General features: G+C 53.2%; 1 protein-coding gene and 2 long non-coding RNA genes across 5 annotated transcripts; 1 reads left to right on the forward strand and 2 right to left on the reverse strand.

Moving 5' to 3' along the window:
* Positions 1 to 8,216: 8,216 nt before the first annotated feature.
* On the reverse strand, positions 8,217 to 342,165 carry MYT1L (myelin transcription factor 1 like). Its single transcript, XM_032496947.1, is given in 26 exon segments — positions 8,217 to 9,075; positions 9,389 to 9,532; positions 12,355 to 12,458; positions 18,772 to 18,863; positions 31,238 to 31,459; positions 32,653 to 32,736; positions 40,402 to 40,464; positions 71,425 to 71,493; positions 72,366 to 72,487; positions 74,171 to 74,407; positions 76,613 to 76,863; positions 83,572 to 83,783; positions 87,435 to 87,542; positions 89,087 to 89,177; positions 93,337 to 93,471; positions 97,801 to 98,032; positions 98,034 to 98,776; positions 111,717 to 112,051; positions 140,441 to 140,503; positions 140,734 to 140,767; positions 140,931 to 140,985; positions 146,659 to 146,816; positions 177,653 to 177,798; positions 256,574 to 256,669; positions 339,867 to 339,959; positions 342,107 to 342,165. Coding segments are annotated over 21 exon segments (3,537 nt in total). The 5' UTR covers positions 146,659 to 146,816; positions 177,653 to 177,798; positions 256,574 to 256,669; positions 339,867 to 339,959; positions 342,107 to 342,165; the 3' UTR covers positions 8,217 to 8,934.
* LOC116668862 lies at positions 327,394 to 329,036 on the forward strand. Its single transcript, XR_004326080.1, has 3 exons — positions 327,394 to 327,475; positions 327,990 to 328,283; positions 328,518 to 329,036. It is a non-coding gene; the product is annotated as an uncharacterized LOC116668862 (long non-coding RNA).
* A 22,502-nt stretch (positions 342,166 to 364,667) lies between the features above and the next one.
* Positions 364,668 to 424,145, reverse strand: LOC116668861. 3 transcript variants are annotated; one of them, XR_004326079.1, is made up of 3 exons: positions 423,891 to 424,145; positions 421,464 to 421,653; positions 364,668 to 364,958 (listed from the first exon to the last, which is right to left on the reverse strand). It is a non-coding gene; the product is annotated as an uncharacterized LOC116668861 (long non-coding RNA). The 3 variants fall into 3 exon arrangements; XR_004326077.1 differs by having other exon boundaries at positions 421,456 to 421,653; XR_004326078.1 differs by lacking the exon at positions 364,668 to 364,958 and adding an exon at positions 405,191 to 407,221 and having other exon boundaries at positions 421,456 to 421,653.
* Positions 424,146 to 574,549: the final 150,404 nt, after the last annotated feature.

The following is a 574,549-nucleotide window of genomic DNA, read 5'->3' on the forward strand; positions in this document are numbered from 1 at the left end:
ATTTTAGGATATCATGGTCCCCCCCTCACCTGCCCAGAGGGGTCCTCCAACAGGAACCCCATTGTCATGGTCCCCTGCTCGAGGGTTTTACCAAGGATGACTTGTCACAGCACTGAAGGGGAGGTGGCTGAGCAGGGGAAACTGTCACAAACTGGCAGCCCAACCCCCCTGCCCTCTAAGGCCATCTTCCCTAAAGAATGTCCCCTAGAAGGCCGGCGTCCTCTCCCCCCCCCCCCAGTGAAGGCGCACCTAGACTGTCAAGTCCCGCCGATTTGGGGGGTTCGTTCTCTGCCCAGTGACGCTCTGCGCACATCATATAAAACTTAACGACGTCTGGGTCTCTTCTCCTGTTAACTTGCCTGTGGTCAGTTTATTTTCCAGACTGGCCCTCGTAGCTGGGAGGGCGGGTACAGGGCTTTCCTGCCCCCAGCTTTGATGGCACAGGCAGCCTGCCCCACAGAGGAGGGAGGACTTCAGCTTCTGTGGCCCAGGGGGCACAACCCACTACAGTTTGGAGTCCCGTCCCCTCCCAGGGAACTGGACAGTGGGGCTTGGGTCCTGGGGGACCCAAAGTCCAGAAGATGCTCTCAGGTCCTCGGGAAGCTGCTGGAGTCTCAGAGTCTGGAGAATTACTCTGGCCGTGAAGTTTGCACACGTTTGCAAAGGACAGAGAAAGGGTTTCTGAAGAAAAGGGAGTGGGAAGTCGCCTGTCCTCCCCGGGAAGAATTAAGCCTCTGGTCCCACCTCACGTCCCTCCACCCATCACAGCATGGACCCCATTGCGCTCTGCCCTGCGTCGCTGAGGCCTCCAGGGGCCGGCCCAGCCTGCACCTCCCTCACCTGCCCTGGGTGGAACTTGGGCCTTTGGCTGGAATGCACTGCACCCCTCCCTGCTGGGTCACCTGAGGAATGTTCCAGAAGGAATGCCAAGTATGGGAGCACTGGAGCAGTGTGTGTGGGGCCGCTCCCGAGGCCGGGCCTGGAAGTGGCCCTGGCCCTGGTGGGCAGAGGTCTGAGCTGGGGCTGGGCCGGCATCCACCCAGCCCGGCGGCGGCACGCCGCTTGGCCTGAGCAGGGCTCACGGTGCCCCTCCTGCTGCAGGGAGCCGGGCCTAGAGCAGAGCTTCTCGGGCTCCAAGGCTTCCCTTCCTGTGCTGTGGGCCCGGTTCTTCCCGGACCCCAGGGCAGGGCCTGCTCTTAGGGTGGCTTTCCCTCTGCTCCTCTGCGGCTGAACGCAGGTTCGCGTGCCAAGCAGACCAAAACGCTGGGGCCTGGAGCGGAGGAAGGCTCACTGCAGGGCCGAGCAAGGGAAGGGGCGGCTGGTGCTCAGGAAGCCCAGGTCCTCGATGGTTTGGGGGAACGTTTTATGGGCGGGATTTGAGGGGAGGGCTGCAGGGGTGCGTGGTCTTCCTGTTGGCGGTGGGGAGGTTCCAGGGCTCCTGTGCTCAGCCCGAAGCTGCATCCTCCACCTGGGTGGGGCCTTAGTTCCCGAGGAAGAGCTCAGAGACACTGCGGTGCAGGTCCCGGGGAGGAGCCAGGACTGCTCCGAGGCCGCACGCTTCTGTCTCTGCACCCCTCCCTTCCCTGATGACAGCTGTTGGAGTCTGCCCTTTGGAACTCGGGGAAGGTCAGGGAGGCTGAAGCCTTTTTCCTACAGGCAAGAAACAGGAGACACAGAAAGGCTTTTGTACCCAGGAGGGCCTCACCGGGTCCTGCTCCGTGTCACTTCTGCGGTCTGTGCTGTGGGTCCCCTGGTGAAAGACTGATGAACGAGAGAAGAACAGAAGTCCATGAGCAAATACACCCCCTGCGCACCGGGGAGACGCCCGGGAGCTGAGGGTCTCAAAGTGGTGGCTTAGAATCCGGGTTTAAATGCCATCTTCAGCTAAATCAAAGAAAGAAGCAGTGGGAAGGCCAGTACTGGAAGGGGGGCCCCGTGTGGTGAACAGATGTGGTTGCCGTGCAGAGTTAAGCCAGGCCTTCCCACTGACGGGGGCTCCGGTGATTTGCAATCACCCTTCTCTCCTGCCCAGAGAGAAGCCCCCCTCCCAGGTGGAGTTTTCCCGCAAGCGGCGAAGTTCTCCTACGAAGGGGTTGCTTGTCTTCAAAGCATGTCTTCAGAGCTTCTCCAGCGTCTGCTGTTTCTCCAGATGTTCAGCTCAAATAACCCTTGCGCCAGAGAGTCGCATTTGAGTTGGCGTATTCTGGATTCTGGTCTGCACAGCACCCAGCGTGAGCACCCAGCGGTGGGTAATGAAACGCAGCTGGGGGCCTGGCCGCCAGTCCCGTGAGGGGAGACTTCCTCTTGTTAGGGAGGAACAGAGGCCTGTGGACCAGCTCCCAGGGTTTTCCCTCAAAAGCAGAGTCGCTGGTCACCACTGGTCCCCTCCGCCCTCCGGCCCGAGCCCAGCAGCCCTCCCCACGGACCCTGCCCTTGGCGCTAAGATCCTCACAACGCCTTCTGACTGAAAGACACCGGACTCGCTCACGTACAGGCAGCTGGGGCTCGGGGACACCTCGCTTGACCCTGTGAGCATCGCTGTGTACCGGGGTCGGGGACGCTGAGGATGAAGCTGGGAGGACCCTGACCGGTGGGAGCACCGGCGACTGGAAGTGAGGCGGCCGCGGCAGGGCTGAGCCCGAACTCTTTCATTTGTCAGAGAAGGAGACAGGTGGAAAGCCAGGTCCAGGCTTCACAGAGCTCTCATCCAGGGAAGCGAGATGGGATTCTCTCCTTATTCTCGAGGAATGAAAATTCTAAAAATGTGACCACGACCTTAGCTTTCATACTTTGCGTCAGATAAGCCTAAAGTAGTTGGGGGCATTTTTCAAATCAACGCTTCATTGGATTCCAGGAAATATTTCTGGCAACACAACACCTGACAAGATGCTGCTCGCAGAGCGAGGGCTCCCTGAGCGCCTGAGCCGCCAGCAGACTCTCAGCTCTTCTGACGCTGAGGTCGGGGTGAGGAAGCAGGAAGCCTGGTCGTTTCCAGTGTGATCACTGACCAGGCCACCCCCGCGCCGAGCTGGCGGAGACTGAGGAGGGAGAGCGGGCGAGTTCAGGGCGGTGTCTGGGGGTGGGTGCCGCGGGCACAGCCCAAGGGAGCAGGTGAAGCCGACGGAGGTTACTAGCCTCTCATTTTCTAGACCCTCCTCTTGGTAACCTACCACCTTCTCGGTGCCTTGACCCTCTGCTGCCAGGAACATATCTGTGTTAAACCGAAAAAAACATGTCAATTAGGAGGGAAAAAAAAGAGGGAAGAAAATTTATAACTGAGGATGGGGCCAGAATCTGGAGGTGACTCCAATCTGTGGAAGCAAGGGAGATTCCAGCAGCCGCCCCCATATGTGGCCTCACGCAGGTCAGGACTCCTCGGGACCAGCCGGGAGGCCGCGGCGAGGTCACGGCACCAGACACAAGAGGAAGGTGCCCCCAGAGCTGGGATGTGTCTGCGCCGTCCTTTACAGACAGGTTCCCTCTCTCCGCATTTACTGCGGTGGGATTTGCCCTTTGTGTTGTTTTTCGTCTTCATTCAGTCTGTACAGTGACCAGCAATTTTGGGGGGTATTTTGGTAATTGAGCTCTAAGGACAAAGGACAGGGTCATTGGAGGAAGGTGGTCAAAAGTACAAACTCCTAGTTGGGTGAGGAAGGGCCGGAGACGTGCGTCCACCGCGGCAGCACCGCGGCAGGACGGCCGGGGAAGGCGCCAGGACAGCAGGTGCTGGGAGTTCTCGTCCCAGGAAAAATTGTCCCCCTTTCTTCTTTGCTTTCTCTTCTTCCTGCATCTCTGTGGGATGTGAGATGCTCACTAAAGCTGCAGTGGTGACCGTTTCACTGCGTCTGTGAACCACGCCGTCGGCTGTGCACCTTGAGCCTGCCCGGGGATAACTTACATCTCAGTAAAACTGCGGGGGAAAAAACCACACAAAGAAGGAAATGAACAAGGCCCTTAATCTGATCACACGGAGAGAAACGGTGTGATGGCTTTTGTGAATAAACTTCCAGATCAAAAAGACAATAAAGTTTGTTGTCCTTGATTTTAAGTTGCTTATGGCCGGGGCTCTCTTGTCTCGCTCTGCTGTGTGACAGTGACCGCGGTCACGGCAGAGCGTGGGGAGGTCCACGGACGGGAACCCCGGACAGACTGCAGGGACAAGGCTCTCGGGCAGCCGAGCGATGCCCCGTCCTCACTAAGGGTGTCTCCTGCTCCTGGAGACTCTTCCCGAGGAGGAGGGAGCAGGGCTGGACATCCCACCTCTGTGGGGCCGGGGCTTCAGGGCGGAGGCTGTGCGCTGGGCTGGGCTCCAGGTGGACGCCCCTGGGGGAGTCCTGGTGCCCAGCTGTGCTCCAGGTCCTCTCTGCCTCAGTGCCCAGGGGACCAGGCGGTGCCCACCTTGGGAGTCCCGGAGCCTCTCCTCCTGAACCCTCTGGAACCCTCACTCTGGCTGCTTATTTTTTAAAAACCTCATTTCTTGTCCATGTGATGGAAGTGCTGTCACAGCCTCCCTTGGCCCTCGTAGGATCTGCGCAGCGGGCGGGTTCTAGACGGGGCCCTGGGGGACCCCAGGGGACCCCTGAGTGTCTCTCCACTGCCTTCCCCATGCTCACCCTGAACCTGGAGGTGCTGGCTTCCAACCTGCCTTCCCAGCTGTGCGCCTCCCCCAGCCTTGACTCTCCGCCCTGGCTTGCTGCTCGGGGGGCAGCAGGGGTGGGCGGTGAGGACAGGATTGGACGGACCCCCCCCAGACGTGGAATGTGGGTCTCAGCCCCCAACACAGGTCAGTCTGACCCAAACTGGCTGCTGCCCGGCTGCCTCTTCATGTCTTTTTACTTCCGTCTTCTGTCCTGTTCACTTACTGTATCATGGGCGTCGCCCTAACGAGCCTTTGTAACCGTTGTTTCTAATTCCGTCAATTCCATGGTCTTCCATAAAGTGTATTTCTCATCCATTGCTCAAGCGTTCCTCTAGAATAAGACTTTTGGATTGTTTTCACGTATTTCAGTGTGTTTACAGCTGTTTTGGTATTTTTAGAAGGGAATTCTGGAATTAATGGGTCAAAAATCTGAATTTTATAAGATTTTCGACATTAATGCTAAACTACTTTCCAAAATGTTTATACTAATCCTCAGGCAAGGGGGAGCCGGCTTTTCACAATCCAACTGAAGGAACCAAGCCGCTGACAGCAGCTCCCTGACACACCAGCATCCACTTTGACTTCATTTGGTCCCACAGACGAGGCTTTCGACGGGGGAGCCTGTGGTCTGGAGAGACGGGCGTGGCGGGAGCCTCGGGCGCACCCTGCCCTCCCCCGTCAGCACTGACACCCGTGACCAGGCAGTGAGGGGAGATGCCAGCCCCGCGTGCTGGCAGAGGTGCTCTGATGGCCTTGCATCTCAGAGCAGAAGACGCCCTGGGACTACGTTTTGGCTTTAACAAAGATTGTTTAACAAAGAAAAACGTTTCTTCCTCCAATTTTATATTTTGAGAGTGTGTCTATTTTAGGTGAGTCTTTCTGGAATCTGAGATGCTGGGCAGGTGGCTAGTCCACCGTCGAGTAGTATGCGGAAGGTACTTAAGTGTTGTGGGTGGTCCCTGTGGATCACGGGGAAGTGACACGGTGAGGACCCTCCCAGAGAGCCGGTCGCAGGCCGAGTGACCCCAGAGACCCCGGGTATGAGGTGCTGAGAAGGACACAGTGTCTTCCTCGAAACTGAGCCATCCGGAGGCATCCATCTGACAAAGCTGACTACCTGGACACTTTTCAAACCTCCATGGCCTGGAGACATGGGGAGGCTGGGGAACCGCTCAGGAGCCTGGGGCCCAGAGCCGGACCCAAGAGGCTTGGTGCCTGGAAGTGGCCTGTGAGCCTCTGTGACACCCGCCCGACCCGGGCAAGCCCTGATGGATGCTGTTGGCTCACTGGGGACTTCGGGCGTGGAAGGTGTTGAGCGGTGACATCCATTAAGGAGGAGGCTGTGGGAGTGGGGACATCTCCGTCCCAGGCGTCCGGGGCGTGGCGTGACCTCCGGGGAGAGAGCAGGGGAGACACTCACTCACGAGCCAGGACGGCTTCCCCACCAGCAGGGTGCCGCGGGCCTCCCGAGCTGATCACATCATTTAAAGACTCATCTGCTCTCACGTGCCTCGGGGCAGGGAACCGGACCTCCCCAAACCGCAAACTGGAGCGACTGGCGGAGAGACGCTCCCGGGGGCCCCGCCCGGCGCCTCCAGAGCCCAGTGAAGACGCTCACCCAGGCAGAGACCTCTCGTGCTACAAATGTGGTAACACCTTTTTATTTAGAGTAAGATGTGTTAACATCCAGCATGACAAAATTTGTACAAAGTTCACAATTTAAAAATGAATATCACTGCAACTTGTGATTCCACACATTTATAGCAAAATTAAAGTGTCAACCAACCCATGCCGTGTAGTACAAAAATAAATCAAACTTCAGTTCCACAGAGAGCACAATAAATATTTATACAAAATTCTGTCTTCATAAATGATCACTTAAGTTAACTTAGAAATGAACATGAACAAGAAGGTATCATAAATAAGCTGCGATGACTCACAATAACTCCCTCTGAAAGGGCAGCATTCTAACGTGTGACACTTCTGTGACTCCCTAGGTAACAGTGACAGATAGCTTCTGATTTGACATTATGTCCCAACATTAGATGAGCAGCAGATTTGTGCTTAAAACCCCTTTCCATTGTACACAGGTGATGACAAGAAAAATCCCAAACTGACACTACCTATTACTCTACTGAAAGCATCACTATATTGGCAAAGAAGCTGCAGACACCACGGGGAGGGGATGCATATGCCGATATGAACAGCGGGGCCCCGCGGGGCCGGGGGCCCCGGCGGTATATATGGCATCGGAACGCGAAGCACCTTGCTTCAGCTCTCGAAAAGGCAATTCTGAGCATGGCAGCCGCAACGAACCGCGCAACAGAAGGAGGGCCCCCGAGAAGGTGCGGCGGAGCCCCGAGGAATGACACCGTCTTCTCCCAGCTCGTTACCAAAGTCCTCCTGGAGAACTGTAAGCTCTGTACAGCGAGCCGTACGAAGTGCTGCTGGGATGCGCACGTGTTTGTACACATATACACACCGAGGTGGAGAACCGTGTCAGCGTTTGCTGTGAGGTCCCTGTGAGCGCCCTCCCCGACGCCCGCGGGGCAGCGGGCGGCCTCCTCAGATTCTTCCAGGGTCAGGGTCGCAAGGCTACTGACGCGGGAATTGCACACCTCCGCACGGATATATAGGACAAGGTAAGTGCAAATAGTCGACTGGCACGTTGTGGGGACAATGACCCTGTAAGTCCTGTTCTGCTAAAAATATTTTTTTTTTATTTTTACAAAACCCATCTTTTTCTCCATAACAAAATTTTAAAGTACTTTTGTACTTCCTGCATAACATCAAGACACGGAAGGAAGGGTGCTGTCACATGTACATCAGGTCAACGTCAGTCAGAAAGCGCGGCCGCGCGGCGCCCTCGGGACCGCTGGGGCGGGGATGCAGCGGCGGGAAGTGGTCTTACGCGTACACATAGTGCAGCCGTCGGGAGAAGACAAGCGGATCTCCAGGGTGTAAACACGTCTACGATGATCTAGTGTACAGCAGAAAGTGCTGAAGTACATCGAGTTACTCCTAAACTCTGATTGCATTCATGCTCAGAGGAGGTCGCGACAAACCACACAGAGCTCTGCACGTGTCCGTGGTCAAGCGGTCTCCAGCGGAAGGCAGGACAGGGCGTCCTGCCTCTGGGTGGGACCCACGCTTACTCAAAAGCGACAGGGGGCGGGGGGACGCTACGGGGCTGCTTCCCACCCAGGCCGGCAGAGAGGCTGGCCCAGCAGCTGGAGGCCTCTCGGATCATCTGCTTGTCTCCCCACACGTAAAATCATAACAACAACGACAACAGTAACCATAACTGTTGAAGGAGGAAAGGGGAAATAAACAGTCTTACGCGGTCTTTGAGCTTAAAGGAAAACACACAGGTTCTGTTAGAGAAAGCACATTGCGATAACAGACAGTTCAGGGGGGCACGGGACTCGGGGAGATAAGAGAAGCTTGTTCCAAAGTTTATTGAAAATGGAAGAGGCGGTCCTCAGGTCACATCCACCTCTCCTGAGTCCCTGTCTTAACTGAAGTTCCCACAGTCACACCATGTAATGCTCAGGAGTTAATTTAAAAGTGCTGTTTAAGCTGCTTTGAATCTTCTGCCAAATTTCCATGGCTTGATGTTGTCTTACAATAAATTACTTATCTCATTTCTTACAGTTAATCCATATGCCATTTCCTTGGAATGCAAAAAACCTCATTTATTGCCCCCACCATACACCATCCTCCTAAAACAAACAAACAAAAAAATCACATAATATTTCCAAGCATTGTTCAAAAATAAAGCATTTTTTTGCAACCAATTCTTGCTATGAAACAATATGCACATAAAATGTAGTTCTTAAATTCCGTAAAATCCTCCAACATGAGGCAAAATGATAACATCTAAAAAGTGGCTGCAGGACCAAACGATCGTTCAAAGCTTTTCTTTTTTTTTTGTCCATTTCAGTTCAAAATACTAGAACATTTAATCACTAAAGCATTAAAAAGAATGTACACTCTGTTTACTTGGATCAGCTTACCCCTTCAGGAATATATGTGCCCCACGTGTGCGGACATTAGCAGCTGTAACATTACATGGCACGTCCACTAAGCCAGCTTATATGAAACGCACAAAATGTGAATGGATTCGGAACTATTCTGCAGGTACTATCTTCAGAGCAAGACATGAAATCATCATGACGTCTGGTGAGCATAACACTGCTTCAACAGAAGTGCGTGTATGACACTTCCTGGCAAGACAGCAGCAGACAGCAAGAGGCGTCCTTCTTTAAGCAAGGCCCCGCCGCTGCGGCCGCTGCTCAGACCTGGATTCCTCTCACAGCCTGCTTTACACTTTCCAGCAGGGCTTTACTTTCTGGGCTCTGATAACGGTCTTGATTTGTATACATGTCCGTCAAAGTAGTCACGTATGCGTCAAAATTTTGTTCATTGATTGGATCCTACGAGATATTAAATAGTAGTTCATACACAACTTGTACTCTCTGAATGGGAGACTCACATCAGCACACAACAGCATCGCAGCGCAGCGCCTCTGTCCCTGTGACACCGGGAGGCCTGTCCAGAGCAACTTAACCTTACGGGGCTCACTGGGTCCTCCCCACCGAGGTCCTAGCGGGCAGCGCTATGGTCTGGGGGAGGTGACCGCAAGCATCCAGAGCGCGAAGAACCAGGAGAACAGGAAAGGAGAGAGCTACCCTACGGTGCGCACGGCGGGGGGCCGCCGAGCCCTGTCCTGCGCCCTCGGTCACTTACCATGTGCGGCAGCTGGATGTTGGCCAGGCTGTGGATCAGGGACTGGCTCAGGCTGGCCAGCTCGTGCAGGAGGGACTCGTTCTGCTGCTCGATCACCTTGTTCTCCTCTTCGATGGTCTTCAGGCTGCTCTCCATGGTGGTGATCTGAAACACACAGGGCAGCGCGACATGTAACACAAGCCGGCGGGGCGCGCACCTCGCCGCGCGGCGACTCGGCTACCGAGGCGGAGACGGAAGCCCTTCGCTCGAAAGGAGGAGGCTTCCAGGCTAAGAGCTGGTCGTTCTCAGGGCTCGCCTTCGATGCTCTGAGTCATCGCACTTGAAAACTTGGCGACTGGACGACGAGGGCCCTCTTTCTGAGAAGGAGTTAAGGAGGGTAGGTTCCCGCTGTGTCAGCTTCTGCCGGCGCCTGTGCAGAGATCAGCACAGGACAGCCGTGCCTTTGACCCGCTGCTTCCACTGCGTGATGGGCTGTTTGTTTGGATCAGGGTCATGGCTGCTGCTCAGACGTCCCCTTCATCTGAATCTGATCCTGCACAGGTAAGGCTTCAATTACCTGTGAGCTAGTCACCTGTGAGGTGCGTCACGTCATCCCGTGGGCACCAGGCGGGCACATCTGCCTGCACGTGATGGCTTCAACCCTGTGCCGTGGCTTCCCGGCTGCTCTTCCTTCCTCTAACGCTCCAGGGAGAGTTGCTGTGGTCGAGGGGCTTTCGTGTGCTGCCCTCTGGCCTCCACCTACCACTGGACACCCGCACTTCATGCCTCAGCTCAGCGGGAGAGCTGCCCGTCTGCACGGGTGGCAGGGACACAGCAGTGCGGCTCTGTCCCTCCCCGGGGTCTCTGACCGGGTTGGGGTGTTCGAGGTGCCAGCAAGCCTGGCAGCGGGGCCTCCAGCCTTCCAGGGTCTTCCACGGTGGGCTCTGGCCAAAGACAAGGAGGCAGAGACGTCCATGGGGAGCGTGTGGCCTCGGAGGGCCGGGCTGCAGCTGCGTGTGCCCCCACATGCTAGCGGGCCGTGGGAGGCGTGGGAGGAGGGCGCCTGGCTGGGTGTCAGCGGGAGGCTTCCCGTGACTTCTGTGTAGGTGCTGACCCGCTCACCAGAGCCGGGACCTCCTGTGATGCCCACTGGCCGGCTCCTCACTGAGGGCCGGTGTTCGCCCAGCCTGCAGCTCACCCTCTGACCTGAGCACAGGGGAGCCTGGGCCCTGGAGCGGCCTGACCGCACCGTCTGGGTGGTCACCCCTCATCAGCCAGGCCAGGGACAAGACCCTTAGAATTCATTGTGACATCAAATGTGCACAGGTGCCACCAGGACCTGAGAGTCACAGTGACATCAAAAAAGACCCAAATGGGCAGCCAGGACCCCCACAGGGATGACAGGTCACGGGGGGGGGGGGGCGGCGGCGGGCAGGCACCGGGCTCCGGGCAGGAATGCTCTGTGTCTGCGTCCCGGGAGCCCAGTCCAGCCCGCGTCCTGAGCTGGACCCCCGCGCCCGGCCTTGTTCTCAGGGGTGAGACTGCTTCTGGTCAGGGACAGGGGAGCCGGCACATGGGAAATGCTCGCAGTGGGGGCTGAGGTGGGGGAGCCCTCCAGGACGCCGGGGGATGAAGCCCTGCCAGAGGAGGACAGTGCTGAGAGATGTGCCCTTCAGGGGGTCATCAGGGCCGTCTGGTGCCCCAACTTCTGCAGCAGAACAGACTCCAGGCAGGTGTCCTCACATGACCTGGGTCCTGGGGCACGTCTGCCTGAGCAGGGCCGTGCAGTTCCCCTGGCCAGCGCCCCACCCCTGCCCCGGCCTCGGCCTGGCCTCGGGGAGAAAAGCTGTGGGTTTGGAATGAAAGCTAAGGAAAGCTCCTGCTTGCCTCGGACAAGGTTCCAGTCGGAGCACAGCTGGGGCCAAGGCTGCAGTCAGTGGGGGGGCTGATGCCCGAACAAGTGGACAGGGCAGCCCTGGTGGGCAGGGGACGCTCAGCCCTCACACCTGCCCAAGGTCACGGAAGGGCAGCCCTGGGATCCTGATGGTTCCTCTGATGGGGAGGCTGTGCCCTGGTGGATGGTGGACGGGGGTCAGCAGTGACTGTCCCTGGCCTCATAAGCCCTCGGGTAAGTCTTTGGGCCTGAGAATCCCAGCAAGGCTGGCGACTGCCCGGGAGGGGACCACTGTGGGCGGGTGGGGGTCCAGGCCCCAGGCAGAGTGGGTGCTAAGAGAACAGGAGCCCCGGCCTCACCAGTGACGGCAACGTGAGGGAGATCCCACCTGGGCGTCGGGCTCCACAAAGCCCTCGGGGAGGCGGCCGGCGTGTGGCCAGTGATGGGCCAGGCCAGCTGGTCACTGCCAGATCTGCGACCTTGACTCAGCCACAGAGGTCACTGCTCCGAACCTAACCTTATGTGTAGCATGAGGTGTGGACACTTACCAGGGGGGCTGCTGTGAGCGCGTGGGGTTACAGGACCAAAGCCCCTGGGGTGTGGCCTCCGGCCGATGCTCAGAAAGGCCCGTATCCTCCCGCCCACCACGCTACGTGGCCACAGGGCACTGGGCGTCTGCACCCACGTGTGGGGCTGGGGACCTGCACACACAGACCGGGGGCTCCTGGGAGCCCCAAGGAGCAGGCGTGCCTTTCAAGTCCCAGGATTGTCGCCCGACTCAGTTCACCGACACGAGTCAGTGACATCGGGGCCCTCAAACCCTGGTGGGAGAGCGCTCACGCGGGCAGCGCCGGGTGGCCCTCCGGGAGTGGCTGCTCAGGAAGGGCGTGTCATTAACGCCCCGACACCGGACAGAAAGCTAGCGTCCAGTGGCCCCAGCAGGTTTTGCCACCGAAATGATCTCAGCAGGAGACCAAGAGAAAAGGTGAGCCAATCGAGGCGAAAAGGGGCAAAGAGCAAGGAAGGTGCCGCCCCGGCGTCTCCTGGCGTCACAGCACTCGGGACGCTGGTTGAGGGCTTCAAACACTGTTACCTGAGTTCTGAGCTTGATCATGTCGGCTTCCATCTGGGAGTTGGACTCGTTCAGCTCCTTGATCTCCTCGTCCAGCTGCTTGATCTCCTCGTCGTTCTCGATGCCTGGAACGACGGAGGGCGAGTCAGACCGCCCGCAGGCGGGGCTGGACAGTCACAGCCTTGTCTCAGTTCCTTCTAGACTTGGAACCAAATTTGCTGGGGAAGTGTACTCTGGGATTAAAAACATCGTCACAGTCTCTGTGTCTTCTGCCCCTACAACCATCCTGCTTACAATTAAGGCTCCTAAAAACGAAGAAGTCAACGGAGGGCACACAGACTACCCCCACCCCAAACCGAAAGGGTCCTTCTCCCTGGGATGGGAACCCAGGGCCTCTGGCTCTGGCCACAGCTGTGTCCTGGACACGGACTTACCTTGTGCAGGTCACGAGTGGCCTCATTGTTCACTCTCTCTCTGGTCTCTCTGTCTCTGTCTCTCTGTCTCTGTCCCTCTGTCTCTATCCCCCCCGTCCATCACTCTGAGAATCAGCCAGGCTCTGCTAACACATCTGCACATGAGCCAGCGGGCCCCTGCCCTCACCAAGTCTAGGAGTTGGGTAGGAGACCTGACAACAGACATGTAACCACACCCCTGATTCCTGGAAGCTGAGAAAGCCACCTCCCGTGGGAGGGAGTGTCAGGCAGCGACAGACAGCAGGTCCCAATAACTGCTGACCAATAACGAACCCCTCGTTCAGACCCGCGGGGTTGCCCAGCTTTGCTGGAACATCCTGCCTGAGCGGCGTCCTGGGTGGGGGGTGTGCAGCCCACGAGGGCCTGGGGGAGCTGCACCTGCAGAGCATCCGTTTGCAAGGGGTCTTTTCAAGGCCGGCTCTGCCGGTGGCTGTTGGGGTCAGAAAGGTCTCTGTCCTCCTGGTGTTGGCAGTCAGTTCCCCATGGCTGAAATCCTGCCACTGAGGGTGCAGAGTGGCTGCCCCCACCACTCACACAGCTCAGCCGGGGATCTGCACTCAAAACTGGAGAAAAACACACGCAGCCCAGGCACCCAGGGGTCTGGGGGGCAGACACTGTGGTCCAGCTTTGCAGACAGAGGGGTACAGTCCGCCCGAGACGGGAGACCCCTGACATCCCTGAAATACAGCCAGAGACTGATGAACAGGGTCCTCCCTTAATGGGACGTCTAGGGGACAAAGAAAAGAGAGTTGGGGGGATCAGTGGGGTTGGGTCTTAATTGCCAATTTTAGTGAAATGAAAAAAAAGATTGGAAAGAGTAAGCTGCCTTCTGCAGAGTCGCATTTCTTCCATGACGTCCCCTGTCCTCACAAAAGCCCTCGGGAGGAGCGTGCCCTCGTGTTTAATCTAATTGCCCATGTAATCAGCCCTCCTTCCCAGTCGTCTCTCCTGCTGACCCGCTCTGGTGTGGAAGCAGGCCTCCCCCACACACGGGCTGCCCTCCGCCTCCGCCTTGCTCCGGCCACCACCCCACCCGAGGGACCGCTGTGGCCTCACCAGGAGCCACGCCTCTGCGTCCCTGAGCTCTGCTCGGCCTCTAAGGTCCCCAGGGTGCGTCCTCCGCTGGCACCTCGACTGCAAAGCCTCCCTATTTACCAAACGCACCCAAAAAGCAGCCAAGGACGTGATAAAAATACTGCCGGGAGCTTCCCAGGTGTGGGCTGCTCTCCCCCCGTTTACTTAATCATTGGTTTATTTATTTGCACCGTGTACGAGTTTATGTGATCACGGCTTTGCCCCTCCCAGGCAGGCAGGGATCCTGTCCCCGGATCTCCCAGCCTGGAAAGGCACTGGGGAGCCACCACCACCGCAGCTGAGTGGCTTGCTTTCCCTTTTCATACGTGACTAGACCTTTATGGCAATCTTCCAAAATTAGGCGTTGGAACCGACTGAGTTAATGTCCCTAATACTTGGAACACGGGAGGTGCCTGTCGGGGGTGGGCAGTGTGGCCATTCCTCTGCAGAAACAGCTCAGACGCACTTCGAGGTGAGACTGCCCAGGGCAGGAGAACCCTGATTTGTAAAGCAACCAATCAGGAGTCAATTTATTATTTCACGAAGATTCGTCCCAGCACTCAGCTACATTGCAAGCGGTCCGAACGCACTGGGAGCACCTCTCGTGTAAACCAGGAACACTCACAGCCCCTCGCTCCTCGGGCTGTGACCGTCAGGTTTTCCAGGTGAGTTTCCGCGAAGATTTCTGAGCATGCTCTGAATGTCACAGGTCTTCAGTTTTTAAGTTTGGACGATTTGAAAACCTCTCTTTTTCCAGGTGTGTCTCGCAGTTTCTGTTGAAGAAGAACCACGTGCAGGGAGGGGCCTCATGCCCTTCTCAGAAGCACAGAGCATCTCCCCGGTTCTCCTGTCCCGAGGTCCGGCAGCCTCGCGAGGCGTCCTGGTCCTTGTTCGGGGGCAGGCTGGGCTTGGAGCCGCCGATACACGTCCTAGTGCTCTGCGGCTCGGCTCCCCGGGTGGACCTTCTCCCCCCGGGGAGACGCCGGGCGAGGGAGGCGCGTCGGCACCCCCAGGAGCAGTCTTCTTCCACGTGTAACTGAAACGTCCAGGTTCTACTTGCACGTGACGCGAACCTGCCAACGAGCAGCCTGACGGCATCTACAGAGACCGCTCTGGGCAGGGTTCGCACACGGAGCTGGTGTAGCTCTTCCTGGGGGGCCACCTGCTGCGGACCCCAGAGCTAGCTGCTCAAAATACTGGATTTTAGATAACCCATGGTAGGAAGGGTGAAAAATGCCCTACACAGCTGCTTCCAACACCAAGACCTCACGTTTCCCTTGAGAAGTGAATGGAATTGTAGGCAAAGGAGTCCACTTCAGGGCTGGCAGTCTGACGATCACTCCACTGTTATAAACCCCAGAGAACCGTGGGAAAGGCCAGCATGCCTCAACACTCCAACTGCGTCCCCTCAACTGGCTCGTCAGAGGCGCTCCATCAATGGTCTCTCATACGCAGCAAGGCACACAGAATGCCCCCAATTCCAGCATCTTTGTCTTGGGGCTAGATTCTGGCAAATGGGAACTTAGAAGAATTTTGATAAAGTCATGGGAAGTGAAGGTGGCGTCTCTGGAATACAGGTGCGACCTTGGAGGGCCATTTCACTGGTTTGAATTTTGAGGAAAGAGTGTCCAACAATAATTATGTTCTGTTTAACTTTCATGGAAAACCATGTCTGAACAGGGGACAGAGACTGCGTTACCGCGGAGGCTTCCTGAGGTCTGGAGGCATTTGTGAATGGCCTTGACGAGAGGATTCAGGATCCTGGGGTTTAGTGCCAGGCTTTGAAACATGGCAAATCTAAATCCGTATCCTGGTACTTGAGAGTTCCGTGATGAGCAATTTTCTTAATGCCTTGGAACCTCAAACCCCTCCATTGCAAACAGGTACCTCTCCTATGCAGTGGGTGTAAGAAACAAGTGAGCTATGTAAGATGCCTGCCCTGCAGCAAGATTCCCCACACGGGGGCCACGGAAGACGCCAGCGGTCCTGCTTCTAGGGCACCAGACAGTATCGGGGCGCTCGTGTCTGCGGGTGTATCTCTGTGTGCCGGAGAGCAGCGCAGACGCATGTCGTCCCGCTGACCCAGGATCGTCGTGTCAGTTGACAGACACTTAAAAGAAAAAGCCATAATCTTGTATGTGGTCTAGTGCAGTGGGCTTCAATATTTGTTGAATTAAAGAATTAAAAACAAGACATGCCTCTCTCTCGTAAGTCCTGAAATTGTCATCTAAAGGTTTTTATTGTGACTTAAATTAGTTGCCAAAAAGGTGTATTTCTAGGAAATTATATGTTGCAGAGTTATTTCAATATATTTCTATAAAAACCTTGGACCAGGTGTTTGACAAAATTTATGAAAAAAGTCTACTGTATAAACTAAGTGGCAAATCAAGATTTATTATCTAAACAACCTGTAGATCAAATCAGCCTTCTGACAGAGGCCGCCGCCACTTTGAAACTAATCAGAGCAGCAGCAAGGCCCCCCATAATGAACTTTCCGTCTCTAATTTTTATTCTAGGAGCAATGAGTGGATGGGTGGGTGGATGGATGAGGGGGTGGGTAGGTGGATGGGTGGAGGGTGGACGGGCGGAAGCACACATGAGTGGGTGGATGGAGATGTGAGGTTCTGCCTGGATGAACTGAAGAGCTCAGCACTGCTCCCCTATGTCGTCCTGAAGCTCTCCCCGGACGTGCCTTCAGAAGCCCAGCCTTCCTGGGTGGTTCCTTGTTAGGCGCCTGCACACGTGCGAGTCCAGGACTGGTGGGGGGGCAGCCTTTCTTGGGTGGCCGTGGGGAGGGTGGGGGAACAGCTGGCAGATGACAGACTGATTCTCAGTTCATCGGATTCCGGAGACAGTCAGGTGGAATCTGAGGGTCTGGAAACAGATTTCCTTGGAGTGCCCCATGGCCACACGTCCCCAGCGGCCGCCCAGCGGGCGCCCCTGCTAGCCAGGGCAGTGCGGGTGCCCAGCCACGGTGAAGGCTGGGGGCTGGCTCTTCCAACTTACGTCTACTTTTCCAAGAGAGAACCAGTCCTTCCAGGTCAACCGCCATGTCCGGCGGTTACAGAAAGAGGGCCCTGTATTTCTGTTGCCCTCTGCACAGAGACGGCAGTTTGAGAGACGGCAACGGGGCAGTGGCCCTCTCCCTGGCCGCCCCGCCGGGTGTGGAGGCCTACTGTCTTGATTTTTTTCTTTTCTGGGCCTGCACTGCCTTCCATCCATGAGTCATAAACTGGCACAGGCTCAGATCAGTTTGCCTGAGATTCTTGCTTCAGAGCCAGGGTTGTGTTGGGGGTGAGGTGTCAGGCTAAACATTTTGGAACGAGCTCAGGGAACGTTGTTTCCTTCCTGGCAACGAGCACAGCCCTCGTCGGCGAGTGGGAGGTGGCGCTGGTGGCCCCGGGGTCTTGGACCAGCTCCGCACGCTGGGCTGGCTGGAGGACTGACGGGAGATGCGGGCCGACTCTGAGGGCCTGTCAGCTCGTCCCAACGGCTCCAGCAGCTGCCCTGCCCTGAGCAGAGGTGGGCGCAGAACACTGGGCTCTGAGCCTTCGAGGTGGAGACCCGGCTGTCTTCCTGGTAAATGATGACCGACAGGTTAAGAGTGCTTCTCCCCGAGGCGCCCGCGCTGTCCTCAGGACCGAAGATGAGCGTCCAGCGAGCAGCAGGAGCCTCCAGGCCGAGGCCCGGGGCCCGCGCACCCACAGACCGCGAGCTCCTCAGGGCTGTGTCCTGGCCCATGGGGGCCCACCAGGGAGGGGTAGCCCCAGAACGTAGGAGGACTGGGGCCTGGGCTCCACCCGACGCCCAGTTCTGGGGGCCTGAGCTGTGACGGCTCCAGGGGGACCCCTGTTTTCCGGCACTCGGCTCCTGGAGGGACACAAAATCAGGGCAGTGCCTTGGCCAGAGCCCGGCGCCACCCCATCCGTGAGAAAGCCTGCTCTGCCGGAGCGCCCTCCTCACGAAGTCCTCCCAGGGGCCGGGAGGGGAGGTCCAAGCTTGCCCCTCAGTTGTGGAGTTCTGTCCTCTGAAGTCTCTGCAAACACCCCTGGTGACTGCTGGCCCTCGGCTCCTGGGGGCACACTGGGGACGCCCCCGGGAGCCTCTGTCATCAGTGGATCAGCACCCAGCTTTCTGTTAAGGACGCCTTATCTAACGTATGCTGCCGATTCACGACCACTGAGCTCCTGGCCGACAGCCCTACGACCGCAGCGGGACGCTGCCTCCCTCCGGCCCCGCCCTCCTGGCCTCCTCAGTCAGGACACCAGGCAGCGCTGTCGCCCTGGCTCCGGCCTCCTCAACAGGGACGTCCTCAACAGAAAAACACGAACATTCAAAAAACGCAGCGCCCAGCAGACCGTGAAGAGGACCCCGATTTACGGGATGAGCTGAAACGGGGGGCAGGGGGGCCTGGCAGGAGGGCGGTTGGGGGACACTCGGACTTGCTGACTGGCCCTGAAAGCACCAGGCGTGCTTGTTACACACAGACCCTAGTGAGCAGGGACTACACAGACGTGGCCCCCGAGGGTGGCTGGCGGGACCTCTGAGGCCTCCTGCCCCCACAGCCGGCCCTGCAGCTTCGTGGCCCCACGTGGCATCTGCAGGGAGGGACTGGCTGGTGGACTGGAAGGGGTCCGGCACCAAAGTGAGAGTGCGGGGCATGGTGGGCGGGCCATGTGCGGCCCGAGGGACCCCTGGCTTAGCCCCTGGGAGGCCCCCCAGGGCACAGGGGAGGGGATGGGGCCACAGTCGGGGGACGGCGGTGGGGAGGCCGCTTCCTCCCCAGTGGGTGGGCGTTGCACAGGCCAGAGGGCCCTCTGTGGCTGCTTCCTGAGGGGCGTGGCGGGGACGGTGGGCTTGGTCAGGGGTCGGGGTGACGGGGCGCAGTTACCGTTGCTGGCTCTCTGCCGGATGGTCAGCATCTGCTCCCCCGAAAGCTTCGCCTTCTTCATCGCCGACGTGGCTCTCGGGCACCCCGACAAGCTGGGGACGAGACACGAGATGGCGTTAGTCACCAGGCCACGTTGGTCCCGGCACAGGGTGAGCTGCAGGTGGGACGCAGACCAGACGGGCAGGAGGGCAGGGCCGCCGAACCCTGGGGCGGTGTCCGTGCGCCAAGGACCCTGCGGGCTGATACAAGCCCTGGGCTGCTGCATGGCCCGGGTGAGGTCCGGCAGCCGGGGCTCGGGGCCGGGACGGAGACCAGCCCCTTCACGGCCGCATCAGCCTTTCAGGGCTGCCGGGACACTTACGGAGTAATCATCTTGCTTTATGGCAGAAAGTTTCCAACTTGTACAAGGGTTGGATTCAAAACTTAATTTCCAACGACGGAAGTGAAGGGGGCAGAGGCACGAGCTCCCCGCCAGACCCCCAGCCTGGCGCCCGGGGCCCCAGCTGTCCCACTGCCGTCAGCTGAGGGACCCCACACGGAGCCTCAGCTCCCCCAGCTCCCCCGAGCGTCTGCACCGTATGCCGGCACCTTGCAGGGAGGGTCCAGACCCCCAGGCGTCTCCTGCCGGGGGGTCTGCAAGTGCACGTGGGCTGGGCACGAGGGGCCGACCCCGTCTCGGTGGGACGGCTCCTCCCGGTTTCTTCCCCTCTGGGGATGTGTTGAGAACAAAGTCTGGGCCTGAGCGTCTGAGCCTGGGTGTCCTCGCACCTGCCCCTGGTGGCCCCCCCACCCGGCCACCATCCCAAGGAGCCACACGGGATGGTCCCCCTGCACCCCCGTCAGCGGCCCGTTGGCCCTTCATACACACGTGTCGCGAGAGCGCCTACGCGCGTGTTCCTTCACACGTGTCAGGTTTCTATGTATAATTTGGTGCTCCGTCCGCATTTCCAGGGCTAGGACCCCGTCCGTACACCGTGACGCATGGTTGGGGTTCGCCGTAGCTACACCCGCACGCCCAGTGCTGGTGCAGATCACGTGGCCACGAGCAACGGCTGGCACAGTCCGGCAGGAGGCCTCAGGTGTCTCCTCGCACAGGTTTTCTAACATGTTTTTCCAATGCAGATTTTAGCAGTTGTTTGGGGAAGACATATCTCTGTACAACACACGTCTCCTCTGCTCCTTGCAAGGAAGTTCCAAGCTGTTGGTCTGACGAGACGGTGCCAAGATGCCTCCGTGCCTGCCGCGCTTCCCAGCACCTCTGGGGTCCACGCTCGCTCAGGGAGCTTCCGGGTTTACAGGGGAAGGGGCAGCGGGGACGCCAGCCCAGAGGACCTGCCTCCTGTTTGTATCATCCGGGCATCATCCCTGGGGCCAGGTGCCACCAGGTGCCCCAGGTACTTGCAGATTGCATGCTGTGTTCTTGGGGTGACTCCCCACCCTGCTCTCCCCCTTGAACAGGAAGTGGTCAGAGGAGGTTAAGGACAGCGTGAGGGTGGACGGCAACGAGAAGGAAGCTGCCACACAGAGGCTGGCAGGGTGAGGGGCCAGGTGTTTCACGCGTGACTAGGCGGCTGGCGCCCAGACCAGAACACGCAGCAGGATGCCCTGGAAGCAGATTAAAACTCAGATCCCTAGACCTGGGCTGAGGGGCAGAGCCAGATTTCAGTCTTAAGTCACTCGTCTGAGTTTCCAGCTAACTGCACTGCCAGTCGGGAATGACAAATAACGATGCCATTTCAGGAGGGAGACTGCAGCCCCAGTCAGGAGCTAAATTAGGAGACAGACGGAGACAGGCCCACGGAACTGTGCGTTTTGTGCAGACACGCCTGCTCGCAGTCCCTCCCATTCCGATCCACTGAGTGCATCCCAGCACGGGTCAAATTTGGAAGTGTGCAGAGTGGCCTGGCAGGGCGTGGGTGGCGAGAGTCCCCAGCGAGGACACAGTGCCACCTAGTGGCAGCTCGCGCCAAGCTCGCTTCGCATGGTACCGGGCGCCTGGGGTCCGCGCTGGTCCAGGGACTGGGGACAAGGCCAAGCGCCGGGTGCTGCCGGGGAGCGACCCCACTCTAGAGTGCAGTTCTGAAGTGGAGACCCAGAGGCCCTGTGGAGACGTCTCTGAGCGTGGACGCGACAGGCCACAGAATCTAGATCCGTGCAGTGAATGGTTAACGTGCCTGCCCAGCGCGCCCGCCAGGGGCCCCAGACGTCTGGCAGCACCCGCACACCAGGAATTCCAGGGCGGGCTCCAGGCACACGCCGCCAGGGCTTCGGGGGAGACAGCAGGAGACGGGAGGCCCAGGGTTTTATCAGGACATCCACCCAAGAGGGACCTCCTCCAGGAGAACATCACTGCTGAAAATGGCTACATAAGTAGGAGTTCCCGGTGGGGAGGGGTTGTCAAGAGACCTGGTGGTGTGACTGTCCGCGGCGAGAACAGGAAATTCCAGCGCATGCGGGGACACGCTGCTCAGATGCCTGCTCACAGCCAGGCGGGCCGCGAACCGGGAGCAAAGGGCCCCGACGTGAAGGACCTGTGACCGCTCCCCTCCCGGGGACACACGTCCAGGTGCCGACAGCCGTTTGAGGCGGGTTTCGCTGTCACGATGCCTTGTTTGCTTCACTGGTTTCCGTTTCACCAGTGCCGTCGTGACCCTCCCAGTAACAACGCGCAGCGCGCCGCACGGCACACGGACGCTGCCCTCCACGTGTGGACGCCATGGAGTGTCCAGCTGGCTCTGGGTGATGGACAGGGTCTGCAGACATTGACAAACTGGCACTAACACCCAGAAGACATGCCACACGCGCGGGAGCAGCCAGTTTTGTGTTTGCTTCCTGGGGAATTAGGGTTTCAAGAGGGGCCCGGGCAGATGTTTTGGGGGCACAGGGTGTCCTCTGTCCCCCAGGGAATTCCCACCTCTGATTATTCATCCAATCTTCTCCTAACTCAGTGTGACCGGGTGTCCTTGTGGCCCCTTCTCAGTCCAGGATACGAATTTGGAGTTTTTCCCCCAAATATCCTGTTTCTCCCAAAATATGTTCTGTGTCAAAAGCACACCCTGAGCCTTGCAGAGAGGGCAGCAAGGGCAAGAGCCTCTGTGCTCAGCCGTCGGGGCCTTCAGGGCAGACGGGGCCTCTCCCAGCTGTCGGTGTTAATTAGCAGGGGGCTGCGGATAAGACAGCAGAGTAAGCAGGCGTTGAAATCACTCACTTTGTTTCTCCTGCTTGTTTCCCACTCAGTGAAGGGCGTTTTGACAGCATCATGGGTGAGTTAGGCCTTTGTGAGCGTCTGGGGTCCTGGTGGTCAGGTACCACCGGATTGCTGGCATCTCTCCCCTGCCAGCAGGGGAGACCCAGGGGCTCCTGCAGCGGTCCTGGTAAGGGCTTCAGGAGGGCAGCGGGGTGTGGCTGGGGGTCTGTGCGATGTCCAGGGCGCAGCTCAGAACTGGGCTGGCAAAGGTGGGAGCCCCCAGCCACATGTGGGGGTCACATTTCGACTGTATCAACTGAAATCAAGCCTCTTTAAACCGTCAGCCCCGGGCTGGCCGTGGGGGCTGAGCTTCAGCCTCGGACGTGCGGTGACCAGGGGGCTGCACAGAGGACCGCGGTGCCCAGCACGTGCTCTGTGACAGGGCAGGACAGGGCGGGGCTGCCGGGAGGCCCCTGAGGGGTGTCTCCAGAGGAAGCAGCCTGCCCCCTGGGGCCCGAGCGTTTTCTAGTTTGGAGGGAGGGTCTGCCCACGGAGGGAGTTCAAGGAGGAGCTGACAGCAGTGGGCGGACGTGGTGAACCGGTCCTCACGTCCAAGCCTCTGACCAAGCACAGCGCAGGCGTGGTGGCCTCACGGGCACTCTCGGCGGCCTGTGGGGTCCCTGGGGTGTCTCACCCCATCTCGCTAGCGTCACGGAGGCTGATGATGCACCAGGTGACACCGTCCGCGGGGCCAGCACGCAGGGCTCTGGCCTCTCAGTTCTCAGGGTGTTTCCTCTGACTCCTTGCTGCTCAGAGGGGACAGGACGGAGGACGAGGTGGGGCAGGGGCAGGCCTGGATAGAAGGCCACAGGGGCAGGGCCAGTGCCCAGGGAGGACGCTGAGCCGGGAGGGGTGACTTCACAACGCAGGCTCAGGGCAGGCGCTGCCTCCGAGCACAGCTGGCCGGGGACACACCTTCGGAGACAGTCCTGTTCCAGCATTTCTCGGACAGGAATGGGGCCAGAGCACGAGGGTCACAAGACACGTCCCCGGGATGGTGTGGGCAGGAAGGAGCCGGGAAGGAGGAGGTCCTCGCTGTCCACTCAGGGGCGTAGGGAAGTGACTCTCAGCTGCCTGGGTCTCCCGTGAGCGCGCCGGGCGGGCGAGGAGGATGCTCCCACCGCAGCGAGGGGGCTCCTCTCTGTCCCTCACGTCTCTGAGGCCCCCGTGACTGGACTGCAGGGCTGGGGAGGCCAGGCCACAGGAGGCGCCCCCCCGAATGCCGTCCTGGTGATGGGGGTGCTGGGGTCAGTGAGGGACTTGTGAGTGGCAGTCAGCGCTTCTCAGTGATGAGTTTCTGTTTTCCTCTTAATTTCACCACTGGTTTTGCTAGAACCAGAGCATTTACGCCTTAGGAAACCATTGCTAGAGCTGAAAGCAGAAAGAGGCTTTGAGTTTCAAAGGCTTTGAGATTGGGAGCTGCCAGAGGCAGAAGTCAGCCAGCGCACAGGCCGTGGGTGTGGAAGGAGAGTCCCTGGAAGGGGAAGGAAGAGCACAGAGAGCCGAGAGCTGCTGGTCCGAGAGGAGGCCCCCGACACGCTGGGGGTGACAGGCCCCCACCCCTCCGGCCCGCGAGCAGCCCGGCAGAGGGAAGAAGCCCCACCGCCTTGGCCGAAGGCCTGGCGCGGTCGGAGGCTGGGGACCAGTGGCCGGAGAGGCCTGGCGGCCCCAGGAAAACACAGGCCAGTGGTGTGGGCGGGTGACCAGACGGGACAGGCTCAGGAGGCCTCTGGGGCTGCCCGCGCACCAGGACGGACCACCTGGGTAGATGCGGGCGCCCAGATGCCCTAGGCCCCGGACCAGGTTCTTGTCCGCAGCTGGGGCAGGACAGGGGTCAGCGCAGCCACAGAAAATGGGCGGACTTTGTGTCTGTTACCGGCCGTCACATTTTAGAAACTGCCGTGTTCCTGAAAACCTACTGTTTGCTCATGAATTGAGGGTGACGTTGTGCTGCTCAGGAGTGACTGGAGGCGGCAAACCCGGAGCGTCTCAGCTGCGCACACGCATGTGTGTGTCTGTGTGTGTGTTGTGTGTGTGTGTCTGTGCGTGTGTTGTGTGTGTGTGTCTGTGCGTGTGTTGTGTGTGTGTGTCTGTGTTTGTGTGTGTCTGTCTGTGTGTCCATGTGTTGTATGTGTGTTGTGTTTGTCGTGTGTGTCTGTGTGCCCGTGTGTGTAATGGAGATTACATCACATTCTGGACCGGAAAGCTCTGAAGAGTTCAGTCTCTCGTTTGCTCCTGTTGTTAATTTTTTGTTTGCATGTTGCTCTTTCCTGTAAAATCACGGCCGGCTAAGCTTCTCAGGGCAGAGGCTGTAGTAAGAGATTTATTTCTCCAAAGACCCCTGCCCTGTGGCTAAAACGGGATACTTGTGGGAGGCGGAGCTCGGGGCCACCCCGGGGTCCCAGTGTGGTGCCCACGCTGGGTCAAGCCTGTCCTGCAGGAGGGGCGCGTGTGACGGGGCGGTCGCGCCCGCGATTCGGGGCCAGTGCATAGAACAGCCCTGGGTGGGCGCAGCGAGCCTGCCTGCCTGCCTGGTAGAGGGGGCCACGAGAGCAGCCCCGAGAGGCACCGCAGCCAGGAGCAGCACGAACATGGGCCTGGGGCCTGGCAGCTCCAGGAACTGAACCCTGCCAAGACTCCGGCTGAGCTTTGAGGGGGCCACAGGCTCAGCTGGGGAGGCGCCTGCAGAAACCTTGGTTCCAGGCAGTGGGGCCCGAGCAGCGGCCTGGAGGCCGGGCCGGGCTTCCCATTTGCAGAATCCAAGAGCGGCTGAGTGTCGCTTCAAGCCCCTGCGTGCTTGGTTCTTTAGAGACCTGGTGAGACGCTGTCCAGGAGACCGGGCGGGGGGCGCTCAGCCCAGGCCGCGGGCGCGGGGGAGGCTGGGTGGGCTGGTGTCCCCTCTGCCGGCTGTGCCCAGACTCGGGGCGGACGGGGAGCTGGACGCGCCTGCTCCAGGAGGAGAGAGTCTGCAAACGTCACCCGGGGGGTGCTCCCCGGCAGGGCTGCGGGCAGCCGTGGCAGTCTCAGCCCGGCGGGCCCGCCGCTGTGAGCCAGCTCTCGCAGGCCCCATGGGACTCGCAGTCTGGGACAGGTGATGGGTCTGCGTTTTCCCTCCCTCCTGCTTCCCGACAAATACTGAACTTTGGAGTTTAGTCAAAGAGCTGGGATGTCCAAGGTGCTGGAGGGGGGTCCCCTGAGCCCTATCCTCTCCTGCGGATCCCAGAGAAGCCACGGGTGTGGGTGTTCCTCTCAGGTTGTGCAGGGAAGGAGGGCGTTTCCAATGCGCTTTTGGCAGACAGAAGCCAGCAGCTGGAGGAGGGCCCTGGCCACGCCTCCTGTTCCCTCCGACCTGCCCCCTGGCAGCAGAAGCGGGGGGTTGGGGCCCAGGGAGGGCAGGAGGGGTGCAGGCTGTCCCAGCAGGAGAGTCGAGTGTCCCGGGACAGGAGAAGAGCTGGGGCGGCGGGCACCGGCTGGTCTGCAGCTGGGACCAGGCTCCCGGGCTGGAATCTGGGTTATATCACTCTTGAGTGAAAATGGCTGGGCTGCCTCGGTATCTTCCGTCCACACACGTGGCTTGGTGAGTGGCCGTGGTTGCAGCCTGAGAGGGAGCAGAAGGCAGACAGGGACCTGTCCGGGGAGGCCCAGGGTGGCGGGCGCTCCTCCTGGGGTGGCTGGGTGGGGAGAGGCCTGCCCACGTCCTCCCTCTCCTTGGCGTCCATCCCACAGGAGCTGGGGCAGGTTGGTCACACGCCCTCAGTGGCCACGTTTCTTCAATGCTTGCCCTGTGACAGTCCTGTGCTCAGTCTTGCAGGCATCCAGACAGACAGACTGAGATGCAGGCCATCTGTGCACGAGGCAGTCCCTGGTTGAATCCTGACTTTCTCCGTGCTGGCTGGCTGCATTAGTGTTCTCATCTCTAAGATGGGAACGACGTGGACCTCAAGGTGCTGTGGTCACCTGTGTACCAGATTTTGGTAAAAACTATGGCTTCTCGACATCACGGAGGGTCAGGTGCATAAATGAAGGCTTCCCCTTCTCCCTGGGCTCGGGAGGAACGCATCGCCCGGCACTTCGGGTGGACACGTTCCCCAGCATCCCACGTGGGCTGCATCTCCCAGCGTCTCTTGCACTCGGCGATGCTGTGGACTGGGCTCCCCCTGGGATGTGAGGGGGTGGTACCAGCCCCGTCCCCAGCTGGATGCTGCAGCCTCCTTTCCTCGCTCTGCTGTGGGGTGAAGACAAACCTCGGAGGCCTCCTGTCCTGCCCGCTCATCCAGGGCTGGCTCCAGTCCGAGTGTCGTTAAGGCAGTGAGCACATCCCAGCTCATGCTCACATTAACGAGACGACTGATTAAGAAAACAACTCGTGGTCAGTACTCAGTACGGTGATGTCTTGACTACCGTTTTCCTGGGAAGTATCAAGCAATGTCCACGTTCTAGGACGGGCAGCCTCCCATTTACAGAGGACTGGAGTGAAACTGGAAATAAATAGGTTAGGTCACGCGGTCCTGGCGGAAGAAGTGTAAGGAGGTCTGGGAGGTAATTTTTAAAAAGTTTACTTGGTGGCGCCCACTGAGAGATGGCGTTCTTCTGAGATCACTTACTTATTTACCCATTAGGGTTAGAATCATGCCTTTAATTTTGGAGGATCTTCCTAATCTTACTTAGAGTGGGGTAGGAATGAGGTGACGGCGAGTTACGATCGGCACGCTTGCACGTGAAGAAGCTCAGCAGGTAAGAACCCACCCCCGTCCCCCGCCCCGCCTCTGCCGGCCCCACGGCGAGCACCAGTCCCGACGCCATCGCCCCCCAGTCAGGTGAGGCCCCGGTGGAGCGTCCTCCTTCCTCTCTCCCTGTCCCTGTGCCTGACACCTCTGACCCTGGCCCTGGGCTCTCGGGTCACTGGGCCCTCAGGCACCTGCTGAAGCTCCCCTGTCTCTCCTGAGATTTCAGTGCCTCGGTCGGCATCTGGTGGACACACAGCTGCTCCCAGTCTTAGACACAGCTCTGACCAACTTACTAAAAAATGCCCCGAGTCACTGGTGCAGGAAAACACTCCCTAGAGGCTACAAGTGTGGGCACGAGTGAGGCGTGTGGGTGCTCGGGAGCTAAGACGTGGTCCCATCCACGCAGGCACTCAGATCAGAGCCAGGGTTCCTGCAGTGACGCAGTCGTGGGACGTGAAGGGAAGGGACTGCCCATGCAGAGAGAGGAGTCAGGGCCATTTCACCAAGTTGGCAAAACCATCAGTGCTGAGAAGAGGCAGGATGGCTCGGAGGAGGGTGCCTTGGCTCTAAGGACGGGGCCCTGGCTTGGGGGAGGGGGCCCTGGCTCGGAGGAGTTGGGCTGCCTGAGTTTGAACCCTGGCTCTGTCACTTACAAACTCCATGAACCTGGACAGCATGTCACTTCTCTTTGACTTAAATCCTAATCTTTTAAACAGGAGTCATGAGGGTACCTATTTCATCGGATTGTTTGAAGCTAAGGACAGAGGTGCTCGGCGCTCAGGCAGCCCTGATCTCATCAAGCAGCATTATCTGGAGGATGAGGGGGCACTTCTGGGCAGGTAAGGGCGTGGAGAAGGATGCTCTGGGCAACAGGAGGCGCAGAGGCCTGGGCTGCTCTGATGGGTACCGAATTCTGCAGAAGCCTTGCTGTGGCAGCTCCGGAAGGCTAGCTCAGAGGACGGGGTGCTGGCCCCCGGGCAGGAGCAGGCCAGGTCAGGAAGCATGGGTGCCCAACCGGCACTCAGATGTGACTTCCCAGTCAGTGAAGCCCTTCCCGCCTCTCTGCTCTCCTGCTACCCTGGACCCTGCTCTCAGCGTCCACTCCACCACTGGTGCCCCCGAGTCTGCATCTTTCCCTGTGTGTCCTGCAGCAAGGCCACACTCTGTTTCTCTTTTCTGCCCCTGATGACCGATGCACCCAGGTGCCTCCCGGCGGGCGCCCAGTGTACAGTCACTTGTCTGCTGTGGGCCCGCATCTCCGGCCCCCACCTCACTCAGCTGCATCCTCTTTCTCGTGCTCCTAAAGGAAGCTGTCCGCTACCCCTGAGCACTTGCCGGCGATGCCCACTCACAGGTGTTGCCTCCCATCTCACCCGCGGGTTCTGACCCAGCCAGTTCTGACCGTAAAGTCTTTTCCTACGTCCTTACAGCATCTCTGCTCAGGAACAGCACCCCCCACCCTGCCCCGTCCCTACAGGGATGAATGTGAAATGGGAGGAAATGATTGTGCAGCAAACGGGGCGCTCGGAGAGTGTGCCACCTCTGTGTCCTTGTGCTTGAACACCTGTGTGGTGGCCTCCCCAGGAGGACATCGGGGTGAGCAGGCTTCCCGGGACCCGGAAGCCGCGGCAGGGGCTCCCCGTCACCTTCTGTATCACTAGGTTGTCACAGCTTCCGGGAAAAGGGCAATAAACAGGCACCTGTTCCGTCTGGTCTTTCTTCTGAGTCTGAAAGCTGCTCTGTTTTCAGGTCGTGTGTGATGCACAAGGAGCCTCACCTCAGCGCCTCACCTGGGGGCTCACCAGGGCCTTGAAGTCTGGACAACCACCTGCCAGCTCTGGGTGGACGGCTGGGCCCTGGGCCCCCCAGGGGGATGAGCCAGTCGCAGACGGACAGGTGCCCTGTGACCCACTCCCGTGAGGCCCCGAGAGTTGGAGCCACTGGACGGCGGGCCCGGGGCCGGGAGCTAGCGCTGGGGGGCAGAGCTGCGCTGGGCCGGTGAGAACTCTGGGGAGGCTGGTCTGATGTCCGCTGGATGGTGCGTGGGTGCTGATCGGCCCTGCGCTGGACGTGAAAGTGCTTAAATGGTACATTCGGTGTTCCGTGTGTCTACACAACTGTAAGAAGGTAGGTCCAGGCTCTCAGGGTCCTGTCCTCCCCTCTCACCCCCGTCCCCGCCCTGGGTCTCTTCACACGGTCACACCCAGGACGGAGGCCGCCGGTCACCGGGCTCCAGGGAGGTCTGAACACTTTCCACACAACATCCCCACCCCCGCCCCCGCTCAGAGCGCCGAGGCGGGGGCTCAGATGGCTGCGACACGACACGCTCTCGCAGCAAAGTATCAAAGATCTGCACTCTGCCGCTCAGTCAGGGCCCCATGGGGACGGAGCCACTTCTGAGTTGCTCCGAGGCTCCGCCCTCCAGCTCTGGGCCCCGTGGAGCCTGGTGTCCCCGCCCGGAGCCCCGGCCTCCCCGCCCCGCGCAGACCGGGTGGGCGCGGCCGGCTGGCTTGTCCGGTAAGCCCTGGACTCGGGGCGCCTCCCGGGACCCCCTCGACGCCCTGGGTGAGCTGTCTGCAGAGCACAGGGCTCATCACGGGGGTTCCAGAGCAGAGAGGCTCTGTCCGAGTCAGCGAGCCACCAGCTGTCTTCACCAGGTGCACCTGCGCCCTGAGGTCCCTCCAGCTGTCTAGACGAGGCTGCGTGTGAGTCAACTCCCTCTCCAGCCAGAGGCCCCAGGAAGGTGGGTCCCTCCGGGGACAGAGACAGGAAGGCCAGACACCCGGGAGAGGCTGCACCGGGGCCCTAAGTTTGGCACCTGGGTGTTAGCCAGAGGGTGGGCGGGGGCGGGGGGAGGGCGGGGGCGTGGCCGAGGTGGCGGCGGCCCTGCCCACAGCGACTCCGGGGGGTCAGGGGCCTCTGTCCTCGCGAGGCCGCAGGACGCGCCGAGTGGCCCGCCCGCGGAAGGGGTCCGGCCCGCCCGCGTAAGGGGTCCCGCCTGCCCGCGGCTCCTAGCAGTCCATCACTCTCCTGACCTACGCGGCGAAGGTCCGGGGCCGCGGCGGACGCCACACCTCCAGCGTTCCGCGCACGCCCGGCTCCCGCGCGGTTTCGGGAACCCAGGGGCGCTCAGCTTTACTCGGAGAAGTGGACCCATTTCCACGTGCCTCGGCTCAGCAGCACGTGCACGCCCTTACTCAAGGGTCATGTGGGCAGGGTGCACCGTCGTCTGAAAGCTTCATGGACCGCGGAAGAGTTAGGGAAGCCGGAGCTTTCTGGAGGGCATTTGGGCCGCCCTATCAGAATTTGGAAACAAGCGTTTTTGCTTCTGGGTCTGTATCCTGAGGGTCCGCTGCCCAGGGACGAGCAGGTGTCTGCGGAAGGGAGCTCCCTGTCCGGCCCTGGGCGGCACTGCATCTAGAACGGAGACCAGACCCTGTGACCTGGGAAGCAGGGGGGCTCTGAGTGGAAGGAGATGTTTAGCCGAGCACGGACCTGCCTGCTGCCAGCTGGGCCAGGGGAATTCTGCTGAAGGCACTACACCGTGTCCTATGCAGGTACCTACGACACACTGAGGCCTGTTTGCATTAAAAGGGAAAAGCGGGTGTGGGGTAGGGGTTGGGGCCTCTGTTCCCCCCGGACACATTCAGCAGGGCTGGGTGCCTCTCTGTCAAGGGAACTTCCTGCGAAGCGGGGACCCCCGCTTGGAAAGACTCCGGGAAAGACGTTCGTCCCTTCCTAGGCCCGCTTGTCCCGTCTGAGTTTGCTACCTGGGCAAGAACTTCTTTTACACTAAAACAAACCTTCCCACAAATGCTGGGACCCGTGGTCACCTGTCACTCCTCCCAGCTCATCCCGTGCTCAGCACGGCTCTGCAGGTTGAGGCAGGTGCACAGTGTTTATGCGGAAGGCGGAGGTCGGAGAGGTCCAGCTCGAGCCCCAAGGGGCTGCGTCGTGCGTGTGACGCTGTGTCCCCCCCACCCCACCCCAGGAAGCAGGGCACCTCTGTGCTTTGTCCACACCCGCGGTCCTCACTCCTACAGGGGCCACTCTATTCAACAGGACAGGCCTGTCTGGTAGGCAGTGTGACCCCCACGTTCCTCTTTAAGTTAAGTGATGACAATGGATGGAGTCGACTGGTTCTCTGGGAGGCTTTCTGGTGTCCCTTACGAGGCCCTGAGCCCAGTTCCACCCACCTTCCTCGAGGGGGCCCTGCCTGCAGTCTTCAGCCGAAACGAGAAACCAAGTCCACAGACGCCCTTGCGTGCGCACGTGTGCGAAGCGCAACCTCTCTCCCTGCGGATCCTGATCGAAGCCACTGGAAACCCGCCCCGCGCACAGCCGGGCCAGGGCGAGTCTGTGCCTTCCCAAATCGATGTGCGCCCCCCTCTTTCCCCAGACCTCACAGATGTCACGCGCTTGGCGCCGCGGGTTCCGGCATTCTCTCTCTCGACCCGGGGATCGCTTGGGAGCCCGGGCAGGCGGTACTCACCTCCGGTGCGTGAGGAAGCTGCCGCTGACGTGCCCGGACCCGTCGCATCCCGGCGTGGGGCAGGACATGCCCTCCGTCTTGACCGACTTCCAGGAGAACTGGGAGCCGTTGAGGTACCCGTCCTTCTGCCTCTTGGCCGCCAGCGGGCACCCGGACGCGCTGCGATGGGAGGCGTACTTGCCGGTGATGTGGCCCTGGCCGTCACACCCGGGGACGGGGCACCTGGGCAGACAGAGAGACGCACGTGACTGCCTTGCTGCCGCGTACCGGCGGCCTCTGCGGCAAAGTCGTGGGGAACCCGGCATCGTCTGCTCCGGCAGGAGGGAAAGACGGAAAAAAGAAAACCCGCTGAAATTCGCCACCTAGTGGAGCCGTGAAGTAGTTCGCCCTCCCAGACCTGGACCCGCCGGTGTCCCGCAGCAGAACGTCCACACAGTGAGCGCCGAGGACGCCGGCCGGTGGAGAAAGGAACCCGCTGTCGACGCAAGTGAGACGCAGGCGTCTGTTTCAAAGACACCACTTTTGGGCAGTCACAGTCTTTATGGAGGAAACATGCAAAGTCAGTGGGAAACTGGAGGATTATTTTTAGTAGATTATTTTATAAGCCTGTGTTCTTCTCAAGGGCTGTTTGTTGGGCTGTGTTTTCTGAGACCAGAGGACACCCTTCCAGCTGGAAAGGACTTTACGCAGCAGAGACGACATTTAGCTAAGACCTCGCCAGCACTTTTTTTTAATAAATGGGAACATCACTGGCTGCAGCTGAAGGTCGACAGGAGGCGAGTCAGCTCGCGCACCTGAAACTTCCTGTCGCGAGTGTGGCAGGGGGCTGACTCACCGCGAGACCGCAATCATGTTTGTATTTTAATTGCCGTTTTCACTGTAATCAGAATTTTTCTCCAGAGACACTGAGTGAGATTAAAATTTCAGGAAGCCGGCAACAGGTTTATCTCACAGATTCTTGAGAGCCAGGCTCACTGGGCAGGGGTTTGGGGCAAGCACCTGGGGGGAGAGTGGGAGGCTGGTTTCTCCCCAGGTGACGGTCTCCGTCCCGCCTTAGCGGGAGGCAGAGCATGTGCTGCTGAGTGACTCTCATGAGCCAGGACGTCAGGGAAATGTTCACTTTCAGTGCTGTGCTGCCACGAATCTGCCTTTCCTCGTAAATTAAGCTGCTTTTTCCACCAAGGGGTAGAGGGAGCTTTCTCATCACTCGGTTACTGGAACACTGGCTGGGGGGACACTGGGTCATCACCTCACCTGCTATTCAGGGGATGCTTTTGGCCAGGTGGCAGGTGAACCCTGGTCTCAGCTCAGGCGCTGTGACCTCGCAGCTGACGGAGCTCTCCCAGCCTGACCCCCGCCCCCCCCGCCCCTCCTGCAGCCCTGCCCACTCCCGCTCCACGCCCCAGGCCGCGCACCTGATGGGCTCCTGGTCTTCCTTGTCCTCCTTGCTCTGCGCTATCCTGATGCCGCTCTTCTTGGCTCTCGGGCAACCTGAAAGGCTGAGGAAGAGACAGGGTTTCAGAGTGCACCCCGCACTGTGCTCCCTGGAGGCTTCCCCCCGTGTCGCCATCGGTGCCACTTCCACTCAGCTCCCTCCAGAGGTCGGTGCTTCCTGGAGGAAAATGCAATCCCGAGGGGGAAGCCCCTCTGTGCACCCTCCACCTTCACACCCTGTCGGTCCCCTGCGAGGGCACCCAGGTCCAGCAGAGAAACAGCCCCATGTAGAAACGGAGGCCTTGGGAGTCGCCGGAGAGGCTGGGCTGCCTTGCTGAGGGAGGGGGTGCTCCCTGCACAGAAGGGGCGACAGTAAGGAGCCCCCCATTCTTTCTCGGGGGCCGTGCCTGCCCCCAGATTCCAGAGCCCTTCTGTCTTGGGAGGGACTGTACGCTGGTCATTGTCCTGATTTATGTGACGCACAGCCTCCTGTGTCCCTGCAGGCGATGCCGTGGAATTTGAACATGCTTATTTTATTTAATTTTGAAATATTTGGAAATAGGAGTCACGTTATCTAAAGGGCATTCTCCAGCTGGAATGTGTTTATATATACACATACACATGAGTATTTTTTCTGTTCAGCAACAGCTAGCAGTAAGCTAGTAGGCTGTGCGATGTCAGAATATACAGAATGAACGGGTCTCTCTGCACAGAACTAAAGAACCAGGTGCGGGACCCTCACAGATGCCTGGAGACACGTGGAGGGGAGGCCTGCGTGGGCTCCTGGTGGTGGGAGCCCACGTGGTGGGACGTCACTGCTCTGCGTCACAGTCCCGAGTGTCCAAACATGTTTCCCAATCAGGTCTGGCTTCTCTCTGAGCGTCCTGGTCCTCGGGCGGAGGGCCGGCTGTCCTAAGAGGGGACGGTCCCCATCACCCCATCACTACCATTTCCTTAGCGTTTCCCCAAGGTTGTGGCCTGGCTCCCCTCGTGGAAGGCCGCTCTTCGCGGGCGGAGGTGGGTGCAGGGGCCTGGCGCCCTGGTGCCTGAGCCCTGGGGCTGGGGTGTCGGGCCCCATGGTCGGGCCCCCCTGTGTCCACCTCACCTGTTCCACCTCCCCTCGCACGCTACCTGTCTCCCTCCGCTGCTTCCCGGTCACCTTTTATTGGTGACAGAAGACACAGGGCGTGCCTTGTTCACTCGCCCCTCCCTTTCATGATAAAAGTTTGGAAAGTGGGGGCTGTGCTTCCCTGCTCTGTCTCCGCAGCCCGCTGGCCCCACTGCGGTCACTCATGAGGACGGCTGTGCCCAGTTCGTTGTGGCGTTGGGCGGGGGCTGCGTCTCCGCACGGCGTGACGGCTGCCGTCCTGGGACTTCCTGCTGGAGCCGTCCGGCCTCGCCCCGGGCCCGCGCTCTGTGAAGCCTGCAGGTTGGTCTCCGTGCTCTGCCTGCCTCCCCCGCCTCCCCGAGTCCTCGGCTGGGCCCCCCGGGACCTGACTCGACTCCGAGGAAACCACGGCCCCGACCCAGGGCTGTGCTGCGATTCTGGAATCCTCTCCTAGAGTGAGGACTCTGCAGCCAGCGCTCAAGGGACGTGGGTCGGAGGGGCACTGCCATCCCCTGTGGGGGCTTGGGGTGCTGGCCCCCGCCCCCCGAGAAGCCGTGCGTGGGGGGTGGGCACCACGGACGAGGCCCCTCATGCCCGGGTCCTCTCCCTGCCCCGGCACCAGCTTTCAGTGAAATTCCTGTCCCCGCGCAGCCCTGGCCTGGGGTCCCCATCACCACTGACGTCCCCACAGATCCAGGGCTGCGGGGCCTTGTTCTCGCAGCAGCATTTCACTGTTGGGCGGGTGGGTTTCTGTGACCTCCTCTGGCTGATCTCATGCCTGAAGGTTCCCACCGCCAGCTGGGCACTGGAGCCTGGGAATAACGCACCTCGGGGTCCATCAGCCCTGACGTCTCTTCTGCTGAAAATATGGATGTGGTCGCCCAGCGCGGCCGATCCCGTCGAGTCAGCCCCGAGAGGGAAAGGGCCGTCTCACTGGAGGCGCGCGGGGTGAGGGCCCTCGGGCTGCGGCACCCAGGGCTCCCCCAGCCAGGGGCAGCCCACTTCCTCATCCTTGCTCTGGGTGACAGTGCCCAGGGCGTGAGCTCCACGTAAACAGGGGACACCAGGGGTCTGTGCGGTGCCGGCAGACAGGGTGCCGGGAAGCCCAGACCCTCCTCTTCCGTCTGAACTTGTGACTCCTTCTTTAGGGTTCTCAGCCCTGGTTCTTCTTGCTGCTGGAGTGACGTGGAATCCATTCTGCAGAGCCTGGGACGGTCCCCACCATGTGGCCCGTGTCTTCGCTGGGCTCCGGGAAGCTGGGTTCTCTGTATTTGGACCCGCCTTTTGTTTCTAAGAGGTGAGGTCCTCTTTCCTGTCTGCTGAATCTCCAATGAGTTCAGATAGTGCCTGTCCTGGGACTGCACCCCAGTTCTCCTCCAGACGCACCCCCTTGGTGACCTGCACGGACATTGAGAATCTCCCAGCTAATGTGTTTCAGCAGAAATTACCCCACCGTGCGGACGGCCTCCTGCCGGCACACAGCAGCCTCCCCACTTGCCTCCGTCCAGCCAGAAGCTGGGGGCTCTCGGCCTGTGCGGCGCCCTCCCGCCTCTCCTCCCCCTGGCCCTGCGTGTCACGTCCCCACTGAGGCTTCCATCTTCTAGAATCTTCTCCTGGACGCCCCCCATCCCAGCCCAGCCCCGGGCACTTTCCGACACCTCTTACATCGCAGCAGCAGGTCCTCTGCTGACCGGCCACCCTGTCACTCTCCGTGTTTCTACAGAATGACATTTAAACCCCTAAGGACTCCTGAAATCGTCCCACAAGAACCACTTCTGTACGCTTAAACCCAAGGTGCTGACCAAGCTGAATTCTGCACCGTTTGCCAAGCGGACACTGACTGCTGTGGCCGCATTAGCCTGATTCTGCCCCTTTGCCTGGAAAACCCTGCCTCCCCACGATTTCCTGGAAACTCTCGGGCGCCCTCAGTGCTCGGCCCAGACGTCACGGCCTGTCTCTGGCGTCCTCGGAGCCAAGCCCGGCTCGGCACCAAGACCTGCTCGGTCACCATGCGCGTTTTCCTGACCGCTGCCGTGTCGGTTTCCGTCTCTGTCTCTCTCGTCCACGCCTTTCCTCCGTTAGACTGTCTGTTCCCTGAAGACTGGGCCCCTCACTGTCACCACTTCTGACACATATTAAGCAGTTGACAAACATTCACTGGCTTTCCCAGAGTTCTAGGCTTCTGGGCTGAGGTTTGCAATTCTGTTCTCAACGGCTAAGTTTCCGAAATAGCAACCGCCCTGCCTGGATCATCGATGCAGGGCCACGTACATCTGCACCTTTGCTTGAAGGGGTAGAGATGTGGGGGCCCTTTCAGAAGCCTTGCCTCTCGGGTGGAAGAGCAGCCTGGGGCGGGGCAGAGTAGGCGGCAGTGAGGGCCTGGGCCCTGCGGCCTCCTGACCAGCAAGGGGGCGGCCGGTGTCCGCAGCTGAGCCCGAGGTGGACAGGAGACTGTCCAGGGGAAGAGCCCCGCGGGTGGGCTGGGCCAGCGCTCCCTGAGAAGGTTGCATGTCTGGGTTTTGTGCCTGGGATGGGAGCCCAGGGGGCCAGGCTCCTTGTGGGCATCTGTGTCTTCTCAGGCCTGTTTCCACATCTTCCCAGGACAGGGGACGGTCGGCCTCCCGGCAGCCGGGCCCCTGGGGCCCTTGCTGTGTGTCCCAGGGTGCAGCGGGCAGGCAGGCAGAGCGGGATGCTGTTCCCCGGGGGCAGGTGTTGTCAGGAGTGCAGGTGCCCCCAGAGAAACTGGGCTTGGCCGCGGGGGACGCAGGCTTTCTGCACTGTCCCGCCCCCTCACGTGTGGTTGTGGGGGTGAGGTGCACGCGCCGTGTGCTCAGGGACGCTCTGGGTGTGTCGCACCTGCTCCGTGCAGCTGTCTTCGGCTGTCACAGAACATTCCGAAGCCCTAGGGCCGTGCTGCTCTGTGGGGCTGTGAGGGACTCCTGGATGGAGGTGGGGCAGATTCGTGCGCATCACCGTTTGTGAGACCTGGGCCACTTCTGCCCTGGTGCGCCGGCTCCCGGCTCTGGGTCTGTCGCCATGTGTAGCGGGTGACGGGGTGGGAGATGCTCCTGGGCGTCCTGTGTGGGTGGGTCGTGCTGAGCCATCACCGCACCAGCAGGTGTGGAAACTGCAGGAAACAGCTGCCCAGAGAAGAGTCAGGAAAAGAAAAAAGAGGCCTGGAAACGGGGTCTTGGAGGGAGAGCTGATGAGACAGATTTCTCTGTTGTCATCTGAAGGTGAGAAGGCGGACACAGCTGGACCCCTGTCTGCCTGTGCAGTGGCCAAGGAGGTGTCACTACTGAGGACAAAGATTTTGGTGGCAGGCTTTTGATAGGACATCATAGACGGTCAGCCGCATGGAGGAAAGTGAATCAGGAGAGCTTCAGAGACGACACAGAGACAGGAAACCTCTCCACCATCACCACGCAGACAAAAGCAGACACACATCAGACCCCGTCGGGGGGACGGGTTGGGCCTCCCATCCTGTAGGGGGCCGACTGCAGGCCCCCCACGGGCCGTCGGGGCACTGGGCTCCACACGGGACCTGACACTGGCAGCGGCCACTCTGGCTGGGCTCCGTCTCTGACAGGTAGCGACCCACACAGCATCGGCTTCCTCCAGTGCAGAGAAGCGAGGCTGCCTGCTGCTCGGTGTGGCGCTGAGGCTGGTGGCGAAAGGCAGACTTCCGTAAGTTCCGGGGTGGTGCCCGGGGCGGGCTGTTCAGCTGCAGGAGGGAGTGGGGCCCTCCTGGGCCGTGGATGGAATTTGACTGTGTGCATCCGCCTGAGGGGGAGGGCGGGGGCCACGGCCACGCCGCTCACCTGGACCCGGGGGTCCCGGTGCTGCAACTCTGCTCCCCTCCGCAGCCCCAGGAGGGGCTCGGAGACCTTCGTGGGCCGCACGTCGCTGCACTGCGCTCTGGCGGACACTGCACTTGCACGAGGTGAGGGCTCTGGGCAGCTGCGTCCGGCAGGTCTGTCGGAGCTGCTTTCCGACAGCGTCTGCTCCCCTCGCGTCTCTGCGTTGCATCTGAACCGTCCTCGCGTGCTTCCAGCCTCCCCGCCAGGCCTGTGTTTGTTCTGGCCATCGGTGGTCAGTGGCCCTTAGTGTTACTGTTACAAAGAGATGACAACTTGCTGAAGGCTCAGAGGACGGTTGGCTCTCTTTTTAGCAGCAAAGCATTTTTAAATGAGGGTCTGTACGCTGCTCTCCAGACATGACGCTACTGCGCACTTAGGCCACAGCACGGTGCAAACACACTTCCACGCGCGCAGGAAACCAAGAAGTCCATGAGCCGCTGTACCTCTCCGAGGAGCGCCTGCTCCTGAGAGGTGATTCCCTGTGGTCTGCATGCCGGCGGCACCACCTCATGACCCCGGGAAGTGGACAGCCTGAGATTAACCGGGAAAGGTACCTAAGACCTTCAGGAGTCATCAGGCCTGGGGGTCCCTTGATGTCCGTCGCCGGTGCTCGGTGTGCCCGGGGCCTGTCACCCTGGGCCCCGTTTCTGCTCAGCCAAGGGCTCAACCCCACTCGATCTGTGTTCGGGAAGTTATTTCTAGGACAAGCAATATCAAGGAATGTGCTCGACTTTAAACGTGCCAACCCCTGCAGGGCTGTTTAAAGTGTTCACATTTGCTGAAAACCAGCTCTACAGACTAACCCTGTAAGTGTGCACACTGGGCACAGAGTGCAGCTTGAATCCAAGCTTAAGCTACCTCGTGTTCACAAGTTTCTGCTACACCAACGTCCACCATTTGTAAGTTAAATGCGCACAGATGTTGAAACTAAACTAAGAATAAATTTCCAGAATGCTACCCTCCCCTCAAAATCAGTTGGAAAACAGACATTTGGAGATGAAATAGCCCATAAATGTTCACTCTTAGTTTGCAGACACTATTCCGCGCTGGAATTTCTGGCTGCGTGAGGACTGAGGTAAGTTCTGAGATCAACTAAAATTAAAAGTGGCGTAAAATGTGCTTGACTCAGACATTTAACTAGAGCTTTGCACTGTTTTATTTTGCTTTCTCGGAACCAGTGGCCCCACCCCGGCGGTAGCTTTGAGGTATTTACTGTCCTCCTCGTTCACGATGCAGTGGCTGGCTCTGACCTGCCTGCGGGACCAGCACGACCCTTCTTGACTCTGGTGTCGCCAGTGCGAACATGGGGACGCGCCCGGGGACATCTTTGGTTGTCAGGAAGGGGGAGGGTGGCGCCACCAGCATCCAGCGGGCAGAGCCAGGGCTGCTGCTCGACACCCAACTACTGCACAGGGCAGCGCGCGCAGGGAAAAATGACCCGGCCCCAGCGCCGCCGTGCCCAGATGGACAGCTGGCCTAGAGAGTGGGGCGTTCTCATCTAGTGAGCAGGAAGAGCCGCCTGTAAGTCGCATCCTCCAGTTCTCCTTGTTGCTGTTCAGAGTTCATGCCTTTCCCTGACCTGTGCTATGTAACCAGTGCCCCCGAATGGGTGGGAAGCGAACACGGAAGCCAAGACTGGCAGGGGGCTCTTAGTGGGGAACTGAGCCCCAAGCGAGCTCTGTCCCTGAGCCACAAGGGCCGGCCAGCCAGGGAGCGGCCCCTGGACCCTGGGACCTGCTGGCTTGGTGACCACACAGTGTAGGGCCACCCTGACCCACACGGTCCCCCCGCTGGGGGGAGGGGTCAGCCTGTGGGGCTGATCCACCCTGTTGTCCTGACTTCCCTCTCTCCTCCTTCTTCCCCTCCCCTCCCCTCCCCTCCCCTTGGTGAGGGAGCATTTAGAGCAGAGGTGCTCATCCTGCCCCGACTGCCTGCGCTATAATCTGATCTTAGAGAGCAGGCGACGGCTACCCCGTAAGGCGGTTTATTTCTTTGCTCGACGCTGCACCGCTTTCCACCGCTGACGACGTCACCTCCAGGGCGTCTCGGTTCAGCCGGGCGCTCGTCCTTACCTGGGCTTGTGGTTCCTGACCAAGCACGACAAGGAGTCCTCGCTCCAGACCACAGGGTCTAGACCCGCCTTGCGTAGACATTGTGCCAAACGATTCTTTCAGTTCACTTCTAGCTTAGGGCCTGGTGCAAAGCAGATGCTCAGAAAATGTCGAGCGAGTGGCGGTGGCGCAGACTCCTTGAGGTCTCGTGCGGCTGCCTCTCCGCGCTGTGCTCTAGGAACGCGCGCGGAGGGGCGGGCGGTGCCTGGGGATCGCGAGGCCAGGCACCTTGTGTCAGGCTCTGCTGGTCTCTGTGTGTGAGAACCGTACAGGCTTGGGGCTCAAATTTCAATGTTTAAGAGATCAGCTCTCCGTGGGATTAGGACGCTTGCCGCTCGATGGCTGTCCTCAGGGACCTTAGGCTGTCCCGGGTCTTTTTCCTGCCCCTTTCCAATTTAGAAAGATGTGTTACCAGGTGACGGAGAAACATTTCCTGCAGAAGGAGCCAGGGCACTAGGGCGGGAGCCTCGGAGGGGGCTGTGGTACTGAGCTCGAGTTCTGGGCGAGGCCCGTGGCGGGGACAGCATGCTCTGTGCCCAGGGCCCCTGGCCCTCACGTTACCAGTGGCGGCAGGACAGCCCCGTGCGGAAGCCGGTCCGCGGTCCCACGCGCGGGGGCGGAGGAGGGGAGGGTCTCGGGAGCAGCACGTACCTCCGATGGGACGCATAGTTGCCGGTGATGTGCCCGGAGCCGTCGCAGCCAGGGGTGGGGCACCTGCAATTACAAGAGCAGATTGGCATTTACTGGAAAGAAAGAAAACCCCCAAACAGTGAGCATTCCTATTTGCTCAGAGACACAGTCCCTTTAACACGGGGCACCCCTGGGGAAGGAGGCAGGTCGCGCTGCACACCCGGCAGGTGGTGGTGTGTCCCCCTCCTCCTCTCCCGCCCAGCTCACGGTCGGGGGACAAGGGACCTCTGGCCATCAGCCTTGCCACAGCCTCGGTCCCTGGGCTACTCTCCCAGGTCTCTGTGCCCCTAACATCCCACGTCCCCCGCCCGTCTCATCGCTTTAAGGTCCGTGGCACCAGTCACAGCAGGGCGAGTTTTACACAGACCCACACCCGATGCGAGATTTTGGCAGGAAGAGATGCACATGGTGGCCTGAGAGACTGGTCTTCGTCTAAATGCGAAACCCCGGTGTGACTGCGGGCCCCGTCACCCGGACCCCTCCCCGTCCTGTACCTGCTGACCCCCGAGGCCAGGGTGGACACCGCCTGGGCCTGCCCCTGCGGATCAGATCAACTGGCTTCTGGGCCCTCCTGCGGCACTCAGGTAGGTTTGACTTCCCTTAAAACCCTGGTCCATTTAGCCACCTGGAGCAGCGCACGGATCACCCTCGGTCAGTTAGGCCAGGTCAGCCGGGACAGCTTAGCTCACGGTGCCGACAGCCTCGGCTTAAACCTCACCAGGCGACTTCATCGTTTCTTAACTACCACGTCGCCGTTTGCTACCGGGAGGAAATGTGTTTGGAGGGGTTTGACAGTCACGGCCCCCACGTAACTCCCTCCGTCTGCCAGCTCAGGAACCATCAGCACCACTGACACATTTTCACTCTGAGCCACTTTTGCTGCATTTGTACCCGCCAGGAATGTACAAATTAAGGACAAAAATTAAGAAAAAAATTTTCATTAAATTTTAACATGCCAGAAACAAGGATAAAATGAGTTAGTAACAATATTACTACCAGTAGTAACGCTCAGACCATGCCCTGTGCCCCCGTCCTTACTCAGTGGGCACCTCAGTTCCTGGCAAGGACAAAAATCACAGATTTAAAGTGTTTAATAAATGTTAATGCTTCTGTGAGATTTCAACTCGCATTCCACTCGGAAAGTCCCCGGGGTGTTAGATGCTGGGTCAAGGTCAGCAAATTCCTCGCTTACAGACAGACGTTCTCAAGACCGGGAGGAGAGGGTCCGGGATGAGACGGGCACTCGTGAACCGGGACTAAGCTCGAGTGTACGGATGTCATTTCTTGACACCTGGATGTGGAGCCAGCTGTTGGTATCTAGAACTTGCCTAATTCTCGTTCAGACCCGGGAAGAGGAACGGGACCACAGGGCTCAGGGACAGCGTGGACACTGGGCACACCACAGGAAGGGGAGAAGTCTAATTTAGAGCCTGTGCTGGGGGAAACGAAAAAGACACTGAGGGAAAAGAAGGAGAGCGGCCCTTGGCGTGTGGAGGCGGAATCGGGGTTCAAAAGCAGGAGTCTGAGGCAGAGCTGAAGTGTAGCAGTGTCCCCGAACCAAAAACGACAGCTTGGCCCCAGCTGCTGACCTGTCATGAAAGTGACCGCTCTAAGAAACTTGGAGTCTGATCACAAGACGATTCCTGCGTTAGTAACTGGAATGGCTGAACTCAACTGACTAGTTTCCCAGTGGGACCTCAGGTGGGGCTGACCCGACCCCAGAACCCTCATGTGGGGAGGAGACCTTGAAAGCAATAGAAGTCATTCTAAGAGCAGCTCATCTCCACGCACATTTCTGTTTTGAAAATGTATCAAGGAACAGAAATGTTTCCTGCCAGCCAATAATACACATTTGGCCTTGCTTTTTGCTCAAAAAAGAAAAAAATCCTTAAACTCTTCCTAATTTAAGTGCCTAGTGCAAATTTATTTAAAATTTATTCATTTAGGCAAGAGTAGAAATTCTTTTATGTCTTTTATGTTTTTAGTGGGGGCGGGAAGGAGGTTGTCACGTTCTGTTCAGATTTAAAGTGAGGCATTACACCTCAAATCATGCAAATGAAAACCAGATTTTACTAATTATAGAAAAAAGAGAAAAGGATTTTTGGGGCATTTTTTGAGTGTCTAAGCCATTTACAAATACATCATCTGATTAAAAAAAGAGTCATTTAAAATGTTCTTTGTCATCATGAAAACAAAGAAAATATTGATTTGGTTCCTTTTCAGAGATTTCACTGTGTCGGAAGACAAAAGACATTCCCAGAAGGAGGCCCTGCTTTCTCCAAAGGTGGGTTTTTATTTTGAGGGTTTGGAGTTAGGCAGGTGGGGTCGGATGCCCGGTCTGCCACCTGCTGGCCGCGTGAATGTGGGGCGATTGAACCCTCCCCTGGGGAAGGGGATGGGCTGCAGGAAAGATGGGCGGGGCCTGTTTTGTGCTTGTCGGGGCCTCCCCTCTGCCCTGTCCCTTGCCCGTACCTGCTGACCCAGTGCCCGGCCAGCTCTCAGGGCTCCTCCCGGGCTGAGAAGGCAGGCCCTGGCATCGCCAGCTCCGGTTCTCTCAGGGGCAGTGACCTGGCGTTTTCATCTTTAGGTGGCACGTCTGAACCACACAAGGTGGCCCCGGATGGGTCCTTAAGGATGCTCCCTCCCACCAGCTCTAAGTGCTCAGTTTTATGTCACTGGTCAAGACTTCAAGGCTTTTAAAAACCTGTAGATTTACATACAAATTCCCTCACTTTAATAAACCTCAACATTCAAAAATACAGTTTTCTGAAGTCAGTGAGTGAAAAAGTGATTCATCCAACAAAAGGGTCTTAGCTTCCCAGGCAGAGCCGCTCCAGGACCCTTGACAACAGGCCGGGGTAAAATCGATGCACAAAAATCCGATTTGCATCCATCCATCTAAGAGCACGTCTTTGCCACGAAGGGAGGCCCATGTGGGATCATCCAAGTACCCCGTGGATAAAATCAGACAACAGCGTGTGCTGCAGTCTAGGCTTAGACATGACAGCAGAGATTGACTGGTTTCCATGGAAACTCCCGACAAGGCAGGCACCTGGTGCCCAGCGCTCACATGCTCAGGCCTCGGGGAGACCCACCACCCCAGCCGGGGGTCCTCCTCGCTCCTGCCAGTTGGCACCGACAATCACACCAGGTCTAGTCTAAGTTCCTGTGGTTGGAGTTGTAGAGTTGGGCTAAATAAAACACTTGCTTCATGACTTTTTTCCCTGCCACTCCAAGGTGCTGTTGGTAAAAACACTCTTGAGAAGGTGATGAATATGTAACCTTAGAATCCACACTTGCGCCTCAGGGACACTCTACAGACAGAAACAGTCCTGGTCCCGCGCCTGGGCTGTGACCCTGCATTTGCCTTGGGATTCAAGTAGTATGGAGGGAAGGTGATTTCGGTTAGGACCTGACCTTGTCTGGTTGGAAAACTGGTCTTACATAGACATTCAAGAATGTCAGTGGAAAAATTGTAATAAAATGTTTTAAACTGTGTTTATGTTTTGCAGAATCCAGGTAAAATCTAAAAAAAGGAAAAATCTGGACCACTCACAAGCTTCTGGGTTTCTAATTTCGTGGAAGTAGCCTTTCTCAGGCTCGGTGTCCGTGGCTTTTGTAGATCTAAGACATCAGATCGAGCTCTGAGCCTGTGCCTCTGCACAGGGAAGGTCCTCTGTGCTCATGGCTTTTCTTAGCTGTCTGCCCCCAGAGACTCACTGCGGCTCACACCTCCAGGGGACGGGGGACGTGCCCTCCAACGCGGGCTTGCTGTCTGTGCGTGACAACAGGCATCGCACGCTTCCTGTGCCTCGCACGGCACACCTCACAAAACGTGGCCACACCTTGCTTCTCAAGACATAGAGCCCGTTACGGTAGCTCTTCTCCATCTACAAAACCGCTGCCTTGAGGCAGGGCGGTAGGGACGGAGACACTTGAACCTACTCACGGAGGTTGCGTTATCTCCTAATTACTCATGAGAATATCTTTAAAGGGCTTCCTCCATATTCTACATCGTCTCTCTCTTGAAAATAAATATGAGGATTTGGTTCAGAGTTATTTTAAGTAAGATGTTTAAAACATGACTCTTCACGAGAGGAGAGCTTTCTCCTTCAGGGAATGCTCGCGGTGAGTCCGTGTTACTGCAGACGTGGGCAGGGAGGCTGAGACAGGTGCGCCCGTCGCATCGGCCCAGGGGCAGTGAGTCTGCTGACTCCTCGGGAGGGCGTCCAGGGATACCTCCCTCTGCTCTCAGGGGGCAGGGCATGCTGCTGGCGTAATGTGGGGGGGCCAGGACAGGAGTTGGTCAATCTCTCCGTCCACCTAGGGAGCCAACGAGCCCCTGAGGTGCTGGGGCCAGAGTCCTCACAGTCAGTGTGTAACCTCGTCTTTCTGAGCACCTGGCATGGAGGGAGGGCAGCCCCGCTCCCCCTAGAAGCAGTCTGCAGGGAAAATGCTTTGAAGAGACTTGTGATCTCTCATCCTGATAAAGTCAAGTACTATTTTTTAAAATCTTACAAACAGGCTGCAAGTACGGCTGGCCTGTGTGAGCCGTCCCTGGGGCCAGCACCTCCGTGAACCCACCCTAAAGGGTTTACTTGCAAACACGCCCCGGTTTTGAGCACAGGAGCTGAAACATGCAGAGACATGTTCACTGAACTTTTCGGAAACTAGTATGAAACGTCAGACTGATAGGCTGGGAGTTCTTTAAAGAATTTCGTGGCTTCCTTAATAGCCTTTTTCGTCTCTTTCTTTCACAACCGTTTTACTGGGGGAACTTGTTAAGTAAAGCACAAAATACTCTCAATTTTAAAAGAAATCATGAAAACGTTAAATTAGGCCTTATCTATAGCAGCAAAACGTATTTGTAAATTGGAATGATTCGGGTCACCTATGTGAGAGACTCATCCCATTTGTATAAAAAGTTCAATTCAATTTTTTTTTTTTTGCCTAAAGAGATGTGGTTCTAAAAATGTATTTATTTTGACTTTTTGGTCATACAAAGGGGAAATGATAAAGAAATGTGGAGGGCAAAAGAAAGAAATTTAAAAACAGAAAACTGATAAATGCTGATTTCTTATGCTACACTTCTGCAATTTCCTCCCCAGAGAGAAAGCGGGTCACTTAAAAGCAATACACATCACCTCTGCTCGAATTCTTAGGCATGTTGCCTGAAACTCAAGGGGTCTGCCAGCTTTACAGAGATTTTCTCTTACATTGGATTTCGGCACCTGCATGTGCGTGTTTTGGACTTTCTCCCACACTCACCCCACCAAGCCCCCTTTCACTGGTGTCTCGCTGTGGAGCCTCCCCGGGCCCCGCCCCCGAACCTCGGCCAGTCCCTTTTCCCGCCTCCCGTCGAGAACAGCAGGTCACACGTGAGTATGGCAGACGCGCACCCAGGGGCCCAGCCCGGTAACGCTGCTGGCGGGTTTGCGCGGGTGGGGCCGGGGGAGGGGCGGGGTCCCCGGCCCAGGTTATGCCGCCTGCACTTCCGCCGCCCGCCTGCAGAGGGGGCTGGCAGGCACCTCTCCCTCCCCAGCTACACCCCGCCCCCCACGCCAGCCCCCCCAACCCCGGGAAGCATTTGCAGACTGGCCTCTACCTTGGCCCCCAAGACACATCCCAGAGTTCCTCCCTTTCTCCTCCACAACTTGAGCGTCAGGGGAGGGCCTCGCCCGTGATGCTCGGGCCACGCCAGGAGCTTGAGCCCCTGCCCACTTCAAAGTGTGAGGCAGACCCTCCGATATTAGTAGACTTTGAAAGTCTTGCTTTCAGATATGACGTGTGAACAGAAACCTCCTTTTTCTTTTGGTTCCAAGCACTTTTCTTTTAAAATTACACTTAAATGCAAACAAATAAGTGAAAAAGAATTATAAAAGTACCCTTAACGTGATACAAAAAAGACATTTCATTCTGATGATTCGGACAACTTTTAGGAATGCACGAGGCCTCAGCCATTCTGCAGATAAAACTCCAAGCTGTGTTCCTAGGGCGCCCCGGGCCGACAGAACAGCCGGGGAGCTGTGTGGTCAGGGCCAGCAGGGGAACGCGGGGGTGTGGGGCAGCGGGGTTTCACCAGCGCCGTGACGCCCGGTGACCCTACTGACCGGAGCGCAGGCTGCGTTTCGTCAAGCCCACTGGGGTGATGCGCTTACTGCACAACCCGGTGTTAGACGGTGTTTGCTAGCCGGTTTAGATTTTGACTGAGGGACTCACACGCCTGCGGTCAGCCTTGGGTCCCCACTAATGTGCACGTGTGAACCCCCTTCTGTCCGTCCCCCAGCTCAGGCCCCCAGGGTGCCCTTGGAGGGTGGCCACTGCCCCGGTCGTGCTGGACCACAGGGCTCTGGGCAGCGGCCCGGGGCAGAGCTGGGCTGGGCCCCACCCTCTCCGGCCCCGCCCCTCCGGGCCCCGCCCACGGGACGCTCCAGGTTCTGGTCCGGCTGTCTGCGGAAGGTGGTGGGGGCGGGACACCCGCTCTGCTGTCATGCTGCATGCAGGTTGCAGGTTTTCGCTTTCCGATCATGCAGCCTCCGAATCTCGGCCTCGGATTCATTCGTGCGGATCATGCCTCCTGGGCCGGGGAAGCTAACTCGGACCCCTTGGCGCCACACTGACCGCTGCCCTCTGCCCGGCGGCCCAGGTGCGTCCAGGAACAAGCTCCGGCCCCGGGCGGCCCCACGTACCTAGCGCATCCTGGCGTCCCATAATAACGGGGTGTGTCCATGGGGAACTGCTGCCGGAGCACATGCACGTCCAGCAGCAGTGGAGCGGCTGCACAGAGGCTGGGGCAGCCGCGCTCAGAATTGGGATGGACTCGAGGACCCATGCAAAGAAAACATACAAAAGGTGACCGTTGGAGAAGCCGCCCTTCCACCCCGCCGTCCACACAGCAGTGGGGCCGCCGCGTTCGCCGCCGCTGGGACGCGGCCGGGGCTTCACGCTCCGCATGCAGGGGCGGGGGCGGACGTGGGCCGGGCCGCACGGGGTACTCACCTTCCGCCGCTGGCACGGGCGCTAGGGCAGGGCCGCCACTCGCAAGGAGTGGACCACGGGCCGTTAGAGACTCGCCTGCCCGCGGGGCAGGGGACTCCTGGCCAGGGAGCAGGATCGGGACGGGTGGGGGTCACCTCTACCGCCCCAATGTCTTCCCACCCGTTCCACGCCTCTCAGGGTGAGAAGGCGTTTGTGACCATGTCCAGCTGGTCTTCAGTGGTCAGAAGGTGACCGTGGGCTGGTGAGTGGGTGGTGGGCAGTCACCCGGGAGGAGGGGCAGGAGGGGAGGGGGACGCTCTGTAGAGGCTGCTGGCTTGACCCTGCTGACCTGCCCAACCCCACCAGCCCCCTGAATGGCACGTGGGACAGGTGGGTGGCTGCAGTGTCTGGGGGCCACCCCAGGCAGGCACCCACGGCTCCCTCTGCCCCAGGCCCATCTGTCAGCACCACCCACGTGTGGTTTCTCTCCTCTGAGGACCCCGAGCCCCATCTGAGGGTTACATCACTAGGAGCAGTTCCGTGTCCTGGTCTGCTGACCACAGGAGCAGGAGGGGAGGCTAGGCTTCCGGGAGGAGAGGAGGTTCCAGGGCGGGCGGGGGGGCACCTCCCTTTAAGCTGAAATCATGTGCTTTCAGTGCATTTTCCACCTTTGTTTCTGATGTGTGTTTTTCCACAGTTCTCATGTTTGTGGGTCTTACATTTCTTAAAGCCTTTATCTCATCTCATCGAGAAGGTGCTTGTTACTCTAAGCAAGAGAGATTAAAAGACTCATGCTCCCCCTGCTACCTGGCCGCCCGGCCTCTCTGCGACCTCTTGTCCCGCCCCAGTCTTGCCTCCTGCCCTGTCCTCTTGTTTACAGCTCTCTGGTTTTAAATGTGTTTTCAGCTTTCTCCTCTTGCAGTCTTTCTGGCACGTTCTCTCTTCCTCTGTGGAATCTGCCTTTTCCTCATCTCACATCTTGTTTTTTGGTCAAATTTTAAATTATTCACAGACACCATTTTGCAAAAGTTTTAGAAACAGATTCATCAGATATCCTCCCTTTAAAGGCAGGGAGAGAAACCCAAGCAGGTGAGTTACATGTTTAAGGTCACACAAGGAGGGACAGCTGAGATTAGACCAAACTCTCTCCTCTTCTGCTTGTTACTCAACTGGACCCTTTAATGTCCCCTTTTCATCAACAATTCCTAGCCTATGAATCTACCGTATGGTCTAGTCCTTGTCTAGGGGAAGTTCATTTGATTTTAAAGACACCGGAGTTCATTTGTTCCTCTGCTGGCAACCTTTACTCATTGACCCAGACGGACTGCCCAGTGCCTCATAAAACCGGGGGGCGCGGAGGAGACACTTGGAAAGCGGAAGGCAGTTTCTTTAGATTTCTGTATTAAGGGCACAGCCATCAGCGGTTTCTAAAAATCACGGATGGTTTGATGCCGCTCTGATTATGACTTGGGACAAGGGAGCAGAGGGCGCGTCAGAACACCGGCAGCCAGCGTGGCCTGGATGTGGTGACCCCGAGGGCAGGTCTGGAGTCAGGAAAGTACCTCCCATGGGGAAAGCCCAGAGTCAGCGGGAATGTTCCCGGAAAAGTCAAGATGCGGAGGGCTGAGACCGGCAGGGCTGGGAGACAGAAGAGAGAGGGGAGGTGGAGTCAAGCAGGAGATGATACAGGTGTGAACTGATGGCCCGAGAGGCCCAGGCCCTCCCGTATCAGCCCACGTCCACCATGGCCGGCGGTCGGTGCAGGAGTGGACACGCAGTGGCACGTCCACCTGTGTCCCCTGGTGGGGACCCAGTGATGCAGTGCCTGCCTTTGGCCCCATCAGAGGCCTTGACCGAAGGTCACTGACCCTGTGGAGGTGAGTGGGAGATGCCTGCCCGTCGTGGGAACATAGTGTCAGCGACATCCGTCCACTCTTTCCCACAGCCACTCAGACACGGGCAGGTGTCCACGCCGGGCACCTGCCAGAGGAGAAGGCCCCTTTCCTGGACTTATCTGAAGAGCAAGCTGGGAGGAGATGGAGTGAAGGAAGAAGAGAGAAGCAGCCCGAGACCAGCCCGCAGGCGGGAATGACCAGAGGGCGGGGTGCCCGTCCCAGGACCCCAACACCCCTCAGCTGACCGCCCTCCACGGGGCCAGACTGTGGGCCCAGCAGTGGGACTCCCACGGGTCCCAAGGCCCGGAGTCTGCGCCCATCTTCTAGGAGAGGCGGGAACAGGGTGCTCCATGTGTCTCAAGGGTGACAGGGCACAGGGAGTCCAGCCAGGTCACTTGCCGAAAATAACAAAGCCCTTGGAAACACCGTGCTTGGCAGAGACTCAAGGAAACAGCCTGCCCTAAGATGCCTGAAAGGCTTTGCGAGCAGGACGGACCTCTTCATCTAAACTTCCAGGAAGAGCTTTCTCACGGGGCCGCTGACAGAGGACAGACAGCACAGGTGCCCCTGGGGACTGGGGGTGACCACACGGCGCACTGGGCCGGGACTGCCAGCGACCTCCCTGGGGGCCTCCAGGGCTGAGCCCAGGTTTTGTCCTGGCCTGGGGTGGTCCAGAGGAGGCCTCGTGTGTCCCCTCCCCGGGGAAGCCAGGACACCTGTGCAGGGCTTTCCAGGAGCTGCTGCCTCTCTCCAGGCACTGGGACTCCCATTGGGAGGCCCCTGCCCAGAGACCCCCTGCCACGGAGCAGGGCGCTGTCCTCCCGCTCGCAGCTCTCGCAGGTCCGAGTGTAGGAGCATGGGGCTGAGCGGGGATCTCGGCGGCACCTCCTCCTGGAGCCCCGCATCTGTCTGTGCCTTGGACACTGGGCCTGGTTTCTCCCCCGGCTGGACCTCTGCAGCCCATAATGGGGCGGTTCTTGTGCTTTTCAGTTTTCTGATCAGCGAACTAGGTGCCGGGATTCGCAGAGCCAGTGCAGGGGCCTCGGTGCAGGCTGGGGGCATGAGCGTGCCTGTCCTGAACGTCCCTCCTCTCAGCTGCGTCTCAGTCCCAGGGCGACTGCTTAGCCATGTCCCAGAAAGCCAGCGTGTCCCCCATTTCAGCGCTGGCTTTCTCTCCAGCCAGGGCTGGGGAGCTGCGCTTCCCTCCCTGGTGTGTGGGCCCGGCACTGCCCCCTCCAGCTACTCTCTTGGGAGGCAGTGCTGAGGACACTTGGTCCAGGGTGGGACCAGCGTGCTGACCAGCTGGGCTGTGACACTGACAGGTCGCAGGTCGCAGGTCGGGAGCACCTCTGTGTGCTGAGCTGGGTGAAGCCGGGGTTGTCTGCCTGAGGTGAGGTTAGCGCGGCACCAGGCCCCGCGGCCCATCTCCCCAGCCCTGGCTGAGGTCCAGCTCCAGGGCAGAGGAGTGCGGGGAGTGGCCCTGGGCTGGACCATACACAGCACGAGACTGGACATTCTGTCACCTGTCTCAGCCGCAGAACCCACAGAACAGGATGAATGGTGCCCGCACTCAGGACCCTTGTCAGGGGCAAGGAACCAAAGCGTTTTCAGGAGACGGTCCCGTTACAGAGACCCCGCGCTTCCGGGAGGGGGCTAACCTGCCGCCCCGCTGCTCAGAGGGCGGGTCACAGGCCCAGTTCCACTTCCGTGCAGGCCCGTTGGTAGGAACGGCTACTCGCATTGACCCCTCACATCCAAGGCCACCAGAGCAGCCGGGAAAGCCTCTAACAGCAGGGGACAGTCCAGCTGCTGACCCGCGCTCCACAAGAGTCCCGGGCGCTGGACTCCGCTGCCCTCACCCAACCTCCTGGACGAAACAGGCACAGAAGAGCTCAGGAGGGTCCCAGGCCGGGCTCGATGCTGGCCACTGGCTCGAGGGCCAGGGGGTTTCACCTGTGGGTCCTCTGTGGGGGATGCGCCCATGGGACCATCGCAGCAGGTGCAGACGAGGAGGCGAGACAAGAAACTGGGGGGGAGGTGCAGCTTGGAGGAAGCCTTGGGGGCAGACTGGGGTCCCCACGGTGGAGAGGCCTCTGCAAGGACAATGGAAGGAGCTGGGGTGAAGGGGGAGATGAAGCCCGAGTGGGGAGAAGGGGCAGTGGGGACCTTGGCGGGGGACAGCGCAGTCCCGGGTGGGGAGGAAGGGACTGCTCGCAGCAGGCAAAGCGGCACAAAGAGCGCGTCTCCGGGCCCGTCGCCCGCCGAGAGGGCGGCGCAGGCGCAGGTGCCTGCCCCCAGCCCTGGGCAGGCTGGGCCCGTGCGGGCAGCGCCCCAAGGGCCACACACAACCACCGGCTGCGTGCCGTCTGGAGGCCCCTCTGCCTCGGCTCCCAGCAGTCTCGGTGCCCGAAACGCACCTTCCCTGTCCCTCCGACCACGGGGCTTGGCTCAGACACATCAGGTCTTCCTGAGCTCAGGCCACCAGTGGGGACAGGCGTCCCTGCCCTCGGGTGTTGCATTCTGCCCACGGAGGGCCCCGCGTGGCCCCTGGCTGTCCTGGGAGCAGGCCTGAGGCCACGGGGGGTTCCATTTGTGGTTCTGCTCACGCCAAGGATGCCTGCGGAGCCGGGAGGGGTGGGGTTCAGAGGCAGGTCACTCGTGGGGGGACAGACCCACCATCCAGGTCACCTTGACACACTGCCCACCCGTCTCCCTTGTTATGTGTGTGGGAAACTTCCAAATAAAAACGTGTCATGGAGTATGCTGATTGTGGAAAAAGTAAATATTAACAATATCTCTCTTTGTTCAATGGAAAGCAGCTTTGGATCTGATTTTTAAGAAAATCATTTCCAAATGTGGCTGTGCCAGAGAATGCTGCAACGGAACTCCACCTGCCTGACACCAAAGGTGGGACTCGTGGAACCGAATCGCATCTAAAAACGATCTTCGTTAAGTAAGCTAGAAAGGAAGAATAGGAATCATTTCCTGGAAAAAGGAAGGAAGGAGAGAGAGAGAGAGAAAGGAGGGGCCCTTGCCGACTGGGAACTGTCAGAGGACTGAGAGGGTGCAGGGAGCTTTAGCATTCACGTTTCACCAGCAGTCGTGCGGGAAGTCTTGGCGGGCGCAGGGCAGGGTCACCAGCCTGGAGGGAAGGCCCCTTGGGGCCCTGCAGGGCGGGGAGGACATTCTGCCCGGCTCCGGCTCCCCGCAGCACTGCAGGGCCGCCTGTCACTGGGAGGCACCGCAGGACGGGAGTGAGTTGCTATGGCAACCTCCTCCCTCAGTCATCCCTGTGGTGCTGCTGGTTCTGCGACGCGCAGGGGACTGTGAGAGCCTGGCTCTGAGCCGCAGGGAGCTGAGTGGGCGTCTGCCTGACACGAGGGTGGTCAGGGTTCCCGGGGAGGCAGGGAAGGCCTTTGAGCAGGGAGGGCGAGGCTCAGCGCGATCAGTCTCTTGCCTGGATGGCCTGCAGATCTTCACCCAGCATGGCCCCGAGACCCCGGAGAGCCGCCGGGCCGCCGGGAGAGCCCGAGTCACCATGACTCAGAGCCCAGCCAGCACGTCTGTGTCCCAGGATGTCAACCAGAAGCCCGTGCTGCTGGGAGCCTTCCTCCCCGTGCGAGCACAGGCGGGGCACAAGGACCGCCCGCCACGGAGAGACTGCGCAGGGACGGGGGAGGCCCTCTGCTCTGCAGAGGGGAGGACCGCGGGGCCCCGGGCTCCGGCCTGTGTTCCACAGAGGGGACCCGCGTTTCCCCGGGCGCTGGAATGCTCCCTCCTCCGTTAGCCGTCCCTAGACGTTCACCATGGTGACCTCCTACCTAGTTCCAGAGGTAAACGGGTAGAGGCTCAGAAAAAGCCAAGTGACGAGCCGAGGCCACTCACAAGTAGCCGGGGTGTGGCTAACTCACGTGAGCCTGGGGCCTGGGTCTGCCGCGTGCCACTCCGGGCACTTTCACACTCACAGCGGGGAAGAGCTATCGCCCTAAAAGCTGTCTACACTTAAAGGACGTTAAAAATAAGTGAACGTCATCTTTGCTTGCTGCGCTGCCGTCAGGGGCCGTGCGACGGCCTCGCGCCTCCGGGCTCCGGGGTCGTGCACGGTGGCCGCTCCTCTCCACCTGCCTGGGGTGCCCGTTCTCCCAGAGGCTGCTGGAAGTACTGCACCCCAATAATAAGACCTTCCTCACGGAGGCTGCTCACTGATGTCACGTCCCATCCAGGGAAGACGGTCTACCTTGCTGAGCGGTGCTGAGAACACCAGGCAGTCACGCTCTGTCGCCCCTTCTAGCCGCTTCTTCCCGGGGACCGGCCTTTCTGGACACTCTCAGCTCTTCTCTCCCTGTTGCACGAGGGCCCCGGAGAGGTCGGGGCCCCTCCTCGGGCCTCCCCAGGAACACAGTGCCCTGCTCCGGGGGGCGGAGGGCTGCTGGGCAGCAGTGTCCCCGAACCTCACCTCCGTGGCCTGCATCTCTTCAGCTGCCTTCGGACCAGATGAGCCCACTTTGCAGAAGGAAATGAATGTCCGGGACTCAGACGCCGGGCAGACTGGGCTGGGACCAGTCCACAGTCACCTCTGAATCTTCCTGCTCTGGCGAGACTCTGGGAGGGGCAGTTTGTGCGATTTTTATCTGATTTATATGTTGCGATTGTGCAATTTACCGGCGCCTACGGCACACTGGGAACGTTAGTGCACGTTTGCCCCTCTGGGTGTGGACGATGGGGCCGGACCCTGCCTGGAAGGGCAGCTTTGACACCTCAGCTGAAGGGCGACGCTCAGGTTTTGGAGTGGCGCGGGATGGGGCTGATTTCTGTTGGTGGAGTAGTTTCTGTGTGTGGAGGCCTGTTCCCTCCAGCCAACGGCCCAGGTGGGGATGGCCGTCCCCTCTCCGCCAGCCTCACTGCCCCCTCCCCCCGGCCCCTGCCCCCGCAACAGCTCTTTGTTGGAGAAAGGGACGCCTTCCGCATTTTACTCGCATCACAAAGTCTGCACAGAAGGACAAGGAAAGGGCAGGAAGTGGATGTCAGATGGAGCCCCCAGACGGGGAGTTACTGAGTCTAAGGTGGTCCGTTGTTAACTCCGCAGCCCTCCTTGGCTTCTGGAACCAGTTGGCGTGCTTCCAGAAGTGTGTAATTAAGCCGCACCCAAAAGTCATTCTTCTGATGAACTGAAAACCACGTGACGCAGAGTCTCAATGGAATCCTCAACTCTTCTCAGGCAACTTCCTTAAACCTGAAGGCCGACCCCCTTAGAGCGAGTTGGAAATCTCCGCGTGCCCAGATGGAGAGTCTGCTGAGAGCTGCGGGGGGCGCTGGCCGAGCCAACGGGAGGCTCTCTGAACCCGGTCTGCCGGCTACATCGCTTTGCGGTTCCGGGGACGCCCTCAGCGCCCCGGCCCCTCAGGTCCCAGTTCGTGGAGGGAGGGCCACCCCTCATCTGCTGAGCTCAGCCGCACCAGCCCCGCCCCAGCACCCAGACACAGCAAAAGTCCTGGGGGTGGGGGATGTTACTGTCACTTCTTCTAGTTAAGAAAACTGAATTTGAGGAGTTTAATGGACTCACTAAAGGCCACGCAGCTAGAAAGGGTGAAGGATCTGAACTGACGTTCTGTGACCCCAGACCCTGCGACCCTCCTCCTCCCCCTTCCCCAGTCCAGCTGCCCCGCCGGCCTCGCGCCCTAAAGCAGCCCCGTTCCGTGGGGTCTGCCGTCAGCATCTCAGTGCCAGAGACCAAGAGGGCTGAGAGGGTTGACCGTGGAGGGAATGACCGCAGAGAGCTGGGCCGGAGAGCACAAGTGCTGCCACGAAGTCGGAGAGGACTTCGATTTTAGCCAGGACGGTCGTCACCGATACGGGAAGTCGACAGCAGAGGCTCCCTGGAGCTGATGTGAAGGCCACGTCCCAGACAGAAGATCAGGAAGAATCAGAACGGGTTTTGCATGAGACGCGGGATTTGTGGAAAACCTGCAGCCCCACCCACGACGCACCGTGATGGAAAACCAGCCCGGAGTCGCCGCACAGCCTCGCGTGGCAGGCAGCCAGGGGCTCGGAACTAGGACAGCTGTCACTGTGATCGCCTGCGGAGAGACCGCCTGGCCCGTCGGGGGCCTGGTCTGGCTCCGGGCTCTAGGGGCAGGAAGAAGACGCAGGGGTTCCTCAACATCTCCATCACGTTCTCACCCACCACAAAGCACAGGGAACGAAGTGCCTGTTTCCACCACCATCTCATCTTAAATCACACGTCATCCAAAAAAGGCAAGAGAACTGACGCACGTATTCCAGGCAGATTGAAAAATAAAGAAATGACAGAGAAAAAGATGATCAAAATATGCCAGCTGGGAAGAGGCTTTAGAATTCAGAGAGCGGGGGGAGGAGAGTGAAGTCAGTAAGAGGGAGTTAGGTCTGATGCGAACTTGATGGGCTGACGGACATTTTTATTTGATGATTTTAAACCTGATTTGCAAGTCTGAGACGAGCATTTTAAAATAATACTGTGTTAGACAAGAGAGAGAAAAAGACATATTAGGAGAGTGGAATCCTTTTATCACTGGAATATTTTGATCTTGGTTGTTGGAGTTTCAAGCATAAGAAGTTTCATTTCATTCATTTGTTGTTGGAATTGGGTCAGATTTTGGGTGTTGATTATCTTTGTCTTTTTCCCCGACCTCCGCCCGCCCCTGACCCAGCTGGCCTCCCATCTGCGGAAGCCCCTGGGCCCGGCGCACCGGGTCATCTCAGGCTGTTCTGTCTGTCCGGTCTCGGACCTCAGTCCCTCGTTGGGAAGTCCGTCTTGCTGACTCAGGGAGTCAGTGCTGTTCTGGGCGCGTTACACACACGAGTCCATTTCATCCTTACAATGCACTGCCAAGTGGGCGTGGCATGGCCTGCTTCATGGAGGGGATCAGAGACGTTGCACACCTTCAAAAGGTTGCCCAGCTGTAGGCGGCGGGGCCAGAGTGTGCAGCCAGGCAGTCTGCATGGGGGTCCTCGCTGTTCTGCTGCTGACCCTGGAGGAGTGGGTACAGAGCTCATCCGGACCGCCGAGAGGTGGGGAGAGGTCACCTCCCAACACTTACTGTCTGTCTTCTGTCTCTGAAAACCCACAGATCTGTAAAAGCCTTTGGGGGTGGGGGTCCTTATTCATGCAGTTGAAATATCCTGACAAGATTTTTAAAAGAATTTTCCAAGGAAAGCAAGTGGTAGACAGATCTCAAATACTCACAAGGAAACAATAAACAAAATTTTAAATAATTTCTACTTAATCTAAAAACCAGCTTCACTTCATGTCCCTGAGGAAATAAGAGCCAGAGACAGGCATTTTCAAGGGTGAAAAATCTCATCATGACACGAAATGGAAAAAGAGCAGAAATTCCTTAGAGAGAAAGCAAAGACCCCACGACGTACAGAGAGAAGCACGACCACGTCTCTGCAGGGCTGTTCCGGCAGGAAGGCGTGACTGAGCCGAAACAGGGCTTCCCTGGGAAAGGCCAGAACTAATCAGAATGCCTGAAAGTTCAGTTACATTCTCTAAGCGAGCGTCCAGGGCCTAGTGCGAGCCGGCACCGTCCCGGGCGCTGTGCAAACAGCAGTGAACAAACCTGCCCCCAGCCCTGCCCCCGACCCCCTCCAGTGGGTTCCAAGGAAGCCCCGAACCCACACGTGGGGGCCCAGCTAAGTCAGGGAGCGGAACGGAAAACACCACACATTTAGTTTACAACAAACAAACAAAAGTGGGAAGTCCAGCAAATAGACGCCAACCTCCTCGGGAGGGAATGCATCTGGAGAAGGCGCACACCCACAGCATTTGGCCTGATGGTGAACTAGCCGAGGATCTCAGGAGGCCAGGTACAGCAGGTGCTGGTGCGCGCGCTTAGCACGCTCGGCGAAGACAGAGAGACGACAGGCCCTGCTGTGCCGCCCCGGGAGCTGCAGCAACGCCTGTAACGGCCTCTAGTGGAAAAGAACACGAAGGAGGACCCGTGCGCGTGTGACTGAGCCGCTGTGCTGTGCTCCGGACGCTAGCACAGCTTTGTGAACCGACTCTGCTTCAGTAAACAAAACCTCTCAATCTAAGAAACATCACAGGTGCTGGAGGGGGGTGGCCAGTGCTGGCAGAGGCTGTTGGAGTGGACGGGGGTCCACAGGAAGAGAGCAGCAATGGGCAAGCTGTCAAGTCAGGAGGGAGGAGGTGGAGACAGAGGGGCGGGCTTGCCGCCAGATCCTGGGAGGTGCCCCCGGTTCCCCACGCCTCTCATCTCCTTCCACTAACAGCCCAGGTCTTCGTGACTTTTTTCCCTGTTCTTTTCTCTCTTTCTTTCTTTCTTTCTTTTTTCTTTCAGTGGAGGTACTGGGAAGTGAACCCAGGACCCCGTGCACGCTAAGCACACGGTCCACCGCTGAGCTGTGCCCCCCCCCCGCCCCCCCAGCCCAGGTTTTGAAAACAGGTAAAGCTCATTTTCCTTTTCTTACGTGAATTTTAAATGAGGGGTGGATATACCTGGGCCTACCCAGGTTCTTCCTTTCAGTAAGCCTAGGGCCGCCAGCTGCCAAGGGGCCCTGCCCCCAGGTGCACACTGAGTGGGTGACAGATGGCAAGAGGAAAAGTGCTTTTTTTCCATCTTTTCCTAACTGTGCTTGGACTGGTTGATGTCTTCGAACTCTGCTGACTTCCAGGCTGCACTGGATTGGCCCCGGTTCTGGACCTCAATGGCCCTCCCGTGAGGCTGCTTGTGAGTCGGCGTCAGGGCTCAAAGCCCAGCTGGGCCGCGGTCCTGTCCACACCAGCTTTCATCCAGCGGCCAAGAACCTGTGTCTTTCTTGTGCTGTCTGCGCAGAAGCCACAGTCTAGGTGCTGGGGACATGGCAGGAGAGCGGGGTTGGAGCCACGTGTGCCCGAGTCACATGTCTTCATGTCCCCGTGATGCTGCCTCCGCACCGATGTCACTCACAGGCGGCTCCCCGTGCACACAGACCTTGCCCACCAGCACGGCCCACTTTCCACCTGGAGCAACAGCGCCTTCCAGTTTCCTGAAACCTCCCGGACAGTCTGCCCTAATCCCCACCTTTCACAAAGCAGAGCTGGGCTCAGAGATGTGGCTGCGGTTGCCCGAGGTCGCCTGGCCGGCCAGCCTCCTGACCCCTCTGCTTTCCCTAGGTTGTCCCCCTGCAGAATTCACAGACTCCTTACAAGGCTGTGTTGTGCAATCGCTTATTCTGATTCTTTCATTCATTGTTTACTCAGTGGCGTGGGCTGCCAGCCACGTGAATGTGCCCTCCAGAGGGGGTGCAGCTGGCCACACAGCCTGAGACCAAACAGGTCGCTGTGCACAGAAGCCAGGGTGCCAGGACGGCGGCTGTGAGATGAAGTCTAGCTGACGGGGTCCAGAAGGTGGCGAGGGGCTGGCCTGGCTCCCTGGCTGGGCTTCCGGAGACAGGCTGGATTTGGACAGAGAGAAGGGTCAAGGAGGTCACCTCAAGCACCTGGGCCTGCTTTGCAAAGCGCCGAGAAGGGCAGGGCCCCACGAAGTTCCTGTGTGGTGAAATAGGCATACGCCGTAGACAGTTATTTGAAGAATTAAGAAATACGCATTTTAGGATCTCGTAAGCCATCTTTAAGCCTCAAGACGAAATGGTCTGCAAGTCTACGTTCAAGGTGAAACCGAGGCACGTCTCCATGAGAGCAGGTCAGCCTCACTGTCCTCCCCGGCCGGAGTGGTGCTGGCGGGACCCCGCCTTCAGTGAGGATGTGGCCCCCCAGCAAGGGTGGTGGCGACACTGAGTGACACCCAGGCCACTGCTGGGACCGTCTCCACCGAGAGAGCCTCACTGTCAGGGTTTCTCCACCGTCTCCCAGGGTGTGGCCTCGGCCTGACTTGTCCGGGAGCCCGGGAGAAGGAGGGAGCGTTGGGAGAAGGGTGGGGCGTGTGAAGCCCTCCCTGGATGGGGTCCCGTTGCTCGGACAAGGTCTTAAAGAAAAAATGCACCATCACGCCCCGTGCAGATAATCCCCTGTGGTCACACCACCTTCACGGGCCAGGTGTACCCTTTCCACGTTGGGAACGTCTGTCTGCCCCGTCGCCCCGTGAGGTCTGCGGACTGGCCGCCACGTCAGCCAGGGGGACAGCTTTCGGCCGCCGCTTTCCTGCGGGATGGAAGGGGCGGGCTGCGCGGAGGGGCTGCACGGAGGGGCTGCGCGGAGGGGCTGCGTGGAGGGACAGCCAGAATGTGGAGGGAAGGTGCTTGCGGCAGGACTTCAGAGTTCTGCCCCGTCTGTCTCCATTTCCAGGAAGTGATGAGGTGACCCTGGGGTCCTGCGCTCAGTTAAGACGGAGGAGACCCAGCCGCCGAGCAGGGTCGGCCCGGTCCTCCCCGTCCGCACTCACCCCTGGTGATTCATTCTTCTGGTCCAGCAGCGGTAATCGCCACCTGTCTGCTGAAGACCCCATCTCCCCTGAGCCCCACCCCCACGTCCAGGACCCTCTCCTGGGCTCCTCATGCGTTCAGGCCTCAACGGCCCCTGGGCAGGCCCCCGACCCCCCACAGGCTCCGCCTCTTTTTGGGACGCGAGTGGCGGGGGCACCTCGGGTGGTGCTTATGCTGGCCCCCTCACATTCTTCTGGAGGTCCTGTTAGTCCCGCTGACAGGACACTCAGAACCTGACCTCTCTTCACGCCCAGCTCCACTCTTGACCTCGCCTGACCCATCACTGGGAACAGAACCCGAAGTCCCGCCAGGCCCAGTAGGCCCTGATGGGGTTGGAGCCTGGACACTACCACGTCCTAGAACATTCCCTGGCTGCCCCTGCTCTGACCTCCTTGGTGTCCCCGTAAGCGGGCAGTTTCCCGGGGGTCAGGGAGTGGCGGAGGTCAGGGACTAGGTCTGCCCACAGCGTGCGGGAGCCCAGAGCCATGGGGGGTCGCCCGCTGACCTCAGTGAGCAGCACACACTCTGGGCCTCCGCTTCTTTGCATAGTTCCGATACTTGAGCTGTTAGGTCTATAAAGGAAACCACGCACGTGCCGATCGCATCATCACCCTTCCAGAGCGCGGTCCCGTCCATGACGCACCCGCAATCCCACCTGTGCGGAGCTGCCCGAGTCTGCCCACAGCGGCGGGGGAGGGGGCCTGGTGGGCCGCGCAGCCCTGGTGCTGGGCTCTGCGGTGCCTTGTTGCTCTCAGTCAAGGCGGGAACTACAGAAACATTCCCCCCCCCCCCCCAAGAGCCATTACGCAGCTGCTGGAGATAAGACTCCATAACCTACACGTTACACACAAAACCAGGCAGCAAGACCCCAGACAGACGCGGCGAAAATGAAAGTTAACACGCGTCTCAGACGCGGCTGCGCACCGTGTTTGTCTCCCTGCTTTCTCAACTTTTTGAGCTGCTATTAGTCAATGAAAACTTTGCTGGTCTTGTTGAGGGCACACTGCCTCCCTCTTAGATAAGAGCCCCCCGGCCACGTGCCAGGGGTGGGCGAGCGCACCTTCCAGCAGGCTTGCTCCCTGGTGACAGAATGAAAGTGTGTCACAAGGACCGGCGCTGCCTGACCACAGGAGCGTAACGCGAGCGAATGAGAAACCGCCACGCGCCTGTCCGAGCAGGGAGGGGGACGCTCGGAAGGTCCAAGGCCACGTGTCCGTGAGCCTGGAAGCAAGCCGGGCTGCTCCTGGCCCTGGGATTGGAAACCAGGTAACACAAGGCACCGATCTGAACCCCGGGCTGTGAGGCATGCCTCACAGTGGCATCTTCGGAACCCAGACACTGCCAGTAATTGGGCCAAGGGAAGGCTGAAGGTCACCCCCGCGCGGCACGCCTCCTGGAGCTGTGGCTAATGAGCGCGGGCAGCTGGAACCAGGACGTCCAGGACGCCCACGGTGAGCAGGCTGCCGGCCGCGCTGCCGCCCCCGTGTTGCTAGCGCGCCTGCCGACTACCAGCCAGGCTTACTCAGTGTCTGAGAAGGCGGTCTAAGGCTCTCTCTTTGATAGCCTGCTCCCCTAAGTTGATTTTCTCTGCAAATTTGGAAATAAGAAAGTCGAATATATCCTGAAAGTAAGGTAACTGAGGCTTCCCACCACCTTGTATTAAATGCTGCCTGAATGGCCCAAAACAGTGAGGTTTCGGTGCAGTATGCAAATATTCCATTCTGAAAACGGTCACATCATGAAACGTACATAATACTTAGCTTTAATCTGTCTACAAATGGCATTAGATTTAAACAGAGGACACTGTGCAAAAACAAAAGGATTACCTATTTGTCAATGGCTTAATAATAGAACAGAAATGTGGAGGACACAGATGCTAAACAAATCAGACTTTTCAGTTATAGGAATGAAATATTCCTGAATGTTTATTAAAATGCAGTAAATGTATATATACGAAATCTGAGGTTCTAGGTGAGTGGTCCAATGCTGAGAGCCACTTGACCCATGTGGCTATTTACGTTAGAATTAATAGAGCTAAATGCAATTGAAAATGCAGTTCCTCAGCCCCGTGGCCTCGCTCACAGCACGGGTCCAGAACACTCCATCGTCCTGGAAAGTCCTGCTGGACCGCCCTGCAGAAGCATGTCACAGAGTCAAATCACATCTGCACTGTGATTTTCAGAGTGCACTGGCAGCTACTGCTTTCTGCTTTGTTTCAAATGTCAGGTGAGAGTGGGACTGCTCGTCGCCCTGTACTGCCAAGACTCTCTGGAGCTCCCTTTGAAGGGAGCCAGGGGCCTCCCTCTCTTAAGCACCTGCACCACCGGAGACGTAAACGTGCAGGCAACTAGCTAGAGCTGGCTGATGCCTGGGGCTTGTCTCCTCCCGTAAAAACGCAGAAAAGGAACCGAGTAGGTGGGATGTGCTGTTCCCTGACGTGTCGCTTGGGGAGAGCCCGGACCAGGTTCCACATACAGGTGGGTCAAGTACCTGACAGGCGAGACGGCTCCTCACCAGCTCCCTGCTCGCTGGCCTCCCCGGCCCCCACGCACCCCTTCCTCGCCTTCAGAGGCAGACTTTCCAATCAAGAAATACACTCAGAGAGAATGGCCAGGGCAAAAATGCCCTCGAAAGTCCTTGCCAATCATTTCCCGAAGGGGACAGCCACCTTACCTCGAACTTCACTCACTTTGCTCCAGGGAACTATAAATTAGCGAGGCGTTTACTGGAATAAAACCTCGAATTTACAATTAAAGGCCAGTGTAGTCTAGTCCTTGCTGGCCAGACATTCATCTCTACCACAGAAGCAGCCCCTCCTGCGGCTTGGGGCCGCAAGTGGACAGCGGCGTTCCCGTGAGCTTGCAGGAGCGTCATTTCTGAGAATCACCCAGAGGCGCCCAGAACAAGAAGAAAATGGGCCAGACTCCCAACAACTAGGAGAGGCTAAAGTTACCAAGGCGTGATGTCTGCGGAAGACTCAAAGACGCTTCAACATGTTTTATGAAGGGACGTGTATGTGGCTTTGAATCCCGGCCCAACAACACAGACAGCACAAAATACATGTATTCACACACACGTGCGTTTATACATCGGTATACAGTGCATGTAAACATGTGTACATACATTCAAAATACCTGTAAAACTGCAGTATTTAAAATTGTAAGGAAAATCATTTTTTCCTTTTGTTCACATGCACCAAATATGCCGTGTATTTTATATTCTTTACTTTATGAAGAAACATAAACAACCTAGCAGTTAAAAAGTAAACTTATTCAAAGAACAATTTTTAAATGGTTTGTATAGGATGTATTATCTCAGCTTGATTACATAGCAAATCGTGTTTTATTTGTTTAGAGATGATTATTATCATTTAGTCCTTTCCGATGTCTGCATTCAAATTTCATCATTTCAACAGAAACAGACTCACAGACATAGAAAACAAACTCACGGTTACCGGGGGGGACAAGGGGGTGGGGAGGGTTAAATTGGGAGTTTGAAATTTGCAGATACACACCACTGTCTATAAAATAGATAAACAACAAGATCCTACTGTGCAGCACAGGGAACTCTATTCAATAGCTTGCAATGGCCTATAATGAAAAAAATATGAATAGAAATATTTATCTGTATAAATGAATCACTATGCTGTCACCAGAAATTAACACAACATGGTAAACTGACTATACTTCAACTAAAAAAAATAAAATTTTATTGTTTCTAAACGGAGGAATGGAATGCTAAAAAATATTTCACAAGAAAGGTCTTCCTCACAGCCTCATTCTGGACCTAAAACATTCTCCACATTTGTCACAATAAAAAACATAAAAATTTCGGGGCCAGCGTGGATCAGGCTAGAAGTTCACCTGGAACCCCAGGACCGGCAGGCTCCCGACTCAGCTCGGAGGCAGCGGTCACGGCCTGCCGCGCTCTGCACGGCCGCTGTGTGGCCCGTTGAGGGGCAGAGGCGGGGGGCTTAGCCAGCGGGACTGTGGGGAAGGGAAGGCAGCTGAGATGCGGGGCCTGCGGACGCCACCCTGGCCCTGAGGAAAGGGACAAGCCTCCCGGGAGGAGGGCTCTGCGGTGACCACCGTGACCACTGGCGCTAATGACGACCGCCCACACCTACGGGCTTGGACCCCAGCCTTTAGCTATTCTGCGCCCTAGTGATCATGGATCAGGGATGGTGCATGTTCGTCATGTTTCATTTAGTTTTGAGGAAACTGGGTGATGTAATAACACCAGTGAGAAACACCAGTGAACAAGTTAACAATGTCAATTTCCACACGCAAACGAAGACCCGCTTTTCCGAGAAGCCTCCAGTCCACCCAGCAAAGCCCTTGTGTTGACAAGAGAGGGTGCAGAGCTGACCCTGAGAGCACGTGGCGAGGGCTGGAAACACCGTCCCATGCAGGGATGGCAGGGCCATCCACCCGGTGCCCAGGACGGCAACCTGGACATGTGACTCCACCCGGCCTCCCCTGCAGCTGAGCAGGGACCCAGTGTCTGGTTTCCCAGCCCGAAACTTTCTGTCCCCCGGCTCTGCCTGGCCTCTGACTCCCTACTTGGCACTCTGCCCTCGAGGGCAGCCCTGGCCTCTGCAGGTCAGTCTGCTGCCCACGCCCTGGGCACAGCTGAGCTCAGGCCCTAGCCTGCCAGGACACGTCCCCACCAGGCCCTGCTGCTCCGCCAGCCAGCCCACTGCCCACCGTGAGGAGGGGGCCTCCCCTGACTATCCACCGCCAGGCCAGCCACCTTTCTGGGATGCTCTGCAGACAACAGGACGGTTGTCTCTGTGGCCTGGAAACCCTGACCACCAGCTCCCCGAGGGCAGACACTGCCTCATCTCTGGGTGCACATTCCACGTTTTTAACTCAAATGAAAAAAACAGCCTGGTTTGTGGTTTTCCTGGAAATGCCCTCCCTGGCTCTTGCTTCCACCTGGAAGCCCTGGGTCTTTCCAGATGGTCCCCCTTTACTGAAGGGATGTGAGCACAGACGGGCGTGACGACATGGGCGTGATGACACTCACATGCCGACCACGACAACCAGATGTGAAGCCTGTGCTCGGCTGTGCACACAAATGGGCACACAGGCACACGTGTACGCAGGCACATGTGTACACACACGCACACAAGCACATCTGCCCACACTCACACACGGACACACACATGCATACGCATGCACACGTGCACACACACAGACACAGGAGCACACACATGGACACAGGCACATATGCACACACATGCACACACACAGACGCAGGCGAACACACACATGGACACACACACACGCATACGCACGCACACGTGCACACAGGCACAGGCACACACACATGGACACAGGCACACAGTGCACACACGTACACAAGCACATCTGCACACACACATGCATACGCACGCACACGTGCACACACACACAGGCGCGCGCACACATGGACTCAGGCACACAGTGCACACAAGTACACAAGCACACCTGCACACACTCACACACACATATGCACGCACATGTGCACATAGACACAGGTGAACACACACGGACACAGGCACACACGCATGTGCACACGCGCACACATGGACACAGTTGTGCGCACACACACACACACGTGCTGGGACACGGGCACCGCAGGAACACGGCAGGGAGGAGCCGGGTGTGGGCGCCCCATCCTGCAACGACCCCTCAGCCTTCTAACGAGTGTGGCTGCCGCAGCGTCTTTCTTCTCCTGGTTTTTCTTCCTAAACGACAGGACTTGCTCTAGCGCCCCCCAAAGCCAGAAGGCCGGCAGGTTAGGAGTGACTGCTTTCCCCTAACCTCAGGGCCGTCGCAGAGCCGCTCGGCGAGCGCCACACTGAGCTTGCATTTCCCTCCTGGGCTTCTGCCCGCGGTGGCCACAGACCCAGCAAGGCCCGCGAGCCGGGAGGCCTGGGCATGCCGTGTGGGGGCGGTGACACTCGCTCAGTTAAACCCGCTGCCCCAGTGAGCCGCGCGCCGGGGCTGCCCATGTCACAGACAGGGAAACTGAGGCACGGACGACTGAGCGCCACTTGAAGGGGGAGGCCTGGCTCTGTGTCTTATCTTGCACGGAGTCTCTTCACACAAAAGCTGCGTCTGGATTATTCGCCCTCCAGCCTACACCTCTGCCCTCCCTTCCTGACCTAAGTCTGAGTTTTCATTCTGGAAACTTCCTCATACCTGCGCCCCATCCTGGGAGGTGGCGGGGAACAAACAATGAAAAGCAAACACCCCAGGCGGCACCTCAAACATCGCCAGACAGCCTGCAGGAGCTTCGTAAACACAGATGAACTAGGGAGTTGAGCACCTGCATTTTTCTTCTCTTTTTTCTTTTTGTTTTTTTTGCTTTTGGTTGGTTTGTGTGTGAATATAGTTACAGGTGATTAAAATACAACCTGAAACCCAAACACCTGGAACTCTCCGTTAGTAATCCGGGTCTAATGCCGACCACGAGGGAGAGGGGTGGAGGGGGGGCTCGCGGCGGGGTCCAGCGAGAACAGCAGACCCATGGCGCTCGCCACGGGCAGGTGCCGGGGGGGGGGGTGGCGCTCCCTCCAGACACAGAGGGAAGGCCCAGGCCTCTTTCCCCGACGCCCCAGCACGGAGCTCAGCCAGCCGCGGCCGCGCATCGGGGCTGCGCTTCCCTTGTCATCTGTCTGTTCGTGTGAGTGTGTGCGTGTGAGCATGTGTCAGCGCGTGTGTGAGCGTGTGTGAGCGTGCACTGGCATCTTCCTCAAACGTTCTTACTGCAGAAGTTTGGCTACACTGTGCTTAACCAAATTTCCTATATTGGACCTACTTATGGTAAAATAAAACTCTACCTGCAACAAGCTGCATTTCTTAGGGTATTTTCTGAAAACCACCATAGTACGAACTTTATAAACCTGTTCCAGATGTTGAAATGTAGAAGGCAGGACTGGGTCCTCGCCAGGCAACCCCGGGACGCACCGAGCGGGCTGCGGCAAGAGGGGCGTGCGCAGCTCGGCACGCTGGCTGGGGCGTCACAGCCGGAAGCGCGGCGTCGCCGGGCCCCCTCACCCCATCGTGACCGAGCCCAGGCGTTAGGAGAGGACACTGCCCAAGACCCAAAGCTGAAAGCGTCAGAGAAGGACAATCGGACTTGGCGTGTCTGTTCACGTAGTGAAGCATATGCCTTTACTTTTAATTCTCCATCAAAAAGCAACACACCTACAGGTTTACTAACTTTGAGAAGGCAGAATGAAGTGTGGAAAAGGCACTTGGGCCAAATTTGGACTCCACCATTTACTGATGGATCCCCTCAGCACCCTGGCCTCAGTTTCCACATCCCTGAGATGGGTCCAAGCCCCCATCTCCTCTCATGCGGGGGGTCAGTGTAGAGGCACTTTGTAAACAAGTGTGACCTGCCTCTGTAACAGTGGTGCCACCGTGGGTCTGTGGAAGGCTCCAGGAATCAGCTAAATCTTGGGGTGTGTGGGGCCCACCACATCCCAGCAGATCATGACGTGCCCCGAGTCACCCCAGGCCGGCGCCCCTTCTCCCTGACAGACATCACATCACGAGCCAGGCACGCTCAGGCGGCTGGGCCGGTCACAGAGCAAGATGATTTCCAGCTAAAGGAGGGCGTCCGCGGGAGTCCTCTTCGAAGTGAACGATCGTGCATCCCCCGCCTCCCCCAGTGTGAGGGCCAGAGCCTCACGATAACTCAGTCGAAAGGAGTCGAACTTGCAGACAGGTCCCTGCGTCCTTCCACACAGAAACACGCCCAGCTCAGAGGAACCAGGACGCCGCAGAGGGCAGCTGTAGTTCACAAAGTCCCTGGATTTACTGTCGTCAACGGTGAAGGTGGAAGAGGACGGAAGTCAGGTTACTGCTCAGAACCAGGCGTGCAGTGAGCGTGGGTGAACTTCCCGCCCCAAAGAGTAGAAGTGGGGGGGTCTCTGTGAGACCCCAGTAAGTAATCTCCCTAGAGACCGCACCACGCTCACAGCTGAAGAAATAAGCCCTCGGAAGTTCTAGACATTAGCAGCCTTTAGAGAAAAGTAGTACCTTGGCCGGTCAAGCTCAAAATTTTAATTCTTTGCTTTAAATAAATGTAGGCAGGTTGAAAAAAAAAGGTCTTTGATATTGTGGTTAAAATTCCTCTAGTTTTAAGACGAAAACACATAGGACAGAGGCTTTGCGAGGACAGAATACACAAGAGGACGTTTTCAAGTGCAGAGAACCGAGAAGTAGGGCCCCACCCACCCCCACCCGCCCCACGATGATACGATCGATCATCGAGAAGTCAAGGCGGACTAGTGACTGACGACTCCTTTTCCTGCAGGAGGTGCGTTGATGACACGCGTTGCGGTATTATCACAGGAAGAAGATGTGACTAATAAGGGGGTATCTAAACGCGGCCGACCGAAGTAGAAATGGAAGCCAATTTGGGGGCCAGTTTTTAGAGCTAACTGCCTCTGACTGAAATCAGTTCTGATCTGGCTTAAATTGGTCCTTGAGGTAGCAGAGCCCCCACATCACGCCCGAGTCTGCTCCGATCACACGTCCGGGAGCCGGAGAAAGAGCTCCTGGGAGGACGCGGCTTCTTAAGAAAAGGAAGAAGGGAAAGGCGGACAGCGATGGGGGTGACGGTCTCTTTCCAGTTGCCACTTTCAGGAAATCTTTGCCAATGAAATTTTAGAGAAGAAACTTCCCCTGGGAGTCAGAGCACACGTTAGGCAGAAGTCTCACCAAAAAGGCACGCTGAGTTGGACAATTTCATTCTTTTTCCCCCTGGCCTGGGGTCTCAGGGATCATCACAGTCAGGAGTCCCCACACGGCTGTTCCCGGGGCGCCTGCATCAGCCCGGGAGGGTCTGCAAGTCTCAGGCTCTGGGCTATAGACGTCTCTGGTCACCCTTGCCTGCCTCCAGGGGTCCCCTTCCCCTGGGCGCCCCCTCCCCGGGCGTCCCCCACCTCACTGCCCAGACACCGACCTGTCCTCTGCGTCAGATGGACCCGAGCCCAGAGGAAGCAAAAGTTCCAGAGTCTGAATGATCTTGGCCGGCACATTCCATTTTAATGCACGTTCAGTCTACACGTGGTACAGAATGGGACAGTTATCGACTCCTTTTTAAGAATATCCCATATGTGTTGTTCTGGATAAGAACGGAGCAGAGTCTTATCTCAGGAGGTTTAAGAGGATTGGGGAGCCAAGACCCAGAGTTAATCTGGCGGACCTCGTCGTCTGCCTGAGATCAAGAAAGCCCTGTGAATGGCCAGCTAACAAAACCCGGCACTGGAGGAGTGCAGGGGAGCGCTCCCAGAGGGCTCCGTCTCCCGGCTGATGCACCCGAGAGAAGGACGCACGCGGTGACTGGGACCCACCTCCTCGGGCGCCTCTGTGAAGCGGACGCCACGGCACGCGGCCCCACACAGCGACCAGCGCGGCTGCAGCCTCTCCGGCAGGCACCGCGCGGCTGCAGCGGGAACCGACCAAAGCTTTAAAACACACACACACGCATACAAAGAACAACCCGTTGAAAAGGGCACGTGCAAGGATTGTTCTAGAGAAAGCTGCTGCCAGTCCTGAGGGGCTGCTCCGGGCTCGGGAACTTTGTGGCCCACGGGAAAAATCAGCGGGTGGGTGGAGGGGTGTCACCAAAGACAAGACGGAGGACAAAGCCCCTTTGTAATCTAGGGTTTCCTCAGCGCAGAGGGACGCATCATCAAGGAAAAACTGGTCACTTAAATATTGAACTATTTATAGTAGACATTGAAGTGAAGTCCCTAGTTTTGAAGATCCAGTCAAAAAACAAAGCAGTTCAGAAAATTGTCAAGTTGAGATTTCCCAGGAAAAGAACCAATCGAATTGGGATTTACTTGTGACAAAGACAGGTTAGAAGCAACTGCGGCTTTTAGATCAGCTTAAATCAGGAGAGGCCATTGCCCTCTGGAAGATACAGCCTCCCCTCCAGGAGGAGGTCGGGGGGAGGGAACTGACTGCCGGCACCGCCCTGGGGGACGTGAAGGGCGCCCCATCACCTCCGAAGATGCCGACGGTGAGGACCGCCACGCCATCCTCCAAGAAGAGACTCGACAAGAAGAGAGTGCCGATGCGGGAGGAGGGGCAGTTCTGCCCGAACTTCAGACCAACGTGGCCTTCTAAGCCCCAGGTCAGCGGATGCAAGCCAGCGAAAACCAGACCGGGCAGAAGCCTACTCTGCTCCCTGGGGCTGGAGCCAGCCAAGGGGAAGCCAGGCTGGACGCAAGTTGTCCACAGGCTGCCCTCCTGCCTGCAGCTGGCCCGGGGGCACTGGAGATGTGCAAAGGGCGCCTCAGCAAGACATTCAGAGGGAAGTCGCCGCGTCTGATGTGCTGGCCAGGTTCCAGGTATGGGTGACCACGCTTTGATCGTGAGGAAAACATGGTTTCAAGCCATGCAAAAGGATGTCTCTACAGAGCGGGCTGAGCGGTCCTTGCTAATCCTGTCCGTTTGCGGCTCTAAAAGCTACTGGTCCATCAGGCACCGCGTGGACACGCTATGGACGTTAAAGCTGTTAAGGAAGAGCGTGACCTGCAGGTGTCTACACGCCATGAAGAAAACTCCCCGAGGCAGGCGACGGAAGGGCTAGCTCAGGAGCTCTCTGAACGTGAGCAGCTGGTCTATGGCACCAGCACCTTGGACAGGGAGCCTGTAAAAGACGACACGGTGTGAAACGGAGCCCCCACCCTGCGCCAGCCCTGGTCCACGCGGGGGGGTCGGGGAACGGGGTGGGGGCTTGGGGAAGGGGTCAAACAGGTCTGAAAACCTAGTTTTCTCCGCGTTGGTAAGAAAGTCATTTCCAGACAAGACGGAAGCCAAGCAGGTGACGGTATCTGCAACAGGCCAGGCAGTTAAAGACAATTACCAGGGATTCTGGGTGCTCATGTTGTAAGACGTTCAAGCCTTGTCCCTTTCCCTTACATACGCCTGCAAGTCTGTTCCAACTAGACTCCTGGGGGTGCTGACACGCTCCTCTGGTCTGCAGTGACTTCTTCCAAAACCTGCCTAGGAACCCAGGATGGTCATGTGCACACGTGTGTACACACGCGAAGAAGAAGCACCTTAGTCTGGGAGTGCACGCGAGGCTGACCAGACTCACGCTGGGAACATAGAGAACATGGCAGGCGTGGAGGAGGGGATAGCTGTGGCGCCTGCGGGCGGGGGAGCCTGTGTTAGCTGTGGGCTGGCGCCGCCTTCGGGTCGTTGGCGGCTGTGGCCACGTGGACCGAAGGGATCAGCTCGGATCAGATCAGGGTGGTTTTTGATCATCAGTGCCATTTAAATACCCATTTTTTAGATCGTTATCTTAACTACTGGCTTTAAAAAAAATCAGCTTTTGACTTTGGACATTACAGTGACGTCCTAAACCTGTGCGCGCATCTGAAAGCCTTCCCCTCCGGGGCGTGCGCATCTGGAGAGAAAACGCCTGTGCCTCGGACGATTCAAGACGGAAAGGCTACATGGGATTTAAAGCTGGAGGTGAGCGAGAGGGAAAAGGCAGAGTGCGCTGTCCGGAAAAGTGACTCAGCCCCGAAGCCCCGTCCCGGGTGCTGAGCTGAGGCACTGATGGGCGCAGGTGGCTTTCTAGAGGCATTATCCCTTTCGAGCGACACGTCCTTTTTGTCACTACTAGCTGCATCGATTTCAGAAAGAGAATGATTTTTGTTAAATCTTACTTGAGTTCTTGGGAGCTGGTGGCCAGCATACTTCGAATGCTTTTGTCAGCCAGCGGGCAGCCGGACAGACTGTAAGACAGGCCAGGAAAGTCAGGTGAGTAGCCCCTCGGCCCCACTTCAGTTCCCGAACAAACACAACATAAAACCGAAATTAAAAAGTTTAATGCAGAAAAGCAATGGGGCAAGTGCTGTATATTGAATTTTTCTCTGGTATCATTAACTTACTAAGATTTGCAGATGAATTTATGAAAACGTGTCTGTTTATAAACCATTTGAAAAATGAGATTAAACTATTTGAGCTCTTTGGTTGAAATGTTTGTAAATAATTTTGTAAAAAAAATTTCGGGGGTTTGTTTCCAAATAAAAGACATTATACAACACGTTGATCAGCATGCTGTAGGAGGTCAACATAGAGCACTTCAGGGGTGACACACAGTTCACGCTGGTACTTGGACAGCATTGTTGAGGTAAGCTGAAAACAATAAATTGAGAAGACAGAATCCACCATGAGGGAAATGAAGGCACACCTTCTATGTGAGGCGTAATTACCAGTCACATGACCACTCCCATCACACCTGGGTGTTGGACATCTGCCACCAAACAAAAACAAAAACAGCCAAAGTAGTAAGTAGGTTTCAGAAAAAAAAAAGCTTTTAAAAGAGTTTCATTGTTTCCAGTTTAGCTGCAATGTCTGCACGGGGTGACACCTGCAGGGGAGCTGCGGGGCACGGGGTCACACGAGGGTGGCGTCTCCACAGCACAGAGCATCGCTCAGAACAGGCGTCCACGGCCGCCTCTCACTCTACTCGGCTGCGCTGGGGACACTGTACGCTGCGCACGTCACATGCTCAAACGGCAAGGCATATACAGACCCGGTTTAAAATTAAGCCAAATAAAGGGAACGTTCGGAAGAGGCTAATTTCACCTCCCGTTGTGCTTACGTTATCAAGTCCTTTTTGCTCTCCTTGCACTGCGGGTACTTGGGCTTGGGGCTCGGGATGGTCACCTCCCCCGGGTACCTTCTCTCTTCTAGAGCTTCTTGGAAGGGATCCAAGTCTTCTGGCTGCAGGCGAAACACAGCTTCAGGGCCACACAGACAAAGGTTCGACACACAGACCAGGGGCCGCGTCCCCGCTCCCCACAGAGGCAGGGGGTGGCTGCCTCTGCCTCGTCCAGCTCCCCCAACCTCACCCGTGAAATTGCGATACACCCTGGTCCAGAAGATGCACACAGAACTCTGTTCAGAGTATCTCGTCTACGGTGGACTTTAATTTCTCGTCATTGCTCTAAATTCCTAAAATGAGGGTAGCATTTCGGTGGGCAAATTCAGACTCGTTCTTTAGATTCCTGCAGCTGCACTGACTGGAGGGACAGGTTATGTGGTCTGGCAACCAGCAACCACTCACCCGGGTGCCCTGCCACCGGAGGGCAGGGCGTAAGCACTTCTCCCAAAGATACTTCAGACGGGGCTCCTCAGGCCCCTGGCGAGTGCTCTACACGCGTGCGCCAGCCCCAGGCAAGGGGAGGCCAGCTTAGACTCACGCTGCCACTTCAAAGGACCCTCATGCCCTTTCCTTTCTACAGAAAGCGGGTGCTCTGGCTAAGCAGGGCCCCTGGCAGTACCCCAGGCATTCCTGTAGGTGGCGGTGTTCAGCAAAAGTGCTTCGAGAGCCCGGAGTTTGCACCCCTGTGACCCTCGTAGGATAGAAACGTTGCTGTTGCTTTATGAGGGCTTAACTTTCATTAAAATAAATTCAGAGATTCAACTACCACGCCTTATTTGGTAGTGACGACTTAACACTGCAGGAGAGGCAAAAATACTTTTGGAATTCAGCTTGCCACTCAGATTCTGTTCTCCTCTAAGGCGCCTGGATACTGAAATCAATTTGAAAGATAAAGGTAACAGTCTTTGGAAGCAACGGCCTTATAAACAGGTGCCTTCCCTGCCAGTTCCCACAAACAGCCAGCGTTCCCCGTTTCCCCACCTCCCCGTTTCCGTAGCTGTTGTGGCTTTGATGGGGTCTCTGCTGTGTTCAAAAAGAATTTCCACTTTCAGGGAATAAAGAAGACGTCATAATTTGCAGACTTGAACACTGGAGAAAAAGTCAAATAATGAACATTTTTTTCCCATTTCTTTTCTTAGCCTACAGGATATTATAACTATTTTGATAATCTGGATTTGAAAGTTGTAACTACTTCAAAAATATGTTCTTGGCACAGATGCTTTGGTCGTATTATAGGCAGCAAAGGTGCAGGTGACTGTGCTAAAACGATCTACCCCAGGCTGGAGGATCCTCTCCTGAATGCTTCACATTTCTTAGAGAACAGACCCTGTCCTTAGCTTCAGAGAGCCAGCGGATTTACAGCACAGAGGGGACCATTTAAGTATTCAAGACCCTCATAATCATTTTCTATCTGCAAGAAAAATTCCACATCGTGTCAATACGTCAGCCGTGGAAAAATGAAACTGGTAGCTGCTTACACATGTTCTTAGAGATACCGTTTGTAATAAACACACTTGGTAAGAAATAAAATTCATTATTTGGAAGAGTCAGTGGTTTGGTTTCACTCCAATCAATGCTCGTCACAAATCTCTCCTGGGTGGACCAAAACCCCTAGGCAGCTAAAGGCCGTGTTTTAAAGAGAAAAGACACGTTCTGTTAGGGTACATGCCAACACTATTTCCCTCAGCTGACGCCAGCTTCACATGCTGCATGGACAGAGCGGGGCAACGAAAAGGACATACAGTAATCTCTTTGGACTCGTCCTCATCCACCCTCCGGGGTTTCATTTTGGTGTAGTCTACAGGCAAGTCCCAGCAGTCCCCCTCGCCCAGCTGGAAGCACCGGCTGTCCATCGCCGCCTGCCGCTGGGGGGACATGGGCTCCAGGGGCGTGAGGATGGGGCAGCAGCCCTCCCGCGGCCGCTGCTTGTTCATGCTCAGGTCCAGGGTTCCGTTCTCATCCACCTCCATGTCGGGGTTCTGCAGACAGAGGACACAGTCAGCCTGCGAGTCCACCCCCCAGGCCGCAGCCCTGCCCGCCGCCCGGACAGAATCCAGACTCGAGAACCCTCCCTGCAGCGTCATGTGCAGGAGCACCCAGGAGAGCGGGGCCCGTGGCGGTCCCTGCACGCAGCCGCTCTCCCACCTTGTTGTGCTGCTGGCCGGCAGGCGCGCCGGTCCACCCCTTCACTTACCTGTCATCACCAGTCCCTCTCTCTCACCTACCTGTGCATCATCCCTCACTGACTACCATGGATCGATATCTTCTCTTTTTCCTCATGCAGCTCTGCTCTTAGAAACAAGCCTGACCACGAGGAAAACCCAGTGCCTGATTTCAATTCTGTTCCAGCTCAAATATATCTTAAGAGATTAGCAGTGTATGGGTGCATATGTGTACGGATTATGTGTACTTAAAACGTATGGACTTAAAATTCTCCTGTAGTTTTGCTGATGCTAATACATCAAGACTCGGAGGGGAGGAGAACACAAGAACCCCGTGGGATGGAGGGAGGAGAGGGACCAGAATTCACTTCCTAAGACAAAATCCTATGACGAAGAGAATCTTTCATGTCAAGCCAGGCGAGGTGCATTCCCCGTCCAGAACACTCCTGCAGCAGTGACCGCAGGCTCACCTACTCCAGCTTCCAGCAAACCTGCAGTTTAGTCAACCAGCATTTAAAAGACCGAAGAGGTGCAGGGCGAGGGTTTTTTTTTTTTTTTTTTTTTTTAATGATGCTTTAAACAGATCAAGAATTCTTCAGTGCCTACCTCTCAGGAGGAGGGAGACAAGGAAGGACACAGGGAGGGCAGAATTAGAAAAATCAAAATACCCCGACAAGCCTCTGTTTTAAGCAGAGAATTACACTCTCCTGAGCATTATAAATTTGATTCCAGAGCTGGCGTGAAAGCCGCTGCCTACTCGGATGCCTGGCAGCTCCTTCCTCTGAATGTAGCAGCAGAGGGAAGACGCTTGGAATGAAAGCCCCATCTTTGGGCTGTTACCTTGATAAATTACAGCGTATTATTCCGCCTGAACTCTTCTCGTCAAAGTGCACCCCTGGTTTCAAGCTTTCAGGCTAATTTAGCCTTCACGTTGATGATAATTCTCCCGGTCTTAGTTTAAATTTAATAAAGTGAAAAAAACTGGAAGGGGTTACTGTCTCTTTCCCCTTGCCACAGGAACTCCTCCGTGCTAGCCTCGCATTTTAGCTGCCCTGATCACCATGGAAACTGCATGCCCCTGCCACGTCTCCAAAATCCAGGAATAAAAACATAAATAGGACCGAAAGCATTGGCAAAACATAAAATTACTGACCTTTCTCCATTCATACAAATTACACTTATTTGTAACAACTACGGTCAGTGTTGGGAGCTCGGGTGCACGGCGAGCAGCGCTCGGCAATGGGGAGAGACCCTTTGTTCTGGAGAGGAGGCGCCCGGCCAGCCTGCCGCTCACTGTCCTCCTGTCCTCAGAGAGCACAGTGCGCTCGCGCCGCCGCATCTCCGGCCACCTAGTGGCCGCCCTCGCCAGGCAGCTCCGAGCTCTGCGGGGCTAACGACGCTCTGCCCTGCTCTCAGCACCAGCAAGGGGCCACGGACAGGGACGTCCAAGTCCCAGAACCGCCAGCAGTACTGCACAGCGTTTGAGCCTCTCTGGCGCTCTGCGTGATGAAAGCCGGCCGTAACCGCATGACTGCGAGCCCGCGCCGAAGCGGGGCTTTTTCGCTCCCTTTGTTCCCGGCTCTGGGCGTGCGGCACACCCTGCGTTCCGCTTGACCGCGGCGGGTCAAGTTCAGGGCACACCGCTGCTCGAGCTTCCTAGTCTCTGCGCAGCCACCTGACAGGCCAGGAGGCAAGCGTGGGGTCCTCTGTTTCCAGAAATGACTCTGGGTCCCGGGGAGGGGGGTCCTAAATGGACACGTCAACCTAAGACCTGACGATTTCTGACCTAGAAACAGTCCTTGGGACCACGAGCGGAGCCGCGCTGACGTTCAGCTGGGAAGAGCCGGGTGGGCGGATGGACGGTCGGCGCGGGGCGCCCGAGGCAGGCGGCGCTGCGGGCGGGGCGGCACCACGCGGCCAGCGCAGGGGATGCGCGGAGGCCCCGCCCCGGCCCGGCCCGGCCCCGCCCCGCCCGCCCCGCGGCCCCGCCCCGCCCGCCGGGTGCGCCGCGGCCGTGCGTACCCGCGCGGCGCACAGGTCCTGCGGCTTGGTGGACAGGTTCTGCGGCATCTCGCGGCAGCGCGTGGACAGGTTGAGGATGGCCGTGGCCGCCATGTGCGCCGCCTCCATGTCGTGCGTGTAGTCGAAGCTGCTCTTGCTGCACGTGCTGCTGGCGCTGCTGCCGCCGCCGCAGCTCAGGTTGCTGCTGCTGCTGGGCGCGTAGGTGCTGGTGCTGCTGCTGCTGGGGCTGGCGTCCTTGCAGTAGCGCTTCGCTGGGGAGACAGGGGACCGGGATGACTCGGGGCCCCCGCCCAGGCCCGCAGCAGCAGCAGAGCCCCCCGCCCGCCCGCCCGCCCTGTGCGTCCACACCTGTGCGACGGTGCCAAGGGGGACAGGGCGCCACCCAGAGCTCGGTCCTAGAGGAAAAAGCCTGCCTTTCCCCCTTTTCCTTTTTTCACGTTGTGTCTGGATGGGCAGAGCCAGGACCGGCGGGAAGAGCACACCGTGTCTCCAGCAGGGTGCAAGGCACATTACGCAATCCGTTAAAGGCGCACTCCTGGTTGGGGCTGGGCCCCGTCACGACCGCTCATCTGCTCTCGGGTGAGCGGTATGAGGACCCGGCTGCCCACTCATTCCTCTGGAGGCTGGCTGCTCTCTGCAGCCAGGAGGCAGCACCATCCTGCGCAGGTGACCGAGATGCACAGGTCCTGGGCCCCCTGGAGACCCATGAGCTCCTGTGCTGTAGGAAGTGGCATTCTAGCAAGGGTAAAGGGCAGGCCATGGGACTGAAACTCCCCTTCCCTCTGTGATTCTAATAAACGGCCACCCGGGTGAAGGGGCACAGCCCAAGGGGACAGAACCGCACACACCTGTGAGCTCAGGAAAACCAAGACAAGGGTTAAGGCACTCATGGTGTGCAGACGTCTGCGTGGCCCGCTGCCCCACCCCTTGTGTGGGAAGGGCTGTCCACGGCACCAGCTTGGCTGTGCACAGCCAGGCTCCCTAACAGCCAGACAGGTACGAGGAGCAAGTGTGGTCTCCAGAGCAGCTTAAAAACCCCCTTTAGCACCAGAGTGGGGACTGGTCCAGATGGGCACAGCTCCTTAAAGGCACAGGGGCACTTGGCCCAGCGGTTGGGGGCACACCTGCCCCTGCAGTGGGAGGAATCACTCCCAGGGGAACCTCGAGGGTGTCTGGAGACCCCCCCACCGGGAGACGTCTCTCCCCGCAGCACCCTGTCCCCTCTGTCAGCATCTGCTTCCTGAAGGGAGCTCAGCCCCTTCCCCGTGACAGCCCGAGGCCGAGGGGGAGCCTGGTGATGGGGGTGCTCAGGCGGGGTCCTCATAGGCTCACCCCACCTGGGTAACGCTGGGGGTGAGCCACCCGTTGCTGAAAGTGGGGGAGGGGCCCTGCAGCCTGCTGCTGCTCTCCTGTCCCCACATTGTCATTACTGTGCCTGCGGCCTGGGCACAACCCTCAGGGGCCCTCTGATCAGAGGAAGTGAACACAGTCTCACAGCCCACGTGGTCAGTCATCACAGCACCGCCAAGAACTACCCCAAGGCACCTTATTCGGATACAAGTGAAAGAAGAACTAAGCTTTCACCCCTGATACACTTTGACTTTGGTAGAAGACAGCTTCCCTGGCTCTGAGGATGTGGCTCAGCGGTGCTCCGAGTGCAAGGCGGCCCCGGGGAAGCTGCTGGCTCCCGGGCCTCGTCGCAGCTCCTTGCATGGACGGGAGTCAGTTCTACACCCTCAAACCCGCTGAGCACGAGGGTTAACTTACAAGGGAGTTACTTTCATTCTGCTAATCTGAGTTAGCTGGGCCCTGACGACCCGTCCCCACACCTGTCCAGTGTCTGGCCTCCCCTCCTATAAGCTCCTCTGTGAATGCACATTGTCAAAGCGGCGGATGGAGCAGTGGGCAGCAGTGGTCCGGGGTCTGAGCAGAGACGGCCACAGGGCAGGGAGAGCCCTCCAACGGGACCTGCCCAGCGGGTTTTGTAAACCAACTAAGGCGGCAACGCCACCCACAGCTCACGAGACTCCCCAGGTGGACCGAAGTCTGTGGCTTTACATCGTTTACAATTTTGTTGTAAAAATAGGAATGTAAAAACTAGGGGAAAAATGAAACAATACTTATGAGGGATCTTTTTCCCTGGTGAGGACTAGCCACTGGTTCAGGAAGAGAAATGTGGTCCAAATAAATAAGAAAAGTAACAGTTTAGTTTTGAAATGAGGGCATTTCAATTTCTAAGAGAAAGGAAATAGGACGGTTATGTCTAAGTAACTGGTTGCAGCAAACTGGTAAAGGGCTCTGCTTTTCCAGATGTTCTGACCCAAAGACTCTGCTTCCTCTGGATTTTGCCGAGTTGATGGCACTTGCGCAGACTTCATCAGGTGACAGAACTGCGGACAGTTTACTGATGGGCCCGTCAGCTCGAGTGACCCAGGAGGAAAGCCAGGACCACATCCGTTTCACACACATCCTTTCACTGAAAGCAGTCAATCACGCCTTGTTTTGTTCCACATGGAAATAAAGGTCTACACTTCACACCTCTCAGGTGATGAGGGTCTCTGGTCTTAATAATTATTGCCTATTTGTAAAATTCCTACAGAACCATTAGTGTCAGGAATCTTTGTGGTCCGTCACTTTATGGATTCTGGGGCTCACCGCGCTGACACCAGGGGGCGCCGCAGAGCAGCAGGGCAGTTGAAAGGTGGATGCCCCCCGCCCGCCTCCCCAGCACCAGGAGAGGTCCCCTTTATCAAAGTCAAAATGCACCTTTTCTCTTGGCAAACAGAGCTATTTTCAATCAAATCATTTTCCAATGACTCGTCAGACAAAATCTGCTAATGTTCCTCCAGGAGCCAGCACATCCCTGAAATTTCAAGATAAAATTGCTTTTACCCTAGAGCGACTGTTGGATTTATAATGTCAGATGTCCACCGGATCGTACACCACATTGAGAAATACTTCAAGTTCTCCACCCTCTCGTGTGGGAAAACGAACACTACATGGGATTCAAAGTGATGAAACGTGAGAAATTTTGAACCTGAGCCACCACCTTCCCCGCCTGCAGGAGTCTAGTAAGCGTGTGTCTCTCTCCTCAGGTGCTGACTCTCTCCTGCAGGGGGCAGGTAAGTGTGTCCTCCCAATCCGACTTCCACGCCCGCCAGACAACAAGGAAATCAGCCCAGAGGGCTGCTTCACGAGGGTTCGCCCCCCTGGGTGAGACCCGCGCCTTTGGCCTGGTCCATCATTCGTAGCGCTGGCTCCCGGGCTTGGCGAGGGTTCACAGTGGTGCTCTCCCCAAGTAACCTGGAGTCCGGACGCGGAGTCCTGAGTGGAAGGGATGGAGCTTCCTCGTGAGGAGGCCTGTTAGGTGACACTTGAACAGTTTGCTCGCACGACCTGACGTGTCCAGCACAGGTCGGGCCTCTTGGTCGGCTCCCACCCACTCAATCGCGGACGATTCTTGGCCCAGCCCTGTCTGCCTGGGCACCGGCCTGTGGGCCTGAGTCTGAAGCCAAGGCCTCTGACCCCAGGGGAGGCGGTCCAGGGGAAGGTGAGTGGGACCAGAGCTGCAGGGCGGGGCCTGGGCACCCTGTTTCGCACACGCAGCCCTAGGAAGTTAGCCAAAGGCCTGAGAGCAGGTGGGCATCTGCCGGACAGAGCTGGCGGCGGAGAAGCTTCCGGAGGCAGAGCAGAGAGTGGGAGAGCCCAGGGGCAGGTCGAGGGCGCGTGCAGGGCGGGAGGCCCTGGTCCGGAGGCTCAGTGCTGGGTGCGGAGGGCCAGCGGGCGGCTGCGGAGGCAGGTCTGTGAGAGGCACCCAGGGGTAAGGCCTGGCCAGGGCGGGCGCAGAAGACGGGGCGGCGGGCACGTCAGAGTGAGGTGTTTGTGAAGCAAAGAGGGAGTTCAAATATGGTCAAGAAGTTTTAAGCTCAGGATGATTTACAAGTTGGCAATAACGCAAAGGGAGGCTCCTGAGAGGCGCCACTTCGGGCTGGAACGTACGGGTTTTCAACAAACCTGGAGGATGGTGACAACTTGCCCGGAGACACGGCGGGGATGTCGCAGCCTGGGTGGGAAGGTCTCGGGCCCAGGTCCTGGCTGTGGTCCAGGCCTGGTGGGGAGGCCTCTGCCAGGAGCTGGAGCGGGTGTGTGCCGGTGAGACCACTTACGAACGCTGACGTTAGAATTCCACGTCGCTTTTACAGGTCACATAATCTTATTTCCTGACTATTTAAAACTGTAAGGGCTCACCCAAAACAACCGGCACCAGGGGGAGGCAGGGGAGGGGCCGGCAGCTCTCACAGGTCTCTGCGTCCCTTCCCCACGGCAGGGGACACAGAGCCATTTCCTCACGTCTCCAGGTCCAGCCTCACCAGCCCACCGGCAGTTCCCACCAGCCTGTGGGCTTCCCGCCTTCCAGTGACTCCTCCCGAGCTTCATGCCGCTCCTGTGAAGCTCGGGCAGCGTCCTCTGGGCAGCACGGGCGCCGTGGCTCACGGGGGTGGGTGCCCGCTTCACTGTCCCCTATTTACTGCAGCCCCTCCTTGCGGCCTGTTGCAAGGAGGGGAGCAGAGACCGACGATGCAGAGGGATGAGCGGGCAGATGGCCGGGCTGACGGAGGGATGGAGGGAGGTGGGGAGGGACAGACAGACATGTGGACAGAGAGACAGACAGACAGCAACTGCGGAGTGTCTGGAGGAACGTGGTTGTTAAGTCAGTGTCTGTTGAGTGTTTCTGATCCCAGCTGCTGGAATGCCAGGGGTGAGACCCAGCCACTCCTCTATCCTGTCCTGCACGTCCGGGCCCAGCCCCTCGCTCCTAGACGTTACGCACCCTGCCCCCCCCCCCCCAGGAGACCAACTGTACTGTCCTTCTTCAGGAGCAGCGACCCAGTTCCTCGTGCACGGGGGGCAAGACCTGGGGAGCCCTCTGGGGGGTGAGAGCCAGCGCAGGTCATTCTGGGATGACTGCTCCTGGTGCCCACGCCCAGGGGTGGCTCCTGTCGGTTCACATCCCCCAGGAAACCTGGCCTGGCCAACCTCGTCCTTAGCGGGCACTTCCCCTGAGGTTTTAAAATCCGGCAGGTGGATCCAGCAGGAGAGAAACAGACTTGTCGTCTTCCTCTTGGCAAAGGCTGCCTTTGCTTCTCCGTGGTCTCTGGACGCCCCGACACCGAGGCGTCTGTCGCGTGTTCCTGTTTATCTGTGGGTCAGCTGGTACTTCTTCTGGGCAGGTGAGGGGATGCCCCTAACGGACGCCCCGTTGGACCAGGCCCACCGTCTGCACACGGCCCCGTGGGGCCGGCAGGGTGGACACTAGATCGATCACCTCTGTTCTTGATACTTGCACACAGGAGGCGTTCACCCGCGTCCCGCAGCTCCTCAGGGGAAGAGCCTGCGGCCAGGAAAACGTGCCCTGCCCCGCACGACGTCACCCGGGGCCCCACCAGGCCCACCGGTGAAGGGAGCCAGGAGGCGTGTGGACGTGAACTTCCGGTAGAGTGCTTGTCCGGCGCTACCCAACGCCACCGACGGGACCCATCAGCAGAGTTCTTAAGTCTGCATCCAGGCTCTCCTGGGCCTTCATTTGCAATCAGACGAATGAAGTTCTAACAAATTATTATTGCAACACCCCCAAATTATTAATTTCTGTTACACCCTAAACCGCTCCTTGTTTCCCACCTTTGTCTCTGTCTGATATTCTAAGGACTGACGTGCGCAAGGATGGTAAATACGAGGCACATCAAAGTGATGTGACACGTCCTCACTGCGCGGATTAACTGGCGTTAAGGCAAGAGCGGCTGAAACAACGCAGAAGGACACGCAGCGACTCGTGCTGGTGGGCAGAAGGGCTCGGACGTCCCCAGACATTCAGTTTAAGTGGGAGTTGCTGGTATGACGTGATTTTAATAAATACCATTTTCAGAGAGCAGCTCCAAGAGCATCAGAAACCTGTCTCCTGGCCTCTGCTGGAGACCCCCAGGTGAGACTCCTACCCCCCCCATAACCCACGACCCCGTCGGTGACACTTGCCGACCGAGCCCCTGCCTCCTGGAAGTTAAAGCAGAAACGTGGTTAGATAAGCAAGGAACAGCGAAGGCACGCAGCCTTCCCGTCTGCGGTTCGGCTACTTGCCGCGCCGGCCCTGCAGGGACCTGGGAGCTAGTCTGTCTCCACTCACGCCGCGGCGGTGCGTTCAGGCACGCGTGAGTGAAAGTGAACTACCTTTCCCACGAAGCACGGGGCCTGTGTCTGCTCCCCGGGGTCTGTTTTGTTGGTGGCCACAGCGCAGCTGTGAGCACGGCCAAGGACCGAGCTACGCCAGGACAGTGGCACCCGGGGCTCCGCACCCGGGCCGCCCTGCCGGGAGGAGGCCGGCAGTCCCAGCAGAGGTGGCTGCCCAGAGAATCAGCGGTGGCCTTTTAAAAATGCCACACACAGCGAAGAGCTCCAGGGAGTCTGACTTCACTGGTCTGGGGTGCAGCCCTGGGCGCTGGCATTTCTCAAACCTCCCCAGATGAATGTAATGAGCGTCCCGGCTTGAGAACATGGGGAGGGGGACACAGAGCTGCTCAGAAGACCTGAGCACTCCGGGCAGCTACCACCGGCCCCGGCTTGGTCTGTGCTGGGGCGGCTCATAAAGGAAGCCGGTGAAGACGAGAGCGCTGTCTTAGGGACAGCGGGAAGCAGACGAGCCCAGGGCTCTCTGTCTCCACGTCCCGCGAGCAGCCGGAGGTGCTGCTCGGGGAGCGCTGAGGGAAGGGTGCGCCTCCCTCCGCGAGCCCTGTGCGCCCACACCGGTGAGAACCGGGGCCGCGGGCAACCGGCCTGGCCCGGGCGCGTGCCTCCTCGGTGCCCGGCAAGCAACCACATGCTGGATCAGTTTGCAGGAAATGGATACACAATAACAACATTATCAACGGCAAGCGTGACGCTCACGTAGAAGAGTGTGCACCTCCTACCATCACATCCTTTGGGGGATATATCCCTGGTTTGCACCTTGGGAGCTATGGCCCGCTTGCCGTAAGTGTGGCTGTCGTAAGTGTTGTATTCGAACGAGGTCTTGGAATATTTCTCCAGCTCTTTGGCCAAGTTGGAGCGAGGTGTGGTCGTGGGGACGTTATTTCTGTAGCCGTAGTGAGGGATCTCGAGCTGCTTTACAAAGCACATGGGCCTGGAAGCAACAAGAGAGGACAGTGTCACAGGTTAACAAGCAAGCATCCGCTCCTTGGCCGCGGGCGGAGCCCGGAGCCTCTCACTAAAAGCTGCCTTTTCCGGAGGAAAGGCCACCCACGCTGCAGCTACGCAGCCCCGAGGGGGCGGCCAGGGCGCCAGCCTGGGAGATGCAAAGAGCACAGGACGAAGCACTTAGCGCTCCCGGCTTTTCCCTTTCTCTCTTCAGAGCTCGGGCAGGTGAACGCGGGAGAGAGCCTCACCCCGGGCATCTCCTCTGCGGCGGGTCAGAGCAAGAACTGGCCCCAGGGAAGGGCGCGTGAGAACCGCCCTCCCAGCACGCGAGGAAATGAGACGGGCTCTCTAGGGCGCAGAGAGAGGAGGCCAGGCGGACACTTGTTTATCCAGCCGGACAGCAGAATGGAGCACGCAGTGGTGTGTTTTGACAAATACTAACACGCACTTCCAACATCTTTACCGGGCAGCCATTCATTTTTCTAGACTTGAGATAGAATATTAAAATGGAAGAACTCTCAGTCAGACACTCACTAACATTGTCTTGTTTTCTGTGTGTGTGTCCATCTATCCGTGTACCTCAGAGGGGAATTTCAAACTTTCTTTTGGGAAATGATTTTCGACTTACAGGAGCGGGTGCGGAGGCTCCCTCAGTGTTTGCACCCAAACGCCCTTTTATGTTGACTCTGTTACTCAGTCAACAGCACATTCACTCTGGTTCCATCAACTTAGCCTATTTACTTCTCCAATCAACCAAACTGCATAAGGATCAGTTAAATGTCTATGACGGAGGCCCTTTGCAGGCAGTCCGGGGCCAGACACGGATGGAGCCCTGGGTCTCGCCTTCAGAGACCACAGGAAGGGGTGCTGCTCTGAGAACCCTTGGGAGGGAGGACCTCCGGCTACGAGACTCGGCTCAGCTTTCCTGGAGGTGTGGGTGGTCAAGGTGAAGGTCCAGGTGGGCTAGGAAACAGGCCAGGAAAGCTGGACAACGGGCAGCGAGAAAGCTGAGCGCATCTTCGGGGTGCAGGGGCCTGGGGGTCTGGGAGCAGCTGGGAGTCTGTCCGTTGGCTCAGCAGGCAAGGCCAGAGGGTTTGGCCCTGAAAGTCGGAGTCCCTAAACCTCCAGAAGACTGGGAGTGGCTTGGGGCGGAGGGGGCAGCGCTGGCGCAGGGACAGCGGGGAAGGAACGCCTGCGGGCAAAGCGGAGGTGGTGACGAAGGCCCGTGAGCCGGGGCCGCAGAGGAGACAGGACACAGGACAGGACTGCTGCCCTCACCTTAGTCTTAGGTTCCTGTTACACAATCTACTCAAAGGCGTCAAATCTTCACTGAATAAACGTAGGTTTAAATGACTGTTTTCTTCCCTTCCTTCCCGCTTTTCCGTCTCACCCCTGGAACGAGTTTTCCCTGCGTGGAGACATGGCGGGGACCGTGCCTGGGGCGAGCGCTCAGGGCTGCAGGCTTGGGCTGGCCCCGGTGCCGTCCCTTCAGGTGGGGAGGGTCCTCCTTTCCTGCCGGTCGTCCCAGCCCGAGGCACGTGCAGAGAGCTGTTTGCAGATGCAGCTGTGGGTTCCGGGCTCCTGTTCTGTCACTTGACAGGTTCCCCGTTGCATCAAGCGAAGAGGGGGCCCCAGGCTGTGGAGCCACAGAAGCAGCGAGAGTCTGGACCAGGCGGGAGCTTCCGTCTGAACAAGCGAGGCTCGCGGTTTCGGACGAGGCTTGTCCATCTCAAGCAGCCGACGGAGCTTCTCAGTGGGAGCAGGCTCGGTACTGACCCCAGGAAGGGAGCGGGGACCCCGCGGCCTTTAAGAAGGATGTGGGCACTCAGCTCTTCGCAGCTCCCAGGGGTCTGGCCCAAGTAGGTGAGGGGAGTTACCGGGAGCCCTCAGCCTCAGTCTCCCTCCCCTTTCTCACAAGTCCCTTTGGTCAGTAACTGCTCCTTCTCAGACGCACAGAGCCCGGGGCTTCAGGGGGAAGCCGTCCCGCGCCCCAGAACCAGGAGCGGGCTGAGGGGGGCCCGTGGGGCCCCACCGTTACTGATGCCAGCTCTCCTGCAAGGTGGGTGAGCCTCAGGCACGCTGGGGCGTGCTGGGCTGGTAACGCCCACACGCAGGAATCGCCAGAAGAATGCACGCCAGCGCGTACTGCGGGCTTCTCTCTAAGCGGTGGGATCACGGAAGCTGTTTATTTTCTTATTTTTGTCTAGTTAGGTATTTCTCACTTTCTAGAAAGATTGTAACTTTTCTATTGAGAGGGGAATGAAAGTGTAATGACGGTGGTGACGTCCTTCCCGAAAGACGGGAAATAACGACAAAACCAGAGCGGCTTTCAGCCATTTGCCCAGTGATTCCTTCCACGTGATTCATCCCAAAGAAATAACGTGCCTGGAGGAAAGTTTGTGTGCGCGCGTGTGTGTGTGCTTGTGTTTGTGTGTGTGTTTGTGTGCGTGTGCTTGTGTTTGTGTGTGTGCTTGTGTTTGTGTGTGTGTGTGTGTGCGTGTGTACTTGATGCTCTCCCTTTAACAGAAAAGTTGGGATTGACCCGATGCCTCAGGGCTGGGACCCAGCCCTGGGACTGGTGGTCCTCCCCACGCAGGACACCACAGCTCCTAAGACGGCAGTGATGGTCCTTAGACAGACCTGGAAGCCCACATCGGGGACGACACTGCCTGGAAACGCAGACTCCGCAGAGCTCACCACAGTTCCCACATGGATGAGGGTTTGAAGGGCGCGTGCAGAACGGAGGCTGACGTGAGTGGGTTGCAGAGTGTGGCTTTCTCCCGCCGCCTCCCCTCCCAGTGGCCATCCTTTCCTGGCCTTGGGTAGTGGGTCGAGCCAGGTGGCCTTTGCAGCCGACCTCGTCTGCACACTCCGTGACTGAGGGTCTCGGGCAAGTCATCTAACCCCTGCTCTTCAAGCAGGAGTGGTAACACCCCCGCCCGCCTCCCAGGGGCACGTGGGGACAGAGGCGCCCCAAGCAGGCCGGTGGAGGTGGGATCACCCCGGCCACTCGGGGCAGTGACGCCGTCCTGCAGGCTGGGGTTACGCCCTCTCCTCCACTTTAAGATAAAATCACTTTGGAATTAAACATGAAGTCTGCACTTTAAGAAAAGTGAATTAAAAAAATCCAAGTGCAAAATTTATGAGATAAAGAGATTTCACTTAGTGAAATTAAAACAAAAAGAAAATCACATTGGGCATCTCAATTCTTTTTAAAATTGTTTTGCTTTTTTGTTTTTTGGGGGGAGGTAATTAGATTTGTTTGTATGTTTGTTTGAATGGCATCTCATTAATTCTTAAAGCTCCCTTTTCAGCTGCATTTACAAAACCAGGAAACTTCAGGGCCAGAAAGGAAACCAGAAGCAACTCCCTCTGCTTCTCTCTCACGAAAATTTCCATGGGGCGGGGAGAGCCCGGAGGTGGGGGGCCCCTGCCCTCACAGAACCCCTGCCCGCCAGGGCCACCCCGGGCGCCCGGCTCCTGCAGGAGAACGTCTAACTGCACCGGCCCCCGCCCGCCTCCCTGCCAGCCCCTTCCCGGACCGCCCCGCACTAAGCGCCCCGGGCGCCGGCCCCTGGGAGTGGGAGTGGGAGTGGGTGTGGGTGGGCCTGTCAGGGGACGCGCTCCGCGTCGGTACCTTAGCACTCGGTCTGAGGCCTGGCTGGACTTGGACGCGTCACAGCTCTGGTGTTTCTCCTGAGCCTTCGCCAGTTTCTCTGCTGCGGCGATAGGGCATCCAGAGAGGCTGCAAGGACAGACAGAGGCGTCACTGTCTCCCCCAAGGCTGCCCCGCACAATCACCACCCCCTCCTGGCCCTCCGTCAGTCCCCAGCCCGGCCCGGGGCACGCCTGGGGGATGAGCAGGGACCGAGGACTGAGCTGCCTGCCTCCTGGTCCCGCAAGTGGGGCTGGGGCCACGCCGTGTGGAAAGGACACACCGTCCTCTCCAATGACAGCGAGACAAAGGTGTGTCATTCAAGGGATGACAAGCCAGTTGAAAATTTAGACACAGATTCCATTCTGGGAGGCCCGTAGTTTCTGGAGAGGAGGAATTAACCGTGTGGGTATGAGGGGTCCCTAAGGAGCCTGAGAACCGGGCTCTCTGGTGCCAGGAGGTGGCACGGAGCTGCTGGCCCCAGTGTGGCTGCCCGTGGGCTGACCAGCACGTCCGCGTCCCTGGGAAGAGGAGTGGGGGAGGGGGAAGCAGAACGGTCTCAGGCTGCCGTCAGGCGTCCTCTGTGACTAAGTGCTTATGGGAGAGACGACAGATTTGCTCTTTTGTGTTTGAGCTGATTCTTCAGGAAACCATGGGGTACACGGGGTACAGGTGCTCAATTCACGCCCACGACGCCTCAGACTCTGAGGAGGTTTGGTGGAGGAGCGGACGTCGCCAGCCCTGTGAGCAGCCTCAGTGGGACCCTCTGTCCGGCAAGCGCCCCTTCAGAGGAAGCCCAGGAAAACCTCTGAAGGGCACAGGCTCATGGCTTCCTCCACGGCACACTTGTCACAAGTCACCACATTTACCAGACAAGCAAAAATTAAAGTGACACAACAGGTTCCTCTGTTTAGATATAATTTTACGTAAACTTGTGAAGCTGAAACTATAGGCAGTAGAAAAAAAATTAACGGAATCACTTCAGGCTTCTGAGAAAAAAGTGTCTGATAGGAACTGAGTATTCTAAGGAACTCAGTGAAAGAATAAGATAGGAGAGAGAAGGGGCAAAAGTGTGGCTCTAAGCACGTGTGTTTCTAGCAACAGCCCAGAGCGATCTACGTCCTTCGGGCATCCCCCGCCAGCACCTGGCACAACTGCTGGCACTCGGGTGGCGGCCACCCTGATGACCAGTGTTTCAGCAGCGGGTCAAGGGGCCAGCCGAGTCGGGTCGGACACTGTTCAGTCGTAGTGTTTGCTAACGTCCGTCCTGCCGGACGCGCCCAGGACGGGCCCTCCGACCCCCAGATGACGGAGCTCTTCCTTCCTTCCTTCAAGTCACTGCAAACGGCTAGGGGGCCATCCGGGCTGCCACCCCGGGGAGGGCCCTGCTGGGGGCTGTCACTCCACCACCACCAGGTGGGCGAACAGCCAAGAAGTCCAACCTGCTGAGAGGGGTGTAAGCACTGGGCGTGGCCGTGCACCCGGGACGGCTCGGCTCTGCCCCCCAGAGCGGCAGTGAGGCCGCCTGTCTCGGGGCTGGAAAGGGCTGTGCAGGGGCCAGCCCCTCCGGAGGGCATGGGAGCACGGCCGCCGGGGGCTGCGCGCCAAAGCTGAGACGCAGGAGCTTTGCTTACCTTCGGTGCGAGTTCCTGTTGCTATTTACATGCCCTCGCCCTGTGCAGCCCGGAGTAGGACACTTGAGAACGTTCTCATGCATGGCAAGAACTTGACGAGGAGAAAACAGCCCAGCGTTAAAACACAGCAATGGTCCGAGGACAAAAACACGCGATCATCTTAACACAGGCTGGTTACTTTACAACAGACAGTCCTACGAACACTGGTCATGGCATGGGGGGGACACACATGGTGGGAGGAAGGCTGTCTCACCCTCACTCTAACTGGCATGCAAAGCGGGGAGCTGGGCAGGGGGGAGCTGGGGGTGGGGGGGCTGAACCGACCCCGCCGGGGTGGGAAGGCGAGGCCCCGCCACGTCTCCTGGAGGAAGCACTGCGCACTGACTGGCCACGTAACAGCACGTCGACTGGAGACGCTTAAATCATGCCTGCGCCCTGGAACACACAGCGCTGTGCAGGCACGGTGGTCACGGGTGGGTCTTCCTTTCGAATAAAATTAATAACTTTTCACTTAGGAATTAAGTACTTTTTCATTCTTCACACGGCAGAGGAGAGACAACGCACTGCTGCCTGCCGCGTGAAACCAGCAAGGGGGAGGTGGCAGGGCCCGGTCTGTGGAGCCAGGAAGCCGCCGCCTGTGTCGGGAGACCGTGTTCCAGTGTCCCCGCGGTGGCAGTGAGCCTGTCCTTTCTCTCCTGGTCCTCGGGGACCTCTCCACTGCTCTGGATTGTGGGGATGGCTGGGCTGGGGGCAAGCAGTGCTGGCCGGTCAGGAGAACTAACCCAGGCACAGCTGTCTACGAAATCCAGGGGACAACCTCGGTCCTTCTCTGCCCGCGAGGTTTACCTGGCACCAGGTGAGCGATAAGGGCCCACAAGACACACTCCGCCCAAGCTAGTTACGGCTTCTGCGATTTTTCTCGTCTCTAGAACAGCCTCTCCCTCTCCCCTGAAGTCTCCCTCCTGCTTCCACACAATGCCATCACTACTGGGGTCCACACCCTGGTCCTCCCTGCGGTCAGGTCCGCTTTGGTCTCGTCTCTGTAGCTGTCACAGCCCCATCACCCAACGGGGTCGATGCTCCGTCAGCTCCTCTCGCTCTGCGCTGGGACCCAGCTGGCCTGGGTTTCAGGGTCTCCTGCCGGGGCGTCCCTTCCTCCCCTTCCCATGTCTTCAGGGTCAAGTCACCCTCTGAAGTCCTCCCGGCTGCCCTGCCACCGTCTCAGCACCTCGGTAAGCCCCCCCGGGGATTCAGCTTCCCCCCAGTTAATATCCGTCTTTCCTTCCCTCTCACGCTAAACTCTTCAAATACCAAATCTTCCCGGGAGGTGGCCCACACCCCCGAGCTTGCCTGGGGTGAGGCCGGCCCTCTCTACCGACCCCGGCCTAACCCCGGGGGCCGGTCCCGGGGATGCACACTGCTTCCCGCGTCCACACGGCCCTCTGGCTCCTCCGCGCAGCCGTCAGGCCTGCTGTGCGCAGCTCCCCCCACCGGAGCTCTTCCGCAGGCACCCCTGCACCTGCAGAACCTTCTGGAAATCCTCTCAGACTTCTCTCGCCTGCCCCTCCTCTTCTGTGTCCACACCTCCCGTCTGGGCTCCTGCCCACCCTCCATCTGGGTCCCCTCTCCGCCCAGGCAGCTGCGCCCCATTTCCCCCGACATGGCTCAGAGGACAGAGCCGGGTGGCCCCACCCTCCTCAGGTCTCCAGGCTGGCCCGGCCGCCTGCTGGGATACACACAGAGATCCTGGATTAAACTAGGGACACTGGAGCCCTCACTCCCCCATTAGATGTGGCCCTGCTTCTGCAGTCCGCCCTCAGCCGTCGGTCTACCATCCTGACCATCTACCCAGGGAGACTCCTTGGCGTCTTCCTGGCCTCCCTCCCTGTCTCATCCTCACGTCCTGTCAGCCTGTCTCGGAAGGTTCCTCGAGTCTGTCCCAGATTTTCCATCCCACTGCCTACTCCCCGCCCCCACCCCGTCCCCCTGGTCTCCTGTGCGGACTATCCACACAGCTTTCAGAAAGCGCAGTGGGGGCTTGCTCTCTCCCGCGGACCAGGTCAGGCGCTGCCCCAGGGATGCCCGCGGGCCCCTCCGGGGCGGTCCTGCCTGAAGGCCCCGGCACGCACTGGCCCTCGGTCACACGCGGTCACTGTCTTGTGCGCGTGCCCCCTTTCTCAGATGGGTGGGGGGTTCTTGGGGGACCAGGGCTGGTCTCATCAGCGGTGTATACTCTGTGTCTCCGACACTATGTGTTGCAAGCTGGGGTGGAGGCTACTTGGCTAAATTTGGACAGAAATGACTGGGGGAAGCCAGCCTAAACAAGCTAAAAAAACAAAAAGGAGAAAAGGAGAGACGTGCCTTCTACGGAGCCCTTTAATTTTTTGCACACTTTTATGGTGCTATAAAAAATCGCATGAGTCAGTCTTTAGAAGTGACTTTTAGAGATACTCTGGAAGGCGTCTGCAGGACTGGGGGCACAGCTGAACGCCCACGTTACGTGGGCGACGGTGAGGCCCGGCGCGACCTGACCCGGGGTCTGTGTGACCAGGTACCAGGAGCAGCGTGTCGGGGCACAGGCCGGGTTTCACTGCGTTTAGACTTTTCTGGAGAAAACACAGCATGAGGAGGGCGCTCAGCCGTGGGAGGGAGCTGCTAGCCTACTCTGATGCCTCAAAGGAAAATTGCATAAAGCTCTTCCTTCTTAAACGTTAGTGCCTGGTCCTGAGGCCTTGCTCTGTAGATGAGGACCACGAGGTGCAGAGTGTGCACCTGCCCAGCCTCACGCAGCCCGTTAGCACTGACCCGGAACGTCACACGCAGGCCTCCGCGGAGACAGGCGGGCGTGCGAGTGGGACAGTGTGGGCTTCGGACTCAGCTCTGCTCTCTGCTCAGCGAGGGAGCGCCTGCCACGGGTTCACAAAGCACTGCGCACCCGGGGGAAGAGGAGGCTGAGGGTCTGGGCTTCAGATTGCTCATCTGAAAACAGGGCCGGTACCACCCCGCAGGGTCTGCGGGGCCTCGGTGAGGCCGTGCTTGCCGGGTGGGGGCCGGGCGCCCGGCACAGAGGGTGCGCTCGGGACAGAAGCGGCTGCAGGGGAAGCGTGCTGCCTCCTGCTCATGTAACACACGGGCTCAGCCGGGCTCCCCGGGCCTGGCGCTCACAGCCCAGCCAGCTCCCACCCGCAGGACCGTAGCAAGAAGCACAGGGTTCCGGGTTCTGGGAGGCCCTCGAAGACCTGGAGCCACGATCACTTCCACTGAGGTCTCACCTGCAAACACTTTCAGCCAGACGGCTTTCTAAGCCTCGACTACCACTGTGCACTGCTCTCTGTTCACGGGACCCATCAGGGTGGCCTTCCAGGTGGGACCACCCTCAGAAGGTGGCCGTGGTCACACCTCCTGTCGAGCTCTGACTTTTTCCGCACTAGAAACTGCGCCCCGCAGAGCGAGGAGCACCCTTCACGGACCCCAGACTCAGAATCACGATCTTGCACTCAGGTCGTCATTTCTGAAAATGGACCTTTTTTCTGAGCCGTCAACTCTAGCTGGACTGGAACAGTGGGCGTGTGTTACGGGGCTGAGGGAAAGGTGAGGACGAAAGTGTGCGTTGTTTCAGTTCTCAGAGAAATGTAGCTTTTTCATAAAGGTCATGCATATTCTTAAAACCTAACTAAAATGAAGGGTAAGGTCAAAACCTACCCAATTTAGACCTCCTCATTTAGGATTTTGTTGTGTAGAAATGTTGGGACGACCATGACATGAAAAAGGTCTATGAGGAAAATGCAGTCGAACATAAAAAGTGGTTCACGGAGACAGAGGAGGTCGGGTAACTGGGCAAAGGAGGCCCCGAGGCCCCTTCTCCCAGGGGCTCCCAGCAGTTTAGCGCTGGATGGATGTCTCTGCAACTGTCTAAGTTCCGTCTGCAACTTGAGGGGAGGGAAGGGGAGAAGTGATTTGTGTGGGTCACAGAGGAGGGAGCAATGAAATAAGGACCGGAGGTCAGGCCTGCTTGGGCCAGCACCACGGGGGGCTGGGGTCCAGGGCCGATCTGCGGGGAGAGGCCCAGGAAGCACCGCGGGCTGGGGTGGGGCGGGTGGGGACTGGTCCTGAGCAGGCTGCCGTCGGCACAAGGAGGAGCTCCCTGAGGCGGGCTGCCCTGAGCCGGAGATGGAGGTGACGAGGCGCGGAGGACGACAGGACAGGGCGCAGGCGTGTGGGCCCCGGGGTGCTGGGGCCCACAGACTTACTTTCCGGAGGGACCCTATCTTTGTGCGGGCATCCGGACAAACTGCGGTGATGCGGATACAGCCCGGTTACGTGGCCGGTTCCATCGCACCCTGGGGTGGGGCACTTGCTCTCTTTCTTTTCTGCTCTCGAGGGATCTAAAAGCGACAACAGGTGTCAAGACAGTGAATGTTTTGCCAGCTGAAGACAAACGTGGTTATTCAACAATCCAAAGAGACTCCGATAAATAAAGACACAAAGCAGGTGCTGGGGGCGGACTGTGACGTCAGGCTTCGGCGCAGGTGGCTTGCTGATCTGGGGTGAATGCTTTACCTTAAATGGTAATCATGAATCATAACACATTTCCAACACTCTCTGCATTCAAGCAAGAAGAGGCCGTCCCTACCGGAACTCTGACTCATTATTTTCCCGTGTGTTACATGGGGAGCTCTGCTGCTCAAAGAGTCAACGGAAATCGTGATGAGACAGTGGCCTTCTCAGAGAACAAAGTGTTTCCATGGCCGTTCGGCAACGGCTCCGTGAAATTCGACCAGAAAACATAACGCCATTCAAACACTCTGGCGCAGAATTTCTTTCTTACTGAGAGTACTGATTGTACACACTCTAAGCTGCAAAATTTTCCTGAAATGAATTGAATTCTCTTGCAGCTCTGTTTCTTAGCACACCAATTCAGCGCTTTTCTGAAGACAAGCTGAACTCTCAGAAGGCACTGCAAGCAGATGGCCCAACGGTGGAGACCCCACCCGACAGAGGAGACGGGCAGTCAAAACTGTGCCGGAAGCTGCTGGCGCGGTCACTGGTTTTGGTCTCTTCGTCTGTCCTTGGAACCAGAGGAAGGCTCTCGCAGCTGTGCATGCAAGATGCTTCTAGCAGCCCCATGGGCCCCTGAGCACCGACGGGGAGGGGCAGCAGGCATTTGGGCAAAACTCGAATGCCAGGTGCCAGCAAGGCAATGACACGGCTAACAAAATTACTTCTGTCCCCAAACTGACCACAGGTTCAAAGATGTGCAGGAAACCACCCCAGAAACAATTGCTAAGGCAGAGAGCCCAGACCAGACGGGAGAGGTGTGTGGACACCACCTCGCAGCCCGCGTCAGACCCAGGCGCGCAAGCCGCCCGTCGACGGGGAGGGACCGCGGCGGGTCTGGTCTAGGGGCGCGGCCGTTGGAGTTTCTGCAGGGCCTCAGTGCTTTTTATTGCTGTCTCACTGCTCAGGCTAATTATGGTGGCTAGAAAATACATGTTTCCTTTTGGTTAGGGATTCATTTTATATCAAGAAAAAAGATTGGTTTAAAAGTTTTGGAACTTTTTGGGGCTTTCATCTCAAGTCATTCATGTGAACCTGAAACAGACGGAGGACTCATGGGAATATATGAAGGATTTACGTTTATATAAAAACCCCTCCTTGCAATTTTCGCCAACATTTTGTTCTGAAAGATGTGTCTTCCGGGTCCTGGAATCTCTCAAGCCCGTGCGGGCATTGAGGGAGATGCCCTGGGCGCGGCGCTCAGCTCCTTCCTAGCCCTGTTTGCAGGCAAGCCTGTCTGGAGGCAAACCTAAGCCTTGTGGCTGGTGGCGACTTCCGTTCCTCAGGCTCTTCCTGGGGCGGTTGGAGCACATGCAATCAAGGGGCTGGCGTGCCAGTGCCTTCTGAGCGATTCCAGTCGCGTGGGCACAATTTACCTACTGTGACCGTAAGTTAGGAAGTGTGCAGTAGCAGTTTCAAAGGACAATATTGATCATTTAAGGTCATAAACGAGATATAATTTAAAATCATTAACCAGACATAAAGAACTTTTAAAGGGTGAAAAAAATAGCTTATAACTATTATTAATCATTAAGTGACTTTCTCAAGAGCATACTGACAACTTCCTACCAAATTATATTATCGCACAGATTTGGAGAGTGTCCCGAGGTTGGGTGCAGATCTGTGCAAAGACTGTGTGGCTGCAGGTCCCACGAGTTTGGAGACACTGAGGGTGCCCTCTCCTCTGGGTGCACGAGCCCCCGGGGGGGTGTGCCATTTGCTTTCATCATTCCTTCCCTCCCCTTCTTACTTCTTGCAGCCCCGATTCATCTTGAAAGCAAATTTTCTGAGCAAACATCAAACAAGGAAGCAAGCAAGCAAACAAAGCAACAATTCAACTGAAAACCTGGTGACATCTAGAAAAACTCGTTTAGCTTGCTCCCCTCTTCCTCCCTTTCGAGTAGATGCTTGAGGAGAAGAAAGACAGGAGGAAGTTTGTTTTTGCTCCAGATTCTGGAACGGCTACTCAGGTAGAACCTACATCACCTCGAGAAGATATGAATGTGCAGGTGAGAACTGGAGTGAATGTTCTCTCTGTCTTTAACACAATAGCAGGGAAGCTGAGGATAGATGGTGGGTGTGCCTTGTGGTCGGGTAGCTGTCCGCGGCCATGCTGGTAAGGGAGGACGCACTTTTTCTTATTTTAATAAGGAGGGCGTTAATCTCTTTGCCGCCCTTTGGTGTCCTTGCTTGGCTTTACTGACTTGGTTCTGAATATAACTACAGACGTCTGAAAAGAACCTGGGGAGCGATGTGAGCGCACCTCTGAGAAGCAGAGGTGGGCTTTGACCAGAGGAGGGGTCCGGAAGCACTGGGGTGAGGCAGAAGCCGTGCCTTCCAGCTCATGCGGGAAGTCCAAAGCCCCAGCCCTTCCCCATTCCAGGGGAAAAGCACACCTCGGTTTGGGGTTTTACTGTTCGTTTTCATCCTGTTCCTGTTCATTTAGGGGAAGCAAGCGATTTGAATTCCACCTCTTGCCAAAAACAAAGTACAACAGAATAACAACAGCAAAACAAAATGAGTAAAAATCCATAGCGAGCTGCTGGGTGCGAAGGAACGACAGAATCCAAGGTGGCACCGCAGCGTCGCCCCCTCGGCGAGCCCGCAGGCCTCCCCGGAAAGTGGGCCTGTGCTCAAGGCCGAGACTCCATCCCGAACCCCACTCTGCAGACTTCCAGACAGAAGCCTGACGTGCTTGTCCACCCGAGCCGTCCCGTGAGAAGGGACACCATGTCCTCCTAAACGTGCTTAGTTCCCGTGTGATTCTGATACCCAGCTAGAGAGCCCTCAGAGGTGGCAGGGCAGTTACACACACATGCTGCGGCTCCTGGTCTTCAAACACCCACAGCAAGCCTGGAGCGCCACTGAGAAGCGGCCCTGCCCTGCACGCTGCACCTCGCGGGGTCTGCCCTGCACCTGCCTAGGGAAGTGACGGTCAGCACTGAGCTCCTGCCGCACGGGGAGCCCAGGGGCCTCTGGCTAAGGCTCATCTCCGATCGGGGTTTGGTGAGAGCGAGGCCTGACTTGCCCCTGGAGGTGTGTGCACACACTGAGAGGAGAGCCCGCCTACGTCACAGCAGGGAAAGGAGGCTCTGACTGCTGGGCGTTTGCGCAGCAGTCGATTTTCAAACCACATTCCTGACCCTCATGATCAGGAAACAGTATTCGTGGAGCAATGTGCAGAACAGGAGGTCCTTTTGGTACTAATTTGGAAAGATTTAAGAACCACCAACTTCTTGCTTCTCACTTCACTCTGAAACACCCACACTGCCAAGGTCCCGCCCGAGGTTAAATCACATTCCGCCTCCTGCTGAGCGGGGACACATGACTGACACTGGAAACACGAAGCAGCCGTTCAGGTTGGAAACACACACGCCTGCCGTGTCCGGATGCGGTTAAACCCACAGACCCGTGCAGACCTGTGCCGCGTACACCGCCGGGGAAGACCGGGGAGCAACTACCATAGTGGGCGGCTCTGAGGGTCTGACCATAAAGCAAGCACCGTGACTGTTTCCACCACGGACGGATCGGGGGCGTGAACTAAGGAAACGGCCTCTGTGCTCAGCCCGGGCCGCCTCGCGGGCGCCGCAGGGGCCGCGCGGCTTCCTGCCTCGGCACTGACGCACGGTCACCGGCCTCGTCTTCCGTCGCTGGTCGGTTTCTGTCGGGGATATTTCCTGTGGGGAGCTTTTACCAGTGACTGCCACGTGATGGTAGCTTTGTGAACCATGGTGCCACCGCCTCAACGCAATGGGTGGAATCTGTGCTTCACCCCAGGGGACTGGTTGTCACGTGAGCCCCGGCCACAGGTCCCAGGCTGGGGCTCCTCTGCGAGGACGCAGGCTGGTCCTGACAACGCGCATCACGCGCCGTGCCTCTGCCTGGGCCCTCCTTCCCCGACAAGCCTTTCCCACGGGCCCAGCCCCCCGTCCACCCACTCTGACTATGGGACTTCGGGCTGCTTTCTGCATTTCTCAGACGGACGTTTGACTTGTGCGTCAGAAGCATAACCACAAAAGAGAGACCTGGAGTCAACGCTGAGACGCATGCATGAGTGACGGTGCAGTGTGGGGCGGGCGGCCTCTCTCGAGCCTGCGCTCACCTGCCTCGCTAGCTCACGGTCTCGTGAGGCAACTTACGTGAGGTAGAAATATTACCTTTACCATAGTATGGCTTTTTGACGTGGCTGTCGCCGGCCTTCGGCTTCCTCTCCTCCCCGGGGAGCGGTCGTGGCGACTGGTCCTCGTAGGACCGCATGCTGTCCCGCCTTCCAGCCTCCAGCGCCATCTTCTCCCTCATGGCCTTGGCCCGCTCCGTCTCCAGAGCGATGGCCTTCTCCAGGAGGGTCAGGTTCCCCTTGGTCATGTCGAACACCTCCTCGGACCGGTCCTGAGTTCACAGAGGCCGCGTCGTCGTCCCCGCCGCGGTACCCGTCCTCCCTGGCACAACTGGAGAAAGTTCTGGAGCGCGGGCTCAGCTGCTCCTCCAGCCGCATCAGGTTCACCATGTCGGAGTAGCTGCGGTCGGGCGTCCGGCCCGGGAAGTCATCCTCCTGCCGGCCGAGCGGGCGGAGGCCGGGGTTGGGAGGTGCGGGCCGGTCCTGCGGAGCAGTCTCGCTCAGCTTGCGGGCCAGGTCGAAGCACTGGTTCCGCAGGCACTCCAGGCTGCTCAGACACGCCTCCTCATCCCTCTCCTCCGCCAGCTTCTCGGCCAGCCCGCCGCCCGCCGGCTTGCCGAGCATCACGTAGTTGAGGCCGCGCACGTCCGGCGGCGCCAGTGGGTCGGCGTAGGCCCGGTCGGCGGCGCTGTCCGCCAGCACCACACCGTGGCCCTGGGCCAGCAGTTTCAGGGAGTCCACGGTCTCGCGGACCACGTCGCTGTCCAGGTCCAGGCTGAGTTCGGCCTTCCGGCCTAGGCCCTCGGGCTTGTCGCCCTCGTCCTCCAGGCTGTGGGAGGTGCTGCTGTTCATCTCGGACTCGGTCCGGGCGCGGAATGCGGCATCCTCGGCGATCTTGCCCAGGTTCAGAAGGGACTTGGCCACCAGCTCGTCATAGTTGTCGTACTCGTCGTTGTCGTCGTCCTTCCCCACGTCCTGCGTGCCGCGAGGGTTGTGGCAGCTCCCCTGGCGGGCCTCTGCAAAGACAATTAAAGACAAGGACAGAAAAGAAGAGGGAAACGTGGCTAGCACTCGAGGTGCGGCTGCACCAGCGCTGACGGCAGCAGCCTGCCCGCCAAGCCCTGCTCGTCGCACGGCCGGACCCCCGGACCACCTGCGGGCGCGCTGACCGTGTGGACGTGAAGGAAACGGAACGTGCAGGAAGACGGGGGCCCTTGGACATCCTTGCCGTGAGCTGTGCACTTCCTTCACGCACGTTCAAAGAAATCAGTATATACGGTAAATGCACCTTTAAAATGTTAATTTTTCATTACGTCTAAAGTTTGAGAATTACTTTTTATTGGCTTTGTTTATGGGCAGCGCAACCAGATGCACAATAGTCGTGCTCAGCATACGACTCGGCTTTCTCAGAGCTTGTGAACTTTACGTGTCGCGGGCTCTTAAGCAGATGGTCACAGCCATTGCTCTTAAACGATGCCCGCAGAGATGTCCAGGCAGCGCAGGACAAAGCCGAGGTTCTTGAGAGTGGCGCAGGGAGGGGCGGCGCTGGCTTTCCGTTCAGGAGTACGTGTCTGGGCTGAGAGCGGTTTTGAGTTTTCCACCTGAGAGATAATCTGTCAGGGTACCCAGTGAAGCAACAGGAATGCCCTGGAAAACACTCAGAAACGAAACCTGTTAACTGTGATTTCTCAGACGCATCTCAGCAGGCTGAGAGAGAGGGTGGGGGAAGCTACGCAGTGACCGAAAGCCTGAAGAAACAGGACTGAGCGAGCTGGTGCAGCCACGGCCCATGGACAGTGTCTGTGACCGACCGTCCAGCCCACAGCCTCGGGGGCATCTGGGGGAGCTGGTGGAAGTGACCCGGGAATCAGGGCTGTGGCCAATCTCAGAAAAACTTAGGAAAACTCATTAAAAATTATACGAAACCTCTGTATTTCATCCGAGGGGCATTCTGTTTAACACTAAAGGAGTATCTGGTACATGCAAATACGCCTGGTCACTGCTGTGTCTCCTGCAAAATGTGCAAGTAATAAGTGGACCCTCAAATGGACCCCCACCTCAGGCTGGCTTTGCTTAACTGTCGTCTTGGAATGCACTCTTTGTTCTATGATTAAACAAGCCAGAGTAAGAGGAATTTCTAAGGGTTATTAATGAGGAAAGGAAGCACCGTGATTCGTAAAGACACCAGCTGACTTGGAGCCACGTCAGGTGCCTCAGTGTTTCCCTTATGGGTTTTGCGCTGCCTCCTCAGAAAAAGCTTTTGCTGGTGAAACAGGTTTGGATACGCACGTTATCAACACATGTCAGTAGCAGGAACAGCGCCCTTGCTGGCCGCACCCCGAGTCAGCACGTGCGAAACCTAACGTAGCTCCCTGAACACCCGCAAATCACATTTGTGTCTCTCAGTCAGAGAGCATCACTCGCTGTACGAACACATCCTGTCTCACTCCTGGATAATTCTTGTGAGTCAGATTCCTTGGTGTAAAGATACACGTTTTCCCAAAGAGCAGCAGGAGGAAGGAAGGCAAAGCCGGTGAACGCACCAGAAATCCCCCAGACGCACACATGCACCCTGGGGCCAGCTGTTGAGACTCGGCGGCAACCCTGTTCTCAGTCCTGCCCTCATGAAGCTTTAAAAATTAACTTACGTTCTCCTCTCAATTCACGCACTTTGCTTTTTACGTTCAAGGGCTGATTAGAGAAGCAGCCTCTGGGTAGCCAGGCTTCGTTACCTCCGCACAAAACTGGAGTTTTGAGAGCCAGCACCCCCAGCACCTGCCAAGAACCAACCGCGAGATGAATCTACAAGTCACGGTTTGAAATGAGACAGAACATGTGACGTTGGGAAAAATTCTAAGAGTTGAGTCAGAGAAGAACCCAGAGTCAGGTGAGAGGCACCCGTTTCATGACTTCCTCTTAACTGTCTTGGGAGACGCGTCTTGTCCCCCCAGGGCTCGGAGGAGGGGGGGTCAGTGGGAGAAAGACCCAGAGCCACGGTTTAGGGGACCCTCCTCCTCCTGCCAAACCTGGTGTCCATGTGACTTGCGTTAATTCTTCCGATTCAGAATCTCAGGATCATCTTTCATCCGTTTGCCCCAAACAGGAAGCGGGTTTTGCTGTGACTCTGAGCCTCCCAGGGGCCCTGCATGGCCCTCAGCGTCACACAGGAAAGGGATGCGTCTCACTTGTGCAACAATCAGACACCTGCTTGCCTCCCCGATCCACCCGTAAACTGCTTCCCACGAAGGAGGGAAAACAAAGGCTCACACAGCCTCCCCACCACACAGAGCAAGCTGAGAGGGGGGTTCCCTCCTGAAAGCCCCGAGCCCGCAGGCTGCCCCGGCGTAGCGCCGGCGCGGGGTTCTGCACACTGCTGTGGTCCTGCGGGGTGAAAACAGAAGCAGAAGCGACGCCGCCTGGTCTGGGCTGCGCCTTTGCTGCTCGCTGGCCGCATGATGCTGGGGACCCCGGCCTGGCCCCTCTGGGGAGCTGGGATGGAGTCACGGGAAAACGGCGCCCGTAGAGACCCCCACCGTGAGGGCGCTCTGCACACCTGCGCTGGGTCTCGCCGGAACCAGCCTATTTGTAGGAGGAATCTGAACATCACCAGAAGGTGGATTAGCGTCTGACCGAGCAGGGCCTGCTCTGCCTCTGGGTGACCAGCGCAGCAGTCCATTCTGATGTGGAAAAGGATGGAAATTAGGAATACCCTGGAGGGGTTCATAGCCCCAGCTTCCTGGAGAGCGCGAGGGACAGTGGGCAGGAAGGCAGGACCGTAGGGGACACCAGGCATGGGGTGACGCGGAGAGGACAGTGGGACAGACCGGAGGACAGACTGACCACCTCACTGTTCCACTGACACCGACCCTCCGATTACATGTAAAGTGCGCAGCTGTGTCCCTGACACCAGACAGGGCAGGTGTGGCCCGAGGCGCCAGGCACAGGCAGGTGCCCAAAACCGCGCTCATGCCACGGCGGCCTCAAGAGGTGTCCGGAACTGTTTCCACGGACGGATAAAGCGCCTAACGTCTCTGTTAAAAGTGGCTTAAGGTGCATGGCTGCTCTCTGGAGTAAGACTTCCCTAGTTGACAGCGAGAAAGTGCTTCGAATTAGCTGTTACTGTTTTCTTCTTAAGGGGAGCAGAGACCCTGCAGGGCAGTGGTAATCTCCCGGCGCTGCGGGAAGGGGCTGGGGCCCCTGCGCCGTCCTGAGACCCTGGACTTGACACTCCAGCTGGGCGGTGTCGTCGTCGTGCGGGTGGTCCTGTCCGCACGTGCCCCGTCCGTGGACAGCCGGGCCTCGCAGCAGGTCCTGCTCTCGGGAAGCACCCCCGCAGGCTGGCCTGGCGCTCTGCCCAGCTGCCCTGCTGTGCCGTCTCCAGGCGGGGCGGCCCACCGCTCAGTTTGGAACAGCAGACGGACAGCCTCTCCAGGGCCTTTCCTTCGCCGCCAGTGCCGCCCACACCCTGGCCTCCCGTCTCTGCGGCCTTACGTCAGACAGCAGGCTCTTTGATCTCACTGGTGCTAATCCCTGCGGAGACGATTCTGGTGAATTACGGGCAACCACCCAAATACGCTTCCAGCCCCTTTTCTCTGAGCCGTGTGCTGTGTCGTCTGTGGCAACTTGTGGGCTCCGGTCTCATTGCCACACAGCCTGTGCTTTGAGCAGCTCGCCCGCTTCCCCACCAAAGGAGTGGGTTTACTGGACTTGGATTCGCTGGTACTGTGGAATCCACTGCTGTCTTTGTGTCCATCTTTGTAAACCACCCCATTCCATGCAGCAGGAGCAAATGCTTCCCTCTGGCCCAGTGAGGAGTGCGCCATGTCCCTGCTGCCCGCAGACTCAGGGAGGCCCCACACCCCGGGCTCGGCCTCCCGTCACAGACCCGCCAGGGCTCTCCACCGAGTCCGGTACATCTGAAAGGCTTCTGATCCGAGCTCCTGTCCTTGCCTGAAGGCCCTCCTCAGCCCACGTGAACCAAGCAGGACAGAGACCCCCTGCACTGACGAGCCCCAGCGTGCCCTGGTGTCCCGCGTCTCAGGTGAGGGTGACCCGAGAGGTGCAGACCCAGGCTGGGGTCGGGGCAGCTGGTCCAGCTGAAGCCCGCGGCAAACTGAGGCCTCTGGGTTCCACGCCTCTTATTCACCTGGGTCAAACACTGGCGTTTCTGGACACCCTCCTCAAACTTCGCAAGCAAACACTTTAGAGAGGACGACATCGATCACCAGACCCCAGAGGGGTGTTCTGTCATGATTTTGCTTAGGCCAATTCTGCAGGGCCAGGGGACCACGAACAGGATGTTGCTGTGTATTCCCTTAACAACTCTTTATCCAGCCCTGTTTGGAGCAAAATACTGAACCAGAGAGGCAGCGCGTGGGCAGTCATGGAAGTCACCTTGCAGTCGGCGAGAGAGAAACAGGCAGAAAATAAAAACAAACTGTGATGTCGGAGTGACCTGCGCTGCGACGGAAGACGAGGCAGAATTAAGGGACGGGAGGAGAGCAGGGCGGGGGCGACTTCAGGAAGAGTCAGGCAAGCCTCGCTGGGAGGGTGGCCTTGGAACAGAGACTCGAGGAGATGCAGGGCCCCTCGAGGAGGAGAGGCCGCGGGGGAGAGGCTGGTGCGATGGAGGACGTGTATTTTCAGCATTTGCACTTTTAATTAATTTAAATTAAATTTAGATTCAGTGAATTTATATTTAAATGACCACGTTCAGCTGAGGGTTGCCAGGTTAGCCAGCCCAGGGTCAGCGCATGGAGGTCCAGTAGGAGCTGAACTCCGATTGTGACTTTTATAACTTTTATAACTTACATAACATATATATATGTTATATGTGCATATATGTGTATATATATAATTTACATGTGGGTTTAAGCAACAGATTTTACATAAACCACCTACCACCAGACCACTGCACAAGCGAGGAACAGCTCCATGACATCCTCGGTCCTGTGGCAGGGTTGTGGGCGCTGGGCCCCGGTTTGGAGTGTGACACTCTGGCCCGAGCCCTTATCTGGCCCTGAGACGGGGGCAGGGCTTGTCCTCCTGACTCCCCGGGAGCCACAGCTACGCCTTCTCCCAGGGGCACGTCTGCCGTGCAGGACGGAGTCCTGCGCGCCTGCTGCGTCACCTCCAGAGGAAGCCCCGGCTTTGTGGGTGGTGGAGGAGGGTCACCCATGTCTGCCCGGAGCCCGAGAGCGTCTATTGCGCGACCCTCCCTCTCACCTGCCGTTGGCACAGGTGGGCACCACAGTCATGCGGTCAGATCTCAGGCTTGTGCGGTCAGCCTCCAGGGACCCCGAGCTGGAGGTGTCGGGGCGTGGGCGCCCCCCGATGGGGTCAGAGGCACACACTACAATCACGACAAAATGCCTGAAGAGGATAATTGGCTGATTGATTCTAGAGGCTGTCCATTTCATAAGTTGAAACACACTTTAAAAGCTTCCTTTAAGCTCAATGAGACAAACAGCAGGAGAAAATAGCAATTTTCTCACAGGGTCCAAGCTGCATAACTTTTACGTAGAACTTGTAAATTCTGTTCCTTTCTTAAAGTTTTTACTCACTAGGGATCTAAATTAAAGGAATGTGAATGAATAAAGTTCCGTTTATTAAGTTTTGAGGACCTTTCTACTTGATGACATTTTAGGTTTGTGGCTTATTTGAGTTTGGGGATTTGAACGACAGTCTTCCTCCCACCCAGACAGGAGCCATTTGAGGTCAACAGTTTCCCGGCGGAGATGGACTGAGATAAACTAACTAATTGCACATGGCTCTGTACCAAGCACAAATACCCGCCAAAGCACACAAGCACACGTGCACCCCCCCACATGCACACATACACCCCCATGCACACAAGCATATGCATACATACACCCCCATGCACAGAAGCACATGCGTGCACACCCCCATGCATACCCCCCCACACACACCCATGCACACAAGCACACGTGTGCACACCTCCACGCACAGCACACACACACAGGCACAAACAGCTCAGCAACTTCCAAGTTAACTGGATGCCCTTGAACTTCTCCCCGCAGCAGAGTAAGGTTTTTTCTGTTACTGCAGATGCTGTCAATCAGGGAGCAGAAAAGAGTCTGTGAAGACTTTGGTCCTTCTGTCTCACAGGACAGTTTGATACAAATGTGGCTGATCCAACGAGAGGAGCCCGGGAGGACTCGGTCTCTGTTCTCTTCAGCCGAATTCAATCCCCCTCAGACAGGAAAGACCTTCCAGAAACACTAAACTTTCTATGGTAACTCACAGCTCAACCAATCTTCAATATCTGGAAAATTTTGTTCTTGTTTTCGACTCAAATCTTTAAAGCCTCCATCTCAGTTTACGGCTTCTAATTCTGCACTGCGTAAAGGACCACAATGTATATATTTTCATGCACACACTCCTCTTTCATACTGTTTGCATCTCTTTGGGGCAAAAGTTGATGTCTGCTGAGTTTCTGTGTCTGCATGGAACCCTGCACGCTTCTGATGTAGAAAATACTTTCCCTCGTTGAAAATGAGCTGTCTCCAGGTTCGGAGCCTTTTAAATGAATGCAGCCTTACGTACATAATGCACTTGCTGTGCCTCATCGTGGATCTGGGGTTCGGAATTACAGAAGAGCTTGAGCCAGTGCCTTTGGGGGGCGGGGAGTGCCAGGCAAAAGCCCTCCTGAGTGACAGTTGCTGCACAGCAGCTCTGAGCTGTGCTCCTCTGTGCTGCACCTGCTTTAAGCTGGGAAACCAGACAGGAGGTGGACGAGGGGCAAGTATTACCATCCTGACCCTTGGACGCCAAGCTGAAGTGCAGGGAGAGCGAGCAGTCCCCCAAGCTGGGGTGCAGCTGAAGCCCGCAGCCACACCCGCCCGGCCTGGGTCCCCCTCGAGGCCAGACTGGCACTGGGAATAAAAATGTGATTAAGACAAGGAAAGAAGCCAGTGATCCCCGCAAGTGGACTTTAAAAACAAATTGAGTAAAAATGTGTTAGAGGTTTTCTCTCACATCTTTTATTTCTCATTATTATGAAGAAGCAGTTTTCCCCACACTTCATGTGTGTTGCTTGCCTCTCAAATGTACGTGGCTTTCCCTTGCCAGCAAGTTTTCTGGTTTGTATTGAAGTGTCTGAAAATTCATGAAATAAATGATATAATTATATTTTATAATTGTGCAAAATCAGCGTGCATGAAGAAAGTTTAATTTTTATCATGGACTGGTACCTAGAAATGCCGAATTCTGCCCTTATCGTCTTAAATTTTTAAAGACGATTTTTAAATTTTTAAGACGATAAACAGCCGTCATATTTTTTCTCACAACCGCGTGCAGCTGAAGCCCTGCACACTGAGCACGTCTTTGTCTCTGTGCCGGGCTCAGAACGCGGTGCTTTTTCTGCTGACTGCAGTAGAAAGCCGGCGGGCTAATTCTGATTTCCGCAGTCTGTCTGCGTCTCAGCTCGCGTCCCTCATCAGGGGCATTTCCTGAGGACGATGTAAGAGGGTGATTGACTAATCAGGGTGATCACTGCATCCGGAGAGGAGTCCACGCAGCGCAGAGCCACGGTGCAGACCCTCCTCTTCATTCTGTCCTTGTCTTAGGAAAATCCAAGCCCCCCATTGCAAATGGTCAGGATGCTTAAACAGCATGGGGCCGAGTGGATCACTGAGTGTGAAAGCAAAAACACCCTGGAAACTTTGTGATTTAAAAAAAATGGTTTCTATGGAGAATCTGTACCGTCTTGAGTTCCCCTCAAAGAAAGCTGAGTGCCTCAGAGAAGCTTGGTTACGGGTGGGACCCTTCTTGGTAGGGAGGGTTGAGCAGAGCCCAGAGTCAGGGAGGGACGGGCACTGCCCACCCGCACCACGGAGGGGTCCACAGGTGGGAGACGGGACGGGAGCTCTGACCTGGGCCCAGCAGGCTGCACCCTGCCCGACACCTGTCACACTGCCTCTGCAGGGGCAGCTGGCACGGCCCCACAGCAGCCCTGCCGGATGGGAAGCTCACGTCTTCCCTCAGACCACCCCGTCCTCCGCAGAGTGGACTTCCACGCCGGCCCCCACGCCTCTGACTGAGTCACGTGAAGCCAGGGAACCTTCAGGAAAGGAAGCCTTTCACACTCGACCATTTAATTTAATCCAATGGTCAAGCGAATTGTCTTCCCAGTCAAATTGTCAAGAAAGTCCCAAGATTCAGCAAAGAGCAGCAAAGAAAGGACTTCACATTTTTGCAAATGCGTCTCAGAACCAGGATATAGTAGGAAAGCGTTCTCACTGACCACTAAGCACAAAACAGACAGCGAGGTCCCGCTGCGTAGTGAGTGCAGCTCTGTTCAGCACCTCGTAGCAGCCTGTAATAGAAAGGGACGTGGAAAGGAACATGTGTGTGCACTGAGTCACTGCGCTGTCCACCAGAAAGTGACACCACGCAGTGAACCGACTCTACTTCGGTTAAAGAGAAGAAGCAGTTCTGTGTTAGACACGGCAGTGAACGCGAACGTCCCCGCTCGTCTGGACGGCAAGTTGCCAGATTCTTCCTCATGGGATTTCTTCCCTGTCGGTGGGCAGAGGTACTGTATACGTGTAAGGAGATACAGACACACACACTTATCTACCCACACGGAAGCGTGTACTTCTATTATTTGAAGACGCGTTCTTTCTCGTGGGCTATAGCATGAACCTGAACCAGAAATTATTAGGCATTAAATAACATTTGATCCGGATTTCTCAAACCACAAGAATCTGAAAAGATACTATTCCATGTACACAACCTGCCATCAGAAAACCTGTGCCCCCTGAGTACTAACTTTCTCAGCTTCAGGATGACAAGGGAACGCTTACGGGCTAGTTACAGACCATTCCACGCATCTTGAAAATAAAACCATGCCAAGGACCAGCCTGTGACAGGTCGACGGGACAAAATCGGATTTTGATAAATGATGAATTTAATGTAATCTGAAACGAATTGCTCAGGCACTTTCCCCTGGTGTTGAAAAGAGCACAAAGTGACACAAAGAGCACGAACTCCGTGGTGTGAAAACCACCAGCAGAGCTTCCCCACACATCTGCTACTCACTGAAAATCATTTACTCTTTCTGAGCCTCAGGGGTTTTTTTAATGTTTTTTTTCCCCTTAACAGAGGCACTGGGGATTGAACCCGGTCTCACGCACGCCAAGCATGTGCTCTACCACTGAGCTATAGGCCCCCCCCCCCGAGCCTCAGTTTCTAACTAGTGCGATGGGAGCGAGATCGTTTTTTCCCTCCTGCCTTACACAACCGGCCTGAAGAACAAGCGTAGGGCTGGACGTCGCCGTGCTGGTCGGAAATGCGCACTGTTAGAAGCGTTTTGGGTCCTGTGTGATGACGATGCTGGAGGATTCTAAACTAAACAAACACCTAGACAGCAGTTATAAATAACGTGGCTGTTACAGACGTCAGCCCTCCTGTGGGCCGGGCGCCTGCTGCCATCGTGCGGTGGTGCCTGTACCTTGGTTTCACCCATCGCAAACCTCTCAGCAGGCCCCACGCTTCAGCTTACAGCACACCCTGTCAGGGGCACAGCTGAGACGTCACACCCAGCAGCAAGGCTGAGGCCAGCTCAGGTTCACCCGCGCGGCTCCAGCACGATGCCCCGGTCCCCCCGTGTGAGGCGCTTGTCCGCTGCTGCAGACGCGACCTGAGCAGCCCCTCTCGCTGCGTCCTCACTGCCTTGCTCCTCTGCTGACTATCAGTCACTGTCTGTGCTTCGATTTGCTGAGCAAGACACACAGTCCACCTCGAAGAGACTCTGCTGACGGCCCTGCGACAACGGTCACCGTGAGCGTCAACTGAGGGACGTAAAAGACCAACTTCAAGATGCTGACCCAGAACTCCGGTCACCAGACACAGAAGAACACTCTCTGGATTTCCAGAAATGTACGATTTCTGCCAACACCAGGATGGCACGCAGGCACGCCGCGTGGCGTGTCCTGTCCTATCTTTCTCCTGTCACGGACGTAACTACGGCGGTGGAAACTCACATTGGTTGATAGTGATTTTGGCACTAGTCTCAGCCGTTAAGGTAAGGCAGAACGCATCTGGTGAGGACGCGACCAAGGTGACGGACAGACACGCGCCCTCGAAGCGTTCCTGCATGGAACCCACGCAGCCAGGAGTCTGATCGCACAAGATGGGTGCTTGCTCAGCAAAGCCACGCATCCTTGCATCCGGAGCGTTCCTGGGTGCTCCTGGCCCGGGGCTACGGCTCACTCCACCTGGGAGGTCTCACGTGGTGCAGGCTAGTGGTGTCTTGGAGCAGCTGCTCGGGGGCTTCTCCCACAGACGCGCTCGTGGCGAAAAGGCGCGGTGACAGCGTCTCCAGGAACTGGGCCTGAGATGCGGTTTCTTCTCAGAGGGATACTTTCGTTTGACTTGGAAATCAAGTCAGACTTCGGTGGCTCCTTGCAGAGAACTTAGAGCGGTCAGCAGCATGGTGAGGGTCCCTCAGACGGGCCACCTTCGTGGGATCCCAGTGGCTCCCGGGGACTTGGGATCTGCACGAGGCTCCCTCGGGGGAGTGAGTTATTACACGCCACTGCTGTCTGTCTTAGAAGGAGCGGCCTGACGACCCCGGAACGGCCCCCACGGCCCAGCTTCCCTTCTGCAGTTCTGGCTGATGCCTCAGAAGTTCCTGTAGCAGGTGATTCCCGCAGGTGTCTAGCGGGGGCTCCAGCTAACACAAATTCTGAAACCAGGAGCCAGCAGTTGGCTATTTATCCTCCTGGGGATTTTCTTTCTGGAACAAACCTCCTCACATGCCAAAGACTTCGAGTCAGCATTTGCCGAACACCTGAATGCCGGTCACTGTGCTGCGTGGGTCACATTCTGGGGCTGACATTGTAATTATGCAATTGTTCCATGGTTCTGCCATTCATCCATGGATTAAGCCCACTTATTTGAATTTTTCTAGAAAAATGTCATTAGATTTGATTGGCTTTCTCATTTTTTAAAACAATCGTAAGTGTTTAAGTCAGAGTGAACAAACCGAAGACAGTCACATTCTAAAGCTATTTCAATAAGGCTCTGACTGCTTTTCAAAATATGTCACTTTGTACTTTCAAAAGTAGATTATTTAAAATATGGTCCTAAGTGAACTAAAATTGAAAGTTTAATTCTAGCAAATGGAGAGCAGAACCTGAATTTTGGTTAAGACCCCGGGTTAAATGATGCGTATTCGCAAATATCTCCTACTCTAATCCGTCACACATGAATATCCATAACTTCAAACGCGCAGTCTACTGCTTTCCGAACACAGAACGAGCATGTGAAGGAGCATGCTTTACGCCATCTTAACCATGAGCCACGGCTAAGACGCAAATCATTAATCAGCCTCAACAATGAAGATTTCATCCAGAACTGCATTCAATACAGCGTCCAGAAATAACCTGCCAAATTGGTCTATTCCCCAACTTGCCACAGATTACACGGAGCTGCTGTTCTGAACTCTCGGTTTGAGTGCCCACATCACATTAATGACACCGTCTGCTCAGCAGAAGCAGTGGTGCTTGTGTTAGGGTGAACCCTGATGCTCCTGCCTGCGCTGTCTCCACACCAGGCTCCATAGCAGTAAGACAAGAAAAACAGCCTTGGGAGGCCAAGTTTTAATTCATCAAGTGTATGTGTGTGTGTGTGTGTGTGTGTGTGTGTGTGTGTGTGCGCGCGCGCGCATGTATAGATACATTTGCATTATCCATGTAAACGTAACAGTTGATTGTTTTCATAAGGGCCTTAAACCACCATAACAATCTAGGATTATTTCATAACATTCAGATTTCCTGGAACAAACTAGTGTGACTTCTGAAGGAGGAATGTTCATATATGCCCAACGCACAAAATTAGCAACAAGTAACTCACACCTATTGGACCTAAAAGCACTCTGTTCTCTGGCTGAAACTACTGTCCTTTGTGTAGAGAAGTCGTCTTCCTCAGGATTCAGTCGTGAAGAGCTCTGAGCCAAGGAAGAAGAGTGAGGAAGAAATATTACCTTCACTTTCTTTTTAATGGAGGTGCTGGGGACTGAACCCAGGACCTCGTGCATGCTAAGCATGTGCTCTGCCACTGAGCTATTTCCGCCCCCCCTTCCTCACTTTTTAAGCCTGTTTTAGCATTTCTCTGAGGCAAATTCTAAGCCAGTAGAGACTCTAACTAGACTCCAGAAAACTCCCACTTCTTTCTAGAAAAAAAATTGACTCTTGTGAAAGGATTGGCTTTAAGGTCATATTTTTGAGTCTGACACTAACAGAAAACTGGCTATCAAAGCAAAATCATCTTGAATTGATTGCCCCAAACACGCCACTACCCCTGCAGTGGGCTTTTCACGTGTCTGTCTCACTCACAACGCTGGATCAGAAACATGGTTTTCGAACGTGGAAACAGATGGCGGGTCGACCAGTTACTTCCTTTCAGCTACGTCCCTCCTGGTCCCAACATCTGACAGTCACTAAAGTAGAGCTTTGGCCATCGGTGACAGAACCTACCTCCCCAGCTGACACACCAGTGGTCAGACAAAGCTTCCAGCTCTGGGGAGGCGTGTGGGCTAGGCTAGCCCAACGCCACTGGGGTGGACAGTAACAGGACCTCTTGGCTAGGGCATCGGAGAAAATGCAAATTTAAGGTCCCAGCGTGCCAGCTCACCTCTCTGTATAAAAGCTGTAAGACAAGCCATATGGACGCCATAAATATGTCAGCAAATTTTTGTGACGATCAATCTGAATAGCAACTGGACTGAGATAACATCTAACGTCTAGCAGATGATCTAAGAAACTCTTCAAAAGAAAGACGCACGAGCAGTTACTCCTCCCAGCAGGGCCCGGCCGGCCCGGCCCCGTGGCCGGCACTAAGTAGGGCGTCCTGGGCCCAAACCCCAGGCCGCTCTCCTTGGAAAACGCACCCGAGTCCCCCTGCGACACTGGGTAGTGCTTGAGAAATTACCGTCCTCCTCCTCCTCATCCTCGTCCTCCTCGTCCTCGTCCTCCTCCTCCTCCTCCACGTCCTCGCCGTCCTCCTCCTCCTCCTCCTCGTCGTCCTCCTCCTCCTCCCGGTCCGCCTCGTCCTCGTCGTCCCTCTGCTCCTCCTCGTCTTCCGAGTACTCCTCCTCCTCCTCCTCCTCCTCCTTGTCGTCCATGTCCTCCGTCTCGTCGCTGTCGTAGCACTCATCCACGGACGAGCTGTCTGCCTTCACTGCAAACGGCTTTCGCTTGGGAGCAGGTTCTTGGGGCTGTTTATCTTGTGTTTTCCGTTTCTTAGCCAAGGGGCAGCCATACACGCTGTTGGGAAGAGAGAAAGAGGATCTGTGTTACTGTCTTGGGCATCAGGGCAGCAGGAGCCCGGGCAAAGAGCGCTAAGCGTGGGCACGGACGCCGTCCGCGCAGACGCCGGGAGATGGGAGCGCGCCAGGCCCTCATGCGCATGCGGTGCCCCGCCAGGAGCTTGGTGACAGGGATGTGCAGCTGGCACCTGTCTGCTTACTACCAGCGCTTTTCCTCATCGCCTAGTCCCTTATGACTACCATTCCACATGGTAACATGGAGACCCTGACTGCATCCCCGAGGACGGTTTGGGAAGCACTTACACACCGTGCAGCTGACTGCACAGGCTTATTAACGCCTGACCAAATGCACGCTAAGTGTAACACATGCTTTAAACTAAGGGTTAGTCCATGCAGACTACGTTAACACGTGGACATTCATGTGAAATAGGAAAAACATATACACGTTGTGGAAAGGCTTTGGATGTATTGGATTTGAATCTTCTGGGGATAAAACTGTACCTGTAGACATAAGGACCCACCCACCGTAAACATCTGCTCATGAGAGTAAGTGCACAGCTCACGCTCCGCACAATCTGTCAGTCCCACGTCAGCCCCGCCCAGCACCACAGAAAGCAGACTCGGGGCACTTGGCAGGCAGCACTAAATCACCCTGAAGTTGGCCCAAACCTGAGTAAGAACTTGACAGCAGGAGTTCACAACCTTTCTTTGAGAAAGGACAGTTTTCCAAGGTTTTGTTGCCAATTATAATTCTTTTCTTCCCAGAACCCCTCTCTCTCTCCATCTCTCTATCTGTCTGTCTGTCTGTATGTCTGTGTATTCACTCTGCCGGGAATGGTGGGCACAGAGGGAACAGCACTGTGGGCAGCTGCTCCGCTGTCTGCAGTGAGCCGTGTGAGTGCCCTCACTGACCGAGCTCCTGCAGGCCAGACGGCTGCCTGTGGGCCTGGAGGGGGAGGCCCTGCCCGGCTTGGGCCCCAGAGTGTGTCTGTTTTGGGAGCCTCCTCTGGGCCTGAGCCTGTGCTGGTGCAGAGTCAGAGGGGAGAGGCAGAGATCTGCACTTCAGGGCACTTACGGTCCCGGGGGCTTAGATGTGTCAGTGATTCTGCTCGGGAGCCTCTCAGGACCATTCCCCTCGCTGCACCCAATACGCAGCCAGTCACCGGCACTCAGACAGTGGTTGCTGAGTGAGCAGACAGAGTGTGGCGACACCAGGACAAACACACCCGCAGGGCGTCATGTCATCACAAAGAGGGGCAGCCCGTCGAGGGGCTGGCGGGTCCCCAGGAAGAGGCCACGCTGGAGGTGGGTCTTGACGGGGATGAGCAGGGCAGGGCGTCTGGGAGTGAGCGTGGGGGGGGGGGACACAGCCACATGGGGTTGGAGCATGGGGGGGCCAGAACCACGTGGGGTGGGACTAATCACAGGACTCCAGGTTTTATGCAGGAAGCAGGGAGTGACTTGAACTCTTTCCAGCAATCAGTGACGCAGTCATGTCTGCGTGTCAGGAAGGTGACGGCAAGGTGTGGTGCAGGGAGGGGCAGAGTCGAGAGGCCTGAGGTGGAGACGCGGGCAGGGCCTCCACCCCAGAAACGCCAGGGCGATGGGCCTTCCGCCTTTGGGATGCCACCGTCTCTCAAAAACATAATAAGCAAAACAGGAGTAACACTCATTGTAATTAGAAAAGAACGGAAGAGTTTTCTTGTTTAAGTGCTGGTCTATGAAGAGTTTCCAACAGGAAGTGAACAGACAGCTGAGATTTCCGTCATGTGCACGGTCACGCGGGCTGGGGGAGAGTCTGCGTCAAGAATCACAGACAAAGACTCCAGATGCTAAAGAACTGGGCCCCCCCGCGGCCACTCCATCTCGCTGAACTGACAAGTAGCCAAGTCTGGCTTCTACACCAGCCGGGCTTCTCAGGACGCGGCCCCGGGTGGGAGTGGGCATGCTTGACGCCACCACTCGGTGTTTGTCCGAGTCATGAGTTAGTAGGCATAACAACAGTATTGCTGCCCACGATCCTGCAGGTCAGCGCAACGGTAGGACCTTCCGCATCTCCTGTCTCCTCTCGGTTTATCAGTAGCTTGTTTGCTGCGTCTGTTCTGCACCGAGCCACCTGCCCCTCAGGCACCCCCAGAGGCGGATGAGCAGTCCTGTCTCAGCCACCAGATTCACCCAGATTGCCAGGAGACGGTGTGGGACAGCTGGCTTTGTGCTACTCAGGGAGGTCACTCAGCGCAGCCCCTGCCCCGCTCGGCCGCGGGAACCGTCCGCGATGGTACAAGCGCAGCGCCAGGGTGGGTTCCGGCCTGGCCCCATCTCCTCTCGCTCACTGCACTCAGCTGCCCAGAACTTCACGGCGGCTGAGGCAGCGCCCAGAGCTGCGAGCGGGAGAGCGGAGGCCGTCCTTCTGTCTTAACTGGGACTAGTTTTCCTTCCTTATCCTATGCTGTGTAAACCATTTACACTCATTTTTTCCCCAACTTTTTGGGATTAGCTGGCCTCGGACTTCGAGCGTCTCTCAGGCCCGCTCACGCGGCTGACGCTCTCAGGCTGTCTCCGCAGCTTCTGACATGAACTGCAGATGAGACTGCACACCAGCCGCAGCCAAGTCCCGCCGGGCCCCTCCTCTGTGTGATCCGTTTCTACCTGGCTGCAAGTGTCCGCTGCCCCCTTTAAACTCGACAACAAACTTCAAGCCCACTGGACAGAGGTTGCTCTGCCTGTGTCAAACAGCTCGTGGGGCAAGACCCTGCTCAGATCCACAGACACCTCCTGATCTACAAGACCGAATGGTTTGGAATATTTCAGAGTGAAGCCCCAGGAGGAGATTCTGGGACGTGCACTTGGGGAGCGTGGCTCCTCCTAAGCCCACACGTGTGCAGATCGTGTCCGTTGGTGGGGTGGCCGGGTGGGAGAGAATGTGCCCACCTGGGTGGGTAGCACCTCTGTTCCACCCCCAGCCCCTGGCAGGTGCTGGCGGTCCAGGGGCGGGAAAAGCCACTGCTTCACGTCTATCAACACACACGCGTCTTCCTTGACAACAACACAGCCCGCAGCCTGGGGCGTCCCTGGAGTGAGTCTTAGGAAAAGCAGGGACCCCGGTGCCGAGGTGACACCCCAGCTGCAGAACTCGGCAGGTGCCGCGGTGGGCCCTTCATCTACGTCTCCCACTCACGGGAGGGTCCAGGCCCCACTCGCGGTTTGGAAGTCATGTCCACGTCCCCTTCCTCAATTATGCTTCTCAAGACTGTCGCCAGGCCTCCGCCGGCTGCGCGTCTCCCAGGGCGGCTCTCGGAGCCTTGCGTCTGAGGCCCCTCCGTGGATCTTTGTTGAAGGACCAAACCACAGTTTTGCCTGTTTATCAGAATGAGAGCACTTGTCACATCCTCGTGTGACTACGGCTGACAGTCTTTCTCCTTCCGAGATTAAGAAAATGCCCCGTGTTCAACTGATGGCTGTATTTTCGAGCTGCAGGACCCAACGGAGTAGCCACTGGTCATACGTAGTTATTTAACACAATTAAAGGAAAGTTGAAAATTAATTCCTCAGATGCCCCAATTACATGTCAAGGGTACAACAGCACACGTGGCTAGTGGCCACCACACTGGACGTGGCAGGAGCTGGATAAACACCTGTGCAATGAGGACACTAGATGCTGAGGGAGGAAGGTGAGAGGGGCCGGGGGTGGGCTGAGCTCTGGGGGCTGCTCAAGATTCCAAAAATGTGACTTCACGAAAGCCCAGTCTTCCGGCCCAGCCACTCCAGGGCGTGCACCCTGCATAACCACAGCAGAATCAGTCTTCGCCGTCCCTGCAGGACCAGGGCAGTGCGGGGCAAACGAGCCTGCAGACCCCTGCACACGAGATGCTTCCAGGGCGCTCAGCAGGTGTGGCCACAGCCTCTGCCCACCTCTGGGCTGTGGTGGGCCTGGGTGCCGGGCCGGGGTCTGCGAGGCATTGACAGACTGTTTCAGTCCCCCTCTCCGACATTCTCACCACCTTATACAACACACACCATCCAAACGTGACAATGAATGCATTTTGCATTTTTCTCACACAGTCAGAACTTCGAAGCCTCGGCAAGTATGCTGACTCCGAGGGTCTCGGGAGCTCGTGGGTTAACCCCACTTGAGTTACTCAAAGTGACAAGTGGCACCGCAGGCAAGCCCCAGGCTCCTCCGTGGCCACCGGGAGCCCCGGCCCCACGCTGTTCGGGGACGCCACGGCGTGCCCCTTGGCTGCCGCGGCCTTCACAGGCTTTCTGGTGTTGACCTGACTTCAGCCATCTTCGGCCTTTCATATCAGGTTGTTCTAGAAAGTGGCTACTTGCCCCGGAGTTGGTGCAGCCAACACGCATCTATAAAATATTGTCTATTCCACGCTCTCAAGGCCAGTTTCCATGTTATTTTAAATGCTTGACCTGTCCCTTATCCGATTTTAATCCAGGGAACAGGGTCTCAGAAACGGAAAACCAAGTTTGGTGGCGCATGCCCCGGGCCAGGTCGCGTGCAGCCGCTGGCCGGGCGGAGGGTCTGGCAGGAGCGGCCGTGGGCCGGCCCGGCGCCACAGAGGGGGAGCCCCGGGGGCGGCGAGGCCGCTGCCGGGCCGCCGGGCTCCGGCCTCCCTTCTCTGGTGGCGGTATGTGTCTCGTGCTGCCTCGATAGCCCCGGCTGAGCCGAGGGTGCACAAGCACGGGGCGCAGCAGGAATGGCGCGCGGACGTGAGCCTGGGGCCCCGAGTGCTGCTCCCCATCGGCCCCAGCAGCACGCTCAGAGCACGCGTCACGTGCCTGCTGTTTCCTCACGTCTTAGGGGTCTGGACCCTACAGCGACCCTGTGAGACGGATGCCACTGTAACTCCCATTCTGGGCCAGAGACTCTGAGTAACTTGCTGAAAACCTCAAGGCTGAGTAACTCTGAACGAGGCATTTGAAACCCCGTCCCCTGTGTCTTGGCTGCCTGATCCCTAACAGGGAGGAAGCTGCCCTATCTCATTGGGCTTCAGGGAGGGCCCATTAAAGCTGGAGCGCATTTGCATCCCGAGTGTCTGTGCTATGGTGAGGAAGCGCTCCGAGACTCTGCTGGATGAACAGATTGATTTATTTGTTTGAGAAACACTCCATTGAGCAGTGCTGACCCGTCCCTACCTCATGGGATGGGACAGAGAGAGTTACCTTGGTGGAGAGGGTGGAGGATCGGAAAAGCTGCATAGAGGAACCAATACGGGTGGATAGGAGAGAGACACAGAAAGACAAAGAGAGAGAGAGACAGGGAGACAGAGAGAGAGCCGGGTGAGTGTGACCGTGTCAGTGGGACAGTGAGGTACGGTCTGGAGATGGAGGTGGCCATCCTAAGGGGGCGGTGGGAAGCCCCTGAGGAGCTGACCAGCCTGGCTGGACTTGCCCGTAAGCACCCTTGACACCATGGCTACAGCGGGGGAGATGGGGGGAGACGAGGTCGTATGCACGGATACGGAGATGCGGAAGACTCAGGGTGTTGTGGAGGATCTTTGGTGGGAGAGAGGCAGACAGACCAGGCTGATTGGGGTGGGTTACACATAAGGTGTCCCAGTGTCCATGACCGCTAGAGGGGCTGGTCTCAGAGAGGGGTGGCCAGTGCACCCTGGGATGGAGCTTGGCTTCCTGGAAAGAGTGGAGAGGGAGGGGGAGAGGGCTTCGGACACCGATTCAGGAAAGGGGGGAGGAGGGGCCGAGGGAAGGAGGCGCAGGGCCCGGAGGAGGCGCTAAGTATCCAGGGGCTTGGAGGAGGCCCGAGCACAGGGCTTGTCCCCGGGTCTCCCAGCCTGGCTGGAGTGGGTATGAACATGGGACGGGGCGGCACTCAGAGGACACAGAAAGCCATAGGAGTGGGGAGAAGAGGGACCTGGGCCAGGACAGATGTCACACTGTGAGCTGGGTTTTGAACCCTGCCTGGAAGGATGGGCCGTGTCCACACAGACGGAAGAGGGTCAGAGGATCACACAGGTGGGGCGCCTGTAAACTCATCAGAACCACGGAAACACAGACGTGACTGCTGAGAGTGCAGAGTACAGTAACTTTCACGGAGTTACACGGCTATTTAACTTTGGGCAACTTACTTAATTCCTACCAACCTCAATTTCCCCATCTGCAAGATGGACACAGTAATGCCTATTTCAGACTGTTGGCAGCCCATGAAAAACACAGTCCATGTGAAACACCTGGTGACCAACATGTAGGCGGTGCTTCAAAAGTTTGAATTCTCTTTTTCTTATTTTATCCCTCCTCTCATCTTACGTACAATTGACATCTCTTGTCATCACTGAACTTTTAAAGGGTTATTCCTACATGTCTTTAGAATATATAAAGGCATTTAAAAATACTTCAGATGTAATGTAATTCACTGAATTAAATAGCTAGAATTCCAGACTCCTTAGTGATACCTCTTCAACAACATGTATATTAATAAAACCAATTCAGTTTAAAATATATATTGACATATTTCCTTAATGTTTGTTCTTCTATTCTCTGTAGAGTGTTGTAAACAAAAGTCAGACTGATTTGAAATGTGTGTATTTTTAAATTAAATGTGACATAAATGTTCCAATGTTGTAAGACTCATAATGAAAAATTTTAAAAAATATTTCTTGACTTTACTGTTCAGAGAATTAAAAAAAAAATCTGTTTCCGGAAGGCAGAAATATGCTTTATGTTTTTTTTCTTTTATCATTTTCAATGATGTAGCCTGTTATTCAGTATTTATTGCCTTGAGTGGCAACTTCAAGATTCAAATAAAACATAAAATAATCGCTGTGTAATCTATTTCAACTCAAGAAGACTTTCCCCAGGAAAGGCAGCAGCCTGGCGGGTCCCTGCGTCCCTGGGGAGTGTGGATGGAGACGTACAGGAGCCGGCACCGTTTCCCAACCAGCTTTCCAGGAGTTTTAGTTCTCTGGCTGCTAAGATGGTCTCTTGTATTTTTAAAATAATTCTCAAAATCCTTACAATATCCCCTCTCCCTTTTCTTTTCACCTACAATAGCCTGTGTGTCTCTGTTCCTTTAAGGCAGAAAAGAGTTCAGCTAAAAGCAACACTGTGTGAGGGGAGCACCAGCCAGAGCACCAGGAGCACCAGCATCACCCAGAGAACTGGCGGCACCACCCGCAGCACCGGCACCACCTGGAGCACCGGCACCACCTGGAGCACCAGCACCAGCAGCACTGGCACCACCTGGAGCACCGGCACCACCTGGAGCACCGGCACCACATGCAGCACTGGCACCACCTGCAGCACTGGCACCACCAGCAGCGCTGGCACCAGCACCACCTGGAGCACCAGCACCGGCACCACATGCAGCACCGGCACCACCTGCAGCACCAGCACCACCTGCACCACCTGGAGCACCGGCACCACCTGCAGCACCAGCACCACCTGGAGCACTGGCACCAGCACCACCAGCAGCACCAGTGCTCACCCTGCCTCCCAGTGGTGCTTCTCTATTTCAGCCACACATCCCTAACAAGCCTACCCTTGAGTTTGCCTCAAAAGCCCACGCTAAGTGGGAGATACTTAGGACTTTCACAATTACACTCCTTTCCCGAAGCACCTCCGGAATGAGGACATGGGTCTGGTCCCAAAGGTTACCTCGAATCAAATTGTCTTTCATAATTCAACTCAGTCTGATTGACGCTCCCTTCAGGGAACACCCCTTGGAGGGAAGGGAGCCACTGGAGGGGCGCGGGGAGCCGAGGTGCAGGGAAGGCAGCGGGCAGCTCTGGAGGCTGCGGACGGCCGGGGCTGCAGGATGAAGATCTGACAGGTGCGCCTTCTGCTGCCCCTCCTGGTTCTCAAGCCCCGACCCCGTTTCCTCCTGGCAGACTTTTCTCAACCTTTCTTTTCCCACAGCAGTTGCCCTGCTTGAAATCAAGCCGGTTTCTTGAATTACAACTTAGATCACGTCCACCCTCTATTCAGATTTCCTCAATAGCTCCTCCACACTGAATTGCAGTCACTCTCCTCTGTTTGCTTTTTAAATTAGCTTTTATTTGCAAGCAGTTTGAAGAGGCATCCAGCCGGAAAGCCGCAGCTCCCCAGATCTCACCCTCAATGGATGTCCGTTCCCCACAGGAACCATCATCAGAATTCTGGCCACTCTTTTGGTTTCCACTCCTTTGTCTCTAACAAGGGGTTGTGTTCTTATGTCTTGATACCCTAGCTTCAGGCACTCCCTACTGCCTTCTTGCCAGATGAAGTTCACCCTTCACATCAGAGATTCCCGCCACCCACCGCCCAAGTAAACAAGTGCACTGTCAGCACCATGAAATTCCCACGTGGCTGGACTGTGATCTTGTCCAGTGCAGGGCTCACGTTCGACATGATGCCAGTGCGACAGAGTGGCAGAGCCAGGAAATGCACTACAGTTCTTTTCTTTCCTGCATAACTTAATTGTCCCTGTATTGACACACTTTGGGTTTTCTGCATTTCTATGTATTTCATTCCCAAACTCTCCCCAGATGTGTAAAACTCTGCCCAAGTTCAAATCCATTAGGCATTCCAGCAGTCATCTGGGCTACCCACGTCTCGGTCCCTCTGGAATGCCCACCATCTTCCCGAGAACACCGTCCCTCCTCCCGGCTGGGGTCTCCCTGTGAGCCCAAGGGCTCTTTTCCTCCGGGCCTTCCACTAGGGTGAAGCACACGCCCCTGGAGCTCGCAGAGGAAGGGTGCGCTGAGGGGACATTGCTGAGACCTTGCATGATGGAAAACGCCTCTGTTCTAACTCCACGCTGGACTGCTGGTTTGTCTGCGGTTGTAAGTCTAAACTGCGGAGCATTTCCCCTCAGAACGTAAGCTGTTTTCTTTTTTGTGTTCCAGTTTCTTGTGATTTTTTGTGTCAAAAGTCCAACACTATTATGATTTTTGATCTTTTGTATGAAACCCAGCTTTCTCCTCCTCCCTGAAACTCGCAGGACCTTTGCTTTGTCTCTAGGCTCTGAGGCTTCTCCGGGGGTGGGGGGGGCTTCGCTTCCTGGGGACACTGGGCGGGCCGCGCTGACCTGGGAAGTCAGTTCAGGGAAAAGTTTTGAATTGCTCCTTGCAGTGTCCCCCCCTAACTTGCTCTCGTCCTTTTTCCGGATGGCTGCTATTTGGACGCTGTGCTTCCGGGCCGGCTCCTTTACTGCCCTATCTTTTTCCTCCCATTTTCCCACAGTCATGGCCTTCTAGCTAGGAGGCTTCTTCAGTTTCATCTTCAAACCTCCGCTTGAGGTTCTATTTCTTACTATCTTTTATGTTTCTAAATTTCTTAGAGCTCCTGTTGTTTTCTAAGCAAACTATCTTCCCATCTCTCTGACAATACTATTGTAATTTTTTAAAGTCTCTTCTGTACACAACCTATTTCTCCAAGTTGTTTTTCTGTGTATTGTTTCCATCTCAGAGGCATTTTCTGTGTCTACTCACACTCAGGGACGCTGTCCGGGTTGCTGTGAGCTTCAGGTGCGGCGATCTGATGGGGCTGCTCTGCAGATAACACACCATGGAGCATTCACTTTCCCTCTTGGATTGGTCAGATTGCCTAGAAAAGGCTGTTTCAAGCTCCCAGTGGAGGGGAGTGGGTGCAATCCTGGCAGAGAGCATGCTTCGAATCCATTGCAGGAGACGCCCAGGGTCTCTGCACTCAGGGCACAGACGCCCAGGAAGTCCCCATTTGCCCTCCACTGTCCAGTGACCCCCGCGATAAGCCCTGTGCTCTGTTCTCTCTAGACAGCGGTGGACGGCGTGTCTGCTTTTCACAGAAATGTAAAGCCAGCTTTCCAGCTTTCCGATCCGTGGTCCTCAGCAATTCAGAAACCCCCGGGGCCACAGGTGGTCCCGGAGTAACACCAGCTGCCTCCCCGGTGTCCTCAGTACCCCCGGAGATGCAGCTTCTTGGGGGCGGGGGACCTGATAGATAGGATGGCATTCAACTCTCTCTGCCCATTTCCAAAATTTGGGTGCTCCCTCCTCTCCCATCGTTTTCCCAGTGCCCCTTTGCCTTCAAGAATCAGACTCTTTGCTGTCATTTGGGGTCTGTCTCCAAGGCAGTGCTGGCTAATAAGTGTGCTCAGCTGTGTCTTGAACTCTGACATCATCCACTTGCTTTTTAAGAACTTGGAACATTTGGCCGTGTCTTTCCTTTGTACCCTCAGATCCCACCACCAGCCCTCATTTAGCCTGCGCTGTGTTCACCCATTTCCCGTCCTCCTCACCCTACAATTCTGCAGCCACTGGCCTGGGGCCCCTCATGCTGGCCCTTCCAGACCCACCTCCAGTACGACCTTCTCCATGGCCATTCCCTGTCAGTCTGGAACCCAGCCTCTGGTCTTTAAGAACTCAGTGCCATTTGATATTTTGCATCCATTTTGTAAACCTCTTTCTACTGTTCTTGACTTTTCACGTGTGCACATCACATCATCTCGGTTTGCCTGTGTCCTCCTCGTCTTTGAGGACGAGTGGGGTAGTTATTCTAAGTCCCCGCCGTGTCAGGGAAGGAGGGGCGTTCAGTGCATTGCTTTCTGTCGGCTGATGCCACTGATGATTCTTCCAGAGCCTCCTGGCCCTCAGCTTTGGCTCCACCAGCACCTGATTTTCAATGAAACGCTTACTCCCTCCTCTCTGTCTGCAGAACAGCATGTGCTCGCCTGCCACTTCTAAGACTAGAAGGTTGAGAACATTGAGACTGTTGGATAAAATGACCCCAACAGCCAATTTGCCTCTTGGCAGTGAGATAGGCAAATTAAACTGCTCAGTAAACACATTTTGGCTCTTTCTATTAGAGCTAAAAATCTCAGATGGTTAACAAGGGCTCCTGACGTGGTCAACTGGTGATTACCCAGGCTCGAGGAGACACCACCAAGACAGCATCCTCAGAACGGCAGGTTCCGGAGGAGACAGGAGCTTCAGTGCTCACTCACTCCATCCACCTCTTCACCCAGAAAAGGAAGAGACCAAGGCCAGAGAGAGTCAGCAACAGGTAGGTCAGCACACGACCGGACCTCCCACCTGCTAAGTGAGCGGTCTTCTGTGGGCCAGGCCACGGGAGAAGCAGAAGTGAACACAAGTCAGAGAAAGTCCTTCTCCCGAGGACATCGCGACGCTCTGTGTTCCTAGTGCTCGGCGCCTCTTGGACATCACTTTTGCAGCGGCTCAGAGAACATGTCCAGGGAGGGGACGGCTGGAAGTGTGCCCCTTGCACATTTAGAGTGTCAACAGCATGCTACTTTCAACTTGTCCTTTCTGAATATTTACTAGTCGACACCAGCACTCTGGGTCAGAAAGGTGCTGGTCACATTTAACAGTAACAGAGCAACACAGAGTATTTGGTCTGTGTTTAGTCCAGACGAAGAGATTCAACACCGAGGCAGCAGTGATGACCGCATCATTAGCAAGGGGTTGCTCCGCTTTGTTGTGAGGTGGGTGCCTGACACTGAGAGCTGCTGAGGATGGCTGTGGTCCTCAGCACTGCAGGACGCCGAGTGCTGAGCAGCACTGAACGCTGCTGGTGGCACGTAGCACCGGGGCAGTGCTTAGCACTGCAGCCACGCTTACCACGCAGTGCTGCCGTCGAGCCCTGCAGCTGCACCAGGACTATGACCTGGAGTTATGGTGATTCAGACTGACAGGAGGAACTGAGAAGCAGGCTGCATAAGGATTCATGATCTTACCAGTGACATCTTTGCCCCTGGGACCAATGTGTGAGAAAATACACGCAAACCAAAAGCTAAAGACTTCTCACTCCTCCTCAAGTACATACGAGAGCCCTCTTCTCCCGACGCCCTAGGACAGCACTGTCTTCACGTGGCAAGTGAGAAGTCGCTCAGCTGTGAAATATTTACGATGTTGGTAGTTGGCGGGTTGAGAGGCCTACAGAGCTGGCTTGGGGGTGAGGAGATGCACCTGAACGCTCCTACCTCACAGAAATATGACCATTCGCATGCTCACGTACAGACACATGACAGAAATACAACCGTATGTACATTAATACACACACGCAGAGTACGCACATGGGTGTACGCACTCCAGGCAAAACGTGCCTCTCACAGAAACTACGAAGCTTCTTAAATATGCATTTTCTAATCAGTTACTGCAAGCAAAATATAAGCTCTCACACCACATAGATTTTTGAAGCTGCTCTGTGGTTTGTGGTCAGAGGGGGTCAGGCGTGTTCAGGGTGGCACAGCCCTAGACGGGTCTGTAGTTTACCGGGCACCAGGCTACAGGTAATAAGCTGTAAAATCTGGTCATTCTGAAGGGGATTAAATATGTTTTCTCCACCATATTGCCTTGATCTTAACTCCCTTGGCAATTGGTAGTTTGCCTAGCTCCCACCCAGGCTCGTCTGTTTTTATTCCAGTTATTTACAGTTCTAACAAACATCAGAAATACTTGTCATAAGAAAGTGCAAAAGCAGTCCCTCCATGTGTGTGCCGCTCAGCTGTCAGGCCCCCACACGCGCTGCACAACTCAGGGCGCACTCAGTGCCACCGCAGGCTGCACTTTGTCACACGACTCCATCTTCCAGGCTCGGGTCTCCGTGAGTCCTGGCACCACTGCCCTCTTTCTGAACTCGGATGACTAGAGGTGTAAGATTTTCTTGTGACGGAAAACACTAGTTTTGAACAGGCAACTCTGCTTTTCACACAGAAGTCCTGGTGCAAAGAATGGGGCTCTCTCCTCCGTTCGTTTCAGGGGAGGTGGAGCAGAGCCCGGGGAGATGCTCTGAGGACAAGCGCACTCTTCGCTTTGGGGTCTCTCTCGGGTCCTCTGAATACAAGTCCCCTGTGTGCTCCGTCTCCAGCTTGTCCCTGAGCAGGGAGGTGCCCTCAGGGGACGTGCCCAGCGTGGCTGTGATGGCGGCTGTGGCCTCCCAGACTTCCGGGTCAGAAAGGATGAAAGGATGCGGCAGAAGTGGCTGGTGTGGGCGGGGGTGCCACGGCCAGGGCAGTTGCGCCGCCCTACTTGGGTGGGATTTCTGGGAGTCTGGGTGGGTCTGTGGCCCCGGGGAGTGTGTGCCCCCCGGGCTCCGTCTCCCTCACACCAGCTTCTGGGATGTCGGTTCTTGCTCCTGTCTCCCGACTCCTTAGATGCTGCGAGGGTCTCCAGGCCACGGGAGCAGGACCGTGGGAGAGTCGGCCCAGCACACAGCCACCCTCGGAACGGTTTCCACTTGTCCATTCCTGATTCAGTGGCGCACGGCTCATGCGCACTGAAAGGCTCTCGAGGAGAAGGCTCTCACCTCCCTGGTGGGCTGGTGGGGGGTGTCCAAAAACCCCCAGTGAGGGGCCCTGCAAACGCCGCCAGCCGCTCCGTTCACTGCCCTGGGGTTGGGGTCAGCCCGGGGGTTGGGGTCAGCCCTGGGGTTGGGGTCAGCCCAGGGGTTGGGGTCAGCCCTGGGGTGAGATCTGAGGCACTCTTCTTCGTTTCTGAAGAAAGGCAGTCTTGCTCTTCTCTGGTGGCAGGAGGTCCGCTGAGGGGCCTGCCCAAGAGGAGGCAGGTGCTTCCCCGGCTTCGGAGTCAAATCCAACTCAGCTGGCCTCCAACGCAGCGCCTGGCTGAATGTCCACAACGCTGTTCCGTTTTATCTGTCTCCACGTTTAGTGATACTAAACAGGCGGTTTTTCTTCTTTTCTGTTGGTTTTCTTAAGAGCTGACTGCCTCCCCTCCCTGTGAGCAGAGAGAGGAATCTCAGTCCACAGATGGAACCAAACCCGAGCCTGGACCAGAGGAGCTGGATTTGAAACCTCTCTTTACTTGTGTGACCTTGAGTGGGTCCCTCCGTCAGTGTCAGGTCCCCGTCCGTGGGAGGAAGGGGTTGATCAGATTTCCAGGGTCTTCAAGTTTTCTGGAACTCGGGCTAGAGGCCAGGTGTCTCGGGGCCTCCGTCACGTGGGGCTCTCTGTCCAAGGAAGACTCCTGCTGGGGAGGGGCTGGGGGCTCAGCCCCTTGCCTGGCTGCCAGGTCCCCCCCAGGCTTCTGCTCAGATTCCTTTCACAGTTGCTATCACAGTCGGGTTCCTCACATTTTTTTTAATAAGTCACTCTCATCAACTAAAAACTATCAGGTGCTAAAAAGAAATGAGTGAAACCCGTGTACGGAGTGTGGACCGGTTTGGGGGTGTTGGCTTCTCAGAGTCTGACGGATGCTAACGTGACAACTGATGACAAGGAAAGGCACGGGCGTCCCGGAGCCACACTGCCGGGAAGCAGCAGCAACTGCAGAACCTGAACCAAAGGCTGTGTCTCAGAGCAGAGAACGTGGCCCTAAAGCCGGTCAGCGGGGTCCCTCTCTGACAGATGCAGGGCTGCCTGGGGCCACGTGCCTTGGGAGGCAGCCCGGAACTAATGCCAGCCCCCTTCGGGGAAGGCCACCTCGCTCAGACCGCCCGGTCCTGCCCCCTCCTCCCTCCGGGGGCAAAGGCTTGGGTCTGAAGGCCAGGTCTGCAGAGAGAGGAGGTGACCGGCCCCCAGGCCGGGCCTCCCTTCGCTTGGTCTGAAGAGCAGGACGCTCACGGCGGAGGCCAGGCCCAGGCCTGGCAGAGAGGAGGGCTGCCCTCCGTGCATCCTGATGAGTCCAGCACCGCGGCGCCCCGCCTCCAGGGACGCCACCTTTGGGTGAAGTCCTGCGGCCCACGGTAATCTGCTTTCTCCGAAAGTGGCTCTTGTGTGAAAATGACGCCCCCGCCCAGGGCTGAGAACGATGTCCCAGCCTTGACAGTCCCATGCCTTCCAAGGCAGAGCGGCGGGTCTGACCCCAGAGACAAGACCCCAACAGCTAAACCAGTGAGCCCCAGTGCTCCCAGCTCTGCACAGTGCTGTGCAGAGCAGCTGGGCTTCCCTGGTCGGAGCCCAGGCTGGGTCGGGCAGCGTGGACCGGGGTCCTCAAGTGGCTGCTGCCACGAGCCTCCTTCACCCACGAATCACCCTCGTTTCTGGGGGGGGAGGGGCCCCTGGCCGCGGTGGGACCTCAGCTTCAGTTCATCAGGAAGAACCTCCACAGTATCTCAGACTCCCGGGACCGGGCCCAGGCTCCACGTGCCCTGCTGGCAGCAGCCCCAGCACAGGAGTGTTCACGTCGCTCTGGGAAGTGGCTGCGGGCAGGCGGGCATCGTGGCGAGTGGACGGGGTTAGAACGGGGAGGCCGGACCTGCCAGCCAGCGACCGGCTCCTGCCACTGTGACCCGAGCAAAGCTCGTGCCTCCCCGCACTCAGGCCCCCAGCACGCGCCCGGGGTCAGGGTGCTCTTGTGACGGCGATGCCCTGTGGAGTGTGTCTGCCTTGTTCCACGGAGGGCTGAGATGAGAGAAATCGTCGGCCGCGGCACAGAAACCACGTTCAGCGTGTCCTGAGATGCCGACCTTCCTGCTCTCCGTGCTTTGTACTGAACCACAGCCGAGAACCGCGGGGCCTGAATCAAGCCGGACTCCCCTCCCCCCGCCCCTCCCGCCCCCGTCAGCTCTGGGCCCCGCTGCGACCGTCCCCAGGGCGTCCGCGGTCTCTCCGCCTCTCTCGCTGATCTGCCCACTGCCCACCTGGTCGCGAAGAGAGCGCACGCCTTTCACCTCCTCTGACACACTGACTGCAGGCGGCCGCCCATCTCCAGAGGTCCTCACTCCCCCACAACCCTGCGCGCACGCTGGGTCAGACCCAGGGCGGGGCTCCCGCATCTCCTGCCCGACGTGGGGTCCACCCGTGATCCAGACCTTCTCAAGCCACAGCCTCCCTCCTCACTTTCCTCCCAGACCTGACCCTCCCCCGCAGGGGCGGCCGCTGTCCCCTGGCCTCCCTGGGCCCCTCCGGCGCCAGGTCCGGGTCCGTCGGGCTGACTCCCACCTCCATCGCAGGGGCTCGGGGCCTCTCAGCCTCCTGCCGACTGCAGCCGCTGAGTCTGGCCCACCGCCCTCTCTGCTCGGGCGTAGAGCCCGTCGGAGGCCAGGAATCCGACCTGTTACCACGTGGATCTCGCCCTGGCACAGCACGGCCTCACAAAGAGCTTGGCCTCATGGACTGAACGGCGACGGACAGATGGGCAGCACTCCCCTCCCCACCCTGAGGGCCCACGTCCCCACCCTGGCCAGGTGGAGAGTCTCCCCGGGAAGGCTGGCTGGCCCAGGGGGACGCTGCCCCTCTTCCTCCATTCCCTGGCCCCCACCGTGACTCTGAGGGCACCTGGGACACCCTGTCAAGTCCATGAGTCCACGGGGGCTGGGGGCCCTCCGGGGAGGCCTTGTTCCCTCCTGTGATGCTCCGGGCACGGCCACGTTCCTGACTCGCATGGAGGCCGCAGGTGTCAGGCAGTAACCAAGAAGACTTCCTGCGAGGGAGGAAGTAAGACCGACCAAGGGCTCTGAGTTGGGACAGGACAAAGTGGAGCCCAGGTGTCCACACAGCAGAGACCACCCCCCCAGGCACCCCCTCCTCGGCGTCCTGTTACATCGGCAGCAGCATCTTCCTGCAGGTGCCTGAGGAGTGGCTGCCGTGGGCCGCGGAGTGAAGGTGCCCAGGGGAGGCAAAGGGGGAGGGGCCTCTGACTTCCGAGGACTCGATGACAATCTACTTGGGGAGAAGGTTTTACAAACGGGCAGAAACTGTGCCTCGGTGGCCAGCGGCTAAGAAAGTTTGTACGGATCAAATATCTTGCTTCAGATACTGCGTTCTGAGTGTAGGAGAGAAAGCTGCTCTTTAACGGGCAGCTGAAGTGAAGCCTCAGGTGACGGTCGAATCACTCAGGATGTGGACCCGTGGAGGTGCAGCGATGGACCAGGGTCCCGCCTACTGGAGCCAACGCTCAATGAGCTTGTTTACAGAACAGAGAGAGACTCACAGACACAGAAGACAAACTTACGGTTACGGGGGGGATGGGGGCGTGGGGAGACAAACTGGGAGTTCGGGATTACAGATACTAACTATACATGAAACAGATAAACAACAAGGTCCTCGTGTGGACCACAGATAGCTATATTCAGTATCTCGTAACAGCCTACAGTGAACGAGAATATATACGTGTGCAACTGAATCACTGTGCTGTCCACCAGAAACAAGAACAACATTGTAAATCAACTCTACTTCAATACAATAAAAATCTAAGACATTTTCATGTAACGTTCGGGTGTAGCTTCCTCCCTCAGGGGCTCTGTCCCCACCCTCATGGCCCTGGTGACCCGGGCCCCTGGGTTCTCGCCTGCTCCCGTGCTTGGCACTCAAAGCTGGTGGGTGGTTGGAGTGGGGACCAGGTGACCAGGACAGAGAAGGAGAGCCCTTCACCTCCTGCCTGGCACGGAGCATCACCGTCTGCCTAGAAGCCTGTTTCTCACTCCACCGCCGGGAGGGCCACCCTAGGGCCGGCCTGGGGGAGGTGGCTGGGGGAAGTTCGCCTGGGCACTAGTAATCGAGCTCATTTAAAAAGGAAAAACTGTGGCTTAAATTTCGAAACTCATTTCAGAATTTTCCAGCAATAGCATTAAAAAATGATCAATCTTATAAAATAATATATTATAAAATATATCCTTATACAATTTTTTCTTGAGTAAGAAGGAAGTCCTTTAAAAACAATTATTCTGTATTGTCTGCAGTAGGAAACGGGCACCCTCCCCTCTGCTGGTGGGAACTCAGACGGGGTCCCATCTTGCTGGAAAGAAGCTTTAAAACGGTCCATGTCCTCACATCCCTCAACCCAGGGCTCCTCCTGTGTGAGTCTCCCCTAAAGAGCCAAAGCCGTAAAAACGCTCTGCAAAGACACTTGACTGCACGTGATCTACAACAAGGAAAAGTGAGACGTGAACCCCAGCAACTTCCAGTAAGAGGAGCGTGGCATAAATCAGTCTCCCCACAGGACGGAAGATCCCGTGGCAACTAAAATGAAAATACTCAGTGGCCTCAGAAATGCCTCATGTTATAACCTGAAATAAAAATTTAGAAAACGCGAGTTTACATCTGTGAGACTAATTCAAAGAGTAAAATGCATCAGGCAACCAGGAAAATCCTGGCGACCGGGGAAGGCGTGCCGCCCCTCGGAGCCGAGCAGTCACAGGAGCGCGACAGGCGTCCAGGAAGGCGGCCCCCGCCGTTGTTCCTGCTTTCCTAACCTCGGCTTTCGTATTCAAGGACACGCGCACTTCCCGCCTTTAATCCCACGTCACCTTTGCACCCAGTGCAGTGTTTCTTTTGGTTTCAGCTGCCATAAAATTCCCCGAGAGGATCGGCTGAGATGGTCTGAAACGCAAACTCCCCTTTATCTTTTCACTTCCTGAAGTTTCACACCGCAAAGCCCAGGCCTCGCTGCCCCTGGCGGCCTGCACTGCGCGTGGGGTCCCGGGGCAGCCCCCACGGGTGGGCAGGCCTGGGGACGCGGACCGGCTGCTGCCGATTCCCGGGCGGACGGGGCTCTGGCGGGACCCCAGCCCCCAGACCTCCCCTCCGCCTCCACCATCACTTGTTGGAGACCAGTTTGGGTTAATTGCAGAAGCGTCTCTGACAAAAACCAGGCTGCCTTGGGGAGAGTCCAGCTGGTCAGTCCCTCGAGGTGGTATGGCCGCTGCAGTGTCTGACTAGCGCCCCCTGAGGTCGGGGAGACGGTGGGGGGCTCTGGAGCTGGGGGGGCCAGCCAGGCCAGGGGGCTGAGGTCCAGAGAGTCTGTTCCTACAGGGGGGTTGGGGCCACAGTGACTGCACTCCCGCCCCTCCGGCCCTTTCTGAGGGTGGGTTTCTGCTCCGGGAACAGTGTCACATGGCTGCTCTGTGACTAACTCCTCCACCTGCATGTGACCGTGGGAGGACCCCGGGGTCACACGGAGTGAAGCACAGCCCGCCATGGAGACCCCGGCCCAGGATCCGGGTCTGCTGGGTCCTGCCCCGACAGCTGCCTCCCTGCGCTCAGTTTCCGCCCTGGCGCAAGCGGTCCCCACGGCTCTCAGGGGAGCACGGCAGGCCATTCAGAGGCCATGGGATTGGCTGACGGGGTGAGTCGAGCGTTTCACTGTATCGTGACGCATCACTGGTGGACAGAACTTCTCCTGAGATGCTCACGCCCCCTCCGCTCCTCCCAGGGTTTTGGGAAATGCATCCACGTAGAGGAACCGTATCTCTGGCGACGCTGGATGCAGCGTCAGGTAGCACTCACGGGTGCAGAGTGGCTACTAAAGCAGAGCGAGTGGATCTCCTAGAATCGGCTGAACTACACAGGGGGGGCTCAGAGCGCTCGCTTCGCAGGAGGGAAGGTGCGTCTGCCTCCTGCTCTGTTCCCAGTGCCCGGGCCCCGCGGTCCTGCGTGAGCGGGGAGAGGGCCCCCCTCAGGCTGTGCACAAGCTCCACGATGCACCCGGAGTCTCTTTCAGCCGAGCTGCTCTGGCCCTTACTGCCCGTGTGCTCCTGACCACCAGGCTCTGCTCAGGCCGAGGCCGCAGAGCAGACAGTGGCGGGTGACCCCCGAGCTTCCTGGCCCAGGGGTACACACAAGGCAGGGCTGGCTGAGGGCTCTGAGCCTACCCATGTGGGCTCGGGGAGGGGATCCCCTCGGGGGACAGGGCTGAATCTGCAGGGGCTGCCTGGTCCTCAGCCTGGACTCCATCCACACGGCCGTCCAGTCTCTCCCCAGAGACCAGCCACTCAGATGTCTCTGTGGCTGTCATTTTCAGGGCAATTCCACGGTGTGGACAGAGTGAAGTGGAAGGTGACACTGTTCCCACTTAGAAGTTGTCCTTCCGGCCACTGGAGCCCAGGAGTGAAGCTGGGGGGCAGCAACGTGGGGAGCATGGCTGGGGCCGCGGGGGGATGTGCCTCCACACGGGCTTATGGTCTGGGTGGTGGAAACGCTTCTAGCCGGATCCGCCCCGGTTAGAAATTCCTGGGCTGGACATGGACCTGTAAGGCAGCAGACACCAGAGCGGGTGCCAAGGTGGCTCCCGGCACCCAGGGACTCAGAGCAAGGTTTCAGCTGTCACCCATGCCTGCTGGGTTGGTGTTCAGACTCACACACGTCCTGCCTTGGTTTGCCAGGTGCTCACCGGGGACCTCAAACCCCCTCAGACCTGGAGTCTGCCCTCTGCACATGCAGGCCCGTGCCCTCAGGGGCAGTGACCTTACACTCAGGGCATCAGAGTCCTCCGATGGGGGTTGGAGGGACACACAGACAGCGGGCCTCCCGACAGATCCTGAGTCCGCAGGTCTGGGGCGGGGGCGGGGGCGGGGGCGGGCCTGAGGCGGGGACGGGTCTTGGCTTGGGGAGTAGCTGGGAAGCTGCCCTTCTAGAAGTCCCTGGTGACACTGATGTTCTGGGCGAGGGGACCCGACTGCGAGAAGCCCCCTTGAGGGACGCTGCCCCGGCCTGCAGTCCCGGGCGGGCCCAGGCCTGGGCGTGGACCTGCTGGAGCACCGGAGCTCCCACAGCAGCGCGGTGGCTTCCCGGAAAGTTCCTCCTCGTCCTCCTCTGAGAAGCTTCCAGACCCCCCCTGCTCCAGCCTCCCTGGACGTCGGGCCGGGCAGCCAGGCGGGGGGGCCGCGGCGGGCTGAGGACGGAGCAGACGCCCAGCGAGTTGACCTCAATTTCCAGCTTATGCAGACAGTTAATTCTGTGCTGTTTACGCCACTTGGAGGTGGGTTTTTCCTCTTTTTTTTTTGTAGCTGGAAAGATTCTAAGCCACACAGAAATTTTCAGACAAGAAAATCTCATCAAATTTCTGTTCCAGCTGAGGTGGAGGTCCCTTCCTGTGACTCTCTCACCAGTGCTGCAGGAAGAAGGCTCTGGAGTTTGGGCTTTGATGATGTCCTGGGGTCTCATCCTGGAAGCACTCTTTTCCCTCCAGGACAGAAGGTCCGAGAGGAGGGGAAGCAACCACTTCCCGTGTCAGGAGGAGCCAAGTCACCCTCAGGACTCCTCCGCTTCTCAAAGTGTGAATACACCAGTGACATGACTGTCCCCAAGCTGGGTCACAAGGCCACCATCACGCTGGCTTCGCAGAGATCACCGGTCCTGACTGCAGATTCCAGGCACGAGCAGCTGCTGCCTGGACCTCCCACTGTCCGGTCGGTCCACCCCCCACCCCCCGCCACCGCCTCTGACAAGTGGGGACAGTGTGTCCCTTTGGTGGATGGAGTCCACAGACCATCCAGCAGCCACTGACTCGGACATCACCCTTCCCTTCTGTCCCTGGTCCCTGGGGTGCGAGCGGGCAGGGACCCCAACCCGGGGCAGGCCTGGCTGCAGAGTCAGCTGCCCGCAGGTGGGTGGCGCTCGTGGGTGATCGCTCAGCCGGGTCAGCCCCCTCCGATACCCTCCCCATCGTGTCAGGACCCTCCCCGCGCGTCAGCTCTGGAAAGTGTACGTGCTGCAGCCCCAGCGCAGGCCTGCTCGCCAGAACCGGCAGATCCTAGCCAGCAGCGGTACCACATACTCGTTTCTTGTGTGCGCGCCGCGGACGCTCAAAGCCACGTTTATGTATTTTTAATCATTACTCACAAAACCAGACCAAGATTGTAATTGCTACGTCTAGTCTCCACCAACACAGATTGTGAATATCAGAGCTTCTCTGTAAGCGCACTTACTGTTTTTAGTTCCCTGCCTGAAAATTACCTGTATTCCTTCTCTTCGAACATTGCATTATTTTTAAAGTATGTTTAATTTTACCAAATGTCAAAAATACGCCCTGAAAGGCCCCACATGTTTTATCTGCAGTTTTAAATACACCGAAATCAGTCACACTGACTTCTAAAACACATAACAAAATAGGCCAGGGCCAGAGATCCATCCACGTGGGGAGACAGACCTCAGACAAGCAGCAGGCAAATTGGTTTCTTGACATAATGGACAGGAAGCTTTTTTTTGGTAGAGGATTTATTGTGACAATAAAGGCTAACGCCATCACGGTCCAGAAAGACTGCCCGGATTTTGTTTGTGCCCATGCCATGAGCAGCAAGGCACCAAGCGAGGCTGAGCCTGGGAGCCCACTTGCTTTGAATCTCTTCACACAGACGCGTCCCTCAATCTCAAATGTTTGCTCGATGCGCAACTCTGCAAGCTATCAAACTGATGCTTAAGTAGGCATGCGCTGAGTTCTGATTTACAACATTAGTGACAAACAGCAGAAAGGACGGGCATGCCGTAGCTTACGGATGGCGTGATGCACAACGATGTGTCATAAAGAACCAAGGGGGAGCTGTTGATCCTTGTGGATTCCCAAAGCGGAGCCCAGAGCGGCTGTAGGGTGGCTGCATTCTTGAGTGCGAGCGCGGATGCCTCCCCACACCCGCCCCGCCCCGCAGTGTGCCCTGCCGCACCGCAGCCAGACGTTAATTAGAGCGTTCAGCAGACACTGCAATGTTTCCACGCACCCAAGTGGATCTTCATTTTTCACATGCGGGGCCCCACTAATTAAAATCAGCTTTGCAATTAAATGTGGAAAATTGTGTTAAACTTTCAAGCGTGGTTAGGGAAAAAATGCAATTATTTTGAGGGTTTATTTTAACGCAAATGAAAATTCTGTCAAGGTGAAACGAGCAGCAGGGATCCCTACTTCTCCCTCTTTCCTCCTGCTCCAGCTTTTTTTTTTTTTTTTTTTTTTTTTTTTGATTATAGACGCTGTGCTCAGTTGCAGGCTGCAATGCTCCACCATCTCTCCCAGTCCCTGGCTCTGTTCCAAGGCTTTCAGTGAGTGCTCGCTGTCAAGGCATGAATAATACAGCCGGAGGCTGTCGGCAGAACCCAAGTGAGGCGTGCATACATCAGGAAGCAAGCCCTCACTCGGCTCCTGAACCAGCTCCCTCGAAGACAAGCAATTACTCACCCGCGGCCGCGCAGCCTGCTGCCACATGCTGCTGGGTGCAAAGGTATGTGACACGGAAAAGCATCTGACGGAGGCGTGTACGCCCCAGCCAGAGGGAGCCCAGTCCTGTTCTAATAAAAAGGAAACCCACCGTTCGGAGCTTTTAATTTTAGAGTTTCAAGATGAATTGATTTGACCCTAAATTTTCTAATTCAGGTGGGATTTAAATAGGACACCAAACTCACTACCTGGCTTCTGGGCGGTCGTCACATGTGAAAAGACCACAAAGCTAGATTTTGGGCCAAATATTTCACCAGAACCCTATGCTCAGCAAATATCTTAAAAAAAAAAAAGTGAAAGGTTAATGTAAATAAAATCCATTAAATTTTGGAAGTAATTTCAGAGGATTCACAGAACAGATGATGTGAAGAATGTATCCACATTAGGGGCTCTCTCTCTTTCACTGGAGGCTCACACAAAAATCACTATTCAGAAGGAAGGAAGTAAATCCAATTAATTCCAGATGGTCCACTATGAATAAAACTATTATAAAGAAGGATGCAGAAATTCAAATTCCTCTATGTTGCTTAATATTTATTAATCTCAATATTAATTTATATTATGTTAACAATTTTTTATTATTCCTATTTCTAATTTTCATTGGGCAAATTGAAAAAAAAGACTGAGAGATTATCATACTAAATGAAGTCGGTCAGACAGAGAAAGACAAATACTATGTGATGTCATTTCTATGTGGAATCTAAAATACGACAGAAATGAACTTATTTACAAAACAGAAACAGACTCATAAACATAAAAAACAAACTTACGGTTACCAGGGGGGAAGGGGGTGGGAAGGGATAAATTGGGAGTTCGGGATTTGCAGATTCTGACTACTATGTATAAAATAGATGAACAAGGAGCTACTGCACAGCACAGGGAGCTGTGTTCAGTTTCCTGTAATAAATCGTAATGGAAGAGTCTGAAAAAGAATGAAATGGGAAGCATCTGAAGAAGGGATACACGCCACCAGCCAGAGCGAATCCAGCCCCTTCCTAACACGTGTGTGTCTGTGCGTGTGTCACTGAGTCACTGCTATACGCCTGAAACCAGTGCAACGTTGCAAATCAACCACACTTCAATAAAAATTAAAAAAAAAAACTCTAAGAATAATAAGCCGGCCCTGACTCTTGACAATGCCTCGTGTCCATGTAAGTGCCCCTTTAAACTTCACCTTGCACTGTGTCCTCACACCAACAGCACCTTACATCCACACGGGGAGAAACAGCTTGTGACCGGAAGGCCCGAGAATGTTCAGTCTTAGTCAGAGATTCAACAGTACGTTTTTGCAGAAGTGTTCTGACTTTCCACATTTGGCTGTCATCTTAGTGTCCTTCGTGTAATTCTCCGGGTTAAGAACCGATCTCTTCTTCAGGGACTTGAGCCAAACAGAAGCAATGATAGGTTGAGTGTCATGTGGCCTGTCCTCCCCACGTCTCCGCCTTACGAGGTCTCCCTTCTGCTGGGGGCTGCCCCTCTCGAGATGCCCCCAGCTCAGGGCCTGGCGTTTGGAAGCTCCGTGGCCGCGATGCCCTGCACTTGGCCCTGCGCTGCCGGCTCCAAGCCCCTCGCTTCCGGCTGGATCTGCGCACTTCACTCCTCGCCTGCCTGGAGCCTCCCAGCCAGCTGACCCGCAGCCCAGCAACTCCCTGAATTCCACCTTTGTGGCTTCCGAGCGCTCCGTATCTTCCTGCCCGCCATCCACGCTGAAAACAGGCCCGTGGGAAACACTCTTGGGGTTTTAAACACCTTCAGCTCACAAGCCTGCCTGCACACTGGGGAGGCGGTGATGGGAGAGGCAGGTTCCAGGACGCCTGGAATTTGGGAAGACTCACTTAGCGTGACGAAGGGTTAGTTTGCAAAGGAAGCTAGGATTGGCCCCCGTGTTTGTGATATGTACGTGTCTCCAGCTACTCATAGGTATCGGCAAGAAGAGAGTGGAGGGGCCAACAGGGCCAGGTGTGCAGTGATGAGACGGAAGAGGCACGTGGAAGGCAGAGGCCAGACTCACTGGGCACAGAGAGGACTGAGCATTCTGGCTCACACAGGAGACTCACTTCCTGGCCTGAATGCAAATTCCATGCTTTTGCTCCACGTGTGTGCTAATAATAGAAAGCCTAATGATGGTTCTGAAGATAAAGGTTTGTGATGTTAGCTACTTGAGAGGCTTGACACGTCTCAGGGCACAAAAGTGTTGACTGAGCTTGGATCCCTGCTGGTCAGTGTACAGGAGCCAAATAAACCCATCTTCAGTGCCCAGAGAGGCAGCTTCTCCAAGGGCCTGGAGTAGGGTCAGCGTCAGACACCGGGAGTTCCTTCACCCGTCCTGCTCGCCTCTACCTTGACTGCCAGGAGGCTCAGAGCGATACTAAACCCCGGACACATCCTGGGGCTCTGGTAGAGCTGTGCTTCCATTTCCCTTATGCGTTTCCTAATTGCTCTCTTTGATTTAACTCTTACCTGCGCTGTTGTGCGTGTGCGGATCAGCCACCTCTGACTGTCTATGAACCATTAACACAACACCCGTGGACAGATTATCGTTAGTTCAAGGACACAATTTTCAAGTAAGGTAGACCATCCAATAAAGTAAGTCTCATAATGTTAACTCCTACCCCTCAGCCTCTAACCAGGATCCTGAGTTGTGAATTCCCTGTGAAGTCAACGATTGGCTCCTTTCACAGGGGTGAGCCTGTGGCCGATGGGCCCCACCCTCTCCTCCCAGTTTCTTACAAATCCACAACCCTCCCTCGATTACACTGGGAAAGAAAAGCCATCAGTGTCAGCAGCTACCACGAAAAGCCAACTCCCTGTGGAAGCAGCAGCCACCAAGGCCAGCCGTGTTCGTCCTCCGAGGCGACACACATTGCCCTGGAACTGTGGTTGCTGTTTGCCATCCTTAGACGTTGCCTTGTTCCAACAAAGGCTAACTGGTGGCCGCGTTTGACCCCTGGGTGTCAAATTTCCTAACAATCTTAATTTTAATTTTTTACACTGTTGATTCCCCACACCTGCCTCAGATTGATTTCTGCTCATTCAAATAAATGGATACGTCAATATACTAAAACCATGCCTTTCACTCCGCTGTGAACTGCAGAGACGTGTGAGTCAAGTGAAACTACAGGCTTAACAGGAAGACATTCATCAAGAAATTTAACGTTGAAAGAACAAAGTAACGAGAGATTTCATCAAGACCGGAGCTGAGGCCGCGCTCTTGGCATGATGCAGGGGCTCGTGAGCTCGCGTCTCGGGCAGGGACCAGGTGAGGGCAGGTGACACTTGTGTGTGTTTGGGGGGGAAACTTTGTTCAGGAAATCTTTTTAAAATAGAGAAAAGCAAAGCCAGGTATCACTGAGATCTCACAAATCTGATGCAGCAGCGTCAAAGGGCGCCCATGTGTACTCGGGCCTCATCTCCTCCAAGGGGCCCTTTTCCAGTCTGAGAAATTCAACTGTCAGCCCTTAGCTAGAGTTCCTGGTCATATGTGGACGTCAACACGGAAGCCAGGAAGCCTCGGGGGACCCCTCAGCAAGAAGGCCATCTGGGATGTAAGTCCGAGTGGTGTGAGCTTACATAGCAAAGTCTGCGACTTTATCATTTTAACACTGAGGACACTGAAGTCAGTACAGGTTCACTGACTTCCCAAAGCCCCCAGGGCCATCAGTGGCATCGGGGGTGGCGGCTGGAGCCACGTCTGTGTCCCGGGAAGCGCTCCTCCGTGGTACTCAGGGTGTCTCCTCATACACTCTTTCTGCTACAACAGTGAGAACTCCAGTCACTGCATTCCCCATGTCTCATGATAAAAAATATGGTATTATTTTAAATTAAAAAGGTAGATTTTCTGTGGTAGAATTTTCCAGTCTGGCTGCCTCTCTGTATCCTCTCTCAAATTCCATCCACTTCGCGCCTCTAAGACTCAGGAGCTGTGTTCTCACCAGTATCATGGCTCAGAGGGGAGCCTGCTTGTCTTCATGGTCTCCCCAGCCTCAGTGCCACTCTGCGAGCAGGGAGGCGACCTCACCGACAGCTGCGCGCATAGCGCACCGCACAGGCCCGTCGGTCCCGGCTCGATGGGCTCACCTCGGGTGGGGACGCAAACGCCTGAAACAGCTGGGTGGGAGTGTCACCATTTCCCCCGGAAAAATGTGGTTGTGACACCTCGTTAAAACTAGCTGACTTCTCATTACAACTTTTTAGCCAAACGCAATCGTTTCCTCTAATAGCAACACAATAATGTTTAAGTGTTGACTAATCGAGAGATGGTTAGGGGAAGACATTCTCTCCTGGTTGGCGGACTTCTTTTCCACTGTAAACATGAAGAATCCAGTTTTTAAAAACTGGATTTTTAAATGAATTTCCATACGTACGCCTTCATAAAATAAAAAAGACTTAAAATAAACCACTTATTTAAATTACATAATTCAACAGTTTACTATTTTACAGAATACAAATAATAACACGATAAATTAAATAGAATCATTTAAACCACAAAATACTCTTCAGAGTGGCCTGTCCTTTTTCTGGCATGAAACCGTTTCTTCGTGGACGCCCATTAAAAGTTCCTGCCTCTTTAAAAGCTAGCCTGGGGATTTTGGACTCGTTTGTAATTTTTCTCTTGATTTTACTAAAGGACAATCAAGATAATTGCTTGATTTCACCCAGAAATTAGTGTTCAGCTGAAAAGGAAAGAGCAGGGAAGGAAGGTCACCCGAGGGCTGCAGGTGCACCTGCTCAGCCTCCGCTTAGGCCACGTGGCCTGGCTCCCGCTGGCGCGCGGGGCCGCACGACCTTGGTCCTCACAACCTGCTTTGTGGGAATTAGCTAGGGGTGGGCGGTAGCCTGCAAATGCTTCTCACACATCGTGACCACAGCCTTCCACTGAACGGCGAAGCTGCACTGATACGCGGGGAGACGCTCCCTGAGGACGTGAGTCTGGAGCCTGAGCGGCAGGCACCTCACGGCCTCGGGCGAGCGCCGTGATTCCGCCCGGGTTCATCTTGCAATAATCCCCCTGCCTGCCTGCGGTCTAGGCGTTCCCGCGCCATCACAGCCCACGGACCCGGAGCCCAGTGTCTAGGGCACCATCGTCTGGGCCCCCAGCCTCAGGGACCTATGTGTCCCGGACACCCCCTCCTGCGCAGCCTTCCCGGGAGCTGCCCCGGCGCCAGTGGGGGCTTCTTCCCCCAGGACAAGCTGAGCCCCTGCAGAAAGGCCAGGGAGGAAGCTTGCAAGTCACCACCCGGGGTTCCTGAGCTCCTAGGGGTAAGTATGGGGTGGAGAGACACGCCCTCCCAGGGACCAGGGAGCGGGGTGGCTCCCAGCAGCTGTGTGAGTGGAGCACTGTGTCCCCGCGTGGGCCAGCGTGCAAGGCTGGACCTCATCTGGGTCGTCTGATGTATGAGGTGAATTCCGCCTCAAGAGGCATTTAGAAGGCCCAGCCAGAGACCAACAGCGAAGCCCTCGTCCGCAGAGAGAAGGCCAGCAGGACACTCGGAGTCCCCATCACCCCCCAACTCTGCCCCACGGGAGGCACCCAGACAGCAGGCATGAAAGCCAGGCCTTACCTCCTGTGTCTCGCGTATTTCCCGCTGACGTGGCCACTGCCATCGCAGCCCGGGGTGGGGCAGCTGCAAGGAGAAAGGAGGGTGAGTCACTGGGGTGCTGTGGGCAGGGGCCCCGAGAGCCTCTTCGGTGTCGGAGAGACAGCAGGCGACACAGACAGACATACAGGACTGGAGACCGGAAGGAGGGGAGCAGGGGTGCAGGGCCTGGGCCCGGAGCCGAGGGCACGGTCTCCACTGGCCGGCGGGCTCTCTGAGCGCCCGCCCATGGGGTCCCCCGCCCACAGAGCGCTCACCTGAACAGCTCCTGGATGGCCGGCTCCACGGGCACTGCGGAGAGAGGGAACAGACAGTTCACCGTCCACGGGGGGCCCGCCGCAGGAGACCCCGGGAGCGCAGCGCAAAGGCCGGCTCGGAGCGCACCGCGCAGCCGGCTTCTGCAGGGCGGAGGGGAGCCCGCGCAGGGCCCGGGGGCCGGGAAGCCCGGACGTACCTCGCACCCCTTTGGACCGCGTGCGATGCCGCTTCTCCTCGGCGTCCACCTCCATCTGGGGAGAGAGGAAGGCGGTCAGCGTGCGTCCCGGGCCAGCAGTTTCGGACAGTGTCTTAAACCCATTTCCCTCTGTGAGGGGCGCCACTGGGAGGGTCAGGCGATCTAAGTGTGCTGCTTAAAAATGAAGCAGACTGGGGCCTGGGGGACTGCATCAGGAGAGGGAAGACCGATTCGGACGCGTCGGGGCCGATCTGAGCTGTGCTCTGTCCCAGTAGTGCTGCAGACAGCACTGGGGCTTGCGAGAATGAAGCACGCACACACGGCGTCTGGGTTCTCCTCGCAGCTGAACCGTCTGACCTGACCGGGGGTTAGGGGGGAGGGGGCGGGTCTCACAGGAGGACGCATTTTACCTTGGGGGCTACCCTCACGGTGGCCTCGTTCCTGGGCTACAATTGTGTCCACCTTGGTCTAAATTGTCAAGATGCTTTCCAGGGACACAGGCCTTTGCTCACGGCCACTAGGGGTTACCGGGTCTTTCCAACCACGGCCTGTGTGATCCTCGCATGATTCTGTAAGGGAGGTATCTCGCTACACTTCTTTCACAGCTGCGATTTGCCCAAGACCATCCGAGCGGGAGCTTTGGGGCAGGACCCTGAAGCAGCCCCTGTGTGTCCACCCTTCCCCTTAAGCTGCAGGACCACACTGCTGGGCAGGTGGATCCGTGCCAGTGCGTTTGTGCCCGGAATATTTTGACGACACGTGAGTAATTCACACACAGCAAACCCGCACGGCAGGAGAATCCCCCTCCGTATGTCAGAGGGGCTGGCAGAGCTGAGCACGAGCCGACCGCTCCCCTCACAGGTGCATGTGGGGTTGTTTTCCCCAAACGCCCAGCGTGGCCAGGGCTGCCTTCTGGCAGAAGACGGGGACACCCTGAAGTGCTCGGTGCGCACAGTTCACTTCCTCTGAAGTTTGTGACAAGAAAGTTCAGAATTTGGGAAAGAAGGCTCTGGTTAGAGGCATGTGACCCTCGTAGGTGCACGTTATGCAGAAGCACAGGGTAGGTCTGCACGTGACTGGCCACGTCCCCCTTGAAGGCTCGACAAGCCCCCTAGCAAACCTTGTAGGACCTCAGAAGGTGCCACAGGGGACTTGCCTGTCAGGGCTTTCTAGGCTTCCTTTGTTCACAACCAACTAGGAGCCTGGGGCCTAATGGAACATTTGAAACTGAAACAAAATCTCAAAGGCGTCCAAGATGACCAGCCGGTGAGGTTTTAACAAAAGAACCGGCGTTCAATTTCATTCAAGCAAGGGGAGATCTGGCAGCTTTGCATCCGCGAAGCCCTTCTTCTCAGCTTGCGCTGCCCCTCGGGACGGCGCGGAGGCCCGTGGGCGGGAGCGGTGAAGATGCCGACCTGCGATGGCTCACCCGCGGGGTTAACGGCCATCGCTGGCGCTCCCTGCACGTTTAGCCTGTGCTTTCAGCCGCTCAGGGATGTTTACTTCTGCGTGTGGAACTTCCAGGACTTCAGGTGAAATTCCCCATCGTGTTCCCTCCTAATACGACGACATTTCTGGGTAAAACAGCTGCTGCTCCTTCACCCCAGGTGGGAAAGTTAGAAAATGAACCTGTGTCGGCATCAAAAGCCTGATCTTCTGAACCTGAGTGTGTTTCTAACGACTTCTCTGCTGCTTCATCCTTGAGCCGGTCCCGGCAGAAAACATGGAGCGCCAGAACCCCGCACGAGCCCCGGGGCCTGCGAGCCGGCACCGCGCCCGGAGCTGCCCTGAGGTGCTCCGAACGCCTAACACGTCGGGCTAACACCCCGCGTCTGGAGGGCCTGCACCCAGAGCTGAATCCTGGATTTTCTGGGACCGGCCTCTGCAAACACCACTCGATTTCTCTCGGCCACAGATGGCTGGCGCGGCAGCCCTGCCACCTGGGGTCCCAGGTCCACCTGACCTCGTGTGTGACCCCTGCCGAGCCCTTGGGCATCCGTTCTGCTCTCGGCCTGGTCTCCGCTGGCTCAGAAGACGGACTCTGACAGTGCTGACTGCTGTGTCCAGGCTGCGGCCTTGGGTACCTTCCCGGGCCTCCCTGCTCTGGTCCAGGGCTCTCAGCCCTTGAGGACTGCGTCTGAGGACAGCAAAGTGGAACCTCTAGGTCCCGGGGCCTCTGAGGGGTCAAGGAGAAGCTGGACCTATGACACGTGACCATTGTGGGATTTCTTGATATTTTGTAGGAAGAGTTTCCTGTCCTGGCTGCAGACCCCACATCCACCATCAGGGCCTCCATGGGTGGAGGAGGCCGGAGGTGTGGGACGCGGGGGCTGGACAGGCCGCTGAAGGATCCACACTTCTGGCCGCTTCCAGACGTTCACCATCGCACACCAAGTTCATCTGAGGACTCTCCTCGTGTGTTTCTGTCCGGCCAGGGCCCTCCCCGGAGCTACGCCATTTCTTCCTGCCTCGCGGTTATTTACTGCTCTGACTTCTGTCCTCTCCATGTTTAGTAAACTCTTTCTTACACTTGCTTCTATGCGTTATGGTAAGAAGACGCCTCTCCCTGTTTTGTAAGCTCTTGGGTGTGTGTGGGGAACCCAGTAAAATCCCGCCCTCAGCCCACTGTTTCTCAGCAGGTCGTTTACTGAGCAGGTGCAGGGGCCGCTCCTTCCATCTGAAACCTTGAAGTCACACACCTTTTCCCTTTCCTGTTTCTCTGTCGCACCACCTATCCCATCACCTGTCGCACCACCTGTCCCATCACCTGTCGCACCACCTGTCCCATCACCTGTCGCACCACCTGTCCCCATCACCTGTCGCATCACCTGTCGCACCACCTGTCCCATCACCTGTCGCACCACCTGTCCCATCACCTGTCCCATTCTGCTCTTTGCCATGGTATTCATTCTCCTCCTACTGCTCCCGTCTCCTTGGGCACCCCTAGCTCAAATCCTCTCCTGTTAAGCCTGAGTCACTGCCACCTCCCTGTCGACGCCTGTCCCCTCGTCACCCCACTGTGTGTACAGCATGCAGGACGCTTGAAGAACCAGAAAGGTTCCCTGTGACTTCCTCGAGTCTCAGCAATGCCTGCCTTTCTTTTCTTTACTTCTTCTACGTTATTGGTTTGGAAAAGAAATCAAAAGACAGTGCCGCCAGCTCAGCAGTGGCAACAAAGCAGCAGAGCCTCTTCCTCCAGCCGCCTGCCTCCGCCCGAGGAGGCCACGCTCTCTTCACTCCTGAAATGTGAGGCGCAGAGCCGCTGCCCCCCGGGTGTTTACTGTTTACAAAAGCCGGCTCCCATACACACAAACTCTCCTGTAATTTGCTATTTTTCACTTATTAAAAATCACAGCTCTCTCTCCAGGTCAATGCCTGTGGAGTAAACTCATTTTTTGCATAGCTGCATGATATCCCCCAGAATGTACATCTGATAGTTTATCCAACCATCCCCGGAAGCTCCTCTCCGGATGGATAGTTATTTCGTTTTCTTCCAGTGAAGAAGAGGTGCGACCCAGATCACGCACATCTTTGTGCGTATTTCCCGATACGGCTTTCTTAAAAGGTTGCTTTCAGAAAATGTAAGGGTGCATGCCCTTGTTGGTAACGTATGTCTGTGCCCATCGCCACGGCTCCCACGGTCTTTTGTTTCCGCCGAGAGAAGTCACTGTCACACTCTCCAGCCCGCACGTGTCTCCGTCCCTGACCACGGACGAGGGTCAGTGTCTCACGGCTGCTGGCCTCCCCTCTGCTGGGAAGTTCTCCGTCTCACCCTCTTGTCTGTTCTCCCATCCACGTATAGTAGGTCTCTGCGTGTCTGAGGTGTTGACCCCTCTGCACAGCTTATCTGTTGTGAGTACTGTCTTATTTCCCCCTTTGCTGGTGGTGTTTTTCCCAAGCAGAGGTGCTAAATGTAGGCGATCCCACAGCCATGCGGACAGAGTCCAGCGCCTGCGGCCCGGGTGGCTTCCGCACCACCTGCACCGCCCAGCGGCTCTCAGCTGCCCGCCAGGTGCCCACCCCGTTCCCCGGGCGCCGCCGGGCTGAGTGCCCTGTGACCTCGGCGGGCCCGGCGCCTCCTGTCTGGCTGTCGGGCTCACGTCTGTGGTCCGTTCTGCATCCTCGGCTGTGTGTGCGCGACCAGCCCGGAGGGGTGCTCCTAGAGGATCCACACCTGCCTCAGCCAGGCAGCCCCCGAGGGGAAGGGAAATGAGAGGGAAGGCGCGTCTCCTTCCGGCAGGGACGACCCAGCGACGTGACGGGGACCCGCTCTGCCGAGCAGCCGGCTGCGCTCTACTCTCAAGCAGAGCGGAAAGCCCGCCGCCGAGGCCCCTGGCCTGTGTTAGCACTTTCCAACTTCTTCCACTTAATTTAAATTCTGACGAGGCAGCACAGAAGTAAAACTCGAAGATTCAAGTATGTTTTGACATAAAATACTAATAGAAATGTCCGTTTATACAAGGATTTGAAATTATCCTAGTGATTTTCTAGTTCATAATTTTTTAATCCAGTTTAAAAAAATTCGTTTTACTTTTTTTTTTTTTTTTAAAGGAACATTCTGAAAGAGTAAAGAGCAGAAAAACTAGAGAAGCTCCTGTCTAGGAGTGAGAGAAGGTGCGGTCTGTGAGCTGTGTTTGTGCTCCGCAAAGGTGACGTACAGGATCCCGCAGAAAACGTTCAGAAATTAAACTGTCCCAGGAGCTGTTAATGGGAACAGACGTGAGCTCAGAGAGAAGGGCTGGCTCGGAATTTCGTTTCTCCCACTTCCTGCACTTTTAGCCTCAGTTTCATCACCGGCACAAACTGCAGTGAGACGAATGTTTCCCGAGAGCTTAGTGGGGTCGGAGGGGGCGACTTTGTAAACTGTGAAGTGCTGCGCACATGCAAGGGGGGCGCTGTGCCCTGACTCATCCAGTGACCTCACCCCGTGGACGGGCCTCACGAGGCCGCACTGATGCTCTGTTCCATGGCGGCATGTCCTTCTCTGGCAGAAGAAATGCACCAGACGAGACACACCCTCCCCTGGAGGAGCTTTCCAGGACGGAAATCAGGGCAGACAAGTGACCCAAATGGTAGGAGGAGGCCCCAGAGAAAGAGCATGTTAGGGGGAGAAGGAGGGGATAAAGTTCTAGAAGGAGGTGGGGAGGAAGGAGCGCTGGGCTGGGCACAGGGGCCGTGAGGGGACCCTGAGTGCAGCCCACGGTCTCACACTGACCCCACCAGGAAGGGGTCAGGCGGCTGTGGGTCAACGTGCGTGAGTTTTGTCCGTCGGATGATGGGTCGTGGGCCTGGGTGACCCTGAAATCCCCTGTGGCCCCAACACTGCCTGGATTTGGTCTCAGGAGATCAAAGCTGGGCCTCTGGAGAGAAGTCCTGCGGGAAGGCGGGGCAGCGGCCAGGGGGCCACAGACTCCGCTGGACAGGCCCGGCCCCCTGAGCACAGGACAGGGAGCTTCTCTGTCTGTCTTCTCTAACCCCAGGGTGGGGCCGAGCAGCCCAGCAGAGAGGAGAGTGGCAGAAGGAAGAGGAGCCCAGATGGAAGAGGGCCTGGAAGAGGAAGGGGTGGGGACCTCAGGGCAGGACGTGGAGACAGAGGAGTGAGGCGCAGAGGTCAGGGAGCGGGCAGCTGTGACCACAGGGATGCAGTTTGCAGACCACGGTCTACACTGCCGTGTGACCCACCAGCCCTTCACACGCGCGCAGCCCGGGGCCGCAGAGGGAGGGTTACCTTGCAGGAAGCCTTCTCTCCTAGGAACGGAGGCAGCGTGACTCTGTGGGCAGGACACAGGCCAGGGCCAGGGCTCCTCTCTGCCTTCTAATCCTGGTCCTCCCCAGCCTGGGACTGCAGCAAAGTCACTTAACTTCTCTGTGCCTCGATTTCTCCATCTGCAAAATAGAACAGCAGTTGAGAGGCGCCTACTGGTTTCACTCTGACATGAGGAAGCAACGTAAACAGAGGATCTCTCGGCATCAGTACCACCTGCAGCTCCCCCGGGACCGGCTGTCCTCTGTCCCACCCTTGGACAATGGTCCCCATGAGGTTATTCTCCAGGACTTGGGGCTGCTGCCTGGCCCTGAGGAAAGGTCTTCCCTGGGTCCCGTCCAGGACAAGCTCTATCTGGGAAGTGTGGCTCCCTGCCAGGCGAGGCGGCTACACAGGCTGCAGGACATTCTGCTCCCTGGGGAAGGTCCTCGAACTCCTGGGCCGGGGGGCCCGGTCTCCCTCTAGGCACCCTTCCTAGACTGTCCATCCTGGATCTGGGGTGGAAGCAGCCTACGCAGCAGCATGGCAGGGTCACTCCAGAGTTCGCACGGGATCCGCACTTCATGTGATTTCTCCAGGCAGCTCAGGGGCTGCAGGACGAGGCTGGTCTCGCAGCTGATGGAGCAGGAAGAGTTTACACAGCACCAGTTTCTTACCCATTTTGTCATTTGCCAACTTTTCACATGAGGAAACTGACACTCAGAGAGGTTGGACTATGTGCTCAAAGCTACCAGCCCACCAGCAGGAGAGCATGCTTGGAGCTGCTCCCTTGTGCTCGTGAATCGAGGATGCTTCCCAGGGCAGCCGGGCTGTTCAGCCACCGCCCAGGAGGACCCGGGGCAGGAGTCTGGGTCCTGGGTCCTGGACGAGCCTGCAGCTGGAGGCACGGGGCGCTTTCCTCGCACACGCCACGGATATTCATTCAAATGGGTTCACTCATTCGAAAGGATCAAGCGCCTCGGGCTCGTGAGGTTTGCTGGGACGGAGCATCTCTGGGCTGCTTTAAACCTCGGCAGGTCAAGGGAACGAAGAGCCTGGCAGTGCTTAGAGACGAGGCCTCGAGGCCCACGAGCAGCGCTGGCGTTTCCGCTAGCCCGTGGCACAGACACCAGAACCACGCTCCAGTGTGACGTCAGCCTTCTTGGATGTCCAGACTTCTCACGTGAACAGCAGACAACTGCACAGCTGAGTCAGATGAGAAGCCGCGGGACTCATGAGGGCCATTTTCCGTGGAAGTCAGCCATCCCTTCGTGTTCCCTGGGCCCTGGGCATCCTGCCACCTCTGTCCACCCAGGGCTGAGCTGCAAAGCCTTCCCTCTTACACTGACTTTTCCCAAGGCACTATTTCATCCCCGGACAAGGACTAAGTGTTTGCACTTCTGTGTCATGCCAGGCACACGAGCACACAGACCACAGAGACTTAAAATCATAAATCCCCAGAAACAGGAAGGAATTAGACCAGATTTGCCTTTTTTCTTTTCAACTTCGCTGTTTAAAACAAAAGACCTTCTCCCCACCCCTCCCTGGGCTGTGATAATGGCCCTCCAACTTCACTGCGAGCAGGTCACCTGCCTCACAGCTCAACCCTCTGGGCCGCGAGGCTCCGAAGCAGCCGGTTCCACCTGCCTATGTCTTAGGTGCTGCTTAATACGGCTTTGTTGATGGGAAGACAAAGAAAAGAAAACAGAACAAGACAAAAAGAGAGAACTAGAAAAAAGAAGACGGCGTTCCTGTGGACCGTGCGGGAGGAACTGGGAGTCTAGAACGGACCAGGCTGTGCCACGCAAGTGACTCCTCCAGCCAGGAAGTGTGTGACGGTCAGAAGACCTGAGCTCAGACGGACGTGGGCCATGGGAACACCACCACTCAGCCCCTCCCCACCCGAGCTTGCTGCGTCTGAGCACTCATTTCCTGCGACTGTCCAGTCTCTAAGTTAGACAGTGTACTCAGAACGGAGCCAGCAGAGCACAGAAGCTCACTGAATGGCAGTGGCTTGTATGTTATTACCACTGAATAGATGTTTATTAGCACGCCTGTCTGCAACTCCGAGGTTCCGTTTCTCGCCTATGACATGATGATGGTACGGCTCCCTAAGTAGGAGCCCCTTGAATTAACTCGGGCGTTAGTGACTGAGGGCTCACCGCCTGCTGCCCTCGCCTGGACTGCGTGACTCGGTATAAAACAGGACAGAAAAGATACTGCTGCATAAACTCAAAGGAAGGATAATAGAAAGAATAGAGAGAAATTAGGATTAACGCAGTTGCAACTTTAAATATGCAGAAAATAATTTATTCAGGATGCAAAGAAAAAGAGAACAGATGAAAGAACCAAAAGAAAAATATCAGAGAACACTGTGTTTGGATGGAGTAGAAATACATGGTCACCATGAAATTTACCAAAAATCCAACAATTGAGAAAATACAACACAATCTACTAAAATATGAATTAAAACAAGTGGCTCCATTGGCAATGTGCTCAGATCCTGAGGCATATGGGGATGTTGGCCTTTTTAAAATAAATTCTTTCATGAAGCTACAGCTAGAAGAAGCATTTTGCAAGCAGCAAATATTCAACTGTATTAGTAATATCATCCAGAAACACACTTACAAATAGCTGATAATATTTAAAAATTAAACAATTATATATAACGAGCGACAAGCAAACTGTTAACTATGATTCAGCTCATACCCTCAGCATTAATTAACTTGGACGATCTGAGATCCAGCTGTCACATAAACCTGAGCACTTTCGTCTGTGGCTTCTGTGTTTTGTTGACAACAAAGTCATGCAGGACAACACCCTTCACAGAGAGCACGCAGAACAGGGGTCACAGTGCAACAGAGCGAGCGCCCGCCCAGAAGCCGTGGGTTCTCCTGTTTAATCAGAATTTGGCTCCTGTGACTCAGAGCAGAATATTCACTGCAAAAGCCTAAAGTCCCATCCCTGAGGCAGGGCAGGGGCAGGCTGAGTCCCACTCGCCCCTGCGGCCACACCAGTGTGGGTGGTCAGGCGTCCTGCCCAGGGGCCACCAGGACTCAGGACCGATCACAGTCCCTCTTCGTTGGAACCCAGTTCTTTTTTTAACATTAAAAGGCAGTGGCACAGGGAACTATATCCAATACCTTGTAACAGGACAATAATATAATTCTCCATAATGAAAAAGAATATGAAAAAGAATATATGTATGTATATGTGTGCCTGAGTCACTAAGCTGTAAGAAGAAATTGACACAACATTGTAAACCGACTATACTTCAATCAAAAAAAAGTCACTGGCAGAAATTCTCTCTGGGATATTTATTTTAAGAAATCAAGGTCTCAGACCTTTTTTTTTTTTTTTTTTTCCATTTGATTTTGAAGACCGTGCATCGAAAGTGTCTTACTGAGAACTTGAAAGGAAGAGAGACCAGCTGGGTGCTGGCGGCTCACCGCGGGATCGCCGGCCTGGCCGCCCTCCTCCCTCTGGAGCAGAAGAGGTGCCAGGGCAGGGCAGTCTGCTCTCAGGGTCCTGAACAGCCTCCCTGCTGAATTTCCTCTCCACTTTGTGGACTCAGCCCGGGTGTCTTTTCAGAACGAGGACCTGCAAGGAAAGGTCCCTGCGTGAGCCTGCAGGTGGAATGTACCTCACTCTACCCTCTCCTGCCACTTCTGAGGCGTAAGCTGTCTCCCCAAAACATGGGGCACCGCTTCCTCTGGAGCCTCCACCACTGAGGCCAGTCTGCTCTGCTCTCCTCAGAGCAAGGTCCTCCCCAAATGGCTCTCGGCACCTTCCTCCTCCCGGCTCTCTGGGGCTGCTGTGTGTCGGTGCGGGAATCCGGTCTCATCTTACTGCGCAGACCAGGGCGGCCACGCACCCTGAAGCCTGCCGGCCCCTGAGAATGCTCTTCTCCCTTCTCTGATAACTTCTCCCTTCTAATTTTCTTTACTGAGTGTTTTTTTTTAATATCTACTAAATGGACTTGAATTGTCTAAATTTATACTGCTGGACCCTACAGCTTTCACACATACATATTATTCTTTTTCTTTCTTCTCCATCTTTCGGAAGGTTTTCTGAAATTAATCTTTGAGTTCTTCAATCGTCGTTTACAATTTCAAGAATCCTATCTTGTGGGCCCAGATCAGTTTCTGTCACGGTTACACACCTGCGTTGACTTTGGTGATTATGTGCCTTTGAGCAAAGAGCATGTCTCACAGCTGAGGCACCAACGCCTCGCAGACCACGGGGCACGTCACAGGCATTGGGTCAGCATTTGGTCGATAATAAAGGAAGGAGGGAGGGAGGGAGCACTCGCAGTCACAGACGACACTCTAGAAAAACAGTTTTCAGGAATATTGGACTCCAGCCCTGCGAACCCACCTAGGCCTCCAAGCCACCCCAAAGTAAAGGCACCATGGCTCCAAAATGTGAACCTCTTCTTCTCGAGTGCCTCACCCCTGTTTCGGGCTTGACCAATTTTCACACCACCGTGACAGGACCACTCACATCGATGACTCTAGCTTACACCTATCAGCTCAGCCTCACATTTCGTTCCTGATGCCTTTTGGATTTTTCTAGATCTTCCAGACAAAGCATTAAAAAAAAATCACCAGGTTGGAGGGTAACTTACTAAACACCCATTGACCCTGTTCCCTATGTCACACGTGGCACCGTCAGTCACGCTTCCCTGCAACTTCCCCTGGTCCCCCACCCAGCTGATTAGGGATCACTTAAGACCAGCTCTCAAATGTCTGTCCAAGTGTTTTCCCCCTCCTCCCGTGTCTCCTGCCTTAGCCCACACCCATGACCGCGACCCGGCCTTGCCGCGTCTTCCCTGATGCCCGTAAGAGCTCCCAGCTCGAATCCGTCCACTCTCTACACTGAGATACGACTCAGATCAGCGCCGGTCAGATGGCCAGAGCTTCCTCTTGCTGGTAAGCCTTCAGTGTTGCCCCACCTCCGTCAAACCAGGGTGAGGCTCTCGGGTGGGTCCCTCAGGTCTCCAGTCGGGGCTCTGGCCCACCTGGCGATGGTCCCCACCGCACTGTCATGCCAGGTGGCATCGCCCGGCTTTCTTCCCCAGGTGTGTCTGCACATAGCCCTCTGGGGGACCATGTCTCTCCCTCTGACTCTGTCCCCGTCACCTCTGGGAGAAGCCGAGGGGCACCCCAGCCCCCCAGGCTGGCTCAGCCCCTCCTCCACGTTGCTACACGCCTTGTGCTGCTTTTTATCAGAAAACCTGTCGTATCTGTTCACATGAATCCGTTCCATTCACGTCTTCCCTTCTGTTCCTCCCGCATTTCAGACAGAAAGCACGTTACTCCGTGCACCGTGGCCCCGCCTTCTGGTCCGTCCAAAGCGGGGCTCGCGCCTCCTTTCGCGTCCCGCGCTCACTGCGCACGTGGGGCGCGGGCCCGGCGGGGCCGGGGCGGGACTCCTGCCGGGTCCCAGCGCTGGAGGAGCCGCGCGGGAGGCGCCGGGGGCGGGCCGTACCGGCCGCGGGAAGCCTAGAGTCTCCGCCGCCCCGTCCGCCTCCTCTTGGTCCCAGTGGAGACACCCAGGACGGAGGGCTGCTCGGCGCCCAGAGGCCGGAGGGCGGGAGGCCCGCAGGCGGGAGCGGGCTTGCTGCCGGGGAGCTCTGCTCGGCTGCGGGACAGCCGCGCGCGCTCACAGCGGCTGAAGCCGACCCGCGCTGCCCGGTGCGGATGCCACCACCCGGACGCCGCCGAGCCAGCACCCAGCCGCGTGCACTGCGGTCCAGAGGCGGCCGCGTCACAGCGGCTGAGCACCGCGTCCGACAGCGGTGCCCCCCCCCCCCCCCGGCCCCAGCAGCCGGAGCTGAGCGGGGGTTGCAGGGTGGGCTGGGGGCTGTCTTGCTCCGAGGCTCCCAGGCCCCAGGGCGGCCTACCTTGGGGGCCTCCCTCAGCCTCCTCCCGCACAGCTGAGGCCCCGCCTCCCGAGCACCCGCCAGGGACTGTCCTCCTCCTCCTGCTCGCCCCCCGCCCCCGTGCGGCCCGAGTCACCCGCGACGGGGAGAGGGCAGCGGCCGGCGGCCGGCACCTCGGGGCGCAGCGTGTCCACTGCCCGGCTGAGCGGGGAGGCCGGCCGCGCTTGTCAAGCGGACCTGGGTTCTGCCTTGATCGGCCCGTTCTCTTCTGTGTGGCCCGGCTGCTGAGTCCCAGACCCCCTACCGAAGGGGGCTCGTTCCCGCCGGTTAGATGGTGGGTGTGTGGAACGAGGCCACGCGCCGAATCCCCCGCACGTAACGGCGCCCGGGCAGGAGGCCTTTCTCCCGCGCAAAGCGGGTGATGACGGGGCTTCGCAGCAACGTTCGAAGGGCTTACGGTGTAACTTGGAAATAAATATTAAGTTGCAAAATTATGATAAGCTCTTAGCCAAAAAACAATGGAAATGAACAGATTTTGGCAGGACATGAGTCCGTATGTTGATAATACCTGTGACGGGGGTGGGGATTTGGGAACACTTTTTAGCTTCCAAACTCTCCCTACTGTGGCACCGCATCCCTGATCTGCTAGTGGGGTGGCCAGGTAGCCGCTCAAACATTAAATGCGTATTCTGGCTAATAAATAAAACTTTATAAACTTATATTCATATTAAAAAATTCTGAGCACAAAAGGAGACCTGTCTTTAGCTAGGCTGACTGTGTTTAATGACAATATTGGAGATTTTTGTTTTGTTCTGTTTAACTTCCCATTAATGAGGACTTACTTCGGGCAGGAGATGGAAATTAGACCCAAACGAGTCACTAGTCATACAGGGACCACTGGACTGGACAGGGAGTCACCCTTCCACCTGGGGAAGCTCTGGGGTGGACAGACCAGTGCCAGGTTGTTCTAAAACTGTCGTTTTAATTTTCAGTACAAAAAAAGCTTAGACACATCGGCTCAGATTAGGTCTAGCAGACAGTGTACCTGCTCCACACTTTTCTGCCACACACCTTTTGTTATATGCGCAGAGTTAATGCCTAATTATTTGTCCTTCAAACCCTCAAGAAGTAGGAAAGGGGCCAGAGCAAAGTCTCCCTGGAGCCTGGACTGCACCCCTGCCAACGGCGTGGGCAGACGGACCCTCCTATCACCTACTGTTCGCCTGAAGATGAGCCTACCTGCAGGAGGCTGGGAGGGGTTCCCAAGGCTTTCTGCATTTTGGAAGCTGAGCTGCAGAGAGAGGACACCTCCTGGGGTGGGCGCTGCTCACAGCACGTCTGCACGTGCTGGGTGTGGGAACGAGTGTCCGGAGGAGCCCCTGATGTGTTGCTCAGATGGTGGATAAGATGGGTCTTGAGCTGGGTTAGAAATATCAACTTACTTTAGCCCAATATTCAATGCTGCCTTCAGTAGGAAGTCAGTTTTATTATCTCCACTTCTCCCACAAAGGAATTGATTCTGGGGACTTAGGCAAGGTCAGGTCCCATGCCCAAGGTCACTCAGGTTTGATGTCCAAGTCCCGGGGTTCTGACCCCGAGTCCATGGCTCTAAAGGGATACGTGAATATGTTACCAGTGGGAGGAGTTCAGACATCATCAGTTCCTGTAGACTGGACCTCCCGTCTCAGGCCCTTCCACTGAGACAGATATGTTTATCTGTCATTTTAAAAGAATTCCTCATATAAGTGATACTCTATGATATTTGTCTTTCTCCTCCGACTTAGTATGACCATCTCCAGGTCCATCCATGTTGCTGCAAGTGGCATTATTTTACTCTTTTTTATGGCTGAGTAGTATTCCATTGTATAACTATATCACAGCTTCTTTATCCAGTCATCTGTCAGTGGGCATTTAGGCTGTCTCCATGTCTTGGCTATTGTAAATAGTGCCGCTGTGAACACTGGGGTGCAGGTGTCTTTTCAAATTAGAGTTCCCTCTGGATATATGCCCAGGAGTGGGATTGCTGGGTCATATGGCCTATTTTTAGTCTTTTGAGGAATTTCCATACTGTTCTTAATGGCTGCACCAGACTGCATTCCCACCAGCAATGTAGGAGGGTTCCCTTTTCTCCACACCCTCTCCAGCATTTATCATTCATGGACTTTTTGATGATGGCCATTCTGACTGGTGTGAGGTGATACCTACCTCACTGTAGTTTTGATTTGCATTTCTCTGATAATTAGCAATACTGAGCATTTTTTCATGTGCTTAATGGGCCACCTGTACGTCTTCATTGGAGAATTGCTTGTTTAGGTCTTCTGCCCATTTTTGGATTGGATTTTTTAAATTATTACTATTATTAAGCTGTATGAGCTGTTTGTATATTCTGGAAGGTAAACCCTTGTCAGTTGCATTGTTGCAAATATTTTTCTCCCAGTCCATCGGCTGAGACAGACACATGTATCAGCTTTGCTTGTATCTGCTGGAACATCCAGGTTCATCTAAACACATGCGCACAACACACAACTTACCCAGATAGGATTGGCCCTACCACATATGTAAATGCACAGAATTACTCACTGTTAAACATAAATGCTATCACGTTTTACACCTTCTACAAACTTTTCGTTTTGGTTAGAGTTGGAAACATTTCCACATGAGTGCAATAAGCTCTCCCTCAAATCCCATAACTGGGGTAATTGCTCCGCAACACGGCTCCACGTAACCTGTGAGCCTGACAAAGGTCTTCACGTGAGTTCAGCTTGTTTCCTGTGCTTCGCTAAATGATGCTCTGACAAACGGTTCTGACTACATCTCCTCCTCGGGCACGTGCGCTTGCACTTCTCAACATTTAAGATTTTAACAGATACCGGCAACTTGCACGTTGAAGCGGCTGAATCTGTCCACAGTCGGTGTCACACCCCCCACCTTCACAGCACTTGGTGTCGTCCTGCTTGGCCTGTGTTTCATAGATGACTGGAGTCCGACCTTACTGCGTGTCTCTCTTGTCTTCTGTGATTTAGCTGACTATACCCTTTACCTTTTGGATTATATTTTAATTAAAAATTTTTAAAATAATTCTTTTTGTTTATTTTTGGTTTGGTTTTTAAGACAATTATTATTCGGGGTTTTTGGGGGGTAGGTAATCAGGTTTAGTTATTTACTTATTTATTGTAACAGAGGTGCTGGGACTGAACCCAGGACCTCATGTGCGCGAAGCACGTGCTGCACCGCTGCGCTGTGCCCTCCCCCGCCGTGTTTACGTGTATTCTGGATATCTGTGCCTTCCACATTGTACACACAGCAAACGCTTCTCCCCAGGCTCTCCCTGGTCTTCAGCCCTGTTTGCAAACGTTCCTGGTGCCTGTTCTAGCTCTGGACGTGGTTACACTCATCATCCTCTCCTGGTGAAACTTCCACTTTCCCTGCCGCATCTCAGAGGGCCCCCAACTCTGAGGTGAAGCATGTACTCTGGGGTGTTTCCTGAGCCCTCCCAGCTCATGTCCGTGAGCATGTGCCTCAGTCCAAGGACCACTGCTGCCTGGAGCAGCCGGCCTCCGATGACGACCGGCTTCAGGAGCCTGTGAGAGCCCCGCCTGGGTGCTGAGTCCACCCTCCAGCCCCTGAGACAGGGATCTCGGTGAAGCCCGGTCTGCACTGCTGTCACTCGAACCTCGTGCCTCTGTCCTCCCCGAGGCTCTGCCCCTGGCCAGCCCGAGGGGTCGAGTGTTTACACTGGGGGTCCCTGGGAGGGGCTCTTGTCTGACTCCTCCCTCCCCTCCTGACTCTAACTTCAATGCTGACAACAGCCTCTCTGAGGGCTATTCATCTGGATGAGGCAGGAGGTCCAGGGTCACAGCCAATGCCAACCGGGAGGCCCTCACCCTGGTTCAGCCTCCCAGGGCCCATTTCAAACTGCCCTTGCCCTTCAGATCAGGCCCAGACACTGTCCAGCTGCCCCTGTGGCAAAGTGGGATGTGACAATGAACAGTAACTATGTTGGAACATCATCTTCTAATCTTTCTTTTCCACGTTTCCTGGGATGCCACCTGAGCCTGCCCCGCGACCCAAGGGAGGACCAAGACCGCTCCAGCTGGAATCCGGGATGACGGTAAACCAGTCCGCCGTCGGGTGTCCTGACCCCTGCAGTACGTCCTCGAGTCTCACGAGGGAGGACGCGGAAGCAACAGGCAGAAAGCGGGACAGAAAGCGAGCGGGGCGGTTTCAAACCTGCATGAGGGAGTGGGGAGAGACAGGTGCAGGTCACCGCTGGGCAGAAAAGAAGGGCAGTGGGGGGTCTGGCAAGGAAGCGTGGGGCCTGGGGCACTGCAGGAGGCGCCAACCACGGCCCCCAGGACGGGCTGGACCATGCCGCCAGCATCCTGGGGGCTGCTAGGGTCTCCGCTGTGCACATGGCTTCTGCTAAGAGAAAGGGCATTTCACCAGGGCTGCCGGCTCCGGCCTGTGGACTCCACCCCCAGAGGCCTGTGAGCCAGGACCTTACTGAACTCTGTGCAAAAACCGCGTGCACAGTCTTCCCACTGTCATCAGTTCTGGCAGGTGCAGAAAGCCCTCTCCAGTGGGGGAGGTGCTCCAGACCCTCCGGGTGTGGAAGGAGTGCCCAGCACCCAGCTCAGAGGGCCCTCCACCTGTCACTGTCTAGTGACGATCCCAGGCGGAGTCGGTCCTGCCCTGAAGACCCGAGGCTTTGTTTTTTTTTTTTTTTTCCAGACAGCAGATCAGGAGGAGTTGGGGGCTGGGGGTGCAGCTGAGGGCTGCAGAGGGAGTCCGCCCACTCAGCTGGCGTCTCCTCCTCCGAGGTCCTGCGACCGGCCCGCCTCTGACACAGAGGACCGTCAGGCTCATGGCAACTCACTCTTTCAACCACAAACATTAAAATCAATGTGGAACGTATTTCCTGAAGTCAGACCTTCCTTTGAAGAGAAATATAAAGTGGTGACGAAATTAAACAGGCTTTGCTGCTGGAGGTATCTTTGAAACCGCCTAATTTTAAAGTCTCCCTTTTCATCCTTCTTTTCATTGAAGTACAGTCGATTTACAACGTGGTATTAGTTTCCGGAACAGCAGTTATACGCACACATATTCCTCTCATATTCGTTTCATTAAAGGCCGTCACGAGGTATTGAATACAGTTCCCTGTGCCGTACGGTAGGACCTGGTTGTTTTACAGTCTCTTAATTAGAAGAAAAACTCAGGGCAGGCGTTTTCTTGCCTGCCTGCTTTCTTTGTCTCTGGAAAACTTGGACACTTTTCTGAGTAGATATTCTACGTTGATTTAAAAATACTTCCCTCAAAACCAATGCCGGCTTTGAATAATTCTGGAAGCTTCTATCTTGGCTGTAATGAACAAAGGTGAACACACCGCGTCTACATGCTGCCCCAGCTCTTGTGAGGATCGCTGTCCCAGACCCACCGGATCCTGAGCGCCTTCTCGGGCAGCGTTTGGCACCATCGGTCCTCCTGCTGCTCCAACGCCCCTTCTCCAGCAATTTGCTTCCTAACTTTCAAGCTGCTGCTTCTCCCCCAAATTAGGACGTTCCCAAGAGTCTGTTCCTGAGCCTCTAGTCTCATCTGGGCAATTCCGTTCACTGCGTGAGTTTAACTTTCACCTCTAATTAAGCAGCTCATCCAGCTTCACCTCCAAGCCTGTTTCCGCATCACATTTCTCCTGCATTTCCAGCATCTGCCACGTTTCCCCGCCCAGGCATCCAGTGGTGCCTCGTCCTGCCCCCAACCAATCCTGACTCCCGCTTCCTCGGAGCCATCGGTGTCGTCTCAGCCCGCTTTCCTTGCGCGGGAAGACACCTCTGACGGTCCCTCCCCCTCAGTCTTGCAGCAGCGGCAAGGTTTAGAATTCCCTCTGTCTGAGCGGGGGGAGGACCGAGGCTCTCAGCACGACCACCTGAGCCTGGGCTCCCGCAGCACTTCCCCTGGGTCTGTCTCCAGCCCAGCCAGCCTGTGCGCTGCGGTCGGTCACACCACGGAAACGTGTTGCTTTCTACATCTTACGCAGAAACCCCACATGTAAGGTGGATGGAAGGTAGATCCCGGGGGATGAAGCGGGGTGAGGGACATGGTCCTGACTGCTTGGTTCTTCCTGCTACCCGAGTCAGCCTTGGCACCCCAGAAACTCTGGGCTTAGTGGAGTGCAGCGGACCTGCCGTCCTGCCTGCTCGGAACCCAGGGTGCTTCCGCTCAGCTGGCCCTTCTCGTCGGGGGGTCTGAGTCCCGACGCTGGGGCAGGGCTGACCACTAAGCCGCGAGGTCCCGGAATGCGAGGGCTGCGTTTCATGCACCCAGCACGGGGTTTCACTCAGAAACGTGCCCGATGGTTTTCACTGATTTGAAACTGGCTTAAAACGCAGCACGGATGAGAACATCCAGGCTGGTTTCTATATAAAAAGGTACAGGTAACTTGGAAGATCGCGGATGTGGTTCTTCTCGTCAACAGGAATAGTCTGGGGGGACTGTGAGACCTGAGCAAAGCTACCTGCGTTGTTTTCAACGGGGAGATAAATATGCAGCAGTCGTCCTGAGCTGGCAGGGCTGGGGCTCCCTGAGGACCAGCCTGTGAGGATGTGACAGAAGCCTCACTCACCTTCGGGCTGCAAGGGGCATTAGCATACATTAGCATACATTAGCATACATTTACATACAACACTCCCAGCACTCCACTCCCAGACCTGCACTCTGGATACATGTTTTAAGAAGGAAGGGTGACCTGTGGCAGTTATTTTCAAACCCAGTATTCAGAACAAGACCCGTGAAGCAAAACAAAAATCTAAACCAATCAATCACATGCCTGATTAGGACAAAGACAGGCAGAGCTTCAGGGAGAAGCAGAGAGGCGGGCGAGAGAGAGTCCTCTGGCACCCAGGCTGGAGGGCCGGCTCCCTGTCCTCAGATGCTCGCTGGGCGCCTGGCGAGCTGGGCTGTACGTTTGACTGTAACGTATGGTTTCCAGCCTCACCACCAGCAGATGCTGCACAGGGGCGTCTGTCCTCCGTCCGCCCATCTCAGTCAGCCTTGTCGAGGCTCGGCTGCATTAGATCACTCTGCTTCCCCTGTGGCTCTCCCGGCCAGGTCCCAGGTCTCCCAGGTGCGGGAGGGCCAGGCGAGCCTGCTCCTCGGGGACGTGGACCCTGGCCCCAGCTGAGCTGGAGGAGGGGGCAGGAGGGGCTCACCGGTCCAGCCCTGACCTGACTGGGAAGGTCGGGAAGGGGTGCGTTTAGGGCAGGTACGCGTGAGCCATCCTGAGGGACCCCAGTGGTTAATTTCTCACCACCCCCTGAAAGCTCGGGGCCTTAGTGGAAAAGCAGCTTCTCCCTGGCCTCCCAGCGGCGGCTCCTGAGGTCCCTCTTCTGTCCCAGGTCAGGTGCCCAGGCTGGGTCACCGCTGATCATCCACATCAGCCTTTCCTGACCTGAGGCCGAGGTGGGGGGCTCCGTGCTATCCCACTGCTGGGGGTCGGTCTGGTGTCAACTGTCTGCCCCCACCCACTGCCCTCAGGGGGGTCTCAGATAGAATGCTCTTAGCCATCACAGATCTGGGCTGGCCCAGCCAAGGGTGGGCTCTGAGGAAGCCCCCTCCCCTGACCTCTTAGGAAGGGCAGAATCGGCCTTTGTGGGTTTATTCTGGGATGGCACGTGGCTTTCATGGAGCACGAGCGGTTCAGCTGGCACCAGCAGAGCAAGGAGGACCCAGACCCGGGAGGCGGGGCGGGAGGGAGGGAGCACGTCTGTAGGTTACACAGATCCGCCCCCAACTAGCACCAAGACGGGGTCAAAATCCTGGTTGTGGAAACACAGGTGGTGCGTGACAGCTAGCAGCCGTTCACGTGCTGGTGCGGAGGGCAAACTAAGGTAGCTTCTACGAACTCGGCCAACTTGTCAAATGGTTCTGTTAGGATTACAGAACGAGCAGCAGCTGTCAGATCGGCGCTGACTACGTCAGTCTATGAGAAGGAGGAATGAGGAAGTAACGCCACGTCCGGGAATCACCGCAGGGTCACCAGCAGCGCTGGTCAGAGGCTGGTTCACAGGACCGTCCAAACTCGCCAGCCCAGAGCTCCCGCAGCTGTGGGACGACCCCAGGTAGGTGACACTGCTGGCCGTCCCTGCCGTGGCTGGAAAGGGGCTGGTGAGGCCGACCCGGAAGGACACTGTCAGGAAGAGAAACGGGTCGGAGCCCGGGAGGCTCCCAGGGAACGCGGGCTCCCGCAGCCGCCAAGGGGACAGGCGGCCCGAGCTCAGGAACCAAAAGCAAACGTGAAAACGGAAGAGCGTAGCAGTGGCATTACTGTTTGGCTCAATCCTCGTAGCCAATCTCCTCGTCTTAGGGAACCGTAGCACCTCTCATCTCTGGCGTCACAACACTGGGTTCTGAGTTAGGCAGGACAGTCCTTTCCTGACAACCCTCCACAGCGCTCAGCCCAGGGCCTCGGCCTGAAACCCGTGTCTCCACACTGCTCCGGGTCCAGACACAGCAACCTCTCTGAGAATGAGAAGAATGAACCTGCCGGCCTGGAGGGAGGTGATGCTGGAGTGAGACCCTGTGGGGGGCTGGGGCTGAGAGGGGCAGGCGCCCTGGGGGGATGAGGGCTGCACACCGCAGTGACCATGGGCAGCTCTGCCAGATTACAATTTATGGGGCAGAATCGAAGGGGCTGGAAGACAGATCCAGCAGGTCCAATCATGCGGAGATCAGAAAGTGATGAAAGGGAGGCTATAAATCTGGGCTGCGTGACAAGCAGAAAAAGAAGAGGAAGGTCAGGCAGGACCACTGAAACGCTTTTATCCAAGGTCTGCCCTCTAGACAATTTTTTTCTGATGGAAGGAATATTTTGTGGGTTAGCTGAAGAAAAGTTAGCATCCTGGCTCCAGAATGTGCTCTTGTGAGGCTGTGCTGCAACCCAGAGACGAGGTGTGGCTCTGAGGCCCACTCCCAACCTTGGGTTTGTTCACAGAACCATCTTTCTTTCCTTCCACAACTTCTACCGGAGCCCCAGTGGTGGCAGGCCCACGCCAGCTACTGGGGACGTGGGGCAGAGCACTGAAACCTGCAAGCAACCCACAGTCCAACGAGAGACAAAAGCCAAACTGCTCTGTTCAAGGAGCACCAAACAGGGACACCTGAACCAGAAAAACGGGGTGTGTGCGTCAGGGACGCCTTTGAGAGTGAAGAAATGGGGTCTTTTTGAGCAAGTCTCTTTGAGCCTCCGTCTCCTTATCCATAAAATGGAATTTTAGAACTCATGCTTTTAAAATTTCTTTCCAGCTCTAACAGTCGAGAACTTTTAGAAACTTTCTGGCTGTTCAATAACTCAGAATGGAGGGCCCTGCTCTAAATGTGCCACAAAGAGACGGCGATGTTGCATTGCCCTGTAATTACACAGGCGGCCCTTTCCACTTCAAGCTTAAGTGACATACATCCCATCATGGTTGACATGCATGTCCACGCCCAGATCGCACACATGTGCGGATGCACAGACGTGCATGCACGCACGCACACAACTCGAGCGTGAGCACCAACGTGACACACACACACTCAAGTGTGGTCCAGCTTCTCTCAGCTGGTTCTCCATACATGGTGTGGTTTGGAGTTGGAATCAGCTTCATGTGCATAAAATTATCCAGGCTGTTATTTCATTAAAAAGTCTAATCAATTATCTTCAAAACTGCCAACTGGAGAGATCACGTGTAATTCAGAAATCACCGGCATTGGACAATGGTGGGCAAGTCAATACGTACTGACCGAACACACATTTGGGTGTAAGCCACAGACACACACACACACACACCGTCTCACCATGACTTACTAGTTGCTTAGCTGACATTTAACCACGCTTATCTGCAGGTTTCGTAAGTTACTCACTTCTTCCCTCGAAGGCAAGGGTTCCCGGTGGAATGCCAGCCACCGCAACCATTCGCTAAAGCACAGGTTGGCGTCCCTGGGAGTGTGCACCGGCAGGCTCGGTCTCCAGAGCGCCTGACCCTGCCCTCTGGAGCATCCTCACTCAGCGATACTCCCTCTCCCTCTGTCAATACGAACCGAACGCGACTACCTGCCAGCGGTGGTGCTGGATGCTGGAGATCACCACAGTGAGTGAGAGAGAGCAACTGACTTAACTGAAATTTAAACAAATAGAAGTCAATTTCAGACATTTTCTTTTTACCTTTATAACACATATGTATTTGTAAGCTGAATGGATCTCCCTGGAAATCATGCAGGAGTTACAAACGGAGATTCCTCCTGAAGTATGCAGAGGTGAACGTTGGTGAATTCGCAACGATGTCTCCGAGAATCTAGTGTGAGTCACTGGGAAGCCCCGTCGCAGTCTGAACCGACATGATTTATGCAGCAGTTCAGTTATCTATTCAGTGGGTCTTAAGACGTGCCTCTGTTTTGACTTCTAATCAGAGTGACTGTACAATTGGGAGCTTGTGTACGCGTGGCCCAAATGTTTTCACTTTCCAAAAGTAAATCAGATTTATAAAGTCTGAATTAAGTTCTGATCAAAGCATTAGTGTCGCATCGTGAGGACACGTCGTGCGTGGACACAGCTCTTGCTTAACTATTTTGGCTTTGTACTGAGTATTTGTATAACCTACTTTTTGAATTTATGAACCTTTCATCACCAGCCCCAATAAACAGCATGTCTTGTCCACTAATTTCCAACAAACACCTTTAGTTTTACAAATTAAGTTTATGTTGTCATAGCTTTCGGGGCCTGCCAGCCTCACTGGAGATCTGGGCACCAGTGCTGGGGGTTCTCCAAATACTCGGGACTTCAGAGCAGCCAGGAAGGCCCTGGGAGAGGCATTCGAGACTGAGTCCGACTGGATCCGACTGGTCACCTTTTTGAAAACCACTAGGAAAAGGGAAGACTCGCATTCGGTGACTTTTCCCCGGTGCAGGAGCTGGTGCTGGAGGAGGCGCTGTCCGCCCCTCAGCGGGGCCCTCCTCTCCCCTCCTCCATCCAGCCTCCGTCCGCGCTTCCACAGTGGCCTGTCGTGCAGGCTGGGCTCCCTGGCATCCCGTCCCCCCAGTGCCCCATTCTGTCCACGCGCCTGCAGGCTGGGTCAGGGCGCCATGTCTCCCTGGCTCTGTCCCCGTGGTGTCTCCTAGACGTCGGCCCTGACATCTTTACATCTCCTTCTCGTCGGTCTGGCCTGCTGATGGCGTCAGTCACCGGGAGGACCAAGTGCACGGTCCTGCAGCCTTCACAGCAAAACTCAAACCCTGATGTGTCCCGCAGGGTCACTCGCGGTGAGGTCCAGCTCCCACTCGGACCAGCCTCCTCCCCAAGACACGCCAGCCGCCCGGAGTCACTAGCTCCCTGTTTCCACTGACCACACACGGCCCCTCCGTGACCTGCTTCCCAGGACTGACGCTCGGGCACCACTGCTCCCACCTGCACACCGGATCCACACTCACCTGTTAGACACACCCTGTGACCACCCCACCCTCAGTGCTGTGACGCTGTCATCCACCCACGCCCACGGGAGCCTCCTCTTCGCGCGTCCCGTTCGTCCTCACAGCCCGGGACCACACGTGGACGGCGGCCCTGAAGGCTGGCTGAGAGAACACCGTTTCACTGAGCGTTAGTAAGTCACAGCCTGTGGTTAAGTCCTCACACTCTCTCCCCCAAATGCCGTGGCTTGGATCCTCACAGCATCGCAGCAGCTATCTGGTGAGAATCTGCAAGTTTGGGCAAACTCTCAGTTACATACGTCAGTCACTTAGAATCTGCACTTCCTGCTACAGAGTGGGAGGTGTAGCAGCTGAAGGAAGGTTGGGGTGAATTTGTGGACATGAGTCGTTCAGGATGAGCCTGATAACCACTAAGGAACAGGCGGGGCTTTGGACCCGTGGATGCTCCAGAGACGGGAGCTCTCCAGGATGCTGCGAGCTCTGCGGAGAGAGAGGGTGCGTTTGGGCCAAGAGTGGGGCGCTGGGGGCTCCTGGGGTGCCCTGCTCACGCTTCCTAAACCTTCCCGTCATGAGGGCAGTGCCGGAGATGTGAGGGAGGACCGGGAGGTCTGTTCCCCAGGAGGGCTGCACTGCGTGGAGCACGAGGAGGGCTCAGCCAGGCTGTTGTTACTTATGCACGTGTGTCTGTGCATATGAGTGTGTCTGGTGTGCACGTTTGAGTGTGTGTGTTGGCGCATGTGAGTTGTGTGAGTTTGTGTGCACACGTGTGTGTGTGTGTCTGGTGTGCACGTGTGTGCGAGTGCATCTGGTGTGCACGTGAGTGTGTGTGTGGTGTGTACATGTGAGTGTGTGTGAATGCATCTGTGTGTGCACATGTGAGTGTGTGCGTGTGTGGACTCTGCAGGGCGCCCTGTCTGCAGTACAAGCTGGGGCCACCCCAGTCTCACTGCATTTGTCCTGGTCTCCGGGTGGAACGGGCCTCGCTGGGCGGTGTGCGTGGCGGTCCGGGACCCATCAGCAGCGTGACCATCTCCCTTAGCCCTTAATCTGAGTCCTCTGGACTCTTGGTGAGTGAGTGAATTTCTACAGGCGCCCAATACGCTCACTGAACGTTCCTTGTCCATCCAACACGTCCCGAGAACAATGTTCCCCTGGGTGGCGGGAGAGATGGGGAGACGGAAGGAGGAAGGGCCAGGGACGGAGGCCCGCGAGGACTCTTCAGCACCTGGCTCTGTGAGGAGCCCACCTTCCCCCGTCAGTGGGTCCAGGGCAGGTGCTGACTTCGTCCCCTCGGGGACGCCCTCCCGCCCCAGCAGGGAGCTGTTTATCAGGTGTGGCTATGTGTCCTCAAGCAGGACAAGTGATGCAAACACATCGTTAACTCACATTTTCAAGTTCCAGGAGGCACGTGAAACACACTCCTGTACAGAGTCACTCGGCCTCTCTCAGAGAGCACTCAAATGTGTGGTAGTCGTTTGGGGACAAATATCAATGTCACTTTATTTTCTGTCAGCGCCTAAAGAATAAGTCACTTGTGGGGGTGGCCACGTCGCAGGTAGTTATTTGCAGCCCTGAAGTGAAATTTTCCTGTCAGATGTACATTTCTTCTTCTCCTTCACCTGTCACTCTATCAGTTTCAGGCCAAAACCTTTCAACGATCAGCTGATGTTTATTGCATCTGTTGAATCACTAGTGCTTTCAGCATCTCCACTGCCACTAACATCTGAGAAAGGGGGAAGAAACGGGAACAGTCAGAAGAGGCAAAAGCAGAAACGGGGTAAGTCTCGGTGGAGACTAGCATGATGCTTGACTGCACCACCCTCTCCGGAGGCTGCGTCTGCTCGTGGAAGTGTGGTTCTCTGAAAATGCAAACTGCCTGGGGTTTCAGTCTGCACAGGTGTCACACAGCAAGTGCATGTAAGACTTCACAACCGTCCGTCGTGCTGACTTTCTTGCTGGTAACTTGACCCTCTTAATGAAGCTAAAGCTTTGAAGAAAGGTGGGAATTAGGCTGCACGCACGCACGGACTCCCTGTGGGTGGGGTTGATGGGCGTGCATGCAGGACCACGGGGCAGGCACACCTGCAGGGCTCTGGGCGCCAGAGGGAGAACCTCGGGCTGCGCTCTGCTCGCGGATTGCAGCTCTGCGTGGAAAGCCAACAGGATCGTGCCGATTGCACCACGCAGTGATTGCTTTCAATTTTACAAACAAATCTGTTGCTTTTATCAAGTGGTTCCTCCGCCAGACTTGAGTCCTCACACTCCGGGGCAGAGCACTGGGGTGCCACCCCCAGTAGCAGGAGCCCTCAGAGCGGCTGCCAGGTCAGCGGCTGGACCCCCAGCCGCCGCGGTCCTTCCCCTCTGCGGCTGAGCCGCCGCGACCTCCCCGCACCGTCCCTCTGGACGCTCTGGGAGGAGGGGACCGGCTCCTGGTGCCTGCGTCTTGCAGCTGAAGCAGATGCTTTCGAAGTGACTCCTCGGCAGCCGTGTCCAGCCAGAATCTGTCTTCACGACCGTGTTCCTACTTTAACCATCGTGTGTGGTAGCAGACCCTGAAGGTTCTCTGCGCAGGAAAGGTCTCCATTCCGGGAGGTTGCACCGCAGACGTATTTTGTTTATCTAAGCTCTTACAGGGAAACGGTTTTATGAAGCTCCTCTCCGCCCTGTCACCAAATAGCCTTCGCTGACGTCAACCTGATTTGTGGACTTAGCTTCGAGGTGGCTGTGCTGAATTGTGTGTCAGCCCTGTGGGACACCCAGAGGGCAAACGCTCGAAATAACCTGTGCGGTCATGCACGCTGCGTGTGATCTCTGTGCTCAGAGTCACGATGTTGCACTAATCACGTTTGTTCACACTGACCCTCCTACCATCTTAGGAGCCCAGCTTCCATATATTACCTGCAATTCCTGCTAAATCAGAGGGCCCATGACATTGCTTGTCATTCCCCATCCGTGACACCGCTGGCGGAAGGAGACAAGGGTCTCGGGACGTTGCAGACCCTCCCCCACCTCCGCCCCTCCGGCCTCACCCAGCGGGGTCCTGGGGGTCGGCGCCTCCTGCGAGCTTCTCCCTGAGGATCCAAGGCCATGAGCCGCCCAGGCTGTCGAGTGACCCTCACTCAGTCCCTGAGCCTCACACGCTGGGCGTTGTCCCCTTCCTGACCACACCCCTTACTCCTCACTTTTGAAATCCTCCCAGTGGCGGCCTCTGGAGTTGGAGGCCAGGCAGCCTCATCCCGCGCCCCCACTTCCCTGCATGTGGCAGCCCTGCCCGTCCCCCTGCTCTGCCACCAGGCTCCTCCATCCCCGCGACTCCTCCAGCTCAGGGCCCAGCTCACCTGAGACTCAGAGATGCCCCGATGTCACCAAGACCCTGGGACCTCATCTCACCCCTCAGTGGTCGCCGGGGGCTCTCTGCCTGGCTGGCACGTCACCTGTCACCCGTCTGCCTAAATCCTGGCCGTTTGGCTCTCTGACCACCTCTTCCTGCTCCAGCCCTGGCTCTGCAGCCTCCCCTCTCCTGCTCCCGGGCGCTTCCCAGCTCCTCCCTCTGCCTCCCCGCCTCCAGCCGCCCCCTGAACAATCGTGCAGGGCCCAGCGTGTGACCCGCCGGCCCCTCCGTGTCCTCCCTGACCCTGCTCTCGTCCTCGCGGCCTCCTGTGCACTGACACGGGTGGGGCAGGGTGACGCTCCGGCTCCTTCTGCTCCAGGAACCACCTGCCTGCCTCTCACGTGAGTTCCTCCCCCGGCAAGTCCAGTCCTCAGTTTGTTTGGCTCTGTGAGCTCAGCCGAGTGCGGCTGGAAGGGAGGACGCAGCCCCGGCCGTGTGGGCTCGCCTCTCACCGGGGCCCTCCCTGCATCACTCCTGCCTCTCACGCCACAGACGCCCCGACTCCCCGCAGCAGCAAGAAGACGGAACCGTCCGAGAAGGGCCCGCTTCCTGACGCCCCAGGCCTGGCGCTGCCTCCTTCCGCCTGGAGGTGCGACGGGACCTGCGCGTGGGAAGTCCCGCTCCCCTCCTGCTCGGGAGACCCCAGAAGGTCTCCCACGTGCCCCGCATCCCTCTCCACCCGGCACCCGTCCTCCTGCATGTGTGCTCGCCGGGGCCGGGGGCTCGGCGCCGCCCCCATCACGTCCCGGCACTCCACAGGCACTCACCCGTGCGCGCTGAGTGAGCGGAGGCGTGAATGCGGCCCCGGAGAGGATCCAGCCATCCACACGGCGCCTGCGCGCATCCACTTATAATGAGTCTCTGCCAAAGATAAGGCCAAAGTCTGACTTGAACTTGACCAGTGAGGCAGACACACCTGGTACTGCTCCAGTCAACAGAACAAGTCCATCAAGCAGGCTTTTGTTCTAGAAAATGGACTAATGAAGAGAAAAAGTCCAGAAAGGTACTTTTATCCCACTGTTAACTTGACTAATTGAAATATTGGTTTTCTGGATGAAAATTTTAAAGTTACTCTTTTATAATCTCTCTTTTCTGCGAAGACACATAGACCTTCTACTAACCTGTCTTGCGCGGACCCACGTCGTTCCTAAGCATTAACGTATTACCCATTTATACAACAGCGAGACAGCATTGCCTGCTAATATCTGTCTGTAGACCACACACCACGTCAGCTGCAGTGACAAGGTTTTACACCACAAGCCACCGCACCCACAGCGCCATCAGGCCTGGAGGTACCTGGGATGGTCGGGGTCGCCTTTGGTCAGCAGCCACACACGCACCTGTTCGAACACAACTACAGCGAACCTATACAAGGTCGAAGTCGCCCGCGGCGTCTCCCCCCTCCCGACGGCAGCCCTGAGTGTGGGCATGAGGGCGAGTGGCCGACGATCAAAATAATAACAAAACATTCGACAGGCTCAGAAACTTGCCAGCGTGTCCCAGTAAACGTCGGGGGACACTAAGCCCGTGCTCGTCGCTTCCTCGTCCCCTTGGGAACGACCCTAGGGCTCCGGCAAGTATTGGCCTTGACATTATAAACGGACCCCCGACTTCACAGACTTGAGGGAAGGGCAGCAGCTGAGCGACAGGGGCCAGTCCGGCCTCCCTCCCTCCCCAGGAACCCAGTCCTAGCTCCACGCACAGGCTGGCTTTCCAATAGCACTGGGGTCTGCAGTCACTTTGAAAACAATTCTGTTCGCAACAAGGACCCAGCGTTCTGTTCCCTCCCCCCGCCACCTCTATTTTGGGACGCGAGCCCTGTCATCACGGAGCAGAGGGACATTCACAGCAGGTATAGCTGACACCTGCAGAGCCGTTGGCCCGGTGGCACTCACTAGGTGTCTGTATCGAGAGGGTGACGGCTCAGGGAGGCGGTGTTTAAACACGTGAGTTCAGAGCCCTGTTTGGGGTCCACTTCCATGTAGACGAGGAACGCCCGCAGCTTAAGTGCAAGGCTCCTGGCAAGATGGCAGGGCCAGTCCCCGACTGCAGGAAGGCAGCCCGGAGCAAGAAAACCCAGAAAGAATGGAAGAAAAGCCGTCTTCTCCAACCTTCCCGCATGTAAGATTTATGCAAGAACCCCATTAGCACTAATGAGAGTTATGCGTGTAAATCTCCCGTGAAACGACGGGAGACGGACCTCATCCATCACGGTGCAGACACGGTTTCCGGGCCGGCTTCTAGCGGGCAGGCTGCGCGGCTGCGATCTGTTCTGCTGCCTTTTCCTACAGTGCCGAAGCAGCAGGCGCCTGAGAGGCCTTGAGAGGAGCAGGGCTCCCGCGAGCAGCAAGGGGGCAAGACCGCAGATCTGCGAGCGTGCCGAGTAACTCAGGGCGGCGCCTGCCCCGCTCACGACGCACGGGGCCAAATGAAGCGGTAATCCGCGGCACGTGGAGGGAGTCCTCTTTCCCGCAGTTTCACATGTTCTCTGAGGACAGCGGGCAAAGCATTTAAAACACGTTCCTGGCAAGTAACTGCCCCAACTGTCCTGTCCCCTGCACAGGTGGCTGTGTGGAAACTGGACAGATCACCCCTTTCCCAGAGGGGACCCGTGTTTCCTGCCGCAGTGCCTTTGCTCATGCTGGTGTGGGGGACTCTGTCTCCACCAGCCTCTCAAATCCGTGGGATTGTCTGGTCTCCAGGACCCCTCCCTACTCCCTCTGAGTATGACACTGATGTCGATCATTCTGCCCACTCCTTTCCTGGGAATCTGTCCCCGGTCCACTCTGCCGACCTCCCAAGGGACACATGGAACCTGCACCAGGGTGTCACCCCCCCACACACAGGCTCTCCACCAGTATCAGGTGAATGTAAGCCTCCATCAGCAATTTCAAAGGGGACGCACCTACCCATGGGACCAGGCGCCTTCTTAAGGCATCCGAAGGCTGATCAGGAGGAGAATTCTAACTTCTAACTCCGGGCAACCCTCACCGCCCTCCCTCTACCGTTCCACGCACTGACAAGCACCCGAACGTAAACGTGCCTTCAGAATATACAGATGGTGACGCGGCACGTGTGACTCTGTACCCTGCGAGTTCTCATTGCACAGCACGTGCTGGGCCAAGTTCATACAAGCTCCCTCTTTGAAAACAGATAATTTATAGTGTTCTATTGCATGAATACAACATAATTTATTCAGCCGGTCTTTAATGGACGAAGAGTTAAGTTGTTTCCAAAATCCTGCTCTTACAAACAAGCCTATAATGTGTATTTTTTTTTTTTTTCAAGAAGCCGCGGTGAGCCTTAGCGTGCCGCTTCAAGTCAAAGAGGAGAGGGCAGAAATGTTCTTTTTGTTCCGCTCACCGACGTGCTGCGGTCTGGCCACAGCCTGCTCTCCTCGGACGCTTACTATGTGACAGACGCCACTTCATGCTTCCGGTCCTCACCTCAACCCCCCAAGGTAAAGACCATGTGATTATTCCTGGCGCGCAGAGAGGGAAATGGAGGCCCACAGAGACGACGGTTGGTCTGTGGTCGGTCCGTGGTCACCCTGGTCACAGGACCTGCGAGGCTCTGCAGAGGCCACGCTCGCCACGTGCTCGGTCAGATGAGAATACGTCACAAGGCTAATAACTGTATTTCCTCTCCGAAAAGGAAAAAATACATCTGCCTCCAACGGCTGTCCTAGAAGCTTCCACGGAATGTGGCTGCTTGAGGTCTCTCTTCTAGGAGTGAGGACAAAATGATGCACCACTAAATGCCACTGCTCTGGCAGACGCTGCGCAAGGCTGATCTACTGAGTCACGTGACAGGTTTCCATTGTTTGGAAGGAAATTTAAAAGATCAACATGCTACTTTCTTATGATAAAAATTCCACTAACACCACGTAGAAGGAACTGTTGACATCAGCAGATGAAGAGGTTTAATTATCGAAGCTTCAGTGGGAGACGTTACTAGTTATTTCAGCAGAATGTGCGGCTCCAAACGTACCAATGACGGCAGGTCGTTATAAACATAATGGTGCACAGCCTTTTGGCAAATAAACACTTAGACCCAAGGAAAGAATGTAAACTAGTATTAAGGAGGAAATATGAAAATGGTAAACAAAGTCAGCATTCAGCCAAAACCACCCCCACAAAACCTCCCCCCAGCACGACGTCGGGACACACATCTCTCATCAGGCACAGACTTTCAGCTGATACCGTATTTTGCGCCTCCACAGGGAGTTTGCCCGGGTCCCTGCTGTGAGCGCGAGGTTGTCCCGAGCACACTCGGCCACAGGGGCGTGCACTAATGGTCAGAACTCTTGGTACCAGTCACCTCAGGGGTGACTTCAGGGCCCTCACTATTGCGACCCTCCCGCCTCGAAACTTACAAAGCGGTCCTGATGGGGTCGGGGCTGCTGGAGCTGCCCGGGGTTGACCGAACGCCTTCAGCAAAGCAGTGTGCTCTCTCGGCATCTTTGGCTCGTGAAGTTTCGCTAGTTCTGCTCCCAGGGGAACGAGGGGAAAGGGCATTCCAACTCTGAAACGTCGCCCTGAAGCCTTCATGGACCTGGGGGGGTTCAGGTACTGCTGGGACCTTCTGTCTCACGGTCACCCACGAGTGAGGGGCGGCAGGTCACGGTGCAGGTGGCCATGGGGCCGAACTCACTCACGGCAGCAGGACCCTCCCCTGAGCCAAGAGCCACTCCTCTCCGGCGAGCTCCATCCCCCCAGGGGCCTTCCCAGCATCTGGCACGCTGGGCCCTCCATGTCACCAGGGTCACCAGGGTCCCACACGGCCTCACCTACTTCGCAGCTTTGCTGCAATCAGAACGCCCCCGACTGAGGTGGTGGTTCTCTGCTGGGAGGGAGGAAATGCCATGCTTTGCAGTTTCCTTCACACCCTCGGGGAGAGAGGGGTTAGTAATTTGTATCTCACTTTCCAAGAGAGCAGTGATCCAAGACTTCGAGATGAGTCATGAAAAATGCAAATTTCCACTATTTCTTAAGCTAAATTACAGGAAAAAAAATCAAAAGGCTCAAACCCTTTTATTTATTCATTTTTTACTATCCATACTATTTTATAACATCACACTGAATAAACATCACTATCAGGGCAGGTAAACTGAGTTATAATGATGACTTAAGCCACACTGATGACTCACTTATGGAAACAACCGAACGCATTACGTCCTGAGTTGGGGGCGATCTTGACAAAACACAACTCAGAATGGCGGGCTGTTTTCCGGGGGAGGCTGTACCAGCGTGCCAACAGCAGAATAGTATTCGCGGCCCGGCGCCTTTAGGCAAAACCCTGAGGTTTAGGGGCGATCCGGGTGGCTGGCGAATTCTCAGTGTGTCCGTGTGCATAGACGCACAATACTTCACATGCACGCACAGATGATATCCGCGGTGAATGTACGTGGAACAGACACAGGAGGGCCACGTGTGATGTGCGCACGGCCCTGGGGACGCGGCAGAAGCACCCCGAGCTGAAGCGTGCTGCCAGGAGCCGAAACACCCGCCCAGGTTTGAATTCCGTCCGTGCCACTCACTGCGCAACGCCGGACAACTTATCCACCTTCCCTGCAGACTCGTTTCCTCTGATGCACATTACGGGTAACGATCTGGACAAGACGCAGAGCGCAGGGTGTTCTGGGGACTCGGTGGGGGTGGGGGCGGGGTGGGGGCGGGTTGGGTGTGTCGTGGACCCTCGATTTAACGCTTAGCTGCTGTCACCGCCATTTGCGGTTTACATTATTTTCCTGTAATCCATCCCATTCTATTGAGCCCTTTATCCCTGTTTTACAGAACATGGAAGTTAAGACTTTGAGGGGATTTGCCCAAAGGGATATAAGTGGTAATTGGCAGGGCTAGGTCGAAACTAATGGTATTTGTCAGCTGTTTTAAATAAATCCGTTTCAAAGGGTCAAAGAACACAGATTTATGCAGTTGGGCCGTTTCAGCAGATTCCTCCTGGGCACACGACACACTTTCCTTTAAAATGGTCCCCACTCAGAACACAATTCACAAAGTTTTTCGGGAAACAGACACTGATTTTATTTTGAGTGAGCTCTTCAGCATGGGGATTGGATGGCAGTGTGAGTTTCTCTTTGGCTCTGGTTCAGGGGAAACTGGATCTCCTTGAGGGCCATCTCGGGGACGCCACAGGTGCTCAGGCCTGGCGTCATGGCAGCTAAGTGGGACACACCGGGACAGAAAGTGCCCCAAAGCGAAGTCCCGTTCTACGGCACTTTTATTCTCCTGCAGAGCAAGCCCCTAAGTCCCTCTTCGCTGGGGATGCTAAGGGAAGCCAGGGGCTGCGGACAGGAAATACGGCTCACGGGGGCCGGGGGGCTCACGGGGGGGGAAGAGCCGCAGGACGGGGCTGCGTTCAGCCCTGCGTGTGCAGCCTTGGCCGACGGTGCTGCACGCCCATCCACTGCCTCCTTCTGGCTTCGAGTTGTCATCCAAAGGGTGGAACCAGCAGAGGAGCAGTCCCGGGATCTCTAGTTCAGATGCCTGCAGAGCAGCAGCCGAGGCAGGGTCTGGACAGTCGACCACAGTCACGGGGGCCACGGGGGGGCAGCCAGGTGGTGGGCAGATGGTGAGAGCATTGGCAACCGATCCCTGGGACAGAGAGCCCGGGCTGGACCAGGCCACATGCTCCATCAGGAAGGGTTGCGGGCGGCACCGCCTGACAGTCTCTCCTGGACCTCAGGAGTCACGCTTGTCTTGGGAACATGAACTCCAAGCTGGGAGGAGTGAGTCCCTTGTCCTAGCGAGCAGCCGCACCTGCCGAGTGGCTGGCGTCCGTTTCTGTGCCTTGAGTTTGTCTCTGGGTTTCGTATTCTTCCCTGTGTTACTATGCGAAGCTGTTCCCAGCTCTGTTCATTTAATGTACTACCCTGGGGTCACTTCCTCTCAAAGACACCTCTGCCCTCTCTAATCAGAGTTACCATCTCTTCTTTCTCTTCCTAAATCATTTTCCCCAGACCTCTGCTGATACTGGGAGAAGTGAATGAGCCGCTTACCGGGGCCAGGAAGCTGGCTCAGCTCTGGAACACCGAGAGGAGCCGCGCGTGTGCTCTGCGCTGAAGAGAGGACCTTACGGGCCTATTTCCCCGTGGTCCTTACCACACCTTGGGGACCCTTTAGGGACAGTGACCCCGTGCCTCACTCATTTTATACCTCCTGGTCTAGAAGAGTTCATGGCACAAAACAGATACTCAACAGTGTTGAACGAAAGGGAAGAGGATGGAAAAACTGATCCGTACACATTTATTCCTTGGTGCTGATGACAGAAAGGGGCAGTTGTGGACAAAGCCTCTCCTGTGGGCACTTCGTTGCCATGTCTCTTCTGCTAACTTCTGCGTAGTTTTATGTGGCTTAGAAATAGACTTGGATTAAGGACGGAAATTTGAAGGCTCCTTGGAATTAGTGACTTGTGTCAAATGTAGATCTCTAGACAAAGTTCCTTTCTGTCCCATTGAAGGCCACCTCTGTCTTATTAATTGCGTCATCCTAGCATCTCAGTGTAGCTTGTCACAGCACAGACAGCATCTCAAGTTGTCTCACCCTCCCTTTACTGCGCCGCGAAGCGGGAAGAATAATCACGCAGACCCACGGCGCTGGGAGGAATTTAGCTCTTGCCCGGTGCTGGCATGTTTGGCGGGGTTCAATCATCAGTAAGTTCTGTTATTTCAGAAATGACGCTGGAGGCTGATCAATCACACATTCAAACTTGCTGTGTGTCTCCACGTCATTAATACTGACTGTGGTCTTGGAGGATGCCCCACGATACCTAAGGTTTTCTGTCCTCTAGCCTCTCGTGATGAATAAAGAACTTCTGACTGCCAGACAAGCTGACCTTGGGTGACACTGGTGGTCTTCTACTAAGGAACTTCTGATTTCAGAATTCTTAGTTTTAAGAAATTCAACAGAAACTGTATCTTCATCCTCAGTGCAGATTTTTGTGAAACTGTATATTTAACATTCCTATATAATTGCTTATTTTTCACCAAACCAGGATCAGAAAAGGTAAAATAAAATCTGAATTTTTTCACACTGAATAAAATTATTTAAAGTAATGGTACATGCTCATATTGGACAGGGAAACTCACTACAATAAAGTATGGAAATCTCTCTTTTAGTTTGATTAAGAACCTTAGCCATGCAATTATAGATTCAATACAATCCCCATCAAAACCTCACGGCCGTTTTTTGCAGAAATAGAAAGATCCATCCTAAAATTTATATGGAATCTCCAGGAACCCCCTCCAACAGACAAAACAACCTTGAAAAAGAAAAACAAGTTTGAAAGTTTCATAAATCCTGATTTCAAAACTCACTACAAAGCTACAGGAATCAAAACAGCACAGCACTGGCATAAAGGCAGAAATGCAGACCAAGTGGAATAGAAGACAGCCTCTGAATAAACCCTTGCATATATGGTCAAATCATTTTTGACAAGGGCACCATGACCATTCAACAGAGAAATGGTAGCCTTTTCACAAATGGTGCTGGGAAAACTGTATCTACATGCAAAAGAATGAAGTTGGAACCTTAACTTATACCATATACAAAAAGTAACACAAAATGGACCAAAACTCAGAACTAAACATAAGAGATAAAACTATACAACTCTTACAAGAAAATACATAGAAAAATCTTTGTGATACTCGATTTGGCAACAATTTCTTGGATATGATACCCACAACACAGGCAACAAAAGGAAAATAGATAAACTAGACTATGTCAAAATTAAGAACTTTTGTGCATCAGACACTACCAACCAAATGAAAAGATAAACCACAGAGTAGGAGAAAATACTTGCAGACCACTGATCTAATAAGGGCTTAATATCCAGGATATACGAACAACTCCTACAGCCCAACAATGCCAATAAGACAACTGGGTTAAGGCAATGGGCTTGAACAGACGTTTATCCAAAGAAGACACACAAATGGCCAATAAGTACCTGAAAAGCCACTCAACATCACTAATCGTTAGAGAAATACAAGCCAAAACCACAATATGATCCCACTTCACTCTCATTTGGACGGCTGTTACTGAACATAAACGAGTGTTGGTGAGGACGAGGAGAAACTGCAACCCTTGTGCAGTGTTGGTGGAAATGTAAGGCGGTGCAGCCATGACTGACAACAGCATGGAGGTTCCTTAAAAAACTAGAAGTAACACAGGATCACACAATTCCACATCTGGGTATATTCAGTAGAACTCAATGTGGGGATTCAAAAACATATTTGCACACCCATGTTCATCGTGGTGTTCACAGCACAGCATTCACAACAGCCCAGAGGTGGCCATTTATGGAAAGCTGATAAAGAAAATGGTGTCTAGACATATCATGGAATGTTATTTGATCTCAAAAAGGAAGGAAATTCCAGCACCTGCCACAACATAGATGAGCCCTGATGACATTATGCTCGTGCAATAAGCCGGTCAATAAAGGACAAATACTGTATGAGTCCACTCATGTGAGATGCCTGGAGCAGTCAAATTCATAGAGACAGAAAGTGGGATCATGGTTGCCTGAAGCTGGGGCAGGGGCGGGGGGACGTGGAGAGTGACTGCTTAATGGTACACAGCTGTAATTCTGGAAGATGAAGGCAGTTCTGGAGATGGGTGGTGAGGCCGGCCGCACGGCTATGTAAGTGTACTTGATGTTACAGAACTGTAAGCTTAAAAATGGTGAAGGTGGTAAATTTTATGTTGCATATATTTTAGCAGAATTTTTGAAATTCTTGGAAAATAAAATCAGCTATAACCTGAGGTTTGCAAGGAGCGTGGCTCTGGAGGTCCCGGAGGGAGGCTTACCCAAGTAATTGACAGCAACCTGGGAGGACCTTGGGCTATGCAAATGAGCCCTGATGAAAAATGCGCTTAATTTCCTTAAAGACAGAGTCCCTAAATAGACCAGTAGTAGAAATAGATGTCTGACTTTAAAGGAGTTAGTACAAACGAAGCAGGTCTGTACAATTGCCAAAGATTAATGTGGCCATGAGCTTATTCTGGGGGTCATGCAGTTGGATAAAAGAAGACTACTTGAGCCTGTGTTTATTAACAGATGATAAATTCTGACTTTACACTGTTTGTTTATTAAAATTAAGGGAAGTTGTCCTCTTTATCAAATACAAAACCCTCCATTCACAAACCTGTCTTTATGCTTTTGCAAATACATGCTAAGGAAATATGGAAACCGTGTGTCTGCACCGAGAGCTTACAGTGTGACACAGACCTTACCTTTAAGTCGCTCCTTGGACAGCCATCCGTCTGGGGACCACCCAGAACCTCTCTTGACCCGACGCCGTTGACAATTTCAGAGACACAAACACTTGACTGGATTTGATGACTACATTTTTTTCCCTCTTCCAAGAGATGCAGTCGCTCTAGAGAAGAATAAAAGGGAAAGAAGCAAGGTTGGCTTCCATACTGTGCAGGTCCCACCCACCTGAAGGGTCTGGCCACCAGGGAGGTGCGCCCTTGAGGAGAGAAGGGTAGTGACACCCCGGCTGGGGGCGTGGACTCTCGGAGACACTCCAGGGAGGGACATGGAGACAATACCACAGCTGACTGATTTCTGACCGATGACTTCTGATCAGTGACTGATCGACGACCCCTCATACAAAACTCTCTTTAGAAAACTAAACGGCTGCTTGTGATACAAGATTACACAAAACTGTAAATACATTCTCACAAAACGAAGTGTAAGCACTGTTTTGATCACATCTGAAAAATACTGACAGCATGAACTACTTAGAAGGTAATTAGGGAGGCATGCATAGTGCGTCCACGCATCTGTAGGTAGGTTTTATCGTCATCGACTGTCACGTGTGTTTTCAGTCTGTCCTTCTCCATCAAAGGACAGTGACTAAGCTATAGTCCTTTCCATACGAAAGGTTTTACAAGGACATGCTATTTGCCAATTTAAAAAAAAGAACAAAATACAAAACAGAAACAGACTCATAGACATAGAATACAACTTGTGGTTGCCAAGGGGGCGGGGGGTGGGAAAGGACAGACTGGGATTTCAAAATTTGTAGGTACTGACAGGCATATGTAGAATAGATAAACGAGATTGCATTGTGCAGCACAGGGAAATATATACAAGATCTTGTGGTGGCTCACAGCGAAAAAAAATGAGACAATGAATATATGTATGTTCACATATAACTGAAAAACTGTGCTCTACACTGGAATTAGACACAACATTGTAAAACGACTATAACTCCATAAAAAATGTAAAAAAAAGGAAAACAAAACACAATCTCTTAAATAATAATCAAAAACTTTTATTTGTTGTAACTACCGAGCAACAACCAAATGTAGTGCTTAAAATGGTCTTTATGCCTGATCTTCTGTGACGCTGAATATGTTCTGAGACATTATATTCCTGAATTGGCTAAGAATGCTTGGACGGTATTCAATACAGTGGTTTTATGAAAATGCATCTTAATTCTCATATGAAGAACATCAAATAGAAAAATTTAAATAAATCTTATAAACAAACCCACGCAAAGCAAAACAATTAAGTGACTGAAAAATACACGAATAGGATCAGATCTTAATGATCAAAGCCCCTCCATCCGAGGTACTGCCAACACTTTGCTAAAAAATCATGTTAATGAAATGTTGCAATATTCATTTACACAATATTTTGCTCTTCTGTCATCCTAGGAATCCACCTCTGTCACTTGAGGCATTCCACAAAGTTCCATGGACTCATCGCATGGTTCGCCTTCGTTCTGGGGAGTCCTCCAGGGCCCTGGCCAGTGGGGAGGAGCACGACCCTGGGGCTCGCCCCGAGGGGTGGGCTGTGGTGCGGCCACGACAGACACGGCTGCAAACAGGCAGGAGGGTGACAGGCTCCCATTCGGGTGAGAAGGGGCTGGAAAATAGAGGTTTGTGGACAGGAAGCTGCTCCTCCAAATACCGCCATGTCTGCCCTCCCATGCGCTGTGACAGGGGGCGGACCCTGTCCCACCTCCCTCAGCACGGGGGCGGGCACGCCCACCAGCGCGAGAGCTCTGCCCCCTCTCGGAAGACAGGACGTTAGGGAGACTGTCAGCAAGAGACACGCCTCTTCTGCGAGAGGAATTTTCACCCTGGAGTCATTTATCAGACGTGGATTAAAACTCACTGTCACACGGATTGCAGACCACGTGCCCTTGAAGGGTATCTGATGTTCCTTACTAAATATATATATATTCTGATTTAAGATAACTGAGATGTAAAAAAGAAGTTTCTTCTTTAAGGCAGAATTTAAAAAAAATAAAATGAAAGAAACTGAGCAGATTGTTCTTTTCACCAAGCACCTCTCACTCTGCAGGAGCTCACAGAACCATCTCCGGCGGGTGAGCCCCGCCAGTGACATGATCTTGCCCCAGTTGTTTGAGTACCGGACAGAGGATTACGTGCCTGTTGCTCTGGTTACTTACAGTTTTCTGCCACATACACTGCTTGTGATGACTGATAATGGAATTCCCAGGATGAGCTCTTAAACGGAGTGTTTAGCGGGTAGCTTAGTTGCAAAGCACAAATCACACGAATCACATTGGCAGAGCAGGAGCCACACCCACATGCCGTCCTCACCTACAGCTTTGCTGGCACCCTCTCACCCACCGTCACTCAGGGAACCCACAGGGCTTGCTGTGTGACATCTGTCACTCTGTGAAGTCATGTTACACGTGTTTCTTTGCTTTAAGCTGTTCCTTTTGAGGTAAGTGTGATGCACATGCAGCTGGAAGGAATAAGAGACCTTCCGTGCCCTTGAACCAGAACCTCCAGTACCAACGTCTCCCCAGACTCCAAGACATCGATCATCACAACCAGGATATTGACACCGACTCACGACTCACCCCACTGACCTTGCTCAGACCGCCCGGGTTTGCTTGTCCTCATGTGCTTGCGTGTGTTTACCTGCAGGCGATTTCATTGCTGGGTGTGTCCACACGTGCCCCGCCAGAGCCAAGACGCAGAACGCCCATCACCACGAGGGCCACGTTGCCCATGTGTAACCACGTCCACTTGCTCCCTGCAGCCACCAATCTGTCCTCTGTTTCTATAATGTTGTCATTTCGAGAATGTTCTACAGCACAGAGAACAGCCTGCTGGTTTCCAGAGGTGGGGTGGGGATGGAGGAGGGTTAGCCAGATGGGTGAGGGGGTCAAAAACTCCAAACTTCAGCTGTAAGATATGTAAGTCGTGGGCATGTCATAATCAACATGGTGGCCGTAATTTCTAACGCCGTATTGTATACCTGAAAGTTGCTAGGTGAGTAGACCTTAAGAGCTCATCACACACGCAGAAATTTGTAACTCTGGTGATGATGTTCATTCGACTGACTGCGGTGATCATTTTGCAGCACACAGGTACACAAGCATTGTAACATCACACCTGAAGCTTGTGTAGCATTGTACGACATCTCAGTAACAATAAGAACGGCTTCTAAATGCAACCATGCAGTCTGCAACCTTGCGCGGGTTGGCTTTTCTCACTCAGACTAATTCTTTGAAGGGCCAACCAGGTTGTCATGTGTGTCAACACTCGGTGCGTTTATTGCTGAGGGTTTCCGCGATGTGATGGACCACACTTTTTGACCGTTCATCTGCTGAAGGGAATCGGTGCTGTTTGCAGTTTGGGGCTGTTACGAACAAAGCTGCTATAAACATTCGTTGTCACCATCTTCACTTTTGCCATTCTGATAGGTACGTGGTGGTGCCTCATTGTGGTTTGAACCAACCTTCCCCTGACGGCCAACGACGCCAGCATCTGTCCATGTGCTGTTTGCAGTCCGTGCATCCTCTGTGGTCAATGTCTGTTCACGTGCTATTTGCTGTCTGTGCATCCTCTGCAGTCAACATCTGTCTTTTGCCCCTTTTCTAACTGGGTTTTTTCTTTACTGTTCAACTCTGAGAGCTCAGGTACATTTTAGACACTGGCCTTCTGCTGAAACTGTGGTTTGCAGGCATTTTTCCCATTTAGTGGCTCGTCTTTTATTGCCTGAGGGTATATTAGCAGCACAGGTTTTAATTTTTCTGAAGTCTAGTTTATCAAACTTTCCTTTATGGGTCATAAATTTGTTTCTGCATTTATCTTCTGTCTTCCTCCACTGAAAAATGACACTCCTTTAGGGCAGAGACTTTGCTACGTAACCTACTTCTGAGTCCCGAAGTCTAGGACGGTGCCCGGGACCCAGCAGGTGCTCAACAAACATGTGTGAAATGAATAAACACATAAATAAAAGCTGATTGTGTAAAATTATTTTAAATAAGCCTTCTTTCTAGCACTTGGGAATGAGAACAGTAAATAACGGCATATCCACGTTCCGCGTGTGCTCTGCATGCGGCACATCCGTGTTCCGCGACTCCCGGGGATGGGGCAGGTCAGGTGTCCTGCTGCTGCTTGTGAGATGAGCTGCAGACGGTCTGAGGCACGTGGTCAGTGGGGCCCCAGTGTGCTTTCAGGGCTGCTGCTCTGTATTCCCGTTACATTTAAGGTGACCGAGGAGGAACAGGTGGTGCCGACTCCTCCAGACGTAATAGAGCTGTGGAACTTACAGCCTGCAAGTGGGACATGAACTGAAACCACCATCAGCTTGATCACAGGCTGCACAAGCTCACAGACGCCGGCCACGTCCGGAGGCGAGAGCCACCTCATCTCGCTGACATCGCCCCTGCTCTCCCCGGAAGATCTGTGCCATCGCTAAGTATGGGCTTGGACCCCGTGCTCTGCAACAGGGGCTCCCGGTGTAGGGGCGGGGACAGCATGTGCCCCGGGCCCGGCTCCTCACTGTCGGGAGGACACCCAGAGGGGACAACACCGCCCTGGGAGCGGTCGCTGTGTTATTCTCAGGGGTCTCTTTGTAACACTCCTGGTGTCTTGTCCTGAGAGGCCCCCCCGGCTTCCTTCCCATTAGTGTGTGAAGGCCTAGAACCTTCTGGCGCCTCCGGCAGCACTCCGTGCTGGGGGGCTCTGGCCTCTGCTCCACGTGGACAGTGAGTACGGGGGGGCCTCCCACAGGGAGAGAAAGAAACCAGGGTCTGCGGCTCCCCGGGCACTCGCCGGGCGGATGGCGTTTCTCCTGAAAAGCCTCCTTCTCGAAATTCTTGATAACGTGTTAGGCTCTTCTTTTCAGAACCGTTGCAGTTGGAAAGAAAGAAAGGAAGAAAACAGCCGAAGCACAGAGCAGACGGCCCTGTCTTTAGGGGAATATTGTTGGGCTGACGGTTCTCACCAGAAACAGGCACATTTTCCAGAAAGTTTTGGGGCTGCAGCCCCTTCGGGGTGGGGCTTTCTCTCGACTGCCCCCAGAACTCACCACAGGAGCTGTTCTGGAGAATTCCTCCCAGGCCCCCTGACTTTGCTGTGCGTCTTTAGGGCGGGGACCAGGGCTGCAGAGCTCTGCACCCCAGAGCAGAGCCACGGAGACGCGGGGCACGTGCCGAGCAGAACCTCCTAGATGTTACAACTAAGCACCGGAGAGCCAAACTAGCAGACACATCTCTGCCCAGCACCTCCCGGCCCACTGCCAGAGCCGGGCACAGGGCTGGCACGTGGCGGCGAGGACAGGGCCGCCGGGGGTCGCGCCCGAGCCGGGCTTCAGTTTGGGGCTGATGAGTTCTCAGGAACCCACACCACTTCTTCAGTTTAACACAGTATATAGTAAAGAAGTGATTTTAAGTGAAAACTCAGTTTTAGATTGGCGCCTTATAAGTGCTTGTATTATAAGACTCATTTAACTTTATCAATACGCATGACATAAGAAGACTGATTCTGACTTTCCACATTTAACAGGAGTGCATATTGTTTAGTTTTTAGATTAGTTATGCAGTGAATAAAAAGCACTGTTTGTCCCCAGTTTAAGAATGATTGATTCCTTCATGTTTGGTTTTGAGACTGATTACATATTGAGAAAGACTGAAATTTAGCAATACATCTTGTCATGAAAAATAAAGATAAACGATCTTCTGTTTGAAACGGCTGCATTTCGGGCTGAAGTGCAAAGACTCTTTGCTTCGTCCCTCCCCCTCCATCCTTTCTTTTGCTCTTTTTAAAATGTGTTTCCAAATGATGAGGTGCGAGAGACTACGCCAGCCTGATGCTCCTAAGTCCTTCGTGTGTAACGTTACAAACAGGTGTCTTTAGTCTCCTTATACGTGTGACGGAGGTAAAAACCTACTTTGGTATAATTTTCCCTCCATGTTGTTTTTCCTTTTAACATTTTATTATTTAAAAAATATTTATTTGCTTTTGTATTATTTAATTATTTTATTTTGTCACGTAGGGGGAGGTAATGAGGTTTGTTTCTCTTTAGAGGAGGGACGGGTTGGAACCAGGACCTCGTGCCTGCTAAGCATGGCTCTACCACTGGAGCCATACCCTCCCCCCTCCTTTCAACATTTTTAAAAGAATATCAGACAGACTGTGAGGGCAACACGAGAACTCTGGCCCTGCTCATGTGGCCTACGGAGCCGGCCCAGACCGTGTTGAGGCCAGTCTGCTCTTTGCTAATTTGTATTTTATTATCAGTGTTCCTTGCACTTCTTGTTTTTACTAACGGCTCACTGTGGACCTATGGCTTAAACAGTACATGGCTGCACATTAAAGGAGCGTCAGCCAGGCAGCCTGGCCCCTCCAGCCCCGTGGCTGCGGGAAGAAGGTGGCAGGCGGCTCTGAACGCCCCCAGGGACCCCCAGGGATCCCCGAACCTCCAGCAAAGCAGAGCCCATTTGAAGCCCCACAGAACACTTCTGTTGGCAACCTAGAGTATCATTATTTGACCGGTTTTAAATATAGACCTTGAAACAGCTGTGGCTGTGTTCAGGGCTTTGCTAATACGGACCCCCTGCGACAACCTTGAAAACCCCTGGGAATCCGTCAGCTATTGTGGGAACACGCTGTTATCAAGGGTTGAGCAGTTTGTCAGTCCCCAAATGTGCTGTCGGCAGAGGGGAGCGGGGAGGAGGGAGGTGGGAGCTCGCCCACGCTCCCGTCCAGGGAGGGCCGGGAAAATGCCTTCTGTTCACATCTGGGCTCTGAGAAGCACTTCCCTGATTCCAGAACCTGAGAGCCTCCAGCCTCCGACCGCAGACTCCAGACCATTTGCGGGCTGGCGGGCTGCAGGTACCAGCCCTCTCGGTGACGAACAGGAAGCAGAGACTAGACTTAAAAAAACGTAATATGTGCTCTCACCAAAGTTACACAGACACACAGTTGAAGGGTCAGGTATGTGGCTTGTTGGGAAAACTGTTCCCCAAATACCGCCCCCATCCTATTTCTAGTTCCCCGGAGGGAAAGGATTTTACCCTCTTTAGCTGTGTCTTCTGACATTTACCTCAACAAACGGCCCGGCCTCCCCTAGTGCACGCTTCCCGCAGAGACACCGCGGCGTCACCCGCGCACCGGGGAGGACCTCTCGACGCTCTCTGACAGCGCACACCGTGCCCTGCGGCCTCGCACGCTCCCTGCCCCCCCCGTGCAGGCGCGTGGGACTTTGTGTTAGATGAGCGTTTCCTTGTCGTAACTATGACAGCGCTGTGGACGGGGGGACCGCCGTCTTGCCCTCCTCCCCGCAGCTGGCGGCCGGGCTGAGGCCCCTGTATGCTGGCCTGTGTGCTTCCCATGAACTTAGCCCCAAACTCTCCCAACCAAGAAGTCTCCTCTTACAGCAGCAGACACACTGGGTGTCAGCCTGGGCTCTGGACGAGGTCTCCGCAGAGCGCCAGTCCGTGTGCCCCCGTCCCATCCGGGCCACGCCGGGTCCCCTGAAGGTGTCAGCCGGCTCCTTGTCCACCGCCCTGGCTGAGTGGTCCTCCGTCTCCTGCTGATGCACCGTGCCTTCCTCTCCTTGGATGGAGGCATCATCCATGGCTTCCTAGAGACAGCGTCTCGGGGGCTCTATTTCCATGATACTCGTCTGAGCGAAAAAGTCTAGCTGGGAGTCACTGCCCCTCAGAGGTCAGGAGGTTTTACTCCACTGTCTCCTGCCTCCTGAGGATTCTTTGTCGAGCCCTCACCCCCAGGCGCGCAGGCCCGGGAAGACAGGGCTCTCCCAGCGCGTCTGGATGTCCCCCACGGGTGGGCGGGGGGTCTGCTTCCAGGGTGGCGCTGGGCGCCCGCATGGCTTCAGGAACCCTCTCTTCTCCTCCTTCCCCGGGTCTCTTCCTCCGCTTGCCCTTCCTGGGACCCCCGTTCCCCGCGGCGGCCTCTGGGCCTCTCTCGTCCAGTTTCCACCTCTCCGTCCTTTTGTCCTGATCTGCTTTGCTCTGCTGTACCTTCTCGCCCTCCTAGGGACACGTTTTAAAGTTTAAATCCCAACACCCACCCTTTACCGTTCAAAGTGCGCTCTTGTTATCGGAATCCTCTTCTCTCCCTTCTGCTTAAAACAGCACTTGTTCTTGTCTGGTGAACGCGGCAGCGGCCCCGTCACCTGGGGACGTTCGTGGCAGGTTCTTTTTCCTTCTGGTACAGCTCCTGTTCCTTCCAATTCGAGTTTATCCCTTTTCCATTTTGTTTGTTTGCTTGTGTTGGTCTCTTTCACACTAGAGGACTTTCTCAGACCTCTGGGGATGCTCGGCAGTCGCTCAGACTCCCGGGGGCGGCATCAGGAAGTCCCTCGGAAGCCCCGCTCCCCGCGGCGGCGCGTCCAGCCCTCGGGCTGCCGTGCTGGGCGCTGGCTGAGCTCCTCCCGGGGCAGCGGCCGGGCGAGGCGGGTGAGAAGTGGCCTCTGCAGCCAGACAGGGTGGGCTTGGATTCCAACCTTTACACTCGTTGCCTGGGTGTTCCGGCAAGTTACTGAGTCTTTTCTCTGCATCAGTTTCCTCATTTGTAAAGTGGTTACGCTGGTGAGTTTACAAAGGTGTTTTGCAAGTGCGATGCCATTGTGCCTGATACGCAGAGAGAAGTGTTTCCAGAGTAAGTCAGCTGATGAACCCTCACGGGGAAAACACTGCTCTGTCACCTGGAGGGGCACCCGGGAGGCGGGCAGGGGAGCACCCTGGGCCTCAACACCCGGGCCTGCTTCTCCTCACCCCTGCTGTCCGCACCTGCTCCGCCCAGTCTGTCCGCCCCCAAGAGACCCTCTGCTTTCCCCCCCAAGAGTAAACCTGGAGTTTTTGGCTGAAAAGAAGGGAGATCTGGGGTCTAAGTGGCTTTTAACCTTTCAGCCAATTCTGCAGTTTTCAGTCCAGGTCACCTCCCCTCCCGGCGGCCTGACCCTGCCCATCCTGGGACCGTGAGGGCGCCGAGCATGAATCTCGGCGTCCGGTTCCCTCCGTCCGTCCGCCTCCCTGGGCTGCGCCGTGTCACTTGGTCACCTCTGCCTCTGGCTCTCAGATGGCGTTGCCCACGTCCCCTCTCCGTCCTTTTTCTTTTTCTAAATAAATGTTACTCTCCTGTCATTTCCGTGGGTTTCGGGAGGGAGCAGAAGCTAATGTGCTTGAATTTGCCGTTTTTAACTGAACACCTATCACCCTCTCTGTACAGAAGAACCGCACTCTGAGAGGACAGAGGCAACACGGGAGGTGCTCTCGTTCTTTCCTCCTAAAAATGTCAAGAACCCCGTCTTTATTTTGACTTGACTCTGAGTAAGATCTGTGTATCAGATACTGGCCCTTAGGCCTGAACCCAATTAGTGAGATGAGTTTTCTCGTTTTTGCCTCAGTCATCTGTTTCCGGGACGGTGAGTCCGCGTTAATTTCCACTCTGTTGCTTCTTTTCCTTCGCCTCGTACCAGTGTCTTCCATTCTCAGCTTCCTCCCTTCTAGCGCCCTCTTCCTACGCCTCTCGGGTCGGTTCGCTGGTTTCCCACACCATCTGCCTTCGGTGTGGGACCTCTCCTTCCCCTCCTGCCCCTGCCCAGGGCTGTTCTTACAGGATCCAACATGAGCTTCCTCAGGGGGGAGCTGGGGCTTGGATCTGTAGCTTTGGAAAGTAATGCAACAAAAACAGCTCGGCAACAGTTAAGCAGCTGTGAGGTGCAGAGCTGGGAGCTGCAGAGCTGGGAGGCGCAGCACGAGCCTGTCTCCTCTCTCCTGTGGTTCCCTGGACTTTGGTGCCCAAACCGTCTCTGTCCTGACCTGACACATTGTAACTGCTTTTCTGACTCCCGAGAGGAAGCTCCAAGCCACGGTCCTGTGTTCCCTGCCTCTGCTTCCTAAAGAAAGGTCTTGGGAGATTTTTTTTTTCCTATTTCCATAATATTTGTCTGAGTAAAGCATCCAGCTGGGAAGAATTCTCCCGCAGCACTCCGCTGTCTTCTATCCCTTGATTCTTTGGAGAACTTCCCCCAGACGCCCCCGCTGTCTGCAGGGCTTCAGCAGGCGTTTAGAAGTGACACCCGAGTGTCCCCGACTCTGCTCAGTGCCGGCTTCAGAGAAAGCACAGAATGACGTCAGTCTTGAGCTCGCCGGTATTTAACTTCCAGGCGTGCTGTCCTTGCGCCTGGTCGCCTCCTGGGGACCCCCCACACCCCAGCCTGGATGGAGAAGCGCATCCTGTGGGAAGTGACAATTGCTCCCACTTCTGCATTTCTGGGAGCCCGTCAGGGAGAAGCAAAGTGCGGCAAAAGGCTGGGACTGGAAGGAGTCTGAGGCTTGTGCTTGGAGTCAGACAGAGAAGGGCTGCCTTCTGCCAGTGCTGGGGACCCCACGCAGGTGAGGGTGCCCCCGGAGCCCGGCGTCTTGGTCCCCTGGGGGTCTGATGAAGGTCAGTGACAGCAGAGGACACGTCCCCTGGCACAGTGAGCACCTCAGGGGCACTGATCCGGCAAGCATGAATTCTGAATAGGAATTTGGGACAGGGATGGCACAGGCTTGCAGAATAACGTATCAGAAACGAATTTTTTTTTTCCCAGAAATTTGAATTCGGGTGTGTGAGGAAAAGAAAGCATTCTGATTTTAGCACAGGGACCAGGAGACAAGGGCCTTTTTCTCCGGCAGCTCACTGAGCTGAACTCTCCAGACCACCGTCTCCCCACCATGAATTGAGGGTTTGAGCAAAGCCCGAAGTGTTTCCCAGTTTATGAGGAAACCTGAGGCCTGTTTGAGGAGCCGAGTGGGGGCCTCCCCCAGGGCTCTCTGAGGCCGTCTGTGTAAGATCTGGGCTCCGATGCCGCTGCTGAATGGCCCTGTTACTCAGGCAGAGCTGGGGGTGCGCTGGGGGGGCTGACCTTTAAATCCCTGTGGGTGATGGCAAGGAACCCTCAGCCGTAAAGGGGACGAGAGGCGGGGGGGGGGCACTCGTTCCTTCACCAGACCCTCCTGGTCACCTCACCCTTAGGAGTGTTGCCACAGAGGGCGCGTTCCCTTCTTGGTGGCGGGCAAACTGTCTGGCGTTACTCAGCCTCCTGGTTTATACTTAGCTAATGTTTCAGGACGTAGATCTCACATATGTATTTATTACTGTGATAATGACTCCTCACATCACCTCCAGCTGAGTTTTATTTCATTTTCGGAAAAACCTTCCAGGTATGTATCTACTGCATAACCATGGCCACTGTTGGTGCCAATTTCTGAATCACAGCTTTCTTAGGTGGGACCAGCTGCGTGGAAACTCAGCTTTAACTTTTTAGTTAAAGCGCATGACATCCTTTTATGCATTTTGATAATAAGTACATTATTATAAAAAAGCAACGGGGAGAGAGCGCTGCTGTCGCGGCTGCGGGAGGGCGGGACGTGTTCCAGCAGAAGCGTGTGCTGGACTGTGGATCGCCATCTCTGTTCCACCAGAATAATCTCTTAAAATCCTGAAACAAACGTAACCTCAGCTTTTAATAACCATGAACCTTTTTAAGGAAAATCACTGGCCATGTTACAGAACACACCAGACACCTGACAGAGCCCAGGTAGATGGAGACACAGCTATTTCTTTTGCAGTAAAATAAACACATTTCAGAGAAGCTTGTTGAAAAGTAAATGTTTTCAGTTGAAGAATTTTCCCCATTGTCTTTCACTATAAAAACATAAGAGGATTCTAGATGAAAATATTTGGCTGTGGGCGGTGATAAAATCAAAATTAATAAAGAAACAGACCTCTCAAAACTCATCAAATTGCCGTAACAGCTACGACATTCAAATACATGATGAACAAGAAATGCGTATGATCCTCAAAATTCAGAGCTGCACGTGTGCCGAGTCAGAGACACATTCAGGGCTAAAATGCACAGCGCGGGCAAACCTCCACAGCCCCCGTCCCCCGTCTGCGGTAACCCTTTCAGGGAGTCCGTCCCTCCTAGAGAACTGCCGTTTGGTTGGTCACCTGCCTCAACCTGCCTGGCACTGAAAAGCTATTCATGCCAGGTGTCCCTCCAGGCTGGCCTGGGTTCCAGTCACCGTCCCCCAGCTTGAATTTTCTGAGCCCCGTAACTGTGCACGGGTCCTGCACTAGCCCTGAGGGGAGCGCTCACCAGAGCGCGACCTCTCGTTTCCTCTCAGTGAGCTGACAACAGCGAGGCAGCTCCCTGCTCCACTCCATTCCAGCGAGAGCCTGTATTCATTTACCTAATTGCATCAGTCGGCACTGGTTTTTAATGAACTTATAAAAATGCTGCTTCTTTCAGACCTTAAGAATTTGCCAAGGTTTATCAAACTGACTCTTTTGCACACCTGCACACATACAAATCTAGTGCCCCAGATGGACGTTACAACAGCAGGAAGGTTTTAGGCTCAAAAGACCTGCAAGAAAGCGCAGGTTCTTATGTTTCAAGGGAACACTCTATTCCTTTGCAAAACAAGTGGTTCCTCTGCTTCCTTGCCTCGTGCTTTTTTCAAACCAATCTCTTCTGTAAATTCATCCCCTTTCCATTAAAGTCACCAGTTTAAGTTCTGCTCACTTAAAGAAGCCCAGCTCAAAGCCACTTTCCCTCAAAGACCTTCTTTGAGTTCCCCCAAATGTAACCTATAGTTTCTAAATCCCAAAACACTTTTAAACTTTCCCCCTAACACCAGAATTACACCTCGTACCAGGGCTCGATCGACATCCTGTTTCTCTTGTTAAGCTGGTACTTGTGGTCAAAGTTGGTGCAGAGTAATAGAGATGTTGATGATGACAGAAGGCTACACACGAAGTCCCAGGCACGCTCTAGGTAATTTATAAAGCAACTCAGGCCAGCCTCGGCCCCCACCTCACCCCACAGGGCAGACCCCGAAGGGGGCTCTGCCGTTCACCTGCTGCGTGCCCGCAGCCGCAGGACGCCACCTCTCTGAATCTCAGCTTCCTCGTTGTCAAAACGGTGTTGTCCGTAAACAGTCTCTACCTTTACTGTGAATGTAAACAATGCTTAGTTCCCATTTTTACCAAAATGCTGAACTAGAAAGACCACTGTGTCTACAGCAGGACCAAGTCCAGGAGGACACAGGGACGTCAGCAAGAAATGCAGTCAGCTGGGGCGGGGGGATCCAGAGGTGGCCGGTGTGGGTGGTCTGGCCTAGGGTCGGGGGCAGCCCTCCCAGCCGAGGGAGGAGGAAGCAGAGAAGGAGCCACTGGAGACCTGGTCTCGCCCCCAGCGCCACCGGCCTCAGGAGAAGCGGCAGACGCACATGCAGAGCTCAGCAAGGCGCCGCGTGTGCAGCGAGCTGCTCTCGGGAGTCTGGTTCACACGCGTGTTTATATCGGCGCGAGAGAATGTAAAGTGGCCAACAAATGTCACGAGAGCTGCGCCAGGCGTCCCCAGGGAACACGGTAATGCTTCATTAAGAGACAGTCACGGAGCTCTGCACCGATGGAGAGACGAGCCGCGCTGCGACCGCGACAACGTCAGGCCCCCTCGGAGCGAGGGGTAGCGCGCAGTTCCCACCAACACGCCAAATGGGGTTTGTAAGAAACTCGAAGCTTTTATACAGGACAGTAATGGGTCAACGATATCCGAGACCCTCGTGTAGAAGAGAAGCAGGGAGGGGAAGACTGCCAGCCCCCCTCAGGACTGAGCCCTGAGCTGCGGCGCCTCAGCCTGTGCGGCGTGGATGGCGGTTTGGCAAATCACCCCACGGAACAGGACAGAGCTGCAAACAGGCCAGTGCACGTCGTGTGGTGGGACTTTGGAACAGAGACGTCTTGCCAGAGGAGGAAGGAGGAACACGCACCAATAAATGATTATCCAGGGGCTGAATTTGGAGCTTTACGTCTTAGACAAAGCAAATTCAAGGTGGATTGAAGAGTTAAATATTAAAAACAAAACCTTAAAACTCTTCTTGAGAAATACAAAAGACTATATCCTTAGATCTTGAGTAAGAAAGAAGTTAAGCAAGACGTCAAAAGCATCAACAACAAAAGAAGAGATGGATGAATGTGACAATATGAAATTAAGACCTTGTTATCAAAAGACACCTTGAAGAAAGTGGGAAGTCAGATTACAGCCTCAGGGAAGATGCTGTGTCCTTGATTTGCACAAAGAGCATACAGAACTAAAACTGAGGAAGAACAGCACACTCAGTGCAATGAGAGACTGGCCAGGAAACGTTAACAAGCGTCTTGCCAAAGAGGAAACACGCACATCATAAACACACGGAAGATTGTTAACAATTATTTATCAAAGATACGCAGAGATGAGATACAATTCTTCTACCACCTGACAGCGAGTTTTTAAAAGCCTGGCAAAGCCAAGGGTTGGAAAGACAACAGTCAACAGCTTCTTAGAGGCTTAACTTTGTATCAAGAGACGAGCATCAGAGAACGCTGAAACCTGAAAGGATCTTAGAAGTCACCTAGCCCAGCGAACCTCGCACCATGATCTCTGATGTCCCAGTGGTTTGGAGGGGAGATTTTAGAAGCCGCCACGGGGAGAAGGGGTGGTGAGTGGGGGTCCTGTGAGGACCCCACTCCTGACTGTTAGAAAGGGGAGTCCCCCAGCTAAAACACTTGAGCGCTCATCTGTGAAAACATACGCCCTGCAAAGATGAGCAGACCGAAGCCGGCACCGGGCGGAAGTCACAGAGTGGGTCAGCACAGCAGGGCGGCAACCCACCACCAGCCTCCGGACACCCCATCTCCACACGGTCCCCTCCTGTGCTTCCAGGGGGGTGTTCACTGAAAGAAAGAAACAGCCTTTCCTGGAGGTTTTCATAGTGACAAAATCCTGAAGTGGGAGCATTGTGTTTTCAACAAATATAAATTTAATGTATTCCTTGCTCTATAAATAAACATATTCCAGGACAGTTTACCTTAAAGTCAATGCCTGAAAGATAACAGTATTTCCTGTCATCTGAAACACCACAAAATCATAAAAATAACCTGAAGATGAAAATTATATTCTCATCTTCAAACGTATTTGGTTAAAAGGAACACGTCTTGGGTTAGAGCAGGAATGCCAACGGACACAACACTTGGCCAGACAGTAACTCAGAGCACGATCAGGTCCACGTCCGACAAGTTGCTGATCAAGTGCAGACACTCCGGGGGGGCCCAGCTGACCCAGAAGCCAGTGAGCCCCTCTTCCACCTCCGCCTGTCCCGACACAGGACACGCAGCGACGGGCGGCTCCGTCACGTCTGGCTGCTGGGACCTCTCCTCCCGGACGCAACCCCTGCTGGTTTCGCGGAACAGAGTCGTCATCTCGAGCAGACAGTAAGAGGGGGACGCGGAAATGAGACGCCAGCGGGAAACTGGAAAAGAACTGCATTTATCAAGAAAATGGGCTCAGCCAGAGGATGATTCTAATTCTCAGACAAGTTTCAGGTGGTGATTTCCAGTCAGTTCTCGGTCTACAAATCCACTAAAAGGATGTGTTAATAAAGTTGCCTATAAAGTCAGAGCTCCAAGTATTTTGCCTCCCAAACAAAGGGTGGCTTGAAAGAAAACAAAACCAAAAAAAAAAAAAACAAAAAAAAAAACCAAACAAAAAAATTCAATAAATATATAGCCTTAAGAAAAAAAGGCCAGATCCCTGGATACAGGGCGGATGAGACCCCTAGGGCTCTGTGACTCGGTCAGCTTGGGTGAGCAGGGGGGAGCCCAGCACGTTCTGAGGATGCTCTCGGGAGCCCCCAGGGCTCAAGGGCTGGGCGCTCACCAGGCAGAAGCTCCAGCCGATGTCAGAGCCGAGAGGGTGCCCTGTAGGAAGGTGCCTGACTTTGATACTTGTCTGAAAGCTCTTGGTTTTTGTCTTCCCTCCTCGTTTCATTTTCTTGTGGGAAGAAGATATTCCTAAAATGCTGCCACACGGGCCGAACACACCACATCTCAGAGATTACGGCTGGCCTTTTATGGTCAAACACAGACTCTTTTTTGTTTTGGAGACAAGTACCTGTGTTCTTTTTCCCTTTTTTGATGTGTGTCTGTGAGACAGAAAAGAAGACAGAGACTGAGAGACAGACACACAGAGACAGAGCGGAATGAGAGAGCCGTAGTCGCTGACTATCACCACCTGCCTTGTGGTTCGGAGGAAAAGGCCTCCCTTCAGATTTAAAGCCCCTCTTATACTTCCTGCTGGTCCGTCTCTGCGTCTTTCAAGAGAAGCAGGAAAAGCTAATTTGAGTGAGAGATACCGGCCTTAATAGTAAATTCATCCTTCTTAACTACTCGTCTCAGAAAGTTCATAGTTCCCTTCACAGGGATCCATCTGTCTTTTTCTCATCAGTTTGTCACCCATCCATCCACGCAACTACCCATCCACCCCTCCATCCACCCACCCACCACCCCACCCATTTCTCTATCCAACCTTTTCTGGTTTCGCCTCCCACCCCTATGTGCGGAGGGACAGGTACCAGGGCTCAGAATCCAAGTCCAGTCCTGCCCCCCAGGGAGCTCATAGCCTGGTTGGGGATTAAGCACCTGAAGTGATGAGAGGACACTGAGGAAGTTCTGAGAGAAATCTGGCTGGATGTGGAAGGGCTGTACTTTCCTTGCAATCTCTTTCTGGGATTTGATGCAAATTTGATTCAGTTTTCCCTGGGGAGCAAGATAAAGAACTGAGACTGTGTTGGCACCAGACGAGCATTCACATCTGCTCGTGCGGGTCAAAAGTGAAACACCTGCTCACAAATCTAAGATGTCAAGGTGCCAAACAGCAGTTATGACAATTTATTAGCTTGCAAGAAAGGAAGAAATCAATGATGCAAATATTGATTTTAAGAAAAAGACAAAGATGACGTGAGTGGACTGAGCCCGGGGCGTCTCGGGTCCTTCCTCACTGGCTGTGTTTGGGGTGTCCTTGGAAAAGTCATTTAACACCTATTTGAATATCCGTGCGGTAAATGTCTACAATTATACTTCACCTGCATTCCTAATGAATTATTTTGAAGATCAAAATGAGGCAGAAATGATACAAGAAGCTTTAGAAAGTATGAAATGACCCCGATACAAATGGAGGGACGATTAACACCAGCAGTGGAGCCAGTCACAACGCCAGTGGGAAAAGGAGACACGGCTGAAGTGTGAAAAAAGAGCAGAGCGGTGCTTCAGAATGCAACGCACAGATCAACCCTGATCCTCTGGTGGCGTTCTGATTTATGCCGTGCAAATAAAAATGTTAATATGTAGTAAAACCTCACAAATCCTGGCTAATTGGGGGAAAGCCAATTTGAATGTCTGAACGGTTTTAAAGGGAATGTAGTTCTGACTTTAAAACGCATATAGTAATAGGAGCCACTGGTTAACAGAACTGTGCCGCGGGTCTCCATCCACAGCTAGACCAGGATAATGTCTATCCATCTCCGAGTCGTTCCTTCAGTCAAGTATCCACTGAAAGTTCCTGTGCGGATCAGCTCAGAGACAAGGAACGGAGCCGTCCTCAGCGAGCGTGCGGTCCAGTGTGCGCTGCTGGCAACCACACGGGTCGTCAGCACACGAAACCACAGCGTTGCAGCCTGGGAGCACAGGCTGCTGGGGCGCAGGCTGCAAGGACAGGCTTCTCAGCTCCGGGGGTGGGGGCGCTCCCCACAGAAGGCAGCCCCGGAATAAGCCAGCACGGCGGTGGGGCGGGCTCGCGGCCGCCGACCTAGCGCAAGTCAGACTGAGTGGGGAGCTTCTCAAGTCTCTCTCTAGGGCAGAGAATCTGCAGTGTCTGAAGTTCACTTTGGCTGGAATGTGAAAATTTGACAAGGGAAGTGAGTCTAGAGGGAGGCAGACTAATCTGGAGGTTATTCCAATGTCCCAGGCAGGAGGCAATCGGGACCGCAAACTGGGGCTAGAGATTCGCAGGGACCGGAAACGCCACAGCCGCAGGTTAGGAGTTTCGCTTGTGCTTGGTTCTGAGATGAAGCTGGGGCGTCCAGGCGGAGACGTGCAGTTGGAAGACGGATACAGAGCCGCAGATGCGGATACTAACGTTCAGGTTTCCCGTCACACCATTGGGCGCCACTCTCCTCCAAACAAGTGTGTCAAGCTTCCCTTGGAAGATGAGCACGGTCAGCCAGAGGCCACTCTCCGGGCTCTCCCCACGCTGGCCACTCCCCTTTGGTGTGTTTTTGGCGCCCCCCACCCCCTGTGAGCACCCGGCCCCTCGGGTGGTTGCCGGGGGTCTTCTCAGCCTCCCTGGGCAGCAGCGCCGCCTCTCAGAGTTTTGCTGCCACTGATGTGCTGACAACTCGCGAGTGTGTCCTGAGCACTTCAGTGAGCTCCACGTTTGTGGATCCAAACATCTGGAACTATCTCCTGGAATGTCCCCGGGGCCCTCAGGTCCAAGGCTGAGCTGGTCAGGCCCGTGGCCTTTTCTGCGGAGGGTCCTCCTCCCACCCTCGGAGCTGCGAAGGGCCAGCCTCCCGAGACACTGGAGAAGGGTCCTTCTCCCCCTCACACTCCTGCTCGAACTGACGGTTCTCCAAGCCACCCATCTCCTCACTCCCTCCCTCCTGCCGTGGTCCAGACCACACTTTCTCACCTCAGTGCCCACCCGGCCTTCCTGCTCACCCCACTCCGTGCAGCCAGCACAGTCATCAACACGGTTCTCCTCTCCTTAAACCCCCTTACTGGATTCCCACTGACTACAAAAGTCAATCAATCGATTGATCAATCAGCCCACGCTCATGATCCAGGCTTCTCCACGTGTGACCAAAGCTACTTCTCAGCCCCTACCTGCAGCCTCCGCCGTCTCATACAACATATGCCATTTACTCCGTTGGACACTCTCTGTTGTTCCACACTTTGGTTCCACACTTGCCACGTTTTCCTTCCTCCTGGAATGTTCCATCTTTCTCCCTTTTATCTAATCATCCTTCGGCACTGAGCTGAGGCGTCGCCTCCGTGTCCAGGAAAGCCTTCCTCTCCCTGCCCCCGATCCTCATGGGCGGAGGGCAGGGCTGCTTCCTGCGCTCCTGCAGCTCCGTCCTCCTGACTTCCATCTGCTCATCTTCTATTGTAATTACACATCTTATCTACAAGAGCTTTAAGATCCCGACAATGTGGTAGCTTTAAGCTCCAAGCAAGACACAGGCTTAATGAGAAGAAATCACTCAGTGAATGTTCAACTCTATTCTGAAATGTAAATCAAAACCACAAGGAGGTATCACCTCACACCAGTCAGAATGGCCATCATTCAAAAGTCCACAAATGACAAATGCTGGAGAGGCTGTGGAGAAAGGGGAACCCTCCTACACTGCTGGTGGGAATGCAGTTTGGTGCAGCCACTGTGGAAAACAGTATGGAGGGTCCTTTAAAAAGCTGAAAATAGACTTACCATGTAATCCAGGATCCATTCTGGGCATATATCCAGAAGGAACTTTAATTCGAAAAGATACATGCACCCCAATGATCATAGCAGCATTATTTACAACAGCCAAGACATGGAAACAACTTAAACGTCTAAACCTAAAAGTTGTGGTTTATTTATACAATGGAATACTACTCAGCCATTAAAAATAATAAAATAATGCTATTTGCAGCAACACAGATAGACCTGTAGATTGTCATTCTAAATGAAGTAAATCAGACAGAGAAAGACAAATCTAATGTGATACCACTCATATGTGGAATCTAAAAAAAATGACACAAATGAACTTATTTACAGAACAGAAACAGACTCACAGACACGGAAAACAAACTTAAGGTTACTGGAGAGGGGAAGAGGGTTGGAAGGGATAAACTGGGAGTTCAAGATTGGCAGACCTACTAATTATTATACATAAAACAGACAAACAACAACTTTATACTCTATAGCACAGAGAACTATATTCAATATCCTGCAGTCACCTATAATGGAAAAGAACATGGAAAGGAATATATGTACGCATATGTAAGACTGGACTATTACGCCGTACACCAGAGATTGACACAACATTGCAAACTGACTATGCTTCAATTAAAAAAAAATGAAAAAGAAACCTTACTTGGTTTGAAAAGCTTAATAGCAACAGAAATAGAATAAGCCAATTTCTTAATCATTTCACTTGTTCTGTGGGTAACTGGAAAATGTTTCTTTGAACCATGATAGAAATCTCTCTCACCTTCTGTAACCTGGATCAGGTCACAATCCTTCCTCTTAACCAATTTTTTTTTTGTATAAAACATGCCAACTATTTTATTTTTAGCTTCACACAAAAGGTCTATTCTTTCCTTTGAATTGTGCCTATTCAGTCTTAATCAACAGAAATAACAAACACTCCTGAAGTTTTCTATCAGCCAGCCCTAAAAGTCACAGCCACCGTGACTTCGGGCTGGTTGCCACGTGCGTGGGACGTGCTCACGCCTTCATTAAGTAGCTCTACAAGAGGCGTGGGAAAGACCACGTTCGAGATGAACCCAGAGGAAGCGGTGTCAACCACAGACAGAGCTTCAGGAAGGCGTGGAGGAATCCACGGGGTGGATCGAGTGAGGTCAGAAGTGAGAGAGAAACACGCTGTCAGCCCCGTTGGAGGGAACGTGGAAAACAAAGGCAGAGAGGCGGATGTGAAGCACAGGGGCCCTGGGCCGAGACGGCTAAACTGGGTCCAGGAAGCGGTGTAGACAGAAGAGGCACAGGCCGCTAACTGCGCGCACAAGGAGTCAGTCGGACCAATTTCCATCTCACGCAGGTGGCCGTGAGGGGCACTTGGCGGCCTGAACTCTGAGGCGACCTGATACTCGGACCTGACCTTCACCGAGCGTCCGTCCTGTGACTGGCATGACCTTATTTAATCTTGATAACAGCACCGTCGAGGGCTCCCAACCTTGCAGCTGAGCAAGCTAAGGCGCTATGAGGTTAAGGACGTGCCCGGGACCACGTGCGCTCCAAGCGGCAGAACCAGGCCTTGGTTTCAAACCAGGCCAGTTAGGCCAGGAGTCCACATTCTCAGCCCCGTCCGGGGTGGGGGTGTTCAGGTGGACGCTGTGTCAGGGCACAGGCGGGGGGGGAGGAAGGAGGGGCCAGGGTGGGAGGCCGTCTGTGAGATGCTGAAGTTCTTGGCCGTTTTGGAGAAGAGGAAATATAAAGAAAAGAAGAATATTTTTCTAATGCAGAAGTTCCATCAGAGGATTTTAACCTTTTGTGGGTCACTTATCCTGAAAATATGATGAGACGAGAGTGTCTCGACGGATGGATACACAGTATTCACAGGCCATCGCCTTGGACCGTGCAGACGATCCCAGAGAATCCACGGCCACCTGGGGGCAACATTCTCCCAGGTTAAGACTCTCCAGCCAAGGCTGTAGGAGTGAGAGGGGACGGTTAGGCGGGAACCAGGTTCGTGAGGAAAGCCCCGTCTGGTGGGGAAAGACGGGTTCCATCGCCATGAGGAGAAGCGCAAGGCAGTGGGACCTCAGGCACCGGGTCGTGAGAGTCAAACTGTACGAACTCCAGGAGAGGCAAGTGCCTCTGTTATCCAGCCACACGTGATTCAAACGGCAGCTGGAGCTGTTCTATGAACGACACTGTTAAAAGTAGAGAAAACCTGGAGATTTAAAAATCGGGGGGTTGACGCAACAATAAGGGCAACCATTCAGAGCCATGGCAGCTCACCGCAGCCGTGGAACAAACTGAGAGCTGCCCCACCAACCAAGACGAAGCACCGCACTTCGGTGAGAGAGTGAGAGTCCGTGACGTCTTCACCGGGGCCGCCCCCACGCCGCCTCCCGGCTCGGCGTGCGAGCAGCGGCCCGGAGCAGGCGAGGATGACGCGGAGACTCGGCGAGCCTCGAGGTTCCGCTGCAAGCCCCCGCTTAGGGCACGGTCAGCACTTCGTATGCGTGTGCCGTTCCCTGCGGAAGCTCTGCTCCTTCCCCGCCCTTTTATTTTTTTAAATTGAAGCGCGGTCAGGTTACCATGTTGTGTCAACTTCTGGTGCACAGCACGATGTTTCACACACATACACATAGATATATTCATTTTCTTTCTCGTTACAGGCTATTACAAGGTTGAATATAGCTCCTTCTGCTGTGCAGGACAGGCTTGCTGCGTATCTATTTTATGTAGAGCAGTCAGTATCTGCAAATTTCGAACTTCCCATTTGTCCTTTCCCACCCGCTTTCCCCCGGTAACCATGTTTGTGTCCTATGTCTGTGGGTCTGCTGTCCTGTAAATAAGTTCCTTTGTGTCTTTTTCTTAGATGCCACATATGAGTGATATCATACGGTATTTTTCTTTCTCTGGCTCATTTCACTTAGAATGACGACCTCCAGGTCCATGCGTTGCTGCAGGCAGCTCTGCTCTTAAGTGCAGCGGTGGGGAGGCTTGCCTTCGGGCTGTCACCAAAACCACAGCAAATGCTGGCAAAGCTCAGCTGCCTGAGGCTGTGATTCCAGGCGGGCCAGCAGAAGCCTGGCTGGGAGCATAAAAGGCCATCTGTGAGAGACCCTAGTGAGCTGGAGGGGAACGATGACCTCCGGGAAGCTCCGGCAGGCCCCAGGGCTCTGGGAGGCTGCGTGCACACCTAGGAGTGAGGGGACAATGGGAAGCTTCCGTCACGCCTCTGGTGACCGGGGGCCTTGCACACAGGGGGCGAGATGCGGGGGCCCAGGGCCGGCTGGCCCGAAATGTGCCTTGCTGGCATATTGATTACTTTGGGTTAAAGTTACTTAAGAAATGACTAATGCAAAAGGGACACTCCTTTCTGTCTCCCTGAAAAGCAGGAATTCAATCTCCGCTGGGAAAGGTGCCCTCCCTGCCTCCACCCTTGTCGCCAGACGGGGACTCAGCCTAGTGTATAAAACAAAGCTTGTCACGTCTTTAATTCACTGCCCCAAGCCCTAGCTCTGTTTAGCTTTCACTCACGGAGCACCCAATCTTTGTCCTGTCAATTCCTCAAGTTTATTGTTTCTTTGTCTAAAAAGTATAAAAGTTGTCTGCTTTGGCCACTTTGGGTCCCATTTCTATGACACCTCTCTGCACACAAATTAAAATCTGTTTGTTTTTTCTCCTGTTAATCTGCCTGGTGTCAATTTTGCTACTAGTCCAGCCACAAGAACTCACGATGGGTAGAGGGTGAAACTCTCCCTCTCTGACAGAGTTAACATGTTTTGTAAAAGGGCTGAAGCTTGATAGGGTGACTTCTCGCACAGACCCCTTGGCAGAGGGTGGAAGACATTCACACCATATATTTAGGAAAATCTGGGCCATCTTGTCCTGACCGATAATTCATACTGACCAGGTGTGACACCTAGGAAGTCAGGTATAAAAACAAATGTAAGAATAAACAAACAAAAGAATCCCAAGAATGTAAAAAAAAAAGACAGCAAAGAATTCAGTGGCCACCCAGTGTAGGGTATACAGAGTGTATAGAATTTAACAGAAGAGTGCAAGGAAAGTACACTAAAAACTACAAAACATTGTTTCAAGAAATTAAAGATCTAAGTAAATGGAAAGACATCCCATGTTCATGGATCAGAAGATGTAATATTATTAAGACATCAATCCTCCCAAAATTGATCTGCAGATTCAGTGCAGACCCCATCAAAAGCCCAGCTGTTTTTCAGAATGAAATGATTCAGTTGATTGCAAAATTCATACAGAAATGCAAGGATTCAGAAGAAGCAAAACAATCTGGAAAAGGAAGAGCAAAGTTGGAGGAGTCAAATTCTCTAACTTCAAAAACGACTACGAAGAAAACTGAAGCAGCAACAAGAGAGCGTGGTGCCGGGTTTAAGGACAGACGTGTAGGTCAGTGGAAAAGCACTGAGAATTGAGAAATAAATCACAACATTGACGGCCGATTTGTTTTTAACGAGGGCTCCCCCCCAGAGCTGGTTACTGGGGAAGAACAGGCGTCAACCAACGGTGTGGAACAGCTCACTGGACATCCACGTGCAAAAGAATGGAGCTGGACCCTAGCATCCCACCACACACAGCAATGAGCTCAGAATGGGCCACAGATCTAAATGCAGCTCTAATACTTTAAAGCTCCTAGAAGAAACACACAAGTAAATCTTCACGACCTGGGGGCAGGCAGCAGGTCTTTAAATCACATCAAAATACAAGCAAAACAAAAACAAAAATGTAAGCTGAACCACCTGAAACCCCATCAAGAAAGTGAAGAAGACACACAAAGACTGGGAAGGAGTATCTGCAAGTCGTAATCAGACAAGGGAATTGTATCTGGAAAATGGAAATAATCCTTTTGTGAAAAGACAGCCAGCCATTTAAACATGAGCAAAGGATTCGAACTGACATTTCTCCGGAGAAGACAGAAAAACGGCCAATGATCACACGAGAGGATGCTGGACACCATCTGCCATCAGAGAAATGCAAACCAAATCCGCAGTGAGACAGGAAAGGCTACTGTATATAATAAAGAGAGAGGAAAAAGGAAAAGGCAAACAAGAGGTGGCAAAGATGTGAAGACGCAGGAGCCCGCGTAACCCGGGGGCGGGAGTGTAAAACATCGTAGCTACTTTGGTCAAGCCTTTGGTAGCTCCTAAAAATGCTAAACACAGAATGGAAGCATGACAGCAATGTCACTTCTACCCAAGAGAAATGAAAACGTAACCACACAGAATCGTGCACACAGACGTTCACGGAAGCATTATTCATAATCGCCAGAACTGTGGGGAGAACTCCAGTTTCCATCGGCTGATGAGGGCGTAAGTGAAGGTGGCATACGCGTCTCAGGGAATGCCATTCAGGCAGAAAGAGGAATGACATCCTGGTGCAGGCTGGGCCACGAATGAACCTTGGAAACCATGCTGAATGACACCGAGCCCGTCACCCAACATCTCGCACCGTGTGATCCCATTTACGTGAGATGTGGAGAAGAGGCCGAGCCCCAGGCAGCTACCGAGGGTAGGGGGGATGAGCGGAGGGAGTGAGGCTGAGGGCAGGGGCTGCTTTTTGGAGAGTTGAGAAGCTCTTGTGCTAGATTGTGGTGAGAGGTGCACAGCTCTGTGGATTAACTAAAAATCATCGAATTGCATACTCTCAGTGGGTGAATGTACCACCACTCAGAACAGTTCTCAGCAGCGGCCTAAAACGGCGGGTTTCCACTATGGAGAGAGCAAGCGGAAGTGCTCCTTCTCCTGTCGGTGGTGTCTTCAATTTCAACTCTAAACTGCATCGGTGGCCACAAAAACGCTCCAGGAGGGGCAGTGGTTCTGTCCCCCAGGCCCACTGTGCCCCCCAGGGAAACCTCGGCACGACCCCCGGCAGCCGGACAAAGCAAAGCGCTTCCCCGACGGCGCGGATGTGACCACGGTGGACTCAGGACCGCACTCGGGCTCAGAACCAAGCGGCTCTTCCATGTCTGGAACGACGGCAACGTCCGTGGTTCCGTCGCCTCCTGCTAGCCGTTTGTCGGTCCATTCACGTACTTTTTTCAAGTTTTACATCAGCAAAGATTCTGCAGGAAACCACCTCGGTCACCAGCATCTCCAGTTAACCCAGGACCCACCAGAAGGCTGACCAGCGTTCCGCAGCCATTCGTCAAGGTTTCTTTTCAGAAATCGTTCAGAAATTATTTCAGAACTAATCACAGGAAGCGAACAGTCCTAGCGTTTATAGTGAAACTACCAGGTGAAGGTGCTTTGTCGGCACAGAAGACCCAGCAGTCAGGCTGCGAGAAGCCAGGGCTCCAGAAGCAACTCCAGTGCTTTGTCATAGAGCGGCTCGCGGAGCACATTCGCCCGGGGCAGGCTGGTTTTCACCTTCCAGAAGGCCAGGCGGCCTCTCCAGGGGTTTCGCACGGGGACGGGGAGGATCGTCCCACGGCTGGGAGTGAGACCGGAGCTCCCGGACGCCTGCACAGCACACACTGAGCCCGCCTCGCCGAGCAGCCCCCTCCTTGCCGGGACCACGTCCCCGTGGGGGCAGAAGGGCACTGCGAGGGGAAGCCAACCCCTTCCAAGTGGGTCCCTGCCCCTCCGCCCCATCCAGACGCGGCTCCGTGGTCCGACCTGGCTCTTGCTGGCACTACTGTCTTCCCTCCACTCTGCTTGGAATTTCCTCGTCACTGGGGAAGGGCCGGGGGCCACAGGTAAAGGGGGAAGGTGGGCATCACCACGGTCAGCTGGGTCTGCAGGTTCATCCGTGGTTCCCGAGGGTGCGGTGCAAACCGAAGTTTTTCCTTAACTAACAGCAAAGCCGCGTACAGGTTAGCTTTTCAATACTGTTTGAAGACTCTGCAGCACAGGGCTTGACGCTGAATAAAAGCTGATACCTGTTTACTGGTCCTGGTTTTTCCTAAATGTGCCAGGGAACTGGGCGTCATTCCTACCATACAAGCACGAGCCGTTTACCTGGTAAACTGGTGCTTCTCTGCAAAAAGCGACAGCAAGTGAAATGAGTCGAAGGAAAGGAGGAGAGGAAAACTGTGGAGTCCAAAATGAGTCTGAAACGGTGGCTTTTAAACACTCAACATGCGGTGGGAGTGTGCCACCATGGAAACCACGATGCTCTGAAGACAGGCCCGCGTGGTCCTGGAACCTTGCTTTGGCCGCATCCCAGCTTCGTGACCAAGGTCAAGTTGGTCGGCTTCCCTGAGCTTTCGTTTCTACTCCAAAACATGCAGGTGGAAACATCTTACTTTCAGGTTATGAAGAGTGAACAAGAAATAAGGGCCTGAGCACACCTGGGAGAGCGGCGAATAAACGTGACTTACTGTGACGGAGGTCAGAGCCACATGCAGCCTGAGAGTCGCGGGACCAGTAGGGGGAAGCCCTCTGTGGGGAGACTGGCCTTTTCCAGCAGAGGTAAAGTGATGAATGACCACAATTCTTCTGGAAGGCAGGGGAAAAACGCACCAGGAAACCAGGTCAGGAGCCAACGGGAAAGGCAGCTGGATCATCGCAAGACTCTGTCCCCTGAGAAAGTTCCACATAGAAACCAAGAGAAAGAATCACGGTCAAGAATGCCATCTTAGAGGATTCTGCCGTGTGACCCACGGTCCCAGCTCCGAGTCCATGTTCAGGACGCTAAACTCGCAGCGGCTGCAGCCTGGGCGTGGCTAGGGGAGCGGTCAGCTCCACACATGCAACACCCCACCTCGTCTGCGGACACCCCGGTTTCGGGATCAGGGAAGAGGTAGAGTCTGGTGGGGGCAAGGATGCCGTGTCCCATGTGCAGTTAGAGCAGGTCCGACTTAACGCGTGACAGTGAGTTCTGGAGGTACCGTTAGGAAAGGCACGGCGTACGTTCACTCCGTTAGAGCATCGTTGACCTGAGTGAGGCTGTGCCTCTGACCTCAACAACAGGCTGTAAAAGAATGTGATGCGGAGACCGACCCCGTGTCGCGCCCGTCCCAAGTCACGTGATCAAGGCAGAGTTCAGATAAGCTACTGCATCAGACCATCCCGCACCCTGAGTTCTGCCGCATCCCAGGCCCGGGGGCGGCTGCGCTTCCCAAGGAGCACTGCAGCAGCACCTAGAGATGTTATGGTGTTACATCGGGGTTGGGGGCTTCTGAGATCTGCTGGGTAGCGGCCAAGACCTCTGCTAGCACCCTACACAGCCCAGCACAGCTCCCGCCACAGACTCACCTGGCCCATCAGCCTCACGGCACAACACACACCAGCACAACACACACAAACAAGCAAGAAGAACCAGAGCAGAGCCTTGGTCTGAGGTCTGGCTTGTTGCGGTCGGGACGCCCACCGCATCAGAGCCCAGGCAGCAGGGAAGCAGGCTTCGCACCTGTCTCTGCGCCTCCACGCTGCGTTGAAAACACCGGAAGCTTCTAACGGGAGGTGGCGGGGTCTGCAGCGAGGGCACCAGGCACTAGGCCACCCGCCGAAGGCCTCGCCCCCAGCAGCCCCCCAGGGTGGGGCAGAGACACAGGATCTGGATCCGCAGAACAGCGGCAGCCCAGCAGGGACCAGGGAATCTAGTGCAAGCCCCACCGGGCAGCTGATTAGAAGCGTATCAGTCTGGAAACACAGACGGTCGCCGCAGAGCAGCCCTGCTCCTGCCAAAGGTCTCAGCCTGCTTCCTTTGTTCACTTTCCTTTTCTCCCCAACAACACAGTCCTCTGGCTGAAACGACCACTCCCGTAGTTTAAGTTCCTGTCGCCATGCGGCCAACAGCCCTGCCTGTTTCATTGTCCTAGATTTTCATGACCTTCCCGTGTGTTGCAGACCAGGACCTGTTTATCAGGGAACCAGCTCTGTCCATCACAAAATAAATCTGAATATTTCACTTGCAGGCCTGACAGAGGATTTGATGCTTCCATTTGAACCCATTTGTTTTTGCTGTTTTGAAAAAAAAGAAAAAAATGATAAAAGAAATTAGGAAACCATTGGCTAATAATACACAAAAGCCTATGAAAGGTTCAAGGCAAACAGGTCTCAAAAGGGAATCTCCTTTGGAGAATTAGTGCAAAGAAACCCGGGCTTCCTATACGGGGGGTCCGGCACGTCTCTGCACACGGGGGGTTAGCACCGCGCTTGTCCGCATCCAGGCTTAGGAGCTAATTGTTCTCTAAAGTGGTGGGAAGGTAGCGCACAGACGGCTACTCACCAAAATCCATTTTGTTTCACTTCAAGCGCTGATTAAAATACCCCGACAAAGAGTGAACATAGTGCAGCCTTTGTCTGCAACAACCCCAGGTCACCAGACAGCCGGCCAAGGTCAAGGCCACCTCCCTGCAAGGCAGCTACACACGTGAGGGGCTGCAGCTGATGCTGGGGGCTTTGCAACCCACCCGGAATCTCAGTCACACCAGGGACCTTCGCGCATCTACTTCAGTCATTCTATTGTATTTCCTTCCGGAAACTGACTGGCAAGCTGCCCATTAGTGAGGACAGGAAGTCTGGGAGCCAAGGGGCGTTGGAAAGACCTCTGATCAGTAAGAAACAGCAGATCTGCTGAGTGGGTCTAAAGGCCCCCTCGCTCCTAACCCAAACCAAGCCCTCCGTCACTCGGGAGGCTGGGCGCCTCAGGCGTTCATCTCAGCGAAGGGCTGGACGTAGAGCCATCACTATCGTAAATAACTCCTGATTAAATCTGATCGGCATTTTATACACTATGTACAGGTCTCTGGATAGACCTGGAGAGGAAGCAACTTCCACGTAGGAGGTTTTAAAAAGCCCACATGTATATAATAAACATTCTCTCTCACCCACTGGCAGGGTGAGAGGCTAGCATGCACTTTTCAGGTGGTCGGGTATGAAGCTTTGCGTCAAGGACCCAATCCTCCTCCACTGGGTGAGATTCTCGTACCACATCCTGGTTGCTTCTCCCCTCTAAGCCCCAGTTTTAATACTGGTAAAACAAAATTTTAATAATAAAACAGCTGTGAGTTTTCCCAAGCATTAAGTCCATCCACCCATCCATCCATCCACTCACCCGTCCACCCGGCCACCCGTCCACCCATCCATCCATCCATTCATTGGCTGATGGGGTTGTTTAAAGCTGAAAGGAGATCATGCACTTAAAAGTGCTCCTACGTTGCCCTTGGGGCTGTGTCTGTTCTGTAAATTGTAAAGTGGCAGCTATTCCTGTGTGACTGGACCTGAGAGGGGTCACCAGTCATAACCTTCCTAGAAAAGCAGGATCTGAGACGGAGCTTCTCCATTCCAGACACTGGGTGGTTCCTGATTCCAGACAAATTGAGCACAGTTTCTTCACCCTCGGGGGTCCCTTCCCAGGTCGCATACCTAAGAAACCTTCCTCTTCCCTGACCGCGGCTGTCATTTGAGCTCATCTGAATCCCCGGAGGCTGGTACCACACCACCCCTGTGGGAACTGGTCTGCAGTTACGTTTGTGCCTGGTGTCGCCTCCCTGGCCTTCCCCACGGGAACTCTACTTGTCGCTGCACAGGCCTGGCAGAGGGCCAGGTGCACAGTCCATGGTCCAAAGAGGACGGAGTGACACCTCAGGACCATGATGAGAATTGTCACTGACTGATTATTTTGAGCCACTGATGAAGCATGTGTGTGTTTTCTTTTTAAATTAAATTTTCATAGGTAAGCTGTTTACGTGCTTTAAAACCAGACGGTGGTGGGATCGACTGGGAAAATCCTCCTTCCTTTCTGGTCTCTTGTCGTCTGCCCGGTTCTCAGCCCTCCCACTCTTACAAACATCGTTCCTGGCTTCTTAGGGATCCTCCCAGACATTCTCTGCAGATGCAAACACAAAAGGCTCCCATCCTCTCCTTTCATCACAGAAATGGTGGTCTGTCTGCTACACACTGTTGTCCGGTTTGCATTCTTCACCTGACAGTGCATCTTGGAATACAGATAATCTAATTAATTGCGCCCTCCAGCACCGCGTCCTGGGGAGGCTAAGCCAATTGCCCAGGGTCACAATGGAGCCCAGGTTTCTTTCATCTAAGTAGGAGCTCTTGTCCCTGCTCTGCTTCTAACCTCAGTCCAGACCCAGTTACAGCATCTCGGGTAGCTCTCCAGCTGACTGACTGTGCATCAGCACGGAAGACCAGCCCCTAATAAATGTAAACAGTCTAAAAATAAATTGTATTGGTATGATACAACTGCATAAAGTAAAAAATATCTTAAGATCCCTGTGAAAATGGAGGCTGTGCATGGAAACGCGCACACAGCAGCCGTGCATTCGGTGCTAATTGAGATTCCTCCGCAGCACGGCCTGCGGTTGCTATGGACACCACCCCCACGAGGAGGCTTAGAAATTCCTCCACACGCTCACCAGTGTGCATATTTCCCCTTTAATTCTCAGAGAAATCTCTGCATGTGGTGACTTACATGTGAGGATTTCGATGTTTAGGGTGGAAAAAAAGCTCACCCACCACCGCATCAAAGCAGCCACGAGACAAATATATTTACCATGTCCTCCACAAGGACCCAAATTTAAAACATTCATCGCCCCTCGCCAGCCAGAACAAGCTTGTCCCCGCCTGTGCCAGGGCCCTCTGCAGGGCTGCACCCTTGCGGTCCTCGCAGTCGCTGCGGCAGACCCTGTGAGATAATGAAGCAGTGGCAGCCCTCCCACCCCGGCAGTGCCGCCTCCTCCTCCCCAAACGAGGACGCTAGCCTAGAGCTCTGAGTCAGCCTGGGGCCGGGGCTGTGGGGGCGCCTCCGAGTGATGGCCTGGCCGGGGGCCAGCGAGACGACGGGGCACCGCTGATACTCTGAATGCTGCCACATTGGCTGAAATGGACCCGTTACGATAAGTGACCTGCCGTCCCCATCACAGCCGTCCGCAGCCTCCCCTGTGCTGGGTGGGGGCCTGCGGTGCGTGAGCGCGTCCCCAGCATCCAGACATGGAGGCTGTGAGCCCAGGCCGCGCTGGGCCCCGCCTTGCCGGCCGTCCCCTCCTGCCCCCCCTTCCCCTCCTGCCCCAGGGGGCACATGCTCTGCAGACCCTTGGCTTCCTCCCACCAGGGGAGCAGAAGGAAATCGCACACTGGATTTCAGGTGAAGCAAAGGGGCGGCAGGGGGTGGGGCCCAGTGGTTGACGTGACGTTTCCACGTAACCGCCCCACCCTGTGACTGTGGGAAATGGGTTCCTGGCTCCTCAGCCGAGGGCGGAGGGACAGGATGGGGTGACCCCTGCCCTCTGACAGTCTGTTTCAAGTAGGTGTGCGTCTCCTCTTAAGAGAGGCTAGAACCTCTGACCTGACACCACCTGCAAGTCACTGATGGGCTTTACATTAAATGACAAACACGGAAACCACCTGTGCTGTTGGAGTTGCCTGAAACCTCATCGCGTCCTCCAAAGCGGCAAATGGTAGAGAGCAGCCCCGGGGCAAAGCATAAGCTCAAAACAGGCGAAACAGCCCGGGACGGAAATGAGTCAGCCTGGCCCCGAAGTGCAGTGACACCCATGAGGCGTCCTGCAGTCACGTCTTGAAGGTGGAAAGAACTCCGTCCCAAGTCATACCAAGGAACGGACCAGCCACCATGTTAGGGATGGTATCAGAGTGAAAGCTTCGGACAGGAGCCAAGTCACACGCTCAAGGAGGGACTGGAAGGGAAAGTCAGACACTGGCATCCTAGGGAGTGAGCGCCGCCACGCACACCCAAGTGGCCAGGACGTCCCAGCGGTGCTGCAGGGGGCCACCCTTCCCCCGCAGCGGCACTGACACCGTCCGGCTGCCGCGGACCCGGGCGGACCCCACAGAAGTGCCAGGTCTTCGCGCTCTGTTACGTATTTGACACCGGCTGCTTTTCACGGTTTGTCCCGTTTCAGGTCGTCCTCCTGCAGTCGCAACAGCAAAGCCTTAGAGTGTAACCTGAGAGGCACCCACCCCATCCTCTTCCACTGGCCCCATTCTCCCCAGGCCAGGGCCCGCCTGGCTGGAGGCTCTAAGGGCCCTCTGGGCCGGGGTGGGGGGGCAGGGGGCAGGCCTGTGACCCTGCGCCTGGAGAATCAGTAAGGCCCCTTACCCCACCAAGTTCTCAGCCCGCAGCCACCATCACCCTCCTCAGCAGAGAGGTCTTCCCCTCCGGAGCAGAACTGCAGGGCATTCAGCCCAACTTCAGAACCCATCACTCGGAGGCACTGGAAACCAGTCCACTGTGTCGTAGCTGCAGCCCTGTTCATAACTGGGAAGTTAGCTGCTTGTTTTCACATGCTCTGCAGTGTCATCTACTTTCATTTACTGATGGTTATACTTTATACCTAAGACAAGAATGACTCAATTAATCTTCAGAAAATGCGATTTTCTGGAGTAGTTTTCCAAAGCTCCCGTGTGCTACCAGCTGAAGGAAATGTGTGTCGCCGTGGACGGCGGCGGGTCTGAAGCTCCGGGCTCTGTGGGCCACCCAGACCAGGGCCTCAGGGAGCTCACGAGGAGGGCTTACCTTCCGCACCAGGAACTGACGCCGCCGCACACGGCGAGAAGAGACGAGAAAACAAAACCTCAGCTGCACCAGGGTGGGCAACGCCACATTCTCCCTCGTCTGTTACCCTGAACTTTGGAGGAATAAGAACCCTTTGTTGACTCTCTGCTTTTCCTCCTCTTCATTTCCACCTGTGGCGCATGGACAGGTGTGTTCTTTCTATGTTCACTATGCTCTTATTTTTGGAATTTTTTTCTTGTGACAAGACGTTATTTCTTTTTAAGCAGGACTGCACTAGTGGGAGCAGAGTTAATAGAGATTGGACAGCATGTTCCTTACAGGGTTTTCAAACCTTTTTAACAGGAAGGTATGATATGCTCTCAAGAATTCCTTATGAATCACTTCAGTACTTCGGCATATTTGCAAAATGAATAGTTGTTTGGCGAGGTAAATTATTCAGAGACTGCTGCCAGATCCGAGGGCTGCAGCCAATCACCTTACGAAGTAACGCGGAATAAGACGGGGCTTGTGTGCCTCCCGTGGCTCGTTTCAGGGGAGACAAGCAAACACCTTAATGAATTTCAATAAAAAGATTAGGGGAAAGATGCCGGATGCATTTTTATGCCGAGGACGGGAGGACTCCTTAAGGTAACGAGGGACCGTGCGTTTCTTTAAAGCAACTGCTGATTGAAACCAAAGTACGCGCCTTCCAGCTGAGAGCCCGTTCTGGGACTCGTATGCGCTTCGACCTGCCCAGAGGTGTGACACTCCACATGGACGGCGCACGGGGGGAGCCAGTCTAAACCCTTGCAGGGCTGGTGTGAAGCCCTGAGGGAGCACCGTGTGTGCACCTGCTTCCTTCAGAAACCTTCACTTTTTTCTTTTAATTGAAGCACAGTCAGCTACCGTGTGTCAGTTCCTGGTGCACAGCATCATGTTTCAGTTGCACATGCACGCACATACATGCGTTTTCATATTCTTTTTGCTATAGGGTACTACAGGATATTGAATACAGTTCCCTGTGTCATACAGTAGAAACTTGTTTAATATGTAGTTTTTTGTTTGTTTTTGCAGGGAAATATGCTGGAGAGAGCCAGACAAAGAACTCACCGCGACTGGCTGCCTTTTTCCCCTTCACACTGGGTGGTGCATTCAGTGCTGCTTCTACAAACAAGACCCTGACGGAGATAAAATCCACCCCAGGAGTGAAAGCGACCACGTCCATGACTTACACAGCTACACTCAAGCACGCGGACATGCCCACTCAGTGTCTTAAAATACACACATACACACACACACACACACACACACACATTGAAGCATCAGAGATTGCACAGACCTTTCAAACTCAATATGCCCAAGGGTCGGTTTACTACGTGCCCCCAAACCTGCCCCGCCTCCTGCAGCCGGGGGCTCCTCCTGGTGTCAGGAGGAGCCTGCCTGCCCAGACGTCCGCCGGGGTGGCTGAGAGCGAGGCTGTGGGGGCAGGCAGGGCAGGCATGGGGCAGCTTCGCCGGGTCGGCCCCGCCGTGGCCCTGGCTGGGTAGCTGACCTCCGGGAGCCCGAGGCGCCTCGTCTGTGAAGCAGAGCGCAGGACACCGACCTCCCCCAGCCATGCTGAGAGCCACAAACAAAGCGTGGGAGGCACAGCCCAGGACCTGACGCCCACCTTGGGAAAAGTCTGCAGTAACAGTGTCTTCCAGCTCAATAGGAGTAAAGCTAGTTTTCAGCAAATAAAGGAATATTTCATTTATTTCTAGTTTGGAAGGAAGAGGGGTGCTCAGAGCAGACTGGAAGCCATGGTGAGGATGGGGGGTAAAGGCAGCCGCGCCCCCACACGTGGAAGAACAGGAAACACCTGCCCCGACCAGGCCTCCCGAAGGCGCCCCCCCACCTGAGTCACTGCATCTGAAAGGTTCTCAGGGTCTGACCCTGAGCTCCATGTGGAAGACGGTGCAGTAAGCCCGTCCAACACCAGGTGAGCCTCGTTCCTGCCCAGGTGACCAGCACGCTGGCTTGTCGCCCGGATGCTCAGGAAGCGGATAAGGGAAGAGCCTCCGATGTTTCAGCAACAAACTCCGAAGGGCGAAGCCCGGAGCTCAGAAGGCCCAGGCGGGGGGACGGAGCTCGCACCCCAGTGCTGCCTGCCCGACGGGGAGGCCTGTGGGGGAGGGACAGAGCCTGGCTCCACCACCTGCCGCTTCGTTCAGCACCACCGGAGGTTAAACAGGGTTTTGGAACAGACTCAGCAGCCAGGCTTCAGCTCAGCAAGGTGCCTGTGTGGGGTCACGGCAAACAAAACACCACCGGATTCTCCGCACACTTTCCTCTGTTGGGCGCCCCATCCCAACCACCTCCTGTGTACTCGGGTTCTCCTGGCAGGACCGTCTCCCCCTCCACCCAGAGAGCTCCGCGGGGCCGGCAGCTGCCACGCCCCGCCTTCCCCAACCACAGCAGCGACGCCAAGGGCAGCAGAAGCCACTCCCGGCAGAGGCATCTGCAGCGGCACTGCTGCCCTCTCATGACCCGAGTCACCGCAAAGACCGCGAAACAAACTCAACACACTTCTTACTGCTTCTCAAGTCCGTCATCGCCATTTTAATTTTGCTTTATCTAAACGTCTGAGCCATCTGATTTTATACCCTTTGCAGCCCTGTTCTTTCCTCATGGATGTCGACCACCTATTCTGTTGTCTAGACCCGGGAGTGTGTCTGCGCACCTGCCACACTCCTGGCGACACCGGGCATCACCAGTCACCGCGGTCCTGCTCTGATTATTAAATGCATGCTCTTTCTGACACAGCGTGTGCCTCTCCCCCAGTCCTGCCAGCATCTGACGGTTCCCCGTCTGTTCGCTGAGTGATCACATCAAGGGTGAAGGGGGCAGCTCAAACCGGTCAACCCCTAATCGCCAGAAGTCTGCAGATTCCACTCCACCGATGTCGACTGCCCCTCTGGGATAATTATAATAATCACGGATAAGTGGGGAAGCTTTGATTGCAAAGTCCTAGTTACAAAGACTGAGTCCTTGTGAGCTGTGAGCACTTTCAGGCCCGGCCCCGCCAGCCCCATCGCGGGGGGGTTTGCAGCAGGAAACGTCTGTTCCCGGATGGCGCCCCAGGACCGTCCACACCCAGAGCAGCACACGCTCGCCGGGGAGGAGACTCACCCAGCGCCCACCCACCCACCGTGGCCCCCCCCGGGGGGTGGGGCACAACCCTGGGGGATGTCCCTTGACCAAGGACGTGTCCCTTGGGGGACACGCTGTGAGCCTTGAGCAGCCCACACTCCTGGCAGCTGGGGCAGAACTGGGGCCCAGCGCTGTCTGTGTCCCCTCCCGCAGGGATGCACCCAGGACCGTGGCTGTGAGTCACACCAACAGGAAAATGAGCCTAAACTGGGTACCTTGGCTCCTGCCCGGCACAGAGCTCCTGCCCTTGGTGGACAGCTGCCCCCTAGCGTCCTCACCTGGACGGAGCCCAGCAGGAGCGTCCCTCCCACCTCCCCGCACCCTACACCCAGGCCCCCTCCCAGAGGCGGGTGGAGGGGCAGCGGCAGATTCAGCAAACCCGCGATGAGGGGAGGGGCGGGGGGAGCCTGGCGCAGTGCCTCCTGGAAGTCGGGAGCCACGTCCAGGCATCGCTTCTGAGACGTGTGGAGAACTCCTAACCACGAGGGGCTGTGCCTGCGGTGAGTGCCCTACATGTCTTCCCAGGGGGGGCCCGGGACTGCGCGTCACCCAGGGACATGCTGGGACCTGCCGGAATGGAGAGCAGCCCTGAGCAGGGACAGCCCAGACGAGTGGGGCCACGTGGGTGCGCACCCTTCACGCACACTTGTGGGTGAATGTCTGGGAACATCAAAGCTAGACCGGGGGAGCGCGTTGGCCTGGGCTTCAGAGCCAGCTCGTGGGGCCGCGAGGGGACACATCCCGTCCTGGCGGCCGGGATGCTGGGCCGGGATGCTGGGCCGGGCTGGGAGTTCCTCACTTGGTCAGCTCTGTCATGTGAAACGCCACTGCAGGAGTGCCCCCTTCCCATCTGGAAGCCTGCTCTGGAACTTTCCCTGAAGCGTGTGAACTCGGGGCCCTGTTTCTCTCCAGCTGCCTGAGGGGTGAGCGCGTCGCCGTCAGGGAGAATCTGACAGACGCACCATCCAGGGGGAAGACGGCAAGTCGGCGGAGAAATCCGGCTGAGCGGCAGGGCCTGAGCCCTGAGGGCTGCATGGGGGCTGAGCAGACCCGCACACCCCGCCAGGCACACTCCGCAGGCGTTTGTGCAGTGTGAGCACGGGGGCTGTCTTCCCGGAGCAGCTGCATCAGGAACAAGGTGACTGGAGCTCCGGGAGCTGCACCATGTCGCTCGGACCACGTCTTGTCCTCCGCGGACCGTGTGTGGTGCCCACCCGCTGCTCGGGGCTGACGCAGTCACCCTGGATGGTGCCTGGACGACCTGCGCCACGCAGTGCACACGGGCTGTGGCTGTGTGGCTGCCCCTGTCCCCATGGTGGTCACGCAGGGACAGCGTGATGAAGTCCTCTCCCGTGGGGACTGAGGGAGCCAGGAGCTGCCGTCTCGAGGCCTCCTCCTGGGTTTGCACCCGAATGACAAGCAGATGAGACACGGGGTAGATGGATGCTGCTGTCTTTGGAGCAGAACTGGAGAATGACTTCCCTATCTCCCTTTTAGATTAGGAGCCAGACCCGTCCTAACGCTCCAAGAATTCAAACTGACGCCTGCAGGGCAACACCTGCCCCCGGAAGCCCGCTGTGTCACCCCCATCGGCGAGGGTGGCTTCTCCAAATCACACCCACTCCTCTGCACTCCCGGGCAGCGAGGCGGCTCTCCACCTGCACGAGCTTCCCGGCAGGAGCGCCCCGTGGAACGGGAGGTGGGAGGGACGTGGGCACCCCAGCCTGGCCGGCCGCACCCCCGCAGTCCCCTCATAAGCGCTGGTAAGAACCCAAGTTCTGGCCCGTGTCAGGCTGAAAAGCTGCTCGATGTTCTGGGTTGGGCCGTTTCAGGCACTGTTTCGTTGAACCTTCATGAAAGGTATAGAATTATTATTGCCTCAAATACTCAGACGAGGAGACGCTCGGAGTTCTCAGGGGCACGTCCATGTGCATGGCCTCCTGGGACTCAGGGTGTAGCACACGTGGGGCCAACGGTCATTTCTTCCTAAAACGCGAGTGCCCCTTCTCAGTGTAGACGGAAACAGGGAACATTCGTGTTGACTTTCATCTCAGAACACCCTCCCCGACCAGAGAAAGCCGGTGGGTCCCAAGGTCACTGCGACACTGCCGCCCTGCTTCCTGGAGGTCTGGGTGATGCCAGCAAAGGTGCCGCCTGCCCCCGCGGGGAGCGCGGACCCTCACCCACTCTGGATGGGCTCCTGCAGCCCTGGCTCTGCTCACCTCCCTCCCTTCTCGCCCGGCCACACTCAGGAGATCCAGATGTTCTTACAGCAGGGGCCACGCGCCGAGACCACCGTCCTCCGCCCAGTCTGAAACTGCAGACGAGCCCCGCGAGTGCTCCTCATGTGGGTGGGTGGGTGGGCGGCGTGTGTGCCCAGGGCGCCGGTCTTCGCCGAGAAACAGGCGCAGAGGCCAGGGAGCCGCAGCCCAGCCGCTGGGCGACACGCGGCCTCCCACGTCGCGTGCGTACAGCCCCACGGTTTCCACCCCCGGCTGTTTGCTTTCTTTGCCCTCCTAGAGTCCCAAACCTCTTCCTGTTTCATTTTTTTTAAGTCAGCGTATGTGTGGTCTCTTCCTTCTTTGCCTTCTTCACACACATGGGGCTTCGCGGTCTCTGCCCGGCCCGTCCCCTCTGGAACACGCGTCCCTGGGTGACACGGGGCTGGCTTTGCTCCAGCTCCCCCTGCGAGCCGGCCTGAATGTCCCACAGTCCCGCACCAGGCCCCCTTGGCCAGCACTCCGTCACACTTCCCCGCACTGAAACCTTTCTAAAATGCAGAGGGATTTAGCCATTTATCCCGCCATTATCTGAGTGTCACTGGGTGTAAGTTCCAGGAAAGCCCTGTTTTTGCCAGTTTGTTCCTGAAGTCTCCCGCAGCACCCAGAACAGATAGCACGTAGTAGGAGTTAAATGCATTTGTTCTTAAGAAATTGACATACAGAAGCTCTATGGCAATGCTTTCGCACCATCAGGGCAGGTACGGAGTTCTCCAGTCCCAAATAAACCCGTCACACAGCCAGGGGCTCAGCCCAGGGGCCGGCATCTCGACACCGGCGGTCCCAGGACTCGGGGAACGGAGACGCTGCAGAGGCTGCAACTCCTGTCCAATATTTAAACCTACACCGAAGAGGCCAATTCTGTTCATTTTGCCCAGTATTCACTGAGCGTCCACCAGCAGCGGGCCCCGGGCGACGGGCTGAGTAAGGGTAAGGAGAGGCCACCGCGTCTCCTGCAGCTCGCGGGCCTGCGTGCGGTGACACTAGAAGACGAGCCTGGGGTCTGTGTGGACCGCGATGTGAGGGCTGCCCTGAGCGCATCCGCCCTGAGCAAACCTGGAGAAGCCGGCACGTCACGCCGAGCCGGTGAGCGCCAGCGGGGCCCGAGGGCCCAGACCCACCTGCACAGCTGTTCAGTGCAGCGTGCACGGGCTGCCTCCCTTCCCGGCGGCCTCGGGCTGGGGTGGGGGCAGGACTGGGTCAGCTCGGGGCCACCAGGGACCAAGACTCCAGTGGAGGAGACTGCCCTCAGCTGCCATCTCCAAGCTGACTGGACCCCAGGTTTCGGAGCTCTCCCGAGTCCATCTTACTTCCCTGAAGAAATCTTCTTTATTTTATTCCCATTCATGCCCTTTCCTCCAATGTGGGCATGTTCCTCAAACCCGGGTCCTTCATTCTTGGCCCTTGGTTTCCGGGAGACCTCAGCCCTGGCGATGGCTTGAGTTCTCCAGGCCAGCTGTCCTTGAGTCACATGCCGTCCCCTCTCTTCTGTACGCAGCTCCTCTGCAAACCACCTAACCAGACTTCAAAGGCGGGTCCCCGTGAGCCTTGCCTGCCCTGCGTAGCCCCCTCCTGGGTCTGTGCCAGTCCCGGACCCTCTCTTGGTGAGTACGAAGCCGCGGATTGACGCTGTGTGGCTTCCAGCCCTAGGTCACATGACGTCTTGCTGCCTCCAGGTGGGTCCACACGGAATAGCTGCTCCCAGGGAATCCAGGCCAGGGGAGGTGTCTGGTTATCTGGAGCCCCCGCCTTGAGGAAGCCCAGGACAGCTGTGCGGAGAGGCCACGTGGAGACAGGGCTGCAGCCACCCCTTGCCGGTCCCCGCTCCCCAGCCCAGCGGCCAGACACACGTGAGTAAAGGGGGCCCTTGGACGTGGAGCCAGGCACCTTCAGGTGCCCCCGCCACGTCCGCCACTTGTCAGCAAGGCAGGCGCAGCTGCACGGGAGACCCACCCGCAGGGCATGGCGGGCCCGCAGGGCCAGTGAGAGAGCAGGAGGCCGTGGGGGCCACCACGTTTGGGTGGACTTCCCTCGCTTTCCCTCGCAGCAGACCCCGGACCCCCTCCCTCTGCAGTGCCCCTCACAGCCTGCCTCCCATTCCCCCGCCTGGACCTGCACCGAAGCCCCCAGACTCCCTCTGCGCAGCCGGCGTCACAGCGCTTTCTACCTCTGGTCCAGGTGAAACACAGCCGCTATCTTCACAGCACAAGGTGTGATCATCCTGCGGCTTTAAAACAAAAACAAATGCTTTTGGTAAAAGATGTGATGAACCATCGTAAGGAAATAAGCCAGATCCAGTTGTCTGCAGTGGAGAAGTGGGCCCAGAGCTCCCCATCCCTGGAGCCCCGTCCCAGGAGCCCGCAGCCCCCGGGAGAACGGCTGGACGCAGACGGAGGCCCTGGAGAGACCCAGATACCGAGAGGGCTGAGGGGAGACTCTGGTGCCTGAGTCCCTGGCAGGACACGATCAGCACCCTCAGATGCACAAGCATGACTTGTGGGCACCCCTGTGGGTGCAGAATTTCCTTAGTCCTTAATTACTCTTAGTCAATTATATGAACTGAACTGAATGAGAAAATCATGATTGGAAGAGGAACAGTGGATAAAAAGTAAAAAAACACTAAACACACTGGAATTCAGAGCCAGAGCGTGATGGGGGGCGGTGCTGAAACCCAGCCAGTGGTGACCATTGCCCAGACGATGGAGAAGTGTCACGTGGGGAACGTGGACAGTTCGAAAGTCAACAAATGATTCTCATTTTTTGATGCTCATCACCATTATTTTGCTTGTGTTTGGAGCAGGAACCCGACACGGTGACCAGATATTATACTTGCGTCCACGGACACACACACGTGACTCATCGAGACACACAAGCGGGAGGGTTGGCATAATCGTGGACTGTCAGGCTTTTGTTCCTTGTCTGTGTCCGGTCAGTTACAGTGATGTCTGAGTGTCTGTCACACCGAGGCCATGTGGAGAGTCAGAACAGACGTTCCAGAGCGCAGAGGCACCCCCGACACTGAGTGAGGCCAGAGGAGGCTGGAAAGGGGCCCGGCACGGTGTCCACAGGCAAGACGCTGAGTGTGAAGGGTTGCTCAGAATGTGTTCAACTGTATTAATCGATAAAGCACAGAGATAATCATAGCCTAACTGCAGGCCTGACTGCAGGTAAATTTAGCGAAATAATTGACTTGAAAACTGACACGATCTATTTCTTCCTGTTATGAGGAAGGTTAAGAAAGGCTGGGTAAAGGGATTAAAATCAGTGACTCAGGAAATTCCCAGAGAAGCTCCACCCTGTGTCTGGTGGCCTTACCACAGATAAGGAGGCCCTGATTTAAATGAAAAAGGGTTGCAAATCGGCCTTATGGTGGGCGGCCATGGGAAATACCTGAAAATTCCTTGGATTTTAAATGCTACAAGGAAATAAAAACAAATTCGGTTAAGCCCAGCCCCCAGGTACTATCAGCCAATGTAAAATAATGCCACCATTTTTCCTGGAGTTTTTTTTAAATGAAACTTGAATTGCTATGAAAAAAGGTAAAATGATCTCAATTTATTGATCATTAGTCAGCTCCCATTGCCCCCCACCAAAGATAAACTGCAAAAAACACCTTCAAATACACGTTCTACAACAGCTGTGTCAGGTTGAGAACACTGGCATTTCCACAACAAAGCAAAAGAAGGTAAATAGGAAGACGAGTCACCTTTGGGGAGAGAGGTGAGTGAATGTGGAGACCTGTGTACAGTCAGAAACACATGTCACGGCTCTGAGTTGCCCCCAGTTTTCTTCAGTGTGTCCATCAGGTTAGACAGTCAGTCCCGAGGTGGAGACAAGAATTAGAGGGCGAGCCCAGTGCTCAGAGGAGTGAGCCTGTGTGTCCTCCATGGGGGGCTGGAGAGAGAAGGCGTGATGCCTGCGCACTGAAATACTACTCAGCCATGAAAAAGAATGCGACAATGCCCTTTGCAACAACATGGATGGAACTGGAGATCATTCTAAGTGAAGTAAGTCAGACAGAGAAAGAAAAATACCATATGATATCACTCGTATGTGGAATTAAAAAGAAATAAAAAACAAAAAAAACAAATGGAGCTATTTACAAAACAGAAGCAGACTCACAGACATAGAAAACAAACTTGTGGTTACCAGTGGGGAGGGGTGGGAGGCAATAAATTGGGAGTTTGAGATTTTCAGATACTAACTACTATATATAAAATAGATAAACAACAAATTTATACTGCACAGCACAGGGAACTATGTTCAATATCTTGTAGTAACCTCTGGTGAAAAAGAACATGAAAAGGAATATATGTGTGTACACGTACGACTGAAACATGATGCTGTACTCCAGAAACTGACACAACATTGTAAACTGACTCTACTTCAATAAAAATTTAAAAATTTAAAGAAAAGAATTTGATATACCCACTAAGAGGTCAGAGTGCACCACCATGGAGGCTTTGCTAACCCCGAGTCCCGGCTCACGCCAACAGGAAACGATCATGCACAGTTTTCCACGGTGTAGAAGGGGTGTTGGACGTGGCCAGATGTAAAGGAATGAGGATTGTAAGAGCAGCGCAGTAGGCAGAGATAACAGTCGTGATAATACAGTGCTTTAATATCACACAGTGCCTTTTGCCCACGTAAAGACACTTAAGGATTCATGCTTACCATAAACAAATAGCAATCTGTGAAAGACGTGGTGTGAGGGGAAAACTGCTAAATAGCTCCTCTCACTTGGAAGTCATTACGCACCAAGCAATTAAGGGCAACTAAAAATCCAGCCTTTGTGTAATGGAGATATTAAAAATTTATCACAGAGCAGGACACTGGATTATGTCTTTGAATTCCAAAACGTGTTTCGGGGATTAAATGACCATCTTCCCACACTGTAAGAAAAGGCTCCCCAGCCCAGCATGGAGCGGCACTGGGGGTCAGGCCCCGAGTCCAGGCCAGCCTGGGCTCAGACTGGTCCGTCCACTCCTGTGTCCCTTGCTGGTGACCGTGGTCAATACTGAAAGGAGCAGGACCCCAGGACACCTGATACCAGTCTCACCTTGTTGGGATGAGACTGGAGGATGTACACTTTCACACGAGCATTTTCTTTCCTCTCATGGTGAACTATTTCCAGTGTGCAAGCTGACCTACGTTGCCTTGTACATGTGTTGACCATAAAGTGTGCATTTGAAAAAATCATGACAATTTTGGGTACCTTAGGGGAAAGATCAGTGCCTGCAGACTAGAGAAGTGTGTGTGTGTGCACATGCGTGTCCAGGAGAAGAAAGAGAACCTCGAGGGGCTCATCCCACAGGGGAGGACAGTGCACGTGAGTCTGCGGGGCCACCCTGCTCCTCACAGACCAGGCCCGGACACAGCCCTGCGCACGCGGACTGAGGCGTCTGCTCCACGAGTGTGATTGGGTCTGCTAGATTCCTAATTCTCTCCTTTTTTTTTAATTGAAGTCTAGTTGGTTTAGAATGTTTTTTTATTGAAGTCTAGTTGGTTTAGAATGTTGCATTAGTTTCTGGTGTACAGCACAGTGATTCAGTTTTTATACATACATATATATATACACACACATATATATATATATATATATATATATTCCTTTTCGTATTATTTTTCATCATAGGTCATTACAAGCCATCAAATAGAGTTCCCCTGTGCTGTACAATAGGACCTTGTTGTTTATCTAATTTATATATAGTGGTGTGTATCTGCAAATCCCAAGCTCCCAGTTTATCCTCACCCCACCGGTAACCACAAGTTTGTTTTCTATGTCCATGAGTCTGTCCCTGTTTTGTACATAAATTCATTTATGTCATTTTTTTAGATGCCACATATAAGTAATATTATATGGTATTTTTCTTTCTCTTTCTGGCTCACCTCACTTAGAATGAGGATCTCCAGGTCCACCCATGTTGCTGCAAATGGCATTATTTTATTCTTTTTTATGGCTGAGTAGTATTCCATTGTATAAATATACCACCTCTTTATCCAGTCACCTGCTGATGGACATTTAGGTTGTTTCCATGTCTTGGCTGTTGTAAACAGTGCTGTTGTGAACACTGGGGTACATGTATCTTTTTGAATTAGACTAAAATGTGATTTCACTTGTAGTCAAATTCGATTCCATAGGCCTGTTTCCTACGAGGAACGGATGCTGGTTGCTGCGCTCCCTGCTTTCCTCACCTGGGCCCTGCCAGCGTGCGGTCCGTGCACCTGCAAGCCCAGCTCAGGTAGGCCATGGTCAGCCGTTTACCGCTGGCAGCATCCTGGACGCCTGGGGCCCTGTGTCCCTGAGTGATGAGGCTTAGATCACTTCCTGCTGGTAACACGCCCAATGGCTCGCCTGTAACTTAACTTGGTTCAGAAAACGAGCACCTGCCTCTCTGCTCTTCTCCTCTTTCTATTACATTAAACTTTCCACTAAGGCCTTTGTTATTGATTTTTATTTTATAAAATAATTGTTAAGTAAATATAGCATCTGCTCTCCGTCTCACTCTCTTAAACCGGAATTATCAGGCCTTGAAGGCAGGGGCTTACCCTGGAGAAGAAGTGGGGGGCTTCAGGCAGTGTCCTTACAAACGCAGGTCAGGCTGGAGCGCCAACAAATGTGCTGGCCATCTAGAACCTGGGGAATCTGTGGGTTGCGGAGGACTTCGGCTGCCCTCCCTGCACGTGGACGAGACCGCGGCTCTCTCTCTCACGCGGAGCGCTCCTACCCCTTCTTACTGAAGAGCGAGGGCCCAGCTCACGGGCGGTCTGTGAATCCCTGCGGCTCACCTGCCCTGCCTGCTGGGGTTTTCATCCATCCATCCCTCTTGCAGAGTCGACCTGAAGTCAGCTCTGACTTCTGGACTTTAGACCCTCAGCCACCAGGTGGCGGCAACAGCCACGTCCAGCCAGGCGGCGGGGATACGGTGACCCACACGGAGTGGTTTATTTCGGAAGTCAAGCTGCCTCTGATCTGCAGATCTCACACACCCAATTCACCCCTTCCCACCCGCCTTCCCCGCTGGTGGCCGTAAGTTTGCTCTGCATGTCTGTGAGTCTGAGATTTGCAGACACACATTACACAAAATACACAAAACAGACAGACAACAAGGTCCTTCAGTAGAACACACAGCACTGCATTCAGTACCCGGCAGTAACACCTGGCGGAGAAGACTCAGGACAAAAGTACGTGTGCGCACGTCCGGCCGAGCACCAGGGGCCGACCCCGCGCTGCAAACCGACTCCACTTCAGTGAAGAAAAAGGGAAAAAGGAAAATCGCCTCCGCTCAAGTCCGACTGACTGTCAGGGTTTTCTCAAGTTACAACTTAATTCTTTAAAAATTATTTGGCATTAAGAGCAATTGGGCTGGACATTCACTTTTATCAAGTCTCCCCGTAAATTCCTCGGAGGGAAAGCAGCCGAGTTCCGGGGGGGCGGCGCCGGGGTCCCGCCCACCGCGGCCGCAGGCGCCGGGCCAGTCTCCTCCGGCGGCCGCGCAGCAGGACGGCGAGTCCGGGTCCCCACTCCCACGTCTGTGCCCCGTGAGGAGGACAGTGAGCTCTCACTTCGCTCTGCAAATCTTCCTCCCTCGAACAGCGGTGGCCTCTCTCTCTGGAACTGGCCGCATCTGGCCTGGCTTCTGGTCCCGCGGTGGCTCACGGCTGCGTTTGCAGCCCGGAGCATCTGCAGCCGCAGCGCGGCGCCATCTCCACGACCGTCACCCGCGTTCCTCACAGGCGCCTCCCGTCCTCCGCCCCGCCCGCCCCCGCGTTCACGCGCTTCGAAGGGGCTGAGCTGCCGGGAGCGTGACGTTACCCGGGTGAGCAGGTTCTGCTTAAATTCCGCGTTCACTTAGCCCGCACGCGGCACACACAGCGCGCACGCGCCACAGGGAACTCTCCTTCACAGCCAGTCGCAGGGCCCCTCACTGAAGGCAATGCCTTTCATTTAATCACAAAGCAAGTCATTTTTTGGAGCTCTTTTGCCTAGACTTAGCATCCGAGGGGTAAACTGGGTGACGTGATCTAACACACGCTTACAAGTTGACAGAGTTTTGCATGTGTGGTGCTCAGTCCGGGGAACCTCCAGCCAGCAGGGCCGCTGTCCGCATGCCAGCATGTTCCTGCCCAACCCCGCCGGACTCCCCTGGCGTCCAGGCCGCCTGTTCTGAACCTTATGTGACGGAAGCGCACCACATACGTGCTGTACGCCGCGCTTCTTTCCCTCAGCGTAACCTCCGTGGGGCCGAGCTGTCTTCGGCGGTGCTCTCGCGCGGTTCTCCACCGGGGGACCCGCACCGGGCGGAGCGCGGGGGACAAGGGGAGACACGCCGCCCGCACGTCCCAGGATCAGGCCGGGCCCTCGGTTACTCTTCCTGCACCCACAGTACAACCTGCACCCGCTGAGCCATGTCACGGGGAGATCGTGGGATTCTGAGTCAGAGAACGGAGTTTAAATCTGGTTTTTCCACTTACAAGTTTCATGAATATTAAGCAAATCACTAATCCTGTCTGAGTCTTTCCAAAATAATTGTATTAATAATTCTACCTAAGAGATTCACTGTGCTAACTGGATTAATCAATTAATACATGAAATTGTTTTTAATAGAAAAGTATCATAAAACTGCTAGTTATTAAAAAGAAAAAAAAATAAATCTATCCTTTCTGGAGGTTTAGAGGGCAGTAACAGAAACCAGATAAATCAGCAGGTCTGGGATTTGACCCCAGTTCTCTAGACGTGACATTTCAGAAAAATCTCTTTGCCTCTAAACTTTCATCCTTCAAAATAGGAAGAGTATTACCCACAGTGCCTGACTTTAGGGATTCCAGCTAGAATCCACGTGGATATGATTTATAAAAGCAGTTGTTAAAGGTACAGTCAGTGGGTGAGGATTATTCTGTGCAAAAAACATCTAATGTGTCGAGTGTGTGCTCAGCTGCACGAGGTCCTGGGTTCAATCCCCAGTGCCTCCTTTAAAAATAAATAAATAAACCCAATTACTTCCCCCTGACCAAAAATAGATAAATAAATAAAAATAAAATGGAGAAAGAGAACTTAAAATATTTTAAAAATTAAAAAAGATATATATATTAATAGATGGAAAAGCAACAGGTAAAATCCTCTAGCAGTTTTCAGTGTAAAATACACACAGTGGCCACCAGCATCCAACAGCGTGGGCCAGATTCAAAGGCAGAGCGTCAGCAGCCCCGAACTAAGACCAGGGAAAGGCGGCACCACCACCACTTGCAGTCAGCATCACCCAGGAGGCGCCACCCAGCACGGGGGATAATTGCCCACATTATGTGCATAAATATTGAAAGAGGATGTTTATTCGCAGATGAAAGGATTTCATTCCAAGGAAACAGGAGAAACTTTTCTAAGGAGTATTAGAATTAATAAGAACTCAATAAGGCAGTGAGATTCGAGAAAATGTGCCACAGTTAAGAGCTTTCGCATTATCAGCAGTCACCACATTGACACAGACACCGAAGGCAGAATAGAGGAACGGGAGTGAAGAAGGTCCTGGTGCGGAGACAGACGCAGCAGCTCCGGGAGGGGAGGTGACTGAATACGAAGGAACTCGGAAGTGCAGGAGGGCGGCTCCCGTCCGCCCCAGGGAGGCTAACCTGGGGAGGTGCAGTGCGTGACAAGTTTACTTCAAAGTTCACTTGGAAAAACGAACATGCGATACTTGTTGAACGATGGGGTAAAGCTCAGGCCCTCCTGATAATGAAAACTCACTGTAAAGCTAAAGTCATCAAACCAGTGTGTTACTGACACAGAACTGGAAAAAAAAAATCAGATCATCTAAAAGGAACGAAGAGCTTAGAAACCACAGCAAGTAACAGGAGACAAAGACGGCCGCCCCTCAGAGAAAAGCGGCTCCGCAAAGCAGGGCGCCCGCCAAGTCTGCACCCCATGGGAGTGGACACAGGGGACCAGCGCGCAGTGGGCACACGTGTGACCGTCACGCTGAATAGAGACCTGCGTCCTTGCAGAGCTGTGAGTGCACTGGAAGAGATTACGTGGCTCTTAGTTTAAAATGGGGCAGAGCTTCTTAAATCACGTAGAAAATAAACAGCCACAAAATGAGTAGACTTGCCTACATAAAAATGTAAAATTTCCATATGGCTCTGTACAAGTGGAGTGAGCAATTGATAGACTCGGAGAAAGTATTTACAATATATGACAGGAAAAGAGTGGATATTCTGTCGAATCTAAAGAGCTGAAATTTGAAAACAAAGATAAACAGGTAGAGAAGGGGTGAAGACAGGAGACAAGTCACACGTGTCAGCACGAGGACCCGAAGTTCCTGCAAGGCAGTCGGGTGCACGTGTGTTGAAGTGAGGCAGTGGTTTCACCGCGGACCCTGGCAGGAGCTCGCAAGACTGGAGATCCCTCTGACGCGGTTGCAGGTTGCAGAAGGCTGACATCATGGATTCAAACTCTGAATGGTGCTCCATCAGCCCAGCTGCCCAAAAGATGGGACCCCCCCTACAGACGTAAAAGCACAGGTGTGCAGGGACAGGTGCACAGGATGCCCGTGACGGCGCCTTCTGGAGGGAAAGCCTGGGATCACCCCAAATGTCTGCTGGCCCAGGAGCGGGAGAGTAAGTTAAGGCTAAACCACACCGTGGAACATTCTAGTGCTATTTAAACAAGCAGTAGGCCAAGCTGTTCTGATCAGACGGACGTCCACGACACAGGATTAAGCAAGAGAGGAAAGTAAGAGAACAGCTTTGTGGTAATGCGACCCTTGACAAGAAAACACTGTTTTCTATCAGCCTACATACCTTTGTGAGCGGATGCAATGAAACCTGAACTCTGGGGCAGAGTGAGGAGAATGGCATTAACTTTGTCTTTATACGCTTTTGTGTCTTTGATTTCTTATAATTATAGTTTTGCAAATTCAAAAAAAAAAACAAATTCAGGTAGAAGAAAAATCTTTAAAGCAGGTTTCATTAATGTTTAGGAGTCCAATCGGAAATTTCAATATTAAAAATGCTAAAAAGGGATGGTCCACATTTAAAGGGGAAAGTCTCACTTCTCAACATCCTTTGAAGTCTGAGCTTGCAGGGGTGTGATCTGTGTGGGGGCAGCCTTGTGTGAGCGGAGGGCAGTGGCTTTGGCGAGCACAGCGCATGACGGGGGCAGGGCTGCTCCGCGCTCCCGCCCTGCCCGGGGCGAGCACGGGGCCGGGCGGCCTGGCCACCGGGCGGGGGAGTGGGGGCGGCGGGCTGAGTGCACACGGTTTAGCAGACGCGCTCGGCGCACGGGTGCGCATGAACCAACGGCCTGTGACCCAGCACTTAGGACAGAATTCGGCTCGCGGCTACCAGATCACAGGAAGCAAACTCAGGCAGATTCATAATCGGCAGCACAGACCTCGCCTTGTTGTTTCAAAATTGCTTTTTTATGAAAGACGACGTTTTATTGGTGGAGGAGCTACAGAGAGTTTATTTGCGGGCTGATTTGATTTACACACGTGGGGCTCGCCGTCAGCCTTCAGGCAGGTGGACACAGAGGTGACAAGGCTCCCAGCCGGGCTGACGCACGCCCAGCCTGTGACGTGGGGCGTGTGGGAGACGGAGCGCACTCGTGAGCAGCTGCCTCCCCTGAAAAGGGACAACGGTGGGACCGTCAGCAGCAGCAGCGGCTGCCAGAGTCAACTGTGAAACTGGAGCCGCCACGGAGCCGGGACGTCGAGGGCCAGGCTCCCCGGCTTCCTGCGTGAGAACCGTCAGCTGAGACGCCATGTCCCCTGCAGAAGGCAGGGGGCCTCCGATTCGGAATGGGGCTCTGCGATCGTCTGACATTTTTGTGCACAGCCGAGGGGCCTCTGAGGAGCCAGTCTATGCGGATGAGACTAAGAGGCTAAGTCTACAAATACATCAACTAAAAAAAAAGTCCCTTCAAGGCATTTACCGTCATCAGAAGTGCTCACTGTGGCTGGAGACTTAGTGGGTCTCTTGATAACTTGGCTCAGAAGGAATCCGATGTCCGTTTTTTTGGCCACAACTCTCCTTCTCCATATTTATCAACAATCGCTAATTCAATGAAAAATGTCCTGACAGGGGAGAGGCATTCTCGTCTCTTCCTGCTTCTCCTGGGATTACTGCCTCTTTGGGGCGGAGTCCACACGTAAGAAGACGGCGATTCTGAAGGTTGAGGAAGAGCGTGACTCTCACCCAACTGGGCTGATCTCCAGAGGCGCTCCCGTGAGTTTCCGCTGATCACAGCACGTGGCATAAAGTGACGTCTCGAGTGGGCTCATTACAGCTTAGCGCGTGACCCTCCTACAACCAGGTAATACTAACCGAGCCCGGCTTCACTCAACACTCACAAATTAGGGGAAAAAAGGTGGAATGAGGTACGTAACAAAGCAGAGAACTGAGCAGAAAGAAAAGGGAAAAATGCAGTCGAAACAATCAAAGGCGGTTCCCTCAAAATTTTCACAGGTGCTTATCTTTCACCTTGTTAATTCTAAGTCACTTCCCTTGGTTAAATCCCACGGGAATGAATTTCCTCGAACCAGCAGCCCGCAAACACACCACGCCCCAGCACCTTTCCTGGGCGAGTCCCTCCCTCACATCTCAACATGCATTTTAAAACGGCAGAGTGCTGATGGCCTTTTCAGCGAATCTGCAAAACCACAGCACACCTCGAGTTTTCTGAGGGTCCTGAAGTGGTGCTCGTCTGGTTTAGTGAAAGAAGCAGGACACCCAGTGTCCAGGAGGGACCCCGACTCCTGAACCCCCACTAGGCAGCTGGGCTTACGGACACACCCCTACTGGACAAGCACAAAACAAATGCTTTAAGAGTTAAAAAAAGAATGAGAAGACTTTCTTTAAATTTTGCATCAAAATATTCCTCGCTTTGTAGTGGAGTCAAAGTTTCAATTCTTCTGGAAAGGGCTGGCTGCTCCCCTCGGCACTCTGCACCCCACCTAGAACCGCAGCCCGAGTCGGGGGTCCTGTTATTTGTGTAACAATAAGACACAGAGTCAGCATTTCCAAAACTAAACTGACTGCTGTTTCCCGAGAATTCGTTCGCCTCTGTGTGCCTCATCGGTGCAGGGGACACCCCACCTCGGGCGCTCAGACCTGGGAATCCTGCCTCTCTCCTCACCTCCATGCCGGAATGTTCAGTGTCCCTTAAACGTCCGCCACCAGATGGCATCTCCGCCTTCCCTGCTGTACCTGGTCAAGACCACCTTCGAATCCCATCCGAAGCGCTGCACGCCCCCCAGGGACCCCCACCTCCAGTCTGCATCCTCAGGTGCACTTCCTCAGAGGGAAGCTGGAATGTTACGAATTAATGAAAATCAGCCACGTCTTCCCTCATGCTGGGCGAAAAGTCCAAACTCCTCGGCGTGGATTTCCAGGGGGCACCTCTCCTACCTCACTCTTCACCATCCCCGTCACAGCAGCCATCTGGCCAGGGCCGACCTCTTGCATGTCTTCAAAGGGGCCATCAGCTCTCCTGCTTTCAAGTCTCCACACACTCAATTTCTAGAACGTCTCCGATCCACCAGACCGAGTCAAGTTCCCTCCACCCACGTCCTCACAGCACCTGCTCTCCCCTTGGTGTAGCATTTGTGGGTTTGTTCTATTTATCGAGATGTCTGTGTGATCTACGAACTTGTTACCTTGGCAGGGCTTTCCTGTTCTGCCTACCATTCTCTCCCAAGTAGGACACAAGTCCTAAATTGTGTTTGTTGATTGAATACAGGAATGAATGGGTGGATGGACGGATGAATGAATGAATACACAAAGGAGAAGGATGGATGGATGGATGGATGGATGGACAGATGGATGGATGGATGGACAGACAGATGGATAGATGGATGGATGGATGGACACATAGATAAGGATGCTGGGTCTCTTACTCTGTGGGGAAAGCTTTACTTGTATAATGTGGCAGTGACAGCAAGTTGTCATCGGTAAGCTATGAAGGGTCCAGAAAGAAAGACGTAAGTCCTCTTTCACTGCACTGTCAGCAGCCGTGGGGGCCCCGCAGGCCTGGTCCTCTCCAGGCTGCTTGCTGGCTCCCAGTTCCTGTGGCCTCCAATCTGACCCTAGCGGGACGAATGTGCCCACGGAGCCCCAGAGAGGGGCCTCTTTGCTCCAGAAAGCAACTGGCCGCTTCACGTATCTGCAACCGTTTCCGAAGCTGCGCTTTGCTGGGTTCAGACGGCTCTGCGGCTTGAAAGAGTTAACGTGTTACCAGAGAGTGGAGAATCTAAATTCTTCCGCTGTTCGCCAACCAGATTGGGTCTGACATCCAGGAAACTGTTAAATTCTTCAAACCCAGGCTGAGAATCTTCTTGACAGGCGAATGCACTTCTCGGCTCTAAGGAACATTTGCTGAGAGGTGTGGAGATGGGGCTGATTCCTCCCTCCCAGGACCCCGCCAGTCGTCATGGGGGAACCCCGTCTACTGGCGTCCCCGGCTTATTTGCTGGCTTAAAATCAATACGTGCTCTCTCTCTATTCATTTTTGGTCATGAAACCTTCAGTTGTAGCAGATCGGCGTAATTTTCACTGTTTAGGTTTTCCGCCGCGCCCAGAGACACCTCTAACGCATCATCTGCTGCTTATGGGCCGATCAGAAACCAGACCCGCCTCCCCGAGCCTCCTGCAGCCTGGACGGCAGGGCTCACGCACGGCTCTGCGCCTGCGGGCCGGTCACGCCTTCGCTCCACCTGCTGGGCTGGGCGCAGCACGTGAAGTCACCACGCTGCTGTCACCAGGAGCTCGGGTTCTAGTGGGAGGTAACTGCAGGCCAGGTGTCAGGATGCGCCAGAGAGAAGCGTCCCGTCCGCCCCCAGGAGGGCGTGGGGGTCCGGGAGGACGTCCTGCCGCAGAGGGCGCTCCGGGGTGTCTGTTCTTCTCATGTGTGTCCAGGCCAGTCAAGGCCACTGCCAGGAAGGGGAGATGTGGATTCTACAGTCTTAATTTTAGCCTAAAATTTCATTGTCATTATTCACAGTAGCCAGCGGAGCCAAGACCACAGGTGAGAATCTGTGTGTGTAAACCAGCAGGTGCAGCCGGGGCGGCAGAGCCCCTGCGCACGCACGCACGCACAGGAAGAGGAGACTGCTGCAGCGCCACGGGTAAAGACGCAGCGGGGGGGGGGGGACCGTCGGAAAGGACTGTCCCACTCTCTATCGCCAGGACAGAAAAATGTTTTCCTGATTGAAGTCACCTGACTTCTCAAGAAGGAAGCCTGTGTTTGAACCGGCTCAGGTTTGTTGGTTTATTCTGAGTCTGTTCTGTTTTCAAGTGTAGCGTTTCACACAGGGAGCCAGGATCAGTCAAACTTTTGCATCGCATGGTGCCAGTTATAAAGTGCAAGGTAAAGTGCCATGTACACTGGCGGAAGGAGGGCCTCCCACAGCACGATGTTTCCTCGGCTGCCGTGTCTACTTCCCAGTACGCAGCCATCTGCTGTGACATGGGCACACCTGCAGGCCGACGTCTCTGATCCGAGACACTCCTCCACGGCCTTCAGGGTGAGGAAGTGCTGCCGAGGTGTAAAACCGTCTCTGACGGGGATTAGATAAACGCCTGCAGACCGTCCTCAGACACGCAGCGACCTAATCCAGGTCACAAGGAACTGACAAGGCGCTTCTGAAGGGCGACGCCGCCCGCGCGCAGGGCGGCCGAAGACAGTCGTCCATTTGCTCTACCTTTGTGCGCGTTTGCGCTTTCTGCTTAGTTCAAGCCAGGACGATGATGAACCGATGTCTCTGAAGACCGTTTTTGTGGGTCCAGAATCAGGCAATTCCACGTTGGAACAGATTATCAAATGCATTTTTCTAAATTAACCAAAATTTATGTGTTTATACAACTTCTAGTTTCCCCCCCAAAATCTCAAAAACCTTTATGTTGGTTTTAGGACCACTTGTTTTCTGTGTAAACGTGAGGCGTGTCCCTGTAAGACACCAAGCACGGTGCAGAAGCGTCGGGAGGAGGACCACAGTCAGTGAGGTCGCGTCCACGAGCTGGTAACTGCTGTTCTAATTTCAAGGGCGTGGCTGCATTCACCCCCTCATGTACACACACACACACACACACACACAGAGGCACTCGTGTGCATGGAAATACATATTTATATGTAAATGACCACACGTGGCTACTCTCTGTAACTTGACTTTCCATTAGAAACATGTACAGGTGTTTTTTTATGTCAATAAATTTAATTTAAACTTACTTTCACATTTAATGCCTGCTCTATAGCCAATCTGTTTCCTAAGATGCTCAGGACGCCCCCTCCCCCCCTTTTCAAATCAGTGCGCCCCCTTTTCCCATGTTTACATATGCATTCTGGAATCTCTCTGGGACACGGCTCAGCATTCGGGCTTCTGGGTCATATTCTCCTGGGATGTCCTGTTTCTTAATGTTGATGGACAACACAAGCCTCTCCCCAGAAGGGGCACGCCGACTAAAGCCCTGACATCAGGAGAGGGGACAGCTTCTTAAAACGGTTTTAAAAACCCCTCAGGGCTAATTATATCCATCGGAACGTCACGAATCCTTAGTCTTTGAGGATTTTCGCATCTTGTTTGATTTTCACAAACAGCCGTAAGTCACACGGGCCATGACAGTCCAGTGAGTTGAGAGTTGCAACCAAGCACCAGGATTTTCAGTCAAATGCTGGAAAGTGCACTGTGACCCAGGGTGAGATCCGACTTCAGGAGCCTGTTGACCCTCAAAGGGCCACAGGGAAACTTTAAGGCACCGCAGGACTCCTGGAAAGGGAGAGCCAGGGACTCACTTCGGAGGATTTAAAAAGTGTAATAAAAAGCCTACGTGTGGCTTCATCTGCTGTTTTGAATTCTGAGGTTTTACTCGCCTGTAAGGTGCAGTGGTTTTTCTCCCAGGCGATACAGGAAAATAACATCTTTCCTTAAAAATATTTCTGTCTATTTTTTTCTTGAAAGTTCAGAGTTAACATCGTTTCTGCCTTCTCTGCGCAGCACACAGCCTGATGTGACGGCTGTGTCTCTCCGTCGCCTGCTTCAGCTTTGTTTCACGACAATGTGACTCCCCTGCTGGATTCAGATGTCGCCTTGTGCTGTTACCTGCAGTCACCTAGCCCAAAGAGCCAAGTCACCGACCTCAGATGTCGAAGGACACGGGCGTTTGGAGGCAGTGCCGTGCTCTAATGTGCTCTTCTCCGTGAACCACCTTCCTTGTCACTCCTGGCTCATAACTGCCATGGGCGAGACATCCACACACACCGCGCACCCCGCGGACACTTGAATGGGGCACTTCTGCTGGACGGCGGTCACAGGGGAGGCGTGGGTGGGAAGTGCAGATGCCTCAGGCGGATGAGGCACTCGCAGCACGTCGGGGGTGGGGAACCCAGTGCCCCGTGTGCTCCATTATGTGAGCAAACTCGCTCAGAAACCCGACCTGCGCCAGAGAGCTGGGGACCCCCTTCCCACCGCTTTGCAAGCTGTTCACACAGCAGCAACCAGAATCTCATCACTTTTCAACAACCTGTGGATTCTGAAGGTAGAAAACCAGATGTTGCTGGGGAGATGGGGGAAGGACGGGCTTGGGGACAGACCCCCCATGGGAAGGGCCAGCAGAACAGCTCCTGACACAGTCCACGTCTGCCTCACACCGAGGAGCCCCTGGACAGGACAGCTCCCCCGAAGGGTCTCAGGCCCTCTCCCAAGCCTCAGCCGTACTCTCAAGCACCAGAGAGTGAGGGACGGTTCTCCTGCCACGTCGCACTGGGCTGAGGGCGACGTGGGGTCCGAGGTCAGTCATGTCACGGGGGAAGGTTTGGGGAGGAAGGAGCGGGGGGGGGCAGTGTGGGGGGGGTGCCTAGCAGACTCGTCCACCTTGAACTCGCTGGCATGACCCTGTAGGCTGCCCTAAGTTTGTCGGTGAGGATGCGGGGACCAGTAGGCAGGGCTCCCTCCTGCCTCTCCTCCTCCCCGAAGCCCCGGGACTCAGCCCCACACGTGGGAGCGTCTTTCTCAGCCCCGCTGCCAGCGCTGACACCCCGGCCACCACCGAACCCCACCCTCTCGAGGGAGGGGAAGCTGCGAAGGGGATTCACCCTCAGCCTCGCCGTCTCAGGCTTCTGCCTGCCGGGCAGCTGCCCTGCCGTCTGGGTCTGTCCGGACGGGCCCAGTTCCGTGCCTCGCAGGACACTGTGTACTTTGCAGCCATAAATAAACGAAGAGCTTCCTGCTCCTGTGCAAGCGAAGTCGTGGTCCGTAATTACGTACGTGCCGGCGAACAGCGGGACTGCAGGACGGAGCTGCGGGAAGTGATGCGAGTTGCAGGCGGGAGAGGCTGCCGCCTGGGAGCCTCTGACCGACCTCACCGTCTCCAGCCGCCACCCCCCCAAGAGCTAGCCCCGCCCCGCCCCGCCCCGCCCCGCCCACCGGAGGCTGGGAAGGCCCTGTTCGCGCCCCGCTACAGTTGCTGGAATAATTTTTCGAGGGCCGAGGGAGGGAGAACATTTACAAAGCGCTTTAACGTTCTGCATTTGTGACTGTCCCGGGCGAGCCGGCGTCTTGTGCCGAGGCCAGCGGGGTGCAGGCAGTCACAGCCCCAGTGACACGCGTGCTTCTCGGGGTCTGCAGACTCTGAAGAACGTTGCCGTGAGCTGCACCGTTCAGTATATAATCACGCCTGTGAATTTTCTTTGGAAACAGTAAGAAAATGTGCTGGATAGAAAATACGGTAAGCATGTGAGGGTGAGACCTCGGAGTGCAGCTACCTTAATATTTTCTGTCTTAAAAACGTACACACACACCCAGAGGCACTCGATGTACAGGGCGAGGACCTGTGAGGCGTCCCCCGGGGTGTGGCCCCTTAAGCCACTTCACGGAGCGGCCGGTGTGGCCTCCCGGACGCACAGCCACCCTGCGACCTGGACAGACGGCCTTCGGGGAGGCTGCTGTGGCCCCGGCCGCGGGCGGGGTGCTGGGGGTGAGGACCGACAGCACGTCCTCGTCTGACAGGGCTGAGCAGCCCTCCTGGCAGCCCAGCCCTGTGTGTGGAACAGGGAGAAGGCAGATCACAGCAACAGCCCTGTCCTCACGGCCTCCCTCCCGTCGCTCCTGAGCGGCCGGCCTGGAGCACCGGCCGGAGAAAGTGGGTTTCTGTGGGGCCGGATTCAAGTAGGAAGGTCAGGGAGGCTGACGCAGGTTTAAAACGGAAAGGGTAGACGATGACACAGACACGAAAGAGGCCTTCAGTCTCCCGGTTGAAAAAAAAATACATATATTGTCAGAAAGGAGGCTTCCAATGGCGGTTTGGGTAAATTTTTAAAAATACTTGGGTAAGTGCGCAGAAATCATTTAATACAACATAACAATACTATGCCAACATTTATCTATTTATGTACAATATGTAAATTCAATGTGTATATATCCTAAGTATATAAAACTTAATATAAGGGTCTGATAAATACGCATTAATTACATAAACAGGCTTAAGACTGACATTGACCTGGGAACGTTAAAAGCCCTGGAAGGATTTTATAAAATGGTCATTTCAAAAAGTGAATCACTGCCTAGAGGACTTCTGTCCTTTCTACTTGGAAACTAAGGACACCTGATGTCATGCCCAGTCCCACCACGAACGGTGACCGTCTGGAACGTTTACCAGCTTCTTTTCCTATGTTGGCACCACCCTGGCTGGCACCACGACGGGGGACCGGGCAGTGCCCGCGCTGGCTCTGCTCCCTGGCCTGAGGTGCGCCGGGGCGCGGAGGGCCGTAGCCTACGTGAGCACGTGGAGAGAGCGCATTATGCTTTTTCAAGTAATTTTTAGAAAGTATCCTGCAGTTTGGCTTAGAGACTAGTGCATCCTTTTCCTTTCAACATCAAGGAAGTGGCCGTGACGGGTGTGTCAGCATCAGAGTGACAGCACTGCCTTGTCACCTGCCGGCCACATGTGCTAACAGGAGCGCACGGCGTGGACCGCAGCCCCGCTCTCCCCAGGGTGACAGTGATGAGGGGGGTCACCTGACCTGCCACACCCAGCACGGCACCTGCTCACCTGCCCAGGAGGCACACGGGACCTCAGGAGCCAGACAGGCAAAAAGGCACCTCCCTAAATGCCGTGGGCTGCCCGTATCCAAACCTGGCTCCACGGGTCCCAGAGCTGTGGCCAGATTCAGGAGGCTCTGACGCCACCAGCAGAACAGCGCATCTGAGCAGTATCATCTTCCCATTGCCCCAGGCTTTCTCTTAATTCCCTCCTGCCTCTGTCCTCCATTAATCAAGGAGCTGACACCCACCCAGACAGCCACCACGTTATACATGCGGCCACGCAGTGGTTTCCTCTGGTGCCTCTGCACCAAAGCTCCAGACACCGCCCAGGGGGACCCTGAGCTTCCTGCACGGACACCGGCACGAAACGTATGGCTCTTGGCGGGTCGCACAGAGCAGGAAGGGAAGGATCGGGCGTGTCTGCGACTCCCCATCCAAAGCCATCTCAGCCCAGTGACGGCTTCACGACGGCGGTTCTCAGCAGTAGGACTCGACGACACGTGGGTGCTGCAGTTATCAGCATTCAAAGCCCATCCGAAGCTGCAGCTGAACTCCAGCTGCTGGCGGGCTTGAAAAGAGCCGGCGCCTTGCAAATCGCTCCGACAGAGGCGTTCTGGAGATGAGCGTTCCATGACCAAATCACGTTCCACGGAAACACCCCTTCTGCTGCTGATGAAGAGCACAATCAGACAGCACTTCAGCCTGGACGCGTTCAGTCTGCACACTGTCAGTGTCACACGAAACCCTGGCAGGACTCAGGCTGCGTCCCTGCATAGTGCACAGTGGCACCTGCCAGGCGGTGACGTCCTGGGGCCGGTACGCGCCAGAGGAGTGGAGGCGGCCAGCGGCCACAGAGGATGGAATCCCCACCGCGAGCCGTTTCAGCGGTGGTGCCCCAGGCTGGGGCTGTCCTTGCGGAATCTGAAGGGTGAGTGAGTCACAAGGAGCTACAGCCAAGTCCGCTCGGGTACAAGCCCTTTCCGGCAGGAGCCACCTACTCTGCCCTGGAAATTTCGGCTCGTGGCCTCAGGGTGACTCCCCAGGAGCCTGAGTTCTTCCCTCCCAGAGGACTAGGGGGCGTGTGGTTCAGGGCTGACGGCCTGCAGACGGGCTGCCGGCCTCTTCTGAGCGCTGCGAGGGCCTCGGGATGGCCGCGTCCCCTGCGAGGACAGCTGGGGCACACGGCGGGTCGCCCTGCCCACCTGGGAGCCCGTGCCAGACAGCAGATCACTGTCACTCAGAGACGCGCGCCCACCTGCTGCCCTGTCTCCCGGCTACCAGAGCCTTTCCCATTCTGAATTTTAACACTCTCTGCCTTTCAGTCTCCCTTCAAGAAACACAGACACCACAGGCTTCAGACTCCAGCGCAGTCTCTGGGTTTAAGAGCCAGACAGAAAATCTGTCCGAAGCAATTAGCGAGCGGCCACCTCAGTGGAGAGAGCACGCCTCTAGTCTGAGAGCACGCAGGGCACCCCTCCCGCTGCCCGCACCGGGGCCCCCCGTCCCACGGTGCGCGGGGCCTGGATCAGCTCTCTGGAGCACCGAGGAGCCTGGCAGAGATGTCTGCTAATGGTTTCTTTACCGAAGACACAAAGAAAAGGCTTGAGCAGAGCGGGCGCTTCCCTCGGTTCCCAAATGAAACCACAGAGAGACATCGGGGCTGAGGGGAGTGGACTGGGGGGCAGAGCTGCCCGCCTCCCGGGCTGACTCTGCGAAGCGCTGGGGGCCAGGGGCCCCCCCAGAGAACGCGCTGGGGTCAGACAGGCCGAAAAGCAGCCCCTCCGCCGTGGAGGGGGAATCCGGGTGCGAGGCAGTGTGCAGAGCGAGCCCGGAGAGGCAGGAAGGCCTGCGGTGTGGCCAGATGGTCCCCGTGAGCTGCCTGGTGGCACGTGCGTTCCTGGGACAACGTCCTGTGTCCCTCGGAGTCACATACTGGCCGGGAAGCCGTCTCCTGCCTGGTCCACTCAGCTCCACTAGCTGGGACGAGCCACACGCTCCCTCTAGGATTCGCTGCGTCCTGAGGCTGCGTGACCTGCGGGGCCAGTCCCACCGACGTCTCCCTGGGTTTGTGCCCTGCAGGTTTATTTTCCTTCCTCCCTCCCTCTTGCTCTGCCTTCCCTTCCTTGTTTCCCAGTTATATCCTTGAGCGGAGCAAATGCAGCAACATGTCAAAATCACAGGGAATTACCCCAGAGCTGCCAGTAAGGCTGGGTGAGTGTGGGGGACAGTGTCTACAAAACAGGAGGGGAGGCGTGGATCTGGTCCCCCCACCCTGGGCCTCGCGCTGTGCCGCGCGCGTGGACCACCGACAGCCCAGTGGGGCTCGAGGGCAGAGCGAGCGGGTTCCCGCGCCGAGGGCACGTCGGACGTCACTTGAACGTTGGCTCCACGTCCAGGCTCTGCAGCGCCATCGGCATCGCTCGGGGGAACAGCACCCTAGTCCCTCGCGGGAAGTCCGTCAGACCTCGGAGAGGGGGGCTGAAACTGCATCCGCCCAGCGTCTTGCTCTGTGCCCGGCCCTCTGCTGGCCTCCCTGCGGGGCTCTCCACATGAGCTACGTCGCTCCTGCCTCCGACAGTCCCGCGGGAGAGGTGTCACTTTCCCCGTTTGCGGCAGGAGCTGCAGAGGGCTCCAGGAGAGGGCGGTGCTAGACTCGAGCAGGACACTCAGCTGTTGGTAGAGGGCTGATATTTGAGCCCAGATCGTGCTGCAGACCCCCTCCCGCCATGTCTCCATGCCAGAGACCCGCCCACACTGCCCACCTCCAAGTTCACGGCGTGGGTTTGCAGTGTCACCAGCTCACACCCGGGGGTCTGCCTCCCAGGCCGCGCCGGCTGTCCGCCGCCATGAACTCAGCTTCTGCAGCATCCAGGCCTGGATGGTGACAGCCCGAGTTCACGTCCGCTGCCTGCCTACCTGCATGCACTTTTCCTCTCCACTCGCTGTTCCCTGCCCGCCCCCCCTTACTGGGGCAAGGCGCGCCCGCACGCTGGGGGAAGGGAGCGGGACGGAAGCAGCCCTCCGGCGGAAGATGCGAGGCTAGTGTTGTAAGGGTTCTCAGAGAGCATGTTGCTCTTGGACCAGCTCATTCCTCCAGGAAGCAGAGAAAACGCTCAGAAAACAGACAAGCCGACACTTCCCCTTGCTGATAACTTAGGATTCAGCTTTGCTTTTTGACATATTTTAAACCAAAGCAAGTGGAGTCATCCTTCGTACTGGTAAGAAAATTCAATTCAGGTCTTAGGTGTCCCTCTACTGAGGCAAGTGGGGGGACTTGAGAAAACACGCCGGTATCTGACTTGCAAAGTGCGGCTTGGAGGCTGCCCTCCGAGAGCCGTCCCTCCTGTGTCCTGGTGACGCTGGCCTCTTCCCCACAAGGGTTTGATACAGTTGAAGTTTTTCTTAGAAATCACATCACAGGTGATGCGCACTTGTTTTGAATGTTAACCTAAAACATCGAGTGTCTGTTCCTTCCAACACCTCAGGTTCCCTGCGTCATCCCAGGGCTTCACACTTGCCGTCTTACTTTCCCTCAAAGATGCAAGGTGTGTGACCAGCCTTCTGATGTGGGGGAGGTGCCGTCAAGGAAGGAAGGGAGGGAGGGAGGAGGAAGGAGGGAGGGAGGAGGGAGGGAGGAGGAGGGAGGGAGGAGGGAGGAGGGAGGAGGGAGGAGGGAGGGAGGAGGGAGGAGGGGAGGGAGGCAGTCCCAGGGCCTCTGAGGGCCGCTCTGAGGCTGGTGTCGGGCAGGATGCTGGACACCTGCGAGGGGAGGTAGCACCGTACTGCACCCTCCTTCACACTCATAAGGCAAGTAAACTGAAGGCAGAAAGGTTTAGTCTGTCTAAGACAACGCAGGAGAAATTATTGTTTGAAGATGTTCAAAGAAGAAATTACAGCTTAACCAGCTTGAGTGTATCTCATTGAACTCAATGCCTAAACCAGTTGTCGCTCAAAAAAATTAAGGCTTTTGTACAGAGCCACAAAACCCCAAAGAGAGAACACACCATTGCTTTTCTGAACACTGGACTCAGGAAGTCCTCTCTCCTGAATAGGACCAGAGGAGGAGCCGCCGGGGAGCCTGCCGGTGGTGCCTGCCATGTACGCCGGCTTCGCCAGAGGGAAGACGGCCGGGGAGCCTCTCCCCGTGGAGTCAGCGCTCCGAGTACGTCCAGTACTCAGTACTCAGCACTCGGCACCAGGCACGCCCTGGGGTAAACACTGAAAATAAGATTTCTCCTTTGCCCTGAAGACCTGGATCTAGGATGGAAAGAGGCAAGTGAAAGATCCTAGAGGAAATGTGCTCTGTTACTTGAAGTACGTGCTGAGGAAGAAGACGACTGCTGAGAGCAGACCCGGGCGGAGCGGTGGGCGGACAGAGGGGTGGGGCCTGGGGGGGGCGCTGAGGGCTGAACGGCAAGTCCAGACAGACGGGTAAACAAACAAAAGACGCCTTCCAGGCAGGAGACAGAGACCGCGCACAGAGGCACATGGAGCCACGTCGGGGGCTCTCTGGGGGTGTCCCGGGTGGCCGAGCCCGACGTGTCAGCCCGTGGCACGCAGGGGCAGCCGGACGGGTGGGAGGGGGACCGGTAACTGTAGCACCTGGAGGAATGCACCCCGCAGGGATGCGAGGGCTACAAAAGGCTTCACGCGGAGGAGGGGTGGCACAGGTGTGTCCAGATCTCATGCAGACGATTATAAGGGCCGTGTGGAGGGTGGATGTGGGGGGCACAGAGCTACAGCCAAGAAGGCCGGGCAGGAGGCCCTTGGCGTGGTCCAGCTGAGTGACGATAAACCTCTGTTCGAGGTGTGGACGGCAGGAAGGGGGGGGTGGAGAGGAGGGGTTTGGACCTGATGTCAGAAGGGCATGACAGTCCCAGGACTGAGGGACACAGACTGGAGGGGGAGGCGCGTCTGTGATGCTAGCGTGTAGCCGGGAACGAGCAGGATACGGAGGACGGGGCTTCCGCGGGGAGGACGACCACGCTTAGGGGTCAGGGCTGCTCGGGCAGCAGCGAGGTCAAGACAGTCTTCGATAAACCGTCCGAGCTGGGTGCCGGCTCGAGGGTCCTCGGCACGTGGCGGTACCTGGGACCTCGGCAGGACGGGAAGGGCGAGCACACAGACCTGGGAGCCGCAGGTGGAGGGCAGGACACCCGGACGTGGGGAGTGGAGAGGGAAGAAGGGAAGGCGGGGTGCAATCTCTCTGAACGTGCCCAGCGACGTCAATGTGCTTCAGAGCCCATCAGGATGAGGTTTTAAAATGCGAGTTGGATTTGGAAGTCAGAACTCAGCCAGCGGCATTACGGAGAGGTGGGTAAGCCAGCAGGAAGTGAGGACGTGAAGCCCACCTTTTGAGGAGGCTGTGAAGTGGCCTCCCTCAGCGCCGGCACCTGGGGCAAACGGAGAACAGGTGGACGAGGGACCACATGAGGACACGCAGATGGAGTAGCGGTTGAGAAGCATCAGGTCGGGGGAGGCAGGGCGGGAGGTGGGATGGCGTCGGTGAGAGAGGACGGGAGAGGTGGTCAGAGCAGCAGAGACGGGAGGCTCTGGGCCTGGCTGTGAAGGTGCACTGCACCCTGGGAGGGCCTGCAACACTGTCCCGCTGTCCACGCTCCACCGTAGGCACGTGTGGTGGGGGCATCAAAGCTTCACGGATGCCCCCATCTGAGGACCATGTTCTGCCTTCTGCGAACGTGCCTCTCTGGCAGGGCTGATGCCGGTCAGACCGTCGAGGAGGAGGAAGTCTCCCCAGGTGTGCGTTTCTCAGCCCTGGGGTGAAACCACTCGCCACCTGTTAGGTGAGCCGCTCTGCTAAGTAATGCTTAGATTAATTAGGATTTATTAACTTGACAGCCAGGAAAATTAAAAATCACCCATTCTGGTGCTTGAAATTAATGAGGCTTCGATTTACTCCCTGAAGAATGAAGTGAGTAGTGTAGTCGGATGAGTAACTCGTAACTTGGGGTGACTTTCTCCAAAAAGCACTGGGCTGGATGTTTATAACTGGTAAATTGAAAAGAAATAATCTGCATTGTAATCACTGTGTATCCGCAGTGTCTGAGGCCGGTCCCTTCTCTCCTGGAAATGGTTCAACGTCACCGTCAGGTGCTAGAAGCTCTCGGGTAACGTGGATGGGACTTACGACAAGAGAGGAGTCTCTGACCTTCAGACCCTTAGACAGAACCCACACGTCCTCGTGAAGTCCTGTTGTTAAGGTAAGAATGCAAGATGCAAGCACCTTTCCACCACTGCCTGACAGGCCGCTGTGCGGACACAAGCCTGGGAGGGCACGTGCTGCCTCATTTACCCTTGGCCACCCCACGGCAGCCTGGGTCAGCCTCGCCCACACCGGTCTGCCCAAGACGCAGGTTTGGGCCCAGGCCTGCGTGGCTGCAGCGCTGCTTGGTCTCCCCAGGGCAGTCCGCGGCCTTCCGTCTCCAGGCTTTGGTACACACGGAGCACCGCGCACTGAGCACCTACTCGGGGCTGCAGCGCATCGCCGGCCGTGCCGCAGAGCGAGGGCTCCCCACAGGGCTGGCTGGGGGCTTCTGCACCTTTTCTCCGTGGTCCCAAACTGCCCGATTCCTCAGCTCTGATGGCAGCTGTTTACACTTTCATTTTCTGTCCGTATCGTTCCTCACTTCTGTCCGTGACGCTGGTGTCAGGTATCCGGTGGTTCAAACCTTGTTTCGCTACGCGCTGTGTGACCGTGTGGCTTCTCTCCCCCTCACGTTCCTTGTTTACAAGAAACAGACAACACCAGGTCTAGTGATCAGGCGGGGCCCAGCATCATACCACTCAGCAGGCGTCTGGAGCAGAGGTTAGGTGCACAAACACAACTTACATGTTATTTCCAATGTGTTGCTCCTTAGTACAAGGTGGATTTATAAACTGCACAATAAAACCTGTTAATGTGATTTAAAAAAGTTGATTTGGAGTAACCAGGCAGGAAAGCGTTCCCGGGGGCTGTGTGTGAACGTCAGCTCGTGGACATCTATCTGGTCATGTGGCACCGTGCACACCCCCAGGCCTCCGTGTCTCAGCTCCAGTCTGGAGGGAAGTGGGCTGAGCGGGGGGCTCCCCGGGAGCGAGACTGTGAAAGGGCAGTGCTGCCTCTGCCCCTGCCAGTGTGGGTGGAAATACGGCGTGGGGCTCCACCTCGGGGCGCTCAGCACCCAGCTCCCCACAGGCCGGGACAGCGCAAAGCGCCGACTCACCGGACGGCAATCTGGTTTCCTCAGGACTCGGCCTTCTGCTGTTCCGGACACCACCAGACAGGAAAGAGGAACCTACTCTCCAAAAGCTCACACGCCACATGCAAACACACCGAGCATCACCTATTTTTATGTAAAATACTTTCAGCAGAACTTGGACCATTCAGTTCTCATGAGCAAGTGTAGGAAAAAGTCTAGTTTACTCATTAGACTTCTCTGCTCACTATGTTTGAGTTGCTAATCCCGCGGAAACATACATTAGAGGTTTATCGCGAGTTTAGCTGGGTTCACCGGAGCCGTTACAGTGCTCCCGTCCTTCCCAGAGCAGCGCGAGGCTGGTTCTCCCCGTTTTAGGCCTGCCCCTCACGTGGCCAAGGTGATGGGGCGAGGTGACGCGGTATCGGAGGCGGCTTCTGGGCCGTGGGAGAGGCTGGCGTCACAGGAGGGACCCAGTTTGGGCGGAGCAGGTGGTCCTGGCCTGAGCCAAGAGGTCCCTGCTGAGACATGAGGGCAGCAGAACCGTCCTGGGGAGATTAGGGAAAACAAGAGGTTCTAATTGAACTTTGTCGAGGTTTCTAATGAAAGCAAAGCTGCTTTTCTTCCCCATTCATTTCCGTCAGTTTGGGGGAAAATCCGGCCATTTCGTTCAAGTCCACCAAGGATAGACTTTCGATCGCGGCACAGCTGGGCTGGCAAAATACGTGTTCCGCTGAAGAGCTGAAGCAGCTGCTCCGCTGGCATCGCTCTGGTTTACTTACTCACTTAGGAACGCGGGGCTCAGGGACACTTTCGTAAAATAAAACAGAGCAGATCAGTGAACGCACTGTCTCAGGTGGTGAGAACGATGAGTTCGGGCTTTATCGCGGCCCTTAAAGGAACAGCAGGGAGCCGCGCAGCAACGCGGGAGCACGCTTATTACTCGTGACTTTGCGTCCTTAGTTTGACAAGAGCAGGTCAGGTGGCTCACAGTCTTCCCAGGTAATTAGGCAAACCCGAATCGCTCGGGGGCTGGGCTTCCACAGGACAGACGTCCCACGGCGTTGTCTCTTATTCCAAAGAGTCTCCTGTCACTTTTCAGGGAAACGGCAGGGATGGAAGGGAGCTCCAGTTCATCCTGATCTAATGGTTCTTGTTTCGGTTCCACTACCATTTTCACAAAAAACACTATTTTTAATATATTTTTATTGACCAAGTCGGAGGCCCACGAGCAGCTCAGACGACCTCTGTGTTGGGCCGACGAGGAGAGACACAGGATGGCGGCTGGGAGCACCACCACGTGAGCGAAGTGCCACTCCTCCCCTCTTACAACTGCACCTGCTCTTCCTGTAGAAGGGGGTTGCGTTGCTCGGCTCTCACTTAACTAAGAGAAGTACCTGTTGCTCCAGACACACGTTTCCATGCCAAGACTGTGCCCCCGGCGAGCCTGAGGCTTTGTCAGCAGCAGCAGGGCCTCTCCGAGGAGCACGGCAGGTTCACTTCCCTCAACTTGAACTACAGGAGACAGAGGACGCACCTCTAGGGTCATGCAGCTGCAGACTCGAGTCGCACACAGAGCCCCAAGCGCACTTCACAGCCGTGTCCTCACTCCAGGCCCCTGGCCTCACCACTCTGTTCCTTGCAACGTTCCCGCGGAGCTGTCTTCACAGTCGGGGTGGACCGGCCGCTCCGACGCCCGCACCTGGCTGCTTCTGGTCTCAGAAGCTCTCTCTCCGTCACGTCTGTCCCGTCAGCGGCGCAGTGAGCACCTGGCCCAGAGCACAGCACGCCCCCGCCGGGGGTTTGGGCAGAGTCAGTGAGCTGCATCTTAAACGAGCCTCGGCTCTTGCCAGGCAGATTTAAAAAAAAAACTTCTGATTCCCTGCTGCTGTTTCCTGGAAAAAAATCTGACAAGGAAACGCCTGGCGGATTCACAGGGAGCTGTGAGACAGCTCGCTTGGCACGAGTCACCTCATGTTCCAGGCTGTCATCAGGGCTGCTCCCCACAGAGCCCGCAGGGCCTGTCAAAGGGGGCTCCTGGCGCCCCGCTCCTCCCCGCGTGCGTCCGGTGTGCACACCCTCGGCCGGGCTTGGGCGCTGTGCTGAGTCGAACCGGAATTCGTGTGAGGACACACCGGCTCCCTCCTCCCTTAGAGCTCTGCTTTCCCCTCTCCTTCCCACTGTCCTCGCACCACACACCACACACACACACACACACACACACAGATGTGCACGTGCAGACACACAGGCATGCACGGGCGTGCAAACATGCGTGCACACGCACACTTGAAACCACATATAAGGCACCGACATCGAAGTGGAGGGACAGGCAGATGTGGTGGCGAGTCGTCACCTGGGTCTCCCCGTGACAGCAGGATGGAGCAGGTGGGGCCAGGGCCCTGCTCCGTGGAAGGGTGGGCGCAGAGGGCGTTGGGAGCTGAAGGTCTCGCGAGCGTCCTCTTACCTCCAGGCTGTCCTGGGACCGTGGCCAGGGAAATAAATAGCATTTGCAGTGAAAGAAGGGTCACCTAACAGCTGAAAGAACTCCTTTTTACCACGAAAGGAATCCTGCTGCGTGCATCTCAGATCCCCAAGGGGAAGTCACTGGAGCAGACGGCCAGGGCGGGGACTGCAGGTGCTCTGAGCCCTCTGCCCCCAACGCCAGGCAAAGCCAGCATCCAGCACATCCACCTCGGGAAGCGCGTGGGGAGGCTGGCGGGCGGTCAGCATGGGGCTGACGGACCTGCACAAAGCTGTGGGCTCCGCGGCTTCCCGGGTAGGACGGAAAAGCCAGGGGCGACCTCTGGACTTGACCCCCCAGCAGCCCTCAGCTCCGCCAACCAACCAGATGACCTTAACCCCCCGGCCCACCACCTGCTATGTCTTCACACAAAGTGGCTGAGAACTTGCGTTTCTTTGGAAGGCCCTTCCGTGTCCCACCTCCTCGTCCGCTGCCTGCACCATAAACACGTGGGAAGCTGCCTGCGATGCGCTCAGAGGCTGGACCACCAGGCACAGGGCCCAGGTAACCCAGGCTACCATCTCACAGGTGACCATTTCGTGGGTGACCATGGGCAAGACACCGCCCACCCCTCTGCACACCTCGGGCTCCTACCGCAGGCGGAAATCATCAGGGCATCGACTTCCGGGCCCTGAGAAGCTGACCGGAGGGAACGCACGTGCCAATCACACAGCACAAGGGCCGTTCGTGCTCATTGAAAGCTCTTATTCCTGTTGTCACCAGTGTTAACGGGCACTTAGCGCGCTTAGCAAACACAAGGGAAACCTCAGGAGACAGCACTTTTTCCCTCCAATAAACGCCTCTTCACTTCTTAGAACCCACCGTCCTCATCGAAAGAGAACGGACACCCCTGCTTGGGAAAGGGGTGGGCGGCATGAAGCACCGGTCCTGCGGTCCTGCTGTCCTGCTGTCCTGTGGTCCTGCTACCCTGCTGTCCTGCTGTCTAGCTGTCCTGTGGTCCTGCTACTCTGCTGTCCTGCGGTCCAGCTGTCCTGCTGTCCTGCGGTCCAGCTGTCCTGCGGTCCTGCTACCCTGCTGTCCTGCGGTCCAGCTGTCCTGCGGTCCTGCTGCCCTGCGGGCCTGCTGTCCTGCTGCCCTGCGGTCCAGCTGTCCTGCGGTCCTGCTACCCTGCTGTCCTGCGGTCCAGCTGTCCTGCGGTCCTGCTACCCTGTTGTCCTGCGGTCCTGCTGCCTGCGGGCCTGCTGTCCTGCTGCCCTGTGGTCCAGCTGTCCTGCGGTCCTGCTACCCTGCTGTCCTGCTGTCTAGCTGTCCTGCGGTCCTGCTACCCTGCTGTCCTGCGGTCCAGCTGTCCTGTGGTCCTGCGGTCCAGCTGTCCTGCAGTCCTGCGGTCCTGCTACCCTGCTGTCCTGCGGTCCAGCTGTCCTGCGGTCCTGCGGTCCTGTGGTCCTGCTGTCCTGCGGTCCAGCTGTCCTGCGGTCCTGCTGTCCCTCCTGTCCTGCGGTCCTGCGGTCCAACGGTCCTGCGGTCCAGCTGTCCTGCGGTCCTGCTATCCTGCTGTCCTGCGGTCCAGCTGTCCTGTGATCCTGAGGTCCTGCGGTCCTGCGGTCCTGCGGTCCTGCGGTCCAGCTGTCCTGCGGTCCTGCTGCCCTGCGGTCCTGCGGTCCAGCTGTCCTGCAGTCCTGCTGCCCTGCGGGCCTGCTGTCCTGCGGTCCTCCTGTCCTGCTGTCCTGCTGCCCTGCGGTCCTGCTGTCCTGCGGTCCTGCGTGCAGCAGGAGCCACTGCTTCATGACCCATCTGCTCGTCAGTGAGGGAGGAAGGAGGACGCCACCTCGTAAGGCTGAGGAGGTGTCGGGTCTAGGTAACGAGCATCCTTGACTGGAAAGGTTGATGGGTGACTTTCTAACAGATGGGGTGGCTGGTGACTGGGGCCCTCTGACCAACGGCACCATGACTGAGGGGAGAGCAGACCCCTGTGTGTCCCCCGCATTGTGATGACTGTAGGAAGACACAGGTCACCTCTGAATCTGGTGAGGCCTCTAATCCAATTGCCAGTTTGCAGGAAACTCAGGGGCCGGAGGAACACGGTAGGTGACACCCCAGGGGGGAAACCAGCCAAGTCCAGACTGCGGGACCCTCTAGACCATGAGGGACCCCGCTTCAGCGCCAGCAGGCACAAGAGGCGGGGTGAAGGCGGAGGAGGGAGGGAACCGACGTAGGTCCGGGAGAGGGTCAAGTCCCGTCAGCAGGGCGCCCTGTGGATGCTGTTTGGATTCTGATCCAAACAAACTATGAAAATAAATCTGTGCGACAGTCTGGGGGCTCTGAGCTGGGCCTGGATGTCTGCTAATAATTAAAGGGTTGATGGGTGGCTATGGTTTCACCGAAGAGAAACTTCCTATGTTAGGAATTCATGCTGGAGTATCTCTGATAAAATTTCACACTAACTCGGATTTGCTTCAAAGTAACCCGTGTTTGGGGAAGCGAGCCCGAGTGCGCGTGCACACGAGGCAGCCTGGCCAGCGGCGAAGGTCACACTGCACGATCCGGGCCCACAGCCGCTTCTGACCGCGTCTGCGGGAAACAGCAGTGACACTGGAACCTGAGTCCACGTCCCTCCCCGGGAGGCAGACCCGGGGCCCCACTGTGCCCACGACGTTTACGGGGCAGAACAGAGCAGGGTGAGGGGAGCTGGTGGGATGCGGGTGTAGGCACGGGTGGCCCACGGTCCCCACAGCCCCGCTGACGCACCTGGGAGGGAGGGCACAGGGCTGCATTCCCCATCAAGGGCTGTACTTGCCAGCTTCCCTCCGGCAGGACTGGGACCTGAAATCCGATCTCCAAGTAATGGGAGGCTTCACCTGGCCCCCCTCATCCCATACGTCTCAAGGCGCCGCTCCTTCCAGAGGACTCCGGGTTCCAGACGGCAGAGCCACCAAGTGGAGGGGCCGCCCAGCCTGCATCAGGGCTGTGAGGTGACCAAGAAGAAAACTTCTGTGTGCTGAGCATCCTGGGTTTATTTCCGAGTTCACTTGTTAAACAGCCCAGTGGATCCTGCCTGACGCAGACGACAGGGCCCCACACAGACACCTGGAGCCTCCTGTGGCCTCGGGCTGCGCTGCGTGCTTCTGCTCCGACGGGCGCTCGGGGTGACTGGTATGCTGGAGCCCTGGAGGCGGGGCCTCGTGAGCACCCTCCCCTCCAAGGCAGTCTGCTGCCCACCCGCCTGGCCGGGTGCCATTTATTCCCGTTTTACTGTAAAAGCAGATCATTAGTTGAAAGTGTCTGACAAAGCATTTTAAAGATTTATAACTGAAATGGAACTTATTTTTCTGCTTGTGGTCCTCAAAAGTAAAACACCAAACACCACCGACAAACCAGCCAACTCTCGTCCTGGGTGGCCGTCCTCGGGCGCAACCTGCCAAGGGATCAGCCGAAAAGCGCAACGAAGAAGGCGTGGCCGGTGCGTGTGGGGGAGAAAGGCACGGTTGCTCGTCTTGTTCACTGAGAGACGTGAACTTCCCCTCACGGATTCTCACAGGCGGGCCAGCATTTAACGGAGCAAAGATGACCTCAGTGCGATTTCTGCAGCAACGCACATACTCTTATAATCTAAGGATACATGCACACACTCTGTGTAAACACAGCTTCCTTCTGGGTGCGGACAGAGGAGAGCGAGCACAACTTAGCCGTCCTGGTAAGCGTGGTCAGCTAGGGCCATCGTTTCGCCTTATCGCCCTGGCGCAGTGACACCGACTGAGTCTGGAGGCTGGGCAGGTGGACGGTTTGTTTGTTTTGTTCAGTCCTTACAGAATTAGGTTTGAACTTTGTTCTTTTCTTGTCCTCCCCCCGCTTTCACTCCTTCCTTCCAGAGGTTTGCTCTTTAGATCCTGGAACAGACGCCTCTCCAGGCTGGCACGGGCCCTTCCACACCCTGCCTGGCTGCAGCTGGCCAGGGCCCTGCGGAGCCGAGCATCTGGGCATCGCGGCATCGGCGCAGGGCCGGGCTCCCCGAGACCCCTGCCCCCGACTCCGGGGTGACCGAGTTCTCCTTCTGTGTTATTTCCTCTTCTGTAATGGGCACCCAGCACAGCGGCTGCAGGGAGAAGAGCTCAGTGACAAACAGTCCCTTCTGTTTTCTGCGTGAGGATGAACTGAAAGAAAGACGGTGTTTACAAAAATCTGACATTTTGCTTAGTGATTTCGGAGCATGTGAAAGAAAGAGATAAGCTGTTTACAGATGATGGATGAAATTCTCAGGAGCGCATACACCCTGTTTCTCAGAAGGAGGGATTTCCTGCATTCACAATCACACTCCCACGTACACACATTTCATACTGAGTGTCTTGGGAGAAAGTCTATTTTAATTAATCCTATGCAAGCAAGCCACTGCAGTGAGAGAGGCTGGAAGGTGCCCTGAAGCCAGAGTTCATTTGCAGCTCCGTCATGAATAAACGCTTTGGCCTCAGAAAAGTCTTCCCACGAGGAGGGGAGTTTCCTCCTCCTCTGTAAACGAAGGGCCATCACTGCTCATCTGGCGATGCCAGGACGCCTCTGATGGAGGGAGCCAGCTGTCCCGGGTGCTGGGAGCAGGGCTCAGGAAACTGCACCCAGGAGACAGCTGATCTTCACCTAAATGGGGAAGGAGTTGTGACTCCTACTCTCAATCTGCAACATGTATAAGGATGTTTCAGAAATGAACGTTTAGGAAATAAATACTTAAGAAAAAGAGATGCAGGCAGGTTGCCTTGTGCCTTCCTGGACCACGCTGTCCACGCCGCCTTGTACCGGCGGGCACACGAATCTCACTCACACACACACACACACACACACACGCACCCACAGGCATACGTGACTCACACGCCACACGCTCACACGTCCTTCTGAACCTTTGGAAAGTACGCTGTAGGTACCGCCACTCCTCGCAGCTAAGCCCTTCAGCGTTCATCTCCTGAGGGAGAAAAAATTCCGCATAGTCGAAGTGTGATTTTAACAAAAAAGGAACTTCCTACTGCTTCCATCATGTCAGGAAACAGGCCATGTTCACGTCTCCCCCACTGGTACATAACATCTTCCTTGTACTCTTTTGCTGTGTTAAAAAAAGCATGACTAAGACATAAAACCACTCTCCTTCCAGATTCTGAAGGATTTCTGTAGCGTTTGACCACTGCCATTTCTTCCCAGTTTGTCACTGACTGGCATTTCCTGAATGTTACTGGAGAAAACACATTCTTTTAATTATTTTGAAAAGTCGTTCTTTAAACGATAACTACTACGGAGGAAGTGGATGAACAATGCTGCGGCTTCTGGTTTCAGACTTTGTAAGACAAGTTTTAAACTAGAGGATCTTGGAAAGAAGAGCACGTGTCGCTCACGAGATACGCGGGGAGCCCCGAAGCTGCTCGGGGGTGACTGCGCGGGGGCCGCTGACGGGACGGTGCCGCCACCGCCTCCTCGCCCGCCTCCTCCCGCCCGACCGCTTCCTTCCTTCGAGCCTTGGCGTCCCTCCTCCTCTCCCGTCCCTCCTTCCCTTCCTTCCTTTACATTCGCCTGGTGCAAAAATAAGTAAAACTGAATAAAGGACGAATAAACGCACCGAGAGCTCCCGCCTGTCCCCGCCTGCTCTGCACAGTGACGACATGCAGACACCTGTCGGCGCCCGCCCTCCCTTCAGAAGCTTTCATGCAAATACAGGCAAGTACAAGTGTGAGTCCTGCTTCTGCTTCTCTTGTGCATCTTGCTTTTTCCTTTAACAAAGCATCCTTGAAAGCTCCGGACGCCGGTGCCCAGGGAGCGGAGCAGCCGCGCTCCGCCCACAGCTGCGCGGGGAGCAGCGGCACCACAAGGATGCGAGCCAGGTCGCCTCCGCCTTTGCTGGCGGGGCAGGCAAGTCCTGGTTCCTCATGAATCACAGTCGTAGCCGTGATGTAGAGACCGAGCCGTGCCCCAGACACTCAGCTCCGTGTGTCACACGCGTTGTTTTAAGTGCTTCACGACCACTCTTCCCAGCTGGTTGGGTGACAAAGTCTGTCTCACCTGGGTTTGACCCCATCCATCCTTCCTGCCTCCACACCGCCCGCTCCTCCCTCCCTGAGAACATCAGCCTTGGCTGGACCATCCGGGGAGGCTGCCCTTCAACCGTCTTACGAAGGAAGGGGCAGCTCGGGTCTCCCTTGTTTAAACTCACCCCGTTTCCTCACCACCTACAGCACTTACTCTGAACGTGCTGTGCCCGGCGTCCCCTCCTGCTCCCGCCCTCGCGCTGCGGGGCCTTTCCAGATGCTAGTGCCACGTCTGAAATACCCACATCTGTCTGAAAAATGCGGAGGTGTCCGTGGAGGGCGGCCTGGCGGTGACCACCCAGGACTCCCGCCGCCTTCCCCGGGAACGCTTAGACTCCCCCACGCTTAGGGTGCATGGCACCCGATCGCTTTACCCACACCCCTTTTCCAGCCCTTTTCAGCGCATGGGTTTTGGGGGTATACGTGCCTTCTCCCCGTTAAATGGTTAAATGTGAACTGGTCTACGGCACAATTCTCTAATTCCATTTTCTTTTTTGTATCTATGATGTCTGGTGTGTAGCAGCTGATCCAAAAAAGTGCTCCAGAAATGCAGATGGTTATACCTTTAAGTGTATAGATGAGGTTTGCAGCAATTTACTTAATAATTTGTTTTTTTTAATAGGCATTTATTTCCTTTAAATGTAGGTTAAAAATCCTCCCTTCACTGGTACCTGTAAGAAACAGACTCAGAGACCCTCAAGAAAACAGTCTCCAATCAGTGGGGTTAGTGTTTGCAGATTTATGACACCCACTTTGCAGGAGGGGTGGGGCCAAGAGCAAAGATGGACGTTCGAGAAGGTGCCACGGAAGTAGGGTGTGTGAGGGGAAAGGCCGGTGGGTGGAGGGGTGAGTGCGTCTCACTGCACGTGATACAGTGACACACATGCTAGGAAATCGAGTGGAAGCAGTGGCATAAAGTGAAAAGTAAACACTCCTGCCACCTTTGGCAGAAAAAATACATGCACACCTTTGTTACACAAATGTCGAGACACAAGGAAAAAGAAAGTTCTGTCCCTCCCTTTCACCCTCAGTCACCTTCAGCAGAGGTCATTGCGAATCGGCTCTACGTTACAGACCTTCACTTGGCACAAAGGTGCGTTCATTCACGGACGAGACCAACAGCTGCTTCCCGGCGCAGCTCGAGCTGTGCTGAGGACTGGGAGCACGAGCAAGACAGCACCCCTGTGCTCGGGAGCCCCTGTCCTCTGGATGCCAAGCGGACACCAAAGAGCGTTGGGTAGAAGACGCTGAGGTGGAGAGGGAGGGCTCTGAACAGGTGCTACTACTAAGCCAGGAGTGGCGTCTCTGGATTGCTCGTGGACACACTGCCTGCCAGCTCCTCTCCCTTTCCAAGAGCTGCATCTTCCAAGAAACAGGGAGGGAGATTCACCTTAATCCTTTCTCACGCTAGTCCCCCGGCCCAGGAACGGGGCATCGCCTGGCCCTGCTGTTGCTCGGGGAGCTGCAGTCTGGAAGGGAATCGGGTGCATGTCTGAGACTTACGGGCAGCCCACTGCCTGTCTCAGACGCAGCACAGCTGCGTAAACGCTAAAATAGCTTCTGTGTTTCAATGACCGAATTTAGTGCTTTGCACGCTTTATATCTCGTTTAATCCTTACAGCACTTCTGTTAAGAACTTACTATGCCCATTTAACTGATGGGGAAACCGAGGCTCAGAGCCCAGGAGTTAAACAACTTCTCTAAAGTCACGCAGATCCTGCGGCATAATTGGGATCTGCTCCCTGGTCTGGAAGCCTGGCAGCTGCTCCTCAGATTCGGACATGGCGTCAAGCCGCTGTGGGCCCAGCTGGGCTCTCTTAACACTTAGGGTGTCATGCAGGCTGTGCTTCCTCAGCCTGGCTTTCTCCCGTTCAGATCTGCTCTGAAACAACTAGCTGTCAAAATGCGGCTTTAAAGGTACATGTATCCAAAAAAAAAATAATAATTTCAGTGGAAAGTATCAGTTAATGTCCTGCATTTTAACTAAGTGAGTTACACTACTAATTCACATCCCAAATAAGACAGAAAGGTTGAGACATTCACAAACTAGCCTTTTAGAAAAGAATCTACAGTGTATTCCAGGATTAACCCCTTTATCCGAAGCTTCTGTTGCAATTCAAAGTCATCCTTTTGTACTCAGCGTCTTAGTCCCTATGTTCCACTTGTGTGTACATGCAGTTTGGAGTTGCAGAGCATCTGGAGAAACAGACTGAGTGGGTCATATTTTACTGAAGTCCGCGGTGTCGCCCGGACCGAAGCCCCGCCCCTACCCCGGGGCCCTGGTGGCCGGCGTCCGCATCGCTGACCGGAGTCCGCGGCCCTGGAGGAGCCCCCCCTCGGCGCTGGGGCCTATCAGCACACGCAACTTCCCGTGCGCACAGGTGGAGCAACGCCTCTGGGCGCTGGTTTTCATCTGATCTTATTCTGACACCACGTTCAGGATGATTCAGGATGACTGCAGGGTGTTTCTTGGCAGGCAGGTTGGTAAAGGCAGAGTCGTTGGAAAATTTGCTACTTGCTCCTGTTTAGACCTCACGAGTTCCATGGGCCCGCCCTGCCTCCGCAGGTGTCTTGGCCGCCGTGGCTCCTGGCTGGGCCCCATCCCGGCTGCTCAGCGCCCACACCGGCCAAGCGCCAGCCAGGCTGGGAGCAACTTCCTGGGGCCATAATTGTAGACCCCACTGGGTGAGTTTGCAAGTAACAGTTTGAGGAAAGAGTGAGAGTTTTATTCTATTTTCCAAAAACGATGGGGGCTATTTAGGATGCTTCATTTAGATGTTCACCGCTGACTGGCAAACTGCCACCTGAGGGCCAGACCCCGCGCTGCGACCTCGCGGGTGAAGTCTTTCTGGAACACGGCCACGCGCACTCGTCCACAGGGAGTCCCGGCTGCTTTCTCGGGGAGGCCTCAGGGGAGACCAAGACACTTACTTGCCCGGACCCCAGCAAGGAGACGTGGGCCCTACCGGGTCTCAGCAATCTGACACCTCACACAGTCTCTCACAGGTGACCACGTGAAGGCCTGGCCTTCGTCCCGGGAGCTAGGGTTGTGGCACTGGAGTCTCCCCACGTCAAGGCACTGAGCCTTTTCCTTTAATCTACTGTTCTGTTTCCTCACCCGGGACCAAAGTGTTTACGGACATGCTTACAGCAGATATGTACTCATTATCCCCTCAGGGCCAAGCACGGGTCTTGGAAGGACAGGAGAATGGGTAAAAACACCCAGAAATCGGGTGTGAGCTGCACTCCCTGCCCCTGGTGCCACAGCGCCATCACCAGAGCCCGCGGGGGGACGGCAAGTGCGCGGTGACCATGGGGTGAGACCGTCGCAGGCGTGGTTGGGCTCTTGTAACTATTACCCGATCAACCTGGAGGCCCTCAGCTCATCGTCCCCCCAGAAGAGCCTACCGTCCCCAGGGCTGTGACAGACACACGGTGGGAGGACCGGCGGGCTGCGGCACCAGATGCGGGCCTGCTGGTACCTTGGAATGTTTCTCATCTATTCTGAACAAGTCCAACCGCCCACCTTGAGAATACACATCTCTCGAAATCAAATGCTCTGCCTCAAGTGAGACGCCTGCTCAAGGACAGGTTTGTCAGGCGTGAACGTGGCTTTTCCTTTGGACGCTGGCTCACGCACGTAGGGACGTGTGTGTGTTTAACTCTGACGAGAGCTGTATTCAGACGCTGCGCGGGACACCACGTGACCAGCCACCACTCAGACATGGGGCACGTAACCCGCGCCAGACATGTCCGTTCAGACCCACAGAACACAACCCGTTTATGACTAAAACTCAGCGAGGCTGGACGAAGCGATCGCCTGCACGTGTGGAAACAGCCACGTGTCAGAACTTTAACTACTTTAAAGTCAGCTTCCGGCTGAGCACTCAGTGTGCACGGTTTTTTTTTTTTTCTTTTTCCCCAAGCTCCAGGGAAATGACAAACATAATGGCTTCCCCAACCCCAAACAAGGAGTGGACGTCTTTGAAAAGTGACGGGATCCAGACAAGAGAATGACTGGAGCAGGTGTGACCCGCTGCGCCGGCTCCTAAAGCTCCCAAAGCCTGCGGCGCGCACAGCGCGGCTCGCGGCAGAGGCCGAGCCCTAGCTCCCACCCACGTGATGGCGAGCAACTCTGCCATCACACGGGCAAGCAGGGCAGCTGGCAGACAGAGAAATGACTGTGGCACAGTGAACCTGGAAAGGCCTCCTCGCATGGCGTCCTACGCAGGTACCGGCGCCCCAGAACCTTCCTGTTTCCCCCCAGCGAGCAGCCTGTGCCGGATGGGACCCTGCAGGTGGGTCTGGAGAAGACACCACCGGAGCTTCTGGTCCGTGTCCTGCCCACGGTCAGAGGCTGAGCTTTGCGGAGGTGGGAACTGAGTCACAGGACAGCCAAGCAGACGCCAGCCTGTGAGAGTCCCTAAAAATTGTGCTGCCTGGGCAGCGATCATCTGGTCTTTGCCGACCTCCCCCCAGCTCTCCAAGGCATAATTAGTGACCTTCTCTGACCAGCTACTTCTACAGCCGGTGTGGGGCTGGGGGCAATGATTCCGCCTTTCCATCCGAGGTCCCAGTGTCCCGTACTCCGCACCAGCAATCCCAGGACCCCTCACGGCGCCCAGAAGGCTTCAGGCTGGTCCCGCACTACACAGCTTTAATAGCAGAAACAATGAGCATTCACCTCATTTAACTGCAAATGGCTCTTTTTAGCATAAACTGTCTGTCTGGAGGGGATTTTTTAGCATAAACTGTCTGTCTGGAGGGGATGCAGCACAGGGTGCTGACTGCCTCCCAGAGGTCTGGAAGCAGCGGGAGGCCGAGATGGGAGGGCGTGCCAGCGGACGGTGGGGGCTTGGGGCGAGAGGACCCTTGTCCTCAGCCCCCAGGGAGCGGACGGCAGGTACCTGAAATCAGTCACCCGGGGTTGCTCTTTGGGTCCGACTTTCTCCCTCAGCCGGTCAGCGTTCCGAGATGCCCACTGGACGTGGCTTCACCATTTTCTGAAGGACAAGAAGATAACACAGCATGTAAGTACCTGGGTAGGGGGAGGACAGGAACCCACTTCTCTGTGAGCTTACACTTCCAGCGGGGACTTAGCTGTACAAACATGCAACTCCTCCCCAAGGAATGTGTTCGTGGTTTTACTCAGAAACACGGATAGGAAGGGTCATAACGGACAAGTAGAAGGTGCTTTTACATGTTTGGTTAAGTTACTTTGAAATCCAAGATATCTAAGAAGTTTAAATACATGTCTAGGTTTGAAGGTAAAACAAAGTGCACCTAATATTTAAATTAATCGATTGCCACCAATTTGTAAGATCAGTGCCCTGTTTAACACTTTGATGCAATTACGAAACAACTTGGCTAAGTCTGGAATACTTCAGATGTGTAACTATTTCCTAGAAATAACGTGATTTCATTCATAACAAAATACAGTCTGTTGATGACAAGGGTGTTTCTAAATGCCAGCTCACATCTATTTTAGGAGAACAATGAGAGACATTTTCTATATTAATGTCAATTTGGAATTTATCAGCGTTCTATCAAGACTTCTGCATGACTGTCTCAGTATTAGGAACTACTGACAAAAAACCAAGGTTATTTCAGAATAATCCTACTGTCAAGGAGAGAATGTATGTTGTTTAAGAAAAAAATGCTGGGTTGTTTTTTTTTTTTCTTATTAAGTCATATGAGCTGCTTATATATTCTGGAGATCAAGCCTTTGTCGGTTTCATTTGCAAATATTTTCTCCCGTTCTGTAGGTTGTCATTTTGTTTTACTTATGGTTTCCTTTGCTGTGCACAAGCTTGTAAGTTTAATTAGGCCCATTTGTTTATTCTTGCTTTTATTTCTATTGCTTGGGTAGACTGCCCTAGGAGAACACTGCTGAGATGTATGTGAGATAATGTTTTGCCTAAGTTTTCTTCTAGGAGGTTTATTGTATCTTGTCTTATGTTTAAGTCTTTGATCCATTTTGAGTTTATTTTTGTGTATGGTGTAAGGGAGTGTTCTAGCTTCACTGATTTGGGCAGAAGACCTAAATAAGCAATTCTCCAAGGAAGAAATACAAATGATCAATAGGAACATGAACAAATGCTCAATATCACTCATTATCAGAGAAAAGCAAATCAAAACTATGATGAGGTATCACCTCACACCAGTCAGAATGGCCATCATTCAAAAGTCAACAAATGACAAATGCTGGAGAGGCTGTGGAGAAAGGGAACCCTCCTACACTGCTGGTGGGAATGCAGTTTGGTGCAGCCACTGTGGAAAATAGTGTGGAGATTCCTCAAAAGACTAGGAATAGACTTACCATATGACCCAGGAATCCTGCTCCCAGGCATATATCCAGAAGGAACCCTTCTTCAAAATGACACCTGCACCCCAATGTTCATAGCAGCACTATTTACAATAGCCAAGACATGGAAACAGCCTAAATGTCCGTCAACAGATGACTGGATAAAGAAGATGTGGTATATTTATACAATGGAATACTATTCAGCCATAAAAACCGACACCATAACACCATTTGCAGCAACATGGATGCTCCTGGAGAATGTCATTCTAAGTGAAGTAAGCCAGAAAGAGAAAGAAAAATACCATATGAGGTCGTACAAATGTGGAATATAAAAAAAAAAAGAAAGAAAAAGAAAAAGACAAATGAACATAAATACAAAACAGAAACACACTCATAGACATAGAATACAAACTTGTGATTGCCAAGGGGGAAGTGGGGTGGGAAGGGACAGACTCGGAGTTCAAAATTTGTAGATACTGACAGGCATAAGTAGAATAGATAAACAAGACTATACTGTACAGCACAGGGAAATATATACAAGATCTTGTGGTCGCTCACAGTGAAAAAGAATGCAACAATGAATATATGTATGTTCATGTAAAACTGAAAAATTGTGCTCTACACTGGAAATTGACACAACATTGTAAATTGACTATAACTCAATAAAATAAAATTATAAATAAATACATAAATAAACCTAATTACCCCCCAAAGGAAAAAAATTGATCATACACAAATGCATAAATAAATACAGGATGAAAATCTTGGGGAAAGAAAAAGAAAGAAAGGCTGAACCAGAGTATCGGGCAGTGGAGAGAGCCGGGTGTCTCAGCTGCCGAAGCTCTTGTTTCTGGAGCAAACCTCCAGGTCCAGAGATGCTCATTAAACCAAGCCTCAGCAGAGGTAGTGTTAATGGGCAGCAGTGAAGTGTGTCAGCAAACGAAGAGACCCTGAGGGGCTCCATGTGGCACCGACAACCACAGCCCCCATTACTGTAAATCCTCTAAAATACTCCACCCCCGCTTCCTGCAAGGAACCTCAAAGTAGAGGAAACACTCAGGCTGCTTTGCAAGCGGGATTTGAAGTAAGACAGCACACAGCTTCCTATGAAACACACAGGCAGCCTATGAAATGCAACCGTAACAGATTTTATTACTTTCCCTAAGAAGACCCAAACACATAAGGAACGGAACAATTCAAAAAATACACACCGGAGCTAGAAAGGTTCTACATTTACCCTGAAAAATCAAGTTTGAAAAGTAGCATGAGAATGGGCACACTTTCTGTGCATCTGCATCTAGGATCGCTCATTTGGAGTTACTTTGTAGCTTTTTTTATTGAAGCAGAGTTGCTCTACCATGTTGTGTTAGTTTCTGGTGTGCAGCACAGTGATCCAGTCACACATCTATGTTCTTTTTCATCGCAGGTTATCTCAAGCTATTGAATATAGTTTCCTGTGCTGTACAGTAGGACCCTGGTATCTATTTTGTATGTAGCAGTTTTTATCTGCTAATTCCAAATTTTAATCTATTATGCTTTCAACAAAAATTACGATTTATGGTTTAATTTAGAGCAGAATACAGCCACTGAGACTGAAAAGTCCTGAGGACAGCATGTTTTGTGGCCATTTTCTGTCTGCTCACATGCATACGCACACGTGCTAGAAATGCAAGAAACTCTTCTCAGCCCTGGGGATTCTCTCGTGGACAGTGCGGTTTGGAAACTTAACTCTTATGTGACAGGAAATGTCCCCACTCATCCTCACGTCAGCCTCGGTCCCACACTCTGACCCCCCGCGCTCGGAGTCAGAGCCCAGTCCTTGCGAGACAGAGGCGTATGTGCACCCCCCGGGGGTGCCAGTCTGGAGCTACGGCTGGTGAAGGTGGCGTCACTGCATCGGCCCCCGTTGTTTTAGCCCTGAAACCCGACCTTGCTTTCTCCTCCAGATTCTGTTAAGGAGGTTACGTACAGACTTGACACGATTGATTTTGAAATCATTATATAGTGGCTTAAAACCAGAACTACTCTTTTTTCGAACTATTATTAAATACATGGTCTCCCAAGTTCATGCATTATTACTAGATTAGTAAGACCCTCCCTTAGGCAGCACTGGTGGGAACATTTTTGGGATCATGAGCCTCTCTGAAGTTCAGTTCTCTGACAATGATGGGGCTGGACTACAAATGTGAGATATTTCCTTTAGCTCCAAATACCAAAAAGCCGAGAGCGCCCAGTGCTGTGGCGCTGAGGGTGAGCTCCCCGCCAGTGGGCAATGTGCATGGGCGGTGTGCACGGGCAGTGTGCCCCACCACCTTGTGAACGCTCAGCTCTCCTCTGTGTTTGTTTATATGCCAGGTGTGCTTTTAGTTTTTTTAAATTTTATTTTTTATTGACGTGTAGTTGATTTACGACGTTAGTTTCAGGTGTACAGCCAAGCGATTCAGTTATACATACATACACACATGTATTTTCAGAGTCTTTTCCATTAGAAGTTGTTACAAGAAATTGAATATCGTTCCCTGTGCTACACAGTAGGTCCTTGTTGTTTATTTATTTCATGTATAGTAGTGTGTGTCTATTAATCCCAAAGTCCTAGTTTATCTCTCCCCACCATTTGGTAACCGGAATTTATTTTCTATGTCTGTGAATCTGTTTTTGGTTTGTAAATAGAATCTGTATAATTTTCTTTTAGATTCCACATATAAGTGATGTCATATGATGTTTGTCCTTCTCTGTCTGACTTACTTCATTTAGAATGACCATCTCCAGGTCCATCCATGTTGCTGCAAATGGCATTATTTCATTCTTTTTTATGGCTGAGTAGTATTCCGTTGTATAAATATACCACGGCTCCTTTATCCATTCACCTGCTGGTGGACAGATTTAGGTGGCTTCTGTGCCTTGTCTACTGTATATAGTGCTGCTGTAAACACTGGGGTGAACGTATCTTTTCAAATTAGTTTTCTCTGGATGGATGCCCAGGACTGGGATTTCTGGATTGTATGGCAAATCTATGTTTAGTTTTTTGAGGCATCTCCAGTTTTCCATAATGACTGCACCAAACTACCTTCCCACCAGCAGTGCAGGTGAATGTGGGCTAAGTGACACTAGGAATTCCTCTACGAATGCCTTTTTTCCCAGAAGGGCTCCTGGGGCCGGCAGGACCCCGCTGGAGATGGGGGCAGTGTCGTCTGTCTGCTCCACGCTCTGCCCCGCTGGCCCCGGGGCAGGAGGGCTGGCTCCCGGTGACCCGCCCGGCCTGCGTTGGCACGCGGAACTGTGGACGTCACCTCCCCGCTGTCAGTGCTTTCCCGAGGGCCTTGCAGTCAGAGGGACTTCTGATTGACTAAACTCTGCTCAGAGGGCACCAGCGTGCGCCCTCCCAGCAGCCTGAGTCACTGCCGTGGGCTCCTCTGCCGTGGGCTCATCTGCCGACGGCAGCGTTTCTGGCTTATTTTTTCCGTCCCTAAAAGTTCTCTGGGAGATTGGCTAAAAGATGAGGGACATGTTTTGACAGTGCCTCTTCCTCAGACGTCTAACACTGAGCCCCAAGAGCCAGACAGCCCCGCCCCGCTCGGCTGGAAGGAGACCCTCCCCGGGGAGCTGACTGGGCGCCTCAGGCGGGCCTCCCGGACGGCATCCAAGGCCCCTGACCGGCCGTGCTGCTCCTGCCCCCTGCCCCCGGGCTGTCTGGATGGGGAGATGCTCCCGAAGGCTTCTGTGCAGCTCGGCGGGCACCTCAGGGACGCACCATGGCATGTCACAACCCCATGCTGGGGGTCCCGGCCCTCGCCCTCACCTGGTCTCCACCGGTGCCCCATGAGCAGCGTGGACGCCGGGTGCCCTGCTCAGAGACCGGGTAGGGATGACGCGTTGCGTGTCTGCAGGGGGTCCCTGTCCCTCTCTCCTGCTTCCCTAGAGGGGGCTTTCCCTGGTCCTTCAGGGCCACTCCCTGCAAGCGAGCTTCATTTCAGACTGTGCTCACGAGGGGATAACTCGGCTCCTGCTTGTCTGGGGAAGCGAGAAGACGTCCACTTCCGGTTTTTCAGAGTAAAGAGAAATGAGCCTTTCACGAGGCTGAGATGACAAGGAAGATGAGGAAGAGGAAATGTGCACTAAGGGAAGAGGATGAGTGAGGATGCCTTAGGAGAAATGACAGAAGTCGGGAGAAAGGGTGCAGACGTCGAGGCCACTCTTTCAGTACACACAGGTTTCTTGTGTGTGTGTCTCGCATCTAACCCAGCACACGTTTCTCCGAAGACTTCCATCGCCTAGAGGGCTGGGATGCATTTCTGACAGTTAAGAAGGTCCGCTCTCCGCCCCGGACCTGGACTTCCCAGGCTCATGTTCCTCCGAGATCAGCTGCGCGGTATCTGCCCTTAGAGCGCGACCTTCAGCTGAACCTGTCGGCCAGGGGCCGTCGATCCCAGCCGATTCCCGAGCAACATGGAAGTGCCCCAGTAAACGCAATTGCAGTCTGGGGCCTTTGCAGATAACACATCACCCACGTGATGGAGGCCGCAGCCTCCTCCTGTCACTGGCCACCCCCAAGCCTGGACCAAGAGCTACAGCAAGCAGTTCGTGGTTCTCAAAACTAACCATGTTTCCCACGGTGGGCTTGCAGGGAGAGCTGGCAGGACCCGAACCAGGGGAGAGGACCTGGAGGCTGCAGCCTGCCGGGGTGACGGGCAGGGGAGCCGACCCTGCCGGCTTGTGAGGAGCCGGGCAGTGTGATGAGCTTCGACACGCAGCTCCAGCCTAACCACCCCCGCTCCTGGTGTCCCCCAGACACGTTCTGGTCACGCAGCTCCAGCCTAACCACCCCCGCTCCTGGTGTCCCCCAGACACGTTCGGTCACGCAGCTCCAGCCTAACCACCCCCATTCCTGGTGACCCCCAGACACGTTCTGGTCACGCAGCTCCAGCCTAACCACCCCCATTCCTGGTGACCCCCAGACACGTTCTGGTCACGCAGCTCCAGCCTAACCACCCCCATTCCTGGTGACCCCCAGACACGTTCTGGTCACGCAGCTCCAGCCTAACCACCCCCACTCCTGGTGTCCCCCAGACACGTTCGGTCACGCAGCTCCAGCCTAACCACCCCGCTCCTGGTGACCCCCAGACACGTTCGGTCACGCAGCTCCAGCCTAACCACCCCCGCTCCTGGTGACCTCCAGACACGTTCGGTCACGCAGGCTCCAGCCTAACCACCCCCATTCCTGGTGTCCCCCAGACACGTTCGGTCACGCAGCTCCAGCCTAACCACCCCCATTCCTGGTGTCCCCCAGACACGTTCGGTCACGCAGCTCCAGCCTAACCACCCCCGCTCCTGGTGTCCCCTAGACACGTTCCGGTCCCATGCACACAGAGATGCAGTTCAATGCTGTATTGTGTATATTCAAAAATGAAAACCCGTCGGTGGTGGACCGGTCAGATCACTGTCATAGACAATCGAGCCTATGTGTGTTGACCGGCCAAGGCCACCGCGAGGCAGAGCAAAGTGATACAGGAGCCGTCTCAGAGCAGCAGGTGCAGCTCACCCCATCCACGCACAACAGTGCGAGTCAAGGGCCTGGTTACAGACTTTATGTTCCAACATGGACACATGTCGTACGTTCACATGTGGACACTGGTCACAGCGTGGACGAGCGTTCAGAGTGGGCACAGACCCAATGGCTAACAGGGATTATCTTTGGGAAAAGCAGTGGACTTTGAGGACTAAGAAGGACTTTCACCTTTTGATTTGAGTAATTCTGTTTAATGCTTTGCTGCCAAAGCAAACTGATGTCACATTTTACGTAACCAAAAACTAGAAGAAAATGATGATTATTTCATCAATTATGATTTTCAAAAGTTATGTATCAATTGCTGTAAAATGATGAACAGACTCAGGTTAAAAAATTACGCTTCCAAAGTCACACAGTAACTACCAGCAACTAGCACCCTCCGCAAACCCAGCCTGCTCGCCCCTCGCAGCACACGTCTCTGGCTGTTTCTGCACCAATAAACAAGGCCACAAGCAAATCACATTTAGTCCAATTAGATCATTCTAGCCCATTAGGGGAATTCTTCCAGATTAAGCAAAATAATACAGAAAAGCAATTAAACACGGAGACAATTAAAACAAAGGCCGTCGGGGCTGTGTCAGGAAGGAGGGGCTGCTCTGACCGCGGCGCCCGGGCCCCAGGGCGGGGCCAGGGGGACCCCTGCAGCCTCGGCCACCATGCAAGTCAGCTGCAAGCCTGCGGCCACTCGTGGGGACTGTCAATTTATCGCCAAAGGTACAACGGCTCTTGGCCTCACCGGACACAACTGAACGTAGCCTTGTTGATCACTTAGCCCCTCCATTTTCGGAAGGGACCCTGAAATCTATAAGCTGAGTTGTCAGCCCAGAATTACATGGGAATAGTCCGGGGTCCAGGACAGGCCCCCACTCACAGAAACTGTCTTAGGGAAATCTAAGAATGTGTTTCTGTTAATCTTATCAGCAACGCAGGCTTAGTGTTCAGGGCACCTGGACAAGCTGCTTGTGCGGCAGGTACGCAGGGACCAGCTCCACCACAGAGCAGGCTTCACATCCCTCAGTGTCACTTGTCAGGAGACCTCGGGGGTGAATTCGGGAAACTGGGACCGAACCCTCACGTGCACAGCCCCGCAGGCCGCTGGAGGATTTCGCCCCAGCACGGGTTACGTCCGTCCCCCAAGGTTTTCAGGCTTGTGTCTGCTGCCCACCAGGGAAACAGGAGGTGGTACTGAAATCAAATCTTCCCAAGAGGCCAAGCCCCCGTAACCCCCAGGCACGGGGCTCCCAGACATCAGCCCACCTCGGCTTGTCTCCTCGGAACCCCCGGCTCCACATCCCAGTCACCACCAGCTCCTCCTCCAACCTGCGCCTCCTCCCGCCGTGTGCAAAGATCCCTGACCTTGGCTTCCATCACGTCAGACCACTGCTCCGTCACAAGTCTGCTCGACAGCCACAACAGCTCTTGTCATAGCGTCCGACACGCGTGTCCTGACTCAAAGTCAGAAGCGCTTCACGCACAAACGCGTAGATTCTGTCCATTTCTCAGGTGAGGACAGTGGACTTCAGTCTGCGAGAGCTGCTGTTCCTGTTATAAAAGATGGTACGTTCCCTGAAGGCAGGGATCGCGTCGTTCATCTGTGAATCACCAGGGGTCAGAAGAGAGGGGATTCGTGAAGTGAATGAATTTTAATGACAACAGAAGTAAGTAGGCTGTGGGCTTGTGGTGACACCAGGAGACGGTTCTATCCTGTGACCTCCTCATGTTTACACAGCAAGCACTCAGCACGTATTACATACGCCTGAACCGTCTCCTGATCAGTTGGGAAAACACAAGCCATTTGTCTTAATCTGAGCTGCTGTAACAAAACACCGTAAGGGGCGGGGAGGCTACCAACACCAGAAGCTTATTTCCCACGCCCCGGAGGCCGGAAGGCTGGGATCGGGGTGCAGCACTGGGTGAGGGCGTCTCTGACTTGCAGACTCTTCCCTGTGTCCTTGAGGGACGGAAGGGGCCGGGAGCTCTCTGGGGTCTCCCATCGGGGCACTTTAATCCCATTATAAAGGCTACATGCTCATGACCTCATCACCTTCCAAAGGTGATGCCATCACCTCGGGGGTTAGGATTTCAACCCATGAACTGGGGGCGGGGGGAACCACAGCACCACCTTTCAAAACAAAAGCAACAACCTGTGTCCTGGAAGGCATGGACGGAGCACAGACCCACCTGGACCTGCTGTCTGTCTCGGGAGTGAGCACGTGTGTCAGGGAGATAATGTGCTGCAGGCGTGTGCGCCCACTCGCCGTCACCCTCCTCACTCCTGGTGTCTCCGTGGACTGAAGGACGCTATTAATTGCTCACTGAGCTCTGCAAAATGTGCCAGGGGTCCTGGGTAGAAGCCAGAACTGCAGCAGCACGCCCCTCTTAGGATGCATGCGAGTTACCGTCTGTCACAGGTTATGACTGTAGAGCGTGACTTACATACGTCGTTAGTTCGGGGGGAGGGTGTAGTTCACGTGGTAAAGTGCATGCTTAAAAATGTGTGGAGTCCTGAATTCAATCCTCAGTACTCCTCTAAGAATAAATAAATAAACCTAATTACCTCCTCCCACCAAAAAACAAAAAGAAAAAAATAAATGGAAAAGAAATTTTAAAAATGAATAAATAAATACATCATTAGTTCAACCTGAACAACAGCTGCACGTTCCAGCTGGGAACTCTGACCCTGAGGGGCCGGCATCGTGCACCTCGCTCTTGACAGACGGCAGAGTGGACGTGCTTTGCCTTCCCAGAGGAGTGCCCGGGGCTGGGGGGTGCGCCCCGGTCCCTGGAAACTCACAGCCGCTCATCTGGGGACTGGGGAGGCGCACACTGAGGAACGAGACTCCTTTTTTATAAATTTCAATTTAAAAATATCTATGGATGTTATATCTTTGCTGAATAATTTCACTTCTTGGGGTAAGAGGAAAGAAAAAGAAAAGAAGGAAATCAGGAAGGCAGGAAGGAGAGAGGGAGGGAGGGAAGGAAATAATCTGAACAATATTGGTCGAGCTAAACATGTTCACATTTTGAAAATTTGGAAAACACTGCTGTTACCCACCTATAGGAGGACCCCATAAGTCACTGTGTTTTGATATCATCAAATATAAAATTACTAATAATGGTAAACAAAGCGATAGATATATTTGCAGAGTAAACACGTGTAAGTGCTCAAAAGACATGGCGAGTCTAACATCGAACAAAAGCCAAGACAGTGAGAGCAAGCAGACGATGAAAGCAAGCAGCTTGCCGACGGGGCAGGAGGAAACGGGGCTCCACCCCGCTGGTGTTTATTTTTATGAAAAGGCACGTCTGAAATGTATTCATTTTTAAATGGAGAGTCTAGGTGGCAAAGTAGTATGTTTTTTAGCTTAAAAAATTTGAAGTTGTCTGGAAGAATAATTTTACAAACAAGGAATCTCCAGACACTCCAATTTACCCGACCTCCTGGGTTCAGACCCAGGCTCACCTCCTCCAGGCAGCGAGACACGGGGCTGCTGCCCGCACCCCACCCACCGTGCAGATGTGAGCCCTGCGGGGCCAGGCCACCCACCAGGCCCTGCGGGGCTTCCTCAGCCGCTGGCGGGAGGCTGGGCTCTCTCCTTGTGATGACACAGCCCAGCCCTCCCGCGCAGCTGTGATCACAGGACTCCCAGCCTGACTCAGAGGGCAAGTCCTCACCACGCAGCCCCGCACCTGAGGAGCCCGAGGGAGATGGCACGGCTCAGCACTGCAGTGAGAGGCCTAGCGATGGACACACGGGTCGCAGCCTGCCTGTCACCACCTGGTGACTTTGCATTCTGTCGTCTGTGAAATGGGAATGGTGCTGGTGATGGCACCTGCCTTAGAAGGGCCACAAGAAGGATTACGTGAGACAGCGCAGCTGCAGCGTTTAGGGGTCCCTGCCATCCAGTCAGCTTTCCCGGAAACTGTCCTACAGGCATCCAATAACCATTTTGTATCCATTTCTGTCTCAGTCAGCTCAGGCCGCTGTAACAAAAATCCCACAGTGGGCTGAATGGCTGTCTCTCGGTGGATCCGCATGCAGAGGGGAGCAGGAGGAAGCGAGTGCTCCTGTGTTGTTGTCAGGGCAGTAGTCCCATCACAAGGGCCCCACCCTCCTGACCCCATCACCCCTCAAGGGCTCATCTCCAAATGCTACCGCATTGGGGGTTGCAGTTTCAATACATGCACTTGGGGGACATTCAGGACATAGCAGTGGCCAGTGAGCATGTCACCCTTATAAGGCTCCTTATAAAACGTATGACTTTAGAAAATAATAATCGCAGAGGGACTGAAGGTGAGTGGGGATTTGGGCATTTTGAACACGTAGAGTTTCTATCATACCTATGAATTACTTAATTAAAATTTACTAGTTGTTCGGTTCTTTATGCCTTTTTAAAACTTCGTATTTTGAAAGCTCTGTACAAAGTGAATGACTCAGAATAAATTGTATTGTGTGCAAACAAAGGTATTCATGTGACTGGTGCCACCGTGGGAGGGATGAGCCAGGCCTCCCTGAACCCCGCTTTCCTTCCTGGAGAGGAATTTCCCATCAGCCTTTGAAGCCAAGGTAGCACAACGCCCGAGAAGTATGAATCCTGACGGACAGACGTGGGGCAAGTCCCGCGAGCCTGTCTGAGAGTCGCATTCACAGCCGGAGCCCCATCGTGCTCATCACGGGACCTGCCCACCCCCCTTCCTCTTAGTCCTTGAGGAGCCTCAGGTCTCTCCTTTTCACATCTCACAGGACATTTGCATCAATATCACAGAAGCAAAATCTACAATGAACAGATTGCCACACAATTCTACAGGGAGCAGTTAAACTCGTACATTCCAGTTCTGAGACACTGTAAACTTCCAGTCACAAGTTAGCGTCAGTACCTGTAGCGCAAACGGACCTCCACCTCGCTCTTCATTAGCCGATAAAAAGATCTCCAGCTTGAATGAGGTAGAGCCCGCCTACAGCAATGACCTTTCCACCAAAACAACTTGGCAAAAACAGCCGTTCTGCCCGCGTTTGAATGTCTAGGTGATTTACTTAAAATAATCAGACACTACCTGAGGGGGAAGAACAGGCAGGTGCTAGTAAGGTGATTTGCTTCATTCTTCTATTGGCTCGTAGGTAAATCCAACAGAAAAGCACCCGCACAGAAGCGGCCAGCCTCCGCGACTCTCACGGGAACAAGGAGGAGGAAGTGTGCCTGGGAGGGCGTTCGCTGAGCACACAGGCGGGGTGTGAGGCACGGCAGGCCTGAGCGACCGGCTTCCTCCGGAGGGAGGATTCGCCTGGCCCAGCCGGGTCGGGGTTCTGGGGGGGACCCGTGTGCACCTGTCCTGGAGCCACGGAGGCCCAGCGGGTGGTCGGGGCAGGGCAAGGGGGGACGTGGCTCTGAGGAGCCTCGTCACAGCATCCTCTGGCTCCTCTGAAATCGGTGTCCCTGAGCAGGGATCCACGTGGGTCTGCCTCACGACCGCTGGCTGGGTGTTAGTGTGTGCCCCATGGACTGCGCCTCCAGGTCACCGCTGTGGAAGCAAGGGAGGGTTGTGCAGCCACAGCAATCACGTCAGAGGCACACTGGTATGTCAACCTATTTGTTGACAAGTAAGTTTGTGAAAAATCTTGTCTTATACATCATGCAGCTATTTTTAATGCCCATTTGTACAGTAAAACCCAATGGACAAATGTCAACCTTTTGAGTATATCTGTATAAAAATGAAAAAAAATTAAAGAAATGACAACCAGTTTGTACTGTCATACACTTAAAATTTCTTTCTGTGGTGGAAAAAAAATTGAAAGTGAGGACAGATAAGTGACCCATCCAAGGCCACACAGCAGGGTCTGACCCAGGTCTCAGGACGTTAAGTCCCTTCCACCATGTGCTCAGTGCATCCACGGTGACGTGTGCTCACAGCGAACCATTGGGAGATGAAGGGCTGCCTGACTGTGCATGTCACAACAGCCGTGCTGGAATGTGGGCCCAGCAGGTATGGCACACGTGCAAGGAACGGTGAACCGCACCTGGGACGACTATCTACGCGGCACAGGGATGCAGGTGATGCTAGAGTCAGCCGGCGTCTGGAAGACGTGACATGGAAGATCCTCGCACTCCCTGATCTGCTCTGGCTCTGTTCCTCACGAACTTTATGACCTTGGACAAAGCTCCAGTCCGGGGGCAACTCTGATCATGCTTAAATACCAGGTTCAGCTGGGTGGTCTCCGTGGCCCTGCCAGCCCTAGACTGCAGAGGGCTGCGGCTGAAGCACCCCTCTCCACAGTGAGCTCTAATACGCACAGTGGCACTTGGCTAAGATAGTTTAAAGTTATGCGCAAATTTTAAGTGATGCACCTGATAGACAAAACAGTGTGTCTTTTCCTGTCTGGAAAGTCCCCTTCTATTTAATTTATTTTTATTTGCTCCCGATCCTCCCTCTTTTGAGAAACAAGGAAGGAAAATTTTTTTAAGGTACTACCCAGACTTGGCCTTAATGCCCCCAGAGAGCAAACCCCTAATCACAGAATCTAGTGTGTTTCTGGACGTAGACAGAAGGCAGAACAGGTTGCAGGCACGAGTCCTTCATGTCAAAGCAAATGTCAGAGGAAAAGCTCTGGTATTTGGTCGTGGGCTCCCCTCTCTCACAGGCATTTCCTAAATCCATGTTTGATGAGCTCGCCCCACCGTCAATCCTGCCCGTTCCCTCTGGAGCCGTGCCCAGCGCACTTCATGGAAATGTCACCGTTCAGGACGGCCATTACCGGCGCCGCAGCAATCAGGCCCAACGCGGAGCGGGTCGAATTCAGGTGAGAGCGAGAACCGCAATCAAGCCCGCGGACGGAGAACAAAGCCATTTTCTTTCATTTGCCGTCAACACACCCATCAGGCCTTAATTACAAGGCGAGCGTGGGGCTGGCTGCTGAAAGGCTGATTATGACACAGCTCAGCTCCAAATCAGCTCTGTATTGATGGACCGCAGAGAGAGGAAGCCAGCTCGGCCCCGTGAAAAGGAACAGGCAGAGGGGACACGCTCCAGGGAATAAAAATAACTTTGAAAGGGAGGGGGCTGAGTACCTGAGAACCAGCTGAAGCACGGCCCCGCCAGTAACTACCAGCTCGCCGGGGGCTCAAGTCAACGCAGGTGCACCTGCTCCAGACAGAGCTGCTGGCTCCCTGGTAACCTGTCTTTCCAAGCAACATTCCCCACAGACCCCCACCCCAGCTCCAATATCCTGAGTACATTCTTTGTTTTTACTCCTAATTTTCTGCAGTCAACTCGAGAGCATTCTAAAATAAGTTCCCAACTCATCCGTCTAGGTATCATATGTGTATAATACTTATATTATTATTAAATATACATTTTGCTTCTGTCCACATGAAAATATCAAAGTTCAGTTCAAAACGTCCTCTAGAGACTGGGATACTGACATTTAATTGCAAGCCTAACCATCTTTGAATAGAGCCTATGCAGTCAAAACAAACGTTCGATTTACTGGTAAGAATTGTGCGTCCGTGCACACACGCACACATCCTATGTCAAAACATATATTTATGTATAAACTAAACACAAAATATTCCTTAGTATTACCTTAGTATTCCTTAGTATTACCAAAATTTCATTGCGAAACTGATGGCTCCACAAGAGAGCATGACTCAGAGCTCCCATGTTCAAAGCTCTAAAGAAGATTCCACTTGGACAGGGGGTGGGGTGCAGTCCTGTGGGGGTGGGGGTCCGCACGTCCAGCGCCCGGTCAGCCTGGGAGGGAGCTCGGAAGTGCTCACCAGAGGCACACACCCCGCAGGTTGGAGTCACTCAGGAGTGCTACAGAGCTGAATTCCTCTAAGGGGCTCACGTTTCCTGCTGTTTTAAATGATCTAGAGAAGCAGCCCCCATGTGCCTGGACTGGGCTCCGTCAGGACAGGAAATCCCAGGTTCCACGAATCCCTGCCCAACCTTCTTGTCCAGACTTACATTCTCCTGGGACTGCAGTGGCAAGATGCCCAGTTCTCCTGGATCATTGTTTATGGGGGGGGGGGGCGTCAATGGTAGGAGCCTAAGGAAACGAGGGAAGCTTTCTTGCCAATGAGCTGGTCACGCTGTGGGGCGCGGTGGGCAGACCTCTGGGTGATGTGATTCTTGTAATCCATCTCCAAGGTAAATGAAAAGATAAAAGCCTTGTGCTGCCCCAGATGGAGCTCGAATTCCCCCCGTCCCCTTGGCTACTGAAGACCTGGGAAGTGCAGATTCTGTTACGCACGCTTGAAAGCAAACGCGTCAACAACTGGAAACCACGACGGAGAAAATAAATCTCAGCTGTGGCCTCTGTGCTCGCCAGCAGTCAAGACACAAATATGAAGAGGGTGTCTTGTCAGATCGTAGTCTAGGTATGACAGGCAAACCCTCACTGGTCGCTCCAAGTCCTCCCTCCCGGCAGAGGCAAGACGATCTCCCTACAGATTAAATTAGACGGCTCTGCTCCCCACCAAGGATCTTCAGTGGCTCCCTAGTGCATCACAGGCTCGAAACCTACAGGGTGTCATGAGAACTGACCCTTCTTACCTCTCTTAACTCTCAGGTTCCTTACGATGGCCTACTGCAGCAGTTCTCAAAGTGGCTTTCAAAGAACCCTAGGGGTTCCTTAGGCCCTTGCAGGGAGTCTGTGAGGTCCTCCCTCATCCAACCATCTTCACACGCTTCAGTCAAAGCAGTTTAATGCCAGATGTTGACTGCAGATGCAGAAGAGAGTTCAGCTGTCCCCAAAGGGATTTGCTAAGTGTGAAACAGTGACTCTGTTTTGATGATTTTTCTTTTTCATAGAAAATATGGTTACCTCTCATAAAATGATATTAATAATGCATAATGTTTTCTTTTAATTGTGAGTTAAATAGATGCATGGTAAGAAGTCTCAATTTTAATTTTTAACATGGTAAATGTAACTCTCATAAATGGAATCTCTGTGAGGCCTCAGAATGTGAATTGCGTACCAGGACCTTGGAACCACAACCTTGAGAATCACTCACCAAAAGCACTGATTTTGCAGTTTGTCGCACTTACGCACATACTGAAGTCTTTGTGCCTCGGGGCCTTTGCACATGCTGTTTCTTCTGCCAGGAACACTTTCCACACCCACATGTTACCTCTTCCTCGTTAGAGCTAAGGCCTCATTCTCTGCATCAGCCCTGCAATTTTACCTTATTCAGGACCTCAATTTTTAATTTTTTTAGTCTTTTTTTAACATTTTTTATTGATTTATAATCCAATTTTTAATTGGTTATTTATTTTTCTCTTCTCTTACGGGAAGAAAGTTCGCTGAAGACCAGGACTCATGTAACATTCCTTGCTGTCTTCACGGTGTCTGGCATATAGGAGGCACTTGTGAGGATCTGATAAACGAGCGTGTAGATGAATGGACCAGATAAAGGGTTGTGACATCTCAGGAGAGACCACTACCATCAGCATTTGGAAGCTTCTTTGTCCATATTCAAGTATTTGGCAGATTCCTATTTGTCTAGTATGTTTCAGTGAGGTCTTCCTAGGTGACTGGAGGCTGTGTCCTGCCATGGAGGCTTCTGGAAACCCTGGGAGCTGAGGGAATGTCCCCTGTGATCCAGGATGGAGAGAGGATGAACATGAGGGAGCCCCCGAACCCTGTGCACCTCGGGTGCCTTTTAGGTGCCAGATTGTAAAGGACGGGTCACAGGAAAGGATCAAACCAGCAGGTCAGGTCTGAGTTTGCCACGTAAATACCATCTGCTTTCACTGGGACTAGGGACCCTGGGAAAATGGCAGAACCCTGTCCCTTATGAAAAATACGTGAGATCGTCCTGTGATGTACTTTTAATCTAACTAAACAAAGGGCGTGCCAACCCAAAGCTGCCCACACTGATGGTCGTAAAGCAAGTTCCTCGCCCTCTGCCGGAGGTGGAGACCTCCGTGTCTCTGGAGCAAAGAGAAAGCAGTACTGACGAGAGCCCGGGGCTGGGCGGGCGGTGCCCCCTGCTTCAGCGTGAGGGGAGCCGGCCAGCGTCCACATCAGTGAACACGTGTAACACCAGCTGCGTATAAAGACACAGCGGGCCACTCAAGACCCCCGACTAGGGAGACACGGAAGTGCGTGGGTCACACAAATGCGCTGGGGAAGCCTGCTTTCATAAAGTCACAACGGCCAGTTTCACCCCAAGAGACACATCCTCCCACCATCTTCAGGTGCTCAAGTCAGTGTCTGGACTGGAAAATCTTTAAGTCTCTCTGGACTTCAAGAATGAAAGCAATGCCTTTGCCAAAACGATTCAATAATTAATAATCATGAAAATGCCTGAATGTCTGAAAACACAGTGAGATGATGTACCCAGAGGGCCCCCTCCTTGTGCTGCGGCACACAGTCCACCACACACAGCTCGTGTAGTTTCGCTTCTTAACTTGATGAAATGGGACAAACACACGAAGCTTTTCCCCATTTCCTCATCTGTGAAGCTTCAGGATGTGTTACCAATCTGTGTTGGGTTTGGAACATCACCCATACAGTTTATAATCTTTGGTCTTCTCTTCACATCTGGCCAGTTCTGAAGAAAGACGGAAGAGTAAGAATTTAAATAACAGGCAGTCGGGTGCTGCACTCAAGGCCGTGATGCCGTCACATGTGGAAACAGAAGCAGGGTTGAATAGGTCAATGTTTGGACCAGAAGATGGTGAGCCCCAGGCTGTGGGAGGCGGTTCTAGAGATTTGTGAGTGGATCCCTCCTCTGGATGCCATTTGAGGTGGAGGGGTTTCTCAGAATATGAAGAAGGCCAGAGTTATATTTCATACTCATGACTTAGAGTCAAAGATTTGAGTGTCATGTGTATAAAATGATTTATAATGAAAGGTTTATTTTGGTTCTCTGAACCATTATACTGATTTTAATTTTTTTTCTTTTATTTATTAATAATGTTTTCCCCAATGATCTGTAAGATTAATGATTGACATTTTGTTGTTATTAATCATGCTCTATCTCCCTTTACAACATTTCAGAAACTTCTCGATGCCGAGAACTTTTGCATCACTTCGAAACTGAAACTTACAGTTAAATTGCTTTGTAACATTATACAGGGAAGTAGGGAGGCAGACAAACAAGCCACCTGGTGATCCTTCTGCTGGAACAGGCTGTGCTGCTGGTGGAGACCAGGCTGTGACTACAGTGACTACTTGTAACTGCCACTTGCCCCGCCTACTTCATCAGGTTGGGAGGGAGAAGCCTCAGTGCACGGTGCCCCAGGAGGCTGGCGCCTGTCCAGCTGCTCCACAGCGGTCCTTGCTGGCTGTGAAGAGGTCTTCCAACCGGACCAGACCTTCTCCTTAATTCTGTGCCAACAACTCTAAGAACTGTGTTGTTAGTTTTTAAAAGGGGTAAATGGACACTGTGACATGGAATAGTATTACTGTCACATTCCTCGTGGGACACTCACCTATGGAATGTTAGAACTTTGATGCTGGAAAGGATCTTGGAAATCATCTACCCCAGTGGGTGGTTTTCAAAGGTAACTAACATAATCATGTAGGGTAGATGAAGAACTGAGTGGTTCTGATCGGGGAAATGGCGTGCAATCTTGTTTCAGAATAACTCCCTTGCCAGTAACAACTGTAAGGACTAGACTCTATGTATATGATCTGCTCGGAGGCGCTGGAGAGTGATCGTAATTTGCACAGCCAAGCTTCCAGGCAGAAAGAGGCCAGAGAGATGCGGCCCATATTTAGCACCACTTGTCTACCTTGAGACATTTACTGATACCAAAGTAACCCACAGGGATCTGAGCACCTGAAAGGAGAGTCTGACGATACTGCATGATGGGGGCTGAAGATCAGAGCCCAAGGCGCGCTGAGAGGAAGTTTCCTGGTCCACACCACAGATCTTCAATCACGACCCTTTAGGGTCACACCCCAGGAGCAAAGGTAAACTGGAAATAGTTCTCATGGGTACTGGAGAACCATCTCAAGCCCTGATTTGATTGGAGAGATTTTCCCTAATCTACATGCTTGAAGGGAGCAAAAGCAAATACCTTCTGGAGGAAGATAACACAATGTACAGTCTCAACATAGAACTACAATTTTTATCTACAATGTCTATAATTAAAATAAAATATGAGAGGCATTCAACAAGGTAGGTTCACCAAAACCCAGGGGGGAGAAATAACAAAAAATAGAAACAAATATGTTGGAATTATCTGACAATAATTTAAATTGGTTATCATGAAAATGCCTAAGGAATTTAACACAATGTTGGACTTCAGGAGATAAATAAAAATTTTAAAAATCTAATGGAAATTTTATAGTGGAAATGATAACAATTGAAATAAGAGATTCAACTGATGGTTTTAATAGAATTTGCCTGGATGAAGAGAAAATTAGTGAACTGGAAAGTAGGTCATAAGACAACATCATAATTAATATACAGAGAGAAAAAATAACATGAAATTAATAAAACAATACTTTTAAAATTAAGAAGAATTTTCCAAAGTGATGAAAGACACCCACCCACAAACTAAAGAAGCACCAGAACCCCCAGTGGGATGAACACAAGGACACCTACGCCCGGCGCCTCCGGGCAGAGCCGCTGGAAACCACACCAAGGAAAAGCAGTTCAATCGCCAGCAGTTACTTGCAGCTAAGTTCTTAACAGAAACACTGGATTCAGAAGACAATGGAATTCTATATGAAAAACGCTTAATGGAAGTAAACACCAATTTTGTAAAACAGGTCCTTCAAAAGTGAAGGTGAAGAAAAGACATTCTCAGACAAGTGAAAAATAAAGGAACTTTCATTAGCAGATTCACATTAAGGAAAATGTTAAAAGATTCTTTAGTCAGAAGAAAATAATCAGATTGTAGCTCAGAGATTAATGAAGAAATGAAGATCAATCAAAACAGTAAATGTGTGAAGAAATCTAAGTGATCACTGACTGTAAGATAATAACAATATATTTTAGGAATTACTGTGTTCATAAGAAAATATTATGTATGACACGTATTTATAAGCTACATACACTATCTCCCCTACAAGGTAAACTAGGTGAGCAGAGATGCAGTTAAAGCATCCATGAGGTCGTGGAGTTTTTGGAAAGGAGTGAAACTGCAACAGTTACCACGGTTAGCAGGTTGAGACGCACAGTGGTTTCAGTGACCAGTGAAGCACAGTTGAAGGAGGTATAACTGACAAGTTAATGGAGGGGAAAGGAAGAGTATAAAATCCTAAATTCAAATAAATTTGAGAAGAAACTCATGCAAGTGGTGGAAAAAATACAGAGCAACAGCAAATTGGAGAACGCGCCCTGTTAACAGGCACATACGCTGAGCTGTAAAAGCTCAGCCTAGACCCGAGCCCCAGGCACCACACCCAGCCACGCGCGGCTGTCAGCAGCCCCATCTTAGACACTCGGCTCAGGGTGTCCCCGAAAGGGCGAGGACAATGCGAATGCCAGCGCACACAGTCTCCTACAGACTTTTTAAAAATATGGACGCCGAGGTCTAACTTGGTCATCACGGTGTTAGCAATCCTGGCCGGCAGGTGTGACCGTGTTGTCAGAACTGCGTGCAGTGGGTCTGACGAACGGTGTGCCTGAGACACAGTCATGCAGCCTGAACTGTCGTCTTAGCCATGAGAGGACTGAGGCCGGAAGAGAAAATGACTTACCAAACCCTTTCAATCACGATCTCTTCAGTACTTAAGGGACAGCTACTATGAGCTAAATGACAAAGTATGTTTCCTTAATCCGTCATTTGTACAAAGTTGTAAATATGTGTAGAAATGACTATGAAACAAGACAGAAAAGGAAAAGACCTTAGAAAAGGGACAAGCTAAAATGCCATCGATTAGAGACCAGAGAGGCAGGTGCGCAGGGGGCCACTTAGTCTTCACAGAACAAGGGCTTTTCACCCAGATTATAAAGGGCCGGGTGGACTTGAGCCGGGTGAGAGCTAGGGGAGGTCACAACAGTGAGCTCTCTGCAAACAGTGCCCTCAATAGCAAAGCCAGCTCTGGGCCTGCTTCTCGTAAGGTGCTCAGCCTTTGCTTTGAAAAGCAAATACCCTTTGTGATGTGAGATATTTTGAAATGCCAAGTTCTCAAGGTAACGGCGTTTTCAGGGAAACAGTGCCTCAGAGCAGATGGAGGAGCATAACAGACTGCCACCTCGGGCCCTCCACGTCCTCCGGCCACACAGCTGACCCGCGGGGGGTGTGGCCCTGGACCGGCTGAGCAGAGGCTGCTGCAGGAGTGAAGGGCCGCGTGTCCAGCCAGCTCCCCAGCATCTCCAGTGCGCCATTCCCCGGGTCCATGGAGGAGGGGAGGAGTACAGGACCCAGAGTGGCTGTGTGGGGCAGAACCCCCTCCCTGTCACCGAAGCACTCACATGGCTGGAGTAGGACACGCGCTTCAGGGTGTCACGCCGCTGACACTGCAGGCTGAGGGCCCCGCCGCCAGCTCCTCTGCCGTCAGTCGCCTCCACTCCGATGCGGTTCCCTTTACCCAGCCCCTTCTCTGACCCCGCGCCCTCCTCCCTCTAAAGCACTGCTCCCCTCCACCCGGGAACTGTCCAGTGAGGAATGTCACCGCCTGCCGAGTCCCCGGCCACAGGAGGAGCAGGCAAGGCAGACAGGCTTCAGCCCCGCGGGGCCCCTCCGACAGGCCGGCGGCACAGGGGCGTTCAGCGGGCCTCCCAGAAGTCAGAGGACGCTCAGAGGGTGTCACTTCCCACCCACGGTGTCACCGTGCAGCTCTCTGGCTTCACCATCAGGAAAACGCGGCTCCCACGCTCTTCCCCTCCCGGCTGCGCCTTCACGTAGGCAGAGCCCTCACGCCTGTGTCGGGTTTCACGGTTTACAACGTGCACTTCTGGACGCTGTGGCTCAGCTCCCACAGGGGCGCCGAGGAAGGGCGGGCAGCGATCGTCTCCAGCTGATGAGACGGACCGAGGGGGCCAGCACCCGCCACTGTGTTAGGCTCATGCGGCTGCTGTAGCAACTCGGCGTGAGTTTAGTGGCTGGAAACAACAGAAGTCTATCATCACTGCAGTCCTGGAGGTCAGGAGCCCTGGCGATCAAGCCCTGCAGGCAGGGCTGCCGTGCTCCTGGTCTCCAGGGATCCGTTTCCTTGTTTCCCCAGCTTCTAGACGCTTCTAGAGCTCCTGGTCCCTCCTCACGTCACTCCTCCCTCTGCATCCATCACCACGGCCCCGTCGGGCTCCGTCCCTCCTGCCTCCCTCTCACAAGAACCCGACAGCTCACTGGGTCCATCCAGTGACACAGGGTAATGTCTCCACCTCGCGATCCTTAGCTGAATCAGGTCTGCAAAGTCCCTCCCGTGGTGTGAGGTGCTGGGGATCAGGACGTGGGCAGCTTCGGGAGCCACCGCCCTTCCTGCCCCGCTCACACATCTACACTGCACATTCGTGAAATATGTGGTCGGGGGAGTGGACCATTAGACGGGGCGGAGAGGCTGGGCTTTCTGTGGGAAAGTCTGTCCAGCGACAGCGATGCTTCTTCCAGAGAGGGGATTCCTCAAACACCAGGAACAGCCAAGGGGAGTGAGGTGGCCCCTGTGCTGGCCGGGCCGAGAGCTGGGGTGTCAGTGAACTCAGCCCTCTCGCGCTGAGCCGTAGGGGAAAGGCCAGCTGGTTTCCATGTGTCAGGTGTGCTCAGTCCCCGCCTGGGCCCGGCTGATTCCCACCAGGGGGGACCCACTCAAGGCTGGTGTGCTCTGGAGACGTCAGCAGAGCACACTGACAATTCAGTCGGTAAGATACGGCAGGTCGTGCTCTGCACACGAACACCCTGAGCCCCTGTGAGTGACCTAAAGTAAGTTGGACCCAGGGTCACTCCAGTTACCGAGGCAGAAAAAGTAGATCCAAATTCTGAAAAGAGCTGACTATGAGACAAAGGCGGTGCGGGTGTGGTGAAGCGGTCGCGCCAGCTCCCCGCCGACCAAGCTGGCAGACGCAGTTACTGGACGCTGCGACCTGGGTCCAGGGACCCGACTCGGCCAGCTGCTCCCGGGGGTCTGCTCAGGACAGGCGGAGAGTAAGCCTGCCGTCCAGATGGTCCAGCCCATTTCTCCAACTCGACCATGATCTAAACTCTAGTTTAACAATCTTCCATGCTTGCCATCAATGGTTAATTTTTTTTTTTTAACTTTAAGCAAATTTAAACTTTTAGTGGTATGTTAAGCTGAAGTCCTTACTCGGTAGTTTACCACTGATGACAAATTAACTTTTAGGTGTGAAAAATACCAACAGCCTCCACGACCACCCCCTGCAGCCTGTCTAACGGCGTGCAGGCATCACTTGAGAAGCAAGAAACAGCGCTTCCTAGGGGAGCGAGCAGCCAGAGTGACCAACCGTTTGAACGAGGCAGAAGCGGGGCCTGCACACCGTAGTTGTCTCTCTTGTTCTTCACTTGTATTTTGTTCATTTCTTACCACGTGAAACTTAAGCAAATCTTAACCTACCTCTTTTTTGATTCAAGTAAATTACAGGTTATTAATGTTCCCTAAATTCCGTCAGGTCTGTTTTTCATAAAAAAAGGCGGGGAAAGACTGAACAAAGCACATGATGCATAGAATGGAGAATCCAAACTGAACGGTACTGGTTCTCAGATTTCTAGACTGTCCGCTTCCAGTGCGGCCTGTGTGAGACGTCTCTCTCCCTCTGTCCACTGGCAGCCACGCCCTTAGCTCAGGTGTCCCCCCTGTGTCACTGGACAAAGGCAAGACCAGCCCTTCTGGAGCCCCAACCCCAGCACTGCTCGCACCCTAGACCACTCTCCCCTCTGCTCCGTGCCACTGGGCTCTACCTCCTGAAGCACGTTCTCAGTGATGCATCTCCACCCCCACCCCACCTCTAGGGCAGCGTCCGGAACCCTTCGGTGGTCAGCGCAGCCCTTTGACTTGGTTCTCGCCGATGCTCTGGTCACTAGCACCTCCGTCCCCACCTAGTGCTCCGCGTCACAGCCAGGGCCACAGCCTTCTGGCTTCCGAAACACTCTCAGCTGAGCTGTGTCCTCACATCTGTGCACAGTGCACGTCTGTGTACAGCTACCTGCACTGTCCCCTTCTCCTGCCCTTGCTGTTTACCTAAGGAAGCCGTAGCCATCTGCCAAATCCAGCCCATGTGGAAGCTCTCTTGGTGCCACTTCTATGGGATCAGAGAGGAAACCCGAGGGTTATTGGGTCCACATCTCAGTCCACCTTCGCACGGCACTGAATTTATTTACCTGTCTGTCCCTCCCTGGGGTGCAAGCAGCTAAGGGGCAGGACTGTGTCTCCCAGATCTTCCCGCCTCATCACCGGACACAGTGTCTGGAATGTTGCAGAAACTCGGGAACCAAATTAAAACACGGCGACACGGTAAGAGAAAGAGCAGAACGCTGCCTGGTGCGTCCTTCGGCGCGGGCGACGGGACGCGCCGCGTCCTTCGGTACGGGTGACGGGACGCGCTGCATCTCTGACACCCTCCCCCTCAAAAGCTGCTAGAGTAAGCATACAGCTGGTGCTCGTTATCTGTGACTCCACGTCGGTGAATTTGCCGACTTGCTCGAGCACCGGAGAATATGGCAGCTGTGGCTGAGCCCAGCCTCTCTTCTCCCAAAACCTGGTTAGGCAGGTTTTCAGAGATGGGGGTATGCACCCTCCCCCCCAGGGCACCTCAGCCGTGCTGTTTCATGGAGGGCCCAGGTTGTTCTGCCCTGTGCACCCACTCATCCACGACGCGCAGCCTCCTGCAGTCCCCCGGCGCTGCCTCAGTGCAGCCTGCCCCCGTCCTCCGCCAGGCTCGGGCGGCCTGTCCCGGCCCCAGCTGCTGGCTCGCGTCTCGGGCTGGGTGTCATGGGGACCCTTTGTGCCCGTTTAACTTAGTTCTGTTGGTCAAGGGGTGCTCCGGGCAGATCCAAGCCTCGGGGGCTCCCCCTCCATCCCACTGACCTCTCTGTTGGAGGGGGGACCCGGCGAACGAGCGCCAGTCCTCCTTTGCTGCTCCCTCCCCGCGGGATCGGTCCTGCAGTGTTTTGCTTTTTCTTCTTTCTTTTTTCCTTTTCTCCTACCAGATTCGTGGCCGCTTTGTCTTTTGAAGAGGGCGATGTTCTGTCGGAGTTCGGCAGGTGCTCTGGTTGGCTGGGTGGGTCCGTGGATGTGAGTCTTGGTGTATTTGTGGGGGAGGGTGAGCTGCGAGCGGCCTTCTACTCCGTCGCCTTGGCCGCTCCCCCTTGAGTTCACTTGTAACCTCAAGTTCAGCACTCTCTGTGCATTCTCCGTCCCTCGTGGGCATGAACGGAACCACAAAAAAATTTGAGTCGCCTGAAGTTCACCATCCCCGCTGAGGCTGACTCAGGCGACACCCTGCCTTCTCCTTCCGGCCCTGGTGCTGCAAATACGTGCCCTTTCTGCTGCCATAGCACTGCCATGTTTTTTCACATCGTTATGCTTTTGATCGTGACTTCTCTGGGAAGTCGGCCCCAAGCCCGGGGCCGCAGTCCCGTCCGGAGTCCCGAGTGAGCAGGGCTGTGACAGGCGGGAAGCTTCCTTCAGGACCAAGCTCCGTGCTGCTGGTGTGAGCTCAGTGTTACTGAATCAGCACACACACTTTACACAGAAACACACACAGAAACCAAGGCTGTGGACTGACTGGTTGATGAAACTGACCAGAGGCTCCCCGGAACCGAAGCCTGTGTCTCCCTCAGGAGCAGCGGCTCAGAGTCGGAGCAAGTCGTGCGCAACCACGTTGCACAAACGTAGCAGCTATGGACAGCGAGCGGCAGCCGTGCCACACAGACTCACACGGAGGAGAACGCAGCGAGCCCTTCCCTGCTTCAAGCCCAGCTCACTCACATGGAGGAGCGTTTGTGGCCCTTTGCTGCCCATCTTTCTGGTGGTCGAGGAGAAAGACGTCTTGGAATGTCCTAGGGTGGCCGCCTGGGGCCGGGCCAGGCTTGTGCTGGGTCGGTCCTGTGCAGCACAGCTGACAGTTCAGCACGGCGTCTTCTCCTCTGCTCTGAGCACACACCCATTCAATGTGCCACGCTGCTCCTCTCCCAGCCCGGACAGAGCGCGGCCCGTCTGCTTTGCGCAGCAGGGAGCCTCGGGCGGCACCGTCAGCCCCACCAAGGGCCGCTGCCGGTGGTGGCAGGCTCCGCCATGAGGCGGTTCTGGGCCCTGCTTCTCCCAGGAGCCGGTACAGGCCACGGGCCTCCTCGCGGAGAGCACACGCGCGCTCAGACCCGCACCGCTTCACGCCCATTTTTCGGTACGCTTCCTGGGGCACGTCCATTTTCCCTGAAAGTACCTGAACCCTAGACCAGGAGCCGCGGTGACCGGGAGTCGAGTGGGGGCACCCGGCCCCCACGCGGAGGACGTCGCACTCTGGCCCTGCCCGCCCCGGACGCCCCTACCATCCGCCCCCTCGTGCTCCCCACTGTCCACTCCGACCGTGCCCCGCTGCCCCAGTGGACTGGACGGTTACACCGTCCGAGTGCACTGCTGTGAGGCCAGGGCCCCTCTGCGGGAGAGGCACAGACGCGTCGCCAGTCTACGCAGGCCTCTCCCCATCTGTCTCACTGTTGACACGCCATCCTCCCCGGGGGGAAGGGTGCGTGGCTCAGGGCAGGCGCCCTGCAGCCGCCGACCGGGGTCTGAGCGAGCCCCAGCCCTGCACTTGCCGTCAGTGTGGGCTCAGCTGCATCTCTTAAGGAGCCAAGGTTTCCAGTGAGGCGTCATGGTGGTGATTGTGCTCAGCCCTGGGGTGAGGACCACACAGGACCATGTGCTCAGACAAGGCCGGTCACGGTCCAGGCGCCAGCGTCCAGGCCAGCCCCAGGGCAGCTGGCGTTCCATCGAACGGTCCATCTGCAGCAGCATCCCCGACCTCACTCACTGCTCAGGTATCTTTTCAGCAAAAAACTTTACAAAAGGGAATGACCTTTATTATATGTGTGTTTATATATATACTATTATGTACTGACGTATAATAATTGTGGAACACACACAATAATAAAAATGAAAAATAAGTTTAAAGTGCTTATATTTAAAGTGAGAGAAATTATCTTTAAATATGACTTATTTTTTAGATTTATATTGATACTTGCTTTTCAAACCTGTCACAGCTGAAAAGCTACATCACAAAGAAGAATTCACGTAAAATGAGAGAAGAGCAGCTCTCTCCAGTGGCGACGGGAGCCAGACAGAGGCTTGCTTTTCAGTGATTTCTACAGGATGCTGGGCTACTAAGTCTCCACTGGTCCCAAATGCCTTGAGTTGCTCCTGCAAACCAATCAGAAGGTCTGAAATATATATATTTAAATGATTGGATTCAAAGCCCACTGAAATCATTTATTTTGTCAGTTTTTAGAAAATTGCTTAAGCATTTTTGTTTGCAAAGTGGGTAAATCTCAGTTTTTAATTCGTTTCATGCATCATTTCCAGCAAAAATTTACAAATCACACGACAAGGACAACGGTCCGAAACTTCCGATTTCAAATGCCCCCTTCACAGGACAGGCTTCCTTCTAAGGGAGTCTCACTAACTGCCAGAATGTCATCTTTACTGTCAAGCACAAGCAGACGCACTGATTTCCCCCAAACATCTGCGGCTTCTGTGCTTATCTAGCCACTGTCCTCGCACCGTAAACTTCAAATCTGGAGCATGTGTCCTTCAAAAGAACAACTTAGCTCACCTTTTTTAAGGCTGACAAACCTTAAGAACCTGACTACAAAAACAAGCAGACATCTTTGGGGTACAAGGGACTTTCATGTCAGTGTCCCATTCCATCACAAAACACTGCGATACAGGGCACAGGTCCGCTCACTGAGACCCTCCCGAAGTGCACCACGGAGCACACGCCAGCGGCCGGTGGAAGCGTGAGGCTCCCGGCTCCGAGGCCGCGATCCACGCTGCTCGCCGAGTCTGCGGAGCACCGCGCACTGCGCGCTGACCTCTGGTGGCGTCGTGACGTGTCAGGTCTGGGAAAGGTGTGGGGCTGTGCCCATCTAGGGGAACTTCCTGCAGTCATTCCTTTTAATACAGCCAAGTTCAGACATCTCTCCTACATCCCAATAGCTCGTGAATCCTGAGACACGGGCATTTCTCTGAACCCCAGTCCTAGGTTCCCACGCTAGGGTTCAGACTCCCTCAAGATGGCTTAACCTATCACCCAGGATCAGTTTATAATTCAGGAGGATTAGCTAGTGCCCAGCTGAGACCCACTGTTTCTTAAGTTATGAATAAAAAGCATGATTAATAATTAAAGTAGCAAATTATATACGTAAAAATAACATACATATATTTTGTTTACATAATTATGTGTCTGTATATGAAACAGTACACACGCATACATTTTGATTTTAATTTCCAAAATTGCTCTGTTGCTTAGCAAATATAACTGTTCAGTTACATGGGTGGAATTTGCATTAATTAGTAATATCATTGTTGGATAAGTCAGATATGCATCTTTTCCCTCCTCGCTTTCTAACTTCCCCATCATCTATAATTAGTCTTAACAGTTAACATTTCTCTAGTATCATGTACTGTATTCTCTGGTTGTAGTCACTGTCATACACAGGTCAACAAATTTTTTTTTTTCAGGTCAACAAAGTTTAAAACACAAAGAATTTGCAATTTTCCACCGAAGGGCCAATGTCCCTTTCTTCTCCCAAAGCTTGAGTTCCACACCCTCCATCCTAGACCTTGAGGACGTTATCTGCACTCTCTGGGGGCCCTGGCTGGACCGCCCGGGGAAGCAGAGGTCCCCGGGCAGGTGTCCACTGTCTCCCTGCTCCCAAGAGTCACAGTCGGCTGATCATCTCATTTTCATGAGGGAATAAAGGGAAATACATGTGGCAAAGGGGAGTGGGGAACAGCAGGAGAGTGGGCTTTGTACTCTCATCAGCTGGAGACTTTGGGATGGAAGAACTGAGCAGATAAATTAGGAAAGTGGGGCTCCTGCTTCCAATGAGGATGGAGTAACAGTGACCCAACTGACCTCACACAACCAGGAACAACCAAGAACAAAAGTACACACAGACAAATCACATGAAACAATGGTTCCAAGACACTAGACATCGGCAATGAAGGAAGTGATCCCTGAGAGATGGGAGCAAGACACAGACTCTGTCTGCTTTGAGAGAGTTTCCAGGATGGGGAGCAGGAGGAGGGACCCAGGAAGATCCCAGTGGACCCCAGAGTTGAGGAGACAGGGCTGAGAGTCCAGGGACACCAGGAAGGTCAGAGCGGTCGGGACACTGGAGAGAGGAGAGCCCCACACAGAGCGAGCCCTGGAGGTTTGCCGAGGGTCCCCAGGAGTGCTCACTAGGGTGACGGTCAGCACAGAGGAAGCTCCCTGAGGCCAGGGAGGCACCCCTTGAAAACACCTGCAGAGCCGGAGGCAGCACCCACGTAGGGCAGGAATGACGCCGGCCCCATCAGCCCGGTGTCAAACTCGTAACTCACAGGCACTGGGTCGAGTACTCAGAAAAACGCCGACGCAACAGCAAGGAGACCGAAAGCTTTTAGATGCTTCCTGACAAACTTCAAAAGCTAGACTGCGACGGATCAGTCGGCAACTTAACTGCTTCCAAGACCAAAGCTCAAAAATATTTCTAGGAATGAAAATGTACCCAGCACTCAAAAAGGCAAAATTCACAGTATCTGGGGTCCTGTTAAAAGTTACCAAGCATGGAAGGAATTAGGACAATGAACTCATAGTGATGAGAAGAATCAGGCAAGTCAAACTGCTGCAGAGCCAGCACAGGCGTCAGAGCTACCAGACAGGGGTGAGAAACAGCAGTTACAGCTTAGCCCACACTCAAAGGGGGAGTGGAGACAGAGGATTAAAAAACCCCGAGTCCTCCTTCTGCAAGTGCCAGCTACCATGTCAGACGTGAAGAATGCACTGGATGGGACAGATGACAGACTGGGTCTTGAAGAATGAAAGGTTAGTAGATTTGAAGACTTAGCAATGGAAACTATCCAAAATGAAACACACAGGGAAAAAAAGAGTTTAAAAACATGAACACCTCTGGTGGCTTAATACACATGTAACTGAGTAACTAAGGGAAAGGAGAGAGACGGGGGACCAAAAACTATGAAGCTGATGACTTAACATTGTCCAAATGTGACGACAACTTCAAACCCACAGATCCAAAATGACTCAACAAAACCCAAGGACGAGAACCATGGAGAGAATTCCAGCAGATACTAATCAGATTGCTCAAACCAGGGGTAAACGGGAAATGGTAAAAACAGACAATGGGAAAAAACACATGCTATATATAAGAAGGATAAGGAAGACCACATTTAGCATCAGAAAAACACATGCAAGAAGACAAGAGATCACCATCGCCAAGTCCTTAAAGGAAAAATAAACCAGGAACCGAGAATTCGTTACCCAGGGAAAGTACCTTTCAAAAACGAAGGCAAAATAAAGACTTTTTCAGACATGTAAAAGCTGAAATAATATTTATCATCAGCAGACTGGACCTGCTGGAATATTAAAGAAATTATTCAAGCCATTCCAACCATGGATCCCCACAAAGTGACAAAGAACGTCAGAAATGGCAGGTTTTCTACATATATTTGTGTGTGTGTATATATATATACATAGTTTTCCCATTATGTTAAAGCTCTTTAAAAATAAATGACAGTTTAAACAAAATAATAATGTAGTGTGCCATTTATAACACGGGCAAAACTAAACTTTATGGCGACGGCACCAGCGTCACACGTGAAGGCGTGGGAGAATACATGCTAAGACTCCTGTGCTGTATGAAGGTGGGATAGTGTCATTTGATGGCAAATTGTAAACGATAAAATAATGTGTTTTATAAACCCAAAGCCACAACGAATACAACAGTTAAGAAGCCAAAAAGGAAGTGAACGGAGTTACATACAAAAGCTCAGTCCAAGCAAGGCAAAAACTAGGACAAAGGGAACAAAAGACAGACGGGATAAATGAAAACATACAGCAAGACGGTGGCTTAGATCTGACCACAGAAGTAATCACGTTAAACCTAAACAGTCTAAAGACCAAAATGAAAAGAAGCTGCTGAATTAGATTTTATAAAAGACCCAACTATATTCTATCTATGGAAACACAATTTATATATAAAGAAAAAATAGTTTAAAATAGAAGGATGAAAATGATACAGGTGTTAACATCAGTGAGAAGAAAGCAGGCAAAGCACCTCTCAGAGTGAGGAACGTTACCAGGGCTGAAGAAGACCACTTCGTCACAGTACACGAATAACGAGAAAACACTCTTAAACACGAACGCACCTAGTAACCAAGCTATGAGCTGCGTGAAGCAGGGACTGGAAGAACTGCACTGCTGCACAGACAAAGCCACTGCTATTTCAACCTCGTTTCTCAGTGACTGGCGGAACAAGGAGACAGGAAATCAGTAAGGGCGTCGTTCTGAACACCACTATCACCAACCAGACATGACTGACATTTACAGAACACTCCATCCAACAACAGAAGAGTAAATTTTTTTTCAAATGCACACTGACCACTGACAAGGTAAATCAAACTCTGGGGCATAAAACAAGTCTCAAAAAAAATGTTAAAAAGATTCAGGTTATGTAAGTATATTCTCTGACCACAATGGAATTAAAGAGAAGTCAATAATAGAAAGTTTCTTTGTAAAATCTCCAAATATTTGGAAATTAAATAACCAATGGGTCAAAGAAGAAATTAAAAAGTTGAAAACATTTTGAACTGAATGAAAAATGAAAAAACTATCCCCCCACATCAGTGTATGCATTGCCAGTGGGGCAGTGCTTAGCGGGGACCAGGTACACTAAGCTTATGCCAGGAAAGAGTACAGGCGAAAAGACTTCAGCTTCCACTTTAAGCAACGAGAAAAATAGGAGCAAATTAAACGCAAAGTCAGTGGAAGAAAAGAAATTATGAAGATGAGAGCAGAAATCAATGAAATACAGAAGACGAAATAAATGGAGAAAAATCAATGAAATCAAAAGCTTGTCCTTAGAGAGATCAATAAAATGCATAAATCTCCAATCAGGCTTGTCTTGGAGGGGAGGGGGAGGGGAGGGGGAGAGACAGAGAGACAGAGGGAGATAAGGAGAGAGAGACTGGGGGTGGGGAGATAATTAAATGGATAAAGGGAGGGAAGATCAATACCGAGTACACATACAGTGAAGTATAATAAAGGAGCATGTGGACGACCTTGGCCAATAAATTCAGCAACTTAGATGGAATGGAAACATCTCCTTGAAAGACACGTATGCCAAGCTCATTTAACGAGGTGGATGTCTCAGACAGCCTGTATCTAGAAAGAAAGGTGCTAAGAGCCCGCCCACAAAGAAAGCTCAGGTCCAGATGGCTTCACTGGTGACTTGTACCCGACATTTAAGAAAGAAATAGTATCAATTATTTACAAATTTTCCCAGGAATTTTAAGAGAAGGGAATACCTCTCAACTCATTCTATGATTCAGCATTTCTCAGATAAAAAAACCAGATAAAATATTACAAGTTAAGAGAAATACAGAGCATCACAAATAGATGCAAAAATTCTAAAAAAAAAAAAAAATTACAAAGGAAGTCCACGTGAATAAGGTACCATATGCCATGACCAAGAGGAATTTGATTAAAATTAGTTCAACATTTAAAAGTCAACCAAAGTAGTTCACCACACGTAAACCAAGAAAGGAAAAAAATGCATGTTATCATCTCAATAAATGCAGAAAAATCATGTGGAAATATCCAACATGCATTTCTGATTTAAACACTCAGCAAATCAGGAATAAAATGGGACTTCTTCAACTTGATAAAGTGCATCTACATAAAATCTGTAGCTTAATTTATCCCTAAGATTATGAACAAGACAGGATGTCTTCCGTTACCACTTCTAATCAACATTATACTAGACATTTGAGCTGAACTGACAAAGAAAAAGGAAAACTGTATGTGTAGATGACATTGTGGTATATGTAGAAAATATGATGGAATCCACAAAAAAGATATTGGAACAAGTAAGTAAATTATCCTTCAGGATATAATTTCAATATTCAAAATCAATTTTAATTCTCTACGCTAGCAATAAACATTCAGAAATTGAAATTAAAGATAAAACTATCATAGCATCAAAAATATTGAATACATAAGTAGAAAACTGACAATTTTCTGCAGGGTCTATACACTGAAAAATTTTTAAACCTCTTCTAGCGCAATTAAGGAGGACCTGGACATGGAGACACATGTCACGCTGTGGCTCAGAAGATCCAGTACTTTTAACATAGGTCTTCCCAATTGTTCCAGTTACTGTTCCAGTGCGGCCTCAATCAAAAGCCTCCCCACCATTTGCTAAAGAAACTGGCAACCCAACTCTCAAATTCACATGGGAAAGAAAAGGACCAGCTTAGCCAAAGCAAATTTGCAGAGGAACAAAGTCAAAGAACTAACATACCTGATTTCAGTATTTACTATACAGCTACAGAAATCAATGCAGCATCGTATTGACATAAAGACACCCGTGCTGACCAGCAGAACAGAACTGAGAGGGCATAAACAGACCCATGCATACATGACAACTGATTTTTGACTCAGATGAAAAGGCAGTTAATGGAGAAAGGATACTCTTTTCAACAAACAGGGCTGGAACAATTGGAAATCCATAATAAAAGTAAAATAAGTAACCTTTGATCCATACCTTCCACCATATAGAAATTAAAATAGATTATAAACCAACAGTGAAAAATGAAACACCAAAAATTCTAGAAGAAAACACCAAAGATCTTAATGACTGAGTCAGCAGATATTTTTTAGATATAATATCAAACACACAATTTATTAAAAATACATTATCAATTTGAACTTCACTAAAATTAAAAAGGTTTGGTTTTTCAAAAGGCACAGTTGTGAGATTGAAAAGATAAACCACAATCTGCAAGAAACTATTCAAGATAAAATGAAAGATGTGTATCTAGAACACACAAGGGGCTCTTAACTCAGTAATAACTAGCACCTACCCCAGCTATTTTTTAAAAAATGGGCAAATGATTTGAGCAGAGTCTTCCCCAAAGAAGGCACGTACTGCAAATAAGAACATGAAAAGATCTTCAACATCACTAGACATTAGGGAAATGTAAATTGAAACCCCGATGTGATGTCCTACACGCAAGTTAGAAGGCTAATAATAAAAAGGCTGACCGTGCAAAGTCTTGGAGAAGATGTGGAGGAATCAGAGTGCGCTTACACTGCTGACGGGAATGTGGAATGATAACGCTTTGGAAAACAGTGTTCAGTTTGTTAAGTTAACTTACACCGACGGCACAACCCAGTCATCCCCTGCCAGGTATTTACCCAAGAGAAGTGAGAGCTTTCTCCACACACAGATTTCACATCACGTTTTACAGCAGCTTAATTTGAAATCGTCAAAAATTGGAAATGACCCAAATACTCATTAAAAGGTGATTTGATAAAAAGATTGTGTAACACCCATGCCATGGAATACTATGTGGCAGTAAAAATCACTGCCCTATTGATACACTGTTTAAACGCACAACAACATGGATGAATCTCAAAATTCTACTGTTCAGGGAAGAATTTACAAGAAAGCACTTGCTGTATGATACAATGTACACAAAACCTAGGAAATGCAAGCTCATCTCTGGTGACAGAAAGCAGTTCAGGGGATCCCTGGGGATGGGGACAGGAGGACACTGAGGGGGCTCTGGAGAAGCTGAGGAAACTGGGGTGGTTCTGCGGTCACCATCTTGACCGTGGTGCTGGACAGGGGTGCACATATGTCAGAACTTTTAAAACTGTATACTTTAAACGCAGGCGCTTACGTTACATCAGTTATAACTTAACTGATCTGTTAAAACAACAAGAAGAGTTGGTCAAGCAGAGGAAAAAGCCAGTGCACTCGACTTATCTGCAGAGTCTGTCTCTCCTGTCCTTCCGAGGACCTGAGACACGTGGTGCGGGGCTCAGCGTGAGCACAGAGTGCTGGGGTCCCCGCGTCTCTAACGTCCATCATCCGTAAGAGCTCAATCGAGTCTGGAGATCAAGAGGCGGGATACAGACTTGACCTGAGAGACAACATCTGCACGAGTGGATACACTTGGTAAAGGGGAAGTGACATCTCCTGTCTTAATGGAAGGAGGGGATTCTGAGTGAGGAGGATGCTGTCTCATTGGGAAGAGTGGCTGGTAAACGCAGAGGCTGAGGGCAGTGGAAACCGTCTTTGGCTTGGTGAGCCACGGTGCTTGGTGTCTTCTCATTCCCAGGGTCCTAGAGGAAACTCTGGGCAGAAGTTCTTTATGTAGTCAGCAGCTAATCCCACACGCAGTTTAGCACAGGACCTGGGTACAGCACTAGGAGAAAGACTTAGAATTGCAAAGTGGGAAGTGTGTAGCATTGGATTTCTCCATCATTTGGGCAAAAGACACTCTGCCTCCAGCCGTCACTCCCTTGCAGAGTGTGATCTGATTGTCCCACTCAAGGCCAGCCCCAACATGAAGGGACACAGGGCAGGGGAGAGTGCCTGTCAGTGGCCCAGCGGTGAGAGGGGGGCACAGAAAAGAGAAAATGGAAGTGCAGGTTATCTCCAGTACCAAGGACAGCGCCAGTAGGCCATGATGACCTCATCAAGGACAGTGTTGAGAGGGAGAAGGCGAGGAAGGAATTTGAAGAAGAGAACAGACATGATAAAAAGAGTGACTGGACAGACACCTGTTAGCAGAGCCAGCCATGGAAGGGTGTGCCTCAGAATACGTGTTTTTTCGTAAACACCTCCCACCCTCACTTTTCTTCTGCTAAACTGTGCTTCTTTCCAGAGATGTTCACTAAGGCTCTGAGGGTTTTTTCTTTTTCAAGCAACAATAGAGACACTTCAGATGTTTCCTGAAGGACTGGGGACTAAGTCATAATCCCCCAAGGAAGACAGACTGTCACAGGTTGGGTGTGTGAATCTCTTGGACTTTCTTGATGGTGAATTATCAGTGTGAGCCTGCTGACTTTTTCTAGCTGAATAAATTTAGGTTCAATTGACAAGTTTATGACATATTCATCCCCACTCAGAATTTTAAGAATGTCCAGATTAATATCAACATCTTTAGAGTGATTCTGATGTTATTTGTATATGTTTATGTAAAAGATGTCTCAAGAATTCAAATGTCTTGCAATATACACAGCATTTACCTGAGTGGTTACAACATTTATCACTTAAAGTTTATAATTAAAAAAAATGTATAAACATTATTTACATCCAAATAACTAAGAAAGTGTTTCTAGTCAATGAATAAATACATATTTATATATTTGTTAAAATGCAAAACAAAAAATTTAGGTTCAGTATTGTCATAAGGACTGGCACCAGAAATCTGACTTGGGTGGAGAGAGAGACTGTTAAGGGCTTACGACAGGTGCAGGATGCGTCTGAGGTCCCTGTTTAGGGACCAGCCTGTCCCATAGCCACCATGTCCATCCACAGCCACTGAGAAAAAAGTCATAGGAAAGGGCACAAAATACTACTACTGAATAACATGAGAGAGGGAGAGAGAGAGAGACAGAGAGAGAGAGAATGCAAGGAACAGATTCCCCCCACAGAGGCAGACACCGGGCTCCTTGCCTGCAGTACCGGAGCTCTGTCTCTGCAAGCGCACCCTATGGCCTGCCCTCCTCTGTTAGCCGAGCTGCAATGAGACTGTGTCTGATCTAAACAGACACACCCGGAAACAGGAACAGTTTAGAGAAATTTGCGTCAAAGAAGAGAGTTTAGAGAAAAAAGCTTCCAACTTCCAAAAGAGTGCCAGTTTAAAGACACACTTCCTGGGTGAAAGCATTAGAATCCTTTTGTAGAATACACAGCGGTTCTTGTGGACGCTGCCTTACAATCCAGGGCTGCAGCAGGAAGCACCGAGGAGCACACACACACCCTCTCCCCAGCAGAGAAGTAAGTGAGGCAGAAACCCTGCGGCTTCCAACCTCGTCTGTAGTCAACCAACCAACACTACGCGCTGTCTTGTTAATTGCACGCGCCTGTTCCTAACCTTCACAGATAGAAGCACGTTTCCTTCCTGCTGTGCTTTAAAGGCTTTTGCACTTTGGAGCCATGAAATACACGTGCATGCATGTATGTATAGAACATGTACTTTTATATATTTTATATAATATTTAAAATTATACATCTGTTTTAATAGAATATTTTGTATTCAATATATAGGACACACAAGATCATAATACACTTTGGAGCCTCCAAGCTCAATGAGGAAGAGCTCAGTGTCTTTCTAGAAATACGTTTCTGTCTCCTACACTTTTCTCAAGTTGTGGATTTATGAACATCTATAGGGTTGAGTGTTTTTAAACAGATGTTTGTAAGGAAAGAGTAGAGGGCTGATCCCTTCTTGGCTCATGAAGACGTTTCAGCGAGGGGTGAGGTGAGTCTTGCCCAGACGTACACACCCAGCTTTCATTGCTGTTCTTCTGCCCTGAGAGGAGGGATCTTAAATTCCACAATACCTGCTGATACTTCAAAGTAAAACTTTCAGTTGGTCATGACAAGGTCCTAATCTGACGTAACGGCAAGAGAATGTAAAACTTTAGTTTTTTTTCCACAAAATATTTCCGACAATTGACACTTCAAAAACGATACTGGAAATTGTTATAAAACAGATTTGAAAGAAAAAGTACCATAATGAGAGACAGAATCTAGAAGACGTAGCTCTCGCTGCATACAAAGAGTGGGCGTCCTCCCTGTCCTCCGTCAGCCCGTGAGGGGGTGTTCCCTGCACCCTGCATGCCTGCAGTGCATGTGGTGGATGTGGCCTTCCCTTCCCTTCCCTCCCAGTGAGGCAGCTGCGGGGGAGAGACAGCCTTGGGTGTCCTGCCTCCACCTGTGTCACCTCTGAAAGCCAGAGCTGAGTCAGCGCCTTTCCGGATCAAGACAAGCAAAAGCGATAATGAATGAAAGTATTAGAATAGAGGCGTATTATTGTATATAAAGCAGATAAACACAAGGCCCTACTGCAGAGCACAGGGAACTACATTCAGTATCTTGTATAACCTATGAGGGAAAAGAATCTGAAAAGGAACATTTATGTATATAACTAAATCACTTTGCTGTACACCCGAAACATCGTACATCAGCTACACGTCAGTAATGAAAGTAAGACTGGGAGCGCGGAGCAAGCCCAGCACCAGCCCCTCCACGCCCTGCAGACTAACGGCCGCCCGCAGGCCGTTTGCAGTGGCCTCTCTGTCAAAGGACGTTCCTGCTGACAGGCACGTGCAGAGCAGATAAACAAGACCGCACTGTACAGCCAGGGAAATGTACACAGGCTCTGGGGGTGGCTCACGGTGAGAAAGTGCGACAATGAACGTGCCCATGTTCACGCATGGCTGAAAATAAGTGCTCTGCGCTGGGATTTGACACGACGTTGTAAAATGACTATAACTCAGTAAAAAAAATGTAAAAAAAAAAAGAATAATGGCAAAAATACAAAAATAAAAATAAAACTATTGAAAAAAAAGGAGCGAGGGAGGGAAGCAGGGAGGGAAGAAAGAGGTGACTGAGGTGATGAATATGGTAACCAGCTTCATTGTGGTAATCATTTCACAGTGAATCCATAAATCAGAACATGAAGTGACACACTTCAAAAATATACAGTTTATACATGAACATACATATATTCATTGTCACATTTTTTTCACTATGAGCTACAAGATCTTGTATATATTTCCTTGTGCTATATGTTCATGTATAACTGAAAAATTGTGCTCTACACTGGAATTTGACACAATTGTAAAATGATTATAACTCAATAAAAAATGTAAAAAAAATTTTTTAAATAAATAAAAATAAAGACCATGTATAGAAAAAAGTAACAATCAAAAATCTAAAATGTTTCTTAAATTCCAGCAAATGAATAAAATAAACAAAAACTGAAAAAATATATATACAATTTTTGTGTCAATTGCACATTATTAAGATAAAAAGACTAAAATAACATAAATTGAAAAAAAAGAAAGTTAAAAAAATAATTTAAGTGAATTTATTTATTTCAGAGTTGAATCAGGCACAAATGAACTCAGATTCATAAACTTTCACGAAATTCCATCTACAAAGAGTGGCCACCTTTTTGTGGTTTTAAAAATAAAAATTTAATTATTGATTGGTTCTCTGGTGACATGTGGCATTAGGCATTTCTAAACATAGCTGATTTATTAGGTGGCAGGAAATTTTTAATTTTGAAATGATTTCCTTCACCATTTGCTTTCATACTTTTTCACAAGAATGCATAGACCAATTCCTGTCTTTATAAGATTGGATTCAAAAAGGTAATTGAAAGTTCAAAGTCCAAAAGTCTGTTTTGCACTTAGCCTTCAGATGGGAAAGATACCATGTTTTATAATGATAATTTTATACCTTTATTTTCATTTTAAAATGTTTTTTCTAAAAGGAAAGAAAAAAAAATTTTCAGCAAAAGCTTTGCAAACACAGGAGGGCTCTGTGTGAAAAAACAAACTCACAGTTGAAGCCACGCACCACCAGCCTACTCCAAGTGGGTCAGTGACGGGGGACACAGAGTGACCTCATGGGGAGTTCAAGGTCAAGGATGCTGGGACACCAGCAGACTCTCCTGTTGCTTTGTGTTGAGAGGTGATGCTCTTGTACCATCTAAAAGAAGCTCATCTAAACCCGCTGCCGGGAAGGAAGGATAACGAGCGAAGACAAGCCGCCCACGGAGAACAGACCGGCGTCCGGTGGGCTGCATCCTCCGCCCTTAGTACAAGGGAGCACCTGCGAAACCTTTCTCCCTCCTCGCCTCCCCAAGAGCCTCTTGTGCGCCCCCTTATTTAAAAATAGAAGCGTAATAGCAACCGATGGCCGCCTGGGACAGGAGCGCAGCTGAGGGTCTCTGACAGACAGCAACGGACGAGGGTTGGTGGCTCGGCGTTAACTGTGCAAAGTCAACGTCCCTGAGAGACGGAGAGGCCATTAGGTGACTCCGACACTGCTCTTCCCTAATTTTTAAGTGTTTGCAGGTGAGAAGGAAAGAAAGTGGAGCAGCTTCGATCTATTTTTTGCACTAGGAAAATAAATAAGGATCCCTGAGAAAGGTCTCAGAGCACCTGGCTCACGGGCGTGTGACCTGTGCAGTCAGAAGGCCGGTGCGCAGAAGGGCCCCGCTCCTGGTTTACAGTCCTGCTGCTGCCGGCTTGGGATTCTTAATAATGTTGGAGCAAGAGGTCCTGCATTTTCATTTTGTACTGGGCCCTGCAAACCACGCAGCTGGTCCTGACTCAGGCAGCCGCCTTTAGACAGATGCCTTTTTTGATACAGTTAAAAGGTTTTTCCCCATCTCCTTGCCGCTAATCAGACCTGCCCTCTGGATGGTGAGCCAACTCAGCCCCGAATCTGCCCTTGCCTTCACCTTCCCTCACTCCCTCGCCTCATCAGAACCACCTTCTCTGGTTCCCCGGTAAATCAGTGGTCATCAGCCCGGGGAGGGTCGTAATTACCCTCCCGTGCTCACCGCGAGTGTCTGAGTCACAGGTTGGGGTGGGAATCGGCAGTCTCCCCCTTTTGAAAGCTCCAAAGGTAACACATTGGGCACCTGCCTCCAATCCATCCTCCTCTCCCTTCTTGACTGCGAGCTCTGACCCCACCAGCAGCCACCAGATCACTCGCCCTCATGCCATGAGGGGCTAGTCCAAGACCCTGGAAACTCCAGCATTGCTGCCCCCAATTCATTTTCCATAATTCAAGCAAAGATATGGTGAAAAATGACACCCTCATTCCATGCTGCCCGTTCTTTGGGGCAGCAGGACACAGTGCCCAGCTTTCTCATGGGACCCCAGGAAGGGGATCAGTCTGATCGCAGGGGAAACAGCTGTCCGTTCACCAGAAGGGTGAGCTCCTGGGCCGTGGGGGCCCAGCCCCAGCCCGGATCCACCACCGATGGTTGTGCTCAATCACAGGTCAGTGGTCAGTGACGGTGCTGGTACTATTTCTCCCAGCCACCCCTCTCGCCACCACACACGTACACCCCGTAACACACCCCGAGTGTTCCCACACTGCTGGCATGAAGGCATTCCCATAGACACGTCTGAGAGAGAGAATTCTGCAGACTGGCGAGGGAAGGAGGGCTGGCGAGCCCCCAGTGCTGGAGGAAGTCGGGCTCCAGAGCCCTGGGGCGGGGCACGGATTCGGAAGGAGGGTGGCCCTGCAGCGGGGTTCCCTGCACCAGCCACGCCCCGTGTGGAGGCGGAGCCGTCCTACTGGGTAAGGGGACTCGAGGCTCCGACCAGGAGGATGTCAACGTCACCAGGATCTACAGGGCACAGCTCTGGAAGGAGAACCCAGTAAGCTCCCCGGTACATCACCAGGCGCGAGGAAGGAGAACGCTCGTCCTGACAGGCCTGGGTCCCTGTGCTGACGGTCCCACCACGCGCAGCGCAGGCGCTCAGTGGCGGGAATAAACGAAGCCTCTCCACGCACAGACCAAACCAGAACGGTCCTCACACCAGCCACGAGGAGCCTGCCTTCCACGGCGTCCGGCAGCCCTGAAAGCTGCTGGGGACGGCCCTGCCGCCCAGGCTCCGCGCGGTGGGGCGCCCCGGGGCCGGACGGGGCACAGGGGCGGGGACAGGAGGGGGCGCCCTGGGGCCGAACGGGCGCGGGGCGGGGACAGGAGGGGGCGCACAGCACCGCGCCCACACTAGCGCCCCTGGATTTAGTTTCCGTGAGAAGGTGACACACGAGGAGCCCGGCGCCTTCCCAGCCAGCGGTGCGGCGGCTGCAGCTTCAGGTGACCTTGGGGATCCCTTCACTTTCCATCGCGCTGTATTTCCTCCCCGGGGCCCCTGAAGTCACCCAAATAGCTGATTCCCTTCTGGTCGGTGGAGGAGGAGAGCGGGGGTTGGAGGGAGGGGCGGAGGGGGAGGTGAGAGACAAGAGGATCCTAGTTTAGCGGGCGCCGCGCCCGCCTGTGTGAGTCCAGCGGGTGCTCTGTGCCCACGGCCCCCGAGCGGGTAACAGGTATTCTGCAGCCTCTGGGTTCGGGCCGGGGTCAGCAGCCGGCACGCCCCACCTCCCAGCCGCTGATCTGTGCACACGCTCACCCGGTCTTCAATGCTGGACCCTCTTCTTCAGCTCCGCTGCTCCCCAACAAACGGGAACTTGCTTCTCAGGCTAAGGTCCCCCATGGAGGCCAAGTCCGGCACGGCTGCTTGATCAGCATGTATTGACTAGGTATGTGGATTAAAAACTAACGGCGTATCATGGGAGGCTTGAGAGGGAAAAGCATCCCCAAAGAGCAGCGCGAGGAGGAGTTAAGTCTCTGAAACCGAAAGGAAGGCGCGCGTGTGCGTCTCCAGCCTTCCGTGGTGCTCACCTCCGCGCCCGTCTGGGCTCCGCTGGTCCCCATGACAACTCGAGAGGTCGGAGTTCTCCATCCCGCAGGTGGGAAAGCTGCGTGCCGGAGAGGTTCGCAGCCTGCCCGGTCCGAGGGTGAGGATGGACCCGGCCCTGACCCGGGGCTGGTCTGGCTCGAGTCCAGGTTCGTGCACTAAGTTATGAGGAGGCGAGAGGTAGTGGGACTGACCACTGTGTCCACTTCTGGTCCCGTCAGCCTTGAGTCTTCCTGAGGGTCATCCATGAGCTGGGACCTGGAGGCTGCGGTGCAGGAAGAGCTCTAAGTAGGCGCCAGAGCCCACTGCCGGGACGCGTTGTACTCAGTCACACTAGTGAGGGCTGTTTGTACGGTCATCGGTGTGTCAGTTTGTCCATCACTTCTGAAAGTCAAGACTAGCCAGGGGCACCTCTGTCAGTGCCTTTTAAACATAAATAGTGACTAATAAAATGTATTAATTATATAATATAAAAGGTAGGTGAGTGACCTATAATTTACCTGCAACAAAATGCACCCATTCACAGCGTCCAACTCAAATGTCCTCATAACAGCCACAGAGCTGCACCCACCGCCTCTGGGCACTTCCAGCTAACTCCCTCTCGTTCTCTGGAAGGCAGTGCGCCCCAGGCCATCCTGCCTGTGACCTTTCCGGCTCCAGTGTCCCCCCCAACACCCAGGGCGGAGTGCAGCTCCCATGGGCTCCCCAGCCCTCCGCGGTGGGACCTCTGTCTCTCCGGCAGCAGCTGCCCTGTGCCCAGCTCAGTCCAGAGTGTCACTCAACCCGCCACACGCCCCTCCTCTCCCACTGCCTCTGTCTTGGTGGAACTGCATCTCTTTTTCTGGAACAGCCTCCCTGACACTCTGAGGGTAGAGGCGGACTTCCAGGTCCTACTGTAACGCCTTGCATCTTCCTGGAGAGCAGGAAGGAATGCCCTCTTCACCGCGTCCTCTCCACGTTTAGTAAAAATGACGCTTATACTTTGTTCTTCCACTCAGCGCCCGCTTTGTCTTGGAATTATTCTCAGGGACAGGCACCCTCACCTTCCTCGTGCTTCACCGGTTTGGTTCCCAGCACCTGACTCAGCAGCAGCTCATGCCTTCCTGCCAGAAACACCCTCCTCTCCTGACGCCGGGCACCACCACTCGGGTGTCCCCCCACCTGAAGAGGAGCTCCTTCCCAGGGGTCTGGACTGGGCCCTCCTTGCAGCACAGACTCTGCAGTGCTGCCGGCCTCAGGGCTCAGGACTTTTCCCTTCTCTGTTTTCTTTTTTCCCCGCTCTCATCCGGTCTCCCGGCATCAAGGGCTGTCTCTACACCCATGACCCCAGAAGCATCATTCCAGACTGACACGTGCCTCGACCTCGACTCCCCGCTTGGCGTCTCCACTTAGGATGTCTCTGGCATCTCTATGTCCACACTGCAGCCCCTTGGGTTTCCCACAAACATGTGCCTCCTGGACCGGCTGCCAGGCCGGGGAGATGTTGGACTGAGAAGCCCATCAGTGGTCCAGTACAGACGGTGCTGGCCAGCCAGCGCCTCCAGGAGGAGGACCTCACCTCTCCCCTGCCTGCCCGGGGGCACACAGGCTCACCTGGGGAGCCGGCCGGGCCGCCCACTAAGGAGGCTCCCAGTCCACTGCCCCTCACTGGCTTGCTTGCTCGAGCAAAGGAAAAGACGCTTTCCTTTGAGGGGATAGGATTTCAACAATAATCCATAGCATTGTTGATTTAAAACTGGTTGAAATAATCTCAAAACATGAGGCTACCCACTAAGTTAAAATTCAGCATCACATACTTTCTACAAGAACATCGCACTCAATTATTTAAAATAATTTCTACCATTCAGAACAAAAATAATTGAACCACCAACTGTTCGTCAGACTCTGTGCTCTCTGATTCACATATTTGTTCATTTAATCCTCCAGACGTTCCGGAGGCACATGCTAGTGACCCCATCTTGTAACTGAGGAAATGGGCACTCAGAGACATCAGCTAACTGCCCAGTGTCACATCACTCATCAGGACCAGCAAGCACTTGGGACTGGACACCAGGGCATTGATGCTCACACCTGGTACCTCCCCGAGCAAGGACTGGCGACCACAGCCAGCACAATGTCAGCAATGGGGAAGGGACGCAGCATGCACTCTGACAGGTGACGCCCGGCAGGGACTTCACCTCGGAATTAGTTAGGGGTATAATTATGCAGAAGTCCGTCATAAGTCTTCCAAATCATCAAAGGGGATACATTTAAAATTTCTGCAACAGGTTTAAAACAATGATTTAACCAGGGACATAGTTAAGTCGCCACCGAGTTAGATTTTCAACACAGTCAAATGGAAGAGAAACTTCCATCCCATGAGCGTGGGTCTTGTCTCAATGATATCAAACATTTTCGATTCTGTTACTTACTAGCATAGGATTTCTTGCCCAAATCGCAAATATAGAGAATTTTAAAATTGGAAGGAGCTTAGAGGTTTTTTTGGGTAAATCTTATTTTACAGATAAGTTATTTATCTTTATATAAATCTTTTTGAGTTGAAAAAAAATTTAAACCTTTTTAAGCTAAGAATATACAGTACAGTCTAGAAACACGTGTCTATAAAACATTAAAATTGCCTTCATAGATGTAATTTCCTTAGCACAGAAAAGGTTTCAGCCTTAACGCTACCTAGATGAGTTGTAAATACGTCATATCATCTTCCACCAAATACCTTAAAATTCACATAATATCGTGTCATTTTAGCCTTTTCTTTTGAAGGTAACGGATAACAACTGATAACAACTGAATATTTACTCAACCAACACAGGAAAGTTACGTCGATCTTCAGGAACACTGATGACAGTAGCACGTTACAGGAAGGGTGTGCTGTGTCTTTGTACGTAACAACTATGCAATTTTAAGAATTGTAGGACAAGTGCAAGCTACAACAAGAACTTAAGCAGCAGGTAAGGGAGCAAAGTAAAACGCAGAAATCTTCTCGAGGACCCGATTGGGTTTCTCACTCCCATCTCTGTGCAGAAAACAGCTTTTGGGAAGTCGGCTAGGGAGGTTCTGAGCCTTTGCAAATGTGTCTGTATGTACCCACGTGAAAACATAAGTATACACGCATGTGGGTCTCTGTTAGAAGCAGGCCGTGATACACATTTAACACGACTATCTTTCAGTAAAATGGACTCACGACGCAGACCTGTGGCAGTGGGTGTCTATTAGCATTTCTAGACCTCTCCATGTTTCTAAATGCACAGCACCCCCCACCCCCCAATCTGGATCCATACTTGGTCACCCTTCCCTCCACGGGGACACTGAGCCAGTTTCTGTGGTTTCGCCACCGCACACGTAGCACAATGAGCATCCTTAGCCGCGTACCCTTGGATGTCGTGAAGTGAAGGTGTTTCCAGAGGATACGTTTTTGTCAGTGGAACAATGAAATTGCCAGGTCAAAGGGCAATCACATTTACTGTTTGGTTGACTTTGCCAAATTTATCAGTGAAAAGGTGGCACCAGCTTGCACTCCCACAAGCAGGAACTAGACACCCAAATCCTTGTGCTCTGTGCATGGTGGTAGCTCAACATAAGGAGCTTCTATGGAAGGAATGGTGCTCACACCGGCCAGGCACTGCGTTCACCATTTTACCTGCATCCTCCCCGAACTCCACACCAGCCCAGCCAGGTGTGCACACCTAGTCCCACGTCCAGCTCACCTGGGAGCCAAGGTACGTCCCGTCGCCCGGCTGAGGAGAGGGGATCCGACTCTGGGCCCAGGTCCCCTGCCTCCGGAGCCCTCGTCTTCCCCCACAACATGATAGCTCATCTCAGTTCAAACAGGAAGAGCAGGCTTACAAACGTATGAGTTCAGAGTTCCTTTGGAGAAAAGCAACTTGCTTTAAAGTCCTCGTGAGGCGGGAAGCTCCACAAAAAGACCGGCAGGACCCCTAGGTAGTGCCGCTCCGCTCCTCCCAGCACCGCCCGGTTCCCTGGCCCAGAGGCTTCATCTCACTTTCCGCCTCTAAAGCGGCTAACTTACACCTAGAATTCTATTGGTTCCCTGAGTTCATTTCTGATTGGTTATTACTCTCACTCCTGATTGGTTATTACTCTCACTTCTGATTGGTTTTTACTCCCACTTCTGATTGGTTATTACTCTCACTTTTGATTGGTCCACTTCCCTAACTTCTGATTGGCCCATTTGTAGTACTGTATTTGCATGGAGCTCACTCCTGATTGGTCTATTTTTACAAAGTTTGTTCCTGGTTGGTCAACTTCTGTTGTACTTTATTTGCATTCGATGTTGCAAAGTGTAAAACTGGCCGCCTATAAAAGGCCTGTGTAAAGCTACGGAAGGGGTCCAGAATTTGAAGTGTCAACTTGTTCAGGCTCGTTGGGGTGATAAACCTGAGTTTTCCAGCTCTCTGGGTGCTGCTTGGTTTCTCGCCTGGATCCAGGTTGCTGTCACAACTGAGCTGTAACACGTTTTTCGGCAACGCTGTAGTTATTAGCGTGGACTTGGACCCGACCTTTGGTTTGGTTTTATTTGCCTCACGTGGCTTTGACTTCACAGTGCTCCTCCATCCGAGGGGCGTCTGGCACTGCACGATGACCTGTCACAGAGAGAGCCCCGTGGCTTTCCTGACAGTGTTTGTATACAGCGATTGGTGATTTCTCAACGTGAGCAGCCAGGCGACCGCCCTTGTTTCACAGCTGAAGGCCGTGCGTGCGGCAGCGTGGAGGAGGAACCGTCTGCTGTGATGGGAGGCCGGCGCGGCCGCCGCACCCCCAGCGGCCTGACTCTCCAGCACCCGGGGACATGGCCCCGGCCCGGCAGGGACCCAACTTGCTGCCCCAGTTCTGAGGATAACTCACGAGCGCGTGCGCTGAGCACTGCGTTTCTCCCCCTCCTTGCGACGTACCTGCCAAGCTGCCCTCATGTCCCCGGAGCGCAGGCGTGCGGTCACAGGACTGTCTGGGCCGTGCTAACCGCGCTGTGCTAGGCAGACCCGGGAGACTCCCTGAGCTGTGTCCACCCGCGATGACAGGGGAGCCAGCTCCCGACCCAGATGCCGCGCTGAGCGGCTGCCGATGGGGCGCCAACGGCCTCCAGGCAGCGAGGCTCACAGCTGGATGCGGCTGGGGCTCGGGTTCCCTGCGCTGAAGGATTCTCCAGAAGCCCTTCTCCAACTTGCCTTTGATCTCAGCCATGTGCATGCTGTGGTGAGTTGGGCTGGAGGGAGCGCAGTGGAGAAACGTCCACTCTCCACCTCTCATCCGCTCACCTCTCTCTCTCTGCCTCCCTGTTCCTCTCTCTTCCATCTCCGTTTCTCAGTATCTCTACGTATTCCTCTATCTCCATGTCTCTCTCCATTTTCCATTGACTAATTCAATAAACTTACAGGTTGACTAAGTCATTACTCAAGGTTGACTAAGTCATTACTCAAGATGTTCAAGGTTCGTTGGGGAAAACAATAAAAATAAAACCACGCCCAAACATTGACAGTGGGTTTGGGGATCCACACAACTGCATTGCTAATTACCTCCTCTGATCACTGAGTCTCACATTCAGTCTTTGGTTTTGTCCTTTATATTCTAGTTTGATTTGATCTTTAAAGTAATGGGAATAAGCAGCTGGTTCTGACGGCTCTTTTCAGAGACACACACAAGTTCTGCCTGAACTCGGGATACCTGAAAATGCGTGCGGCAAATCCACTCAGCAACAGAGGAAGGTTTTCCCTCCACAGTGACAGCACAGGCTTGACACTGGCCTCCCCAGGGAAGAGAAGACCGTGCCAAACGCACGTAAGATGTAAATTGTTTTGGCTAGACTCTTTCATGAAAGGGCGCGGGGAGGGTGTACTCAGTAGTGGAGAAACGTGTTAAGTGAGGAAGGGGAACTGGCGTCAAGGAGAGGGAAGGCGTGGGTGATGGACTCGCCCTGCTGGGAGCAGCCCCCTCACTGCGGGCGAGCGCGGGTCCCAGCTGGCGTGGTGGCGGCAGACGGGAGGATAAGCAGTCACAACGCCCTGTGGGCACGAGTCCTGGTTCTACATTCCAGCCAGGGTTCCCTGGTGCAAGGAGCGCTGGACTTGCAGACCCCGCCTCCATCTCCCCGCATGACTTCTCTCCGTCCAGTAGGTGCACCTGTGAAACGCGCATAACGGCTACTTCCTGGGGTTGATGGGAGGGTCTTCTGAGCTACAAGCACCACGCGGGCACAGAGTTAAGTGCCGAGAGCAGTGTCACTGTGCCCGTCCGAGGAAGGGAAACAGTTCTTGGTTCTACTCATTGGACAAAGTGACTTCCTGGGAGATGTGACAGACTTTAGGGATGGTCAGCACCTTTGTTGAAGTTTAAGGAAGATGGTACGTGTTTGAAACAGGATGTGGTGCTGTGCAATTAAGAGGCAGGACCGTGGGGCAGGCAGATGTGGACCTGAGGTCTCGTGTTGTCACTGTGACCGTGCAGGTTTAACCTCTCAAAGCCTGGTTCCTCCTCTTTTCCTTGTCTCCATCTGTATCATCTGGACCAACACTCCCACCTAAGCCATAATTCGCATGCCTTTGGCCCTTCAGGGTGCCTCCGTGGAACAGACAGCTATACAGTTACCCTGCAGAACCACTGAGCTGATCGGCCTGGACAATGTCCGCACGAGCATACATCGGGTACTCACTAAATGCCACTTACTCATTCCCTGAATGTACTACGTGATCAATGAGTATTTTTTGAATGAATGAATAGCGATTTTAAAAAGTCCTCACATCTCATGTCTTGGAAACCTTGGAGAAACTATTTTACAGAGCTGAGCTTTCTCAAGGTAATTCAGTGTGACAGTGTTAGGACGAGACTTCAGTTCCAGCTCCTGGTTCAGTGTTGTTCTCTGGAATTTCTCATTTTGTGTTTGAGTTGAAGCAGACGTTAAAAAGAATGAAAGGCAATCGGACATTGATGTGGAGGTATGCAATCTTTTTCTCTTCTTGGGTCACTTAAGAATTGAAACTTGCTCAGGTCGAGGGTCACATTGGGCATACAAGCAGCCCTCACACCCAAGCCTAGCAAGGCAAAAGCAAGTGGGGGTCCCAGGGGGAGACAAGCAAAGGGAATGGCCAGGATTCCAGGACAGCAATGATTGGGACGAAGGAACAATGTCCTGCCTTGCTCTTGGGGTTGTGAGCCCACACCACACTCTCTGGGAACTTTGTGGTGTCCATGGAGGTATCAGGAGTCACTGCGTTGTGGTGCCACCACGGGCATTCCCTTTGCCTGGTGGTGTCCGCACACCTAGTGCAGACTGGCATCTGGCTGGACGGCCACTGGCGCCTGAGGCCACTGATGTGCACGTGGCAGGTAAGCAGAAAAAGTGGTGGCCTTTGGCACACCCAATAGAATGAACTCCTCAGAGTCACAGTTCCTGTTTGTATCACATGAACCCAAAAGACCGAGCTCTTGGGTGATTATAAGTTAGTTTTAGCAACTGCCTCGTTGAACAGAAAGAAGTCCATAGCAGGCTGCAAGGAGGGGTCCAGAGTGATACTGGTTTAGCATACTAATAATTTGGCACTTTGTTGTATTAAGTATTGAATAGCAGCCAGAAACCATCCCTGCTCAGAAATGTTTTTTGTTTTGGAGAGTTTGTCTTCTTTTGCATGAGGGTGGGATGGAGTTGGGTGTGCACAGGCACCAATCTCATAACCAGGCTCGTAGCCCTTACAGAAGTCCACGTGTTCTTTCTATAATAAAATGTGAAATCAATCTGCCAGGGAAACCTATTCTGTACGTGCTAAGTGGCAGCTTGTTTGTATTTATCAGGTCAAGAAGCAAGATTTGTGAAATGCAAGGGCGTCTTTGTCACTTTAATGGGCTCACATCATTCTGCTCATTACAAATTGGAATTCAGCACAGAGCAGAGAAAGAGCACAGCTCACACACAAAGCTGTTTTCCAGGGCGTTTCAATTAAAAGTAATAGTGCTGGATGAGCTTACAATTTCATACCCATCTTGGCTTTCCTGCTCTGAAGATCATAAATCCAGGAAGGGGCCCCGATGACAGTCTGCAGGTGGAGAAGACAGAGGGGCACGCAGGGGACCGAGCACCAGGCTCTCGGCTGTCCCGTAGGTGCCTCAGGGGGCAAATCTTGAAGAGCTTTAGAGATTATTTCTGGATCCACAGTATACACATTGGCTGCTTGTCAGCACTTGAGACGGAAGGACTGGGCCCGAGGAGAAAGCCAGCCTGGCAAGGACCTTCTGGTGCTGGTGCTGGTGGCGCCCCTGTGCCCTGTGTACAGAGTGTGCGGGACCTCGTTCCTCAAGGGTCTGCTTCACCTGGAACTCCAGGACGCACAGGTCAGCGGATTCCAAGAAGCAGTGACTTTAAAGGAACGTCCTGGCTTGAACCAGGGAGGCTCTCGTGAGGCTGAGGTCTCTGGGAGAAGGTGGCAGGCGCTCGCCCAGCCGGGCGGGGGAGCCTGGAGGGCTCAGGACCCCAGTCTAGACCGTCTTTGAAGCGGGCTTTGTTTGGGGGCTGGAGATGGAAATAAAGGGAACGTTCAGGACGCTCCGTTCCCTCTGATCAGCCTGCTCTGGAAGTCGGCTCCTCCGTGTGCAGCCCGGGCCCTGGGCGCGGCCGCTCCCGGACCCCCCTCCCCAGCGCCCCCTTCCGGCTTGCCGCCGCCGCCTCCGCCGTCCGCCCACCAGAGCACCTGTCGGACCCGCGCATCCCGTCCTCTCGGCGGGGCCTGTGGCGGCTTCGCCTCCGCGGCGCGTCCGGCGGGGGCGTCCCCCCCCCTCCGCCCCGGGTCTCTCAGCTCCCGCCGGCCGGGCCCGTCTCCCCCGGCTGCTTCCCGACCAGCGCTCCTCGGGACCCCGGGGCACCTGGGCCCTCCGCACCGGTCGGCCCGGCGGGCGTGGTCACAGCGCGGCCCTCGGCGGCCCCCCCCCCCGCTTCCGCACCGAAATCCATCCCGTCCAGGCAACCCACCGAAACCTCAGAAAACCGGCTTGTTAATGAGGAAATCGTCAGTTCACTGTTTAACTTCCGTATTTTTTACAACGTGCCTCCCTGTGCCCCCAGCAAATAACCTTCCTTCTAAATGAAACAAGATTTCCCTCACACGGTCAGCCGCCGTGGACGGACTGCCCTGCTTGTGGGACAGAAGCAGAGACTCTCTTCCGCGGAGAAGGACCAATCACTCGTGTGCCTTGCACTTGAATTTGCGGAGTGAACCCGCCGGATGCACCGTTAACGCCTCCACTTCCCTCAGTACCCAAGAACCCGCAGGTTCCCTGCGTGTTCCCTGCAGCGCGACATCCCTGCGGCCAGCTCAGAACTGTCCTGCGGCCTCTTCAAGCTGCTGAAGACTCAGGAGCTTTCCCGTCTCTAAATGAAGGTGCTTTGGAAGGAGGTGCCGGCATAGTCCCGTCCCACAGGCCCCTTCTTAGATCCTCCGCCCCCTGCTCCCTTCCCTGTCCCCAGCCCTTCCCTGGCTTTCTTCCTCCAAGCCTTGCTTCACTCCCACACCCCCACCCAGTTCCACCTGAAGCCTTGGGACGGCCCCACCGAACCGCAAACCGAGCTGTTACCACGGCACAAGGGAGCCGGCTGGAACCTGCCGGGAGGAATGCCGTCTGCCCAAACGTCACCGTCACACAGAAGCCAGGGCGAGACCAGGGCAGAAAGGGCCCTCCTCTACAGCCAGTCCCCAGACTTCCCCCATCACAGTGTGGGCGGTTGGATGAGGACAGCGAGGCGAGGTCTGCAGTCCAGTCCCTCAAATACTGCCTTCCTTCCTATCCACAGCCACTTGGGTGTTTTGAACTGTGACCCTGCAGGTCCCCTTTTACTAAACCTTCTCTCCACGACCCCTTTATTCTGAATGCCCACAGGTCAGGGAGAAGTGGCCTCCCTTCAGAAGGCAGGAGGTGTCTATGGGGTGCAGTGACAAGTGGACACGACTGAGGCCCCCACGCCCAGCCCTCGGCGAGCCAGCTCCTCTCGGCACCTGGATGGACAGAAAGTCCTTCCCCGAAGAGAGACAGGGAGGCCCAGGAGCTGAAGCTGTTTCCTGGAGTCACACAGGTGGAGTCTGTGAGTGGCAGGGATGACTTTTAAAGCTAGGTCCCACCTTGTTGGATAGGGTGTCCCAGGGAACCCTGCTGTCTGGACAGAGCCCCGCTGGTCACCCCACCTCGACAGCTATGTGTTTAAAGAACACGGCGTGGAGGCAAACGTCCACAGACTTTTATTTCCCTGTTTCAGGTCCTTCTGACCAAAAGCTGTTAAGATTTCTTTGCAAGAAAAAGATGAGGGCATTGGGTGTGGAAGGAGGCACGTTTTGTGGGTTCTTAGTTGGACTGTTCCCCACATCACTGGACCCCAGGTTTTCCTCTGGACGGTGGAACACGGGGAAAATCGAATTTGCTGCATTTTTCTTAAAGGAACAAAGGTTAATCAAGACCAAGATCCACTGGTGCTAAGGGCGCCCTTGCCAGAACACCCACGGCTGTGTGTCCTCGGACTTCAGTCTCTGACCTGCAGAGTGCAGCGTCAGGCTCCCAGGGAGACGCCCACCCTCTGGCCGGGAAGGGGTGGAGTCGGGCAGCCCGCATGGAAGAAGTGCCAGTGCAGGTCCCGGTTCACCTGCAACGCGCATCAGGCTTCAGCACACACTTGCTGCAAAGGTATCTGAAGATGACTGTTTACCAAGTGTGCGTGCTCACACGTGAGGGGGACTGTCACTTTCCTATTGGGGGGGGTCCCCTCCCTTGTAACTGGGGGAGCAGAGGGCTTAGCATCTTCAAGGAAAATCATAGCCCTGGACAGAAGCCATGCACTGCATGTACCCGAAGGTTCCAGGCTTTGGATCACTGGGTCAGAGCGCCGTGTTAAAGACCCGTGTTAAAGACCCTCAGAGATGCCCTGATGCACAGGCTGTTTGCAGATGCAACACTTCCAAGCCCAGGCTGCACGTGTGGTGCTCCCAGACCAGACAGGACAAAGCGAGCCCCACCCAGCGGCCCAGAGCCATGTGCATCCCAGTCTGCCTGGAGCCGGAGCTGACCATCTTGGTCTTTGTGATTTGGGCCGCCAAAGGGTGGGGGGACAGGGCATCGAAAAGCCTGGATTAGGTGGGGGGTGACTCAGGCATCAGTGCTCCCTGGTCTCTAAAACCGGCGATGAGAGCAGCTCCCACTGCAATGTTCTTTTATCTGCTGCACAAACCTATCTTTTTAAGATTGCTTAGATCCGACCATGGCCTCACATAACCTAGTCCACAATCAGGACAGCGGGACTCGGCTAGAAAGACAGAGACACAGACACAGGGACCGAGAAGCACGGACTTAGACTTGGCAAAATTGTTTATGGCGGTGGACAAACGTCGTGGAAAGTCACCATGTCCCTGCTGACCAGTTATGTACGGTGCAGAGCAGAACAAATGTTTGAACCTGTACTTCGCGTGTCTAGTTTCAAAGAGCCAGCGGGGCGAGTGGAGGAAGGCTGGTGCATGCGGACGCTCCCCCGCTGGTCTCTGTCCACAGGCCGCACCAGGCCGCGACGGGGAGCATGCAGGAACCCAGATCGCATCTTTCTTGTACGAATGACCACCCTTCCACTTTTGTAAGGAGACTAAGTGGAATTCAGTTGTTTTCTGGACTCTGGTGGGAGCTGTAAGCAGCAGTCACACCACGCGTTTCAGGATGTGGAGTAACTATGCCTCTCAAGTTAGTTTCTGGTGAGAAAAAGCTCACATCACAGAAAAAGTCACCCTAATTGGCAACCTTGTTAGCAGCTGCTTCAGCAGAACGGCTACGTGCAAGACCCACAGTACCTCCCAGCAGACTCAGTTTTTTGAATGACTAAATTTCGGACATGCCCGAGAGCAATTAAATGCAGTTTTCATAATAAAACACTCGCAGAACCTTGGAGATGGTCATTTCAGATATGCTGCTATTCACGATACTGTGTATTCAGTCCTTAAGAAAACATTCAAGCTCATTCAATCCCGCGTATGCATCAGACTACACACGCACACACATGCACACACATAGACACAGACGTCTACGGAAAGGCAAAGCCGGGAAAAGCTGCGGTTCTGTTTCGGAAAGGGCGGTTTCCCAAAGACCCATCAGTAGCCTTCAGGTTTTTGTTTGTTTCCGTTTGCAAAAACTAAACAGTAAACATTTGCCAGACTTGGTTGGAGGACTTGTAAGAGGAGGAAAGAAAACCCTCCTAAACACATGAGGGCAGCGGTCTGCCCTCCGTGGTGCTCTGTGGGGTGGGCCGTCCCGCTTTATTCAGACAACGCGTGTCCTTGGACTTCGACATTTTACCGTTAAAAAAGTCAAACACGCCGTGAAGAAACAGACCCAATAAAGATGAAGGTAGAAAGCTTGCTACAGGAAAAACAAGAATTATCTTTGAACTCTTGACATCATCTTCCAATCTGATGAACATGTCTGCTTGACACACACTGTGCTCGTGTGTCACAGGGTCTGCGGAGATGACGGGGCAGAACAGCGGCCCCCAGAGCTGTCCACACCCCGATCCCCGGAACCTCACATGGCAGGAGATGGGGCGGTTTCTCTGGGTCACCCCGCTGGGCCCAGTGCCATCACAAGGGGCTTTAGAAGAGACGGAGCGAGGCGGGAGATGCTGCCGACTGAGGCTGGAGGAGGGAGTGCAGGCGCCCCAGAAGCTGGAGAGGCAAAGGCGGAGTCTCCCGAGCCTCCAGAGGAGCCCACCCACCGCGGCTTCCGTCTGCGTGGGCTCGTGTTGGACTTGCGAGCCACGGAACGGCAAGGTCACTGTGATGATCGTTAAGCACGTTGTTACTTTGCTACAGCAGCCCTGGGGACGACGCCGGAATGAATCCCTGGCTTCTCACAGACCTCATGCAGCCACATCCACCTGCGGCGCCTGGCTTATTTCTGCGCGACTTGAGCGTCTAGGGAAGAGGCAGGAAGAGAGGCCGCGGTGGCGATGAGCGCAGCAGGCTCCTGGAAACGCTGACATCCCGAGAGCGGAACCGTCAAGCGTCAGGAGGGAGGCCTGTCCTGCATCTGCCAGGGCCCCCACCTGCAGGAGCCCCTCCCGCACAGGCCCCGACCCCGCTTTCTCTGTTTCCTCCCAGAGGTGGATGGAGTGGCGCTGGGGCCAGAGGGGCGGGCACGGGACTGGATGTGCACAAGGTCTGCGGAGAGGACTCCTCCTTCCAGGGGTGGATGGAGAGGGAACCTTCCCAAGCCTCAGAGCACGAGTCTGGGAGCCTGTCTCCTGCCTCCCTTCCGACGTCCCAGGTGCTGCCCGACTCCGCGCAGAGCTGCCCCCTGAACGTCGGGCGCCTCCTACAGGGAGCCCACCGTGCTGGGCTTTCCAGGCTTTTTGCTTCCTTCAGTCGCCATTAGTGTTCCCGCGTATTTATGTGAGCAATCACGGTGCCTGCGTGGGAATCAGCCAGAAGGAGCCTGAGCTCTTCTGCCAGGTGAGGGTTGATGGGTTTTTACAAATTGCCCAACTCGAGTTACCGCTGCAGGCGAAAGCTGCGTACCCGGACTGAGGGCAGGCTCGGCAGCCTGAGGGCCAGAGCTCTGGCCCATGCGCTTACTCCCAAGGGTGAGGGGGCCGCTGGTGGCCCCAAGAGGCCGGGGTGTGTCTGGGGGATAGCCTGTGACTCAGCAAAGGGTTGTCCGACTCGGACGACCCCACACCCTTCCCAAGGGGGCAGGATTGTTGCTGTAACTTTTTCAAAAGTCATTCATCCATAGCATCGCCAGCACGTTTTCCCCTTAAACATCCCACTCTACAAAGAAAACACTGGCACCCAGGACAAAAATGTGAAGAAAAATGTAAGTCATAGTTCTGTTTACCATTGAGAACCCTTAACTGATCTAATGTTTTAATTTAGAAAATAGTTAAGGAAGTTAGGGTAAGTTTACTAAATAAAGCATCATACAGACTCTTAAAATAGTGTTTAGGGAGGACTTCACCACCACCAGGAAGGAACATAACAGGAAGTGAGGCATCAAAACCTAGTAGGTTGCAGTCACTGTGGAAAACAGCATAGAGATTCCTCAAAAAACCAGAAATAGAGTTACCGTATGATCCAGCAGCCCCACTCCTGGGCATATATCCAGAGCAAACTGTAATTCTAAAAGATACATGCACCCCGAAGTTCATAGCAGCACTATTTACAACAGCCAAGACATGGAAGCAACCTAAATGCCCATCGACAGAGGACTGGATAAAGAAGTTGTGGTATAGTTATACAACGGAATACTACTCAGCCACTAAAGTAATGCCATTTGCAGCAACATGGATGGAACTGTCAATCCTCACTCTAAGTGAAGTAAGCCAGAAAGAGAAAGAAAAATACCGCATGATATCACTCATGTGTGGAATCTAAAAAAAGGGAAAAAGAGACACTGATGAACTCATCTACAAAACAGAAACACTCACAGATATAGAGAACAAACTCATGGTTACCAGGGGGAAGAGGGTGGGAAGGGGTAAATTGGGGGAGTTTGAGATTTGCAAATATTAACTACTATATGTAGTAGATAGAAAAACAAACTACTTCTGTACAGCACAGGGAAGTATTTTCAGTATCTTGTAGTAACCTGTGGTGAAAAAGAACATGAAAACGAACATACATATGCACATGTATGACTGAGCCATGATGCTGTGCGCCAGAAACTGACAACGTTGTAAACTGACTCTACTTCAATTAAAAACGAAAACAAGAACAAAACAAAACAAAACCTAGTAGATGTTTATATATGTTAGAAATAGTGAAACCAGAGGTGGTTCCAGAGGTGGTTCTTATTTTTCTCTTCTGTCTTCCTTATTTACTATAATTTGCTTACAATGAGCCTGTATTTCTGTTATCAAAGATCAAGTAAAACATTTTAAATGCACCAGAAATAGAAATATGCCTGATGTTTCAGGCTTCGCTCCCCATGCGGCTTGCCTCTTGCCCTGTGATGGACGTCCCTCCGGCAGCCCCGTGTCTGCACCGTGGACGCCAGTGTCACCAGGCGAGGAGGCCCGCACCATACCTCCAACCACAGAGGGAGCCTGCCGTCAGGGTGGTGACCCCATCTCCCCAGACCAGGCATTCTGTTCCTTCTTGTAAAGTCCAGTCAGTGCAAGCAGGGGCACTCGGGAGAAACGCAGAAGTGAAGGAGGGGTGCACCACGGACAGCCGAGATGCACTGTGTCTCCATCAGGGCCAGGAAATGCACGTGTAACTGGACCACCCGAGGCACCAGCGAACAGCTGGCCCAAGGATGAAAGCTGTATGACCAGGGTCTGAGAGCGTTTTCTAGAACGCCTTATCCTCACAGCAAACTGACCCACAACTGATTCAAGAGCTTCTTCTGAGCATCTGGTGAGAATAGCAGGTACTCAATGAACCCAAGACATGAAGAGAGGTTTGTCTGAAGTTACCCCAGTCTCAGTCAGGGGCAAAATGTAAACTAAGGCTCAGCCCCCCAGCACTTTATCCCCGGGTCGGATGCCTGGGAGGAGGAAGATAGACCCCAGCCCCCACCGTGCCCGGCTCACCGTTCTGGCTTCCTTTTTCCGGTCCCGGACCAAAGGGTCCGAGGTCCTCTCCCACCTCCTGTCACCTCGCTGTTCGTCAGGGCAGCCTGTTCCCTCTCCCTCCGGCCCAAGCTGCAGATTCCAGGTTAAGGCTCACCCCTTCCAGGGCCTCTTTCCGCCGAGTGATTTCTCAGCCGTCCGTGCTCACAGCCGTTGGTGAGCTTGCAGGGGCGGGCGGTGTTTTTAGCTCCAGGAGACACCGGGCATCTCCTCAGCTTTGCAGCCTGGGGGTCAGTGCCGTATCTCTTAAAACTGATTTCTAGCTTCTTAAATACGAGAGCACGCACTGTAGGGACAGGTGTTCTGTGGGCAGACTGGATGAGAGTGAGGAGGAGGGACAGGAGCTGGGAACGGGGAGAGGTCCTGTCCACGCCCCTAGCTCACCAGTGTCATGTCCTCAGGACAAAGGAAGGGCCCCTCTCCCTTCTGTTTGTCCCCCACCCCCAAGGGGGGCTTCTGGGTGTGCTCTGTGCTGTGCCCTACCTAGCTTCCAAGATTCTTTTTTCCTCCTGTATCTGAATCTTTCTAGAACAATTCACAGACCAGATCATTCCCTTCTTCAGGACAAATTCTTAACGCTCATGTCCTAAATTTTCATTTCTATGTACAAAGAAATGTCTTTTTCAAGTTTTAAAATAAAAACCATATATGTATTTAAATCAAATTTCCACACCTTAGTTTAAAAGGTAACTTTTTCTGCAACTTTTTAGAGTCAGAGTAATTTATAAAAATAGCCTGGATAGTGCTACTATGGCACCAAAGAAAGAGAAAGAAAAAAAGGAGGGAGGGAGGAAGGAAGGAAGGAAGGAGAAAGGAAGGAGGAAGGAGGAAATGAAGAAAGCCGTGGGACACCGCACTCCAGAGGCAGCCTCCCTCCCGGGGCTGCGGCTCTGGCTGGCGCCGTGGCCCTGTCACCGCCGCCTCCCCGAGGACGCGCCCGCACTGCGCGGTAACTGGGAGGGCGGGCCGGCACCCCATGAAGGAGGGGCCCCGACGGCGCTGGCTGCAGGGTGAGAGCTGCCCCTTCGCCCCCGACTTCGGGCTGAGTGGGTCCCTGGGACTCCTGAACCACGCCAAGGCCAGCGCTACGGGGGAGCTCCTCGGGTGACGGCCCGCCACGCCCAGCGCCCCGTGGGGCGAGGGGACGCCGCTAACGGAGGACTGGGGGGGAGCTTGCCAAACACCGCGGCCGGACGGACGCGCAGGGGAAGAAGCCGCGGGGCAGCAGGAGAGAGGGGTGGGGCTGACGCGGGGGCCGGGGCGCCGGGGGTGGGGACAGGGGTCCGCAGGCAGCGGGAGGCGGGGCGCCAGGGCGGCCGGGCTCCGGCGCCGCCTTCACTTCAGGCTGGACGTTCGCTCCCCCGGGTCCTTCCTCCGCGGGCCGCCTGCTGCGTGCATTTCACAGCGCGTGAGGTCCCCTTTGCTCAAGTGCGCACACCCGCGCACAATTCTGCACGGATGTGCCCGAAGGCACGGGACCGACGGCTGAGCAGACGGCTCAGGGTTTGAGTTAGAGCCCGTCAGCGGGTCGCGGGAAACCGCGCTCCCGGCCCGGTCGGCCCGGGCCCTGCGGGAGGCGGGGCCGCGGGACGAGGGTGCGGGCCGGCCCGACCTCGGCTTCCCAGTCTGGGAAACGGCGATGTCCTGAGGGTGAGATGAACCGACACGCAGACAGCCCTGAGAGCCCTCAGGGCACTTCCATCAATGAATCTCAGCGCCATTACTATTATTAAGGGATTATTTCGGCTTAAACTCCTGCAGAAGTGATACAGGTACAGAATTACAAAGCAAAACGCCAGGATGAGAAATCCTCACGTTTTTAGTGAAAATGCTGACTGGCATATCCTGCTTTGCTTTTTGCTTAATAAAGTTTAGCCATCGTTACAAAAAGCACAGCTTCCTCCTCTGCCTCAGGAAGTGGCCCCAGGCCCCCGCCCTCCGCCTGACTCCAGCCAGTATCTCTCCCCTTGCTGGGGGCCCCGACCTGCCGCTCCAGGTTCTCCCTCCCACTTCTCCAGTCTCCACATGCCCGCCCTTGCCTGCTTCTGCATTTCCAATTCAGTGTTCTTTGTGATGACTTTTAACTCGTCTACTTTCAGGAAACACGTGAGCCAACTTGAAGTAAGGGATGCGAACAATTCATCATTAATAAAAGATCAAAGGGAAACGGCTAGGGTGAGAGAGAAGTTTGCAGGGAAACAACGGTGACGCATTTAAAGTCTTTATTCTCCTAAACGTAGGACGCCCTTCCCTCTACTGCCTTCATCAATGGCTCGCCCCATGTCCCCTCCTCCCTGCAGCCTCCCGGCAGCCCTGCCGCCTGGTGACCCGTAACCCCTCCAACCCCCAGTGCTCATCCACGGCTACTTAGTCCGTGTGATGCAACTGTCAAGAGGATGTACTGGGGGTTAATTATTTTCAAGCACAAGTTCCACCTTTCCGCCCAGCCAGAGGTCTCCTCGCACACATCCCCTGCTTGGGGAAAGGGCAGCTGTGCCCCAGGGTGGGAAGGAGAGGAGCCAGACAAGGAAGGGAATTCTGCTGCTTCCATGGGAAATTCAAATCACTCTGGAAGGAATAATGAAGTCAGTCCCCATGCTGTTACTGGAAATTCAAGATTTTAATTGAGAATTTTATTTTCCCCAATTATGAATCTTCTGAGCAAGAGAGATTTTCAGAACTAAGACCGGGTCAGTTTTCCAGTTTTTGTAGTTATTTGTAGCACACACCCACGCAGGTGCCACCAGGACGTGCACAGAAACTGGTTCACCCGCGTGAGACCCGTCACTGTGCTGCAGGGGCTGCTGCCAGTTAGGAATCCCTGTTCTGGGGAGCTGTTCCCGGGGCTGCAGTGTATTTATCTGCCCATTGTGGGAAAGGCCCTTAGTCTGGGCTCTGAGCAGTGGCGGCCACACACGGGGAGGAGAGACCAGCTGCTGTGTCAGAAGTTGTGGACATCCTTTCCTTTACTGACCGTAAATTAATTCATGACAAAAGCACAGCTTTGCTCCCCGACACTTTTCTGCAACTGGGGAGACTCATGAAAGAGGGAGATATATCAGGGCAAGAGGTCAGTTTGTCTTCTAAGAGAGCATCCTCCTGGTGTCTCTGAATGTCAAGATTTTTGGCGATCACCTCTTTGACCGTCTCTAACTCCTCTGGTCAAAGACAAAACACAGGAGTGGGCAGATGGGTTTCCAAAAGCAGCTGGACTTGGAGTATCCTAAATGCAGTGGAGCCTGCCTGAGGGAGAGCTGACCTTCAGAGGGATGAGAGGCCAAGCTGGCCTGCAGACCCCAGGCCCCCATGGCCACCTTGAAGGTCATGCATGAAAAGTAACATTATTTGTCCCAGTAGACAGATCGGGGTTTCTTAGGAAAGTGAGTAGGGGTTTAGATCAGTGAGACTGGCAGATCACAACCACAGGTCACACTGGGCGCTGCCTGGCATTGTACATAAAGATTTTGAAACATAGACCCACCCATCAATTTCATATGTTCTGTGCTGCTTAGCATCATAATTACAGAGCTGAGTAGTTGTGACAGGGACCACATGGCCCCAAAGTGGAAAATATTTACTATCTCACTCTTTACAAAGTTTGCTAACTCCTGCTTTTGGTCATTCTTTAAGAAACAGCCCAGAGAGAGGCTGTAGCCTTGAGAAGACAGCATAAAGGGAACACAGAGAGGCTGAGCCCCAGACAATAAACAGCATTTGTGATTTGCATGACAGTGAAAATTGCACTTTTAAAAAGCCAGAGAGAAACAAATGCACTGTATGACCAGGTAACGCTGATGTGAGCAGTCAAAGCCATAATAAGAAACTAAGGCATAGCACCCTGCGCCAGGAGTGACAGACAGCTGAGGACCTGACGGGGAGAAAGAGCCGAGGGGAAGCGCAGGCACCTTCTGTTAGTGTCTGTTCATGGGTGTGTGTGTGCATGCCTGTGCAACTTCACGCACATGTCCACACACACAAGCACGCACTCACCAATATGCATGCAACCACACATGCACACATTGCTGCCTCCCCAGCCTTACTGAAGAGCCGTGACTTTCAAACCTCACCTTGCTTCACCTGGACGGATGATCACAATGCAGATGGCCAGGCCCCAGCCCCAGAGTTTCTGCGTCTGCAGATTTGGGGTGGGGCCCAGAATACACTTTTCTAACAAGTTCCCCGCTATTCCTACTGATTTCAGCACCCCGCTGAGAACACTGCTTAAAAGAACAGCCACAGTTACTAAATTAGTAAACCCTCCTGATGCTTCCTACAGAGCAGGGACTCATCCAGGTGAAAAGCAGCCCCTGTGATCTATGGTTACAACTCTGACTTGGGAGCTCATATTTTAAACAACTGTTGTTCAGTTTCTCTTCGTGGCTGAAAATGGGAAGGTCAGTCTTAAGGGACTTCAGATCCTTTCCGGGTCTGCTGTCTACGTCCACGCCACACCCGTGGCTCTGTCTTGTTCTGCATGGATACCCTGTGGGTGCCATGTTGCCAAAATCCTGTATGTGACATCCAGCAGATTAGACTGACTCTAAAAAGTAGGTTTTGCATGAAACAAGTTATATGATGACAGATCCAGGATTTCTACAAAATGTTAGAAAAAACACAAACTCATTGCATTAAAATTTCTTTCCACCTTGTACTCATGACTTATTTCCATAGCTTTACATAATTTTATTTCTTAAGAAAACTAACTTCTCAGTTTGGAAGCATTTCCAAAGTATGCTTCCCACAGATCAAACTTTTTGAAGTTGGTATAAATGAAAACATTACTGATTAATCTAACGAGAAAAAGTAACACCTTTCTTTGACGCTCTGCTCCTGCTGAGATGAAATCCTCATGTGCTTTGATGTTTATTTCTACTCTGATTAATGCCAGAGCACTGATCAGATCTGAAATCAGATCTGAAGTTGTGTTTGTTGATTGACTCCTGATTTGCAGCCCATGGGGGTGGTGAAGAAATAGCTGCAAAATCAAATGGTTCGAATCAGTAAGAAACTGCACATCTTTACACAAGACTGCGTCAGGCGGTCTCCTCAGTAATTGAAGCAATTTATGGTTTTGAATTTCTTTTTCATGCTCAAGAGCCCACTGAAAACTACCCGAAAGGCCTCCGGAGAGGCGTTCTCTTCAGAAATGCAGAACCAGTCTTCCTACGTGAAAATCAACGTATCACACGAGACCTTTGCATCAGAAAAACAATCTACAGAAAGACGCTCGCCCCCCTGCGCAGTGACCTTTCTTCTTTCTAGCTATTTTGCACTAGAATTTGCAGGAGGCCACCTCCTGGACTTGCAGGCTTCTGTGGCCTTTTTGGCCTGGAAGACCCAGCGATTCCTGTGCCGTCTAAGGGCACATTCGTGAGGACAGCAGGAAAGAAGTCCCAGCCAGAAAGGGGGCGTGAGTCCTGGAGAGAAACACCAGCCGTCAGGAGCTGCGCCACCGCGAGGCTGGAGATTCGAGGGGCGGACGTTCGTGCTGAGGTGTCATATTCAAAAGGCTACGGGTCAGGGAGCGCGCGCCCTCAGTGGGACTTCAGACCTGTGAAAGCCTCTAGGACGTCAGAACCAGTGGGAGAACGTTCCACATCCAGACCCACCGCTCGCCTTGTGGGAAACCCGTCTGGTCGTGCTCCCTTCAGCGATCACAGCAGAGGGCTGGGCGGGCGCCTCCGAGAGCCCCAGCTTCCTTTCTCAAGAAAAAACTGTCAGTAACACTGTCAAGGGCCGTTTGAAAGATGCCAGGAGTCAACCGATGAGGAAAATGCCTGGGACCAGCCGGGGCCCAGACGGCGCTCCCTCCGCCCTCGGCACGAGCCCCGCGCGCTGCTTCCCCGCGCTCCGGGCCCAGCCCCTCCCCGGGCGCCCCAGCCTGCTCCACCGGCAGGAGCGTGCGATGAGGGGCGGGGATGGGGCTCACAGACGGGGGCTGCTCCTTGTCAACAAGGGACCCAGGAATCGACTGTCCAGCTCTGGCCTCGGTGACCCCACCCACAAGGCGGGCGTTTGGGGGCCCTGAAGGCGCCTGCTCTTCTCCCGAGGGTTGAACTAGGTCACGCCTGCGGGTGGAACAGCGACGTTCTCGCGGCGTGTGCGGACCTCGGCGCGAGCTGCTGGGAGACGTCGCTAAGAAACGCTGCTGTGTGGCAAGTGCAATCGCCAGGGCTCACGAAGAGCCGCAGCTTCGAACCACAAAGCGAACGCGATGCCTGTGACCTACCTCCACCGCTTCGCATCGTTCATGCTTCTAATTTTGAATGATGAACACAGAGCCATCCTGCGGTCCAGCCCACGTCCTCTGTCCAGGTGGAAGGATTCGGGAATTTATTTTTTTTATCTTCCACATTTCTATCTTCCAGAAGCTTAATGAGCAGTAGAATTTTTATTATTTTTTTTTTACTACATTACACGTGGCTACTGAAATTGCCTAAAAGAAACACCTTTAGGTTTCCTGTCTTCTGACAGTTCCTATTCACAACGGAAGCCTGTTCTCCCATCTAAATGGTGCAACTACCCGCTGAGCTTCTTCAGAACCAGAAACGAGATTGTCACCAGATCACTCACCTGACCCAGTGCAGAAGGAGGAGAACTCGTTCCGTTTTGTGGTGTCACTTTAACAACCTCAGGGATGTCAGTCCTCGGGGGAAATTGCGCCAAACACTAACACATGCTGCTCCCAGGAGCCTTCCCTGATCTGCTGTTACAACGTCATTTTCCAAAATTTCAGTCTATTATTCTAGGAACTCATCTTGCTTCCCAGCTCCAAGTACTTATGTGACTCACAGTAACTGGCCTTCTTGGCGTCTGGTCTCAGGAAATCTTGGCAGAGCGACATTCGCCCTGTTCAGTGACCCTCCCTCACTTCCCCGCCTGTCTCCCCGGATGTGTTTGTTTCGTGGTCTCTCCAAAACACATGTTGCAGGCGTCTCCAACTCTTCTTCCAGTTTTGGGGTTTTGCTCATTTTTTATTATTTTCATTTTAATTATTTGAACACAGCTTTTTGCAATGTCTTCCCATTTCATTGTTCTTGGAAATTGTCAAAACGGAAAACTACATTTCTAACGGAGGTAGACACATGTCTTTTGGTATCTTTGCTTATTTTCACTGTAAATCTGATTACAGTCTTTTAGACAGGTCAGAAGGTGAAGGAGTATCAGCGGCTGGGACCATGACCCCAGCATCTCCTACTGTTCAGCAGGCACAGTCATCTGACTGGAACAAAGACAAGAATTAACAAGTGACTGCAGGAGCCACATCCTGGTCCCCCCTCCCGGATGGGTGTGAAACGGAATCACCTCCCATTGCCTAGTCCTCAGAAAGTTCACCGGTGGGCGTTGGCTGATGAGGAACCTCGGATTTGGCCAATGAGGCAGAAAGCAGAACGAGGTACAGAGCATGTTTGTGTGAAGCAAACTAAAACTAAATGAAGAAGAGAGCTGTGCAGACACCAGCACAACCCACAGTTAAAGACGTGAGGGAGTCATGGAGGTCGGTAACACCGTCACCGGTGCAGGGAGTGGCTGGATTACGGTGCACTCTGGTAAGATGAGACAGAAATGAAACCGACTTCGGGAAATTTATGCTAGATATTATCATAATCTCCTCTGGGACCAGCCGGAAAGAATATGCATGGAGAACCCCCTTTATGCCTTAAAAGAATAAAAATAAATTCAACAAAATTCACATGGAAACAAACTGGAGTGAGATCAAATTCGAGCGCACGGACTCGCACGCAGCCTTTGGGACACATCCTGCCAATATTTGTTCTCCTCCAAGAGTGGTTTTGAGTAACGTCGCCACGTGACGACATAGGGCCAGCTCAAAGTGGGGCAGTGACAACTCTGTGGCCCGCTGAGGGCTGGGCCTGCGCCGCAGCCACAGCAGGAGGCTGAGGAGGGCTGGGCTGTTTTTTGTTCTTTCCTTCGTTCTTGAATCCCAACACCTGGAACAGACGCTTTCTGGCGCATAGTAGGCACTGAATAAATTTTTTTTTGTGAATGAAGGAGGGGAGGGAGGGAGAGTGAGCTTTGGGGAAAATGATGAACAAATGCCTCCAGTGCCTCACGCATTTCCCAGATACTCTGACATTTTGAGATTCTTTATAAACCTCCCGATTTGCTTTCATATCTTCCCAAATAAAACTTTTTCATTAATAATTATGAGCTGCAACTGTAACAGCTGATCTGAGTTTCTTTGCTACTGACTCGAATTTTCTAGCAAATTAAATGACAAAATAAGTTTTCTGCTCAAATCCAAATAAAGTCACTTTTTTAGTACACAAGATTTTTTCTTCATTGATTATGCTGTGGGTAGAGGTTTTTTTATTTTTAGTGAATTGGAAAGTATTTCGAGGTCCTACCTATATGACAGGCACTAACACATACATCATAAGCAATAAATAATCCATCTCTTCAACTGAGAACAGCATAAAAAGTGTAATTCTTTTTCTCAAAAGGCAACGTGGAAAGCACAAATTAATTTTTTAAAATATAAAACACACTGAAACTAATAACTTCTAGTTGAGAATCGCCATTGCCCTTGGAGAGGGTGGAGACATTTATTCTTCCCTGAACGACCAACACAGCTCTTTTTTTGGCTAATTAAGTGATTGTTCCCATGAACCCTCCCTCCTTCAGTATTTAAGATAGCGCGTTTACACACACCTTGAAAATGAAAGAGAAGCAGGATCTTGCCGGCTTGAGGCGCCAGCCTGGAGCACACGTCCCACCCAGTTCGAAGACCCACACTGGCCTTGACTCAGCTCCCAGACAGCGGGGCCACCGTGCACATGCAAACCCATCCCAGAAGGAGCTTCAGGACGGCAGGACCCTCCCGACGTAAAATGGGTGAACGCCACGCCGCGTGGTGCAGATGAACTTTTGTCTGTAGTGCAAGCTCTGCTTCTGAAAAGGCTGCTTGCGCGCAGAGCGTGGGCGCGCACGGTGGGCAGCCGGCCAGCAGCGGGACGCGCAGCAGAGTGGGTTTACACGCAGACCCTCGAGCAGACAGCAGCTCACATCCTCCCAGAGCCCCGGCGGTCGCAGCCAGGAGACCCCTCCACCCTTTAACTTGATCCTGACTCCGAGTCCTTTGTTCCTGCCTAGATCTCCCAGGTTCTCGAAGTCGCCTGAGTCCTAGGAAGCCACACCTCAGGGGAGCATTATCTGCACCTGCTCCCAGTTTGCTGAGCATTAGACTGTGCACCGTGTGTACCCTGCGTGATTTCATCCTTGTGACAAATTTATGACATGAATTTTATATCCTTGTTTCTTACTTGAAAAAATTGAGGCTCAGGGAGGTTAACTTAGTTGACCAAAGCCCCCTGGCTCGTGGGCAGTAAGGTCAGAATCCGAACCTGGATCCAGTCAATCCAGAAGCCCAAAGCCACCCCCGCATAACGTTGGGATTCCACCCCCGCACGTGGAGTCCTGTGCACTTGTCCTGTGTTGGGTTTGGACCCATCCCAGCCTGCCTGGCACACTGTGCCCTCCCTCCAGCTACCCTGGTGTGCAGACCCAGTGTCCCTGCTGCCCACACCCCCCACCACGCCCAGAGCCTGAACGCCCAGGGTCTGATTCCTTGTCTCTATTCACGTCTAACAGTGGCTGGGACATTGAAAGGAGCATCTCTCCCACTTCCCCTCAAACACCCAGTGATCCCCAGGCGAACAAGAATCATTCTTTGTACTGAATGATAACGCTGCTTTACAGAGTGAAGAGCGCTGGACCAGCAGGGCACACCCAGCGCTCTTACAACCTAGTGAAACCAGCAGCCTAGGAAACCATCACGCAGCGCTTCTGCTGTGGATCACACGGTCCTTCTGCTGTGGATCATGTGGCGCTTCTGCTGTGGATCACACAGTGCTTCTGCTGTGGCTGATCTTGAAGGGCTCAGTTCCAGATTCCTCGTGACACTGACCAGGGACCATGGAGGGGTTGGAGATCATTTCCTTGAATGGACTGGTGATGCTTGGGCTGAGGCCCATGCCTCCAGGAACCCTGCGAAGTGGGGTGCTTGGGTGACACGGTGAAGCCCAGCCTTGGACTGGATGTCCCTGCAAGCACAGACGTCAGGTGGCGGTGAGTCACCAAAGGGCTGGTGGAGCTTCGAGCTCTGTGGCGAAGGTGGGGAGAATGATGCACAGCAGAACCCAGGGGGCCCTAACTAAGCCGGCAAACTGTTTTTAAAGTCATTTCTGATGTGCAAGAAACCAGGCCAGATGCCAGAAGGAGCACAAAGATGAGAAAAAAGATACTAAAATCATGAAATCTGTAGGGGGTCAGACTTGGGTTCAAATTCCTGCTCTACAACTTAACGACAATAAAACCCTGGGCAACTAGAATTCAGCTTATTTGAAAATACGAATAATGACGTCTACCTTTTAAAGTCGTCATTAGGGTGAAGTGGGACACTTAGTACGTTGCCTGGTGCAAAGGAAATTCAGTGTATGGGAGCTTTTGTTACTTCAGCAATAGAGAGTCCGCGGTGCGCGGAGAAATACCTGACGCGCGCTCCGTGGGGGCCCAGGTGGGCCCACGTCCCTGAGTGCAGCCGGGGCTCCTGGAGGCTCCAGGCAGCACAAGTTCACCATCTGAAGGAGGTCCTCACTCAAGAGCACGGGCTGCACGGCTCCCTGGCCGTGGACGAGTGACTCTACCTCTAGGGGAAGCTCCCTGTTCTGTGGGCTAGTGGCCGTGAGGGCCCGCAGCTCATGGGGGTGTAAGCACCACGCTGAGTGAGAGTAAGACATACAGAACAGCCCACGGTGCACAGAAAGCAGCCGGTCTCTCTTCTGACCACGGTGGTAACAGACAGGAAGGGGAGGACCTTACAAAGGCACTGGTGGGTGAAGGGAGTGGGAAGTCGGAGGGCGTGAGATCCACAGCTGAAGCACAGGGAGTGGTTCATCAAGAGCCCTGAGTGGGGCCGGGTGGGGGGCCGGCTCCAGGCGGGGCTGTGCTGGACTTCGGCGAGAGCGTCTCGCAGGCGGGACCGTGGCTCAGCCCCGCCCTCACAGCCTGGGCATGTCTCAGGAATCACTTTAAGAGGCTGACAAGCAGCGGCACAGTTCATCTCCCGGCAGCTCCAAAGGCAGGTACTGGGGTTGTACCCACTTCACAGGTTAACCACGTGGTCCTCAGGGAAGCCACGAAGCGGGGCATGGCTCACAGAGTCAGCGCATGGCAGAGAAGGCTTGAAACTCAGATCTCTCACTCCAATGTCTGTGCTTGTCCTGAAACACGACAGGGCTCCCCACAGGAATCGCCCGCCTGTGTGCAACAGGAAGCCAGCGCACCCTCCTTCAGGACCCCGGGTGGTTTCACACGGTAAGACCTCAATATTTACGCAGACTGTGCAGTAAAGATGAACGCGCCCAGGAGCCTAAGGGGCTCAGAGGGGTCCCATCTGGAAGCCCCAAAGGCCCCGTGCGCCACACCCGACCAGCTGGAGAAGGAAGACGCAGCCCAGCAAGTGTGAACTCACCCGAGGAAGAGGTTCGGGGGGAGGTGTTTGGGTGCAGGGGGATGCGCTGAGCTCAAGCTGTCCACGGGGTGGAGTGTCCCGCCGAGAGTTACATGCGAGTGTCTGCATCCCATGAGCTCGGACAGGGAGCTGCCAAGATGAGAGTTAAAACTGCGGAGTGGACACCACCCTCAAAGCAAGCATGAGGAGACAAGACAGGACAAGGACCAAGGACAGAGGGGTCAGAACAGCATCCAAAGATCCCACCACACTCAGTTCCCTTTACATTTGTCAATCCAATACTTGCTCTGAAGGTCTGACTTGAAAATTCATTTAAGATTCAGGCTTCTAATCAATATTAATAAAGGATGAGATTTGTTGCGGGAGAGCGGATGGGAATTCCAAAATGCCAGACACAGACATGTGAAGCATGTTGCCGAGTTTAAAACGAGGGCATTTTCTAATTTCCCAAAAGCCCATGTATGTTGGTCCATGTGTGCGCCTACTTGGACGGAAGTATTTTATTTTCTGAACTGCAAATAATCAATTTCTCTGTCATTAACTAAGAATAAAAGGTTAACGATGAAAGTGTGGGGAAAAGTAATCGATCTCCGAAACACAGACATTCAGCTTCCATACATTTTGCGTAAATGACCAGAGAGGTGAGGGGACTGAGGTCGCTGTCAAGTCACACGTGAAGGTGACCAGTTGCCTACACGGAGGAGGCAGCAGAAAAGAGAGAAGCAGCGGGAAAAACACGGGGTGGGAAACGCCTGTGACTGAAACACAGGATGTATAACTTCGGGGCCTGATTTCCCGCATTTAGACCAAGCCATGGCCAGTGAAAACAGCTCTTGAACGTTTTAACTCAAGAAATAGCCAGAGGTCTAACAACAACCACTGCTTAACACTGACACAAGTACTTTCAAGAAGTTTGGAGACCATGAGGGTGAATAGTGCACTGGCAAATGGAGACCAACGGTACCCGAGTCCTGCTGGGAAACCGTAACAGGAAGGCCCTCGGAGGGACCCCTTTGTCACTGATTTCCAGCGTGTGGCGTCCACTCCCCATGACGCATGCTTCAGCCTGAGGACACCCTGCAGCTGGGTCTCGGACTGGCTTCCCTTCTCAACATTTTAACGTCACCTCGGCCTTGAAACCAGGCGGTGTATGTTTAGGGAATTCACACTCGTTTAATTATTAGCCTAAGTGGAACGTAATTATGGAGATGCGTCTGGAGGGCGGGGGAGGGGAACGAATAGCCCAACCACGCCCGGAGCGCAGGGCGACCCGCGGTGCTCCCACGTTAGGCAGGAGGCGTGGGAACTCCTAGCTGTGCTCCCTGCCGTCAGGACGACAAGGGGTCTGGGCCCAGTGACCAGCACATTAGCTCCGCCACGGGCAGCAATGCGGTCCTGCCCCAGGAATACTGCTGGGTACGTCCCAAACTGTCCGGAGGTGAAGGATAAGACTAAAAATAATTCCAGTCCAGGTAAAATACAATCAAAAGAATTTCTGGAAAAATGGCCATGCCCTTGAACGCCCCCGGGTGGCCACAGGCGTTTCAAGACTGGCGTTCTGGCTTTCGGCACGGGTGACCCTGCCTGGGCTGAGATGGCAGCCTGGGCGGTTGGCTACACGCTCGCTCCACCTCCTCCCTCTCTACAATGAGGAACAAACACCCTCCTCCCCACTGGTGCTGGGAGGGTTAAGTGAGACCATGATGTGAGCGCGTTGCGTCCAGGCAGGGGTCGGGTCATCGCCACCCCAGGTGGTTCTTCCTCTGCATCCCTTACTTCTCACGGGACTGTATCTCCAGCTGCTTTTGCCTTCGAGCTCCCACAGGGGTCCTGACAAATCCCCTGTTCCGATCTCTGCCCTGTCCTCTCAGACCTCGGCTGGGTGATCCCCAGTGACCCCAGGTAAGTCCCCCAGCCTAGCCTGGCCTTCAGTGCTCCTCAACACTGAACACGCCGTCCCCTTGCTCCTCCTCCTCTGCCCCACAGCCCCGCCATCTGAATGAGCGACCCTGTGGCTTCCGGCCCACCCCAGCCACACAGCACCTGCTGCCCGGACGCCGCCTCCACCTGCAGGAGCTCAGTTCTCTTTGGCTCCCTCAGCCAGCGCCGCCTCCTGCTACCCCCAGGTCACACAGCCCTTCATCAGCTCCTGCAAAGGCCCTCGCGGCTTTCCATCCAACACGAGACGTTGCACGTCGGCACGTGTTAGGAATCCGCACGTGTGCAGACAGCAGCAGCCTGTGAGCTTCTGGAGTCGTCTTCATCCCATGCCTTCCACGGGTAGGGCCACACCTCTGTACTCACACTCAATGATCCACTCCCTTCCAGAGGATGTTTCCCGGCCCCGACCAGGTGGCGCACACGGGGACGGAGTAAGGAGGCGGGGAGGGAAAAGCTGTCACTGAGTCAGCTCTGTCACATCGGGGGTCGGCCCCAGAGGTGACAAAGGAGCAGGGGAGATGACAAGCAGTCTCCCTAATTGGTTCTCAATGTACACGGACCTTCTTTAAGCAGAGCAACGAAAGGACATCATAGACGACGTGCGATCACGCACAAGCAGTTAACAAAGAAGGGAGGGTGCGGCCTGCAGAGGACCTGAAGCCCGGCTGGAGCTGCACCACGACACCACGACTCCACGCCTCACGCCCGCCAGGCCAGCTCAGGGGCTGCGGAGACGCGCTGAGCATGGGACAGGCCCCCGAGGGTCCTGCTAATAACGACCCTCCTCGTCTGAAAATGAGCTGAAGCGAACCCCTTTTCACGTCTCTGCCCTCCTGGGTCACCTGGTGACCTGTCAGGACAGACACCCAGGTTCCCCAGGCCTCGGCCCCCTAGAGGGCCCCCTAGAGGTGGCCACCATCCCGGGGTCAGGTGGGGAAGCATCACCCGGGGACCCCGGCAGGCCTGTGTGCACGTATCTGCTTAAGGGTTCGCGCCACCGGGGGCCAGATCCCATGTGAAGGGTTCTGACCTGCAGCCGTGTGAACAGGCGACCTCTTTCGGTTTTGCTTTATTTCCCCGTCCTTATTCAGGTCCCAAGTGAACACAGGCCCTAGGATGCGGATTTCCGGGGTAGAACTTCGGGGAGCTCTTCAGAAACAGACTCAGACACAGAGCGCCAACTACGGTCACCTGGGGGAGGGGGGAGGGGTACACCAGGAGCCTGGGGTTTGCAGACACACACTGCTGTATACGAAACAGATGAACAGCCAGGCCCTGCTGCACAGCACAGGGAGCTGTAGTCAACACCTTGCAATCACCTATAATGAGAAGTAATGTATATGTGTAACTGAATCACTATGCTGTTCCTTAGACACCAACACAACACTGAATCAACTGTATTTCAATTAAAAAAGATGTGAAGAGTCCGTGACCAACACGGAGCGAGAGCCCTGAGGCCTCCGCCCGGGCGCTCCGTCTAGATGCGCGCGCTCCGGGCGACGAACACGGCACCCTGCGCCGCTAAGACGAGGCGCACACGTGAAGAACCACTGGGACCCGGGAGCCTGGCGAGCAGGCAGGGCCCTGGCCCGCGTGAGCACGAGGAATCGTGCTGCAGCTCACGGGGCTTTATTATTTTTCGCATAAAGCGTGAGCATCTTAATGAATAATTGTAACGACTATTGTAATCACTACCCAGATCAAGAAACAAAACATTGCAAGTACATCAAACGCTTTCCCTCAACCACGTGCCCTTTCCCTTAAAAAAATCATTCATTCATTCACTCGCGGGGGTCGCCGGAGGCCCCCGCCAGGCCGCCCGCTCAGGCACGTGTGCGCAGCCCCGAGCCTCCCAGACGCCGGGCCAGGAACGGCAGACGTTTGCCTTCTCAGGTCTGGAGACCGAGTCTAAGATGGGGGGCAGGAGCTCGGGTTTCCGGCCAGGCCCCTCCTGCCGCCGCACGAACGGCACCTCCGGGTCCTCCCCGGCCTCCCGTGTGCACAGAGACCTCCGGGGTCTCTTCCTCTTCCTGTGCGGACGCGAGCCCTGTGGCTCAGGGCCCCGTCCGCGTGACCCCGTTTAACCTCCATCGCCCCGAAGGCCTCAGCCTCCACAGCCACTCTCCTCGGGGGCTGGAGCTTCAACGTGCTTATCTGAGACACACGCTTCAGTCTGTTATCCGCAAGGGTCCCACTAACTGGGTGGGGACACGGTGGCCACTTTAAAGGGAGGCATGGAAATGCAAAGCCACCGGGCGGTGGGAGCAAGAACCCCCTCATGGCTCGGGCCCCAGCGCCCACGGCGCTGCCTCCGAGGGGTCCCGGCCGGGCCTGCCCGGCCTCCTGGCTCTTGGAAGAGGGCAGTGCCCCCTGCCCACCCGAAGGCAGGTGTGGCCAGGCCACCCCCAGCCTGCCCAGCACCGCCCGCCCTGGCACACCCTCCTGTCCCCACGCTGCCCTCTGGGCTCAGGGTCTCACCGCCCATCCCCCTCCTCGCCCTCCTCTCACCGGACCCGAAGCCCGGCTGCCCTGGGAGGCCCCTCCCGCCCTGTGGGGTGGGTGTCTTCACTTTCCCCGCTGCCTGCAGACCCTTGCATCTGCATCTTTAGGTGATAAAGCCTGGCGCCTCCGGGCCTCGTGCCCCTCGGCTCGGCCACCTCTCGGCTCCTCTGGACGCCCAGCCATGCTCTCCTGTGCGGACGTTTCCTCGCCCCCCGGGGCCTGGGCATCTCCCCGACATGCTTACTCGCCTCCCGTCGTCACACTTGAGCTCCCTCAATAGCCACAGCTGGATCTTTGCCTCGTCTGTTTCCCGCTGCCACCTCTTAGCTCACTCCTCCTCCTGCATCTCAAGCTCCTTCCCCCGTGGCCACCCTGCTGTCCCCGGGCTCGGCCCCCCAGGCTGGACCAGGTCCCCCGTCTAAGGTCTTGTCTCCTCAGCACTGTCTCGTCTCTTCTGTTCCTCTCTCCATCCATGGAGGCGCCCAGTCCCTGGGGAACTCGGCACCCAGGACGCCCCCCGACACCTCGTGGGACCCCTGGGCCCCCCTGAGGCACCAATCCTGCTCAGGCGCCGGCTGCCTTTCTCACCCGTGACTCCAGGAAGTAGCTCCCAGGTCCTCCCGCTGCACGCGTCACTCATTCTCCCACTCTCACGCTCACAGGCTGCTCCTTCCCGTCTTCAAAAAACAGTAAAAACGAGCCTCCCCGGAGCCTGGATCTGCCCACAGCTCCTGCCCCAGTCCCCGCCTCCTTCAGGGGCTGCCGGCACTCGCTGTCTGCAGTTCCTCTCGTTCCTTCTCTCTCCCCACCAGGGCGGCCTCATCCCCACAGACACACTGTGGTCCCAGATGCCAATGAGCTGGACGTGACCAAGGCCAAGGGCGGCTTCCCAGTGCTCTCTGCCCACCACCCATCTGCGGCGTTCCACACGGTACCCGCCCCTCCCCTGGCCTGGCCTCACCCCCTCTCCCCATGCTGCCCCTCGCGGTCCCCTTGCGGGGTCCTGCCCCAGGGCCTTTGCACCAGCTTTGTCGGCTGAGATGTTCCCTGTCTCGTTGCTTTATAAACTCCCCAACCAGCCAGACCTTCCAAACTGCCACATACAGAGTAGCCCTGGCTTTTTCCTACTCCAGCTCTGAGCTCCCTCTTTCTGGCTTCTGTTCCAACACAATGTGTTTCTATCTGTTCGCTATGGTCTGCCCTCCCAAACATACACACACTGAGATGTTCTTTCCTAAAAGGTAAGGGTTTTGTTTTACTTGCTATGCTAACTTTGGAGTTTATGTGATCATGTTTTGAGCAAAACAAACTGAATTATATAAAGTGGATAATACTCAGTACTGAGGAAAATGTCAAATAATAAACGACAGGAAAAACAATAAAAAGAGAGATTTCACACAAGGATTAAAAACATGTAAAGATGACGACTGATGAACACAACTTCTGGAAACACCAGCGGCCAGCATGGAAAGTGGGGTGTCAGACAGGCACTCGCTTCCCTGTGGAGTGTGGGGCTGTGCTGTTTTCAAGCTTTTTAAGGGGTTCTTGCCAGAAAGACTCCAGGTTTCATTGGGGAGCCTTCCATCCACCCAGAAAGCAATGCTTCTGAGGATTGGTCTTTTCCGGCCCGTTGGAGCCAGACCCATGCCAGGTGCTGGGGGGAGGCGGGACGTCGGGGCTCGCGGCAAACACCCACTCTGGACCAGCCGTGCTGCAACCTGCCCCGGCCAGGGCGAGCTCTAAGGCGCTGCGAGTCTGAAAGATGACTAGGGAGGGTCTGGGTTACAAGAAGGGAAATGCCGGGAAAGGCAGCTGCCGCCCGGAACCGGAACCGGGCTGCCTTCACCCCCCACAGGAGCACCACTGTGGGTGAGTCAGTGTTCATGCTCTTCGGGGGCTTTTAAACCTTTGGCCTTTTCCATTAAAATAAAAATATGATATAAAGACCGACTCACGCATTCAGAGTCCTCAAATGTCACAATTTAATTGCAATGCAAATGTAATTTTCTTCCAAAACTGTTTGGGAGAACTCTTACAGCGCGAACTCCCGGCTTCTGGTCTCAGTGGCCCTGATTTGTGAGTGTCTATGTGCTAGGAGGTTTGCGCTCAGTATTTTTCCTAAAAGAAATTCTGAGACAAAGGGGGAGTGTGATGAGAAGGAAGGTCTAGTGCAATTAAAGCGTGTTTTTAAATAGACAGTAAACGCTCACTCTGCCTACAAAGCTGCGGTGCGCGACGTCTGCGGTGACGTCATGGCGTGTCTGTGTGTCTGTCTCCTTATGACCACGGTCTCACCAAAGCCCTCACTCACCTGTGGTAAATGCAGCCTTGTGTGCGGTGCCCACGGTGTCATCCACGGGCAGACTCAGCAGGAGCGCCCGCTGCGCCACGGTCCTTGCATCAGACGCCGGGGGCTGGCGGCCAGGCTGTGACCCCACTGTGCACCACGAGGCAGCCCGAACAAGGAAGCCGGTCACCATGCAAGTTCACTGAGACAAGGTCAGTGTGTCTCGGGGCTGTGCGATGGCACCACGCGGACAGGGTGGGGCACAGAGTTGGGGCCCTGGAGGTGGTGTCCCCACGAGTGGGTGCTGAGGATGCCTTGGGGCCCCACAGGGGGATGCATTTGGAAAGGGAATTTAAAAAGGGTATAAAGATGTGTGTGAGCGTGTGTTCACGTCGGGGGGGAGCGTGTATGCACATGGCATGTGTGTGCATGTGCGTATGCGTCTGTGCGGGGGTGTGCGCTGTGTGCTGTGTACACACGTGTGTGTGTTGTACAGCAGGGAGGTGCAGGTTAACCACGTGTTTGGGGACATTAAGTACACAGGAACATCAAGAAATTCCATCCTGAAGAGTCAGTGGGCTCCAGACACTGCGCGGTTAACTGCTTTCAGCTCCACTCTGCCGTCTGGTCGTGGCTCTGCCCTCTGGGCTCCCTCTGGTCCCAGGGAGCTGACTTCCTGTCCGTGTGACGCCTCGAGAATCTGTCCTCCGACCTGGGGTGCCGGCCCAGCCTTTCGGTCGAGGACCACCAAGTGCGAGGGGCTGAGTGGTTTCCTTGGGGACACGGGCCGGTGGGGGGGGGCTGGGACAGCTGGGACAGGGCGCACCTGCCGTGCTGAGGTGACGTCTTGGGAACGCACGTGCTCCTCCCCGAGGTCCCCAGGTCGCCAAGGTGGCCGGGCACCCTCCCCCTTCACCTCACTGGGCCGCAGGAGGTCCTCAGCGTCTGCGAGACACGCCGTTGTCAGGCTGCCTTTAAAGAGAACGAGTGTTGTCTTCCTGGACGGTGTCTATGGTTGAAGTTAGGAGGACATGACCGTCATGCCGAGAGCCACACAGAACGTGGTCTTAAGCAGTGCACACACCTGCCGCGCCCACGCGGCACCTGTGCACGGGGCCCTGGAGCCGGCCCCGCAGACCTGCTCGCCTCGCCCACCGGGAACAGGCGGGCCTGGGAACCAGGTGACCCTGCACCACGTAGCAGACCGACGTGGCTCGGGCTGTCTGGGGCTTTCACCGATGTGTCGGGTACTTTGAAAACTCCCTTTGCAAGTGCACACAGAGGCGACCTCACAGCTCTGAGGATGAGACTGGGGGGCAGGAGGGACGCGGGAGACCCCGGTCATCTCTGCGCTGCCCACCAGCGGCCACTTCCACTGCTCACCTTGACAGCGTCCCGCTCCACATGCTCGTGAGGCTGGGGCTCCTCCTGCAGCGAGAGCCACAGGAGCGGCTTAGAGAAGGCAGACCTCAACATGACCATCTACTCATTTTAGGCTGACAGTGGACAGACTCTCACCCCGCCACAGACGTTCATAACAAATGCTACTCACAGACCACGTTTCCTCTCTTTGTCTCTTCTTCCTGTTCCCGTCCTCCATGCTCGATGCCACCCCCTCCTGGAAGCCCTCCCAGCTCTACCCATCAGAGGTGAAGTCCCTCCCCTGGGGCTGCCCAAGCACTGCCCGTGGCACCCAGCATTCACTATTCCTGTTCTCCTCTAAATCATAAGGTGCTTTCCAGGATGCTCAGTCTCTGCCCGTCTTCTTACCCAGCTCAGGGATTTGCACAAAGCAGCTGCTCCAAGACAGACCTTGTGGGAAGCACTCCTGCCGTCTTTACTCCACTGAAAGGATGGCTGGGCTCCGGGGGGTGTACAGGTCATCCCAAGGTGAAGGGAAGGGACAAGCAGACCACACGCGGAGGATGGACAGTAAGGGCAGAGAACGGCGCACACCACGGCGACACACACGTCCATGCCCCCAAGCCTCTACTCAGTCTATCAGTGAAAGTGTGTTCTCTAGAAAATAGGACTTGTCCAAATTCCCAGTGCTGATCCCATCCTTAGAACAGCTGTGGGCTGGGTGTTCAGCAACGTGGAAAAGAGCATTAATTTAAGTACGCGTCTGCAAAGTTACCACCGCCCAAGTGCCGGGCGAGGACAGAAGTGCAACTCAGGGATTGCATTTACAGAAAAAAATGTAGTCATTTACCCTTTGCACCAGAAAAAATAAAAAATAAAAAGCAATTAAATATCCAAGATACAGTCTGGATTGTGGCTAACCTAACCTACAAATCCACTGAGCTCTAGTGCGCTGAAGGAAAAAAATCATACTCTAACCCCAGCAAGTGTCAATGTCCATTTTTATGTCATTCCGTGAAATACTTTTCAAAATGCATTCAGTGTTACAAGTCACAGAAAAGTCACAAATTATTAAATCGATCCGGCTTTTGATTTTAAAATAGAAGAGGTGACTATTGATTCCAGAAAGCTATTCACACACAAAACCAAGGGCTTCTCCCACGTGGTGGTTACGATAAAGGAAATTCCACGTGAGAAGTAAGCAGGCACGTTCCGGCCCCATCAGAGCTGACGACGCGGCCACAGGGGCGTGTGCAGGGGCCCTGCCGCACGCGAGCCGCTCCTGGCTGGGCACCTCTCCGGCCCTCGTTCTAACCGTCTCGGCAACGTGCCCACGGCCTGGGCTCGTTCACCACGGTTCCTCCTGGCCCAGCTTGGGGGACGTGGGGCTGTGCTGGCCACTTGCCGGGCTCCCTGGCCCCCTCTGCGTCCCCCCAACTCCGCATCACTGTGACTCGAGTGTCACTGGGGGACAGGACTCGGGACCATCTCAGCCATCATCTCTGACCCCAGACACTTACACGTGGTGGTGAAGACAGAGGGGGTATCTCAGAAGGTCCCTCCCAAGTGACTCTTCCTTTTCAGGCCTGTCCAGTGCTTGACTGGTTCGTAGTGTCTTGAGAGCTGTGACACCGAGGACCCCCCACAGGCTTCTGGTCTGGGCACGAAAGACAGAACTGTTTGTTCTGTGCTTTGGGACGTTATAAGGGCCAACGGTGTGGGCTGTCCCTATCCTGCAGGGCTGCTCCTGAACGGGACTGCCGCCTACGTGTGAGGAACACAGAGCCCCCACGCTTTCGCCCCGTCACAACCACGCGTGGTCGTCACAACGGTCCTGCGTGCACGACCTCCGATCCCATCCCTCACCTGGCTCCACGCTTGACTCTGCTTCTTTACGAGAAATCGCATCTGATTAAGTACAGCCTCTGAGAAAAGTGAGGAAAGGAAATGTGTGTCCAGCTTCTGCCCGTTTGACAGTATAAACAAAACCCCTCACAGACAGAGACAGAGACAGGGAGGCCCTGCACTCAGCTCAAAGCCCACCAGCCGACAGACCCGGACGAAGGGACCCCCGGGAGAAGCGATCGCACACTGACGGCAAGATTACACGGAATCCGAAAGAGCTAGGAGATAGGAAGCAGCAAAAAGAAGGATCAGAAAAGGGGGAAAGTGAAAAGTAACAGAACCGGTCAGAAAGCTTTAGAAGTAACACGAGATTCACGAGCAACCGGACACATCCATGGACTAAAGTGTGAACCTGCGAAGAAGGTTCTCTTCCCACAGGGGGGGTTAAGCAGGCAAGAGAGACCCCACCGGACCGCAGCTTTGGCCGTTTCCGGGAACCAGCCTTAAAGGCGCCGGCTACACGTCGCCCCCACACCTGGGCTGCACGGGTCGCGTGTTTATAGACGGACGCACGTTTGCCGTCACTCCCACACCCACACACGTCATCGGCCTGGGTGCCGGTCTTCACCTCTAAGACAACCGGGTGGTCGAGAAACGAGGGCAGACCCGGAGCAGCGAGTGCCTCCTGACCCCGCAGTGCGGTGCACGGGCGGGGAGCCCGACTCCTTGCCCCCGACCAGCCTCTGCCCCCCACTCGGCCTGGGGCGCCCCACACATCCTCCGCCTCAACGTTCCCCTCCTTGAAGTGCGACGGCGATATTCCCTAGCTGGGGGGTCGTCGGCCTGGCAGGACACCGTCCCTCCACAGACGTGTCCGCGACTGCGCCACGGGCACGCGGCCTGAGCGAGCGGAAGCTTCCGGAAAACAGACCCCCAGCCTGAGAGGCGTGGGCGCTTCCGGCATGCGAAGCCATCCCACGGGTCTGAGGTTAGAGCCCTGTGGACGTTACACAGGCCTCCGCCTTGGAGGCAAAGAGAGCGAGGCCCCGGGAGGTGGAGGGGCTGGAAGAGGCGGATGTGGGGCACACGCCCTGAGCTCTCCCCCCGCTCCCTTCAGGCCTGTCTCTTCCTCCGATCTGTGCCCACGGCAGCTTCTCACGGCACCGCTACTAGCAGCTCAGGGCAAGTGCCTTTGCTTACTTTTTAACAAAACTCCGGGAACCTGCATGCGGGCGGGGAGTATGGCTGTCCTCACGCCCGACGGCGGAGCCCCTCCCACCGGCCATGAGCACGGCCGACAGGTGAGGCCGAGAAATGCGGCGGGCTTGGCACGGCGGCACTTCATCACCTTGCATAGGGCAAGTCGCTTAACTTGTACGTTTAGGAAAACATAGTGTCATCAAATGCTCAAAATGCTATCACATGAAACAGGAGTCAGCCCCTTACAGCTAGAGCAGTTTCTGACCAGAGCAGGTTCTTAACATAAATCCCTTGAATTGGATTGAACTGAAGGGAACTGATTCTCTATCTCCCCAGAGGCTGAAATTAGGAACAGTAGGTACATAATACAAAATTTCAAACGGTAATTTCACCTCAAGAATACCGTGATTACTACCCCAGCCCTTCGCACAGCCCCACGGCGGAACGGGCCACCTCGCCTGGAAGCAGGCTGGCCCTTCCGGGGAATACTCACAGCACAGTAGAAGAGCTCCCCTTGGGGCTGGGTGGGGACAGAGACGTCGGACGGGACAGTCTGCAGCGCAGTGTGATGCACGCGAGGAGACGCGCCCTGATGGGCGTGGACCTCAGAGAACCCCGAGTGAGGCCCGGAGAACAGCCAGGGTCACCAGAGCAAAAGCTAACGACGAGACTGCGCTCTCAGAGCGACTTCACGGCAGCGCTTCCCGGTCCGCGGCTCAGGCACCCAGGGCAAGGGCGGAGCCTCGACAGCAGGGCTGTGCCCTGTCCACTGATGGATCAGTGGTGTCCTCGCTGCGTCTCACGCACAGCAGGTACTTCAAATGACGAGTCCGTCAACGAACAAGAGAATGAAAGTGTAGGATCTGGAGCTGAGCTCTCGGGAATTTGTAATGCATGGAGAAATAAAACGTTAGCCTTTTTTCTCTTACACGATGAGATTACTTTTTCTTAAAGTCAAACACAGAAGTTGTGTGCAGATCATGGAAACACCGACACTGGCTACGTTTAGAATCACAGAGCACACACGGTCACACAGCCACACGTGCAGAGGGGGCGCACCTTGAAAGCATGTCCTTCTCAGGCGCATTAGAAGGTGCACGTCCTCTGACTCAGCCACTGTGCTGTGAACTCACGTGAGGACATGACAGCATGCGAAAGCAGAGGTCAAATGTTGGCCATTACAGCTTTCTTTGGAAAGCAGAATTTTTAAACGCCGACTGATAAAGCGACAGCAGAAGATTAGATACATGTCAGCACACGATCTGCCAAGTGAAAAGGAGGAAAGAACGAGGTGTATGGATGATCTGTCTTAAACCAGGAAACAGTAGCACCGGCTTTCAGTCAAGACGTTAACTGTGATTTTCGCTGAATTCTGTTTTTTTCAGAGTGTTAACATTTTTATTATATAGTTGCATTCTAATATTTTAATTTTTTCTACAATGAGCATATCTTAATCGGGTAAAGAAAACAAAAGTTAAAAAGCCTCCTTCGCTGGCAGTTCAGTGTCAGCAGGAGGGCCAACATTCTGAAGACGGGATTCCGACGATGCCACAAAAACGCGAGGGAGAGGACAGACAGACGCCCTAGAAAATGCTGCCATTTTTGAACAATTAAAAGCGAATCGTTTGGTAAATGAAGAACACAGGTTCATGTCTCACAGCCTTGAAGGGGACTGAAGCTGTCTTGTTTGTAAGAGAAGCATTTCTCAGCCCCCATGCCCCCTCTCATGGTCCAAGGGGAAAGCAGGGACCAGAAAAGTCTTGGGTTTGCCTCAAGGTCACAGGTCAGGGCAGAGGTCGCCAACACGCTCTGGTCAGGAAATGCTCCCCGTTACAGAGGTGGAAATTAATGAAATTACATGTCAGGATAGATGTGGAAAGGCATACAAATGACCCCCTAGGACGCACCACCCCGGGGAAAGGAAACTTGGGGCCGAAACTCCGGGCGGATTCTTCGAAATCGGTGTGACCAGGCCGGCCGTCCAGCTCGCCCGGCCCGGGGCCCTCACGTCTGCCAGGAGGCGAGGCTCCCTCCTTTTGGAGGGCGCGGTGAGGAATGAAATAGACCGGGGGAGGCTCACACAGCGCAAGGACGCTGGCAGCGCGTGCCGGCCGTGAACAGTTTCCCTCTCCATGTGTGGGTCAGCGGTCAAGAGGGGTCTGACAGAAGAATGACATTTGAACAAACATCCCCCTTGCCCCCTACTCTGAGTCTGCCACACGCCCACTGGGAAGACAAAGCGGGTGCCAGGACCTGTGTGCTCCAGGACAGGCTCAGTCAGGATCCCCACCAGTCCATTTTAAGACGTCATGAGGCCGCACGGAAAATTCGGAAGCCGTCTGAGATCTGCAGACCCCACGTGAGTGTCAGGAACGAACAGTGAAGAGATTAAACCCACCGCGCAGAGATGTGAATACGCTGGCTGGTCAGTGCCCTTGGCTTGATTCGGTTCATTTCTGAAATATCTGCGTTACGTGCGAGGCTCTGTAGATGTAACGATTTCCAAACGAGTCATGGCTGATGTACCGTTAACCCAGGCCTATTTAATCAACTAAACAAAGCATGAAATCGAAGCATCTAAAGAGCCAAACAACAGGACACACCGGTAGAAAAGACCCTTTCTCCAAGGGCCTGATCTGGCAGCAGGCATCCCTGCGCTGCCAGGTCTGCTTGTTTCAGGTGACCATGCGGTCCTAGTGGACCACAGCCCCGCTATGTTAACCTACCATGCTCGGCGACTCCTCAGGGGTCCACGTGGAGCAGACAGGTGTCCAGACAGCAGCTGCGTGCACCCCGGCTCCGCCTCCGAGTGGGCTTCTCTGCATGTGAGAGAGAGCAGGACAAGGGGTTAGTGGAACTGAGGCTGGCCCTCGACTCGATGAGGACGCATGGTGTCCCCATGTGTAAGCTGTTCTCCTTAAATTAGCGGAGGCTGTTCACACATGCATTTACACTCATTGCCCCGCAGCCGGGGAAGAGGCCTGGCCCTACACGTCCCTGCCATGTGTCATCCAAGGGGCAGTGCTTTCAAAACAGAAGTCTGTTCTTTAGTAAAAACTAAGGAACAAGGGCAGGTGTGTGAAACCTGAGTCAGTCCCTAGGTCCCTGGCCTCCCTGCAAAGACACCGACAAAGGGAGCTGACTCAGAGATGAGCTCAGATGCCCAGGGCGCCACCTGCTTGTCAGGGGGCAGTCCTGCTGTCCGCAGAAGCTCCTGGGCCGCAGGGCAGGGTGTGCACCTGGGCTTAAATACACCCGGCAGTGCTGCCAGGTCAAACGAGGATCTCACAGATCGCTCACGGAAGGCCAGACAGGACTAACTCAGCAATGAAAATAATTTTTTTTTAATAATAAAAGTACAGAAAGGGACGAGGGAAGAAGGAAGTTTCTGGCATTTTCCTGTCTTCCAGGCTGCCTGAGGAAAAGGACCCCTTGGGAACGTGAGTTCACTTTTCTAACCCCTGACCTGATTCACTCCCATCTTAGCAGCTCTGTGGGAGGAGACAAGAAACGCGAGACTTAGGCGCCCCGCTCTGCATGGATTTCTCCCTCCGCCTGAGATGCCCTCCCGCCCTGCCCCCGCCTGCCCGGCAGCACACTCCCTCCCTCCCTCCCTCCAGGGCAGGGTGCGGCCAGAGCAGGGCCTCCGTGCTAATAGCAGGGGAGCGCAGACGGCCCCTCCTGTTGCTGAGCACCTCCCGGGAAGCCGAGTGCCCTGCAGCGGCCGGGCCACTCACTCCTCTGAGGCAGGAAAGGCCATTCTGTTCCCACTCGCTCAAGGCGCTACGCCACTCGCTGAGACGCGCAACTAGGCGTCCAGACCAGCTCGTCCTGACTCAGGGCCTCGTCCTACGTCTCCAGGCCACCCTCCCGCTTCTCAGACCCTCTAACACGTCGGCCCTGAGCCCTAGGGCTTGCGGGCAGGCTTTGGCCCAAGAGCAGAAACAGTCTTCTGCAGATGGTACTGGCGACTCTTCCCAGACAATATAATCATCATTGAAAGGAGGAGGCCATTTGAGAGCATTCAAGATCAATAAAACATAGATACACTTTTAAAGGGAGTGGAGCACGTATCAAGTGTCTGGTGATTTCTAATAAACGGGAAAAATAAAACCAAGAAGCCGTTAGAAGACACTTAGGAGAATTTCAGGCCTTGGGGGGCGTGACCGAAAGTGCCGGCAACTCCGGCCTCTGCCTGGGTCCCACACGCCACTGTGAGCCGTCGGTCAGCGTTCTGGCGGCTCTGATGGCCCTGGAGGGTCCCGGCTTGGGCGGGGCAGACGAGGCCATCTCTGCACCCGAGACGCAGGCACAGCCAGCTGACGTGCGCACGCCGCACACGCCTCTCACGTAAAATTGCCCTTGCTCCGATTTGGTTTTAATCAAGATTTTTCTTTTTAAAAACCTCAACGAATCGAAAGATGTTTACACGATTTCAGGTTTGTCAAAACAGACTACTGGATTTTAAAACGCTGGGGAAAATGACTGAGTTACTCAGTCCATTATCCTTCACACCTTTGTTACGCCCCGTGGAGCCAGCATCCCGGCCCCAGCGCAGAACTTACACAAACGCTCAGAACTAAGGGCCTTACAGGATCGTTAAGTAGCGTGGGTCCCTCCCAACCTTTCTTTTTAAGTCTAAGACTATGGAACACCTGTTTACTGTGGATGAGAAAATGACAGCATATTTCAGAAGTGACCTTCTCGTTTGTAAGTGGAGGGTAACAGACGGGGTGATCTCTGAGAGCCTCGTGACCCCACAACTGGGCTTCAGCTACTAGCACGTCAGGGAACTCGCTCTACCTTACACGAATATTCCAGTCACTGAGTGATTATTTCACAGTCTTCAAACACACAAAGTCGTAGTCATCTCTGCATCGATATTAGCACTTTCAAACAGAAGAAAAGCGATACGTTTCTGTGGAAATAATAACAATGGAACTGAAACCTCAATAGACAGGCTAACCCTGCAGCTCGGTTCCAGCCGTGGAGCTGCACACACTGGAGGCGAAGCCCTCGGGTCCGACGTGTGGGGCTCCTGGCGATGCGGGCTCTTGCTGGAGCGTCTCCCTGTCCCCTTCGAGAGGTTCCCCGAGCACGATCACTGCAGCGTTATTTTTCATCAGTTACACTTCCTGTCTCCTTTTCTGATGCGCTGTGGCTCATTTCTGGAGAAAGGAAGATACGTTTCCAATGACCTGAAACTAGAGGCTACCGTGCGCTGTGATGAACACTCGCTGCGTCGCTGAATCCTCGCAGCACAGCGGGCGCACCCTAACGCTGACTGTGCAGAAGCAAACACGATGCACAGAGATGCTACGCAGCCGGCCAAGGTCATTAACTCGTGAATACAGCAGAGCTGGATTTGAACCCTGGCAAGCTAAGTCCCCAACACGCGCTCTCAGCACCACTCTAGGTCCTCAGTGCAGGCAGAGCTCACTCTTCTTAAACAAAATCGTCACACGCCCAGACAGAGCAAAGGCCCGGGAAGAGCTGGATGAAGGACTTTCGCTGCCTGGACCACCCACTGCCCTGCGGTCCAGCGCGCCAGGACATGGCCACACAGGCACCTGCGCACGCCACATCTGGTCAGCTTAAGCTGGGACGCGCTATAAACGTAGAATACACACCGGATTTCATGACGGCACAAAGGAAGGACGCAGAATATCTCGTTAATAAATGTGTGCTGGTTGCCCACTGACATGACGTTATAGGTTAGATGTAGCACTAAAATGAATTCCATCTGTTTAGTTTGATTCCATTTACTGTTGGCAAGACAGGTCACATCACACACACAATTTCGTGGCTCACGTTACACTCCTGTTGGACAGGGCCGATCCGGAGTCTCCCTTATCGGCTTAATTTTATGATCTGCTACCTTCTGGATTTTTATCAGAACAGAGCCAAGGATATACGCTCAGAGCAAACACACTCTTGCTGGAGGTCAGCACGACACGTCCAGGCTCAGGAACGGTAGGGTTATGTTCTTCTTAAAACTCACAGCTTCTTAACTCAAAGTTGGTTAATAACGAAAGGCATTTTCTCCAAGGTAATTACACTTTTAAAAACTGTCTATGTTTTGATATAAACCACGGGCTCCCTCCTCTGCTCTCCTGCAGGCTTTGCGGCCTCGACAAGAGAGGCAGGTGGAGGCTCCTCCCCCACGGGCGCCCGCGTGATGGGGATGCTTGTCGGGGAAGACAGACGCCACTGGAGACAGAGTGGACTGAGCAGTGTAAAGGACGACTGTCTGTCCCTTAACTCTGAGAAACCCCGAGACCCGTGTGCTGGCAGGTGGGCGTGGGCTTTTCTGCACAGGAGCCTAAGACTTTGCTTCTTTGTGTCCTTCCGTTTGTTTATTCCTGCCATTCTCAGGCCCCCGCACCTCCCCCTGCACTTCAGGTGGTCCGGCAGACGTACAGTGGTTCATGCTCTAAGTTTTTAAAAAATGCACTATTAGGTTATTATTTTTTTCAGGCCAGACTAGTCTCATTTAGCGAGTTAACTTCCATGTACACCTTAGGGAAAAGCTGGGCTGTGAGAAGTAAATACAAGGTATCTTCAAGTATGCAAACAGATAGCAACACGCTGCAGCGGCAATACTAGACCATCCCAGCAGCCAGCGAGCTGCCGTGTGAGCCTCAGCAGCCGTCTCCCCGCGCGGCTTGGGGGGGGGGGGTTCCCGGGCCCTCGCTCACGCTCTGCCGTGGAAACGTAACTCGTCGGCACTGCCCACAGAATACAAGCCGGCCAAGCGACAGACCGAAAACCTTCTCTGAGAGGGGTGAGCACAGGACGGGTATTTTTCAAGCATTTGATACCTGAGAAATGATGTGACTTTCTTAGCATCACGTGAGGAGACAAAAAAATGAGATTTCGACGGGGATCCAATTAATCGCCTACAGAGTCAGCAACCCCCAAGCCCCAGGCTCACCTGCGTCACGGCACAAACACAGCCTCCCTCTCAGCCCAGCGCCAGGAGGGTCCCGGGGGTGGGTCCCGGGGGTGGATCCCAGGAGGTGGAGGAAAGAAGAGGCAGTGTGTGCAGTGGAAGGAAATTTGCTCCCTGGGGCAACCTGCTCCCCAAGTGGGGCTCAGGGTCCCTGCTGGGAGCCAGGGTTCATGTTTCGACTCTGGCTTGGCAGCCCACCAGCACAACAGCCCACAGGAGGGGCGTGATGTCAGCCACACCGCCACGAGCCACAGCGCGCAGGCCGAGAGGCGGCGGAGAGCAAGTCAGGAGGGCTCGGGTCAGGGCTCAGCCCCTCCGCTTGGCGTGCAATCCGTTTCTTGTGCTCATTTTCTTCCAGAGTAAAACAAGACCTCCAATGCTGGCCTCCAGACCACACAGTCCACCCCCACGTGCTCCCTGTCACGTCTGGCCCCTGGCTGAGGACAGCCCGGAGTGTGCCCCCGGGCCGCTGGGGCAGAGCCGGGAGGGGGTCCGGGGCCCAGGTATCCAGTTCACCTGCTTTCTTTTCTTTACAGGTAAACTTTTTAACCGAAGTTTGGAGGCCGCTGGCCTCAGTGACCTCTGAGTTCTTCCCCGCTCAAGGGCAGCCGTGGTGCCGGCTTTACCGCACCTGAGGTGAGGCAAGACCAAGTGGATTTAATCCAGCCTGTGCGAGCCAAGGCCTTGCACGTAAGGAAGCACGGCGCTGGTGTGGGCAGGAGGATGACGAGGAAGGAGGGGTCCCCGGAGCCCAGTCACGTACAGACGTGCACAGCGGCTGGGAGGCCGAGGAGCTGAGGCGGGCCCACAGGCCCCTGGCTGTCCGTGCGTCCGTCCGCACAAGCGGCTGTGTCTCCCCCACACGTCCCCTGAGGGACAGGGTTTGGGAAGCAGCGCAGTTCTCAGCCCCCGTGAGCCTGAGGATCACCTGGGGAGCTTTTAAAACACACTGTCAGGCACCTGCAGAGACTGGGGCTTAATTGGTGTGAGCCGAAGCCCGAGCCTCAGTGTTTCAAACAGCTCCCCGGGGGACCCCACTGTGTGGCCGGGACTGAGAACCACTGGCTCAAAGGGAAGGCTTCAAGTCCAGCGGAAGGATCCCAGGTCTGAATCGGAATTCTGCCACTTCCTAGCAGCGTGAGCTTTGCACGACTCCACTGGCTCTTCTATCAGAAGGAGAAAAAGATGAACCCCCCCCCACACTCACCTGCATGGCTGCTGTGAAAATCAACTTGGACACGCAAGGCAAAGGCCTGGTAAAACCCAGCTCTGTGTCATTCCTGCTTTTGCTCAAGGGAGACCTGGAGAACTAAACGTCGAGGCCAAGGGCGAGGCACAGAAGGGAGAAGGGAGGATGACCGAAAATCAGAAAAAAAGTGTCACATTCTTGGGTTTCAGCTATAAAACTGCGGGATGGCTTTTCTGTCTCCCGACTCTGCAACCATGATTGCAATTTGGGCTTACATCCCGTGACGACCTGAATGAATGTGTCCCGGCCCTGGACGCTGAGGGTTGAAAGCCCACGGAGTTACACTTCGGACCTGAAGCGGGAAGAGCCCTGAGCCTGCGGTTTAGCAGCTTTAACCCAGCGAGCGCTCCCCCTCTGCAACGAGGTGCCACAGGAGGCTGGGGCCTGAGAGTCAGGGCGCCGTGCAGGGAGGAAGACCCGTGTCCTCTCCTCAACCAGCTCACCTCGCAGACGGGAAGGCGACGCCCCAGGTGACACAGCGGCGAACGCAGCAGGCGTGAAGCCACCCCGTTCTGCTGAGCCAGGTGGACCACAGCCTGTGAGGCGCCACGCCCTGGCCCATGCGCAGTGACCGCAGTGCATCTGCTGCTGCAGGTGCAGCAGATGCCGGGAGCCCGTGGGCTGGGACGGGGGTGGGGGTGCCCATTCAGCCCCGCCCTGGAGTCTCCCTCGGCCTAGATGATTCTATGCGCCCGGGTCTGGGACGGACCCGAACATCATTGTCACGTGATGTCTCTAAGCAGTCTTACAGCATTCACTGGGGTCTCTTGAAACGTGAAAAAGCACAGTTGTGGGGGAGCCAGGGGGAGTGCGGGCGACGGTGGGCCCTGTGCCCTGGGCGGGGATTCCCAGTGCATCCTCATGGCCAGTGCGGCCGGGCCAGGGCTGAGGGCGCTCTGCACCCTGTCGTCATGGCAGGGAGGAGGAGACCCTGTCCAAAGCGGCAGAGGGGCCGCTGCCCCAGAAGCAGGGACAGGCCAAGGGCGCTTGGGGCTCAGAGGGCCGCCTCGGTGGCCCCGACGGGGGGAAGGGCACCTGGTCCTTCCCAAGCGGACTTCACACCCCCGGCCACCTGGGTCTGTGGCTGTCCCCAGGTGGGGTCTGCAGCCTCCGCGCTGTGGGACAGGGACACAATCCTGTCCCCAACAGCTCATGCAACAGTGAGTCTGAGGTTAGAGGAAGACTGACTCAGTGCACAGGAGCCTTCAGTCTGGCTCGACAGGGTCCTTCTGGGGCGAATCCGCCGGTTAAGTTCTGTTTGCTGTTTCTAACTTTTTTGTACGTGCCTGGACCGTGTCTTGCCCTCACCGTGTGACACGACATCTGGGAAAAGACAGAAAACCCCAGAGGTGGCCAGGTCCGCGAGGTGGGCGCGCAGCCCAGGGCCCCGAGCAGACAGGTGGACACAGCAGCTGGGGGCCCAGGCTCCTGCCACACCCAGCCCTGTGCTCAAGCCACAGAAGGAGTGAAGTTTATCTTCATAATTTGAAAAATTGCGAAGTGGCTCTGCGCTCCCACTTCACAGGAAAGCCAGCTGTCACCGGGCCGGGTGGGCTGAGCAGCACCTGACAGACTTCTCCCGGGCTGGCCCTTCTTACTCTAACCGCGGGTCTGTGAGCAAAACAACCGAGAAGAAACATGGGAGCCGGGGCTGGGGGGGCGAAGGGGTGAAGGTCAGCGAGAGACGCAAAATCTGGCGTCGTCCTTCCCCAGAAACACGCGCCACAGAGGAACATTTTTCTCTGTCGTGCGTGTTCCTGTGCAGTTGGCAAGCCCTGCTCACAGGAAAATTCTTAACTCCCAGGAGGCAAGGTCAAGGACGTGGAGGTGATGGTCACGGCCAGGCAGCTGTCCCAGTGGTGGCGGGGGAGCCCGCGATCCCAGCCCAGCACCTCTGTGACGCGGAGCCCCCATCACACAGGAGAGCAGGGTCTGGCCCTAGAACCCCAGGGGCTGAGAGGGAGAACGGGGCTGGGGACCAGCGAGGAGGGGGAGAAATGCGCCATCTAGTGTGCGGCCTGCCGGCGAGAGCGCCAAGGCAGAGGAAGTCAGACGTTTCAGGGCACTGTCCCCAGAGCGCAGGAGTTACAGAAACGGGGAGACTTCACTTCCCCCAGACTGACGGCTGCCTGTGAGGCTGTTATCATGCTGTCGGAGACGCGGGCTCACAGAGGGCACGGAGAGGGGGGAGTGGGCCCCGACCATCACGCCTGCCAGACACAGATGGCAGCGCCCGCAGCCGGCGGAGGCGCACTGACGGGGCCCGGACGCGGAGAGGGAAGGCCGTCAGCACCGGGTCCCCTCGGGGGCGCCAGGCGGGCGGAGGCAGCGGGTGTGCAAGGGAGACATACTCACGTCCAACCAGCTGCTCCATCTTTCAGTGTGAAATATTAAATTAGGACAAAACAGGCCCCTGGTGAAGCCAGGCCCGGGCGACAAGTGCGCTGGGTCACAGACCACGCTGACGGCCGCTGGATCGGGGAGGCAGCCAGCGCGCAGGGCCCTTGGGTCTGGGCAGGCACCGGCACGTGAGCCTGGGTCCCCGCTGCGTGTTTGAGAATGGCCTCACTTTAGGAAGAATTTGGGAAGAGAGTTGGCGAGGCCCCAGGTTGCACGACTCCTGCCTTGAGCTCAGCGAGCCATCGTCCGGAAGCGGCGTTCGTGCCAGGGTGCCGGGGCCGCACAGGCGGGCAGGGCCCGTCGCCGGGGCTGCTTGCGGACAGACAGCGCGTTGCCATTTCATGTTCAAACGGAGGAAGGCCTGCTTTGGAGTGGAATGAGCTCTGTTTTACAAATGGGACCAAAATCGTTTTAAATGCGCTTCACTTCGTCCCTTTGTAATAGCGGGAGTGAGGCGAGCTAAGGCCCACGTAAATGTGAATAAATACGGAACCCGTTACTACTCAAGCGTGAGCTGGGTCTGGGCACTTTCGCCTTTTCCTGGACAGGAAATGCACCGTCGGGCACTGGCTGAGAGCAGGAGCCTGCGCACCGCCCTCTGCTGGCGTCAGGCCGGGGACCCTCGTCTGCACAGCCCAGGCCTGCGTCACTCCTGCTCTGCGCACCTGCACTTCTCTTGCCCGCTCGGCCACGGCCTCACGCAGCTGAGCCCCGGGGACGGAAGCAGCCCTTGTCCGTGAACTGGGCCAGTACGTGCAGTTAAAAATGGCGTGCTCTCCTGGCAGGCAGTGACCTCCCCATCACGGCGGGTGTTCAGGCAGAGACGGGATCAGCTGCTGGAGACGCGCCAGGGAGGCCGCAAGGAGAACTCCTGAACCAGGAGACATGCTGGCCTCCGGGAGACGCACGTGCACCTTTCTCTCTCTGAGACTCTACATAGAAGTGCTGAGGGCTTTGGAGCAGACATATGAGCTCAGAAAAGGGGAACTGCAGCCTGGGCAGGGGCCAGGGGCTTGGCCTGAATCCTGACTACGAGTCAACGAGGAGTGAGAGGAAGGACGTTCTAGTGGAGGGAACTGCATCACACTGCGCGCGAGGCCAGGATGACGGCGGTGCCCCAACGCCAAGTGTCCCGACGAGTGTCCTCTGTTGTGTGTCATCCATTTGGTGAATTAGATGCAGCAAGACCCCAGCATCCATCCGGCCAGGACACGGCGCTTCCCCAGAGCATTGATGCTCCACTTGACGGGGGGGCGATGTCCCCTCAAGGTCAGTTTATTTCAAAAGGGCGGCAACCCCAACGCATAGAATCAAGAGCAGAGTTACATTTTAAAAAACCCAGCTGGATAAATATTGAAAATATGGAAAACCTTATTTTGTTTTCCCAAGAAGTGCCTATAACCAAGGCAGAATCAGTTAAAAGGAACCATGAGTGGTTAGGAAACTTTGACACAAACGTTACCTGGAATGCATGTACATTTCCTGTCACCGCCCCTGAGACAAGCCGCTTAGGAGGCAGGAGGAGGGGGCGTGGGAGGTCCCTATAAGTACAGTGAATTTAGGAGCATTTTTGGAGAAATACAGCAAACTCCACATCAGAGAACGCGTGTCTTTAGTTCTTAAAGATTAAAAAAAAAAAAAAGGCAACAGGAAACATGTCTTTTAAAACAGAAGCACACGAGCGGTTCAGAAGAGCCCAGATCCCGCCGAGGACGCCTGCCCTGCGTACTGAGCTGGGGTTATTCCCACTCAGGTGAGAGTTTTTCAGAGAAAGGGTGCGATTCAGGACAAATATTTCCATCTTGAAGGTTTTATCCTTTGTTTAAGAAACTAAAATAAACTTAAGCTTTGTGATTAACATTGAGAAGATTTTCTGAGCATGGAAGGTACATGATTTCTTTTTCTTGTTGATATTTCAGCAGTGATAGGTTTTCTTTTTCGAGAAATGCTGTCTCACTAATGTCATCAACTCCAGGAGAAAAGGAAGGGAAAGAGGGAGCGAGGAGGCAGCTGGCAGGCTCCGTCAATGTCAAGACAAAGAGATTAGTGGGGACAGAAGTGGGGGGCAGATGCCCTCGGCGGTCTCCTATGCCCCGGGGCCGCTCCGTGTCCCTCCGTGATGGAAGGGAGCCTCCGCCTGAAGAAAGGCGGGGTGGACTGGCACCGGGATCATGCTCCAGCTCTGCGTGGGAGGTCATCGAGAGGTTGGAGCGCTGTCACGCCCAGCTCAGCGTGCGCAGGGCTTCCGCCTCACCCGAGCCTCCTCAGGCCAAACCATCAGCCCAGATGCAAAGGATGCCAGCCCCCTTGCTCTGGGGCGCGGCACCAGCATCAGGGGAGCCAAGGTCCCCTCCTCAGGTTTGCTCCCACCAATCTGGAGGCCCCTCCAGAGATGCCTGGAATCACCTGCAGTGTGGGCTTTCAGAGCCGGCCAGGGGCCTTGCAAGATACCAGCTTCCCACAAGCTGCGCTGAGCACAGGGCAATATCCGCGCCCCAGCACGGTAGTTCTGTGGGTTTCCCCGCTTCTCTGCTTCCGAGCGGCATCTCAGCCACGTAGCAAAAGCCCCCGTATCCTAGAAGTGCCTTGCGAGTCATTTGCTCACTGGGCTCAAGTCAGAAGCACCTTGAAGTGCTTATTCGAACGGCCCTGACAAGAAGGTAACACAACGGGGGCTTCTTGTTTGGGACAAAAAAACTGGACAGGGCACCTGGACAGTGGCTGTAAGCAGGACAGCCCCCAGCACGCCGGAGCACGAGTGCCCGTGGCGGGCAGGACCCGCCCGCCATGGTCAGAAGACAAACTCCCCAACAAATGCAGGCCTTCCAGCCTGCGGGTCGTGGATTCCTACGAGCCCCCCCAGAGACAGGGTTAAAATGCATCACATGGCAGCCTCTCAGCCTACCCCTCCCACCACGCGGCAGCCGCGCTGCTCAGTGTGCTCCCAGCGAGGGTGTCAGGGATTTCTCAGGGAAGAACAAATGTACCCTTTTATGCAGAGTGAAATTCTGTCCTCCTCCTCCTCCTCCCTGTCACCATCTGAGCACTTTCCGTGAGGGAGGAAGGGCAGAGAATACAGCGAGCGCCTTTAGGAGCCGTCCTAGGTGAGAAAGGAGCCCTGCATGTTAGCGAAGTGAAGCTATTCCGAGAAAGCGTTGCTAAGGCCAACGTCAGGAAATCCTCCTTACATTTAAGTCTTCGCTCCGTTTTGACCTGATTTTGTGCATGGTGTAAGGGTCCGATTTCATCTCTTTTTTTTCATCCAGTTTTCACAGCACCATTTACTGAAGAGACTGTCCCTTTTGCGTTGTGCATTCTTGTCGCCTTGTCAGAAACCAGTGATCAGCTGACGCACAGGCGTTCCTTGGGCTCTCTGTTCTGCTCCGCTGGCTTTGGGCCAGGACCGTGCTGTTTACACGGCTGTAGCTTTGCAGCATAGTTTTGCATCAGGAAGGGTGATGTTCTTTCTCGAGATTGCTTTGGCCAGCAGGGGTATTTTTTTGGCTCCACATGAATTTTAGGATTGTTTTTCTATTTCTGCACAAAAATGCTATTGGAATTTTGAAAGGGATGGCACTGACTCTGCAGATCGATGGTACAGCGTGGACATTTCAACAACATGAAGCAGCAAAAGCAAGACCGACAAGAGGGGCTGCACCAACCCAGGCCGTGTGGGCAGAGGGGCCCCGGGTGGGGGGCCGCCCACAGAGCCGGGCAGAGGGCTGCAGACCACGTGCCCGAGAAGGGGTCAGTGCCCACAACACGTACGGGGCTGCCGCTACAACAAACTACCACAACAAGCAAAGAACTCAATGTGAAAATGAGCAAGTGACTGGAATGGCCAGTTCTCCAAAGACGACACACAGAGGGCCAGCAGGTGCATGGAAAGATGCTTGACATCACCACGGTGTGGTGCCACCTCACACCTGTCAGAATGACTGTCACCGAAAGAAACCGAAGTAACAAGTGTCGGTAAGAATGTGGAGAAAGGGGAGCCCCGGTGCACTGCTGGTGGGAGTGTGAAGCAGGGCGGCCACTGTGGGAGGCGGCACAGAGGTTCCTCAAAAAACTAAAGATAGAGCACCTGTGGCCCAGCGATTCCACTCCTGAACACTCAAGCAGCAGAACTGAAATCGCGATCTCAAAGAGCTACCCGCGCACCCACGCTCACGGCAGCTCTACTCAGAACGGCCAGGGTACGGAGACAGCGCAGATGCTCACAAAGGGGTGAGTGGATGACGACAGCGCGCTGTCCACATACAGTGAAGTATTATCCAGTCTTAAAAAGGAGGAACTCTCCGTCTGTGACAACGTGGATGAGCCTGGAAGACGTTACGCCAAGTGAAATGCACCAGATGCCGAAAACAAGCACTGTGTGGTTCTGCTGACATGAAAAGTCTAAAATAGTCAAGCCCTTAGGAACAGGGAGGGGGCTGGGGACAGGAGGAGGGGCCGTTCACGAGTCAGTGACACCGGCGAGGGGAGTCCAGGGCTCTGCTGGACAACGCTGTCCCACGGTAACCACGCCATACTTACACATCTAAGACTAAACTTATGTTCAGTACTTTTACTGTAATTTAAAAAAATAATAGAAAACCCTGTTCCAGTCCCTCCCCCTGAAAAGGACTCAGTGTTTACTCCCGTTCACTCTCTGCCACTTCATGTCACCTGCAGTGTTCACACAGCCCTAAGTTTGGGGGGAGGGTCAGAGAAGAAACCCTGGGAAGCCGGCCTGCCTCCACAAGGAAACTGCGCAACATGAACACTCAAGAAACATTTTTAGCAGGTTCAGTCCCCCAGGTACCCTCCTCATCAGCAACGCTGGCCTCTGAGGACCAGGCGGCCTTTGATGAAGCCCTGCTTGTCATTCTGCTCTGGACCGTGAACGGACACATGCAACCTTCACACCAAGCAGCACACACACATTTTTTGGTGACTTTTTATTATGTACCGACTGATGACCAAATACAATGGGAGATGCCGGGAGAACTTAGATCTTTTGCTCAATGATCTGATCTCTTTGAGGAAACAAGACAGAATTATATTTATATAATGTTTATATATACACATATATATAAACAATGAAACCCTGTATGATACATAATTAGATGTGAAATCGTTCAGTGCAGCTAAAGTACAAACATTCCTTCTGGGATGGGATTTGCCAGGGACATCCTCAAGGAGGAGGTATGTGTTAACTTAAAGAATGATTTTGCTGTAATAATTTCCCAGCTGCAATTAAGAGAGAGACCTTAATAGTATAAAGTTTGTAGATTTTCATTCAAATTTAAGATTTTTTTTAAAAAAGGGCAGAAGTCTTAATGTGATCAATCCTCTTCCGTGTTTTAAAAATAAACACCGTCGGTTCTGTTATCGATATTAAAAGCCTTTGTTCTGAGCGGGTGAAGTAAGGCGCCCATAGTCAGGGGAACGGGAGCTCTGTGAGCTCTGAAATCTTCACCCGAGAGCCACTGGACGGCACTGTCCCCGTGCGGCCACACCTCCCACTGAAGGTCGCCGGCACTGTAGCTGGTGGACGCTGCTGGGGACAGCTTCTCACTCTGGCCGTGAGAACTCTGTGTTTATTTCAAAAGGAGCGTGATCTGTTCAAGAAACCAAAGCACCGGGTTCCTCTCCAAGGACCTGACCCAGCGCATCTTACAAGACAGAACAGCCACGGACTTGTGCACCTTGGGGCTCACCACCCAGACCACAGACGCAGCCACAGTCTCTCCGCAGAGCATCCCTGCCTCCTGTCACCTCACTGGGGACAGAGGAGACCTCAGTCCATGCTTCTGGGTTTACCAGTCAGGACTCAGGCCCTGGGGAGGGAGGCTGTGCCTGCGATCGGGCACAGCCAGACCACCAATCAGACCTCAAGATCTCAAGCCAGGGCTGCGGGGAGGCAGGGAGGGAGGTCTCCCTTCCAGTCCAGACACAGCTCAGGTCTGCTACTGGGCTACTCCCCGCCCCCCGCATTCCTCCGCGCTTATGACGGAAACAAGACACGGCTGGATGTCTGTCTCTCATGTGAAAGCATAACTATCAATGAAATTGGAAACTTCACAGACACGTGAACAGTTAATCATCTGTTTTCTTCAGCTCTCTTTACTGCTGACTCACACACCCTTTTAAACCTGACTGAGAGAGTCTCCCCTGCACACAGACCAGAAGACGGAGTCATTCAAGATTTTTTAAAAACAAAAACCCAAGAAGCATCCAATCTGGTCACAGCCTTTTCCCGCAGCATCACAGTCTTCCCCTTGTCTGGTTTCTAAATCATCGTTTGGCTCTGGGTCATTCTCCACCAGCTTGCTGATGTATTGCATTCTTTTAATTAAGTTTAAAGCAAAGGGGGAAAAAATCAATATTGTTTGGTATGTCAGTGACTTTGGAGGGATTCCCAAACCGTTTAACCTGGCCTAAAGTCAGTTTTTTAGTGCAAAACAGTGGAATGGCCAGTGTGACTTCATGTCAAGAAACACGTAAGAGGACTGAATTCACTCAGAAATTCAAGTTCTCTTGTGCGAATGTTTCTTCTTTGTGCATAATATTATCTGCAACTGCCTGGGAGTAAAACTAATACGGTATGTTTCAAATAATCGAGTAAGATACAAAACACGGTTGTTTGTTTATGTGTAAATAGAGACATTTAACTTCTGATTGCCTACGGAACTCTCAGTTTTTATTATAGAACATTTGACATGTAATCTAAATGTCCCTGATTGCTTTGTTTCATGAGGAATTGCCAATGCAGGGCAGCGTGTTACTCTGTAGGCACCTCTCAGGTGTCCATCAGTTTTAGGCAACACAGGGCTCTCCATAAGCCAGTCCTGTTGGAGGCTAATGACACAGGACATCACCCAAATCTCTCTGCATCTCATCAGCGAGGGGCCTGTTGTTTCTCCCAGTGAAGCACATGGTGGGTTCTCCCACGGCGAGCAACACACCACAAAGCAAGCACATCTTTCCAGACAGTGACAGAGCAGTTTGCTCTCAGCGAGGTGACAAGCTACAGGAACCTCACCCACTGTGCATCCTGGGCTGTGTGAGCACGGGGCGGGGCGGGAGGGGCTGGACATTCTCAAACACGTGCGATTTTCCTTAGATGACTCACAGGGAGTCTATGTCCTATGAGCTGCTTTCACTCCTGAGGAGCCCAGAGCAGTTCTGCATCTCGGCGGTGCTGGTGGGAATCAGGGCAAGGACCTGCCGCGCAGCCCCGTCTTCTGCCCCAGGACCCCGGTACAGAAGTCAGGCTCACACTGCCCTCCCTGCCTCCGTCGGCTCCAAACGCTGCTTCTCTGCCCTCCGAGTGGCCCTGTGTTTCATCTCTCTCAACTCTTCCCTTTTCTCTCTGTTTCCTAGTCTCTGTCGCCCACGTCTCCGTCGTTTCTCCTTCCTCTGTGTCGCATTTTCTCTCTACAGAAGGAACGTTGTTTGAAACAGACACATGGAAGGTTCCTTTTGAACTCCAGTGGGCCCCATCCCACCTCTGTGGGTAAGCACCTTTATTTTCTCATCATTTTATTAGCAAATACTCAACTCACACTTCTGGGCCCAACCCTGTGCCAGGCTCTGCTTAGAATACAGCCATTCTAAATGTTCTTTATTAATTGAAAACTTAAATATGGGAATTCCACGTGGATCCCCCCAGCCCCCAAATTTTCAGTTCACGTGACCGTGATCAAACAGAAAACTGAATACATCCCAGTGCCAGGCCCCGAGCTAGATCCAGATGACACCAAAATTTAAAAAGAAAAAAAATGGCTTCACACGGCATAGAAGTCAGGTCGTGAACAGCCCTCTGTCTACTCGGAAACCTTCACTCACAACAGGTTGATAGCACGTCCATCAATGACCTTTCAAGACCGGTAGCCCAAGCGCACTTCACAACCGTCGTGGACAACGCACATACCAGCGCAGGAAGAACAAACTGATGCAGCAGTGTCGTCACAAATGCAAAGCACTGGACACAGAAGCTAACTCTGCGCACAGGCACTTAGACTTGAGGTTGAAATTTTGGCAGACTGAACACACGAGTGAATAACGAACTGACTAGTCAGTAAGTGTTGTCTTAACATTCAGAAGGCTTTGTGCAAAGTGGCAGGACAGATGCAGAGATGCGTCTCGGTTTGTTCTTCCCTGGGAGCCTGATCCTCCCTATTCGGGGAGCTCTGGCAGCGGGGGCCCCTCTTACTCTGCGATGACGAGGAGGCGGGGCCGCGGCACGCCTGTTTTTGCCAGGCTTCAGACTGGGATGTCAGCCGGCGGTGAGCGCTGCCGCCAAGTGCGCTGATGGAGGCACACGCCTGCGCTGCTGTCTGCTCACGGGGACAATGAGTCCTTTCCTTCCCTGGGAATACAGACAGCTTTGTGTGCTCAAACGGCTGGGACTGAGCAAAAAGCAGAAACCTGATCAAACACTGGTAACTCTTCAAGAATGTAAACGGGCTTTTGTCTCATCCGAAACTCGGCTGACGTCGAGGCCGTTCACTGGATTATAGGCGTGCTCAGGCACAAGCACGGCCTGACGCGCGCGTGAGGTCCCAGGGAGAGGGGCCAGCCGCCTGCCTTAGCGAGCAGGACTTCTAACGCACAGGCAAAGCGCTCCGCACGCGGGGGCTGTTCGCGAACGCCCCTCAGCCTCAGGCGGCGCCGCGTTCCTGTTGTGGACGCGCGTGTCTGGTCAGCTTACATCTACCACGTGCCTGAGAGCCAGCATCAGGCTCCATCCTTCATTCTGGGTTAAAAACGATTAAAATAAAAAAAAAAAAGAACAGCCATCACCACAGTAACAGGTTTCCTGAAGCCTCTCTCACGCTTCACGAGCACGGTCTCACTCTGTTCTGACAGTAACCCTGGCCAGCATACTGCCTTCAGGTCGTGCGCCCTCCCATGCACGCAGGTATAGAGCCGTCTGCCAAAAAAGTGGGCACTTTCAGAGGAGAATGGCAGTGGTGTGACCGCCTGGCTCACATCTGGGGGAAGCCCTGTGATTCCCTGGTGCTCCGTGGGGCGCCACTCCCACATCCTCGGTCCTGCCCCGCCCGCCCCCACCATCCCTCCCTCACACCCTCAAAGCGCTGAGCGCCATCTCCGCACAGACGAGGGCTCGGGAAGTTCCTGTCGCTGATTTTTGTTTACCAAACTGCAATAAAGAGCAACGTAGTCAAAACTCGAAAATCACTGTTACTGTTTCAAAGGAAAAGCCGCCAACCTTTCCTTAGACTTGGGCTGGAGGCGGGAGCCAGGCTCCTGAGTGGGAGTCACTACCGTGGGTTTATTCTGGCTGAAGGAACGCACTCGGGTGGCGCACGGACCGCGTTAGGACGGTTCTCAGCAGCTCGCGCTGGACAGGCACGGGCATCCTGCAGAATTCCACGCTGGGAGCAATTTATTTATCCCGGAAGCCAAGGGGAGACTTTAAAAACCAAACCAAAACAACGTAAGAGCCAGCTTATCAGAAAATGAGCACAGTTCACGGCTGGGTGGGCAGTAAGCACCTACGTCAGTGAGAATGGTATTTGCCACTTTCCTTCCCAGGAGAGCAGCGCAGGGGACAGGATACCCCCTCAAGGATTGTCCCCGGCACAGCTGCCCACAGGGGGACACCCCACGTGGCCCCGCCAGGGTCCCAGTCAGGCATAGCTGCCCCCGCGACAGCCAGTCAGCAATGACTGGGTTCCCTTTTTCGTATTTTTGATTTGCAGTGTCTCTGGAAGACTCTTTTGACAAGAACAGAAATTTGTATTGGGATTATGTGGAAACAGCAAATAAAAAGGACACCAGCAGGCAAACTAAGATGTTGCAGCCATACTGGATCTAACAGAATATTAACAATGTGAGCTGTTTACACCCCAAATCAGTCTAGTGATCAAACAAGCATCTACTGAACACCTTTTACGTGTGTGAGGCACCTGAAAATCCACGTGGTAGAAATCAATATGCTTAAGGCAAAATGCGTATTCCCCAGGAGACACCGCCTGGTTTTTGCCAGGAACACGCTCACCGACAGCAGCCTGGGGAGCCAGGCGGCTGGACTGCCGGCCGGGGAGCGGCGCACGGGCGCTGGGCACTGAGCAAGAGGAGGGACAGCGCCTGGTGCGTGACGTGCGTTCACACGGGAACGGGCATCACCTGGGCTTCGGAAAGAGGGTGGTGACTTAGACCGCGGTCTCCCACCGTCCACACCCAGCGCCTGATCCGGGCTTCCGTCCTAGCGGTCTGCCCCATCCTCTTCACTCTTACTAATAACAAGCACGAGGCCACCACTTTTCTCCCCTTTTCTTTCTTAATCTTTCAATCCTTCCAGCTCGCGCCTGTTGAAGACGTTTCCCAGAGGAGGGCCCTTGGTGCCTGCATCTCTGGTTGTACGAGAGGCTGGGCAGAGTTTATTCTGGGACATCTGGAATTCAGACTCGCTTTGGAGACCAGGTGAGACTATGACGGCTGCGTGTCCCACCACACAGCCCCGCACAGCCGGCAGCCCCGTCACCATCCAGGCAGAGCCCAGCAGTGGACAGAGGGGGCACTGCGAATGCCACTTAGATGCTGTGGGCAGAGCGTGCGACCTGTGTGTCACCACACACGGTCCACTTAAGTGGGCCAGGCGGACACCAGGCATCCTTACATCAGGCGGCCGAAAGGGGCTCCTTAAGCCAGCGTTTGGTTTAAAACACGTAGAAATGAAGTCTGATATCTGAATATCGATTTTCCCTGAGTAAGTTTGATTCAGTGCGGCCGCACTGCTCACACTGCTAAAACAAAAGCTGGGTTTTGAAATGACCGTAAGACACGGAGGACCCTTCGCTGCCTGCGGAGCCGACGCTTCCCTGAGCCTTCTCCGCCCTGAGGTCACTGCCGCCGACGGAGCTGTGCAGGGGTCTGGGGGCGCCTCGCTCTCCGTGATGACCTCCCCAAGCCCAGGGTCAGTCTGTCCCACTGGACCCCAACGCCAGAGCGGTGACACCTCCGCGCCCGGACGAGAGGAGGTCAGAGGCCTGTCTGCCGCACGACGCTCTCTCTGAGAGCACCGAGCTCCCGGAATTCAGTGCCCAGCCTCCTCCTGGCTCCATCCTGGCCCCTGCCCTGGGGGGAGGGAGAATGGGGGTGTGTGTGTGGGGGAGCTTCTCCTTTCCAGGAGTCAGTTCAGCCTCTGGCCCAGCGCTGACACGGGTTGCCCTGAATAAGCCTTGGGGCTTTGGGTTTGCAAGGGCCCTTCTCAGCTGCTTGCACGCAAGTGGCGGATCCACAACTACTTATTTTTTAAGTGGTATCAAATGGTCCGAATGAGGCAGAACACACTCGCTGAGTAAGTAGATGAAGGAAAATGGAGTGTGTGGAAGCCTGAGATTTTCAAATAGGACCTGGACATCTGGCTGATGAAATCTGCATTCAGGGAGTTTAGAGGCAACCACATTTTTACAGGGTGTCTCCCAGTTGATTCAGGGAGAAGTCAGGGCATAGCCGCTCATCCAAATGTCCTAAGCACCTTGTGAGCTGCTTTCCAGGCAAGGGCAGCTCACCCGCTTCCAAAGATTAAGGGACACAGTGTCAACACAGACTGAAATGAGGTGGTCCCCACTCTTGGGATAAATAACTGCGTTGAATCAGGATGGAAAATCTGGGGCTTGCAAGGTCCCCACAAAAGATGGTGTGTCGGTCACTCCAACAGCCGCAAAGAGGGCGCTGTGTTCCATCTCTCCCACCAGCCTCTCCGGGGTCAACAGGGTTGCTGAGAACCAACTGTGTCCCCTGTTTGGGCAGGAACACGACACCCCAAGAGCAGCATGTTGTAGCCTCTCAGGGGAGGTCGTGCCTTCAGACAAACAACTGTGAATGAGAGGGAGGCAGTGGTAAGACCACAGAGATAAACGCTGTACAGGTTCGGGGGAAGGGCTGGGTTTCCTCCAGAAGGAACAGGTGGGTCTTTGTGGAGAAGTGTTGCGTGAACCAGCCCTGGGAGGGTGGACAGGGTGTGTCTGTGGACCCCACGATGGACAGGCAGCCGGGAGGGGTAGCGTGAAGGGGGGAGAGTCGCCCTGAAGAGGACCGCACAGGGATGAGAAGCAGGCTTGAGAAGGGGTGTTGGGTTCACTGCTGTAGAACTGGGGGACCCTGGTGGTTGCGGGCATGAAAGCGCCGAACAGAACTTCGGGATAATCAACCCGCAAACAGAAGGTCAGGTGCGTCTGCACGTGTGTGCGCAGTCTGCGTGGCGCTGGGGGCGGCACTCAGGGCTTCTGTAAGAGTCACAGGAAGGTAAGGATGGTCTACTCTAAAAAAGTGGTAGAAGCAAGAGCGGGGAGAAGCAGTTGGGAAGCTATTTTGGAGACAGAATTGGCAGGAAGCAGCCACTGATTGGCTGCCAGATTCATCATCCCGAAGAATAGCTCTGACCTTGTCACTCAGCGGCACAAAGACCTTCAGTGGCTTCCCATTATCTGCAGAGCAAAGTCACCGTCTCATCCCGTGTAGATTCCAGTGAGTGTGACCGGCGTGTCCCCCGTGGCCGGCCCCAACCTGGGCTTCAGGTCTGCGCTCCGCTCCACCCGTCCTCCCTGCAGAACTGGTCTCTAAACATCCCCACCCGAAAGTGGGCGCTTCTTCCCAGAGGCACACCTCACCTTCCTCTCCCTGCTGGCATTCTTGCCCCGCTTGTCTAGCTGTCCGTGGAACTTTCACTTTCCCTTCAAGGATGACCTCAAAACGACCGTTTTCACGGATCCTCCCCCCAGCCGTACCTCTCCCTTCTCTGAGGAACTCTTCACACATAATCTGTGGCTCCTTTTCATTTGTATCAAATTTCAAATTGCACTTGAGTCGTTTATAAATCTGCATTGTCTTCCCTGTCGGTCTGTACAGTTTCTGAGAACAGAGTGATCCTGATGTGTTTTCTTAGAACCACGGCATCTAATATGATCAGGAACTGGTTGAGGAGACAGATGAGAGAATAATTACACGAACAACTTTCTTAGGGAACTTACAGCAAGATTCCTCTACCTATAGGCAGCGAACAAAAAGCAGCCAATAGAACAGGAGAAAACGGGAGGAACTTCCTCCTGAGCCCTGTCTGCGGACACACGGTCCCCACTGGGTGAGACTGAAACTCCGAGGCCTCATCTCCCAGCCCCTGCTGACACCTCCCCTCACCAGACTTTTTGCCTCCAGATCCTGATCTGAACGAGCAGGTGGAATCCGATTTAAGACCACGGACGACCAGAGAGGAACTCAAGGCTTTGATAACCCAGATCCCAGGGGAATCAGAAAAGGAGGCTGATGGTAAATCCGAGCCGACAGAGCGTGGGCACACGGACACAGACAACATGGCAGCTTCCGCGGGCCCAGTCACACGCGCATGGGCGTCCACCCTGCGCCTGCGGGCTGATGTGTCCAGACGGGGACGGGGCCCGGCAGCCGGATCGGGTGACCGCCCTGCCTCATCTAATAAGCACTCTCCCACTCTCCTTAGGCTTCGCGGAAACAGATCCTGAGGTGTGGGAGGCCCAGCACAGCTGACCTCCAGAAGGGCCAAGGGGGAGCCCTGCACCACCTTCCTCGTGCTGGATGAAGTGCCGGACGGCGGCGACTGCAGAGCGAGGACGGGCAGCGGTGTCCCTCGCCTGGGCGCCCCATCGGGCTGCCATCGGTGTGAAACACTCTGGAGCCCTGTGCGTCCAGGCCCCCACCCCCTCGCTCCTGCTGCCGGGTCTGGCTCCGGGGAGCAGGAACGAATGGGGACATGCAGCCGCCCTCTGTCCCCTGTCCCCACACATGAGGAGCCCCTCCCAGTTACACACACGGCATGCCGGCTTTGCTTTAGACTTGAAGTCTCCTTTGAGACGCGTGTTTGGTGGAGCAGATGCCCCACCAAGGGAGCGAGTCTCTGGCCTCAGATTAGCTAAGCAAGTTGGCCAGCAGAGACTGGCGACCTGAGACTGGGCGCGCAGCAGCCGGGGGGCCGGGGCGGGTGCGGCCGCGTCTCCTCGCAGCCTGTGGGTCCCTGGGTGGGTTGTGTCTCGGCCTGCGCTGCGTGTGCAGCATCACGCTCCAGTACAGGCACTGAGGGTCTAACCGTGCATGTGACCACGCTCCCTGCACGAAGCTCAGATCCACAGGTGGCAGTGAGGAGCGCCTGCAACTTCCAGCCGCTGTGCGAGATACTACCTTAGGCACCTGGGCTTTGGAAAGCAGGTTCATGGGAAGGGCGGAGTCTAAGGGGCCCAAGGGCACAAGGCGAGACCTGGGACTCCAGGTGCAAGGACGCCCCTGCAGGAGGGGCTCCCGGAGGGTCCGCGGCTGGGGCAGCGCCGCCTGCTGGACTTCTGAGGACCTGAGCACAGGTGGTAAGTCTGACATCCTGAGTGCGGCTCTAGACGAGCATGATTTAGGTTTATTAATTAGTTTGAAATGACTATTTTTTTTCCTTTTGCAAAAGTTAGGAATCCTGTAAGAAGGAGGAAGGCTGGACATCCTCCAAGAGCCAGGACGGAAAAAGACCCTCCTTGACGTCCCAGTGGACCTCAGAGAAGCCTCGGGGACGGGGAGGACGGGCTCCCACTGCGAGGAGCCTCAGGGCGTGGCCCCAGCGCCGTGCTGGTCCCACCCTGGAGTGAAAGGAGTGAAGCAGGATTTATACTTCTGTTCTAGAGACATTGTACTATTTTTTTTCTCATAGTGCTGCTTCCTTTATTTTTTTAATTAAAACATTTGTTTTAATTGAAGTGTAGTCAGTTACCATGTATCAATCTGTGAGTCATGTTTAAATGTGATCTTAACATAGAGGAATAAGCCATTACTAATTTGAAAGCCGCAAGGAAGCCTGAATGGCACGGCCCACTTCTCTTCACACGTAATTTTATAAACACGTTTAGAGCACAACCCTTACCCTGGCATGGAGCTCGTTACAAACTTACCTCTGTAACCTCCCTCCCTCCCTCTGCGAAAAACAGGACACTCCCTAACCTGGCAAAGAAGAAATAACTATTTCCATCACGTCTTTAAGTTTGTAACAGTTTTAGGAGGCAGCTCATGGGATTGTTTTTGAAAACCACAGGGCGAAAGGTCTTTACTCTTTCGATCATTTAGTAGAAATGATAAACCTCGATTGTCTCATGTTTAATTTTTTAAACTTTATATATTCATTTGTGTTTTAATTTGGGGGGAGGTAATTAGGCTCATTTATTTATTTACTCATTTATTTTAAGTGGAGGCAGTAGGGGTTGAGCCTAGGACCTCGCACGAGCCAAGCACAGCCTCCACCACTGAGCTGTGCCCTCCCCAGTGAAAGTCTGTTTTGTTTTGTTTTTTGTTTTGGAGGAGGGGTACCTAGGTTTGTTCATTTATTTACTTGATGGGGGGACTGGGGTTGAACCCAGGACCATGTCTGCTAAGCACACGCTCTGCCCCTGAGCTGTGCCTTCCCTGATGGTCCCATATTTAGATCATAGGGTGAAATGACATATGTTTTTGAAAACTCTTTAAAAAGCAAACTGTTAAGAATTCTCTAAGTGAAACTGCAACTTCCCTGTCTGTCTGTGTAACTGCCCGGACGCCAGGAGAAGCCCGCACATGCCCTGTTGGGCACACACAGTGAGCGGCCGCACAACGGCAAATGGCCGGCACCGACCACTAGGGGCACCGTGCTAACCCACGACGCTCCCTGCGTGAGCATCACCATGGGATGCCTTCTCTTCCCCACAGATCCAGGTTACACTCATTTTCAAGAATCATCCCAAATCCCACCTGTTGGTGAACTTCCGAGGGCCGCCCCCACTCCGGGAACAGGGCCCCTTCCGCGTCCTCTGTGCAGCTGCTGCGCCCAGTCGCGGCGGGAAGCCTCCACGGAGCCCGCGCGTTCCTCTGGTGCCTGGACCGTCCAACAGGGCTGTGCGCCTGCCTGTCGCTGTTCACCCTTTTCTGCACTCGCCTCTTGTGTCCTCAAGGAGGTTTCCTGTCCTGGGCGAGGGAGGCACCTCACACAAGTTTAATGCCTGCCCCCAGGGACATTCAGTGGGCGAGGGCTGATCTATGAAGACCGCGGTGCGACCCCGACAAGCGCAAACTGGGACGCACAGTGCCTTCAGTGACGTCCCCACACAAGAGAGAGCTTCCATCGGGGGGCTTACTTTCTGAACAGTGTATATGCTTAATGACATGAACCCCTGGAGGAGTGTGTTCTGGTGCCCTTTTACAATTACAGCAAGAATAACAGTGCCCACAACCCTACAGACCCGCACGGGCTTCACGCTGTAAACCCACAAGTGAAGCACTCACCCGCGTGCGTTTGCTACTAAGCGTGAGCTGGGCTTGTAACTGTCACTGTGACGTTTCCCCGACAGTCGCCGTTTTAGTAGTTTCTCGTATGACACTGAACCTCTGATCTTCCAAAAGTATGATTTTACTAGTTGCTCTGTCTTCACAACCACCACCCGCTTTAAATTAGAATTGGAAATAGCCAGGGTCTGTGTCTGAAGCCTGTCTCTATGGCCCGCGCATTTCTCTCCTTACAGGCTCCTCTCCCTGCATTTTCCGTCCTTCCCTCTTCCCAGCCCTCATTCACGCGCACGCAGTTACCTCTCTCCAGCCACATCTCTCCACTGCCCCTGGGCTGAGAAGCACATCTCAACACTTGGAGAAAAGTTCTGCGTATGGCATTGTGAGCACTGGAAACAGTGGATTTTTTTTTTTAATTAAATAAAACACACCTTCATTTAAAATTTCCCCAAGGACCCTCCTTGTTCAGAGCGACCTGGAAAGGCTTCTGTGAGTCAGGTGAGAAGTCTGAGTTACAGGTGGGCGCATGGGGGTTCTCTGACCCGTGTCCTCCCCCACGATGGCTCCACGTCCCCCTCCGCCTCACTGGGGAATGTTGCGGACAGTATTACGCCCACTCTTTCACACTGCTGGACACACCACTGACGCTGGGGTAAAACCTTGGTGTTTATTTGTACCCACAAGATCGTGTTTGTCGCTTTGGGTGCGCTGGGTTCCCAGAAGTAGGACATGAACTGTATAGCCGACTTCAGCTGCTGAAGATGTGTTCCAAGTGGCCTGTGCCTGCCCAGGCTGTTGCTGCTACGAAAATGCTGCCTCTTGAAAAGAAGGTGGGGCAGGAAACCACTGGGGCTGCTGCTTCAAGCATGGAAGCTGGTGAGACGAACTGCATGCACTTGACTTGCCTGCATCCTGGCAGGGGGAGAAGACCCACCACACCTGGGTGGGGAGGAAGGAAACGAAGCAGAGATGACGCAGCCAGCTCGGCACGCGCACGCGTGCGTCTACGGGGACCGCCCACCCTCTAGAGTTGCAGTAACAGAATGCCGGCCTAAAGCCAAAGGTCATGGTCACAAAGCAGGTGAAACCAAGAGAGAGAAGAACTTCGGAGAAGCTGGTTTCCAGCTACGTGTTTACGCTTCACACGGAGCCCAGTGACTTCTCCAGATGACCGCGGAGCGGGACCGGGCAATTCCCACGCCAGCCCGGCGGGCCCAGCCATCCCGGGATAGAGCCACCCGCCAGAGCGAGCCCCGCCTCCAGGCCATCCAGGCTGTCGGCATCAGGCTTGTGCCCTGCTCCTCCCTGCAAACGGCCCCAGTAAGGAGCAGGGGCAGGCTCCCGGGCCCCACCAGAGCGCGGGGCGCCCTGCAGAGGAGACCCGCCCAGGACGGCAAGTCCAGAGACACAGGGTGAGAACCAGGGGAAGGCAAGATGCGTGGAGCGCAACGCCCCGCCCTAAGCAAGGAGACTGAGGCATGGAGAGCCGAAGCGGCTCAGTCAGTCATCCCCTAACTGTAAGGAGAGCTAAGCAGAGGTGAGGGCCTTAGCGTGAGTGCCGGCGCTGTGTGTTAGCCACAGGCGCAGGGTCTCACTGAGAAAATAAAAAGGGCCACAGAAAGGAGAGGACGACAAAGGGTGACCGAAACGTCCAACGTTAGGTGCAAGTCCCTTCTGAGACATTACTGGGAAAGAGAAGTTTCCTGGTGGTGTTGGTCATCTTTGCCATGTTGGAGAATTACGGGACATGTCCAACCCAACTGACGGAACCAAACCAGGGGAGCATTTCTGACTCCGGGACAAACCTGAAAATCAGTGAAGAGCTTTGGAAACGGTCCCCCTCACGCTGCCCTTAGTGACGTGCAAATCCAAGGGCAGGAGCACGTAGGGAGGCTGACGCCCAAGGTTACAGACCGTGGTCCACATGCCCACTGGGGAGAACGGTGGGGGGGGGGGCCGGGGAGCAGCAGAGCCGTGCAGGGAGGGGTGACGTGCAGAGATCTGGTGCCCAAGGCTGTTTTCTGAGACAGAGGCCTACTTTTCTAATGCTGATTGCCCCCCTCACATTTCAGTGACGCCTCTGAAGCAAAAACAAGTGATTCGATCTGCACGTGTTGAGTTCTGAAGCTGCGAATCACCAGACGTAAACGGCCACCGGCCATCCTCTGCCTTCCACACATCTAACCCCTGGCCAGCTGACGTCGGTGGACACTTATCCTGGGCCGAGTGCGTTTTCTAACATATTCAAAATTAGCATCAACGAAATGTTATGTATCAAAAATGAGAAGTCACATCTAGTCTCACCAATGTCATTGTCCTTCCCATCAAGCCAACCCTTTGATCAGACGCTGTTTTGATCATTAACTTTAAAACTGGGTGAACAGGTGGCCTAGCCCATTTGTAAACAGGTGTGTTAACTCATCCCCGGAGAACAGACACAACCCTTCTTGGCTTGCACTATGGGTGTGGGTCTCTTAGGGAAAAGGATTGTTTTTGAGCTAACAAAATCCCAGTAACAGCAAATTAGCTTAAAAAACATTTGGCAGTGAAGCTACCTCCACCCTTGTTCTCGGCTCTACAGGAAGAACTGCAGAAGACATTGCAGGCTTCATCACACACAGTCCGTGGAAAACTCCAAGTGTTAGCTCAGTACCAAGTGTGCCACATTAGCCAAAGAGGAAGTCATAAATTAGTCTGAAGTTTATCCGAGCAAACCATTCAGGTTTTCCGTCCCGCCGTAGACCAGCATCCAGCATCGAGCAGCACTTGTCACGTCTGTGTCATCACAGACTTCCATTTTTAAGCAAAGACAAGGCAGCTTTCAGATGTCTGGGCTACTCAAATTTCTGGACTCTGAGAAAATACAAAGCACTAACTCTAATCTAACTTTTCTCCTGCAAGATTTCATCACAAAGTCCTCAATCCTGAACGGGCAGGGATGCTCAGTCAGCTCTGACTCCAGAGAGAACACGGCAGAGAGTCGTCTGCACGCCTCAGTGCGTGGCCAGCTTCTAATGCGGATTCTCTCCTCTTCCGTTTGATGTCCCTTCAGCCAATGGGAGCCCGTGCGTGAACCACGTCGCTGCCCCATTCAGCCGCCCGCGTCAAGGCGGACAGCTGATGTCACAGACTCCAGTCAGAGTGAGTGAGCAGGACGCAGGGATCTTCCTGTGGCCCTGGGAGGCTGGCCCTGAGTCACCATCGGCGCTCAGCCGTGCCTGACTCAAGCACTCCGCTGTGGGTGTCTGGCAGGCCCAGCTTTAAGATGTTCAGAAATTGCCAGACAGACACCTGACATTTGACCACCACTCTGTCCTCAAAGTATAAGTTTGTTTACTGTTTCATGTGTTCTCAGGTAAGTAAAGACCCGTGCCAATGGTAACCGCATCTCGTAAGGGACCGACAACATACAGTGCGAGGAATGAGGACCAGCTCTCCAGGACCCTCCCAAAGCTGGAGTTTTTAGCTCTGGATTTTATAAGAAGGCAACAAACTCAACTCATATATTCAATTAAGTAGAGAAATATGATTATCTGATGCCATGCAATTGAGAGCTAATTTTCAGAAGGATCCCCCGGATCCCTGAAGTATTAATCATCTCAGGGAGGGCCGGCAGTGATCACCCTCCTCTCCTGACTCAGCCAGCAAAATGGTTTAATCTACTTCAAAATGTATTCAAGACAAAGTAGATAGAGAAACATTGTGATTGCCCTTTACCAAAAGCTTACATGCTAAAATCAAAGTATATATTCATATATAACATAGATATAAAATATAACATGTATAGATTTCATATATAATGTTATACATGTGTAATATAACACATTAACAATAGCTATATTATGTTTATATTTATATATCTAAATAAATCTTCAAATTTATAAATATATTCATATAATATAAAATATATATTTATATATTATATTTTAACATAGGCATAATTTTATATCTATACCCTGATTCATGTGGGCTAGAAATTTATCTTAGTCTGGGCTCTGCACACAGTGGTGCTCAATGCATGTAGGTTCTATGAACTGTTCATGGCTGTGCTAAGAGTGAAGGGAGGAACCAATTTTCAGGAGCTGTGCCTTTAATTTTCAGCCCTGACTTTGGTCTTCTTTCCCCCAGGAGACGGTGCGCGGGCGCTCCGGGCAACCCGTCCTTGTTACTGACTCCAGCTACGCTGTTGCTGGACTCTTGTAAATGCAGAATCTAAACCTAATTCACACATTTGCAAGTGGGGTTTGAGGGGAGTAGAACGTAAGGGAGAACCATCACCCCAGCAGCTGGAATTCCCCTGGAAGGAGACACAGCCCCCCACTCTGAAGCCTGAGTCAACACCTGTCCTGGACACTGGGGCCTCGGCGCCAACCCTGCCGGCCCAGCCTGCTCGGGCGTCTGTCCTGCTTCTCTGGGGCACTCGGGCCGGGAAGGGTCCAGGAGGGGCGGGGTTGCACTCATCACATGGCACTCACACCACACTGGCCACTTCAGTCAGGCACCACATTTGTTCTTTGGTCAGACACTCTGCGCCCTGAAAAGAGCCAGTGAAGAAAGCAGTTTCCCTTGGGGGTGGGTGGAAAAAAAACAAGGAAAAGAGAAGGAAAAGGCAAAAACAAAGCCAGCTGCTCTTGAAGATAAACGGCGCAGACTCTGCCGAGAACTGAGACCATTCGTGCTGAACAGCAGGGCGTGAGGTCAGATGTTTTAATCCAGAAAATGCAGACAATTATGACCCATCACGTAGGCCCCTGAGAAATCAGAGCCACAGGCTCTCTCAGCGCAATGGCTCCACTGCTCCATGTGCTCCCGGTGTAGGGATCACCGTTTCCCAGAGGAAGCCGGCAAGTCTGTCTGCAGAGAAGGCTGGTGTGGACGAGGCCACTGGCTGCCGTGAGCACATGCACAGGACAGTTCAGTCTTGTCACCCCCTGGCCTCAGGACGAGCTCCCCTCTTTCCCGCCATGGTGACAAGCCCAGCCAGACAACAAACAGCTGGGTGGATGCCCCAGGACCACACATCCGTGGTCTCCATGCCCTTCTAATCAACTTCCTAATTAGAAAACGCCTCGCTGGCACGAGGTGTGCAGGGCGGCCCACCACATAGCAGCCCGCAGTCCTGGGCTTGCTGGGAGCCTCACTCTTACAGCTGCTGCTGCGTTTTCCTGGTGCAGAGACAGAATCAATTCGCTTGCGTCTGGCCCTCAAGACATATTAAATTTATCCTGAAGGAAACTGGTTTCTGAAAAGCTCTTGCCCAGATGCATCAGGCAGGTGGGATTTCAGTGAACCAGAGGGTCCACTGGCAGATGCAGCATTGATTTCTGAGCGTTCACAATCTAGCAGACAGCTCCAGAGCAGCCCTGATTTGATGGCTCTCCACGGGGTGCCCTGCAGACGCGATTATCTCCACAACCAGTCTGACTAGCTTTGTTTCATGGCGACCCGGCCTTGAGCTTTCTGCTTCTGTTCAGATGCGAGAGGCTGGGGGAACACATGCACCAGGGAGGGGGGATTGGGCCACGTTTGGAGTCTGTCTGCAGGAACTGTCCAGCCTTTTCAGGGCTGAAGGATCGAGGGGTGACTTCGACTCCTCTGAAACCATTCTGTTGAGTACCATTCTGTTGAGTACCATTCAAATACACTCTGAGCCCAGGATGAGAAAACAGCAGGCAGGCACCACTCAAAACTGGGTTGGAGCTAGAAAGCCTCTAACAAAAATTTCTGTCAACGTCCTAAAAAGAGCTCCCACCCCATACATTTTTAATCCCTGAGTTCCTGATTGAGAGACCTAAGCCCGACTCTCCACCCCTGCAAATGTCTCAAGCGAAGGTCCAATAATCTTGAGGTCATTTCCTCTAAAGCCATTTGAGTGCACTGTCCAAGCAGTCAGACTTCAGCATAAAGCAGTCAGTGTGCAACATCGAGTTATAAAGTTCCTTTCAACTGCTTTCATGAGTACCCAGATATGTCTACAGCAGCCTCACACAATGCTCAGAGAAGGCTCGAATGCTGCCAGCTTACAGACAGCATGTCCACACTGGCATTCTAAAAAGCACACACGCCTGCCCTCACAAAACCTTCGAAGAGATTCATTGTAGGACCCCTGCAAGTGCAGAGATACATTGTAGGACAGAATTTTAAAGAAATAAGGCCAAATAAGCTTTTGAAAGATAAAAAATATTGATACCCCGCTCCATCCAGCATCATGAGGAACCCATGGAAGAATGTCCCTGGGAACAGCCTTGGCACAGAGAGGCCCCCTGGGACAGAAGCCCCCCCCCAACCTCTCTCCCCCCTGGAATTGAAGGAGTGCCTGATTTCAGGTTAGTATTTTGGCAACTCACTGAGCTTTAAAATATGTGCTATAAAAGGCTGCTTTTCTTTCCAAAGTTGATCTGCAACCTTAGAGATAAACTGAAAAAAAAAAAAAAAAAAAAGAAAGAAAGAAAAAAGAAAATTGCCTGTAGAAACCGCATTTTCAGCTAGGTACACATCACCGTCCTCCTGGCCCTGGGATCCTTCGCTGTCTCTAAGGACAAGCCCTGCCACCTCCACGGTGTCCGAGACCCCGTGTGACAGACAGTGGCGTAAAGTAACTCTGTCAAGTGGAAACTAATATGACATAATTTTGGCCCTTAAAAAAGAAAACTCGACTGTACCTTGGAAAGGCAGTCAGGCACAAAGAACGCAGCGTGGTAGGTGACACTCAAGTGCTCCTTTCTGGGTGCACGTGGGCACTTTGGGGTTAAAAACCGAACATCGATATTTTGCCCCAAGAAAGTTATCACCCATCATAAAACTAAAAGGAATTGTCTTAATCGTAGAAGCAGCCTTGGCTCGTGTCTGAGATGAAAACTAGCAGTTCTTCCTTGTTGCTACATTTCAGCTTAGAGCTGGACATATTTTTCTCTAGGCAAGATTTCATGAATCTGTTTTTAGCACAATTTGGTATTTAATACTGTTTGGGTTAAATAATTAAAAAAAAAAGACCCTCAATTGTTTTCTCATTCTGGTTTACCAGCAAGTTTAAAAATGAAACAGATAAAAAAGTTTTCACATATACATATATACACATATATATTCATTGATATAAACATGAAAAATTCACATATTATGCAAAAAATAAAAGCTCAGTGTGAGTATTCAGAAACTTCAAGTGTGAGGGGTAAAATGATCAAAACCAAGAAGCTTCATATAAAGGGTTAATATGTTTTCCAGTACCTTGTGTTTGAGGTTTAGGGTCATTGAAGGTAGTTTTCTTTTTTGGAAAGGCATAGTTTTTTAAAAGAGAAGAAATAACCCTCCAAAAAGTTGCATTTTTTTTTGTCAAATATTCAGTCATTGTCTAAAGCAAACAGCTAAAGTAAAGCAACTCTGTTAAAAAAAAAAAAAAAGCCCCCAAATAAAAGCAAAATAAAACCCATAAGTGATTTCAAATATTCAGGAAACTATAGACAGACAGTTAAAGGGTAGTAATTTCTACTTAAGTTCTACCTTAAAAGCAGATGAAATAATTAGGTCAGTTAAAATGAAAACCTTGCCTTTTAAGGAGAGGATAGAGATTATGAAAACAAGAGAGAACTATTCGTCAGTTCTGAGGCGAAAGCAGCTCTAACTAAACATCAAAACAACCACATTGCAGGACCACAACCACAGAATTACATAAGAAACGTGTGTCACCGATGACAATAGAAAATTAGGATTCCACCCGGCTTTTGACTTATTTCTCAACTCAGAAGACTGATTTGGAAAAACAGTCTCCATTTTTCTGCAAAGAACTGCAAGTATCGGAGGTAATGCTCATTCTCCTCTTTCCTGTCTGCAGATCCTACGGATCAATAGGAACTTCAGTTCAATTTGCAAAATCTCCAGTAAGTTGCTTGTTAAATCAGCTAAAATCTTCTTCCAGCTAGGAAAAATACACACCAGTCAAAACTAATTATGTCTGGGTTTTCACTGAAGCAACATTTGCTCATTTTCCTGGTCTGGATACAGTGTTTCAGAAAATATTAATTAAACACATTGAATAATGGCTGCTGTAAATTTCTGAAAACAATAATCTCCAAACAGTTCATTTTCACTCCAGACACAAGCACCAGAAGATGGATGCCCCAGCCTCCCCACCCCAGCAGCAGCGCCCATCCTTTTGTTACTGACCACGGGAGTTGAACTTTGCTCCACTTTGGGAAGCAGAGCCGACGCTCGGGAAACAAGCACAGGACATATTTACCTGGAGGGAATAACCAAGGGGAACCTGAAGAATTGCACACAAAGTGGTCCCAGGAACGCGCCTGCGGTCCCCGGGCTCCTTCAACTAGGCCAGCCTCCGCCGAGCCGTCGCTCCCACGGCAGCCACCCCGCTTCCATCTTAGGGACTCACCCAGAAAATTCTCCAACCTGCTCCACCGCTGCAAACTCTTCTGCTTCTGAACGCCCACCGTTCGTTCTCCGAGCATCCAATCAACTTCCCACCGCACCTCTTCCCTAGTGGCGCGCAGACACCCGGCCAGCTGCTCATCTCTATGCTAATTATTTTGCCACATGGACAAAAGTCATAATGCTTTCAGACAGGAAACCAACAGGCCTGAAGTCCAAGATGGAAATTAATAAGTTGACACCGCGAAACGCCAGGGAAGAGGCATGCGTGCCGCGCTCCGCCTGGTGCAGGAAGTGGGGCTTCCGTTGACAGCAGCCCCCGGCAGGAGGGGCTGCGAGCCCTGGCTGGCTCCCTGGGAGGCCACGGAGCCGCAGCAGAGCAGCCTCAGCAGCCCTGCTGACTTACCCCGGCTCAGGCTGCATCCTCTAAGCACCACAATACACATCCATTTCCCCAGACCCGAGCACGGAGGGAACTTCAGCCCTGAGCTAGGTAACCTTCAAGTTGCGGCTGTAGAATAAGCCGGTCGTCCCCAACCTTCCTGTTTATTGAGCTGGCAACACAGTCAGACAAGACTGGGGATGCGTGCTGTATGCTTCTTACATCGTACCCACAGGCCCCTAAATCTCTAGAGCAGAATGTGTAGCATGTGCAGGGCCGTATTTCATGTAATAGATGAGAACTGTAAATACCAGAGTCAGGCTGTTGACAGCCACCGGCGAGGCAGTATATCTAAAAATACACCCCCAACACTGATGTGATGGTAAATTCATGCCGTGGCCAGAGAGACCTCAGAAAGGCAGCTGAACCCACAGCCATTTCCCATGGCCCTACTGCTGAGCACCAAAACAACACAGACAGAGCTCCCAAACCTGCCCCACCACCTCCTCAAAGGGAGGAACAGTGACACAAGAGTTAACGCCAACTGACTCCTAAAGCCCCTTTCGGGCTGCAGCGCATTCTGCTTGGTTTCAGCATCGCCTTCCCTTTATCGCTTTCTCTTCAAACAAAAGACACAACTATTTCTCTGAGAAAGTTAAAGCTCCGCCAGCCTTTCAGTATCGCTCAGAGAAAGTTTCTGTCTGAAAAGGCAGGACCTAATACGGTCTCAAAACACAAAAGGGAAGAGAGAGATAAGACTTTAGCATCTTTCCGATAGAAAAAAAAAAAAGTGCTGATTTTGTACATGGCTTCTTGAGTCCAGCAACAAATGCTCCACTCCCGCGGTAACCATGCCATGGCACTCTCTCTGCAGACCTCACTCTGATAACACTCAGCACTGTGAAAGGCCACGTTAAATCATAAAGGCTACTTAGCACCTCCCACCCTTCCCCTGGACACTAGCCTTGAATACACAGACGCCTGTTTAGTAACAACTCCAGACAGCATGCAGACGGACCGGGTGCCCACAAAGATCGACAGGGAGAGGAGCTCTGCTGGAAAACGAGTCCATTGTTGGCTCATTTGTACGCCAAACCAGGCAATTTTAAGAGCTGTCATAATCTGTCATCAAAGAAGAGCTGACGGTAGTCAGGGAGACAAGGAGATAACTATTTGCCAAAGTCCTTAAGCGATCCGGTGAAATCGTCCTGAGGAGCTGCAAGTGGCCACAACCAGGTACCCACATGCAACCTTTAATAAAGACAAAGAGGCACCTGTCTGTGGGAGAGTCAGCGGCCATCCAGCACACTCCCGCTCCGCAGCCTACTTCTCCACCCAGGCAGGGCTACGTCTGCCGCGGAGAGAGAGCATCGCACGTGTGCACGGCGCGGCCCTATGCGTTTCCACGCTGGCCCCTTCCCTCCGGGGCCGCCACTCCGCCCGCTCACCGTGTGCAGGCAGAGCCCAGGGCAGCGCCGCCCCCGTGACAAACCACTGCAGGGTTTCCCCGGAACGCGGTGCTGACTGTGGTTTCTGTGGGGAGGACGGCACAGAGGTCCGAAGTTACCGAGACACCTTACTCGAGCTTTCAAAGGTGATGTCTCTAAATCCCGAGCTTCTTGCCTGATGTCTTGAGACCAGACACACTGGTTCCTACGGAGGTGACAATTCCCTTCCCGTCCAGCCCTGCTGGAAATCACTGCAGTCTGACCGTTCCGTCTTCTCACAGCACAATGCCCCTTACCTTAACCTAAAATATTTCCCTCCCCATCCCAACTTTTCCAATAATCACCACGTGGGGAGTAGGGATTTTTGAAAAGATACATTTTAGGAAGAATTTCCGAACAGCACAGCCTAACAGCAGTGCTTATCAGTGTTTCCTCACAAAATAAATAAGCATTTATGCGTTCTTTCCAGTTTTATAACACCTGGCCTTGTGCACATTTTCTCTGCCATCTCTGAGTACTTCTGCAGATGTCCTGAGGACTCATTATGATGTCAAAGCTGCAAACAGTTTCACTGTGAAACAGGCATAGAAAAATCATTGTATTTGCTTGAACAATGCAGGTGTGAAAGAGACAGAGAGAGAAGACAGGGAGGCCAAAGGGACGACCAGGGACAGAGTTAGAGAGAGAGGACAGGAGAGAGAGAAAGAGGGAGAGAGAAAGTGGGGGAGGGCGTGGGAGGAGAGGGAGGGAGGAGGGGGGTAGACAGAGAGACAGGAGGACACAAAGCGCACTCCAGCTGAAACCGTGTTGCCCTGAAACACAGCCTGATGATGGAAGAATGTGTCTGCTACCTTAGAATGATCTGGTATCAGAAAAGTCATACGATAAATTACCACAAAAGTAGAGCATTTAGTGTTATTCCTTGTGCAAGTTATGATTATTATGGGCAGTATTTCCAATCTGTGGAGTCTGCCAATTAAAGCTGTATTATTTTTTGTATCAGCCACACACAATACATGGATGTGGTTTACCTGCTACAACTTCCAAAGAAAATTATAAAAAAAAATTATAAAAGTATTTTCTTCTTAAAGTTCGTGGTGTCTTTTCTCTTCAGTTTAGCTTGGAGTAAGTGTAGCTCAGTGTCAGGTATAGAGAATACACTGTGATGGACCTTATTTGGTGAAAACTATGTTAATCATGTTCAAGTTTTTGTTCAAGCTTATCCTCTATTACTCTTTTCTAAGGAATGCTACACATTTTTTTCCCCTGGAGAAAACAACAACAAAAAAAGAGTCATGAAAAGATTTTTTTCAAAAACTTGAAAATAAGAAAATGTGTAATATTATGACAATCAAATTGTGATATGAAGTCATTTGATTAGAAGAATTTAGCAAAACCGAGGGTCTCTCTGAGACTGCCATCCATTTGCTGTCTGGACAGAGTTCTGTCTGGGGACACCTCGCATCGAGGCAGACTTCATGGCCAAGTACTAGATGCATTTGAAAAACTGGTGATTGATTGGAAATTATAGCCTGGACTGCAGAGGCCTCCAGCCAAGCCGCCCTCCGATGTCAGAGCAGCGGGGTCTTACAGAAAAGCATCTTTCTAGTCCCTCTTCCTCCACTGAATGGGCTTCTTAATATAAAATATTTAAGAGGAAATAAAGTTTGAAGTTGTTTACAGTTAAAAATGTAGCCAGCAAATTGTGCAATAAGTAAAGTATTTGAGACGATACAATGTGTTTTTACAAACAGCACCTCTCCCTCAAGTTAGGCTGTCTTACAGGGAGAGCTGGAAGTCTAGTTTACGCATGTGACTTTGAAAATATCGTTTAGACACTAAAATGAATTTTTCTCAGAAAAGGGATTGGATTTTTTTTATCACACATGTGAAGTATTTCTAAAAGCAGTTCAATAAATAATCAGATTATGAACTCTGAATTTTGAATTTGAAGTATAGTTTTAACAAACAGATAAACTTCAAAAAGCTTTGAAGTTACAAAATAACTTATTTTTCCCTAATCTATTGGAAGCTGGCATATAAAACAAAATATCAGACAGTGAAATAATTGGGTGTGTTCATTAGTAACGTTTGAAATATAAACATTTTCCAGAGTGTAAAAAATAAAAATAAGTTAGGTGAAAAATATGCCAGGAACAATAAAGGCAGTATATTGAAGAGGCTCATTCTCTGAAAATACTTGCATTTCCCTAAAATGTGCTCACGCTGCTTCTACAGTCCAAGAGGAAATGGTGGGCTCATATGTCTTTAGGAATTCTTGTATACCCCCCACACATGGTCACAGACTCCTGGGCCCTCAACCTTGATCTCAGTTTCCAGCACAAAATCATGACATTGGCCTAAGTTTTGCTGGAGGTTGCAAGTTTCACTCAAGACAAGTTGAAATTGGTGTTTCATGTATATTTTCTGCCTTATTGGTTTATCTTGGTAACCCTGGCTCACCTTTTTCAAAAATGAAATTTTATCAATAATTACATAAATGTCCATTGCATAAAGATTTTCCATTTTAAAAGCATATCCACGCAGTGTTTACAGGTTTGCTAACTCACAGTTACATGTATGCAAGTAATTTTAATGAAACCATGTTTGGTAATTTGGAAAGTAGGGTAACAATTTCATGTGCAAAAGAAAGATCCAGAGATTGCCTATCTTCTCTGCCACAATCTTCAAAACATCCAGTTGTGACCATAAAGCCTGTGCCTGCTTCCACTTCAGTGAGTACAATCATTAAGGTGATGAGAGGGAGCCGTTTTCGCATTGCCAGTTAACTAGTGGGAAGTCAGTCACTGCTGAACACAACCGCTATCAGCAGCGGACAGCTCCTGGTGCTGAAAGGGGAAAGGAGAGGAGCCTGGCTCACAATAGCTCACTCAGCCAGCCTTTGAAAAATCACAGCAAAACTGAATGAGGTGGCAAGTGCTCAGGCTGAAAAGCACTGTCTGCAGAACAATGGCAGCCGGCTCCAAATCCGGCTACAATCACATTAATGAGATTAATCAGCGAATTAGCAGCAGTCAAATGTCAGGGAGGCAAGGAAGGGTCCAACCAAGATTGGTAATTAACTTTTTTTTTTTTTTTGGTGGGGAGAAGGAAAAAAATCAACTGTGATATCTCCTAGGTTTCTCAGAAGGTGACAATTTTGCTCCACAGATCGGAATGCTGTATGTTCTGATCAAAAGGCTACAGCATAACCCCTCATATTATGCCATAAACCCAGGTATCACATTACTGATGCTTAAAGTACGGTCCTCTGAGAAAAGTGATGTCACTGTGAATAACCTTCATAAACTATCAGGCTTTTACTGTTTTGAACTCTCTAACTGTAAGATTAATATTTACAAAGAAATTATTTCTCCAATACTCAAGCTAAATTTTTTTAAAAATATGGCTGATTTAAAAAGGAAGACTTATGTAACAGCTGCTTGCTCATGAGAAGTCCATGACACTGTGGTGAGAGTTTTAAAAAGTGCCATCAAGTGAAGAACTATTACACAAACATATCAGCTCTGGTCTACTGTATTTAATGAGGAAAATTTATTACTGCAGTACAACTTTAAGGAGAATTTTAACCAACTGACTTATTGCACTTGAAGTGAGAGAATCATATACTCTCCTTTAAGTCAATTAGAAAAAATAAACTTACTTTTTTTTCTAGAATGTATCAGTAGCATGTATAATACACAATCAACACTTTAGATGCAAAGTTCTTGAGAGATGAACACTTACAGGAATGCAGTGGTGGTGTTTTTCAAAAAGGAGTATTGTGCAAAAACCCTTTTTATATTTTTAAAAACAGTCCCATTTTTCTCTGTATGAAAGACATGCTTTTTTTATCATTTAAAAAGCTGCGTGACTTTCATGAAGTTGAACAATCAGAAGGAAAGCCTCCTTCATGTTGTACTAGGATGCTTTTGTCTATGAAGTTAGTTTTGTTCAGTGAAAAACACAAACACTTCAACAAAAAAGCTCCTATTATAATAAATATTTTTCCTTTAAGTAAATAAATAACCTAAAATTTCATAGATTATATCATTTTAGTGCACAAGAAATTATCATGGCTAAATTAATGCTAAATTCAAAGTCAGAGCTCTGTATTTTGAATAGTTAGCTGTTATATGAATATTTATATGTGTATATATTTATGGCCCTATTCTGATCTACCTCGAAGATAAAGTATGCAGTTTGAACTTTTAGTTTATTAATTTAAGTTGCACTAAAAGGTATAGTCCTGTTATAAGTGAAACAGTTTCATTATTATGAACTTCAAACATTTCAGTTACAGTTAAAAATCTTTATGTGAGTTTCTCAATTGAAACCATCTAACTTTCTTGCCATTAGGCAAATGTAACATTACATCAAAAGTATCTAATGTTTTAACAGCCTTTGTAAAAAATGATGTGCTTTCTTTGCAATGTAAAGTAATCCAGTAAAGTCTCTGGGAAGTTTTTGTTTCAGTGGCTGCATGTCATCCAAGTACTGTCCATGCAGCAAGGTCTTTTTCTATCAGCAGCATCATGGTTATTAAGGCATGCAACATCATACCAATTTTGCTTTAAAGAGAGACTTCCGTGGATTATAAACTCCTAGCCAGGAACATCTCAGCTACCAGCCATGCTATAAAAACAACCTTAAAAAGGAGCAAACAATAGGCATTCAAGCACAAGTGCTCGAACTACGGCAACGCAGACCTGCCCACGCCGTCCCCAGCATCCACCTGCCGGCCGTCACATACCTCCCAACACGGCCGCGAGCGCTCACAGGCGAGACAAGCTCAACATCCACAGAAAGCAGAGCAAACCCTGCTCCACCCCAAGCCTGAAACGATGATGAGGAACATGCCTACCACCAAGATGCAGAAAACGCTGCTTTTTGTCTTCAGTGAATACTGATATCATAACCCATAGTCCAGGGAATGGAAAAAAATTAAAATACACCCACCAAGAATGAGTCTAAAAATCAGGGGGGCTTCAGGAAGACTGCAAGGAAAGCTCTCCCCCTGTTTAGTGTGCAGCAGCTTAGGGAAAAAAAAATGTCGCCCGGGCAGGAATGACAAATGCGGAGCGATAGGCTGGCGGGCCTGAGGGGTCTGCCTCACTTCCACACGCATCCCCTAGTGCACGCGCTCCCACTCATCCTCTCCATAAGCTTTTTTTTTCCACATTTTTTTTTCACGAGCTCCAAATCCCCGGCATATGACCTTCTGTTAAATAGATAAAAAAAAAAATTGCTTATCAGTCATGCAAATGAGGCTGAATTCATTCTCCACAACAGATGGCCTCATAGATAATGATGATGGAAGAGAGAAAATTGAATGTCTCTCACAAGGTGGCCATGGCAACCGAGTGCAGAATAATATCAATAATAAGCTGGCTGCATAATAAGGTTGTCAGTCCTGCAAATCAGCCTGCAGCCCAGCCAGCTACCAGGTAAAGAAAATCAGCATCTATGTGTGTCTTCTCCATTTTACAGTGACCATAAAACAAACTAGAATTTCAAGCCTTTCTGTGGAGGAGCGCGCGCGTGCGTGCGTGTGTGCGTGTGTGTGTGTTGGGGTGGGGTAGCTGGACAACAACATGACAACGTGACATATTTTTTTCTTTCTTTCTCTTCTATCATGTTTACTATAATGGACTTGGTTTTACGAAGGATTTCTTAAATAGCCATATTGAAACTGGGGATGTGGTGTGTTGCAGGCTGTTCCTCCCACCCCCATCCCGCCCTCCCCCTCCCGGTCTGATGTGTGTGCTGCATTGATGCGAGCAGCTCGCCTCAGGCTTCCACCTTGGCTCCCAGGGGGACATCCTGCAAAATGAATCAGCAACCATCCTGAGCAGGCTGATTAAAATGAAAACGGCAAGGCGCATGTCTGGGCGGAACTGGAGCTCGGCTTTGCTGCCTGTCTGGCAATCACGCTCAATATAGCTCCTGCTAATAATGGCTTACTGCCTTTCGGTTTTTAAAAAGGTATCGTCATTTATCCCCTCAACCGACTGGTGTTGGAGTGTGTGTGAGCGTGTGTGGTATGTGTGCATGGGCACTTGTACGTGTGTGCGTGGTCGGAGGGGGAGGGGGAGGGAGGACGACAGGATGGATTCCCTGCTGCTCACATGCGGACTGCCTGCCTGCTGACACCAGGATTGTGAAACTGAGCTCACTCCGTCTCTCTTTTGGGGAGTGGGGCAGCTGGTAAGTCTTGGGGTAAAAGAGCCAGGGTAAACGCAAGCTGCCTAAAAAACCAAGGTGATGGTTTTCCACCTAGACACACTCATTTCTAACCAAAATCCTGGGCAACAGACCTTGAGAGAACCAGCTCTGCTCCCCAGGCTCACAGCTGGACCCTCTGACATGCAGCCTCCAGAGGAACCTATTTCTGTTTCAAGCATTTGCAACCAGCTTGTTACTGTATCCTGGATACTCTGCAACACAAGGCATCAAAAATAGAAAAACGAAAGGTGACTCACTGATGCAATAATCTAACAAAATTGAATAAAAATGAAACTGACTTTAAAAAAAATTCTCAGATACAGCTTTAAGATTACCCTCAAATAAACTGTACCTTTCAAAATCTCAAATTTTTCAGTTTTTTTACAAGGCATTCTGAAATTAGATCATTATCTCTCAGGAAAAATGCCTTAAAAATTAGAAGCAAGGGTTTTTCTGAATTCATTATGTTCTACCATTTCTATATATTTCACGCTACATCACTGACAATCTCTCAGTTTTGCTGCCTAAATTTCCACTTTTTGATTCCTTTTGGTAACAGATGCATGATTTTTATGTGGAACCATATATATGCACATGTACACACATAAGCAGTTTATGTCACATATGCACATATGCATATAGACGCATATATGTATATACACACACTTGTTTCTGCCTGGAGTAATCCCGCCTCTGAGATGTGACTCTTCCCCTCCCACCGCCAGCCCTGCTGTGCTGCAGAGTGAATCAGAAATCAATAGAGCTGCCCTAATGGAGACTCCACTCGGCGCTCGGCGCTCGGCTGGGCAGCTGCCGTCTCCTCTCCCTCCCTCTCGCACACACGCGCACATACACGCACAGAACTGATGACGTCCGTGCAGCTTCTTAAGCTGATTGGGCACCACATCGGATGTTCTATGGAGCAAAGAACAGGAATCATTTATAGCCGGTGGAAAAAAAAATGGGAGCATGTATTCTCCTGTGTCTGAGACATGGACCCTGAGCGCCCCAGACAGCCAGCCCGCTGACGAAGAACAGTTCCTCAGGTGGTGTGGTCGTGATGGAGCGAAGGAGAGCCCCAAACCCAGTGCAGAACTGCCACCTCCCACAGTGGAAGCTTCTCCATTTTATACAGGACAAAGCCTTCCTCTGAACAAGCAAGCAGAATAAAATCTACAGCAAAAAAAAAAAAAAAAAAAAAAAACCATTTTGGTCAAACAGCTCCAGCGCTTTATTTAAGGGTTTGAATATATGATTTCAAAATACTTCCAAATACACCCTTGAAAATAAAGTGCAAATGAAAAGAATACACATATGCACGTGCACGCACACAACACAGACACACACAGGAAAGCACCCTCTGTGAGTTGCCTCTGCCTTATCTTAGCTGTGTTAGCAGTAAGTTCAGTTTTTTAAGTTAAAATTTGTCCCCAGATAGCTTACCTTCAGGGAAAAAGAGGAGGAGATCTCTAAATGAGACTAAGCCATGATTTCAAGCCACAAATTTACATATGTGAACGTGCTTCTTACACACGTTCCTGTCTTATGAAGACACATTAGCTACTGGGCTCCTGCACACACGCAAAAACGTACGCACAAGCACACACACGCACGCGCATGTGCACACACACGCAACGTTGCTTCCTGAGCTCATGTGGCTGCAGCTGCCAGGGTGTCTCTGTGAAATGACAGGCCCTTGTGTCAGGAGGCTAGAACCTCGTGTTTTATCTTGAAGGGCGGCATTTCTGGACCCTGCAGCCAGAGCGTGCCTGCCCCTCCCCTCGCTGCCCACACACGCGGCTCTCCCTCGCCCAGCTGACGGCAGTCGCCCCAGACGGGCTCTGGCCGCAGCCCAGCGTTCGTGCTCCTCCCAGCCGCCCCCCGCACAACGTCAGGGCCGTGAGGAGAGGAAGGCGAGGAGGAAGCGGCCGAGACCCAAGGCCGCAGGGCCCAAGTGCACGCGGCAGAGCAACGTGTCAGTCTGCGTTTCGCCGTTACCTTGTAGGTGCGCTTGATGTTAGGATTCCTTAAAAAATGAAACCCAGGGCTCTTCAGTCCGGGGGAGCAAGTGACACCCTTCAGGACACAGAAGGGCTGGGAAGCACCCCAAAGGCTATTTAGATGAAAAATCTCTCTGTGCTTTGCAATTAAACCTTAAGTGAAACATCTTTGCCTCCAAATAGCTATCAAACTCTTATTTCTAACAAACTTTCTGCTGCCCTTACAGGGTCATCGTGCAGGTAACACCCCTCTGTATTAGAAAATGCATAGCTCAGCTCCATTAGTAGATCAATTAGGAAAGGAATATAAATTGGGACACACAGCCCCTTCTCATGGATACGTCCTTCCGTTTAACACCAAAACCCAGGTACATTTGTGTCTTGAATATAAAGCACATGGGTTATGTATGAGGCTGTGTTTCCGACCATCAGACGCATGTTCTGACAGTTCCAACAGTGGACGGATCTCTCTTCGTGTGAGGAGCGGTGTCTCTGCCTCACAGTCCTCGGGACTTCGGGGCAGACTCTGGTCTCAGCCTGGTACATGGCCACAGGGCCTTTTCCCTGCTGCAGATGCCGTGTTTCCCAGCAAGGCAGGGGCACGGGGGCTGGACCTCCACGTGAGGCCAGAGCACAGTCTACCCACCTTCTGCTTCAGGAAGCACGTGGCATGTCCCAAAAAACCTTTTTTGCTTTCCTTCAGAATTATATCCCCATCAGGGATGGAGTGCTGTGACATAAGTAGGAGCACCAGACCCATGGAGGGCAGCGGCAGATGGAGCGATGCCACCCCAGTGGGCGGAAAAGGGTCAAAGTCTGGAACCTGGATGTCCACTGTCGCCACGGACGCTGCGCTAAGTGACCGATGCAAGCCCCCTACTTCATCAAAAATAAACTTTCTGAGTTTGACGCTGATGAGATAAGAGCTAGTTTATCAGTGGATCAGACAAGGACAAGGACGAGAAACCCACACTCACTGCAGGGGGGGGAGCGTCAACAGCAAGCGGTCACAGAGAATACGGGTTACGTGATTAACTGGAGACAGAGGAACGAGAAGGGCCTGGGGACCACATGGCGCAGACAGGCCGGCGGGTCAGCGCAGTCACGGGCAGCGGGAAGGTGCCTGCGTGACCTCAGGGGACAGGCTGGATGAGGAAGGACAGGCTGTGAACTCGGGGGTCACTGATGTGCTTCTACGTGTGTCCTGGAACCACCGTCCACTGCACGTCCGATGCTGGGGGAGTCGGGAGGAACAGGATTACAGAGCACTGCATCTGTATCAGACTTTGTCCGATTTTATGGAGAATCTCTGATTTCACAGGGCTGGCCTATTTTACAGAACTGGTCAATTTTTGGAAAAACAGATATAAATTGTATTGAACGTAATTCCAAGATCTAAAAGACCATTGAGCATCTACGGTTTAGATGACAACACCCAGAAAACGACGGTAACCTGTGACAGAAACCCGTCGCATCCCCGAGTTCACAATGCTCAGACCAGGATCTGCCGTTTTCTAAAGACAAGTGCTTTTCAGTCCCCCTTTCGTAGCTCAGTAAATCCACAAACCCCACGCCTCCCAGCAGGTCTCCCAGGCTACCTCCAGACTCCTGCCTCTGAACTGCCCTGCACCCAGTCTTTGTATCACGTCCGTATCCTTGCATCGTCTGTTTCCTTTCTCTACAGCTGTGCGAGTTCCTTGACGAGAGGGACTCCTGCATCTTCACTCGTGAGCCTGCAGGCGCAGAGCTGCTGCAGATCCGGTGCTTCGCAAAAGCACTTGGGTGAATTTTCCAGTTCACTAACGGGTCTCACCACTAACGTAAGATATTTATGTGTGTATGTGCACGTACAGACTCCCTGCAGACCTTCACCTTGTCTGGAACTGCACCTTCCTTCATTGTGTTGAGGACAGCAATGAGCGCCCCACGTCTGGAACAGCTCCAGTCTTGAAACGCATGAGGAAAAAGGAGCCGGAAAAAACACAGACGCAGAGAAGACACTAGAAGCTGAGGAGAGGGAGGAGCCACATCTCTTGCTCAGAGCGCAGTTAGCGTCCTGAGTCCCCAGCGCCAGACCTGCTTCCTGTGCCCAGCACGTCCCCGACGTTTGAGCCCCCTAGTCGGTAGGGGCTGCCTCCCACCACAGCCACGAAAATTGCTCGGTGCTTATCCTCCCGACGCCCCTTTCAGAGCAGACGTGAGCCCCTGACCTGCTGTCCGCCATTCCGACACGCCCACCCCAGATTTCAGTTGCAAGATGGCTGCACAAAGAAGCATGACCCTCAAAGGCTATTCCGTGGTGACCGTAGCGATGCCCTGGGTCGACCCTGCTGCTTACTTTTAGGGTCGTTCTTTATGAGCCTTGAAGTCTGGTAGCACAGCCCACCTGGTAGTTCTGTCTTTCCTGCTCGGGTCAACTGGCTGTGCACACAAAGCGAGAGACACGCTGAGACTGAGGCTGCAGCAGACACATCACGGTAGGAGTGGGAGAAACGAAGGTTTATCATTTCAGCTGGAAGAGAAAACCCAGCAGGTTAGGAACTTGCCACTCATGGTCCCTGGGGCAAAGCAATTAAACTGTCAGCCACGGCCACATGTGATGATTTGCTGACGAAAAAGAAGGTTCATTTGGTTTGTGGAACGGAGGACACTGGACATCTGCGACAGGTCTGACACGAGCCCGTTGTAAAGATTCCAGGTCCTTCACCCAGTCCTGGAAATGAGTGGGTTCCCCGGCCCAGGGATTCTAGAGTGGACGGCATCTTGGAAGAGAGACCTTGGAATAACTTCATGAAGATAAATGATCTTTCTCAGACAAACTCGCAGCTGTTTGTCAGAGCAATGACAGGACAGAAGGCAGGGAAGGAGAAACACGGCGACCTCATGGAGTCACTGGACCCTGTCTTGCTTAGATTCCCGGGAACCCAGAACATCACGTGGTCCACTGGGCAAAGTGGGGGCTTACAGGGAGAGGAGCCCGTGACACATTAGCTCAGGGGGAACCTTAAACTCTCCCTGCATTCCTCCCAAATTCCTAAGTGTAGGCATGAAAAAGACATTCAACAACTGGCGGAACCTCCACCTCAGATCCCGAACAAACGGGCCAGAAGTTCCGCAGTCTTGCGGGAGAGGCACACGTGGCGTGCCATCAGTGAACTCTTGAAAGATGCAGCCATGGGGGTTCTCCTCTTGCCTGTCCCCTTTCATTCGTTGACGTGGCTGCACGGGTGACAGCCAGGGGTGTCGTCCCAAACGTGCATTGCCAATGCAAATCAGCACCCGAGGAGACGGGTCTCGTCACTGTAAGAGACAGGCCCAGGTGGTTCTCCCTCGTGTATTGTGTGCTGGGAACAACAGCACATCGTCACGAACCTGCCGCACGTTGAATTCATTCTTTGTCTTCACAGAAAACAGGTTCCCCCTCCTACCTGCAGGACGTGAGGCTGGCGCACTGCAGCAGCTACTGCAGGCTGAAGGGACAAGGGCAGGCCTGGAATCCCTCTGAATTTCTTGGCAAGATACAGTCTCACCAGTGGCCAGGGGCAAATTCAATGAAAACACAGGGATGTGCACTGTACGGCTTTCCTGGGGTGACTGTCTGGGCGCAACCAGGTTTTGTCTATAAACAGAGGACACGATGCTCTCTGCTCCCTCTTTTCGGGTCCTCGTGTTACGGGGGGGACAGACCAAGGAGGGAGATGGTGTTGGCTGAGGGGCCTGATTCCGGTGATTAAGGAGCACAGGTGACCACTGTGCAGTGCACAGGGAGGGGGAGGCAAAAGGAATGCGGGTTCCCACGCACCTTTCAGTAACGCCGGGTCCGGTGGGAACAGCTCAGGGAAGACCAGGGCCCCCCGGGCAGACAGACGCAGGGGTCCCCGGGAGGGAGTCGCCTGGCGGGGCTGTGACTGAAGGCAAAAGCAGCAGAGCCGGGGGTGTGGGCGGAGACCCGGGGAGTGGAGGGAACCCAGCTTTTCTCCTTTGCGTCGTCACACGCACTTCACATCGCACTGCACATTGTCTCCTCCCCTCTCTCTCACGAGTGACCTTACAGCGTTGGTGGGCTGTGGGATTCAGAAGACTGACGTGGGACTGCGGCTTGGAGGACCCCGAGATCTTGGGCTTGGAGCCGGCACGGATGTTGGGGTCATCCTTTCTTTGCAGGGGTGGAACCTTGTGAGCAAAAGGCAGTTACAGTGAACGCGCAAGTACTTTCCCGAGACGTACGCCCGCACTGGGCGGTAAGGGATCGAAGTAGTGAGCATCTGTTCCATTTTGATCCTTCATCGAGGACCTTCTCTCCCTGTGAGCCTTGCCACAGCAGCAGGATGGGGCCCCGGGCAACTGGGGCAGGTCTGGTGCCCGAGGTAACAGTGGGGATGTTCCGAGGGATGCGCCCAGCTGTGGCACGGGCATCGGTGGAGCCGCACAGCCCTCCCCTGTCCTCCCCAACTAGGCACTGTGGACTCCAAGATGATTATCTTGTTAATAAATTGCCTTTGCTGCTTACTTGAGCAAATTGGTTTCTCCTTCTCGAGCCAAAGAACCCCGACAGCACAAAAGCACAAAACACAGAGACACACAGGCACCCATACGAACACCACCCCACCCCAAGCCACGGAACAGAGCCCCTCCAGGGCTCACCAGTCCCACCATCCCTTGCACTATTGTCATCATGCTAAATCCTGGCCTGCTTGCTCCCTGGGCCGGCATGCTCTTCCCGTCACTTAGGAAGACACCACTTCCACGGGAGGCAGCTCTTCACCCCGGATTCCACGCCATTCAACTTCTAAGAATTCTCTCTCCCGCTACAAATGCAAAATCTCTTAGGCTCAGGACCGGACATACATTGAACCAGAGTCTACACCATATCGGGAAGGAAGCAAGTGAGCAGGCTCGAAATGAAGCTCTTCTTGGCTCTGTCGGCTCCTGCCCATCATGGTGTCGAGATGCAAGAGACTTCGCCAGGAGGAACATCTTAACAGCATCTCTCTGGTGTGTGGTCTTCGTTTGTGATTAGGGACGATGCCTGGTTTGCCCTTTACTACGCTCCACAGCAGGAGCTCTGCTTCCCAGCTACAGAGTAAAATGCCATTGTCTCATTCTGCTCTTGAAACACACACAGGAGCCAGGCAAGCAGCACCAGGACCAACCACACCACGTCTCCAGGGGGCCCCGCCCGACTCCTGAACCAGGATCAGCACTTGAGCGTAACTCCCAGGTGATCTGCACAGAAGGTAGAGTTTGAGAAACACTGGATCAGACCAGCACTTCCCAACAGACACAGAACGCGAGCTTCAAACGCATTCGAAACTTCCCAGTAGCTACATGTATAAAGCAAGCAGGAACAGGGGACTTAACCTTCATAATACACTTCATCCAATCCCGTGTATCTGGAACATTATTATTCCAAATGTAATCAGCGTGAAGTCCATTAACAAGACACTTTACCTTTTTTGTGTGCAGCTCTAGTCTTTGCTGTCTGGTGACTCTGGCTCTGCTTGGAGCCTTTGTTGAGCATGACAGGAAGAGAGGCACAGCCACTCCGCGGCTTCCGGGTGGGAGCTCTGTCAGTCCCGAATGTCCCGGGTCGGCTGGGGCCCTCCTTGCTTTCTCCCTGGTCATCCTCATGCTTCAGGGCTTGAATTTTGCCGCACCCCTTCTGCCATCCACTCACTAACCTCCCGCATGTCCAGTGTGGGCAGCAACATGCAGTGTGTTTTCTTGTCCGTCTTTGACCAACGTCAGTTTCCAAACCTCTCCCTGCATCGATCAATTGCTTATGCGACTGAGGGCGGCTTTGACAGGACGATGGCTTGGGGTTCTTCAGAGCTCCCCTGAACGTCTGGGTCCCTGAGCACAGCTGTCTGTCCTTGGGCCTGCCTTCACCCGCAGCAGAGGAGCATTTCCAAGGCTGGGGCCGGACACCAGTCCGCTTCACGGAGGCCGTTGAGAGATGGGAATTGGACACCCACGATCCAATTTATGTAAGTCCGTTGTCTATTTTAAACAGCTGACTTTAACATATACGATTGCAACTCATTTCCCAAAAGCAATTACTTTCCAAAAAGAAATAAAAGCACAAGTCAATATTAGAATTACAGCAAATTAGAAGTAAAAAGGCCACATTAGAGATTGTCGATGTTACAGTGTAGGACACCGAGGCCTAGAGAGGTGGGGACTGGTTCACAGTCAATGATGAGAGAGACGGGGGGAGGGAGAGGGAGGGGGAGTAGAGGGAGAAGGGGAGGGGAGGAGGTAATGGAAGGAGAGGGAGGGGGAGGGAAAGGAGGGTCACAATTTGAAACTAATAGGAGCTTTTAACAAGACACAGCCGCTCACTGGAGATGGAGCGTTGGCTCCATGAAAGAATCGGCCATCTCTCCACTGCAATCACACCATCTTAAAGACTTCTAAGAATATTTGGTTAGCAGAAAATTAAAAAGCTATTTGTGGGCCTACAGAGCCCAAACTGGGACATGAACTCAAATGAGTAAGTCATCTGCACCGAGGGCTTCAAGCTAAGGTTGAAAGGACAGCCTGGAACCTGCTGTCTCCTGTGCCTGGGCCCCGTACACCAGGGGAGAGGGGACAAATACACCAGAGGCTTCGTGACACGCCTTCCAGGCATTATTTCATTCAATGTGAAAGTCAGAAAACATACTTACAGAACAACGTGAGTGATGCAAGGAGCACTCAAACTCGTTCAACAGCTTTGTCCCCTTGACCTGAGCCACAAGACCCCAGAGCTTCATGCTGGTTGAGACTGGGCTTAATTGTTCAAGACACGTTGGGGTACCGCCAGGAGCCCTGGCGCATCGCACACCATTTCCTCAGTGCAGCACAACTCCAAGGAAGATGAATTTCTAGGAAGAGCCAAAATCAATCCTAATAAATAAAACAAATGCTACACTTACTGATACTCTGGAGACAAAGGCCAAATGCGGTCAGACGGGAGCCGGGTGGACTCTCAAATGGGGCCTCTAAACTGGTTCCGAAAGACAACTCTCAAAAGAGAAGATCACACATGCTGACCACGGCCATTTAGACACGTGTCACCATCCACGACGTGACTACAGGAAGCCCCGGAGGTTCCCCCAAATCACTTACTGGGCTGCGGCTCCATGGCTCCTGGTTGTGGAGGAAGGCGGTGCAGCTTAAGCAAACGCAGTAACAACAAGAGAGGCAGACAAAGCCACTGTAGACACAGACAAGCAGCAATGGCAGCGGCAGGGCCCAGGGGCCTCGCGTCCCCTGCAGCCGAGGCAGCCCTGCCTGCCAGAGAGGCTGAGTGAGCAGAGGAGGGAAGCCGCAGGGCCCTTCACCACCGTCGTTTGTGCCAGGTCTGCGTGCATTCACAGTGGGGGTCACTTGGAGGTGATCCGTGGGGCTGAGCCCCCTGCCATCCCCCCCCTGTGGCCCTGCGCCATCAGGAAGGGCTGCATGGGGGCCGGGCGACAACCTGGCAGGGCTGGGATAAAGGGCAGCGGACACCCAAAGGGGGCGGGTGGGATGCAGGATGTGCAGAGGCCATGGGCTGGGTGGAGGCTTCAGGGGAGAAGGCAGAGCTGTTGGCCCGAGTTCACAGGTGAGGTGATGAGAGAGAGAAAGATACACAGATCAAACGTGGTGAGCATGCTCAGGGCATCTTAGCTGTAGCTTCCATTCTATTTTTCAAGTTATGTGTGTATTGTCACCCACTATCAAATGCAGAGAAACAGTAAGGTGTCGTAAAATTCCGCCAACCAGCTTCAACGCCGTCAGCCTATGTCACACACGCCCCGACATTTTTAAATACCGCGTTCTATTCCTTACCCCCAAACGAATCATTAAAGAACAAAATCCATCCACCTGGCTGTTACTCAGCTGCTTCTGTTTTTAAGTGAGACGTCTCTCTGCAGTTTAAGAATCACAATGCGATCCTCTAACTTTTAGTCCTTAGTTACCAAAAACTAGGAGAACTGAGTTGCCACTTAATCATTCAACAGTATTTGCAAAACTTGGAGGCTGAAGAATCACAGAACTTCAAACTCAGAGAACCTTAGAGAACACTGCTGTCTCGTTTACGTTTACAGCTGAGGCGACAGAGGCCCCGAGAAGTCAGGGGTATTGCCTCTGCCAAGACTGCTTCGGTGGCCGGGCCAGCCTATTAACTGCTTACATGCAGCCCAGAGGTCACAAGGGAAGGGAGACAGCATAAAAAACACGCCCCTCTTTGATCAGGATTTCATGTTGCTGTACTCAGTTTTATGCTGGTGGCTCTAGCTAATTTATGAACTAGAACACGAATAGAAAAGAAAAAATTATACATGTTATTACATGTAATTTATATATATAGCTATATTTTAGAATATATAACTATTTACCATGTACAATTATGTATATGCTATTTAACACAAACTATATAATATACAGAAAACCCAAGAGAATCTGGAACTCGCAGAAGCCTAAGAAAGCACAGCCTGGTCCCTGCAGACAAGCGCATCGCCCCGAACGCTCTCGCTCGGGCCCTGCCGTCGGGCGGGTGCTCGGCATCCCGCAGCCCGAGTCTGAGCACGGCTTCCCCGCTTCTTGGCTCAGGAACTTCCTGAGCAAGTTACTTCATCGCTCCCTGCCTCTGTTTCCTCACCTGCAAAATGAGGGAAATAGTAGGGTTGCTCTGAGGATTCAAAGAATTGATTCATGTAAAGTATAGCAAAAATGTTGACACAGCTTCTCGGTACGTCGTACACGTCCCATCGATGCCAGAGGAGGTACCGTACTGCTCTTGTCACTACAAACAAGGATGGTGATTTCTGCTCGGAATGAGTGGAAAGGGACTGAGAATTTGGAAGGAAGAAAAAGAACTTAATTTATATTCAATATTCTATTTATTTTAAAAAATCGAAACCAAGTGACAACCTGCTAGCGTTAGGCAATCTTGGCTGATGTGCAGTTGGTGTCAGACAGCATTCCTCTTTTTTCTGTGCACCTGAAATTGTTCGTAATTTAAAATATGGAAAAACCTTGCCCGGGTAGCCTAACACCTTTTTCTTTTCATCTTTATCCCTCCAGACGTAACGACACTAATGCACGGTCTTCTTTATCTCTTAACCTTTTTAAAAACTATAAAATAAGACACAGATACAGGAACATGACATGGAACAGATGTAGAGCTGAGCGAAGGTTACAAGGCAAAACACTCTGCTGCCCTCCATTCAGGCCAGAAGGTGGGGCTTTGCTAGTGTGTGCCCCATGGGCACCCCTCTGTGTGCCCCACCCCGTCCCGTCCCCTCCATCTCCCCCACGTTACCCACTGTCCTGCAGAGTCCCCACAACTTTTGCAACCTCGTCCAGGCACAGTTCAGCTTGTCCCTCTGTCCCCTGTGTCCTGCAAACTGCCCTGGGTCATGGGGCCCAAGCAGAGCAGGCCCCGGGTTGCATGCTTCCACCAGGACAGAGCTGGCGCCTGATTAAATGCTGTGCTGTAGCCAGGCGATGAGGCTGGGTGAGGGATACAGGGATTCAGCGACGTCTGTCATTTATTTTTCCCGCTGGAGCACTTTCCCAGGGAGAAGTTCACACTCACCCACCCTTCGGTCCCTCAATAGACTCCGCAGAGGAAAGGCAGGATTAACACTTGATTTCAGCCTATTTACTGTTGTCAGGATAATGAATTTGTTCCCTATCGTCCTCCAAAGGGGACCAATTAGGGTTTCCACAGTGCCTTGCTAACGCACAGACCTACACACATTTAGCAGGTTTCTATACCTTCTAGCCGCTGCCCTCCTGAAGTCCCGATGGCTCCTCGGGCCTCGTGGAACTGAGTCCCGAGGCCGTCTGACCGACTCCCGGCGTCTGTGACGGCGCTCCTGCCGCGTCAAGGTGTCCAGAGTCGCTGTCCCTTTCCTGCTCCAGTTTCCTCAGGGGCTCTGGCTTCTCTCACAGGGGGATGGCACCTGCAGACTAGAACCTGGGTGCGGGAGATGGTCTTTGCCATCAGATGGGTGCTGTCTCCAGGCTTCCCCAGCGCCGGCTGGAATCAGCCACCCTGCAAGCTTGTTCTCATGCTCACAATCCAAATCCAGGACAGCAGGCTTTTTGCTTTGTCTCTCACACATCACCTCTCCAGCATCTTTCTTCTAAATCCGAAACCGATCAAGGGCTGAGCAGGCGATTGCATTAGAATATCTCATAATTATTTTGTTTTGCTTTATTACAAAAAAAAGTCTCAAAATAACAATACTACATATTACCACTACCGATATAATTATTTTTTTACATTTTTTATTGAGTGACAGTCATTTTACAATGTTGTGTCAAATTCCAGTGTAGAGCACAATTTTTCAGTTACACATGAACATACATTCATTGTCACATTCTCTTCTGCTGTGAGCCACAAGATCCTGTATATACTTCCCTGTGCTACACAGTACAATCTTGTTTATCTATCCTACATTCTGAACTCCCAGTCTGTCCCTTCCCACCCCCTCCCCCTTGGCAACCACAAGTTTGTATTCTATGTGAGTCTGTTTCTGTTTTGTATTTATGTTTTTTTTTCCCGTAGATTCCACATATGAGCGATCTCATATGGTATTTTTCTTTCTCTTTCTGGCTTACTTCACTTAGAATGACATTCTCCAGGGACATCCATGTTTCTGCAAATGGCGTTATGTTGTCAGTTTTTATGGATGAATAGTATTCCATTGTATAAATATACCACATCTTCTTTATCCAGTCATCTGTTGATGGACATTTAGGCTGTTTCCATGTCTTGGCTATTTTTAAGAATTGTTTTTACAGTTGGTTGTCTCATTCTCTCCCCATTTTTATAGTTTAATTATACTATTGAAGGACACAGCTGTCAAAGACCAGACTCTCGCTCTCCCCCTTGTTCAGTGTCATTCTCACAAGGAGCCAAGTGCCCACTGGCCGTCAGTCTCTCTCCTCAGACGTGTCAGGTCATTCTGGTTTACTGATGCTCATCTCCACATAGATCCTCAAGAAAGGGTCAAGAGAGCACATGCCCTAAGTTCTTCAGCGTCTTTTTTGCTGGATATAAAATTCCTTGATTCATATTTCCTTAAGCATCTTAAAGATGCCATTCCATTTTCATGTACAAAGTCCCACCAAGCTGGCCTGACAGGCATCCCCATCTCTGCTTTTGGCACCACACCCGTGAACACACTCCTACCCTCCTCTTCAGATTCCTCCCGACAAACCAATGTCCCAAAGCTCTCACGTTTTCTTTGGGCTTTCCCACCCCTCTTTGCCTTGGCTAGAAGCCGGCCCTCCTTGGGGACACTTCTCCCTGCTGTCCAATCAGAGGCACAAGGTTGTCAGCATCCGGAGCCAACGAGGGGGCCACTGACCAACCACAGTGCTTAGCCCCACACACAGCACCGTGGTGCCTGACTATGTGTTGACTGAGGAAACGGACAAATGAGCACCTTTGGCAAGCAAAATCTGAACACCAGGGGAACTACAACAGTTTTTATAAGGAAAAAAAAAAAGAAAGGGGAGAAAAAATAATGCTTCTCAGACTAAGGACAGTCCCTGACATTTGTAACTAGGACTTAGCTTACAAGTGACCAAACCGTGTTACTTCATGTCCTGATACAAGTTCATCCTGAAAGGAAAAGGAACCTGAGGACGTATCCTTTAAGACAGACAGATTTTAGAATCCTAATTATAATTCCAATTCATCTTAACTAAGAATCCCTGGGTTCTTAATCTTCAATGAAAACAAAGAGGAAAATGAAAATGAACTTTCTATAAATGGAGGACGCATCCGTCCTTCAAGGCCCTGGACCAATTTCAGGAACTCTCCCCGACCCTCTCCCCTTCTCGTCCCCTCTTTGGGGCAGTGTTTTGGCTTAACCCTTTCCACAGACCGCTCTACTAGAGCGATTCAACAGGTGCGTGGTTTCCCCACGGAGCAGGAATGTTTTCCCTTTGAGTCCTTCCTAAACACAGGAATAGCTTATCACATAGATTACTCAAAGGTGTATTAAACTGGAGAGTATTTTCATTCTAACCACTGTCATATTCTCGTTAGAAGATGACATATATTTGAGGATGTGCAGTAAGCACTGACGAAGATTTAACAGTCTGGCTTCATACCTGCACATACATATGTACATACGTTAAAATCTGTGTGAGGTACATGGAGACCCTCCTGAGAAAGTCAACAGATCAGAAACAAGAGAGGATGTTTCCTCGAGATCAGATTTGAATGGAGAATTGAGGAAAACGCACTGCTCTTTCGAACGTGGAAGTAACAGTGTTGGTCCTCGACCCTCCACTCGGTCAAATTTAAACAGTCATCTCCAGGGGCCCATTTGTTTGAAAAGGAGCCCCAAACATTTTACAAAAAACTGAACTAAGGCAATTTAGACCAAAGAAATAATACGAGAAAAGTGATGAGAAGAAATCCCTCGTCCTGACAAGTCTACTCTCAGTCTTGAACAATATCATTATTTTCCTGGTATTGACCTGCAATACATTATTATTTTTCGGGATCTCTGACCACCTAGGGGAAAGATGAATAAATAAATACTTACAGTGTGTCAGAAATAGACTGGCAAGAAGACTTAGGATAAAGTATCGTGACTGCATGCCCAGATCTAGCTTTTGAATACATCCTGTTCCACGCCGAAATGCAACATGTCTGTAAAGACAAGCGTCCTCTCGCAGCTTCACATTCCGTCCATACTGCTGTATCACCGTGCACACGCCGTACCTTGTTCTCCACTGTTCTCTTCAGTAGATTTGATCAATTCCCTGAAGGGGAGCGGGCCCGGGTGGAGTCATCTGTGACCACAGGAGACCTTTCTCAAGTAGGTCTGTTGTCTTTCCAGTCACTTCTGCTGAGATTTGGCCCTTCTGTTTTGCGGTTAAAGTATAATCTGATTCTGTTCCAGGTGCATTTGGGACTTAACTTTTCTCTAACTTCATAATGTTCAGCAGTGAGGAGACACTTGGTTCTCCAGTGTTTTCCATTTTCTCAGTGACTTCCACCACGTTCAGCAGATTTCTGAATCATACCGATGGGGTTTTACCACATACAATTTTTACCTCAACTTTGGAATTACTAGGTGCCAACATGAAAACGCGTATTACATGCAAGCACCACACGCCAGCCTTCAAAGTCACGGAGACGTCGGTTCACGCTGACGGAGCCCCTGCCCGCCGTGGGGAGCCCCATGGACCATGGTTTCAGGGGCTCCTGGGCTGGAGCCGCCCCGGCACCAGCGGCGGGGCCGTGAGTCCTGGTTACGAACCACGGCGCGCTCTTCTGGCACCCGGGTCTCTTTCTGTCTCCCTCATCCTCTTTTTGACCAGAGCAAAATGAGTGTTTCTTTACGTCCCAGCATTCTCACTGTTGATAAACTACCTCCTGTGCCTTCTGAGCCCAGTTATTCCCCCCCGTGGCTTCGAGGCCTCCCTCCCCCCTCCAGCCCCGGTGCCTCCTCACGCTCCTTCAGGTCCCCGAGGCCCCTGCAGGCACACCGTCAGCTGTCGGGGCCATCACCACGCCCTCCCAGGTAGCTTACACCGTGTCTGACTTTCTCATGTTCCGTTCCAACTACTCTGCATCCTTTCTCCCAGCTCCTTTCTTCAAACAAAGCCTACCCCCAGGCACGTGTCACTTTCTGTAAAGAAAATAGGAGAGAAAATACAGCAGGTACATTTCCCTTCCTTCTTACATATAGTTTGATTTCTGCTACTCAGCGGGGAAAGTCCTTGTCTCGCAGGGGAAGGTGGCCCCGTGGGAGGCAGGACCAAGCGCCTCTCCCCAGGTCTCGGGGTGCCGGGCACAGGTTCAGGCTGCAGCTGGCAGGCAGAGCTGAGCGCCTGTCCACGCGGCTCGGCCCTGGGGGACGGGTGCTGCCAGGGAGAGAGCTCTCCGGAAACCACCTCTCTTCAGCAGCAGGTCAAAAGTGTGAGGGTTTGGGGTCAGACATCCTAGAAAAAAATGCTCCATCTCTACATCCAAGCAATTCTGAGACCATCTCTCTACTGTCTCACCTTCCACCCCGTTTTATTTTCCAGGCTATCGCTCATCAAATGCTTGTACGTCTATGTTTCAGTCACAGTAATGATGATACAGAATAATACACATTCAAGACGGCTGCGCTCGCCCCGTGTTTGCGCACGACCACTCCAACGTCTGCAAGGATCACTGCTTTCACCTGGAGTCTTGCCCAGAGAGCAGCTCCGATAGTGCAAATGGAAATGCCACCATGTGACCATTCCATAATAGAGCTAAAAGCAGAATCCAGGCCACGCCAGAGAGAAGAAAGTGCGTCCTCACTTGTGTAAATCTGCAGGTGGGTGTAGGAGCAATTTGGCAAAGTTCTTTCCCAGCCGGTGCTTCTGCCAAACCTGACAGTATCGATTTATTGAGCCCCTCTAATGGGCCAGATACTCAGCTAAGACCCAGGACAGTAACAACAGCGACCACTTACAGAACAATGTTAAGTGCTGCCCATCAAGGTGGGCACTTTCCACGTGTGCATTATCTCACTCTCTCCGCACACCTGCCTTCAAGTTGTGTGACACTGTCCGCCACACAACCGTGGAGAAAACACAACAGTGAGGGGTTACAAAATGCAGACAAGTTCACAGGCTGATCGTGTTGTCTATAGAACCAGCTCTATGTAGATTTTACTGCTTTGACAAATATTCCTCTAAGACAGGATTTGACCAAGTAACATTTCAGTATTCACAATATTTTTGAGTATTTCACTGAGCATACATTTATCCATGTAAAAATCAGAGCTCCATCAAATATTTCACTCCAGGAAACGACCTATGCTTACTTACAAAGTAACTCTTTAAAGAATTAAATATGCTTTTTACGCATAGTCACATTGAAGTTTCCCTTTTGTAGTCAATGCCATCGTCACAAAAATGTTGCAGTTCGCTTATTTGACAGGTGTGTGTGTATTTGAAAACTTTTTCTGTCTCTATGGTGAAATATCAGTGTGTTTAGACAGAAAAACAAATTACACTTGCATCCACCACCACCAATTCCAAACGCGCTTCTGCTCCGCAGGTTTCTTAATTTAGTACAAACACGACTTCACGATGCCCGGCTCCGTCAAAACTTGTCTTCTTAATTCCACTGCAAACAGAGACAATTGTGTCTTCGGTGTTAAGCCTCTCAACCACACTGACCAGACCCCCAACACGCTCGGCTCTTCTGGCACAGAAGGCTCAGCTGGCTCTGTGATTTACCTGATTTCTTTCTTTGAAGCATCAGACGGCAGTGAGGCTGAGCCCAGACGTCGGAACCAGCACAGTAGCAGTGGTTCCTGTATTTTTTTGTACCTGCACGAGGAAGCTTGGATTTGGGAGAGAAAAGACTGATGCAAAAGAACGCTTTTTGCCCTGCTTCACTGTGTGATAAGGAACGGTGCGTGTCAATCACTGTCCTCAGGCACATCAGACGACAAGGACAGGAAAGAACAAGAGCTGACGTGGACTGGAGGGGACCAGGGAGACAAGGAAACCACAGGCCACGTAGGCCGGAAGGCCTGTGGCTGAGGTAACAGTACTGAACCAGTATTTCCACAGTCGGGTGGTGGTCACTTTAACAATACCGGTTCTTCTCATCCAAGAACATGGTGTGTCTTTCCACCTGTCTGTGTCACCTTCAGTTTCTTTCATCAGTGTCTTACAGGTTTCAGAGCACAAGCCTTCTGCCTCCTTAGGTAAGTTTATTCCCAGGGATTTTACCTTTTTGATGTGACGGTAAATGGGTTGTTTCCTTAATTTCTCCTTCTGACGCTTGTTAGTGGGTAGAAATGCAATGTATTTCTGTATATTAATTTTGTAACCTGCAACTTTACGGAATTCAACTCAAGGATGAGCAATCCCTGTCAAAATACCACTGGCATGTTTTACAGAACTATAACAATTTTTAAATTTGTGTGGATGCACGAAAGACCCCAAACAGCCAGAGCAACCTTGAGGAAGAAGAACAGAGCTGGAGGAATCATGCTCCCTGACTTCAGACTACACCACAAAGCGACAGCCATCAACACAGTATGATTCCAGCCCCAAAACAGACACACAGGTCAATGGAACAGGTTAGAAAGCCCAGAAATAAACCCATACACTTATTGTCAATTAATCTATGACAAAGGAGGCAAGAATACTCAATGGAGAGAAGACAGTCTCTTCAACAAATGGTGCTGGGGAAACCAGACAGCTGTATGCAAAAGGATGAAATTAAGACATCCTCTAACACCACATACAGAAACAAACTCAAAATGGATTAAAGCCCGCCATGCAAGACTGGATCCCATAAGACTCCTAGAGGAAAACACAGGCAGAACACTCTTAGACATCAATCTTATTTATGGATTTTTTGGGACCTATTTACTAACATAAAGGAAATAAAGGAAAAATAAATAAACAGGACCTAATTAAACAAAAGCTTTTGCACAGCAAAGGAAACCATCAACAAGATGGAAAGACAGCCTCCTGAACGGGAGGAAATATCTGCAAATTATGTGGCCAGTAAGGGGTGAACACCTAGCACATGTAACCAGCTCACACCACTCAGCACCAAAAAGCACACAATCCAAACACAAAGTGGGCGGGGGAACTGAACAGACATCTCTCCAAAGAGGAAATGCAGACGGCCACCAGGCTCGTGCAAACACGCTCAACAGCACTAATCCTCAGGGACACGCAAATCCAGACCACAGTGTCGCCTCCACCTGCCAGAACGGCTGTCATCAAAGGAACACAAGTGACAAATGCTGTCGAGGACGTGGAGAGAAGAGACCTCTCGTACACGGCTGGTGGGGATGCACATCGGTGCAGCCACTGTGGAGAACAGCATGGGGGCTCCTCAAAACACTAGAAAAGGAACTACCATGTGATCCAGCAATTCCACTCCCGGGTATATACACAGAGAAAACAAAGACACTAAGTAGAAAAGACACACGCCCTCCAGTGTTCGCAGCAGCGCTGTTTACAGTTGCCGAGACACGCAAGCCACCTAAGTGCCCACCAGCAGAGGACAGGATGAAGCAGCCGTGGTGTGCGCGCACACAACAGGATACCACGCAACACGAAAAATAGTGAAGTCCTGCCATTCGCAGCAACACGGATGGACATGGAGGGCATGACGCTGAGCGGTCAGACAGAGAAAGACGAATACAGTATGATGCAACTTACATGTGAAATCTGAAAACTACAACAAACGAGTGAACGTGAATACGACCAACAAAAGCAGCAGCCTCACAGAGCACAAACGAGTGGTCACCAGAGGGAAGGGCAAGTGGGGAGGGCGTGGGAGGGACAAAGGGTCGGGGGTCAAGCCAGGCTCAAGGATGTACGCCCAACACAGGGAATATAGGCAATACTTTGTAACAACTGTAAACAGAAGGTAACCTTTAAAAATGGTGTCATTTTTTAACTTAAAAAACTCTGATAAAAATTAATAAAAGAAACAGGGTTAGAACAGTGCCTAACGATTACCAAAAACACTATTTCGATAGTCAGTTCACAAGTGTGTAAGTTGCTAACATCAGAGGAAGCTGGGCGCAGGTTGTGCAGAGACTGGACAACATTTTATGTCTGAATTTATTTAAAGTTATACAAAAGCTGCTAACATTTGAAGTGGATGTGACTGTTTTCCTGGCAGATTGTGACTTGTGGATTTCACGGGCCATGTGACATCACCAGGTCACCTTTGTTAATGGAAATGTTGGCAGCCCTGTGGACAGGGCAGATTGCTCATCGCCTTCCGAAAGAAAGAACTTAATTTATTCTTTAAACGTATCCTCTTGTGGTATGTTTTTACCCTTCACCCCTCCTTTCTGTCTTCCTTCCTAAAAATTAGCTGCTAAAAAAGTTTATTGCAAAATTTTGTGAAATGGTTGAAGGGGGTCAAAGGTACAAACTTCCAGTTATGCGACCCGTGAGCCCTGGGGGAGGTGTCGGTCCAGCCTGAGGACTGTCGTTAATGACACCGTGCTGCACATTCGAAAGTTGCTGCAAGAGAAGATCTTAGAAGCAGATCATCAAAGAAAGACTATGCGAGGACATGGATGTGAGGCAGACTCAGATCATTTCTCAATATCTACCGATACTGAGTCGTTTTCTTGCATACTTGAAACTCACATACTGTCGTATGTCAGTTACAGCTCAATAAAAAATTACCCGGAAGAAAAGAAAAACCATTATTGAATAACAAAAGAAATGAAGATGAACTCACGCTAAGATGAACGGTAAAGCCACTGCAGTAGGACGACCCAGACCGAGCTCTGAGCTACGACACAGCCCCTTCCCGACTCTGCGTGTCACAGGCAGTAGGTGTCTGGGGGCCTCACGCGGCCGACACTGGCTGGGACGGGGGTGGCCGGCCCCATGGCACTGAATACGTCTCCAACTGTGGCTCAGACCACGGGGACAGTTTCCCCAACCCCCGTCCGAAGCACTGCTTTGTCCCTGGGCATGCCTGTGGTGGGAGCCATTGCTCATTTTGACTTAGTGCTGACCACAGGAAGGGGGTTCTTACTGGTCGTTGTCCAGACTTAGCCCCTTGTGCACGTGAACGCTGTTCACTGCTCGTGCTGTGGATGCCACCTGATGAGACCAGGAGGGAAGACGAAGCTGCAGCCTGAACCCCCACCCCCTGCTTCTGCACGTTCAGCGTGAGCAGCACGGTTCCCCGAAAGGAGACATCCAGATGCGGGTGAAGCAATGATGCTGAGATGACCACCCAGGCAGACTGGAGAATCAGGGTCCTCCTGACTTGAAGAGGTCTGAACCCACAGGTGGGCCCTGCCCAGCTCACAGCCTCCCTCCTTCAGGGCATCTGTACTGGGGCAGTGCCCTGGCATCCTGGCAGCTCCCGCCACCTGTTCCCACAGCTGTGGGTGACAGGGAAACTGAGGGACAGAGCAGTCACTGAGGGAGATTCGCTGACTGGCTGGCTGGCTCGGTCCCTTTCAGTGCTTTGGGTTGGCTGGTTGGTCTGGCTCTGGTCGAGGACGTAGAAGCCCTTCGAAGCATTCTCATGTAAGGGGGTTAACACAGGGCCCGTGGCCTGCAGGACTGTTGAAAGATTCGGGGGAGAGGGGGTCGGGACCTGCTGCTGGTGGATGGGCACTGTCCCCAAAGACCAGATGTGATGCAGACGGTCAGCCCCAGCCCTGGACACAGACTCCAGACGTCCCGAGCAGCTCCCGCCTCCTCTGCGCCTGCAGGGGAACACAGGGTCTCCCTGCAGCCCCGCGCCTCACCCCAGAGAGCCGGCCTCCCTTCACCGCCCCAGCCTGAACCCCTGGGACTGCCACCGGGACCCTGGCTCCCTGTGCAGGAGAACAGCATGAGAAACCAAGCTCTGCGTCCCGGGTGAGCTCGCTGCCACTGGTGTGTGGCTGCTCCCAGGCCCTCTCCGCCAACAACACAGGAAACATCCATGTGCACACCCACTGAAACACGCACACCTGCAGTTACGTCTCTCTCCACCTGTTTCCCGTGAAGCTAAATGCAAGATCGTGCTGGTGTCTCCAAGTCGAACTCAGCACCACTTGGTCCCTTCTGGTGGTCTTGTTTTGTTTCAGGACAGACTTTCTGTTTTCTGTCTTTTCAGCCACCCGGCTTTCTCTTATCAGGACACTTACCCACAGCAGTGCACTTCGTCTCTTCCTGTTTACACAGCTTTAGAGTCAGAAGAAAATTCTTGTTTGAATTGTGTGCAAAATACAAGAGAGTTGACCCCGAGTGAGAGTTTGAAAGGCCCTCTTATTAAAATCTTCACGATAAAACGTTTTACCGTCTCCTGGGGCCCCTTGGAGATGCCTGACGTCTGCTCAGCTGCCCTCAGCTAAGTTCTAAATAAGCAAGGTTGGCAGGCAGCTTAGCAGCGGTTAGCAACCTGCTACTGCTGCTGTGTGAGCTTTGGTGCAAATAGTAATGAGCTCTTTACTATCAGAGGCTCTCTTTAATTTTTTTGTTTAGATGAGTTTATCACTCCTCAGTACCCCTTAAGCTCATTTATTCAGAACTCACAGACATGAATGACTTTTGATCAGCCTGTAAGACTGACCTATCGTTTATGTCACAGCAGATGTACAACTACAGGTGTCTCCTATGTGAGACTTCAGATGGCCTTCGCTACCCATGCAGGACCTGCTAAACCACCTGAAGGCTTTCCAGGTGACTGCTAGGTGGACGCGGCCTCCAAACAGTGAGAGCTGACTGTGAACCAGGGACGCCTGGAAGCAGAGATGTTGGCACAGAGTGTGATCTGCGAGGCAGAGAGCAGTGGGTCCCAGGGCTGAGGGTGGACCAGCGCCCACAGACTGAAACAGATGGCCTGGGAGAGGGCCCATTTCTTGAGGACACATGGCCCCAGTCCTACTGTCACAGACGATGACGTTTTAGGTCGGTCACATTTTAAATGTTCCCTCCGACTTCTCCACATACTCGCCAGGCAGTGCTTCCTGAGCTGGGGGACCCATCCTATGAACGCTGTTCTCTCATCCCATACAGAGGCTTCCTGGATTTCTGCTGGAGTCAGAAGACATAGCTCTTACTTCAGCAAATGCTGAATATTTGCTCCTTTCCATGTTGAGTGGGCAGGAGGTGGTGGGGGGTGGGGGATGAGAAGCGAGAATTTTAATGGTGTAATAAACTGGGACCCCATTGAACATGGCAGATTACTGGTCCCTCTCAAACCCCACAGAAGTGACAGTAAAGGGACGTCAGGAAGGCTTAATCCCAAGGAAACAAGACCAATGAAACCGAAGGAAAGGTGATGAAATGTCGGAAGCAGGAAAGCCTGTGGATGAAGGGCAGGTTCCTGCACCTGCTGTCCCCATCACCCACTGCAGAAGCCCAGAGGCAGGCAGACTTGGGCCAGAGTCCGAGAAATGCGGAGCAATTGGGGACCACGTGCCCTGGAAAGTCGGGGTGGGGGGAGGCTGGAGCAGAAGTGTCCTGTGAAAGTCTTGAGCAGCAGTCATGTTTCTTGTAGGTCATTTCCTCACCTGTTATAACAGGAAGGGCGATGGACCCTCTCACAGAGTCAGAGACCCGGAGCTTTGTTTCTAGGAGAGGTTGGGTCTCAGGAATTGGGGTGCAGGCACAGACCTGGAGCAGCACAGGGGATACTGAAGACACCACACACAGAAGGTGACTCTCCAAACTCCCTCCTGAGAATCAGTGCAGATGGACTCGAACCCCGCAGGTGGAATTTTGTAGGACTTTCCCCACAAAGAATGAGACTCTCAAGAGGAAGACATCCTGGTCCTGCATCTGGGGCATCCCTGGTGGAACAGCTCGGCCAGACCGACCCAGGCCAACCACCCTCAGGGCCGCGCACACGCAGGGAAGCCTGTCCGCTTACGTGGAGCTTCAAGTCAGCTTCTGAGGGGCAGGGTTTCCGGGTGCCTGAGAACAGCCTCCACTATGAAAATCAGACACACAACCAGACAAAAGGGAAGAAAAACTCATACCTGTAGGACAAAAGTTACTGAAGAGAAGTTCAAAAATACGGTATTTTCAGGACAGTAAGAGAAGACGTTGCACCCCTAAAACAAGAATGAGAATTCACCTGAAAAGGAAGGGGATTCAAAGAGCCAAAAAGACCCCCTGGCATATGAAGATTTGACAGCACGTGCAAAAAGTCCGGTAGAAGGACTGGAAGACCGTCTTGTAAAATTTCCTAGAAAGCAGAACTAAAGAAAGATGTAAAATGGAAGCAAAGAAGGAGACGGCTGTTACAGGATCCATTAAGCTCAATGCCTAGTAAGAGAGAAAGAGAATAAACAGAGAACGAGGTGGTTACGGAAGAACTGGATTTCACACACACCCACACCTGCAGGACATGGGGTCGCGGACCAAGCAGCCTCACCCAGGACCTAGACTGCTCGTCAAAAAGTAGCCAACGCAACCCTGATGCGCGTGTCCATCCTCGGCCTCCTCCCGGGTGTTCTTCTGAGGAAGCCGCCACAGGAGGGCCCATCCAAATTTCAGCAGCCACTCAAAGCAGGAAAAGGGCATGGGATGTGAAACAGGAAGGAGGGGAAGGGATTTTCCAACAGTAGTGAGTGCAGCTCCCTGGAAACCGCAGCACAGTGAGACCGGAGGGAAGCCGGCTGCGCGGGGTCAGGGAGGGCTGGCCGCGGGCAGGGAAGCTCTAGGAGGGTGGGGCGCAGGTTCCTTGATGCAGAGAGCATCCTTCTGTAAGAGCCTGGACCTGCGTTACAAGCTGTAACAAACCATAAATACGCAGAGATATTACACTAATGTAACAAACACAAACAGTGTGCGAGAAGGGAGCGCCGTCAGCCAAGAAGCCTCAGTTGTAACATTTTGTAATAGTTATGAAGTAAACACTGGGTATCTTCTCTCAAAATCATGCTATACTGGTTTTGGAGACTGGATGGGGATGTGCTGGCGTATTTGGAATGAGTATGAGAGATCTGAAGCCTCATCTTCAGAAAGGAAAGTCCATAGACACTGTCTTAACCAGGAACAACCAAAGGGAAAAAAATAGCAAAATAGGAGCATAATTCAGAAACAGAGAAGCAAGCAGAACAGTCGTTACATCTAAGAATGAGCAGCTGAAACCTGCAGCAGCTGCTTCTGAGAACGGAGTCACTGACCATCACTTTCTGCAAAGCCTTAGGACTGCTTGATTTTTTAAAGCTCAGTGAATGTATAATTTTAACAAAACGAAACAAATTAAAGGAATGTATCTTTAAGGTGCTGAAGTTAGGTTTATGTTAATTCCTTCATTTTATTCCAAAAACACGGAGGGGTTTGCTTCCCTCCCCATCATGTGCGTCAATCTCATTTTCCATCCCTTTCACTTCAGCATATTTGTAGTCTAAGTGATAAACAGTAAGAAATAGGAAACAGAAAAATAACAGATTTTAAAGTGCAACTTTTCTGAGCTAAAATGATTACAATTTTTGACACGTAACAAATATGCACAATTAACACCTGTATGAAAACTGGCCGCAGGATGGTTTGCCTGCTTGTAGGAAGTGGTCGCGCTGAGACGCCTACAGCCCCGAAGTCCACGAGTGCGGCTCCCAGCACAGAGCCCCGCGGAAGGACCGCTGTGCCCCCAGAGGGCTCCTTTTTACACACGTTCTGTGAAGTCCGCGTGCCTCACGAGGATGCAGTCAGCGCGGGCGCAGGGCTGCCTTCGCTGCTGGCAGCTCTAGGGACGAGTTCATCCCCAAGCCCCTGCAGGCTGCTGGCTGAATCCACGTCCCTGCCACCGTGGGGCTCAGGCCCCGCTTCTCCACTGACTGTCCGCGGGGCCCGTCGTTGCCCTTAGGTGCTCCCCACGCCTCGGCCCTCGCTGGTCATGTGACTCTGCCCTTACCGCTTCGTCTGGGCTCTGCACGCAGCGACAAGTCCCTGACTTGGTTGCTAACATTATTTAAATTACTTTCCATCACTCTCTCTCTTCTTAAATCCTGAATGCTATCTGACTGTCTGCCAGTTAAATACGCATATGCCATGAATCCATTGTGTAGGTAAACAGTTCTAGAAGTTTCAGCCTCTTTCATAGCTGCTTCCAGGTCATCACAGAAACAAAGCAGTGTTAAATCTTGTTTTAAAATTCCCAGTTATTGGATATTCCACTTATAATCATTCGGATAGAAAGGAACTGCTTTAATCAACTCAAGGTGGTTGAGGAGTTCCGTTTACACACCCGCCCCCGTGAAGCTCTGAGCTGCACGCACACACGCCTGCCCCTCTGCTGTGTGAAGTCAGCGCCGTCCCGAGAATCTGCGACAGTGCTCCAGTTCGTCAGGGAACCCTGGCGTAGGGTTGGACAGCAGCTATGATTATACAGATGGCAAACTGTTAGCATGCGAAAGACAAATGAAAACAAGTATTGGAAGCGACAGAAATCAAATATTCACCTGGCCACCGTAACACACCTCCTCTTCCTCTAACTGTGTAACTCAGGAGAAGCACAAAGACGGTCTGAGAGACGGATTTTCAGAACAGTATTTTAACCTTGGGAAAGAGCTCCTATCGACCCCCTGTACTCCAGACTCCAGGGTGAATTTACCTGTTGTAAACAGTCTCTTGCCACTCATTTAATCTTTTGAAGCATTCCATTAAAGCAAAGCAAAAGAGACTTCCATATACATATTTCCATGTGTCTACATTTCCACAGACATACTTTCACATATACATTTCCGTAGATAGATATTTAAAGACGTGTAGAAAGGGAAAACCAAAGCAGAGCGAGTCAGTCAAGTCTGTTTCCAGAACACAGAGCAGGTGTGATGAACCAGAGGCGGCTGGTGCTGTCTGTTTGGATGATGAGAAGGTGACAGACGTCGGTTCTCCCTCACATCATCCACCTCGTTCTGCTCGTTCCACCATCAGGGGCTGATTCCTTGAAGGCTTCGTTCTTAAATCTCCAAGCACCACCCTTTACCCTGTAACTGTCCGTGGATGGAGTCCCCCCTCGGCTGGCATCGTGATCAGAAGGTAAAGCTCAGGGGCAATTAGTCAGCAGCGAGGACAGTAAATCAGTCCAGAAGCAAGATGGGGCTCTGGGGTTTGCAGAGTAAACTCTGGGAGGGCATGAGTCAGAAGCTTCCCCTTCACACTTTCACTCGGGCCAGTCCTGCCTTCGCCGTCCCGGAACCACCACCAAGTTAAGCATTAATCATCTGGGGTTTTTCCTTTCCCTGCTCCCATGCTGAACATTCAGTTTCTGGAATCATGACTTCACCTGGGGACTTCTGTGACATTCAGGTCACTCTGCAGCCTGCCGGTCTGATCCGAAAAGAGGTTAAGACAGTCGGTCAAAGACAAAGCCCTAATACCAGGAGGGACCCTGCTTGGTTCACACGTCACTATTTTAAAATTTCTGAATTCCTGATATTATTTAACCCTCTCTGAAATGGTGAGGAAGCAAAGCCAGCGTTTTGCCACAGCTCGAGAAGTGGTTTTGTTCTTGACAGTTCCTCACTTATACTGAAACTAACCCAGCACGACCACTGTCTTCAAAAGCCCAAATTCAACTTTACTTCAACATATAAGCCTGTAAACCCTTCCCCCAAAACCTCTGAATTTCACATGGGTCAAATTCAGACCTCCTTCAGCTCTCAGAAAAGACCCAGGGTGCATATATTGCAAATCCCGTGGCACCTGAAGGCCCGGGAGCCCCAGGTAAGGAGAACCGTCCCTCCCAGCCGTGCGGGCAGCCGCGCCAGGGGTCCCGCCTGCCCAGGGCAGGTGCAGCTGTCTGTCACCTTGGGAGCCCGGCAGGCTTGCCTCCAAGTGGCAGCCAAACACACAGAAAAATGGTTCCCCAGTGCCTTTTGGACTTCGGAATTGCAAATGACAGGTTGCAGACCCGTATTTTTATTGCCTCTATGTATGTGAAAGGTGCTTTTAAAAAAGAGCTAAACTAAGACGACGTATTCATCTTACTTTCCAAAACTCTTCTTAGGAGGAAGAGAAGGGAGAGGATGGCTCAGCGGTAGAGCGTGTGCTTAGCACGCACAAGGTCCTGGGCTCAACCCCCTGTTCCTCCCTTTAAATAAATAAACAAACCTAATTACCCACCCACACAAGAAAAGAAAAAAAAAAGAGGGAAGGAGGCAAAAATCAGTAAAATCACGAATCCCAAGTAATTTGCTGAGTCCCACAAACACGGTTGTTCAGAGACAATAATTAAACAGCCCTAAGAAAGGCAAGTGAGATCACGGAGTCCTGAGGCTAAGAAAATGTAGATTCAGCTAAGATAATTCCACTGTGACTGTGCCAGTTTACACAGAAAGTTCGCCTAGGGTAGGTTACCGACCACTGCTTCAGAAGAGTAAAGTCTTTTTAAGAATATTATCCACCGAAATGAATGAAACTATAACAAAAGAAAAACAGCCTGATGGTCAGTTAACAAGAACTTTCCGATAGAGCATAACTGTATAAATGATTAGCTGTTCGGGTTGCCCTGGCATATTCAAACCGGTAAAGACAAAAATAAAACCACCACCACCAATTAAAAAAAAAAAAAAAAAGGTGCTTTTGGACCAGTTTTTTGCTGTTTCAAATGTAAATTAATTATTGAGGAGGGGAGAGAAGGCAATGAAGCTTACTAAATGTTATGAATAAAATTAGAATTTTCCACATCAAAATATTTAGTTATCAGCTGATTCGATGTTAAAAAGAGACCACAGCAGAGAGAAAACAAAAGAAAACATTTTAAATCCTTACGAACAGTAAGTTATGGACACACTGGGCTGAAACTGGCCTTTCCGATTCTGGGCTCAGGGTGGACAGAACCGACCATGTTCACACACCCAGTTACCTCCGCGTTCAGACCCGAGAGCTGAGCTTTCAGGTTGATTTCACAGAGGCCCGAGTCCTGTACGATCACAAACACGAACGTTTAAAGCGACCACTGAGCTCCTGTGAGTCTGGAGGCTTGGAGTCAACTCGGCTTTAGCCCAATACCTTAACTTCCACTCAGCTTATAACTATTTTTAACTCTGTGATAAAATCCAGTGCACTGAGAAGCAACGCTGCAGGCAAGGGTCTGCTTAAAACACTAAAAAAAGTGCTAGACGCGCCATCTGGAAAATCCAAAGGGCAAAATGAAAGGAAGGAGTCCCCGGAACGGGGAGCACACAGCAGACCTGAGGCTGCAGGGGCAGGACAGGTGGCCCGACGGTAAACATCGCAGGTGCTGGATTTCTCGTGAGGAAAGGCACTGTGCCGCTCACAGACGCCGGGAGAGCCAGACCCCAGGGGAGGCCACACATGGGGCTGGGTTCATCGACTTCACGTGGGATGCTCGCTGGCAAAGACGCCCCCGTTCCCTCCGGGGGTAAATCATGTTTCTAAGATGTCCACGGTCCAGGTGGCTTGCAAATTATTTGAATAATTTTTGTCTGTAATCTTACAGTCCTTCACTCACATAAAGCAAAACTGTGCTGTTGGATACACTTGACAGCAGTGTCAGTCGGTGCACTGACCTCGTGCACAAGTGCCCATCCTCCTGAAGGACATCCTGCTCTCTCTGGATTTCGCTTTGCTTTTTGTTCAGGGAAAGGATGGGCACCATCCCCTGAAGGCTGAGTGAGACCCGTGTCTGCCGGCAGCATCCTCTGATGCCCGGATACACGGCATCACTCTTCCTGAATTTCAGAATGTGCTGACACCCAGGTGGCAGCCCAGCCCTTTCCAAGCCTGATTTCTGTACTCACTTCACTGTATTAGGACTGGAGTCAAGTGAAGGTGCTGTTTGCAAGTTCAGAAATCAAATAGAATTAACTAGAAAGATGTCAATATTATAATCGTTCTTCGTATGTACCATAGACCCAGACAAAACATCAGAATTAAACAGAAAAATCAGTATCGATAAAGCTGTTAAAACTAAAACCACATTTTATGATTTTGCACACACACACATATATAGGTATATTTCACACTGAAATTGTAAGTATCAAGACAAACTGTTACCTTTCAAAGTGCAACTCCAGGGCCATTGAATGGGGGTGGGGTTGACAATAGAAAGCCAGTTCCCCTATATTGTTTTTCAATCAAGGATGATTCAAAGATAATGTGGTGTTGAAGACGGGAAGAGGAAGTTTTGTCCTATTAAGCTCTAGAGAAGAGGTTAAATAAGAGATGAGAATGCTGGTTAATTGTATTAAAGAACCTGATGTTTTAGCCAATTAAATTAACGTTTGCTGACTGAGCCACTAAAATGCGCAAAGCCAAAACCAGCTCTTTCTAGGGACAGACCTGAGTGAACTGCCCTTTGAGGCTTCTAAGCCCGAAGATGAAAGTGGCCGAAGACGCACCGCATCCCTGAGCAGGCGTGAAACCATTCTCTCCACCTGGGACGGAGGGCGGGCAGACAGCAAGCAGTGTTCACAGCGCACGTGGCAGTTAAAACATGGCCACACACACACGACGGGCATGCCGACCTCATAGAGCGGAAAACTGGTACTTATGAAGACTGTAATCGTCACAAAGTCACCCTGAGGAAAAGAGCGAGCTTGGATGTGAACTCAGGATTTCTAAGCCTCCAGCCACGCATTTCCTACTATCCCGTGATGCCCCTCCCCAGGAGAAGTGGTGAGATGTTCCCCCAGCCTCAGAGCCAAAGGAGGGGAAAGGAGTTTAAGTGTGTTACATTCGGCTCAGCTAGAACTGCGTTCAAGATTTTTCTTCTAAAATCTGCTCTTCAGCTGACATCTGATTGGTAGACCAGCAGTTCAGTGCCACCTGGGAGCTTCTTAGAAACTCAGTCTCAGGTCCCACTTGGGTCCCACCCAGGCCCCCACCCATGGCGTCAAACTCGGGGTCGGGGTGGGGGGACAGTCTGAGGTTTCAGACAACTTCCTGAGGTTCTGCTCTGCCTGCTCGTCAGCCCAGCGGACGGAGTCACCGTCATCAATGTGTGAAAAATTCAGGAGCCTTTTTCTTCTCCTCAGCCAGCCCCTTGTATCTCCCAATCAGCGTATCATGTTTTTTTCCCCCAAGAAAATATTTCTGAAATCTTTGTTTTCCTCCATCTCCACTGACTCTCCCTAATCAAAGTTTTCCACCTGGACTACAGCAAAGGACTCTTAACTGAGCCCCCCCAACCCCGCCCAGTCCCTGCAGGCTGCGGCACACACACAGAAATACAACTGGCATTTAACAAGCTCGACACGCAACCCAGTGCAACAGCACTGGCCAGCTTCTCGTTGAGCTTAGGGTGAAAAAACCAGCAGGTCTGCCAGGGTCTGCAAGGTGCTGGGGTGAGGCTTTCCAGGGGCCCTGCTCCTTCCCATGAGTGCCCTGCAAGTCTCAGCCCCAAGGCGACGGCTGACGCTGTGACCAGAGAGCCCACTATCAAAAGCAAAAGCTTAATCGCGAGTCCAGACGCCTGCTGCTGTGGCCACGAACTAACAGAAACTACGAATGGCAAACCTCTTGGCGAAAAGGTCTCCCATGACTCGCCGTACAGGAAAGGGAGCGGGTGTCAGGGGACCCGAGCGCCATCTCTGCCATGTCGCAGCTGTGTGATCCTGGGCAGGGCACTTCACGTCCCCAAGCCTTGGTCTCCTCTACAGACTGTCAATACTGTTCATCCTTAGTTGCCTCACAGAGTTCTTCTCAAGAGGAAGAAAGACTTAAGAAGGCTCCATAACATCTCTGAGCTGCCCCAGAAAGAGCCAAGTGCGACTTCTCCCTCCTGTCATGTGATGCACGCTGAACACCCAGTCCTGGGCGCCGCACGATGTGGCACTCGGTGACATCACTGTCCCGTGGTCGCTCCGTGCTGCCGCTTTGTGATACAAACACAGCGCAGCATCTCGGCCGGGTGGGAACGGAGCTGCACAAACATCTGGGAAGAAGACACGTGGGCCCCCAGCACCAGCCCCTGCCGTTGCTTTGCATTGCCCCCGTCTGCATCTGCAGATGCCCGCAGGGTGTGAGACTCCCCAGTGAAAAGAACCCAAGTCTTGCCTACTTCGGTGATTTTATTGTATTAACTTACATCCAGCCGGGGTCACGGGTGAGGGCTGGGGCCCATGTAGCAAAGCTGAACAAGTCTTCAGTGCTTATTGGCTAGCTTACAGTTGAATTTGGCCTTGATGACAAGTTCTCAGAGCCAGAGGTTTATAGTGGGGCCAGGAACAGTGTCCCAAACACTTAGACATCATGTTTTTAATAAGTTAAGTAGCATCATAGGTTCCAAAAAAATCAGGTGATGAAATTTCACCTGAAGAACTGAACAAAAATAGAAAAGTTATTGTCCTTTTCACATGAGACCAGAAGCCAAGTAGGTTCAAGTTTCTTAAACATCAGAGGCGCAGGCAAGAGGATTCCTAGCAGCAGAAGCTTGCAGCCCCAACCACCCCAACTTGCACGGAAATCAGTCAAGAAACTGAAACGTATTTTAATGCCTCTTTAACGTTATCATTGAACCGGAAAGAAATGAAGACACATTCACAAACTAAAAACAATGTGCAAGTAGGAACCTAAGACCCTGAAACAGGCCTCCCCTGACTTGCTGAGCCTGAGCGCCTGAGTTTCAGTTCTCAGGGATTCACAGGGCACAGAGAACAGAAAGCAAAGCCAGGTGTCGCCCAAGGCTAGAAGGCCAAGCAGCACTTACTGAGAACGGAAGAGACAAACACTGATACTGGAGACGACAGACAGACCTAAGACAGACCTAAGGTTGGTGAGCTAAGCTAAATTAATTACAGTAAAAAGAATAGAAAAATTAAAGCTAAGAAAAGGGGCAAAACTTCCTGTATTATTAAGGAAATAGAGATAGGGCCCAGATGAACAGTGCTAGGAATGACAACAGACCCAATCACACAATCTAGGGAGAGAAGAGCATGAGCAACTCTGCGCCAACGCCTGTGAAAGCGTCAGAGAAACGGCTGGCCTACTAGCGATGCACGGACTCCAAAGCTGACTCAGGCAGAAGCAGAAGACGAGAACGGTCCCGCAACCATCACAAAACTGAGCCACTAAATACTCTCCAGAACAGAAACTTCAGGGTCAAATATTTCACAGGTGAATTATATCCAATTTGTAAATAGCAAATAACTTCAAATTTATAAAACCACTTTATGAAACTAACAGAGGCTTGATTTTAAAAAACAAGACAGTATGAAATCACATCTTGTTGGAAAATGGATTAAAAATTGAAATAATACATTAGCAAAAAATCCAGCAACATACACTTTTTTTCATCAGAAACTAAAGTTGTATTTTTTTCTACGAATACAGTATTATTTAAATACTTAACAAATTAAATCTCCCTGGGCTGCACAGCCAACTGAGCAGGAACCCCATGAGACCCTTCAGTGGTCATGCACCAGCCCTCAGGCCCCCTGCCCACCCAGGACATGCAGACAACTGCGGGGACACCTGACCGCACCCTGCAGTAGGCTGGTACCAACCCTGCATGCTCCCCATCCCCGCCCTGGGCTGCCCAGGCAGCTGCAGTGAGGACCAGACTCACCACCAGTGGGCCAGCAGCAGCCTCATGTCCCACTAGACCGTGCAGCCAACAGTGTGGGAAGCCACCCCCACTGTCCAGCATGCCTACAGTAGACAGCCCGGCCACAGCAGAAGGGCCCTCCCAGCCCACATGGGGCACCCCTGGCACAGACAGCTCTGGTTACCAGAGGAGAAGCTGCTGGTCCCAAAGGACATCTCCTACACAGCGGCTGCTTCTCCAAGATCAGGAAATGTAACCAATTGCCTGACACAACGGAAGAACTCAGAGAATTAAGTAAAATGGAGAGAGAGAGAAATATTTTCCAAATAAAGGAAAACAAAAACCTCATAAAAAGAACTAAAAGATTCTCACCAAACTTGGAAGGAGATTGGATGAATACGATGAGAATTTCATCTAAGATTTAGAAAATATAAAGAAGAACCAAACAGAGCTGAAGACTATAATAACTGAAATAAAAAATACATGACAGTAGATTAAATGATAGAGAAATGGATCATAAACTGGAAAACAGAATAGTGGAAATCACCCAAGCTGATCATAAAGAATTTTTTAAAATCTGGACATTTTAAGAGACCTCTGGGACAACATCAAGCATACTAACATTTGCATTATAGGCGTCCCAGGAGACAGACAGACAGGGGCAGAGAATTTATTTTAAGGAATAACAGCTGAAAACTTTCCTAAATTAGGGAAGGAAACAGACATCCAGGTCCAAGAATCACAGTCTCCCACACAAGAGAAAACCAGAAAGATCCAAACCAAGACACATTATAATTAAAAAGGTAAAATTTAAAGATAAATAAAGGATCTTGAAATCAGCAAGATAAAAGCAATTAGTTATGCACAAGACTCATTTCAGACTAAAGACATTCCATGCAAAAGGAAACAAAAAGAAATCTAGGAGAGCAAAGCTTGTGTATGACAAAGCAGATTACAAGTGAAGTCTGCAGCAAGAGACAAAGACATTGCATAATAAAGGGATCAACTCAACAAGAAGATACAGTCATTACAAATACATATGCACTCAACATAGGAGCACCAAGTACACAAGCGCAAATGTTAACAGACATTAATGCAGAAATAGACCATGACACAGTAACAGCAGGGAACTTACCGTATGATCCAGGAATCGCACTCCTTAGTATACATTCAGGAAAAATGAAATCTCTAATTCAAAAAGATACATGCACCTCAATGTTCATAGAAGCACTATTCACAGTAGCCAAGACATGGAAGCAAACTGAATGTCCACCGATAGGGGACTGGATAAAGAAGCTGTGGTATATTTATACAATGGAATACTACTCAGCCATAAAAAGAATAAAACAATGTCATTTGCAGCAACATGGGTGGATCTAGAGATTATCATAGTAAGTGAAGTAAGACAGACAGACAAAGACAAATAATGGTATCTCTTATATGTGGAATCTTAAAAAATGGTACAAGTGGAATCTTAAAAAATGGTACAAGTGAACTTATTTATGAAATAGAAATAGACTCACTGGCATAGAAAACAAACTTATGGTTACCAAAGGGAAAAAGGGAAGGGAGGGGGGATAAATTATGAATTTGGGATTAACAGATACACACTACAATATGTAAAACAGATAAATAGCAAGGACCTACTCTATAGCACAGGGAACTATATTCAATATCTTGCAATAACCTATAATGGGAAATAATTGTTTTTTAATCTGAAAAAGAGTATTTCCTTATTTAGTAATTTTTTTTTTAATTTAAGAAAAAAAATACCTGGGGATCTGGATAAAAATACAAAGACCTAGACATTTCCTTAATTATCCTGTAACTGTGTTTTTTCTTGGCTCTCTGAGATCCTGATACACACCTAAGTTTGGGAAACACTGCAGTAAACAAAAGTTTAAAAGGAAATGTTAAGATAATGAAAGAAAACCTATTATGTAGGCCAACCAGTTCTAAAATATTTGACATATGGTTATAGTTAAATACAATCCCCTTTAAAATAGCACCCAAAGTAATAAAACATCTAGGAATAAATCTAACCAAGGAGATGAAAGAATTATACACAGAAAACTATAAACCATTGATGAAGGAAATTGAAGACAACTTTAAAAAATGGAAAGATATCCCATGCTCTTGGATTGGAAGAATCAATATTGTTAAAATGGTCACACTGCCCAAGGCAATCTACAGATTTAATGCAATCCCTATCAAATTACCCAGGACATATTTCACAGAACTAGAACAAATCATAATAAAATATATATGGAACCACAAAAGACCCAGAATTGCCAAAGCATTACTGAAGAAAAAGAGGCTGGAGAAACAAGTCCCCCAAAACTCAGACAATACTATAGAGCTACAGTCATCAAGACAGCACGGTATTGGTACAAAAACAGACATATGGACCAATGGAACAGAATAGAGAGCCCAGAAATGAACCCACAAACTTTTGGTCAACTCATCTTTGACAAAGGAGGCAAGAACATACAATGGAATAAAGACAGTCTCTTCAGCAAATGGTGTTGGGAAAACTGGACAGCAGCATGTAATGCAATGAAGCTAGAACACTTCCTTACACCATATACAAAAATCAACTCAAAATGGATCAAAGACTTAAAACATGTAAGACAAGATACAATAAACCTCCTAGAAGAAAATATGGGCAAAACATTATCTGACATACATCTCAAAAATGTTCTCCTAGAACAGTCTACGCAAGCAATAGAAATAGAATAAACAAATGGGACCAAATAAAATTTTTAAAGGAAGAAAAATTAGAACTCTTATGAAACACAATGAGGTTGTCTCTTTCTCACTTTAATAATCTGGAAACTAGATTGCCCTCTGAGATTTAAACTAATACAGAATTACAGTTAAACGGATTAGGACATTAGAAGTAATTCAAGACAGTACATGTAAAGGTGAGACAGAAATTTGGAGTATTCTGAAAACACCAGTCACGATAAATTAGAACATGACTAACTCAGGAAACCTTAATGAAGTGTGAACTCTGGCTTACAATAATAATAATAATTGTAGGAGACTTTAAGACCCCACTTACCTCAGTGGACATATCCAGAAAATCAGTAAGGAAACACTGGCCTTACATGACCCACTAAACCTAACAGACTTTAAAGAGTTATATAGATAACATTCCATTCAAAAGCAGGCTACACATTGTTTCCCAAGTGCACATGGAACATTCCCAAGGATAGCTCATGCAAGGCCACAAAACAAGTCTTAGTAAATCTGACAAGACTGAAATGATATTGTGTCTTTTCTGACCACAGTGATAGGAGGCTAGAAATCAACTGTAAGAAAAAAAAAAAACACAGCAAAAACACAAACACGTGGACGCTAGAGAACGTGGCACTAAACAACAAGTAGGTCACTGAAGAAATTAAAGAGGAAACTGGAAAATGCCTGTTGAAAATGAAAACAAACACAAAACTCCAAAATCTGTGGGACACAACAAAAACAATTTTGAGAGGGAAGTTAATAGCAATACAAGCCAATTTTGGGAAATTAAAAAAATCTCAAATAAACAACCTAACTTTGCATCTAATGAAATTAAAAAAGAACAAACAAAATCTGAAGTTAGGAGAAGGAAGAAATCATAAAAATTAGAGAAATAATTATAGACTAAAAACTAGAAAAGAATCAATGAAACTAAGAGCTGACTCTTTGAAAAAATTAAATTGAAAACCTTTTGTGAGACTCATCACGAAGAAGAGAGAACCCAAATGAATAAAATTAGAAGTGAAAGAGAAATACAAAGGATAAGAGATTACTAAAAATTAAACATCAATGAATTGGAAACCTAGAAAAAAATAGATAAATTCTTAGAAATGAACTATCTTCTAAGCCCAGGTCAGGAAGAAGATGTGAACAGACTGATTACACTAATAAAATTGAGTCAGTAATAATGATAATTTTTTAAAAACTTCATTAAACAGAAGTACAAGCCCAGACAGCTTTACAGAGGAATTCCACAAATAATTTAATGACGACTTAATGTCTGTCCTTCTCAGTCTAGCCCAAGAAACTGAATAGGAAGAAACACTTCTGAATTCATTCTGTGAGGCCAGCATTACCCTGTCACCAAAATCAGGTAAAGACACTACAAAAATAAAGTTACAGCCTAACATAACTGGTGAACTTAAACGCAAAAACCCTAAACAAACCAAACTTAACAATATGTTAAAAGGATCCTACTTTATGATCGGATGGTATTTGTCCCAGGTATTCAAGGATCGTTCATTGTCTGCAAATCAATGTGAGGGGATGACATTAACAAATTGAGGAATAAAAGTCATGGGATCATCTCAACAGATACAGAAAAAGCTTCTGACAAAATTCAACATCCATTTATGAAATAAAACTCTCAACAAAGTGGGTATAGAGGTAACATACCTCAACATGATAAACGTTATATGTGACAAACCCACAGCTAACATCACACTCAATGGTGAAAAACTGAAAGCATTTTCTTTAAGATCAGGAATAAGACAAGGACGCCCACTCTTACCACTTTTATTTAAAACACTCCTGGAAGTCACAGCAATCAGACAAGAAAATGAAGTAAGAGGAATCCAAATTGGAGAGAAGTAAAATTGTCACTGTTTGCAGATGACATACTATATACAGAAAACCCTAAAAATGCCAGCAAAAATTATTAGAACTATAAATTTAGTAAAGTTAACATACAAAAATCTGTTACTTTTCTATACACTGATAACAAACTATCAGAAAGAGAAATTAAGAAAACAATTCCATTACAGTTGCATCAAAAGAAATAAAATACCTAGGAATAAATCTAACCAAAGAGGTAACAGACTTGTACTCTGAAAACTGTAAGACACTGATGAGAGAAACTGAAGACACAAACAAATGGAAAGCCATACCAGGTTCACGGCCTGGAAGAATTAACATTAGTAAAATTACCGTTATCACTGGAAACAATATATGAATTCAGTACAATCCCTACCAAAATACCAATGGCATTTTTCACAGAACTAGAAGTAATTCTAAAATTTGTGTGTAAGTGCAAAATACACAGAACCACCTTCAGAAAGAACAAAAAAACTGGAAACGTTGTGTGCCTGGATTTCAGACTATACTGCAAAGCTATCATAATCAAAACAGTATGGTACTGGCACAAAAACAGACACATGGGTCAACAAAGGGAAACAGGAGTGTCCAGAAATGAACCCACACTTATATGGTCAATCAGCCTATGACAGAAGAGGCAAGAATACACAGTGAGGAAAAGACAGGCTCTTCAGTAAATGGTGTTAGGAAGACTGGACAGCTCCATGGAAAAGAACCAACCTAGACTACTTTCTCACACCATGCACGAAAGTAAACTCAGAATGGATTAAAGACTTAAATGTAAGATCCGAAAGCATAAAACTTCTAGAAGAAAACACAGGCAGTACTCTTCGACATCAGCCTTAGCAATAGTTTTTTTTAGATCTGAGACTACAGCAAATTACACATCTTTTGCACAGTGAAGGAAACTACGAAGAAAATGAGAAGGCAGCCTACTGGATGGGAAAAGGTATTTGCAAACATCTCCAGTAAGTGGTTAACATCCAAAACGCATGAAGAACTCATACAAGTCAACATCAAAAACAACTTAATTAAAAAAATGGGCAGAGGATCATTTTTTCAAAGAAGACACACAGATGTCCAACAGGTACATGAGAAGATGTTCCACATCACTCAGCAACAGACAAATGCAAATCAAAACCAGTGAGATGGCACCTCACAGCTGTCAGGAAGGCTGTCATCAAAAAGACACCAAGTAAAATGTGGCCGCAGGGAATGTGGCAACAATGAAGCCCTGTGCACTGCCGGTGGGAATGTACACTGGTACAGCCGCTGTGGAGAACTGTATGGAGATTCTCCAAAAACTAAACATGTAACTATGCCATAATCCAGCAATTCCACTTCTGGGTATTTACCCGGAGAAATATCCCCACTAATTCAAAAAGACACATGCACCCCAATGCTCATGGCAGCATTACTTAGCATAGCCAAGATATGGAAGCAGCCTGAGTGCCCGTCAGCGATGTATACGCAGTGGAATATTACTCAGACAGAATAAATGCAATCTTGCCATTTACATCCACATGGGTGGATCTAGAGACTATTATGCTGAGTGAAGTAACACAGAGAAAGGCAGACCACGTATGATCTCTTACACATGGAATCTAAAAAACAAGCGAACAGACAAGCAAAACAAAACGAAAACAGACTCAAAGATGCAGAGAACAAACCGGAGGTTTCCAGAGGGGAAGGGGCAGGGAAGAAACTAGGTTAAGGAAATAAAGAGGTACCAACCCCAAGTTATAATAAAGTAATTGAGTCACGGAGGATGGGTTGTACAGCACAGAGAATACGGTCACTCAGCACCAGCACTTTGTACAGGGACACATGCTCACTATGCTTACCAGCTTGGACGTTTCGTAACAAATGCAAATGTCAAATTACATGTCGCACACCTGAACTAACATAATACTGTACACCAACCACATTTCAATTTTTAAAGTCAATCAGATGAAATAATCAAAATACTTTAAATTTGGAAAATTGTATTAACATCTCAATAGATGAGGAAAATTCATTTGGTAAAACATAGTATGTAATCATCCTCTGAACAAAGCCAACAACAAAAACCTCTTAGCTAAGTAAACAAGCCAAATACATGCATTTTTTTTTTTGCAACTTCTTTTTGCTTCTGCCTTAAATACCACTAAAATAACTCTAAAGGGACTTTTTTTTACAAGCTATAAACACAAAGGACAGGGGCGCAGGAGTGGAGACAGCAGTTGTGCCGTCTGTCCCAGTCTGCCCACGACTGTACAGGTTGGCGCCTGAGTCCCAGCACACTCGGCAACAGCATCCAACGTCACGTCAGTGAGGCCTTGGTTCAGATGATCATTTACAGAAGCACCGCTAGGCCTGGAAAAGCTGTGTGAGCTGGAAGCAGATTTGAGACAAGTAAAGAAGATTCTCTGAAAAAACCAAGTTCCAGGCAGCAATGAGGAAAGAATAAAACTAACCCACCTTCCACTGCGGATTCCCAAGGAGTCTCAGGAAAGAGTGACGCAAGTTGTCCTTGGACACCAGCAGGACTACTGGGGTTCCAGAAACCAGCCCCGCCCCCTCGGTCCAAAGCCATGTAAGCCACTGCCACCTCGTCCCTGCATCACCGTGTGGCCTTCCAAACCATTCTTCTCCTCCCTGCCCTCTGGAGTCTGCCCTCAACAGGGAGATGACACTGAGCTTCATAAAATGTAAGTCGGGTCGCATCGGTTGTCTGCTTAGAACTGTGAAATCTTCCCTTATATCACTCACAGCGAGAGCCCACATCCTTAAAACACACACACACACCAACCACACATACACCCCACACACACCCACACGCCATCTCTCCTCAGCCTTCTCACTTCACTCCAACCTACAAGCGTCCTCACCTGCTAAACACACACAAGTTTCTCTGCTTGGGATGCCCTTTCTCCCAAGGACCACAGGTAACAACTCCCTCACCTCCTTCAGGTGTTTACCCCAGCACCACCCCACCACAGGCCCCACTCTTACCTCCCGCCTGAAATGGCACCCCATCGTCCAGCACGCACAGTCCTGCTGGCCCCATCCCCACCCCCGGACCCGGACCTGCGGCCTTCTGCCCAGAGTTGTGTGCTGTATGACTGTTTACAATCATCGTTGTCCCCCTTGGTGACTGTGCAGGTTCTGGGAGGGCTGGAGTCTGGGCCACGCACTGCTGCATCCCTCGAGCCCAGAGCAGTGCCTGATCCTCCCCGACGGCTCAGTTACCATCTCTGCCTACATGTCTTGAGTGGGTGAAACCTGCACAAGAAGCTGGCTGGGCCTCCCCGCTCCCCAGAGTCCCTCCCCTGCACCGCTCCCCTCGACTGGCAAAGATGGGAGTCAGTACTCTGGAGAGCCTGGCACGGGTGTACAAGATGTCTGCTGCTGTGTGACAAGTCACCACAAGTTTAGCAGCTAAAACACAAATGTTTACCAGCTCACAATTTCCAGGGGATCAGGAGCCTGGGCTTGGCTGGCTGGGTCTTCTGCTCAGGTCTCCCCAGGCGGAATGAAGACGTTAGCCTGCCGGCGCTCCGGCCTGAGGCTCGGGTCCTCTTTGCAGCGGAGTCAATGTGTGGGGCAGTCAGACCACGATTGTTAGTTACGGCCTGATCGAGTGTGGTGGTCGTTTCTGTAAGAACAGAGAGAAGCCCTCAGCGATCTCAGGTGGCGGTAACTCAATCAGGTGTTCATCTCATTGGCTCACTGGCTTTAGCGGAGAGACTGGCCTGGAGAGGCTCGGAGGCAGCCGCTGCAGGGGTCCCGATGGTGCAAGATGGTTTCTCTGCCTACAGTGGTGGCAACGGAAAGAGATGGATGAGACAGCACAGGAGTGAAAGGAGCAGAAAAGTGCGGCCTGAGCATTTGCGGGGCGAGGAGTGACCGTGGCCACGGATGACCACCGCATCTCCAGCTTGCAGGGCAGAAGGGGTGGTGGGGAGCCGGGTGGGACCCACCACCCTGTCCACAGGGCTTGCACCTGAACCCGTTCCTCCTCCAGCAACAGGATACAAAACTGGCACCGTTGGAGCAAATTATGAACCAGATTCAAAACAAAAAGACCAAAACCCCATGTGCCACCTCTAAGTGTCAGGAGCAGCAGCAGGGTCCTGCACGTGACCCCTGCTCCCGGCACCACCAAGGGGCGGGCAGACCACCCCAGCCAGCCCTCCGGCCCACCCCACCCTCACCACATTTAAGGAACTATTGGCACCTGTTTCTTGTTCTCGCTCCCTCGGGATGCAGCCCGAGTCCCAGGAAAGCCTGGCCTGGATTTCCCATTTGGTCTCCTGCCAATTTCTGTGGATTAACGGGTCTGAGAACCCTGGGCGGTTACAGTGGCACCGCTCCCTGAGGTGGGAACGCAGCAGGAGGAACACGGTCAGTCCAGTGTGGGGCGCGGGTTTGAAGCGGTTCTGAGACACCTCAATGGAGGAGATGAAAGGGTATTTGGTGAGAGCGTGAGGCCAGGTTTGGAAGACCCTCACGCTCAGGTACCTGGAGGACCAGGGTGGGTGGGCGAGAGCCTCCCAGAAGCGGGTGCTGTGATCCACCTGGCCTCTCCTACAGGCGCTCATATGTAGAAAGTGAGAAAACAAGGAAGAGGAGAAGCAGGTGGCCCACAGGGGCCGGGCGGGGACAAAGCCCTGCAACAGCCACGCCGTGTCGGTGGTTCCCGGGGAGCCATTTCATTTCTTCTCGTCCTTGAAGGACGCGAACGCGGCGGACCCGCCCCAAGAGCGTGATGAACGTTCACTCACCGTCCGAATCGCTGAGCCAGCCCGAGGATGACACAGCATTTTGTTGTTAGTGTTAACACCCTAAGGCCCAGCCAGGAGACTAACATCCAGGAAACGGGCCAAAATAAGAGTGATTTTAGACGTGCTGCCCGGCGTGGTGAGAGGGAGGCGACCAGCCGCGGTGCTCGGGGAAAGGCCGCGGCCGTCAGGCCGTCTCGCCGCCACCTCCGCGCGGGGAGCCCCGCGGGCGGGTCCCGGCCTCCGCGCGGCCTGGCGTAGAGACGCCCGAGCGCCGAGTCCCGGCCCTGGGCGGCCCCTCCCCCTCACCTCGGAGTCCTCGGGGCCTGGGTCGCACGGCTGGGACGCCGACACCCACAGAAGCCACGGAAGCGTTCCTGGCGAACGTCACCGAGGACGCCCTCGGCTCAGGCCCACAGCGCCTTTCACTTCCCACCTGACTCGGCGCCTCAGAGCCGAGCCCCGCCAGCCCGCCCCGCTTTCCGGAGCTCGCCCCGCCACCAGCTCTGCGGCAGCACACCCTTCATCTCCTGCAGCCCCCGGACGCTGTTTCCTCAGTGTCTGGTGGAGACGCGTGCTCGTTCCGGACCCCAGGCCTGCTGTGGGGCTCCGCTCGTCTCCGCTTCTCCTCCCGGGAAGCGCTACCCCGGCTTCCTGGCGGGAGGAGCGCTGGCAGCGCCAGGCTGCGACGCGCGCAGCACGAACCAGCATCGGGCCCGTGGGGTCGGCACCTCAGTAACCACAGCGGCGTCCCCTGGGGGGACGGCCACCTATGTCCCAGAGGCGTGGGCAATGGGGGCCCCGGTCACCTCGGAGGCATTAGCGCGTCTGGGGGATACTCTCCTTACAAAGGCTGGAGCTGACACTCAGCCTTTTGCACTAGTGGGTGACATTTGCCACCCTTGTTTTCAAGTGACCAATTTGATACCTGCGCTTGGGCGCCCGGCAGGGGTTGCCAAGCCCCCCGAACCGGCACGCTCGCTCACCACCTCCCATGACCCACTCCCGCCAGCTCCAGGAAGGGCACGTCTGCCTTTTCTTCCTGCAGAGACCAAAAACCCTATTTCTCCTGTAACCCGTATCAAAAAGGGTACTTTCAAAACACACCCACCTCTGCGCACACCGAACACTTCCAGCCTAGAACAGCCCCCTTCCGCCTCCCTGGACGACTCCCGCAGCTTCACAAAGTCTTTCTACTTTGTTTTCTTAACGTCTACTGACTACCACTGTTGCGGAAAAAAAGGTTACAACTCGGTGTTACAGCTCAGCTGTGACAACAACCTGGATCCGGCCGAGAGACCAGACAGTACTGGAAGAGTTAGAGAACTCAAGATTTATTACGCCACACAGTCCAAAACACTTAACATTCCAAACTCTGCACCCCGTCTACGAGGTTACACAGGCCTTTTATAGGCTGCCACTTTTACACTTTGCAACATCATATGCAAATAAAGTACAACAGAAGTTGACCAACCAGGAACAAGATTTGTAGAAATAGACCAATCAGGAGTGAGCTCCATGCAAATAAAGTACTACAAATGGACCAATCAGAAGTTAGGGAAGTGGACCAATCAGAAGTGAGAGTAATAACCAATCAGAAGTGAGAGTAATAACCGGTCAGAAGTGAAGGAAATAACCAATCAGAAGTGAGCCCAGGGAACCAATAGAATTCTAGGTGTAAGTTAGCCGCTTTAGAGGCAAACAGTGAGATAAAGCCTCTGGGCCAGGGAACCGGACACTGCTGGGAGGAACGGAGCGGCACTGCTAGGGGTCCTGCTGGTCTTTTTATGGGGCTTCCCCCCTCACCACAAGAAAAGGGATATCCTCTTAGGAACCAGTAACAGATCATGTCTCGCCTCCGTCCAAAATCATGATGTGGCCTTCATTCGGTCAAGAATAGAAGGCCGACTTCTCGTAATTGGTCTGCAAAGCCCTGCATGGCGGGGCTTCTCCTTCCTTGCCTGGTTACACACCAGACGCTCTCCTTTGTCAGCCCCACGCCCCTATGCTTGTTTTATTTTTTCTCACGGCACTTTTCCGTGTCTGACGTGTTACGTAACCGGGTGACTTTCTGCCCTCCAGGCCGGGATGTGCCATCACGAGGCCGGGATTTTCCTCTTGTTTGCGGCTGCTCCGCAGCCCAGGAGTGATGGGCACACAGCAGGAACTCAGAGCATTTGTGCTGAATGGAGTAAATTCGAAAATATATTTTAGAATTAAAATAACACAAGTCGGGCTGTCTGGAGAACCCAGTTTTCAGAACAGTGCTCTCCACGAGCCCCTTGCCGTGTCTCTGGGGCGCGGCGGCCGCATTTCTGGGGAATCGAGCTTTCGGACACCGATTTTGCGACGACTTTATCATTTGTAACACTGTGCTCGTGGGACACTCTTTCTGCGTGCCAAGCTTCCAAAATGCACTCACAGGGCACAGGGGCTCTGTCACAGGCCTCCTTGGCCCTGTAACGCACATGGGCTGGATCCAGCAGTGCGGACAAGCCGGGTGTCCCTCGCGTGGCCACCCTCTGCCTCTGGCTGCCGCACATCAGAGCCAGCACACTGAGCTCTGTCACCAGGTTCTACAGCTGTAAAAAGATGGGTATGGACTGTGTGGACGTTAATGTTGCTTCCAGTATAAAGAATACATTTGTTTGTTTTTCTCAAAAAGCAATCAACCACAAACAGAATTAGAACTTATCTCATGAACTCTTGGCTGTCGTGGAACTTACTGGGTTATTTCGTAAAAGCCAGAGTCCACAAGGGTACCATGGGGACGGTCTGTAGAGCCACCCTTTCACCTGGCATCCAGGAAGGCCTCGGGAGGAAAAGCTTAGTCCGGGGACCCTTACATCATCCAGTCATGGCTGCGTAGGGACCTTCCTTGGCCAGGGAACTTGCCTTAAGCCGCACAACACACCCTTTGTCAGCTGATTTCCTACGAGACGGAAATCCTGGGGAAAGTGGCAGATGGTGACCGATGCTTCTGTTTGCTCCGAGCGGATCCCCTGTCTGTGACTTTTCCCTGGTCTCTCGCCCTCTGGACCCGGGAGCCCTGCTGGACCGCTAGTGACACAACGAAACAGGCGAGGCGCAGAAGGCGCACGGCACGCCTCGACGCCCACCCAGCGCCGAGACTCTCCTCACACATAACAGGTGCGCCTGGTTCGTGGTGATATCGGTCTTTCTTCGTGTTCCCACTAACACGGCTCAATGAAGAAAACCAAACTAGCTAATTTTCTAGAAAGCTGGAGACATTCCCTCACTGGTTAAGGTTAAGGTTAATGGTGTGTCAGTTGTCAGAACAAAACAGTTCCAGCCGGGGGTCCAGGATCCGTCACCCAGCGTTCCTGCGATGCCTTTTGTTTAGAGTATGTTTCAAGGGAAAGAACATGTCTTGGGCTCTCGCCTAGACCCCTTCCACCCGGAGGAGCTTTTGTCTCACCCCGCAGGGGTCCTGCAGCCGGAGACTGCCTGCCCACCGCCAGGCAGAGCTCAGCCTGGCCCCAGCACCGCGCCGTCAGTCACTTCTGCTGGCGGAGGAGGAGGGAGAGGAGCGGGTTCGTTCCCATGGAGACAAACGTTCTTCCAGAGCAAATGATAATTCTCGAGAATTCTGCACTTAGCACTTTGCTCGTTTGACAAGCACTTCTGACTTCTCCCGGGGGTCGTACTGGTTAGCGTCTGAAGAACTCGTGACAAGCTAGATCCAGGAGCCCGTCCGCCTGGAACGTACAGCCTAGTGACGGAGTCCGAGGACTTCTTCGCTAACAACAAACCCCTCCGCAGAACGGGCCTCCCCGCCCCTCGCGTCCTCGGGGGCGGCGCCCGCCTCTCCCCCCGCCCCCTTAGGCCCTTCCCGCCCCCGAGCCCGCGCGGGACAGGACACAGGAGGAGACGTCAGTGAGGAGAACACGTAGTCAGAGAGCTGGGTTTAATTATGCACCGGGGTGTGCTGCCCGCAGACCAGGCGACGTGGACGACCGCATGGCCACGCTGTCTCAGCTGTTCTGTCCGGCACCGCACTTCCTAGTGGAGACCTCTCGGAACCGGGACCATGGAAGGACCTTGTCTCTGTGTTCTGTGGGAGCTGCTCCATTGAGACACAGGGCAGACAGAACAGGGAATTAGCAAAGATTATTTATAAGAATGAAAAGTGAGGATCATTCTTGGTGGTTCATAAATACGTCTGAATGGCATAGCATACAATGTTTTAAAGTAAGATGGTGTCTGTAGAGGGTAGGTTGATCTGTGACCTTTGATGAAAGAACCCAAGCCAGCGTTAGAACCAGCACTGCTTGCCCTGGGGTAACAACAGAACGAGAAAAGCAGTCTGCAGTGGTCCTGTTCTTGTGCTGAAGCTTGGGACCTTGGTGGGAGCTGGGGCACTGTGGGGAGGTGGGCTTTCAACCCAGGTTAACAGTCTTGGGGAAGGACAACTGAGGCGGGTTTGGGGAAGTCCAGGAGGCCCCATCCTAGACGTGAGGCGGAGGGTGAATGCCAAGGTGGGTCTGCACCTGTCTTGGGCTGGTGCAGGCTTTAGAGCAAATCTGCAGAGAAAGCAATGCTACGTTCCAAACACCAAGCAGCGGTTGACTAGGAGACTCTGAAATGGCTCTGAATTTAGAGATGAGATTATGAGAAAGTAGGTTAACACAGAGGGCAGGCAGAGCAGAGAGCCAGAGGCAGGCTCCTGCATACTCTGGCAGGAGTTAAGTTTATGTCAGGGTCTGCCCGCCAGTCTCAGGCTGCTCCGAGCCTGAAGGCTGCTGGGACGCTGTTAAACTGATCCGGATAAAGAAGATGAACGCCCTGACTGGAGAACTGAGCGCACCTCCTAACAAAACAGGGTGCAGCGGCTGTTCTGGGGAAGGCACACGCCTTCTCGGACACAATTAGCCAAAGCGACATTGTGGGGGGGGCACCCTGAAGGCAGGGGGAGCTCCTTTCCGGGATCCAGGAGGAATGTCACAAAGGAAGCCACCAAAGGAAGTGAGGCAGTCTCACCCCTGCAGTGAGCATCGGGCTCTCGGAAGGAGGAGCATCAAATAAAGTAACAGGACGTGAGGATGGGGGATGGCGGGTGCGTAGTGTCCTGGAAGAATCGTCTCTCAGAAATCAGCTACTTGAAGTGGCTGTACTCGGAAACTCTAAACTAATGGCATTTTTTCATTTCAGAGACCATATGCATTCGTGATGCATGGGGGAATTACAGAGCACTGAATAAATTGGTGAAGATTATTATAAAACAAACCCCAAGTTGCTTCTACTATGATTACCATATGCATTCGGTATGGTGTTGATGGTATAAAATATGAGGCTTGCTTAATAGTCCAACAAGTGACATGCAGTGGTGAATATTCTAAAACACTTACAGATAAAATATATCCTGTGATTGTTTTGTGTAGTAATTTTCTATATTTCTACTTTAAAATTTGCTTATTTACTTATAATTGAAAGAGAAGGGTATGCGTCAGTGTTACACCATGACTATGAGTTTGTCTGCTTTTTCCAGTTTTTTTTCTTTTGGACGGTTTATTTTTGGTAATTACCTTGTCAGCATTCTCTTAGCATCTTAGATCTGTGGTCTGGTGTCTTGTATTAACTTTTGAAAATTCTCAATCTTTTTATCTTAAAATATTTCCTTGCCCCATCACCCTGCTCTTCTCGTTCTAGGAATCCCATTCACGTTCAGACCTTTGGATGGTGTCTTACCCTCCGACTTGTTTGCTTCGCCCCCTTTCACCTGTGCATCTGAGCTGGGTAATTTCTACTGACCTGTCTTCAAGTTCACCGATTCTTTCCTCAGCTGTGTCACTTCAACTGACGTGCAGGTTGAGGGCATTCTTCCCGTCAGCAGACTTTGTGTCATTTGATATTCTCTTAGGGTTTCCATCTCTCTGCTGAAATTTAGACAAGAGACATGTTAAATGTAGCTGTTTTATGTCCCCTGTCTGACAGTTCCAACACCTGAGTCAGATCTGCACACAGTTCAGATGCTCACATTGTCCCACTGCACTTTGTGGATTTGTTCTCTCATTTTTTCATGCTTCATTCTTTGCTGTTGAAAGCGTAATATCTTATGTAGAACAGCAGAGCCTGGGGTAAACAGCTTTTCAGGTTTTGGGGCCTGGAAACAGGCATGACTTTCCCTCTGCTATTGCTGTGGAGTTTGAGCTGACATAGCTAGGGGTTACACGGCATTGAGGACTTTCTGTTGTAACGCTAAATGATGAGTCCTTGAGCACCAACATCTGAGAGCAGAAATGAAATACATTCTCTGCTTATCACACTTCTGTTCAATATCTTACTAAAAACTCTGGCCAAGAGAGTAAGTGAAGAAAAGCAAATAGAAAGTGTCTGTATTGGAAAAAAAAAGTTGTTATCTGCATGTGCTGTTGCACGATTGTGTGCACAGTAAATCCCAAAGAGTCTTCCCTTAATTTATAACAACTAAAATGTTAGACTAGCAAATTGCTGAAATAAAATTTGATATAAAAATCAATTAACTTTTATTCAGAAGAAATGAACAAATTAAGCTGAAAAAATCTTCTAAAATGGCGACAAAACATTAATCGCATTTCTTAAAATAAATCTAACTAGAGATGTGCAAAAGTTCTACACGTAACATTGTAAAATTTATTTGTAACATTTAAAAAGACCCAATTATATGAAGATATGTCATGTTCATGAATTGAAATCCTCAGTGTGACTGAGACATTCATACTCTCCAAATTTATTAGATATTTAACATCTCAACTAAAAGACCAAAGCTGTGTGTGTGTTTTCAGAAGCTTACTGCAGCATGTACGTGGAATTCCAAAAGGCCCAGCAGAGGCAATACGTTCTTGAAGCAGGACAAGGAGGGGTTTGTTGTAGAAGCATCAGCACTGATGTTAAAGCTGTGATAATCGCGGAAGGGCAGGACTGCAGCAGGAACAGACAGACACAGCGACGAAGCGGAGCAGGGGCTCAAAAACAACGTGTGCAGATGTGGACACTTGAGTTATGACAGGGCTTACACCCCACTTCAGAGCAGAAAGAATGGTCTTCCTAAAAATACCTATAGGACAATTACAAAAATATATAAATCAACTTTTTAATTCTAAAACACACACATCGTTTCAAGATAAACAAAGTCCTACTGTCAGTGAAAGGAAAACTGAAATGCTGCCTGGGAGAATGCATTCATTACTTCTGGGAAATAAGGATACCTTAAACAAGGCAGCTGAGGCACCAGCCCTGAAGGACAGCACTGGTACGTTCGTCTGCAGTAACGTAAGAAACTTCTACTCGTCAGAAGACAGCCTTCACAGTGTGGAGAGAGAAACCGCAGAACGAGAGGCGGCATTTCCAGCACCTGCAACTAGCAAAGTGGTGCCACCTAGAAAACACAAAGAAACCCTGCGAATCAGCAAGGGGAAGAGGGGAACTGGGCAAAGTATTTCCTCACAAAAGAAAAATATTCATTGATTAATAAATACATAAAACAGAGCTTCACCTTATGAGCCATCATGGACGTTTAAATTAGAACCAAAATAAATGACCCTTACGTACCCTGCTGCTGATGGCTCTAAGAATAAGCACTGTCGGTTGGGGATGGAGAAGCGGGCACCGCACCCTGCGGGGGAGAAGGCGTGAGCAAGACAGGGCACGCTCTGCCACACCCTCTTCTTCTTGCAGTCTCTCTTTCCCTATCTGTCCTCTCTCCGTAGACAGATACACAGATGCGGGGAGTGAGAGAGAGAGAGAGAGAGAGAGAGAGAGAGAGAGACCCCCTGTGGCGCAGCGGTCTCAGCCCTGGGTGCAGCCCAGGAGAATTCCATTTTCTGGGCATCAGATACACCTGCAGAAAGCTCACGGCCACATTCTCTCAAACCAGTCAAATGCTGGAAACAATCCAGATGTCCATTAAGAGGAAAATGAAAAACAAACCTGCACATGAAAACATGGATGATTCTTACAAACATAATAGTGAGCAAGAAGGAGTTAAAACAAACAAACAGAACCGAACCCCACTCTGCTGATGAGCTAGTGGGCTGCTCAGAATGCAGACAGCACAGGGGCTGGGTGCCCAGGGCTCAGAACCAGAGCCCTCGGTGAGCCCCACGGCTCCGCTACTCTCTGGGCATCTTTGTGCAAGATACTCAGACTCTGTCTTTACCTGTAAAATGGGGTGAATACCTGAAGCTAGTGTGCAGGTTTGTCCTGAGGGTAATTTGGTGAATGTGTGTGAAGTGTCTGGCAACTTTAAACTGATGATGGTGATGATGATAAATCTTAGGGACACAGAGACAAGAGACAAAAACTTAAAGAAAACTGAAGAAACCATTACCGCAGACATAGGAGCGGCATTTACCAGAGACGGGAGGGAGATCCCTGAGCAGGCAGGGGCGCGGGGCTTTGGGGGTTTGATTTTACAGACAAAATGTTCATTTGTGTTTCACTCCCTTTTCTATATATGTCTTATACTTAACACACTTGTTTAAAAAATAAAAGAATAGAATAGAATAGAAATGAACCTAAAGGAAAATAACTTGAGCTGGAAAGTGATGTCAAAGAACTCTTCTCAAAGGCGGCGAGGAAGTCTGACATGAACAGGAGCGCAAAGAGGAGAGACTTAAAGGACAGGGGACATGTAAGTGCTCACATCCGAACGAGAAATCTCTCAGAAAGAAAATACTGGAGGGAGGAAGAGTTGAAGAACTTATCACAGTAGATTTTCTAAAATCAAAACAAAAATAGATTTTCTAAAATCAAAACAAACAAAAATGTGACAATGAATATATGTATGTTCATGTATAACTGAAAAATTGTGCTCTACACTGGAAATTGACACAACATTGTAAAATGACTATAACTCAATAAAAAAATGTTAAAAAAAAAAAAAGATGAAGAATCTCAGGTTGAAAGACCCTGAGATGTGTGATCAAAGAACCACACACGCACACCCCTGGGCACAACTTGTGGGCGTGTCCATTTAAAAATAAGACAATTCTGAAAGCTTCCGGAGAAGAGAGAAAAGGTCAAACACAAAGTAACAAAAATCAGGTAGACGTCAGGTTTCTACCCAATACAGCAGAGTTATTAACAACTCTTCAGACACATGGAAAGGTGGAGCGTCTTACAGTCTCGCATACTAAGACTTCATGGTCCAGAAAGTGACCTGCATGTTGCACGTGAGTGAAATAGCGAGCTGTCCATCAGTGAGCTCGCCGCGCCCCCGACCGGCTTCCAGCCCTCTGACCTCCCCGGGCGCTGCTGTCTCGAGGCCCAAGGTGCCGTCCTACCCCTGCCCCCGCCGTGTGCTGCCCGCTCTCTGGAGGGGGTTTTTCTTGCTGTCACCGCAACACACCACAGCTCCACCCCAGTCCTGCCACTTTTCTGTCCCCCGTTGCCCCTGTGCTGGTGGAAAAGTGGCAGCTGCAAACTGGCCTGGACCAGACTGAGGGCTGGGGCGTTGGAGGGGGTCACAGATTCGGCTGGGGCTGCAATAGAGGCAACTGCAGGAGCTGAGGAGATACCTGCAGAAATTCCTCAGTATCCTGGCAAATGACCTCCTGGTTAATGAGCCCTTTGGTGAATTGGTCATTTGTTGAATTGATTTTCAGTTGATTAGCTTTTGGCAAATTGGTTACTCGGCCGTGGAAAATTGATTTTCAGACAATGGCACCTAGCTGACAGCCGGGCCCACTTCTGGGGTAAGTGGCCTCTCCCCTGCCCCCAAGGCTCTGGCGGAGGGGCCCTGGCCTTTCCCTTCAGGGGAAGGGAAAGGCCAGGGCCAGGAAGATTTCCCACAGAGGATCTCTGCCCCCCAGACGCAGGGAAGGAACGCGCGGACCCCTTGAGCAGAGGTCCGGAGGGCAAGTGAGTGTTAACCAGAAGTGGGACATGTTCCGGACACAGGCTGTGCAGGGCCACGTGCCTGAGCAGGGGAAGGGAGCCCGGGCTGGCTGCGCAGTCGGAGCCCAGCGGCCGATGGGCCTGAAACGCAGCGGGAGCTCGCGCGCGTGCGGGGATTTCTCCCCCCAGAGCAAGGGGGCCCTGAACCGGGCTACACGTTCATTTTCAACAGATGCTGTGGATGGAGTGCACAGAATTGTGGGGCAGAGCACCGGGAGACCAGCTTAGGAAGCATGAAGCCGTCCGAGTGAGAGATGACAGGCATTTGGACCGGATGGACGAAGTAGAGGTGCTGAGGTTGGAGAGGCTGAGGAACGTCTAAGAGGAAAAATGGACGAGCCCTGGAGATGACGCGGGTGTGCAGAGCGGAGGGGGTGCGAGAAGAACACTTAGAGGATCGATGACGGAATTTTCATTGTAATGAGGCCGATGCTGAATATTTCGCAGACGTCTGGGGCCGAGCCAGACGCTCCACTCACGCGCGTCACCCCTTCATCCGGCACATACAGCTGCGAGACGGGCCCTTTTGTGTTCCCCGTTTTAGGAATGAGGACACTGAGGTCTCCACCACCACAGTCCTTTGGGAACATCCTGTGAGCCACGTGGGTTGTCGACAATTTTCTAGCAGCCGCATTCACAGCACTAAAATGCAAGGGGTGAAGTTTGTTTGTAATATATTTGTTTACTTAACCCAATACATAAATATCATTTCAACACTTAACCTATATAAAAATGATTAACGAGAAGTTTACATTCTTTTTCCGTAGCACGTCTTCCAGGTGAAGCGTGTATCTTACACTTTGGGGCGCGTCACGACAAAGACGCCAGCTTATTATCAGAAATAGTTCATCTGCATTTGGGTTTCGCAAGACTGACAGCTGAAGTACTCGATTCGCATTCTCAAGTTGTTCTAAACACATTTGAGATTTTTCCAATAACTGAACTGAGCCTCAGCTTTTACATTCACAGTAATTAGAATTAAACGCAGGTGAGGACCCAGGTCCTGGGCGGCGGCAGCCCATCCCAGACGCGCAGCAGCGCCGCCGGACAGCGCGGCCACGAGGGCGGGGACGTCCTTCCCAGGGTCTCTCCGTCGTAAATTGCAGGGCTGCTGTTTTCCTTTCTCTCTCTGCATACCGCTCATATGTGGGATCTGAAAAAAGAAAAAGGAAAAAAGAAAAAAGAGGACTCTAATGAACTCCTCTACAGAACAGAAACAGACTCGCAGGCACAGTAAACAATCTTATGGTTACCGGGGAAAGGGAGTGGGAAGGGATAAATTTGGGAGTCTGGGACTTGCAAATGTTAGCCACTCTATATAAAAATAGATAAAGAAAAATTTCTTCTGTACTGCACAAGGAACTATATTCAATATAATAACCTTTAATGAAAAAGAATACGAAAACAATATATGTCTGTGTATGCATGACTGGGACATTGTGCTGTGCACCAGAGACTGACACGTTGTAACTGACTGTGCTTCAATCTTAAAATAAATAAATGAATAAATTGTACGGCTAGGATCTTGAGTCCAAGAACTGTCACCCGAGAGCCCACCTTGCGCTGCGTCTCCGAGCCACGCGCCCCGCCCACCCCTCCGACTTCCGCCGCAGGCGGTGCTCCTTTCTGGGCGATGCCTGAGCCATCGCTCTTCCTCTGCCTTCAGGATGTCGGCTGGGGCTCCTCCTCGCCTGGAACACCTTCCTCTGCTCGCTGTGTGACTGGTTCCTCTTCCTTCCGCTTCATCTCCAAGGTCCCTGCTCTCAGAGCGCGCCCCGCCCACCTGAGCTAAAGTGGGTTCTCCCTGTCGGGGCTCCCGCGGCCGCATGAAGGCATGGGCCCTCTAACTGTGCGGTTAGAAATTCGTGGTTTCCGTCGTGTTCCGCGCTTCCCTCCAGCAGCCGAGCGCGCGTGGGAGGCGGCGGAGGTTTCGTTCTTGGACCGGCGCCGCGAAGTGTCCTGCGGGAGAGCCGTGCGTCTTCCAGCCCCCGCGGCGAGACGCGTGGAGTCCGGAGCCGACTCTGTGAGCGCGAAGCTCTGCGGCGCGGCGGGGCTGGGCCCGGAGCTGCGTCGGGGCCGCGGGCACGCGGGCGGGCACCCAGGGGAGCTGCGCGGCGAAGCCGGCCAGCCGCCTCGCAGCCCTTAGAATGAGTGAGAGGAGAGACTTAAACGTGAAACTGGGTGAAAAAGAAAGCCTGTCATATTTTATAAATTAAAAGGACAAGACGCAGCTTCAAAAGTACCAGCTTTGAAGATGAAAGCGGACTTGCACTCTGCGCTCACTGAGGTCGCCGGTCCAGGGCGCGGCCGTCCCCCCCAGCTGTGCGCACGCGCTCGGCGGCGTGTCCCAGCCCGCAGCGTGGTCCCCCGGGGCCAGCCTCCCTCAGCTTCCAGTGACGCTGTGATGGTCCCCGGCCCAGGGCCCCTCCCAGGCGCACGCAGGGGAGACGCGTCCTTCTGCTCTCGCCTGTCCTTTCCCTGCTTCCTCGGGGGCGAGGATAAACCCTGTTCCAGGCGAAGCGCGCAGAGCAGACGTCTAGAACGGCTGCGCCTGCGGCAGCAACGTGAGCCTCTGGCTGTTTTCCTGGTTCCAGAACCCTGGGCTCTCCTGTGACTCAGGGTCGCCCGGCCGCTTTCTGTATCACATTCCAGTAACTGGTGCCGAACTCACGTTCTCTTTCCGCTGGGTGTCCTCCCCCGGCCCCGGCCCCTTGCACGCAGGCCGTCGCTCCTGGGCCCCCATGTCACCTCGTGGGGAGGGTCTGCTCCCCCCTCCACCCCTCCCTCGTGCCAAGTGCAACAGCAGGGCACGTTTTCACGGGTAACTTCTTGCCTGAGTTCCCCAGGCTGAAAATATTAATCCCCACGAGGGCCCCAACAACTCCTCTAAGAAGGTGGGAAAATCATCATTTCAATCAAATTCAGTCTGTTTTCGTATTGCAGAAGGGTCTAGGCGAGAAGCCCCCGTCCAGGGCTGTGTTTGCTCTGCGTACACCGGCACCCCGGCACCGGGAACGGCTTTCAGCGAGTGGGGGCGGGGGGCTCTCGGCACCGGGCAGTCAGAGACGCAGGGGCTACTGGGCCTCAGCACGGAATCAGAAATTCAGATTCAGAATCCCTCTGAACGGTGCCCATATGTCCCGATTGACTGGAACAGACCTGACTTCAAATATTCTGCCCCATTTTCAGAGCATGTGTCAGACCATATGTCCACATTTATGTTTAAGAAAATACGGTATTCATTTCTCTAACAAGAAAGTAGGCCCAAAGCGTGGGGAAGTGCTCCTGACTTGAAACCCTGCTCTCTCTCAGGCTGAGGGTCAGATGCAAAAGCTCAGGGATCCCGGGCGGCTCTGGGAGCAGCCGCTGCCCGGCCAGCGCCAGTGAGAAACATCAGCCTGCCTGCCCTGCCCGGATCCAGACCGAAAGCGTTCTGATCTCATCTCCATGCTATGATTTTTAGTTTACGTGATCCATGGAATCAACCCTGCCGTTTTGCTCAATTTATAGCAAAGTAGACAGATGCAGTCTCTCCTTAAGTGGGATTATCGGAGCATCTACAAATGGGCACAGCCCTGCTGCCTTTTCCTGCCTTCCGGGTTGGCTCATACACACATGTCCACATCCCTGTGCAGCAATGGAAACAAAGGACAGGGACCAATTAGCTGGTTCTCGTCCAGTGTGTTACATAGATCTTATTCTATGCTGTCTTCCATAAGGAGGTACTTGTGTACGGAAAGGAGCCATTCTTTAGGACAGCCATAAATGACAGAGCCGAGCAGTGTACAGTGCTGTCCATAAATTTTCCTCAGAATTCTGAAGGTCAAAATTTAACACCATGAGGCCGTTATGTCACTTAACAAAGGTCCCAAAATACCACTGGGACCCATTGTCCACCTAGAAAATATGTATTCTTGTAAAAACAAAATACCACGCCACCACTGGGCCGTTGTTCAATTATTTCAAAACAAGATTTATCGCTGAGTTCAAACGGCGTGTTGTAACTTGATGAACTTATATTTGTATTTATTGAACATTTTCTGATTAAAGGAAAGTTGAAAATCTGATAGAGATAATCTAATTATAATATCTAATTACAGAATGAAATAAATCACTAAAACCAGCTTAATGAATCTTAAATACTAATTAATATTCCGACAAGAAGCTGGAATTTTGACACTCCAGTCGTGCAGTAAAAGCACGGAGCACCTAAGCATGCAGGATGTCTGTCATTTTGAATTTGAAATTCCTCACACTTTCTGCATTGTTCAAATGAGGGCTGCGTTCTTTGAAGCTTTTGTTAATTGTGGGCCAGCTCCGTCACTAAAATGCCGTTAATGACACTCACCATGTGAAATTCTTGAAGAGAGAGAGTTTGGCTGAAATCTGTTGGGGTGGGGGACCTGGAGATGGCTTTAGTCAGCAGTGTTGGGAAAAAAATGTGATTTTTTTTTTAATTGAAGTAGAGTCAGTTTACAACGTTGTGTCAGTTTCTGGTGCACAGCATTATGTTTCAGTCAGACATGTACACACATATATTCCTTTTCATATACAAAACGTGGTTTTTAATTTTTATTGGGAGGGTAGAAATGAAGGATCTCCTGAAAGGAAGGATCCGGTGACTGGTGCAACGCAACCACCCACGGAGGAGTCGCTGCCTGCACAGAACTCTTTCTGACACGAAGCGCAGGCCGGCGTGGAGGTGGAGGCCCGCACATCACAGAACGTCATCCCTGGCCCCGTCTCTCCCCATGTGAATCAGAGGCGGTGGCGCTGTGTCTGGTTTGTCTGAGGGCGAGGGGAGTTGCTACCTGTTGGTCAGGCGGAGCGGAGCCCAGCGCTCCCAGTGTCTGGCAGACCCTGTGTTCCTCTCCCCTCACGGAGGCTGGACGTCCCAGACCCACACCCACCGACTTTATTCTCAGTTGACTGCAGCATCGCCTGTGATGCAGGTTCCGATACCTAGCCTGGCGACCCCGCATATGGACCAGCAGGAACCGGGTGAGGAAGGAGGAGAGAAATGCTCAGACTTCAGTCAACGGCGTGGGTTGCAGGGAAGAGGCTGGGGAACTCAGGCTTCACGAAGGTGGAAAACAGCACTAGCACCGTGTCCACAGACTAACACCAGTCCTGTCAAAGGATCGTTGCATTATGGTGACACCGATCCCCGAGGGAAGAGCTGGTGACTATTTCAGGAGCTTGTCAGAAACTTCAGAAAAGGGACTTTGCCTGAAGCTTATCTCAGACTGCATCTAGGTCGTGCCGGGTGTGAACCGCAAAACCGACTCATCCACCCGCCCTGCGGATTTCCAGACAACAGACGGGGCGGGAGCGTCTGTGTCTCTGCCACCTGCCCACACCTCGGTGTCAGAGCTATACGGCTGATCCAGAAGAAATTTTAGGGTCCTGTGACAAGTGCCTGGTACCAAGGCCATCCTCTCCAATAAAACACGGTTACTCCAACCTTGATACAATTTGTCTCTAAAACACAGTGTAAGTAAGTGAATAAGAAAGAAGTTCGAAGAGGCTGTGTTTTATTCTCAGAACCCCAACTAGCTGAGCAAGCCCACCCGCAGGCGGGCAGGTGGACAACAGGCAGCTGAGACTGTCTCACTGTGTGGGCTTGCTGACCCCTTGGCACCTCTGAGACTTAACTGCTTCCTTGAAACTTAAACATTTCCTCTAAATTTAAACATTTTCCTTAAAATCGAGATGAGATGGGCCTGACTCCTCTCTGATTCTGTTGTTCCACTGCTTCTTTCTCTGTGAAAAAATGTTCAAGTCACTTAAAACTAAAACAAAAGCCAGCGCTGAAGGCCCTGTGGCTCCTTCCCCACGCGCTGTGCGTTGCGGGCCCTCCCCAAGGTCACGGATGCCCCGGGGAGGGAAGACCCCGCAGGAGCACCAGCATTCCTTGCCTCCGGCGCTTTGTCATTTCCTCCTTCCTGGGTTCTCTCCTTCTTTCTAGATCCCCATTCTCAGGGGATGCCAGCTTTTCCCTCCGCTCCCCACCCCCACTGCCAGTTATTTGCAGACGTTCTTCAGACTGAGTCTGCGCTTTTATATACCCTCCTGGGTTACACACATCGTATGTAATTGTATCCACCTGTAGCTTCACTCACCACCCCCAGGCTGCAAATCCCAAAGATTCACTTGTGCTCTGGATTGCTGTATTAAACTTTCAGACGCAGCCTCCTGGCGGGCCTCAGGACGCTTCCACCTGGGTGTGCACTGTGCACATTAAGACAAGCACCTGAAGAGGCTAATTACTGTTGCCCTGCCCCCATCTCCTCCTGTAAACAGAAACATCACTCATTTGTTATTAAAATGAAAAGCCCCGGAGTTTGTCCTAGAATTTCCCCCTCTTACTTTCTATAATCTATTTCCTGGTCCCTTGATCGTCAAGACCTGCCCCCCTTTCCTTTGCGTATGAAATGCTCTCCTTTCTTGCGATGCCGTCCGCCATGACTTTGCATGGACCTTGCCATTTCTCACCTCGCCTGCACCAATACCGTACACCGTGCTCTCCTGCCTCTGGTCTGTCTCCTTTCCAGTTCATCCTTCACAGAGTTTCAAAGTGACCTTTTCTTGAACCTTTTCTTCTTTCTTTTTTATTGAAGCATAGTCAGTTTATTATGGGAAAAAGTTCATTGACAAGCCATTCAAAAATGCAACTTAAAAGGAAGGATCCATTTTGAACTGGAAGCGGACAACTTAAAATTTACATAGTACCCAGTGTTGGCAAACTATTTAAAGAAGCAAATAATGGCAGAGTTACACAATACAATACTCGTAAGCAATTAGAAAGCATGTTGTAAAAAATAATGAATGAAGTAAGAAAGTGTTTACTATCTAGTGTTAAGTGACTAAGGAGGATTGCCCAATAATACATGCGGCAAGTCCCAGTTTTATGTTTAAATTGTGCATATGTGCATTAGAATCCTGGGAAAGATAAACACAGAGGAGTGGGAAGAGGGGAGTTTTTATATTCTTTGTTGTAATTTTTCTGTATTTCTCAAAGCTTAAAATAGTACAATTTTAATACCGAGAAAGAAAACAATGTATAAAAAAGAGAAGGAGAAAGCTCTGAAACAGGGTCTAGCGTGTATTACAGAGCTCACAGCATTTTAAGAGAAGCCTCATTTGTCACTGAGCAAGCAGAGCCTTGTTCCACAAGTGCTGCTGGTGGAAGTGGGTGGTTATTTGAAATGGAGCAGACGAACAAACAAATAAAATGCAGGTCTTCCCCTCACACCATGAGCTAAAACACATTCCAGGCAAATTAAAGATAAACTTTAGTTGAGTTTTCTGGTTAATGATGGTGGATCGGCCCCATGTATTTACATATCCTTCTTCCTAAGATAGTGGGGAATTAGAAAAGAAAATCTTGAAATCCATAGCAACCAAAAGGACGAAGGGAAAATGGAAAAATGTGGATGGAGAAGTCATCATTTATTTAGCAGGAGGGAGGAAGCCACAAATAACATACCTGTGTAGGCTGATGTCAAAGGGAAGCAAGCTGATGGGCCAAGCAGAACCTCCAAGATGGCAGGAAGCGCTGGTCATCGGCAGCAGGGAAGTGCGGGGCTGAGCAGGAAAGCCACGGGCAGGCGCGCTGGTGGGGCGTCCGTGCATGGAGCAGCCGCGCCCTCGGTTACCCTTCTCGACCCGATGCCTTCAGCATCATGCTGACCAGCCTCCTCTCGGCCTCACCCATGTCTCTGGAGAAGAGAATGTAGGTTTACTTTACAGGGAAGTAGACTGAGGCCCTGAGAATAGGGTGGTCTTTAAATATTACATTAAAGACACACCCAAGGACAATTAGCATTTTAACTCCTAGAACACCCCCTCCCACGCGTGTACACCCAGGCAAGAGACTGAAGGCAGTTCTCTGGGGAAATCACATAGTGCCTGTTCCATCAAAGTGCGTTCACAGTCCTAAAATGCACGGGCTCCCCACACCACCCCCCCAGCCCAATTGCTCTCCAGTGATGTTAAGCAGCCAATGAGCCTTATCCATGTGTCTGAACTTCTCATCAGCTTGTGAGTGTGTCATTCACCAATATAGGGTCAGTACCTCAAATCTGCAAATAGTTTTCAGTGAGAAAGGAAAAAAATGCAACTGAAACAAAATAAATCAGTATGGAAGAAATAGATGCAAGAAGGAAAAGAAATATTTAAAATTTCTAAATCTTACAGTGATAAGAAAAGGCATTGCATCTATAAAATAAGAGCAGTAAACGGTGAAAAGTGAACAGAGGATAAGAAACAGCTATTAAAATTAAAAATATGAGAAGTCACATTAAACAATTCTCTGTCTCAATTCTCTCATACACACACACACCCCTAGCAATGGAAAAAGTAGAAAAGGATTTACTAAAGACTTCCACAGAAAGAAAGATGAAAAAATTCAAATCTATGGAAGAGATCACAAATTGGAAGGGCCTTGGCCTTGTTAAGGGAGTCGTCTATGCGAGATAATAGCAAAGACTTACCTTCACATTTTGACGGGAAAAATATTACCATGCAGAATTTTATACCTAGCCAGGTTATCAAATGACTGTGAAATACATAGAATAAAAGAATTTTCAAAAATTCAGGGATCTACACTACATTGTACACCTGTAATTTATTGTACGTGAACCATACTTCAATTTTTTTTAAGCATTGATACAAGCAATTTGAATTTTCAGTTTCTTTGAAAGTCAAGTTGCCCACCAGACAGTCCAATAGACACCATCTGTTATGTCAGGAGCAAGTTTCTCATCAATTTTGAATCTGTCATCTGTGACCATAGATCAGAAATTTAAAAGTTCTGTTATGTTAAAATTATTCAGTTTCATTCCTATAGTTACTTAAAAAAAGATACAATCTGCTGAGTCAAAACTAAAAAAAAAAGAAAAATTCAAGGATTTGGGAAACCTGACCATCACGTGCTCTTCCTCTGGTCGATTACAGAGAGTGTATTTCAAAGGCAGGTGAGAGAAAGTCAAGGACAAGCGAGGTACCGACTGCAGGAAACACTGCCCAGCGCCGGGGCACGTGAGCTGAGCGTCTGCGTGTCAGCAGTGTGGTGGGGCAGACAGTAGCTGTGCGGTGGGGGAAGGAGAACAGGAAACCCCGGAGAGGGAGTGCTCAGGAAAGGACCATCCTCAGCACAGATCCCCGATGCAGGGGCTGGTTCTACTGCTCCACTTTATACAAAGGACTCGAGCATCCACAGACTGTGGTGTGAGGGGGTTCTGGAACCAGCCCCACGGGGATGGAGGGATGACTACATTTGCTAAAACAGGTCATCTGGCAAAAAATATTACAAGTACGGTACAGCCCAGGGATCCTTGAGAAAAGAATAAAAATATGTACATAGAAGAAATAGCGTAGGCATAGGTGTCTTCTAGTGTTGCCATAGAACGTCTACATAGTTGTGCTGTGGGCTGTGTGGTGTCCCCTGCACAGACCTGGCAGAACCCTAGGTCTGGTCCATATGAATGTGACCTTGCTTGGAAACAGACCCTTCGGAGACGTGATGGAGTTAAGATGAAGTCACTAGGGTGGACCCTTCCAACACGACTGGTATCTTTACGAGAAGAGAAGACAGACAGAGAGAACTCCTGGGAGACAGGAGTCAACGCAGCTGCAGACACGGATTCCAAAGGTCGCCAGCAAACCGCCAGAGCCCAGGAAGAGGCAACGGACCCCCTACGGGTTTCAGGGGGAGCGAGAGCTGCTGGCACTTTGATTTAGGGCTTCTGGCCGCCAGAATTATGGGACAGTACGTTCCTGTTGTTTTAGGCCACCTGGTTTGTGGTAATTTTTATAGCAGCCCTAGGAGATGAGAGCACGTCATTCCATCAGCACGTGATGTGATCAGTGTTGACGTGCGGTGTAGTCAACATCTACGTTTATTAGGAATTATTATATAACCGTGTGGGCAGAGAGACACAGTGATAATGACGCGAGAGTGCGGCGTCCTCATCAATTAAAAAGTGAATTTGATAGAAAGCGGCTAAAGCTGATACATTAAGAAACAGCAGTGGAACCACAGTAAACACACTCTTACTGAGCATCTACATGGAGTATCTACTTTGTTTTAGTGGAGATTTGTCAGAATAATACAGGCAGATTTAACTTCATACCTCATTTCCTGCGTGCCAGGACCTGTTGTCCTCGTTAATTTGTCACTCCAGGAGCTGTGCGTTCTTTCCACCATCTTCACTGCCATGTTTATATGAGAAACTGAAAAGGGTTAAAACACTAGGTTAGTGGCAAACTTGGCTTCGAGCGCTCCAGCCCCAGAGTCTATGCTGGGAGCCACGACAAGAGATGGCCCCAGACAACGTGGGAGGTGGAGCCATGAAAGGGAGTGAACTGCCGCCAGGAAGGCGGGTGAGGGCACAGGCCAGCGGGAGGCCCGCGCGTGCTGGCGCCCTAGAGGAGTGCTGGCCTGTCAGTGATGATTCGCAGTGCAGCTCCTCCGCACACGCGGGGCGGAAGGGCTGGTCCACGGGCCCCAGGACGCAGGACGAGGGTGGAGGTGGCGTGGCGCGTGATAAAAACCAAACGGCAAAAGCACAGTAAGTGAGCTACGGCTGAGGTGCTCTGGACACACGTCGGGAAACTGGCAGACACACTCCCCACTTCCCAGCCGGGTGGGAACAGATGCTCATCCGAGAAATAAGAAGAATGATCGTAGGAGAACCTGACTTAGCCCCAGCCTGACTTCCACCAAACGTCCCTGCAAAACAGAACAGGCACACGAGCTGAGGTCCACGCGCCAAGCAGACCGTGCTGCGCTCAGCGTAGCAATGCAAACGCGAGAGGTGCGCCTCCCACAGAGAACGCGGCGCACAGGAAGCCGGGTGAGAGGAATGGACGCGTGATGGTTCATTTTGCAGAAGTTACTCACTTTTGGCTTTTGAACTCCTGTGTGATTCAAGGAGTCAGAACGGTCGCCACCTTCCAGGAGAAGGGCACCCTGGGGAGGGTGGTGCGAGGTGGGCTGGGGTGCGGACAGCGTTCTGCCTCATGACCTTGGCGGTGTCCACATGGGCGTAGTCACCTGGGTGCATTCACTGAACTGCGTACTCTGGATCTGTGTGCTTTTGACACATGTATGTTCAGCTGAAATTTTAAAATAGTAGGCTTGATAAATACATCGTCCCTGCCCCCTAAAGGAGTAGAGTGCACGCAACAGGGAAACGGCACTGGTGAGGAAAGTGCCTCTTGAGATGAGCAGTCCTGGCTAAGGACAGAGACGGGACGCAGGCCTGAGCCCCAGCATCATCTCAGTCCGTGGCTAATCCCATCAACTGCCTCACCTGTGGTGTGAGGCGGGGATTACCCCAGGGGCTTTGTGAGTATTAAAGGAGCCGTTAACCGATGCCTTCCTTCAGCTCCAGGCAGCCGACACGCCACGCCGGGCGGTGAGGAGCGCTCAGCTTCCTCTTCAAAATCATGCCCTTTGTTTTTGCAATTGCTGTAAAACATTCATTGCCTTGTGACTTTCTATATTTTGTTTGATTTTTAAATTTTTTTCTTAAACAATTCATTTGCTTTTTCCAACTTCTGGAGGCTACAGATTGTCCTATTCCCGTGAGTCTAAAATGAGATTAAGACCAGCAGCTGTGCCCATATAATGCTGGTGAAGCGTTAAGCACCCCCGAAGTATAAAGGGTTGTTTGTGTAAACGTCTAGCGTTTTCCTAGCGCCCAGCAAGCCCCTCGCTGCGGCCCGCTGCGCTCTCACCGCGGTGCCGCCGGCCTGCCCGTCCGCGCCGCCTCCCGCCGCTTCCTCTGCCTCCTGGTTTTACTTCCTCCCTTCTTCCCGCCTTGTTTCCCCCAAGGTGACCACTGGTACCTACCCCGTAGACCAGCTTTCACAGAGAGTAAGGGATGGTTGCAGTTCAATTGTTTTTCAGAACCTGACCTTAATCTTTTTGATGGATTCCATCTTGCCCTCTGCTCCCACTTTCCCCGAATGGCAGGACTCCGTGCCTCCCCCTTCACACCTGGTGTTCTTGCTCTGGCGCCTGGTCTTGGGCATTCGAACCCTCTGGGCCTCCAGTGTCAGTGTGGGCTTTCTTCTGGTCCTGGTTCCCCCTCAGCTGACAAGGATAGAAATAAACCCCGTCCATGGCCTCGTAAGGAGGATGCATGCTGATGAAGTATGTAAGGGGAATTGTTAAAGAAAATGCTCTTTTCCTTTCCTTTCCTTTCCTTTCCTTTCCTTTCCTTTCCTTTCCTTTCCTTTCCTTTCCTTTCCTTTCCTTTCCTTTCCTTTTCTTTTCTTTTCTTTTCTTTTCTTTTCTTTTCATTTTTGAGGGTGTGAAGGAGGGACAGCAAAGTAACCGCTTCCTAAGTGAAATATGCCCATAAGCTCCCTTAAGGGCCGCGTTCGTAACCGAGCAGGACCCTGTGGGTCCCTCCCAGGACAGACTGCCCCTCATCCTCTGCCTGCCTCTTGTTTGTAGGAAAACTTTAGCCTCCCAGGCCCTCCTCACATTCCAAGAACAAACATAATCAGAGAAGTGAGAGAGCGCAGAAGCAAAGGGAAACAGGCGAGCAAGACAAAATAATCATAGTTCATCCATAAAGCAAAGTCGAGTGTGTTTAGTTCTCCCTCGAGGGCTGTAGATCACATTCGGAGCCACGTCTTTGAGCTGTTTTGTGGACACTGCGACCCCACAGGCAGACGTTCGCTATGTGCTGCCCACGAGCACAAGTGGACCCCAGACTGCGTGGAACCAGAAGGTTGATGGCGCTGACTCCCCATGACCTCACCACCAGCCAATCAGAAGAGTGTCTGCAAGCTGACCACACACCCCACGGCCTCCCTCCCTCAGCGTGTCTTTAAAACCCTCCCCCTGAAAGCCACCGGGCAGTTCAGGTCTTCTGACTATTAGCTTCCCAGACTCCTCGTCTGGCACCTGCCGTGACGACCGCACTTTGCTCCACGCACCAGGGAATGGACCTGAGTTTGATTTGGTAATGTGTTTATGACCTTCCAGGTTTTGAGATGATGTCTGACCACCACCTCCTTCTTTCAAGGAGCGTGTTTTACAGTAAAGTCACTGCTTTAAACAAAGTTTTTCTTGGGGGTACAGTTAAGCTGCCAACACTGCTGTCGAAATACTGTCCTTTGGGAGTTAAAAAAAAAGTCATTTCTTTGTCTTAAAGAATTTTAACAAAGTGAGCTAGTCATAAGATTGATTCATCTTTCCAGGAAGCACACTGACTAGTCTTAAAGACTAGACAGGTAAGTAATTGTGGCTGGAACTTCTATTTCATCCAAAACTGGAAAAATAAATCCAGTTCTGGACGAATGAATGACAAAATAAAACATGTGAAGCTGTGTTGATTTTTTTTTAAGGTTTTGTTCTTGTTTTTGTTTTTTGTTTGTTTTCTTGTTTGTTTGTTTGTCCGTTTGTGTTCGGCTTTTGCTTAAAGAGGGAGATAGTGATACAAATGGGCTGTTATGTTGTGTGTCAGGGAAGGCAAGTCCAGGAGAGCCGGGAGGAGGTGTGACCTCCCCACAGCTGTGGCTCCTGGTCAGGGACCACCATCCCTCGGGGGGAATTTGGCAATGTCTTCCCTCACTCCTGGAGGCCACAGGAGGCGGGGGGACTGGCTTCAGGTGGGTGGAGGCCATAGACAGCTGACAAACACCCCCGGCGCACAGGAGAGCCCCTGACAGTGGAGAGCTGTCGGGCCCCAGGTGTCGACAGGACTAAGGCTGAGAAACCCTGGGGAGAGAAGTGCAGGTTGTGGGGGTTGTGGGGAGACTGGGAGCTTCTGGAAGGAGAGCAGGTATCCGGGCAGGTCTTTATAGGTTCTAATGGCCAGAGGGTGAGGTCGGAGAAGCAGCCGAGAGTGGAACGGGCAGCAGAGTCCGAAGAGGGTGCTGAAGGAGCTGCGGGCTACTCCACGCTGCTCCCCCCGCCGGCTCCTCGCTAGCTGGGGCACGCTGCTTCTCAGGGATGGGGAGTCAGACCGGAGTCTCCTCTGGGGAGAACGCACACGACATGCGCCCAAGGAGCCGACCAAGGCCCTCGTCCCTGGGGTCGCCTGCACCACTGCCGCTTCTCGTCTCTCCGCACAAGCCTGTCTTAGCCCCTGCGTGGCCTGGGGGGCCGCCCCCGTGGTGGCCCAGCTCCTGACGGACGTTTCCTGGCCCCTCTGAAGGAGAGCTACAACTTTCTCTGATTGTTCTCCGCCCCTGACCGTGACGCTCTAGGAGTCTGACCGCCCTCAGTGGCCTCCAGGTTTGAGAAGGTTTCTGCCCTGTGCGTGGAGAGTCTTCACCCACTTCCCGAGTCTGTGTGTGTTGATCCTCGTGGTTCCAGCTGCGCCGTTCCCAGCCTTGTCAGGAGAAGGAAGGCTCAGTTCTAACAGCAGAAACCTCATGTTTCGTGCAGGCTCACTGTGAAGTCTCCTGCTGTAGTCAGGAAGGCCCCAGGGAGCGGCCCGTGGGAGGAGGGGTTGGGCGCACGACCACACCTGCTGCCTGGGGTCCCAGCCACAGGCGAACCCCCTCTTACCACAAACCTCCAGCCGGCTGTGGCACTCGCATTCTTTTCCGCAAGGGCTTATAGAACTCAAACTTTTAAGGGCGAGAAAAGTTATAAATCAAGGGTAAACTTTACATTTAAAATACGACATTGGTGTTCCTCTGGGGAAAAGAGACACACGACCCTTACCGCGAGGACGGCCTACGCGGAAGTGGAGGACCGCAGAGCTGCCGCTGGCTGTCCCCAGCAGCCTTTCCTCATGCTTTGTTGGGAGTGGAGCCCTGATTTTGCTGGGGGTATAACTTCCTCCTTGATTGAAGCCAGGGCCAGGTTTGGGCGTGATCGTGTGGCACGGCGTGTGGCACGGCGTGTGGCACAACTGTGGCCGATCACATCTGAGAGGAGCCTGACGGGCTGTTCTAAAGGGATACGAGCCCGTGTTCCATCTGAGAGACGCAAGGGGCACTGGCTCTTCCTTACACTTCTGGAGGACGCAGTCACGTCTGGATGCACTGGGGCGACCACCTTCTTGTAATCACGGTCACAGTTCAGCTGAGAGGTGACCCAGCAGCCTGAGGAAGGCCAGGCAGAAGTGCAGGGAGAAGCTGAATTCTCAGCTCTATGGTTGTAATGTTGAATTAACCAACTCTGAGCCATCCCACTTCTGGACTCCTTGTCTATAAGGATAATAATGTTCAAGTTGATTCAAGTTGGGGTTCCCATTTACTTGTTTAAAAAAAGTGTAAATGCAAAACAGAAACAGACTCATAGACATAGAACACAAACTTGTGGTTGCCAAGGGGGGTGCGGGGTGGGAAGGGACAGACTGGGAGTTCAGAATATAGAATAGATAAACAAGATTATACTGTGCAGCACAGGGAAATATATACGAGATCTTGTGGTAGCCCACAGTGCAAAAAATGTGACAGTGAATATATGTATGTTCATGGATAACTGAAAAACTGGGCTCTACACTGGAATTTAACACAACGTTGTAAAATAACTATAACTCAGTAAAAAATGTTAAAAAAAAAAAAAACCTAATGAATGAAATAACTTTATATTTGCCATGGAGGATAGGCTGCCTTCCTTTCCAAAAGAAATGCTCGGTCTAGCAACTGCATTATCGTGAGTCAGAAGAATTAGTGCGCTGCCATTGTTGGTTCAGCGGAAGGAGCCTCTCACTTCGGACAAGGCTTCCGGACTTTGGTTTTATCTCCTCACTTACTCTGTGTGTCCTTGGGTCAGGTGAACGTTGCCTTGATGTTATCAAGGCTGTGTATTTAGCATGAAGATTATCATGTGCTCACTTAAAAGTTCATTTCAAAGCTACCCTAAGCAGCGTTCATACAGTGTCAGTTTTCATCTTCAGAACGTCTGCGTAACATATGTGATTTGTCAGGATTAGTCTTCATTGTTCCCGGTGCTCTGTGTCAATTTGATGTTTATTTTCGCACGTAACATGGTATTTCCAGGGCAACAGGCACCTAGAAGTCCCTTTTAAAAGTCATCACAATCTTCAGTAAGGGAGTAAGAGCCAGTTGCATAATCTGTTACGCACACGAACAAGGCTTCGAGGTTGCAGGAGCTGGCAAACTGGAGGAGAAGTAAGTCAAGCTCACACAGCTGACGTATTAACTGAGCGCCCGCTACTATTTCACCATTATTGACGTCACATGTTTATACAGTGTTTTGGAAATTATAAAGTAATTTTGTATCTGTTTTTTATTTTAATCAGGTTAACCTAGACCCAGAACTGTGCCAGATGCTGCAGGAATTCAGGAAAAATGTGAAACTGGCTTGGCTAACGGAAACAGCGCCAACCAAACGCTTCATTGAAAAGTGTTCTTTAAAGCCAAATATCAGTGAATTTGAAAAGAGACACTGGATCTAGAATTTTACAACAAATCACAGGAATCCCCAAAGAAGCTCCTTCAGTGGCCTGATGGCAGGTGTGCAGTTCTGGTGTGTGTCACACACCAAAAGTGCAGTGCGAGACACTAACACGACAGACAAAAAACGTGCTTTGATCATTGACTCCACGCACAACTCTGAGCCCAGAAAGGACCGCCATGTGCCGTCTCTAAGTTAGAGAAGCCGGGTTTCAGCAGACACATTATCTATTGTATTTTTGCGACTTAAATTATCTATTTACTAAAAGAGAATCACTCCCATGGAAATTACACATTTGAAAGTATTAATTTTCCATTTGAACCTGAAATTAAGTCTGGAAAATTTCAAAGGAATCCTCTGCAAGGAAACAGAGTATAATCCTCTTCGTTACAGTATAGGAATTATTTGATTTTTTTCTTATGTATCTTTTGCATTTTTATCTGTGAAGAGCGAGGCAGGAGGCTTGATTGACTTTAGCATGTTAGGATTTTTTAAAGCACAATGTATCTTTTATTTTTTAAGAAAGAGAGAAAATTGTTTTCCTTAGAAGTGAAATAAACCCTCGTAAAGACAGGAAGCTGCAGGATATACTTAATCTGGTGCAGGATGTGCAGTTTTAGGAGTTAGGGATGTCACTGAAGCTCAGTCTTCATTAAAAGTAAAATAATCAAAAACACAGAATTTGCAAAGCGGTTGATAGAGGAAGGTCTGCAAGTGGCTCTGAGAAGTGTGAAGGTAACACGAACCCCGCCCACCACCCCAGAAACAGCGGCCGAGCCGCAGCAAGGTTCTGCCCTCCCAACAAATGGACAAGCACCCAGGGTCTTAGAGCCCACAGTGCAGGGGGCGACGTGGAAAGGTGCCAGCGAGACTGTAAATTTGTGCAGATTCTATAGACAGCGATTTACCAAAATGTATCACAATTTGAAATGCATGCACCACTCACACTCCTGCTGTCTTCTCATCCCACCCTGCAGGGTATTTTTATCACAGTAGCCAGAACGATCATCCCAAAATACAAATCAGAGCAGACCATTCCTCGGCTCACTCCTCTCCACGGACCCCCTTCCTCAGAGGGAAGCAAAGTTCCCCAGCAGCTTGTCATGGTCCGGGTCCTTCTGGGCCCGAGTGGCCCCATGTCCTGTTGGGCTTCGGACTGGTGGGACTCTCCCAATCATTTAAACATATTTTTTAAAAACCCACAGTATAGCACAAAGAAAAGTGAGCCTATGTAATTTATAGTGATGAGTTACACGAAGAATCACAAAAATGCTACCTGTGACCACCACCCATCATGCACCGAATCACCGGCACCTAAGGGGCCCCCAGAAGTGCAGGCCCGGCCGCTGCCGAAGGAGACCGCTCTGCTGGCTTCTAGCTGCTGGGCTCATGCGCCTGCTTTTGAACTTTGTAAAAACAGGACACACGTGCTCTTCTGTGCCCGGTTTCTCTTGCTCAACACTTTGTTTGCGAGGTTCTTGCACGTTCAGTGGAGCAGCAGCGGGCTGCGTGCCCCGTCCTGGTTCAGTCGTGCGTCTTACATTGTATGATTCCACGGGATGCCATGTCACGGCTCATCACACCGTTCGGTTCACACCACGTCCACATCACGCTGCATCACATGACAGAACGTGACAGCACATCACGTCATAGGCGCAAATACACAACCAGGTTACTCACCCATTCTGGAGTTGATGGACGCTGGGGCTGTTTCCAGTCGGGGTTCTAATAACAGAGCTGTGAACATCTCCGTGTGTCAGTGCGTGTCTGTTGTGTGCACACCTGGGAGTAAACCCGTGGGCTGTGGTCCACATGTGTGAGCAGTCATAGCGCAGGGCACTCAATAAACCCAAGTGCTTGCACTCCCGCTGGCATTGTAGGAGTGTTTCAGTTGCTCCAACTTTTTCTCCAAAATGGGTGTAGTGTCTAAAAATTGAAATATCTTCAATTTTAAAGAAAAAGTAAATCGTATTCCCTACACTGAACCTTTTGTGATTATGAACCATCCATGTTGAATAACTAAAACCAAAACCTTCTCCACAATTTGAATGTAACCAGGAAACTTGATAAGCGTCGTATGGTTGTGCCAGATACTCACCTTCTTAAGAGGCAGCGCTCAGCAAGTCAGCGCTGCGCAAGCTCCCTCCACTGTTTTATTTTCTGAGGTTTCAAGGTAACACAGGCCCGTCGGTGCAGCTGCCTTATTATTCTCAGGGAAAGCATTCCAACTCTGGCCTTCCAAATTGGGGTCAGTGTGTACATTTCTGCAGTTTGAGTTTCCACTGTACACATCTCCAGTCAGACCCTTTATTAGTGAAGAGCTGCAGCACAGGCCATTTACAATTCTTCTGGTTTCGGATTCCCTAGGACCGTCCCTGGCCCCTTACTAAAATAGTGCCCGCCCTACCTTTTTTCTTTGATTTTCTCAAGCTGTAATCTATCCCCATTTCTTCTGAAGGTCATCGTTTTCAAACAAGAGAAAACTAGTCCAGGGCTGCAAGGGTGGCCTTCCCATGGCAGAATCACAGTTTGCACTCAGTGTCACCAGACCGTGATGAAGACATCGTCATGGTCTGACAGGGGTGGCTTTCCAGATATCAGTTAGATGTATTATCGTAATTAAAATTTTCTCATGGCTTCTTACTGTCAGCTGAGGAGGAGGAAGGCGGCTCCCCGCTGCCGTCCCAGGAGCCCAGAAGCATCTAGCATTGATCCCTGCTCTGCATGAACATGTGGCGAATCAGCTGGGGGAGGGGAGGAAGTTAAGGCACTAGGGCCCAGCGATTTCTCCTGCTCTGAAAATGCCAGGGTTTGGTGCAGTCCTAACTACTCTGACGGGGGCTGAGGTGTGTCACAGCTCACAGAGCTGAATGTCCAGATCCGTTCCTGTAGTGCTCTGTGGCCCAAATGTTTTCCCTGCTCTTTTTGCACCTAATATTTTTGTCAGGCATTTTTTTTTTTTTTAGGTTTTTCTTTTTAATGTTGAGTACTGAGGTCACGGCCCCAAACGTTAGACAGAGAGACAGACAGGTGACACAGAAAATCACAACTTACTGAAGCAGAAACCTCCCAGGAGGCGGCAGTGGGCAGGAAGCCCTAAACCCTAACTGACAAATAGATGGAGGGCAAGTCTGAGGGGTGAAGACTCCAGCAGCAGGGGCCCCGTAACCCAGGGCCCCCACACTTCTGTGAGTTTTACCTCCGGGAGCTCTACCAGGTTCTCACAGTAGAAACGGGAGAAGATTTCCACCATGTTTCTTCAGAGGGACGGGAAAGAAGCCATGTGAATGACACCAGAGGGCTTTGGTCCTAACACAAGCTGCTCAGGAGGAACCATCTGACCAGACTCCAATCTCTGTAGGGTTTGTCAAAACACATCTGACCTGCAGGAAGGCCATGTAGCCATCCTGTTCCACATGAGGTTGGGGTAACACTGAGAAACACTAGTCCAGCGTTCACCAAAGGAAGGCATTCAAAAAGGCAAAAACTGCAGTTTGAAAAGATAGACCAGGCTTCAGAATCAAGTCAGACAGAGCAAGAATATTGAAGTTATCAGACCAGCAAGTTAAAGTTATTATGATTAAAATGCTAAGTGCTTTAATGGAAAAAGTGGACAACAGGCAAAAACAGATGGGTAACACAGACAGAGAGAAGGAAATTCTGATGGAAAAAAATCAAAAGCAAATGCTAGATGTCAAAACCATTGCAACAGAAGTGAGGAACGCCCCTGGTGGACTTGTGAGCGGATGGGACCCAGCTGAGGAAGGACCCTGTGAGCTGGAGGGCAGTCCGCAGGAACACAATCCCTAACGGAGTCACAGCTGCCTCCTTGTAGAGACTGGCAAACTAATTCTAAAATTCATACGGAATTGCCAAGGACCAGAGTAGCCAAGACACTTCTGAAAAAGAAAAACAAAGGAGGAAGACATACACTTCATGGTTTGAAAACTCACTACAGAGCAACAGTCACCAATAGAGTGTGATTCTGTCCAAGGTTGTCATATGGTTCAGCAGACGAGAAGTGAGAACCCAGAAATGAACCCAAACATCTTCAACAACAGGCAAGACCATCCAACAAATGGTGCTGGGACAATAGGATGGCTGTGTGCAAAAGTATGAAATCGGACACTTACCTCACACCATACACAAGAATTAGCACAAGATGGATCAAACAGTTAAATGTAGTAACTGTAAAACTCAGAAGAAAACATGGGGTGAATCTTTCTGGCTTTGGATGTAGCAAAGGATTCTTACATATGACACCAAAGGTACTAATGCAAGAAGAATTAGATACACTGGACTTCGTCAAAATGAAAATGTGTGCTTCAAAGAACACCACCAAAAAAGTGGGAAGAGAACCCACAGACGGAATACATTTGCAAATCACATATTGGGTAAAGGACGTGTATGAAGAATATGTAAAGAACACTTGGGACTCAATGATAAAAAGACTAACAACCCAATTAAAAAATTGGCAAAGCATCTGAATAGACGTTTCCTCAAAGATACACAAATGTCCAATATGCACATGTAAAGATGCTCCACATTTGCAGGCGTCAGATTAAATCAAATCAAGTCAGAAGCGCGACGAGGCGCTGAATCCCTCCAACAGGACGGCTGGAATGCAGAAGCCGGATGACAGCAAGTGTTTTGACAAGCGTGGGGATCCGGAGCCCTCCACGCTGTCGGTGGGAGTGCCAAGCAGTGCAGCTGCGCTGGGAAACAGGCTGGCAGTTCTTCGGGGGTTAAATTTAGAGTTTCCACATGACCCAGCATTTCTGCTCCTAGGTGTCTACCCAAGAGAAACGAAACCTTAAGTCCATACATAAATTTGTACACAGATGTTTATACCAACGTTTATCATAGTCAAAAGGCAGAAATGACCCAAAATGTCATCAGTTCTCAAATGCATGAAGAAGATGCAGTGTATCCTTACAACGGAAACCTATTTGGCCATAAAAAAGCATGAAGTGCTGACACGTTTCCTTGTGGTAGGATCCTGAAAGTACCATGTTAAGGGAAAGAAGCAAGTCACGAAACATCACACTTCATGCAACTCCTGGGACGGAAGTGTCCAGAGCAGGAAATCCTTAGAGACACCAAGTAGATACAGCAGTTCTGCGGCTACCTAGGGCGAAGGGTGGGGTGGAGGTGGGAGGCAGGAGGTGACAAGGACATGAGTCTTCTCTTTGGGGTGACTGGAGACGTCCAGAGCTGACTGTGGTGGTGGCTGCAGGTGGCTGTGAATGTGCTGGAACACACTGGACTGAGTAACTGGGCAAATTCCATGCTTTGTAAGTTACATCTCAATGACGCTCTCGAAAAAGAGTGCCCCCTCGTGCCCTCCCCATCTCTGCAGATGTGTCACACAGCAGAGCCCCGACCCCCTAGGGCCCACAAGCGAGGGCTTCCTCTGAGTCGGCTTGCTTGCACTTGAAATTAGGAGACGGAGGGTTCTCCCCCAGACCTGGACATCTATGATTAATTAAAAACAGATAAAATTTGGACAGTCTGATAACTGTGTGCAGAATTAACTGATTCAAAGGTGCTTTTGGAAAGTTTGTTTTTGTTTTAATTCCTTTCATTAAATATCTAGGTTAGATTAAGGGCTATTTATTTCATGTTTTCTTTTTTACGGAAGTACAGTTGTTGCACAATAGTAACTGTTACAGGTGCGCGGTATAGTGGTTCACTGTTTTTAAAGCTTTGCTCCATTTATTTTATTATAAACGATTGGCTGTGTCCCCCATGCCGTGCAAGGTGTCCTTGTAGCTCATTCCATACCTGATGGTTTGCACCTCTTCCTCCCCGCCTGGTGCCGCCTGCCCCCGCCCCACTCCAGCAGGCGTTACGCTCAGTGAAGTCAGTCAGACAGAGAAGTACAAATGCGCGTGATGCCACTTCCACGTGGACTAAAAACTACAGCGAACTCGTGAATGTGACAAAAAAAGAAGCTGGTCACAGATATGTTTACTTGATTTTTTAAAAGCCACTTACTAGAGTCTGCTTGAAACAGGCAACTCTCTAGAGTTCCCTAAAATAAATCTAAGTTTTTCTAAACGAACTTATTTAAAACTAAACCTCAGTGTGAGCCTAAGCAAGGTGACGGGTGATGAACTCAAAGGCCAAAAAAATGGTAAAATATGAAACGCACCTCTTGTGTTAAGACGTGCGAGCCGACCGACGCGGCGCCCCGTGCCACCAGCAGTGCTGCCCAGCGCCCGGCGGCCGCGGCTCTGGCAGGCCGGCATCCGCGATGCGATGCGGGGCTCAGTCACTTGACAGACCTGACCGCCTGCTTTGTGTTTTCTTTCTATGCTTTGCCCCATTAAAACGAATGAGAGGCTAGTTTAACCCCTCATGTGCTGGTTGCGCTCTAACTGCATCACGAACACTAGCTCAGGGTGGATGTCTGCACACAGACACCCCCCAGGCTTGTGCCAGATGCTCCGAGCCACCGCCCAGGTGCCAATGAGACACAGTGGACAAGAGCACCCACACGGAATGTTTGTGGAAGTGGTGGGCTCGGAGAAAGACAGCGGGCAAGTGAACAACTAAGCAAAATTCCTAGGGGATTTTGTCAAATGCTGTGAGTTCCCCCAAAATAATAGTAATTAGGCAAGGGTGCAGACCGAGCCTTGGGGAGCTCACTGAACACTGAGATAGTTGTCCAGCAATCTGCATGTATTCCAGAAGGTTTCCCAGGTAAGACTGCACCTAATTGGGATTCACTCCAACTCACATTTTGATGGGGGCAATCACGAGGACATTAATAATTTACACCATGCTCTGTACTTCTCTGCTTTTGCTCGATGTGCTAATAAAGAGGCTTTCTTTGCAATGAGTTATAATCAGACATTTTACAGTGAATTCCAGCCAACAGTGTCAGACAACAAAGGAGTATTACCTGTATCTTTAATTGCTATCAGCCAGGAAAATTACCTGAAATATGGAATTCTTTCATTTCTTCTCAAGACAAATTAACAAAAATTATTTTAAAAAAACAACATTTTCCAAAGAGTATTCTTTAGAATGCCAGATCGAAGGTATAAATTTAAGTAAAACAGAGATCAAACACATTTGTGAAAGGCTGGCTTAAGCAAAGTTGAACTGTTCCTTGTTTTTGTCCTTTCTTGGGCATTTCAGAGCCTTTCCTACCCTGTCTGCTTTGGAACTGATCTGCCAGGCGTATGACACCAGCGGGTTCAAGCTTCTCGGTGGCCATGTCGTATGGTTTGGAAACAATGGTGTAAGTTTTCCTTAATTCACTTCTTTTCTTCTGTTTTTCGTATTCGCATTCATACTGCCTTAAAAAGAAGCGGCATGGAATTAGGAACTACACCAAACCAAAAAAGAGACCTTCTGAACCACACTTTCAGTCGAAAGGCTCTGCTTGCCTGTGCACAAGGTTGGTGAAATCAGACAGAAAGTGTGTGTTATTTTTACTAAAGCCTTATTCCAAGCAGACTGAAGCAGCCTGCATTGCAGACGTGGTTGATAAGCCAGTGGGAGGAATTTGGTGGAGAACTTACCCCGTGCCTTGTGCAGGTGACTCTGAAAGCGTTTGTCAGGCGCCGCGGAGGCAGAGCCAGCCCTGCCCTCCTGGAGACGGTGTTTCTCGCGGAAAGGGAGCAGGCAGACAGGTAACAAGGCCGAAGACCGCGAGTGGCAGGGAGCGGGGGAACCAGGATGGGGCGGGTGGTGCAGTGCGTGAGGCTTTACATGGCTGTTTGGGGAACTCTGAGGAAAGGGGATCTTTTAAAATCCTCACGGTGGTCTGCATGGCGGGAATGTGTGGGTGAAGAGCCCGCGGCCCCCGCGTGGAGAGACAGGCGGTCGTCATGGCCCTGAAGCAGAGCGCGACCGTAAACATGCAACCCTGAGCAACGCCTACTGCGTAGCGGTCCTCGGCCAACACGCGCACAGCAATACGACCCAGGTTTAAACTGGAAAAGCGCAAATACCAGCTTCCATGACGGCTTTATTGACGATATATCGTAACTACTGAGTCCTCCGGAGGGGGCTGCCCCAGTGCAGAGCACTGATGCAGATGGGTCATTTCTCCACACACGGCGCTCCCCTCTTGCTCCCCGGGATTTGAGACGCTGGGCAGCAAAGCTAGAAAGGGTATTATGACTCATGTCTTTGGCAAAAGATCATTCAACAACAGAATCAAAAATAGAAACCAAAAATACTACGAATTTACTGAAACAACAAAAGGGATATATATATATATTCATGACTAGTGTGGATTTTGTCCCTTTCAAAAATCACACACACCATTGTCTATTGCCAATCCTGTCAAAATTAACATAATTTAAGATAACACTGAAATGACTCTTTTCAAACCAAAAAACTTAAAACATGTTTAGAAATACAATTATAACACCAAATGCATGGTTCATGAAGGAAAAAAATGAGAGATTGGACTTCATTAAAATTTAAAACTTCTGCTCTGCAAAAGGCACCATTAAGAGAATGAAAAGGCTCACTACAGACGGAGGGAGAAGCTTCACAAAACGCAGATCTCAGTGAATCCCAGGATCCCAAATAAACAAAGAACTTCAGAACTCAGCAGTGAGGAAGCAAACTGCCCAACTAAAAAGTGGGCAGAAGACCCGAGCAGACACCTCACTGAAGAAGACATGCAAATGAGCACAAGGGAAGACGCAGGCAGAAAACAGGATGATGAACACCCTGCGTGGCATGAAGGAAAAACAACAAATAGTGGGCGTGGGAGTAGATGAGGCGTTTTATATTACAGTGCCTGTCACTGGGGAACTGCAAATCAAAACAACACCGAGAGACCAGCGCTCACCTACCAGAATGACCAAAACCCAATGCTGACAACAGCAAGTGCTGGTGGAGACGAGGAGCAACGGGAGCCCCCGTTCGTGGCTGGTGGAAGGCAAAACGGTGCAATTTGGAAGACGGTTTATACAAAACTCAATACGCTCTTACCGTACGATCCAGCAGTCTCACTCCTTGGCATTGACCCACAGGAGCCGAAAACTTACATCCACACGAAAACCTACACAGGGATGTTTACAGCAGCTTGATTCATAGTTGCCAGCACTTGGTAACAAGCAAGACACCCTTCAGTGGGTGAATGCCTGGGCTGCGTCAGGCAGTGGAATGTTAGTTAGCCCTCAAGAGAAGTGAGCTATCTAGCCACGAAAAGACGCGGAGGAAGCTTGAACTCATATCACTAAGTAAAAGAAGCCAATCTGAAAAAGCTACATACTGTGTGAGTCAAAGTATGACATTCTGGAAAAGGCAGAACTATGGAGACAGAAAAGAGATCAGGGGTTGCCGGGAGAGGGTGGAGGACGGGAGGAGGGGCGAACCCGCGGAGCACAGGAGAAGGTCAGGGCAGTGAGACGATTCTGCGATACCATAATGACGCGCACGCGATGTATTTGTCGGAACCCACAGAATGCACAGCACAGAATGCACCCTAAGGCAAATGATGGGTTTTAGTTAATAACAACGTTTTAGCATTAGTTCCTCAGTTTTAGCTATGTGTCATACTAACTCAAATTGAGCACGTTAATGACGGAGGAATCCGTGGGGGAGGGGGGAGGGGTTTATGGGAATTCTCTGTACCTTCTGCTCTTTTTTCTATAAACTTAAAAGTGCTCCAAAAAGTAAAGTTTATTAATTAAAAAATAACGAAATAATACAATTATGATGGCAAAGACTATAAATTTGTTGTAAACACCAGCATGTTAGAATTGAGCTTATGCTTTAAAATACTACAGCCCCTTAGTCCTGTGACGTCCTTTCTCGCAGCACGAGAAGGAAGCAGCCCAGAACACGCTCGCTCTCACGAGGCTGCCCCGTGACTTGATCATGCCTCCACCACGTGCATAGCTTTCACCCGATTACTTCTGCGCACTTACAGTTTATTCACAAGGAGACTGTTGTCGTTGATACTGTTGAGAGCTGACAAACTCCAGCTTCTAAGTAAACACCACGGAGATGTGGAGCCTAAAGGGAATGCTCTACTTCCATCCAAAGAAGAAACCTTGGGGACTGATTGTCAGGACCCTCCTGACAGAGAGAGCCCACCGCGGGGGCCGTGCGGGACCACCCGCTGGAAGGTGCCTTCTCCTGCCCCATCCTGTCTCGGCTCTTGGGTTTTACTCCCAGATTGCTTTGTGTTCCTTGTACCCGGCCCCAACCCCACAGAGTGGCTCCTACTCATGTTCGTCACCTGTTTGTCCACCCCCACTAAGGAAAGTCCTCGCCTCGCAAACTGTACTGGAGCATAACGGCCCTTCCTTCCTGTAAAGTGGAATCTGCCCCTCCGTCCTCCACGTGCCCAGGGCACCACCTCTCCTGGGCTCTGTGACCTGCTGAGGGCTCCCGGCACCTGCCTTTGGATGCCTCCAGCTTCCATTTTGCAATGAGAGCAAAAACCTTTTTTCCATGCAAACCAGCACACGCCCCTACTGAGACCCCTCCAATGGCCTCCGTTTGGCTTCGAGACAAGGCACACACTTGCAACGGCCCCTCGGCCGTCTTTGCGAGCTGGCTCTGCTTCCCTCACTGGCCTCATCTCCTCGCCTCTGCCCCTCCTCTCAGTCCTCTTGCTGCGGGGAGGTTTCAGGTCCATTGTGGGTGCTCACACACGCTGCGGTCGGGACCCCTCCCGTTCCTGACCGCTTCCTCCGTGCGTGCTTCTGAAGTGCGTTCCCCTCCTTCGCAGCTCTTTTATATTTGCAATATTGTGCAATGATTTATGTCACTATTTTGGTCACGTCTCTTCCACTACTGTAGGCTCTACAAAGTGGTGTTTCCTCCCTCCTCGTCACACTACCCCAAGCACTTCGAATGACGCCAGGTAATTAATAATAATTAGTATCTCTTGAATCCATCCACTGCCTCGCATCTGACTGCCACTGCCTTGATTCATGGCCCCTCACCTCTCACAGAGGAGACCAGACCAGCCCGACTGACCAGGGACCTGGCCTTGGCCCCCCCACCCTTTCTCCACGCTCCCCCGGACAAGCCCTACTGAGCGCGAGCTAAGCAATGACGCTCCTGCGTAAACCCTGCGGCAGCTCCCCCTGTGCTCAGCCCAGAGCCGGAACCCTGACACACAGTATACAACACTTATCATGCTTTGTCATCTGCTATCCGTGCAGCTGCGCACAGAGACGGAGCCGGCTCGTTCCTTATACGCCTCCTGCAGGTCATGTCTTTCAGACGCGCTGAATTACTTGTAAGTTACGCAAACAGAGCAAGTCAGAGGATGGGGTTAAGCCCCACGGCAACAGGGGCTTGGCCCTTCCAGACATTTCCAGGTTCTAGTGGCCCCAGACTGGTCAGCATAACCCCTGAATGATGGGGACACATCATTGCTCTACCCATCACAAAAAAAGACAACATTTTTAGGGCCCCTTTGGATTTTGGAGACAAAATATGCCACATCTGAATGTGTGTCTGATTCATTTACCAAGCAACCCACACAACTGTCCATGGCAAGTTGGTCCCCAATGAAGTTGTAGCAGGTCTGAACCATAAGGGGGCTGCCCCATGGCCTGGTCCTCTATGACCTGGGTCCTCTATGGCCTGGTGGGCCTGGTGGGGTCCTAGCCAGCTGCAGCGAATAAGGTGCTGTGCAGAGCCTCTGACAACAGCCAGCAGGAAATCACATCACAGGCCCCTGGAATCTGAGGGGAAAATAGCTTGCCCTCTTCCCTCTTCTGCAAATAGTCATTGTCCTTGAGAGAGCTCTTGGCTTCCTCTGGGCCGTGGTGACTACAGACCACCCAGGCACGGGGCCCCAGGCGGCCTGCAAATGAAACAGCTGATGCCCCGAGGTGTGCACGAGGGGCGGGAAGCTCCCGCCAGCCGCGTCCGCATGCGTCCCAGTCCCAGCAGAACCCCCCATGTTGCAGGGCTCCCTCCCCGTCCCCCACACCCGTGGCTACAGGGGAGCTCCCTGTAACAAGCTGATCAGTGAGAGAGAACGTGGCCCTGGTTCACAGGTGAGTCCCTGCGATGTGCTGACCCCAGGGGGGTGAGCGTCTGCCCCTGGCTGGTCCTCACCACAGAGTGACGGAAAGAAGACCCTGCCAAGGGCGGAAACTGCAACCTGTCAACAGCCTGCCTTATCTACCAGACGTGGCCGGAAGTGCGGGCTGCGCGTGGATGTACAGGCAGTGGTTAGCTGTCTAGCCTGATGGCCAGGACGTGGAAGGAGCAGGGTTGGAGAATTGCTGACCAGGTCTGTGGGAGAAGAGTGTAGACGAACCACCCGGAGTGGACAGAGTGTGTGGGGCCCTGGGTCCCTGAGCACACCACTGCAGCGGGCTCTGGCCATAACCAAGGAGGGGCGGCCGGCTCTCTGGGCTCTGGCTCATGCCCTTCCCGAGTGCCCCGCGCCCGTCCGTGGGCATGCTCACAGCAGGACTGCGCAGCGGCAGGAGGGGGTCTCCACAGAGTGGGCTCTCTCTCACCAAGGTCAGTCAGGCCACCGCCTCTGTTAGATTCCCGGGCTGCCAGCACAAAGCACCACAAATGGGGGGCTTAAAACAACAGAAGTTCATTCTCTCACAGTTCTGGGAGCCAGCAGTGTGAATTCATGGTGCTGGCAGGGCCACGCCCCTCCCTGTGCAGGGGGCCTTCCTTGCCTCTCCCAGCCACTGGTGGCTGGTGGCTGGTGGCTGGTGGCTGGCAGTCCTGGTGCTCCTCTCCCGTGGCTGCATCACACCAGTCTCTGCCTCCGTCGTCACCTCATCTTCGTCCGTCCCTCTGGGTGTGTCTGTGTGCTCAAATCTCCCTCATCCTATAAAGACATTAGTCATTGGAGCAGGGGCCACTCTACTCTGATATGACCTCATTTTAACTTGGTTACATCTGCAAAGACCTTATTTCCAAATAAGGTCACCTGCACAGGTACCAGGCGTTAAGACCTGAGTATGTGAACGAAAAATACTGCCAGCTGTATCAGAAAAACAACGCTGTGGGCCTCAAGTCATCAGCCGCTACCGCCACCACCGCCACTGAGCGGAGGGAGCTCAAGGCGCGGACCAGTAGGCAGCCTGGCCTCCGCGGCCCCCAGCGGTTCCCCCGAGGGGACTCAGGGCGGGGAAGGACAGGACCCTGGTCCTAGACAGCTAGGTGCGTGTCAAAGGAATGATTTCAGTGATCCCAGACCTTTGCACCCTCCCATACTAAAAAAGTGCTGAATTCCTTAACTTGAGATGGCTGGTTTGTTTTAATTAATAGTCATCTTTTGATGTTCCAACTCCCTGGTCTTTATTGCAAAAGTTCGTACATCCTGGCTTCTCCCTTGTCACTTTGGAGCAGTCCCTCAGAGAGATCTGAGAGGCTGTGTCCTGGGCTTAAGTCCTCAGAAATGTCCACCAAATGAAACATAACTCAACTTTCAGGCTGTGCATTTCATGTCAGTGGGTAAGCATATCTTTTGGGGAGACATGATTCAACCTACAACACTGCGGCTTCTGACCCCCAGCCTTTGAGTGGAAGAGGCCAAGGCTCAGCCCCTGAGGCAGTGCTGCTTCTGGGCGGGGAGGGGATCCAGCCATGACAGCAGTGGTGGCCGGCAGAGCAGCAGTGGGCGCCGCCCCTCCTGACCGCAGCGCGTGCTCCCCGCCCAGGGGCTCTTCCAGCCGTCGGAAAGCCCTGCTGAGACTCAGTCACACGCGACGAGGAGACCGCGCCCCGTGAGGTCAGGGTGCTGTCCCCCAGGTGGAGGTGCACGCCTGGAGCCTGCAGCCCTAACGGAGCCCCGAAAGCGTGGGTCTCCGAGTCAAGGACGAGAAGTGGGAGTGGCGCCTCAGGTGAGCGCCGCTGACAAGGCACTGAGCCTTCGTCTGTGTGTCTCTGGACTCCAGGCGCCCGGGTTAGAGTTACTAATCCCCTAGAGTGAAAGCACTTGTAGTAGTAGGGACGACGGTGGTTCCATTGAACTGGAAGCCGCCACGGCCCTTTGTCCATGTGCCACTGAACCACTGGGCGAAAGGGGTCACCGCCTTGTCTGGGGCGAGTTACCCCAGTTATCAAGAGGAAACAGAGTTACGCTCTGCAGTGCAGCCAGGGGGAGGCCGGCCTCACAGGCAAGGAATTCCTTGGAGCGTCTCGACTGTGTCCCAGCCAAAGCGGAGAAGTAAGTACAGCCATTCGCCACAAGCAGGGCCTACGGACCCGGAGCCCCCGGGAACCAGGCCTGGGCCGCCCCGCCCGCCGGCAGGACAGCGCCGTGAGTGACGGCAAAGCTGTGACGGCCACCCCGCGGCGCCAGCTGCAAGAACAGCTAAAGGCGTGCGGGCCGCCGGGTCTGCGCACGTGTCCTTGTCCGCGTGTAGCTCCGACCGGGAGTCCCTCACGTGTGTCTACGTAACACGCACATACGCCGCGGGTGCAGCCTGTCAGCGCCCGTGCGCGAGGCGTTAGCCAAGCCCGCCCTTCCGCTTCCCGCTTTCCTTCCCTGCTGTTCCGTCTGCGGGGCTGGGCTTGGCTACCTTGACAATGCAGACTTCAGAACAGAGGCCATCCAGGTGGGCTTCCTGCTTTGGGTTTTTATAAAAGGGCTTCTGCTGGGGTGTGGCCGACACACCAGGGACCTGCATCTTTGCTGCACAGACACTGACGAGGCCGGAGGGGAGTTCTCCCCGTGAACCCGTCGCTGCGCCTGTGCTGCAGCCCCTCCATCCCCAGCGCGCTTCCTCCCGCCCCCTTAGGTGTTGTCTTTTATTTCTTTCTCTTTCTGTTACTGGAATACGCGGCACCCAGAGAAGGAGAAGGCGGCAGGTAGGAGTCAGTGCCCCCGTTCAGGAAGCGCACGCGAGCTCCCTGTGGCAGGTGGGCGGGAGCAGGACGGGGCTGCGGGGCGCGGGGCCGGCCCCCCGCCCCACTCACAGTACCCCCTTGGTAGATGGCTTCTGCTCAGATCCTGGGGGACACCTGGATGAGAGACCCTGGATGAAGATTAGGAAGGCAGAGGGTGGAAGCTGTGTCTCCCCCTTCTTCGGTCTTCTGACTGCTGCAGGCTGCTTGGCAGCTGTGGCGGCGGGGCCTGGGCTCAGACTGCAGCCAGCGTACGTGTCACCTCCTGGAATGGCAGCAGGCGAGTGGGCTCGTGACATTTCTCCGACTCACGCACGCTCGGGCTCCTGGCTTCACGTGGGGTCGCAGCAGCCCCTGACCTGGACTGCGACGCATCCGTTTCCCTCCGGGGCGCCCACCCTTCCTCCCGCCCCTTCAGTCCTCTTGGGAACTTTTGGTTTCTCTCTTCCAGGCTGATGTGTGACCAATAAACATCATCAGTTGCTTGTTCCTACCAACACACTCTTTCTGTTTACTTAGCCATCTCCCCTCCGTCCCGCCTGGCGGCTGGGACGGCCCCAGGACTTCATCCCACGAGCGCTCTAGGCACTGTGTCCCTCTGAACCTGACCGCCTCGCGCCGCTGGCCACGCGCCACCTCTCAGTGCCTGGCATCGAGACCCACTCAGGAACCTTTGGATGAAGGACCTCATTTATTGCCGTGACTCCAGCCAGACCCACCTGGCGCGAGCCTCACGTCTGGGCCCACGGCCGGCCCTCTCTCCCGAAGAGAGGGCGTCAGTGGCAGCTCTGCCCAGCTGTGTCAAGTCACCTTCGATGCCTCGTAACCCAGACTGAGCTGGCTCACATCACACCCCCAAATTCCGGTATTCATTTGTTGAAGAGCATCACGGCCTACCAGTACCTAAAATTAGAATCCTTAGCATTAGTTGCCAGGTTTGCTCACCTCCTGAAGGGGGGTGCAGCCGTAGACAGCCCCCAGGCACCCCTGCAGCCCCCCACAAGCGTGCGGTCTGGCTCCCCCGCCCCCGGCTCCAGCTCTTCTCTCTCAACTCGTGCCTCTGGAACCTTCCGTTCTGAACCCCGGGCGGACCTCCCCCAGTGGCTAACCAAGCTGCATCTATTCAGCTTAGGGCTGCACCTGTCCTCCTGATTTTGGTCTTCCTCTCAGTCCCAGTTCCTCTCATCAGCCGGGTGAAGCTGGGTCCTCACCCCTCCCAGGGAAGAGGTTTCAGGGGAGTCCTCCTTCCCGTCTGTCTGCGGGAGCAGGGGACGTGATCGGACCCCGTCTCCCCCCTCAGGGAACACCCCCAGATCCCCCTGCACCCTCGCTCCTGGAGACCTAGTCTCGCCTTCCATCCAGAGGACAGAAAATGCAATTATCTGGTCCCCACCAACCTCCAGTAGGCTTCCCACACTGATATCAGAATGATCCTTTTAATGTGTGAAAATTAATATCATTTAATCCATCAGCTCTCCCATTAACTAAAATGAAATAAAAATGCCTTACCATACCGTCTCTTGTGTTTTCTATGGAATTGAATTAACTGATTCTGTCACCAAATTCCCAAGCATTAGGACCATGTCTTTTTCATTTATTATCCTTTTTATTTGTTTCAGAAGCAAGTCTAGGGCCTCCTGACCACCCCTCCAATGTGCGCTCAAGATCGGTTTTATTGCCAGATTTTTTCTTGCAGAATGAGGATTGGAATACTGAAGCCAGCACCCTCCCTTCATCACCCACAGAGTATATGTATACAGACTGCACATCACAGAAAACCCAGCTTAAACTTGATTTATCGTCCCCCATAATTGGAAATTAAAGACAGAGCCGTGAGTTGCTTGGCTGGCGTGCTTCATGTACCGGGCGTGCACACCCCTGTGCTCCGCCTTCCCTGGGCCAGCCCCTCAGAAGGCAGCTGTCAGTCCTGTAATGACAGACAGGCTGGTGGCAGTGGTTGGGCCCCGGGCATCCTCTCCCACGCTCAGTGGAAGGACAGCAAACCACCGTTCCACCTTCCACTCCAGCAAGTGTCCTGAGATCACCTTGGCCAGGCTGCTTAAACAGCACGCCTGCAGGTGCCAGCACAGGCGAGGCTGGCCCTAGGTGCACAAGGCCCCCTTGCCGGTGCTGGGGGTCATCCCAGAGCACGGGGCTCCTGGGGAAGGGCTGTGGTACTTTGAAAAAATCCAGGAATGTTTACTTTTCAGTTCGTTTTTCTTTTTTTCAGCTGCACATCAAAAGAACTTAGCCACTAATGTGTAGTAAATAAGGCGCTTACTGTTTATGTAACTACATGTGAGACATAATACGTACATTTCACAGATGGGAGCCCAGCTCTGGTCAAAGATTCAAGCAGCGAAGCTCTGGCGGGGTCTGCCCCACCGCCCCCGCTCGTCACACTCATCCTCGCACACGAGGCGTCTGCGGCCCTTCAGCTGCTTCCTCACAGGCCGGGTGGAGAGGAGGACATGGCAGAGGAGGACGGGGCGTCTCCAAGCCTCCAGACACACGCGCACACACACACACACACACACACAAACACAAACACACATACACAACACACACATACACAAACACACATACACAACACACACACATACACACACAGACACACAAACACATATACACAACACATACACACACAAACACATGAACACATGCACACACGTATGCATACACACAAACACACACAAAAACAAACATACACAACACACACATACACACAAACACATGTACACACATATGCATACACACATACACACAAACACACAAAAAAGTGCACAAATACACACAAACACACAACACACACAAACACATAAACACATGCAAACACACATGAGCATACACACATAAACACATACACACACACAACATGCACAAATACACACACAACACATACACACAAACACATATATACAAACACACACAAACACACATCCATATACACATCGAAATATATACACAAAAATAAACACACACACAGACACATATATACAAATACACACAGATCCATATACACATAGAAATACACACACAAAAACACACACGATCCCTAGACAGCTTGCATTTTTCTGTTTCGGTCTCTGGGCCAGGACGCTGTCGGGGGGTCACTCCAGGGAGGCAGTGGGCAGAGGTGGAAATGGGGAGGGCTTTTTCACTTTTGGACCCCCACGCCCCTTGACCACCCCGGCCAAGTGTGACACGCTGCAGCTCTTCCTCACTGTAGGGGAACCACTGTCGTGTCTGGAACGTTTGCTGATGGCCGTTTCAAAACAAAACCTGGTGTTTCCCGCAGGGAACTAATCAAAAAGGAGCACCTGTTACTCCTGCACTTCCATCTTGTAAAGGTTGAGACGAGAACTCCTCGATGCAGACTCTAACAAAGACATAAATTAAAGAATTTCAATTCAACTGGACACACTTATAGGCAAGGCACTGTGCGAGGTACGGGGGCGAGATAAACCCAAGTGAGAGCTGGTCTCTGCTCGCAGGACCTCACCGTCCAGCAGGGAGAGACTTGTCACTGGGGACACCCTGACCCTGCAATTTGACATAATGTTGTCTCCAATCTCAACTCCACTTCATTAAGGGAAATACAGTATCTCCTTTGTATTTCTACCAATTCCATGGTGAGAGGAGGGGAGTTCACATCTACACGTTCCTCCCTGGCACGGTTTCCCGTCCAGGCTGGACCCCTGCCCGTGGGCGCGGCCGGCAGACAGCAGGTGGAACACATCACCCTGCCAGCTCCGGCCACACACCCTCCCACTCACACACACACACACACAAACACCGGCCCCGGGCGGCACACCCTAATAAAGCTTCAGAAAGATAAGAGATTCGCAGATGCACACCACCAGACATAAGGAGATAGACAGCAAGGGCCTGCTGCAGAGCACAGGGAACTGCGGTCAGTACCCTGCAGTGAGACCTACTGGAAAAGACTTATATGAAAATCAGCTGAACATACGTGAAATGAAGATAACTGTAGTACACACATCTACATGTCTGACTCATGGGGCTGCACACCAGAAACTAAGACAACAGTGTAGGTCAACTACACTGCGATTTTTTAAAATGGAGGTGAGATGTCTGTGGAATATTTAAAAGGCATCGCCTCAGAAATAATTCAAAATTTAGCTTTAGTGAAACTTGTGAACGTGTTAAAATTAGCTCAGTCATTTGAGGAGTAAAAGGAGAGAAGGGGTGTCTGAGCTGGATCCTGTAAGGGGGAGAGAGAGAGTAACCTTCACTACAGTGAGCAGGGGGGCAGGAAACGCTACTGTTTTAGAGCGACTTGCGTTCTGTGCACTTATCTTTCTTTCTGATCATAAAATTAACATAAAATCCTACATCAACTTTTTAACAAAGACAAATATTTTGTACACAATCTGATTGCTTGATTGGCTGAAAAACACTCATGATGGAAAGTAAGAATAATTTGACCATAGTTTTGTGTTTCATTTCAGAAATAAATTAAAAGCAAACTAAAATCTGATGAAGTGATCTCACATTTTGAGAAACTCAAGACCATCATTTCTAAAATCAAGAGAGGATAAGTCTCATTTCCACTGTGTGAAAGTGTGTAATGTTCACTTATAAATGACAAATTACTTCAAAATGAAAAGTTGAAATCTGACTTTCTTGAGTTTGGAAAGACAATTTCAAGTTGGCTCTGGTCTTCCCATAAACATCCCTGCTAGCTGTCAAAGTCTGACCTTGGGTGTATTTTTTGATTCTTTTCTGTTTTACTCTTTGACCCTTAATTCATAATTTTCTCTTGTTTGTGTTGGATTCTTTGCTTCCTATGTTCTTTCCTCCCTCCCTCCCTCCCTTGTTCCCACGGCATTTACTAAATGTCATTACATTCAAAACACCATGTTAGGCCTTGTGTGTACAAGCATGAAAAAAATCCTGTGTTTTCTTGACCTCAAGTCACGCAGGCCCAGCAGGGGAGGCAGGCCCGCGGGAGGGCAGCCACACAGCTACACCCAGCACGACGAATACCAGAAGGACGCGTGGGACCTCGGTGGTCACCCGGCCGGCACGCTGACGCAGAGCGGGCAGGGGAAGGGTCGGGGCAGCCCGCGCCTCCTGCAGCTATCACAAGTTGCATTGTGGCGCCCCAGGACGGAGGCCGCCGCACATCTCCATGAAACGGCCATACCGAGGAGTCAGGGCTTTCTCACAAACGGCGCTCGTCTAGAAACAGAAGCCCCCACACAGACGGGGTCCCACCGACGTGTCTGCTCGTGCTCTGATCGTCCTTGTGACCACCTCCCTCTGCTTGCACTAAACAGCAACCTACGGACAGAAATGCAAGGCGAGGCCCCAGAAAGAAGCTAAACATGACACTGAACGCCTGTGCCTTCCTTCACTGCGACGTGGCTCCGCGCAGGGGGGCGTAACTGCACTCGAATGACTTGTGCTGTGCGGCCTTCTCCCAGCCAGGCTGGCTCGCCAAGACCAAGACCAGCAGTGTCACCAAGGCCAAGACCCCCAGTGCGCCACCAGCGACCACGACAGCACACAGTTAGTGCCTTCATCTTGCAGTTTTCAAAACACTGTCACATTGCCTTCTTTGGTCCAGAAGACAGGTGCGGGAGGCTTCCTTACAGATGAGGGGGAGGGGGCTGGTGCCTTCCCAGCCTGCCCCCAGTAAGGAGGAGCAGCGAGCAGACGCCGAGGCCTCTGCCCTCAGCACCGGCGGGCTTCCCTCTCCCCCACCCCCTTCTCGTGCCAGTTCAGGGGAGACGGAGTTTAATATGTTCATTTAAAACTCGTCCTTGGCTTGAGTGAGCCGCCTATAAACCCTGAGCCCCGCATCCTCCAAGGTTCAGTTCCTCATTTCTCTCAATGAAGGAAGGAGACAGTGGAAAGAAAAAAAAAGATTGAAAGCACAGACAGTCTCTTTCAAAAATGTGAACGTAGTGGGTTCTGGGAAACGAGAGCGGAAGGACACTGAGCAGCACGTCAGAAACACGGAGGCCACTTGTCCCTGCACTTTCCAACCCAGCGCCAAAGAGCCCGGGGCGCCGGCCGGCGACAAGCGCGCGCTCAGCCCGCGGCCGCCGGGGCCGCGAGGCGCGCACAGCAGCCGGGGCGCGGCCGGCAGCTCGCCGCCTCCAGCCGCACACCCGGGAGCCCCGCGGCCTCCGCGGCTGGCCTCTCTCCCCCTCGGCCAGGGCGGGGCCTACTGATGGCAGGCGGCGTGTGGAGGAGGAGACGCTGACGCTGCAGTTTGAAGACCGTTTCCATGACTTCTGAGAGAACTGGCAGGTTGGAAATGAGTCGACAGTTCAGATAGATTGTCAGGTAATGAGGAAAGTCGTTAGAACAGGGGAGCAAGTGCAGCTGCTTTAAACTGAGCCGGGACTCAGCCAGATGTCAAGGTGGGAGCCGCTGCTCTCTGCAGCAGAAGCCTGTCTTGTCCGCAGCCCTAAGAGGGCCGCGTGGGCCAGGAGGTCGAACAATAGGTTGACAGCTGCAGCTCCCAAATTGCCTTCCTCTCTTGTGCGAGGGTGACCACAGCGGAGTCAGGAGCGACAGACTGATGTGTTCAAAGAGTCACAGAGCTGAAAAGAGACCAGGGATTGGGGCTCGACGGCCTCCATCGCTTGTATGAAACCAACTGGAAAATCCTGGCAAGTCAAGAAACTAAGAGGCACAGAAGCTGGTCCAACACTCACTCTGCTGTTAAGAGATCCCAGTGAGCATCGTATTCTCGTCAGTGCGCAGTTCAGCTGACCCGCACATGCTCAGGTTACTCCATGTTGGGGGCACAGAGGCTCTCAAGTGTCCAGAGGTCGTGGAAGGATGTGAATCCCCCTTGTGGGTCTGGGTTTCCACCGTCTTCCCATCCAAACAAATTTTTGCGCATCCACACGAAGGAGACTCCAGACAAAAGGCTTTCGGGAGTGACCCGTGGCTGGAGGGCGAATGGACACACAGGTCACTCTCGAAAGTCTGGGCTGCTCCCTTCAGCAAGTTCAAGAAGCCACATGACACTTTGTTCTCTTGGCCTCAGAAATGACCCCCACACATGGCACACATTCACATGCTGACGGATGGCGTGGCCTCCGCAGGGAGCAGCCGTGGACCTCTGAAACACGCATGATGAAGACACCGCGTGTAAGTTCATGCTTCCAAGCCCTCTGCCCTTGGCTCCCCCTCCCTGGAATGCTTCCCCATTGCTCTCATTCACCCTTTAAGGCCCAGATCCAGCCCAAAGCGGGCTTCCTCCCCCTCCCCTGCACTCAGGGCACAGGGCTCGGTGTGGACGGCGGACTTCGTGTGGCACCGACTCGTGCACTGCCACGAACACATGCTCTCTTGTTAGGTCCTGCAGGGAAGCCCTCAGTGCTCATGCAACGATGGAGCGTCCACACCGAGCGAGGAGCCAGGGCTGTGGGCCGTCTTCAGCAGGTGTGACGACCGCGTGAACACAGTGGGCAGGCCTTGTCACTGCGGTGTCAGCTGTCAGTGAGCACTGACTGGGCCCAGGCCTCATTTCTGAGGTGGACTGCACAGATCCTCTGCCCCTGTTTCCAGAAGGGAGCAGAGAAGTGGTGGGAGCTTGGTGTGGCGGCCTCAGTGGATTTATTCCCACTCCTGAAAAAACAACCACCTCAGTGATCAAAAGAACCCCTAGGAGAAGCCCTGCATCTCCCCCACGGCCCCCACGCTCCTCCGCGGAGTTCTTGGGATTTCTGTCCTGTGAGATAGAGGTCCCTTCCACTGCATTGTGACTCTGGACTCCCCTGCCATCTCTGTTGTTGGCCAGGTCAGCTGCTTCCCCAGACGGGACGGCACACCAGACAGGTGCTGGAACTCAGGTGTTTGTAAATCGGCAGGACCCTCTGGCGTGAGTGTGCGATTCCCCGAAAGCTCCGGAGCCGTGTCCCAGGAGGAAACTTGCTTGGGAGCAGCACTGATGAGGCTGAAGGACGGTGTCCCACGCGTATCAGACACCCACCCAGCATAAAACGCACCTGATCCAAGCACGTGGAAGGGCTTGCCTCCTCGCACACATCCCCGTCAAAGCACAGCCATGCCCGTGCATTTCCCACGGCTCGCTGGCCATCGTCGTTTGGCTGCTTGATGATGAAGTCCTCATAAAAGGTGATCACGCCTCTGACAATTACACGATGTGTTAGATGTTCTGACCAGTTTATTGGGCTGGTGATGAGACTTGCAAGTGTCCAGCTGGAACACAACTAGCCCAGTCTTTGAGCGAGGCAAATGAAAAACAACTTAAAAATCTATGATTAACACATGGATGAAACAAGCACCCTTAACATCCTTAACTGAATTCTGGTTTATAGGGTCCAGAGAAGAAGCGTTAGAGTATTTGTTAAAACGTAATCGACCCGGGGGGAGGGTACAGCTCAAGCGGTGGAGCGCATGCTTAGCATGAACAGGGTCCTGGGTTCAGTCCCCAGGGCCCACATTAAACATAACTAAATAAATGAACCAAATTAACCCCTCTCCAAAAAAATTAAAATAAATAAATTTTAAATGTAATCAACCAGAACACATGAGAGATTCTGATTCAGGACAACATAAGCTATTTCTGTCAGTCCTCTGCCCATTTCTCCTCATGCTGCTGAAATTAGCCCTCGTGAACTCACCGTCCACACTGCCAGTGCGTAAGCCACGTATTGGTGGAGATTCAAGGAACAATTTGTCCTGAGGCAAAACCTCCTCCCGCTGTGAGCCTGTGAAATCAAACAAGTCATGTGCTTCCAACATACAGTGGTGGGTCAGGGATTGACCAGACGTCCCCATTCTGAAAGAAAGACAAAAGAAAGACGTGACAGGTTCCAAGCAAGTCCGAAACCTCAGGGCTTGAGAAGAATCTTCTTTGGCTGGACGTCTGCCCTTCAGACCCACCAGGGTTTCCATCCACTTTCCAGACACAGTGGGGTGGGGCCATTAAGATTCACCCCATTACACTCCAACTGTGGTTGGCCTCCAAAATTTACATCCTTCTCACATGTAAGATTCGTTCATTCCAACCCAATAGCCCCAAAATTCTTAACTCGGTCCAGCAGCAACTAAAAAACCCAAAGTTGAAAGTCCCAGCTGAACAGGCTACCGGCTATGCTTGTCCCTCAGCTTGTGGTCACGTGACCTCTGCTTAGTCTACTCACATCCGGGATGGCTGCTGCGATGGCTGGATGGGGTCCATCCCTCCCCTCTTTGCTTTGTGTCGATCTCGTCCCTTTTTGGTTCCTCTCTTAATCAACTACCTCTTGCTTTGTGTTAAATATGTTTTAGTACATCCTCTTAATTTCCATATTGAATATTTAGTATTTTCCTTTGTTTTATTGTTGCTCTGGGTAATATAACATCCATCTTTAACTTCAGTTAATACTGACATACGTCCAATACAATGTAAAAACTCTATGCCGGTTTGTATAACCACTTCACCTGCCTCTCCTTTGTTCTTTTATTGTCGTATATATTCAATAAACCCCAAGTACAGTTTTATAAATTTTTCTTTAGCAGCTGTATGTCTTTTAATAACATCAAGAAAACCAAAGATAAATGTATATAGTATTATATATAATAAAACAATATTTTATTTTAAAATCAGTGAAATACCATCTTTTTTTATCTATCCAAACTTTTTACCATCTCTTGTGTCCTTTATTCCATTCATACATCTGGGTTTTCAGCTGTTATCATTCGCCTTCTGTCTGAAAGAATTCTCTGGGTATTTTTAATAGTATAGGTCTGATAGCAATGAACTCTACTGATGCTTGTCTATCAAGATGTCTTTCTCTTGCTTTTAATTTTAAAAGATGGTGTCTTTAGATATAAAAGACTTTTTTTTTCTTTTTATACTTGAGGCTTTTTGTGCTTTATGAATTTTTAAAGCAATGTTTTCATCAAACTTGGGAATGTTCCAGACCTCACTGCTCTAAGTATTTCTTATGATTTGTACTCTCTCTCTCTTTTTTGGAGCTCCAATTACACACCTGTTGGAATGCTTGATACATCCCTATGTCTTCATTTTTTTCCAGTCTTTTCTTTGTGTTCTCTTTAAATTGAATGATTTGAATTGATCCATCTTCTTTGAGTTGGTTCTTCCACCTGATATGCTGCTGATCGACTCATTCAGTAAAGTTTTATTTCAGACATTATACTTCTGGGCTCTAGAATCTCCATCTGGTTCTTTTGTATAGCTTCAACTTTTCATTGATATTTCCTATCTATTCACTCATTAATAGCATATTTTCATGGAATTACTTCATCATATTTTTATTTAATCATTTGGCTGTATTTATAGATGCTAGTTTTAAATTATTGACTAGTAAATCTAACACCAAGATCAACTTCAGAGTAAATTTTCCTTCTCACAGTTCAAATTCTCCTCTTTATTTTTGTGTCTAATAATCTTTGGTCGAAAATGGGACATTGTAGCAACTCTGGATTCTGGTTTTCTTCCCCCAGAGGGTTATTTTATCATTCGTTTGTTTGTTCTGTTTCATCAGGCAATTCTTGTGCCTTCACACAAGCTGTGAAACAGGCCTTCCTCAGTTCAGCATCAGTCGCAGGTGTTTCTGCTTTTATTTTTTTTAAGCTTTCCAATTGAGGTGTCTCCCTTGTTCCTGATTAGTTTACTTCTCAGCCAATAATTAGATACCTCATGTCAATAAGGCTTCTCCCGTGTGGTCATGTTGTTGTGTGGTCTGAGGGACACATTTAAAGCATCAACAAGTCTGCAAGCGTCTCCAGGCTTCCCAGCAGGCTCTGGAGCTTCCGTCAGACATACCACTTAGCCATCAGCCAGGACTGCTGAGACTCCATCATCTCAGTCCTCCTCTGGCTCCCTCCTGCCTTAAATCTCCCCTTTAAATCTCCAGCTTCTCTGCCACCCAAACCAAGCAAACAACCCCTAGCTGGTTAAATCGTCTTTTTTTCTGGGGATGGAAGTGCCTTAAGAAAAGAAAGTCACAAACTTGCCATCCTAACCCACAGCAGTAATAAAGATTTGCATGAAGTATAACAAGAAACATGTAATAAAGGGTGTGTGATCCTCTTGTGCTTCTGAGAAAGCTCTATATGGCGCTAGAGTTTATGGAGCACAAGCTTTACAAAGGCGATGCATATGCAAACATTCACAGTCCACTTTTAGGGCTACCTTTAGTCTCTGTCTCCTACCTATGGAATAACACGTGAGTAATTAAATAACACTATTTTATTTCAAGTGTTTTTAGTCCTTATTTTTAAATAAATTTACACTTTAAATGAATTAATCCATACAATAAGATGAAAATGCTTTCAATAAGAACATTTAGGAACTTTTAAAAAATACTAAAAGCATAATTTTTCTTATGTGGTGATAACTTGAATTTCTGCACTGCAACATTGAGAATAGTATTTAAGTGCACAATTGAGGCAAGGTAAAACTGATTTCTTATGGGCTCCACATCTCCTATTTTCTATTTGTTTCTGACTTTATATTTGACAACTTAGATACCTACATTAGAATCACCTGAGGTGATGGTTAAACTTTGAATTCCTATGCCATCTCTGTCATTCTGTATCCAAATAGCTCTGAGGAATCTCAAGAAACTTGTATTTTTAGACAAGTTTTCAGGGAAATTATTATGAATATTGAAATTTGCTAATAATATTCTTGAAATCTCAAGGTACCTGTTTATTAATTGTGTTTTGGGACATTGACTGTTTTTTTTCTTTGACCTAATTGCTTATACATTTATTTTAGGGAAATAATTAAAACAAAATAATTAAATCAAAATACTATGATGCCTACATTTTTAAATACTATTTGTTATATTTAAAGCTTTAGAAACAACAATAAGTTTCTAGCAATTTAAAAAAAAACTACAAATCTAAGGTAAAGAAACACAATGATATAATATAAATATGAATATTATACTTATGGGAGGGAAATAAATAATAATGTCAAGATAATAAAACAAAATGAAATTGCATATTTGCTATTATTAAATCTATGTAAAAAATGAAACAAAAATAAAATCAACTAGGTTCAGGTGATAAAATTATGCATTAACAATAATCTTTATTAACACTTTGATACCCTAATAACACTTCAAAAAAAGAAATGTAAAGAAATATATCGACTAATCATCAAAAAAGGTAATACTGATTTTTTAAGTGTATTTGGTTCAAATCTCTTTATCTGAGATTTACTGAGCATTGCTCTCTGAACCCTGGTAGAACTTGCTAAATGTATCACTAGGTCAGATCCTTTCAGGTCAGAAATTTCTTGGAATAAGGGGCATGCTGGGGAGTAAGACCTCAGCAATACAAAGGAAGAGGAAAGTGAACGCGAGGGTTTGGTCGTGGAGAGGAACTGCGTATAATTACAAGTGAACAGGGTGGATGACCCGGAACTTCTGGAATAAGATCTGGCCTGTGTCCTGAACTAGCGGGTATAATTGTGAAGGGTCGTCCTGAACTAAACTCTGTGTGTGATACGCACGGAGCACTCACCATGTGTGCAGAACTGTGCTGTGGGGTAGACGAGGGAGACACCGTGGCTCCAGGAACCCACAGACACATAAAGGAGCAGAACCACATGGTCACTGAATTGCTAAAGATCTGATGAATCCCTGACAGGGAACACGGCCAGGCCCCACACGGGGGGCGCCCACAGGAAGGGCTATGGCCCCCCAGAAAGGTGGGTCTGGGCAGCTCCAGGGGGACTGGGCTTGGCCCGACAATGGCAGACCAGATTCTCAGGCATCGCGCCTCTCCTACCGTCCCCCGTCTCCTCCTCTTGTGGCCTCATTTTCTTAAAACGAAACTGTGCTTTCTTTTTCGTGCACTGCCTGCCTGCCTCCCACCAGACTGCTGGCCTCTCTCCTCCCTACCTCACTGCCTTAGGGCACCCCACACTCACACCAGGCTGCGTCCCCCAGTACCTAAAATTTAAGTCCCCTCCTGGGGGCTGGAGCTGTGTTTTCTGTTCAGCATGATCCATTGCTCTGCGCAATGTGCATTACAGAGCCCCACGCAAGGCGAGTAACGGCGCTCCGCGTGCTTGGGGCGGAGCACCGGGAAGCCGGGCCCCTAGGCTCCGGCTGCCAGCGGGCTCTGACAGTGACCGTGGCCGCAGCACAAGGGCAGTGTTCAACCCACCTGTGCTTCCATGACATGAAGTCATTTAAGGAGGCTTACTAATTTTTAATAGCAAGATGAGACAATGGAATATTTATCCTTTTCAGCATCTTTTTAAGTTCAAAATTATTCTTGAATCCCCGTTGTGGTGATTAACTAATTAGATCCTCCACATCTCACTTAAAGAACGTATGACAGCGCACACTCAAGGACAATTCTCAGACCGGAGTATGACTTCAAGTTCACGTAACTACAGGGCAGTAAAACAACGTGTGTTCCAAGAACATGGGTCTATCAGCAAAGTCACCGCAACGCGGCTTGCCTTGTTATACCCGCCTCTCCTGGGTGATTGTACAACAGCCAGGTCGAGGGTGAAGACAGTTCAGCAGCTCACGCACAGGAGGCAGCGCGGCAAACCCTGGGAGAAGCACCTGGGTAAGCGTCAGGAGAAAGCTGCAGGCTAGGAACGTTTGTAAAGTTATTCAGCGTGTGAGCACGTGCGTGTACGTGCGTGGGTGTGTGCGTGTGTGTGCAGTCGAGTGCCTGGGTTGAGGCGAGGCTGGGAGAGCAGGTCAGAAGACCCGCAGTCCTGAAGCAGCAAGGACACGGTTGTTTCCTGTTTCGGCCATCGCACTCCTGTAGTGGGGGGGATACACTGCACCCACGTGCCTGCCGTCATTCTGGCGCCCAGTCAGAATAAGACTTTTATAGATAACAAGACCGTGCTAGACCGGGAGCACCTGAGCCTCTAAAAACCGGGTTGAGGGATTCATTTTAACCCCAAAGTCTTGGAATCACTGGTTTAAAGAGGGACAGAGCGATACAGGGACAGAGGTAGAGACTGAGGAAGAGAAATTTTGGAGAAATTTGATTAAGAGGAAATAAGATCTAGCTGGATTGGACCACATACACTTTTACCAACAAGAAGATTCATGTCTTGCTTGGAGCAGAGGCCGCCCTGCACTGGGGCCCGGGGCTTTGCAGGCACATGGCAGCAGGACCCCAGGCCAGGTATCCTCGTCCAGGGCACACCTGGTTCAACTGAGGAGGGTGGGAGGGCATGGTGCCTCCCCAGCCACACCCTCTTGTGACAACAGAGGGTTAAAAAAAACAGGGGAAGCAGCAAGCTTGGTATTCTGCCGTGAACTCAAAAATAAACTTGCCCCGGTGAGTGGGGATAGTTCCCTGTTTACAAAATATCCGGATTTCATCACATTTTCATAAGCTTTGCTTTTCCAAAATGGCATTGATAAACTTCCTCTTTAACTGGTATCCATAGACATGGTCTTAAAAGACCCAAGTGTAACCAACTTACACACGTAGAGTCCATCATATGCACGTCGCTCCGAGAGATGGTCTTGACCGAGGATTTCATGGGAAAACACCTCGCTTCACAGAAGAAGACATTCCAGAGTCTCCTGAGACCTTGAAAGTAGAGTGTTTTTAACAAAAAGAGTTTTTGTGAATTTTATATTGAAGACTCCCTAAGAATCTGAATTAATATCGTTGAGCTAAACTGGCTAATGTGAGCAAGGTTACTGTGCAAAGTCAAGAATTCTGAACTCCAGTCGGCCATGAAAATCAGTTTTAGAACGTTGAAGTTTGGAAGAATCATCAGTTTCATCAAGTTACATTGTTTTATGTGAAGAGCCATAACTTGGGAGAGTTTTTATCAAAACTCACTTACCCACTAGTGAGAGCATGAGTCACAGTTATTCAGCACATGATGCAATGATTTTTGGCACACAGACGCATACCTGTATGCACAGGAACCTTAATTAAGAACCTAGGTATAACCGGCAGCCCAGAAGCCACCCCTATGTCCCTTCTCGGTCACTGCTCTGCCTCCATGGTAACCACCGTCCTGACCCAGACACCATACAGTGAATTTGCCACTTTCTGGGACGCACATAATGGAACTGCACAGCTTGCGGTGGCTCCCATCTGGTTCCTTCTGCACCACGTGGAGCCTGTGAGGTTCAGCCACGTTGCTGCCTGCAGTTTTGGGGTGGTCGTCCTCACCTCCCTGGAATCCCATGCGTGGCCGTCACAACTATGCATCCTTTGCGCCGGTGCTGGGCGCTCGGTGACCTTCCGGCATTTCGCAGTGTGAATAGTGCTGCCGGGGACTCTGCACCACGGCCCGGCTGGCTTCCAGAGCTGTTCCAGCTCATATCCCGCCAGAAACGTCAGAGAGCTCCGGTTGTTCCACATCTTTGCTGTAAATTGGCACGAGAGGTCTCTTTTCATTTTAACTCTTCTGATAGTTACCAACTGTAAATTTACTTTGCATGTTTCTGATGGCACATGAAGTCAAGCACTTTTGTATGTTCACTGGCTGTGCTGACTTGCCTTCGTGAAGTGCCTGGTGAGGTTGCTTGCCATTTTTCTGTTGGCTTTTTTCTGCTTTTCTTACTGATTTGTAAAATCGACCTCTACGTGTCCTGGGTGTGAGTCTTTTGTTGGGTGGATGCATCACCAGCGGCCTCTCCTTTTCTACATTATTTGTCTTTCACGCTTTTATGGTCTATTCTGATAAATAGCAATACTTCATCTCTTTTTAGTTAAGTGTGTCAATATTCTGTTTTCAGGCTTTTGTCCTGTTTAGGAAGTCTTTCCAATTCCAAGTCATAAAGATGATCCATCATTTTCCTCTATAATACTTTTAAATATTTCACTTTTAGATCTGCAGTGCACAAGGGTTTGTTTCTGTGAACTGGCAAATTAGGGGTTAAAGTTAATTTTTCCATATTCGTGTTCAGTTGACCTAACACAATTAATCAAACAGGCTCTTGCTTGTCCACTCCGATGCAGGCTCACAGTTTTCATAAAACCAGGGAGTTCTATGTGTGGGGCTGATTTCTGTGCTCTGCTTTGTTCTGCCGGCTTATCAGTCTCTCCGACCACTCTGACTCAATCACCGCAGTTTGTAGTATGTCCTGTTTCCCGGTAGCTTAAGGCCTCCAGTCATGTTCTCGGTCTTTCGTGAGTGTCTTGGCCATTTGCATTTCCATGTGAGTTTTTGGAAAAGCTTTTTAGTATTCTAAAAAAATCTGCTAGAATTTTAATTGCCATTGTATTGTGTCTTCAGATCAGTGAGAGAAAAATTGAAATTAATACTATACTGATTTTTGCAAGCTATGAGAGTGGTACATTTCTCCATATATTTACTGTTTTAATTTCTCTCAGTTACACTGCATACTTTTCAGCGTAGAGGCTTTGCATACTTTTGTTTATTTTCATATGTTTGATGTGTTTCAATGCTATTATCAATTTTCTACTGTTTATTGTTGCTGTATAGGAATCTGATCAACTTGTGTATATATGATTTTTTAACTAGTAACCTTGCTAACTTGACTTTTAAATTCTAAGTTTGTCTACAGAAATATTTGAAATTTCTAAACATGTAATCGTGGTATTTGCAAAGCAGGGTGGTTTTAACGCACTAAACGTACCAGCTTGATTCTTGGTGAGGACGTTCAGATGTGAGATGCGGCGTTCACTCTCTCTCCGATCTAGATTTCCTTTCAGACTGCCTTCTCCATTCTGAAAACGCAGGGACCACATGGACACACAGAGACACGCCAAGGGTGTCACACCCGCATGTGTCGCACATTGTGTACACAGAGCTGAAGAGCACGACAGAAAACAGGCAGAAAAGGTGAGTATTTACTATGTGAAAATGAGGTGCTGACATTTCTGTTGATAACCTTCTGTGAGCGTGTTTAATTAGACATGCAGTTAAGTTTTACATGTGAAATAAATGATGTGTGGTCCGACCGAGAACTGCGTGTTAGCAATTTGTGCCTTTGTGAGTTACTTTCCATAGCCACAAGCGTGATGATTTAAGGGACTTACCCACACGGAAAACATGCTGTTTCTCGTAAGTGAACAAAATAGCTAATAACTTTATAGTCATTATTACTATTATCATTAATTAAAGTGTCTTTTTTGTCTTTTCATATCAAAGCAATATGAAGAAAACACATGAGAATAATATTTGGTTTGAAATTAAAGAAAACATTTATTGCACTTTTCTCAGAAATAACTGAATATAGCATGTTATGGGGCCAAGCCACCATAAACACACAATATTTCATTTAAATAAAGGCACCTTTAGGACACTGGTGAAAAAATTGAGGGAGATGCAAATGAATGAAAAGACATTCCATGCTCATGGACTGGAAAAACCAATACTGCAAAAATGTCCACACTGCCCAAAGCAATCTACAGATTCAGCCAACCCCTGTCAAAATCCCAATGGCATTTTTCACAGAAATAGAACAAAAAAAAGTGTGGAAACGCAAGCGACCCTGTGAAGCCAAAGCAATCTTGAGAAAGAAGGACAAAGCTGGAGGCATCATGTTCCCTGACTGAGCTGCAGTAATCAAAACAGCATGGCTTTGAAATAAAAATAGGCACATAGACCAATGGGATAGAAACAGACTCCAGAAATAAACCCATGACTATATGGTCAACTAATTTATGACGAAGGAGCCAAGAATTTACAAAGGGAAAGGACAGTCTTCCATAAGTGGTTTTGGGAAAAGTTGACCATCACGTGCAAAAGAATGAAAGCAGACTACCATGTTACCCTATACACAAAAATTAACTCAAATGGAGTGAAGACTTTAATGCAAGACCTGAAACCATAAAACTCCTAGATGAAGATACAGGTGGCAAGATCTTTGACATCAGTCATGGTGACAGTTTTTTTGGATCTGATTTTAAAAGCAAAGACAACAAAAGCAAAATAAAGAAGGGGAACTAAAACGAGCTAAAAAGCTTCTGCACGGAAAGGAAGTCATCAGCAAAACGAAAAGGCAGCCGACTGAGTGGGAGGAAGCATTTGGAAATTATTTGTCTGGTAAACAGCATGCAAGTGCCTCAAAAAATCAGAAACAGAACTAGAATATGATCCAGCAACTCCACTTCTGAGTATCTGAGAAAAATGAAAACACTAATTCAGAAAGATAAATGCACCCACATGTTCACTGCAGCATTATTTATAATAACAATGCCAAGATATGGAAACAACCTACTATCAAAGGATGAATAGATAAAGAAAATGTGGGGTATATACAATGGAATACTATTCAGCCACAAAAAAGAGTGAAGTTGTGCCATTTGTGACAACATGAATGTACATTGAGGGCAATATGCTAAGTGAAATAAGGCAGACAGAGAAAGGCAAATACCATATAATTTCAATTATATGTGGCATTAAAACAAAAACAAAAAACAAGCTCATATATACAAAAAACAGGCTGGCGGTTGTCAGAGGGTGGAGTGGGGGGTTGGTAAAACGGGTGAAGGGGGTCAAAAGGTAGACACTCCCAGCTATAAAATGAATAAATCCTGGGGATGTAAGGAGCAGCATGTTGACTGTAATTAGTAATGCTGTGCTTGTTTGGCAGTGTTTAAGAGAGTAAATCTTATCATCTTATCATGATGAAGTCCTCATCCCATGGAAAAAAAAATGTAACTATGTATGGTGACAGATGGTAACTAGACTTACTATGGTGACCATTTTGCAATGTAAACAAATACTGAATTATGTTTTATACCTGAAACTAATATAATGGAATATGTCAGTTATACCATAATAATAATAATAAATGTTTTAAATAAAATGGGTGGAACCAGAGGCCTGGGAGGAAGGGAGCATGGCTGCCCATCAGTCCTGCCCAGCAGCTCAACTGTGGACCAGGAGTGCTCTCACACTAACTTGTGCTAGAAGAGAACGAGAGGCTTCCAGTGGTTGCAGAAGGTTGAGTTTTAATGAAGCTGGAGTTTGTCCTTACATATAGGAAAGTGTAAGCGTTGCACCAGCTTTCCTGGGCTAGGAAACAAGAAAAAGAAAAAAAAAAAAGAAGAAGAAGACCCACCATTTCTAAGTTACTGTAAAATTTCATATTTCTGTTATAAAAACAGAACATTTAAATAGGGTGACATCTCCATATTATTCTGGCTGATAGTATATGTTAAAATCGCCAGGTTATCTAGCGTCCTTTAAAAGGGTATTTACCCAGAATGTCATCAGCGTGAACCAGATACTGCAGTTCTTCGCGGGGCAGAATGACTTGGAATGAATCCCTTTCCTGCACCTCTGTCCGTGGTCCTGAAGTGCCTTCTCAAGGGAAATGGCAGTTCAAAGGGAGTGAGGAGTAAAAAAACCAGAAGATAAAGGAGGTGGGAGGCAGAAAACAGGATAAAAAGGGGAAGTTAGGAAATAAACCTTCATAGACGTAGGTGAATGGAACCAGAGTGACTTCAAAAGAGTGAGGAACCTTGTTTCCCTCTTCTGTCGTTTCCCGTATCTCGCTCTCACATATACCCAGCGTCACAGCCAACAATGAGGCAGCAAACCGTAGAATATGGATCCCAGTAAAAAACAAAGAAAACAATAATCTGACCAAATAGAGATACAATAAATAAAAAGTAGTCAAACCTGTGGCAACAGTCAGGCACCACCAGACTACACCATCTGGCTTATAAATTGTTTTCTATAAATTTTCCATCAGATGTCCCTGAAGGCTTGTCATAGAAGGCTGTGAATCTTAAATAATAAAATATATTATGGACAAATAGAACATGTTATATTTTGTCCATAAAAATAACTGGACATTTGAGGCATAAGGGAAAAGCCAAAGTTTAAAGACAGCATGTGAAAAAAATGAGTTTTTATTGACTATGAGCCTTCAGTGTGATATAAATGCCAAGTAAGTTACTGTTCCTTAAGATTTTTTTAAGGAAAGTGTAGTGATAACAGAAAAAGGAAGTGATGCCTGCCTGACTACTTTGAGGTTGGTCAGGGCCCGTCTCTGGCAACAGTGTGCATTTGGCTAGAAATCAGTAGCGGACCAGAAAGCATGGCGTTTGCGGATGAGGGGAAGAAGCTGAGGACAAGAGCCGGGGGGAGGGGAGACACATGAACAGTGGTGCTTGTCGTGAGGAAGACACAGCATTAGATGTCTCTACTTAACCCCAGTGGGGAGAACCAAGACGAATATTTATAAGATGTGTACTAGCCATGGTTCTCCAGAGAAACAGAACCAATAGGATGGATGGGTGGATGGATAGATAGATAAGTAGACAGATATGGAGATTTATTATGGAAATTAGCATGTGTGATTATGAAGGCTGAGCAATGTGACTTGCCATCTGCAAGCTGCAGTCCCAGGGACGTCCACGATGTAGCTCCAGTCCAAACCCACAGCCCTGAGAACCAGGGGAACCAACAGTGAAACCCCAGTCCAGGTCTGAAGGCCTAAGAACCAGGAGCACTAACGTCCCAGGGCAGGAAAGGACGGGTGTCCCGGCGTGAGCAAGAGAGAAAACTCACTCCTTCTGCACATTTTGTTCTGCCGAGGCCCTCGAGGGGCTGAACGACGTCCACTCACACTGGTGAGGACGAGCCCCTTTACTCAGTCCAGCTAATCAACGCTAATCTCTGCTGGAAACGACCTTACACACATCCAGAAATCATGTCTTTCCAGCTATCCAGACATGCCCTAGTCTAGTCAACTTGACACATAAAATTTACCGTCACAGGGCAGTAGTTTGCACCTCAAGGGACAGTCTAATAGTCAAAGCCGTCCCACTCTGGAGCGAGCAGCCTTGAGAGGAACGCACGCAGATGCCCGTGCCGCAGCCGTGACAGTGCAGGCACAGCGCAGACAGCTGACTAGGTAAGAGTGGAACTCTACCGCAGCCAGGTGCCGCGACTCCAGGGGTACCCGGAGGCTGAGAGGGGCTTTAGTCTCCTCAGCCCAGAAACTCTTGTGGGGTTGCTCGTAAATGCACAAAATGGCTCAGAAGACCATTTTCACATTTACCTTTCAATTTTCTTTCAGTCTAAATTTAAATCTCAACTTTTTTTGTCAAAACCATTATTACAGAAAATTACACTTTTCCATCAGTGACTCCTTACTGGCCTGAAAGCTTCCGTACCTTAGAGCTACCTGTCATGTGGGGTGTGCTTCCTTGAAATCTGATAAACTCATGAATTAGTGCCCAAGGAAAAAGGTGCACTTCTCAGCGTGCAACCCAGGCACACACACACACAGGCACGCACACACACAGGCACACACACAAGCACACACACAAAGACACACACACAGGCACACACACAAGCACACAGGCACACCCACAAACACACACACACAGGTGTGCACACACAGGCACACACACACAGGCACGCACACACACAGGCACACACACAAGCACACACACAAAGACACACACACAGGCACACACACAAGCACACAGGCACACCCACAAACACACACACACAGGTGTGCACACACAGGCACACACGCACACAGGCACACACGCACACAGGCACACACACAGGCACACACACACACACAAGCACACACACAGGTGTGCACACAGGCGCACACACACAGGCGTGCACACACAGGCACACACGCACACAGGCACACACGCACACAGGCACGCACACACACAGGCACACACACACAAGCACAGACATGCACACAGGCACACACACACAGGCACACACAAGCACACACACACAGGCACACACACAGGCAAACACAAGCACACACACACAGGCACACACACACAGGCAAACACAAGCACACACACAGGTGTGCACACAGGCGCACACACACAGGCGTGCACACACAGGCACACACGCACACAGGCACACACGCACACAGGCACACACGCACACAGGCACGCACACACACAGGCACACACACACAAGTACAGAAACACACACAGGCACACACAAGCACACACACACAGACACACACACAGGCACACACACACAGGCAAACACAAGCACACACACAGGTGTGCACACAGGTGCACACACACTGGCACACACACACAGACACACACTATTTTCTGTGCAACTGCAGCATGTCCACAGACCTCCGAAGTCGTGTGGATCCAAAACTCCCAGCTCTACTTTCAGGTTCTCGATATTCAGTAATCAGTTATGAGTTCCTCGACCAGAAGGAAGAAGCAAAGAGACTTAAAGTCAAGAACTGTGGGTGCCACGAACTGACCAGTCTGCAAGTGAAGGGCCCTGGCAATCCCAGCTACAAAGGAGTGATTTACACATAACTGTGGGGCCTCTGTTTTATATAAAATGACGTTTGAATTAGCTTCTCCTCCACTTGGCCAAACACTTGTTTTGACTCTGTGTCTCAGCAACCATGTGCTCACTTCTGACTCTTCACCGTGATGAAGATGACCGTGGAGCCGTGAGAGGATCAGGTCAGCGAAGCAAGATGCAGAGGCTCAGGCTGCAGGTCTGACCTCATGGCTCTTGGAACTAGGCCACATCTCTCCCCCTTCCCAGCCTCAGTCCCCTCACCTGTGAAATGAGAAGCCTCGAGTAAATGATCTGTGAGGTTTGTTCCAAATCGGAAATCAGAAAACATCACAATCCTAGGTGCCTGCGAGCCCGAGTATGCGGGCTCCCAAAAGAGCAGGTGGACCTGCCCCTACCCGCAGCAGTTTCCACTTTCATGCTACCTTGGAAAATTGTTTAGTCTCAGATGAATCTCACTGCCCTTGCTGTGACAAGACAAGAATAACGTACTCGTAGCATTTGGTGTGCAGGTTAACAGGAAAGTAACTGCAGTCCCCATGGTGTTCAGCACAGACCGGGAACTCAGGCAACAGCAGGTGTCAGGACTGGAGTTACTTCTCGTGGCCTGGATGCTCAGAAAGAGAAGGATCGTCAGAAACAACACTATCTGAGCACAGACGTGGTCTGTTCTGTCTATTCTAAGATACTGACCATCGGAAGAATGACAGTGCACATACACACATACTTATATACACGTACATAAATATACTATATGTACATTTATATACATTAACAATGTATATATTTATAGAAATAATTGTGTATCTATTGTGTATAAATGTACTATCATTATCAGTATATGTATTTATAGAAATAACTGTATATCTGTTGTGTATAAACATACCATGTGCACATTGATATACAATACATTAACAGTGTACATATTTACAGAAATAATTGTATCCCTATTGTATGCAAATATGCCATATATACATTTATATACATGAACAGTGCATATATTTATAGGAAAAATTGTATACCTATTGTATGTAAATATACTATACATACATTTGTATACAATACTTTAACAATGAATGTATTTATAGAAATAATTGTGTATTTAATATACAATCTTTTATTTTAACATAAAATTGTGCATTCAATGTATTTATTATATTACATACATGTAAATATGTAATATGTAGTGTAAACCTAAACACACCACACACATTTGTCACACCACTTCTTCCTGTCATTTTGCAGCTCATATTCTCTGAATTGCAGGAAATTTGGCCTTTTTCAAATCCGTGCAACACCCCTTCCCTCCCCCGCAACAAATCAACACTTTTAAGCCAGAAGTCACTTATCCCAGGAGGTCCTAGTGGGCTAGATGGACGTCAGACTAAGGCACCGCCGTGGTCTTTCCTGTCGCTTGCTCCGCTGGCCGGTTCCCTCCAGGCCACCTCACGCAGAGCAGCCAGAGTTGGTCTGCGCGCACGCACGCCTGGTGATGCTCGCACAGCTTCCCATCACTAGAGGACCAAGGGGCAGAGTCTGCCCTGGGGTGTGAGGCCCTGACCCGGCGCCCCCCCTTATCACCAGAGCCTCCTGCCTGCACCTCCTGGAGCAGCCATGCCCTCCGCACGCGAGCTCCTGGGCAGCCCCGTGGTGTCCCCCCGCGCACCGCTGTGTCCCCCGTGGCGGGCCTGCTTAGCCTCAGATCCAGCTCAGGCTGGTCCCTGCCTTGTGAGACTTCCCAGGCCCCATCCCCGCCCCAGTCCTCTGTGCCTGAGCCCACTTCTACGGAAGCCCTTTCCAAGCTGATTATTTTTACGTGACTGCTGGTCTTCCGACCGTCACCCAGCACAGTGCTCAGAAAGCAGCAGGAATTCAGCAAGCGTCTGCTGTATGAACCACTACCAGGCAGGGCTAGTGGGAGAGGCTCCTGTCGCGTTTATCTTTGTACAGCTTGACGTTCGCGGTATGCGCACAATTTACAACTGGAAATACAGTGCCGTGATTTAAAATGATCTGTCCTATCAGATTGTGAAACGCGTTTAATTGTCATTTAAGGTTACGTCTTATCTCTTCCCGTGACCCCCGCTGGGAGGAGACGCTCCGTGCCCCCAGGCCCAGCGCCCTGACTCCGCACACGGCGCACGTCGGGACGGAACGTGTTGACGGGTAGCTGCTGGCACTCTGGGAACTCGCCCTCCGATGATCTGATGAGTCAATGGAATAAATGTCAGCAACAAATCCAATCACTTCTAAATTCTTACCAGGCTTAGCAAAGTCCTAATTCCCATTATTTAAAAAATATTAAGCCTCGTGGTCATCCCAAAGAAGATTAGCATGTTCTAGAACTTATTGAAGACATGGAATGAAACAGCTTTTTATCTTGGCTGTGACCGTGAGAGAACACGCACGGGAGAAATGACCGAGGAGTCTGTGCCAGGTGTCGTGGTCCTGATGTTTTAAATGTCCAATTTCCTGAAACTTTAAAAACCAGTATTTCCCTCAGCATCCCAGGTAGCATTATTACCTCTCAGGACAGGGAGTGAGTGAAATATCAGCTCTGGTCTGGTCTGGCTCAGGGACCACCAAGGCATACTGATTCAACACTTCTAGACAAGACGATTTGCTGGGGAAGTTGTGGTGTCAGTAAAATCAGAAAGAAAGCCCGGGGCTGCATTTGGTAACGTTTTATTATTGAGCACCTACCTGGAGCCAACTCCACCTTTAGTCACCTGAACACAGGCCCTCCTGCGCCCTAGCACCCGCCTCCTGCACTGCAGCCTTCCCACTTGGCAAAGGCCACTTTTAACCACAGAAGAGGATTCTCTGGGGGAGAAGCTTTCTCCAGATTTGCTACAAAGTGAACAATTACAGGAATATTCCTCTTCATCAGTTCCTGGGAGCCAAAGAAAGAAACATTTTCTTATTTTATTTTACTGTTCTGGCTGGTGCTTGGGCTGTCCTGCAGAAAGTCCAGTGTCAGAGAACTACGAAAAAGCTCCCGAAGCTATGTTCCTGGTGTCCTGGCGTCGTCAAGCCGCCTCAAAGAAAGCCTCTGAGGTGCACCAGCTCGGCAGCCCCAGGCCGCGGCACTGCCGTCTGGACGGGGATGACAGAGGAGCCTGGCTGTCCAGGCAGGACGCCCAAGACCAGCTCCGTGAGGTCTCACTCCTGGGGCAAAAAACAGTTGAAAAGAAACAGTGGAAACGGAAACATTGAGCAAATAATTCGGTCCTCATCTGATTCTAGGTAGAGGTGATTTCGAGGGTGTAGAATACGTCACATGTTAATTAAAACCGGAGATTAGTTTCTGTGGTTGAGCACAAGGGGGTAGACTGAAGCATCCAGGCCTGGGCGCTGCCTCCACAAGCCTCAGAGCACCATCGAAGTCCGCCTTGACCTTCACGTGCAAACAGAGGAACAGCACGGTGGCGGGGAGGACCGTTTCCTCCCAGTTATTTCCTGAGCTCAGACACGGAAAATTGTTAGACGTGTTTGTTGGCGAGTCAGTCACGTGCCTGGCACATGGAAGATGATCCTGATGGATTAGTCTACACACTTCCAAAGACTCACATGATGCTAACTGTCGCACCATCACCGCTACACAATCCCGGGACTCTGCACAGTGCGTTCGTGGACTCATTAGCTTGCTGAGAAACTGCACATGGGCTCCTCTTGTCTGTCAGAGGTCATCAGAGATGCTACAGCCACCTGTGCCATTGGACGGAGTCCCCACCACAAAGGCACTGAGAGCGCCCGAGGGGAACACGAGCGTGCCAGCATGTGTGCTGGGATGGAAGACAACGCGGACGGAATGAGGGCGTGGAGAGATCGGGACCACGCGAGGCGGGGGAGCCGGCGGAAGGTGCGCTCGGGTGCGGGAGGGTGTGTGGGAGGAGCCCTGGGCCCACCGTGCGGGCAGCGTAGCTCAGACGCAGGATGCGCTTTCTCCTGGACACTTACTACAACAGCAAAAGGCTTTCTGGATTATCCGTGGGAAAGGATTTATCTTTGTTGGACAGAATTGAATAACTTGATCGGTCCAACATGTTAAATATGAGAAAGTATGTTTCAGGTATAACTTGCAGTAATGTTTCCAGACCAATAGTTCTTGGTGTGCTGGAGCTCACCGTGAGCAAGGTAACACACTTACCTTCTGAAATAACGTGTGTTCCCCATAAGATCATTTAAATTCAGGTGACTTATGGGCAGTGTGAATTATTCAGACAGTCATGGTGCAGAATAGCCCACGTGACATATTTTAATTTACATTTCAGCTCTGGAGTCTGTATGTTTAATTGAGATTTCGATCTATGCGGAAAGGAGGTTTGGAAAGTTCTGCTAATCAAAATGTTGGCCACAGTGTGGACTGCATTACTGATGACAAAGGAGGGAATGGTGTTAACTTTAGAAAAAAGTTGCCAGCAGGGCTGTGACCAGTACACACAGGAAAGCATGACTGGGGAGCACAGATGTAGTTATGAAACTTCTTGTCTTTTATGGCAAGAACAAGTACTTCTTTGCCTGTTCCGCAAACTCTGTTTTGTAAATGTCCGTCCCTGAGTTCTCAGGTCTCCGAGTCTCACTGTGATTCAACAATTTCAGGCTAAGCCTGGTCGCAAAACCACGTACAACCTTGTAAATGTGACAGTCCGCCTGCTGCCTGCGGCAGCACCGTGAGGACACAGAAGTCCCCCGCACAGCACTCTGAATTGTGACCTTCAGCTGATGGTGCTTCCAGCTCTGTGCGATACCCATTCCAGGAGGGGATGGAAATTTCTTTTCAAGGAAGAAAATGTGTTACAAACTGAATAGCACCAATAAGAGCTGAAGAGATTTCAAAGATGGGCTTCTGAAATCCACAGAAAATTCTAGATTTGTTCAAAAATTCTCTACCTATGTGCTGTGTAGCTGTCCCATTCCAGCCACAGTGGGCTGTCTCAGGACCATTGAGACGTCTTGACACTCTCTCCAGTGCTGAACAACCTTCCAGGGTCTTGATAGATGCTCAATAAACATTTGCTAAATAGCTTAAGGAATGAATTACATCCATGCTCATGGGCAGTGAACTCTGGAGAACGTGTCCTATGGAGAATGGACGATGTCACTAGACGAGGCAGTGATGGCATGTGACCACCAACCTTCAAATCGAAACGAGAACGTCCCTAGTGAGGGAGAGGAAAACCAGTGGAAGCAACCCAGTTACACGCGGAAAACCAGCAAGCAGCGCCGCGGCGGGAGTGCGCCGGGGGCTGCGAGGGTGAGCCGGGGGCCCAACCCCACAGCCCCGTCCTTCCTTTCAGATACCTAGCGACGAGAGAAAGCGCAGACTCCCATCACTGCTGTTGCGAGTAAACCCTTGGTATGACGGACACCATCAAAACAGGCACCACAGCTGAGTCCTAATGAGGAGGCTGTTCCGGGCCCTGGACCACGGCGGAGGCGACCTTAGGCTCTTGGCCACATGAGGACTGAACACTTCATTGTAGCCACAGTGTATCCGTTATTCATGAGTCTGAGCAAAGAAAAAGTTTGTGAGACAATTCTCAAGAAATAAGAGTGCTGTTAGCTGTCGTAGGCATGGATTGCAGGTCTGACTCGGCTTCCTAGGGTGGCCACGACAAAGCACTGCAGTGGCCTCACGCAACAGACAGGTGCTCTTCCGTGGCGCTGGAGGCCAGAAGCCCTAGGTCAAGGTCTCTGTGGGCTCGGTTCCTTCCAAGGGAGGCTCTGTTCCTGCCTCTCGCCAGGCAGGCGATGGGCGGCAGCCCTTGGCGTCCCGTGGCCACAGCTGCATCTCTCCATCCTCTGCCCCGTCCTCACATGGCCCCCTCCCTGTGTGTGTGTGTGTGTGTCTGGGCCCCTTACGAGGACACCAGTCATTGAACTTAGGGCCATCCTGATGACCTCAGCTTAACTGGATCACGCCTGCAATGACCCTATTTCCAAATAAGGTCACATTCACAGGCACTGGGGGTTGGGACTTCAACATTCCTTTCAGGGGAACACAGTTCAGCCCAGAGCAGGACGCTAGCCCAGTCCGCAGGGCACCGGGGGAGCGGGGGCGTGGGGACCGACGGGTCTTACCGCACTCCAGCCCCAGCCTTGCTGGAGCTTCTCTCACAGCCACAGCCCGTGACTCGAGAAGTGTTATTCTGGCGTGTCATGTCTTCGAAAGAAGTACAAGGCAGGTTCTTCTGCTGTGTGAGTGGCGGGTGGGCCATTCTCATCTGGTGACGGCTACCTGGGTGCACTCACCTATCCAAATCCATCAAGCCACACACTTAAGATGTACTGTTTTTCCCTCTGTCAATGACATCGGAAAGGTGCTTCACAAATGGTTCTGGGCCAAGTCTGGCACACGTTTCTGTGGCACGTGCACGATAAGAATTGTGAAGTGCCCCGATCTCACAGCCCCCCGACTTACATGATGCCTTGTGCTAACAGAGCAATTACTTCTCTGAGTTAATTGTGTACCTGCGCTCGAGTGAACGGTTTACCAGTATGCTCTTTTCCCCATCTATTATTTATACAGTAGTTTCATTAACTTCATTTATTCATTATTTTATTCACTATCTGAGAGGCTACTATGCCCCAGATATTGCAGTAAATGCTGCAGAGGCAAAAACGACTCAGACCTGGCCCTTGCCTTCGAAACTCACTCCCGCGTCTCGGAGTCAGGCACGCAGACAGCTGCAGCTGCCGAGAGTGCTGTGTCTGAGGGACCCGCAGGGCACCAGAGGGGCCGAGGGGAGCGCACCGGCATCAGGTGGAACGCTGGCCGGTGACAGCAGAGGGAGCGACATTTGAGTGAGGGATGCAGATATAAAGTCTTCTTAACTGCAGTATAACCAGTTACCCTGTGTCAGTTTCTGGTGTACAGCACACCCAAAGTTTAATGACAGATGCAGAGGTCAGGCAGGGAGGCGAACGCCACAAGGGATGATCAGGTGACAAGGAGACACACATGCACAGATACACACACGGGCTTACACATGTGCACACACACATGCCTACACCTCCATGCACATGGACACATTCACACAGGCATGCACATACACTCACACACGCACGCGCACACACTCGTGCACGCACAGGCACTCACCAGTGCGTGTGCACTCGCTCACTTAGAAGAGCCAAGTCCTGTCCTGGGGACTCCTCGGGGCACCCGCGTGGAGCCTGGCGACGTGGGCCCCCGGGTTCTGCATGGGCTCGGTCCGGGCTCAGCGGGGCCTCAGGGCAGCTAGGTTGTGGGCTCGGCTCTGGTACCACTGTCCTTTTGCTTTGTGCCAGGTGGGGCCCCTACGGACACATTCTGAGTTCTACGGTTGAACTGGAAACGAACTTGAAAGAAACGGCTTTGGTCAAATTTAGATTAAATGTTGGATGTGCTGCTAACATGGAAAGAAGCACACTCGCCTTCAGAGGAAGCCAACATCTAGTAATTAGTGACTTGGGGGACGAGGAGCAGGGTCTAGTCTGCGTTCTGTAGGAGAGGAAATGGAACTTAATTCAAAGCACAAGAAAAATACAGGAATCGCACTTTAATTTATCCTTCTCCACCTTCGTTTTGTGAATACGTGATTTTAAGTGGATAAATACTCTGACTGTGTAAGTCTCTCCTTGCCGACATCTGTGTCTGCCGGAGAGAACCTTTCAGGTCATCAGTGTTGCTGAGAACCTTCAGCTCTGAGGACCATGGCGTCCCAGGACAGAACAGAGAAATGCTGTCTGAGAGTGGCCTGAGCTGTGCAGTGGTGGGGAGGCCAGCTGTCCACCTGGGTCTGCACCAGAATCACCTTCCTCCCATTCTCAGTGCTTCCAACCCAACAAATGGCCGATCCCATGAAATAAAGCGTGACATTGCCCTGCAGTTAGAAAACCAACAGGGAGCTGATCTCGAGCTCCACAGTCAGTCACACAGTCAGCCAGCATCACACAGTCAGCTAGCAATCACGGCTACAGAGAATCAGCTCTGGGCACAGATTCAAGGGGCTGGAGGGTTGGAGGCCCAGGGACAGGCCTCCCAACCTGCTTCTCCATCCCCAGCATCTGGCCTCCAGGCCCAGGCCAACACCTGTGGGGCCCAGCGGGTCAGGGGACGGCCCTGCTCGGGACCAGGACCACGCGGCCTCACGGGGTCATGGATGCTCACACCCAGACTCCCTCATCACCAGCAGCCCGCTGTGGCCACAGCATCTGGTTACAGGAGGAGCGCGTCCACCCATGTGTCCTGGGAACTTGGCCGGGGGCTCCGGGCCCACCCCACGCTGCCCCCAGAGAGGACGCCCACAGCTTCGCAATGCAGTGGTTACAGGCAGCCTGGGAGGGGTCTCAGGTGCCCTTTGCCTCCAGAGCTGTCTCAGTCCTGAGCCAGATCAAGGCAACGAGAGATCAGGAAACAGGACAACTCACTGGGGGCCTGGGATGGCCAGCCCTGGCGCATGAGCCCTTGCCGCCAGCCATCCTACACGGGAGCTGGAGGGAGTCCGAGAGCTCAGGCAGCAAGGTCACACAACACATGAGCCCAGGACAAGCCCTTCCCTAGCATCAGCGGCCGCCAGGGTCCAGCTGAGGCGGTCGGAGGCCGTGCAGAGTGCGCCCTCACCCTTTCAGAAGGGAGCCTGCCTTTGCAGTGATGGTTTATTTTATTGCTGCTCGCAGCCCAAGAAAACCCCTCAGGAGGCTCTCGATCATTCTAGGGAAAGAAGGTCTGAAGATGGACCCAGGGGACACTCCGTCAGGTGCCCATGGTGCTGCGGGCGCCCCGCTGCTCAGTGGGGCAGGTGAAGGCCGCAAAGGCAGAGACCCGGAGAGCAACGCACAGCTGCAGACGGGCCCCTCCCCCAGCCAGACGCCTCTGGGGAGAAGAGAGAGGTTCCAGGGTGACAGCCCCAGAGGCTTAGGAAACAGAAACAGGGCGGCTGCCTCCCGCGCCCCCTTCCCCGGAGGGCCTCTGTAGGGGGCTGCTTTTAGTCCCCGCGGGCCCTGATCGGGGCCTGATGGCACCAGTCACCTGTGGAGGAAGGAGGTTCTGCCCTGGAACCTCTGGCCGAGTGGGCCTGAACCCTGGGCTGCAGCCGCCCCAGGCCACCCCGCCCCTGTTGGGAGGGTGGGTCTGTGTCAGTTCTTCCCGGCTGTGGTATCCGCCCCCTCTCCTTCCTCGAAAGGGAGAGAAAGTGAGCTGCACACAGAGATGAAGAAAAAGGGTCTTTCCCAAAACCAGCAGCCCCTCAGCAGGGGCTTGCTGCAGGGTGGGAGGTGGGAACGGGAGGGAGGAAGGAGGGGCTGGGAGGGACGTGGGGAGGAGAAGGGGGGAGGGCAGGGGAAGGGAGGCAGCTGCCTCGGGCTCCAGGACCTGCTTGCCGGAAGAGCTGAGGCTGCCCCCAGCAGAGCTGTTAAACGGCTGCGGTTCATCCATCTTTTGTTCTATGGATGGAGGTCACAGGGAAGCTGGGAGAGAGAGCCCAGGGCTGCTGAGCCTGTGAGTCACCATGGGAACCAGGGCAGCGTGACCCCCTGCTCCCTGCCCCCCAGCTCCCTGCGGCTCTCACCCTGGGATTCCGGCTCTGGAGGGTGCCGGCCTGGTGTCCCAGCAGAGACTGGTGGTAAACAGCCGGTCCGCCAGCCCACGCTGCCCTCCTCTCCCCGGGGACCCTGCTAGAATCCGCAGGAACAGCTGACTCAGGCTCTTCCTGTGTGAGCACAGAGCACGTCTGCCAGCTCTGTTCTCGCAGAGGATGGGGAGGGAGAAAGCGGCTGGTGCAGCGGGCCCCACCCCGCCCCAGCCTGGGGCCGCTGGGTTGGGGCTGCTCCAGGCGGCTGGGGCCCCTGCAGCGTCAGCGCCACCCTGGGAACTGCTTCTGGTTGTTGCTTCCCTGGCTCAGACCTTCATCCCCATCACTTGTGAGAAAAGCACACACTGAGGAAGCAACTCCTGGGCTGGCACGTGCCCCGGGCTGGTGACGGGCACCCAGGCTGAGAGCCACTGAAAGATCTTCCCGAGGAGAAGGCAGTCCTGCTAGGAGCCAGGTCAGGGCACTGCGCCCTCGGACACTCTTTCTACCGGAAAATTCTTCCCACAGAACCGGGCTAGAACTGAAATGGCTGGCTTTTTATTCCAATGACTTTCATCCATTTCTTGGCCACAGGATTTTTTCTATGGAATTTTGCATGCGCCCCCAGTGTGCCCTGGAGCAGACGGAGGGCAGATGTTCCAGCTGCAGGGAGCGAGGTGCACAGGAAGGGGGCCCAGGGCCTCCTGCAGGACCCCGTTGTGTCTTCATGGACCCCCAGGGTCCCAAGCACAGTTCTAGAACCACCAAGTTATCCGAACCTCACCTCGACTGCTGAAATTATTCTTCATGACATACCTAACAAGTGATATTTTGAGTATTTGGAGGGTCAAATGACCAGTGTTCCATTTATCTCCTCCTTTTAAAAGAAACATCTGCTTTTGATCTCTGCAGGCATCACATATTTTAGGCAAAAACACCATCCGAAATGGGGAACTCACCATCAGTCAAGCCAGTCCTTCCTACATTGAGATCATATTCGAACCGTGTGACCTTGAGGAACTTACTTCCTCTTTCTGAATCTTAATTTAATTATTTATCTGCAAAATAAAAATAGTAACAACACTGACTTCGCTGGGTACCGAGTTAAATGGGGTAATCCATTTGAAGTTCTCGTTCCATGACTGGGTGCGTGATGAGAACCCAGTGGGAACTGGAGATTATCATCAGTGGTGGAAGCAATCATTATTCTTGCGATGTCCTTGTTATTGAACCGAAATCCGCATTGCTGAATGTTCCCCGGTCTTAGCTGTGTCCTTGGGAGCTGCCCAGAGTGAACAAATGGAATCCTTGGAGCTTCGCAGAGGATACGGAATCTCTCAGCTGAGACCTCCTTCGCCATCTGACCACCGGACGGAGGCCCGGCCCCAGCTCCCTGCTTCCTTCTGGCTGCCTCCCTTCCGAGTTCTGCGGCCTCTCCACCTGGGCCGGCGCCGAGGCCCCTGCCCTGCGGGAGCCCCTGGCCCATGCGCCGCCTCCCCAGTCCTCTAACAGCTCACGTCACCCCACAGCCACGCGGTCCCCCAGCCCCACGTCAGTCCCCACCGCTGTCCTGTCTTATTCTCTTCTCCAGAAAGGTGACCCCCCCCACCAGGGTCTCTGTTGGTCCCACGTCCCATTCATTCTTCATAACTCGCCCTCTGGGAACTCGCTTACAAGAACAACGCCCCCTTATTATTAAACCGAATGGAAGGTTTTCAGCTCTTATTTTACTGAATCTTGTAGCAATGTGAGAACATCAATCACTCATTTATTGAAAATCTCTGCCCCAAGTTCCTTGACACCAAACGCCCAAGTTTTCTCCTTGGCCAGTGTATGTGTCAGTTAGCAGTGACCACAATAACAAAATACCCCAGCCTGGGCGGCTTCCGTAACAGACGTGTTCTGTCGCGGAGGCTGGACGTCCGAGATCCAGGTGTGGGCAAGGCTGGCGTCGCCTGAAGCCTCTCTTCTCTGCTGGCAGACGGCCGGCGCCCCTCCGTGTCCCCATATGGTCGTCTCTGCGCCCCTGCTCTCTCTCTGCGTCCACGCTTCCTCTTCTCGCAGGACACCAGTAGTATTAGATTAGGACCCCTGCCCCGACAGCTTCATGCTGACTAAGCACCTCCTCAAAGGCCTGTCTCCTGACACGTTCACATTCTGACCTGCTGGGACTTAGGGCTTTGACACAGGAATTTGGGGAGACAGAGTTCCGCCCATAACACCCAGTCTTCTTCATGAGCCTCTGCCCCTGGCTGCTGACTCCCAGGGCCCCGTGCTGGGCTGTAGCCCTGGGTGGTCCCGTCCCTCTGTGGCTTCCATCGCTGTGTTCGAGCACACACTGGACACGGCCCTTGGATGTCACCCGAGTGTCTTCAACTCAACACCCAACACTAAGTGAACCTCTTTCTTCTGAAGTTTGTATTTGTTCTTTGTTCTCTAGTCCACATCACAGTGAATTCATTCATGTATTAACCTAGCACCCATCCATCCTTCCAAAAACGTTTATTGAGCACCATGTCTGAGCCATCTTTACATGTGTGGGTCTTACAGTAGAATGAGAATGTCAGATATTTCCTGAACCGATGGAAAAATTCCATCTCCAATACACACTAGGAAGGAGAGATTCAGACACAGGAGGGCAGGTACCACGGAGGTGAGGCCAGTTCACAATGGAGAGGGAAGTTCTGAGTGTGACTTTTAGTTCATTAGTTTAGTATAGTGTTCATTACCCAATACTAGCTTGAGGAAGCGACCTTGAGGAAGGACGAGGGGGAGAAGTGGACACCTGAGTGGAGAGGACAGCGTCCCCCTGAGAGGAGAGCGGGTGTGAGGGCAGGGCTGGCGGCCTCGGGAGGCGGCCTGTGGAAGTGGGTGGGGGCCAGGCCGGGCAGGGCACTGAGGGGCACAGTGAGGGTGTTTTTCTTCCTTTTCACGAAAAGCAGTAGGACCCCACTGCAGGGCTTTACACGGTGGGGTGACATTATAAGTCTGAGATGCCAAATGGTAAGTCGCTCCGACTGCGTATGTGGTGGAAGAGGTCGAGGTCAGAGGAGCCGCAGGTGAACCATCACGTCAAGGCCACGGCCCCGGCCAGCAGTGCAGCGGCTTCGAGAGAGTAGTCGTTGTGAGGAAAGTGGAGAGGAGGGTGGAAGTTTGGGAGACATATGGGGTGATACGTGGTGATAGATTGAATCTGAGAAGTCAGAAGAAGGAAGGTGTCAAATGATTCTCAGGTTTCTGGCTCATACAATTGGTTGGCGAGTGATGCCTGCGGTGAGCAAAGAGTCTGGAAGAGGTTTGGGTAAAGAGTTGGCCGCGCGCTGGGACAGACTGAAGATGTCGTGGGGGCTGAAATTCAGGCTTCGGGACAAGTGTGAGCTGCAGAGCCGAGTTAGGGGGGAAATGCTGCGTGGGAGTGACTTCAGTGCGCTGTGGAGAGATGGTCTAGGGAGGCAGCCGGGAGTGCGGCCAGGGGAGGATGCAGATCTGAACCTGAGAAGCTCCAACGTCTACGGGCCCCAAGGGGAGGCTGGGCACCCACGGGGATGGGGGAGGCACAGCCCTGTTTGTTGTGTGTGTGGAGCAGGAGTCTGGAGCCTGGAAAAGACCAGCCGACGTGATCGACCTTGCTAAGGATGGAAAGCTCCCCGCTGAACTTAGCAGCCTGGCGGTCACTGTTTACTTTGGCAACAGCAGTTCCTGAGTCATGAGGCGGCAGCCAGACTGGTTCATCTGAGGAAGAAGTGGGAGCAGCATGTGCTGTGACCTCTTTGGAGAAAAGGGGAACAGAGCGGGAGCTAGAGGTAGGAATGGGGTCCAGGGAGAACGGCTGGACCATTTTACTTGCCTGTTTTTAAGGTCTTGTTGGACGAAAGGGATGTTGAGGACTGCCCGGTTCCTCCCCAGACGCCACTGAAGGGCTAAGTACCCGTCACTTCTGCTGGCGGTTCTCACTGGGTCCCTCCGTAGGCACTGCTGTTGAGCGAAGACAGTCATCTCCTCCAAACTCACCCCGTTTTCATGGGGACATCCCCACTGATACAGACCGTTGCAGGGCCGTGAAGACCTAGCTCACTCCCCTCCATGTGGGGAACTCGGAAGGGCCACCCCTGCAGAGCTTCCCAAGGAGCTGACATGTGGGCTCTTTTGCAACATGGCAGCCTGACTTCTCCCTACAGCTGTTGATCCCAAGGTTGCTCATCCCAGGAAACCAACCCATGACACTCCATAAGTTCATCTCCTCTGTCTGGTTCTGTATTTCCTTTGGGTCCCAGCATAGCATTTACTGCCTCCAGGAAGCCCCCAGAGCAGGGCTGTGTTTGGTACCCCTCCAGCATGGACCCTCACCCCTCATGTGTCCCCTGCCATAGCAACCACCCCTCACCAGGCCCTCAGAGCTCCACTTACGGCCACCGTGCTGCACTGACTCATTAAACTACAAAGTGTTGCTGAAGTGTGTGCCGTTCCAGGGCACACACACATTCTCCCCACACTCTCAATGACGTCATAAAGTGAGCATGTCCTGCAGCCTCTGCGTTCCCCATTTGCCATTTATCTTGTGTCAGGACAAGCAATTTTAATCCATGACAGCTGGAAAAAATTAAAAAGCTGTGCAAATATTTTTTTTGAATGTGCCAACATGAAATGAAGACAGATTATTAACCTGGATGATAAAATTCAAGCTTTATGACTCGAGATGCCTTCAAGTGAATGATCTAAGAGTGAAAGATAGAGCAATCGGTATGCAATTAGGAATTGGTAAAACTGCTTTAATAATATGAAGAGCATTGTAAGCATCGGTCAGCCTGGGCATATTGACCAACAATTATATAAATTAATGCTAGCTGAATAAAGCTACAGACTCAGAAATTGTTATATTATTGGAAATCTGAAGGAAAGGAAAAGTTATTGCCAATGTTAGAGTGGATTATTACAACTACTATTTTCAGAAAACATACTTCCTTGCTAGACAGAGTCTATGTGTGTTATTGTTGTCTTTTGACATGGTCTGTCTATCAATTACAAAGTGAATTTTGGAGGCACAAGATAATTTCTATCTTTTTTACATTGTATCCTCCAGTATCTACTGAACAGCTTGGCATATGCAGGTTTCCAGTAAACATTGGGTAGGTGGATGTATGATGGATGGATGGATGGGGTGAAGGATGGGTGGAAAGATGGGTAGATGGATGAATGATGGATAAATGGAATGGGTAGATGGATGGATGGATGGATGGATGGATGAAAAGATGGGTAGATGGGTGGATGGATGAGTGGATGGGTGGATGGATGATGGATGGGTAGATGGGTGGATAAATGATGAATGAATGGATGGGTGGATGATGGATGAATGGATGGGTGGATTGATAGATGGATGATGGATGGGTGAATGGACGATGGATGGATGATGGATAGATGGATGGATGGGTGGATAGATGAAGGATGGATGGATGGATGATGGAAGGATGGATGGGTGGATGGTGGATGGATGGATGGGTGGATAGATGAATGATGGATGGATGGGTGGATGGATGGATGGGTGGATGGATAAAAGAATATGTTTGTGCATATACACTCTTTAAATTTTGGAGAGTGACTAGTGAGACAAGTTGTCAATATCCGTCAAACACATTCAAATGAATGATGAGTATTCCAGGGATTTTTTTTGATAATAAACTTCTATGAAGATAGGCAGTATATGGTCACTGTTATATGCTAAAACCTTAACTAAGGCAGAGTCTCACCTGGAATGGTCTCCCATCCAAAATCAACCTGGTGTCAGAACTTCCGATTTATTTCTCCACTCATTCATTCAACAAAACACTGTTAGCTGCTCACAGTGAGTATGACATGAGAATAAGTAAGGCTCGATCACTGCTCACATAATACTTGACCATTGCTAAAATGCTACGTATCGGTGCCACAACTCACCTGCTTCCCTTGGTCACATCTTTGCCTTCGCTGCTTTTGCTTAGGGAGTGCTGTTGCTCACCTTCACATGATGCCAGCGCGGTCTGTTGACGTTGCTTTTCTCCATGTCTGATACTGTTATGCTTACTATTAGCAGTATTTGTGTTTTTATTTACTCTTTGCACAGAACTTACTTTTTGCTAAGCATTTTGCTAGGTGCATGAACACACCCTCATAACTATTAGATGATTTCACCCATGTATTAGCTGAAGAAGCTGAGGCTTGAAGAGATTAAGGATTCACTGAATGACACAGATCAACAGATGGAGAAGTTGAACCCACATCAGTCTGATGCCCAGCTTGGGGATTTATAGGTTTTATTTTATTTACCACTGGCCCAGTGAAACAGACATAAACCCATCGGAAAGTTGGTGAGGAATTATCTAAACACAAAGATAGAATCTACAGGGGACAGAAAAAACAGCAGACACAGCCCAGACTTCAAGGAGCTTACAGGTAGAGGAGGGAGAACTAAAGCCTGAAAGCTCAGTCACTGTAAGAACACTCCTGTGACCTGAGCGTTTTCCCGAACATCACAGCGTTAGGACTTTGCTGAACCCTGTTCCAGCGTGCGGCGGTGTAAGCAAACTGCAGAAGCTACGGTAGTCACGCTCACTAGTAATTCTGCTCAGCGATCCTGTCGTTAACCTCAAAAACCAGTTTTAAGTAAAGAAATGCAACAGGCATTATATTCAGCACAAAAGCTAGGGAAGACAAAGCGCTGTGAACCGGAAGGGCTCGCTCCTGGCGAGGCAAACTGCTTTAAATAGGCGTGGAAATGAGCGTGCGCACCATCAGAGGCCGGAAGGGAAGTTCTACCTTGTCTTTAAAGCCCAGTCTCTCCAAGGTTGAGTCTAACAGGGGTTCTTACCAAAGACTTGCTCCATTTCCCCCTGTTTTACCTGCTCTTTGGGGCACACTTGCCTCTGTCAGCCGTTTGTTTCCCGGTGTAAGTCCCCGAGACTGCCACGTCACGCCAGGACTCGGGGTTCCTCGAGGACTCTGGCTTCTCATGTGATGTCGGGCAGGAGAGGACACTCAGGGTCCGCTGCTGGTGGCCTGGGGAAACTGCATGACCTCCCCTCCTCCCAGTTCTGTCATCAGCCAGTGAAGACTATGGTGTCCAGCTGGAGAGATTTCAGTGACCGTGACATGGAATCATGTCACTCCCGAGTCCAAACTCGTTCTGCTCGGCTGCAGGACAAGCCAATAAATCAGGAGGCGAGGTGTTGGGGAAGGAATAAAGACTTCATTTGGAAAGCCAGCAGACCAAGAAGATGGGCGACTAATGTCCTGAAGAACCATCTTCCCCAAGTCAGAATTCAGGCTCCTTTTATACTAAAAAGGGGAGAGGGTGTGGTTGGTCGTTGCAAACTTTTCGGTGTCGGAATCTTCTGTTCTTGTAGCCTTCCACATGGGTCAGGTCGTGGCGTCCCTGTAAACCTCCAGCAAGACAAATGCTCTTCTCTGTTCTGCAATTTTTTTTCTCTATATGAATGGAAGAGTGTTATCCCCTTGCAGGTCAGAGCCTTGAGAAGGGGCTGTTCTGTAGATTTCAGGCTGCAGGTGACATTCTTTTACAAAAGGTGCAGACCCAGCCCAGGAAACAGAGCACAGGGTCAGAGGTAAAGGAACAGATCCCACAGGGAGTCAGGTTTTTCTTCCCTGTGACGTTGTGACCAAAGTTACTTTACAAATTCCAGAAGTTTAAAAAACAGTGTGTGAGTGTTGTCTTTACTTCGCAGGGCTGTCTGCACTGTACCGTCTATGGGGGTCACTCCTGAGAGCACAACGTACTCGCTCCAGGTGAAGAACTGGGTCGAGGTAAACAGGTGCCGGTTTCCAGTTTGTCCCGGAGCCCCACAGCCTCACAAGCCAACCGTCTTGTTCCTGCGGATTTAAACTGAACTGCCGTGGCCTGAGCAGCCCCGGCCTCCCCTGGAGCACCGGACACGCTGCTTCTCTGCTCCAGCCCATGCTGGAGGCTTGCACGGGTCTGCAGCCCAGATCCCTCCTCAAGCCGTTTTCCCAGGTGTCCCCAGTCAAGGTCCCCCCTACATTTGGTCAAAGGCCACCATCGGCCTCTCCTCAGCACTGAGGAATGAGCCCGTTTCATCAGACTCCCCTTGGCCCGTGGCCTGCTTCCCCGGCCTCCGAGCATCACTTGTCAGCCTCCCTCTGGACCGCGTCTCCCTCCCCACCGTTCAGATGGGTCAGGGCTGGTGCTGGCCTGTACTCCTTGCCTGGGGCCATATCGCTCTGGTCTCAAGACACTGTCTTCATTTTTCTTTTCTGCCCAACAGCCTCCAGTCCTTAAAAATTAGCCTTATCCCAGTGCATTAATGGATCACATTTAAAATAACTTTCATCTGAGCCAAATGGGGACACAGATACAACGTCACACAACTGGAGGTGATTATTCACCGCCGTCCGCTTCCGCCCGGGGGAGAAGTCAATGTGGTTTTGTAGCATGAAAAGGTAAAACTTCGCTGCTGGCCTCTGACCATGCACGATCTGTTCCCACGTCTGTTTTAAAGCCGTTTACTCTCCGCGAGCAGCCCCTTCTGGGCCCCACCACTGCCTGCCCTGCATTTCTATCCTGAATAGACGGCCTCCAGCCATTTGTTTGTTTAAAAATAGTCATTGCTATTAATGACAGGGTCTTGTTCTCTACAAAGACGGCTGCCCAGCAGGTGCCAGGAAGGCAGCGTGTGCCGCGGAGGGCACGGGGCCTCACTGACACGGTCTCACGGGCACAGCTCGGGCGGGGTGAGGGGGCACAGCTGGGGGAAGAGCCCGCAGAGGGAGGCAGGCCCAGAGCAGAGCCAGGCCGCCACTCCTGTGCTGCAGCCCAACCCGTCCTCTCCTCCCTGTGGTCTGTTTCCTCACCTGCAAAATGAAGGTGCTGTGAAGAATCATGTCTGGTGACCCTTGACCCCCCGACATCACTGGCAGCTCCCTGAAGGGCGCCCACGCCGAGTTGTCTTCTGAGACCTAGAAATCACAGCCGTAGTCTTCATGCAGTGCTGATCTGAGACGAGCACCTCAGGTTGGGAACAGTACTCAACGCTGAGCGTGAGTTTTTCACTGTTATGTCATTTGATTCTAAGACTTGTTGAGGCAGAAAAAGATAGGGCTATCCCCATTCTCTGGGTGAAGAAACTGAGGCACAGAGGAATTGCGTGGTTTTTCCGAGGTCTCTGTTTGGAGCCAGATGATACCCCAGGTCACTCTGGCAACTGTTTTCCAAATGACATTTACACACTTTGACCTGCTCATCTTTTCCCTGCACTTGCAGGGGAGCAGGGGTCCAGCAGGAAGAGTGTGGAGGGGGAGCCCCAGTTCTGCCTGGGCAGAGGCACAAGGCCCAGAAAGCCATTGTGGGTCAGGCCGGGGTGTGGGGAAGGGGAGTGGGCGGCCCAAGAGGGTCAGCAGGTCAGCCCAGCCCGAGGCCACGCCTGTCCTGCCACCTGGGGCAGCCCCCCCTCCCGGCCTGTCCACCCCTGCCCTCTCCCCATCTGTAGCCTCGTGTGGTTGGGAGCCGCCAGCATCCCAGGGGCAGAAGCACCTGATTGTCTTTGATTGTTCTGAGACTTTAATTAAAGTCATCTACCTCGCCTTGCCTTTTGCTCAGGAGGCTTCTCGAGCTGACGGCGACTTCCCCACGCTTCCACGGCTTGGTGTCCCCTGTGATTGTCGCCGGAGAGAGCAGAGACGCTCACCCCTCCACGCAGGGGGCTTCTCCCCCGGAGGGCTGCACCCCGGGACCCACACCTCCTGGGGGGCAGGGCTGCTGCTCTGCCGGTGCCTGCCATCCCGAGCCCCTTCTGGGCAATGCAGGACACAGCCACGCACAGGTTAGGAGCGGGGTGGCCGAAGGCAGCAAAGGCTTGACTGAAGGGGCCGGAAGGTGTGCGTGTTTACTTATATTTGAATGTTTACCTTGGGTAGTGAGGAGCCCGCAGCTGGCTGGTGGCAGCTTGGTCCCAAAGTCAGGGGCCGAGGGGCGATGTCTCCTTGGTGAGCCCCTGTCCTCTCTGTGGTGCGTGATGGCCGTGGGGTCCCTCCAAGGAGGAGGGAGGGCGGGCAGAGAAGCCTGACCTGGGACCAGGACCAGACCCTTCCGACTGGCAGCCTTCCCTGCGAGAGAGGCCGGGTATCTGCTCCCAGGTGCCCGCATGCGTCCCTCCCGATGACACAGGCCTGGTTAACGGGAGGCGGGCGGGGCTGGCAGCAGACACCTTGCAGCTCTCAGAGGGGGCAGGCTCCCCAACTGGCTCTGTAGCAGCCTCGCAGGTAAATCTGCGCCAAGCGCTTACTAACTAATTGTGCACTTTCATCTTTCCAGGTGGAAAGAAGATGAAACCTTCACTCCAGCCTGTAGAGATAAAACGAAGCCACGCACGTGACTGCGACTTTCAAAGACCCACACTTACGTGACGTTGGAAGAGCCGGCACGTACTCAGAGGTTCCTACTTCTGAGCTGAGTTAACGCCATTTACAGCTGCAGGTCTCTGTAGAGTGGGTGCGAGGCTGGACCCCAGGGCTCCCTGGAGGAGGCCGTCCAGGGACAAGTGTGTAGGCAAGGCCACGAGAGACCGAGTTGCTCCACTCTGAGCGTGGCTTTCCCTCTGCAGTCTCATCAGGGACCCCCATCCACAGCCCACCGTTTCTAGTCAGGACCCGAGGAAAGACGTCAGTGCAGCTGCTGCGATGTGCCTGCTCACCCCTCTGAGGAGGACAGCACTCAGGTCACAGCTGTCTCGGCTCAGGGTGAGTGGTCCGTGTGAGCAGAGGCTCCGTTGTTTCCAAGACGCCTTCAGGGCAAGCCACGACTTGAAATCTATCGAGAAACCTGGAATCAACACCACCTGCGCTCCCTGCTCACCTGTGAGAGGGCGTGGGAAGCCCTGAGAGTGGCCTGCAGGTCCCCGGGTGAGCCTGGGCGTGTCCCGGCCGGAGAGGGGTGTCCTGACTGCACAGGGCCTCTGGTTCAAGTCCCAGCTTGGCCGCTGTCCAGTGATTGGCTCTGGGGAAAGTCATTGGAACTGTCCAGCCTCGTAGGGTTCATACAGAAGGCAGCAGTAATGGCCCATGTCAGCTGTGAAGCATCGTGAAGGTTTAAGATGACGGCAAGCACTGTGTCCAAGGGTGGCCGCAGACTGGGGCTGGCCTGGCGACCACCGGCCATGTTCACTGGATTCAGGACTCCCTCCCTCCTGTGCACAGATGTGCACCTCGGACCGGCCTCTCCACCCTGGAGCTCAGGGGAGAGACAGCACTGGGTCCCGCCAGAAGAGGAGGACTCCAGACTCTGACTTTCACGTTTCTGAAGACGTGGCATTTAGCTGGGAACTATTTTCTGTCTTCCCTTCAGGATGCTGGAACAGAAATATTTCAAAGAGGAAATAAAATGCAGCAGAACATTTCCTTTGGTGATGAGACTCGGTGCCCGTGGGATTTGCCGGGGCTCACACACAGTCACTCAGGATGACAGCTCTCCCGACAGCTTGGAACAGCCTCCCAGAAAGCTGCTTGAAGAATAATTAGAAATCCTGTGTCTGGGCTGGAAGGCCAGGGCCTAGCCTGTGTCCTGCAGTCGGGGTCACTCAGTAGGGCCCTCCAGCACCACCCGAGCCCCTCACTAAGCTCCATGGGGATCGGGGTTCTCCTGGAGGAGACAGAACTGCTAATTCTGGGCGGTCTGCTTAGGAAACAAGCTGTGTCCAAGGCGCGACTTCTCTGGGGGTCAAGTTCCCTCTGGCGGCCCCTGTTCTGAGCTGGAGCCGCCCCTGCTGTGGCTGTTCCGGAAGTCCTCCCCCGGGTGGGGGTGAGGGCAGCCCAGGGGTCAGGCCAACACGAGACCCCCTGGAGGCCAGGGGGCCCCACGCGTTTCAGAGGCTGCCCTCGGCAGGGTCTCTTTCCTGGAAGAAACACGTGAGTCCCGTCTGCCTACAACCAGCGCCCAGCACCGGCGGTCACTCGGGGACGCAGCTCCTCCCCTTGACCACGGAGCACTGTCCTCGCTGGCCTCCCTGGATGCTGGGGCCTGGAGGATGGCTGCCTGCTGCTGTGCAGAGAGAAGGAACCAGGGAGAGGTTAACCTCCCAGTTACCAGAAAGCTTGGAAACGCGGAGCCCCAGGCCCCACCCCTAGAAGTGCCACGTGAGAACCTGCCTTCCAGCCACGTCCCAGGAGAGCACATCCAAGCCCGGGCCGTGCCGGCCTGGACGTGCCTCCCCCTGCAGAGGCCCGGGTGGGTTAGGGATTTGATTCGCCTTTCGGTCTCTCCAGTTCTCTGTCCAACTTTTAAACATATTAGTGCCATTTTTCTATTTTAAACCAATGTCACCAATGTTCGCCCTGCATGGCCCTGGATTCTGAGTGTGTGGGAGGAGGCGAGGAAGCAGCTCTATTTTCCCTCAACTCAGACATCACCAGCACCTCAGGTGTCTGAATGTCTCTCCTACCCCCTGTGCAAATCGCAGGTATGAGCTGCAGCGCCTGGCGCTGGGCTGGTGCTTTATTCTGCAGACGCTCAGCCTGAGAGCTGGGGGCCTCCAGATGGGAGGGGCGGCTGCTCCCCAACCGGGGGAGCAGCGTGGGTCTGGGCTTCCACCCCCCCGTCAGCAGGCTGACCCTGCCTGGCCCCTGGGAGCAGGGGCAGGGCCCTCCGAGGATCAGAAGCAGCAGCCTGGAGTGGTTTCGGGCTGCGCAGAAAGGGGGCTGCACCCAAGCAGGCAGCCACAGTCTTTCCTCTTAGAAGAAGCGTGAGAGGCAGGTATTTAGCTGACTTCAGTGGCTTTACTTTAACAAACCCCACATGCAGGGACAGACGCCATCTCAAAGCTAGCAACCCCAAGGGCACACCTGTGTCCTCAGTACCACCCGCTCTTTCCCCAAAAAGCCAGCCCCACCCTCCTCCCCAAACCTGGGGCTGAGCCCTTGACGAAGCCAGCACATCACCTTGGAGGCTTCCCTACATGGGTGTGAATTCCAGCTCGAACACTTACCCGTGTGTGTGCTTTTATGAGTGATCAACCTCTCTGAGCTATCTTCTTCCCTCTCTTATTTCACTTGTCAAAAAAAAAAACAAAAAAACATAAGCTTTCACCTGTCAGGTAGCAGGGACGACTCACTGAGACAGCACATGGGATGTACAACAGAGAGCTTTTACGAATGTGTCTAAATGAATGTCGTGTTCACCACCTCTCTTCCTGTTCCCTCTCCAGTGTATTAGTCAGCTCATGCTGCTAAACAAATACCAGAGGCAGGGAGCTTAAACAAGAGGCAGATGTGACCTCAGGTCCTGGAAGCTGAAAGTCTGAGATCAGGGTGTCCGCAGGGCTGGCTTCCCCTGAGGGCTCTCTCCTTGGCTGCTGTGACCTCACAGAGCCTTTTCTGCTTGTATGCATCCTTGATGTCTCTCTGTGTATCCAAGTTTCCTTTGCTGATAAGGACTCGAGTCAGATTGGATTTAGTGCCCACCCCAATGACCTTATTATAACTGATCACCTCTGCCAAGGCTCTATCTCCAAATACAGTTGGATTCTGAGGTGTTGACAGTTAGGGCTTCAACATATGAATTTTAGGGAAACACAATTCAGCCCCTAATATCCAACTCCCCAGTCCTGATCCCTCTTGAATTCCTGTTCTTCTGCAAATAGCTCTTTGAACCTCACATTTATTAGAATTACCTGTAAGTCTCATCTGGATTTCCTCTTTAGAAATCTTTTGCCAAATTGCAACCCAGAATAACATTCTCCATTATTTTTTCACCATAAGAAATCAACGTTAAAGCACCTGTCCACCCATCTGCCCATCCAGACGTCTATTCTCTGGTGGTCTTACATGGAGAACCACCCAAGAACCTGGCCTTGTACCAGCCATTAATCTCAAAGCAAACAGGACAAACCATGGAACCTCCTGACATGTAAAAAGATGCTTCTTCACACGTAAAAAAGAAAATCTTTGATTAGCAGCTTGAAAGCGCTGTAACACTTTCATCATCCTCATCCAAAAACATCAGAAAAGCATCGTCATCAAAGGGCCCCTGACACAGGGGGCTGCGCTCTGCCCAGTACAGCACTCCCTCTGCCTCCTTTCTGCCTGCAGGGAGCTTGACATTGGAGACAGCTGGTTAGACCCACAGGCAGGTAACTTGAAGGTAACACATGAGTGGTAGGATTGTAAGGAATCATACTAGAAGGCGTCCTAAGGACATGCTGGCAGCAGGAACGGAGAACTGGTCGTGTGGCCCTGCTCCAATCTGCCTCGTTTACCGTCTCATTTCTTCCTCACAACCACCCCACCTGTCTGGAAGGTGCTTTTACAGCCATGACTTAAGGTGAGGAAACAGAAATATGCCAAGAAGCTTGCTGCCTTTGCTCATTCAGAAAGCGTCGGCCAGGATTCAGCACCAGGAGCTGGACAGCGACGCCCGTCCTGCCGGCCCAGCTCTGTCTTCCGACTGACCCGGCAGGAGCGCCTCCTGGGGGCAGAGGGGCGTCTGCAGAAAGACCATCTAAACCAGATGTGTGAGGGGGCTCAGCCATGGGTACATCTCCTAGGAGACAGAGCGCTTTGTTTTCCTGAATTAATTACAGTGAAGGTCACACTCCAGCCCTCATCCCACTGAGGGTTTGAGCTGATCTTGTGTTAGTTCACTTGGGTCCCAGTGAATGAATGAACCTAACAAGCATCCATCAGGAGCACGAGGAGATGGCTGTCCCCCCGCGAGCCCGGAGATGTGCTCAGCCTCCACGGCCCCCACCCCATGAAGACAAAGCTACCTGATGCTGTGCCGGCTTCCCTGGACCTCCCCTCGTCCTGTGCCTCTAACTTAAACTTTTGATGCAATTATTCTATTCAAAATATATTACAGCCACTTAGGTACACTTCCTGTCCTAACCCTAACCCCAGCTCCTCCCTCACCCCATTAGATCGGCAGATTCTTGTGCACCAAACTTACAAACCCACTACTGATTCTTAGTGCCCCCCAACTCACAGACACACAGCACCTACCCCAGAGGAACACAGAACAGCTCTTTAAGGCATGCATGCAGCATGGAAGATAGACTTTGACTTCTAGAGAAGCAAATTGTCACCTGAAAAATTCTTAATAGTAGGAGTCAAAGAGAAGGGAGCCTGCTGGACATGATCCATGAGATGAAAGAGTGTGAAAGGGGATAGGAGAGGGAGGGGTGGGGGTGGGAAGGAGGAACAGAAGAAAGAGAGGGAGGGAAGGAGAGAGGGAGAGAGAAGGAGAGAGAGAGGGAAGGAGAAGAGAAAGAGGGGAGGAGAGGGAGAGAGAGAGAGAAATGGAGGGAGAGAGGGAAAGGGGGGGAGAGGGAGGGAGAGAGGGAGACATTTACTTGGGGATCCAGACATGAAGAAAAAAACCACACCATGTTGTGGAATCTTGATTTATAGCAATTTTAAAAGATAAATGCAGGGCTGAAACCAGGAAGTGAAGCTGCCATTTCAGGCGACATCAGAGAGAAATGAGCACTTTTATCAGACCAGTCTGTCCCCACCTTGCTTGCCCTCCAGGATCGTCTGCCTATCTGTCTCAGTCTGTCTGTCTGCCTCTCTCCCTTTCTCCCTCCCTCCCCCTCCCTCTCTCTCTCTCTCACACACACTCCCTACCCCCAGCTCAGTGCCCTCGTCTCCCTGCTGCCTGCCTGCCTCCCTCCCGCCCTGGCCCGGCTCTGCAGTGGGTGCAGGGAGGAGCAGGGAGAGATTCATGGCGGTGTACGCTCCGCTCCCTCCTCCCAGACCCAGGCTCATCCCACACGCAGCCTCTTTATGTGGGGTTGTTAGCTCCGCTCCGCTGACTTGGGAGGCTACATATGTTTAATCTTTATTATTTTTAATGCTATACTTCATCCCTGGGCTTCTGGCTCCAACCAGCATTCTGACCTCAGAATACCAACAGCAGTAAAGGCACTGCCATTTGTCACCCCCACGCTGAGCGCCCGGGGTTCTTAAATTAAAAAGCGTGGGAGGGAGCAGAACTCAGCGCTCTCAGTCTCTGCCGTGAACAGTCTGTAAATGCAGGGCCGCCTGCACACTCTGACCTCTGTCGGGGCGCCGCGCCTGGTGCATGGCATTCTGAGGTTTGAACAAAAGAAAAGGACCTGTATGTGTGGTGGTTGCTGCACGGATGGGCAAGATCAGAACCAGCTCATGAGGGCACCTCTCCTACGAGGGACTCCAGACACAGCAGAGGGGAAAGTGCCTGCCAGTGGAGCAGCAGGGACTCAGCAGGGACCCCAGACTCCAGAGCCCTTCCCCCTGCCTGCTCTGTGCTGTGCAGCCCCTCCCCCTGCCACGTGACAGCCAGAGGAGGCATCCCACTATGAAGATGCCCATCTCTGCTGCCAGGGCTCCCAGCAGGCCACGGGGACTGGGTGATCACACCTCTGCTTCCCGCTGAGCCTCATTTCCGGTCCCCTCTAGCCCCTCTGACTGCAAAGGTGAGGAGGCACGATGAAATGGATCTTCAGAAAGTGCTTAGCTCATGCAGACGGGCTCCTTCAGTGGGGACCGGTGTCCACATGGCCCGACCATCCCTACGGCATGTTCATGCGCGCCGGCCCCTCGGAGCCTCAGCACCATTCTGCAAGACAGATTTCCAAAGACACGTTTGGCCCCATTTTGCAGATGAGGAAAGGAACTGGAGAAGTTTGACGGTTTCTCCATGCCCTGCAGCCACCACGTGATCGAGCCATCAGCCTGGAGCCCACAGCCCACTGAAGGTCCCACGTTCACCCGTAGGGGTGGGTTTTCTCTTCTGCAGCAGCGCAAGGCTGAAGGCATATTTTCCTCTGACACTTTGGTGCAAACCACAGTGTAACCCGAGCTCTGAATCCCCTGTAACAGTGGAGATGCCCGTCCTGATCTGGGGAGGTGGGGCAGGACCTGGTTCATTCGAAGGGATCCCATGAATCCAGGCTGGGCCCGCTCCTCCGCCAAAACCTTTCCCACCAGCTCCACTAATTGGGATCATTTTTCATTTGTCTATTAGAATTAAGCTTTAAAGCACAGAGACCACTGGGAAAGTGCTCGTCCTGAGAGCAGATTTCCATGAGGCAGGAGAAGGGGGTCCGCAGTCAGCATCCAGAGATACAGGGAGGCGTCCACCTGGCCACCATGCTGTGTCACGGCCTGAATGAATCACACACTGCTCTGCACATTAGGCTTTTGTTTTCCAGCTTCAGTTGACAAGAAAAGTCAGTTCTTCCATTTAACAACTTCTGCATGTCAACCTTGTTTCTCCAGAAGAGCATTTATTAGATGTCTCCAGATTAGATATTTTTGGAAGTCACCTCGATGCACACAACCTCACCATGGGGCCGTGTCTACTGAGAGATTGCTAAATCCTGTCTGATGACAAAAAACTGCAGGTGGTTTATAAACCACAGTTTTCAAAACCTTTGCAACAGCCTTTTCAAATGCCTTCACTGGTGAATTCTACCAAACATTTAAAGAAGAATTAATATCAATCCTTCTTACCTTCCCAAACTCTTCCAGAAATACGAAAGGTGGGAAAACTTCCAAACTTATATTACAAGCATACCCTGACACCAAAATCAGACAAGGACACTCTAAGAAAAGAAAACTATAGGTCAGTATTCCTGATGAACAAAGCTGCAAAAATCCTCAACAGAATATTAGTAAACCAAATCTAACCCACATTAAAAGGCTCATACATCATGAGCAGTGGGATTTATTCCAGGGGTGCAAGGATGGTTCAACACCTGCAAATCAATCCATGTGAAACATCACATTAAGAAAATAAAGGATAAAAGTCAGATTGCATGAAGTTTCAAGCATCTGAAAAATCTGACTGTATGGTTTCATATTCTATATTTCCTTATGAGAGTTTGTTAGCATTACTTTTTTTGTTAATTGTTTAGGCCAGCAATACAAATGTTGAAGTGAAGAATAGAGTGACAGCTTTGCAAAAAAAAAAAAAAAAAAAAAGACAGTCTCCTAGTATTTAATCAACAGATGAAACTATTGTGAATATGTCTCACCAAGAATGGGGAATCTTGGGGTACAGGAAGCCCTGTGTCCCTCACAACTGTCTCTCCTGCAGCTTCCAAACTGCACCAGGCTGCCCTCTGGAACGTCACTACCACCTCCTTCTTGCTAAATCAAAAGGCCCTGCTTTGGGACCTCATTGTCCGCGACACCTGCTCTGCCTCGCATTTTACCACATCCCCTCAAGGAAAAACGCTTTCGGCTTCCAGGGGATTTGACGATGCTGATTTTCCTCTAGCGTTTTCAGTGGCCGATTGATTTCTTCAACAACAGGTCTTCTGTTTTGTCTCTTATTTGCTAAGCACGGGCACTGGCTGAGGGGCAGCTCTGGGTCCGCATGTGTCTCTCCGTATATGTAGTCCTCTCCGGTGCTCCCTCTTTTTCATGTCTCTGCAGGATGAGAGAGGGGCCCTGTGCCTCATCTGACCTTCATCTGACCTTGTGCGTCCTCCCCAGCATCACTCCCTGCCCTCATCCTGCACACAGCACGTCCTAATCTAAACACGGTCTCTCTTCCCAGTGAGCCCTTCTTTCAAATTTCCCTGTTCCTCAGTCTAAGTTTGCGGGGCACACAGAATTAAAAAGTAATCATCACATTTAATTACATCAATAATGCAATAGTAATGATTGTATCAATAATCCATAGTCAAATTAGTCTATCAAAAATACCATTTACAGTGCATAAGACGTTCTCATGTGTATTTCCCTGTTTGATTTTTATGCAAACTTCTTTGAGAAGGAGATGACTCATCATTGTTTCTCTTTCACACATGAGAACATCGACACCCGGGGAAGGTAAGACTCTCGGCCAAGGACGCAGATGTAGTCAGGCTGGTTCTCCCGCCCAGCCTGGTGCCCCATCCAGGGCTCTCCACGGTGTCAGCGGAAGAACCCCACCAGAGACCCCCTCCGGCTAGAGGCGCCCTCTTCTCCAGCTCAGACCCTGAACACCTGTGTGCAGAGCTGCTGACACAAAGGTCCAAGGCGATGGGCTGTGCTAGGTTGTGTGCTGCCTCGTGGTGACTTGGGTAGAACACCCCACCAGCAAGACATGGGGGGAATGTTATGTCCTGCCCCAGCACCTGAGACACTCAATTCCTGACGAAGGGTCTCAGGATGTGACACCTGCTTTTCCAGAGTGCGTCAGATTTGACCACGCATCACGTTCACACGTCTCTTGGCTACTTGGCTTGTCTCCTGGTTCCTTCTACCAAAATAGAAAGTCTTGATTTTTGTTCGCTGATGTTCACAGCCTCTCCAAATTCACCTCCAAAGAGCAGCTGAGCTTCCCGCTTGCATGATTCTCCGCTGACTTGGGTCCCACCGCTGCCGTGAAACCAGATGAAGATGCGAGAGCGCTTCATTTCCACCCTCTCCCACTTTCCTGCTGCTGTCATTTTCTTGCCTTGTCATTTTACTTTCTTTCTCGTTTGTTGAGCGAGAGTCAATGTGAAGAAGCAGAAAGTGCGCGGATGATGGTGGGACGTCCTGGACACGTCACTCAGCTGTGGGACCTCAGTTTCTTTCACTCTGTAGCAAAACCAGGCAACAGTCGGACTTCAAGTGATGTGGATTCCAAACACGTGGTGGCATGATTGCTATTATTATAATAACACTGTCATTGTCATCACGGATGAGGTAGAGATGATGGAGAACTGGGCTCCCCAGCATCTATGATCCAGGACTTGCCCACTTCCTACTTAATGCTCATTTGAAACTTCAGGGACCATATTGTAACAGAGTTTAAAAAAGAAAACCAGCTGCCTCCGACAACTTGCAGAAGGAATAGCATTAGCGCGAGCACGGCCTTCCCCCAGCGGTTTTCCGCGTGGAATCACGCGGCCTTCCTCGCGGCCCCGCGGGAAGATGTGGCTCTGAGGCTCACTTTCTGGGAGGTGGAGGGTCAGGCAAACAGCTCTCCCAAGTTCACAGCCGCTTGTCAGTGCAGAGTCTGAAGTTGTAAGTCACAGAAGCCGACTTTGGCTAAACTGAGGAGAAAACGAGTAAATGAAGACTTTGGGGGAGAACTCTGGGCTAACTCACAGAATGGAAGGGTCATGTTTCCAGTCCCAGGAATCTGCAGGGCAGGACCCCCTTTCCAGAAGGTTTCCTGTCCCCCTCCACCTCCGGGTTCATCTGTCCTGCTTTGAATTCCTGGAGGGACATCCTCACTGTGTCCGCCACCTGTGTCCAGAGCGCCAGTGAGAGCAGGCAGCCACCGCCACGTGTGCACCACGGCCGGGCAGAGGTGAGCTCAGGATGGGTGCCAGGGTCCCCTGTGTCTAAATGCTGTGTCTCTCCCAGTCCTAAGGCGAGAAGGCGCCCTTCAGCGCACTGTATTTGGATAGTTGCTCGCTTCTAGACTTGCCCTCTCTTAGCCAGAAGTGAAGGTCTCTCAACCATTACAAAGGTGATGAATTTGAAGGGTCTAGTTCTAGCCATCAGGGGACCATCCGCGCGAGAAGCAAGGTGCATCTGTGGCCTCCGCTCCACTGATGGGAAGGGAGAAACACGAAGCCGAGGCCTGGGCCTGGCAGCTAGGAGCTCAGCCCAGGGCCGCCCTGCTGTCCAAGGTGGGGGCGCAGCTGGTGTGCAGAGGGCCCTGGAAGACCTCCCCAAATGTTGCCCCCGACTGGCCTGCCGCGCGGCCTGAAAGCACTCCCGGAACACTCCCTTGCTTGGGACAAGGCCCAATCCCTTGTCAGTAAATGCGATCCCTGCAGAGAACTACTGGCCATCAGCCCCCTGGCTGGGAAGCACACCTGTCCTCTCCTACCTGCCAGCCAGCGCAGGTGCGGCGGGGCTGGGTGCATACCGGCCACCGCGATCCGAGGTAAATGGAGAAAATACTAGACAACAGAGCAAAGACCTCATGAAGCAAAGCCCATGTCGTTTGAGCAAACGTCTTTACTTGGATGCGATGCTGTCCTGCGTGCGTTCTGGAGTGCACAGCGCCTTCCTTTTGGGAACAGTGACAGTCAGAGATAGAAATGTTTTCAAAGCTGTCAGCTCCACATCAGCCTTCCTCCCACTGTCTTTTTATGAAATTTTATTGGTCCCTGTAATACTGAAGTTCAGAGATGTCTGGCCGAGGTCACAGCCAGGGACGGGTGAGATGTAACCGACCCGGAGCGCCCGGCCGGCCCGCAGGGACGAGAGAGGGGCCCTCACGGGGGAGAGCATACCATGGAAGAGGTGGGGCAGCAAAGGGAGAGGCCCTCCTGGTGGACAGGCTGGTGGAGCCCAGCTCAGGGTACGAGAACCCGGCCCGTGTTCATTCTGCCACGTCCCCCAACCCAAACCTCACGGTTATTCTCGCAGAGGGTTCTTAACTTCCTTCCACTGAGCATCTTGACAAGTGCGCTTTCCCCGCCACGCTGTCACTGAAGACGGACCCTGGCAGAAATGGTGCGCTGTGAGCCAGCCTCTGCCCCAGGATGCTAATGACACCAGCTGCAGTTTCTTGAAATCTGCTCCAAAAAGAGAAACACTTACCCACTGCCTGGCAGCGTCCAGGTGAGGTCAAGGGGGCTCCCTCCCCAGCCCTCCCAGGCCAGGAGGAGGAAGTCGGCTGTCCTCATTGGCATTATCCCTGTGTCCTCCTCAGTCCTCACGGCACAACAGTCCCTCCTTCCCGGACACCTGGCCACAGAGCCCTCCTCCCGCCCTGGGGCCCCGTGAGCCTGGAACAGGGCACGTGTTTGTGTCTAAACGTGTAGACGCCTCTGTGTGCCCACGTGCACGCCCCTGCGGGGTCATATGGGAGAAGCCTGGGTGGAAGGGGAGTCCAGGTCACTCTGTAAGGATGTGTCCTTCGAGTCACATTTAGCTGGGGCCGCTTTGCAGCCTGCCCCAGCCTGGCGCGGGCACAGACGGCCACGCGGCGGCCGCAGCTGCCAGAGAAGGGAGCTGCGGGGCTTCTGGGGGAGCCGGCGGCCCATGCCTGTCCGGGCGGGAAGGCTTGGCTCTCTCCTCTGCCTGCGGATCCAGCCCGGGAGGGACCTGGCTGTCTTCCGAGCTGACTGACTGACTGATTCATTTGCATATGCTCTTTTTGGCTGGCGTGGCCACCAACTGGTCCCAGGTTTGATCGGGTTGAAAGTGGCGGTCGGACACTCCGCGGCAGCTCACACACACAAGCAGATTTGCCACTCGGACTACTTCGACAGTCGGTTCAGTTTCACGTCCAGTTACGTTTGTTGGAATCCGTATACACTGGTTCTGGCACTACCAGCTAGATCCTCAGACTGATCTATTTTGACTTCTTTCTCCTCACACAGATTTAGTTTGTCATGTAGCAAGGTAGACCCTCGGCAAATGTCACAATAATTGTCAGCGACACCCAGAAAAACAACTTTTCTAGCCCCCGGGTTACTGTTTTTAATTAAGGGATCGAAACAAGGGGGTAATTTCTTAGCAATTGTATCAGTAAGAAAACAGCTGGCTTTTAAAAAATGATGAAAGAACAGTTGAAATCAGGCAATGGATAGAAATCCAAGTTCCACTGGCTGAAGCAGCAAGAAACGTAGCGGCTTCCGTAACTGGAAAGACGAACGGGCCTGCTGCAGGCACGGCTGGATCCAGGAGTCCTGGCAGCTCAACGGGTTCCTCCCCATCTCTAACCCCACTGGTCTCTGACAGCCTTTCCGACTTGGCCTTGTTCTCCCGGCCACCACCACAGCCACTCCACATGGCAGAAAAAGTGAGTTAAACCAAGGCCGTTTCCTACAATTTATGATCACGAAGGAAGAGAACGCTGCCCTTCTCACCAAGGGCTGGGAAGGTCTAAGGAGAGGCTGCTGTAAGGAGAGGGGCCCAGGAACAGCGAATCAAGGGTCCTCCTGGGGGTATGGGCCAGCTGGGGTCCCACGCCGACGCCTGTGCTGTGAGGCTCGGACGGTTCACAGGTTCACTAGGGTCGTACCGAGAGGCTGGTGGGAGCAGCTTTCTGTACGAAAGGCAGCCCAGCAAACAAACCAACCAACCAACCAACCAACCAGCAAGCGTGCAGGTGTCAACAGGAGCGGCACGGGTCAGCAAATACAAAAGTGTTCGCCAGGCTAGCCTTAGAGCAGCGAGCCCTGCACCGGTGGGTAAACACGTTTCCACCTGTCAGGTCACAGAGGTTAGCACACCCGAGGAGACCCGCTGTGGGCGGGCTGTGTAGACGCGGGCTTTGTAGACGCGGGCTTTGTAGACGCGGGCTGTGTAGACGACACGGGCTGTGTAGACGTGGGCTGTGTAGACGCGGGTGTGTAGACGCGGGTGTGTAGACGCGGGCTGTGTAGACGACGCGGGCTGTGTAGACGTGGGCTGTGTAGACGTGGCCTGTGTAGACGCGGGTGTGTAGACGCGGGCTGTGTAGACGCAGGTGTGTAGACGTGAGGTGTGTAGACGTGAGATGTGTAGACACGGGCTGTGTAGACACGGGCTGTGTAGACGACACGAGCTGTGTAGACGTGGGCTGTGTAGACGCGGGCTGTGTAGACACGGGCTGTGTAGACGCGGGCTGTGTAGACACGGGCTGTGTAGACGCGGGCTGTGTAGACACGGGCTGTGTAGACGCAGGTGTGTAGACGTGAGGTGTGTAGACGTGAGATTGTAGACACGGCTGTGTAGACACGGGCTGTGTAGACGACACGAGCTGTGTAGACGTGGGCTGTGTAGACGCGGGCTGTGTAGACACGGGCTGTGTAGACGCGGGCTGTGTAGACACGGGCTGTGTAGACGACACGGGCTGTGTAGACGTGGGCTGTGTAGACGCGGGTGTGTAGACGCGGGCTGTGTAGACGCAGGTGTGTAGACGTGAGGTGTGTAGACGTGAGATGTGTAGACACGGGCTGTGTAGACACGGGCTGTGTAGACGACACGAGCTGTGTAGACGTGGGCTGTTGACGTGATGTGTAGACGCGGGCTGTAGACACGGGCTGTGTAGACGCCTGGGCTGTGTAGACGTGGCTGTGTAGACTGGGGTAGATGCGGGCTGTGTAGACGCGGGCTGTGCAGACGCGGGTGTGTAGATGCGGGCTGTCGGCGTGAATTACACCGAAGCACGGGTCTTGGAGAACAAACACGTACCGATTCTCCAACTGAATACACACCTCAGCTCCGAAATCCCACTTCTTAGAACACATTCTACTGACAGACCCGTTCTCACCAGCCAGGCCGCGGCGTCCAGCGCGGGTTCCGTGTGTCCTAGCCCCTCACCGGCTGTGCGGCTACACTGCCGTTTTCATTCAGTTTCCTGTTGTATTTTTTTTAATTACGTCACTGACAAGGGTTTTGAGTGTCGTGTGTCCCATCCCAGAAACTCGAGGGTTCACTGCAGGATCTTGCCCGTCTTGGACACTGTCTGGAATGTGTACCCTGCTCCACACAAACTCTGGCCTCCATCCCTCTCCTGCCCTCAGGAGGTCCAGAGCCGAGGCAGTGGGACGGAAGGCTGGCCGTAGGCAGGTCATGGTGCCTGCAGACCTGCATGGAAGAACCTAGGCCTCCCTCGGGGCTGAATGACCCTGAACCACACGGCAGCCCAGGGGCTCGTGCCCTTCTTGTTTCCAGCGCGAGTCCGCGGGGGACGTCACCTAGGTCATGCTGAGAGCAGGGGTGGGGACGGTGGTCTGACGGCAGAGCAGGCCTCTCTGGCTTGGGCGCAGTCTGCCAGCCCTCCTGGAAACGCTGCACCAGTTCCCACCTCAGCGGGGAGCCCGGACCAGGCCTGTCTGGGCTCAGGGGCTCTGCTCCTTGAGGGGACGGTGAGTGTTCGTTGACTCTGTGAAAGCTCTGTCCTCCAGCTGACAGCAGGTCGCAGCGCAGCGCCCACCCTGAGTAAGCCCCACCCCCGCCCCAGGAGCTGTCTGCGGAGGGAAGGGCTGCGCTGCACCGGGGGCGCCGGTCCGGCGCGGAGGGGCGAGGCTGGAGCAAGGGAAGGCCAGCGCAGGCCTCCTGCCGCACTCGGCTCTGCGTCTCCTGCTTTCTGCTCCAGCCAGTTCCATCGCCACCCCCGCCCCTCATCAGCTCCCGCTTTATTTCTAAGGGCTTCAGTAGAGGCCTCAAGAAAACTGTCCCTCCGTTTACCCACTGGAACTTCCAGTGGATTTCTAATGGCTCCTTTGGTGGGGATCTCCCAGCGCCGCCGGAGGCGTGAGAGGAAGGAGAGAGCAGAGGAGAAGGGGGTGGGAAGGCGTCCCAGGGTCCCCAGGGAGGGCGAGGGGCGGCACGGCTGCTGAAACTCACCCCCCCCACACACACACACACACTGCAGACAGGAACTGTGCCGGGCACCTACTGTCATCCCCTCGTTCCGTTTTTAGTGGCGTCTGTCAAACAGGTGTGACTGCAATCCACGGTGGACGAGAGTCAAGCCTGTGACATTTAAATAATTAAATTGCCCAGGATCATGAAGATTGAGTGAGGAGCCAGTCTGATCAGCTCCAGAGGCTTCCTGGCTTTCCCTCTCCCGGCCACCCTGGAAGGAGGGCCCAGGGAAGAGGGAGGCAGCACGAAGCTCTGCTCAGGGACGCCGCAGGCCTCACGGGCATGTCCCAGACCTCGTGACCTGGCGGACGTCAGCGTCAGTGGAAACTCGGGGCTCGCAGTGTTGGAAGTCCTTGCTTCCTGGGACTAGCTCGTGGGGCCCATCCTGAGCGCCTTCCATTTGAGCAGCAGGATGCCTCCATAAAGGCTCATCTCCTCCAGGTGGGGAGCCAGTCGGCAGGCGAACCGTCTTCCCGGCTAACGACAGCTCTTCGGGACTTAATGCTTCAGGAGTAGCTCTAAGTGCGGACAGAGCATGAGGCCAGGCACGCACGCCTCAGGGCGCTGGGAGAGCCAGCACCAGGCGCCCTCCTCTCCCTGCACCCGCCCTTCTGCCTGACGCTCCCATGTGGTGAATGGATGCCTTCCTGTCGGGCAGTCGCCTGGGCGCATCCCTCATCTGTCGCTTCTGTTAACACACAGCAGTTCAGGCAGAGGTGTTCTGAGATCTGGTCCAAAAGAGCTGTGAGTTCAGGTGTGACTCACACCCACGTGGACATGTGGAGAGACACCAGGGAGGGAGGCGTTTAGAACACTCAGGCTTGGGGGCAGGTTCGTGCCACCGTGGGGGAGGTTCCGGGCTTGGGCTAGGGCGGGGAGAGAGGGAGAGGACGGTGGCAGAGGCTGAGATGAGGGGGTGGCTGTTGTCTCTGATCAGTGAGTAGCTGTCACGGCCGTGGAGGAGGAGGGAGCTGGCAGCAGAGAACAGCTTGCAGTCCTTTTAGAGTCAGCGCGGCGGCGGCACTGGCGGGAAGGGGGTTTGCTCCGGGGGCAGAGGGCTCCCTGACCTCTGGGTTCTCTCCCAACTTTCAGGGTCTCTGGTGCTCACGGCTCAGGGTCCAGAGGGGCATCGCTCCAGGGCCCCCGTCTGAGACCACACCCTTGGCCCCACTGCCGTCGGGGACATGTTGCCTCCTGATAGAAAAGTCAATGTTCTAATGACTGAACAAAGCACAGGTTTCTCCCCATAAAAGGAGCAGGGGTCCAGGGCTGCGGGGGCAGGTGGGGGGGCAAGGATGTGGCCCCGTCCCTGCTCTGCAGGGACACGGCCTTCAGGTCCCGAGGGCAGCCTGAAGCCGACCCCCCAGCTCACTCTGCTTTGGGAGCCCGGACGGGGAGAGGAGGAACGGGTTGCCTCTCCCTCTGAGGACACTTCCAGGTGCCAGACACAGCCCTCTGCCTGCATCACACTGGCCCGAACCGAGTCCCCTGGGAGTGCCTCACTGCACAGACGGGGATGAAGCAGCTCTTTCCGCTGAGGGGCGATGTGTTTGCGGAAACGTTTGGGTTCTTTTTACCAAAGAAAAAGTGGGAAACTGGTGTGAGGGCCAGACAACACTCTCCTCTACAAAGGGTGCCTGATGTGGCCCCGAAGACCAGCAAACAGGCACCAAACAGACAGAGGCTTTGCAGCCGGTGTGTTCAGTCCCGCCTCCAGCTCAGACGCCCGCCTGCCCTGCACCTGCTGAGGAAACGGGCCCAGGGCGCCCAGAAGGGCTGACGGCCCCGGAATCGGTGCCGTCTGGTTCCAGCACTGCTTCTGCGACAAGAAACAATACTGTGCCGTCCTCAGCAGGCGGGATCTGAGGTCCGAGGAGTGAGTACTTGAACCCCAGCTCTGCCCCTGGGGAGCCGGGTGACCTGGGGAAGGCCACTCTGTGCAGAAGCGACCCTCCGCAAGCCTGGCTGTAAAATGGGCGCAGCAGCCACATTCAGGGGTTCTCATGGGGATTAAACAGGAAAAGCCAGGTCGCGCACGGATCAGTCTGTTACACTCTCACTTGGGGAGTATTTGGAGTATTTGACACCTGGCTAAATGACAGCTCTTGTGAAGTCAGTGACCTCTGACCTATGCTCACTGAACAAACTGGGTGCAGCCCGTGGGAGGCAGGTGCGCAGGACGGAGCAGTGGTCCCTGACCACCACCTGCATGGGCGCACCGCTCTGGGCTGGCTCCTCGCAGCCTCAGGGTCAGACACCCGTTCCTTGCTTTCTGTCCTGTGCCTTGACCCAGTGAGGTGCCCTCGCAGGAGGACCATGGCAGACCCGTCTGAGCAGATCCTGGCCCTCCGGTCCATCTCCTTACATGGACGCCGCAGCCAGGGCCCTGGCCCTGCGACCCCGTCCTCATCACTTCCATCACCCCCCGGGGTCCCCAGTGTTCCCGGGCAGCCCCTGCTCCGGCGCCAACCCTGTGTGTGTCCACCCACATCGCACTGCCCTGCCACACGCTCTGCCCCCGCCTCCCAGACGACACAGCCCTCAGGGACGTGCTGGTCCCGCCTCACTGCTCTGGCGCCGGCCCCAGGTGGAGCTGCATGAACTCTCTGGCTGAGACGGGACCGAAAACTGGGCTCTTTTGTGTATTTTTCCTTCAAACACAAATTCCAGGGCACCCACGTGGGCCTCAGCTCATAACTGAGAGTTCGACTCGTGAATTCGTTGACCCTCGAGGGCCCTTTGACTGGCAGGAAGCCGCGCTCTGACTTCTGTTTCAGTTCGTTCCACGCCCCTGACTTTGCTCCTTCCCCAGAAGCAGACAGAAAGCTTGCCAGGCCACCCCAGTATGTCGTGCCTCCCGCCCAGCCCCAAGGGCGCTACATGAGGCCCCCCGAGAGCTGGGGGGGAGCCTGCGCCCTCTGCCTGAGGGAAGGCGCTGTCTCCACCTCCCTGCTGACGGCCCTGAGGCCCCAGCCCCTGCGCCCACCATCCCCCGCGCCCCTGCACCCGGGGAGGTGGGGACAGGGATGGGGGCCTCCGCGTGGTTCCCCAGGGAAGCCTTGGCCCCGCGGGAAGAGCAGGAGCCTCAGCCTCTCTGGACCAGCCTCTGTCTCAGGGGGCGGGGCGGCTCTGTCCCCGCAGGACAAAGGCACCAGTGCTGGGGTACCCGACCCCATGCACTTTCCCAAAGGACGACCCGGAACTTGGGAGAGCCCCTGGGCACTGAAGCGCCACACCTCGAATGCAGGTGCCACTCCGGGTGGCCGCCCTTCGGGGGGTTACTCTCTTAAAGCACCGTGTCCAGCTGGGCCTCCTGTCCCCACTGGGCTGTGCGGTCACAGCCAGATGTCCTTCATCCCTGACTCAGCCCCGTGGGGCCGGGCAGGCCCCGCTATGAGCTAGCTCAGGGGCAGGGAGCCCCAGGTGTCCTCCCCTCGCTCGGCCTGGAGTCTCAGGCCCTCTTGTAACAACGCCGTGGAGCACAGGCACACCACTCCCCAAGCTCCCAGACAGCGCTGTTAACACTCCTGACAGGGCCCGGTCTGAGGTTTGTCTCCACGTCACAGACTCATGGACGCATCTGCTTCTTGCAGTTTGAATACAAAAGCCGGGCAGCACCTCTGTCAGCAGAGGTACTTCCGTGTCTCCAAGGCAACCCCTCTGGGGAGGAAAACATCCCTCAGGAAGGTCCCACTGGCCCGTTCAGCCTCCTGCACCAGGACGGCTGCCCCAGCGACCAGAAGGGGGAGGCGCCCGGGACCCGGCCCATGGGTGAGGGCCCGCGCGAGGTTGACCGTGTCCAGGGCGTTCCGTCAAAGAGCAAGTGAAGGTCTCGCCTGAGTAGGAAGTGGGTTAGGGTGACGGGGGCGATGGGGCCAGACTCGGGGCTCAGGACATATTTCCTGCCACCCCAAGGTCTTATGTGACCCCCCCATGCCGTGTGCATCCATCCATGCAAAGGGGCAACTGCAGCCCCTAGGATCCAATGAGTGAGGACACCTCAGTGGCCCAGAACTGCAGTGGGCACATGGGACATGCTCGCTAGGCCTCCGCAGAGGTGGTGCCCAGGAAGGCCTGGGGGTGCTGCAGTGTCCCCTCTGCTCTGTGGCCTGGGTGCTGCTCTGAATGTCCTTGAGCCCTCATCTGGGCTTCCGCGTATGGCCGTGCAGTGGTGCACTGCACAGACCAGACACTGAAATTCTGTCACATGTGGGTCAGCCTGCTGGGTCTAGAGACACGCCCGGCCGGGAGAACTCCATGAAGAGACCTCAGGCACTGGCATGTGGGCAGGACACTGGGGGACAGGGACTGCCAGGTGTCGGTGATGAGAGCAGGTTTGAAGCAGGAGGGGGTTGGGAGAGGACACCTGTTCCTGGGGCCAAGGATGGGAGGGAAGGGGGCCGGGGTCAGGGCAGGGGCCACAGTGGGGTCCACAGGGGCCCGGGGCTCTCCTTTGAAGATTTCTCTGCCTGTCCTTGAGCTGGCCTGGTCCTAGAGACCGAGTTGTCCCCTGGGGCGTCGAGGGCATCCCATTTCTGGGCCTCTCCCACAGGCTCCGAGCTGGCTCCAAGCCGGAGGCCCAGCCCAGGTGGCGCCCAGCCCTGTCCAGGGTCCTCTGAGCTGCCACATGGGCTCCCAGCACTGGGGAGCCTCCGTGGTCCCTCCCCTCCTTGCAGGAAGACAGTATTGGGCCACACGGGCCCCGCCTCCCTCCCTGTCAGCTCTGCCTCCAGCTGCAGCCTTAACCCTCACCATAGAGGGTTCACTGTTTCCTCTCCAGAAAAAGAGCACCATTGCCACCCAAAGCAGATTAACGTCAAGCGCAAAGCCATTTCTGGGTCAGTTAAGCTCAGCGGGCCACCAGCTCTCCGCGGCTGTCAGCACAGGAGATATTTCCCAGCTGGGACGTCCTGGGCCCTGGGGACGGCTCCGAGGCTGCGGTACAGGATTTGTGTGCTTGTGTGCCTGGAGTGTTTTGTAATGCAGCTCAGGGCACAGACCACTGAATGTCTCCACAAAGTCACCTTCTGAATAAAACATGGAAATCGCCCAGCCCCTGTCCTGGTTGGCATGGGTTAGTTAGCTGCCTGCTTCTCAAACTTTATCTACTGATTCATTCATTCATTCTTTAATTGAAATATAGTTGACTTGCGCTGGAGTCTCCTGAGGATCTTGTTAAAATGCAAACTCTGACTCAGCAGACAAAGGTACTAAGACCTTCAGTCCGGCGTCTCGAGCTGCTTTCCCAGTGAGACTCCACCAGCCGCCACGGACCCGAGCCGGGCCTGGGCTGCTGGGCCTGCGGTGTGTGTGGAGGGCCGTGGGAGGAAACAGAGAAGGAGGTGCAGCAGGGCCCCGAGCCCAGAGCCTGAGACAGTTGCTGTCTGGGCCTCGAGACTGGAGACCCGGGACGGAGTCGGTGTGGCCAAGAGTCTCCGGCAGGGGGCCAGGCGGCCGCGGAGGACGGGCAGCCTGTGCACATCTCAGCCTGGATGGAATCAGGCCTTGGGGCCACTATCGTCCTAACAGAGGCGCCCAGAACACCCGCCAGAAACTCAAGATACTGACGCCCCCCCCGCACCCCCCGCCATGGCCCCGACTCCTTAAGGACAAACATCTCCCACGTGCGTCAGCGTCGACCACACTTCTCACAGGTCTCTATAAGCCCCGGACTGCTCCTCTTCCCCAGAATGTTCTCATTTGCAGGCTCCTGCACTGGTTTGGGGGATAGCCTTCAGAGAAAGCTTCCCGGCTCCGGTGCTGACGACACGAACGTTCGCTCTGGTCCGACCGCGTTTACAGCCGCAGACTTTCCGGATCAGCTCCAAGCTACCCGCCTCTTCATCCCCTAACCAAGGAATCATCAACTTGGGAAAAAAGGGGCTACATGTGGGGACGACTGGACGGACACAGGGTGCCCCCAGCCCCCTCGGCTGGCCAGGCTTCCACGGCCCACCAGCCGGGCCTCACACTGTCCCGCAGGGTTCGCTCCTGTGCCCACCCTTCCCATGAGACCACAGACTTGCTGAAGGAAGGGGGCGCTTGTTTATCCCGAGAGTCTGCCACGTAGCCTGTGCCCCCTCTGACTCCGCTGGCTGCAAGCAGGAGGCGGGCAGTGGCCCCAGGGAGCAGCTGCTGAGTGGTAAGGCCCGCTCCCGCCTCATCTCTTACATGTGAACATCACGTGATGTGTCTGCGTGCAAACGTACAACTTTATACACTTGTGTTCATGATACATACGTACATTGTATGCATTGCACTGTTATGCATGTACATACACAGACACACATGCATGTACGTATATGCACATGTATGCATGTAAAGAAACCGAGTGACCTACAGCAATGAAATTGATTTATTCACCATTCTGTCCAATATCTAAGTGCTGGCAGGACCACACCTTTTCTAAAGCTCTGGGGCAGCATCCTCCTCCTGCGGACTGAACTGTGTCCCTCCAAACACACCTGTGGAAGCTCTGACCCCGATGGGACAGCATTTGGAGACGGGTCTTTAAGGAGGTCGCTGCGCGTTGTGCGTGAACAGTGACTGGAGTGTACGTCCCGAGTTCTTGTCACAAAGAGCATGTTTCTTCTGTTTCTTTGCTGTGTGTCTGTGTGATGTGACGGGTGCTCACGGAGCTCATGGTTGTCACCAGGACGTGCGCAAGTCAGATCCCTCACACCTACGCGGGGCTGCCTGTCCACTAGATCGCAATCAAAGTGGAAGGAAAAATAAGGTCTCACAACAATAAGATGATGAAACGGCTTCATTTTTTAGCTCAATTATTTATTTTTATTGTTCAGAGTCATTATTTCAACACTAAGGTTATTGTAAGTCGCGTTTTCTTGAAGTCCCTGCTTTCACACCAAAGAGCACTTCTGGGAGGCGGTGGCTGTTTGGTCCTCGCGCAGAGATGAGTCAGGAGGGAGCCTTGGGCACGGCTTTCTGCCGACTTGCAGCTTATAGGTGAGCGACCCCAGCTGTTCTCTGTAGGAGGCTCCATGTGCGTCATCTGCAACACTCTGACTAGCTCAGGGTGCGTGCGGGGCTGAAGGCGGTGACACTGTCACTGGATGGAGTGGCGGGTGGGCGGGGCTGAGCAGAGGGAGAAGTCAGAGCCATGAAGTCCCAAGTCCCTCGCACCCGTGAGCCTCTGTCTCCGGGGCATGAAATGGGGAGCGGCGCGTGTCAGGCTGTCCTGGGAGCCCGTGGAAGTTTGTCCCAAGTTCAGACTTTCAGGCCCCACCCAGACCTGCTGACTCGGAGCAGGGGCCCGTCGAGGTCAGCGATTTGGGAGGCAGGGCTGGGCGATGTCCAGTGTCAGTGACAGCTGGTGAGTAAAATCTCTCTACTGAGCTGCCTGGCCCGGCCTCAGAGCCATCACCGCCCCGTGGGCTGCCCTGCTCAGGCCGTCTGCTCAGGGGAGAGGCTGGACCAGAAGGAGGTTGAGACGTCCAGGCCGGGGCTGTCTTCCTATCCCCGCCAGCCACAGGCGCGGAGACCATGGACGCGGGCGTGGGGCCCGGGCTTGGCCTCCCGAGGGGTCAGCAGACCTGCCCTGGCAGCTGGGGAAGGCCCCACTGGACACTCAGCTCCAGGGCTTGGGCTGGTTCCACAGGGTCCTCAGAGAGCACGTGGGTGTCTCTCTCCCAGGTCACGCCAAAATATGCATGTTACTCTTCTATTTCTTGGCAAAACATCGCAGGAAAAGTGCGGCCTGGTTGTTTGAGTCTTCCTGCTGCCGCCTGTGAGAGGTGTCTGTCTGCACCCTCGGGACTGTACCGTGCAGCTCCGCTGGTTCAGTGAACACCTGTGGGGTGGATTTTGTCTTGCAGCCTGCATGGGGAAAGCTTATTCCAAAGGACCACCTTGTGGAAGGTGACCAAGTGTCAGTTATGTGCGAGGTACGTGTTAAACACAGGATGTGATCAACCTACTCTTCCTACAAGGGAAATGTTCTCATGGTCTACTATGTTCAAGAAGACAAGTTTATTTTTCTAAATTGAACTCACGATGTGTGAATATCGTTTGCTTTGAACCCCACGGCAACAGGGCGCTGCCTGCCCTGGCCCTGGACATATCTGGGGCATGGGAGCCAAGGACCGTGACCTTATTCTCAAACACATGCTGGTGGAGGGTGTGAGTCCGGGACAAGGACATCAGTGAGTGTGACGGAGGAAACACAGGCTGGGGTTGGTACCAAGTGCTGAATATAAAGCCTGTCGACCCACTGGGGGGCTGGCCTGGGGCCCGGGGAGTCCTGGGGCTGGTGCCTGCCCACTGGAGGGTGCGGCTGGTTCCTGGGTGAGGGCGGGTCCACTGATGTGTGGAGCTGGGTCCCAGGGCCTCTGCCTGCAGGGCACTAGGGGTACCAGAGCTAGTGCCAGCAGCACAGAGCCGTGTGGGCCCGGCTCCGGGACCCTCTGGTGGTCAGGGTAGGGTTCGGGGGCAGCAGTGTGTTCAGGGGCATACTGAGGGAGTAGGCCTGCCCATCAGTGGGGCTGTGTCCCCACGAGGCTACTTCCTTGGCCTGAGGCATCCAAGGACTGGTGCCCATAGGTTCTGGGCAGGGGCAGGGCTGGGTCTGAGGCCAGTAAGCTGGCGGGAGGGTTCCAGAATGGTGCTTGTCAGCACCTATGTCCTTGTCAGCACAGTAGGAGGAGCTCCCAGAAAAGGTTGCCGCCAGCAGCCATGTCCCCGGGGTGAGGTCCAGCTGCCTCTGACCTCCCTGGGGACTCTCCAAGATCAACAGGAGGGCTTGTCCCAGGCTCCCTCCAGATGACGGCTTCTGCCCTGGGTCCCACGGCAGGTGAGACATCGTGCGGCCCTTTAAGAATGGAGTCTCTGCTTCTCCCCCCAGCCCTCTGGGGCTCTTGAAAGCAAGCCCTGCCAGCCTTCAAAGCTAAATCTCCTGGGGCCCATCCTCCCCGCACAGGACGCCCAGGCTGGGAAGCCCGCGTGGGGCCGGACCCCTCACTCCTGGGGGGGAGCCGTGTGGCTGTGATCAGCCTCCCGTTTGCGGGTCACTCACCCTGGGGTGCGGGTCGCTCACCCTGGGGTGCGGGTCCCGACTGCACCGTGACTCCACCCCTCCGGCCGGCTCATGTTTCCTTCTTTATCTTTAGTTGCAGGAGATTTTTCCTGCTTGTTTTCTGTCCTTCTCATTAATCGCTGGTCTCTAAGTAGCTGTGATGTGGGTGTGCCTGCGGGAGGAGCTGAGCCCGGGGCTTCCTACTCTGTCCCCTTGGCCACCTCCTCTGGGGCCCTTCCTGAGGGCACTAACCTCATTTTACGGCTCCACCCCCATGACTTCATCACCTCCCAGGGACCCCACCTCTTAATACTGTCACACGGGGTTTAGGTTTCCAACACACGAATTTGAGGGGCAGAAGCACTGAGACGCAGCTCTGGGGACATGGAAGTTCTCTACACCGCAGCAGGTGTCTGACGCCTTCTCCCGAGGATGCCTTCTCTGCCCTCACGACAGCCCTCGTACACACCACTCCGGAAGAACAGGAGAACGGCTGGGTCAGGGGCTTGTGCTGGACCAGCCGCCTGTTCAGTCCTCAGTAAAGAACAGAGGTGCGCACGGGTCTGGCGGGCGGGGACAGAACTGATGAGGTGGTGACGGGAGCGCCTGCTCGGGTGCCGAGCTTTCCTGCCTCTCCCAAACCCACAGCCCCGGATCGGGGGCCCCTAGGCACGTGTACAACAGGCCACAGCGAGCGAGCACCCGCCTCCCTGGGGGCAGGGTGTTCGTCTGCCTGCCCTCCCAGCAGGTCTGGACCCCACGGCGCTTCACATGGGGCTTCCACCTCTGTGTCCCTGCCACCCAGGACTGAGCTGCAAACAACGTGGGACTCAATTATTTCTCGTTAAATAAATGGATGAACAAAATAAAGATCCAGAGATGACAGTGATCATCGAAAGCTGTGTTTATACCCCCGCAGGTGGCTGTGAACTACCCAACAGAAAACACACCTCAGATACACTGCGGATGAAGAGAACCGGCGGGTGGGGGAGGGGAACAAAGCAAGGGACTTGCGCTTTGTCACAGCAAGAAAGGTTTAGAATTCATCGGAAGAACCTTCTTAATCTAAAGGCTTTCAAGAACATGCTGAAAAACAAATTCTTAAGGAAAAGGAAGTGGTAACTATATTTGAGAAATTTTTCTGAAAAATTGAGTTTTTTCCTCCTGAGGCCAGAGAGGGCAAAGTACCAACCTTTGCTGAGATTCCACACAAGCACACACACAGGCACACACGTGCACACACACTCACGCGGGCGTGCCCGACTTCTCCCCGCATTCACTGACCCCACGGTTAATACAAATACTTGCATTAACAAATTCGTGCAGACCCACTCCCAACCGGAGTGAAATGAAACAGTAGATAAATCAGTGCTGAATTCCCAAAACAGATCCCTAAGACACCCAGGAGTGGTGTCCCCTGGAGCCCCGCCCACCACCACCAAAAAGGCAGACGTGATGGGGCTGGGCCTCTCCTGTCTCTGGCTTTAGGGCGTGCTGGGAAGAAAGGCTCTGGGGCTGAGGGCCGCAGAAGCCGCATGGCTCACCTGCTTCCCGGCCCGTCTTGCCTCTTCCCCTAAGCTGGAAAAGGCAGAAGAACATGGGAAAACACACACACACACTTGGGCCGAACATAATCAGAAAAAGTCCGTGAAGCCTAGCCTGGAATCACGAGCTTTATTAACTCTAATTAGAGGTTTGGGGGAAAAAATTTAGTGGAGCTCTTTTAAGACGGGCACCGCCGAAAGTTTTAACAGAAGCCACATCCCAGCGGCGTGTTAACCGCGTTACGGACACTGAAACAGCGCTGTTCACAGGCGGCAGCGCAAGCCCGCGCCGGAGGCGTCACATCAGCGTCCGCAAACCCTGGAGGCCCTCCGCGAGGGAGCAGCCAGCTCGTCGCTGTCCAAAGGCCACTTCCCAGGCGCGCCTGCGTCTCTGCCTTCGCGTTGCAGCCTTCCTTTCCTCCTCCCTGGGAAAGGCCGCTGCGTCGCGGGTCCTGAGGGGTCTCGCTGAGATCACTGGAAGCTACTTCACTTTCTTCTCCAGCACAAGCGTCACAGCCTAATGTCCCAAACCCAGAGGCGCTATTTTTTTAAACACCCAAGGCAGAAACCAGAAGCAGCGCTACATGCAAATAGCGCCATGCCCAACGTGGGCCAACCTGGGCGCACGCCTTTCTCCTCTCCCGAAATGCGCTGCCGGGTGACCTGGCTTAACGGGAATGAGGAAATAACCGTATTTTAGACCGCTAGTCCCTAGTCTGCGGCGTGTACACACGTGCATACCCGTGAGTAATCTGTCTTTTAAAGCAAGTTTGTTTTTCAAGTTAATTTTCCAAACACTAAAACGTTTCCCTTCAAGGGAAATCTCAGGAGTTGGGATTGAAAGCGTTTCTCCACGTGGCTATGAAGACATGAACTAAACACGCACATGCACACACACAAGTCCACAGGCACACAAACGCACGCTTGTGCAGTGAATGCACACACTAGTGCACGTGTGCTATCGTGTGTGCACGCTTGTACATGCAGGCACACAGGCACGTAGTTTTGATCGGGGTCACCCCACTGCCGGGCGTCCTGGGGTTCCACGTCCCTCACCTTCCCCAGCCCTCACCTCTGTCACCCGCACTACCACTTCCCCTGCTCAGCACCCCCATCCTTCTGCGCGTTTCATTTCTGGAATGGAAACCTGCACACCATTACACAAAAAATACCTGAAAATACATCATAGGTTTAACTATAAAACTACACAACTTTTAGAAGGAAACCCAGGATTAGCTCCTTGCATAGCATCCCAAGCACGAGTCCCAAGAGGAAAACTGGATCATCTGGACTTTAGGAAAATTAGAAATACTTTTCTGTGCAAAAGACCCTGCTGGGCAGACGAAAGACTTGAAGAAAGTGTGCAGGTCTCCAGCTCCACAGAGGACTGTATCCAGAACATTCGAGGAACCTCAGAACTGAGCATAAGGAAAGGAGCAGACCCGCCAGATGATGAGCAAGAGACCCGGACAGACGTCCTCCCAGGAGGACGTACAGACGGCAAACAGGCGTGGCAACAGAGACGCGCACCCTCAGCTGTTAGCGAAACGTCGATTAAAGCCGCGACAGGTCCCGCCGCACACCCATCAGAAGGGTGAAAATGGGAAATGGCCATCACAGCACGTGCCGGCGAGGACGCGGAGGAGTCCGATGTCACTGGTGGGGATGCACAGGGGCCCCGGCGGCAAAGGCCCACGGTCCCTTGTAATGTTCAGTGTGACCTTGCCCTGGGATCCCTGCTCCTGCTCCTGAGAACGCAAGCAAGAGAAATCAACACGTGCACACAAAAATCCGTGGGTGAAGATTTACAGCAGCTGTGGTCATTACCACCAAAACCTGGGAAAGAAAACACCTGTCCTTCCACAGGTGTGTGGACACTTGGGGCCCATGAGGAGGATGCTGCCCTTCCATGTGGAGGAGCCATGGGTGAAAAAGCCAGTCTCATAGGGCCACACACTGTATCATTCCATCGTATGCTTTCATCACATGATGTTCTCAAGGCGCCTGGTGCAGAGTGGATTCTCAATGATGTGCCATGAATGCGTGTGTGTAGAAAGGGCACCATGAGTATTTGTTGAATAAACAAACCAGCACTGAAACATTTCCATACTGAAGACAGACAGACAGACAAGGGGGGCCAATGGAGGTCCCGTTCCCGAGGAGGGGGAGCTTGGCCCAGGGCTGAGCCCGCGGAGGGGACGGAGGAGGGGATGGGCTGGACGGGCAGGTCCTGATGAGGACACTCAGGAGAGCTTGCCTCCTTCTTCCTCTCTCTCTTCCGTCCCTCAGTCTTTCCCAGAACGCTGCTGTCATCTCAACCCCCTGCCGAGCCCTGCTCCTTGCATGGAGATGCGTACATGCGTTGGACAAGGACCCGTGGGAGTGTCACACGCTCCAATGAATGATGCTCAGGGACATAAGTACCACCTGGGATAGAAAACGTGACTCTGGCAACACACACCACAGGAGGTGGGAGGGCAGGGGAGGGACCCCGCTCACCCTGGGCGGCGCAGCGAGGGAGCCCACATCAGCATCACACTGCTTTGTTTTTCTCACCTTTCTTCAATAGGGTTTTTTCCTATTAGTTTAGGGTTTTTTTTGGGGGGTGGAGGTAATTAGGTTTATTTAGTTAAATTTTTTTAATGGCGGTACTGGGGACTGAACCCAGGACATCGTGCAGGCTAAGCACGCGCTCTACCCCTGAGCCCTACTCCCCACCTTAGACTCTTTTACTGAAGTGCAGTCAGTCTACAGTGTTGAGCATCGCACTGTCTTGAATTCGTGTGACCTTGTGGCAGCTTTAGCATCTGACTGAGCAAGGCCCACATTCCTCTGATTTTTTCAAATTTTTAGAGAAGCCTCAGCTATCTGAGGGTCACTGAGAGCATTACTGCCTAGCACGTTTGATTCAAATTACATTTCACTCACAATTATTCACAACAAACTCATGTGGGTATCATATTAGATGTGACTATAGCAAGATATCTGGGGAAACGTCCTACCTTTCAAAGCTCATGTTAACTCCACTGAAGAACTTAAAAGTGAGGAGGAGGCGCCCACGGCAGGAACACATCCAGCCGGGGGCAGGGGGCCGTCGTGGCAGGATCACCAGGACCCCGCGCCGGCCCCCAGCGTGCCCCGAGTCCTCCCAACGGCCCCGCGGTTCCCAAACTGGGCCGCACTGGGCTCGAGTGGGATCTGCAGGCCCCGGACTGGAAGGGGGTGCGGCCTGGGGCGTTCGGGCTCCCTCCTGCTCACCGCGCAGGGCGGCTGGGAATCGCTGAAGCGGGCATGGCTGGTCCCCCTGCGCCCACTTCATACCTGAGAAACCTGAAGTTCGCCGGCGCACAGGGAAGGCCTCAGCCCTAAAACCCACAAAGGCACAGGGCTGAGAGTCAGGCCAGGACTTCTGAGTCCAAACAGAAACCTTTGGCCCCGCGGCTCTGAGACCCAGTCTGGTTTGACTTCCTAACTTGCCACAGTTTCTCACCCCTAACAGAGAGACGTGCTTTTTGTTGCTTAATAAGTTAGCCCTGAGACGACTTACAGGGAGCATGTCAATCCTGAATACTTACTTCCCCATTTTTGTGGCCAGTTTGGATGTGGACCAGCAGAGAACGAAGCATCACCCCAGCGGTATTTCGGGTTCTCAGTGGAGTCAGACTGAGGGCTTTGTTCATTGGTGGCAGGAATGTGGCCAGGCCATGGTTTATGTTCCCGAGTACCCCGCGGGCTGGAGGCTGGAAGGCCACACCAGAGACACAACTGCAGCAGGGACAAAAGCTGTGGACTTTTCACCCAGTCCAACACCTGTAAGGTGGCCGGCTCATCAGCCCTCACCCCTCCTTCAGGAGGCCACAAGCTAACAGGAAAACACCAGAAGAGCCGGGCAAGCATCCTTCCTCACCTTCGAGCCGTAGACAAGTGCCCTGCCCTGGCCACCCCACTCTGGATCCAGGCCTGTTCCCGTGTGTCCCTCAGACAGAGGCTGGACGCTGCCCCGCCGGTGTGGACCCCCAACCTCCCAGTCCCACTGACGTTCCCACCCGGCCCCACCCAGTCTCCGGAGCACGCGTCCCCGCGTGACCCTGTGTGCAGAGTTGTTCCCTACAAGCTTCAGCGACCACAGGGGGTTGGACACTCTGCACCCGGCTTTGAAATGACCGAGACACCTTTTTCCAGACAGGAGCAGCGTCCAGCCCGAGCACCCGCAGCGGCTGAGCACAGGCGCCCGGAAGTCCCTCCACGCAGGTTTCCCCATCACCCCTTTAAAATTTCAAGAAGTGCATACGTCATGCACTTAACGTACCACGGTGCCAAAAACACCAACACTCGGGAAGCGCATTGGGAAACAAGGCGCACGTCATGTCACCGCGGGCGTCTTCCTGTTTAGTGAAGCCTGTGCTGTCAAGTTGGCGTGTGGCTATTACAGGCCGCAGCACCACCGAGCTAACATGATCGTTTCACAATTGTTCTTTATTTCTTTGTTCAGGACAATCAGATCGCATCAGTGTGAGAATAGCCAAGCTGCAGACAGCACAGACACGGACATTATCTATTTTTGGAACATTTTCTTAAAACACGAAGAGTTTTTAAGAAACTCCAAGGTGGCCCCACCTCCCGGGGTCACGCCCTGCGTCGACCCTCACACTCTGTGCGGGGGTTGGTCTGACGGACAGCACGTGGCCACGGTCTGGATGTCACTGCGGAGAGTATGTCACTCTCCTCCCACCTGGGTGCCCCCCCCCCCCGCCATCACGTGCTCGGGCAAAGACCGCCGCCGTGTGAGTCACTCAAGCAGCTCTGGAGAGACCCAGGTGCTGAGGACCCTGCAGGCGGCAGCGAGGCCGCGGGAACGGGCTGAGAGGAGGCTGCTGAGCCCCGGCTGTCCGGGGTGATGCCTGCTGCCCGCCTGGCCGCAGCCGGGGCCCCGTCTGCAACCAGAAGCCCCGAGCCCGCTCCCAGATGCCTGACCATCAGAAACTGTCAGGTGACAGCACACGTGTGTTGTTCTGAGCGGCTCAGTTTGGGATTAAGTGCTGACCCAGCCCTAGACAACGATCGGCCGTGTGTAACGGAAAACTCGAGGTTGAATCGTCCTGAGCTGAGACGCGGCCATACCCCCCATCGGTGGTCAGCGCTGTGACCCTGAGTCTGTGCTTGTCCCCGTGCGCCCGGTCACGGCACCTGTAAGACCCAAACAACTCTGCTGACCTCTGAGCACGACCGTCAGGACTCCAGGTGCGCCTGTACAGCAGATCTCTCCTGGACGTGACGGCCTCTAATCTCACGATTACATCATCGAGGGTCCCTGATTCTGTGGCTCCGTGGAAAGGCGCTTTCTGCCCGGCCGTTGTGCCCGTTCATTAAAGAAGTGCTTGCTGATAGGGCTGTCTTCACTCTCAGACCCATGAAATCGGACTTAATGAAATCTTACTGATTCTTAAAGGAGTCAAAATGTTATTTTTCCTAATAAAAGCAAATAGCTTCCGCTTCCTGAGACCCTGCCACTTGGCACACGTGTGTCTGAGCCTGTGTGCCTTTAACATGCGTCCCTCGAATTTCCTTCTGAGCTCTCTTGCTGCCCCTTTGGGGCTTCCCAATGAGCACCTGTGCTTGTCCTGGAGGAAAACTCCGGCAGCACAGGGCTCTGTGCTCACATTTAGGTGTCGATGAGACGGTCACTTAGTCACGAAGTGGCTCGGTTCAGAGGTAAGAGTGTCCAGACTAAATACTGAAGGAGACAGCAAATCTGATTTAATGTCACACTGTCCCTCACCACATCCCCCACCTCGCCATCTGCAGGGGGAGGGGCTGTGCTGGCTTCTCTGTCTGGGTGTCTCCCTCCCCCTCCGCCAGCTTGTAGCCGCCTTGGGACCCCTCCGACCCCGGAGCAGGGGAAGCCGGGGTGATGAAGAACAGAAACCAGTTTTATTGAACTTGTACTGTGGTAGACTGGCTTCCCACTCTGTGTTTGACAGATTCCTGTGGACACTTCCGAGCACATTTTTGGGGCTGAGTCTTGCTGTGACGTCTGCCCTGCTGTTCCTTCTACTGGTGGGTGAATCTATTCTGGGAGGCTGACGCTGCCCACCCCCCATTGTCCCCGGGAAGCTGGTGCCCACCTCCAGCTTCTTGGTGCCAGAGCACCTCTGTCCTCCGGGCAGATCTTCCGGAGACTTCATGGGCCACCCCGTCTCGGCCTCTCCACCCCTCCGCACCGTGTACCAAAGTCAGTTCTTCCTGCAGGAAACTCAGGGCGTGGGTAAGCCCGACTCCACACAGCTGCAGAAGGCGGCTGGGATCCCAGGCCTGAGATGGGCACCGGGAGCGTCTCAACCTCAGGGGACACGGCCCGAGCTCCCTCTGACGTCCCCCGGCTGGGATCAGGACAGCACGACGCTGCAGCGTTACACCTGCCCCCGTGCCCCGCCGGCCAGTTTACACTTAGAGTTAGTGAGGGCGCTCAGAGAGGAGGGGTCGCTCTGAAAGATTTCCTTCGTTACACCCCTCCTGGGGCCCTGTCACCCTCGCCCTGGGGTCGGACACTTCCGTTGACAACGAGGCAGGAAAACTTCCATTTTAAGACCCTACTTCATGCACGAGGCACCAGCCCTGTGACGTGTATTTAGCATAACATTCAATGTATGTAAGAGCAGCCTGCCAGGGCGGTTTACTGGTCTCCGTTCACGTGTAAGAACCTCAGAGGGAAGCAGGTAACTTGCTCCAGGACGCACGGGCGCCCGGGGGCAGGGCTGACTCTCAGGCCCAAGACTGCGTCCGTCCGCAAGCGCGCCTGTGCACGGGGCCCGAGATTCCCAAGTGTGAAGGGGCATCGCTGTCACCTGACACGATGGGTACCCCCAGCACTCCCGGAGCGTCTCCGCAGCAGGTCTGGGGTGGGGCCTGGACCCTGCATTTCTAAAGAGTCTCCAGGTGGTGCTGCTGCCCTCGGTCTAAAAACCACACTTTGAGAACCAGAGCGTCACACCAGCCTGGCCTCCCTGGAGAAACACTTCCTCTCTCCCTTCCCCTTCCAGAGACCTGCGGAGGCAGCGGCCATCCCCAGCCTGTTTCTTACTGGGGACCATGTTGGGAACTGGCGTCTTCACCTGTGGGTGCCCGCCTGGGTGGCTCTGCCGGAGACCAGCTGAGCAGACGGGCAAGAACAGGTCACCGTGGGTCCCAGGTGCGCTTGGGGGCACAGGTGACGGAGGACAGCTAATTGGCCTCTGTGACGACGAGACACTTGTTAAGGTTTTCCCGGGGGCGGGGGGGGTGCGGAGGGAAGCTTAGATGCGTGGTTTAAAAGGTCACAACGGAAACAAGCTGGATTCCCCTTTCACCCAGACACGTGTTTACCTGAGGAAGGCACACTGGGCACAAACGCTTCACCAGGCGTGTTGGTGACAACGTGATGTGATTTCAGTCACTGCGACGCCCCACCGTGCAGACCCTAAGGCACCCCCCCCCGCAGGAGGCGCCCACGTTCTACTGCTCACCGGCTGTTTAAGGGTCACACACGTAGGTTGCAGAAGAAAAATAAATAAATAAATGAAAAAACAGGGTAATTTAATTTTGAAAACTGTGAGTATTCATTTGGAATAAACCAATTTATAAAGCTGGAAGTGACAAGCTCAAATTAAATGTATTTCCCTTTTATTACTGTTTTTCTACACCCTCATCAGCCAATTACACTCTCAAATTACTTAGCAGAAGGATCATCTTTACTCTCTTTTAAAGTAGATAAATTCTTCTTAAAAATCCATCTTAATGTCTGATTGACAGCTAATTTACATGTGTCTTTATCATGTTTCCTGAGTTTTCTCCATAAGATTTCCATCCAGGATCTCTGCATCCGGGCGCGGGGGAAGCGCCTCTTACGAGAACTGAGAAACATCCGACGGTTTCTAGAAACCGGCCCCCGCGTCAGGGCTGCACACTCGGAAACGTCTCTGTGTTTACAAATATCGTAAGTGGTGCTGTGCCTTCGAGGGCACAGACCAGCAAGATGACTGAAGGTCAAATCAAACGCCAAACCGGCTGAGTGTCTGCTCCCGGCCACACAGACAGCACTCATCTCCTGTTCACAGTGAAGCAATCCGATCCAACTTTACAAGTGGATTAAGCGTACGTTGTACTTGCATTGTGCTGTTTCACTCAGCCCGTAATCCTGCTCAGAGACAGCAAGCCAGGGGCGTCCTCCCGGCACCGTGAATGTGGCGGGCACGCACGGAGGAGGGGGCGCAGGTGGGAGACCGCGCAGGGGTTCGAGCTGACCGGTGCCCACCTGCCTGGGCGGGCTGCTCACCACTTCGTCTCTGCCAACATTCTGCCTTCAGCTCGGCCTTTGATTTTGCTTCCTTCGTGGTGGGAGGCCCTGAGCCCCGGAGGCTGCCGAGGGCGTCTGGGAGCGCCGCTGCGGGGTGTAGAGGACACACAGCGCAGGGGGCCCAGCGAGGAGAAGGGGGCCCCTTCCCACCACCCCTCCACCCTCAGCCGTGCCGGACTCCACCCCTGCCGTCACCTCGCTGGGGGACCCCCGGGTCTGTTCCCTCATCTCTAAGTTAGGAAGGATGGCGCCTGCCACACAGGATTATTAGGGGTGATGAAAACTACGCGGAGCAAGGGGCAGTCACTTATTCATGAAAAGTGCCTCTCGTCATCTCTGCTGGGCCCGCCCGCCCTGCGCTGGGACCACCAGAGACAAACCCCCGACCCGCTGTTCTAGCAGGGACGGCCTACTTTGACTCCAGGCTGCCGGCCGGTTCTCAGCTAAAGTCCACAAGGAAGGAACTGCTGTCCCCGCAAAAGGCACCTGCCTTTGAACAGCAGTCCCTGGAGAAGGGGCCCCGAAGGAGGAAGCTCTGATGGTGGGGCTGTAGTGCGGCCGCCACTGGAGACGCAGTTTGAAGGGTTCCAAGGCCACTCCAGCCACTGGTCTGGCCGGGCCACAGAACACACCACGCAAAGACCGTCAGAGTCCCCGCGCTCCAGCACCCGCAAGTCGTTACAGAGCAGGGCAGGCGGCGGGCGCGCCTGGCCCCGGCTGCCAGGTCGTCCAGGGGGTGAACGCACCGGGGGGAGCTGCAGGCCGAGGAGGGCCACGTGCAGGCATTGCACCTGCCGCCACTTCTGTGGGATTAAGAACAAAACTCCCGTGTGAGCAGCGACGCACGTGTTTCCGAGGAGGGTGTTCCACTGGGCGTAGGCTGGCCTTGAGGCGCCTGACTTGGCGCCTGCAGGATGTACAGACTGTGGGCAAAACAGTAACAGCCAGGGGTCTTCAGCTGGAGGCACCGCGAGGCAAACAGTGGAAGAGGAACAATGGAAAACTGATGGGGGACAGCCAGGAGAGGCGCTCGGCCGGAGTGGAGCGTCGTGACCTGTGGACGGCAGACGCCCTTTAACGACCTGGTCTGGTTTAGGCCAGGCTGGCTGCTTTTGGGCTCGCTCCCGTGCGCCTCTGGGTCTCGCGTTCTAACGGCCGTTGTGCGGCCACATTGTCTCTGAGAGAGTCGAGATCTGAAGGAGCGAAGGCCACCGCGAGCCCCGGGCCGGCCTCTGAGTCTGCGGCTGAGCTCAGAGCAATGCCCCCAGGGGTCACGCTGCCTCCCCGGGTAGCAGGGTCAGACTCACCTCCTGGGGGGCCCGCAGGGAGCCTCGCAGCAGAAGCAATAGGAACAAATACCCAGAAACAGAAACGATGCCTCAAAAACACCCCTGTGCCCCACCGGGGACAGAGTGAGGGCTCTGCTGCTCCAGCAGCCATCCCACCACCGGTGTCTTTTCCACTTGATGCAGGCGCCGGAAGACAGCTACCCTCCCCGACCCACCCAACCTGGAGCTGCCCTGGCCCTGCTCTCTCCTCTCTGCCAACTCTTCCACTCCTCACGCCAGGAGCAGGGGGGACACTGCCTCTGCACAGCCCGGTTCTTCTGCCTCCGCCTGTCTGTCCTCACGGAGCCTCTAGCGGTCCTGTCCGCTGGCTCCCCTCCCCGCCCTCCCACCCCACCCACCGCCACCCTAGAAATTCTCCCACCCCCACACCCCAACCAGCACAGAACCCAGACAAGGGGCAGCTCTCCAGGTTTCTGGCTGGGCGCTGCTGCATCCTCTCCCTGATCAGCTCTGGCCGCTGCTTCTGAAGAGATGCTCTCTCTGCCTCCTCTGCTGGCATGAAACAAAGCCACACGTGTGTGCCAAGCATCTGAAGAGGCGCGTGGCCACTGTCCTCTGGAGGTCCATGTCGAGGAGCCAGCCCTGTGCCTGAGACCTTAGATCCTTAGGTCATGAGGGGAGCCATGGTCCATCTTGCAGGACACGAACAGTCACTGCTGTCAAGAAGTATCTGCGGCAGAGCTGGAGGGTGACCCGCAAGTGGCCAGAGCCCGGCCACCTGCATTTCCTAGAGGAGAATGTCCTGCTCTGCTAGACTCTGTAGTCTGTTCAGGACCCTCACCACCCCAGCTCCCACCCCCCACCCTCCGTAGAGGTCCTACCATGTGTCAGATGGCACAAATATTAACTCCTTAGATGTGTGAACAATGGTTTGGAGAAACCCAACTCTTCCCTAAGATCTCAGAGCGAGCAGACGGAGGCCTAGAATCCAACGCAGAACTGGGTGATCCCAGAGCCAGTGCATGTTCTCAGAGGAGGCAGGCCCATCAAGACTCAATCGATGGGGCAGTGGGTGCAGCTCAGAGGTAGAGCACATGCTTAGCATGCACCAGGTCCTGCGTTCAATCCCCAGTGCCTCCATTTTTTTAAAAAGGCACTATAAATGTATTTTATCCCACTCCTGGGCATACATCCTGAGGAAACTCATTCAAAAAGATACATGCACTCCGATGTTCATAGCAGCACTATATACAGCAGCCAAGACATGGAAACAACCTTAATGTCCATCGACATGTGACTAGATAAAGAAGGTGTGGTATATTTATACAATGGAATACTACTCAGCCATAAAAAGAATGAAGTAATGTCACTTGCAGCAACGTGGATGGACCTGGAGATCGTCATTCTAAGTAAAGTAAGCCAGTCAGAGAAAAATAAATACCATATGATATCACGTGAAGTCTAAAAATATGACACAAATGAACTTATTTACAAAACAGAAACAGACTCGCAGACACAGAAGACAAACTTATAGTTACCAGGTGGGGAAGGAGGGGAAAAGGATAAATTGGGAATTTGGGATTTGCAGATACAAACCACTACATACAAAATAGATAAACAACAAGGTCCTACTGTACAGCACAGGGAATTGCATTCAGTATTTTGTAATAGCCTATAATGAAAAAGAATATGAAAAGGAATACATATATACATATACAAATAACTGAATCACTACGCTGTACACCGGAAATTAACACAACATTGTAAACTGACTATATGTCAATATTAATTAATTAATTAACGCCATTGACGGATCCGTCACTGAAACAGGAATGGACACATTACACACCTCCCTGGGTCCTCGGGAGGGATGGCAGGATTCTGGGTGGGCAGTCTGAACAAGTCAATGGCAGTGAGGCCGCGGGTGAGGCTTCTTCTGTGTATTGACTCCAGGCTAGAATGTCTCCCAGAATTGCATCAGGGAGGTTGTCTCACACAAGGAGTAACTCACCATACTTGTTGAGCACTCGTGCTGGGTGAGTCGGGTTATTTAAGAGGGACTGGGTATCTGCCATGAATCCAGTTCTGAGAGAGCCCCCAGCGTTCTCCCTGTTACTAGAAAACCCCAAACCCCACTGGTAAATGCAAAGCATCATACTCCCTCTGCTTTGGGCTCTGCCTCTTCCTGTGGGCTTGTTCTTTAAGATGCCTCTAAGACAAGCCTCTGGTATTTCTCCATCCTTCCCAACTCTGCTGGACCACTGAGGTCCGTGAACACTGCTGATCCTGCCACTTGTCCCTCCTGGGAGCCCCCCACCCCACCTTGCATCCCACTCTCCCTCCCAGACGCAGACTCCTCTGCTCTTGTCTGCACCTTGAGACTGCGCCGGACTCTCTGGGGTCTCAGCTACAAGGCTGCCCCTCCCACAGGCCGGGGTGTTTCTGTGGCCCAAGGGCATCCGATGGAGTCAGAGACAAGAAGTGAGGTGGGGATCAGGTCCCGACAAGAGGGAAAGCAGAGGCCTGGGTCCCTAAGGACCCAGGAAAAGGCAGAGGGACAGTCAAGAAGATAACACCAGCACTTCCATTCACCTTTTCTAAAACCAGTGGTCTTTTAAAGGGCATTCATTTATTTTTAACAGAAACACACACTCCCCAAGATATTAAAAATTCAGAGACATAAAAAAAAATTAAAATGTCATTCACAATCTCATGCCAAAGAGATCATTAATTTAACATTTTGGCTTATTTTTCCTCCAGGAAATTTTCCAACGATAGATACTTTTTAATGATGCCTATCTGGACTTCTGAAACTGATGGTAAATTCTATTTTCTGGAAAGGGTCTTTTCTAGAAGGATTTCTTGTATCCACTTAAAGAAATTTGCCCTCCATGTCCTGCGAAATCATGTTATTCATCACCTGAAAGTCGTGTATCTCCTCCCCACCTTCAGTGCAGGTTTTAACTCTGCTGTTTTGCGTGTGTGTGTTTTGAAACAGTTCAAGTTTAATCTGTTGATAATTCTGCTACTTAAGTGTGTTTCCTTGTAGCCTTTCCTTGCTCGAATCTGCTCCAATCTGCTCGAATCTAATCTTGCTTTGTGGACTTTCCACCCACCTAGTCTAGCCGCAGGTGTGTGGGTCCAGGAACCAGGCTGGACTCGGATCCGTGCTTCCCATCAGCCGCGGAGGGTCTTTGGAGGGTCAGGAGCCACTTCTCTCTGCTCTTTAGCGTCGTCACCTGCATCTGGGAGGGCCGGTGCCTGCCTCGCAAGGCAGCCCGTGACAGTGCTGTGAGCTACGCCTCGTGCTTGGGGTGAGGCCTGGGTGAACCCTCAACACGTGCCGAGCATCATCGTTTTTAACACGATCAGAAGGGGTTCTGCCCCGCCTCCCACGGGCACTTTACATTGCAGATGACGCGCAATAAAGGGTTCCTAAATGTCTTTATTTCTGGTTGAGAAGAGCACTGTCTTCAGAGGTCGGCTGTCCTCGGGTCTCCGGCCCCGGGGAGCGCCTTCCTCGCTTCCGCACGTCTCCCTGCTCCGTGCAGATTCTCCTACTCCTCTCACTTAATGTTTTACTTGTGGTTCGTGCTTTTCCTCGGAGAACCCATCTGTCAGGGCCGGTGCCTGCCCCTGCCGGGCAGTGTGTGGATGAGTCTCGCTCCATTCCGCCTGCTCTCTCTCGGGCTCATCAGTCACCTCCCGGGTCTGCCGCTACAGAGCAGGGCATGGAAATCTGGGGGCTCAAGTCTGGCTTTGGCCGCCCCGCACGACGGGGAGGGCGTGTCCCCCTGCCCCGCGCTTCCCGGCTCTTCGATGACGCTGCGGACAGAGGACCACAGTGCCCAGCATGCACTGCGCCGGGGCCGCGCCTGCCCGCGCAGGGGCGTGGAACTACAATCCCCAGCATGCACTGCGCGCGCGGAGGGCGGAGGCACTACACTTCCCGGCATGCAGCGAGCCCCTGCGCCCGTGCCTGCGTTTCCCCGCCTCGCTCGGGGCGGGGGCCGCTGAGGTTGCGGCGGGGCCGGGTGGGGGGACTCGTGCTGGCTCCCCGAAGACTGCCTGGCTGCGGCCGAGGTGCTCCCTGCTGCTCTCGCGGTGGATGCCACTTCCGTGCTCCGAAGCAGGGAGCAGGCAGCGCAGCTCCTGCAGCCATGCGAGGTCCTCGGACCGTTTTGAAGACATAGCACAGATTTTAAAACTTGGCCCCATCAGCCCCCGAGCCGGAGGGAGCCGCTCATGCGTGACCGTGTGCATGGCAGTCAGGCCGCGTTTTAGGGGGAGTCGTGAATTGTGTTCACTTTGCACCAAGGCCAGCTGGCTGGGTTCCATTTCAGACTGGGCTCCTTTACTGTGGGGCTTGTGCGCAGGCACCTGTAATTCTGTGCATTTAAACAAAGCCTGTGACAGAGTGTGTGCTTGTGTGCGCCTCCGCCGCGGAGAATGCCTTCGGCCTGCTGACATTTCTTACAAGGCAGTATTTATTCTTAGGCTCCTGGGCTGCAAAGGCTGAGGCTGCCTCTCCCTTGGGCCTGACTGTCAAGATGGACTGGCCACTGAGCCATGCCCTGCCCGGCCCCTGCTCACTGAGGGCTCCCTCCCCACCGTTGGGAAGGCCTGAGGCTTCAGGGACCTGCTGTAACCCGAGCAGAGACACTCTCCAGCTGTTTCTCCAGGATAGGCTGAGACTCTGCACAGCTGGGAGTGACCTGGAGGAGCTCAGCACCTCACAAGGAGCTGACAGCAGACAAGGTCAAGGTGTTCTTCCTCCCGCCCCCCTCCCCTCCCCGCATCCGGCAGCACACGTGCCCTGCTTACTAACTGGGCTCCCATGGGCTCTTCCCGGAGGGGTTATGTTTTGTCCTTGACTCCAGTTTGTGTGCAAAGACAGGAGGCTGAGAACAGAAGGTAGGAAACCATTCAGTCTCACATGAGCTCCAAGTTAAGCCGTTTTATGTCGAGGGGCAGGGAGGAGGTAATCAAAAATTCTGTTTAGTGGCAAATTGGTATCAGTTCCTTGTGATCAGAACTTAGGCTTGTGGTCCGGGGCCGGACACCAGGGCCAGCTGTGTGGTGCTGGGGCCTGAGCAGCCACACAGGCCCCGCTCAGAAGGCCTAACGCTCTGCTCTTACTGTCCTGAAATTCTTAATCATTGTTCAGCAAGGGGTTGCACGTTTTTGTTTTGCACCGGCTCCCACAAATCATGTGTCTCATCCTGACAGAGGTGCCCTCCTGCGAGCCTCAGTTTCTTCTCTGTGAGATAGCGTCTTAATCCGGCTGCCATCACAAAACACCACAGACTTGGGGGGGGGGTGTAAACAGCAGGTGTTTATTTCCTCACAGTCCTGGAGGTCCACCAGCCTGGTGGGGTTCTCTCCCTGGTGTGCAGACAGATGTTATCTGGCGGAGGTGCTGGGGAGGCAGGGCGTCAGGGTTTAGGGTGCAGAGTTTCAGTTTGGGAGGATGAAAAAGGTCTGGAAATGAGTGGTGGTGGATGGTGACACAGTAATGTGAAGGTGCTTAATGCCACTCAGCTGTACACCTAAAAATGAAAATCATGTTATGTTATGTGTATTTTGCAGTAAAAAAATTAAAGTGAAAAATTACCAAATGCAGCTTCTGCAGATGAAAAGAAAAATGTCTGATTAAAAAGATACATATATATTTGTATTTCTATTTCACAACCTGGAATTAATAGAAGATGAGACACTGCAGAAGGAAGAAGTAGTTAATTTAGGACATAACAACAGAAACCCTCCAAATGAAATCAAGAGAAAAAGAAAAGCTGGAGAAAAGGAGACAGGTAAGAGGAGGAACAGATAAGTTATTTAAAGAAATTATGACCAGAAATTTTATAAATATGATGAAAATGATAAACCCACATATACAAGCAGAAGTGAACCACCAAGCAGAAGAAACAGCCAGAGAATCACTCAAAGAGCATCACCATCCAATTTCTGAAAACCAGTCATAATCAGAAAATCTTAAAAGCAGCCAGAAAATCAAAACCACATTATTTACAAAAAAAAAAAAAAAAAAAAAAACAATTGTAACAAAGACAAGAGGCTTTCAAGAGACTCCAAGAAAGCCAAGAACAACATCTTTAAAGTTACTGGAAAAAAAATCAAACAAACAAACAAAAAACCCTGCCAACCTGCTAGTTGGCAAGGATGCAAGTAAAAGTATCCTTTTAAAAATGAATATGAGAAAAAGACTTTTCCACATTAAAAAAAAAAAAGGTGAAAGAATTCGTTGCTAGCAGACCCACAGGAGAAGAAATTATAAAGGAGGTGTTTCAAGGGGAGAAAAATAATATCTGATGGAAAGTGAACCGACGGGTATAAAGCACGAGAATGAACTGTGGGAAGAAAACCGCTGAACTTGACTAGGGAAGGTGCCGGAGCACTGGACCGACTGGAGCAGTGTGAGATGTCCTGTAACAGGGACACGAGCTACCGTAAAAATCCTCTCCCCAAATTACTCTGTAAATGTTAATATTTTTAGTGACAGATTCCACTGGATCTAAACATTCAAAATATTTCCAAAGCTCATTAGAAAATAATTTAAATGAAGACATACTAGGGAATGTTTGTTCGAATCGTTCTAAGAACTGCACGAAGCTACAATAATTAGACGAGTGTTTAACTAGAGTTAGAAAAGGTGGTCGGATGATGGAAAAGCAGCAAAAATGCAAGAATGGACCCAATTCCTGTGACAGTTTTGTACATTTTAAGATTGGTCCTAACCTTAAAATAAGTAGAGGAAAATGACTTAAATGTTTACGTTAATGAATGGCCAGATTTAGAAGTCAATATCTCAGAACTTTCCTGGGCCAATTATGCAACAGGTATCAGAAGTCTTAAGATGTGTTTGGCTCATAAATGCTACTTCTAGAAATTCAGCCGCGTACCAAAGTCAAACCAGAGATTGAATGTGCGCCTGTGGAAATGCTGTGAAACTGATGTTCACAATTGTGACAGATCAGAAACCGCTTACATGTTTCACAGTGGGGAACTGATTGATTAACTATGATTTTTGTACTTATCAATATACCGTGAACGTAATTGCCTATAGTCAAACATGCAGTTACAGTATCTCTTCAAAAATCTGTTTGTTACTTGATTTGTTGGAGAAGTAATCTGTGCCAGGCAACAGCCAGACGTCAGAAATACTCACGATGAAGGGGAAGCATTTGTCCTTGAGAAGCTCAGTCTGGTGGAAGGAGACACCAGGAGAGCAGGGGTGCCGCCGGGAGAGTGAATCCGTAACCGCGTACCTCGTCCCTGAGGACACGGTGGGGGTTTTGTTACTGCGTGTCAACTGTGCACCAGGCTTTTTGTCTCCACCAAGCTCTACACTCCAGGAGGACAGGCGAGTGAGCTGGGCAGGTAAACCAGGTGGAGGGAGGGGTCCAGCGTCCGGTGCAGAGCCCCGAAGCCGCGTGTCCTCCTTCCAGGGCCGCTCAGCCCTCTGCCGGGCACTCCGCTGGGGGGACTGTGAGACTCCCTGCTGGGATGCAGGGTCCTGCCTGGAAGCTCAGGGCATCACCTGGTTCTGTCGGTTTTGTTTTATTTTGTTTTCTGGTCTGTTCTCCCTTTTAAAGAAAATAAAGGACACTGAACCTTCCACAGCTGAGATTCACGGCTGGTCACTTCTGTCCTCGTGACACGCTTCCCTTCTCCCATGGGATTACTGGTCTCGCAGGGAGGAGAGTCCGGGAATCAACTGACCCGCTGGACCAGAGGCGCTGTGGCTCTGGGAGCCCACGCGGCTGACCTGCTGAAGGCAGGCAGGGAGGACAGTGGTGTCCGGTGGGGACGGGACACAGGCCAGGACGGCTGTGGGAGCACCTCCGGTGGTCTCAGGTGGACGCCGATGCAGCCACAAGCCCGTCAACACATGCACCTGTTCCTTGCTCACGCGCTTGTATACCGTGTGCATACGTGGGTGTGCCTTTTCTCTGTTACCAAGGAAACTGCACACTGAGAAGTGGCCTAGAAACCACTGTGCCCAGATACTCACACACGTTGGAATCATGTACGCTTGAAATGATGTTTCATCGAGCAACGGTGCCGCGCAGCCTGCCTCCCAGCCTCTCTCACTGACTGTTCACACACAGGTTCTGTGTGTCTTGCTGGGGTCTGACCCTCCGTGGGCACACTTAGAGCCCCGCCTTCTGCCGTGTCTGTAACGTAGTGTTAAAGGGAGACTAAATGCCATGTGAGGTTTTGCAAACCTCTCTGCCAGGGGCCCTTGTTCACCTACAAAGTAGGAGTGAGAAGAGACAGCCCGGTGGTTTCGGGAGGGAGAGACGAGCGTCTGACCACGCTCCCCGGCAGCAGTGTGCCGGGCAGGTTCACACCGGCTCAGGAAAATGGACGTAAATCTTGAGGAATTTCACGAGCCCATATTAAGTACAGTCATTGTTAAAAATTAAATTATAGAGACTTGCCATTCAATGAATTATATTTAAAACAAAATAGGAAAACATAATAAATTCCCCAAACTCATTGCTTCCTATTTTACTGTATTTTAATTTATTATTACCTCTTCCCTTGAGGTTATTGACATCTGCCTTGTCTGTGTGGGGACAGGTACCCTGATGGGCTGCTGCGAACTTCTCCCCAGCCTCTCGTTCAGGGATGTTACGTTGGGCACTTGGAGTCGACCACAGGGAGAGTGACTTCTCCGTGCAAGCTGGCACACCTCGTGAATCAGAGCTCCATGTATTGTGTTGATGATTGTCAAGTTGGTGACAAACAGTAGTAACACTACTGTTTAAATTTAAAAGTAAATTATTTCTGCAGCCATTGCATTGTAAAAAGTGCGGAACATTGCGGAAATAGTATTTTAATATCCAAAAACTATTATCTGATTTAGCAAAGGAGTCACACGCATCACTGACCTGAGGGAAGTTCTAACACACAGGGCTGCTGTCTCACTCTCGTCTCACTTGGTTTAAATCACATGAACAAAAATATCAAGCAACGTGCATGTTTTAACTACATTCACCTGTAAATAGCAAACCATAGTTGAGCTATGATTTCAGAGTTTTGAAGTAATGAACAAAAGCATTGTTTGGGAATCCATTTTCCTGTGTATTTATTATTATCTGTAAATACTGTGTAACATACCCTTTACATCACTATAATTTTAACCAGGTATCCACGTGTATATATGCACATGTTAGTTCTTGTGGAGGTCCGCTTCTAAACCATCCCTCGCACACCACCGTCACCACCGGTCCCTCGAGGGCAGCAGGGCAGCGGGTCCTCACCCCCGACCCTGGGTCAGTCCTCCCATCCTGCAGGGATGTCAAAACAGACGCAAGACGCTCGCTCTCATGGGAATGCTGAGGCCAGCAGGAATCCTCACAAACCGGCGGGGTGCTCTGAATCACCCTCGGAGCCCTGGTGAGACACACTTCTGCTGGCTTCGTTGTTGAGTGGCTGGTTTTGGCAAAGCTGTGGCACTTGCCTCCAGAAGTAAAGGTGCAGAAAGTCCCACGAGACACGAGCCGGCTTCGTGCCAACAGTGCCTCACCCCTGGCTCTTCTCCCTGCCCAGAGTGCCCCGTCTCCCACTCTCCCTGCACCGCGAGTCCTGATCCTGGAGGCCGCGCCCAGTCGTCGCGTCCTGGGGAGGTCCTCACCTGGCTGTGTGCCGCTCCTCCCTCGTCTCCGAGCTCCTTATTGTAACTCTTACCAGTGCGTTTGTCTGTCGGTGTCCAGAATTGACTGTAATATCCTCAGGGTTGGGAAAAGAGAATTACTCCTCTCTGCTAGCAGTTAACAACAATTTCTTATTGAATTGAATGGCGCTGATGAACAGAAGATCTGGAGGATATGGCCCCTCCGCAGTCACTCCTGGCTGTTGTCACGACATCTCTGAATGAGAGTCTCGTGGGAAGACTGGATGCCTCATGCACACGTGGGAACTCGGGGAGTCACGTCTAAGGTGGGTTCTCATAGCTGGGGCTGTGGTAGCATTGGATTGGGTTTTGTCCATGGGTTATGGAATCTGAAATCAAGATTTATCTGTAAGTCAAATGTTCAGAGACGTTTTAGGAATTGAGAACCAAAATAAATAGCCAAAAATTTTAAAATGTCCAGGCTTGAAGTTTAAAACGAAGTCCAGCACAGAAGGCACACCGATGTGGAGCACGTGAAAACAGGAGATCTGGTTTGCAGAGACCCCTGGGCAGGAGTGAGCCTCCCGGCGGGAGCTGAGCCAGGTGTGCACAGCGAGGGAGGACGCGCACCTCTGCTTTTGTTGCTGTCTGTTGAGGGAGCACACAGACAAAAGTGCACAGGTTACAAATACACACCCTGATGAGCTTCTACAAAGTGAATGCAGCCAGGTAATCACTGCCCAGTTCAAGTCAGAAGGAATGCTGGCATCCAGGCAACCTCCGCCTGCCCTTCAAGTCACACCTGTCAGTGGAGGGACTGTTCTGACACCCGTCCCCACACCTTCACTTTGTAGGATTTCGTGTCTGGTTTCCTTACACGGACTTGTGTGTGGCATTGTGATGTCCTTGTGTTACCGAGTCCAAACTCGTTCTGTTCACCCCATGGCCAATAAATCGGGAGATGAGGTGTTGGGGCAAAGAATAGTGTCTTTATTCACAAAGCCAGCCGACCAAGAAGATTGCAGGCTAATGTCCCAGAGAACCATCTTATCCAAGTCAGAATTTAGGCTCCTTTTATACTAAAAAGGGGAGGGGGTGTGGTTGGTTGTTGCAAACTTCTTGGTGTAGGAATTCTTTGTTGTTGCAGTCGTCCATGTGGGCAGGTCATGGTGCTCTTGCAAAACCTCCAACAAAACAAGCATTATTTTCTATTCTGCAACTTGTTATCTTTGTATATGTGCAGAAGTGGTAATATCCTTAAACTGTCAGAGCCTTGAGGGTTATTTCAGGCTAAAGGCAACGTTCTTTTACAAAAGGCTGCAGAGCTGGCAAGACCAAGCCTAGAAAACAGGGCGCAGGGTTGAAGCCAAAGGAGCAGATCTAATGTGGGGTCAGATTTGTTCTTTTCTGTTACATTTGCAGGTGGCAGAAGTTTGTTGTCATTCATTGCCCTAACGTATTCCATGACATAAACGTACTACTATTTTTATCGGCCCTGCTCTTGTGGGGCTGTTTCCGGTCTGGGTTGTTATGAACAATGTTGTTGTGGACACTACTGTCCGTGTCCCTTGGTGCACGTACGTGGACGTTTCTTTGGAGCATGTACTCAGGAGTGGGATCACTAGGTCAAAGGTCTTGCTCCTTTTCTCTGCTCTACCTTCTCTTTTTGTTGTTGCTACTGTTCAAAAAAAATTTTTTTTCAGGATTTCTGGAGGGTTTTGTTTTTTGTTTTGTTGAAGTATAGTGGATTTACAATGTTGTGTTGGTTTCTGGTGGACAGCATAGGGATTCAGTTATACATATAGATTCCTTTTCATACTTTTTCATTGCAGGTTATTACAAGGTATTGAGTATAGTTCCCTGTGCTGTGCAGTAGGACCTTGTTCTTTATCTATTTTATATACAGTAGTTAGTACCTGCTAATCCAAAACTCTGAATTTATCCCTCCAACCCCCTTCCTCCCTAGCACCATAAGTTTGTTTTCTATGTCTGCGAGTTTGTTTCTGTTTTGTAAGTATGTTCGTTGGTCTTTTTTTTTTTTTTTTTTTGATTCCACATGTGAGAGATATCATATGGAATTTTTCCTTCTCTTTCTGGCTTATTTCACTTAGTATGACAATGCTTTACCTGCTTTTGAGTTAACCAGTATTTTTTTTAATTTACCTGTATCATATTAGTTTCATAAACTCCCCTTCTTCCTTCAGGGGTTAGGATTATAAATTGAAGATTGTAAAGTGTATTCTTGATTAATCACAGTCAAATGTAACTTGACACTGTTCCCACTCTTGGCCAATGATATGCTCTTAGAAGACAGTAGGTCACCTGGCTCCCTGTTACTGTCCCACATTTGCAATCTCCACATCCTTTAGGCCACATCAGCTAGCATTATTCTGGTACAGTTAATATTTGTTTGTATTTATCTACATACTTCCCATTTTCTCTTTCCTTTGATTTTATTGCATTTACTGGATTTCTGTGTTTCTCTCTAGAATCGTTTTCTTTCTTCCTAAAGAATTCTCCTTGCTATTTCTTTTCACGTACATTTCCTGGCAACAGAGACGCTCAGCTTTTTCATGATGGAAATGTATTTGTTTTGCCTTCGCCTGTGAAGGCTGTTTTCTCTAGACACCTCAGGTTTCCGGTTAGTTCCTTTCGGCGCTTTAAAGGCGCTGTTCCGTTGTCTTCTGGCGTCCGTTGCTTCCATGGGAATGTCAGCTATTAGTGTTTTTGCTCCCCCTTTCGCTCTGCCCACGTCTAAGAGTCTTCTCTCCGGCCTGGGATCTGAGCAGGTCTGTTGTGAAGTGTCGGGCAGGTTTGCCTCATGTACAGGGCCCACAGACGTTGTGTGCCTATGACTTGAGTTTGATCATGAGTTTGGGAAGATTCTCAGCAGGATCTCTTTAAATACCCCTTCCCCTCAGTCTCTCTCCCCTTCCTCCCTCCAGGGACCTTCCCCGGTCCCATGTGTCTCTGGTGCTACTTTCTGTGCTTCCCTTCTCTCTGCCTAAGCCTGGGTGTTTTCCACTAATCCACTGTCTCCCAATCCGATCCTCTCTTCCATGTCTTAGACTCAACTATTACTTAATTGAATCTTAGTTTCAATTATTGAAACTTCCGCTGCTGAAATTTTTAATTGATGCTTTTCTGTGGATTTGGATTTTCTGCTTACATTCTTCATCTTTGCTTCCACATATTAACCAGGGCTGTCTTACAGTCCATGTGTTATAACTCCAACAAATGGACTCTCTGCGTCTCTTTTCCTGTTTTCTCTTCATCCTTAGTTCCTTTTGTGGTTACGTCTGGTTGAGCTTCCCGGAAATGCTGGACGCTGTGTGGGAAAAGCCATGGAGACTCTGGGTGACCAGTTCTTCTTTCAGAGGGGGCCTCTTTCCTGGTCCCTGAGCTGAGAGGGTGGCTGTCCTTCACTCTGTCCTGGGCTGAGACCCCGCATGACCAGGATGCAGGGCTGCTTTTCGTTTGTCTGCAGGTTTGTAAGGCTTCACGTTGTTCTTGTTTTTCTTTCTCCAGGGAAGGCCCCCAAGGTGTCCAACTGAAACCCTAAACTATTCACTGGCATCCATCTGCCTTGTAAAATCCAACTCACCATTCCACTACATCCAGAACTCCACTGTTTTCAGCCCAGAACTCCAAGGCTGTGTGCTTTGCTTCTTAACGCCCTTCCCTGCTTATCCTAAGAACGTGGTAAACGTCTTCATGTTTATGATGGAATCCCCTGTGCCTGCCTCTGCTCCACGAGTCCCACGCGCTCACGAGGTTCACAGAGTCTAACCTCTGAGGCCCCTCCTCCCCTGAGGCCTTCAGGCCTCAGGTCTTGGCCACGCACACAGCGCTCTCATGTCTCCCAAATGACTTTTTTTTCCCCAAGTCTGACTTTTCTACTTGTTTGCGATGAAGCATTGGTCTGTGGCTAGCTTCTCCAACTCAGCTGCAGACAGAAATCCTCAGTTTGGTTTTACGATGATGAAGTTCAGGGAAAGCCATGAGTGACCAAACTGGGAGGGTGACAGCAGCTGTCCTCCAGCTATTTCTGTTAGGACGGACGCCCTGAGGTCCACAGCAGCTGGCTGCCCACTCCCAGTCACTGGCAGTCGTCCTAGCTGACCGTCACTCTGGTCCTTGAATTCCCAGGGCGAGGTCAGGACTGTCTCAGTGGACAGCCCTAGGTCTTCCTATGAAACCAAACCCATCTGCCTAACCCACTTTCAGGGCAGAGGCCACTCAGTCATTTCGGTGAAACACCTGCCAACTTCAGGCAAAAAGGGGCACGGCCATTGCCTGAATGAACTCAATAGCTTTTTTCATGAAATCATGGTTCTCCTGGCTAAATTCAGACTGCCTCGATGCATTGGAAGAGCTTGCGTCTCCTCCCCTAGTCCTCAGAAATGAAAAGAATCCTGCTCGTGACTGAAGGAGAGGGTCATGAAGACTATGCAAATATTTGGAAAGCCGCATAGTTGGAACACTTGAAAGAAAAGTGCAATATAAATGATTATTTTTTAAAGCACCATATGTGGGAAATGCAATCCAGCTCTTTTAAAGAAGAAGTGTTTTGGCGTTTCATCCCAATTTACTGATGAATGGTAACTAATGAAATGTTTGTCTGGGATTCTGAAGAGGCAACTCAGTTGGCTGTACGTAGACAGATAACGTCAGACGCTTCTCAAGACCACAGCATCTTAGATGATGGTAAATGATACCAGGTTTCAGAGCCTCTGAGCGATGTTATCTGCAGCCCCTCTGCCGCTCCTTACTACCTCCCATTTTTATTGTCTCTCCGTGGAAGAAATAACAGTTTGTTAAAGGCTTATAAATTCCAGCTCTTATCTTTTAAAACGGTTGTTCTGTTCCCTCACCTTAACATACGAATAGAGGAAGTTCGCAAGGTTTGGACAAAGCATCCTGGGCAGCACAGCCAGCGAGCAAAGGCACGTGGGCAGACCCTGGACATCCTCGAAGGAGGCCTGGCTCAGACTGAAGGAGATACTCAGAAAAAGGGGATGAATGAAAAGCCAGAATTCTGGGAGAGAATTTGGAATCACTGAAGAAGTTTACCTGATTCCCACCAGTCATGCTGACAACAGGTGGCAGAACGTTCTCTGAAGGCGGCTTCCGGCAAGGCTACCTTCAGGTTCCCCGTGACCTTGCACCTTTACCGGGTCATGACGTGGCCACTTACTAGCTGCACCACTTGGGAAGGACCTGCTGGGCCATCAGAATCTTCTTCTGGGAAGTGAGATGAACTGTGATCCCTGATTCGCCTTCAGCCGTGCGCTCCTGCCCAGGGTGTGGAGTGTTAGTTCAGGAGGGGTCGGCAGGGAGCCAAGTGCCCCATCTCTTGTCACCACACTTCCCACCATCAGACCCAGATGCTCATAAGCTCGTCCTGATAGTCATTAACTTCTCCCTCCATCCTTCCCACAGGTCTGAGCAACTTATTTTCTTAAGTGTAGCTTTTATCATGTTGCCTTTGCACATGAAAAGATGCTCAATGTCACTAATTATGAGAGAAACACAAATCAAAACTACAATGAGATGCCACCTCACACCAGTGAGGATGTCCATCATTCAAAAGTCTACAAATAGTAAATGTTGGAGAGGCTGTGGAGAAAAGGCAACCCTCCTACACTGCCGGTGGGAATGTAGATTGGTGCAGCCACTGTGGAGAACAGTATGGAGGTTCCTTAAAAAACTGAAAATAGACTTACCTTATGACTCTGTAATCCCACTCCTGGAGGAAACTCTAATTCAAAAAGACACCTGCACCCCAATGTTCATAGAAACACAATTTATGGTAGCCAAGACATGGAAACAACCTAAATGTCCGTTGACAGATGACTGGATAAGAAGTTGTGGTATATTTATACAATGAAATACCACTCAGCCATAAAAAAGAATGAAATAATGCCATTTGCAGCAACATGGATGAACCTGAAGATTATCATTCTAAATTGAGTAAGGCAGAAAGACAAAGACAAACATATGATGTGACTTATGTGTGGAATCTAAAATATGATACAGGTGAACTTATTTATAAAACAGAAATGGGAGATTGCCAAGATTGCAGAGGAGGATGCATGGCTCGCCCTCTCCCACAAATACATCAAAGATGCTTCTGAAACTGAACGGCTCACACGGAATAGCCAACGAACTGTGGCAGAATCTCTCTTACTTTGGAAATACAAGAAAATCCTCACAAAACCAGATAAACAACAGGTTTCTTCTGTACAGCACAGGGAACTATGTTCAATGTCTTGCAGTAACCTATAATTAAGAAGAGTATGAAAACGAATGTATGTATGTGTACGTATGACTGAAACACAAAGCTGTGCACTAGAAACTGACACAGCATTGTAAACTGACTATACCGCAATTAAAAAAAAAACAAATTAAAGGATCAAACATAAAAAAAAAGAAACCAAACAGAAACAGACTCACAGACATAGAAAACAAACTTACTGTCACCAAAGGGGACAGGGGAGGAAGGGATAAATCGGCGCTTTGGGATTTGCAGATACAAACTACTATATATAAAATAGATAAACAACAAGGTCCTACTGTACAGCACAGGGAATTGCATTCAGTGTTTTGTAATAGCCTATAATGGAAAAGAATATGAAAAAGAAAATGTATTTGTATATGTGTAACTGCATCAGTGTGCTGTACCCCAGAAACTAACACAACCTTGTGAATCAACTGTCTTTCAATAAAAAAAAATCAAATAAAAATAAATCGCGTGAACTTTCTTCTTTAAAGTCGCCCTCCTGTGCTGGCCCTCCCTTCCAGGTTCCTCTCAGTGCGCACTCCCCTCCCCTGTGGCCACCTTCAACTCTAAATTAATCTCCTGGCTTTGGCACAATCTTTCCTCCACCCCTTTCCTCCCACTGTTTCTTCCGCCCCAGTATCCTCCCCTCCCTCTCTGCTTATCAATAATCAATGCCTCTTCCAGTCCTAAATGCAGCTCCTGTCCGCTTCGTGACAGCTGACCCTAGCATTTTTTAAAGTAATGTTTGTTGATGTTCTGTTATCTTCTGTCCAGAAGGCCCCAAACATTTGCTTTCAGAGAAGCCTTTTCTATCCCAAGAAAATGTAAAAAATAGGACTTGTTAAGTGTTGTCACATTTATTTTACAATAAAAATTAATATTCAAAACTTTAAGAAGGTAGGTCAGATCTGTCACTCCCCCCAGAGTCCTTCCAGCCCCACAGAGACGGAAAGAGAATTGTGTCAGCCGTGAGCATGGTCCCAGGTGTGCGGGTCTGAGCTTGTGGTCTTGGACCTGTATTTAGAGGTGAGACTGAGAAGGTAATGTTGATCTCCTTTTCCTCACCATGTTTATCCGTGAAATTCCAGGAGTAGTGGAGGCAGTTTTTAAGACCCTGCATGTTAGAACGATGAACAATGAGAATCAGAAGAAATGTGCTTGGACAGTGTCACTGGTGATCCGCCCTCATGTAACAGATTGTCACAAACTTAGCATCTCAAAACAACTTGCATTTATTACCTCCCAGTGCCAGCCGTCGGGGGTCTGGGCTGGCTTAGCTGGCCCTCTGCTCAGGGTCCCCCCAGGCTGCAGTCACGGTTTCAGCTGAGTGTGTTCCTTTCTGGATTCGGGTCTCCTGCGAGTGCACATGGTTATTGTCAGAATTCAGCTCCTCATGACTGCAGGACTGACGTCCCATTTTCTTGCTGGCTGTCAGCCAAGGGGGCCCTCACTTCCCAGAGGCGCCCACAGTTCCCTCCTCACAAGGCGGCAGCTGGATTCTCAAGGCCAGCAGGTGACTCTGCTGCTTCCAGTCTCTGAACCGCAGAGGGTCCACTCCCCTTTGGAAAGGGCTCTCCTGATTAGGCCAGGCCCACCGGGGTGGTCTTCTGGATTCACTCTAAGTCAACCTGACTAGGGATCTTATTACATCTGAGACATTCCTTCACCTTTTCCATAGCCTGCAACACAGTCCCACTGTCTTTACCTGTCTGTTGGTTACAAGGATGTCACAGAGCCCGCCCACGTGAGGGGAGGGGGCTGTTAAGAGCAGGACTCACTGGGGGTCTCCCTGGGGTGTGTCCGTGTTGGAACAAACAATCACTTAACATGGATGTAACATGTAAATAAACATCACAGGAGCAAAAATGGTAAATCTGGGGCATGGAGGCTGGGAAGGAAAACTAACATTTACTCAGAGGCTTCTGGCGCTCACCCTCCTCACGAGCCTCCTGACGTCACCAGGTTACTTCACCCACACACCACCGCCGCCACTCAGAGCAGCACGTCCTGATTTTACGGCCAAGAAACTGCGTCTCAGTGCAAACTGGGAACCTGCCAGGGGAGCGGGTGTGCCAGTCGGGGGACCTGCTGTTCTTGGAGACCGTCCTGGCCTCGGTCGAGGATGCCTGCCCAGTGGGACAGCGTCCGCCCCGAGCTGCACACCAGACCCTGGCCTGGGCTGAGCACCCATCCACCCTCCCGTGGGGAAGGGCCGTCGGAAGGTCACCTGTGCAGGCCTGCAGGTGGCTCTAAAGGTCTAAAGGTGTCGGAGGCTGCTTCACGTGACGGGCTGTTACTGCTTTCATGGCAGTGAAATCTTTGAACAGAAAGTCAACCGTCTTAAGGTGCACATTTCGGAGCCCCTCCGCCTTCTCGTTGTCGTGCCAACAGTTGGGGTACTTTCTGCTCAGACGGGCCCTCCCCACCACCTCCAGGGCAGCATCACCGTCCCACCCCGGTCAGGGGCCGGTCAGGGGCCGGGCAGGGAGGTCCTCCCGCTCACCTGGGCCCCGCTTGTAATCAGGGGACCACCGTGAGCATCAGGAGGAACTCCAGGGAGGGATCCTCCAGGCTGAGTGGCGAGAAGAGGTTCTGAAGGTTGGGCGGATGGATGCGGAAGTTCCTGGAGCCCGTGAGAGCCCGGGCACTGGGCCGGTGGGGACCCCTCGTTCCCGGGGATGGCTGGGGCGGAGGCCCTGCTGACGCATAGCGCCGTCTGCTCGGTGCAGAACGATGCTCCTCGCTTTCCAGAGAGGAGCCGGGCTTCAGGGAGGAGAAACGGGACTGGCTCTGCGGCAGGAGGGGCCTGTGCACCACACGGACTCCCCACCTCATCACAGCAAAAGCGTGAAACTGCAGACTGGCCCTGGCCTGACCTCCCACATTCCTGTGCTTCTCCCTAAGGCTGTTTCCAGCGTCTAAAAGGGGATGTCAGCCTCTTCCCTGATTTCCGTTTTCATCTCCACCCACTTAGATGAGCCGTACATGTTTGTGTCTGTCAATTTGCCAACCCAGTGCTGTGTTTTCTGGGGAAATCTGTGCTTCTGTAGTTATTATATTCTCTGTAGACATAAAAGCCATGCCTTTTTCACATGGGGGCTGTGAAGATGGAAATAAATATACAGATAAAATATAGTCTTGGCTCAATATTCCAGGTGCTGTGCGTGTACCGATGCTGGTTTCTGAAACAGGAAAGACAGGCGTCAGTCACCCCGTTGGGGGCACCTGGGGGGAGCTTTAAGTCCCTTGCTGTGGGCCAGGCAGGGGGCGGGGGGTGGAAAGCGGGGAGACTGACCCTGTGGTCCTCAGGACACCTCGAGCCCGGAGTCCCGTTTCACAAATGAGAAGAACAAAGCTCAGAAGGTCACCCAGGAGCAGCTGGAGTGGCCCTGCCCCTGCGCGGGGTCTGGAAGTCCTTGGCAGAAGCCCTGGCCCGCCTCCGGCCGCCTCCTGCCCCTCTGCTCCATCTGTGCGAGTCCCCCGCGTGACCCCTCGCTGGAGCAAGGGGAAGATCATTTTCCCCCGGAGCACATGAAACGTGGTTTATGGCTGCGGCAGGGAGCGCTCTCCGAGAGCCTCTAAATTACCGTGCTCTCTGAAACATGCGCGCATGAATAATAGATCCAGGCCAGATGCACCGCGCCTTCTGTGCAATTTCTCAAGGCCCCTCAAGAGCCTCTCAAGGGTGCTTGCCGAGGTCACAGCCTACTTGAGCTATTCCGGGAGAGACCGAGCTCTCTGCAGGTGGAGATGAAATGCCAGGGAAGAAACACTGTTCCCCCCCAGCGCCGGCCTCACACTGCAACTGGCTGAGGCCAGGGAGGGGGCGGGAGGGGGGGCGGCCCCACTCCCACCCGTGAGCCAGAGTGCAGCTGGGGGTCTGCACTCCTTGGTGCCTTAATCCTCCCCATCAGCAACGTGGGCGTGACCTGCTTGGCAAGACGTGGGACAGAAACCCAGACCTCCCTCCTGTCCCGGAGGCCGGACACCTTCCACAAGCACACGTCACAGCAAAAAGAGAAAATTACAAATCTGAGAGTGAGATGTGCCGGCTGCCCTCCAGGAAAGCTGGGGCTTCGTTGCTGGCCCCATGCTGGGCTCGGCGACATAGAGTCTGTCAGCGATATTCCTGGAGGGCAGACACCTCAATGTCCCCACGTGGACACGGAAGAGAGGCCATCCCGGATCCCAGGTCAGAAATGACACAGTAGATGAAACACGAAGGCACTTGGAGGAGACCGTGGCTCCAGCCCCAGCAGGGGCACCGAGGGCTTCCCCTGACCTCATTCTCAGAGAGAGGGTGCACACCGCTGACCTGCTGTCATTGGCACGTGGCCTCCCCGGCTCCCCTGTAAGTCCAGCCACAGGCTGGGAAGGAAGTGGGAGCCCGCACTGTCCTCCAGGTGTGTGCGCACAGCCGCGTGCTGCACCCCACGCTCCAGGGCCACCGCGAGCGTCCGCCCCAGACACCCCGCCCCCTCCGGGGAGCCCTCGTGCAAAGGGGACTTGGCAGATGCGGTGAAGTCAAGGGTCCTGAGGTGGAAGATGATCCTGACTGTCTGGTGGGCCAACTGCAACCACGGGGTCTCCACGGGGGGTGGGGGTTAGTCAGAAGACATGATATGACAAGAAGAGGGGTTGGAGGGGTCACGCCCGAGGAGGGTGGGCAGCTGCAGGCAGCTGACCCGCTGGAGCGTGACTCGTCACCACACACCAGCCTCCAGTTCAGGTACGCTGTTTGCTCTGAGGGGACGGCCTCCCTCCAGGCGCCAGCTGTGGTCGCTTCTCCCCTGCGAAGGTTCCCCGTGAAGTCCCAGCAGGGCCGGGCTCCTCCTCCCCTGCAGGCCCCGGGCAGCGTCCCCACGGCCCCCCGACATGGCGAGTTGTCACCTGGGGTCCCCTCTGAGCGCTGGGGCAGCCCCGGCTCTCTGTCTCTAACACTGTCTCTCTCTCTCTGTGTCTCTGCCTCTCGCCATCTGTCTGTCTTTCTCTCTGTCTCTCCCTCTCTTTCCCTCTATCTCTCTGTCTGTCAGTCTGCATGTCCTCAGATGTGACCACAGGGTTTCTATCCAGTCCCGGTGTGTCTCAGGGAGACGGCCCGCGGCTCTGCGCTGGGTCTCTGCTCCTCAGGAGAGTCTGGGCCCAGCTGCACGCGGTCAGGGAAGTCTCTCTCCCAAGATTCTATATGCTGTCCCTGCTTTCAGCATCTCTGGGGACTCCCGCATGTGGCCTCTCCCTGGTTTAGCTGCAAAGGTCCCATGCTCTCTCTGATCATTCCAAACGGTGGAAAACCTCTGTGGGCTGGATAAAACCAGAATAAACTTAAAGAGCTTTAACTTTTAAGGCAAACCAACATTATATCAGAGTTAAGTCACAGGCATGTGTCTCCAAATTAAGCAAGAGTATCCAGGAAGTGGTCACCTGTCTAGAAAATTTAAAAATATATACCAAAAAAGTTTGGTTTGTTAGAAAATGTATTTCAGTGAGAAAGAGAGACTACAGTGTATTAATTTCTGATGTAATGCCGTAAAAGCAAGGTTTAACTGAGGAAAATTCTAAATTAAAATATTTCGTGTACATTACAGAGGATAAATCTTACTACTGACTATGTTGTATTTATACTCATTTCAGCAATTTAATTTACATGCAGTTTAAGCCCAGCCAGTAATAATAGTTGGAAGAATGTTACCTCTTTAGATACCCTTAAATGCAGATTGTTTTATATGAGCCCAGGGAATAAGAAAATTTCAGAACAATTTTTTCTTTTGCTCAAATTTGGAAAACGTATTAGGAAGCGTATAAAAGTCAGGGCACATTTCCAGAAAACCATGAAGTAAAAGCAACAGGCTGGGGTGTGAAAACCCCCGCAGCCTCACCGTCGGGCCCGCACCGACACCCGGCACCTCTCAGTTCGCTCCGCCGCCTGCCAACCCCAGCGCGGCGGTGCCCGTGGCCACAGCCCCACCCAGGGCGAAGCTTCCAGGCACAGCACTGCCGTGGATGGCAGCCAGGGACAGAGCCCAGTGCAGCCCCCCAGTTCACCCCCACTGGCCACCCTAGGGGTTAGGGAAGGTTGTGTCTCAGTGGCCACAGGGCAGCTCAGGCCACGGGACACTGGTCTTAGACCCAAAGCCCAACGCCCTTGGCTAGAAGGAGTGGGTTCCAGGCGGGTTCACTGGCTCTCATGCAGGCGAGCCTGACCTCCTCGGCGCTGGACCTGAAATGCCTGTCCCGGTGGAGCTGAGCTGGCTGGGGACCTGCACAAACCGTGCCTCCTGCGAGAAACTCACCATTTCCACTGGCCAGACTGGCTTCTGTCTGAGGAAGCGCACTGGACCACCTGGCCTCTCCCGCTCGCCCCGGGCATCTGCCCAGCGTGGCTGCCTCTGCCCAGGGCTCTCTGGTGCTGGGGACTGGCCATGCTCTGGTCTGAACCCTTCCCATCCTCAGAGGGGACCTGGAGGTCAGACCAGCCTCTTCTTGGCTGCCGGCATCAGGGAAGTCCAGGGAAGTCAGTAGCGTGTCCAGGAAGTTCACACCGCAGTGTCCGAGTCCGAATGGACCACCTTCCTGGGGTCGATGTCAGCCCTACGGGGCCACGTGACTCGGGGAGGGCAGGAGTCAGGCAGGCCAGACGGGGGTCCTTCTCCGGCCCGCGGGGGCCCTCAGCAGTGGTTGTTCCCACTGGGAAGCGGGTGTGGTGACCGGAGGAGGGACCCGTGGGAAGCCGGACCGAACACTGGTCACGTGAGAAAGGAGGCCTCAGCGACCCTGACACTTGTCACAGCCTCTGTCTCCAGGAGCCTGGGGTCGGGGTGCCAGCAGATGCTGAGGGGCTTGGAAATTAGAGAGAACTGGGTTCCAACCCCCTTTCTACAACACACTCTGCGGGACTTCTTTGAGATTCACTTCTCTTCTCTGCAAAATGAAGTTCAAAAGGACCTATTTTCAGAGTTGTTGATGAACGTCAGCGTTCATTAATCGTCCCCGCGTGCCAAGTGTTTACATACGTTGTCTTATTTCTTCAAGGCACCAGGGCTGGGGAGCGCTGGGACAGAGACGCGTGCCCGTCTGCACCGGGATCGCCACCCTCCTCACAGGGTCGTCAGTCAGGGGCTAATCTGCAGAAGCACCTGTGTAGACACTCCGGAAACGCGCTTCCCGGCTCCCGGGGTCCCTCAGCCCAGCCAGACCGACATGTGCAATTAACCTCCACAGAGACTTGTTTTCTTAAACTTGTTTTTCTTTTCAAATTAAGATACAGTTTACCTGCCATTCTAGAGGTTTTTAAATCTAGACAGAGAGAGAAATAGTTCTCTCAGGTCATGAAGTTGTAGACTTCAGAGCAGGAAGTGGCAGGGCCATCACACCAGCTCCTGGAGAAGCTGATACAAGAGCAGGAACCTGAAGTCCAGGAGAGCATGTGTGTTCACCTGCGTGTGCTCACCTGTGTGTGCTCACCTGGATGTGTTCACCTGGGCGTGTTCACCTGCGTGTGTTCACCTGGCTTTCCTGCAGGTGGGTCGCGGGAGCTACGAAAGCCCCTGTTGGAGGCTAACCGAGCTTCAGTGGGTTTTTGTCTCCTGCAAGGGTTCTGTAAGTCCTTAGAGGTGCATTTTATTATAATTTATCAACAGTAATCCTGACAACTGTCATCTGTGCCCCAGCTCACGTGTGACCACATGAAACAGCATCCTCTTTGCTCAGGACACTCTCCTGCTGTCTCTGTAGCTGTCACTCCTTTCCCCCTATAAGATCTGTTTTTAATGAAACCTTTTCTGACAGTCTTTTCTGTGGACTCCCTTCCTCCTGCCCACTAAGTCTGTATCACTACATGACATTCACGTCCATCAGATCAGTTATTGCAAGTTGTTTATTTGTTTATACAATTGTTATCTGCCTCTCTGTATTATTTGGGATAACTTCAGCTGTGTGAGTGACAGATACCCCAAATAACTGGGGCTTAAGGAAGACAGGAGTTTATTTTTATCTCAGATAAAGTCAATTCAGAGATACATGATCTAGGGCTGACCTGATAGTTCCCCAAATGTCAGGGACTCTGGATTCCCTTGATTTTGTTGCTCCAGCTTCCCCTACACGTGAGTCATAACTCACGGCTTCAAGAAGGCTGCTGGAGCTCCTGCCATTGTATTCACATTCCAGCAGGAAGAAAAAGAGACTGAAACAGACATGCCCCTTCCTTGAAATGGCCCCGTCTGGAGTTGAACACAACCGTTCTGCTTACGCCTTTGTCAGAGCCCACCCACAAGACCACCCTCCGTACCAAGAAAGCCAGGAGACAGGATCTTTATTTAGATGGCCATGTGTCCAGCTGAGAATTTAAGGCTCACAATGAAGGAAGAAGGGAAAAGCGGGTATGGGGAGAAGAACGAACTCTGACCCTCTCCCCTTGTAGGAAGAAAGGCCTGGTGTTGGCTCAGCAACACACACCCAGCTCTGAGCAGAGCTGGCACCCAAGGAAACGTTGTGAAAGACGAGTGAACCCCCCCAAAGTGAAGACTTCGACACCTAGGGCATTCCCCACGGAACTCGCACAGCCCAAAAGTGAGCAAACAAGGAAGACTCCCAGCTCTCGTGCCCCCAACGGGTCCGGCGTTGCTGTCCGTTCCCCACCCCCGCTTCCCAGAAGGTCCCCAGTCTGCAGGCTGCCTGGCTCGCCTTCCCTCCTGGCACTGACCTTCACCTCCACCTCCTCCTTCATCTCAGTTTAGATGTTCGAGGTCACGTGCCCAGCCCTTCCTTTCTCAGGAGCGAGAACAGAGACAAGCGCTTCTCTCGCGCCCACAGCCCTTTCCTGCCACCACCTTCCGTCCCCACCTCTGCTCAGGCAGGGGGGTCACTTCCTCACGCTGTTTCCAGCCCTGCACGGCAGGGACGCTGGCCAGACCCGCCTCCGCGTGCGGTGTTGCTCCCGCCTCTGAGCGACTGGGCTGCTCCTTCCTGCTCGCTCCTCTTCTGGTTTCCAGGAAACTGCGCTCTCCTGATCCACTTCCTACCTCTTTTCAGTCTCGGTTGCAGGGCCCCCTCCGTTTCTGTCTCATGTGCACTGCTGTTCCCCGGGCTCCATCCTGAACCTTCCGCGCTCACTCCAGAAGGTCCACAGGAAGGTCTCATTCAGGTTCACAACTGCGACCACACGCACCCCCCCCCGCCCATCCTCGCCTGTCCCTCCAGTCCAGATGGACACGTGGCTCCCAACACAATGGCACCAGGAAGCCTTCTCAGAACCCAAACTCAGATTCCCCAGAGTCACCCCCACCTCTCTGCTTCCCTCTTCAGTAAGAGACCCCTTTCTGTCCAAAAGCCAAAGACAGCGGCACAGGGGGTCCGAGAGCGCTTTCTCTGTGTCTTCCCACCAGCTAGCCGTTCAGCTCTTCCATGATTCTCACGTCTGGTCCATCTCCTCATGCCGTTGGTACAGATGTAACCCACCATGGACAGCCCAGCCCCCCCCCCAGTTCCTCTCCCCCCTTCACACTGCCCCCCAGCTCCAGCAAGCAAGGTTTCTAACAGAGACGTGGTTGTGACACCGCCCTGGGGACAGGCGTCAACGTCACCTGCAGAATCCGGCTTTCAGAGCTTGTGGGAAGGTAGCGCACCCACACGTTGGCCCCCCACCGCCCCTACCACTGCCCCTGGCAGAAAAAGCCTGGGCACAGCTCGGCTCCGGAGTCGAGCTGGCTCCCAGCAGCAGCGCAGCCAGGTGCTGCCCGAGCTCCCGCTCCAGGCCCCGGCCAGCGCCCCGCATCCCCAGCACACAGTGCGCACTCTGTGAGTCTGTGTGTGCGAATCTGGCCCCAAACGCCAATTCCCCGGGGACAACAGGGCTGCCAGGCTGGGAGGAGGACCCCCAAGGCATCTCTAACTGGGAGCAAGTTCTGTTCAGACCAGCAGACCCGCAGCCCTCCACCAGGGCACCCCAGTCCAAGGCCAGGAGAAGGCCAGTCTGCCCCTGCCCCTTCCTCAGGCTGCTTGGCCACCAGGGATCCGCCTGCCAGGCCACAGCTCAGGGCCGTTCCAACCATCTGACCTGCAGCTTCCATCACACAGCCAGACCTGTCACCCAGATCGGACCCGACTCCGGGCGTCAGCGTCCAGACTGGCCCCCGTCGCCCAGTAACACCCAAGGCTTTGGTGAAGCGGGCCCTCTGCCCACCACCATTTGTTGCGGTGACTCACCGCAGAGCTGGGGCCTAGAGCGCCCTCCAAAACCAGCTTGAGGAGCTCAATTCAGTGAGAAAACGTCATGACACTTCTTCCTAACTCAAATCTTGGGGAGTAAATAAATTAGGCTGTGTATTCCCTGATTGCTATTTTTCATCTTCTCTTCTGGCGACGTTCACTCCATTTGATACAGAATCCAGCCTGCGTTTCCTGAAACAGGAGCCGTCGGCCCAGACGACGCCGGGAAGCCCGTCTGCAGGCACATCTCCTTCTGATCCCCTCTAGGGCCCATCGGTTTAAGGCACTGGAGGCAGCCCCGGGAAGTCTCGCAGGGCAGAGGGGAAGTGCAAGCACCGAGGAGAGAGCCCAAATCTGCAGTCTCCCCTCGCAAGCCAGCCCTGCCGGAGGGGCTGCCTCCTGACGCCCACGGGCCATTTCCCTTAGTGCGAATGGAAGCGCAGCCAGGGCGCCTCCTTCCAGGGGGGCGTTAGACCCGGGGATTGGGACCTCGGCTCTGAGCAGGGTCCCCGCTCGCGACCGTCCAGAACCGCTGCCTCTGCGGCCTCACAGGGTCCCCTCCAGCAGCCCCATTTACCACCGACTCAGAGCCCAAGCTGGCATTTCAAAAACGTCCACATTTCATCACAGTGAGACTTGGCGAAGATCTAAATTTGGTGATGACACGGCCCATTGTACAATCTCTCCTTCTATTTCATGTGTGTAAAATAATGGGGCTTTTCAAAATTGCTCTAATTTTCCTGAAAAGGAATAGAGTTTGGGGTGCTGTCTGTAGAGGGATTAATGAGGACAATAAAGCATGTTTGCAGGCGGAGGTGGAGGAACAAAGTGAGGGCTTTGGGAGGGCGGCGAGAGGCCGGCGGCCGCGGCGCCCACGGGAGGCAGCGGCGCACGGAGTCCGGGAGCAGACGTTAATTCACGGCCTGACTTATTCCCGAGGAGGGAGGCACGTCGGCAGATGGCAGAACATCAGGACGTGGGATTAAGATAGATTTTAAGAGGACAGGTGTGCAGGGCAACGTGGCCTTTTCAGCCTCGGAAGTGCGGCCGCTCCTTTGTACTTCGCTGCCTGGGGGACCGCGAGGCGCAGCCCCCGCCCGCCCTGCAGCCCACGCTCCCTTGCAGGTGTGCTCTGCGTCCCGTCCCAGCCTGAACTCCAGTCCGCTCTGAGAGAGATGAGTGTCTCCTTCCCCTCCTCTCAGCAGGACCTGCAGGCTCCTAACTCAGGGAGGAGATCCTCATTTAGCGGGAGCCCTGCTGGCGGGCCTGGGCTGGAATCAGGGGTCGGAACCCTGCGTCTGGGCGTGACGGGCCCACAGTCACAGAGGAAGACAGGGACACACCTGTGCACGAACGCAGCCATGCTGGACACCAAAAACACCGTGGAATTAAATGCCGAGTGGCCAGTGAAGCAGTATCTGCTACAGGTAACAGATCAGTATCCTTAAAATGTAAACAAATCTGACAAAGAAATAACAAATAGCTGACAGAATAAACAGGCAATTGAGAACATAAATGGTCAGTAAATATGGGAACATATTCTGGTTCATTACAAATACAATTCAAATGAAGGTACAAAGTTGTGTGCTGTATCCATCAGACTGATAGAGATGAGAATAAACACAAGTGAGTATTTCAGAAGAAGCGAAAAAATAAACACAAATCTCTCAGATGGTGGTGAGAACATAACCTGGTGCATTTCTGAACGATCATTTGGCAATTGCTATCAAGAGTCATATAAATGCCCTTGCTTTTTTACCTAGAAAGAGTGCCTTGAAGAACGTACCCTAAGTTAGTATCAAAAATACACACACAGACGTGTGTACAAGCGGGCTTAGCGCACAGCACTTAGAGGGCGGAGCAAATCCACGCCTTCGCCCAGCAAGGTATTGTTGAGTGTCTACTGTGTGCCTCGTGTTGTCTGTGCACAGACAAGAAACAACTAAATACGTCATGAAATAACAGTTCGTGGTTCACGTGGTGAAGAAACAGGGAGAAAGGAAAAGGGGTGGAGAGAGAAGAGCGTGGTTTTTAGCAGAAATACTAGGGAGCCACGGAAGTAACACCACAGAGAATGTTTAATAGCGACATAGAAAATAGCCTGCGATGGTTTAAACCATAAAAGGATATTGTAAAGAGAAAAAACAAAGAGTATGACTGCCTAAAAAGACCCCCAGAAACCAAGTCTGCAAACAGGAGGAGAGACATTTTCCCTGAGAGGCTTAGTTACCTCTGGGCGATGGAGTCACACGGGACTTTTTAGAAGCGACTTCTTGTATTTCCCAAGGTTTCTGCGATTGTGCGCTTTCCCAATGACACATGCTTCTTTCAGAATATACGTTCACGTTTCACATGGAAGTTTCAAGTTTCGTAAGGAAGTGGGAAAGGTAAGCCCATAATAGACCTTGGGTTTCCTCACAAATTGTGATCAACTCCTCCACCGAGGAGCTTGTTACGGGCGCTGTGCTGTGCGTGAGGAGCACGGGGGGACGCGGCAGAGGCCAGGGCGGACGAGCCTTCTCGAGGGGAGCATCAGTGCATCTGCTTCCGCCGCCGGAGGTTCGGCCGCTCTGTGGAGCAGGCAGGACAGAGCTCTCTGGGAGGCAGGTGGCCCCTCGGAGGCCCAGCAGTGGGTGGGAGCTCCCTCCTGGGGTGGCCATGGATTGGGGGCCGGGGTGCACCTATGTGGGGTGTCTGGTAGGACCAGCAGCTGTGGGAGGAGACTTTGGGATCACACACAACCTCGGGGTCCAGGAAGGGGGTCCAGGACGGGGGTCCTCGTGGTTTCACCCCGACGACCTGGCTCCACCTCAGCTCAGAACAGCCCCAGCCAAAGAGCTTTCACACGTGGTTCATCAGAAGATTCCCCCAGAATGGCCATTCTGCACCCCTGCCCCGGCTGTGGAGAAACAAAACCATGAAAACCGTGTTGATGAGACAAGATCAGCTTTTAAAGAAACACAAGCATGCGGTGACAGCCCCGTCGTGAGAATACACCGCGTTGATGGCACCTTCGTGTTCTGATCACTCCCGCTGGCCCCACCTGTGCACACCACGGCGGGTTCTTCTGCAAACACCACGGGCAGGACAGAGGGAAGGGCCCCGCAGGAGGCAGCTACCCCAGGGGTCCCGACTTCCTGCACCATGGCCGGGGCAAAGCGACAAACACCGGAGCCCTGGACCCGGCTGCTGGTGCTGGAGAGCGGGCGGAGGAGGCTGTTCACCTCGTGCTCATGTTTCCTGTGGGACTGAACGTGGCATTTTAATCCTTCAGTCCAGGCCTCTCGGGGCTCCTGTGAGGTCACACCGTAGAGGTGGGTGGCGTTCTGCCTCGTGCTGGGGAGGAAGCCTCCAGAGAGGGCCCACCTCTCATTCTGCGCATCTGGAGATCACGATCGCAGAAGCTTCTCCAGGGAGGCCGCCCGCCTGCTGGCCCCAGTGCCCTGGAAGGCTGCCAACCCCGGCAAGGTATTAACACTTTGCTGGAGGTGACGCCCAACACCGGCTGTAGACACTCGGGGGTTGGGGGGGAGAAGGATCGATGGTCTGCAGAGCCCAGAGAGGAAGCGCAAAACGCATTTGGAGCTGCCTGCAAGGAACTGAGTGTGCTGATCCTCTGTGGAGATGAGAAAGTAAATGCAGAGTCAAGGAAGCTTCCAGAAGGCTTGTGGGGAGAGGGGCCAGCACAGAGCGGAGCTCTTCCCCCGCTGCACCCGGGTCCCTCCCTGCCTTAGTCCCTGCTCCTCTCCCTGCTGCCCCTGCGGTGCCTTCTAGGACTCGCCCTTGGCTCTGAAATGTCTCCCTCTCTGCCTGCCTGGAGCCCATCCATTCCGGAGGCACACCGGGGACGGCACGCAGCTCTGAGCGCAGCCTGGACTGCCCCACAGCCCGGGCTCTGCGTCCTGGATCACCTCCGCCTGGACCAGCTCGCACTCAGGACCCGGGAGCGGGGGTCAGCACCCTCCCTCCCACGCCGCCTCCCTCCCTAAATAGTCCGGCACTGTGGTCGTCAGAGTGACCACCGCGCCCGGCGGTCTGTGCCCCTCGCCGGCTCCTCCAGGCCCCCCTCGACCGTCTGAGCACACTCCCTGGGCCCGCCCAGCTGTGCCCCTGCCAGGCCCTCTGTCCAGATGCCACGGCTGCAGCGTGGAGAAAGCCGCCGGGGCTATGGACCAGAGAGGCTGGAGCGCCGTCTGATTCCTTTCGGACACGGTTTCCCCGACTCTGCGCTGCTGACAATGGCGCTGTCTGCATAGGCAGACTGGAGCTTCTGGGGTGTAAAAGCCCTGAAGTGGGGAGAGTGACAACTGCCTGGCGGGCTTGTCCGGGATCCTGGGGTAGGAGCAGAAGGGTGAGGGTTAAGACTGACAACTACCTCTAGGATGCACTTAAGTTCAGGGAGTCATTTCAAAATAGGCAGACTTCACAACCACAGAGAAGATGGACTTGCGTCAAAAACCCAGCAGAACCACAAGTACAAGATGGTGAGTAAAAAAGTAGGTCAGGTGAACAGGAACTGATTCTATAAAATACTGTGCAAAGAAAATCGTCGGTGCTGCCCGTCGAAGCACAGAAACGGACTAGAGTTTGTGCTGGACACAAAATCAACTACACAGGGGTCACCACCACGCCCCGCTCTGGAAGGAAGCAGCCAGGCTGTGGCAGTCAGTGACAGGAGACGGAGACCAGCAAGTGTCACCTGGGCATGTAGGGGCCACACGACGGCGCAGCCCAAGCCCGGTGCCCTCGCCCAGGGGCTGTGAGCGCAGCTGCGGGAGAAGCAGCAGGGCCTGGGGCTGGAGGAGGCAGGAGGGGTCCCCCCGTGGCTCAGTGACGCCTGGACGAGGGACTCCTGTCTTCCAGACTGTGCGGAACAAACACGTGTGTTGTAAGCCACTGGCTTCACACTGCTTTGTTCCAGCAGACCGGGCAGCCCGTCCCCCAGGCCTCCTGTCGGTACAGCTCGGGTTTGCTGCCCCTTCACTGAGGCCTGAGATCCCCACGTCTAAAGCTCCCTGACCCAGGATTTAGAGCAACACCAGGGTTGACCGCCCAGAAAACCCACCGCAGGGCCTGGCCTAGGTGCTGCCCTGGCGACCCCTGCGAGAAGCGGGGAACAGTTTCTCTAGCCCCGCAGTGAGCCGTCTGCGGCCTCTGCCGAACTCCGCCAGTGTGAGGGGGTCACTCCAGACACCATCTGCCTCAGACCCTAGCGAGGGATGAAGGCTCTCGTGTACCTGCGTCCAGACTGTCTCCCCCCGCCACCCGCCACAACCCAGCTCATCTGACGGTGCGGGCCCGGGCAACTTGGGATCCAGTGCCGGCCCCGGAGGAGGGAAGGCGGCCGCAGCCCTCCCTCCAGTCCTTGGCATCAGGCAGTTACAGGGCAGGGCAGCTCTGTCAGAGGCTGCGCCTCCCCTGGGGACAGGCCCCGTGTGTGACGAGACAGCTCTGGAGAGGTCTGCTCTCCCACCCAGTGCTTTAGCTTAAGCCCACGAGCCTGCGTGCTGGGAGGGCGGGCGAGCCTGCAGACCCCCGGCAGACGAGGCCCTCTCCCCTTCTCTCCTGGGTCTTGGACTCCAAAGGTCACCCTCTCTGCCGCCCCCACACTGGGCAGCCCCGACCCCCTCCCGATCCTGCCGGAGCCCACAAGCAGCTCCTGGGTAGGTTCCCCTCATCACTCCTGGGACGGCGCTGCACCCAAATGCCTCAGCGGGACCCACGGGGGCCACCGCCCCCAACTTGCGTGCAGACGCAGGCCCCGCACAGGGCGATGCTGGCAGCCGCCCACCCGGCGCCACTCGCACCCAAGTTGTATCTGCCGCCTTTCCCTTATTCCCTCCTTCTTTTCTCCATTAATTTATCTTCAAGTGGCAAAAAGATCAGGGCGTGTTTCAGACACAGCAAAGCCAAGGAAGATCCCTGCTGCTTATCTTCCAAGACATAAGCTCCCGATTCTCCCCCAGGCCAGATGCGGGGTTATTCACAGCACACACTGAGCTGTCTGAGTCAGGAGCGGGCCACACGCAGTGCACAGGCCTGTGACGGCCCCTACCCCGGGAGGGGGAAGCCTGCTCCCCGCCGGCTGGGGCCTGACCTCAGGGGCACGGCTGCCCCACCCCCAACCTGAGCGGCTTCCACCTCGGCTGCCTTTTGGAATAACCGGTAAGGGTCTTGCTGATACTGGCCAGCTTTAGGGAAGTGTGGATAATTAACTGAAGCTGAGGAAAGCGGATGTGAAAATGGTATCTGAAGACGGCATGGAAACCAGTCTTTGCCCACGAGTCCCCGCACCTGTCGGCCAGGGCACGCTCTCGGAACCACCGGGGCAACTGACACCATGTCCTCAGTTGGCCTGGGTCTCAGGTCCTCCCTGGACACAGACGTCCAGCACCGTCTGGGCGCAGCAGTTACACAGTCCACATCAGCCCCTTCGTCTGTAACGCTGTGGCCCGTGTGTGGCAAGACGGCACTGCAGTGAGAAACGTCAGCTTTGGGGTCAAAAGGAGACACATTTGGTCTCCTCCCTGCAGACCTCCATCCTGCCAGGCCTCCGCCGTCCTCCGTGTGGGCGACGAGGAAAGCGCCTGCTCCATCCTTGCTCCTCCTCGTGTCCATCTCTCAAGGGAACTGCAGGGAGGCCGAGTGGCTGCTGCACACAAGCCCCAGGGACAGCGCCTCCCTCTCCTCGCAGCACCCCCAGGTGCACACCCACCGGGCCACCCGGCGGGATCCCACCGGCAGAGCTCCCGTCTCAGGCTGCGCACCAGGGCGGGTCTGTGATGCCGCGGGCTCGGAGCCCTACCGGCCCAGCTGGCCCAGCCGTCCCCTGGGCCCTGGCTGTGGTCCGGGTACCGCATGGCGCGTCGTTCAGAGAAGCCCAGGAAGCTGGACGTACAGTAACTGAGTGAGTGTGTGGGCTCCACCCTCCTCCCGAGCCAGCCTACCGCAGGCACAGCCCGGAGCCTCGTGGAAGCTCAGAAACTTTAAAGGAGCAAGATTCGGGATACCCTGAGTCGCTCTACAGGTCCCTGCGGCTGCAGTGGGTGCGGACCCTCGTTCAGGCTCCGAGGGCTGCTCACCGTCTCAGACGTGAAGACTGAAGTTTTGATTAACACCTCTACCTTGATGCATCAGAATATGTGGACGAGTGCCCCAAATTCTAGGTCACCTGCAAGATTTAACTTGAGCCCCCTCTGAGTGATGTCTGTTCCTGATTAAAACTGTCATCTGGAGAGAGGCCACATGAGTGAGGAGGCTGGAGAAGCAACCAAGGGGCCGCCTGGACCACTGTCCACA

Source organism: Camelus ferus, chromosome 15 (assembly GCF_009834535.1).
Source record: "Camelus ferus isolate YT-003-E chromosome 15, BCGSAC_Cfer_1.0, whole genome shotgun sequence".
NCBI lineage: Eukaryota > Metazoa > Chordata > Mammalia > Artiodactyla > Camelidae > Camelus > Camelus ferus.